We start from the raw sequence: 576,716 nt of genomic DNA, 5'->3' as shown, positions 1-576,716 counted from the left end.
ACAAGCTGGAGTCTAAGCAGTGATTAATAATCTTGCCGAGAGTTGAAAAGCCACCATTTACAACTGTTCTTTATTTATGTCCAATTTTCTTGGATATGAGTATCAAACTATCATGTACCTTCAGATTCTTGGAATAATCTTGCTGTCCACTGTTGATATAAAAGACAGTTTGGAGGATATTCTGCAAAGCCAGACCAAGCCTACTAATTTCTGTGTATTTAGGTATTCAATCGATTTGAATCCAAATGTGAGAGGAGCCTTCGATTTCTTAAAAGTTCAAAATTTCTTTTTGTTAATTATGAATTTGTCAAATGGGGTTTATTTATTTGGAATAGGATAGGGGGGTTATTGCATTGCATTCATTACTCTTTGTTAATGTAATGTTCCTTGATTTAGCATAAGTGTTAAAGTTTATCTGCCACCTTTCTTTGAAATGAAAATTTATTATTGCTTTATACGGTCTTCATGCCAAAACTCTACAGCTAGTTAATTAACATTAATGTTATTTTATAATTAAATGCATCAATCAATTTGTGTACTGCAAGATCCCATAAGTAGAAAAGAGATAAATGGTTTCTTGATAAAGGTTAAGGAAGGATATGTGACAAACGCACCTAATTTTCTTCAAATAGAGACCTTGATTCAATTTTCACTCCACTTCTCAAAAGATGATACTTCCTTATTACCACTTCAAAGCATCACTGAGCTTTTAACTTTAGCTTTTAGGTTAGGGCTGGCTATGTCACATGAAGCAATTTTATGTTGTCCTTACTAAACTATTTGAGGAACTGAATAATAAAATGTCTGTTTCATGTCCAGGCTAAAGTGACCATTATTGGAGTTTGTTACATTTGTGAGTAACCACTTTGTGTGTCAGGTTTTGAGGGGTTCTCATCACTGTTCACCATCTAAACCTTCTTCATATGCCACCCATTTTACTGTGCTCCTCACTGTTTTCCTAATGGATGTTGTGATTAAACTGTGACAGCTTTCAGATAATCATTTGGTCTTGGTGCTTTCTCTCTGACCTGTATTTCAGAACCATTGACTAAGGTTACTTAATTAGTAAATACAAGGTTGCAAATATCCTTGATGTGCTACTAACATGTATGACCAAATTTATTCTTGTCATCCATTTTCACAAAAAAAAGAGAAGACCATATTTGTGGTATTCCGTTGTTTGGAGTTCTCACGATACAGTGGTTGATGCTATCAGCACCGATAGAAATTTTCTTCAACAATATTAAGCTTGTGAATTTGCATTTCAAATAGCAGTTTCTAACCCATACTTTGATTTCCCCCCAGGAGAGCCACAAACCTTTCCATTGTACTTTAAGAGAGCAGAAGACTATCCCATTGATCTCTACTATCTTATGGACCTCTCCTTTTCTATGAAAGATGATTTAGAAAATGTAAAGAAGTTAGGAACAGAATTGCAGACTGAAATGCAAAAGATAACGTCTGATTTTCGAATTGGTAAAAATAATCATTTATTTTCACTGCCTTTTTTGAGATTTTGTATTTAACAGACAGTACTTCATCTTGTGAAAAACTTGTTCTTATTTAGGATTTGGTTCATTTGTGGATAAGACTGTAATGCCTTACATCAGCACAACCCCAGCCAAAAGGAAGAATCCTTGCTCAAGTGGTGAAGTATGTACTAGTCCATTCAGCTACAAAAATGTCCTATCATTGACCAATGATGGATCAAAGTTCAACGAACTTGTAAGCAACCAGACTATTTCTGGGAACCTGGACTCTCCAGAAGGAGGTTTTGATGCCATAATGCAGGTGGCTGTCTGTGGAGTAAGTGAAAATAATTGTCCCCAAATATTATTTTGAATAATCCTAATGTTTTCTGTTCTTTAGCTTATTCTGAAATTTGTACTAAACTGTTCTGAATTTATTTTCACTCACTGTATTTTATTTTTTCTAGTTGTGCTTTCATAATGGTAACTAGGATTTGCATATCATCTGCTCTTCATTTTTCTTTTATATATTTTAGTCCATCTTCTCCTGATGCTCTCTTTTCTATACTAGAAACTTCAGGATTTTTCACTTCTGCTTTTTCTGCATGGTGTTGCTGTTTTCATCTGGGCCATTTGATTCCATCTACTTCCCATTTTTCCAAATAAATCTATTGTGAAAATCGTAATAAGTTAACCAGCACAGTTAGGAAGCAATTTGGAACACAATTTAATTATTCTGTCTTTCACAGGAAAAAATTGGCTGGCGCAATGTCACTCGTTTGTTGGTGTTCTCTACAGACGCAGGATTTCACTTTGCTGGAGATGGTAAACTAGGTGGTATTGTTTTACCAAATGATGGGAATTGCCATCTTGATACACAAGGTCTCTACACCATGAGTGACCATTTTGTAAGTTTACCATCTAACCTTGACAGTGTAACACCTGAGTGTTATTTGCTGAAAAATAGTTATGTAGCCTCTCCTTGTATTTTACACACATTATTATATAATTTTCTATACAGTTCAAATTTAGCAGTAATTCTGAAATTTTGTCAACAGGATTATCCATCTATTGCTCATTTGGTGCAAAAACTTGGTGACAATAATATTCAGCCTATTTTTGCAGTCACAGAAGAATTCAAGGGTGTGTACAAGGTAAGTACAAAATGCTGAAATTTCATCAAAGTTATAGCTATAAAAATGGAGCAACAGCAGAAGACTAATCTGCCCCTCAAACACATTCTGCCATTCAGTTTATCCTGCTCTGTAATTCAACTCCATTTGCCTAAGCTTTCAAGCTATTCTTTCATGAGATATGGACGTTACCAGCAAAGCCAGCCCGTCTCCAATTACATTGAACTGAGTGCATTTTAAGGGTCTTCCAGAGGCTTTCAATAACTTTTCTGTAGGTTTGGAGTTACATGTAAGCCAGACCACGTCAAGATGTGAAGGTAACTACAAAGATGTGAGGAAGGAGCTAGCCAGAGTTGATTGGATGGGAGCCTAGCAGGGAAGAGGATGGAGCAGTAATGGCAGGACTTTGCAGTGCCAACTTGGGAGCACAGCAGAAATTCATCCCACAGAGGAAGAAATATACTAAGGGGAGGGCGAGGTAACCAGGGCTGCCGAGGGAAGTCAGGGACAACATAGAAGTATGGTGAAGGTTAGTGAGAAGTCAAAGGATTGAGAAGCCTTGAAAACCCAGCAGAGGATAACTGCAAAAGTAAAAGGGGAGAGAAAATGAAACATGAGAGTAGCTAGCTACTCTCATATAATAGAAGATTGCAAGACTTTTTAGATAGCTTTAAAAAAAAGGTAAAAGTAAGGCAAAATTGGACATTAGACCACTGGAAAATAAGGCTGGTAAAGTAGTAATGGAGAACAAAGAAATGACAGAGGAACTAAATAGATACTTTGCACCTCACAGTGGAAGACACCAGCAGTATGCCGGAACTTCAAGGGGCAGTGGTGGGTGTAGTGACCATCACAAAGGAGAAGGTGCTGGGGAAGCTGAAAGATCTGAAGGTGCAGAAATCATCTGGGCCAGAGAAAGCTAAGGAAATGGTGGAAGCACTGGTCATGAGTCAGGGAATGTCTCAGAACTAGAAAATAGTTAATGAAACACCCTTGTTTAAGCCGGGAAGGAGACAGAAGATAGGAACCTATTGGCCAGTTAGTTTGACCTCGATTTTAGAATCTGTCATTTAAGGATAAGATTGAAAGTAACTCTTCCTTTAAGGAAGAAACCAGCTATCCTTACCTAGTCTGGCCTATCTCTGATTCCAGGCTTTCAACAATGTAGTTGAATTTTAACTGCCTTTCGCGTAAGCCTCTCAATTTAGGGCATTAAGGATGGAAAGCAAACTCTAACCCTGTCAGTGATGCCCATAAACCACGAAAGAATAAAAAAAATCCGTCAGACTTGTAAGCTCAAGATCAAAGAAATCAAATGTGTTCATTTGTCCTCCTCACTTGGATCTAGTTCATCTGCACTGTATCCTTTCCCAAAGTTCTTATTCATTGACAGTGCATAACTTCTTTATTAGGTGTCCCAGGATTCAACTGCTGTGATAAAGATAACTGTCAAATGTATTATGACATTAACAATGGTTTTCAGGAAGCAGACAGATTTGTAGGCAAAATTTAAAGCAAATAGGATTGGAGATTGTGGACTGAAATGGATTGAAAACTGGTTGGCAGACAGGAGACAAAGGAATAAGTGGGTCTTTTTCCAGGTGGCAGGCAGTGATTAGTGAGTCACCACAGGGATCTCTGCTTGGACCCCAGCTATTCACAATATATTATTAATGATTCGGATGAAGAAACTACGTGTCATGCCTCCCAAGTTTGCAAATGACACAAAGCTGGGTGGAAGGATATGCTGTGAGAAGGATACAGAGAAGCCTCATGCGATTTTGATGAGTTAAGTAAATGAACAAATCCATGCCAGATGCAGTATAATGTGGATAAATGTGAGGTTATCCACTTTGGTAACAGAACCAGGCAGGTAGGTTATTATCTGAATAACAATAGATTGGGGAAGGGGGTGTTCTCGTGTAGCAGTTTGTGAAAGAAAACATTGCAGGTGCAGCAGGCAATGAAATAAGCAAATATTATGTTGGCCTTCATCGCGAGAGAATTCAGCTATAGAAGCAGGAGTCTGCCCCCAATGCATTGGGACAACCACACCCCTTATGCACTTTGGCCTTCTTTCTCTGAGGATGAATGCTCTAGCAAATGTTGGGAAAGCTCAGCAATCCTAACAACATCTGTGAAGAGAAATCAGTTAACGTTTTGGGTCCAATGACCCTTCCTCAAAACTGATGGTAGGTAGGAAAATTATGGTTTATGTGCAGAAGGTAGGGTAGGGGAAGAACAGAAAATGAGAGGTGGGGATAGAGCCCAAAGAGAGAGGAGAACAGTTGGACAAGCAATGGAGTGAATAACTATTTGGCTAGGAGAATGAATAGCTATTAAAGGACACTGTTAGTGGCTAATAATAAGTAGTGTGTAATGGCATACTGTGTGATAAGGTCTGGTGTGTGATGCCGGTGAGATGGTAGGTAAGGACAAGGGGGAACCCTGTCACTGATGTGGGAGGGAAGAAAAGGGGTGAGGGTAGAAGTGTGGGAGATGGGTCAAACCCAGTTGAGAGCTCTGTTGGCAACGGTGCTGGGGAATTCTCAGTTGAGGAAGAAATTGGACATCTCTGAGGCACCCTAGTCAAAACTGGCCTCGTCGTAACATATGCGATGGAGATGGAACTGGGAGAATGGAATGGAGTCTTTACAGGAACCCAGGATGTGTGGATGTATAGTCCATGTAGCTGTGGGAGTCGGTGGGTTTATAGTGGATATTAGGGGCCTGTCCCCATAAATGGAAACGGATGTCGGGGAACAGAGGAGTCAGAGATGTACCATGTGAAAGCGAGTGTGTGGTGTTAATTGGAAGTGTACTTTCTCAGTTCTGGATGAGAGAGGGAAATAGCACCAATGATATCAGAGAAAGTGCTGAGTGCAGGCCAGAATAGGACCTGAACAAGGAATGTTCCATATATCCCATGAAGAGACAGGCATAACTGGGCCCATGAGGGTACCCATGGCCACCCCTGCCACTTTAACACATCTGTCCTATTCCTTGGCCAACATTGCTGTCTCAGGTTTGCTGTAGTGCTCCAGCAAAGCTCAACACAAACAAGAAGAGCAACATCTCATTTTCTGCTTGGGGACCTGCAGCCCTCTGTATTCAATGTCTCATTCAATACCTCTCTCAATAACTGTCCCACCCCACACAGCAGACCTCGTTATCACACAGATGAAAGTGAGGACTGCAGATGCTGGAGAATTAGAGTCGAGAGTGTGGTGTTGGAAAAGCACAGCCAGCCAGGCAGCATCTGAGGAGCAGGAGAGTCGATGTTTCGGGCATAAGCAGTTTGTCAGGGATGTGAAAGGGGAATGAGACATCTTGGGGGGGATGGTGATAGGTGGATGCGGGGAGGTGTTGGTAATAGGCTGGAGGGGAGGGTGGATTGGATACTTGGGAAGGAAGATGGACAGGTAGGACAGGTCGAGAGGATGGTGCTGAGTTGGTAGGGTGCATCTGGGATAAGGTGGCGGTGAGGGAACATTTGAAAACTGGTGAAATTGATGTTGATGCCATGTGGTTGGAAGGTCCCAAGGTGGAAGGTGTGGCGTTCTTCCTCCAGTTGACGGGTGGATTTGATTTGGCAGTGGAAGAGGCCCAGGACTTTGATGTCGTTGGGGGAGTGGGACGGGGAGTTGAAGTGGTTGGCCACAGGGCAGTGGGGTTGGTTGGTGCACGCGTCCCAGAGATAATACCTGATCCACTCCGTGAATTGCTGTCCTGTCTCCCCAGTGTAGAGGAGACCACATTAAGAGCAATGGACACAGTAGATGAGGTGGGTCCATGTGCAGGAAAATCACCTCCGGATTTGAAATGATCCTTTAGACTCTTGGACAGAGGTGAATGGGGAAAGTGTGGGCACAGATTTTACACCTCGTGCAGTGGCAAGGGAAGGTGCTGGGTGTGGACAATGGGTTGGTGGGGAGTGTAGACTTATCACATAGTCTTCCATTACACATTACGTATCATTAACCATTAACTAGGAGCTATCACCCTCCCATCCACAGTCCTTTGTCTGTCCAACGCTCCTCCTCTCTCTTTGGGCTCTAACCCCACCTATTGTTACTGTTTTCCACTACCCCACCCTGTCTTCTGTATATAAAGCATCATTTTCCTAGCTACCATCAGTTCTGAGGAAGGATCTTTGGACCTGAAGCGTTAACTGATTTCTCTTCACAGATGTCAGAACTGCTGAGCTTCTCTAGCAACTTCTGTTTTGTTTCTGGTTTACAGCATCTGCAGTTCTTAGCTAGTACATCCTTTCATAAAAACTATGGAAAGAATTGAAATGTTTACGAGACTGATTCCTGGGATGATGGCACTGGTGTACAGGGGAGACAGTAGCGGGGGGGTCTCGTAACATATAAACTTCTTTTTTAAAAAAAGAAGGATGTTCTCAATGATTCGGAAGTACAGAACCAAGGTTCACAGTCTAAGGATAAAGATTAAGTCTTTTAGGACAAATGGGTAGAAATATTTTCACCGAGTGATGAGCATTTGGAATTCTTTGCCACAGGCAACTGTTGAGGCCAAAACATTGATGTTGATACACATCTTCAGATTAAAAGGATCAAAATGTATGGGGAGAAAGCTGGGCAATGGGTACTGAGTCAGATGATGAACCACGATCATATTGAATGGCAGAGCAAACTCAAAGGTCCAAATGGCCTCCTCCTTCATTTTCTGTGATTCCCATTTATCTAAACAGCTGCGAGAAACAGAAGTGATCTCTGATTCATGCTTTATTTTAAGTGAAAACCTTTGTGACTTGACAGTATTATCATTTCATAACATTTTTGTTCTATTGATAGGCACTCCATGATCTCATTCCAAAATCCGAAGTGGGGGTTCTATCATCAAACTCTAGTAATGTAATCAAGCTGATCCTTGATGCTTATCATGTAAGTGCTGACTATTAAATTGGCTCTTGCATCAAAATTTATTTAATTTTACCACTCCAGTTTTACAAATATATTTTTATCAACACAACTCTCATAATTCTTTTCATAGGCTTTGTCATCTGAGGTAATCCTTGAGAACAGCAAATTGCCAGAAGGAGTATCAATACATTATACAGCCTTTTGTAAAAATAATACTGTTCATACAGGGGAAGAAGGCAGGAAGTGTTTAGGAATTCAAATTGGTGATGAGGTAAGATAGTTCATTCTTTTTCTTTAATAATTTCCGTAATATTTGTTCGGCGGATACCATGATAAAATATGCACTTGCTGACACGAGGAAGATAAGTCATTATCAGTTTTTTGCATATTGTGGTTTAAACTGAAGTTATTTTCAAATTTGGAAGCTATCCTGTTCTCTCAATCCCTCTATCTTCAATTCCAAAACATGGTTTGATCATAAAACCTGGGTCTTCCTCCTACATACCGTGTAAATATATGCACCCACTATATACCTAGGTCCTGTTAGGTCTGTTTTGGTAATTTTGAAAAGTTAGTATCTGTCCAGATGTGCTACTCGGAAGACATTTTTGTGAGTATCCAGACAGGTATTGTGGAAATTTATGACTCTATCCCAAGTTGGTGTTTTTCTTCCTCTGCCCTCCAATTTAATCTGGGAGAGGTCTTGCATTTGCCCCTTTTTCTTTCCATCTGTGTAGTTTAATGTTTCATTGGGCATTCCAAGCTTACTGCTAGCACAGCAGGACTGTCCTATGAAGAGAGATCCTGCTGTACTCTTTAGAGTTTCAAAGAATGACCGGTGTTCTCATTTAAACTGACAAAATACTTAGGGCTAGACAGGTAAGACGGTTGCCCTGATTGGGAAGCTGAGAATCAGAGGGCACAGTTTCAAAATAAGGTGGATGCCACTTAGGTACCAGATGAGGTAAATGTTTTTTATTCAGTGGATTGTGAAACTTTGGAATTCTCTACCACAGAGGACTGTGGAAGCTTAGCCTTTGAGAATGTTTAAGTTAGAGATTGATTGAAACATTTCTGATTATAATGGCATACAGAACTATGGGGATGAGGTCAGTAAAAGGCATTCGTGTGATCGATCAGTCATGATCGTAGTTAATGGCAGGACTGAATAGGCTATTCCTGTTTTATCTTTCCTATGTTCCTATTCACTTTGTGCTCTTTTGGAGCAGTATGATGTGCAGCTATATATTTTTGCTGAACTGCTGTTAGTGTGATTATGTTATTAAGGGTTTCTTTGGTTTTGTAACACAGTGCCATACACTATTAATGATCACAAACAGAATAATTCTGCTAATGAAGCCTTGGGTAACTCTATTGTGTCTCTCTCTGCAAGCCTGTGAGACAGTGATTCACCATGTCTGTTTTGTGTCTTTCTGCTACTGGCATCTCAGCTGTCACAAAAATTGAAGTCTAATATGTGATACCTTATCAAACACCTTTTGAAAGTCCATTTACATAATTAGGAGACATTTGAGGTCTGCAGATGCTGGAGATCCGAGTTGAGAGTGTGTTGCTGGAAAAGCACAGCAGGTCAGGCAGCATCCGAAGAGCAGGAAAATCAATAGTTCGGGCCAGAGCCCTTCATCAGGAATGAGGCTGGGAGCCTCTGATTTGAAGAGATAAATGGGAGGGGAGAAGGTAGCTGAGAGCACAATGGGGGGGATGGACGTGGGGGGTAAAGATGATAGGTTGGAGAGGTGGATAGGTGGGAAGGAAGATTGACAGGACAGGTCATGAGGACAGGGCTAAGTTGGAAAGTTGAAACTGGGGTAAGGTAGGGGGGAGGGGAAATGAGGAAACTGGTGAAGTCCACATTGATGCCCTGAGGGTTGAAGAGAGGGCATCAATGTGGACTTCACCAGTTTCCTCATTTCCCCTCCCCTCATCCTACCCCAGTTCCAAACTTCCAACTCAGCCCCGTCCTCGTGAGTTGTCCCAGCTGTCAATTTTCCTTCCCATCTTCCAACCTATCCGCTCCACCCTCCTCTCTGACCTCTCACCTTTACCCCTTCCTCCATACACCTATTGAACTCTCAGCTGCCTTCTCGCCAGGCCCACCATCCTCCCATTTATCTCTCCACTCCCAAGGTTCCTAGCCTCGTTCCTGATGAAGGGTTCCGGCCCGAAACATCGATTCTCTTGCTCCTCTGATACTGCCTGACCTGCTTTACTTTTCCAGCAATACACTCTCAACCCTTTTAATCAAAGTCAACTGCACTTCCCTCAATCTCCACTTATTACCTTGTCAAAAAATGTAATCAAGTTGATCGAGCCCAATTTGCCATTTAATGTATTTCAGTTCGTTCCTTGTCCAAGAAACTATTATTCATTTTATGCTGATTATTGTTGCTAAAAATTTCCCACCACTGTTAAACCAGCTTGTAATTACCAGGATTATCCTTTCCCATTTTTCTGGAACTTCGGTCCATTATATGCAGTCCTTAATGTTGTGCCACTATCCTGTATCTAAGGAAAATTTTGAAGGTTGTAGCCAGTGCTTTTTCACAACTTCCATTGATAGTCTAAGGTGTGTCCCATTCAGACTGAGTGACTGATCTGCTCTTAAGTACTGCAATCGTCTTTGTGCATTTTTAAAAAAAAGTCTCATTCAGCATCCTGACAACCTTTCTTTTAGATTAGATTCCCTACAGTATGGAAACAGGCCCTTCAGCCCAACAAGTCCTCACTGACCATCTGAAGAGTAACCCACCCATACCTATTCCCCTACCCTATATTTACCCTGACTAATGCACCTAACACTATGGGCAATTTAGCATGGCCAATTCACCTGACCTGCACATCTTTGGATTGTGGGAGGAACATATGGAGCACCTGGAGGAAACGCACACAGCCCAAGGTGGGAATCGAACCTGGGTCCCTGGCGCTGTGAGGAAGCAGTGCTAAACACTGAACCACTATGCCGTCCCCTTGTTTATCATATCTTCAGAATTGTATTTTAATAAACATTTATACAAAATAAGTGTTCCATTCCTCAGCCATGCTTGCTTTCTCCTCCAATAAATCTCCATTTTGGTTCCTAATTGGTCACATGGCGCATCAGACATTACAATTTTACAATTAATATTCCTTAAGACAAGCTTGGAATTTTCTTTTGATACACAAGCATTCAGTTTTTGTATTGTCTGTCAGTATCCTTATTTCCTTTTTTACTTCTGTACTTTTTATATTCAGCCTAATTCAGCCTAATTCGTCCTTGTAGTATCATGCCATACAATCCCTTTGATACCCAGAGAACTTTAACCTTGGTTCACCATCACTACCATTACCCCCATTCCTTTTCCACTAGAGGAACTACCTGGTTTGTACACTAACTCCTCTCTCTTTAAAGGCTGCTCACCATTCTGTTATGTTGCTGCCTTCCAAACTTTGAGTACAACCTGTCCACGTCTGATTTTTGCCTCAATTTGTTGAAATTATCTACCTTCCCTTAAGCATATTTAGTTGCAAATTTAATCCAGATCATTGAGTTGTAAATCTTACTCTCTGGTTATAAGGTATTCCCTGTTGGTTGTCGATGACCTGCTTTCAATGAATTTGATAAGTTTCTCACCAACCGGTGTATGCATTCCTGAAGTATTGTTTAGTTAAGAGAGCCTTGTTCTGCATCTAACTCTCCTCTGCATCGAACTGCTATAGTATGTTGACTGCTATAATAGGTGTTCATTCCCTCCAACTAAACTTTTCACTGTACAGCATGTAGAAATTTATTAATTGCATAAAACACACTGATTGGAAAAATATAAAATTCTTTAAATTTCAAGCCAACATATGAAGGATGCAGACTATGGGTAGTTCTTCTATAAAGTGACGGCTACATTCCTGAGAAACTCTGAATTATAGAAAAATTGTGCTTTAGAAACAGTACTTAGTGTTGGCAATGTAATCAAATTACAGCCAGTGCACATTTTAAAAGTTCGCAATTCAGAAAGTGTTCCCATTTCGTCGATCACATTACAGTGAACTGGTGTTAACAAAACCTGCATAATAGCTGAACGGCCTGTATTTGTAGTGATATACCTGTAATTGCTTCTCTTCCAATTCATTAAGCAAATCAATAGTTTGGTGTGCATTTGGATATATTTTAAATTAAACAAGTGTGCAGCAGAATTGCATGATGGAAATGCTAAGCAAACTTTCAAACTAATAAAGAAATACTGTTTTGCTTTAATTCAATACAAGCTATTAATTTTGTCTTTGGAATCATACACTTTTAACCATCTCAGCTCTTCAAACTGTACAAAACCATACTAGAAAATGGATGAATCATGCTGTGATGAATGGTCATTCCATCCTTATTCCTCTTTCTTGACTGATACCATATGGCCCCCCTCCAAGTCCTGTGACCTCATGTCACCATGGCAGCTCATTGCTTCCAAAGTTGGTGCATGGGAAGCAATGCCCAATAACCCCCAAATTAGTGTATCTGCGAATAAAAATTAGTTTTGTTTACATATGTATCAAACTCCCTTTTCTTTTTTAGGTGAGCTTCAACATAAGTATCACAGCAAGAAAATGCCCAAATAATGGTGAAAAGGCAACTATTCAAATCAAACCTCTGGGATTTAATGAGAAAGTAGAAATTGATCTGGAGTTTGTTTGTGAATGTGATTGCCATAAGAAGGGAATTCCTAATAGCCCAGATTGTCACCAGGGTAATGGAACATTTGAATGTGGAGCTTGCAGGTAGGTAATCAGTTTGTTCAGGGATTGTTTATTTGTTAGAATTATCACCATGCATTATTTTTAAAAATCAGTAAAGTGGACTCCCCTTACTGTTTCTATTGTCACATTTGGTATTGAAATCCTGCAATGTTGTATTTTAGATGATTTGATTTTTCAGCAAAATTTGCTGTTAATAAAGTAAGGAATTAATTGCAAAAAATGTTTGTGCCAGATTTTTTTGGTAAGTTTGTTGAAAGTGAGTATTCTTGCTGCAGAATTGAACACAGTTAGTTTGAGGTGGCAAAAAGTAATGGCAATGTCCAAGCTAATGAATGCGTGGAGAAGAAAGAAGTTAGTTAATAATTTGGATGAAATTACACCTGAAATCTTGAGGTCTCTCGCACACAGTCTCGCGCGCTCTCGCTCTCGCTCTGTCTCTCTCTCTCACTCTCATATGCTATTAATTCCATCCCCCTAAATTGTAAAAGCTAGCTGTTGGTGACCTGTGCTTGTAGATAGAATACATACAAACAGAGGGCAATCTTTTATATAATCAGGTATGGTAAAGAAAAAATACATCACCAACATTACTTGTTTAAAATGATAATCAATGGCTACTGTATTTTTTCAATCACTAATTTGGAAATTTTTACTGGTTCATTTTCAGATGTAACAAAGGGCGGATAGGTCGATTTTGTGAGTGCAGCACTGATCAAGTGAATACTGAGGATATGGATGCTTCCTGCAGAAAAGATAATGCATCTCAAATCTGTAGTGACAATGGAGATTGTATCTGTGGGGAATGCGTCTGCAAAAAGAGGGAAAATCCTAATGAAATCATCTCAGGCAAATATTGCGAATGTGATAACTTTAATTGTGATCGATCCAATGGATTGATTTGTGGAGGCAAGTATACAGAAGAGTAAATTTATTTCAAGAGTTCTCAATACTTTTTTTCTTGAGGAATAGTTTCTGCATACTGTATTAATTAGAAACTTAACTGATTTAATAGAAACTACTGTATCTTCAGCAAACACAGTGGAAGAGGATATCCATGCTGCCAATGCCATCATTGTACACCCACATTGAACTGGAACTTGGTGCCACTGATGTGCGTGCTCTGCCCTTTGCTGCCTTCACCCTTTTTAAAGGCTTTGCTCACTGCATCTAAAGTCCCTTGTAGCTAAATAATAAATCTTAAAGATTAGCCATTATAAAATCATGTCATAGAGTTTTGAGAAGATCTGTAGTTCAGGTTGTGGTTCTGGATGTAAGTTGCTTGCAAAGCTGGAAGGTTCATTTTCAGACGTTTTGTCACCATACCAGGTAACACAATCAGTGAGCCTCCAGTGAAACACTAATGTTAGTGACCCGATTTCTATTTATATGCTTAGGTTTCATGAAAGTAATTATATAATATTGCAGCATGGCTGATAGTGGGTCGCAGACACTAACTGCATGAGCAGTGAGTGCACTCCCTACAGAGACAGCATGCGCAGCCTTTCACGGCTTAATGTTTTGTCTGAATCCAGGAACACGCATTCTAACAGCACCATGGGTCAACCCTCTGCAGGAGTTCAAGAACTCAACTCACCGCCACCTTTTCAACGTAAATGCTGGTCGAGCCAACAACTCCCATATCCCCTGAACGAATAAGCCAAAACTTTGATGAAATCCATTTCAAATGCTACTGAACGAAGTGAGCCCAAGTACTGCTTTTCACTGGAATTCACACTTGGGAACCAGCCATATTTCCACGTACAATCTTTTGTCCAATTCTTTATGCAATGTTAAGTATTTGAATTTCAAACAAAAAAAAATCAGGTCAAAATTTATACGTATAACTTCCCACGTGGAGAATTCACAATATCTGCTTTTACTGTCCATTCTTTCAACAAACTAGCAGGCAACTGCTACAAAATGTTAGATTAACCAATGGAAACAAGTATTGTCCTGTTTTAATATCTACTTCAACAGGGCTGAGTGCAGAGGAGATGGTCTAAAGCAAAAGTTTAGAGATGAACGTAAACATTTCTAAATTGTCAACATTTTGTAGGAAATGGTGTCTGCAAGTGCCGGGTGTGTGAATGCAACCCCAACTATTCCGGCAATGCTTGTGATTGCTCCCTGGATAATTCAACATGCATTTCGGAGAATGGACAGATGTGTAATGGGAGAGGCACATGTGAGTGTGGCCGCTGCAAATGCACTGATTCTAAATTCCAAGGAGCTGCATGTGAAATGTGTCCAACCTGCCCTGGAGTATGTACAGAACACAGGTAAGTGTAATCGCAAGATATAACATAGTTAATTTGTCAGTTTGTAAATGATGTTTGAGCCCCTTAAAGGATTTTAATATTAAAATTTAAATGGGAAAAGACAATCTACAGAAAGCGAGTAAAAAAATCTAAAAATACAGTAATAGCTTTGAGTGCATAAAAAGGAAGAGTGGTTGATGAGTGTTGGTACCTTGGAGGATGTGTCTGGGAATTTATGATTAGAAACAAGGAAATGGCAGAAACTTGAAACGTGTTTTGTATCTGACCTCACGTGGATGTCAAAAAAGCTAGAAGAGATACCTGTTAGGAAGGAAGATGTGTTGGACATTTTGAACAACTTGAGGATAGACAAGTCCCCCGGGCCTGACGGGATATATCCTAGGATTATGTGGGAAGCAAGAGAGGAAACTGCAGTTGGCAATGATCTTCTCGTCTTCACTGGCAACTGGGGTGGTACCAGGGGACTGGAGAGTAGCGAATGTTGTGCCCCTGTTCAAAAAAGGGAATAGGGATAACCCCGGGAATTACAGGCCAGTTAGTCTTACTTCTGTGGTAGGCAAAGTAATGGAAAGGGTACTGAGGGATAGGACTTACGAGTATCTGGAAAGACACTGCTTGATTAGGGACAGCCAGCACGGATTTGTGAAGGGTAGGTCTTGCCTTACAAGTCTTATTGAATTCTTCGAAGAGGTGAACAAGCATGTGGATGAGGGTAGAGCAGTGGATGTAGTGTACATGGATTTTAGTAAGGCATTTGATAAGGTTCCCCATGGTAGGCTTATGCGGAAAGTCAGGAGGCATGGGATAGAGGGAAATTTGGCCAATTGGATAGAAAACTGGCTAACCGGTCGAAGTCAGAGAGTGGTGTTAGATGGTAAATATTCAGCATGGAGTCCAGTTACAAGTGGAGTTCCGCAGGGATCAGTTCTGGGTCCTCTGCTGTTTGTAATTTTTATTAATGACTTAGATGCGGGAGTCGAAGGGTGGGTCAGTAAATTTGCAGATGATACAAAGATAGGTGGAGTTGTGGACAGTGAGGAGGGCTGTTGTCGGCTGCAGAGGGACTTAGATATGATGCAGAGCTGGGCTGAGGAGTGGCAGATGGAGTTCAACCCTGCCAAGTGTGAGGTTGTCCATTTTGGAAGAACAAATAAGAATGCGGAATACAGGGTTAATGGTAGGGTTCTTGGTCAGGTGGAGGAACAGAGGGATCTTGGGGTCTATGTCCATAGATCTTTGAAGGTTGCCACTCAGGTGGATAGAGTTTGTAAGAAGGCCTATGGAGTATTATCGTTCATTAGCAGAGGGATTGAATTCAAGAGTCGTGAGGTGATGTTGCAGCTGTACAGGACTTTGGTTAGGCCACATTTGGAGTACTGTGTGCAGTTCTGGTCGCCTCACTTTAGGAAAGATGTGGAAGCTTTGGAGAGGGTGCAGAGGAGATTTACCAGGATGTTGCCTGGAATGGAGAGTAGGTCGTACGAGGATAGGTTGAGAGTTCTCGGCCTTTTCTCGTTGGAACGGCGAAGGATGAGGGGTGACTTGATAGAGGTTTATAAGATGATCAGAGGAATAGATAGAGTAGACAGTCAGAAACTTTTTCCCCGGGTACAACAGAGTGTTACAAGGGGACATAAATTTAAGGTGAAGGGTGGAAGGTATAGGGGAGATGTCAGGGGTGGGTTCTTTACCCAGAGAGTGGTGGGGGCATGGAATGCGCTGCCCGAGGGAGTGGTAGAGTCAGATTCATTGGCGACCTTTAAGCGGCATTTGGATAGGTACATGGATGGGTGCTTAATCTAGGATAGAAGTTCGGCACAACATCGTGGGCCGAAGGGCCTGTTCTGTGCTGTATTGTTCTATGTTCTATGTTCTATTCCAAGACAAGTAGAAAAGGGAGGGAGGGAAATCACAAAAGAAAATGTATTAGAAAAACTAATAGGGCTATAAGCTAACAAGTCCCTGGATCTGAAGTCCCACAACCAAGGGACTCTTAAGGAATAGCTTCTGAGACAGTAAAGCATTGGTTGTGATATTCCAAAACTCCTCAGATTCTGGAAAGGTCCCAGAATATGTAACATCACTGTTCAAGAAAGAAAGAAGGCAAAGTTTTTTTAAAAAATCTATAGGCTAGTTAACTTGTGATCTAAGATTATGAAAATGCTAGAAATTAAGTTGTTAGCAGGATATTTAGAAAATAAATGTGGTTTCGTGAAAGGTATAGGTCTGGTGAATATTGACTGCATGTCATAAGTGGTAGGCACTGTTGCTGTTGAATGTTGGCGGTGGTGGAACAAGTGATTGTGGATGGGGTGCACTCGAGGCCTGCTTTATCCTGAATGACGTCAAGCTTCTTAAGGGTTATTGGAGTGGTACTGATTTAGGCATTTAGGGAGCGTTCCAGCACTTGCAGATGAACAGGCATTTGGGGAGTCAGTAGGTGAGTTATGCAGCAGGGATACCTGCTACATGATGTGCTTTTATAGGCACTCTATTTATATGGCTAGTCCAGTACAGTTTCTGGTCAATGCTAACCCCACCATGTATGGCATAAATGTTACTTGTCAGTTTTTTAGCCCAGGCCTGGATATTGCCCAAGTTTTGTTGCTGCATTTGAACATGGCCTATTTTTAAATTCCTACACATGCTTATCCCTCTCTACATTGCTGTAATATCCTTTAGTCCTACAACCTCTGAGATATCTGTTTTCATCTGTTTCTTCAGTGTTTGCAATTTAGTGCGACGTAGTGGCAGGTGTCATTAGTTTTCCAGAGCTCTAGACTAATGATTTATGCACATAGTTTTGAATTCCACAATGGCAAATGGTCAGATTTGAGTTCAGTAAAAATTGGAAATCAAAAAGCTAGTTCAGAAGTGACCATGCACCTATTGTTGATTTGTTGTAAATACCTCTGTGATTCATTCATGTCTTTTAAAGAAAGAAAATCTGCCATACTTGTCTGGTCTATATACAATTGCAGACCCACAGAAATGTGCATGACCCTTAACTGCCCTCTGAAATGGCCTCATTTGCCATTTGGTTCAAGGACAATTAGGGATGGGTATATGACTAAATAGAAAACTCATTGGTGGTGTGCCTTCTGGTGGTGCCAGCCCCTAAGCCCTAACCTATTACATCTCTCTGCTTTACTTTTTTCATTTAATGTTCCTTAAAACTAGCTTCCTTCACCAAGCTTTAGGTTATATTTGCTTTAAAGTAATTGTATAAAGCACCTTGAGAATTTTTATTATTTTAAAGCCATATAAGCTGTAGTTTTTTGTGTTATGTTCTAGTTTGGAAAAAACTAATTTCTTTTTATTGGCTCCCAAATTGAGATTTTCAGTTGTTTAATCACTCCAGGACATGGCCCACAAAATTCCTTCTTTAAATGGGCGGCACGGTGGCACAGTAGTTAGCACTGCTGCCTCACAGCGCCAGAGACCCGGGTTCAATTACCGCCTCGGGCAATTGTCTGTATGAACATATCTGCGTGGGTTTCCTCCAGGTGCTCCGGTTTCCTCCCACAGTTCAAAACAATGTGCATGTTAGGTGAATTGGCCATGCTCAATTGTCTGTAGTGTTAGGTGAAGGGATAAATGTAGGGGAATGGGTCTGGGTGGGTTGCTCTTCTTCAGAGGGTTGGTGTGAACTTGTTGGGCCAAAGGGCCAGTTTCCACACTAAGTAATCTAATCTAAACTCATGCCAAGCAAACAAGTAATTTTCAACTGTATTTTATCTAATTTCTGTCCATATATCCTTTTTCTATTGAAATTAATGAGTTTGGAATGAAAGCTGCTTCATATTTATGAAATTAGCATTCCTATCAAACGTCACAATGGAAAGTAATAAGTGCAATTATCTTATGAATCTTGTATAAATCACTTGACTCAGATTATCCAGTCTGTGATTTAATCTTCAAAGTGTGATGGTTGGAATACTTGGACCCTAACGTTTTCAATGCTTGTGTTTTATAGGGATTGTGTTCAGTGTAAAGCCTTTAATAAAGGACGCAAGAAAGAAAATTGTGACGAATGTGAGTTTGATGTGATACTGGTGAAAGAGCAAGTTGATTTGCCACCACCAAGCCAAGATTCACCAATCCTCCATTGTAAGGAGAAGGATGAAGATGATTGTTGGTTCTACTTTTCCTATTCTGTTAATGATCAGAATGTTCCAGAAGTTTATGTTACTGAAAACCCAGGTGAGAGTGGTGTGTTCTAAGCAATGTGATAAATCAGATTTGCCCTAAATGCATACTGAACTGTTCAGTTTAAGATTCAAGTGTAGGGCTCCCAATTTTAAATACAAGTAAGGAACGCACTCTGGTCAGACAACTAGTGGAATTAAAGCAAGTGTTCTGCTTTTATCAGAATTAGAAAAGAAAGTCAGAATCCCTTCATAAGACTAATCACAACACAAAAAGAAGGGAGAATAATTTGGGTTGTAAGGATCATTGTACAGGTGGTTCTCCTATAGCATGTGTTTCTACAACACAAATTGGCTGTATCACAATGGTGGAATTTAGCCTGATATTTGTAGAACATGAACTTTCCTTACCTGTATTGGCTATAACAAGATTCCAACCCCATTTCCTTAAATGGTGCTGGTATTGCACAATTTTCTTATGAAGCAAGATCACACGCGGACTGAACATTGGCATTATAAGAGAACTACCTGCAACTAAAAATATAGTTAGAATTACAAGTAAGTCAATATCTATAAGTTCAAAAGTCATTTTGGTGAGATTCTTTGCATCAGAACGCAAATAGGTTGGTGTCACTGTGCTAAATGAGACAGACTTCAAACTGATCAAGCGAGTCAAAATGGCAATTATGTTCAATCACAATCTGTAACATGATGATCCAGCATATCCCCCATTCTACCATTGACCTCCAGCCAGGCTATCACCCCCTGGTTCAATGAAGATTGCAGGAGGGTACATCAGCAGCAGCACCAGACATGCTTTAAAAATGAGGTGTCAACCAGATGAAGCCATAACACACTAGTATGCCAAACAGCGGGAGCATCATGCAATAGACATGGCTAAACAATCCCACAACCAGCAGATCCGATCTAAACTCTGATCTAAAATCAGTCCTGTCACATTCAGCTGTGAATAGTAGTGGACAAATAATCACCTAACATGAGCTAGAGATGCTCACACTAATGTAAAAGATAAGGCTGGTGTTATTTTGCATCCATCTTCAGCCAGGGATGCAAATTGGATGGTTACCATTAACTGGTCCAACTTTATAAGAACTGAGAGGGTACAAAAGCTGGTCAAAAGCTAGAAATTCTGTGGGGAGTATCTCACCTCATGTCTCCTCAAAATCTGTTCACATCTACAACACTCAGGTCAGGCATATAATAGAATACTTCCCACTTGTCTGAATGAGTTCAGCTCAAATAAGATTCAAGAAACCTGATATCATCCAGGACAAAACAGCTCACTTGATTGACATGCCATCGGCATTCACTCTCTGGCACTGATGCACATTGGCAACAGTGTATACCATTCATAAAGTGCACTACAAAAACTTGCTGAGGCTCTTCTTTTCAAAGAACCTTCCAGACCTGTGACCTCCACCACCTCGAAGGGCAAAGCAGCGCATGCACCACCCCTCAAAGCCATACACGTCCTTTGACATTTTGCTGGCTGAACATGGCTGTAGGTATCCCTGTATGATTGTAGATTTACAACGGATTAAGCTCATCACCAAATTCTCCAGGCAGTTAGGGATGCACAATAAATGTTGATTAGATAACAATGCCCGTAACCAATAAACAAATAAACAACCATTTTGTCAAGATCGGAACTGCTGTTGTAACTCATAATGAAGGGATCATGTTTTCTGGAAGAACCATTTTGGAAGGAAATATGAAAGGAATGTAGGTCTAAGTTTGGAATGAAATGCACATGTTGTAACTAAATTCCATATATTTTATTGATTTATTTTCACTTTAGTAAAAGAGGTTTTCTTCAATACAGTGCAGTTTTCTGTATTGTACTTGTCCTGTGTTTAAGGTATTCTCTATATAGAATTACAGAGTCTTACAGCACAGCAGAAGGCCATTAAACCCACTGTGCCTGTACCAGCTCCCGAAAGAGCTACCCAGCTGACTCTGCTCTCTATCCCTATCTCTTTAGCTTTCTAAATTCATCACTGTCAAATATATATCTGGCTCTCTTTCGAAATCTCTATGAAATCTGCCTCCATCACACTCCCAGGCAGCACATTCCAAATCCTAACAACTTTGAGTAAATAAGTTTCTCCTCCTTTCATTCCTAGATCTCTCTCTGACAAAATTGAAATTGTGACCCCTAACCACTGACATATCAACTAGTGGGAAAAGAATTCTCTTCTTTACCCTGTCAAAATTGAACATCTCAGTAAGGTCACCTCTTAATCTTCTCTGCTCCAAGGACAATATGGTATCATTCTTGTAAATCTCCTTTACACACACTCTAGGGCATTAATATTTTTCCTTAAATAAGGTGCCCAGAACCGAACACAATATTCCAACTAGCCAATGATTTGTAAAGGTGTAGCATCACTTCCTTGCTTTTATTTATAAATCCAAGGATCCTATAAGCTGTCTTAACTGTTTCAACTTGCCTGGCCATCTTCAGAGAATCATGCGTGTGAACTCCGAGGTCCCTCTGCTCCAGTATTCCCCTCAAAACTGTGCTGTTGAGTCTGTACTATGTCTCCATGACTTTTCTACAAAATGTATTACGTCACATTTCTCTGATTTAAAATTCATCTGCCAAGTAATTGCCCATTTGGCAAAGTTGTCAATGTCCCTCTGAAGTCATCTTCATTCACAATTATAGTCTCAATTCACGATTCTCCCTAGCTTAGTATCATTTGCAAAATTAGAGATTTTTGCCCTTAACACCCATCTCCAAATCATTCATATAAATCCAGAAAAGCAAAGGGACCAACATTAGTGGTGTTGAATCAATTTATTTTCCTCTTAAGATTGCATTACCAATGTTATCAGCTTAATTGCATCCTCCCAGGATGTGAACTATTTCAGAAATTGGGCAAAGTAACAATTAGGGTTAAAATAGACAGAACCTAATAGCTGGCAGGGTTTTATTCACTGTACACTGATCTCCATGTGTTATGAAGTGTTCTGTATGCTGCAGTTTAGTTTAATTCAGTTAATACCAGCCACACACACTGATAGGAGGGCTCTGGTCTGATTCTGAAAAATAGGTATATTTCCTGCAATCTGTGACGCAGGTGATCCCAAAGTCTTAGAATATAAATAGTGGCTTCCATTTGGCTATTCAAAATAATTCAGTATTCAAAACCAAGTTTTTACTATATTTTTTTAATATATTTTCTTCCAGAGTGTCCACAAGCACCTGACATCATTCCAATTGTAGCTGGTGTGGTTGCTGGTATCGTCTTGATAGGTCTTGCCCTGTTGCTGATATGGAAATTACTGATGATTATTCATGACAGAAGGGAGTTTGCAAAATTTGAAAAAGAGAAAATGAATGCCAAATGGGATACAGTAAGTATATTCAAATTTGGAAAATTTTCTCTCTTTGGTCACAGGCTGAACGAAAAACAAAACAAACTGCATAGCATAGAGTCCTTTCTGGGGACATGGATACCTTTTGTAATGTATAATTTTAGACTCTACTGGATTTCTAGATCCTGTTGCTAAGAATGTGAATAATGACAAACCCGTAATGTAATACGTCAATTATTAGCAGATCTGATTAAGGACTGTCGACATTCAAAAGTTTGAATGTTTTTCTAAAGGAACACTACATGAATGAGCAGTGACAAAATAATCATTGCTGAACCCATCAGTCTATCCAAGAGACATCTCACATGTGGACTTTGTTCCCTTTGGTTAGTTTGGTTCTGACCTGCTGAAACTGTTAACCATTCTGAGTCCTGAAACAAGGCAATGACAAGAATCACATACTGTTGTTTACACCATCATATTTGCATTTCTTTCTACATTGGGTGGCACGGTGGTACAGTGGTTAGCACTGCTGCCTCACAGCGCCAGAGACCCAGGTTCAATTCCTGCCTCAGGCAACTGTCTGTGTGGAGTTTGCACATTCTCCCCGTGTCTGCGTGGGTTTCCTCTGGGTGCTCCAGTTTCCTCCCACAGTACAAAAATGTGCAGGTTAGGTGAATTGGCTTTGCTAAATTGCCCGTAGTGTTAGGTGCATTAGTCAGAGGGAAGTGGGTCTGGGTGGGTTGCTCTTCGGAGGATCAGTGTGGACTAGTTGGGCCGAAGGGCCTGTTTCCACACTCTAAGTAATCTAATCTAAATTTATTTAAATTCAAAACATCTAGCCAGTGTAGAGATTAGGAAATGCCTCTTTCCTATCCCGTCCTTTCCCTAAGTGTGAAAGGAGTACTACTGGGATGTTAGAGTTAAAGCCATACGGTCTTCCATCCTAGATCATTGATGTGGTTCTACCTTCTAACCAGGAATCTGCCCTTTGAATCATTGGCTTATTGGGGTTATTGGAGCAAGGTAGAAGAATCTTTAATCTGAGTGATAGGTCCACCCAGCCAGATGGGGAAAGCAGACGCAAGCAGTATGATAAAAACAATGACTGCAGATGCTGGAAACCAGATTCTGGATTAGTGGTGCTGGAAGAGCACAGCAGTTCAGGCAGCATCTAAGGAGCTTCGAAATCGACATTTCAGGCAAAAGCCCTTCCTTTTGTCCGAAACATCGATTTCGAAGCTACTTGGATGCTGCCTGAACTGCTGTGCTCTTCCAGCACCACTAATCCAGCAAGCAGTACGATGCACACTACTTCTCATGTACAGTGCATATGTGCATTGCTACCAGACGATAGCATGGCAATGCAGCACTCTCCTTGAATGATGATACCGTTGGTTATGGATCATCTGCAGTAGCTGCTTATCTTTCTGAGACCCAATCATAGCGCCAAGGCCTGAGTATATTGTGAAAGCAGTGTTAAAGAAGGGTAACTAGACCTGAAACATTAATTCTTTCTCTCCATGGATCTGCAAAACCTACTGTAATTTCCTTTTTTGCTTCTGATTTCCAGCATCTTTTGAATGTTTTTTTCCCAAGTATGTTGTGTGTTTGCATTCTTGGCCTTCAGATAGTGTCCCTTCCTCTATCTGTAATCACTCCAGGTCTCTGGATGCTTTGTCATTAGTTATATAATTAGTTTCTCTGCTCAGCAGGGTGCTAATTTCTACCTTAATACAGCTTCTCAAATAAAAGTAAAATACTGCAAATGCTGGCAATCTGAAATGAGAAAATCCCAGCAGCTCCAGCTTCATTTGTAGAGAGGGAAAATGAGTTAATATTTCCAGTCCAATAAAACTCTTTTGAATTCATCTTCAATTTTGAGGAAGAGTTCTATCAAACTCAAAACATTATCTGTGATAAGGGAAGCAGACCTTCTGAGTTTCTGCAGCATGTTGTATTTTTTTAGATCAATTTTAATAGATTTGCTCACCATATATCTGTTTACAATAGGGTATGATAACTAATTGTAAGGCTGAATTTCTTTGTGAAGTAGCTGTATTGATCCCAGCTAATGATGACACTGAATAAGTCAGGTCCCAGAATCAAACATGGCTTGATCGATCATGTTTAATTTTGTAGTTGCTTGCCAAAGTGATTAGTGATAGAAACATATTCATGAGGTTGTTGATCTTTTAACAGAACATAACTAATTACACAAATGATATAATCAAAGCTATACTCAATTCTGCTATTTTTAAACAGACTTAAACTCAAACTCAAACTCAAAAGAAATATTACTCTTGGCTATTTTTCTTGAACTGTTAAGAGAGTTTTACTATTCCTTTTGAAAATGTTGGCTTGACTCCCTACAGTTCTAATGGCGTAAACTTTCACAGTTCTAATAACTTGAAGATTTCTATCCAGACTCTCCTAGCAAGGAAACTTCACAGACTAGAAGTCCCTGAACTGACATGAGGCCCCTGTTAGTATAAACCATTGAGCTTTCTGAGCTGAATTCTGGGATCTTCTGAACAAAAACTTTGTTCCATTTTGAAGTCAGTCTAAACTAATTGCATTAATGTGTTTACTCTGCCTTAAATCCAACATTTTATCCATAAGTACTACAGGGGTTTTCCAGGCACACAACAGCAATCACATGGTTTCTTGGAATTGATGTAGTTAGGCCACTGTTCTAGAATGAAGTGAGGACTGCAGATGCTGGAGATCAAGTTGAAAAATGTGCTGGAAAAGCACATAGCCAGTCAGGCAGCATCCAAAGAGCAGGAGAGTCAATATTTCGAGCATCATCTCTTGACTATTTGACCTTTTCAAAACAAAGCACGACTGACCCACATGTATCTGCTTCTATTTTGAAATCCAAACTGTATCATAAGGATCTAGTCTTCATTCCTTTCTGCACTGATCTACCTTAGTATTTGTTTTGAATCTTGCACCTGACCAGAAGAATGGTGTTCGTGGGCTACATTTAAAATTCTGACCCATGGGCAACACTTGCTGGATATATTTATGCAGTTTAATCTGCACCAAAACTTTGCTATCATTGAAGAAAGACCTAAGTTCCCTTGTGATTTCTCAGTAGTGTCCCAAAGCATTGTCTTCAGAATGAAAATTATTTTTAGAATGTAACACTATTTTGTGCAGTACAATATGCATACGAGATTGTTTACTTAACACCATTAGGTTGGCAACTCCTTCACACACGTAACCGTCCATGCCAAATACACAACAAAATTGGAAATAAAATTTAGCTATCAAATTTCAGTCTTTGTGAATAACTTGAAATTGTTAGACATCCCAGTAAATGTAGCAATGGGATAGATTATCCAAAACACAACAGCAATCAAATAATTCATACAAATCTGCAATTGGTGTTTTTCAAGTGAACTCTGCCTTTTGTTTGTTCCCTGTTATGCAAATGGTTGCAATCAGCAAGAAATTGCAAGATTGCAACCTGTTTGGAAGCACAAAGACTGACTTAGCCCTTTATGTTCCCAACATAGTTCAAATGTTTTAAGATAATTGGTATTATTGACCTTTTTTAGGCTGAATTTACTCTCCATGATCAAATATTTTAGCCAACTTTGGGAAATAAATATAAGAATAAGAGGTATTTGCCTAAATTATAGTGGCTATTTTAACACTGAGTCATGGAAATGTACAACAATGTTTACTGAGATCTGTAGAATTAAGTCCTTGAATATTTTAAGTCTTATTTTAAAGCACATAATTCACAATTGTCATCAAGAGGTGGCCATCAGGTACAGCAAGTAAGTGTTTATATGTAATGCAATATAACGTGCTCCAATAGTATAAACAAAATGCTGAAATCATTGTCTAACATTAATACCTCTGTCTCCTCAGATTAAAATCTCAGTAATTGAGACCAGCTCAAGGATGTGTTCAGATCTATACTAATTGTTCTTTGATTTTTTTTTGTTAATCCTTCATGTTTATATTTCTTCTCTCTGTAGCAAGAAAATCCTATTTACAAGAGTCCTATAAACAAATTCAAGAATCCAAATTATGGGCGTAAAGTTGCTTCTCTCTAAATCTGTTTGTATTATCTTATCTTCCTGCATGTTTTTTTTCTCTTCTTTGCTTTTCTGCTTGTGCCATTTTAATATATTATAGTAGCTGAAGACCTCACATTAAATGACTCTAAACCTTTGCAAGGAAAAATATTGCAATTTACTGTACTTAATATTTTGAGTATGTACTGTGCAATTGGAAGCATTTAACAAAAATTAAATTGTACCATGCATGCACCCAGAATCAAATACATTAATTTAAGCAAATTTCAGCTGAGTGTTAATCTATATCAGAACAGAAAAACCTGATTATTGCATTTACATTTTGCTGAGATTTCCTGAGAAGTCCTTCTGTGCCAAAGAGCATGGAGTGTGTCCTTTTACTAACTGTGAACACTTGCATAGCTTTTAAACAAAAATTCCTTACTTCAGCCATTTTTAAGTGTTAGTCATTCTTTACTTGAAAGATATTTACCAGAAACGAAAATTGTAGGAATGGCCAATCTAATAGGATATCTCCAATAATAAGATTCTCAGCAAATAAACACCTGGAAGACCTGGCTGTGATTCTGGAATAGTCTGGAACATGTAACATCAAAATTAAAATATAATTAATTGAACATTACCCATTTATTGCTGCAGTGTAATAGGAACATTTCTTTGAAACTGTACTAAAGAGGTCAGAGTCTAGATCATTCTGGATGTGTCTCTGTTCAATTCATTTTCTCATCTCCCCCCACCCCCCCCCCCATTTTTGATCAATGTACCCCCTCATTAGGTTGTTTTGTTCCAAGTATCAAGCTGAATTCAGTATTGGTGAACAGAGGAGCAGGCTCTCACAGATAAAAGGAATTTGGACTGTCCAAAACTGAAAAATGAGTGGGAATTTTAAAGTTAATTCAAAGTGCATCCAAATGTTTTGAATTGCATGTGTAGGATGTACATTATAGAACTAGGCCATTCAGCCCTACTAGCACATGGTCCTATTTATGCTTCATTCAGACCTCCTCCATTCCACTACTAATTTAAATCCACCCCCGTAAACATCTATTTCCTTCTCCCTTAATCCTCTATTTAAAGGGCAGCTTATTCACCAGATTTTAAAATAGTACGGAGCCTGGTATTGACAAACAGCTTGAGGCATTGCAAGCTTTCATAAGTGCTCCTAATCTTTAAATATTAATAATTCGATGGTGCTAGAAAGTATTCACATATTACTTATACCTAGTTGACTTAAGAAAACCATGGACCTCCTTAGATTGCTGTTATGCCCATAGTGATGTTGCTGACACAATGGTACTGGGCCATTTTACGATGAAGATGTTAGTTTGTTGGTGCTGGGTCCATTTATTGAAGTCTGCATGTTTTATAACTTGGACGTGATGGTGCTGCCTTCCATTTCAATTATTTCCTTTTTGCTGATGTAGGTCATGGAGGGTGCGAATAACTGATTGCTATTTTCATCTACCTTGTCGATGTAGTCTTCAGAATAGGTTAATTATTTAATCCTCCTCCAACATGTTTCCTCTGTCAAGCTCAGTTGAACTGGTCTCCCAATGCAAAGATTATCGACTTCAACCTTCAACCTTACTCGAGGTTCTCTGAAATTTTCACGTATGCTCCGACATTTGACTGTTCCAATGCTCTCCTGAGAAGCCTTGCATCTTCTCCAACTTCTAATTCATTCAAAACTATTAAAGAATGATTTTTATTCGCTTGGTACCTTTCATGACCTCTGAGCATCACAAAACATCTTGAAGCAATTGAAATATTTATGAAGCCTAGTTACTGATCATCTCCAATCCTGAACGATTCCCTCCTTGTCATTACTCCTGTGCTCTCTATGTTGGATTCTAATCTCTAAGGTTCTCCCTTTCGAAATTTCCTTGCTCCTTTCATGGTCCATCCCTTCCCAACCTCGAACACTATTATTCTGACTCTGTGCCTCCATTCTTAGTCCTTCACTTTCAACAAGTGGATGTGCGTCCACCTATTGGGCTGACGCTCTAGCATTCCTTTCGTACATTTGCTTATTGTCCCTTTCCCTTTGACTTCTCTTAAAAGCTATTTCTCTATCTGTGCTTTAGGTCATACCTCTCAATATCTCCTCTGCCTTGGCACTCACTCCTTTCCTCATAGCTCAATGAGATGCTTGAAATAATTCTTTATATTGATAGTGCTTTAACGATGAAAGCTAATTGAAAAAAACTTAATACTGACAGCATATACTAACCATTATACCTCTTGATGCTTTGAGACTGGCGTATGGAGATCCTGCTTTTTATTCCTGGCTCAACTGTGCTTTAAAAGTGTAGGAATTTACATAGAAGCTAACTTAATGTTGTGGAGTAAATTGAATTCAGTTGTATGCAGTAATCAAAGTGTGCATCTAATTTAGTTTCGGTTGATCTTGTGTATGTTTGTATATGTGGTTTGAAATGTTACTTAAGAATCGAATTTTTATATTTGTAGAAGTCTATGTGGAATTTAACTTACCTGATGTGAACAATATTCAGTGTTTATGTCTGGGATATAATAGCCAAGTTGCCAAAATTTTATATTTATTAGTCTAGCAAACCTTGCTGCTAGAAGCCACACAATAAAAGCTGCCTTGGTGGGTTCACCAACAAAAGAATTTTATTCTGTTGAGTAATTCTGAAACAGAATATTCATTCCAGTTAAATTGGTGCTGCTGCAGGCATCACCTGTGTAAGTGGAAATGCTGTCTCTGATATCCCCAGAGTACCACTATATTCTTATACTATTATTCCAAAAGAAAGCAGTCAAAGCTATATCAGTCAATCAGTCTGCTATAAATGACATTCAAATAATTGAGTGTCTGTTCCCAATTTATATTAATCTGTGATCTTATTTGATTTCTGAGCTGTAAAATGCTTAAAAGACACGGTGGCTCAGTGGTTAGCACTGCTGCCTCACAGCAGCAGCGACCCGGGTTCAATTCCCACATTGGGTGACTGTTGGAGTTTGAGCATTCTCCCACGTCTGCATGGGTTTCCTCCGGCTGCTCCGGTTTCCTCCCACAATTCAAAGATGTGCAGGTCAGGTGAATTGGCCAAGCTAAATTGCTCAGTGTTAGGTGCGTTTAGTCAGGGGTAAACATACGGTAGGGGAATGGGTCTGGGTGGGTTAGTCTTCAGAGGGTCGATGTGGACTTGTTGGGCTGAAGGGCCTATTTCCATATTGTAGGGAATCTAATCAAAAATGCAGTCATGCTTTCTTGTCACCAAGCTTTCTTAATTTGCTTCAAAACTAATTGAATTTCAGATTTTTAGTGTTTGGGCATCAGTGTAGAAAAGAATAGTTTTCATGGAGAAGACCTAGAAGCAACTTACTACATGATACCTCAAATGAAAACATTGAATTTTAAACCCACCTCCATAGAATCGAATTATAGTTGAGGCAATGTAGAGTCACCTGTTACAGGAGGAAGCCATTCAGCGTATTCCTATTTTCCAAGAGCTGCTCTTTCCTTATAACCTTGCAATACCACAAGAAATCAAAGTGGGAGTAAACCTTTTGGTTCATTTGAGCCTGTTTTGCCATTCAGTACAATCAAGGCTGATCTGGGCTTATCTCCAATTTCTGCCTGTTCTCCTGCCTGCTTTCCCCTTTGGCTGATTTTCCACCTCCTTAAAATTCTTTAATGGGATATAGGTGTCACTGGCCAGTCAGAAGTTGTTATCCATCTCCAAATGTCCTTGAACTGAGTGGTTTGCTAAACTGTTTGAAAAGGAACTTGGAGGTTACCAGTGTCATTGTAGGCCTGGTGTCATAGGTAGGCAAGGCAGGTTAAGATGTCAGAATTCCTTCCTGAAAGGACTTTAATTATTAGATGAGTTTTTATGACCATGGGTTACATGGTTACCATTTGATTAACTTGAAATTCCAGATTTTTTTAAATTCAAATTTCACCATCTGCCATGGTGAAATTCAAACCTATTTCCACAGCAACTCTGATATCTAGTGACATTACCACTATGCCATTGACCATCCTTATATTTGTACTTGAGCCTTTCTCAATCAAATCTTTTACACATCTGTGGGATAAGCTATTAAAGTACTAATCATAAGTTGATTTTATATTGGCATTCTTTAGATTCTGAGTGTTTCATCTTTCTAAATGGTAAAAATAACTGTTCCTTTCACAATGAACCTTAGATATAGTATTAATGCAGAGAGCTAGATGACAGATGAAGGTCTGACCAAATGAAACAAGGGGAGATGTAGAAGGAGCTGTCTCCTATCTTAAACTATTTTAGGGATTCAGGATAACTTGCTTCCATTTTGGTTTGATGGATTCTGAGATAGCTAAAACGTACTTAAAGGCTCCAAGACTTTATACAGGGAGTTATGAGAAAGGGATAAACATTAGTGCTTGCCTGAACTATTTTCATTCCATTAACTTAAACTTCTAAGTCTTGGATTTGCAAAATCAGAAAGAATTTAGTGCCAATAAGATAATTGCATTTGTGTGTAAATTTATGAACCTGCCCCAGTGATTAAATGCAAGATAGTGAAAATATTATGTCATTTAGAGTTCATTTGCAAATTGTTATTAATATAGCATTTATCAAAGTCTAAGAACTTTAAAGATGTGAGGTCAACCTTGTAAGTAAAGTGGAGCACGTTTCATGTTTAAGTTCTGTTCTATTTCAAAATCTAAAATTAATTTCACACTTTTCTTCCTTGCCAGGGTGAAAATCCAATCTACAAGAGTGCTGTGACGACTATTGTCAACCCAAAATATGAGGGAAAATGATGAACTTTGTGCATTTCTTTTTGTGGGAATTCCTTTTTGTTTTATTGAAATTATGGATAATGGGGTATGGAATTTTCTTTTGTAGTCACAAGAATAGCTTTAGATCACATTGCAGTGATTTACTAACCAATGTAAGTTTTTCTATGCAGAGTTTGAAATGTGTACAGTATGTGTAAAGAAAGATTGGTTGCTTTTTGAAAAAGTTTTCATTTGAAGAGGATGGGAAGGGCAGGCTTTGGATTGGAATATGTTTGTATTGATAAAACACAGCTTTATTTTAGATTTTAATGTTTTTTCAACCCAGGAATTTGGCTTTCCAAACTTTGTTAATTGTCTCAACAGTATTTGAAATTAGGGAAAACATTTGAAAACCACAAAAGAATCACCATCCTTTATTGTGCCAAAGGGAATGCTTTGGATTATTTTCTACAGTCATTTACACTGCCTGTGAGATTTCTGTAGAAGTCCAAAATAGATCCTTTTTTTTTGTAATCAATACAGACTGTGCAATTATCTATTGTGACTTAAAACTCACATTCACATTCTCTTCACTGTGTGTTGAGCACCCTTTCGAATAGGGCACTTCAGTAGCAGTCCATGCTGTTTGTTTTTGAAGCATTATGTTATGTTAAACATGTGGCAGAAATATTTTTGGCATAATGTATACACTACGCTGCCAAATATGGACATTATTTAAAATTGTAAATGGCTTTGCTGAATCATGACAGATTAAATTTAGTTTTTTTTAAGTTAGATGCAGGCCTTTGTTGATGTGTAATTTTGCAGACTTTCTAATGTAAGTACTTAACAACAACCAATAGTTTCCACTTTTTTTTATCAGCATACACGGCCATCTCTTCCATTTTTGAAGCAAGTCGTCCTTAAGTTTTGCAAAAGTTTGGCTATTAGTACTAATAAGGTGCGAGCAAATAGTAACTTGGATTCATCCTAAAGACAGCTGTTTGTATTAATTCTCCCCCATGTTGTGACCGACTTCACTGAGATCACATTCTTGTTTTAAAGTGCCTTTTTATTTTAACAATGTTTTCACTATTTCCATACACTTGAGTTATTTATTAAATAAATGACTTTATAAAAATATTGATACTGGTCTTTTAATCTAAATTTTACTGAATTATTTATTTATTAGTTTAATTTGGAGCAAATCTATGTATCCTCACACCCTGCTTCCTGTAAAGACTCTATTCTCTCAATTACTCCATCTGTCGCATCTGTTCCATTGATGCCAACTTTGAGAGGGAGCCTCTGAAATGTCCATTTTCTTCCTCAACCAAGGATTACCCGGCACCATTGTTGACCAAAGCCTCAGCTGAGTCTGACCCATCTCCCACACTTCAGCCTCACCCCCTCTCTTTCCTCTCACAGCAGCGATACGGTCTCCCGTTGTACTCACCTACTATCAACCAGCATCCACATCCAGAGGATCATTAGCCATCATTTCTGCCACCTCCAGCAGGATGCCACCGCCAGACACACATTCCCTTCCCCTCTCTTGTCAGCCTTCTGTAGGAATTGTTCCCTCTAGGACACCCTGGTCCACTCTTCCGTCACTCTCAACACCGTACCCCACAGCCACACTGTATCTTTCCCTTCATCTGCAGAAGATGTAACACATGTCCATTTACTTCCATTCTCCTCACTAGCTAAGGGCCCAAACACACCTTCCGGGTGAAGCAGTGCTTCATTTGCACTTCATGCAATCTAGTCTGCATTTGCTGTTCACAAAGTGTAGACTGGATGACCACTTCGCAGAACAGCTACGTTCTACCCGCGAAAAAGACCCTGAGCTTCCAGTTGCCTGCCACTTCAACATACTACCCTGTTCCCTGGCCAACATCTCTGTTTCAGGCTAGCTGCAGTGCTCCAGCGAAGCTCAGTACAAGCTGGAGGGACAACACCTCATTTTCCACTTGGGAACCCTGCAGCTGTTTGGACTCAATATTAAGTTCAATAACATTAGGACTTGAACTCTACCATGTCTTTACCACAACCCCCTCACACCAGAATAGGATATCCTTTTAGGATATCCTTTTATTGTCACGTGTACTCCATCGTAGAAGTACAGTGAAAAGCTTTTACGATGTCTGCCTCTTATAGAGCCATTTTAAGTACAAGTACCGAGGTACAAAAAAAGGAATAAAAAGTAGTTATATTACTTCAGAGTTTAAAAAATAAGTTAGAAATAAGACATCATTGAAGGATTGACATTACTTTCAGGTGCAAAAAAAATTCAAATCGACATTACAGTGTAGCAGCTCAGCGCAGGTCCCCTGTACGTGGTCTGACCGCTGTCCCCGCTGAGCTCCAAGCCTACAGGCTGCACTGTACCGGCATGCAGCTGCTCCAAAGGAAGTGCCAGGACTGCCTGCCCCAGGCCAGTCTTGGACTGAGCTCGCTGCCTATGGAGGATCGTTGAGGCCTTATACAGATTAACCATGATCTTTAGATTAGATTACATACTGTGTGGAAACAGGCCCTTCAGCCCAACAAGTCCACGCCGACGCGCAACCCACCCATTCCCCTACATTTACCCCTTTACCTAACATTACAGACAATTTAGCATAGCCAATTCACCTGACCTGCACATCTTTGGACTGTGGGAGGAAACTGGAGCACCCAGAGGAAACCCACGCAGACACAGGGAGAATGTGCAAACTCCACACAGTCAGTCGCCTGAGTCAGGAATTGACCCCGGGTCTCTGGCGCTGTGAGGCAGCAGTGCTAACCACTGTGCCACCGTGTCGCCCTATCCTGTTGGATAGTGGGGCAGGTTTGAGCTACTGAATGTCGTCCTCCTATTTCTGATGTGCTGATGGCTCTTACAGGATGCCAGGGCTTGTTATCACAGGGTCCTATCCTACCCTCTCCCCTCTACCTACTTTCTGCATGTAAACCGCCATTTTTCTGGCTAACATCAGTTCTGAGGAAGGGTCACTTTCTGATTTCTGTCCACAGATGCCAGACCTGCTGAGCTTTTTCAGCAATTTCTGTTTTTCTTGTTAAGTTAAACGTTAAATTTCATCATTTTTCTGCATTATCGCAGTTAACTAAATTTGTTCCTGTCTTGTGGTGATCAAGCCGAAGTTGCAGAGAATGGTTTTTGTCTTTGGATTTGGGCCCAGGTCCAGTGCATGCACATACCTGACAGTCATCACCATTTTGATTTGGAAAGTAAGTTAGTTCACTCAGTCATCGTCATGTTACATTCATGTAGGTTTCTCACAAAACGTAAAAGCATGGTATCATGGTTCACGTGGCATTTCTGAAAACCAACTTGGATAACTTTGTAATATTATGAATGAGTCATGTAACCATGTAAAAATGATAAATATCTAGGGATACCCAAAATTTAAAGCTGTTTTTCTAAGTTTTGTTGAAGGCACTGTCTTGGTTTTTCCTAAAACATACAGTGGCAACACTGCTTAGGGTATGGTCACTGCGGAATGCAGGCAAGGGAAGGGAGGGCAGGGGAATGTGTGTCTAGTCGTGGCATCCCATTAGAGGTGATAGAAATGGTGACTTACAATTCTTCGGATATGGATGCTGGTGCAGTGGTAAATGAGGACCAAGCAGACCCGATCACTGCTGTGGGAGGGAAGGGGTGAGAGCTGCACTGCAGGAGATGGGCGAGACGGCCCATCGGCCATCATTAGTTGAGGAAAAGGACAGCCTGCCAAAGGTGGAATTAACAGAGCAGATGCAATGACGACAGAAATTGGGAGAATGGGTTGGAATCCTTACAGGAAGCACAGTGTGAGGATGTATAGTTAAGGTAATTGGGGGAGTCAATGGGTTTTTAGTCTGTTGGTGGCCAGCCCATCTCCAGAAATTGAAATAGCTGTCAAGGAAAGGATGGGAGAAGTCAGAGATGGACCAGGTAAATATGACAGCAAGGTGGAAATCAGAAGCAAATTCGATAAATGTGATAAAATTCCTGTCTATCTTCCCTTAGTTCAGAGGACCAAAATTTCATATTATTCTAGCTGTAGTCTGATTAGCACCTTTGTAAACTTTTAGTTCCCTTTGAAATAAAGGCCTTCCTAAGAATGACCCATTTGTTCCTTCTGTCTGTTAACGAATTTTCAATCCACACTAATATTATCCCCAATCTCTCATGCTCCAATTTGTTTATTAAGCTGCTATATGGGACCTTGTCAATAGCCTTCTGAAAATCTAAATACACTACATTCACTAAAAAAAAGCTACTGCAGTCTTGACCATCATAATTTATTTTCCATAAATCCTATTATTTTTTCTATGTACACAATTATCACACTTTTATTACAGATTCTAGTATTTTCACTGCTTCAGTATCAAGTTAACAGGTCTATAACCTGTTTTCCCTCTCCCTTCCTCCCTTCAATAGTAGAGTTGTGGATGTAGGTTTGCTCATTGAGCTGGAAGGTTCATTTCCAGGCATTTTGTCACCCTAATAGGTAACATTTTCAGTGGGCCACTGGGCGAAGCACTGTTGATTAATTCCTGCTTTCTAATATGTCTGGGTTTCTTAGGGTTGATGTCACTTCCTGTGGTGACATCATTTCCTGTTGTTCTTCTCAGGTGGTGGAAGATGGGGTCCAACTCAATATGTTTGTTGATAGAGTTCTGGTTAGAATGCCATGCTTTCCATTGTTCAACTTTAATATCACCGTTTCAGAGTGAACTATCACAGTCAAACTTAATGAAGTTCTATTGTATTATGGTAACTATTTCCCAACAGCTCCTCTAGCTGTTAATTAACCCTTCCTCATTACATTGTGCTACTTTGGATTTAACATTGTCAATCATTGATTCTTCAAAGTACTACTACAGAAATTTCACACACCCTCAAGTAATTAATTCTGCAAAGCATTAGTGCAGATAAGGTTTACTTAGTCCATAGATAAATTAAAGTGATCCATTATTACTGTGTATTGCTGAAAGAGCCTTTTATCTGCAATATAACAAATATTGCCCGATCATAGAATCAGTTCTACTGTACCTTATTGTTGAGTCTTGTAAGCACAGGCTGATTGGATACAGTCACTACCTTACCTTGTTTGAAGTGAACATCTGAGGGGTTGTGCTCCGTCAACATTTGGGATGTAGGACCTACTTGCTGAGCACCAAACTGACACTGAAATTCACATACAATGTTGCTCATTTGTGTGACGGGCAAAATGTTGTTTTGGCTTGACTACAGCAGCCCACTAGTACACTAGAACGTGTGTTACTACTGCACCAGGGTGAAACAGCTCCACTTGTCACCCAATCAGGACATTCAACATAAATACTGCTGTCTTTTACTTAGGTGCAGTGTGTAAAAATGAAGAGTTTTCTTTAACAAACTATCTTCTTTCAGCAATACTTAAGTTTTACACTACTGAATGATCATTAATACTATAATGTATAAGTTGCAAGCAACTGTAATCGCTAGTATTGCTGTGTAGTCAGTTTATTATTCATTGAATTCAATGTGCACTCGTTTTAAATGTAGGTCTGAAATGTTGGCAAATGCTTAGTGAAATCAAAGTATGATTTAATTTGGAGAATTCACATTTGCTTTGTGTTCAGGCAGTCCTATCCATTTAAATGTGGGGATATTTTGAGTGATTCATTCTATTGGAGATAAAAAAAAGTGTTTTTAAAAGCCCTAGTTATTGTTTTTTTTCTCTCCGTACTGTGTCAAAACATAACAGATTAGAAAAGAAGCGCACACAAATTCCTGCAGATATTTAGTTTGTAAGGATTTGTGGTACTGAACTTCCGGTCAAGTTGTCCAATTTATGCATCGGAAACCAGAGAATGAATGCCACGAATGTAAACGGGATGTATATCTGGAACAGTACACTAAGGAGTTAAGTGGAGTTTGCACTGTTAGATTTGGTATTATGGAATGAGAAAGGGTTAATTAACAGGACTGCTGAAAAGGAGCATTTTGGGAAAATTGACCAGAATATGATAAAAATACACAATTAAATTTGGATATTTCCAGGCTTATATTTTGCAATCAAAACTGAAGTTGCTGGAGAAACTCGCAGGTCTGGCAGCATCTGTGAAGAGAAAACAGAGTCAATGTTTGGAGTCCGGTGACCCTCCTTCAGAATCATCTTTAGCATCGGCAGTTCTTTGGTTTATACTTTGTAATTGCACTTCCTTGCCATGTACTGAGACTCCAGTTGCTTTCGAATTTATCCTGATGTTGCATTGCTTGCAATCTAATTTCCCAGTTCTTGTCTGGATGACTTGAGATAAGAAAGCTGAAACATACATGACAAATCAACCTCTCAGCAGCCTATCAACCCCCCCCCCCCTCTTTAAAAGCCAGTGTACTTCAATGAGGTCACCTCCCATTCTTCTAAATGCTAGAGACCATGGGCTCAATGTACAAAACCCCTCACCATAAGACAGCACCCTCATCTCAAGGACCAATTCAGTGAACTTTCCCTGTACCGTCTCCAGTGCACATGCATCTTAAATATGGAGGTAAAAGATACACATGGTGAGCCCTTACAGAGCACAAAAACCCTGTACAATTTTAACAAGATTATTCCAATCTCCTTGTAGTAAAGTGGGGGAGGCAGTGGATAGTTGTAATGTTGCAAGATTAATAATCCAGAAACCCTGACTAAGGCCCTGCCCACCAAAGCAGCTAATGGCATTTTAATATAATAAATCTAAAGTATAAAACTAGTCTTAGTAATAGTGGCCATAAAACGGTCATTGGTTACAGTGAAGAAAACACCTTGTTCAATAATGCCATTTAGGGACCCTTATCTGAATTGGCTATATGTAACTCCAGACAACAATGTTGTTCACTCACAATGTGGCCAAGTAAACCATTTATTACAAGGGCATTTGGGGATGAAGAAAAACGTTGCCCTTGCCAGTGGTGCCCTCACCACGTCAATAAATAAGGAAAGTAAGCTGACATGCTATTTGCTTCCTGCAGTTGATGGTTTTCTGCAATCGTTTTGTCACCACACCCAATTATCTTGGCTGCCAGCCTTTACAAGTTTCACAGCTTCTTAAAAAAAAATTCTGCTCTCCTTTCTTACTTAGAAGCTGTTTGCTTTAGAGCCATTTTAATCTGTTAAATTTTGTTCGTGACTATCTTACCTGCTATTTTGATTTAGCCAAGTCAGTGTAAAAGGTACACACAGCTTTCAAAGGTGTGAGCCCTAAACTTGTACTTTGCACACAACCACTCTCTATGTTTTGGGTTGTAAATTGAGTTAAGGAAGTCACAGTTCCACCCAATCCAACAAAAGGCTGGCTAGTCGCAGTAAACAATGTGTATTATGATAATTGCTTAAACCACATAAGATCTTCATGTTTTATCATTTGTGAGATTACTCAATAAGACTGCAGGAGTTGCCACAGACACTATCAAATTTTAAAATTTGGAAATTTCACAATTCAATGCGAATCTAACCTATGTTTCTCTCACTGCAATGTAGTGATCATGCTTGTTGAGTTCAACTGACTGCTGTCTCCAGTTAATAATTTATTAAAAGTAAATGCAGAAAAAAATCATGTAAATTGTGGTATGAATTGCAAATCACCAACTCAAAGCCAACCTATCAATTCACTTAAGATAAGAAAGAGGAGTAGATGTCAGCCATTTGGGCCATCAAGCCTATTATAGGATGATGGCTGATCCTCATCCACTATTCCAGTTTCCCAACCAATCCTCATATCCTTTAACTCCTTTGAAAATCCAAAATATTAAATTCCGCTTGAACATAATCCACAGTTATCTGGGCCAAAATGTTGAGATTAATAACAGGAATTCTAATCCCATTCAACACCCAGACCAAAGCATATGATTAGAAACTGGCATCCCCTTAATAACTCTGCGCTTTTAATATTCCATATTTAGAATTTCTAACGTAACAAAAGATTTATTAGACTCCATCTTACTTAACTGTGAGTGTATTGTTTTCCAAAATAAGGTTTCGTTCTTAGAAGAAATGAAAACTAAATTTCTATTGGAGGTGGGCAAGGGGACAACAGTCACCGTGGAACATGAGTAAAGACCTATGGTCATTGACTGAGAGCAGTTGAACAGCATAGGTGGCCAGCTCTGAAAGTTAGGGATATGAACAGGGATAGGTGGGAAGAGATGGGAACTAGTGGACCCAGGGGCATGAACTGCTATCTTCTTGGGGAAGGCCAGGAGATTCCCGACATTGGTCCAAGGGAAGAACAAAGACCATACAACATGGCAGTGTGCTGCTTGTACTCTCCATGTGAGAGTGGCATTAGAGCCACTCTTAGCTGTTACAGATTGTATTTTCTTTCTTTATATCCAGAAGTGCTCTGACACACAACTGAGCACTTATTTTTTGTTAAAACCAAATTGGGCCATAGAGGTGTACAGCACGGAAATGGACCCTTCAACCCAACTTGTCCACGCCAACCAGATATCCCAACCTAATCTAGTCCCATTTGCCATCACTTAGCCCATATCCCTCTAAACCCTTCTTATTCATGTACCCATCCAATTGCCTTTTTAAATGTTGCAATTATACCAGCCTCCTCCACTTCCTCTGGCACTCACTCCATACATGTACTCTGTGAAAAAGTTGCCCCTTCGGTCTCATTTATATCTTTCCTCTCTCAGCCTAAACCTATGTCCTCCAGTCTGGACTCCCCCATCCCAGAGAAAATACTTTCTATTTATCCTCTCCAGGTCCCTTTATGATTTTATAAACCTGAGGTCACCCCTCATCCTCTGACGCTCCAGGGAAAACAGCCCCAGCCTGTTCAGCTTCTCCCTGTAGCTCCAACCCTGGCAACATCCTTGTAAATCGTTTCTGAGCCCTTTCAAGTTTCGAAACAGAATTCCAAAAGTGGCCTAACCCATGTCCTGTACAGTTGCAACATGACCTCCCAACTTCTATACTCCATGCTCTGACCAATAAAGGAAGGCATACCAAACACCACCTTCACTATCCTATCTACCAGCGATTCCACTTTCAAGGAGCTATGAACCTGCACTCCAAGGTCTCTTTGTTCAGCAACACTTCCCAGGACCTTACCATTAAGTGTATAAGTCCTGCTAAAATTTGCTTTCCCAAAATTCAGCACCTCCCATTTATCTAAATTAAACTTCATCTGCCACTCCTCAGTCCATTACAAGATCCTGTTGTAATCTGAGATAGAACATAGAAAAATACAGCGCAGTTCAGGCCCTTTGGCCCTCGATGTTGTGCCGATCCAAGCCCACCTAACCTACACTAGCCCACTATCCTCCATATGCCTATCCAATGCCCGTTTAAATGCCCATAAAGAGGGGGAGTCCACCACTGCTACTGGCAGGGCATTCCATGAACTCACGACTCGCTGAGTAAAGAATCTACCCCTAACATCTGTCCTATACCTACCACCCCTTAATTTAAAGCTATGCCCCCTCGTAATAGCTGACTCCATACGTGGAAAAAGGTTCTCATGGTCAACCCTATCTAAACCCCTAATCATCTTGTACACCTCTATCAAGTCACCCCTAAATCTTCTTTTCTCCAATGAAAACAGCCCCAAGTGCCTCAGCCTTTCCTCATACGATCTTCCTACCATACCAGGCATCATCCTGGTAAACCTCCTCTGCACCCATTCCAGTGCCTCCACATCCTTCCTATAGTATGGCGACCAAAACTGCACACAATACTCCAGATGCAGCCGCACCAGAGTCTTGTACAACTGCAACATGACCTCAGGACTCCGGAACTCAATTCCTCTGCCAATAACAGCCAGTACGCCATATGCCTTTTTCACCGCACTATTTACCTGGGTGGCAACTTTCAGAGATCTGTGTACATGGACACCAAGATCCCTCTGCTCATCCACACTACAAAGTATCCGACCATTAGCCCAAGAAGTAGTCTGGGGAGGGTGTCCTTGCAGTCAACCTCATCATGAAGGAGTCTGCGAAGAGTTCTGTCCTCGCAGTAGATGAAATATGAGATTAAGCTAGCTGATAATATCAAAGATGACTGAATTTGTTAAAAAAAATGTATGAGGTAAGAGCAAGGCAAGAGCGGACTTTGGACCACTGGAAAATGCAGTTAGTGAAGTAGTAATGGGGAACAAGGAAACAGCAAAGGATTCAAATAAATCCTTTGCATTAGTCTTCACGGTGGTAGACACCAATAGCATATTAGAACTTCAAGAGAGTCAAGGGGGGCCAAGGTGAATGTAGTGGCCATCACTAAGGAGAAGGTGCTGGGAAGCTGAAAGGTCTGAAGGGGGAATAAATTACCTGCACCGCAGGGTTCTAAAAGGAGCTTGGGAGATTATGGCGGCACTAGTTATCTTTCAGGAATCGCTTGTGAGGGAGTGGATTGGAAAATGGCTAATGTACCACTCCTATTTATGATGGGAGGGATGCAGAAGACAGGAAATTTATAGGCTGGTTAGCCTGACCTCGGTCACTGGTGAGATTTTAGAGTCCATTATTAAGAACCTATGACTGATATGGTATGATGGCAGTTCTCTTGAGAGGGAGATCTGAAATAGATATCTTCAAAATCCAGACCAATATCAAGCAAGGCTTTATGATAATCCCATGTCTTACAGAGGCCTTTCACCTTATCAATGATTAAGTGCCCCCTGGTGTGAGTATCAACCCATCGTGTACCAAAAAACTCTGTACAGGAAATTTGAGTAGTCATCGAGTGTTGGGAGAAAGTGAGGACTGCAACTGCTGGAGATCAGAGCTGAAAAATGTGTTGCTGGAAAAGCGCAGCAGGTCAGGCAGCATCCAAGGAGCAGGAGAATCGACGTTTCGGGCATAAGCCCTTCTTCAGGAATGAGGAAGGTGTGCCAAGCAGGCTAAGATAAAAGGTAGGGCAGGGGGACTTGGGGGAGGGGTGTTGGGAATGCGATAGGTGGAAGGAGGTTAAGGTGAGGGTGATAGGGCGGAGAGGTTGAGAAGAAGATTGCAGGTCAAGAAGGTGGTGCTGAGTCCGAGGGTTGGGACTGAGATAAGGTGGGGGGAGGGGAAATGAGGAAGCTGGAGAAATCTGCATTCATCCCTTGTGGTTGGAGGGTTCCTAGGCGGAAGGTGAGGCGCTCTTCCTCCAGGCGTCGTGTGGCCAGGGTCTGGCGATGGAGGAGGCCAAGGACCTGCATGTGCTTGGCGGAGTGGGAGGGGGAGTTAAAGTGTTCAGCCACAGGGTGATTGGTTTGGTCTTCGAGTGTTGCCAAAATAAAACCAGCATCCAACCCACACCTGCTCAGTCAAGTATTCCACCTCTGATATAAAACAGAGAAACAGGAGTTGGGAGGTCATGTTGCAGCTGTACAGGACATTGGTTAGGCCACTGTTGGAATATTGCATGCAATTCTGATCTCCTTCCTATTGGAAAAGTGTTGTGAAACTTGAAAGGGTTCAGAAAAGATTTACAAGGATGTTGCCAGGGTTGGAGGATTTGAGCTATAAGGAGAGGCTGAACAGGCTGGGGCTGTTTTCCCTGGAGCATCAGAGGCTGAGGGGTGACCTTATAGAGATTTACAAAATTATGAGGGGTATGGATAGAGTAAATAGGCAAAGTCTTTTCCCTGGGGTCGGGGAGTGCAGAACTAAAGCGCATTGGTTTAGGGTGAAAGGGAAAGATGTAAAAGAGACCTAAGGGGCAACATTTTCACACAGAGGGTGGTGCGTGTATGGAATGAGCTGCCAGAGGAAGTGGTGGAGGCTGGTACAATTGCAACATTTAAAAGGCATTTAGATATAGACTCTCCAGCCAGTGAGATCTGCTTATCATCCTCCTCATCACACCCTCAGAATCCTTCATCTTTCAATATCACCACTCATTCCTTGAAATTCCAGAAAGTGTGAGCTGAAAATGTGTTGCTGGAAAAGCGCAGCAGGTCAGGCAGCATCTAACCTCCAGCATCTGCAGTCCTCACTTTCTCCATTCCAGAAAGTGTGCCTATGTTGCTTGATCTCTCCTCATCGGACAACTCTCTGATCCCAGGGATCAATCTACAGAAGCTTTGTTACATCTCTTCTAAGGCAGGTACACTGTGCAAAACTCCGCAAGGTGTAGTGTAACCAAAGCACTGTACAAAGCAAGACATTACTCTTTGTACTCTAACCTTCTGCTAACCTGGTGTCCTATTACCCTTACTAATTGCTTCCTGTACTTAGGTGTTACTTTTGTGGTTCTATACAATGATACCAAAATTTTCCTGAATGTGAAATAATTTTGTTCAAAGTTTCAAAAGCTTAGGTAGTTTTTTTTTCTACCATGATGAATAACCTCATACGTACCCACATCATTCTCTAACTGCCCTCTTGCCCATTCATGTCACCTATGTTTATTCCTTTGCAGCCACTTTGAGTCTTTCTCACAGCTGACTTTATCAGTGAGCTTTGTTGAGGCCCCAGGATTGATAATGACCTACCTATCTTCATCAATGACCTCTCCATATAAGGTCAGAAGTGTTAATTCACCAAGTATTCAGCACCATTCGCGACTCCTCAGATACTGAAGCAGTCCATGTTCAAATGCAAGCAGATCTGGGCATATCTAGGCATGGGCTGACAAGTGGCAAGTAACATTCATGCTACCCAAATGTCAGGCAATGACAATCACCAATCAGGGACAATCTAACTACTGCCCCTTGACATTCAATGGGAACCCAATGACTATCCACCACTTACAAGGCACAAGTCAGGAGTGTGGTGGAATACTCCCCATTTGTCTGGATGGGTGCAGCTTCAAAAACCTTGAAGTTTGGCAGTATCTAGGACAAAGCAGCCGACTTGATTGGCACCATATCCACAAGCAATCACTTCCTCCACCACCTCAATAGCAGCAGTGTGTACTATCTGCGAGATGCACTGCAGAAATTCACTAAAGATCCTTAGATGGAATCTTCGAGATGGAAGTTGGCCTGAGTTTGGAAAGTGCTGTCTAAAAGGGGGCATGGGGGGGTGGAGGATGTGCATTGTTATTATTAGCTTACACTTATAAAATTAAGTGTCAGCAATCCAAATTGCACGGATACTGATGGGCTTTCTGGATTACCTTTGCCAAATGAGTTGATTACAAACAGTCGTAATGTCAACACATTTTACTTTGAAGAAGTGGAGAACACTGCGGTAATGGCTGGACAAGTTCAGAAGTACACTAGAAATGATCCACCGCTAAAAATAGTGATGGACATGGGACACTTTGTGGCAAGATCATAGGAACAAGATCTGAAGCTACATATTTAAAAGCCATTTGGATAAGTTTACCAATAGGAAAGATTTGGAGGGATATGAGCGAAATGCAGGGAGGTGAGATTCCTTTAGTTTGGGAACATGTTCGGTATGGACAAGTTGGACTGGAGGGTCTGATTCTGTGTATGACTCTGTGACTAGTTGGACTGAAGTGTGTGTTTCCGTGTATGACTCTGTGACTAGTTGGACTGAAGTGTGTGTTTCCGTGTATGACTCTGTGACTAGTTGAACTGGAGGGTCTGTTTCCATGTATGACTCTGTGACTAGTTGGACTGAAGGGTCTGTTTCCGTGTATGACTCTGACTCTGTCTCATGGCAGCTAGAACTGTCTGCATGATGGGAAATGAGGGTCATTGTTCCAGAACTGAGATGGAAAGTGTGTTTAATCATCTACACAAAGCTCACTGTGATACTGTCTAACTGAAGGAGACAGGAAACATCTATTTTTGGTGGCCAGGACTCGAATCCAATATTGAGGACAAAGCAGGAAAATGTGCACCTTACACAAGTTTACAACCTACCTCTGTTACACACCTGGGAACAACCAGAAACACATGGCAAGGTATCCAAGTTGACTATGTCAGACCTTTTGAAGGGTGAATGATTTTCATTGTGGTTGACACACATACATACTAAATGACATGAAATTGATAACTTCAGAGAAAATCACAGAATGACTGGGGGGAGCCTTTGTGAAGTGTGGTTAACTGGAACAACTTGGTGAGAATGGTCCACAGTTTCCATCACAAAAATTTCAGATCAGCTCCTCATCACCCAGCCATAATCGGTTTGGTCAAGAAATTTATCCAGACAATGAAACATTGCTTGAGGAGAAAGTGAGGACTGCAGATGCTGGAGATCAGAGCTGAAAATGTGTTGCTGGAAAAGCGCAGCAGGTCAGGCAGCATCCAAGGAACAGGAAAATCGACGTTTGAAACATTCCTTAAAGGTAACTCAAGAACAAGGATCATTATCCAAAAGACTGCATAAATACTGCATATTTAAGAGGGCAGTTAAGAGTCAACCACATTGCTGGGGGTCTGGAGTCACAAATAGGCCAGACCAATTAGTGAACCAAATAGGTTTTTAATTACAGTTAAGACATTTTTTTTCCTGAATTCTAATTCCACCATGATGGGAGTTGAACCTGGGTCCTTGAATTAAACTTACCTGGTTTCCAGTAACCCAGAGTAATCCAGCTACAATAACCCTACACCAGCCCCTGCTTGCATGGAACAAGAAGTCAGGTTACTTTCTATAGAAAAGCGAAGGAGCTTTTTACTTCTAGGTTTGAAACTTGCATTGTCTGGGTCACTAGTCTGAACATTACATTATTATTCTAATAACACAACCACTGAGCTACATTTTGCATGAATTATTGTTGTTGCAGGGGTTAATGATCATTTGACATTGGTATATCTATTCTACTGATGTCACACACAGTCTGTGGGGAGAGACAAAGGTTCCACTAGCTTTCGAAGGGTACAGATGTAGCCGCACCAGTTATACTGATTGCTATCATGAGAAGTGCTTGTTCTGTAGATATCGTACAGTGGTGTATCCTTAACAACGAATCAGTAGATAGGTCCAAAATAAAGCAAAGACAAAGGAGGACTCGTGACAGGAAACTACTTCAAACACAGTGCAACATACTGATAGAAGTGGTGAACGCCACATGCTACCAGGAATGGTGATCTGGGAAAATGCCACTCTACCAAGCATTCCCTCTTTCCTGTTTTGCTCTCTCGAGCTCCTTGTGTTCTGCCTCACTTCATCAATCATCATAGTTCTAACCCTGGTGTATATTACTCAGCTGGTGTGCACTCTGTATTTTCTCAGTCTAGTCTGTTGTACAACCTAATTTGGCACTGACATCCAACCCTGCTCACGTTGTCTACCAGCTATTGCTCTTTGGGCTGCAGTCCAACATTTTTTCTTCTCTAGACTACAATTTCCAGAAGTAGACTGAGTTTGTTATGAATCATAAGCTGAATATTTAACTGTGCATGTGGGTTAGCACTCCTTGCTTTAATAAGTAACCTCAAATCACTTACTTGAAGTATGTTATTTCTATCTTCACCATCCTTTCAGACAGCAAATTCCAAACTGCCCTGTGGGGAAGAAAAAAAATCACCTCAACTCCAATTCTTCTATCAATTCCTATGAATCCAAGGTCCATGATCTCACATTTCTATGCTGTATGGGTTTGAATCCCACCATGGCAAATGGTGGAATTTGCATTCAATAAAGAATCTGGAATAAAGAGTTTTAAAATGACCATAAATCCATTGTTGATTGTCAGGAATACCTGTTTGGTTCACTAATGCCCTTTAAGGAAAGGAACTGCCATCCTTAACTGGTCTGGCTTTAATGTGACTCCAGACCCACAGCAATGTGGTTGACTCTTAACTGCCCTCTGGGATGGGCTTTTCTGTTGGCTTAGTCAGTGATGCCCTCACCCTGTGAATGAATAACAAAAGGAACACCAGTGACATCTATAGTCTTCACTCTGAAGCGACCAATCACTCAAACGTTTCTTCCTGCATCTCTGAGATAGAAGCCACAGATTGTTCAGATGAAACATTAGCATGGCTACATTCTGCACCTTCTACTAGCTGAGACACAGATACCTCAATGGGTATGGGAGTTAGAGTGCAGTTGGCAGCATTCCAGTGACCCCAGCACTGCCATGTCTCTGCAGCCAGTTTGCTGGCAATGCAGAGGACAGCTCAAGACCAGGAACCTGTTCAGTACCAGGTAGGGGAGGACCCCATGGCGTTTGCCATTTGCAATATTGTCTAAATGACCAGGCAGAAACGGGGGCAGTTGGCAAGGTGGGTGGAGACACTGAGCGAACTGACTTGAAGTTTGGAGAAGTCCAGCAGAGCTGCCTCAGCCAGTCAGTGTCTGCCTGCCTGCCTCCATAGACGGGTTGGCTACAGCCAGAGAAAGGTGAAAGTTAGGACTGCAGATGCTAGAGATTAGAGTCAAGATGAGAGTGGTACTGGAAAAGCACAGCAGGTCAGGCAGAATCCGAGGAGCAGGAAAATTGATATTTCAGGCAGGATCCCTTCATCAGGAATGAGGCTGAAAGCCTCAGGAGTGGAGAGATAAATGGAAGGAGATGGGGCTGGGGAGAAGGTAATTGAGAGTGCAATAGGTGGATGGAGGAAGGGATAAAGGTGATAGGTCAGAGAGGAGGGTGGAGTGGATGGGTGGGAAGGAAGATAGGCAGGTAGGACAGGTCATGAGGATGGTGCTGAGCTGAAAGTTTGGAACTGGGGTAAGGTGGGGGAGGGGAAATGAGGAAACTGGTGAAGGGTTCCGGGATGGAAGATGAGGCGTTCTTCCTCCAGGTGTCGGGTGGTGAGGGAGCAGCGGCGGAGGAGGCCCAGGGCCTGCATCTCTTCAGCAGAGTGGAAGGGGGAGTTGAAATGTTGGGCCACGGGGTGGTGGGGTTGATTGGTGCGGGTGACCCGGAAATGTTCCCTAAAGTGCTCTGCGAGGAGGCATCCAGTCTCCCCAATGTAAAGGAGACTGCATCGGGAGCAACGGATACAATAAATGACATTTACGGGAGTGCAGGTGAGACTTTTATGGATGTGCATGGCTCCTTTGGGACCTTGGATGGAGGTGAAGGGGGAGGTGTTGGCAGAGGTTTTACAATTCCTGCAGTGGCAGGGAAGGTGCCAGGACGGGAGGGTGGGTTGTTGGGGGGTGTGGGCTGACCAGGTAGTTACAGAGGGAACAATCTTTGTGGAAAGCAGATAGAGTTAGGGAGGGAAATATATCCCTGATGGTGGGATCCATTTGTAGGTGGCGGAAATGTCGGCAGATGATGCCGTTTATGCAGAGGCTGGTGGGGAGGAAGGTGAGGACCAGGAGGTCCTTCTTGCGGTTGGAGGAGTGGGGTTTGAGGCAGAGGTTTGGGACGTGAATGAGATGCGTTTGAGGGCATCTTCAACCACTTGGAAGGGGAAATTATGGTCTTTAAAGAAGGAGGCCACCTGGTGTGTTCTGTGATGGAACTGGTCCTCCTGGGAGCAGATACGGCAGAGGCGGAGGAATTGGGAATACAGGACACCATTTTTGCAGGAGGTAGGGTGGGAAGAGGTGTAATCCAGGTAGCTATGGGAGTTGGTCGGTTTGTAAAAAAAATGTCATTATTGAGTAGGTCAGCATTGATGGAGATGAAGAGGTCCAGGACAGGAGGGAGGTGTCAGAGATGGTCCATGTGAATTTAAGGTCGGGGTGGAATGTGTTGGTGAAGTTGATGAACTGCTCAACCTCCTCGCGGGAGCACGAGGTGCCGCTGATGTAGTCGGCAATGTAGTGGAGGAAGAGGTGGGGAGTGGTGCCGGTGTACTTATGGAAGATGGACTCATCTACGTAGCCAACAAAGAGACAGGCATAGCATGGCTACCCCTTTGGTCTGGAGGAAGTGGGAAGATTCGAAGGAGAAATTGTTAAGGGTGAGGACCAGTTCGGCCAAACAAATGGGAGTGTCAGTGGAAGGGTACTGTTGGGGATGTCGGGTGAGGAAGAAGTGGAGGGCTTGGAGGCCCTGGTCATGGCGAATGGAGGTGTAGAGGGATTGGATATCCATGGTGAAGATGAGGCGTTGGGGGCCGGGGAAACAGAAGTCTTGGAGGAGGTGCAGAGTGTGGGTGGTATCTCGAACGTATGTGGGGAGTTCCTGGACCGGGGGGACAGGACAGTACCAAGGTAGGCGGAGGTGAGTTCAGTGGAGCAGGAGCAGGCTGAGACGATGGGTCGGCCAGGGTAGTTAGGCTTGTGTCTCTTGGGAAGGAGCTAGAATCGGGCGGTGAGGGGCTCCCGAACTGAGGTTGGAAGCTGTGGGTGGGAGATCCCCTGAGGTGATGAGGTTGTGTATAGTCTGGGAGATGATGGTTTGGTGATGGGGGGTGAGGTCATGGTCGAGGAGGCGGTAGGAGGAGGTGTCAGTGAGTTCAGCTGGCTTCAGCTGTGTAGAGGTCAGTGCGCGGAAGTTGCGGAACGTGTGATGTCAGTGATGACGTAGGGGGGCAGAAGTGACGAACACGCGGAGAGGGTGATGTCATAGGGGGTGGAAGTGGCTACGGTAGTGATTGCGAAGGGGCGGAAGTTGCGGGATGTGTGGTGTGGCTGATGTCAGAGGAGGGCAGAAGTGGCTGCAGCGGCGGCAACAGGAAGGGTGGAAGTGTATTCTCGGTTAGGCCGTGCATTGGTCCCGGTGGTGGCGAATCTCATGGTGATTGTGGTGGTGGTTGGTGTCCGGCAGTTTCGGTGGCTGTTATCTGGCTGGCAGTTGTGAAGGTGGCATCAGCGGCCGCAGAGAGTGACAATTATAACATTTACAGTGGTAGAGACGATAATGATAACATTTAAAAGGCATTTGGACAGGGTACATGGATAGGAAAGAGCTAGAGGGATGTGGGCCAAATGCGGGAAAATGGCATGTGTGAGTTAGGCCAAGGGGTCTGTTCCCAAGCTGTATGACTCTATGATCCTAAGTGGTCAAGAGTTCTTGGGATAGCATTTTTAGTTGACAGGAGTACTAGAGCCTTCTGAATGAAATGCCAAAACACAAAGAGGCAGAGATGCCCTGTGCATCCAAGTAGACTGAGCAGCCTGGCTGTTAAGACTTCACTCTTTATTTCATGTACAGCCAGGTACAGAGCATCCGGAAACACAGAGGTTATGCATCCGTATTCCTCGAAGGTGCCGAACACAGGTTTAAATCAAAGACATTTTTATACTTTTCTTAAAGAAGGGGACAGGCCATGATCACATAGTACATTCAGACAATTAGCAATCAACACATGATATTGCTTTATTGACAGTTACTCGGTCCAATAATATTTCCTGGGAACCAACTTTATTTTCCAAAACTCAGACCACCCTTTCTTCACTAAATGAACCATTGCACCTGCAGCTAAAGGTCAGTTAGGATGTCTAGTAATGTCTTACCTAGTCGAGTTATTTCTATGCTTTAAAGAGAGCGTTGTCTGCTAATCTCTATTGAAGCAGACTGTGGTTGGTCACTTACGCAGCTATAGCAGAATTAGCAGTTAGTAACTTAAAAGCCATTTTATGCAGCTTTCGCAGAATTGTCAGTTTACAGGCTAGAAGCCATTTTGTCTTGTTATTTGCCATCTTGTTGCCGCCTAAGTTATTAAGAACATCTGTTAAGTGGTTGCCCCTGACAACAACTCGTTACTTCAGCCTGTATTCAGGTTTCAGATCCTCAGCAGGATATAGTCTGTTGGGTGGGTGTCTGTCCCTGTGTGCAAAGTGCCTTAATGGCAGCACCATGAAAAATGTAAGAATACTCTAAAGTACAGCATTCACTAGAATGTTCCCTGCTGAGGAGGAATTATTTTATGAGCAAAGGCCAAACAGGTTGGAGCTCTACCCTCTAGAGTTTAGAAGAATGAGAGGCGATATCACTGAAGGAGTGGCATGGTGGCCACTTGTTAGCATTGCTGCCTCAAAGTACCAGGGACACAGACTCGATTCCACCCTCAGGCCACTGTCTGTGTGGAGTTTGCACATTCTCCCCTTGTCTGCATGGGTTTCCTTTGGGTGCTCCAGTTTCCTCTGTTACAACATGGGGTAAACCCTTCTGCTAATGTAAACCTGACACACAGAGAAGCTCACTCTGTTAAATTTCAAGAAGTAAAGAACTATCCCAGATTTCACTATTTAAAGTAAAATTAACTATTTTATTCCTTAAGTCCAACAGAGTACATTAGAACCACTATTCATAACTCCTTTTTCTTAAACTCATCTTTTACTTCCCACTCTACAATTTTGGTCTGATTAAAAAAAAGCGCCAATTAAGATTTACTAAAAGCTTAATCACGTTTCAAACCCAGTTAGCTTTGTGGATTCTCCTTTGTAGATTTTCCTCATTTTTTCTTCAATCTTCTGCTGCACAACTTTTCTTATGGACAGGTACCTTTCAGACAGCTATTTAGCAAGCTGTCTAGACTTGTTGGTGCTTGGCAGTCCTCCCCCTAACTGTTCAAAATGTCTGGTTTTATACCCCAAAACATTGGACCATTTCATTGTCATTCCAAACAGTAAAATTCAAATTTGATTAGATTTTAGTATCTGGGGCATAATTTAAACTGAGTGGCCGAATTTGAATTAGTTTATGTCCCATGGCAACACATCACCAGCTATTTGTGTCAACCAAATGTTACATTTTAAAATCTTTCAGCACACTCTGTGCCTCTCTGATTTCATGCCAGCTTCCACTATCTCTTAAAGGTACAATACACCTGTACACCTTCATAACACCTCACGCAGTCCAAAGATGTGTAGGTTAGGTGGATTGGCCACACTGAAGTGCCCCACAGGTGCAGGCCAGGTGGATTAACTGAAGTAAAAATGGGTTTACAGGGATAGGTTGGGAGACTCAATGGGCTGAATAACCACAATAAGGATTCTATGAAACAAGAATTCTTAAAGGGTTTGACCAGGTAAATGCTGAGAGGATGTTTCCCCTCCCAGGAGAGTCCAGAGGGCATAGTCTCAGAATAAAGGGGCACCAATTTAAGACTGAGATGAGGAATTTCTTCTCTCAGAGATTTATGAACTTTTGGAACTCCTTACCATGTGGAGCTGTGGTATTTAAGGTTGAGTGTGTGTATTTAAGGTTGAGGGAAATAGATTCTTGATCAGGAGGGGAATCAAGGGCTATGGGCAGGAAAGTGAGGATGAGGAATGTTGATCAGCCGTGACCATATTAAATAGCATTTCAGGCTTGAGGGGTGGAATGGCCTACTCCTGTTCCTATTTCTTCTGGTATTCTGGAGGTGAAGAACTGTACACAAGGTGGGGGAGATGTGCCATGATGACAGGGTGAGGCTGCTACATGTTTGATGTAAAAGAGGTAAAAACAATGGCTGCAGATGCTGGAAAGCAAATACTGGATTAGTGGTGCTGGAAGAGCACAGCAGTTCAAGCAGCATCCAACGAGCAGCGAAATCGACGTTTCGGGCAAAAGCCCTTCATCAGGAATAAAGGCAGTGAGCCTGAAGCATGGAGAGATAAGCTAGAGGAGGGTGGGGGTGGGGAGAGAGTAGCATAGGGTACAATGGGTGAGTGGGGAAGGAGATGAAGGTGATAGGTCAAGGAGGAGAGGGTGGAGTGGATAGGTGGAAAATAAGATAGGCAGGTTCGACAAGTCCGGACAAGTCAAGGAGACAGTGCTGAGCTGGAAGTTTGAAACTAGGATAAGGTAGGGGAAGGGGAAATGAGGAAGCCGTTGAAGTCCACATTGATGCCCTGGGGTTGAAGTGTTCCGAGGCGGAAGATGAGGCGTTCTTCCTCCAGGCGTCTGGTGATGAGGGAGCAGCGGTGAAGGAGGCCCAGGACCTCCATGTCCTCGGCAGAGTGGGAGGGGAAGTTGAAATGTTGGGCCACGGGGCGGTTTGGCTGATTGGTGCGGGTGTCTCGGAGATGTTCCCTAAAGCGCTCTGCTAGGAGGCGCCCAGTCTCCCCAATGTAGAGGAGACCACATCAGGAGCCCACATTGTGGTAAGGACAAGCCAGGAAACTATAGCCCAGTGAGCCTGACGTCAGTGGTGGACAAGTTGTTGGAGGGGATGCTGAGGGGCAGGATTTACATGTATTTGGAAAGGCAAGGACTGATTAGGGATCATTAACATGGCTTTGTGCGTGGGAAATCATGTCTCATGAACTTGAGATTTTTGAAGAAGTAACAAAGAAGATCGATGAGGGCAGTGATCTATATGGTCTTCAGTAAGGTGTTCGACAAGGTTCCCCATGGGAGATTGATTAGCAAGGTTAGATCTCACGGAATACCAGGAGAACGAGCCATTTGGATACAAGAACTGGCTCAAAGGTAGAAGACAGAGGGTGGTGGTGGGTTGTTTTTCAGACTGGAGACCTGTGACCAGTGGAGTGCCACAAAGATCGGTGCTGGGTCCAATACCTTTCATCATTTATACAAATGATTGGATGTGAACATCGTTAGTAAGTTTGCAAATGACACCAAAGTTGGATGTGTAGTGGAGAGCAAAGATTACCTTGGATTACAATGGGATCTTGATTAGATGGACTGAGGAGTGGCAGATGATGTTTAATTTAGACAAATGTGAGGCGTTGCATTTTGGGAAAGCAACTCTTAGTAAGACTTATACACTTAATGGTAAAATCCTAGGGAGTGTTGCTGAACAAAGTGACTGTGGAGTACAGGTTCATAGCTCCTTGAAAGTAGAGTCACTGGTAGATAGGATAGTGAAGAAGGCAGCTGGAATGCTTTCCTTTATTGGTCAGAGTATTGAGTACAGGAGTTGGGAGGTCATGTTGCGGCTGTACAGGATGGTAGTTTGGCCACTTTTGGAATATTGCATGCAATTCTGGTCTCCTTCCTATCGGAAAGATGTTGTGAAACTTGAAAGGGTTCAGAAAAGATTTACAAGGATGTTGCCAGGGTTGGAGGATTTGAGCTATAAGGAGAGATTGAATAAGTTGGGGCTGTTTTCCCTGGAGCATCAGAGACTGAGGTTTATGAAATCATAAAGGGCATGGATAGGATAAACAGACAAAGTCTTTTCCCTGGGATTGGGGAGTCCAGAACTGGAGGGCATAGGCTTAGAGTGAGAGGGGAAAGATATAAAAGAGACCTAAGGGGCAACATTTTCACACAGAGGGTGGTACGTGTATGGAATGAGCTGCCAGAGGAAGTGATGGAGGCTGGTACAATTGCAACACTTAAAAAGCATCTGGATGGGTATATGAATAGGAAGGGTTTGGAGGGATATGGGCTGGGTGCTGGCAAGTGGGACTAGATTAGGTTGGGATATCTGGTCAGCATGGACGAGTTGAACCAAAGGGTCTGTTTCCGTGCTGTACATCTATATGGCTCTCTGATACTATCTGTCATATTTACTGTAGTGGGCTGAGAAAATGCAGGCTTTACTGGCCTCTACTTCCCTCGGCCTTCTCCATGACCAGCTGAGCTTTCCGCATCTCCTCAACTCGTCAAGTGCCTTTCCAATCAGTCAGGCTCCAGAGGTCATGGGCATCAGCGACAATCTCCCGATAATCTGTAATGATGCTCTCTTCCTGTACAGGATGACCATGAAGGGGAGACAATGTTGGCAAACGAGTAGGCCAAAAAAAGAGATCAGAGTCACTACCAATCCTGCACCACAAAGTAGAGGTCTCCCAGCAAGAATAACTGGATAATGATACAAATTAAAAGCACTTTTTCTTTCTTGTATCTTTAAAAGTGTGTCAAAAACTTTCCAGCAATGCTACAAAGTCCACATGGGTTCTAATAATTTCTGCAGCTTTTGAAGTAGTTTGTTAAGATCTAACGAAGATTAAAAGGTGGATCTATCAAAAATTGTTTACAAGTTTTTAAGATAGTTTTCTGGCTAATAGAGCTACCTTCATTATCTCAATGTGCCTGAACTCCAAATGGCTTTTCCTAAACTATCAAAAGGATAACATTTGCTCTTGATCACACAGAAGCAGCCAGGCATTAACCATGATGTTTTATCCAGATGCACCTCGCTTAAGCAGCAGTCCTTAAAGGGTGATTATTTAGTAACAAAGCCCTTTTATTTTTTCTGACATCAATGGGTTTTGAGATTACCCGGCAGGGAGATTACCCTACCTAGCTGCTCATTTGCTTGGTATTCCTCCTGCATTCCAAACCCATCACTTTTAAAATCTCCATGATAAGAGATTGCTAATGTTGAATCATTCTATTCTTCTTTCTCTATGTTGTTTCACATTGTAGGATAACCCAAACATATATCCTTGTATCTAACTCTCAGCATTACAGAGGCATTTAGTCTATCATTCTCAACTGAAAACTCAGACACTTCTTCTTTACTACGTTTCATTACATACATACTTTCAAATTTGAGTGTTTGTATCATTAACACTACCTATCACCTATAATTGTAAGCTCTTCAACTCATCAAACTAGAAGACAGAATGATTTTCTGGTGTTGTAATATTGCTAAATGGAATGCTGAATGTGACAATCAGAAGAGAAGGGATTATTTTCCATTTTTCCAGTTTCATGTTTGACAGCAGCAGGCTTTTTTAAAATATGCGAAATACAGTGCTTGTCAAATCAGTGACTATTTAATTATGATGCTATGATGGTCAAAAACACACACATGCAGGCCTTCTTGTAAATCCTTAATATATAATAGTAATTAATACATCAAACCTGGACAAAGTGTAATAATAAAAACAGCCGTAACTTCAGGCACGTGTACATTCAAAATTAACGCATATAAACAAACACTGATATAGCCTATAGAGTGGAAGATAGATTAACCAGCCTTTATAAGAGTCCAATAAAAGTTAAAGGTATATGACTCTTGCAGATTGAAGACATAGTAATAGTGTCATAGGAAGGAAACAGACCCTTCAGTCGAACTAGTCTGCGCCAATCATGTTCCCAAATTAAAGTAGTCCCTTTTGCCTGCATTTGGCCCATATCCCTCCAAACCTTTCCTATTCATGTAATCATCCAAATGTCTTTTAAATTTGTAACTCTACTGCATCCACTACTTCCTCTAGCAGTTCATTCACCACATACAAACTACTCTCTGTGTAAAAAAAGGTTACCCCTCATGCCCTTTTTAAAACGTTTTCCTATCACCTTAAAATTGTACCCCCTAGTTTTGAACTCCTCTACCCTAGGGAAAAGACCCTTGATATTCACCTTATCTATGCCCCTCATGATTTTATAAACTTCAATATGGTCACAACTCAACCTCCTACGCTCCAGTGAAAAAAGTTCCAGCCTTTCCAGTCTATTTTTATAACTCAAACCCTCCATTCCTGACAACATCCCAGCAAATCTTTTCTGAACCCTCTCCAGTTTAATAATATCCTTCCTATAACAGGGGGACCAGAACTGTATGCAAGACTCCAGAAGAGGCCTCACCAACGTCCTGTAGAACCTCAACATGGCATCCCAATTCCTAAACTTAAAAGTCTGAACATGGAAGGCAAGCATGCTAAATGCCTTCTTAACCACCCTGTCTACATGTGAGATCGTTGACTTGGTGCTGAACTCAGTGGTCCTTCTGGATTCAGCATCAAGATAATTCAAAATTGTTTCAATCGATTCATATGGAGTCCGAAATGATGACCTGTTGGTGGAGAGAGAGAAAAAGAATGTCCCACTCAAGAATCCTGCCTGATCGGCTTTGGTTTTTTTGTGACCTCGAGAAAAGCCAATCCTTTGCCACAAAAGGGGATTAGTTGGTTTGTCACAAGGTCCTTGCTCTCTACCTGACCAGTGACCAAAATGTGTCATGTGTAGTAGGTTCCTGCTGCATGGTTTCAATTTGATTCAATTATGGCAGGGCGAGATCATTAGACAGAGCCTACTGCCTGATGCAGTTATATCTACTGACTGGATCATCTGGTTGTCCTGGAGAGGGGTCAGGAGTGGTGGCTCATTCACCTTCCTCTCAATGTCTTTGGGTTTCTACAGGTAGTTTGACTCAATTTTTGTGGTTTTGGAATTGTTAAGGTACAGTGATGCAAATGTTCAGCCATCTTAAGAACAATTCTTTCAAGTCATCTGAGCATCTGCATGGCCTTTCAAAACTCTACATATTTTCTGGCTAGAGACCACTGATTAAGTCATTTTAGTTACAAAATGGTAGACATTTTTTGTGGTTTTACTGCAATACTCCATTATCCAGCTAGCATTTAATTCAGGGCCAAAACTAACATTCACAGACAAAAGCACTGTTTGAGCCAATTGTCAAGGAGTGGTGCTCATTTGAGTTATCCAAATTGCTACTTGCTGATTTGTCCAAATCCATTTCTCTGTAAGCCCAACAATTACTGTTGAAGTAAACTTTAGTCATTCTACCTCCATTGACATCATTCAAAAGCTTTCCAATTTTAAGTTCATTCTGTTATATTTTTTAAAAATTAACATTGCTAAATATAAGATCATAAATGCAGCCAAATATCTTCCCACAACCTTCATGCAATGTATGGTAGAAGATACAAATTAATTGACACAGGGAATCTGGAGTAAATAGTTCCAAATATATTAATACAAATGCTGAGAAATGTGATTGTATTTTCATCTTAACATGTTCAAAGCGAACATACTTCTATCAATGACCATTCTTAATTGCCCACAAACTGAGCACCTTGCTCAGCCATTTTGGAGGGTAGTTAAAATATCGCTGTGGATCTGAAGGCTGGGTAAAGACAGCAGATTTCTTTCCCTAAGGAACATAGTGAGTCAGATCAGCTTTAACAAACACTGATTATCATTCTTGAGATTAAATTTCAACTCCTGATTTTTTTAGTTGAAGTCCGATTCTTTGGTTAGATTTGAAGTTCTGTCCCCAGATTATTAGCCAGGGTCTCTGAAGTACACAATGGCATCACTGTTTCCTTTCACGGTTTAACCATAATTTGAAGAAATATTGAAATAAGATTGGATGATCTACAGTTGTTATTTCAGCAATTTAGTTGGTTATTTTTGACCAGTGCAGACATAATGGGACCAGAGACCTTTATTCTATGCTGTAGCTCTCCCGGACACTAAGGTATTAAACGGAATGGTTTAGTCAAAAATAGTAAGGGGATGAAATTGAATATTAATCGTATTAATTACTTATAGTCAGATGGTGATTCATATAAATATTCACAGGCTGTTGGGTTCAGAGTTGAATGCTTGTTATCCATGAGTCTGTGAGCGAGTAGACTGGGCGGCACGGTGGCACAGTGGTTAGCACTGCTGCCTCACAACGCCAGATACCTGGGTTCAATTCCCGCCTCAGGCAACTGTCTGTGTGGAGTTTGCACATTCTCCCTGTGTCTGCGTGGGTTTCCTCCCGGGTGCTCCGGTTTCCTCCCAGTCTAAAAATGTGCAGATTAGGTGAATTGGCTATGCTAAATTGCCCATCGTGTTAGTTGTAGGGGAATGGGTCTGGGTGGGTTGCTCTTCGGAGGGTCGGTGTGGACTTGTTGGGCCGAAGGGCCTGTTTCCACACTGTAAGTAATCTAATGTATGCAAATATTAGCTCCAGTTCTATTTCTTTCTCAATAGGAATAGAAGAAGGTAGCAAAGAATAGATGCCTAAAAGTGAAAGTTGGAAGGTTTAAAACAAAGCAAGAAAACCATAAATCTACTAATCTCTGTGAAAGCTGACAGAAGCAAGTATAAATTGTCAGGATACAATTATCCTCTTCTCTGAATCTGAACCATATGGTCAACTGAAGATTAAAGTCACCTCCACCTGCAAGTTCCCCTCCAGGCCACTCCCCATCCTGACTTGGAAATATATCACTGTTCCTTCACTGTTGCTGGGTCAAAATCCTGGAATTCCCCCCTAAGGGAATTGGAGGTCAATCCACAGCAAGTGGACAGTAGTGGTTCAAGAAGGCAGCTCAGCACCACCTTCTCAAGGACAACTAGGGACGGGTAATAAATATTGGCCCGCTAGTGACACCCATGTCACAGGAGTGAATGAGTAATAAAAGAAAACTTACATTAACATAATTGCTGAAGAAACACATTTTGTCGAAGCAGGTTCAGCAGTTAGCAGCCAATCATCATTATCCAGTACATTCTTCATGATGCCTTCACCAATCAGAATCCACCTTCCAATCATTCAGCGCTCTTCTCTCAAACAATATAAACGCTTTTTTTTCTTCAAATGGTATTCTTGCAAATTGTCCTGATGAGCACAAGACGAAATGTTTTGACAAAGTGTGTCCATACTCCAGTTCAGTCAATGGGGGACTAAGAAAGTTAAGGAGTTGCAACTCACTCTGACAAGTACAACAACTGAGGCTTCTTCAGTGTCACCAAGGTAATATACAGACCAACACCATTGGCCTCAAGCAGTGAAGAGTAAGGATGGAACCCTTTGAGAGACAGAGAAAACATTTGGATAAATAGACAAAGTCTTTTCCCTGGGGTCGGGGAGTCCAGAACTAGAGGGCCTGGATTTATGGTGAAAGGGGAAAAATATAAAAGAGACCTAAGGGGCAATGTTTTCACACTGAGGGTGGTACGTGTATGGAATGAGCTGCCAGAGGAAGTGGTGGAGGCTGGTACAATTGCAACATTTAAAAGATGTGTTTATGAATATGAAGGGTTTAGAGGGATATGGGCCGGGTGCTGGCAGATGAGACTAGATCGGGTTGGGATATCTGGTCAGCGTAGATTGGTTGATCCAAAGGATCTGTTTCCATGCTGTACATCTCTATGACTCTATCTAAGGCTGATCCTGATGCAGAGATTAAATATCACATCCAAACTACAAGCAGCACCTGCAGATACTTAAAGATGAGAGTCTTCAGTGAACATGAGATCTGTGCTGATACCAAGATCCTTGTATATAAGGCAGTCATCCTTCCAACTCTTCTTTATTTCTCTGAAACTCTGGTTGACATGGACGGGTTGGACCGAAGGGTCTATTTACATGCTGTACATCTCTATGACTCTATGACTCTATAAGGTCTCTGAGAAGTACAATCAATGCTGTTTGAGATAGATTCTTCAAATTAGCTGAAAGGACATGCTGAACAACATCAATTCTACTGAAATCAACTCTACTGGGCCAACCACATGCTTAGGATGCTTGAGTTCTGACTGCCAAAGCTAATCTTCTTCCTCAAGGAAGGCACTTGAGTGAGAAGAGAACAAAGGATGTGTTTCAAAGACTGCTTGAAGACCTCCTTCAAGAAACACAGCTTAAATATTGACACATAGGAGATCATTGTTCCGAAGAAACTAACTTGAAGGAAGCTCCTTCACGGAAGGGACATAATTCTTCAAGAACATCAGTTGGCAAGAGGAAGTACGGAAGACGAACTGGCAAAAGGAATATCAATGATCTAAAGACTAAGGACCAATTCCACTTCCCTAAAACAGATGCCAAACGTATGGTTGGAAATACAGCTGTAGGATCAGGATCATCAGCCACACATTGACCCACAGAACCCATGACAATCGACACAGTGACTTCTAGGTGGACAATCAGACTTATAAAGGAGTGAATACTACTGCCAATAATTCCAACTGTCATAGCAGAAAAGCTTTGGAATGCCTTTTGAACACTGAAAATTCTAACATCCCTAAGGATTGTTTTATGGGAATCATTGTCATAAGTAATTTGACCAGAGTACCAATCTGTTTATTGAACCTGTACATTCAGCAGAATAGCTTTGGAATGCCTTTTGAACACTGAATTCTAACATCCCTAAGGATTGTTTTATGGGAATCATTGTCATGAGTAATTTGACCAGAGTACCAATCTGTTTATCGAACCTGTACATTTCAACTTTGTCGGTACAGTGCATGACATTGTGCCATCAAATAGGAAGTAGTCTGTAGACCATCAACTACATTTCAATGTATTGAAGCCTTGAAATAATCTTTTTCAGGCAAGTGTTAAAACAAGAGCCTTGATTGGGCAATGCCACTTCCTTGGCAGTGTAGCCCCATTGATGGTATATACTTTTCACTGTATTTTGTATTGAGTGCACCTGACAGTAAAAGATATTCATAACCCAATTATGCAGATTGATTACATGAATCCTCTCAGGAGTAGTCCAGTGCGTTCTTGATTAATTATAATAATGATATACTGCCAGTCAGTTCCTGTGCTTTTAGAGATGAATAGTCATTATTCAGTGGAAATTCTGTGCCTTCATCATTGTCCCCTATTTCAGTCTCACCTCCAGCCTTGAGAATGATAGCTTCCTCATTCCAAGTCAGTTTTTTTTGTGGCATTTGTCCCATACCTTTACAAGCAGGCACCTTGCAATGAGCCTCTCATTCTGGCTGTCATGTTGCTCTTGCATTTTGGCAGTCTTTACTATTTTCAAGAACATAATAATAGATTGAAGGCCTATATCAACGGCACCTATTAGACTTTGGCACTGTCAAATCAGCGAGCTTCATTTTCTAAATAAAAAGTTATAATGAATAATACATAAAGTTCATATTTCCCAAAACATGGCCCTGGCTGAGGTCACCATTCGTGCAGACTTACACCAGGAGGATTGGAAGTGATCTGCAATTAGTTGATTTATGTTTGTTGAGCTAAATTGTAATTTCACTAAACTTCCTACCATAGACTCTTGTTCTTGGCAGTAACCCAGTCCACAGTTGCTCAGAAAATGGTGTTGCTGGATGGAAGGTGTGAGCAGGGTTACTGCCTACAATGACATGAACTCACAGTCAGGCACATTACAATTTGCACTTTCTGACAGAACATTTCTAACAGCAGCCAAAGAACAGTTTTGGCAACAGAAATTCAAAAGACTATGTATATTCTTATTTTAAGTGGTAATCCTCCAGAAATAACTACTTTTCTCCCACTGATGTTTTCTTTCTGTTGTTCACCTCACTGGAGTCATGTGCCAATAATCAAGCACACTAGTCCTGGAGTCATCACAACAATTTTAAAAATGTATAGAAATACACAGGATTCCCCAATCTGCCATTCTTATAGACACAAGTTGCCAGGTTTCTATACCCAACAGTTAATATTTGTTGTAAGTAAATAGTTTCTAGTTACAAATAGACAACTATGAGGTGTGAGCACATAACTCCATTTCGTAAAACCCTAAGCTCTTTTAAACTCTCCTTTACGCTCTCACCCAGACAGACAGACAGGGAAGGGAGCATGGTTGATTTGTTTGGAGGGAAAGACCAGAAAAGTAGTTCAGTGATTCCAGTTCACAAATCTGCTGAGGTGATTCCTGTGTTGATCAGAGCACTCTGTCTTCTCAGTCTTCCTTCTTTGGATGCTTTCACCAGTTTGCAAGAGGCACAGGGTGGCTGGTTCACACTTAAAAGGAGTCTCTGAAGGAAAAATACACTGGTTTCCTTTAGCCTTTAAATGGCTTTTAGTGCAGAGGACAGAGAGAGCTCCTGATCTAGTGAAGACCTGAAGACCTCTCACTATCTTGTTAAGTCACAGGCTGTTCAGCTGCCTAAGGAAAAAAGCATATAGTTGTTGGCAGGCCATCAGGATCACTATTGTCATCACTAACTGGTCACTAGTCCACAGACCAGTTACCTACTTGTTGCCTGCTTAATCTCTATTTGTACACAGCCTTGATACACAATTATATACATGGTTAATGCTAGAGTTTAACCAATGAAAGTCATGCATTTTTCCAGTACAAAAATCACCAGATAGTTTTGCACTCCTTATCTGGAGTTTAGAAGAATCCTATCTCCCAGTGATAGGTTAACCTTTTAGGTTATATCCACATCAACCTTGGACACTATGAATCTGTCTGGTTTGGGTATCAGGTTTGGGTATCAAGCCTGTCACAGAGAATTGATTCAATTCCAAGCACTAAGTGATATGTACATAATTTTGGAACAGAAATAGTTCTGTCTACCTTAGATATTATAACTTTATATTATATTATAGCTTTTCTTCCTCTGTTTATACAATACCTTAGTCCTACCAGGCCATAAGGCTGCACTCAAATTAGAGTTGAAGAGTGTGGCGCTGGAAAAGCACAGCTGGTCAGTCAGCATCCAAGGAGCAGGAGAGTCGATGTTTCAGGCATAAGCCCTTCATCATTCCTGAAAACGTCACTTCTCCTGCTCCTTTGATGCACTTTCCCAGCACCACACTCTTTGACTCTGATCTCCAGTCCTCACTTTCTCTTGCTATCAAATTAGAGACAGAGACAACTCATCAAGGTGGCTTAACCTGAGGGTTACCCCACCTCAGATCAGGAGAAAGGCTGGGAAGACAAGTTCTTCATCATAATCTCACCTGGGGCAGGAATGGAACCGATGCAGTTGCCATCACTAAACAGTCATTTAGCCAACTGAGCTAACCATGACCCCATTTGTACAGCCTCACAATACTGACTCCAATTCAAAAGCTGCAAAAGTACTTTAGGACATCCTAAGGTCACAAAAGTTATGATATAAATGCAAATCATTCAAACTAATTTGAATTTCTTAATTTGGAAGCATACACAAATTATACTGAGTGAAGGGCATTTCCAACATAACATTTGTAAGCACTTCATTATAGCCAAGGAGCAGTGTCAATGATTTAGACCGTAACTGGGAAATAGCCCACAAGCAAATTGTATCCGGATGTGATGATATCCTGCAGTCTAGCAGAATCGTTAAGGTCTTATACATAAGAATTCCACATAGATCTTTAAAATTCTACGCCCTATGGAGCAACGTATCGAAATGATAGCATATTATAAAATTAGTGAGCCAGAGACATGAGTTCAGATCCCACCACAGCATCTGAGTAATTTAAATTTGTTCAATTAAAGAAATTTGAAATAAAAATGCTAGTGTCAACAAGGATATCCATGTAACCACAGGATTTTCCTAAAACCTTTTCTTTCCTAAAAAGTTTTCAAAATGTCCTTTGGACACGGGGACAAATTTCAGACCACCGACCCTCCGAAGAGCAACCCACCCAGAACCATTCCCCTACATTTACCTCTTCACCTAACACTACGGGCTATTTAGCCTGGCCAATTCACCTAAACGGCACATTTTTGGACTGTGGGAGGAAACCGGAGAACCCGGAGGAAACTCACACAGACACGGGGAGAATGTGCAAACTCCACACAGACAGTTGCCTGAAATGGGTTCATGCTGATAAACTCTGTGACAGTGGTGACATACTCGTCCAAGGTACCTGCGAACTGTTTGAACACGTTCCAATCAACCAATTCCAGACAGCACCGGAGTTGATCCTCTGCCTCCTCCAACCAGCACTGGACCTGTATCCGCGAGGGGGGGTCTCCTGTTTGAGCTTTTGCCTGTAAGCTGGGAGAAGAAACACGGCATTGTGGTTGGAGTTCCCGAAATAAGGGCAGGGTATGGAGCGGTAGACATCCTTCACAGTGGTGTAGCAGTGGTCGAAAATGTTCGAGTCCCTGGTGGGGCAGGTAAAATTACAGGGAATATACCTGCTTGTTACTAACTTTCATAAGTGACACACTAAGATGGCACACTCCTGGAGAAATGCTCTGTCCAACATTAAATGCTCTCCATTTATACTGTCATTAGGAATCCAAAGAAATTTGCAAATTTTAGACACAAAATACAATTGTTAAAATAATAATCAGTAAAACAAATTTCCTTTTGTTATATTTTAATTTGCAATTGTCATGTCCAGAGGAAGCAACTAGGTACAGAATTCATTCCAAGTGAAATATGACAATCATATTGTTAAATCATATTGTTTATGGATTCCGACCACAAATACAGAGGAACCTCAATTATCCGGCATTCGCTTATCCGAATACTGGATTATCCGGTAAGATAATTGCAAGTCCTGATGCTTGGCTAAACTATGATGTCCGGCATTCGATTATCTGAACTAAATTCGGATAATCAAGGTTTCTCTGTATCTGGTTAAAAATTTCAGCGATGTTGCTTTTCATTCAATGTAATCCTTTATCAGGGTGATTCTGCAAACTTAAAAATCAAAGTACCAGCCAGAGCCCCAGCTCTTATGATAGATCAGCAGGTTGTGTTTAAAAAGCAGCAAAAGAATCACCGGACAGTTTTCAGGGAGAAGTCATCATTCCAGCTGAATATGACTCCCTCAGAAAAAGTTAAAAATCACACAACACCAGGTTATGGTCCAACAGGTTTAGTTCAAAGCACTAGCTTTCGGAGTGTTGCTCATTTGTCAGCTAGCTGTGAAGAAGCAACACTCCAAAAGCTAGTGCTTCCAAATAAAGATATTGGACTATAACCCGGTGTGTGTGATTTTTAACTTTGTCCACCCCAGTCCAACACTAGCTCCTCCACATCATCCCTCAGAAAAGTTATTTGCTTCCCTCCAAAGAGTGAACAGAACAAGTCTTTTAACAATATTAGCTTGTGAGCATCACAAGACTATGAGGCTTTTTTTAAAATTCACTCATGGGACCTGGGCATCACTGGCTGGGCTAGCCTTTAATGTCTGAACCTAGTTGCCCTTGAAAAGATTAGAATTGATTCCCTACAGTATGGAAACAGGCCCTTTGGCCCAACAAGTCCACACCAACCCTCCAAAGAGTAACCCATCCAGAACCATTCCCCCATCCTAGATTTACCCCTGACTAATTCACCTAACACTATGGTAAAAGTGAGGACTGCAGATGCTGCAAATCAGAGTCTAGTTTAGAGTGGTGCTGGAAAAGCGCAGCAGGTCAGGCAGCATCCAAGGAGCAGGAAAATCAACGTTTCGGGCAAAAGCTCTTCATCAGGAGTTACCTAACACTATGGGCAATTTCACATGGCTAATTCACCTGACCTGCACATCTTTGGATTGTGGGAGGAAACCCGCACAGACATGGAGAGAATATGCAAACTCCACACAGTCAGCTGCCTGAGGTGGGAATTGAACCTGGGTCCCTGGCACTGTGTGGGTCCCTAACCACTGAGCCACCATGCACCTAAAGAAGGTGGTGGTGTGCTGCATTCTTTAACCACTGCAGTCCACAATGCCATTCGGAAGGGAATTCCAGGATTTTGACTCAATGACAGTGAAGTAACAGTGAGATTTTTCCAAGTCAGGATGGTGAGTGGCTTGGAGGGGAACTTAAAGATGTTGGTGTCCCCATGGACCTGCTGCCTTTGTCTTTCTCAAGAGATTGTGGGTTTGGAAGGTCCTGTATGAGGATGTTTGCTGAATTTCTGCGGTACATCTTGTAGTCAGTACACAGCTGCTACTGAGTGTGGGTGGTGGAGGGAGTGGATACTTGTACATGCAATACCATTCAAGCAGGCTGCTTTGTCCTGGATGGCATCAAGCTTCTCAAGTGTTGTTGGGCTGCACTCATCCAGGAAAGTGGGGAGTATTCCATCATACTCCTGACTTGTGACTTGTGCCTTGTAGATGGCGGACAGGCTTTGGGGAGTCAGGAGGTGAGTTTCTCACCACAGTATTCCTAGTTTCTGACCAGCTTTTATATCCACTGTGTTTATGTGGTGAATTCAGTTGAGTTTCTGGTCAATGGTAACCCCAAGGACATTGATAGTGGAGGATTCAGCCATGATAACATCACTGAATGTCAAGGATCTTTGGTTAGATTGTCTCTTATTGGAACTGGTCATTGCCTGGCATTTGTTTGACTTGAATATTACTTGCCAATTGTCAGTCCAAGGCTGGATATTGTCCAGATCTTGTTGCATTTGAACATGGACTGCCTCAGTATCTGAGGAGTTGCGAATGGTCCTGAACATTGTGTAAACATGGGTGAATATCCAACTTCTGAACTAATGATGGAGGGAAGGCCATTGCTGAAGCAACTGAAGATGTTTGGGCTGAGAATACTACCCTGAGGAACTCCTGCAGAGATGTCTTGGAGATGAAATGATTCACCTCCAATAACCACAACTATCTTCCTATGTGTCAGGTATGACTTTAACCAGGACTTGGACGTGCCAGTGTTGGACTGGGGTATACAAAGTTAAAAATCACACAACACCAGGCTGTAGTACAACAGGTTTATTTGGAAGCAATAGATTTAGGAGGGCTGCTCCTTCATCAGCGCTATGAAAGCTAATGCTCCAAATAAACCTGTTGGACTATAACCTGGTGTTGTGTGATTTTTGTCTTTAACCAGCGGAGAGTTTGATTCCAGTTTTGCTAGGGCTCCTTGATGCCACGCTCAGTTAAGTGTAGCCTTGATGTCAAGAACTGCTACTCTCACCTCATCTCTTTTGACCATGTTTGACAATGGCTACAATTAGGTCAGGAGCTAGTGGTCCTAGTGGAAACAAATTGGGTGTCAGCAGGTTATTGCTAAGCAGATGTTACTTGACAGCACTGTTGATGACATCTTCCACAATTTACTGATGATCAAGAATAGACTGATTGGAAGGTAATTGGCTGGGTTCGATTTATTCTATTTTCTTAAATACAGGACACACCTGAACAATTTTGCACATTGTTGGATAGATACCCATGTTGTAACTGTACTGGAAGAGCTTGGCTAGGATAGCGGCAAGTTCTAAAGGACAAGTTTTCAGTCCTATTGCTGAAATGTTGTCGGAGGCCATAGCCTTTGCAGTATCTAGTGCCTCCAACCTTTTCTTGATATCACGTGGAGTGAATCAAATGCAGTGAAGATTGGTATCTGTGTTGCTGGGGACCACTGGAGGAGGCCAAAATAGATCATCCATTCAGCACTACTGGCTGAAGATTGCTCTGAATGCTTCAGCCTTGTCTTTGACCAAAACAGGTAGATGATCAGACATAATCTAACTGAATGGTACAGTAGTTTCAATGGGCTGAATGGCCTGGTCCTGTGAATCTCCTGATATCCAGTGCAGTGAAACCTGAGCTTCAGTTGCTGTGGCACTTGGAGCTCTCTGTAGACAGACGGACAGACGGACATGCATTGGCCGCAATCAGTAACTCTGATGGGGTGATTTCCACTGCCCTGGACCCTCCACAAATACCACTCCTCAGGGTCACAGATTTAAGTCAGGCACACTTCGATTTACCTCTATACGTACCCTGGAAATGTTATATCAGTTGATTGTTTTATGCTAGTTGATAACTGTTATCACTCAATTAGTCGATGTAATTGAGCTAAGCACCGCAATCTTTCAATCATCACCTCACCCCGACCTAACTAACGTCCACCCCATCCACCCACCCAATCTGACAGCCACTCCCTCGTGTAAATTAAACCACCTGCCCTGACCTAACTCAAATGGTATGCACTGTTGTATCAGTCTCCCACCAACTCAACTACCCACTCACATCCCAGCAACCACTCCCTACATCCACACTCACTCCCCCCTCACTCACTCACCCTCACACACCCACTCACACACATAAACTTCCACACACCCAGACACTCACCCCTCACACACCCACTCACCCACTCCTCACACACCAACCCCTTGCGCACCCACTCACACACATTAACCTCCACATACCCACACACTCACACTTCACACACCAACCCCTCACACACCCAGACACTCACCCTTCACACACCAACCTTTTCTACACCCACCGACACCTGTTAATGTCCACAAACCCACACACTTACCCTTACAGACCAACTCACTACCCCTCACACACCAACCCCTTGAACACCCACTCACACTCTTTAACCCCCACACACCCACACACTCACCCTTCACACACCAACCTCTCACATACCCACACATTCACCCCTTCACACACCAACCCCTTGCACACCCACTCACATTCTTTAACCCCCACACGCCCACTCATTCATTAATCCTTACTAAGTACTGAAAGGCTTGAGACCTCTAAAAATAAATTTAAATGTGACAGCTAATGTTGTCAGGTGGGGGCCTGTTCTCCCTGCACTCATCTTGTAGGGTGGCGCAGTGGTTAGCACTGTTCCCTCACAGCACCAGGGACCTGGGTTTGATTCCATCCTCAGGTCACTGTCTGTGCAGAGTTTACAAATTCTCCCTATGTCTCCAGGTGCTCCAGTTTCCTCCCACATTCCAAGGATGTGCTCGGTGGATTGGCCAAACCAAATTGCCTGTAATGTCCAGGGATGTACTGGCTAGGCGGATTAACCAGGGGAAATGCAGGGTTATGGAGATACAGTCAGTGTGGGTAAGATGCTCCTTGGAGGGATGGTGCAGACTGGGTGAGCTGAATGGCCTCTTTCCACATTGTAGAGATGCTGTGCCAATTTGTTTGTTCTCTGACATCAGAGAACCTCCCCAGTTGTCATGGCTGTATAGTATGATTCTATCTTCATTACTCATTTGTCTTCTGTGGGGCTATATCTGCTGGTCCATCCCTTCTGCGATTGCAATTCCAGCCAAATTAATGCAATATGGACAAGCCATGGACATGTTTACAGACAGCAGGAATGAGACATTGTCAGCTGGAAGATCTGGAACAAAATGTCATAGTCGTACAACATAGAAACAGCCAACCAACAAAGACCAACCTCCACCAATCCCATGTCCCTGCATAAGATCTATAGCCAGCAAGCCTTGGCATTTTAAGAGCTCAGATGCTACTTGAATGTTTGTGCGGGGACCTTTCCCCACCACCATCTCAGGCAGCACGTCCCATATTTCTACCACCATCTGGGTGAAACGTTTTTTTCAGATGTCCTCTCAGCTACTTAGACACGTCTGTCATTAGGAAGAGATTCTCATGATCTGCCATGTCCATACCTCTTATAATTTTGTACACTACAATCATATCCTCCTCATTCTCCTCTGCTCCAGGGAAAACAAACCCAGCCAATCCTGTCTCTCCGAAGGAGACTTTTTGTCCCAGGCAACATCCTGGTGAATTTCCTCTGCGCCCTCTCCAGTGTAATCACATCCTTCCAATAATGTGGTGATCAGAACTATACACAGTACTCAATCTGTGGTCTAACCAATGTTTTATAAAGTTGTAACTAGACTTCCTTGCTCCTCTATTCTATTCCTGATTAAAGGTTCCGACTTCAAACATCGACTCCCTTCCTCCTCTGATGCTGCTCAACCTGCTGTGCTTTTGCCAGCTCCACTGTCTATCCCCTTCTACATTCCATGACCCAGCTAATGAAGGCAAGCATCCCATTCGCCCTCTTTACCATCCTGTGAATGCTAACAAAAATATTCAGTGGAACAAACTCCCACCCCACCCACACACTAATGCTTCCTGTTGTAGAAATCACTCTTCCTGCAATGCAAACTTTTCTGGTGAATGTAATGGGGGCAGAGAGTTTGGAAAAGGTTCCTCCAGAAGCTTTCTTCCTGCATCCCCAGGGTCTAATACATCCTTTCAGCTCTGGGTCTTCCTGGTTGTACAAAGCAAACCAAAAATGGAGAAAGTGTAAATAATATTTGAAATTTGTTGCCAGCTTAGGAGAACGGCACTGCTGGAAACTCTGAATAGGTTTCTTTCAATGTAAAAGCTCACGTACAGTAAGATATGAAAGGCTCCACCTTCTGGATTGACATTGGAAGCACAGTCAATAGTTTTTGTTTAAATACTTTCATTCATGTGACATGGGAGTCATTGGCAAGGTCAGCATTTGTTACTCATCCCTAATTGCCCTTGGGAGCAGTTAAGAGTTGACCTCATTGCTATGGGGCTGGCATCAGATGTAGCTACCAATCACAGACATCCTTCCTTACGGGACATTACAACAATTTTTTCAATGATTGATGATAGTCTCAAATCCAGGTTTTTTTAATTAAGTGAATTTGGACATTCACCAGCCACTGTGATGGGATTTGAACTCATTAAGGCATTAGCCCAGGCCTCTTTATAGCTAGTTCAATGACATTTCCACTATGTCAGCATCTCTCCATATATTTCTAAGTCAGGTGGTGAGTGGTTTGGAGGGGAACTTGCAAATAGTGGCATTTCCTTGTGCTTGCTGCTTTGTTATTCTAGCTGGTAGAAGTTACAGGTTTGGAAGGCACTGTGGTGAGTTGCCAATGTGCATTGTGTTGATGGTACGCACTGTTGTGCTGGTTGTGAGGGGTGGAATGTTTAATGTGTTGGATGTGGACTGCTTTGTCTTAGATGGTGTCAAGCTTATTGAGTGTTATAGGGGCTGCACCCACCAAGCAATGGGGAGTATTACATCACACTCCTGACTTTTAGATGTTGGAAAGGCATTAGGGAGTCAGGAATTCATAGTCCCAGCATTGCTCTTATTGCTACAGGTTGAATCAGTCTGTGACCCTATGACTAGTCTGATGTATTTACAGCAAGTAGATTTGCCATCCAGCCTGAGGTATGTGCATCAGTGATGCTGGTGTCATTCCATTTGATTAAGTCTGAAATGAGTGCTCGAGCTACAATGACATTCCAGCCCAAGGAGTGAAGGCTTGTGCTGCAGTTAGGCCCGTTGCCAGGCCATTCCATTACAGCTACAACACTAAACTCTGTATGATAAAGTGCACAGCCATATTGTGTTGTGTGCTATTGTCCACCATCATTAAGAATATACAATGAATTTCATCCTCCCATCATTGTTTAATTGTTCAACAACATTAATAACTGAGTGTAGCATGACTGCAGAGCTTCCATTGGCTTCATTTGTTGTGGGATTGTGTGATTCTGTCAGTAGAATGTTGCTTCCATAGTTTAGTGTGCATGTAGCCTGATGGTGCAATTCACCAGGTTGGCTGGTCATGTGTGGGTATTCAGAAAAATCCTGATGAAGGGCTCCTGCCCGAAACGTTGACTTTCCTGCTTCTCAGATGCTGCCAGACATGCTGTGCTTTCCCAGCACCACTCTAGTCTTGACTCTGATCTCCTGCAGTATCCATTTACGCCTGGTCATGTGTGGGTGTGACTAATGCTGCTGCTGCTGCTGTCTGTCCTCTCCTTATTGAACCAGCAGGGTTGGTCACATGGTCAGATAGGAAGGTTCAGTAAGGGATATGCCAGGTGTTGAGTTTACAGATTGGGGCAGGCATGCAATTTTGGAAGGAGAAGGTGAGGACTGCAGATGCTGGAGATCAGAGATGAAAATATAGTGCTGGAAAAGCACAGCAGGTCAGGCAGCATCCGAGGAGCAGGAGAATCGACATTTCGGGCATAAACCCTTCATCAGGAAGCCTGATGAAGGGCTTATGCCCAAAACGTCAATTCTCCTGCTCTTCGGATGCTGCCTGACCAGGCATGTAATTCTGCTCCACTGTACCTTATGGTTGCCAGGTTTAAACGACTTAAACTCTTGTCAACGTAACCCATTTAGGTGATACTGCCACACAACACAATGTTGGCATCCTCATTGTTAAGATGAGAAGAGGACTGTTAGAAGTTAGAGGTCAAATTTCACTAGTTATCTACCAGATTCCTCCCATAACAAGCCAGAGTGGTGTGGTTAAAGAAAGGACAGATGATGGTTGTGGTAGTGATAGGAGGCTCCACTTTCACTTCTCATAATAGGCTCGTTTATCAATATGATGAGGCACAACACCTCCAGAAGATACGAGGTTAGTCCCTCAGGCTAGGGCAGGAATCTTGACATCCAAATGTGACTCTGTTCTTTTTAATGGTTTTACCAATGGACCGTTCATTGAGCATTAAATGGGCTCTTGCGAAGGTGGGGGGTTAGCATTTGTGTGTCAGGAGGGTTGGGAACCAACTCCACTACTCCAGATAGCTTTCAGACATTAGAGCTTCCAACAGCATCATATCAGCTGGATACCTGAGAGTTACCTATAATATACTGGGGCACCTACCATTTGCATGTAAATAATGTCCCCTCCCATTGACACTTCAAATCCACATCGGGATATGCAGTGATGGGCACAAACATAAAAGAAGGCCTGCAGTTTCCACAAGCTTACACAACTGTAACTTGTTCATAGCATCAAAGAAAACTGATTCTGTCAATGCTTGTGTGCTCTATTGTAAATTGGCTGTCATGAATACAACCTCCAAACAGAACGTTGTATAAGGGTTACCACAATTTTCTTGGTTCCTCAAGAAAATTGGGGAGGAATTTGTCAGAGTTGTTTGAATCTAGTGAAACCAGATTTTGTTGCCCTTCAGTTAGAGGGGAGTTAAGAATCGTTAACATTGCTATGGGACTGAAGTCACATATAAGCTACACCAGAGCTGAAAAATGTGTTGCTGGAAAAGCACAGCAAGTCAGGCCACATCCAAGGAGCAGGAGAATCGAGCTTTAGATTTAGATTAGATTACTTACAGCGTGGAAACAGGCCCTTCGGCCCAACAAGTCCACACCGCCCCGCCACCCACCCATACCCCTACATTTACCCCTTACCTAACACTACGGGCAATTTAGCATGGCCAATTCACCTGACCTGCACATCTTTGGACTGTGGGAGGAAACCGGAGCACCCGGAGGAAACCCACGCAGACACGGGGAGAATGTGCAAACTCCACACAGTCAGTCGCCTGAGGCGGGAATTGAACCCAGGTCTCTGGCGCTGTGAGGCAGCAGTGCTAACCACTGTGCCACCGTGCCGCCCTTCTTCAGGCCTATGCCGAAACGTTGATTCTCCTGTTCCTTGGATGCTGCATGACTTGTTTCGTTTTTCCAGCAACACATTTTTCAGCTCTGATCTCCAGCATCTGCACTCCTCACTTTCTCCTATAAGCTACACCAGGCAAGGACCCCAAAGAGCATTAGCGAGCAAGATGAAGTTCATCAATGATAATTTCATGGTTACTATTATGAGATTAGCTTTACATTCCATATTTCTTTAATGGAATTTAAAATTCTACCAGCTGCCATTGTGAGATTTGATCCATTGGCAACAAGGAGTTAACCTGGGCCTCGGGATTACTACTCCAGTGAAAGTGCCATTATACTGCCATCACACCCGTATGTTAATTTAATGTGTACAGTTTAATGTGCATCTGTTAATAGCATTTCAATTCTTTGGGGAACAAAAACACTTTCTAAAATCTCCTACCATTTTCATGTGTTTAGACTACATATCCAAGCTGTTAGCTTACTTAAAATAAATGAGCTGAGGAATTTCACTGGACGTTTGCAACCAATTTATTAAACAGTGCTCAAAGGAATTCTGACCTCTGATACTTAGGTTTGTTTTGTGACTGGTAATGGTGCAGATTAATCTTATATATAGCTGGTTTTCATTTTTAAGGAAAGTTTAAGATTAATGACCAAGTTTGAGCAAAACTGTAAATGCATATTGAGTTTTACAAGCCAAATTAAAGTTAGTTCATGCCATGTTGTTTTAGTTTTTCACCCTTTTACCATTCTATTTCATTCATTGCTAGATGTCTGTTTTTGTTTAGCCAATTTTACATCTTCATGATAAAATTGTGACAATTAATTTGTTTTATTTCGAAATGCTCGTTATAAACTAAATCTCTTTCAATGAATGTGCTTGCCTTATTTTCATGATTGCTTGATAGGTTTTGTATCTATAATGATGGTGCCATACGCTGCTAAAATTTACCAGAAATTAGCTGTGTCGGTTCTATTGAGCTTCATGGTAGAATTCTCTCCATGAAGTCAAGTAAGACTTTTTGTGTTATTTTCCTAAACTTGCCTCATTACAGATACACCTTTTGTTGCTTCTTTTATTTTAAATAGGAGGATCAAACTTTGACCTTTAGAAAGCCATATCTTGGGGGTGGCATGGTAGCTCAATGGTTAGCACTGCTACCTCACAGCACCAGGAATCTGGGTTCTATTCTGATCTCAGGCATCTGTGTGGAGTTTGCATATTCTTCACATGTCTGTGTAGGTTTGCTCCAGGTTCCTCCCACAGTCCAACAATGTGCAGGTCAGGTGAATTGGCCATGTTAAATTATCTGTAGTGTTCAGGGATGTATAGGCTAGGTACATTAGATAGGGGAAATGTAGAGTGTTGTGGTTCTGTTCGCCGAGCTGGGAATTTGTGTTGCAGACGTTTAGTCCCCTGTCTAGGTGACATCCTCGGTGCTTGGGAGCCTCCTGTGAAGCACTTCTGTGATGTTTCCTCCGGCATTTATAGTGGCTTGTCTCTGCCGCTACCTGTTGTCAGTTCCAGCTGTCCGCTGCAGTGGCCGGTATATTGTGGCCGGTACAATGTGTTTGTTGATAGAATCTGTGGGTGAGTGCCATGCCTCTAGGAATTCACTGGCTTTTCTCTGTTTGGCTTGTCCTATAATAGTAGTGTTGTCCCAGTCGAATTCATGTTGCTTGTCATCTGTGTGTGTGGCTACTAAGGATAGCTGGTTGTGTCGTTTTGTGGTTTGTTGGTGTTCATGGATACAGATTGTTAGCTGTCTTCCTGTTTGTCCTATGTAGTGTTTTGTGCAGTCCTTGCATGGGATTTTGTACACTACGTTGGTTTTGCTCATTCTGGGTATCGGGTCCTTTCTCCTGGTGAGATGTTGTCTGAAAGCAACCACCCCAACACACACAAAAGAAGTTGCATCAAGAGACTGTTCAAAAGGGCTACAACACACTGCAGCATACCTGAACTGCAAAAAGAGGAAGAAGAACACCTCTACAATGTATTCGCCAAAAACAGATACCCCCGCAATTTCATCAACAGATGCCTAAGGGAAAGACAACGGAATGAGGACATGCCACAACCCAAAGGACTAGCCACGTTACCATACATCAAGGACATTTCTGAACTGACAGCCAGACTACTACGACCACTGGGACTCATAACAGCACACAAACCAACAGCCACTCTCAGACAACATCTCACCAGGACAAAGGACCCGATACCCAGCATGAGCAAAACCAACGTAGTGTACAAAACCCCATGCAAGGACTGCACAAAACACTACATAGGACAAACAGGAAGACAGCTAACAATCCGTATCCATGAACACCAACTAACCATGGAACGACACGACCAGCTATCCTTCGTAGCTACACACACAGATGACAAAGAACATGAGTTCGACTGGGACAACACTACTATTATATGACAAGCCAAACAGAGAACAGCCAGAGAATTCCTAGAGGCATGGCACTCATCCACAGATTCTATCAACAAACACATTGACCTGGACCCAATATACCGACCACTGCAGCGGACAGTTGGAACTGACAACCGGAAGCGGCAGAGACAGGCCACTATAAATGCAGGAGGAAACATCACAGAAGTGCTTCACAGGAGGCTACCAAGCACTGAGGATGTCACCTAGACAGGGGATGAAATATCTGCAACACAAATTCCCAGCTCAACGAACAGCACCACAACGAGCACCCGAGCTACAAATCTTCTCACAAACTTGGAAATGTAGAGTAATCGGTGTGGGAATAGGGGAATGGGTTTGGGTGGGATACTTTTTGGAGGGTTGGTCTGGACTTGTTGGGCCAAATAGCCTGTTTCCACACTGTAGAGATTCTAATTCTAATTAAAACAAACACATTTTAAAGTTTGACAGCAATACCAAAGCGAGGTAACAAACAGTAACAGATCTGCAGTGGGAATCAGATAAGTGATTAGAATGGGCACTCATGTGGCAGGCGGAACTTAAAATAGTGAAGTGTGAACTGAGGCTTTTTGACATCTTAATGTGCTGATTGTCCATCTTTAAACCAAGCTGATGTCAGAGAACAATTCTAAATAAGCAGCCTCAAGTTTCAGTCAATCTCCTGGCTGGAATTTCTTGGTCATAAGTAAATGTACCCCTTGCTCACTAGTGGTTTTGTTAGTAGCACTCTCCAGTCAGACTGTTACGAATTCAAGTCACACTTCAGGATTTGAGCACAAAAGTCAAGACTAACACACTCGTGCTGAACTGAGGGAATGCTATCCTGTCAGAGGCGAGTCATTCAGAAAAGACTAAGAATGGGGCCCTATTTGTCTTCACAGTGGACATGATCTGTTTGGAGTGAGGCAAATGAATTATACCTGGTGTCCTGACCAAGATTTAACCCTCAATCAACATCACAAACATTACTGCATTCCTGTCGGTGGGAGTTTGCTGTGTGCAAATTAACTTCCTACAGTACAAAAATGACTAAATGTTACACATATTTCATTCAATGTCAAGTATTTTGTGCTGTTCGATTGATGTGAAAGATGCTAAATTAAAGTAAGTATTTCTTTATTATGAACACATTGTCAGAGTCTCGATATTTATATCGGAAGACAGACCTCAACACAATTTCCTTGCAAGCTGAGAGAGTAGATTCCCAACTACATTGCCCTTATGAACAATAAACCCTTCTCCTCCTGCATTTTCAACTTCCTGTACATTTCTATCCAGAGCCTCAATCTGCAGATAATGTAATGCTTTTAAGTACCTAATCAGTCAATATATTAAGCCCAACCGTTGGGAGAATATGATTAATTGTCATGATCAGAGCATATATTTTTCATTTGAAATTTGTTGTTTATATTTCCAAAATCATGATGATAATTTCAACAGCAGCACATAGGATCAGGGCAGATTATTGTCTGACATTTATATCATAGTACAATTAATTTTCACTGAAATAAGGAAGGGATGTATATCTTCCACCAAATAAGTTATGTCTGTGTGGACCTGCTGATGGAAATCTGGCTTCTTTACAGAGCTTAAAACTAAAGTGCTTTATTGTAATGTACATGTCAAATAATATATTCTCTGGCTTCATACTGCAGCATATTCATTGTTTAATAGTACATTGTTATAGCAAACATCTAAAATATTTGATTGTCTGATGAAAGAATATGAGTTTTGATGAGTAAGCATTTTAAAAAGTGCTGGAATGAGCAGCATCTCTGATACAGTGAGCTCAGCTTTATGATGTCAGTTCATCTGATGGTTTTCCAGAAAATTAAACACTAGCTTCCTGGAAGAAGGTCCTGTCAATATAACTCCGAAATTGGACATAAGATCAGATTTTCAGAACTGTTTTGTAAGTTTGATAAAATCATATCAATTGATTCTAAGTTGAGATACATGAAGTAATATCCTGAAATCGTGACTTAGTTGAATAATGCTAGATCTTTAATCCGTACAGAATTATTAAGCCATCCAGATACAGACCGATACTTGGTTGTGGATAGCAGATAACCTGATCCTTTTGCTGCTTAACTGGGGATGTCAACCTTACAACATTAAAGGTGCTGGAAAGTGCAAGCAATTATAGACATGTAATTGGAGACATTCATTTATCATCAATATGTACATGAATTTCAAGGTCTGTCCTAAGTAATCATCCATGCCTTCTATGGTCTGTGAGGGTCAGGACTGAGAGGTTCCACCATAATGATGATATCATATGGATTTGTGGGCTGAGCAGTTTAGCATCTCAGATGAGTAAGACCTAACATCCAGATCCTCCTGATTTTCTCCATAACAATGTTTCTAACAAGATTTTGTGGTCATGAACGGGACTCCTGGAAGGTATGTTGCCTCCCCAGTGCCATTGTCCGGGATGTCACCGATCGGATTTACAAGATTCTGAAGGGGGATGGTGAGCAGCCAGAAATCATGGTAGATATTGGCACCAATGATATAGCCAGGAAAGGGATTGAGGATCGGAAAAGTGACTACACAGAGCTAGGTTGGAAGCTGAAGAGCAGGACGACTAGAGTAGTAATGGCAGGTTTGCTACCAGTGCCATGAGATAATGAGGTGAGAAACAGTCAACGAATGAAGCTTAACATGTGGCTGTGTGGCTGGTGCAGGAGGGAGGATTTCAGATACTTCGACTATTGGGATGCCTTCTGGGGAAGGTGGGACCTGTACATGAAGGACTGGTTGCACCTGAACTGGGCACAAATGTCCTGGGTGGGAGATTTGTTCGTGTGGTTTGGGAGGGTTTAAACTAGTTTGGCAGGGGGGGTGGGAACCAGAGCTACATGTCTGAGACAGGGGTACTTATAGATGACACAGTGACAAGATGTATTGAATCTATCTGAAAGGTTTTCCACGTGAAGAAACAAAGGGAACAGTTAAAATGTGTCTGCTTTAATGCAAGGAGTGTCAGAAATAAGAGTGATGAACTTGGAGCATGGATCAGTATTTGGGGCTATGATGTTGTGGCCATAACGGAGATGTGGGTTTCACAGGGGCAGGAATGGTTGCTAGATGTTCCAGGGCTTAGAATGTTTAAAAAGAACCGGGAGGGTGGAAAAGGAGGAGGGGGTGTAGCATTGCTAATCAGAGAGTGTATCACAACTACAGAAACAAAGGTTGTTGAGGAAGGTTTGCCTACTGAGTCAGTATGGGTGGGAGTTAGGAACAGCAAGGGAACAGCCACCTCATTGGGGGTTTTCTACAGACCCCTTAATAGCAGTAGGGAGATTGAAGAACTCATAGACTGGCAGATTTTGGAAAAATGCAGATGTAGCAGGCTTGTTGTTATGGGTTACTTCAACTTTCCCAATATTGCCTGGAACCTTCTTAGTGCAGATAGTTTGGATGAAGCCTTTTTGGTCAGGTGTGTTCAGGAGGGTTTCCTTACTCTGTATGTAGACAGACCAACGAGGGGAGAGGCCATTTTGGATTTGGTGCTCGGCAATGAGCCAGGACAGGTGTCAGATCGCACAGTGGGAGAACACTTTGGTGCCTGTGACCACAACTGCCTCACATTTACCATAGCCTTGGAGAGGGAAAGGAGCAGTTACCGAGGGAAGATATTAAATTGGGAAAAGGAAATTATGATGCTATCAGACAGGAGTTAGGAAGTACAGCTTGGGAGCAATTGTTCCACAGAAAGGGCATAACAGACATGTGGGGATTGTTTAAGGAGCAGTTGTTGCAAAGAATGCACAGATTTGTTCCTCTGATTATGGGATCCATGAAGATTTGGCTGTCTGGAATCAGAATTGGTTGGCTGACAGAAGGCAGGGAGTGGTTGTGGATGGAAAGCATTCTGCCTGGAGGTCAGTGGTGAGTGGTGTCCTACATGGGTCTGTTCTTGGTCCTCTGCTCTTTGTAGTTTTAATAAATGACTTGGATGAGGAGGTTGAGGGGTAGGTTGTTAAATTTGCCGATGACACAAAGGTTGGAGGTGCCATTGATAGTATCGAGGGCTATTGCAGACTGTAGCGCAACAAAGGCAGGATGCAGAGCTGGGCTGAGAAATGGCAGATGGAGTTCAACCTGGATAAATGCGAAGTGATGCATTTTGGAAGGTCGAATTTGAATGCTGAATATAGGATTAAAGACAGGATTCTTGGCAGTATGGAGGAACAGAGGGATCTTGGTGTTCAAGTGCATAGATCCCTCAAAGTTGCCACCCAAGTGGATAGGGTTATTAAGAAAGCATATGATGTTTTGGCTTTCATCAACAGGGGGAATCAAAGGCCACAAAGTGATTTACTCTGAGATCTCAGACTTGGGGCAGTGGCAAAGAAAAATGTCAGGGGTCAGGGGCAGATGAAAAGCCTAAGGAGAACTGGTCTCATGAAAATAGTTAGGAGACTTTGTTAAAGTTGTAGAAACTGTATAAAAGGCAGGAAGCATTAAGTAAAACTGCACAGAACAGGAATAATTCTGGAAACGATTGTGGATGAGAAGGAGACTATTATTAAAGCCCCAGACATGTTAAACAAGCAGAATTCATCTTGTAAAGCTGTATATATTCAGAATCATTTTGTAAATCTTTGATTAAAGCAGACATCAGTTACTAAGCTGCTAAAGGTGGATTCACTAAGTAAAGCCATAAAGGGAACAGGAAGTGTTTATTAATGCCATCTACAGTGGGATTTGCCCATTAGAGTTACACAAAAAAGGTGTGGAATCAACCATTTTTTGCTTGAAACCTCCATTGAGAAGGTAGTTGTAGTGATTGGAACGAGGTGGATCTTATTAACTATGAGATCCTTAATTGGGGATGTTAACCTGGGCCAATCAGGGATCCCTGGCTGAACAATATGAAAAGGGGATTCATTATGTCTGATTGTCTGCCCCGCTTCCATGGTTATGTCCGTGCTCAGGTGTCCCTGGAGAAGGACACGCGATGAATACCAACTCCCTCGAGTTGTTCAGAGAGAGATGGACGCCGCAGGGAGTGGAATGTTTTATTTCCCCCTCCAACTCTATTGTGATTTAATCCCTACCCTCCCCTTCACTGTTTGATCACACAGCATTGCCCTTTGATGTGAAGGGCAGGGCTTGTCACTGGCCACTCGGGTGTTTCTTTTCTTCCTGGTGGTGGAATAAAGATTTGTACACCTGTTGCCTTTCACCGTGTCTCATACCTGCACACACACAACATGGAGAAAAGAAAAAACATTAGAGAGAAAAAAAGATAAAAAAAAGAAAAAAAACGATAAACAGGGGATTCATTACGATCGATTTCCTGCCCCTCTTCAGTGCCTGGGTATCTCTGGAGAAGGAGCACGCAGTATCTACCAACAACGTCGAGGTTTTCAGGGAGAGATGGGTACTGCGGAATATGAAGTGTTTATTTCCCACTCTGATTCTGTTTTGATTTAAACCCTACCACCCCCTTCATTTTTTCGATTACATAGGCATTGCCCCTCGATGAGAAGGGCACTGTTTGTCCCTGGCTACTCTGGTGTTTCTTTTCTTTCTGGTGGCGGGATATGATTAAAGTTTTCTGCATTCATTGTTTCTTCACTGTGTCCTACACCTGCACACACACAACATGGGCCCTGGGGGAAAATCAGCACTGCCACTGTTTGGTGGTAGTGTGGGATGTTTTATATATACTTTTAAAAAGAAATAAACACATATATAAAAACAGGGGATTTGTTATGGCCGATTGCCTGCCCCTCTTCTGCGGTTACATTTGGCCTGTGTGTCCCTGGAGAAAGAGCATGCAGTGTCTGCCAACAACCTCAAGGATTTTAGGGAGTGGTGGGCACCACGGGGTGTGGAGTGCTTTGTTTACCCCTCTGACTCTATTTTGATTTAACCCCTGCCCTCCCCTTCACTTTCTTTTTCATGCAGGCTTTGCTCTTAAGGAACAGGGCACTGCTTGTCACTGGCCACTCAGGTGACTTTTCGTCCTGGTGTTGGAATATGAATAAAGGTTTCCACACTCAATGTTTCCTCACTGCATCCTACATCTGCATGCACACAACATGGATGCTGGGGAAAGAGAAGGACTATTGCTGAAAAAAATTTGTATAAACAGGGGATTTGCTCCAAGCTTTGCTTGTCACTAGTTTCTTTGCCACATGGATGTTTTATTTTCTGGTGGTGGAATATTAATAAAGTTATTTACACTTGATGTTTTCACTGTGTCTTGTACCTACACACACACACACACAAATATGGGTCCTGGGGAATAGAAGCACTATTGCTGTATGGCAGTAGTGTAGGGGACAAAAAGAAGAAAATAAAACAAACAAGGGATTCAGAATCTCCTCAGTTCAGGGATTGACTCTGAGCTGGCTGGCCACAGATAGTATATTGTGCAAATGTGAATAAAGGGTGACTTGGTGACAAGATACTGGTCTCTGTGCAGTTATTTCAGTAGCAATCTTCCATTTTCCATAAAAAGCAGGAACACCCTCCAGTACAGGAATGCAGAACAGCAGAACTGTTAATACAGCAAACTGAAAGAGTTTTAAGCAAGGAAATTAAGGAATCACATTAGGAAGATATGCCATCAGAAATAATATTGCCAAGAAGATTTAACTTCAGAGATGGGTCAAATTGAACATAGATTTGGAGAAAGCTGTTCTTAAGATACAAAATGGTTTCCAAACCTATAACTAAATCAGAAGCTGAACAAGGAAATATATTTTTAGAAATAATTAGAAATTATAGTATGCCAAGATCTAATAGAAGAAGTAAATTAGTTTGAGGAAGTCCTGAAAACCTTTGACAATTATTTCAACTTAAAGCCAATAAAGGTATGGAAAGAGCAAGATTTAGTGAAAAAGTTCAGCATCAAAGGAATCCATGGATGATTTCATTAATGAGATTGATAGATCAGTGGACAAATGTGCTTAGGGCGATTTACCATCACAATTCAAAAGAGCCAGAATTGTTTTTGGAATTACAGACAAATCTTTGTCAGATATATTACAGTTCAAAGAAGACCTGACTCTGGATAAAGGCCTTATGAAGATTGAGTAAAGCAGAAGTCCAGAGGCTGCACAGATCAATAATAAGACAAGAAGATTGATCTTGGCACAGTAAGTCAGCAGAATCCATTCAGATATTAAGATATAAAACCATGAGAGATAAATATTGTCAGTGCTCCAGAGCAGAGAGGCCTTACAGGCACAGTTATCAGCAGTCCTCAATCAGTTCAGCCAGGTCCAACACAAGCAGATGACCAGGACTGTCTCATCATCTATCGGTATTGTGTCATAGGTTGTAAGACCAAAGGCCCAGCAGTTGGCCAGGAAAATATATTTTGAGCACCAACAGAATTTGACGATCATGGGTGACATACTAGCCTTTCCTGCTACACTTCATGAAGATAGCATCCTGAAGCTGCAACAGGCACACTTGGGTTCACCAAATGCAGAGCCAGAGCTCAGACACCATTTCAATGTAATTTCCCACTGTCTCCACATCACCTCACCTCATAGAATTGCTGCAATGCAGAAAGAGGCTACAGGGCCCATAAAGTCTGCATTGACCCTCCAGAGAGCATCTAACTCAGACACAACACCCTCAATACTTGTAACTTTGCATTTCCCATGGCTAACACACCTAGGTAGCCTGCACATCTTTGAACTGTGGGAGGAAACTGGAGCACCCAATGGAAACCCATGCAGACACAGGGAGAATATGCAAACTTCACACAAACAGTCACCCAAGAATGGAATGGAACCAGGTCCTGGTACTGCAACGCAGCAGTGCTAACCATTGAGCCACCATGTTTCAAGTCATTGGAAATCAATTGATTTCTGTCTTGAACATGCTCAATGATTGAGTTTCCACAACTCTCTGGGATAAAGAATTCCAAAGTTTACCCACACAATGAATGAGAGATTTCCTAAATGACCTGCTCTTTATCCTGAGATTACGCCTCCTCATTCTAAGGTCACCAGCCAGGGGAAATATCTTATTTGCAATCACCATGTCACACCCTGTGAGAATGTTTTCAGTTTCAAATGAGGCCACCTTTCATTCTTTGAAACTCTATAGAACACAGGTGCAGTTTCCTCAACTTCATCTCACAAGACAATCCTGCCATCTCAGAGATCCATTTGGTGAACATCCGCTGCGCTTTCTCCATGGCAAGTATACCTTTACTTAGATGAGGAGACCAAAACTCTGCACAGAGTTCCAGGTGAAGTCTCACCAAGGCTTGATAGAACTGTAGAATTATTTCACATTCTCTATGACTCTATTAAACACCATTACCTCAGTATGCAAATTCCCTTAAGCTGAATGCCAACAGACAGCCTGCCTTCCTAATTGCTTGCTGCACCTGCCTGTTAGAGTTTAGTGACACATGGACAAGGACCACAATATTTGTGTAGATATCTGCATTTCCCAACCATCACCATTGAAGAAATATTCTGCCACTCCGCCAAAGTGAATAACTTCACTCTTATTTCCGTTAGCTTCCATCTGCAGATTCTCACCCATTCAATTAGCCTTCATCTTGGAGCTTCCTTGCACTCTCTTCACAAATTCCTATCTGGGAAAGTTTGGTGTCAATGTCAAATTTGGAAATTTTACAATTGGTTCACACACCCAAATCTCTTGTGTGGATTGTGAATAGTTGTAGACCTGCAGTAACTTGGGTATAATGCAGTAATGGTCATAGATGTATTTGTCACAGAGGGTGTGCAGTGGAAGTTCATTAGGCTGATACTGTCCTTTGAGGAGAGATTGACTCATCTGGATCTCTATTCACTAGAGTTTAGAAGGGGATGGTTGATTGCAACATATAAAATTCTAATAGGGTTCAAAGGTTAGATGTAGGGAGAATGTTTCCACTGGTTGGGGAATCTAGAACTTGGGGACACAGTGTCAAGATACAGGATAGATCATTTAAGCTTGAGATGAATAAATATTTCTTCAATCAAAGGTAGTGACCCTGTGGACGTCTCTACCACAGAAGGCTGTGAAGGGAATTCAAAAAGATTAATAAGTTTTTGATATTTTTAAAGGTATCAAGGGAAATGGGAGATATATATGTAAAACTGAGGACGTGACATTGGCTCTAAATAAACAATTATTGTGGCCACATGTGGAGTACTATTTCCAGTTAAATTCACATTATTTATGGAATGAGGCAGTGTAAAGGGTATAAATCACTGCAACAATATTTCCACAATTTATGGGACTGAAAAACAGTATTTAAAATAATTTAACCACCTTTCATTGATACAAAAAGGGAAGTGGGAGCATGGGAGGGGGGAAGGGGTGGACCTGATCTGAATGTTTGGAAATCATTAAAGCAGCTCATGGACACAATTTTGCAGAGTCAGGAAGTAAGACCTAGACATCACGATAAGCTAATAATTACATTTTAATGCAATTTAGCAAGTTGTCTTTTCACACTTGTCAACTCAAGGAAGTGACTGTCAACTAGTGGCACAAAAGCAGACTGATTTATTGCATTTTTAAAAAGAATGGGACTTCACTAATCATCAGAGAAGGAAAACGTGGTTCCAGGGTCCGACAAGAAATAATTTGCATTCTGTATTCAAAACTGACTGAAAGAATGAGAGCAGCCATTTAACCTTTCCTCACTCCGACTTTCTGACTTGAATACCTTTAAGCCAGAGATGGACAACTCATACAACAATCAACTTGAACCATGCTAAGGGGACTGTGCAGAGTTATGGTCTGCTCCTTAATAAATCAAGTTTGGGGTCATTGAAGACAATGCAAGAGAGATTTACTGGGATAGTACCAAAACTGAAATGTTATAATGCTGTTCATGTACTCTGCCTTTAAGTGGGTTCACCTTTAAGGACTCGCTACGCTGTGTACAAATAAGGTTGTGCGGTTGTTTGTTAGCACGTTTGCTGAGGCTGTGCAATTTGCACACATTGAAATCAGTTGGATGCCTGTGTCTGCTGCATAACCTGTAAAGTGTTTTACTGGGTCAAATACACTCATCCTCGGAGTTAATCAATCCATGATAAGCAATTGATTATTACAGCATTACCATTAACCCAAAGTGAAGAAAAGCATTGGAAAGCTCTCAAGGCCTTTTGTTCTTCAATAGTCAGCAGAAGCTTGTGGTCGGCAGTTTTAAAAGACACTGAAGTGCCTGAGACAATCTGAGATGTTTTTGTTCATTACAATGTTGAAAAGAGAGTTTTCTGGTAAGCAGACAAATCCCCATCAACAGTCATGTGCTGAATTAATAATGATTGAGAGACAGTCAAGTGTATATTCTCAGATCATTCACAAAATGACTTAGTCTAAACCAAGACACAATAGATCTCTAAATAGAATTTAAAATGTTTAAATGGTATTCAGAGCTATGGTTTCTAAATTCGGGTAATTCCAATGCAGAAAAACAAACAAGGTGTAGCTTCCAGGTACACAAAAGATCATCTGAAATTCTGCCACACGTGTGTACAAAGAATAATCAACAATCTGGAATCTGACCATTTACATGACAGGAAAAAACAGTGATGAACATTTATTTCATCCTCAATTGTCAATCTCAAGCAAAATATTGATGTCATCACACTGCCTGAACTATTTGCAAAACTCAAATTAACTAACCTCTGAAATTGGTGCTTATTCGTTATTGGCTAAGATTAACATAGACATAGGGCAAGTGTCAATATTCGCAGTGCTCTGTGGATTTCAAAAGTATGTACTCACAGTCATGGCAAGCCATGATGCAACCTGTGAATGTGAACGTTTAGTGTATCACAGCCATAAATTTCTTGCACAGGATCCATAGTCCAGAAGTGTTAGTACAACCAATCCACTACTGCTGATGTACTGCATTGTAGATATTGTTGGTGAGCTGCCTTCTTGAACCACTACAGTCCATGTGCTGTAGTTGATCCACAATGCCATTCGGGAGGGAATTCCAGGTTTTAACCCAGCAGCACTGAATGAATCATGATCTATTTCCAAGTCAGGATGGCTGGTGGCTTGGAGGGGAACTTGGAGGTGGTGGTGTTCCCATGTATCTGCTGAACTTCGGCTTTGTAGATGGAAGTGGTTATTGAGTCATAGAGCTGTACAGCATGAAAACAGACCTTTGGTCCAATTTGTCCATGTTGACCAGATATCCTAAATTAATTTAGTCCCATTTGCCTGCATTTTTAAATTAGATTAGATTCTTTACAGTGTGGAAACAGGCCCTTCTGCCTAACCAGTGCACACCGACCCACAGAAGAGTAACCCACCCAGACCCATTTTCTTCTGACTAATGCACCTAACACTACGGGCAATTTAGCACGGCCAATTCACCTAACCTGCACATCTTTTGATTGTGGGTGGAAACCGGAGCATCCGGAGGAAACTCACGCAGACACAGGGAGGCTGGAAACGAACCTGGGACCCTGGTGCTGTGAGGCAGCAGTGCTAACCACTGAGCCACCGTGCCACCCGATATCCCTGTAAAACCTTCTAATGCAGTACCCATCCAAATGCCTTGACCAGCCTCCACCACTTCCTCTGGCAGCTCATTCCGTATATGCACCATGCACACGTGAGAAAGCTGCCCCTAGATTCCTTTTAAATCTTTCCACTCACACCTTAAATCTATGCGCTCTAGTTTTGGACTCCACTACTCTGTGAAAAAGACCTTGGCTACTTACCCCTATCTATGCCCCTCATGACTTTATAAACTTCTATAAGGTCACCCCTCAGCATCTGATGCACCAGGGAAAGTAGCCCCAGCCTATTCAGCCTCACCCTATAGCTCAAACTCTCCAATCCTGGCAACATCCTTGTAAATCTTCTCTGAATCCTTTCAAGTTTCACAACATCATTTCCTATAGCAGGGAGACCTGAATTGAACGCAGTATTCCGAAAGTGGCCTAATCAATGTTCTGTACAACCTCAACATGACTTCCCAACTCCTCCACTCAATGCACTGACCATTAAAGACAAGCATACCAAACACCTTCACTATCCTGTCTACTTGTAACTCTACTTTCAAAGAACTATGAACTTGCACTCCATGGTCTCTGTGTTTAGCAACATTCACCAAGACTTTACCATTAAGTGTGTAAGTCTTGCCCTGACTTGCCTTTCCAAAATTTAGCATCTCATGTTTATCTAAATTAAACTCCACCTGCCATTCCTCAGCCCATTGGTCCATCTGATTAAGATCCCATTGTAATCTGAGGTAAATTTCTTGCTGTGTTTGGACTTTCAATTTCTGAGGAGTTATGAATACACAAACATGGGCAAGCATCCCCACTTCAAATTTTATGACAGAGAAGGACAGACACTTGGAGATAGGAAATAAATGCTGGTATATCCAATCGCACTAACATTTCATGAATAAATATATTCTAAAAATATTCTTTCTTGTTCTTTCATGTAAAAGTCCTGAATGGGTATACCTCTCCTCATGTCATTACACAAGGGATTTCTGACATATGATGACACATGGTAAGGTGTGTTCTCAATGATGAAGGACTGCGAATCTCTCCCACCATTTCTGCATGCCTGGGCCTCGCATATATTAGAATGACTAGGGATGATTCATCAACCAGCTTGACCATATTATGTGTATTCCTTTCACAGGCAACAAGTCCGAGAGTGGGACATGAACCCAGAGCTCTGGCTCAGAGGCAGGGCTATCACTTATTGAAGCACAACACCTCCCTTCTCTTTCATTCTCAATCCCAATTCATACTGAATTGGGAATAGTATTGAGTTGTAGATAATGCAGAAATTATTTAGGTTGGCTGCAGTTCTTTAAAATAGAATCCTCAGTCTGTATTGGATTCTAAATCAAGTTCCAATCATAAACATCACTGCTTACTATTTATACAACTTGCAATGTGAAAGTGATCTTACACTCAGTGTACTATGCTTTATGTTGCTTTTAAATGGCACGATAAGTGGCATTGAAATTTGAACCCTGGAATTTTACAGTAGAGTAGGAATAAATATTTTGTTTAACATAATGCTGTTCATGTCCTCTAGGTCTTTTATTTAACAACCATTGAAGCTTTTTTGAATTTAAAGATTAAAGAAAAGTTTATTTATTTGAATGCATTTATCCTGAATTATGCACACTGAGCAGAATCTTATAAGGCCCTGGTAAATGTGGACAAGAAGCCTGGCAGAATGGTGAGAGAGGTCAGGTGAGGCCTTTCCTGACATCAGGAGCAACAAGCCATATTTTCCAAAGTGGTTTCAGATGCTGAGATGACATACTCATTAGTGAGTGGTGAGATACCTCAAAAGATGATTATTGCTCTTTACCAACCTAACTATGACCAAATCTCATCTCATTAACGTGCAGGTTCCTATTCTGCAAGGGAGAAACCAGACGCTGTCAATTCCCGACACTAAAGTTAGAACAGGTACCTGGAGACTTCAGCTTGTTGCTCCATTTTCCAGACTTTCACCTTGAACATTAGCACTAACACCTCAAGGCACCATCCATGGCAGCAACAGCATGCACACCACATCTATGGATGCTGGCATTCAACACACCATCCATACCATCATGGCACATCTTTGATCGACTTACAGTTCACCTCCATACTGTAATGCTGCAGATTGGTGTCCCAGAGCACCTCTCATTGAAATGCTGCTGCAAGGATACATTGTACACAAGGTTAGCCACCAACTCATAGAAAAAAATTATGTTCCCAACTGATTTTATTACTAGGCAAGTCAGATCCTAGAATGAAATTTGGCTTGATAGATCATATTATGCTTTTTTGGTTTTAATGAGATGGTCTTTCACTAAAAGACAAACACTCCATGTAACAGATCTAGTTTTCACAATAAAACAGAAGTCAATTACACAAAAATTTAAGAAAGTATAGAATAAACCAAAAATTACATATTTTGTACATTTAAGTATGTTGAATACATATGCCATTAATTCTAAAAGCAATCCATTACAGTACTCACACTAGGGAGAACTTCATAGTCTTCACATCTATTGGGGTTACTTTAACTATGCCTTCAATTCCCCATCAGCCCAACAAGTCCACACCAACCCACCACCCACCCAGACCCATTCCCTTACATTTACCCCTTCACCTAACACTACTGGCAATTTAGCATGGCCAATTCACCTAACCTGCACATTTTTGGACTGTGGGAGGAAACCGGAGCACCCGGAGGAAACCCACGCAGACATGGGGAGAATGTGCAAACCCCACACAGTCAGTCACCAGAGGCGGGAATTGAACCCAGGTCTCTGGCACTGGGAGACAGCAGTACTAACCACTGTGCCACCATGCTGCCCACCCAGTGCTGCCCAGTGGGCAATTTGCTTATCTTTCTTTTAACTACCAGCAGATACTGTTGCTGTTAGGAAATCACAGCATTGTTAATTAATCACATAATGTGGACACATTCTTATATGTGAAGCACTGCTACTCAATAGATGGCATTACACTGTTAATATTCAGAGAGCACTGAGAATAAACCCCCTCCCCCACTTCCACTTTGTCAAGACTTGTGTGTGGTAAGGGAATGGAAAGAGGGTGGAAACTACATATGCAGAGAGCCAAGGCCAGGCAAAGAAAATAACAAAAATGAAAGAGATCATCATAATATCTGGACTACACTGCAACAGATAGTGTCATAGTTAGGCTTCATTCCCAGTAATATCCAGTAATTGGTCTTATTTAACTGTCATCAACTTTCCCAGCGATGATAAATTGCTTCCATATTACTAAACTGTTTCAGAACTGCAGACGCTATTCTGTCAGCACTTCCTCTACTTCAATGCCCTTAACTGGCATGAATATGGAGGGTTTGTGAGAATTCAGCTAGACAAAGAAAACCATGTTCACTGTTGCATTAGACACTCAAAAAGAAATGTCAGCAGCAATTGCCAGCAATAATCGAATTGTTGTTTGATTAAATGACTGCATCTGTGTCATCTATTGGGCCCTCACTTGTTCGAGCATAATGGCTTCATTGCTGTCGAAGTGAAATTACATTTTTAACTAGAAAAGCATATCATTTACATTGCTGTGTTTACAGGTTATAAACTCCTACATGAAGACGTGAATAATTTCTTGGTAGTACACAACTTGAACATCGCTTGAAGAAGACAAGAGGTCAAAGACTCATATCTTGCACTCATCACCATTGGGACACAAGGAACTGACACAGCATGAGGAGAAGCTGCTGATTGGTCAGGCAATTAGTAGCAATGAACATAGAACATAGAACAATACAGCACAGAACAGGCCCTTCGGCCCACGATGTTGTGCCAAACTTCTAACCTAGATTAAGCACCCATCCATGTACCTATCCAAATGCCGCTTAAAGGTCGCCAATGATTCTGACTCTACCACTCCCACGGGCAGCGCATTCCATGCCCCCACCACTCTCTGGGTAAAGAACCCACCCCTGACATCTCCCCTATACCTTCCACCCTTCACCTTAAATTTATGTCCCCTTGTAACACTGTGTTGTACCCGGGGAAAAAGTTTCTGACTGTCTACTCTATCTATTCCTCTGATCATCTTATAAACCTCTATCAAGTCACCCCTCATCCTTCGCCGTTCCAACGAGAAAAGGCCGAGAACTCTCAACCTATCCTCGTACGACCTACTCTCCATTCCAGGCAACATCCTGGTAAATCTTCTCTGCACCCTCTCCAAAGCTTCCACATCTTTCCTAAAGTGAGGCGACCAGAACTGCACACAGTACTCCAACTGTGGCCTAACCAAAGTCCTGTACAGCTGCAACATCACTTCACGACTCTTGAATTCAATCCCTCTGCTAATGAACGATAATACTCCATAGGCCTTCTTACAAACTCTATCCACCTGAGTGGCAACCTTCAAAGATCTATGGACATAGACCCCAAGATCCCTCTGTTCCTCCACCTGACTAAGAACCCTACCATTAACCCTGTATTCCGCATTCTTATTTGTTCTTCCAAAATGGACAACCTCACACTTGGCAGGGTTGAACTCCATCTGCCACTCCTCAGCCCAGCTCTGCATCATATCTAAGTCCCTCTGCAGCCGACAACAGCCCTCCTCACTGTCCACAACTCCACCTATCTTCGTATCATCTGCAAATTTACTGACCCACCCTTCGACTCCCTCATCTAAGTCATTAATAAAAATTACAAACAGCAGAGGACCCAGAACTGATCCCTGCGGAACTCCACTTGTAAATGGGCTCCAGGCTGAATATTTACCATCTACCACCACTCTCTGCCTTCGACCGGTTAGCCAGTTTTCTATCCAATTGGCCAAATTTCCCTCTATCCCATGCCTCCTGACTTTCCGCATAAGCCTACCATGGGGAACCTTATCAAATGCCTTACTAAAATCCATGTACACTACATCCACTGCTCTACCCTCATCCACATGCTTGGTCACCTCCTCGAAGAATTCAATAAGACTTGTAAGGCAAGACCTACCCTTCACAAATCCGTGCTGGCTGTCCCTAATCAAGCAGTGTCTTTCCAGATACTCGTAAATCCTATCCCTCAGTACCCTTTCCATTACTTTGCCTACCACAGAAGTAAGACTAACTGGCCTGTAATTCCCGGGGTTATCCCTATTCCCTTTTTTGAACAGGGGCACGACATTCGCTACTCTCCAGTCCCCTGGTACCACCCCCGTTGACAGTGAAGACGAGAAGATCATTGCCAACGGTACTGCAATTTCCTCTCTTGCTTCCCACATAATCCTAGGATATATCCCGTCAGGCCTGGGGGACTTGTCTATCTTCAAGTTGTTCCAAATGTCCAACACATCTTCCTTCCTAACAGGTATCTCTTCTAGCTTATCAGTCCGTTTCACACTCTCCTCTTCAACAATACGGTCCCTCTCGTTCGTAAATACTGAAGAGAAGTACTTGTTCAAGACCTCTCCTATCTCTTCCGACTCAATACACAATCTCCCACTACTGTCCTTGATCGGACCTACCCTCGTTCTCGTCATTCTCAGGTTTCTCACATACGCATAAAATGCCTTGGGGTTATCCTTGATCCTATCCGCCAAGGATTTTTCATGCCCTCTCTTAGCTCTCCTAATCCCTTTCTTCAGGTCCCTTCTGGCTATCCTGTATCCCTCCACTGCTCTGTCTGAACCCTGTTTCCTCAACCTTATGTAAGCCTCCTTCTTCCTCTTTACTAGACATTCAACCTCCCTCGTCAACCAAGGCTCCCTCACACGACCATTTCTTTCCTGCCTGATCGGTACATACATATCAAGGACACGTCGTATCTGCTCCTTGAAAAAGTTCCACATTTCCACCACATCCTTCCCTGACAGCCTATGCTCCCAACGTATGCTCCTCAAATCCTGTCTTACAGCATCGTAATTTCCCTTCCCCCAATTGTAAAATCTTCCTTGTTGTGCGCACCTATCTCTCTCCATAACTAAGGTGAAAGTCACAGAATTGTGGTCACCATCACCAAAATGTTCACCCACTAACAAGCCCACCACTTGTCCCGGTTCATTACCGAGTACCAAATCCAATATGGCCTCCCCTCTGGTTGGACACTCTACATACTGCGTTAGAAAAGCTTCCTGGACACACTGCACAAACACCGCCCCATCCAATCTACTTGATCTAAAGAGCTTCCAATCAATATTTGGGAAGTTGAAGTCGCCCATGACTACGACCCTGTGGCTTCTGCACCTTTCCAAAATCTGTTTCCCAATCTGTTTCTCCACATCTCTGCTGCTATTGGGGGGCCTATAATAAACACCCAACAAGGTGACTGCACCTTTCCTATTTCTGACTTCAGCCCATACTACCTCCAGAGGCAGATCCCCCTCAAACTTCCTTTCTGCAGCCGTTATACCATTTCTAATTAGCAATGCCACCCCCCCTCCTTTTTTACCACCCTCCCTAATCTTACTGAAACATCTGTAACCAGGAACCTCCAACAGCCATTCCTGTCCCTCATCTATCCATGTTTCCGTGATGGCCACAACATCGTAGTCCCAGGTACCGATCCACGCCTTAAGTTCACCCACCTTATTTCTGATACTCCTTGCGTTGAAGTATACGCACTTGAGCCCATCTCTGTGTCCGCAAGTAGTCCCTGTCAGTGCTACCTTCTCCACAGCCTCCCTACAGTCTTGGGCATACTGACACACAGCTAGCTTACTTGCTGGACTACAAGTCCTGGTCCCATCCCCCTGCCAAATTAGTTTAAACCCCCCCGAAGAGTGCTAGCAAACCTACCCCCCAGGATATTGGTGCCCTTCTGGTTCAGGTGCAACCCGTCCTGTTTATACAGGTCCCACCTTCCCCAGAATGCAGTCCAATTGTCCAAATATCTGAAGCCCTCCCTCCTACACCATCCTTGCAGCCACGTGTTCAACTGCGCTCTCTCCCTATTCTTTGCCTCTCTGTCACGTGGCACCGGCAACAACCCAGAGATGACGACTCTGTCTGTCCTAGCTTTTAGCTTCCAGCCTAACTCCTTGAGCTCTTGAATGACCACCCCACCCCTCTTCCTACCTATGTCGTTGGTGCCAATGTGTACCACGACTTCTGGTTGCACACCCTCCCCCTTAAGGATTCTGAAGACACGGTCCGAGACGTCTCGGACCCTAGCACCCGGGAGGCAACAAACCATCCGAGAGTCTCGCCCATGTCCACAGAACCGCCTGTCCGTCCCTCTAACTAGAGAGTCCCCTATAACTAGCGCTCTCCTCCTCTCCCCCTTTCCCTTCTGAGTCTCAGAGCCACAGACCCCTTCACTGCAGCTTACACCTGCAGGGCTGTCCCCCCCAACAGTTTCCAAAGCTGCATACTTATTTTTTAGGGGAACGACCACAGGGGAACCCTGCACTGCCTGCTTCTTCCCCTTCCCACCTCTAACTGTTACCCAGCTACCTCTGTTCTCCAGCGTAACTATGTCCCTGTAGCTTCTATCGATCACCCTCTCAGCCTCTCGAATAATCCTCAGCTCATCCAGCTCCAGTTCCAGTTCCCTAACTCGTTCGGTGAGGATCAGGATCTGACTGCATTTCCTGCAGACGAAGTCGGCAGGAGTATCGGTGGTCACCCCTACCTCAAACATCCTGCAGGAGGAACATTCCACCGCCTGCGCTGCCATGACTGTACACTTTGTCTCCAAAAACAAGAACACTGAGTCAATAACCTGTGGACTTTAAAGTTAGGTTAGAGGAGGCCCTACGAAAGTAGGACCTGGGGTCTAGAACACACCCACTCAAATACTAATCACTTACCTTCCCGCCCAGCTATGCGCTCCAACCTCACTTCCGCTGCCCACTACAGGTAAGTAATTTTGAAACAAACTGTCTTACCTTAGCTGTAGTCTCCCGGGTTCGCTTTTCCTCGGCCGCTGCTCCCACTCAAGTGAAGAAGCAGCAAGAACAGTTCACAGTCAAACACAGTCCCCAAAGCAGGCAGCTCAACTCCGATCAATCATGTCTGACCCAGGGAATGCAGCAGACTCCATGACCCTGATAAAAGACAGTTGCTGAAGAAGTTACATGACCTTGGCTTGCTGCAGAGACCAGGCCTCCAGTCCTCGGCCTTGCCTGATGCTGGTAGCTGGGTGTTGAGTCATCGGAATCAGTGTGCGAGGAGGCAGAAGTGGGGTAAGCATGCAGGAGTTTGTGCCAGGCTAAAAACAAACCCTAGCCGGCCAGCTCTACCTTCCATTCCACTCTCCAATGTCCGCCCCTGGACAATAAACTGGACTACATCCAATTGCAGCAGGTGTCAGCGTGATTTCAGAGACCGCTGTGTCCTTGTTTTCACGGAAACATGGCTCAGTGACAGAATTCCAGATACTGCCATCCAGCTAGGCCAGCTCCCTTGTTTCATGCCGACAGAAATGTAGCTCTGTGCGGTAAGGCTCAGGGTGGGGGGGCTGTGTGTCTACATCAACACAAAATGGTGCAAGGACTCTGCGTTAGTCTCCAGTTACTGCTCATCACCGGTGGAGTTTGTGACTGTTAGGTGCAGACCATTTTATTTGCCACGGGAATTGACGACAGTCCTTATAGTCAGGGTGTTATTTCTCCCAGTGCTAAAGCTAAGAAGGCACTCTGTGAACTGCATGGGGTTATTGATTCCATTAACTTAGAGGAGTACACGGCATTGATGATTTGCTACTTTAGAAAGTGTATTGATGACGTCACTGTGTCCAAGGCCATCACTTCTCCAGAAGCCGTGGATGATCACAAAGGTGTGTCCGCTGCTGAGGACCTGTGGTTCCGCTTTCAGAGCAGATGGTAAGGTGGCCCTAACAACAGCGAGGGCCAACCTGACCGGGGCCATCAAACAGGCAAAGTGTGCACATGCACAGAGAATACGCAGCCACCTTTGGGACAGCGGCGATATCTGAGGCATGTGGAAGGACATGCAGGCCATCACCAACTACAGAACAGCATTGCCTGCTTGTGCTAATGACGCCTCCCTCCTGAATGAGTTTAACAACTTCTTTTCACGGTTTGAGGCACGAAATGACGTGGCAGCAAGGAGGTCCATCCCCCCCTCCCTTCCAATGACCAGGTGCTGTGTCTTACCATGGCTGACATGAGTAAAATTCTGTGTAGAGTCAACCCACATAAGGCTGCTGGACCAGATAGCATCCGTGACAGAGAGCTCAGAGGATGCTCTGATGTGCTGGCGAATATTCTCATGGATATCTTTAACATCTCCCTGAGCTGTGCCATTGTGCCAATGTGCTTCAAGACTGCTACCATCATCCCCGTGCTGAAGAAGTTTTCAGCGTCCTATCTGAATGACTACCACACTGTTGCGCTTACAGCCATCATCATGAACTGTTTCAAGAGGCTCGTGATGAGGCATATTAAGACTCTGCTGCCCTCCTTACTGGACACTCTGCAGTTCACATCTTGACCAAACCGCTCAACTGATGATGCCATTTCCACCACACTCCATCTGGCCCTCACCCACCTGGAGAAGAAGGACACCTACATCAGATTACTGTTGATGGACTTCATTCTGCATTTAACAGTATCATTCCTCAGCACCTGTTTGGAAAGCTGAGTCTGCTCAGCCTAAATAGCTCCCTCCCTCAGTCAGTCTGGATCGGGAACAGCATCTCCAACACCATCACACTGAGCACAGGGCAACCCCCGGACTGTGTGTTCAGTACCCTGCTGACACACAACTGTGCAGTGTTGCACAGGTCGAATCACATCAGCAAGTTCGCTGATGTTACGAATGTAATGGGGCTCATCAGCACGAATGACGAGTCAGCATACAGAGAGGAAGTGCAGCAGCTAACGGACTGGTGCAGAGCCAACAACCTGTCTCTGAATGTGGGCAAGACAAAAGAGATGGTGGTTGACCTCAGGAGGGCACAGAGTGACCACTCTCCACTGGACATCGACATGTCCCCTGTAGAGATCTTGAAGACACCAAATTTCTTGCCGTACACCTGGCGAACAATCTCACCTGGATCCTCCACACCAGCTCCATTGCCCAGCAGCGTCACTAGTTTCTGCATAGACTGAGGAAAGCCCACCTCCCACCACCTCCCCCATCCTCACTACATTCCTCAGAGGGTTCATCGAGAGTACCTGAGCTGCTGCCTGGTTCAGGAATTGCACCGCCTTGGATTGTAAGACCCTACAACGGACAGTGAGGACAGCTGAGGACAGCTGAAGAAGGGCTTATGCCCGAAATGTTGATTCTCCTGCTCCTTTGCTGCCTGACCTGCTGCGCTTTTCCAGCAACACATTTTCAGCTCTGATCTCCAGCATCTGCAGTCCTCACTTTCTCCTCCAGCTGAGGAGATCATCGGGGTCTCTCTTCCCTCCATTACAGACATTTACACCACACACTGCATCCAAAAGGCTAAGAACATTGTGGCAGGCTCCACATACCTCTCACTCAAACACTTCTCCCTCCGGCCATCTGGCAGAAGAAACTGGATTTCGGTCTCTCACGGCCAGACTGTGCAACAGTTTCTTTCCCCAAGCCATCAGGCTCCTTCACACTGCTCTTTCCCATCTGAAATTCTTTGCATGACTTTCAATTGCTACTAGAACAATGTCTATTAATTATCATTCTTTTATTAGACTGTAATTTACGTGTTTTGCACTTCTTATTCACTTTATGCAGCCCTGTGTATGATTATGTAATTTGTGTTGTCCATGTAGCACCTTGGTCCTGTCTTGTTTTTTACTGTATCAGTTGTAAATGGTAGAAATGACAAATAACATCTATTCTATTCTCTACTCTACAAAGGTGCAATGTATATGCAAATTCTTTTTGCCTACATGAAGCGCAGTCCTGTGTGTTAATACATGTAGCATCTAGTATGCAAAACTGCATCACACCAACATGATCCTTATGGGTTTCTGGGGTAATATTTTGCAAAGACTGGACTATTTAATAAATTAATTCCAATATCAGAATCCCATCTAATAGTGGACATGCTGCTGTGAGGCTTGGAAGCCTCCAAGTTCAGGGGTAGAATGTTATGGTCCCCGATCATTGTGTTTGAAGGCAAGGGGTCTGGAAAAACTCCTGCCCACCATCTGTCTTGACCTGTCTAGGGATGTGGATGGCAACCCATTTTCCTTTGGTCCTCTTGGAGACCCTTAAGTATCTCATACTGACCCTGCCTCTATATTAGCCCTGGTAAAGATAGACCCACACCACGGAAAGCCCAGCAGCTATCACTGGATGGGTTTCTTATTGACTGGCTGTTGGTGATGGTGCAGTGCTGTTATACTGTGAGTCACAAGAATTTGACCCAGTGATGACGAAAGAATGGCAAAGTCTGTCCAATACAAGAGAGTAAATGACTTGGAGGTGGAGGTACTTCCATGTATCTCCTACAATTGCACATTTCGCCAATGGAAGTCACAGATTCAGGAATTGCTGCTGAAGTATCCTCGATAACTGGTGCATCTAATAGATAATGCACACTGCACCAGAACTAGAAGAGAACATCTCCAACTGTTTTTAACTTAGGAGAAAATGTTGCCGCACAAAACTGACTAAAATTTAAAATTGGCCATTTCAGTAAAAATGTGATTCTGGGGAGCGGCAGGTTTGTAAATCCCAATGAACACTAACAAACAGACTTTTGCAAACAAAATGAAAGCAGTATTGTGTGATCAGTATTAACATAGTCATCCAACTGAGGTCAGGAATATCATGAAAAAAGTTAGCAGTAATAAAATCCCTGTAATCCATCCAATAGTTCGATCCCAATGTTCTTTCCCAGCCCTGCATATTGGTATGTTCCCCTTCTATTTTCCAGGTGAGTGCAATTAGACCACATATTTATAACATCACCATATTGCTTTTGCTGCATTCTGCTAGCTACCAGCAGCATTTCTTTATCAAAAACAGATAAGTTGAGTAAATGAATCAGCTGGTTGTTAAGTGACCAGTTACAGTGAGGCAAAGGTACACAGTTAAAGATTTTGACAAAACACAATGTGACAATTCATCAAAAGGCTGAATGATGAGCCCTGAGTTAAACCAAAGGAAATTCACTAGAAACTAAAGTATTTCCCAATTGAAGGTTTGTAAACTGCTCAGTTTTAAGCTGCCTGACTTGCTGTGCTTTTCCAGCGCCACACTTTTTGTTACCAAATAAATCCAGTGGTGGCTTGTTGCTGATCCTGCATTTCCAGCTCTTATACATGGCACACCATGCTAGGAATATGCAGCACAATCAGATGGACTGCAATGCAAGGCAGCCCAGACCAAACAAGGCATCAGAATCTAATCTTCAGGAGGGGCTGATCATCTGCTCCTTGATGGCCTTGGTTGAAGAACAGGATGTACTGTATCTATTCCTGCCCTCAGTTACGGCTCCAGAGAGTAACCGTTGTTTCCCAGTAAATATTCTCATAAGCCCTTGAAACAAGAGTTTTCAAGGAGATAGGTGTCATGGGAACCTGGCGCAGCCCTCTAAGATGTGGTAGCAAAAATTCAGAGGAATTGTACTTTTATGGAATGGAATCCTTTTCTGTTGATGAAGTCAGCTGCATTATGGTATGGTGCTCCCAACACAATGTGTGTAGAGTCTATCGTGGCCTGAAGCTGGGAAGGCCAGGCTCATTGGCCTACTAGGCGAAAGTGAGGACTGCAGATGCTGGAGATCAGAGTCTAGATTAGACTGATGCTGGAAAAGCACAGAAGGCCAGGCCGCATCCGAGGAGCAGGAAAATCGATGTTTCACGAAGGGCTTTTGCTTGGCACGTCAATTTTCCTGCTCCTCAGATGCTGCCCTGACCTGCTGTGCTTTTCCAGCACCACTCTAATCTAGACTCATTAGCCTACTGCCTGGGCTGCAGCACTACCCTCATCCCGGGGAAATGAGGTGAAGTGCTGTGATCCAGAATAAACTGCATCGATAACAGTGTCAATACATCTGTAGGTCAAATGTTGTGAGATCCTACACAGGACTCCAGTGGATCCTCAGAAGCATTCAATTGCATAAAACAACAGAGCAGTTGTCGTCCCAGGATAGGATGGCCACCTCTTCAGGTGGGTCACAGGTCCCCCTCCATCGGTTAGTATAGTGGCAATGTCCTGAGACATCCATAATTTGTTGCGGTCATTGAATCATAGAGTCATAAAGTCATAGAGATGTACAGCATAGAAACAGACACTTCAGTCCAACCAGTCCATGCTGACCAGATATCCCAACCCAATCTAGTCCCACCCGCCAGCACCCGGCCCATATCCCTCCAAACCCTTCCTATTCATATACCCATCCAGATGCTTCTTAAATGTTGCAATAATACCAGCCTCCACCACTTCCTCTGGCAACTCATTCCATACACGTACCACCCTCTGTGTGAAAAGGTTGCCCCTTAGGTCTCTTTTATATCTTTCCCCTCTTACCCTATGCCCTCTAGTTCTGGACTCCCCCACTCCAGGGAAAAGACTTTGTCTATTAATCCTATCCATGGCCCTCATGATTTTATAAACCTCTTTAAGGTCACCCCTCAGCCTCCGACGCTCCAGGGAAAACAGCCCCAGCCTGTTCAGCCTCTCCCTATAGCTCAAATCCTCCAAACCTGGCAACATCCTTGTAAATAGTTTCTGAACCCTTTCCAAGTTTCACAACATCCTTCTGATAGGAAGGAGACCAGAATTGCACGCAATATTCCAACAGTGGTATAACCAATGTCCTGTACAGCTGCAACATGACCTCTCAACTCCTGTACTCAATACTCTGACTAATAAAGGAAAGCATTCTGGACCTCTGACCCTCCTCCACATCCTGAGGGGTCCTTTAGTGTGATCTCTTCATACGGAGCTATTTCAGCAGCTGTTGGAGGTTACTGCTAGTCCTGGGCTTACTGGGACATCTCCATTTCTCTGCACCTTCATATCATTGTGGTCACAGTTACAATAATCCCTGCCATGGTGGGATCCACCCGCCGTGGTTCCAAAGAACTTTTGCGGGAATTAGTCATTGTAACTCCTTTGTAATACAAGGAGTCAGGATTTGCAGCAAACGCAATGATGTTTTAGCATAGTGCTCAATACAGTGGGACAAGGAGGATTCTGACAAGGATGGCTGTGGAATGCCTCTACATTGTCCTTTCACTTAGTGAACCTTTTTCTAACGTATTCAGCACAAGCAGGATTAAATGCAACAGAACTACTGAAACATTGAAATATTGCCTCATCAGTCATACAAAACAGGTAACATTGCACATGGTGGTAAATATTGACAATGTGAGGAAGTCAGCTCCCTATCCTTGTGCAGCTTCTGCAAGTTTGTATTATCTTTGTGAATTATGGCCTGCAGATGCCATTTTAAGGTTATTTGTGATTACTTCAGCTTCACAGAGATGATCATCATTAACTTATCATGACCAACGACATGGGCAAGATTGTTTGTGGCCACGTTTTATATCCTGCACAGTTGCTCACTGTATGCATTTCACATGCAAGGTGCTACAGTTACAAATGTCTAAAACCTATATTTCAATAACGTCTGATTAACAAAATTACCCTTCACGTTACTCACAAATGCAGCCTATGTGCTCAGATAAACAAAACCACTAACTCTCTGATCCTGAGTGTCATGGCAGCCATTTTTAAACTTATATTGTATATTTGCAATTCAGATAAGTATGGAAGTCAGCACAAAATGTGCTTCACAGAATGAGTCACAGGCTCAGCCTGGAATCTAGATTAACCCATGCTAACTGATGCCCCTCACCACCAACCCCACCGACCCCATTCCCCACCCCCTCCAAACCCCAAGTATGGGCAGAACGGTGGCTCAGTGGTTAGCACTGTGGCCTCACAGTGCCAGGGACCCAGGTTCGACTCCAGCCTTGGGTAACTGTCTGTGTAGAGTTTGCACATTCTCCCTGTGTCTGCGTGGGTTTCATCCGGGTGCTCCAGTTTCCTCCCACAATCCAAAGATGTGCAGGTCAGGTGAATTGGCCATGCAAAATTGCCCATAGTGTTTGGTGCATTAATCAGGCTGGGGCTATTTTCCCTGGAGCATCGGAGGCTGAGGGGTGACCTTATAGAGGTTTACAAAATTATGAAGGGGATGGATAGGGTAAATAGGTAAAGTCTTTTCCCTAGGGTCGGTTGGTCCAGAACTAGAGGGGATAGATTTAGGGTGAGAGGGGAAAATTATAAAAGAGAGCTACGGGGCAACATTTTCACACAGAGGGTGATACGTGTATGGAATGAGCTGCCAGAGGAAGTGGTGGAGGCTGGTACAATTGTAACATTTAAGAGGCATTAGGATGGGTATATGAATAGGAAGGGTTTGGAGGGATATGGGCTGGGTGCTGGCAGGTGGGACTAAATTAGGTTGGGATATCTGGTCGGCATGGACGGATTGGATTGAAGTGTCTGTTTCTATGCTGTACATCTCTATGACTCTATGGGTCTGGGTGGGTTACTCTTCAGAAAGTCGGTGTGGACTTGTTGGACCGAAGGACCTGTTTCCACACTGTAGGTAATCTAATGTAATCAGTGCAGCTCCCTGACTGACTTGCTGCAAAACACCCTGAACTGGTTTCATGGGACCTGCAAGAGTGATGGTAGCCTACTCCGTAGACTGTATTAATGTGGAACCCCTGACCCTAGCTAACCCAAGCAGCCAACTGAATGTGTCTACGCCCCTTGACTGAGATCAGACGCACTTCTTGACTGTCTATTGTCAGATCCTCTGACTGACAAAAGTTCCACCTGCGAAAAGAGAAATTGCTGGAAAAGCACAGCAGGTTGGGCAGCATCTGTGTAGAGAGATCAGAGTTAACCTTTCAGGTCGAATAGTTCTAAGGAAGGGTCACCAGACCCGAAACATTAACTCTGATTTCTCGCTGCAGATGCTGCCAGACCTGCTGAGCTTTTCCAGCAATTTCTGCTTTTGTTTCTGATTTACAGTGTATGCAATTCTTTTGTTTTTTTAAAAATAGTTGCACTTGTCATACCTGAGGACAGTTCCCTTTAGTTTAAGACATGGCCATTTGGCTGAAGTACCTGCAGTGTGTTTGCCATGCAGGTGGCTGACATTTTTGATATTGATATAATATGGTGCCTTATAGCAGTATATCCACCCCTTTGACCCATCACTGTTGACACTCCTAACCTTGACAAGTTGCCTGGTTGTTTCTGTCTCTGGTAAAAGGCAAGTTAAGGCAATGCAGTCTTGTTGTGTGTGTATGGAGCATGTCCTGAGATACTAGGGGACTGCTAGCCAAGATAAAGCCTGGAGGATCAAGAGGCTAGTTCAGATCTTCATGTTGGGAATTGGCCCCATGTAGTTATTCTCTGCCACAAACTGCTTATAAATGAGATGAGATCAAATAGGCCTCTTGCCACTCACAAGTGAGAGTCCTACCTTGCTGTTAAAATCTTTGGTGGAAAATTGGACTTGTTTGTTTTGACATCAACCATTTCACTTTTCATCAGATTTTCCCAACTGACTGTATTATGGACCAGACCAAAGCCCCTCAAGATATATTAAGAAGATAGCCTAGATCTAATTTTTTTCTAATTTTTAAACACAAGTGTATGGCATTGTATTCCAGATGCAATTTGATTGGTCAATTTACCAGGCTTGAAGTAAAATACATTTTATTCTTACATTATAGTTAAAATATGAACAAATGAAAGAAGAATTGGAATAACTTAACTCTATTGGAAAACTTGACGGAATAATAGATTATTTAACTCCTAAACAGCAACTGTGCCAATATAGTAACAGCCCATAAACACACCCTTGGCAAAAGTAAATTCAGTAAAATAGATTGCCTCACATGTACTTCTAGCAACAGAAAGAGAACCCCTTGTTTTTAGCTGTAACAGAGATAGGAATCATAGCTTCCAAATCCAATTTCAAGACCCCCAGCAGCTACTGAAAGCTAAACTAAAATCCTGGTTCTCTGGGAGCTCTTCATGCTGCTTCTATTGTTCCAACTTTTCAAAAAACAAAGCTAGCCAGGCTCAGAGCAGTCAGCTCAGCTCTAAGTTTGCAACACTTGGTTTCAAAAGAAACATGACAGAACAATCCTTCTTAAAGGCACATAGAGTCATAGAGATGCACAGCATGGAAACAGACCCACCAACTCATCCATGCATCTCATAAAAACTGTCATTGTCCACATCCTTCAGGGACTGGAAAAATCTAGCCCAAACTTCCTTCACCTCCCCTTCAGTATTTTGCCATTTACCTTAAATCTTACCTTAAAACCAGTGGGAAAAGGTTTCCTGACTATTTGTTGATTTATTACTTCATAGAATGCAACATTGCTGACTAAGTTCCCTAAACCATGATTTGTGAAGTATCAGAATAACTTTGTTGATTATTTATTTGCTGCTTTCAAAAAAATCTTCAATAGACTCTCACAGCTGCAAATCAGAATGTCAAACATTTTTCAGGTAGGTACAAAGTCACTGCCGAGATAAACTCTATCAAAATATTTGTCACCATGAGGGATTTTTCTTCCTTCTAAGCAAAAGCTTCTTTCACTTGTATTCATTTAGGAGTAGGGTATTGTTCACTTCTCTGAAATTATTCTGCAGCAGATTTCTCTCAGAAGCCAGGAATTACTTTATATTTACAAAGGTTGTCATAGAGATGGTGGCTTTAAATTCAGATTTGTGTATTCAGCAATGCGGGAGAATAATACAGACTCAGATTAGACTGATGGATCTATGTTCATTTGAAGTGGAAATTCAAAACCACATTTAACAACAACAAGAAACAGACTGAAATGGTGAAAGTTGCTTTTCCTATTTTTCATTACCTCTGTTGTTTACATAATCACAGCAGGAAATGGTATAAAACAGTCATCCATTTATATCCCACTCCAATTTCACTGCCACTGACTTCAGGAGAAATCAGGAACGATGTAAAAACAGGCTTCTAATTTGCTATTTTACAAGATCACCTCAAGTCAAAAATTACTCCCTCACCACCTACCACTCGCTAATGACTGAAATCAGGACAATACAAGAAAATCCAATACAATACAAGCTAGCCTTCATTTAGGTTACAGTTTTTGATTCAGTTAAACAGCAGTGTGTGTAAAGGCAGGCTGCTGATTCTCTCCCTCCTTCTGCCCTTCTGGCTTTGTAACCTGTAAGCCTGGTTTGTTTCAGTTTGACTCTTTGTGCTAAGGTATGTGTTTATTGTATCTGTTGCGAGTATTTTCAGAACAGCATCACTAAGTCGGGATAGTCAGTCGGGTTGAATAGGATAAGTTATCCGGTATTCTATTTTCTTTTCTTTCTGTTTAATTCCATAATTTTGTAAATGAATTCTGTTTGTTTGAAACTTGGCAGTCAGATCAGCTAATTCACTTCAGGCAAAGACATCTAAAACAATAGCAAAGTTACGGTCTGGGCTATCTGCTTAAAAATATTATGAGAAGTTGGGCCTGGTCCATAACTGCAAGTCACTAGTCACATTGTCAGAAGAGCAAGACAGAATAAGTTAAGAGTGAAGGCAGCAAAGATATAAACATAGATAGTAGGCCATTCAGCCCTTCAAGCCTGCTCTGCCATTCAATATGATCATGGCTAATCATCCAACCCAGTACTCTCTTCCCACTTGCATCCCATGCCCTTTAATCCCTTTAGCCCTAAGAACTATATCTAACTCCTTCTTGAAAACGTTCAATGTCTTTGCCTCAACCGCTTTTGTGGTAATGAATTCCACAGGCTCACCACTCTCTGGGTGAAGAAATTTCTCCATCCTAAATGGTCTACCCCATATCCTTCGACTGTGACTGTTGGTTTTTCTGGACACCCCACCATTGGGAACATCCTTCCTGCATCTATTTGCTCTAGTTCTGTTAGAATTAATAGAATTCCTCCTCATTCTTCTAATTTAATAGTCACTTGTTCGTACAGAATTTGAATTTGCTGTAAAAAGTAGGTAAAAACAAGAATGCTGGAAACCCGAGTCTGGATTAGAGTGGTGCTGGAAAAGCACAGCAGGTCAGGCAGCATCCAAGGAGCAGGAAAATCGATGTTTCGCCCTTCATCAAGATTGTCGTAAAAAGTGCCATTCTCTCAAAATGTTTCATTTTTTATGAATTTGCTGTAATAGTTCAGCAGTCCCAAAAAACAATCTGAGCTCAGAAGTATTCCGAGGGTGAGGTGTAATTTTGGTTGCTTGAAAGCTATGCTGGGATGTTGTAACATCTCTGTTTCTAATCTGTGAGCCAAATACTCTTGAGAAACGTTTCACATTTGACTGCACATGCCTTATTTCCCTAATCTTCCAAAAGTTGGAACATTTTCTTCCATCTGTCATCATGGGCCTTCCCACTAGAAGCTGAACTAAGAATGCCATCCAAATAACACACTATTCCACAAATTCCTTGCAAATTTTGTTCATTATTGCTTGAAAAATTCCACAGCTTGAAGAAACACCAAATGGCAGCCCATAAAAACTGAAATAGGGCCCCTGTGGGTATTAATAGACCTTGGCTCATCATCTCATTTAAGTTACAGTTGAGCAGTTGTTGGATCTGAGTTTGAAAAAGTCTGGTCTCCTGACAACATAGTGAACAGATCCCTGACGTTGGGCAAATTATCATGTGGATTACATTCTCTATCTGCTCTACAATTGCTTTATCAAGCCCACATAAGCTTACAGTCCCCCAGTTACCTTTGGTACCACTACTACTGGACTAACCCAATAACTGTGTTCAAACTTTCTGCTAATGTTCTCCATGTCCGATGTTTTCAACACCGATACTCTTTTTTTCCTCCCTTCGAGCATAGGGCACTGGACAAGGTTTACAGCAAACTCATCTAGCATTCCTCTGAACCTGTATATTAGCTTTATACAGAATCATAGAGCACAGAAATGGTCCCTTTGGCCCAACCCATCCATGCTGACCAGGTTTCCTTCACTGAACCAGTCCCACTTGCTTGCATTTGGCCCATGCCCCTCTAAACTTTTCCTATCCATGTACATATCCAAATGTCTTTTAAATGTTATAACTGAACCTGCAGCTACCACTTCCTCTGGCAGCTCATTCCATATACACATCATCCTTTGTGGGGAAAAGTGAGATTGGGAGAAGCATGTGGTACTTACCTGGCACAGCAGGGAAGGTGTATGGCACTGCTGGCCATTCCTCCAGACTGTAGAGATAACGTTAACTGGCTGGTAACCTCTGACCAGACTGCCAGGGTCTGGTGGTCCAGTCCCCTCTGCCGGGAGGACATTCTTCTCCTTTATTACCAGAATCAGAACCTCCAGGTACCTGTCAGAGAATCATAGTGACACCCTTCCCTTTGCAGGAAACATCCTTGACTAAGCAAGACAGCTTAGAACTGTCAGTGCTCACCAAGGGGCACATCAGCCTTTCAAAGATGGCACCAGGGATGCAGCTCTTTCAGCTCGTGTTGACTTAACTCTTCCTATTCTACTTCCCTACCCCCGGTTCAGACTCTTCACATTTACGTTCATAATTCTTCTGACACTTCACCGCAGTTTTACAATTCCCAATTTTCTGGTCCTAGCTGCCTCCTTGTTACCATGAATACGCCAACCCTCTATCCCCATCAGGATAGTCTGAGGTTTGCTGCTTCTTCCTGGAAAAAGGTGACAAATAATGTACCACTTTATAAAAAACACCACACCAGGAAACATTTGCACCCATCCCTGAGACCCACCATTGTTGACGCGCTCTAAACTATGCGAAAGTGAGGACTCGCATTTCTGATGATGAGTTTTTGTCCGAAATGTTGAATCTCCTGCTCCTCAGATGCTGCCTGACTTGCTGTGTCATACTAAACTATGCCTCACCCACTTCACATGTTCACCCCTTCCCTTCCCTCCCGGAGCAATAATAAGGTTCCTTTTGTGCTCACTGTCCATTACCCCAGTCTCTGCATGCATATGATCTTTCTCCACTATTTCTGTTGCCTCAAGCGGGATACCACCACAAAACACACCTGCCCCTCTTCTCCATCCTCAGCATTCCACAAGGATGGTTAGCTGTGACATCCTGGTCCATTCCTCAATCACTCAAAAGACTTCCTCGCTTCTTCATGGCAACTTGCCATGGTGACACTTAGCCATTCACCTTGCCACTGTCCAAGATCCCAAACACACATTCCTGGTGAAGCAATGTTTTCTTTATAATTCTTTCAATCTAGTCAACTGTAGTCTCTGTTCACTGTGTGGTCTCCTCAACAATGGTAAGACCAAACCTAGACTGGGTGAATTGCTTTGGGGAACACCTCTGCTTTGTCCATAGGCATGACCTTGACCTTCCAGTCACTGGCCATTTCAACAAACCACTTTGCTCCCATGCTAGCATTTTCATCCTGGGACTGTGGTGTTCCAGGTGAAAGTGAGGACTGCAGATGCTGGAGATCAGAGTCGAGAGTGTGGTGCTAGAAAAGCACAGCAGGTCAGGCAGCATCTGAGGAGCAGGAGAATCAGCATTTTGGGATAAGCCCTTCATCACGAATGAGGCTTGTGGGCTGGGAGGGGGCTAGGGCGGGGGAAAGTAGTTGGGAATGCAATAGGTAGATGAAGGTGGGGGAGAAGGTCAGAGAGGAGGTTGGAGAAGATCAATGGAAAAGCTGATAGATGAGTCAAGAGGGTGGTGCTGAGTTGGAGGATTAGCACTGGGATAAAGTGGGGGATGGGGAAATGAGGAAACTGGTGAAATCCACATTGATCTCATGTGTTTGCAGGGTCCCAAGGCGAAGGATACAGCATTGTTCCTCCAGGCGTTGGGTGGTCAGGGTTTGGTGATGGAGGAGGCCCAGGCATGTCCTTGGCAAAGTGAGAGGGGGAGTTGAACTGTTCAGCCACAGGGCGGTGGGGTTGGTTGGTGGGGATTTCCCAGAGATGTTCTCTGAAACAATCCGCAAGGAGGCATCCTGTCTCCCTAATGTGGAGGAGACCACATCGGGTGCAACAAATACAATAGATGACATTGGTGGAGGTACAAGTTAATGTCTGTTGGATGTGGAAGGATCCTTTGGGGTGGTCTTTCTACATCTGACAGAAATTTACTTGTACTTCCACAAAGGTCATCTACTGTATTCCGTTGCACTGGGTGTGGTCTCCTCCACATCGGGGAGGGCTTCTTGCAGATCATTTCAGAGAACATCTCTGGGACACCGGCACCAATCAACACCACCGCCCTGTGACTGAACAATTCAACTCCCCCTCCCACTCCATCAAGGACGGACAGGTCCTGGGCCTCCTCCATCACCAAACCCTAACCACCAGACGCCTGGAGGAAGAACACCTCATCTTCCACCTTGGGACCTCCAACCCCAGGGCATCAATGTGGACTTCACCAGTTTTCTAATTTCCCCTCCCCCCACCTTATCCCAGCCCCAATCCTCCAAATCAGCACCTCCCTCTTGACCTGTCCATTGTCTTTCCCATCTATCCGATCCACCCTCCTTTCTGACTTATCACCTTGTCTCCCACCTTCATCTACCTATTGCATTCTCAGCTACCTTACCCCCAGCACCCCCTCCCCTTTTATGTCTTAGACCCCGGTCGACAAGCCTCATCCCTGATGAAGGGCTTATGACTGAAACGTTGATTCTCCTGCTCCTGGGATGCTGCCATGTTTTTCCAGCACCATACTCAATGCATTCAGAGGGACTACACATTATTTTCCTCTGAGACATTCTATAGCCTATAAGGACTCACGAAAAATTCCACAACTCCATTTTTCTTACTCCTCTGTCCCTTGTCCCACACCTCATCTGTATCTTATGTGTGCCTTCTTGACTTTGCCCTCTGTGGGACTGATCCATTTTCTCTTTTTCACACCTTCATTGACTGTTCACTCACTTTATGTCTCTATCCCTCTTTAACCATCAGCAATCCCATTTGTCTTTTGTTCTAGACACCCTCACATCTGTTCCAGTTGCTCCTCTTACCCCGCGTCAACAGCATAAAAACCATCTTTTCCCAATCAGCATTCCTCGAGCCATTTCTCTTCCATGCATTACAGGCAATGCTATGACCCAGGCCAGCAACCGATGATTGTGCTTGGAATGTCTAAGTGGTTGTGCAGCTCAAGGAGAATGTTGTTTCTACCTCCTTTCCATTCTGAAGAAGTCACATCGGTTTTGAAACTTAACTAAGTTTCACGACCCACTGATGTTCCCAGACCTGCTGGGTGTCTTTCGCACTCTCTATTCTTATTTTAGGTATCCAGCATCTGCAGTACGTTGCTTTCATTTGAATTGCTAAAGTTAAAGTCGAGGCTCCAGATAGAATGAGATTCACCACAAGAGAACAACCTAAATGAGTTCAATATGTTGGAAATAAGACAAACTTTAAATCCAGGTCAACAAAATGTCAGCTGAATTAAAACAAGTCAAAATCCTAGACTGGGAACTTATCATTTGATGTCTTTCACATTGCATTACATTAAAATCATTCATAGTTGAATAGGTTCCTACAGATTACAAAGATGTTTTTAGAGACCCTGGATGCTCCCCCTGTGAATGGCATTTTAAAGTCATAGAGAGTCAGACTCTAACTCAATATCAGGTACAGCAAAAAAAAAATCAGAGTTGAGATCGAAAGCTGGGTCTGTCAATGAAGACCGGAAAGTTCTTGAATCAGAAGGTCAGCACTAAATACCTTTGGTGACACTCGATGATCATATCGCCTTCTACTGTGTGTTTAACCAGTTCCTTCTGCGCTTGGCTGGTTTTGACCCTTAACTATAATAATCGGTGTTTTCTTCCTCATTGTTCCTCTCGTCTGGAACGGAAGCCATGGTGGGAATGTTCTTTCCTCCACAACGTCTCACTTCTATGAGCGACTGCTCCATGATATGACCATTCAGGAATGGTGATGGTTTAATGGCAGTGAAATACATGGCAAGCCCAACCGATAATCTTAACATGGTCACTAATGTAATTGATATCACAATTGTGATTGTTTAGAAAGTGTTACCCAATTGCAGAAACATGTCGCATGTTGGACACATTATGTACTGAGTTTTGCAAGAACAGGTCTATGCACTGCCCTTTGCAAATGTTGATGGGAGATGCTGTTTGATATGATCTACTAGTCAGTGGGACACATGGCCTCCCAATCTGCCATCACATCATTCATATCACACACTCCTAATTTGTACCACATATTGAGGTTCCTTTTGGAGACCGCAAACCAAAATGAGAGACAGAGACGGTAAAATGGCCTTCACTTGCCTTTATTCAGAGAACTTGCTGTTACAGGTTTCTGAGCTGAAGCTACAGCATTGAGTGGAAGTGGCTTTCCCATACCATACCATAACAGACAGCTCATTAATATGATCAACAGTTTCAGGATACCGGTATCAATACAGTCATCGGGTTTTACATTTACAGGATGCTGTTATCAGTTCATTGAAAAGTATTTGAAACTGACCCATTCAGATAGGTACTTGAGAATTGTCTGTCAAGTTAAGTGATTTAGACCAAATGTTAACACTCTGTGATTACCTCCTGCTTCAAGGGCTTTTACTATATTAACCAGTCACACCTACCAGCTCTCTTTAGTTCCTTTTTTATCACTATTGTTGCAACTGGAAACTTTGATTTTGATCGAATAAAATTTCCCTGATTCAATTAATTCACCCCTTTTACGCTTTCCTGCCCTGTGGGTTTCTGCTGAACCCCACATTGCCTTCCACTGTACCCTATCCTTCACAAATGAACAAAATATGTCCACACATTGCACCTGTTCCAATGGAACTAAACCTTGGAGGACAACTATCCCCTACATGCCCCACAAAGCCTTGTCCAATCACCCTGGCTGGGGTGTCAAGAACAGAAACTTAGATGTCAACTGCTCCACAGCAACACTAATCAGAATACACTTTACTGTTTCCATTGGAATATAATTTAAATTAAAACAGTGGGCTTGTTTTCCAGACTTTTTTCTAGTTCACATGTGTCACTTACCAAAGTTTCTGAAATGCGTTCTATTTTGCAAGATTTATTGCAATGGTTAGTTATTCAAGATCACAATCTTTGGAATGAAGTGATATAAAAATATCTTCAGAAATATTTTCCAAAAAGCCTGGAATCATTTCCAACCCACTATTATATCACAGACAATTTTTATGACAGTTCCAAGAAATACTTTTTGCAGAAAAAAGACTCACACCAGTCTGACCTCATTATGAATCATTCAATTGGCAAGAAACAATAAAAGTTCTTCCTAACTGCTGTGTTTATTTTTTGGAGGGGTTGTTCCAACAGATCTCTGCAGCAGAGATGAATATTTCATTCTGAAAGATCACCTCTTCCAACAATCAGTTTGTGTTTGGGATCTGGGATGGGTTGCCGAGATTTCAATTTTTTTATTATGCAGAGGCCAAATTGCCTTGAACTATAAAACTTGTTTGGCCATAATTTGTTGCAGCAGGTCAGTTAACAGTGTCTGCCATGAGTTAGAATTGTCTTTGACTTGCAGTTGTTACTGTGGCAAGTTGCTGGCAGTTTGAGCTGACAGTGGTTCGGCAAGGGAAACAGGACATCTGGGATCTCAGCAAACAGCAAAAACCTTTATATAACTCCATAGCCAATCAGATTAAATAACTTTTCAGAGCCACAACTCTGTACTGAGAAGTATAATTTATTAATGCTAAATCATTGCTGAGAAAAGACATAAAGCCTCTTGTCTTGCACTCATCAGGACAATTTATAAGAATACAAGTGTAAGGGGGGAGTAGCATTTTGCGCTGTCTTAGAAGAGAGTGCTGTGATTGAATAGAAAGTGGATTCTGATTGAGAATACACCAGTTAGTGGTGACAGACAGTTAACAGCAAGTTTTATTTAAATTCAAACCAGGCAGTTTGATTCTAATTATTAGAAATTTTGCCCTGAGAATGGATGTTGCCTATTTTGTTCATTTGAATCAAGCACAAATATGTGCAAGAGTGCCATACTGCAAGCCTAACTGACTATCTTTATTTGGTTATCAGTGTCATTTGAAGCACATACAGGATTATTTAGCAAATGCCGAATCATATCATAAAGACAGTGTCATTTTCATTTTTCTATATTCTTGATTGGGCACTGCAATGGGAAAGAACCATTTTGGAAAATAAAAATTGTTGAAGGATTGCTGCACAAGTAACTAGACACTCATGGTAAGTGCTATGTACACAGCTGCTTGTTCAACTAAGAGTGGAGGCTTAATTTGCAGATGAGCTGGAGCCAAAGGGCATATACAAATAGAGCTTTGGCCAGCAACAAGTACCAGATTGGTCTGTGGCCTAGTGACCAATGACGAGTTGTTTTTTATTCATTAACAGTATGGGACGTCACTGGCTAGGCCACCATTTATTGTCCATCCCAGAGGACAGTTATGAGTCAACCGCATTGCTGTGGGTCAGGAGTCACATGTACGCCAGACCTGGTAAGGATTTCCCAAAAGAGCATGAGCGAAACAGAGGGTTTTTTTTCCCAACAACCAACAACAGTTTCATGGTCATCTTTAGACTCTTAATTCTGGATTTCGTTTTTATTATTGGATTCAAATTTGACTATCTACAACGGTAGGATTCAAATCTGGGTTTGCAGAACATTATCTGTGTCTCTGGATTAACAGTCCAATGGTAATATCATTAGAGTGTAACATGCCCTTGTTATTCATGACAAAGGCCTTCTGCCTGCCAATAACTATTTCATTGGCTCCCAGTGAGCTGAACAGCTTTGCTGTGTAAATGTCTTGGGAGAAACCATCAGTTATCTGGAGGTGACAGGAATGGTCTCTTTTCTCTGCAGTGAAGAATATCTCCAGCCTATTTCTGTTTTCCAGTTGGTCTAAGCTGTGACTTTTTAAATTTAGAAGCGAAAGGCCTTTATAAGTGGGATCCAGTCACCCGGTGCCTCCTGGAAACAGGTGAAAATACTTGGAAAAGGAAAATCAAGGAGCAGCCTTCTGATGAGCACAAAAATCATCTCAGCAATCCATGTGGACATGGAGCACTGAACTACCTTCCCAGTCCTTCCTCTGTCCATAACACCCACATTATCTCTCTGCCTGTACCTGCCTATACGTCTGTGTAGACGGGCGTTTATAAAGTGGTTAGGGTTTTAACGAGTAGAGGTACATCCTGATGGTTCATATTACTTATCTGAAGCTAGAATCTATGTATTTGTAACAGATAGTCATGCATGTTAAGCACAGAAACCTATTCTGTGCTTTCTGTCAACTTGGGTCTGAAAATCAAGTACATTGGGGAATTGTGTATATATTTAACTTGAAGTTTTATCTTTAATACTTTTATATTTTAAGTATCTTTAACTTTTATGCTTCTAGGAATAGTAGGGCTTGATTTCCAGTGTGCTACAGTGAGACATGACAACATCTAATGGTGAACAATGTGTTTTGATTGTAGCTGGTTGAGTAAGTTCAGTCCCTTGTCTGTTGCAAATAACCAAAGAGACATGTTGTTGATAGGATTCATCAGTCTTTGGGGAATACAGCCTATGTACTTGGCATCACACTGGCACTGAAACTCATATACCATGTTACTGATTTGTGTGATAGGTAGAACATCTTTTTGGCTTGTCAGGAGCATCCAGTTAGTGGCATACACCACATTCCTCTGTTCTTCATTGGCTTCTCACTCAGTTTCAGAAACAGCACTTTGGGCAGTACTGATGCCAGGGCCTGTTAAAGGTGAGCTGTGCTCTGACATAGACAGCAGGTAAATGCAACTTTAGAAATCTTAGGGCAAAACTCTTGTTGCTTGAATACCCCTTTGCGAATTTAGCATCTTAATCCTATCCTAACCCTAATTTAACACCCCCATCCTCACCCTTGAATCCCAAACTACCCACCAGTACAATAAGACTGTGTTTCAGACAGACAAAAGCAATGCACTGAAAGCTCATTAGCAGTTGTCAAAATTCAGTTGGAGAATACGGATAATGAGCAAGAAATAAAAACGAGCCAAAGGCCAGGCATTGTTCAGCTGTTCACAATGAACCTCTCTAGAGTGCAATAGTTCTGTTTTACACAGAGTCCTGAATTGGATGATCAGCCATGATTATAATGAATGGCTTGAAGGGCCAAATGGCCAGCTCCGGCTCCTATTGTCTTTGTTTGTATGTACATCTTTCTTGGCTATTCAGACCATGGTTTGCTGAGCAAGTTTATCATGTGTTGAGTCAGACACTGGATGATATATTTCCTGAAAGAGTTCTCTAAGGAGTGCAAAGCTCTTGTTTAGATACCGTACAGTAATAAAGATGATTATAATCTGATCACACTTATGGAGGAGCATACTTCTATATGGTGAGTGCTTCACATCCTGTGACTATGGAGTAAATACTATGTAACACTCCAAATTGAGCCCATAGATGTTTGTATTAGTATCTCTAAACAGATACAGGCAACTCATTGGTTAAGTCAGTGTTGCTGACTGAAGTAGGCATTCTCGTTTATCATCTATAGAGGAACCCCAATTATCCGGCATTCAATTATCCAAATATTGGATTATCCGGCAAGATTGCAAGGTCCCAATGTTTGGCTAAACAATGCTATCCGGCATTTGATTATCTGGAATTTGATTAACCGAATGAAATACTCCCTGCCCGTGTCCTTCTGGTAATTGAGGTTCCCCTGTACAATGGGCCCAGAACACCAAGGTCCTTTCACAGCTGGAGTGAGAAAGACACTGCTTGATTTCTTCTACCACCTTCAAAGACATAAAACTTGCATCCAAATAAGGAGTTGCCTTTATCCTGTCACCTGGAAGTAGGTGTGTGGGTGAAGATTTATTACCATGGATAGAGCTAATGTTTGGAATCCAAAACTCACGTTAGTGTAAGTTGAGGTTAAAGGTCATGGAAGACTTGGGATGCGTTAGTCTGGAGCAGATAAATAATAACCAGACTACCACAGGGAGAAAGTTGAGGGATCCTGTTCTTGAGTTAAACAAATCAAAATTGTAGTAAGAGATGGAGGAGGAAAATATGAGGAAGAACATTTTTGAACAGAGTGAGTGGTAACAACTTGGAAGTTCTTTTTCCTATTCACTTGTAGACATTGCTGGCTGGCCAACATTTACAGTTCTTGAGAAGGTGGCAGTGAGCTGCCTTCATGAACCACTCAGTCCATGTGCTTTGGGTTGACCCACAATGCCCTTAGGGAGGGAATTCCAGGATATTGACCCAGCAACAGTGAAGGAATGGTGATATATTTCCAAGTCAGGATAGTGAATGGATTGGAGGGGGATTTGCATATGCAAAGTCTTCAGGACAGTATTTACTGTCCTTGGCATTGTAGCTGGAAGTAGTCATGGGTTTGAAAGGTGCTTACTAAGGATTTTGGTGAATTTCTGCCATGCATCTTGGACTGAGCATTAATGGTGGAGGGAGTGAAAACTTTAAGAACATACTGTCAATCAAGCAGGTTGCTTTATCCTGGATAGTTTCAAACATCTTGAGCGCTGTTGGAGCTGAATCCATCCAGACAAGTGAGGAGTATTCGATCACATTCGTGACTTGTGCATTGTAGATGGCTTTGGGGAGTCAGGAGGTGAGTTACTCGCTACAATAGACCTAGCCTCTGACCTGTTTTTGTACCTGTGGTATTTGTCTGACAAGTTTAATTGAATTTATGGTCAAGGGCAACCCCAGGATGTTGATAGTGAAGGATTGAGTGATAGTAACACCATTGAATGTAAAAGAGAGGAAGTCAGATTGTCTTATCGATGATGGTCAGTGCTTGGCATTTGTGTGGAGTAAATATCACTTGCCACTTGTCAGCCCAAACCTAAATATTGTGCATCTGAACATGGACTGCTTCAGTATCTGAGGAGTCACAAATGGTGCTGAACATTGTGCAATCATCAGTGAACATCTTCCGGTGTGTCAGGTCAGACTCCAGCCAGCAGACAGTATTGCTCCTGAAACACATTGATTCCAGTTTTGTTTGGGCTCCTTGATACCACATTGAGTTGAATGCAGCCTTGATGTCTCAGGCGATCACTCTCACCTCACCTCTGAAATTTAGTTCCTTAGTCCATGTTTAAACCAATGAGATCAGGAGCTGAGTGGCCCTGACAGGAACCCAAAGTAAGCATCACTGAGCAGATTATTGCTGAGCAGGTGCTGCTTGATATCACCTTCTATCATTATACTGATCAGTGAAAGTAGACTAATGGGGCGGTAATTGGCCAGGAAGGATTCGTCCAGCTTTTTCCATACAGGGCATATCTGGGCAACTTTCCACATTGTCGGGTCAATGTCAGTGTTGTAACTGTACTGAAACAGCTTGGCTAGGGGAGCAGCACATTCTGGAGCACAAGTCTTCAGTACTTGAAGACTGACTGTGTGGAGTTTGCACGGTCTCCCTGTGTCTGTGTGGGTTTCCTCCGGGTGCTCCGGTATCCTCCCACAGTCTAAAGATGTGCAGGTCAGGTGAATTGGCCATGCTAAATTGCCCATAGTGTTAGGTAAAAGGGTAAATGTAGGGGAATGGGTGGGTTGCACTTCGGCGGGTCGGTGTGGACTTGTTGGGCCGAATGGCCTGTTTCCACACTGTAAGTAATCTAATCTACTATTGGTAGAATGCTGTCCTTTGTAGTATCCAGTGCCTCCAATCATTTTTGATATCATGTGGAATGAATGGAATTGGCTGATGCTGGGGACCAATGGAAGTGCCTGTGGTGGGTCATCTACTTCATATTTCTAGCTGAAAATAGCTGCAAATGCTTCAGCCTTACCTTTTGTACTGATGTGCTGGGCTATTCCATCACTGAGAATGGGAATATTAGTGGAGCCTCTTCCTCCAGGGAGTTGTTTAATCATCCAACACCAATTACAACTGGATGTGGCAGGACTGCAGAGCTTTTGTTTACCCCCACAGTACCGCCTAACTGAGATAGTACTTATTTTTTCCCCAGCACCCATGTTGGGTGTGTGCAGGTGTGAGACACAGTGAAAGACGCAAGGTGCACGAATCTTTATTCAGTTTCCACCACCAGGAAGAAAGGAAACACCAAGTGGCCAGTGACAAGCAGTGCCCTTCACATCAAAGGGCAATGCTGTGTGATCAAACAGTGAAAGGGAGGGCAGGGATTAAATCAAAATAGAGTTGGAGGGGGAAATAATACACTCCACTCCCTGCGGTGCCCACCTCTCCCTGAACAACTCCAGCATGTCGGTGAACATCGCGTGCTCCTTTTCCAGAGATACCCAGGCTCTAACGTAACTGCGGAAGAGGGGCAGGCAGTCGGCCCTAACGACCCCCTCCACGGCCTGCTGTCTGGATCTATTTATGGAGGACTGCAGAGCTTAGATATGATGTGTTCGTTGTGGGATGGCTTAGCTCTGTTTATCACTTGTTGCTTATGCTGTTTGGCATGCTAATAGTCCTGTGTGGTGGTTTCTCTAGGTTTGCATCTCATTTTCAGTTATCCCTCCTTTACTCTTCATTCAACCAGAGTTGATCCCCTGGTTTAATGGTAATGGTTGAGAGGGGGATATACTGGGCCATGAGATTACAGATTGTACTGGAATACAGTTCTGCTGTTGTAGATAGTCCACAGCACCTCATGGATACCCAGTATTGGGTTGCTAGATCTGTTTGAAGTCTGTCCCATTTAGCACAGTGATAGTACCACCCAACATGGTGGAGGTTATTTTCAATGTGAAGGCGGGACGTTGTCTCCAGAAAGACCATGCAATCGTCTCTCTTACCAAGACTGTCATGGACAGCTGCATCTGCAGCCTGCAGATTACTTCATCCTTTTCAAAGTATGTTTTTCCCTGTTGTTGGTTCCCTCACCACCTGCCACAGACCCAGTCTGGTAACTATGGCCTTTAGGACCCAATCAGCTCGATCTGTTGTACTGCTGCTGAGCTGCTCTTGCTGATGGGCATTAAAGTCCTCCGCCCGAAAAAAACCTTTCAATATTCTCACATTCTGTGCAAGGAAGAATATCTTGCTAGGTTGGATATCTGAAAACCCCCCCGGGCCTGTTGGGTTGGCAGAAGATTGTTATGGAGCATATTCCCCTGGATTTTCTCACAAATATGGTACACCACAAAACTGAAAATTTTTATAAGACATGGCAGCCCTTTTTGGAATACCTGGACACAGATTTATCTGCCACACTAACAAGGCTTTTATATAGCCATAACGATTGTGTTTTACGAGTCCAGTATCCAGAGAGGAGGAACTGTGAATGTGAGTGTTTTGTTTGACTGGGCTAAGTTATTGCTATTTATTAGTTTGTTGTTTATTATTAATTTAATTAAATAGCCAGTTTGGGTTTTTTTTATTCTATATTTTTCTACATATGTTTATACATTTGTACATGAAGATGGGTTGTGTTTTTTTTCTGTTTTGAACTGTACTTTTCTACTTGTAATATTAAAAAATCTGTTTTTCCAATAAAAATACATTTTTTTAAAAATCCTCCACCCAGAGTACATTCTGCACCCTACCACAGCTCCATGCCTTCTTCAGGTGTTCAAAATGGGGATGTTGCCATGGAAACAAATACAATTAATGTTTTCAAAAGGATATTGGATCAGCACCTAAGTGAAGCAATGTTAACAGATCTATGGAGATAGGGGAGGGAACATGTCCAGTAATAACATGAGTTGGGATCAAGACAAATTAGATCCCAAACTGAAATCTTTTTATTTAATGAGATGGTCTTTCACTAAAACACAAGCGCAGAATACTGTGAATCCAGGTTTTAAAATTAACAGACGTTTATTGCATGAAAGAATGTAGAATCAAATTAACCAAGCTATTTACTTAAAGCATATTTTGAAAGACTTTGAAACACATTAAAAATTTAATCCATCCATCCATCCCAAACCATCCCACTACAGTACTCAAAGACCAGAAAAAAATGCCTTTCAGCAACATATAAGTTTAATATAGCTTTTTTTAAAAACAATTCCAGTCCTGAGAGTTTGACAGCCTTTTTTTGATTAGACAGATACTGAGTTCAGAGTTTCTCACATTCAAATAACCCTATCAGGGTTCTAATCAAACACTACTAGTCTGGAATTTTCAAACTAAAACCCTTCTAATAATTCTAAACTAGCCATTTGCTTCAAGTGAAATGGTTTCATATATTTAATGTCAACCAGGGCCTCTGAGATCCAAAAAACAAAACCTTTCCCACTCTATGGAGCTTTCCTCAAAGCAAAAAAAATTAATTCCCTGATCTCTCTAAGTGAAATTGAGCCACACCAATGCTCTTTGAGAACAGAAGTAGAATTTACTGGAGAAATACACCAAGTCTAATAGCATTTGTGAAGAGAGAACAGTTAACATTTCGAGTCCAGTGACCCTTCAGATCATCTTCATTACTAGACAAGCCCCCTTATCCAGACAAGCACAATGTTCCCAATGCATGTGGCTAATTGATCCCAGTGATACCCTCAAGTTGGGGTGTCCGCCTTCTGATCCTGGACTCCATTCCTCACAAGTATGATTTAAATAGTGATATATTAGGAACTGTGGATGTACAAAGGGATCTGGGTGTCACCAGCTAATAAAGTATACAAGTTACTCAAGCAATATACAAGCATCTACTATGTCCCTTGCTCTCAATGTGGTCTCTACAGCAGGGGGGCAGGACACCAACTCACAGAATGTTTTAGGGAACATCTCCAGGACACACGCACCAAACAACCTCAGCACCCTGTGGCCAAACACTTCAACTCCCCCTCCCACTCTGGCAAGGACATGCAAGTCCTGGGCCTCCTCCACTGCCAAATCCAAGCCACCCAACACCTGGAGAAAGAACACATCTTCCGCCATGGGATCCTCCAACATCATGGCATCAACTTCAATTCCACCAGGTTCCTCATCTCCCCTTTCCCCCCCCCCACCTCATCCTAGATTCAACGCTCCAACTCACCACCACCCACTTGAACTGTCCTACCTTTCCATCTTTCTTCCCATCTATCTGCTTCCCCCTTCCCTCCGACCTATTCCCGTTAACCCCCCCACTTTCCTTCTACCTTCAAAGCCTTCCCAGCTACCTTGCCCCCCAGCCCCATCCCACCCTTCTATTTATCACTCAGCTGCTCCACCCCACATTCCTGATGAAGAGCTTACATCTGAAACATCGTATCTCCTGCTCCACTGATGCTGCTGTGCTTTTCCAGTGCCACACTTTTTGACACAAACAATTAGGAGAAAGTGAGGACTGCAGATGCTGGAGACCAGAGTTCAGAGTGGTGCTGGAAAAGCACAGCAGGTCAGGCAGGAGACAGCATCACACACAACACAAGCAATTAGTAAGGCAAATGTTATATTAGCCTTCATTTAATAGGATTTGAATTCAGAAGTAGGGATATGTCTTATTGTGTTTGTATAGGACTTTGAGACCACACCTGGAGGATCGGTCTTGCCACCTACAAACTATAGAGAGTGTGCCACAGAGGTTCATTCAGCTGATACTGGAGATGGCAGGACTGCCCTGTGAGGAGATTGATCCAACTGGGACAAAAACAGAATTCTGGAGAAATGTCTGGCAGCATCTGTGGAGAGAGAAACAGATTTAGAGGTTTGAGCATAATATAACTGTTCCACAGAATGGAACACAGGTTATGAAGAACTGCACTTTGTTTTGTTAGGAGAATTTGTGCTAACAGTGCAGAAAGAACCTGTAAAGTCTGGAATATCAATTTCCAAGTTGTGGCTAATACAAACTGAATACAAACTCTGTTCAACGTTCACGATTACAGCAGTTCCCAATCCTCAAACTGAAACATTTCTGAAATGATAAGAAAATACTTATACGATTTCTGAAGCAATGTTTTAACTAAATGATGAACAGATCAGTAACTGAACCTAGTTAGATTTTAGGTGTGATACACATGATTTAAACAACAGTTCCAGAGACTCAGGCAGGGCAGTCGGAAAACATTTGGAAGTAAAAACATTGCCCTCTACGGGAGAAGGGACTGGACCAGAATATTGTAATGCAGCTTCATGTCCACTAAGGAGCAGCACAGACCATGAAATGTTACCATCAAGCCAATTCATGAACTGCCAAATCATAGCACAATATTTTGATAAATAAATACTTGAGTTCCCAACCACTGTTGAGTTAATCAGAATTAAAACCTACATTGCAAAGATCTGTAAAAGTGAGGCATGTGATAGATTCCTGCAGGTGGGGAGGGGCATTAAGGTTTGTGAGAAATTGATACATGCAATAATTTTTATTAGGGTCATAGAGTCAGAGATGTACAGCATGGAAACAGACCCTTCGGTCCAACCTGTCCATGCCGACCAGATATCCCAATCCAATCTAGTCCCACCTGCCAGCACCCGGCCCATATCCCTCCAAACCCTTCCTATTCATATACCCATCCAAATGCCTCTTAAATGTTGCAATTGTACCAGCCTCCACCACTTCCTCTGGCAGCTCATTCCATACACGTACCACCCTCTGTGTGAAAAAGTTGCCCTTTAGGTCTCTTTTATATTTTTCCCTCTCACCCTAAACCTATGCCCTCTAGTTCTGGACTCCCCCACACCAAGGAAAAGACTTTGCCTATTTATCCTATCCATGCCCTTCATAATTTTGTAAACCTCTATAAAGTCACCCCTCAGCTTCTGACGCTCCAGGGAAAATAGCCCCAGCCTGTTCAGCCTCTCCCTGTAGCTCAAATCCACCAACTCTGGGAACATCCTTGTAAATCTTTTCTGAACCTTTTCAAGTTTTACAACATCTTTCCAATAGCAAGGAGACCAGAATTTCACGCAATATTCCAACAGCGGCCTAACCAATGTCCTGTACAGACGCAACATGACCTCCCAACTCCTGTACTCAATACTCTGACCAATAAAAGAAAGTGTACCAAATGCCTTCTTCACTATCCTATCTACCTGTGACTCCACTTTCAAGGAGCTATGAACCTTCACTCCAAGGTCTCTTTGTTCAGCAACACTCCCCGGGACCTTACCATTACGTGTATAAGTCCTGCTAAGATTTGCTTTCCCAATTGCATAAGCAATGAATGCTGAATATTATTCACTTGTCAAATGTTCATCTTGGAGGACAAGACAGTGTATAAGAGGAAATAATTAACGTTGTGATTTTTGTGGGTTCAGAGGCAATAAACTATTGTATTTTCAATATGCAGTTATTGTTTCATTTCTCTAGTAAGAAAGCAGCCCTGTGGTAAGACTATGACAACTTTACCCATTATCTTTGTTGTTATATGAATGAACAATCATAGCAGCCAGCTTGTACACAGTAAGTTGGCTAAGTGATCAGTTATGCCAAATTTGAGTTGCATTAGTTGATAGATAATTGGTGACTGGGACATTGTTCAAAGCAAACAGAGGAATCTCTCCAGAGTCTGGGTCTCTTAAATAGCCAGCTGGTTAATATCACAGTCTTATTGCACTATAGTCTCATAACATGCCCTGGAATCAGGAGCAAACTGAAAGAAACAGCTTCTCAGTCATGAACCTTGCCACTGAACCAAAGTCACAGAAATGGAGAGATGTTTATACCTAGAGGGTTGTTAGAGCCTCAGAGAGACAGGTTCACTGGGTTTAGAAAAATGCCCACATACTCTGCGATTTGGTGCTAATCCTATACTCCCATTTTGTCTGTGAACAACACTGCTACAGTGACAAGGGCAGTCCAGGGGCAAACCGCTCCCAGAAACTCCGGATGCTGCTGCTTCTAAGTTGCTTTTTAGATGTTTAAAGGTCAGACCATTCCTGGCAATCTTTAGTTTCTGCTTTTTAAATTGCCAACTCAGGAATGGCCTAAGTATATTGCAACTTTTTCAGTCACTTTCAAACATTGTGCTTCATTCAGCAGATCTCTTCAAACTCAAACCATCATCACTGATCTCTGCCAACATTCCCTCCCTCTTACCCCAATCCCACCCCACTGTAGAACCCTCTTCCCTGGGTTTGCAAGATGGCTTGTTCAGAAGCAGTCCAGAAGCTCAGCCTGATTAACATCAGACATCCTGCTCCCGAATCACCTTTTCACGAGCAGGATTCCCCTTCTACATTTCCATATCATGAAACTAGTATAACCCCAGTCTAATGGCACAATCCCAGATTGGTATAATCTGGATCACCCCGAAACGATGCATTTGGCACATACCAAGAACAAAAATCTAGGAACAATACAGCGCAGGAAAAGGCCCTTCGGTCCTCCAAGCCAGTGCCCACCAAATTAGGACCATCATGTAGTTGAAGACAAATTTTAAAATTTAAAAGAAAGGAAGGCAGGAAAGTCAATAGTGGGCATGAAAATCATTGGCAAATAAAATCAAGGACAACCCAAAGGTGTCTCGTAAGTACATAAAGATCAAGAGGAGCACTAAAGAAAGAGTCAGATAGATTAGAGACCATAAGGTAATATGTGAGAGAAAGGGGAAGATTTGGATGTGGTTCATTGTCAATATGATGGGTAGAATCTAATGAAGATTCGGGAGAAGAAAACATGGAGTAGGTGGTGGATGGTAGGGGGAGGAGAGGGGGTGGGCTGGTGGTGGAGTTAATTGCACTGGAGTGGAACCATCCAAACTACTGGGTTCAGAATGAGAAACTAAACTGGGGGCTGGCTCATAATAAACATCTCCAAATGTTGCAGAAGCCCAGGAGTACAGATCCAGTGAGAGAAAGCCAGTGTTGTGGGTGAGTGGGGAGTACAGATCCAGTGAGAGAAAGTCAGTGTTGGGATGAGTGGAGACTACAGAGCTAGTGGGAGGAGGCCAGTGTTGGTGGCAAGTGGGAATTACAGAGCCAGTGGGAGGACACCAGTGTTGGGGTGAGTGTCACAGAGTCACAGAGTTACAGAGATGTACAGCATGGAAACAGACTCTTCGGTCCAACCCGTCCATGCCGACCAGATAACCCAACCCAATCTTGACCCACCTGCCATCACCCGGCCCATATCCCTCTAAACCCTTCTTATTCATATGCCCATCCAAATGCCCCTTAAATGTTGCAATTGTACCAGCCTCCACCACTCCCTCTGGCAGCTCATTCCATACATGTACCACCCTCTGCGTGAAAAAGTTGCCCCTTAGGTCCCTTTTATATCTTTCCCCTCTCACCCTAAACCTATGCCCTCTAGTTCTGGACTCTCCCACCCCAGGGAAAAGACTTTGTCTATTTATCCTATCCATGCCCCTCATACTTTTGTAAACCTCGATAAGGTCACCCCTCAGCCTCCGACGCTCCAGGGAAAACAGCCCCATCCTATTCATCCTCTCCCCATAGCTCAAATCCTCCAACCCTGGCAACATCCTTGTAAATCTTTTCTGAACCCTTTCAGGTTTCACAACATCTTTCTGATAGGAAGGAGACCAGAATTGCACGCAATATTCCAACAGTGGCCTAACCAATATCCTGTACAGCCACAGCATGACCTCCCAACTCCTGTACTCAATACTCTGACCAATAAAGGAAAGCATACCAAACACCTTCTTCACTATCCTATCCACCTGCGACTCAAGGAGCTATGAACCTGCACTCCAAGGTCTCTATGTTCAGCAACACTTCCTTGGACCTTACCATTAAGTGGAAAAGCCCTGCTAAGATTTGCTTTCCCAAAATGCAGCAACTTGCATTTATCTAAAATAAACTCCATCTGCCACTTCTCAGCCCATTGGCCCATCTGATCAAGATCCTGTTGTAATCTGAGGAAACGTTGTTCACTGTCCACTACACCTCCAATTTTCATGTCATCTGAAAACTTACTAACTGTACCTCTTATGCTCACATCCAAATCATTTATGCAAATGACAAAATGTAGAGGACCCAGCACCGATCCTTGTGGCACTCCACTGGTCACAGACATCCAATCTGAGAAACAACCCTCCACCATCACCCTCTGTCTTTTACCTTTGAGCCAGTTCTGTATCCAAATGGCTAGTACTCCCTATATTCCTCGAAATCTAAACTCGCTAACCAGTCTCCCATGAGGAACCTTGTTGAACGCCTTACTGAAGTCCATATAGATCACATTTACCACTCAGCCCTCATCAATCCTCTTTGTTACTTCTCACAAACTTGATTGATTTTTTTTTTAAACACATGATTTCCCACACAAAAAGCCATGTTGACTATCCTTAATTTGTCCTTGCCTTTCCAAATACATGTACATCCTGTCCCTCAGGATTCCCTCCAACAATTTGCCCACCACTGAGCTATAGTTCACTGGCTTGTCCTTACCACCCTTTTTAAACAGCGTACTTCTTTCATAAGTCTATATGCACATTAAAAATGCAGCTAGCGCATTCAAGAGATAAGATCTCAATCTTACCCCGATCCAAACATGTTGTGCTGAAATGTAGACTATAGTCTACTCAGGCACATGAAAACCTGCCAAAATGTCACTTGAACATATCTTTCATAGAACATAGAAACTTACAGCACAGAACAGGCCCTTTGGCCCACGATGTTGTGCTGAGGTTTAATCCTAATATAGAATATAGTAACTTCACCTATGCACCCCTCAACTCACTGCTGTCCATGTGCATGTCCAGCAGTTGCTTAAATGTCCCCAATGTCTCTGCTTCCACCACCACAGCTGGCAATGCATTCACAACTCTCTGCGTAAAGAACCTACCTCTGACGTCTCCTTTATACCTTCCTCCTGATATCTTCAAACGATGATTCCTCATACCAGTCGATCTTGCCCTGGGGAAAAGTCACTGGCTATTGACTCTATCTATTCCACTCAATGTTTTGTACATCTTGATCAGATCTCCTCTCTTCCTCCTTCTCTCCAAAGAGAAAAGTTAGAGTTTATTCAACCTTTCTTCATAAGGCAAGCCCTCCAAGTCCAAGCAGCATCCTGGTAAACCTTCTTTGCACCCTCTCCAAAGCCTCTGTATCTTTCCTATAGTAGGGTGACCAGAACTGGACACAATATTCCAAGTGTGGTCTCACCAGGGACTTGTAGAGCTGCAGCAAAATCTCACGGCTCTTAAACTAGATACCCCTGTTAATGAAAGCCAAAACACCATATGCTTTCTTAACAATCCTATCCATTTGGGTGGCAACTTTGAGGGATCTATGTACTTGCACACCCAGATCCCTCTGTTCCTCCACACTGCCAAGAATCCTGTCTTTAGTCCTATGTTCAGCATTCGAATTCTACCTTCCAAAATTCATCACTTCGCATTTATCCAGGTCGATCTCCATCTGCCATTTCTCAGCCCAGCTCTGCATCCTGTCTCTGTCATGCTGCAGCCTGCAGTAACCCTCTATACTATTGAGGACATCTCCAACCTTTGTGTCATCTGCAAATTTACTAACCCACCCCTCAACCTCCTCATCCAAGTCATTTATAAAAACTACAAAGAGCAGAGGCCCAAGAATAGACCCCTGTGGGACCCCACTCAACACAGACCTCCAGGCAGAATATTTTCCATCCAAAATCACTGTCTTCTGTCAGCCAACCAATTCTGAATCCAGATAGTCAAATCTCCCTGTATCCCATACTTCCTGACTTTATGAATGAGCCGACCATGGGGAACCTTATCAAATGCCTTGCTGAAGTCCATATACACCACAACCACTGCTCTACTGTCATCGACCTGTCATCGACACCTCCTCAAAGAACTCAATAAGATTTGTGAGGCATGACCTGCCCCTCACAAAGCCATGCTGATTGCCTTTAATCACACTATGCTTTGCCAAATACTCATAAATCCTATCCCTCAGAATTCTTTCCAAAATTTTGCTGACCACAGACATAAGACTGACTGGTCTATAATTGCCAGGGATTTCCCTATTACCCTTCTTGAAAAGAGGAACATTTGCCTCCTTCCAATCCTCTGGAACAACTCCTGTGGAGAGTGAGGAGGCAAATATCCTCGCCAGCGGCTTAGCAACCTCCTTTCTAGTTTCCTGGAGCAGCCTAGGATAAATCTGGTCTGGCCCTGGGGACTTATCCATATTAATGTTTTCCAAAGTTTCTAGCACATCAATCTTGATCTGGTCAAGACTGTATCCCAGCTCCTCTAAGTTTTCATTTATAACAAATTCCTTTTCCTTGGTGAAAACCGAAACAAAAAACTCATTTAGGGCATCCCCCATCTGCTCAGACTCCACACACAAGTTCCCTCCACTATCCCTGATCGGCCCTACCTTCTCCCTGATCATTCTCTTATTCCTCACGTATGAATAAAATGTTTTTCACTGTGATTTACTTTTTCAGTAAATACTGTTTTAAGAAACAAAAACTAAAATTATATTGCCTAACAGGTTGGCCATATCCATGTGTTCCCTGACAGAAATACACATGTAGATAGATATTCACTTACCCAGAGAGCTGACCTGAGGTTGCCAATCTTTCAACACCTCCTGTAGCCTCTCGGTAAGCTTTATATAATAGATATCTGAAAATATATCATCCAACCCTGGCATTTTCAAATAGGTACTTTTGTATGCAGAGACATATGTAGTACATATTATGGAAGCTTTTGCTATCCTTTTTGATATTTTGTACTAGTTTTCTTTCATAATTTACCTTAGCTCTTTTTATTAATTTTATCATATCCCTTTGTTTGTGTTTGAAAGTTTCCAATCTTCCGGCCTTAGTTTTTGACTTTATATTTTCCTTGACCTCCTTGTTTAGCCATGGATGATTTTTACCCCTTTACCATCTTTCTTCCTCACTGGGAGATTAGATTACTTACAGTGTGGAAACAGGCCCTTCGGCCCAACAATTCCACACCGACCTGCAACCCACCCAGACCCATTCCCCTACATTTACCCTTTCACCTAAGGCTACAGGCAATTTAGCATGGCCAATTCACCTGCACATTTTTGGACTGTGGGAGGAAACCGGAGCACCCGGAGGAAACCCACACAGACACGGGGAGAAAGTACAAACTCCACACAGAATCGCCTGAGGCGGGAATTGAACCCAGGTCTCTGGTGATGTGAGGCAGCTGTGCTAACCACTGTGCCACCGTGCCACCCACTTTAATTGTAAGGAATTGAATAGCTCCTTAAAAATCTGCCACTGTTCAGCTACTGTCATAGCTTTTAGCCTCCCTGCCCAATTTCCTCAGGCCAAATCTAGCCTCATGCTACATAATTTACTTTGTTTAATTCCAGAACATTACCGTGGGACTCCACTTTCTCATCCCCAAATTAAATTTTGAATTCTATCATACTATGATTATTCCACCCCCGAGGATTCTTAACTATGATGTCATCAATTAATTTCTCCTTTATACACAATACCAAATCCAGAGTAGCCTGCTCCCTGGGTGGTTCCACAACAAACTGCTCTAAGAAACAATCTCTAATACATTCAATGAAATCTGCCTCCAGGCTACCCTTGCCAATTTGATTCTTCTTTTGTTCTTCCTACCAAAGTACATGACGCCACTACTGCTTAAATTTCATTTATCTATTCATTTTATCTATAATGAGGACAAAGATTGGTAATGAAAAACTTGGAAACGTAGTAAATAAACTCAGAAATTATGCCCAGCACACCCTAGTCCAGGCAAATAGCAGGTCTGAAAGAATATTCATTATATCACCAGCTTCCAGGGAACGTTACCCTGTATCTCCTTCATATTTGAAAAACAACCACTCACCACTAATTTCTGTTTTCTATCCTTTAACCTACCTTGTAACCCTGTCGCCAATAAGCCTTTAATCCCATCTACAAGTTCCCTTCCAAATCGCTTACCATTCAGACTTGGAACCAGCATCGCTGGGTCAAAATCCTAAACCTCCCGCCCTAATGGTTTGCAAGCAGACTACATCAAATGAACTGCAGAAGTTCAAAAAAAGCAGCTTACCACCCTCTTAAAGGCAGTTTGGGATGGGCCCTGCCAGCAATGTCCACATCTTTTGATTGAATAAAAAAAAAAGTCTATCATGTGTGGAAGGATACCAGTGTTGGGGCGAGTGGGGAGTACAGATCCACTGGGAGGAGGCCAGTGTTGGGGTGAGTGGGGAGTACAGAGCCAGTGGGAGGACATCAGTGTTGGGGAGAGTGGAGAGTACAGATCCACTGGGAGGAGGCCAGTGTTTGGGGCGAGTGTGGAGTACAGAGCCAGTGGGATGAGGCCAGTGTTGGGGGTGGGGGGGGAAGTGGCGTTTTACATGTGGCCAATGAGAGAAGTGGGAAACTTTACTATGGATCAGCTCCAGGAAATGTATGGGCCTTTCACTTGGTGGAAACCTACATGTATCACATACCCTTACATCCTGGTCACATCAGGAGCAGGAGAAGGTGTGACAATTGAAGTCTCTTGTTGGTTATCAACTAAATCCATAAAATCAGCAAGAGGCAGCATTAGAAGGGAAGGGTGATCTGGAGACAGCCATCCAGGGAAGACAAAGAAGATGGTCCCTGGCACAGCAGTGCACCTTCAGGGGTATAGACAAACCCCTTCTAGATGTATGAGGGCTGATGTTAGAGACTATCCCTGGATGTGATCCTTGATATTCGCCAGATGCTGCAGCACATGGATCTGCTGGGACCCTCTGACTTCACCATTTCAATCTTAGCTTTTTCAGTGTTCCAGTGTGACTGCCATACACAGATACATTCAAAAGATGACAAGTACCTCCTAACATTGTCCCAATAAGCTCACCTGATTAACCACAAGAGGATGACAGTCAGGCAGCCAGTATTTAGGCTTTGCAGCCATTACTCATTGCCCTAGAGTGTGGCCTCATTGACTATTGGAGCTCTCTGGGAACAGCCAGCATACGTGAGTCAGCAAAGATTTCAAACTGTAAATACCCAACTGGCATTTGAACACTGCTGAAGAATCATGCAGGTTTGTTCTCGTTTCCCAGTGAACTCTCAACACTCGTCTATCTTTTTTGTTTTTTACTTGTGGGACACGAAAGTCACTAGCTGGCCAGCATTTATTGTTCATCTTGAGTCGTCCTTTGGAACAGATTCTTGATGAAGGGCTTTTGCCTGAAATATCGATTTTCCTGCTCCTTGGATGCTGCCTGACCTGCTGTGCTCTTCCAGCACCACACTCTTGACTCTAATCTCCAGCATCTGCAGTCCTCACTTTCACCTTTGGAAGGTGGTGGTGAGCTGCCTTCTTAAACCACTTACATGAAGGTTGGGGCCTTGATAGAGAGCTGCCCTGTTTGCCCAAATGGCTCTCTAATAGCCTGTTGGAGCTCCTGAACTGATATCCATCAGAAATCCAACCCTTGCTGCATGTTGCACATTGTTATGATGCCAGCTGATAATCTGATTGGATGTAAGATACTAGGGTAAGTTTAATTTTTTCAATTGGTTACCATGCTGGTTAGCAAGTGAACATATTCCAGAGAGACTGCCAATGTTCTTTAACAAAAGGACAAAAGTTTATTACAAACTTTTCATGGTGTTAAAGCAATAAAATTACAAAAGTTTATTACACCGTGGGCGGCACGGTGGCACAGTGGTTAGCACTGCTGCCTCACAGCGCCAGAGACCCGGGTTCAATTCCCGCCTCAGGCGACTGACTGTGTGGAGTTTGCACGTTCTCCCCGTGTCTGCGTGGGTTTCCTCCGGGTGCTCCGGTTTCCTCCCACACTCCAAAGATGTGCAGGTTAGGTGAATTGGCCATGTTAAATTGCCCGTAGTGTTAGGTAAGGGGTAGATGTAGATGTAGATGTAGGGGTATGGGTGGGTTACGCTTCGGCGGGGCGGTGTGGACTTGTTGGGCCGAAGGGCCTGTTTCTACACTGTAAGTAATCTAAAAAAAAGGGAGAAACAAATAAAGCTCTATGTACATACTAGAAAGTTTAGCACATGAAGAGCAAAACAAAGTTTCTATTCTCTCCCAGCAAATATCCTTTACAGATACTCAATGTCACTGTAATTACTTAAGAGTGCTTAATTTCTTACTTAACTGACACTTTCCTGTATCGATGGCCTAGAGACTCCTTTCCAGTTCTGATCATAAAGTCACAGAGTCATAGAGATATCCAGCAAGGAAACAGATCCCTCAGTCCAACTCATCCATGCCAACCCGATAGCCTAAACTAATCTGGCCCCATTTGCCAGCACTTGGCCCATATCTCTCCAAACCCTTCCTATTCATATACCCATCCAGATGCCTTTTAAATGTTGTAATTGTACTAGCCTCCAACACTTCCTCTGGCAGCTCATTCCATACATGCACCACCCTCTGCTTGAAAAAGTTGCCCCTTAGGTCCCTTTTAAATTTTTTACCTCTCACTCTAACCTTATGCCCTCTAGTTCTGGACTCCCACATCCCTGGGAAAAGACCTTGTCTATTTACCCTTCCAATGCCCCTCATGATATTATAAACCTCTATAAGGTCACCCTCAGCCTCCGATCACTTCAACTCATTTCAGCTTTAACACCATGAAAACTTTTACCTAAACTCTCTCAATTTGGACGCTTCACAAGATTCACCTGCCCTTCTGAGGGTGATATTATTCTCCTGAACTTACATACCTGATTCTTATCAACAGAAATTGGAATTGAACTCAAACTATTAAAATGTCCCTCGTCAGTTTTCTCTGTATGTCGTACAAGTTTAACTTTGTAAACATCTTAGCAGTTAACAGCACAAGCACTTCATCACTTGTTGAAATTCATTCATGAGCATCACTGGCTAAGACAGCATTTATTACCCATCCCTAATTGCCCAGGGGGTGGTTAAGAGTTAAATACCTTGCTGTGAAATCCCCCTGCACCAATCCCAACCTCCCCATCAAGCCAGCGGATAAAGGGGGCGCAGTGGTAGTCTGGCGCACTGACCTCTACACCGCTGAAGCCAAACGCCAACTCAAGGACACCTCTTCCTACTGCCCCCTCGACCATGACCCCACCCCCCCCCCCCATCACCAAACCATCATCTCCCAGACCATACAGAACCTCATCACCTCAGGAGATCTCCTACCCACAGCTTCCAACCTCATAGTCTGGGAACCCCGCCCTGCCCGGTTCTACCTCCTTCCCAAGATCCACAAGCCTGACCACCCTGGCCGACCCATTGTCTCAGCATGCTCCGGCCCCACTGAACTCATCTCTACCTACCTCGACATTGTCCTATCCCCTCTAGTCCAGGAACTCCCCACATATGTTCAAGACACCACCCACATCCTCCACCTCCTCCAAGACTTCCATTTCCCCGGCCCCCAACGCCTTAGGTGAAAATCCCTCTACACCTCCATTCGCCATGACCAGGGCCTCCAAGCCTTCCGTTTGTGCCTCTCCAGACGTCCCCAACAGTACCCTTCCACTGACACTCATTTGTTTGGCCCAACTCTCATTTGTTTGGCCTTAACAATTTCTCCTTTGAATCCTCCCACTTCCTCCAGACCAAAGGGGTAGCCATGGGCACATGTATGGGACCCAGCTATGCCTGTCTCTTTGTTGGCTACATAGAGCAGTTGATCTTCCGTAATTACACCTGCACCACTCCCCACCTCTTCCTCCGCTACATTGATGACTGCATTGGCGCCACCTCGTGCTCCCACGAGGAGGTTGAGCAATTCATCAACTTCACCAACACAATCCACCCTGACCTTAAATTTACCTGGACCATCTCTGACACCTCCCTCCCCTTCCTGGACCTCTCCATCTCCATTAATGACAACCGACTTGACACTGACATTTTTTACAAACCCACCGACTCCCACAGCTACCTGGATTACACCTCTTCCCACCCTACCTCTTGCAAAAATGCCATCCTGTATTCCCAATTCCTCTGCCTCCGCTGTATCTGCTCCCAGGAGGACCAGTTCCACCACAGAACACACCAGATGGCCTCCTTCTTTAGAGACCGCAATTTCCTTTCCCACATGGTTAAAGATGCCCTCCAACGCATCTTGTCCACATCCCGCACCTCAGCCCTCAGACCCCACCCCTCCAACCATAACAAGGACAGAACGCCCCTGGTGCACACCTTCCACCCTACCAACCTTCGCATAAACCAAATCATCCGCTGACATTTCGGCCACCTCCAAAAAGACCCCACCACCAGGGATATATTTCCCTCCCCACCCCTTTCCACCTTCCGCAAAGACCGCTCCCTCAGTGACTACCTGGTCAGGTCCACGCCCCCCTACAACCCACCCTTCCATCCTGGCACTTTCCCCTGCCACTGCAGGAACTGTAAAATCTGCACCCACACCTCCTCCCTCACCTCTATCCAAGGCCCTAAAGGAGCCTTCCACATCCATCAAAGTTTTACTTGCACATCCACTAATATCATTTATTGTATCCATTGCTCCCGATGCGGTCTCCTCTACATTGGGGAGACTGGGCATCTCCTAGCAGAGCGCTTTAGTGAACATCTCCGGGACACCCGCACCAATCAACCAAACCGCCCCGTGGCCCAACATTTCAACTCCCCCTCCCACTCTGCCGAGGACATGGAGGTCCTGGGCCTCCTTCACCGCCGCTCCCTCACCACCAGACGCCTGGAGGAAGAACGCCTCATCTTCCGCCTCGGAACACTTCAACCCCAGGGCATCAATGTGGATTTCAACAGTTTCCTCATTTCCTCTTCTCCCACCTCACCCTAGTTCCAAACTTCCAGCTCAGCACTGTCCCCATGACTTGTCCGGACTTGTCCTACCTATCTCCTTTTCCACCTATCCACTCCACCCTCTCCTCCCTGACCTATCACCTTCATCCCCTCCCCCACTCACCCATTGTACTCTATGCTACTCTCTCCCCACCCCCACCCTCCTCTAGCTTATCTCTCCATGCTTCAGGCTCACTGCCTTTATTCCTGATGAAGGGCCTTTGCCCGAAACGTCAATTTCGCTGCTCGTTGGATGCTGCCTGAACTGCTGTGCTCTTCCAGCACCACTAATCCAGAATCTGGTTTCTAGCATCTGCAGTCATTGTTTTTACCACCTTGAAGGCCAGACCAGCTAAGGATGGCAGATCCTTCCCTACAGGACTTGCTTTCTTAATCACTTGTCTTTTTGGAAATTAATGTCTTAAGGTCACCGTTTCAAATGATTTTTCTGACCTCTTTAAAAAAATAACCATTTCCCTTCACAAAACTGAAAGCACACAGCTATTTTAGGTCTATTTTAAAATCCAAATATCCCAAATGACAATACAATATTGCATGATATGTTTCACATACTGTGTTTTAGATTTTCACGTAAACCATGGCCATTGGCCCAAAGCAGAAATGATTCCCTCTTCCAGTTCTACTCAAAATTAGAAACATAGAAGCACACAGAGACCATTCAACCCATCGATTCATTTAGAATACAGCTGATCAGCTGTCTCTTAATCTCATTATTCTCCAGGAACTAGGAGGAGAACATGAGGACTGCAGATGCCAAAGAGTCGAAGATGAAAAGAGTGGCACTGGAAAAAGCATAGCAGGTCAGGCAGCATCCGAGGAGCAGGAAAATTGACATTTTGGGTGTAAGGAACGATGAAGAGTTTATGCCCAAAGCGTCGACTCTCCTACTCCTCAGATGCTGCCTGACCTGCTGTGCTTTTCCAACGACACACTTTGACTATTATTCTCCAGAAGTGTATGGATTTCTGTCTTGAACATGTTTAAATGCTTGAACTTCCATAGTTCAATTAAAGAATTCCAAAGAAGCTTCTATATTTCAGTCATAAATGGCCTATCCTTTTTCCTGAGACTACGCCCCTGATTTGAGTATAACAAGCCAGGGGAAACAACTTCTACAAATCCACCTTTGTGCCCCTATAAGAATTTGGGAAGTTTTAATGAGATCATCTCACATTCTTCGAAACTCAAGGGAATACAATTGCCTCAATTTTCTTCATAATATGATGAGTCTCCACTGCACTCCTCTATGGCAAGTATATCCTTCCTTAGATACGGAGGTGGGGAGAGTTTATTGTACAGATGAAATCATCTAGGACTTATAAAAAGTAGATAAAAAGGATCCATAAGCAAAGAGACCAATAATCAATGTATAGATTTAAAGTAATTGAGAGAAGGATTAGAGGGGAGTTGAAGAGTAATGTTTTACCCAGAGGGTGGAACAAACCATAATTTTATTTTTTTTAAAATGTACCTGAGGTGCAGTACCGTACAAAGTGGATTAGATTCAGTAAATTTTTGTAGCTAATATAAACACGATGGACTGAATGGTCTCCTTCTGTGCTGCAAACAGCCTTTTGGCTGAATCTTATGCTTCTTTGGTAAAGTACTAGCTGTGTTGAGTTTTTGGAGATTTTCACCTTGAGGCTTAGCAAGTTTCCTCACTGTACCTTACCAATCTCCCCAACTTAACTACCGCATATACTCATGTAAAAGTCGATCTCATGTAAAAGTCAACCCCTCAGTTTTGGCCAAAAAACCTTGTATTTTCTATATATCTTGTGTAAAAGTTGACTCTACTATATCGCATTATAAACCTCTTTTTACAAAAGGTAACTGCATGTTCCCATTAACCCACTTAAATTAAATCGCATTGATTCATTCACTCATTGCTCTTTGTTTACTTCATTGGTGTCTCTATTCATTCACAATTCTACTTAACCTACTTGGTTTACTACACCACATTTTGATTAATCATTCATTCAGACCGGTACTATGTCTATGTGTATTGGGACTGATTGCACTTTGTTCACTATACATCCAAAAATTAATATTGTTAAAAAGTTAATTTTAATTGTGCCATTATATCTGAATAAAAGAGTGACATATTAGCTACATATATCAAATTTGTCAAAGAATTAAAGATAATGTTACTAAGGTTCATAACATGCTAGATTAAATGGGAGGGAAACAGAAAATTTGCCAGGAAAGTTAGAGATGCTTACCCATTCAGAATTTAATAAATGTTTCATTTTGAGTGTGCCATCATACCAGGCCGAGATGATGTTGAACAGTGTGATTTTGCAGGATTTTAGTGAATCTTTGACATAAATTTTCATACTCGTATGTATAAATAAAATTTACTACCAGTAATTCATTCTTGTATTTCTTGCTTTTATCCAGTAATTACCTTGAATGAAATTCATAGTGTTTTTCTTCTTTACCCAGGATTAGTTGAGCAATCAAATTGACTTCTGCTAATACAGTATTTGGAACTGCAGTATGAATTTCAGCCCCTCAAAACTAGTACCCATGTATTAGGCAACCTTTAAACCTTTAAAAATTTGACTTTTACACAAGTACATATGGAACCTTCCCTGATCCTCAGTCTATCATGCAAATAACTTGCCACTCAGCCTGGAATTGACTGTCATCCCTGGAGCAGAGCTACCTTTAAAGCCTTATTGTGTGCCTAGACAAACACTATCAGCCCAGAACTGTCCTACACAATTCCTGATATTTGGCCAAGACTTGGCAGCCAAGGGAAATTTGATATCCCTGCCTTGTGGGAGAACACCTGGAGATCCTGCAAGATGGAGTCGTGCACAATTAGGATGCCCTCTACCCCTAGGCCCAGCACAGAAGGCCATGATACCAGTTCATGCCAGTCTAGCTATCTGGAAGAATCCCCAGTACAGTAGGAAAATGGGCAATGACCTTCTCCACTCTGCCAACATAAGTGCCACCATGTCCTCATTGCTATCTCATGCTCACACTTTCTGCTTTTATAGCCACCTCCCACCAAGGCTCATGCTTTACCATTCTCACTATTGTCTGTAATATCTTCCCTCTCACTGACACCCACTCAAACTTCCCACGACCACTGTCTGCTCATTCACTCAATTCCATCACTGCACCAAAAGTAACAGCCGTGTCATGCACTTTCGATCCCTTAATCCCTACCACTCCCCCTTTCCAGGAGAAAAAAACAGCCCAACAATGCGGCAGAAAGAGACAAGACAGGTCGTGGGCTGACCAATATCTGGCTCATCACCCCTTATGTAGAGAGAATCCTACTCTCACCATCTCAAGCGGCTGATTAACCATTTCCAAGCTCTCAGTCTGGTATGGGGAGCTGCCCTTGACTTACTGAACCAGCACCCTACAAAATAAAAGCTAAATCCTTTGACATTGACAACCAACACTAACTTCCGGCTTTGAGTCTATGCTAAATGGCTACAGCAATACAGCAGTAGCGTGAGCCTGGTTTTTCTGGCAATGCAGGGTTACTGTGAGAATCGTAGTAGGCTCAGAATGATGGCAAGTGAACAAGCAGAAGGCGCAGCATGGTCTAGTCCATGAGCTGGATGCTTGTCGCTGAGTACACAATGTCTTTACAATGATGCAAGCTGGTCGAGTCTGAGGTGCAGCACTGAAGTGCAGATGTCCCCTGTAAGTGAATCAGCAATGTGCCCCCCAAGGGTTCATAGAGGCTCCAACATGGAGAGTGAATGAACCAGATGGTGAATTGAATCCACCAGATGCACACTTTAATTTCCTTGTTGAATTTTCCCAGTGTCAAGTTCATTGGGAGCAGTTGGTACATTGCGATGTTGAATATTAAATGAGGCAAGTTGTGCTGTTACCAAGGTGTTTAACAAACAATTAGCATCTAGCGCTGCCTCACAGGAATCTCACCGGTCTGCTTTTGAAAGCATAAAAGATGGCACGAGTTGTTCCTGACATTGAGATGGGGCTCACTGCACTTCTCACCTGATTCTGCCACACCCTACAATAGCCCACATCGCTGAAACCATGTTAAGATTCTGCCCACCATTTTATTTCACATCTATACTGCTCCTGAGTTTGGCCCATACTAGTCATTCAGTGAGTTGGCATGAAGAGGAAGGCAAAAAGATAGTGGGTGACAGAGCAGGGGTTACTAAGTTGGTAAAAAAAAAGGTAAAGGGTCAAGAGGATGAATGGGGAAATGGTTTGGCATTGGTGGGATAAATGGGAGTAGAGGCTGGCAAAAAGTGTGCAGAGAAACATAGTTGGAAGAAGGCGGCCTGTAGGCACTATTGAGTAAAGGCTATAATTGGTCATGAGGCTGACTAGGTAGGGCAGCATCTGTTAGCGTCGGAGGTATGAGGGGTGGGTACAGGGATGTAGGTTGGCATGAAGGTATGATGACAATCTGGGGGCGGTATAGGGATGTGGATGGCAGGGAGTACGTGGTGGAAGTGTGATGGGTAGAGGACATCAGGTGGCATGGATTGATATAAATTGGTATTAAGTTGATATGCAAGTAGAAAGGACCAGGAATGTGTTCTGGGGCATGGGTTGGTATGGAGTGTGGGACATGATCAGGGTTGGGTACAGCAGTATTAGTTGACATGAATGATGTGAGGGATCTGAGGGTAGAGGGGAAAGACGGTGACATAGTGAGTATGAACATGTCACAGGGCTGGTAGAGGCACATAGGATGGCATACAGCATATGAGGTAGCATAGGCAATCCTGAATTGGGCATGGATAATGTGTGTGAGGGGTAGGGGGTACAATGGGTATAGGATGTTTTGAGTTTCTTGGGGAAATAAAGGGAAGCCAAGTTGCCACCATCAATGTACTTCTGGCGGAGAGGAAAATGTTGTCCTGCATATCAGTCAAAGACACGGCTCAACTTCAAATATTTCCAAAGGAGTGTTTTCATTCATCCAAAAGGCCATTCTGAGCCTACGTTCCCATCTCTAGAAATGAAGCACTGAAGAGGGACTTTTAAAAAGAGGAGAAAGTGAGTACTGCAGATGCTGGAGATCAGAGTCAAAGAGTGTAGAGCTGGAAAAGCACAGCAGGTCAGGCAGCATCCGAATAGGTGGGAAAGAAGATAGCTAGATAGGACAATTCACCACTCCACCAAGGACATGCAAGTCCTGGGCCTTCTCCAACGCCAAACCCTAACCACCTGAAGCCTGGAGGAAGAACGCCTCATCTTCTGCTTGGGGACCCTCCAACCACACAAGATCAAGGTGAATTTCATCACTTTCCTCATTTCCCCCCACTGCACCCAATCCCACCTTATCCCAGAACCAACCTTCCAACTTGGCACCACCCTCTTGAACTGTCCATCTTCCTTCCCACCTGTCTTCTTCACCCTCCTCTCTGCCTTATCACCTTCATCCACTTAGTATTTTTCCAGCTATCTTCCCCTTAGCACCATCACCCCTCCCATTTATCTCTCAGCCCCCTTGGGCCACAAGCCTCATTCCTGATGAAGGGCTTATATTGGAAACGCCAATTCTCCTGCTCCTCAGATACTGCCTGACTGGCTGTGCTTCTCAACAAGGGACTTGTAATGGACAATCAATTCACCTGCATTCTCCACAAGGAGCTGAAACACATATCCTGTTCCTGGCCCAACCTTACATAGAGTTATAGAGATGTACAGCATGGAAACAGACCCTTCGGTCCAACCCATCCATGCCGACCAGATATCCCAATCCAATCTAGTCCCACCTGCCAGCACCTGGCCCACATCCCTCCAAACCCTTCCTATTCATATACCCATCCAGAAGCATCTTAAATGTTGCAATTGTACCAGCCTCCATCACTTCCTCTGGCAGCTCATTCCATACACGTACCACCCTCTGTGTGAAAAAGTTGCCCCTTAGGTCTCTTATATCTTTCCCCTCTCACCCTAAGCTTATGCCCTCTAGTTCTAAACTCCCCCAAACCAGGGAAAAGACTTTGCCTATTTATCCTATCCATGCCCCTCAATTTTGTAAACCTCTAAGGTCACCCCTCAGCCTCCGACGCTCCAGGGAAAACAGCCCCAGCCTGTTCAGCCTCTCCCTACAGCTCAAATCCTCCAACCCTGGCAACATCCTTGTAAATCTTTTCTGAACCCTTTCAGGTTTCACAACATCTTTTCGATAGGAAGGAGACCAGAATTGCACGCGATATTCCGACAGTGGCCTAACCAATGTCCTGTACAGCCGCAACATGACTTCCCAACTCCTGTACTCAATACTCTGACTAATAAAAGAAAGCATACCAAATGCCTTCTTCACTATCCTACCTGTGACTCCACTTTCAAGGAGCTATGAACCTGCACTCTAAGGTCTCTTTGTTCAGCAACACTCCCTCAGCCCTTACCATTAAGTGTATAAGTCCTGCTCAGATTTGCTTTCCCAAAATGCAGCACCTCGCATTTATCTGAATTAAACTCCATCTGCCACTTCTCAGCCCATTGGCCCATCTGGTCAAGATCCTGTTGTAATCTGAGGTAACCTTCTTCATTGTCCACTACACCTCCAATTTTAGTGTCATCTGCAAACTTATTAACTGTACCTCTTATGCTCGCATCCAAATCATTTATGTAAGTGACAAAAAGTAGAGGACCCAGCACCGATCCTTGTGGCACTCCATTGGTCACAGGCCTCCAGTCTGAAAAACAACCCTCCACCACCACCCTCTGTCTTCAACCTTTTAGCCAGTTCTGTATCCAAACGGCCTGTTCTCCTTGTATTCCGTGAGATCTAACCTTGCTAATCAGTCCCCCTTGGGGAACTTACATACTGTAACTTTAACTCATCTCTCTCAGACAGACAAAACAAAGAGAAAAAGCTTAAGTCAATCTAGAAATATTATTGTGGAATATTATTTTCCAGCCCCTGCAGATAGTTAAACTAACTGAAGATTATTGTAATGACTGGTTTCATTAGATTCAGGTAATCGCAATCCTTCAGCCCACTATCCATCATCAAGTAAAGGCACCAAAATACTACTATCACGAGTACAGGAGCAAGGCTCTGTGACTGGGTAGGAATTGTGTCTCCAGTGTTATACTTATTTAGGTACTGTATTCATTCCCTTAGCAGCATACAAAGTAGTACAATAATGAAGCTAGCACACCAGGCCAGCTGGATGATTCAGTGCAGACTGATTTGGTACAATGTGATGGTATAGATCTCCATTATCTATCTCAGAGCCCAGTTCCAAGCAAGAAAAACATTAATTAGCCTCATGTCCAGACTCTCATTTATAGAATGACATTGATCACAGCACTAAACGGCAGGCAATGAATATAGCTTCCATGTGGTAGGGGTGAGATGGGGGGATTAAAAACAGAAATTTGCTGCTATTGAAATGTTAGGAAAGAGATGTGTTATTTTGTTCTCTTGAGCAAAGCAATAATACTTGGGAAATTATTTTTTGCATTATTTGCTGACTGATACCCAGCCTTGCCCTGGCTAATTTCTGGAGAGTATCAGAGCTGCAGAAGAAAGATAACGATACCTTCCTTAGCACCTGCTTGATGAATTCTGTGAAAACCTTGCCCTTTAGAGGCTCTTTAAGTTGTCACACACTTTGTACAATGTTTCTTTATGAAATCTTGGTGCCTAAACACTGGTTGTTCAATCAATAAAGGTAATGTAATGTCTGTAAATCCTGAGGGATGCTTCTCTTTGGGTCATGCTCACGTGTTTGGACAATAATCTCTCCAAAATCAGGAGCAAAAAAAAAAGCAATCTGAATTGTGCATTCATGAACAAACAAACCAAACAGACTGACGCAGAATTAGCAAAAGCTCATAAAATGTATCAACCACTTGGGAAGGACTTTCAGTGGCGGACGGTATACAGATAGGGTTTAAATGAATATGCAGGTAAGGTTTTGAGATAAGCTGCGATTTCACTGTGATCTCAGTGCTCATTTGCTAGTGTTCTGCTCCGAGACTGGAACCTTTACACCTTTGAGTATGCTGCTCTCCAGCCTTCCCATTGTGTACATTGCAACAATGAACATAGTTTAACAGTGACTTAGAAGCCAGGCCTGAGCTTGTATCAAGAACCCATGTTAGAACCAGAATAAACAAGATAACAATGATGGAGACATCAAATTAAGAGAGACAGTGTTTGCTCTCAGTGGAGGATGAAGGAAAAAGGAAAAAGATTGAGCAACTGAGGTAAGATTGTACTGTAAGCAAGAGGAGCCTCAGAGATTTCCTAAAAATAGTCCCTTGATGGCTTGTCTGAAGTGAGGTGAAGTAGTTGAAGACTTACCTGAAGTGTTCTCTCAACTGGCAGTGAGTCTGTGCCAACTCAGCAGCCCATGCCCCATCTGAGGCCCTTTGATGCCGTCTAAGGTCTGATACAAACACTTAGATGGGAGGAGTACACCACAGTCTTACAGGCACAGAATTGCTCGAGGTGTCCATTTGAAGTAGTACCAGTTCCTGATCCATATCTTTCTATTTTCAGTGGCCTCCATTTTTATCACGTGAAGTGTTAGTGAAACTTAAACAGATTTTCAGTCAGTCCTAGCAGTAACCCTTTGTTTATTTCAATCCTGATGTGGAGGTGCGCCCTGTTGGACTGGGGTGGGTAAACTCTTGCTGCACAGCTACCTGCGGAAGGATCAGTGCTCTGAGAGCTAGTACTTCCAAATAAACCTGTTGGACTCTAACCTGGGGTTGTGTAATTTTTAACTATTTCAGTCTGACAATCTTGTTTTTGATTGTGTTCAGCCTAGTCAATGATCCTGGAAGCCATTTGTCTCAGTGACATTCCATCAGAGATTTGTACAGTGTCACTAATTCACGTGAAGATGTAGCTTTGAGGGGGAGTTCTCAGTTGAACACTCCATGCTTTATTCCCTGATTTATTGCAGTCAGAACAAGGGCTGCCCTTCATATAGGCAAGCAGACATATGAAGCAGGCCAGATGCAAAGTACAACACGGAGGAGTGATTCTGCACAAACCCAAGTCTTGTTGTGGGCTTGTCAGTAAGCCAGGCCCAAAGATGGCTTCTTTGTCCAACAACATAGCTGTAAGAAATGAGGATGCAGTAGTAACTGCCATTTGGAAATGCTGGCATTTGGTGCAAGGAAAGATGACAAGCAGTAGGATTATCCAGCAGAGAGAGAGTGTGTTCAATGCCTTCACTGTGGCAGAGTTGGACAATTTCTGCACTTTTGCAATGTGAGAACATCAGAACTAAGAGCAGGAATAGGCAATTCAGCCCCTCTAGCCTGCCCCATCATTAATATGATCATGGCTGCTCTCATCTCAGCCTCAGGAAACAATCTCTGTCTACTTTGTATATAAGATGCTAAAAGGATGGACAAAGAACAAAGAAAATTTACAGCCCAGGAACAGGCCCTTCGGCCCTCCAAGCCTGAGCCGATCCAAATCTACTGTCTAAACCTATCGTCCAATTCCTAAGCATCTGGATCCCTCTGCTACCCACCTACCTCAAGCATCTGTCCAAATGCACCTTAAATGAATCTACTGCACCTTCATCTACAACCTCTGCTGGCAACGCGTTCCAGGAGCCTACCACCCTCTGTGTAAATTACTTGCCGCGTTTATCCCCCTTAAACTTTTCTCCCCGCACTTTGAACACATGACCTCTCGTTATTGGATCCTTCACTCTGGGAAAAAACTTATCTCTGACTACCCTGTCTATACCTTTCATGATTTTGTCGACCTCAATCAGGTCTCCCCTCAATCTCCTTTTTTCTAGTGAAAACAATCCTAACCTACTCAACCTCTCTTTATAGCTAGCACCTTCCATACCAGGCAACATCCTCATAAACCTTCTCTGCACCCTCTCCAAAGTGTCCACATCCTTTTGGTAATGTGACGACCAGACCTGTACACAGTATTCTAAATGTGGCCGAACCAATGTCTTGTACAATTGTAACATGACCTGCCAGCTCTTATACTCAATACTCTGTCCGACAAAGGCAAGCATATTATATGCCTTCTTGACCACTCTATCCACCTGTGCAGCCACCTTCAGGGTACAATGGACCTGAACTCCCAGATCTCTCTGCTCATCAACTTTTCCCAAGGCTCTTCCATTTACAGTATAGTTGGCTCTAGAATTAGATTTCCCAAAATGCATCACCTCACATTTGCCTGGATTGAACTCCATCTGTCACTTCTCTGCCCAACTCTCCAGTCTATTTATATTCACCTGTATTCTCTGACAGTCCCCTATGCTTTCTGCTACTCCACCAATCTTCATGTCATCTGCAAACTTGCTGATCATACCAACAGTGCCCTCTTCCAAGTCATTTATGTATATTACAAACAACAGTGCCCCCAATACTGACCCCTGTGGAACACCACTGGTCACCTTTCTCCATTTCGAGAAACTCCCTTCAACTACTACTCTCTGTCTCCTGTTGCTCAACCAGTTCTTTATCCACTTAGCTAGAACACTCAGCACACCATGCGAGTTCACTTTCTCCATTAGTTTACCATGGGGAATCTTACCAAATGCCCAACTAAAGTCCATGTATATGACATCTACAGCCCTCCCTTCATCTATCAACTTGGTCACTTCCTCAAAAGAACTCTATTAAGTTCATAAGGCACAATCTACCCTGCACAAAACCATGTTGCCTATTACTGATAAGCCCATTTGTTTCCAGATATAAATAGATTTTATCCCTCAGTACCTTCTCTAGCAACTTTCCCACCACTGATGTCAGGCTCACTGTTCTGTAGTTACCCAGAATATCCCTACTACCCTTCTTGCACAGGGGGACAACATTAGCAACCCTCCAGTCCTCTGGCACCTCACCTGTATTTAAGGATGCTACAAAGATATCTGTCAGGGCCCCAGCTATTTCTTCTTTTGACTGCCTCAGCAACCTGGGATAGATCCCATCCGGTCCTGGGGATTTGTCCACCTTAATATCCTTTCGCCTACCCAACACATCTTCTCCCCTCATGTCAACGTTATCCAGAGTAAACAAACGTTTATCTCTAATCTCAACATTCATCACCTCCCGTTCCTCAGTGAACACTGATGCAAAGTAATCACTGAGAATCTCACCCATTTTCTCAGGTTCAACACAAAACCTTCCTTCCTTCCTTATCCTTTAATGGGCCAACTATTTCTCTAGTTACATCCTGAGATGCTGCCTGACCTGCTGTGCTTTTCCAGCACCACTCTGATCTAAACTCTGGTTTCCAGCATCTGCAGTCCTCACTTTTGCCTAGTTGGACCAGAATTATATGCAATGCTCCAAGTGTAGTCTCACTAATGCCTTGTATGGATGCAACAACACTTTCTTACTGCTATACCCGACACCTTTCACAGTAAATGGCATCATTCTATTTGCCTTCATTATCATCTGCAGTACCGACAGATTAGTTTTCTGCAATATATGCTCAAGGTCACCCCAATGCCTCTGCACCAAAGCACTCTGAAGTTTGTCTCCATTTTATAGTAATAAATTACCTTTCTATTCCTCCAACCAAAATAAATAACCTCACAACTATCCACAGTACACATCTACCAAATTTTGGTCCATTCACTTAACTTATCTATATCCTTCTGTGAACTTCTGTACAGTGCGGAAATACTCTCTTCAGTCCAACCCGTCCATGCCGACCAGATATCCCAACTCAATCTAGTCCCACATACTAGCATTCAGCCCATATCCCTCCAAACCCTTCTTATTCATGTACCCATCCAGATGCCTTTTAAATGTTGCAATTGTACCAGCCTACACCAGTTCCTCTGGCAGCTCATTCTATACACGCACCACCCTCTGTGTGAAAAAGCTGCCCCTTAGGTCTCTTTTGTCTGTTTCCCATCTCATCCTAAACCCATACCCTCTAGTTCTGGATTCCTCCACCCCAGGGAAAAGGCTTTGTCTATTTATCCTATCCACGCCCCTCATGATTTTATAAACCTCTATAAGATCACCCCTCAGCCTCCAACGCTCCAGGGAAAACAGCCCCAGCCTATTCAACCACTCCCTATAGCTCAAATCCTCCAACTCTGGCAATGTCCTTGTAAATCTTTTCTGAACCCTTTCAAGTTTCACAACATCTTTCCAATAGGAAGGAGACCAGAATTGCATGCAATATTCTAACAGTGGCCTAACCAATGTTCTGTACAGCCGCAACATGACCTCCCATCTCCTGTATTTAATGTTCTGACCAATAAAGGAAAGCATATCAAACACCTTCTTCATTATCCTATCTACCTGTCACTCCACTTTCAGGAAGCTATGAACCTACACTCAAAGGTTTCTTTGCTCAGCAACACTCCCTAGGACCTTACCATTAAGGTGTACAAGTCCTGCATTCCCAAAATGCAGCACCTCTCCTTTATCTAAATTAAACTACATCCGCCCTTCTCAGACCATTGGCCCATCTGATCAAGATCCCATTGTAATCTGAGGTAACCTCCAAATTTGGTGTCATCCGCAAACTTACTAACTATATCTCTTATGCTCACATCCAAATCATTTATATAAAATATGAAAAGTAGCCGACCCAGCACCAATCCTTGTGGCACTCCTCTGGTCACAGGCCTCCAGTCTGAAAAACAACCCTCCACCACCACCCTCTGTCTCCTACTTTTGAGCTAGTTCTCCCTGTATTCCATTCTTCATTGCAATTTACTGTCCTACCTGTTTTAGTTTTATTGGCAACTTTGGTTATTGTACTTTCTATCCCTGCAATCAAGTCATGAATATGGATTGTAAATAATTAGGCCCAAGGACCAAACCCTATGGCAGCTAACTAGTAACATCTTGCCAACCAGAAAAAGACTCATTTATCCTGACTCGTGCTTTCCGTTGGTTAGCCAATCCTCTGTCTAAACTAATAGATTACTTATAACCTACGTGATCTACCTCATGTACTAACCTTTAGTGTGGCACCTTACCAAAGGCCTTCTGGTAGTCCAGATACACTACATCTACAGGATCCCCAATATACATATTCCTTGTTACATCTTCAAAGAAATCAAGTAAGTCAATCATGATATACCCTTCCAAAAACAATGCTAATTCTGAAGAATTGAATTTTGATTTTCCAAAAGTTAATAACAGGATGACATTAATAATTTCTGAATGACACTTGTTAAACTCATTGGTCTATAGTTTCCCATTTTCTGCCTCCTTCCTGTAGTAAATAAGGGTGTTAAAATAGCATTTTACCTATCCATTGAAACTTTTTATGCATCCAAGGAATTTTGGAAACAAACAGATAATGCTGGAAAATCTCAGAAGGTCTGGCAGCATCTGTGGAAAGAAAGCAGAGTTAAATATTTTGGGTTAGGTTAACTCTGCTTTCTCTCCACAGATGCTACCAGACCTTCAGCAACTCCTCTGGAGCTATCCCTGTTATTGTGTGTCTGATAATTGAACAGGCATTGGGGCAGTTTATTTTTGAGTGAAGCTGTCGGCTGCTTCTTTAAGCCTGTCTCCAATGTTTGGACTGCTTTGTCACCAGACCTTTGGACGATGGATAGTATGGAACTGTCCTTATGTGCCAAATGCCATTAGACTTCAGGAAATATTCAAATTCCCTGTTGATAAATGATGGCCGCTTGTGACCAAAACTTCCAGGAGTCCATATATCGTGAACAATGCCTGCAGCTTCTCAAAGCATCCCTGAGTTTGCAAAATGAACTTTATGCATGTCCAATCACTTTGAATGGGCATCCGCAATGAACAGAAACATTGAGTCTCTAAAAGGCCCAGCATTGTTGACATGCAACAGAGTCCAGGGTTTACTCAGTTATTCCCATGAATATGGGGGTGCTGTTGGTGGCAATTTTTGACCTTGTCGGCATTCTGGGCACTGCCCCACCAACACAGCTCTGTCAGCATCCAACCCTGGCCACCTGACACAGCTTCTTGCTAGCATCTTCACCTTGGAAATAGCTGGATGACGCTGGTGGGGTTCAGCCAGTATCTGGTGGTGACCTTTACTCCGGCCAATCACCCTTGCTCCCCCCAGTCATATACTATTCTCGACAGTGATCTGGTCCAGAAAGGTTTCAATCCTGGTTGCAATGGCCATTCTGTTTCCCTACTACCACCAGCTGTTTTAATTTCTCTCGGACAGAATTTTTTTGTGCCCACATTTGGATATTGTCAGTGGTGACCAAAAGGGTGTCCAGGAAATTGATAACCAAAACGGCTTCTTTGGGGAGGCATCACTGGTGGAGTATCTGCCAGTGGGAGGTGGCTCAAGGCATCTGTATTAGCCTCTGGGCTTCCTGGACAGTGTTCTAACTTGTACGTGCTGAGAATTAGGGCCCAACTACTACTTCTACCGGAAGCTATGGGCAACACAGCCTTGTGTTCCAATAGTAGCCTTGGCAGGGATTTGTGATCTGTTACTATGACAACTTCCTGTCTGTAAAAGGTACTGATGGAATTTCCTTATACCAGAGATTAATGACAAACCTTTTTTCTCGATTTGAGCATATTAGTGTTTCGGTATCAGCCAAAGTACAGGAAGCATATGCGATCAGATATTCCTCTCCATTGGACCACTGGGGAGCCAACACTACCTTGATGCTGTATGGGGAGGCATCGCATGTCAGTATTACCTCTCACTTGTAGAGATTGTAGATGACGATAGCTGCTTTTTCACTTCCCTAAAGGATGGTTCTTGGCGACACAACCATTTCCAAAGCTGACCATTTTTCAATAGCAGGTGCAAGAGTGCCAAGGTGGAGGCCAGGTTACGTATGAATTTTCTGTAATAATTCGCTAACCTAAGGAAAGACCTAAGCTCCAGTACAGACATGGGAGCCGGAGCTCCTTAGATCACCCTCACTTTCTCTTCCAATGGGTGTAACTTGGGTTTTTTTGTCAACTCTGTAACCCAAGTAGGTCACTTGGGGTACCAGGAAAACACATTTTTCTGTCAAGGTGTACGCTTGCCTGGGAGAACAACGTCTGACCTGCTATGCTTTTCCAGCACCACTCTAATATAGACTCTGATTTCCAGCATCTGCAGTCCTCACTTTTGCCTAGAAATATTTCAGCACCAAGTTCTCCAAGTGTTCAGTATTGGTCTTCCCTAATATTATTAAGTCATCTAGATAAGTGGCAACCTGAGGTAGTCCTTGTAAAATGTTCTCCATGGTCCTCTGAAACAAGGCACAAGGTGATGATACCCCAAATTGCAGCCTTGTATATTGGTATAAACCCTTATAGGTATTAATTGTAGTGTACCTCAGGACTCCTCAGCCAGTCACACTTGTAGGTAGGAGTGGCTCATGCCCAGCTTCATAAAGGATAGCCTCCCTCCCCCATCCCCACGCCATACATCAAACAACATTACATACAAGTCTTCTATGTGAGAGAACAGGTATTTATCCAGTTGTGAGAAGCTGTTTACTGTTTGATTAAAATCCCCACAAAGGCGAACTGACTCATCAGGCTTCACAATCAGTAAGACCAGTGCTACCCATTCCACAAACTGCATGGTTTGATGATTCCTTCACTTTCCAGCCTCCTGATTTCCATCTCTACTTTTGCCCACAAGGGCAGGCCTTACAAAAGTTTGGAATTGCTTCCTGAACAACATGCAAAGTGGCTTTGGCCTCTTTAATCCCAAGCACTTCCTGAAATACTCCTGAGTATTTCACGAGGACTTCGCTGAGGCAGCCATTTTCTAATCGACAAATGTTGAGCCAATCTGGGTGAATCTTTTTCAACCAGTTTCACCCCAATAGGCTTGGGCCTGAGTCTTCTATTATCATCAGCGGTAACTGCACCAACTACTTCTCAGAGGAGACTGGAACCGAAGTTGTACCCTTAATCTGCAATGGTTCCCCACAGTATGTTCTCAATCTGGCTGAAGTCTTGCACAAAATTAAAGGTTGGAGTCTCGAGCAAGCTTTGTTAAAGACAGATTCTGCAACCACAGACACAACTATCAAGCATTGACCTCCATGGGAACTGAGTGACCGTTTAACCAAACGGTAATTTTAATCAGTTCCAATTTGGATGTCACTAAACAATGTAATTGTTCCAACCCAGATGTAGGGGGACTTTTCAGGGTGTGCACTCTCCTGGGTATCAGCCTACGGGTTTTCTTACTCAAGTCAGGCATTTTAGGCCTTAGCGGCCTCAAGTCTACATACCAGTAACAACTACGATGGCTTGCCAGCCCAGATCCTGAAGCACTGTTTCCCCACTTGGCCGTGGCTCAGCTTGTTGTGGGGTTCTGCTGTGGGCTTCCCTCTGCTCAGGATACGCCCTGTGTGAGGCTCTGATTGCCTGCACACAAGGGATGTTCCCTAAGCCCAATCAGACAGGTAAGGGAGTCCATTTGCCTTGGAATAGCCTGCTGGTCCCAGGCTCCACTTGCCACATTTGATAATAACAAAGCCAGCTACAGAGTCTGTTTGCAGTCCAGTTGGGCTTCAGCTAGTAGGCACTTCTGCATGGTTACATCATTAATCCCATACATCAAACAGTCTCAGCATCTCATTCAGGGTTAGCCCCAAATCACATGCCAGTCATCTTAACCTCAAAAAAATCCCAATATGGATTCCCCAGTTCTCAATAGAGAAATTAAACCAGTAACATCTCAGAACATAGAACATAGAACATAGAACAGTACAGCACAGAACAGGCCCTTCAGCTCACAATGTTGTGCTGACCACTGATCCTCATGTATGCACCCTCAAAGTTCTGTGACCATATGCATGTCCAGCAGTCTCTTAAATGTCCCCAATGACCTTGCTTCCACAACTGCTGCTGGCAACGCGTTCCATGCTCTCACAACTCTCTGTGTAAAGAACCCACCTCTGACATCCCCTCTATACTTTCCTCCAACCAGCTTAAAACTATGACCCCTTGTGTTAGCCATTTCTGCCCTGGGAAATAGTCTCTGGCTATCGACTCAATCTATTCCTCTCATTATCTTGTATATCTTGCATTAGGTGGTTTGAGGTCATAATACTCCTTAACCAACTCTTGTCAATTCTTGGAAAGTTTGTGTCTGGTGCCTCTGGGAAAGTTAAGTCCCTTATAACCAAAAACGTTGTGGGTCCACACACATTCAGAAGGATTATTCATTGCTTTTCATCTGCCCCAATGTCACGTGCCCAATATCATATTCTTTCCACATACCAGGATCCAGCCTTCAACAGCAGAATTGAGCAAGTCAAGCTTCCCAAATAAAGGCATGATGCCAGAAAGACTTACCCCAACTCTAAGATGAATATTCTTCAGGCACGTTCTGCTTTGTCCCATTACCACTGAAGTAACTGCAGAGAGGCCAGTATCCCATCACCAAGTCACCAGCTGGCCAGCCAGCTCAGAGTCAGTCACCTGGACTGAGGAGATTCTAAATGCCCCTGGTTTTTTTTTATTTTTTTTTTACAAAGTGCACAAATCTTTATTCAATTGCCACCACCAGGAAGATAGGAAAACACCCGAGTGGCCAGTGACAAGCACTGCCCTTCACATCAAAGGGCAATGCTGTGTGATCAAAACAGTGAAGGGGAGGGTAGGGACTAAATCAAAATAGAGTTGGAGGGAGAAATGATGCACTCCACTCCCTGCGGCACCCACCTCTCCCTGAACAACTCCAGGGTGTTGGTGGACACCGCGTGCCTCTTCTCCGAGGATACCCGGGTTCTAACGTAACCCCGGAAGAGGGGCAGGCAGTCGGCCTTAACGACCCCTCCACGGCCCGCTGCCTGGACCTGTTGATGGCCAGTTTGGCCAGGCCCAGGAGCAGACCCACGAGGAGGTCTTCGGACCTGCCCTCCCTCCTCCGTACCGGGTGCCCGAAGATCAGGAGCGTGGGACTGAAGTGCAGCCAGAAACAGAGGAGAAGGTTTTTGAGAAAATCAAAAAGGGAGTGCAAACGCCCACACCCAATATATACATGGTCCACGGACTCCACAGCACCACAGAACAAGCAGTTGGGCTGGGAGTCCGTGAACCACCGCAATCTGTGTTTGCAGGGGACAGCTGCGTGCAGCACCCTCCACCCCAGATCCCCGAGAGAAAGGGGGAGGACTCCCGCGTAGAGAGCCCTCCACTGGGGATCTCCACCGCCCGGTGGCAAATGGGCACGCCAAGGCGTGTCCGGACGGTGGATGAGGGAGAAGAGGTGGACGGTGTGCAGCAGCAGTCTATACAAGGCCTTCCTTTTGACATCCCTGAAAGAAACAAAATTAAAATTCCGGAGGCGGCTCAGGTTGTGGGGCACAGGCTCCCGCGGGAAGTACGGGACCTTGGGGCCAATGTGAAATTCCGTCCGGGCCGGGGTGTGCGCGGACGGGATCCCACTGCACACCTGAGCGTCCTCCAATCGGTGCACTACGTCGGGTCCAAGCACCGCCGTTTTAAGGTGTCAGATGGCGGTGGCCACGTACCGGACGTCTACCGCTGCCCTGCTAGCTATGTCCTGCGGCAGCTTCCAGCCCAGGGCCCCGGCACCCAGCACGTCCCCGACCCTGGTCACCCTCACCGCCACGGCCCTCCCCTCCGACAGCCACTCTAACCCGCGAGTACGGAGGTGCGGATTCCTGAGCAACGGCTCCCTGACGACAGCCGCTACTCCAGCCGGAGGGTAGGCGCGACGCGATTCGACCATGTTCCAGACAGTGATCAGGTCCTGGTAAAAGACAGGCAGCGTCTTGAGGGCAACCTCCAAACCGTCACAGTCGACGAACAAGAGCTGCCTGTCGTAGTTGAGGTTACACACCTGGCGGAAAAAATACGTTGCCAGGGCGCACCACCTGGGAGGAGGCTCGACGTAAAGGTATCGCCGCAAGGTCTGAAGGCGGAACGTCGCGACCCGGGTGCGGACGCACACCAGCGACTGACCACCCTCCTCAATAGGGAGACTCAGAACCTGTGCGGCGACCCAGTGCATCTTTTTGTCCCAGAGGAAGTCGACCAACGTTCTCTGGATGTCAGCGACAAAGCCAGGAGGAGGGACCAAAGTGACCAGCCAGTACCACAGCATGGCGGCCACCAGCTGGTTTATGACCAGCACTCAACTCCTGTAAGATAGCACTCGGAGCAGTCCTGTCCAGCGGCCTAGGCGAGCCGAGACTTTGGCCTCCAGCTCCTGCCAGTTGGCCGGCCAGGATTCCTCAGCCGGGCCGAGGTAGACCCCCAGGTAGAGGAGATGGGTGGTACTCCAGCTGAACCCCCGTAACTCCTCCGGCAGAGAGTCCACCCGCCACGGACCGACCAGTAGTCCGGAACATTTGGCCCAGTTGATCCTGGCGGAAGACGCCGCAGAGTACACGGCCTGGCACTCGCGCATCCTCCCCAGGTCAGCCGGGTCGGTGAAAGTGAGGAGCACGTCGTCGGCGTAGGCCGAGAGGACCACCCCCGTGCCCACGCCGCGCAGAACCAGCCCCGACAACCTCCTCCGCAAGAGGCGCAGGAAAGGCTCTACGCACAGGGAATACAGCTGGCCGGACAGGGGGCAGCCTTGACGCACTCCTCTCCCGAAGCGAAGGGGCGCCGTCAGGGACCCGTTAACTTTAACCAGACACTCTGCGGCGGCATACAAAAGTCGGATCCGGGCGACGAACCGCGTCCCGAACCCAAATGCCCGCAGAGTCCAAACCCTGGAGCTGTTCAGGGAGAGGTGGGCGCCACAGGGAGTGGAGTGCATTATTTCCCCCTCCAACTCTATTTTGATTTAGTCCCTACCCTCCCCTTCACTGTTTTGCTCGCACAGCATTGCCCTTTGATGTGAAGGGCAGTGCTTGTCACTGGCCACTCGGGTGTTTTTCATATCTTCCTGGTGGTGGCAATTGAATAAAGATTCGTGCACTTTGTGTCTTTCACTGTGTCTCGCACCTACACAAAAAGAGAAAAAAAAAAGAGAAAAAAAATAAACAGAAGTATTTGCCCTTTGATGTGAAGGGCACTGCTTGTCACTGGCCACTCGGGTGTTTTCCTATATAAAAAAAAAGAAAAAATAAAAAAATAAACAGGAGTGTCACTGTGTCTCACACCTGCACACACACACCATGGGTGCTGGGGAAAAAAAATAAGCACTACCGCAGTTAGGCGGTAGTGTGGGGGTTAAAAATTAAAAAAAAGAAAAAAAAGAAAAAAAATAAATCCCCTAGAGAGCCCAGGTGTCCACCAACACCCTGGAGTTGTGACTGGCCACTCGAGTGTTTCCTTCCCTTTGGAGATTTGGCTCAGTTTGTGACTGTGACTCTGTGTGTGTGTGTGTATGTGCAAGGACTGTCCCTGTTGCTGCTTGGGGCCTGCCTCACTGCTGCTGCCTGCGACTTGCCTTGGGGCCCCTTCCCAGGACCTCCACCACCACTGCTGCTGTTGCCTGAGGAGAGGCTTGCCTCCACAGCTGCTGCTGCCCGAGGCCTGCCTCCACCTTCGCTGCCTGGGACTCACCCTGGGGCCCCTCCCCAGGACCTCCACCACTGCTGCTGCTGTTGCCTGAGGCCTGTCTCCACCACCGCTGCCTGGGACTCGATTTTGGGGCTGCCTGGGACTTGCCTTGGGGATCCTCCCCAACAGGCCTGCCCCCCACCACTGCTGTGACTGGAGGAACTGCCCGGGACTTGCCGGAGGCCTGCCTTCCACCACCGCTGCCTGGGACTCGCCTTGGGACCCTCCCCAACAGGCCTGCCCCCCCCAACTGCTGCGACCAAGGGCCTGCCCAGGACTTGCCAGAGGCCTGCCTCCACTGCTGCTGCTGCCTGAGGCCTGCCTTCCACCACCGCTGCCTGGGACTCAATTTTGGGGCTGCCTGGTACTTGCCTTGGGGACCCTCCCCAACAGGTCTGCCCCACACCGCTGCGACCGAGGGCCTACCTGGGACTCGCCTGAGGCCTGCCTCCACCGCCGTTGTCACCTGAGGCAGGTCTCCACCGTCGCTGCTTGGGACTCTCCCAGCAACCTCCACCACTGCTGCTGCCAGAGGCCCGACTCCACCACCAGCAGCAGCAGAGTATGGCGAGCCCGAAGGTCGCGGGGCCCAGCCGCACCTACGGCGGGGTAGCCGCTGCCTTAATCTCGGCTGTCCCGACCCCGGCCGCAAACCAAACCCCCTTCAGGCACCTCACTAAACGCCTGGGGGTCAAGGCCTATCCCTACCCCAATATGAGCATCGAGGCCTGCAGCAAGGCCATGGCTAGTGTGGTCGGCCCACTGGCCATAGTCGCTGCGGCCCGGATGTACGGGAAGGCCGTTTTCTTCCTGAAGACCGAGCAGGCGGTCCACCTGGCCATGGAGAGGGGGCTCACCGTGGGCGGGACACATTTGCCCGTCGACCCTCTGGAGGTTACAGCCCAGAGGGTCGTGATCTCCAACGTCCCGCCCTTCTTTGCCAGCGAGCTCCTTCTCCCCCACCTCACCACCTTGGGGGAGATCCGGTCAGGGATCCAACCGCTCCTGCTCGGTCTGAAGGACCCCGCCCTCCGGCACATCTACTCCTTCCGACGCCAGGTGTTTATTTGCCTGGCCCGGGAGGAGGTCACGGAGGGCTCGTTTACCCTCCTCCACGAGGGCGCGGCCTACCGCGCCTTCTGGATGGCGGACGGCGTGCGGTGCCACCTGTGCCGCGAGGTGGGGCACATTAGAAAAAACTGCCCCACCCAGAAGGCTGCCCAGCCCTCGCCAACAGCAGACGGTGGTGCCGCCGCACCCACTCCCCCTCCCCCAAAGTTAACACCACAAGCCCTGGTGGCGGAGGCTTCCAATCCTCCAGCCTCCGGCAGGGAGGGGGGTGAGCGTCCAGCCGGCCGGAAGGCGTTGAAGAAGACGCGACGCGTCAGGCCCGCCCACGGGGAGACCACCCTATCCCCTTCCCCGACACCCAGCCCACAAGCTGCCCCGCCCCAGCACGACAATGCCCCTGCGGCCGTGCCAGCGTCGCCCCGGCGCGGGAACCCTGACCCCCAAAACCCCGTACCCAACCCTGACCTCACTGACCCCACAGACCCCACATCTACCCCCCACCCCGATGGAGAAACCCCTGGGGCTACGACGCCCGCCCCTGGCGCTGCAACACCTGGCCCGGGGGACCCCGACCCCGACCCCGACCCACCCAGCCACACCCTGGCACTAACCTCGGGGGGACCACCGCTGCCAAACCTCCCGCAGCGACCATGTCTCAGGGCCCCGGCCCCGGCCGCCGTCATCTGATAAACCAGGGGCAGGGCAGGAAGTGACACGGCTGACCCTCCTCACCTTGGCCACGCCCCCTGCCTTCCCCCAGCCAATCGTATTCTGGGAAAGGCTGGGGGGGAGGGGCCTCAGGCCCCATGACCACCAAGGCGGGCGGGGAGGGAACGGCCCATAAATCCCCCCCACTGTCTCTCTGGGGAAGAGGTGCTGGCCTTTGGAGGTGAGAGATACACTAGTAGTGCTGTCCCTCTCCAGGGGACGGGCCCACGGAACCTCCCAACGATCCCGCACCACGGCCTGACCTGCCCAAACCCCCAGGGGCTACAGCAGGGCTTCCTGCTACCTTGACTCCTCTGGCCCCTTTGGGGGGGGGGGAACTTTAACAATGACGAGGGCCACGGTGCGAGCGTCGACAAAGGACCCTTTACTGGGTCGCCGAGCGGCGGAGGGGAGGAAGGTGTTATCCCCGCTCCTCCCTCCTAGACTGTTTTTCCGGGGGCCTTGGCCCTAGGGGATGACCTTTTCCCCGAGGAGCCAGGCGTCCCGGTGTCGGGAGAGGAGCAGGGCCCCGAGCCGCCTCCGCCGCCTGATGACCTGAACTCGGGGCGTTCTGGGATGGGGTGCGCTGAGGAAGGTACCGCTGGTGACCCTGGGGGTGGGGTCGCTGGGGGTTCGAGGCCGGTTGGTGGCACCGGACCAGCCCCCATCCTCTTGGTGGGGGAGGGGCCGGCGACAGAGGGCGACCTCCCGGAGGAGGGTTTGGGATCGGTGGCGGACACCGGGGATGATGCGGACTCTGTCTGCAGCGACGTTTTTGAGTCCCAGGTGCCCCCTGCCGATCTCCCCCCTCATCCCCCTTGAGGAACTCTGGGAATTTGTCGAGGAAACTCGAGGTCACTGGGATAGAGCCCAACTGGCTCTCGACCCCTGGGGCTCTTATGAAAAAGTTTATTGGTCGGCCCACGCTGCTCGCCAGGCGCCTGGGCTCGACATCAACGAGCGAAAGCGAGTCAGGAACTTCCTGGGGGCACTCCTGGTGAGGGCGAGGGACTCCTGTGCCCCTCCCTCGTCCTCCCAGTAATTGATTTTTTAACTGTACTGGTGGTGGTAGCACAACGCTTCCGACATGGAGACGACTATAGCCAGCCTCAACATCAAAGGCAGCAGGGAGTCACAGCGCAGATTCCAGACCCCCTCGGTCCTTCGGGACGGGAGGTATGCAGTGTGCTTCCTGCAAGAAACCCACACTACCCCGGGAGACGAAGCCACCTGGCTCCTGGGGGGGGGGGGGTCTACATGAGTCACCTCACCCGCAGATCTGGCGGGGTGGCTATCCTGTTGGCCCCGCATTTTCAGCCGGAGATCTTGGGGGTCAGGGAGCCGGTGCCAGGCCGTTTGCTTCACCCGATGGTTTGGCTGGGGGGCGCGGTGCTTCACTTGGTGAACGTCTACGCTCCCCTGGCCGGGCCGAGGCAAGCGAGCTTCTTCGAAGAACTGTCCGCTCATCTCGCTTCCTTCGACGAGAACCAGTGCGTCGTCCTCGAGGGCAGGGACCACGGCGGTGCCCGCACTGGCTGTGCGTCGGGGAAGAGGTTGGGGGACTTGGTCAAGTCCTTCGACCTGGTGGACGTCTGGCGGAATCTCCATCCCGACTCCATCGCCTTCACCTTGGTGAGGCCTGGGGTCGGAGCGTCCAGAATCGACCGCCTGTACGTTTCGCGGGCGTACGCCTCCTGTTTTCCGAAGGCCTCCACGCGGCAGGTGTCGTGCACGGACCATCACCTGGTGTGGGCGGAACTCCTTCCGTTCGGCGCCAGGCTCGGCTCCGCGTCCTGGCACTTTCACAACCTGCTGCTGGAGGACAAGCGGTTCCAGGACTCGTTTCATCGTTTCTGGGCCGACTGGAGAAGGAAGCGGGGAAGCTTCCCCTCCCTGAGGCTATGGTGGGACGTGGGCAAGGCTCACGTCCGCGTCTTCTGTCAGGAGTACGCGAGGGGGCCAACCAAGAGGCGGAAATCCAGGATCCGGGAGTTGGAGAGGGAGATGCTCGACCTGGAGTCACGCCTCGGTCAGCCCGACGCGGACCCGGCCCTGCGCGGGGCGTACGAAGAGAAGAAGGCCGCACTCCGGGACCTGCAGCTCGTCGGGGCTCGGGGTGCGTACGTGAGGTCGCGGATCCGACTCCTGCAGGACCTGGACCACGGCTCCCCCTTCTACTCGCTGGAAAAAAGGCGTGGCACCCGTCAGCAGCTCCTTGTGCTGCTGGCCGACGACGGGTCCCTCGTCTCGGATCCGGAGGGCATCAGGGCCCACGTCTGAAACTATTACGAGGCTCTGTTCTCTCTGGATCCGTCCAGCGAGGATGCTCGCAGAGTTCTGTGGGAGGACCTGCTGCAGCTTAGCCCGGAGGACGCCGGAAGGCTTGACACTCCCGTCACTTTAGAGGAGCTGACCGGCGCCCTCGACTGGCTCTCGAGGGGCAAAACCCCGGGGCTGGACAGGCTGACTGGAGTTCCTCGGTGTTCTAGGACGTCCTGGGGAGCGACTACGCATAGGTCCTGGGGGAGTGTCTAAATGCCGGACAGCTGCCCCTTTCTTGGCGCAGGGCGGTCATTGTGCTGCTGCCAAAGAAGGGGGTCCTTCGTTCCTTAAACTGGCATCCGGTCTCCCTCCTCAGCTGGGGGCCTGGGCTGGATGCTGCCGCAGGACATAGCGAGCAGGGCAGCGGTAGATGTCCGGTACGTGGCCACCGCCATCCGACACCTCAAAACGGCGGTGCTCGGACCCGACATAGTGCACCAGTTGGAGGACGCTCAGGTATGCGGTGGGATCCTGTCCGTGCCCTCCGCAGCCCAGACGGAATTTCACATTGGCCCCAAGGTCCCATACTTCCCGCGGGAGCCTGTGCCCCACAACCTGAGCCACCTCCGGAATTTTAATTTCGTTTCTTTCAAAGATGTAAAAAGGCGGGCCTTGTATAGACTGCTGCTGCACACCATCCACCTCTTCTCCCTCATCCACCGCCCGGACACGCCTTGGCGTGCCCATTTGCCACCGGGCGGTGGGGATCCCCAGTGGAGGGCTCTCTATGCGGGAGTCCTTCCCCCTTTCTCTCGGATCTGGGGTGGAGGGTGCTGCAGGCAGTGGTCCCCTGCAACCGCAGATTGCAGTGGTTCACGGACTCCCAGCCCAACTGCTTGTTCTGTGGCGCTGTGGAGTCCATGTATATATTGGGTGTGGGCGTTTGCACTCCCTTTTTTTTTATTTTCTTAAAAACCTCTTCCTCTGCTTTTGGCTGCACTTCAGTCCCACGCTCCTGATCTTCGGGCACCCGGTACGCAGGAGGGAGGGCAGGTCTGAAGACCTCCTCGTGGGTCTGCTCCTGCGCCTGGCCAAACTGGCCATCAACAGGTCCAGGCAGCGGGCCGTGGAGGGGGTCGTTAAGGCCGACTGCCTGCCCCTCTTCCGGGGTTACGTTAGAGCCCGGGTGTCCTTGGAGAAGGAGCACGCGGTGTCCGCCAACACCCTGGAGTCGTTCAGGGAGAGGTGGGTGCCGCAGGGAGTAGAGTGCATCATTTCTCCCTCCAACTCTATTTTGATTTAGTCCCTCCCCTCCCCTTCACTGTTTTGATCACACAGCATTACCCTTTGATGTGAAGGGCAGTGCTTGTCACTGGCCACTCGGGTGTTTTCCTATCTTCCTGGTGGTGGCAATTGAATAAAGATTTGTGCACTTTGTGTCTTTCACTGTGCCTAACACTGTGTGCGCACGCGCGCACACACACACACACACACACCATGGGTGCTGGGGAACAAATAAGCACTACTGCAGTTAGGCGGTCGTGTGGGGGTTGAATAATTTAAAAAAATAAACAGGACTATATCTTCCTGGTGGTGGGAAAGAAAAAAGAAACAGGTGTACAGTGGGAATTGAATTTAAAAAAAACAGGAGTTCATATAGCGGTAAATGTAGCTGTTGTAAACTTTTTTTTGTAATTTGTTTAATTAAAAAAAAAACAGGAGTTCACTCTGAGAGCTGGCTCAGTCTGTGTGCAAGGACTCTCCTCCTTGAAGGGGACTGTCCCTGGACTAGCTGCAAAAAAAAGATAAACAGGAGTGTAAAAGGTTCTGTTCATTCTTGAGAGCTGGCTCTGAGAAGTGTCAGAGGACTCCGCCCGTGTAAATAAAGGGTGACTTGATGATGAATACTGTCTCCGCGGATTTAATTAATCTGTCATTTGTATTTGCAACATGGTATGCTGTAGTTTTTGTCTTTGTATTATCTTGAACGTTTTTGCTTTGCCATGGATGATATTTCCCCGTTTTTGGCCATTTGGTTAAAAGATTTGACTGTTGCTTTGCATAGCTTTGTCTGAGTTATATGTTTATATTTCTGAATGGTCAGTCTGATTTTGGAAAAAGCAAAAGGCCTTGTTTTATAACCTGTAAATATATAATTCAGTATAGGAAAGCAACTGAATGTAACCAGAGAGAGGAAGACCAAGGTTATAAAATGTATAAATCATTTATGACAAAACCGAAGCCGTCGCTGACGAAAACAAAACAACTTGCTGTGGAATATTCTGAGATTCGAACATAAGTTGCCCTTAATTAGTAATAAGTTTGTGCAAAGCTGAATACATTTACTTGTATTGCCACTTTATTAATCCATATAAATACATAAAGGTCTAAATTACACATTCTAGTTAAATTTCACTTGATAAATTAATGCTGCCTCCTTTGCCTTTGACCCCTGATAGTTGCTCCTTACTGTCAGAACAAAATAGATTTTACCCCACGCTCTCTCCGATCTCTACTCCCATCATCTGGTCACTCCCATAATCTATTAAAAGTCCTTATCGTAGTCTTCATTATACCATCTCCTGAACTGAAAGCATAGGAACATGAAAAGGGTTAATAACTCAGAACAAAGGGATTGTGTGTGGGCAAAATAAAGCCACCATAACAAATGTGACTCAGCAGTTTATTTATTATTAAGTTGCACAGTAGATACATTCTGCAAAACTGGTGAGATACCATCTATATCCATTGGATTGATAAGACTGTTAGTGAGGTATGGAGTGAATTCTATAAATGGGACATAAGTATCTTATGACTATAGTAAGACCTGTTTATATTGTACATTTAAAATTAATCAGGAATTAAAAAGTAATTAAGCCAGCTATGGATTTAATGGTGCATGATGTCTCTCGGCCTGGTTTCAATGAGGCTGGACTATTGCCATGATCTATGAATAAAGTGTACATTACTTTCCAAATCAATGAGATAATGCTGCCGACTCACATGTAGCATAGTGATATTATCATGGACTGGTAATCCAGAAACACAGACTAATGTTATGGGGAGCTGAAAATATGTTGCTGGAAAAGCGCAGCATTCAGGAATGAAGAAGGGCTCATGCCAGAAACGTTGATTCTCCTGCTCCTTGGATGCTGCCTGACCTGCTGCGCTTTTCCAGCAACACATTTTCAGCTCTGATCTCCAGCATCTGCAGTCCTCACTTTCTCCTAATGTTATCGGGACATGGGTTTGTGTCGACTGGTGAGCTTTATTTCAGTGAAAAATCTGGAATTAAAAAGTTAGCTTAGTGGCAATCATGGAATAATGATCAATTGTCACTAAAAAGCCATCTGGTTCACTTATCTTCCCTCCTTATCTGGTTTAGTCAAGAAGTGACTTCAGCTCTTCAACAATGTGGTTAACTCTAACCTGCCCACTGAAATGACCGAGCAAGCCACTCAGCTGTAAACTGCTGCAAAGGCTAACCAAGGGAAGTAAACTGGACGAATCTACACAACATCAGCTTAGACTCTGTTAATAGCAATGCCAAATACAATTGCCCCGTAAAAGCTTGTTCCAAAATTTACAGAGCTGTCTCACAGCCCAGCCAAGCAACAGGCTGACATGCTCATATTTGTGGATCACCATCACACACAGGAGAGGCCCACCAAACTGATGGCACAGTGGGATACAGTGTGTGTTTGTTTGTTTGTTTTTTTGTTTGTGGGGGGTGGGAGTGGGGGTGAGGGTGAGGGGGGGGGAGTCTTGGGGAATGGGGGGAGGGTGCCCTCGGATTCCTCAACATTCACTCCCAATCCCAGGTTTTCTGAATTATATTTTTTCAGCGCTGTGCTAACTAAATAGATTAACAATCATTTCAAGCAAAGCCAATCAGAAAATCATTGTATTTTAATCTTAGTAATTTATCTCTGAGATTTCTACAGAAATAAATAGCTTCTGTCAGTGTCAAATCTTCCTTCAAAGACACAGTATGGCTGATTGGACCAGGTTATAGATTGTAGCAGTGGTTGCTCCAGACCCATACATTCAGTAATTGACACTGCTTTGATTCTGCCTGAAACTGGAGCTTTATAATTGGTAATAACGTTCTTATACCAGCTTGTGCGTGAGAGTTTTGGCAGATAGTACCAGTGTCACTTGTTTCAGGTGGTACAAGAGTTAGTCCTGGCACAGTTGCTGGAACAGCCCAGCAGAATGGTTGACGGTCAAAATTCAGTTTGACTACAGTGCCTGGGTGTCAGAGTGCTGGTATCCAGGCTTCCAGTCCTGCCTGCCTCCACTTGCGTATTATTATGAAGGTGTAGGTGTGTAGTGTACTTTTAAGAGGGAGAGGAAGCTAGCAAGGACTGTCTTAAAGCACAGAATGTGCTGAACAATTTAAACATGTAATATTTGGTAGAAACAAATAGCTGGAGTTGCATAGCCATGGAACAAAAAGAAATTCAAATTCAGTCAACCAGTTTAAGTTAAGCCCCAGATACCAAAATCCAATCAAATTTGAATTTTACTGTTTGGGATGACATCAAATCAATGAAATGATCTGATGTTTTGGAGTATAAAATGGACGGTTACTGAAACAAATTGCGAAGTTATGGTCAAGGATGCCTGCTCAAGAATGTTTTGTGTGGTCTGACCTCGTCCATAACACGGGGATAGTGGAGTCCACCATATCCCAATAAATGGGTTTGGGGCTCTGGGGGCCTGCTGTGCTCAGGTTCAGTGTTAGGGCACCAGTTCAGGAGCCTAAACCTGAATTAACACAGGGACCTCTGATAATTATTGGGAACGGAATTACTTTCAGGCTGGATAAAATACATCTCAAGGTAAAATATAACGAGTCACTTTCCATTTTTCTCACACACTGACTGAACATTCTGCACATCTCAAACCTGATTACAATTTTATCATTTAGTTTGTGGGCAAACAGTCCAGCTAAAGTAAAAGATCACCCTGTGGTAATCCTCTACTGGCCTTGCTAATTCCTGTGCAAATAAGAACCACAAACCTTTGCAAAAGCAATTTGGGAAAATGCTTTGACCCACTGCGAAAAGTTATATTCTGGTGTGCATTTGGAGTCATAGAATCATACAGCATGGAAACAGACCCTTCAGCCCAACTCAGCCATGCCAACCAGGTATTTTTAAGCTGAATTAGACCCATTTGCTTGCATTTGGCATATAACCCTTTAAACCTTTCCTATCCATGTACCTGTCCAAATGTCGCTTAAATGTTGTAATTGTACCTGCCTCTACCATTTCATCTGGCAGCTCATTCCATACATGCACCACCCTCTGTGTGAAAACGTTGCCCCTCAGGTCCCTTTTAAAACTCTCCCCTCTCACCTTAAACCTATGCCCTCTAGTTTTGGACTCCCCTACCCCGTGAAAAAGACCTTGGCTATTCACCTTATCGACGCCACTCATGATTTTTATAAATCTTTATAAGGTCTCCTCACAGCCTCCTACATTCCAGGGAAAAAAGACCCCAGCCTATGCAACCTCTCCTTATAATCAAACATTCCAGTCTTGGTAACTTTTTGGTAAATCTTCTTTGCACTCTTTCCAGTTCAGGAACATCCTTCCTCTAGCAGAACTACCAGAATTGTATGCAGTATTCCAAATGTGGCCTCACTAATGTCCTGTACAGATGCAACATGATGTCCCAACTCCCGTACTGAGGAGTTGGGCTGAAGGGTCTGTTTCCATGCTGTATGATTCTATGACTCCAAATGCACACCAGAATATAACTTTTCGCAGTGGGTCAAAGCATTTTCCCAAATTGCTTTTGCAAAGGTTTGTGGTTCTTATTTGCACAGGAATTAGCAAGGCCAGTAGAGGATTACCACAGGGTGATCTTTTACTTTAGCTGGACTGTTTGCCCACAAACTAAATGATAAAATTGTAATCAGGTTTGAGATGTGCAGAATGTTCAATCAGTGTGTGAGAAAAATGGAAAGTGACTCGTAATATTTTACCTTGAGACGTATTTTATCCAGCCTGAGAGTAATTCCATTCCCAATAATTATCAGAGGCCCCTGTTTTAATTCATGATTTGGAGATGCGGGTGTTGGACTGGGGTGTACAAAGTTAAAAATCACACAACACCAGGTTATAGTCCAACAGGTTTAATTGGAAGCACACCAGCTTTCGGAGCGACACGCCTTCATCAGGTGATCACCTGATGAAGGAGTGTTAATTCAGGTTTAGGCTCCTGAACTGGTGCCCTAACACTGAACCTGAGCACAGCAGGCCCCCAGAGCCCCAAACCCATTTATTTGGATATGGTGGACTCCACTATCCCCGTGTTATGGACGAGGTCAGACCACTCAAAACATTCTTGAGCAGGCATCCTTGACCATAACTTCGCAATTTGTTTCAGTAACTGTACAGTGAAAATTACCTGGAGCAAGTTAGCTAGGTTGACTACTAGTTTTTAAAAAAAGAAACTTATTCACAAAATTATACAATGAAACACAAAAAACAGAATAAAGAACCCCTACAAATTCGGTCTAGCCAAATTAGACTTAATTATACTGTTCTGAATATACACAACAGTCCCTATGAGCAAGCCCCCTTTAAAGAGCAGTAAAAATGGAGCAAATGCTTACAGATTGAAGTTAGAAGGACAGAAGTAGAGAGATTGTTTTGCAACTTGTTTCCACACAGTTGAATTTGTAACTAGTTCTGGACTGAATTGCCCAGCTAGAGAGCTGACCCTTTCATTATACAGGTCACCTCTAAAACATGACCACTTTGGCCTGAAGTCTTATCTTCAGGCCATAAAAACAAAAAACCTCTCAATACCCTTTAATCTCTGTACCAAACCAGTCTAATCAGAACCGGGAGCATTTTCTGCCCCTCTGAAAAAAACCAAGAACACAGTATCTTTGAGAAAAGGGACAACTTTTAGAAAAAAGGGACCAGCTTTGTGACACCTCCCCCTTAAAAAATGAACCATCAATACCAAAAGATGGTTTCATTTATAAAATCCTTCAAAAACAAACTGGTTAGTAGTCTAAAACAGACACATACAATATACTAACTATATACATGCAAACATGCACAATTTACATGCGAATTTAGGCTGTGACACGCCTGTTACCGAACACCTCCATTTCTCATTCGAGTCTCAATAACGCATCAGCAATCACGTTCTCGCGGCCTGTCACATACACAATTGTCAAAGTGAACGGCTGCAACAACAAGTTCCATCTAAACAGACTGGCATTTTTGTCCTGAAATTTTTCCACAAATGATCAGTGTTATGATCAGTGTATACGATTGTCTCAGATACATTGCTGGTTGTATAAACACTGAAATGTTGTAATGCCAACACCAAGCTTAAAGTTTCTTTCTCTATCGTTAAATATTTTTGTTGCTGAACAGTCAACTTCCTGGAAAAACATCCGGTAGGTCTTTCGATTCGCTCGTCATCCTCCTGCAGGAACACCGCACTGACACCCACATCACTGGCATCGATAGCCACCTTGAAAAGCTTCATGTAATCCGGGGTGGCTAATACTGGGGCAGTGGTTAACACAGTTGTTAGGCTGTCAAATGTCTTTTGACTGTCCCTGTCCATTGAACCTCTTGGCCTTTTTTAACAATTCACTGGATGAAGCAGCCACACTGCTAAAGTTCAGCACAAACCTTTGGTAAAATCCACTCAATTCCAAGAACTGTAACACTGTTTTTTTCATTAATGGTGTGGGAAATTCCCCAATCACTTTCATTTTCGCATCCCGTGTGGCCATTTGTCCATGCTCAATAACATAGCCCAGGAAGGTGACTTGGGCTTTGGCAAATTCACTTTTATCAAGGTTTACTACCAAGCCTGTCTTCCAAAGTTGATTGAACAAGTCCAATAAATGCTGTAAATGTTCTTTCCATGACTGATTAAAAACTACCAGGTCATCAACGTAAACAACACAATTGGGTAACCCGGCAATAACCTAATTAGTCAGTCACTAAAATGTGGCTGGAGCATTTTTTGTACCAAATGGCATGCCTTTGAACTGATATAGTCCATTTGGCATTACGAAAGCTGAAATTGTCTTTGCTCTCTCTGACAGAAGTACTTGCCAGTAGCTTCTGAGCAAGTCCAACTTAGGAATGTAAATTGCTTGTCCGACTTTTTCAACACAGTCTTCCAGCTTTGGAAATGGATAAGCGTCAGTCTTTGTAACAGCGTTAACTTACCGATAATCCAGACATAACTGTTGGGGACCATCTGGCTTTGGTACCATGACTATAGGTGAGTTCCAGTTACTGTAACTAACTTCGATTATGCCATCTTGGAGCATGCACTCTACCTCCTTCTGAACCTGTGCCAACTTTAGAGGGTTATGCCTATAAGGATGTTGCTTAATCAGAACAGCATCTCCTATATCTACATCATGCACAATTAGGTTGGTACTTCCCAGTTTATTTCTGCATATCTCCCCATGTGATAGTAATAACTCTTTCAGTCCCTTTCAATTTTATTGTGGAAAGTAACTCAATAATTTATCCCAATTTTTGACAACTTCCTCATTGTCCAATTTGATTTGAGGAATGTCCAATTCAGAATCCTCTGAACTTGGATCTTCCTTCTGTGCTGTAAACGTTAACACCTTCACTTCTTGCTTTCCTTCCCTATCAAAATACCTTTTGAGCAGATCTCAGTAATCCAAGATGGAGGATGGAAAAATTTCTGACTGTAAGAGCTGCTCCTTTTTTTGAGATATTTTAGGAGCTGGATGTGATTTCCTCGAATTCCAGGAACAGCAATTACTGTTTTATATGCTGTTGCACTGTTTTGGAACTTTGGAAAAAAAAGTCAAAACAACAGCAGTTTTAAAAGGGAGAAGGACAGACAAAGGAAGCACATGGTGAAGAAAGAGCAGGAGAGAGAGAGAGAGAGAGAGAAAAAAAAAACTGACATTGCCTTTGCTGTTCTAATTCATATCGCTGGACATCGGAGTGCGTCTGGGAAAATTAACAAACAGTGAAATTCACAACTGATCTTGGAGAAAACTGGATGAAGTTCACAGCACAGAATCAGATAAGTAAATTGTTGTGACCTACAGAAAGTCTGTTGTAGTGAGTAGAGTGGGTTCTTTCTTGATTATATATTTTTGGAGCTATGTCTCTTCATTAAACTTAAAATATAAGCCATAACAATTAATTTAACCTGAGCAGGTTAGAGAAATAAGACAGTGTTATTTTCTGGTCTGTAGATTGTGAAGGTGCAAAAATAGCCTTTAGTAGAGTGATATGTGCTTCTTGTCAGATGTGGGAGTTTAAAGAGATATTAAGGGTTACTGCGGATTATATCTGCCATAAATGCTGTTGGTTGTGAATCTTATCAGATCGAATGGATCAGTTAGAGAGACAGTTAGAAGCAATGGGGAATTTGCAACAGCAACAGTAGGTGATGGATGGCAGTTATTCGAAGAGGGGAAAGTCTCAGATACAGTAACAAAGACAGGTTAATTCCAGATAAGGTAAGAGAGGCAGGCACTTAGTGCAGGAGCCTTTTATGGCTATATCCATTTCAAACAGGTATGCTGTTTTGGAAAATGTAAGGTTTGATAGATTCTCAGGGGAATGTAGCACAAACAACCAAGGTTCTGATATTAAGACTGGCTCTAATGCAATGAGAGGTACGCCGGGTTCCAAGAGATCAATTTTATTTGGGGATTCTGTAGTCCGAGGTGCAAACAGATGTTTCTGTGGCCAGCAGTGAAAAATCTGAATGGTGTGTTGCTTCCTTGGTGCCAGGATCAAGGATGTCTCAGAGAGGGTGCAGAATGTACTCACGGGGGAGAGGGGCAAGCAGGAGGTCATTGTTCACATTGGAACCAAAGGGCAAAGGTTAAGATTCTGAAGGGAGATTACAGAGAGTTAGGCAGGAATTTAAAAAGGAGGTCCTCGAGAGTAGTAATATCTGGATTACTCCCAGTGTTACAAGCTAGTGAGGGTAGGAACAGGAGGATAGAACGCTGAGGAGCTGGTGCATGGAAGAAGGATTCACATTTTTTGATCATTGGAATCTCTTTTGGGGTAGAAGTGACCTGCACAAAAAGGATGGATTGCACTTAAATTAGAAGGGCACTAATATACTGGCAGGGAGATTTGCTAGAGCTGCTGGGAGGATTTAAACTATTATGGTGGGGGTGGTGGATACAGGGAGATAGTGAGGAAAGAGGTCAATCTGAGACTGGTACAGTTGAGAACAGAAGCGAGTCAAACAGTCAGGGCAGGCAGGGACAAGGTAAGACTAATAAATTAAACTGCATTTATTTCAATGTAAGAGGTCTAATAGGGAAGGCAGGTGAATTCAGGGCATGGTTAGAAACATGGGACTGGGATATTATAGCAATTACAGAAACATGGCTCAGGGATGGGCTGGACTGGCAGCTTAATGTTCCAGGATACAAATGCTACATGAAGGAGAGAAAGGGAGGCAAGAGAGGAGGGAGAGTGGCTTTTTGATAAGGGATAGCATTACAGCTGTGCTGAGGGAGGATATTCCCGGAAATACATCCAGGGAAGTTATTTGGGTGGAACTGAGAAATAAGAAAGGGATGTTCACCTTACTGGGATTGTATTACAGACCTCCTAATAGTCAGAGGGAAATTGAGAAACAAACTTGTAAGGAGATCTCAGCTATCTGTAAGAATAATAGGGTGATTATGGTAGGGGATTTTAACTTTCCAAACATAGACTGGGACTGCCATAGTGTTAAGGGTTTAGATGGAGAGGAATTTATTAAGTGTGTACAAGACAATTTTCTGATTCAGTATGTGGATGTACCTACTAGAGAAGGTGCAAAACTTGACCTACTCTTGGGAAATAAGGCAGGACATGTGACTGAGGTGTCAGTGGGGGACTACTTTGGGGCCAGCGACCATAATTCTATTAAATTTAAAATAGCGATGGAAAAGGATAGACCAGGTCTAAAAGTTGAAATTCTAAATTGGAGTAAGGCCAATTTTGATGGTATTAGGCAAGAGCTTTCGAAAGCTGATTGGGGCAGATGTTCACAGGTAAAGGGACGGCTGGAAAATGGGAAGCCTTCAGAAATGAGATTACTAGAATCCAGAGACAGTATATTCCTCTTCGGGTGAAAGGGAAGGCTGGTAGGTTTAGGGAATGCTGGATGACTAAAGAAATTGAGGATTTGGTTAAGAAAAAGAAGGAAGATCGAGTGAATCCTTAGAAGAGTATAAAGCCTGTAGGAGCATTCTTAAGAGAGAAATCAGGAGGGCAAAAAGGGGACATGAGATTGCTTTGGCAAATAGAATTAAAGAGAATCCGAAGGATTTTTACAAATACATTAAGGACACAAGGGTAAATAGGAAGAGAATAGGGCCCCTCAAAGATCAGCAAGGTGGCCTTTGTGTGGAGCCGCAGAAAATGGGGGAGATACTAAACGAGAATTTTGCGTCAGTATTTACTGTGGAAAAGGATATGGAAGATATAGACTGTAGGGAAATAAATGGTGACACCTTGCAAAATGTTCATATTACAGAGGAGAAAGTGCTGGATATCTTGAAACGCATAATGATGGATAAATCCCCAGGACCTGATCAGGTGTACCCTAGAACCCTGTGGGAAGCTAGAGAAGTGATTGCTGGGCCTCTTGCTGAGATATTTGTATCATCAATAGTCACAGGTGAGGTGCCGGAAGACTGGAGGTTGGCTAATGTGGTGCCACTGTTTAAGAAGGGTGGTAAGGACAAGCCAGGGAACTATAGACCAGTGAGCCTGTCGTCGGTAGTGGGCAAGTTGTTGGAGGGAATCCTAATGGACAGGATGGACATGTATTTGGAAAGGCAAGGACTGATTAGGGTTAGTCAACATGGCTTTGTGTGTGGGAAATCATGTCTCACAAACTTGATTGAGTTTTTTGAGGAAGTAACAAAGAGGATTGATGAGAGCAGAGCAGTAAATGTGATCTATATGAACTTCAGTAAGGCGCTCGACAAGGTCCCTTGGGAGACTGATTAGCAAGGTTAAATCTCATGGAATACAGGGAGAACTAACCATTTGGATACAGAACTGGCTCAAAGGTAGAAGATGGAGGGTTGTGGTGGAGTTTTGTTTTTCAGACTGGAGGCCTCTGACCAGTGGAGTGCCACAAGGATCGGTGCTGGGCCTCTATTTTTTGGTATTTACATAAATGTTTTGGATATGAGCATAAGAGGTACAGTTAGTAAGTTTGCAGATGACACCAAAATTGAAGGTGTAGTGGAGGGTTACCTCAGATTACAACAGGATCTGGACCAGATTGTCTAATGAGCTGAGAAGTGGCAGATGGAGTTTAATTCAGATAAATGCGAGGTGCTGCATTTTGGGAAAGCAAATCTTAGCAGGACTTGTACACTTAATGGTAAGGTCTGAGGGAGTGTTGCTGAACAAAGAGACCTTGGATTGCAGGTTGATAGTTCCTTGAAAGTGGAATCACAGATAGATAGGATAGTAAAGAAGGTATTTGGTACGCTTTCCTTTGTTGGTCAGAATATTGAGTACAGGAGTTGGGAAGTCATGTTGCGGCTGTACAGGACATTGGTTAGGCCACTGTTGGAATATTGTGTGCAATTCTAGTCTCCTTCCTATCTGAAAGATGTTGTGAAACTTGAAAGAGTTCTGAAAAGGTTTACAAGGATGTTGCCAGGGTTGGAGGATTTGAGCTATAGGGATATGCTGAACAGGCTGGAGCTGTTTTCCCTGGAGCATCGGAGGCTAAGGGGTGACCTTCTAGAGGTTTACAAAATTATGAGGGACATGGATAGGGTAAATAGACAAAGTCTTTTCCCTGGGATCAGGGAGTCCAGAACTAGAGGGTATAGGTTTAGGGTGAGAGCGGAAAGATATAAAAAAGACCTAAGGGGCAACCTTTTCACACAAAGGGTGGTGCATGTATGGAATGAGCTGCCAGAGGAAGTGGTGGAGGCTGGTACAATTGCAGCATTTAAGAGGCATTTGGATGGGTATATGAGTAGGAAGGGTTTGGAGGGATATGGGCCGGGTGCTGGCAGGTGGGACTAGATTGGGTTGGGACATCTGGTCGGCATGGACGGGTTGGACCGAAGGGTCTGTTTCCATGCTGTACATCTCTGTGACTCTATGACATACTCTGTGAGATTTCTTCGTGTCTGTAGTCCTTATCAATTAGTTCACCTCACTCAGCTTCCTCTCGATTTGATAAGGTCCACTAAACATTGCTTTTAAAGGCTCACCTGTCACTGGAAGTAACACCAATACCTTATCACCAATTGCAAAATTGAAAATTTGTGATTTCTTATCCACTTCCTGTTTCATTGCATGCTGTGATACTTTTAAATGATGTCTAGCCAACTCTCCAGCTCTATTTAATCATTCTTTAAAATTTGACACATAATCAAAATGGGTGATCTCTGAATTCTGACTTATTAATTTCTCCTTAATCAATTTTAATGCTCCTCTTACTTCATGCCCAAAAATTAATTCAAATGGACTGATTTTGGCTGATTCATTCGGTGCATTTCTGAACGCAAAAAGTACAAACAGAACTGCCTTACTCCAATCATCTGGATAATCCTGACCATACGCCCTCAACATGGTCTTTAGTGTTTAATATTATCTCTCTAGTGCTCCCTGTGATTCTGGATGATACGCAGCAGATTTTAATTGCTTTATTCCCAAGTTATCCATAACCTCCTTGAATAATTTGGATGTAAGGTTTGATCCCTGTTCAGACTGGATCTCTATTGTTAATCCATATCCAGTAAAAAAAACATTAATTCCTTTACAATCCTTTTAATTGTGATGTTGCTTAATGAGATTGCCTCTGGAACTCTAGTTGACACCTCCAATATCGTTAATAAATTCCTACTTTTTGTTTGAGGTAGGGGGCCTATGCAATCAGGCAAAAGTGAGGACTGCAGATGCTGGAGACTAGAGTCAAGATTTGAGTGGTGCTGGAAAAGCACAGCAGGTCAGGCAGCATCTGAGGAGCAGGAAAATCGAAGTTTCAGGCAAAAGCTCTTTGTCAGGAATTCCTGATGAAAGGCTTTTGCCTGAAACGTCAATTTTCCTGCTCTTTGGATGCTGCCTGACCTGCTGTGCTTTTCCAGCATCACTCGAATCCTGACCTGCACAATCAATCAAGACTCTTGTGAAAAGTTCCTCAAATGCTGGAATAGGTATTAAAGGTGCAGGTTTTATTACTGCCTGTGGTTTTCCAATTAGTTGACATGTATGACATGTCTGGCAAAAATCAACTACATCCTTGTGTAGTCCAGACCAGTAAAAATGTCTTTGTGTTTTAGCCTGTTTTTTCCTCATCCCTAAATGACCTCCAAATGGTAGCTCATGTGCCAGTCGCAGCACCTCCTTTCTATACCCTACAGGCAAAACAATTTGATGAATCTCTGCCCATTTCTCATCTGCTTGACTGTGTGATGGTCTCCGTTTCCTCATTAAGACATCATTTGTTAAGCAAAAACACACAGGGATGCATTCACTCTCCTTCTCTGTAAATGCCTTTGATATAACTGTTTTAAGTTCTCATCTTTCTGCTGTAATTCGATAAGCTTAGTAGAGCTAAAGATACTTGCATGTTTGTCCAATTGCTCCTGCTCTGTCCCATTTATCTGATCAAAAAAGTCCCAATGAAGCTACGTCAGCTTCCTTATCTGTGCTTTTTGATCTCTCCTGGTTCAACTTGTGCCTCTATGATCTGGGAAAATTGCTGGATAAACATCCTTCATTCCTTCAGTTGCTTGTGTCTCCACTGGCTTTTCAATTAGAGTAGGCAGCATGCCTTCTGGTGAATCAGCTTTGTCATTCACAAAGACAAACTGTACTCTTGGAGCTGAGAGTTTGTCTGGTACTCCTACCACAAATTCTCCACTCTTCTCTGGACTCTCTAACCTCAATTTACATAATTTAGCACTTTTTATCTCACCATGAATTCCTGTTACCAGTATCTTTTCTGACAATAGTCCCTCAGCAGTACTTATCTCCTCATCTTTCAGCTTTACAGGCTGAGAGGATCCTGTGTGCCTTAATATTGTAACTCCTTTATCTGCTACTCCTGGCCTATATGATTAAACTTTACCCTTGTGTGTATATTTTTTAAGCAGATCTGGCACTTCTTCCTTAATCACCCCTGATCATCTTGAGACAGTTGTCTGGCTTCCCTTACCAAGGACACATTATCCTTGAGAAAAAGAACAGCTTTTAGAAATAAAGGGACCAGCCTGACACCAGGCCCAGGCTACCAGTCAATCAGAAGCCAAAAGCAACATGTCATCACCATTGCCAGGTGGGTACTGGTTGTTGGTGATATTACACCAACCAAAAACCCAGGTTCATTGTGGGACCTAAAGTCAAGGTGAGTGAGGGCAAGATAGGTGTCATGGGGAGGCTATCAGTGGAGGGGATGTGATGAGGATTTGGAGGGGTTATTTTCAGCAGCCCTTCCTTCCTAATGTGAGTCTCCACTCCCACTCCCATGACAGGGCCTGTCAGTCCTGCAGGTCAAGGCCAACCAATCTGAGGATTACCAGTACGTCAGTCAGGGGGCTGTAGTCATATCAGTCAGGAGGTTGGGCTATTGTCAGTCAGGGCTGTTCTCACAAGTCAGTCTAGGGGGTGGGTCATGGTCTGGCCCTGAGGACTGGGCGGTTAACGTCAAGGGGAACCTTCCATGCTGTGTTGGAGGAAATTGGGAATTGAATTGTGGGATTAGAGCCAGTTGCTGAGACATGGAGGGGTAATGAAGGGGAGGAGTGGGATTTGATGTAGAAAAAAGGGAGCATGGGGTACTGCAGGAGGGACTTTATTCAAGTGACCACCACTTCAATGGGTTGGGACAGTGGTTCATGACAGCATGGCAGAATTGTAGGTCAGGGGCTGTGGGGAGGTGGGGGGGGGGGCGTGGAGGGAGGGAAACATAAGGATATCAAGTGTCAAACTAAAGAGTAGGATGGGAATGTATGGAGTCTCAATTCACTGAAGTGAACACTGGAAGGTGCTGGCAGCGATGGGCAATTCCATTTCCGCTACTGCACGAGTGAATGAGAAAAATATCATGCAGTTCAGACACGTGATTAATGAGGTGAGCAACGGATGATTGTGTGAAATAGGTGGCCAAGGGCCGTGGTGAAAAATCCTCCGTGAATCTCAAAAATCTTGAATCCCAAAAATGACACTTTGCCAAGAACTGGGAAAATTCAACCAACAGAGTTATTCTGGAAGGGGGAGCTCAGATGATCCAAATGGTATTCCCCATTTGGGATTATGTAGTATTCCCCGTCTAGAATTATATAGTATTCCCATCTGGAATTGTGCAATGATTTTACAAAACCAAGCTGGTCTTTCCTTGGTCAACCACAAATGTGTTTACAAGGCTATTATATATAGTCTGTTCTGATATAACATGATAGTTCCGTTCCCGTGCGATCTGCGCTATTAGAAAATCACGTAATACCCTGGAGTCGTTCAGGGAGAGGTGGGCGCCGCATGGAGTGGAGTGTATTATTTCCCCGTCCAACTCTATTTTGATTTAGTCCCTACCCTCCCCTCCACTGTTTTGATCACACAGCATTGCCCTTTGGTTTGAAGGGCAGTGCTTGTCACTGGCCACTCGGGTATTTTTCATATCTTCCTGGTGGTGGAAATTGAATAAAGATTTGTGCACTTTGTGTCTTTCACTGTGTCTCACATCTGCACACACACACACACCATGGGTGCTGGGGAAAAAAATAAGCACTACCGCACTTAGGCGGTAGTGTTGGGGTTAATTTTAAAAAAAAAGAAAATCACGTAATAGCAACATCATTTAAACCAATGGGACTGGAATCCAATGCAGGTAAGGAAAGTTTGCATTCGACAAATAATGGTCGAAATTCTTCAATCACTTTATAGCCAATTCGTGTTGAAGAAACACGCAATATAGCAGAACTGCAAATTATTGTCCTCTTCACCTGTTTACAAACTTTAGTATTTCATAAACGTCACAAATGCAGGAAGCACCACTTCTTCATGGTACATTCCAAAGCTGTACATTGATTAGCTGCCATTTTAGAAGTAAACTCTGATTTAAACCTAATCATTCCAGCTTTCATAACAGCTCATGAAATGGGAACAGCAATAGGCCATTCAGCCCCTCGAGCATATGCCACTTGATAAGATGATCTGTCTCTGTTTCAAATTCCACATTCCCATCCATTGATAACAGATCCTTGTTCGACAGAGGTAGATAGATTCCCCTGCCTAACAAGTATCTAACTCCACCTGAAAATATTCAATAACACCGGCTTCACCACTTTCTAAGACGGCAAATTTCAACATCGTACAGCTGTCTGGGAGAAAACAATTCTCCTCATTTTGGTTCTAAAAGGACGGTCCATGATTTTTCAACAGTGGCCCCCAGATCGAGACTCATCCACAAGAAGAAACATCCTCTCCACATTCACCCTGTCGATATCATTCAAGGTCTGACACACTTCAATCAACTTCTGTGCCACCTCTGCTAATGTAGTATTCTCAGTATTTAATGTCAAGGAGAAATAGCTGTTCAAAACAAGTTGTTCAAAGTCTGTCTCCTCATATTTTATATGATAGTCTGACAAATGTGGAAATGAGAAAAAAAGCACACTTGAATTCTGAGTCTATCTTTCACAAAAGCCATTTCTGCTCAGTTTTTGTTTCTAAGAAACAATTTGGTGTTGAATGCAGCCACTGACTGACATAGTTACATGGACACAATGAGTTGCAATGGTAACCCAGGTAACACCAACCAATCCACTGTAAATTTAAATGCCTCTAGCTACTCTAAATTATAGCATTTTAATAGCATCACTGACAGTACCTCAGTGTCACAATTTTACAATTCTACACAATGCAGGCTAATACAGTTCAAAGAATTATGGAATTGACCTGACAATATTTGAGGAGCTAAGTGTAAATCACTGTCAAGTTATGATTATACTTTCTCCTTTGATTTTAGACCAAGTGATGATAATGACATCAAGAAGACCCTATGACATCCTGCCCTGTTCCTAGCAGAGTCCATGAAACTCTCATGGAGCTCAGTGTGGAGTGTACAGCCACCATGCTTCAAGGCTTCAGATGGAATTCCATTGACTCTGGAAGTTTTGTTGCTCTTCATCTGGTTGAAGGTGGTCACAGTTTTCTTCGGAGTTGAAACCACATCCTGCTCTTCCTTGACAGCTCATTGGTTATTGCCATTGATAGCAGTATTGTGTGCACTTCTAGCTGACACATGTTTCAAAGTTCTCTGAATATCAACCCAGCACTCCTCAGGAGCTTTTATGGTTTGATAAGTTGGTCCACTGACAGATTTTGGTGCTTCATAGGAACTTACTATGTTGCCTTGTTGAGTTGTTTTCTACAAATATAATCCAACAGTTATATTGGATGCTCCCCAATTTGTATTGTAGGTTGCTATATGCTGGACAATAGATTGTCTTTTTCCCTTATCTGGCTTGTTGAGCAGGGAGAGCCTGAGAAGGACTGATCTTTTTATTGCTAACAGGACATGGATTGTCAAACCAGACTGTATTCTTCTTCTTGGTGGGGACACTGATCTTGTTGGAAGTATCCAGTGCTGCGGCTTTGACGTGTTCCCAGAATTCTTCCATAATGGAATCAACTGTAAGATCAAGTGGTTCGAGTTTGGTTTGTAAGGTTCTTAGATTGTTATCTCTGCAAGATTGCTGCCTTGAAATTCCTTTGATGAGTTATCTCTAAGTCTGCTTTTGCGCCTTGGCTTGAAGTGGAAGTTCAGCTTCATCCCACGCATGCACACACCCTTAGCCTTTATTCTTTCACCCATTCACTGACATTCACATTGGCTTTAAACTTACTTTGGCCCAGTGAGTGCTATAAAAATGGGGTCGTGCTTATCTTCTCTTAACAGTCCAGCGTTACTAATTAAAGATTTCCTCCATTTCTGAAGAGGCCAGGATTAGAGAATCTGACCAGAAATGCAGAGGGGGGTGGGAAAATAGGACCAGAACACATTGAGACAGTGACTGCCACACGGAAGATGCAGACACTTCCTTTTCTAACATAGAGTGAGACAAAGGTCAGATTTTGCCATCAGCAGCAAAACAGTGATGCTCAGTGCTTATTCTGCTAAGAGTTGTCCAGACATCTTGTGAGCAGCAAATTATCAAAATTGGATGTATCCTCCACACGTTATCCTCTACAGGAGAACTAGGATCTCTGAGAATAGGATCAATAGCCCAACAGTCACCCTTAAAGCAAACTCCAGACCAAACTCCAAACTCCACTAACACTAACTCATCTTTAACTCAGATTTATCACTGGTAGGAAAGATTGTAAATGCAGGGCAGGGCTTTATCTCCTTTAAAAAATAATCATGAATTCAGGATCATTTCTGTGTCCTGACCCCACACTCACTGTCAGCATCAGCACTTACAGAAGGCTGAATTGTCTGCCAAATAAAGAAAGCAGCTAGGTTCCAGCAGCCTTGGTAGATTGTTATTCTTGATTTCAACTCATATCAGGCAAATCAGCTGCTGAATCAATGCCGTCATGTCCCACTAAGGATACTCTAGGGAGTAGTGATCATAACATAGTAGAATTTCAAACTCAGTTTGAGGGAGAGCAATTCAGGTCCCAAACCAATGTCCTCAATTTAAATAAGCGCAACTATACAGGAATGAAGAAAGATTTGTCTAAGGCAGAGCAGGAAAACAGACTTTTCTCTTAGTCCTGCCTGCAAAGTTGCCTTGGCACACTTGTGCAACTGTGCAGTGAGTATCCTATTCAGCTCTCTAGAGGTCACACATGAACCAAAATCAATTACTACGTCTTTGACAAAGGCGGTGCCTGTAGAAATTTAACAACTTAAATTACAAAAATAAAAAACGATTATTCCATGAAAATCTTCCTTCAATGTAGAGTGCAAAGAATTGTTCACTTTCACACAAAACACTCATGTAAATGCAATATGATTTGATATCTATAACAGAGACATGTTCACAAGGTTTCTAGGACTGGGAACTCAGTATGCAAGGAAATTCAATGCTCAGAGAAATAGTCAAAAAAGCAAAGGAGGTGGGTAGCATTGTTAATAAAGGATGGTGTAATATAGGTATAATAAATCACAATGTCGAATCAGTTTGAGTAGAAATAAGGAATAGCAAGGGAAAAAGTTAAGGGTTGGAGTTGTCTGTAAGCCATTGAAGAATTGCCTCATGATAGGGTAAAGCATAAATTGTGAAATAGTGGACGTTTGTAAGAAAGACATTACAATTATCAACGGTGACTTCAATCTACATGTTGACTGGACAAATCAGATGATCAAGGGTAACATGAAAGACAAATTTGTACAAGTCATCAGGGATTATTTCTTAGAACAGGACTGGGAATAGGTTATTTTAGATCTAATATGTCTACTGAGGTACTTGGTTAATAAAAGATCTCATGGCTAAGGATACTCTAGGGTATAGTAAACATAGCAAAGTAGAATTTCAAATTTAGTGTCCACAATTTAAAATAAGGGCAACTATATAGTAATGAAGAAAGAGATGTCTAAAGGAAGCCTGGGAAAATAGACTAAGGGGAAGATCATTTAATGAGCAATGATAGACATTTAAACAAAGATTTCAGAACACTCACCAAAAATTTATCCAGTCAAAAAGAAGAATTCGATGAGAAGGATTAACCACCCATTGTTAACAAAGACAGTCAAGGAGAGTACCCAATCAAAAAACAAAGCCTGCATAGCAACAAAAAATAATGGTAGGCCAGAGTTTTGGGAAACATTCAAGAACCAACCGCAGCTGATTAAAGAGTCAGTAAAATAGGAGAAAATTGATTATAAAAGTAAATTATAGGAATACATTGATATAGGATGGATGTGTTAGCACTAGAGAGGACGCTGAAGAGATTTACCAGTATGCTGCCTGGATTGAAATCTTCTCTGCGAGGACGGATTGGAAAGGCTGGGATTGTTTACCTTAGAGTAGTGATGGTTAAGAGAGGACCTGAAAGAATCATAGAAGATTGTAAGAGGCATTGATAGGTTGGAAATGAAGGCTTTTCTTTCATTTGTAAATGGGTCAATAACAAGGGGGCATAGATTTCCGGTAAGAGATAGAAGGCTTAGAGGAAGGTTGAGGAGAAGTTTTTTTTCACTCAGAGGATGGTGGGAGTCTGGAATTTACTGCCCAAGAAGAAGTCATTGAGTCAGAAACTCTCATAATATTTAGGCAGGATTTAGCTATTCATTTGCACTGCCATAACCTTTAGGCTATGGGCCAAGAGCTGGAAAATGGGTTTCAAATAGTCAGATCTTTGTGATCACTGTGGACATGATAGGCACAATGGCCTCTGTCAGTGCTGTAAATGTTTATGAGTCCATGATTTTGGGAAAACAAAATGGGCAATAATATAGGCAATAAAGATCAGAACAACAATATGAATGGTTTAAAATGGTGTCCAGAAGAGTGAAGAAAAATATATTTACTAAAGGCACATGGATGACAGGAAAATGTAGGGTACGTAGGTTAGTTTGATCTTAGATAGGATAAAAGGTCGGCACAACATTGATGACCAAAGGGCCTGTGCTGTGCTGTACTGTTCTACGTTCTATGTAAAAGGGGAGGAGCAAATTAAACACAAATGAGTCGCCATGGATAATTAATATCAAAAGGGAACAATTTGTGATAAAGAATGGGGCAATGTATATTAAATATGTAATATCAATCAGAGGATGCATGATAATAGGGAATGCAAAAAGGTAAGGACAAGTGCAAAATAAAATTTCAGAAGAAAAAGAGGAACTATGAAATTAAATTATTAAGGAACAGAAAACTAAACAGTTAAATATTTTACAGGTACATCCAAAGGGAGGTTGGGTAAGCATTAAGCCATTGAGGAACAAATAGTGTGATACAATGGGTAACAATTTCAGAAATATTAAGTATTTTGCTTCAGTATTTACCAGGGACATGACAGTAGATAGTGGGAACAGTAATGAGATGAGGGCATTTGAAATTAATAAAGGGGATGTATTGAATACACAAATCAAACTTGGAGATGATAAAACTCTTGGGCCAAATGCAGTGCAACTTTGTATTTTTAAAGAATCTGGGGAAGAGATAGCTGAGGCATTAATTCACGTATGTAATAATTAATTAGGAAAAGATGTAATGTCAGCGGTCTGGTGAATAATGTAATTCCTAGATTTAAGAAGGGGAGGGAATAGGACATGCTCAGGGAAGTAAAAAAAAGTCAACTTAATATCAGGTGAGTAAATCAATGGAATCCTATTTAAAGGAAAAAATAGAATAACATCTGGAACAAAAAAGAATGAATAGTCAGCCTGGATTTCAAAAGGGAATATCTTATTTGGCCAACTACACAATGTTTTGAGGAGCTAACAGACAAAGGTAATGTGGTAGATGTAGTTTATATGGATTTTCAAAACCCCTTCATTAAGGTGCCCCATTATGGCTAAATTCTTTAATAACTAAAATTAGAGAATATGGGATCAGCTGATGAGTAGCAGGCTGTAGAATGAGTAACTGGCTTCAAGACAAAACCATTGTAAAAGGAATAGAAGGTAGTTGCTCAGAGCGATGGACAGAAGGAAGTGGTGAGTCACAAGCATCAGTGCTGGGACCACTGCTATTCACAACTTACGTGAATGATTTTGAATTTAAAATTAAAAACACAGATTGAGAGAAGTACGGTTGTAGGCGATTGTTGGTTATTAAGTTTCCCTATCTCTGAATTCTGGTAAGATCAGTGCCTGTGCTCATATCTGAAGAATCCCATTTAGTCAGGGTATATATAAGACCCTATTCATCAAGACATTAAACCTTCAGGAAAGGCAGAACCATCTGATAAAATAATTATATTCAAAATAATTGCAAATTATATAATACACTCAATTCAATTTATATTCAATTTACTGTGCCTACTGAACATTGGTTTAGGATTCAGCTGATTCAGTCAAGCTTTTCAAACATGGACTTGGTTTGAAATAAACCAGTTTCATTTTGAAGTAAAATAGCACAGTTTAAGTACATAGCAAAAAGCTATTGTTGAAGTAAAATCAATAATTTTGGTACAAATTAGGTGGAAATCACGGAAAAGATAAAAGTGCTCAACACTACAGATAGATGGATAGTAATTACTGCTATGTGCTCAATCTGAGAGGAAAATGCTGAGCCACTGGTAACTATTATAGCAGTCACTTGACACAGGAGGTCCGTGTATTCATAAAGGGAGATAGAAACAGACAACGGCAATTATAACCCCATTAGTCTCGCTTTCATTCTCTCTAAGATAATGGAATTGATTAACAGGAATACCTGTATAATAATGACCTACTTAAATTTTAAAAATAGCCAATACGAATTCAGAAGAAAATTATTTCAACCTCCCTGACCTTTTTGAGGAAGCAACATCCCAAGGGGACAGTGGAAAGCTTTATGACATGTGTCGAGATTTCCACAAACACATTTCACACAGTCCCACAGGAAAGGCTGTTAGTCCACCTCAAAGCTATGGAGATTCAGCATGGCAAACTTTCAAGACAGACAAGAAACTGGTTAAAGGATGGGAAAACATGATAAACAGTAAGGACGTGTTAGAGGGGTTATGTCAGGTCATGAAAAACACAGTAATCTGATGTCCCACAACGATGGAGCCATTCAATGTTTGGATAGCAGCAACAAAATTGATCTCCAAAGTGAGAGTTATGAGGATAAACTGGAGAAATTCTCATTCTTCAGTCAGGAAAGGAGGTATCTTGGGAGGCAAACTCATGGAAGTATATAAGATAGTTCAAGACATGAGGGGTCAATACATATATTACTTGAAAATAAATAGAAAATATTATAACAGGCCATACTTCTAAATTAAAACAATTTTGACTAGTATCAGACACCCAAATGGAGAACTTTAGAAATAATTAAAGAAATAGGAGAGTGTATGGATGAATTAGAACAATTGCATGTCCCTCCTCATTCGTGAATACCTTGAGATACTGTAAATCAGAAGTCAACCCAAAAAATGATTTGCACACTATCATATTTTCAGTGACAACATTGCAATAGTCATTTCAATTTGGGTTGGAAGGGCTAGTGCCACAGCGGTGTATGTATATTTTCAAAAACTCGTTCTCAATCTCATATAAAATTGTATTCATGCCAATATAAATATTATTGACACTTAATCCAAAATCTCAAGAGCTGTTTTGTTGCACATCAATACAATTGTTGAATTTTACAGAGGAGGAGGCCATTCAACCCACCATGATAGTGGCAGTTCTCTGAAAGTGTTTCGAGGAAGTCCCATTCCTCTACCCTTTCCCCACAGCCCTGCAAATGTTTCATTGTCAAGAACATATCCTGTTCCTTTTGAAAATTTCTACTTCCAGCACCCTTTAAGAGAGAGTAGAGTGTAGCAACTAGCTGCATATAAATAATTCACCACATCTTTCTTCTGGTTCATTTGCCAATTGACATCCTCTGGTTACAAGCTGACCTGCCAGTGGAATCCATTTCTCCTTATTTCCTCTTTCAAAAACCCTCGTAAAATTGAATGCCTTTATTAAATCTTTGCTCAAGGGAGAACAATTCCAGAGTCTCTGGTCTCTTCACATAATTGAAGTTCCTTAACCCTGATATAATTCTGGTAAACTTCTCTGCATTCTCTCCAAGGCTTTGACACTTTTCCTAAATTGTGGTGCCTACAGAATTTAGGTTACTGGAAAGTATATTAGATTATGGAACGTGTTACCTATTGGTACTGCAATACATTCTCTCCTTTTTTGGTCACAGCAATCACTAGGGGCATGCTCTTGAAACATCAGTCCTTACTCCAACAGTATCCTCCTGCAACTGTTTTTTGGCCTAATATACAACTTATTGAAAAAACTAAAAACCAGGCATCATTTTTGAAAGAAGTGTTTTAAGTCTGCTTCACACAGCCCTTTCTCCCTTATTAACCAAAAGGTTTTCTCTTGTTTCTTTGCGCAGACCATTTTAATTTGGATGAACAAGTTGCTTGAACCTAAATAACAATGTTGATCATGTAGACAGTCTTCAGACATTCTGCATATGAAAGGATGATGAATGGATGTCCTAGGATCATTAGTTTGTAAGTGTCCTTTGTATTGTGCATAACAGACTAATGGTGTTCAGTAGGGACTATACAGAAACTGTCAGGTAAAATGCCTAAAAGTGCATTGATGTAAAACATGCCTTCTATTTTGTAGTAAATTAAGAAACATATTCACCATGAAGTTTCATCTTACGTAAAGAAACAACTTTTCAAAAAACATTAACAAAAATGTATGACAGGATGAAATGAGTTATATATCTTGCTATGTGCATAATATTCATTAATGATTGATCTGTAAGAACAAATTTACTATCTTCACTAAAGTACAGAGACGGGCTCTAAATTTTTATCATATCCACTGTGCGTTGAAGTTGTGAAAATGCTTTCTGATTCCAGTGGTGAATAACTGGTTAAAAACCTATCCCATTCTTAGTTTAGAGGGAAAAGTGAAAAATGGTGGGAAATTTGACCCAATATAGATATGGGAAAAGAGGTGGCCAGACATGTAGTTTCACTCTTAAAACTACTCACACCAGATAACTCTCTCTCTCCTCTCTATTTCTCTCTCTCTCTCTCACACACACACACACACACACACTTTATGTGTGTATATATACATATAATTTGGATTAGTGGTGCTGGAAGAGCACAGCAGTTCAGGCAGCATCCAACGAGCAGCGAAATCGACGTTTCGGGCAAAAGCCCTTCATCAGGAATAAAGGCAGTGAGCCTGAAGCGTGGAGAGATAAGCTAGAGGAGGGTGGGGGTGGGGAGAGAGTAGGATAGAGTACAATGGGTGAGTGGGGGAGGAGATGAAGGTGATAGGTCAAGGAGGAGAGGGTGGAGTGGATAGGTGGAAAAGAAGATAGGCAGGTCAGACAAGTCAAGGAGACAATAACTGAGCTGGAAGTTTGAAACTAGGATGAGGTGGGGGAAGGGGAAATGAGGAAGCTGTTGAAGTCCACATTGATGCCCTGGGGTTGAAGTGTTCCGAGGCGGAAGATGAGGCATTCTTCCTCCAGGCGTCTGGTGGTGAGGGAGCGGCGGTGAAGGAGGCCCAGGACCTCCATGTCCTCAGCAGAGTGGGAGGGGGAGTTGAAATGTTGGGCCACGGGGCGGTTTGGTTGATTGGTGCGGGTGTCTCGGAGATGTTCCCTAAAGCGCTCTGCTAGGAGGCGCCCAGTCTCCCCCAATGTAGAGGAGACCACATCGGGAGCAACGGATACAATAAATGATATTGGTGGATGTGGAGGTGAAACTTTGATGGATGTGGAAGGCTCCTTTAGGGCCTTGGATTGGGGTGAGGGAGGAGGTGTGGGCACAGGTTTTACAGTTCCTGCGGTGGCAGGGGAAAGTGCCAGAATGGGAGGGTGGGTCGTAGGGGGGTGTGGACCTGACCAGGTAGTCACGGAGGGAACGGTCTTTGCGGAAGGCGGAAAGGGGTGGGGAGGGAAATATATCTCTGGTGGTGGGGTCTTTTTGGAGGTGGCGGAAATGTCGGTGGATGATTTGGTTGATGCGAAGGTTTGTAGGGTGGAAGGTGAGCACCAGGGGCGTTCTGTCCTTGTTACGGTTGGAGGGGTGGGGTCTGAGGGCGGAGGTGCGGGATGTGGACGAGATGCGTAGGAGGGCATCTTTAACCACGTGGGAAGGGAAATTGCGGTCTCTAAAGAAGGAGGCCATCTGGTGTGTCCTATGGTGGAACTGGTCCTCCTGGGAGCAGATACGGCGGAGGCGGAGAAATTGGGAATACGGGATGGCATTTTTGCAAGAGATAGGGTGGGAAGAGGTGTAATCCAGGTAGCTATGGGAGTCAGTGGGTTTGTAAAAAATGTCAGTGTCAAGTCGGTCGTCACTAATGGAGATGGAGAGGTCCAGGAAGGGGAGCGAGGTGTCAGAGATAGTCCAGGTAAATTTAAGGTCAGGGTGGAATGTGTTGGTGAAGTTGATGAATTGCTCAACCTCCTCGCGGGAGCACGAGGTGGCGCCAATGCAGTCATCAATGTAGTGGAGGAAGAGGTGGGGAGTGGTGCCGGTGTAATTACGGAAGATCAACTGTTCTACATAGCCAACAAAGAGACAGGCATAGCTGGGGCCCATACGTGTGCCCATGGCTACGCCTTTGGTCTGGAGGAAGTGGGAGGATTCAAAGGAGAAATTGTTAAGGGTGAGGACCAGTTCGGCCAAACGATAATTTGGTTGAGTTAATTAAGAGGCCGGTCAAGACCATTAAGCAGAGGCAGACATTTCCTCTCAGCCCATATCTCTCCCACCCATCATGGCATGGGACGCTCATGACTGCCTGGAAGCACCCCCCAAAGCAACAGACTGGGGTCAGAGGGAGGGAGGAACAATACTCCAGGATCCCTTTCTTTCCCTTTCAGTGACAATCAGGGAGCTTCTTCCACAATAATGGCCTATCAACTGTGGCCATTTATCTGGTCAAATCTTTTAAAAGTGCTGAAAGCGTGCCTCAAAAAGGAAGTGCTCTCTCTCTCTCTCTCTCTCTCTCTGTGTCTCTCTCGCTCGCTCTCTTTCTCTCTCTCCCCCTCTCTCTCTTGCTTCCAATTTCCCCCCCACCTCAACGTCCCCCTTCTCTCAAACGCACCCTCTGATCTCCATCTGGCTAATTTAGGAACAATCAGTGTCAGAGGGTGCTTCCAACACAGACCATCCCTCAAACTATTTGACTCCAATGTCGGGGTGTCGACCCAAGACACACAATTCTGTCCAAAGTTTAAATCGGACACAAATAAATAAATGATGTTAGTCAGTGGATGGTGTTCAAAATCTCTGCTTTACAATTTCTTCAGCTGTGTAAAACAATATATACACTTTCTAGCCATTTTTTTTCGGATTGAAAATTTCCTCCCCAGTACACAACTTGAGCATGACTGAAAAAAGATATGTTATCTATCTTGGACTAAATAGAATAGATGCAAAAAATGCCAAAGCTCAAAGGAAACTTGTTTTTAATACTAAAACGATGCAACATCCAGACATGATTCTTTCTCTTGCGTGGACAGTTTGCTGCATTTGAATAAATGCAGCATCTATCAAGCATAAATTGCGAGCCCAACAGATAATCTTAAATTGGTTATTATTGTTACTCCTAATACAGAGTCAAAAGGTATGTGCTGGAAAAGCACAGCCAGTCAGGCAGCATCCAAGGAGCAGGAGAATCGACATTTCGTGCACAAGCTCTTCATCAGGAAGCATATGCTCGAAACCTCGACTCTTTTGCTCTTTGCATGCTCTCTGACAAGCTGTGCTTTTCCAGCACCACACTTTTTGTCTCTGATCTCCAGCATTTGCAGTTCTCACTTTCTCCTTATTCCTAATACACTCAAATGTTGTCCAATCTTGGAATTATGTCTTGCGTTAGACATTATGTTTTAGGTTTTACAAGCACAGGGTGGCTGTGTATGGTCAATACTCTGCTCATTGTGAACAGCCAAAGGAATTTGCTGTTGAGCACATGCACCAGTCATTGGAACACAAGGTCTGTTTGGTACTGCACCAGCACTGAAATTTAATGATCAGATTAATCCATTAGATGGTAGGCAGAACATCTTTTTTTGGCTTGACAGCAGCATCTTGTTAGTGGAAATCATGAAACAGCTAGCTTTACCTATTCTTCCAATGTTTTTGAGCTATCTTGCCTTCCAGGGAACTTTGAAGTAGACTGGTCACTTTCAGTTCCAAGGATTGTGGCATCAGTCCCATTTGTAAGCATGTGTAACATGCAGCAAACAATGATCTGCTCAGGATTGCTTTGATATGCCCTATTTTGGCATCAGTTTTGCATTGTGAGAAAATGGCATGAGTCATATTGACAAGGTTGTTGATCATAGAGTCATAGAATCCCTACAGTGTGGAAACAGGCCCTTCGGCCCAACAAGTCCACAGCAACCCTCTGAAGAGTAAACCACTCAGACCTAATACCCTACCCTATTATGCTCCATTTACCCCTGACTAATGCACCTAACCTACACATCCCTGGACACTATGGGAAATTTAGCATGGCCAATTCACCTAACCTGCACATCTTTGGATTGTGGGAGGAAATCAGAACACTCAGAAGAAACCCACACAGACAAAGGAGAATGTACAAAGTCCACACAGACTGTCGCCCAAGGCTAGAATCGAACACGGGTCCCTAGCACTGTAAGACAGAAGTGCTTACCAGTGCTAAAAAGGCCAATGTTATAAGACAGGAGAAAGTGAGGACTGCAGATGCTGGAGATCAGAGCTGAAAATGTGTTGCTGGAAAAGTGCAGCAGGTCAGGCAGCATCCAAAGAGCAGGAGAATCGACGTTTCGGGCATGAGCCCGAAGAAGGACTCATGCCCGAAACGTCGATTCTCCTGCTCTTTGGATGCTGCCTGACCTGCTGCGCTTTTCCAGCAACACATTTTCAGCAATGTTATAAGACAGGCAGCTGTAGGAATCCCAGTGATCAATGAAAGTAAGCATGTGGTAGTCAGTAGTAAAGAAGCCAATAGTAATTTCTCAACGAGCACGTGAAGGAACAGGAGGACATGAGCTTAATTTCAAAGATGAATTTGCACACAGATTGGAGGCCATTGAGGGAATTACTGCATGCGGCTGCAGTTTCAAGAATTGCAAATGTATCATCTACATTTTAGAAATATGCAAAAAGTAGTTTGTCATTCCATCATAAAACATGTTTCTCATGAAAATCGATAAAAATCTCCAGCAGACATTGATCTTGAGGGAATCCCATGTCAATGCCATCTATATGGGCAGAGGTGGTCTGCAACCTCCTTATGTCACCTTCACAGCATACTCCCCCACTTATCGTTGTGTCACTTGCAAATTTAGCCACCATGCCTTTGCTTCCCTCATTTAAGGCATTGATATAAACTGTAAAGTGTACAGATGCCTGTACACACCACATCAAATCAAGAAAAGGCCGATATATGCATATCTCTGTTTTCTGGTAAGTAGCCAGTCCAAGATCCATTCAAGTGTGACACTCCCTACAACATCTGTTTCTATGTTACAAATTAATTTTTTTGGTGGTACCTGGTCAATGTCTTTAGGAAGTTCAAGTACAGGACATCAATTGCTGCCCTTTATCCAAGGCACATCTTACTCCTTCAAACAACTCCAATTTTAAGTTACATATATACTGACTCTTCCTGATTATACTTGAGTTTTTCCAAGTGCAAAGCTGAAACCTGCCTAAAGATCAATTCTAACACCTTTCCAATACAGACATCAAGCCAACTGGCGTATAGTTTTATTTCTGCCTCCCTACTTTCTTGAATAGAAGGGTTTTATTTGCTCCTTTCCAGTCTGATAGAACTTTTCCTAGTATAATTAACACCCACACCTCAAGAGCCACCTCTTTTAAGACTCTAGCTTAGTGCATCAGGACCTGAAAACATGTCAGCCTGCTAAAGGCTTCAACATATATCATGAAAAGGGGGAATTCTAGCTTTGAATTGATAACATAAGGGCGGCACAGTGACTCAGTGATTAAGACTGCTGCTTCACAACACCAGAGACATGGGTTCAATTCCAGCTTTGGGTAACCCATGTCTGCATGGTTTCCCTCTGGGTACTCTGGTTTTCTCCTATAGTCCAAAAATGTTCAGGTTAGGTGGATTGCCCATGGGGAATTACCTATAGTGTCCATGGATGTGCAGGCTAGGTGAATTAGTTATGGTAAATGCAGGCTTACGGGGCTAGGGTAAGAGGGTGGGTCTTTGTGAGATGCTCTTCAGAGGGTAGGTATGGACTTGAAGGGCCAAATGGCCTTCCTCCACACTGCAGGGATTCTATGGTTCTATAAGCTGTGGGCAGGAATTTGCCCCATAGTGACCTAGTTTCAGAAACTACAAACAGAAGTCAACTGCAAACAAGCCAGTAGCTAAAACCAGCAAGGAACGACTGCACAGGTGACACTTTTGGCAGAACCATAGTTAGCTTGTGAGGCCATCAAATGAAGTGCGCAGATTATTTCATCTAACTTCAGCAAAACTCTGAGTGTGCATTCCCAATACCCTGTCACAAATGGAAGGATGCCAAACAGCAAGGATTAAAGTTCTTGTCATGAAACTCTGGTTGCAAATTCAAGGCAATGTTGCATTAGAAAATGTTGCAGTTTATTGCACAATGCAAATAGCAGTGTGATGAACAAGGTGATAACCCATTGGGTTTCCCAATTGCCACAATTTTAAACTGACAATTAGTGTTTCAATTAATATGCCAATTTCCTAGTATTTCACAAGAAAAAGCATGATTCAAGCAAGGTTGGAGGAGTTCACTGTCTTTATCCAGTCCCATTGCTTCATTAGGAGAAAGTGAGGACTGCAGATGCTGGAGATCAGAGCTGAAAAATGTGTTGCTGGAAAAGCGCAGCAGGTCAGGCAGCATCCAAGGAGCAGGAGAATTCTGGCAGCCATAAACTCAGACATGTGACTTCCAGTAACCCTAGCAGTTAGCTGAAGAGACTGATTTCCAGTGAACAATGTCAAGCTGTTAGCTTAAGCCATATCACTTCCAGTAAGTGACTTTTATTTTAAAAAAGGTGTTCCTTCTGTGAAAAAAAACTCCATGTATATTTTCAAGACCTCAAGTTAACCAATTTTCACAGTCCTTTAGATTTGAGTCCTCATAAAAATCAAAAATGGAAACACCTTCATAACGATTGCAGGATCAGAAATTGTCACTGTAATCAATCAGCTGAGTTGTGGGCAGAATTGGAGTTTGTTGGAACGAATCGGATGGTACTATAGAAAGTTGGTTCCAGTATTTGGAAGGTTTGGCTTCAGCTGGTCACCACTAATCACCTCAGAGTAAGCTTTAACTCAGTTCAAATTCACCTTTTTGCTAATATAGGGGCTGGTTAGCTCAGTTGGTTGGACAGTTGGTTTACACTACAGGGTGATTCCAACATTGTGACTCAATTCAGATGCTGGATGAGGGTTACAGTTGAAGTTCATGCCTTCTCAACCTTGCCCTTTACCTGAGGGACAGTGACTCTGCGATTAAACTACCAATAGCCATCTCTCTTTAATGAAAGAGTGGGACTATAGTGACTTTTATCTTTATGCTAACATACAAGCATCTGTTTACTCTTGTTAGCAGCAGTTACTTCTTCTAAAGTTTTAAAAACATATAATGTTGAAGGTTGAAATTGTAAAGAGGAAATGATTGGGGTTCAAAGATTTTGCACCTGTTCTGCTCTACTCCTGCCTTATATTTAAGGCTGCATCTGTGGCCAGCACTAGGCAGAGTACAGGGTGCACATGCACAAAATAAGAGCATTGCTTTCAGCTCACATGCATGGCAAATGATAAATGACTGTGAATAAGGCCATCACAGCCACAGGTACCTTTGGGAGGAATAATTCAGGGAGAAAGGGCTTCTGACCCATCTTGCTGCCAAAATCAGTTATGACAAAAATCTCCCTCCATGTATTTGCAACCTAATTGTACAGAACATTCTTAAAATATACATGCAGTTTAACCGAAATTTGGAGTCACAATATATTTTAATTTCAGGTAGCTCAAAATGAACACTTTAATCACAGTAGATGTGGAAAACTGTTGCATGTTTGATTTGAATGAGCTTTCAATTACTACAATGATTGGTACTTGGATGGTTTCAAATAACAGCAAGTGGATTTACACACATGGTGTGACATCATGGATGTAACTGTGCAAGTGAACACGGATCATGATGCCCATAATTAATGATGGTGTCCTATTTCCTGTGTTAGGAATACAAACGTATATTTTATTGGAGTTTGCAAAGTGACCAAGAATTAGACTCTGACCTGGAGGCGTTGACTCCCGTACATAGAATCTAGCTTCCAACCTTCACTTCCATTCAATTTAACCTTGCCCAGGGAATCCTGTATCTGTTTCAATTGTGGCAGCTGACAATAAGGGAGGGACATATCCATGCTAGGATTTCCCAAGATCTTGATCCCCAAAGAGATATTTCTGAGAGCAATAATAAGGCCACTCCTGAAAAGGACATTTTTGGCTAGAAAGCAATTTAAGACATTCAGATATTGTGAAAATTAATAAACACTAGTTCTTCTTTCATTTTGAATGAGAATACCAGATGGAAGCATAGCACAGGAGAGACCAGGAGGTGGGGGCATGAGGGAGGGATATTTTACATCATAAAAGGGAATGCAAATAGAACCAAGGGAGGAGGCTGATGGAAAGCACATTTGAGCCCTTGTGTCATAAAGTAGCTACAGGTATTTTTTAGGCTGCATTCTCTACAAAACTACCAAAGTCTAACTGCTCCAGTGCTCTGAAGTCTCTTTTCCAGTCCTGTTGAAGTTCAAGAACCCACACTCCCCAACCCAAACAATCATTCCCATTTTCAGAACCTGGGAGTTTTCTCCTAATGCCTTGACCTCTAGATCTTTCTCTTCGCTTACATTATTTGATCAGAGCATTGTTATCAATATTTCTAAAACTTGACACCATCTCGCTTAATACTCCCAAAGTACAGGATCCCTCCTCCATGATCCCAGATCCCAGGAGATACCTGATTTGTCGAAGGAGCTCACCTACCAATATTGTTGAAAGCATTCTGGATGATTGTCCAGCCCAGAACATCCATACTAAAGTCTAAGCTGAAGAGTTTGCAACCACCTTCAGCTAGAAGAAACAACTGGATGATCCAACTTGGTCTCTTCCAAAAGGCCCCAGAATCAGTCATCAATTAGTTTAATTTATTCCATTCAATATCAAGAAGTGACTGAATGTACCGGATACTGAGAATGCTACATGCCTAACAACATTCTTCTAATATTACTGGAGATGTCTGTTCAAGAACTAGCAGCACCCTCTAGCCAGTTATGCTAGAACACCACTGATATGGAACATTGCCCAGAGGCCCTCAGAATAAATCCAATCCAATAAATTATAGATTAATTGGTCTACTCTCAATCAAATACAAAGTGAAAGAAGGGGTCATCAACACTGCTAAAAGTGGGCAACATAGTGGCTCAGTGGTTAGCACTGCTGTCTCACAGTACCAGGGACCCAGGTTCAATTCCAGCCTTGGGTGACTGTTTGTACATTCTCCCCAATGTCTGCATGGGTTTCCTCCAAATGCTCTGGTTTCCTCCCATAGTCCACAGATGTGCAAATTAGGTGGATTGGCCATGCTAAATTGCCCATAATGTCCAGGAATGTTCAGGTTAGGTAGATTACGTGGGAAATGCAGGGTTACACAGGAGTGGGTCTGGGTGGGATGCTCTTCAGAGGGTTGGTGTGGACTCAATGGGCTGAATGGCCTGCTCCCACACTGTAGGGATTCTATAAGCACACTTTACTCAGCAGTAATCTGTCCACTAACACTGAGTTTGGGATCTGCCAGGGCCAATCAGCTCCTGACCTCATAAAAATCAACATCCAAACATGAACAAAAGAGCTGAATGCAACAGTGAGGTGAGAGTGACTGCTCTCCTCAAGGCAGCATTTGACCAAATATGGCAGCAAGGCATCCTATTAAAACTGAAACTACAAACAAAATACAGTGGATTCTGTAAACATGAAATGGAGATTGGTGGAAAAACTCAGCAGGTCTGGCAACATCAATGGGAATCGGGCAAAACCTCTCCATTAATTGGAGTCAAACCTAGCACAAAGATCCTTGCGTTGGTGGATGTTAATCATTTCATTCCCAGAATATCTCCACACAAATGTCTCAGTTAGTTTCCTTGGCCCAGCCACCTCCTCTTTACCACAGACATGCAATCCCTTTACATGTCCATCCCCCATCAGGAAGATCTCTGGGCTCTCTGCTTCTTCCTGGAAGAAAGGCCTGAACCTCCCCTATCTACCACCAAACCCCTCTGCCTGGCCGAGGTCATCCCAACTTGAACAACGTTAGTTTAACTCCTCTCATTTTTTCCAGATCAAAGGTGTGGCCATGAGCTTCAGTCATGCCTGTCACTTTGCATGTGGAATATTTCTTGTTCCAGATCGACTCCAGTCCCCAAACACAACTCTTTCTCCAATACATCAATGATATCATCGATGCTGCTTCCCTCTCCCTCTGTTATGATGATGCTGCTCCATTAACAAGGTTAGGTTGTTCTTGCTTTTTTTCAGGAAGTTGTAAAGACATAGGGTCCAAAATGTCTGGGGTTGATCTACGTGAGGAAGCTTTTAAGTTTAAAAAAAAACACTTGTACAATTAAAGGGAGTAGCCAGTTCTCCCAGCTCAGGTTTAGGCTCAGAGCTGCTAGTCAGTTTTGAGATTGCTGGTCCAAGAAACAGCAACATGGAAGAAGGTGTTTCATGCTGAATCTCTCTGCCATCTCTCTCTCCTGTAAAGCTTTGTGTTTGATATTACCTTCTTTTGCCAAGGGGTGTTTATGGGGATTGTTGCAGGCATTTGGAACAGCATCATTAGGTTGGGATAGTCTGTTGGGTTTTCGGATAGGGTTTGTTATTCTATAATCTGTTCTCTTTTGTTTGTGTTTCATTCAGTAACCTTGCAAATAAATTCTCTTCTATTTAAAACTAAGTGGTTGGGCCAGCTGCATCTCTCCTGGAATATCCACTCTACACCTACTCAAAACAACTAGGAAAATTAGGGTCCAGGCTACTTTCTTGAAATGTTTTGAGGGAGTCTGACCTGCTCCATAACACGCTCAACTGGAAAGGTTTATCAATTTTGCTTCCAATTTTCACCCTGCTCTCATCCTCACCCAGTCCATCTCTGACTCCTCCATTCCCTTCCTTGACATCTCTATTTCCATTTCTGGGGTAGGCTGGCCACTGATATCCACTACAAACCATAGATACTTTGACTATATGTCCTCACACCTTGTTTCCTAGACTCTAAACTATTCTCGGAATTTCTCCACCTCTGTCACATCTGTTCTGATGATGTCACCTTTCACAGGAGGGCCTCAGAAATGTCCACCTTTATCTTCAAATAAGGATTCCCCAGCACTGTGGTTGACAGGGCCCTCAGGTGTCCAACCCATCTTCTGCACTATGGCCCTCACCCCATCTCTTCTCTCCCACAACAGCAACAGGGGCCCCCTGGTCCTCACCTATCACCCCACCTGCCTCCACATCCAAAGGAACATTAACTGCCATTCTGTCATCTCCAGTGGGATGCCACCACCAGGCACATATTGCACTCTCCACCCCTTGTCAGCCTTCCACAGTGACCTATGTCTGGGAAACCCCTCTTAACACTTCCACATATCTTACGGTACCATCTCATGCAATTGCAGAAGATGTAAGTCCAGCCTGTTTACTTCCTCCTTCCTCACTAGTCAAGACCCCAGACAAACTGTCCAAGTGAAGCAGTGATTTACCTACGCATCACTCAATCTAGTCAACTGTATTTGCTACTCACAAAGTGATCTTCTCTAAATGGAAAGGAAAAACACAGACCAGGTGACCACTTTGCAGAATACCTATGTTTTGTCGACAAAAATGACCCTGCACTTTCTGTTGCCTGCAGCTTCAACACACCAGCATATTCCAATGCCAACATCCCTGAATAGGGCTTGCTGTAGTGTTTCTGTGAAGGTCAGTACAAGCTGGAAGAGGGCATCTCATTTTCAGATTGGGAACCTTGCAGCCTTTGGGACTTACTATCAAGATCAATAATTTTAGGGCCTGAGCACCTCCTTCCATACCCTTTATACAGCCCTAGACCGCAGGCCTTGTCATCAGTGCTTTTGTCACAGCCGACCAAATTTCACCCACTAATGGTCCCCATTAGCAGCTTTCCTTTCTCTTTGGCTCGCCATTAGCCGTTCCTTTTTCTGCCTAAATACTGTTCTATCTCTTTGGGCTCCATCTACAAATTGTTTTCTCCTTCTACAAATTGTTTACTCCTTCCACACTCTTCCCCTCTCTCCCACTCTATCACCGAACCCGAAGTGTTGACTTCACTTTCCACAGATGCTGAATTTCTCCAGAAAATTTTGTTTTTATTTCAGATTAATGATATCTTCAGTGCTTTTTTTTTATTTTGCTCGGCTCAAGCATCATCAGCTGCTCCATCAATGACTTCTCTCCATCATAAGGTCAGAAGTAGGGACGTTCACTGACAACTACACAATCCTCAGTACTATTTGTGATTCTTTCAACACCGAAACATTTCATGTCCATATGCAGCAAGATCTGGACAACATTCAGACGTGGGCTGATATATGCAAAGTTATATTCACAGCACACAAATGCCAGGTAATGACTATCTCTAACAAGAAACAATGTAACAAACTTCCCTTGACATTTAAAGGTACTACAGTTGCAAAATCCCCACTATCATAGACAAGCAGGAGGCTGGAAGAACACAGCAAGCCAGGCAGCATAAGGAGGTGGAGAAGTCGACATTTCGGGTGTAACCCTTCTTCAGGACTGGGTGCAGGCGTAGGAGGAGTTGCATATAAAGGTTGTGGGTGTGGGGGAGGGTTCTGGGTAAGAAGGGGGCGGTGTTGTGAGGTAATGATTGGTGAACACAGGTAGAGGGTACAGCCTGCATGGTCGATGGTAGATATGAATCCATTTGGTAGCTGGAAGGAAGGGTTGGTCAGATGAATGGAAGGAAGGACCTGGGAACGAGGTTATTTAAATTGGAGAACTCAATGTTGAGTTCTCCAGGCTGTAGGCTGCCCAGGAGGAAGATGAGATGTTGTTCCTCCAATTTACAGTCTGATTTCCTGTGGTAATGGAGGAGGCCGAAGATAGCCATGTTGGAGAGGGAACGGGAGGGGGAACGTTTACTACAAACCCACAGACTCCCATAACTATCTGGACTACGCTTCCTCCCACCCAGTATCTTGCAAGAACTCCATCCCATTCTCCCATTCCTCTACCTCCGCCGCATCTGCTTGGACGAGGACACATTCCACTCCCAAGTATCCCAGGTGCCCACTATTTCGAACAACATGCTTCTCCTCCCTCTGTCATCCAGACAGCCCTCCACTGTACCTCCTCCATTCCCCATTTCACTGCTCGAAACCCCCACCCACAAACGCAATAAATAGAGTCCCCCTTGTCCTGACCAACCACCCCAACAGTCTCCACATCCAATGCATCAACCTTAAACACTTCTGCCAACTCCAACTATACCCCCACTAAGAACATCTTCCCCTCCCCACCTCTCTCTGCCTTCGAAAGGACCGTTCCCTTCGCTAATCCTTGGTTCACGCCATTCTCCCCACCAAACCCCTGGACCCCTAGGTACCTTCCCTTGCAATCGGAAAAGATGCAAAACCTGCTGGCATACCACCCCCTTCACCTCCATTCAGGACCCCAAACAGTCCTTCCAGGTGAGACAAAGGTTCACCTGCCTCTCCTGGTTCACTGTATCTGGTGCTCCTGATGTGGTCTTCTCTATATCGGAGAGACCAAACGTAAATTAAGGGAACATTTCACCAAGCAGCTCAGCTGGGCCCGCAGAGGTCAAACTGGCCTCCCCATCACTGCCCACTTCCTCTCCAAAATGACCATCCTAGGCCTCCTCCATTGCCACAATGAATCAGGCCGCACATTGGAGGTACAACATCTCATCTTCCACCTGGGCAGCCTACTGTCTGGAGGACTCAACATTGAGTTTTCCAATTAAAAATAACCTCCCTTCCCGTCCCCACCCCCTCCAGCCCTTTCCCCTCCCTTCCATTCCTCTCATTGACGCTTCCTTCTCAGCACCAACCAATCATTCCTCTCATCCATCATCCAGGTCATACCCTCTACCTGTGTTCACCTATCCCCACCTCAGCACCCTGCCCCTGCCTTCTGCAGCTCTCCTTGCACCCATCCCCAGTCCTGAAGAAGGGTTGCAGCTGAAACATTGACTTCTCCACCTCCCGACGCTGCCTGGCTTGCTGTGTTCTTCCAGCCTCCTGCTTGCCTTACTTGTCAACCCAAGCCTGTATATTGTCCCCATTTTATTGTATTTTGATATAGAATGCTTCAGTATCTGAGAGGTTGCAACAACGCTCAAGCTGCACAGCAGCATCCAGGTCAAAACACCCTGCTTAACTGGCATCCTACCTAACACCTTCAACATTCTTTCTGTCCACCAACACATTGCAGAATTCATCATGATTTCTTTGATAGCATCTTCTAAATGGGGCAGCACAGTGGCTCAGTGGATAGCACTGCTGCCTGACAGCACAGTGGCTCAGGTTCGATTCTCAGCCTTGGATGACTGGCTGCGTGGAGTTTGCACATTCTCCCCGTGTCTGCATGGGTTTCGTCCGGGATTTCCTCCCACAGTCCAAAGATGTGCAGGGGTTAGGTGAATTGGCCATGGTAAATTGCCCATAGTGCTAGATGCATTAGTCAGAGGGAAATGGGTCAAGGTGGGTTACTCTTCGGAGGGTCGATGTGGTCTTGTTGGGCCGAAGGGCCTGTTTCTGGATTGTAGGGAATCTAATCTAAAACCTACAACCTCTACCACCCAGAAGGACAACAGCTTGAGAACACCATCATATACAAACTTCTGTATAAGCTGCATACCATCCCGACATTGAAAAAACTATCTGCTCATTCACCTTGCTGGGTCAAAATCTTGGTACTCCTGAACAGCACTGTAACCATAAAAACTGAAAGAACTGTAGAAACTGTTAATCAGAAACAAAAACAAAATTTGTTAGAAAAGCTCAGCAGGTACAGTGGCTCAGTGGTTAGCACTACTGCCTCACAATGCCAGAGACCTGGATTCAATTCCCATCTCGAACAACTGTCTGTGTGGAATTTGCACATTCTCCCAGTGTCTGTGTGGGTTTCCTCCTGGTACTCCGGTGTTCTCCCACAGTCCAAGATGTGCAGGTTAGGTGAATTAGCTATGCTGAATTGCCCTTAGTGTTAGGTGAAGGGGTAAATGTAGGGGAATGGGTCTGGGTGAGATACTCTTCGGAGAGTCGGTGTGGACTTGTTGGGCCAAAGGGCCTGTTTCCCACTGTAAGTAATCTGATCTTAACATTTTGGGTGCAGTGACCCTTCCTTAGAACTGATGGCAGCTAGGAAAATGTCAGTTTTTATGCAGAAGATAGGGTGGGGGGGAGGTAAGGGTAAGGAGTAAACGATAAGTGGGGATAGAGCCCAAAGAGAGAGAATAGTTGGACAGAAAAAGGCATGGATAACAATCTGGCTGGGAGGGTGAATAGCTGTTTATGGAGACTGTTAGTGGCTAACAATGGGCTGTGTGTAATAGCAGGCGAAAGTGGGTACTGCAGATGCTGGAAATTAGAGTCAAGATTAGAGTAGTGCTTAAAAACCACAGCAGATCAGGCAGCAACCGAGGACCAGGAAAATTGACATTCTGGGCAAAAGCCCTTCATCAGGAATGTATGTAACAGCAGACTGTGTGATAACAAGAGTCTAGATTAGAGTGGTGCTGGAAAAGCACAGCAGGTCAGGCAGCATCTAAGGAGCAGGAAAATCGATGTTTTGGGCAAAAGCCCTTCATCAGGAGGGCTCCTAGGATGCTGCCTGACCTGCTGTGCTTTTCCAGCACCACTCTAATCTAGACTCTGGTTTCCAGTACCTGCAGTCCTTGTTTTTTACCCTGTGTGATAACAAGGCCTGGTGTATGGGGGTGGGGGCTAGGACATAGGAAAGTTCATACCCTAAAATTATTAAACTCGATCTTGAATCCAGATGGCTGCAGGGCCCCCAAATGGAAAATCAGGTGTTGTTCTTCCAGGTTCCCTGCAGCCTTGTGGACCCAATATCGAGTTCAATAACTTTAGAGCTTGACCTTTCTCCTATGTACTAGCTCCCACCCCTACACATCAGGCTTTGTTATCATATAGTCTACTATTACACACAACTCATTGTCAGCCACTAACAGTCTCTATAAACAACTATTCACCCTCCTAGCCAGATTGTTATCCACTCCTTTTTCTGTCCAACTATTTTCTCTCTTTGGGCCCTAGCCCCATCTATCATTTATTCCTTACTTGCTCCACCCACCCGATATTCTGCATAAAAACTGACATTTTCCTAGCTACCATCGGTTCTTAGGAGGTGTCATTGCCCCTGAAACGTTAATGCTCATTTCTCTCCACAGATGCTGCCAGACCTGCTGAGCTTTTCAAGCAATTTCTGTTTTTATTTGAGCACTGTGACTGTATCTACTCCAGATGGACAGCAACGCTTCAAGAAAGCGGTTTACTACCATCCACTCCCGAGAAATTAGGGATGGGCAATAAATGATGTGTTAGACAGTGACACTATATTGCATAAATGAATTTTTTTTAAAATAGGGGACTCCAGCCCCTCTCTAGTACTCCTGTGGTCTGAGTCTACCACCCATCCATCTCCATGCTTACATTAGGAGAACATACACCAGTAAACTAGACCATCTTCTCAGTCCTGATAAAGGGCTTTTGCCCAAAATGTCGACTTTCCTGCTCCTTGATGCTGCCTGACCTGCTGTGCTTTTCCAACACTACACTCTCGTCATCTTCTTAGTATTTCCAGGTCCAGGGTTCCTTTGAATGCAATCCCGAATAATACCACTTGACACAATACCCCTCATCTTTAACAATTGGGTGGATAAGCAGGGTTGAACTTTGATTTATTAACACTATCAGCAAGAAACAATTTGTTTACTGTGTACATCTAGTACTTTACCATTAAATTAAACCTTTCAATTTGTTTTTTTAAAACACAGTTTGCAGGCATTTTAACATGTTATTCATGAAGGTCTCAGTTGGGTGAGGCCTAAACAATAGGGGAAACCTATATTTATACTGATATTATATCAGTATGTCATTTTATTTAACAATCTGGGCTCACTTTCAGAACACAATATGTATTAACTATTTGCAGGAACTTGAAAGATCGTCTCCAAAACCCTGGTTTTCAAGATTAATATCTCATCTCCTGATCGATTTTAACCAAAATAAATAACCTTGAAATGCAGATTTTATTTACATTCTAGAAGGCAGTAAAGCACATGACGAGAAATAAAAATGCAGCCCACAGATGGTACTTTTCAATCGCCAACTACTCACAAATATCTATATAATGCTCTCTCACAAAAAAAACGTACTCTCTTCATTGCCTGAACATTCATTCCACACAGTCGCCACCCTCTTTGGAACGTAGTTCAATCCAAACTGTTCACCCTGCCGGTTAGCCTTTTTTTGCCGTAAAAAGATAAATTAAAAACAAGCTTAAAAGAGCGACACGTGCCTCCTGCAAAACACAACAAAAGAAACGTTACATGATATTTCTAAACTAAAATACTTTTAAAAAAATTCCTGTGAATATTATTGCATCATAAAAATCGACTGATCTGGGGAGGGTGTGGCTAAAGAAATGATTAAGACAAAAGCAATATAGTACCAGCAGGAGATTTTATAAGAAGATACAGTGCGATCGAAAGGATAGCACTCTCTATGAAAGCTGGATTATTGGCGGATATTTGTTCCAAAAACCTCAACTTCTGCCATTGAAAGTGAGCTCAGCAGCCATGAGCTCTCTACAGGTGATTGGTGACACTCGCCATCCAATCACACTGAGCCTATTAGCCATTGCAAAGTTGTTAACCCCAAGTCTTCTGTGGTTGTGTTTAAATCTTGGTGATAACACACGGCTGATTTCCAACCACCAACTCCCCCCCCCCCCCCCCATTACCCTACCACCTCCTATGATCAGAAAGCTCTGCTGTCAGGTGGGAAGGGCAACGGAACGTTCACAAACAGCGATCGCCTGGGCTGTTTGATATTATAAAATAGACTGGCTCTGTTGTTTCTAAAACACAACTAACATCAGATCTTCTGATAATCGCTTCGGACAGGGCTTGTCAACATCGTCCCTAGATTTAGATTGGTGAGTTTTTATTTAAAGAAAAAGAACGCATGTATAAAATTCTCATCTTCGTTAAATTTGAAGAATTCGAGCTATTTAAAATCTTGCTTCGCTGCAACTTAATTTAGATTTTATTTTGTCTTGTGTGCTGTAAATTAACAGCAGCGTGGGGAAAGATGACGAGTCTATTCCCTTTTGCTTTGGGCTGGATTCCGCCCATGCTGTCGCGTCAACCGTGGCTAAAAGATACTGATAATTGCCAGCAATTTTTAAAGAGAATGGTGTGGGGAGAGAACATCCAACATTATTTTTGCTTCAAACCTTTTTCACACAGTATAGCCGCACAAGAGTAATATCATCGATAGTTTCCAAAATAACTTTATTGGACCGAGTCGGGACTTTTTTTTTCTTCACACCCCCCCCCCCCCATTTCCAAATAGGGATAAGAGACAAAATGAGAGATCTGTGTCTGCGAAGCGAAATTCCGACGTTGTAAGATACTTTTTGCAACCAGAAGGGACAAAAAGAAACAATGTAACGTTGATTAATTTTCTATGTTGAATTCCAAGATGATTAATGTAACTCTTTAGTAATGATGATTGGGGAGGAGGTTTGAAGTGTTAAGGCACTGTTGGCTGCCCTTGGCTTTGAGAGAGGTGCTGGGTGACATCTTTAGCTGGCTTTATATTAAGTTATGGCTGGACTAATGGTCGCTGCTTTTCTCTCTCTCTCTTGCAAATTCATGTTCCGTGTTCCGCGCCATTGGTGCGAGGTCTGGAGAGCTGTCGCTCCCACCACCCCCGCCCCGCAACAAATCTATTTTCTTTTGGCGTGGTATTTTCACTCCGCTTTGATTTGGATGTTGAAGACATTTGTTTTTTAAAAAAAAAGTTGGGTGCATTTTCGGATGCATTCCGGCTTTGTATTTATTTTCTCTTTTTTTTTTGCACACGGTGAAAGATTTACCGACGCTGGGATTGTTTGCATTGACTGACTGTTGTTGGTGGCGCTGTTCAGTGCTTCTGAGGGACTTTGGATTTAATGTCGATTTGACCAAATTGAACGAAAGGTGGTGGGGTGGAGAGAGAGGAAAAAAAGAGGGGGCGGGCATTAAAAATCAATATAACATATTCTTGTTTTTTATGTTTTTGGAGTGTGAATGAGGGATCGGATTGGGGTTACTGATTAAAGAAAGAAAGAGAGGAAAAAGACTCCTAACCTTCCATTTTTGCCTTGGGATTATTGATTTTTTTTTCTCTCTCTAAATGATCTTCCGCTCATCCTCGGTGGGGCCCCTGTTTAAAATGTATTGCCCTGCTCCTTACTAGGGGCGGAGATTGGATAAATTGTGTCAAAGCAGAAACACTTTCTTTTTTTTTGACAATCCGATGGATCTCCCAATATGTCCCCTGCTTCTACTCTTTGCAAATGTTCAAACGGTTCCATGTAACTTGCTCCAACCTTTCTACTGAGTTTTTTAAAAAAAAAAGGAATGTGCATGTAACGTTACTGAGTCGGGGAGATGTATTGCTGCAGAAATCAGGTGCCATTTTTTTCTTAAGTTTTTTTTGTATTCTGAAGAGTGACGTTGGTAATAATGGTCAAGATAAAATAAAAGATTGCAGTTTAAAAATATGCCACATGTTAGTGATTTTTCTCTTTTTTTTTAAAAAAAGTAAACGCCCACGGGATTGATTTTCTGCTTTTTGTTTGAGATGAGTAGGTAGACATTCCTAAAATGATTACATGAGGTAATGCATCTTGGATTTAAAAGTCCAGGCCTTAAGTTGGAGTTAAAGCTCTGGTGATTTAATTTGCAGTATATTAGATGACAGAGTTGAAGGTGGATGTGTTTCACGAAATAAAACCCCATATTATTAAATCCCTTGCACACATGAAATTATCACCCAGAGCACTGTGCTCTGGAACCATCCTACAATGGCATTTGGATAGGATGGTGCAGGATGTGTGTAGCCATTGTATTTCCACACTTGCAAAAAGCAGTAATTATTTATAGTCACAGTTACCTTTTTTATTATTTCTGTATCATCTATCCAGCGAGAGACTAGTTCCAGTAGTTTTGAGTTAGTTATCTAGCACTGTGTCAGGATAACCCACCATGTCTGAGCAGTTTTTGAATCCCTGGAGAATGCTGGATACTGATCTTTCTCTGCAGAAGAAATAGATTTTTTTCCCTCAATTATTACTGAGAACAGTAGTCTTCATTTTCATCCTATAGACTAAATCATCTAAATCAACTAATTCAGACTAAATCAAGAAATAGCTGAAATATTTCATGATGTCAGTAGAGGCTCAAATCGTGGGCCCTTCTGTTGCTCAAGTGTTGTGTGATCATACATCTCAGTGGATGTTTATACATGTTGACGTTTGTTAATTTGTGTTCAAAGATAAATTCGGATTTGGTTTGGAACCATTCAGAAGAAAACTATATTGTTTGTTCGGCTTGCCTTGGCAAATAAGGTTTCCCTCTCACTTGTATCATGGCACAATCATAAAAATAATCCACTTGCTTCATTCTTGGTAACCAATGTTGAACATACGCTGCTAGTGATGGATCCCACCATGTAAATAGTGATTGCAGTCAGTGAAGTGAGGAACACCGATTGAAATAGTGAATTCAGATTTGCACTCTGGATCAATTTGTACAGCTGCTCTGTCTGAGTCAATTGTAAGGGTGTGTCTTTATTCACTGTGTCCAGTTTGCATGATAACTCCCATTCTGGAATTAAATTTAGTATGCATTAATTGTTGTTCCTACTTTTAAAAGTGAAAGGTGAATATTTTCAATACAAACTACAACCTTAGTGTAATATGATAATTTAAAGGGCTGTATTTTGCACACTCTCCCTTCCAGTGCTTACATTCGTAAGCACAGAACATACATACTTGAACCAGCTCCATCATTGCAGTGAAATCATTACTGCATCCTACCTCCATATCACTTATTAGCCTTCCATAACAATGATGTAACAGGCTCAGGATGGAAAGCCTCCATTTTCTTACCATTCACTGTCTTGTGGAGACAGTTGCAGATTTATTTATTTTGTATGAAAAAATAATTCTTAATTTTGTTTGAGTAGCTGGTTCTCATTTAAAGAATGTGTTTTCTTATTCTTGAAATTATTTCTTAATATTTACCTTCTCAATATTTTGAATACTTTAAACACCTCGAAAAACTTATCCTTCAAAATTATGTACCAACAGTGAAGTATATTTGTGTATGTATGTTAATGAAATCCATTCCAGACTGATTAATTGAAAATCTTCCATCAACCAGTTATATGGATTCTTAACCTGGCATTTAGTTCACAAAAACTTGTACTCTTGCACTTTATCCAATTATGGATGAAACACTGGCAATATTGGTCCCGCAGGCATAAAAATAGATAGTGTAGAAAGTGGAAAATGCCACATTACTGGAGTTGTTGTTCCTGAGATTGGAAGTAGAGGCACTTTGGTGTGAAGTAGCAACATATTTGCTCTGAATTTTATAACTGGTGTTTTATAACTCAGGATTTTAGATGACAGATTCTCAAAAGAAGAAATGTTTTTTTTAATGCCACCATATCTTCGCTTTTAAGGATTGCAGAAAAAGAATGCATGTTAAGTCTGGTATCCACCATTTTGATTCCCCTTTACTGCCTTAGAATTGCTCTGATTGAGGTCACAAGGCTCAACAGAATAGACTGGAAGTTGGTACTTAAGACGGAAAAGAAGTGCATGCTGAATTTCAGGATTTTAAATACATTTTCTTTCCTTAAAAGTCTAATTATGATTGAGTGCTCCTCTGCACTTCAATTTTAAAATCGTTTCAAGCTTCAAGAATACCATGCAACATGCTATTTTGCTTTTCTGTGCCCTCACTATAAATCTAAACTCCATGCAGTCACATTCATACTCATTCTTTTCCCAGGACTTTGGAACAAATGAACCCTTCTGGTTTATCTTGCTGACTCTTCTACTTCTCCCATTTTTAGATTTCTGAGACTTCATATTGGTATAACTAATTCATCTTGGTGTTTGCTCTGTATTTTGGCCCTTTAGCTTTTACTTTCTCAAATTTTGGAAATTAATTAAAATAAGATCTGCATGTCTTTCAGATAAACAGAACCATCGAAGAAAGGAAGCAGTTAAATTGAAGCTTTTTATTTCTGTTGCTATAGTTGTTCTCAATGACCTTCAATTAACTTTGTCCAGCGTAAAACACAAGGAGACCACTTAGCTCCTCTGCTGTATGGATAATGCGAAGAGCTTGAAGATATGTTGAACTGTTTGGACATTTTGTGGAATGAACAGGGCTTGTACCAAGATAGAAAGGAACTCATGGTAGACAAAGAAGACAGCAGCTTAATGTGGGTTGTGATCCATCTGATAAATAGAAAGTCAAGTGACTCGGATAAACAGCCATACAAAGCTTTTGGGGTTGTTTTATTGAGTTTTATTGCTCCTAATTTTTGTAAAACCTGGCTTTGGAAGAGGCAATGGGGCCTCTGTATGATGGTTGTCCTGCGTCCTTTCTGGAATTAGTTTCTGTTTTAAAACTGTAAAGTTATCCAGATAGATATAAACGTCTGAAGTTTGCAGTAAAACTGCAAGATTCTTTGACTTAATGGTAAGATCCTGGGGAGTGTTGCTGAACAAAGAGATCTTGGAGTGCAGGTTTATAGTTCCTTCAAAGTAGAGGCGCAGGTAGATAGGATAGTGAAGAAGGCATATGGTATGCTTTCCTTTATTGGTCAGAGCATTGAATATAGGAATTGGGAGATCATGTTGCGGCTGTACAGGACATTGATTATTCCACTTTTGGAATATTGTGTGCAATTCTGGACTCCCTCCTACAGGAAGGATGTTGTGAAACTTGAAAGGGTTCAGAAAAGATTTACAAGGATGATGCCAGGATTGGAGGATTTGAGCTATTGGGAGAGGCTGAATAGGCTGAGACTCTTTTTTTTTTCCCCCAGGAGAGTCAGAGGCTGAAGGGTGACCTTATAAGAGGTTTATAAAATCATGAGGGGCATGGATAAGGTAAATAGACAAGGCCTTTTTTCCCTGGTTTGGGGGACTCAAGAACTAGAGGGCATAGAAGAGACAAAGAACAAGGAACAAAGACAATTTACAGCCCAGGAACAGGCCCTTGGCCCTTCAAGCCTAAGCCGATCCAAATGTACTCACTCTAAAAATGTTGGTCAATTCCTAAGCATCTGTATCCCTCTGCTCCCCACCTATTGATGCATCTGTCCAGACGCCTCTTAAATTAATCTACTGTGCCTGCCTCTACCACCTCTGCTGGCAATGCGTTCCAGATGCCCACCATCCTCTGTGTGAAGTACTTGCCATGTGGACCCCCCCCCCCCCCCCCCCCCCTTTAAATATGCCACCTCTCAGTGTGACCTCTCGTTATGGATTCCTTCACCCTGGGAAAAAGCAGGTCTCGATCAACCCTGTCTATACCCTTCATGATTTTGTAAACCTCAAATTAGGTCCCCCCTCGATCTCCTTTCTTCTAATGAAAATAAACCTAACCTACTCAACCTCTCTTCATAGCTAGCACATTTCATACCAGGCAACGTTCTCATAAACCTTCTCTGCACCCTCCCCAAAGCGTCCACATCCTTTTGGTAATGTGGCGACCAGACCTGTACACCGTATTCCAAATGTGGCCAAACCAACATTTTCAACTCTGATCTCCAGCATCTGCAGTCCTCACTTTCTCCTCGAACCAGCATCCTGTCCAATTTTAACATGACTTCCCAGCTCTTATACTCAACACCCCGTCCAATGAAGGCAAGCATACTATATGCCTTGAGCACTCCATCCACCTGTGCAGCAACCTTCAGGGTACAATGGATCTACACTCCCAGGTCTTCCGCCCATCAACTTTTCCCAAGCCTCTTCCGTTCATTGTATAATTCACTCTAGAATTAGACTTGCCTAAATGCATCACCTCACATTTGTCTGGTTTTCAAAGTGGCATCTGCCACTTTTCCGCCCAACTCTCCAGTCTATTTATATCCTCCTGTATTCTCTGACAGTCCCCTATGCTTTCTGCTACACCACCAATCTTCGTGTCATCTGCAAACTTGCTGATCATCCCAACAGTGCCCTCTTCCAGATCATTTATGTATATAACAAACAACAATGGCCCCAATACGGACACCCTGTGGAATACCACTGGTCATCTTTCTCCATTTCGAGAAACTCTCTTCAACTGCTACTTTGTCTAGGAGATTACAGGGTGACCTGGACAAGTTAGGTGAGTGGTCAGATGCATGGCAGATGCAGTTTAATGTGGATAAATGTATGGTTGTCCACTTTGGTGGCAAGAACAGGAAGGCAAATTACTACCTAACTGGAATCCATTTAAGTAAAGGGGCAGTACAGAGAGATCTGGGTGTTCTTGTACACCAGTCAATGAAGGTAAGCATGCATGTACAGCAGGTAGTGAAGAAAGCTAATAGCATGCTGGCCTTCATAACAAGAGGGATTGAGTATAGAAGCAAAGAGGTTCTTCTGCAGCTGTACAGGGCCCTGGTGAGACCACACCTGGAGTACTGTGTGCAGTTCTGGTCTCCAAATTTGAGGAAAGACATTCTGGCTATTGAGGGAGTGCAGCGTAGGTTCACGAGGTCAATTCCTGGAATGGCGGGATTACCTTACACTGAAAGACTGGAGCTACTGGGCTTGTATACCCTTGAGTTTAGAAGACTGAGAGGGGATCTGATTGAGACATATAAGATTATTAAAGGATTGGATACTCTGGCGGCAGGAAACATGTTTCCGCTGATGGTTGAGTACCTAACCAGAGGACACAGCTTAAAAATACGGGGTAGACCATTTAGGACAGAGATGAGGAGAAACTTCTTCACCCAGAGAGTGGTGGTTGTGTGGAATGCTCTGCCCTAGAGGGCAGTGGAGGCCCAGTCTCTGGATTCATTTAAGAAAGAATTAGTCAGTGGAATTAAGGGTTATGGAGATAAGGCATGAACAGGATACTGATTAAGGATGATCAGCCATGATCATATTGAATGGTGGTGCAGGCTTGAAGGGCAGAATGGCCTACTCCTGCACCTATTGTCTATGGTCTCCTGTTGCTCAACCAGTTCTTTATCCACCTAGCTAGAACACCATGTGACTTCACTTTCTCCATTAGTCTACCATGGGGAACCTTATCAAACGCCTTACTAAAGTCCATGTATATGACATCAACAGCCCTTCCTTCATCCATCAACTTGGTCACTTCCTCGAAGAACTCTATTAAGTCGGTAAGGTACGATCTCCCCCGCACAAAACCATGTTGCCTATCACTGGTAAGCCCATTCTTTTCTAAATATAAATAGATCCTATCCCTCAGTACCCTCTCCAGCAACTTTCCCACCACTGACATCCGGCTCACTGGTCTGTAGTTTCCCAGAATATCCCTACTAATCTTGTACAGGGGGACAACATGAGCAACCTTCCAGACCTCCAGCACCTCGTCTGTATTTAAGGATGCCACAAAGACATCTGTCAGGGCCCCAGCTATTTCCATTCTTGCCTCCCTCAGCAACCTGGGATGGATTCCATCCGGTCCTGGGGATTTCTCCACCTTAATAACCTCTAGCCTACACAACGCATCTTCCCTAATAATGCCAATGTGATCCAGACTAATCAATAGGTTTAATGTGAGGGGAAGGATTTAAAAGGGACCTGAGGAGCAACTGTTTCATGCCGAGGGTGTTGCGTGTATGGAATGAACTACCAGAGGAAGTGGTGGAGGCTGGTACAATTACAACATTTTAAAAGGCATCTGGATGAGTATATGAAGAGGAAGGGTTTAGAGGGATATTGGCCAAGTGCTGGCAAATGGGACTAGATTAATTTAGGATATCTGGTCAGCATGGACAAGTTGGACCAAAGAGTCTGTTTCTGTACTGTACATGTCAATGACTCTGTGACTCTCACATCCTCCCTCAATTGAAGTAATTGGGAAGTTGACATTTCCACGTGTCAGTGTTTTGAAAGTTTTAGAAACCCTGAGAAGCTAAACTGTGGTAACTTTCCAAAGATGGGAACTAGTTTGATTTCCATCCATGTTGAAGCTTGTTTCGAAGGTTGATGTATGACTCGGTAATTCTGTTCTGTTTACAAGAAATCTGGTGGACTGTGAGGATTCATCAAATTCTAGTCTTTGTTTTTCCAGACCATTGACCAGTAAGAGTATTTACCCTTTGTCCTTTTTAAATATCATCTCTGCAGAGCCTTTGTTGTCTTTATTTCTGTTGAGATTAAAAAGGGGAATAGTTCTAATTCCAGATTATATTTTAGATGTTAACCAAATTTTTAGCACTTGTTTTTACAAATGTCTTATTTTGGAATAAGCAGGTTATCTTTAAGCCCATTAAAGAAACCTGGTGAAAGTCTCTCATTCAAGACAGCAGAACGAAAGGGAAACAGTTTTCCATTTTGTATTTAAATCAAAGCATTTTTCCTAATGGTGAGACTGGTGGAGTAGTGGGGCTTAATTACCAGCGCATTCCTTCTGAACCATTCAAAACACTATATCCTTTGTATCCAATTCATTGTAGAAAGTCATCCCTTAATTTTCTTTGGACACCCTATTTATGCAGTTCCTTGCAGGTCATTACTTGCTGCATTTTAAAAAAAAAATCTCCTGTCTGGTTTATTTATCAAATATTTTAAGTTTGTATTCTTTGGATATCGAACTACCTTCCAATAGCAAGTGTCCCCTTATTTACTCCATCAAAGTTGTTACAATTTTGAATTACTTTGTTGAATATCACCATAACCTTCTTTAGTTCTCCGGGAAAGAATCCTGGCAGTTCCAAATTCTGCACAGAACTGAAATCTCTCACTCATGGTATCACTGTGGTAGATCTCCTGTGTCTTTGTAAGGCATTTACATTCCAAGTAATGGAGAGGGGGAGCACTTAGATTTCATCTATCTTAATATTTTATGACACCTGCTGAAATGTGCAACAGTGTTGATGTCAGGCAAGGACAAGTCCAAGCTCAGCTACAATATTATTTCATTCAGTGACCTGCTAACATGTGTTGCGTAGATTCACATATGAAGGGTAACCATTTGGTCAAGATGCCAGAGGTACTACCTGTGTGTGTGTGTGTGTGTGTGTGTGTGGAATCGTACTCCCAGCATGGAGGCCTTAGCTCTCCAAAACCAGAACTGAGAACAACAGATGCTGGAGATCATAGTGGGTCAGGCACCATCCATGGAGAGAAAGCAAGTTAATGTCTTGAGTCTAAAGTGCTATCAGAGCTAAAGTGAAGTGTGTGTGTGTGTGTGGTGCTGGTGTTAGGGTGGGGGGGGGGGGAGGTGGAGTGCGTAGGGTGGAGGATGTTGATTGTTTAGATTAACTGACTGGAATGTGAAAAGGTCAGAATAATGGTGTAACCAACTGCCAGACTGGAAAGAACATAGTCCTACTGGGGTGGGGAAAGGGGAGAGAAGATGACAAAGAATGTAACAAGCAAAGCGAAAAGAAAGGGAAGGAATGGGTTCACAATTTGAAGGTGCTGAACTCCATATTGAGTCAGAAGATTATAAACGGTCGAGTTTGAAGATGAGCTATTGCTTTGCCAGTTTGCGCTGTGATTCACTGGAGTATTGCAGCATCTTGAGGACAGGCAAGTGGTTAGGGACAAAAAAGTTTGCAGATGCTGGAATCCAAGGTAGACAGGCAGGGGCTGGAAGAACACCGCAAGCCATGCATCATGAGGAGGTGGAGAAGTCAACATTTCAGTGTAACCCTCAAGGACCGACAAATGGTTGTGTGAGCAAGGTGCTATGTTAAAATGATCAGCTGTGGGAAGGTCGGGGTCATGCTTGTGCATTGACTGGAGGTGTTTTGCAAAGTGGTCACCCAGTCTGCGTTTAGTTTCTGCAGTGTAGAATAGGCCATGTTGGGTGCAGTGAATACAATGCACAAGATTGGAGGAGGTACAGGTGAAATGCTGCTTCACCTGGGAAGCTACCTGATGAAGGAGTAGAACTCTGAAAACTAGTACTTGCAAATAAAACTGTTGGGCTATAACGTTTGGTCTTGTGTGATTTTTAACTTTGTTTACCTGGAAACACTGTTTAGGCCATTGGATGGTGAACAGGGAGTAGGTGAAGGGGCAGCTGTTATACCTTCTGCAATTATATGGGAAGGTGCTGTGGGAAATGGGAGGTGTCCTGGAACTGGAATCGTCATATGTGGTACAAAGTAGCAATTAATGTGGTGCTGGAAAAACACAGCAGGCCAGGCAGCATCCAAGGAGCAGGAGCATCGATGTTTTGGGTATAAGCCCTTCTTCAGGAGGGAATACTATTTGCAAAACTATTTAGTGTTCAATGTTTTTGTGTTTAACATTTTATTCTTTGTGTAAAACCAAAGTTACTTCCATTATTCTTATTCATATGTACATTTTAAAGTTCAAATGACTACGAATAATTGACGATAGAAGGTATGTGGGTTTTTTTGGACTTTTGATTAGGAGTACCATATCTACGGGACTGGACAATGTGTTCACAAACAAAGTTTCCAGTCAAACATTGCCCTATTAATAGAATCAATTATTTAGTTTGATCAAAGTTATAACTTGGTAAGTCTTCAAGTCTACATGCTATCTGTCTCTGTAGACATTAATTAGAAATTCTTGAAATTCACCATATCTGTATGACTGTCAACATCTGTTAAGTACAGATTAATGTTTGTAGTCTAACCCTTCATCAGAACTAAAAAAATGAGCAAGTTTTTTAGTAAAATTGGGAAGAGAGAAAAGGGGGTAACTTCGATTATAATTAGTTAGTTGGATGGAATGATAGATGATAGAGTATGTTGGAGTTGAAAGTATAACTATTGTTCATGCTGGTCAGTGACAGTGGCCTTCCTTATTGCATTTGAGGTGGCTGATCATTTTTGAGAAAGAAGCCTGTAGCAATTTCCCAAGCTCTGTTTCCTTGTTACTTAATGATATTAAAGAACAAAGAAAATTTACAGCCCAGGAACAGGTCCATTGGCCCTCCAAGCCTGTACCAATCATTCTGATCAAAAATTCCTTTTGCATAATTAAGTCTATATTATCTGTTCCATAATGGAGATCACTGTTTTGATGTGAAATGATACTCTTTTCTGCTGGAACAATTATCAGGAAGGAAAAAGAACAGAGAGATTTCTTCCTTACTTTTAAAAGGTTAAGAACTGTTGATAATTTTGCCAAGTTAGTATATGTAATGATCTTGGCAAGAAAATCTGCACTAAAGCTGTGTAACATGCAACTAAAGTTTTTCTACCATGCCAGAAGCAAATTTTATGCCAATTTAAAGCTACGTTGGTATGGAAAATGGCAATATATATTTGACATCCAGTGTGAGGCTACCCATCAATATAGAACCAGGGAAGTGCTCTGTTTCGTTCAGTGTCAAAATAATAAGCTTGCAAGGATGTGAGGTTGTCACTTGGTGTCAACCTACATCATTGAGATATTAATTGGGAGCTGCTTGATTCTGATCAGATTCATTTTATCTGGAAGCAGTGCAACTGAGCCTGCATTCCTGGGTTATCATTGACTTAACTATTTCCAGCATAATGTTTTTCGTTTTTGTGTTGCAGGAATTTACAAAATTGTTATCTGACTGAGCGTGCAGTGGTGTATTTTTCTGGGTTTTGCCTGCAGATACACAGATGAAATTGTAAGGCGAGATATCCAAATTCTGTCTGATTTCTCCACATTAATATTGGAAGCTCACATAGGAACAGCTGTGACTACCGTTCCTCCATTTTAATGTTTGTGCTTGAAATATATACAGTCACTGGACTGTTCAAAAAATTCTTTTTGTTCACATCACTGATTTTGTAGTTAGGTTGCTTTGTGAAGGTCATAAGGAAGCTCCTGTGACATCGTTAAAGTTATTGTCACAAAGGTCTGTTGGAGAGTAAAATATGATCTGATTGCTGCATTTTTCTGTAGCTACACCACCACCAAGTACTTTACCTCTTGGCTTTGTTGTTCAGAACAGATATTAACTGGAATAGAAGTAAACGGACTGCTCTCAGCCATAACCTTAGACTTTCATGTACACAGTGCAGAAATGTGAGTTCTCTTCACCAGATGCTTTGACTCAAAAGATTTATGAAATATTACTGTTGCCCAGTAAAAAGAGCCAGCAAATCTCTAATGGGTATGATTGTAAGGAGTTGAAAACTATTTGTTTCATAACTTTTGGCTTTTTCTTTTGAGTGTAAGATGGGAGACAGCAATTAAAACGAATTTAAGGTGAAGATGAAATTCAGTGACATGTTACATTCAAAATGGTGATCTGAGAGCTTTGAATACTCAGGCATTTCACTGTGTGTATGAACTGTTTCCCTTTAAGATATGTACAGAAATGGAGTGTTTTGCAAATTGTTGTGAAGACTTTATTTTCTTCAACATAATAAGTAATGATATGGCTGCCTGTTCCCTTTGGTTCAATTTTCTTATCTCTTGTTTATAAAACAGAATTCAGGTTTTTCTTCCCCCGCTCATCTCCTGTGTGCTATAAATCATTTCTTGACTGGGTGCAAACATGTTTCCTGCTCCCAGGCTCTTCATGCAGCTATAAGGAAGTCTGCATCAGTGATTGAGAATTCATTGTTTGAAGACTTGTGTGTAAATCCTTATTTAGCCACTTTTAAAGTTGCAGAATTAATACATTATGCCATTGCTTGAATTCCATTTTGCCCTAAATAAAATAATTGTGATTTTAGATCATTTTTTTGACACTTTGATGCATTTATTTGTTAGTTTTACATATAAAACATTCACTGTCTCCAAGGGTTTAAATAAAATGCTTTCTGTGAAAGTCTTCTCATGTACTTATGATCCATGAGAAAATGGAAATGGTGGGACAATAACTTCTAAATTCATTTCTATATTTTGATCCAATTAATTGACTTAATTCAATCAATTAAAGACTTCAATTGATTTTGATTTGAAAAAGACCCCCCCATGTATTGAAATCTTTCAATTTCCTTGAACACTAACAAAATCCTTTTTAAATGGTTTACTGTAAATAGACTGGCTGTGATGGCTTCTGGAAAGCTTCAGTAAGCATACTGTGTGTGTGTGTGTGTGTGTGTGTGTGTGCGCGCATTTTAGATCGTAAGGAATTGTCACTCTTGAAGTTATTTTATGATCTCATCCATCGTAACCTCATTAGAGGCGACGTTTTCATATAAAGGGTGGTGAGTATATGGAACAAGTTGCCAGAAGAAGAGGTAGGGGTGGGTGCAATCACAACATTTAAAAGATATTTGGACTGGAACATGAATGGGAAAGATTTGGAGGGATATAGACCGAATGCAGGCAAATGGCACTGGTTCAGTGCAGGAAACCTGGTTGGTATGGACAAGTTGGGCCAAAGGGTTTGTTTCTGTGCTGTACGATTCTGACTCTGATTGTTAATTCATTTAATTGTTACTGGAAAAGGGCAGGGATTAGAACCAATCAGCTAGCCAAGAAGATCGACTGACTCAATAGAAGGGGGCAGAAGCCATGCTTCAGCTAAACAATACTCTGGTTAGGCCACACCTGGAGTAGGCAGCATGTTATAAGAGAAACATAATGGCTTTGGAGGTAGTGAAATGTTTGTTTGCCAGAATGTAATCTGTACTACAAGGGCTAAATTACAAAGAGATTACACAAACTAGTATTGTATCCCCTGGAATTAAAATAGTGAGTGATGTGATTGAAGGTTCTGAGATAATAGGGAGAACAGATATGATAGCTTCTCTCAATTTCCTCTGTTTGGGGAGTTTAGAACTGGAGGATATAATCTAAAAACAGTTGGGCTTTTCTGGAGTCAGGAAATGAAACATATCTTCATGTGACATCATACAGTCATAGAGATGTACAGCACAGAAACAAACCCTTCAGTCCAATTCATCCATGCCGACCAGATATCCTAAATTAATTTAGTTCTACTTTCCAGCACTTGGCCCATATCCCTCGAAAGCCTTCCTATTTGTATACCCATCCAACTGCCTTTATAAATGTTGTAGTTGTGGTTTCCACCACTTCCTCTGGCAGCTCATTCCGTACACGCACTACCCTTTGTGTGACAACATTGCCCCTTAGGTCCCTTTAAGTGTTTCCCCTCTCACCCTAAACCTATGCCTTCTACTTTCTGGACTACCCACCCCAGGGAAAAGACCTTGCCTATTTACCCTATCCATGCCCATCGTGATTTTATAAATCTCTATAAGGTCACCACTCAGCCTCTGATGCTCCAGGGGAAAACAGCCCCTGCCTATTCAGCCTCTCCCTATAGTTCAAACCCTCCAACCCTGGCAACATCCTTGAAAATCTTTTCTATACCCTTTCAAGTTTTACAACATCCTTCTGATAGGAGGGAGAAGTTCCAAACTTCTGCAAATGTGAATTTATGCCAGATCAGTTGTTAATTTTCAAATTAAAGGATAGATTTTAGTTAACCAAATGTTTTAAGGTATAAAGGGCACAGGCAGGTATGTGGAGTTTGGTCATAGATCAGCCATGACCTTATTTAATTGTGGAATTACTTAGTTTTACAGTTTGGAAACAGACCCTTCGGACCAGCTAGTCCATGCCGACCAGTTATCCTAAACTGATCTAATTCCATTTGCCAGCATTGAGCATCCCTTTAAAACCGTTCCTATTCATGTACTCATCCAAATGCCTTTTAAATTTTGTAATGGTGTCCATCTCCACTACTTCCTCTGGTGTTTTTAAAAAAAAGTTACTCCACAGCTCCTTTAAACCTTTTCCCTCTCGCCTTAACATATGCCTTCTAGTTTTGGACTCGCCTGTCCTGGGGGGGGCGAAGAGACCTTGGCTATTCATCCTATCCATGCTGCTCGTGATTGTATAAACCTCTATAAGGTCATGTCCCAGAAGCCTCAGCTTATTCAGCCTCTCCTTATAGCGTCAATCTCAGCAACGCTTTCTGAACACTTTCAAGTTTCACAACGTCTTTCCAATAGCAGGAAGATGAGAACTGAATACAGCATTCCAAAAGTGGCATCATCAATGTCCTGGACAGCCACAACATCCCAATCCTATATACACTGTACTGACCAGTGAAGGCAAGTGTGCCAAATATCGTCTTCACAAACTCTACCTGTGACTTCACTTTCAAGGAACTATGCACCTGAACATTTAGGTCACTCTGTTTGACAACATTCCCAGGATCTTATGCAGTTAATGATAAGTCCTGCCCTGATTTGCTTTACCAAAATGTAACCCCTCACATTTATCTAAATTAAACTCTATCTGCCACTCCTTGGTCCATTGGCCTACATGATCAAGTTCCTTTGTACATTGAGATAACCACTTTCACTGTCCACTGCACTTCAAATTTTTAGTGTCACCTGCTAACTTAAGAACCATATCTTCTATGTTCACATCCAAATTATTGATGAAAAGCAGCAGACCCAACACTGATTCTGGTGGCACACGACTGGTCACAGGCTTCTAGACTGAAAAACAACCCTCCCATCACCACCCCCTGTCTCCTACCTTCAAGCCAATTTTGTATCCAGTTGGTTAGCTTCCCCCTGGATTCCAAGTGATCTAATCTTGGTGACCAGTCTTATCACGTGGAACCTTGTAGAACGACTTGAAATCCATATAGACAGTATTGCTCTGTGTTCATCAATCTTCTTTGTCATGTCTTCAAACAAAAATCGGGTTAGTGGAACACAATTTCCCACACAACTTGAGGGGATAAATGATCTATTACTGTTCCTATGTCATCTGTTCTTATTTTTATAATAAATAAATTATCCAATTAGTCACACATCTTAAAAAAAACTGATCGATTGCCACCTCATGAAATTAGTTTCATTAAACATCAGAGCTAGATTTTAGCATTCCCAGGAGAAATGCATCTTCCACCCACCCTTTGGATCAACAGAGACGAAAATGTTATTTAGCCACCTGCCAGTAGGCTTAATCATGGGTGCTCCTCCAGACAAATAAAAAGGAAGGGGAAAGAATTTGATTGTAAGTACCTTGTACCTTCAAACAAAAGTGGTGGCAGACCAAAATACTCCTGTATGGATCCTTGATATAGATGTGCCCATAAGACCAACTTAGTATTTTAAGAATGTTCAACCAAGGAATGCCAGTACAACTCAACCAATGGAGTCATTTGAAAGATCCACCAGTGGCTGGGTCATTTCTAACAGGAAGACTTTATCATTTTCAGAGACTAATTATTGCAATGCCAGGAGGTCGCTCCAGGAGCTCCTTTTGTCGGTGCTTCATCAATGATCTCCCCTTTGTCAAGTGGTCTGTGGTGAGGCATATTGGTTTATTTGTTTTAGTGTGCACCTTCATGTTCAACTTCTCCAATAACAAAGCAGTCCAGTCAAAACTGTTGCAGGATGTGGACAAAATCATGGTTTGGGCTGACAAGATGATGAGTAATTCTGGATCCGTGTAAATGTCAGGGACTTATGATTGCAAATGAGAGAGAGCTCAGATTTCTCTTCACCTTCAGTGGCACTATTATACCGAAGTGCCTAACAACCAATATTGTATAAATCATCAATCAAAAGCGCAACTAGGCCAACCATTCCATCAGTGTGGCTACAAGCATATTGAAGCTGTATACTCCTACCTCCTGAATATTGAAAGCTTTTCTGAGCCTTGGATCATAGGAAACAAAATATCGTAACTCCCCCAATCCCATTCACTATTAATCAATTCATGACTAACTCAACTCCCATTTGTTTACGTTCGATCCCTAAACCATGATTCCCTTCCCTAATAAGATTCTATCAGTTTCAGTTGTGAAAATTTTAATTGACATAACATCCACAACTTTGAGGGGAGATTTTGAGATTTCCACAAACTTATGTGAGAAGAATTTTGTTTGATTTGATTGAGAACCAAAGAGTCCATTATATTTGCACCCAATACAGCTAGACTACTTTAGGCACTGTAGCTGCAGTATGTACTATTTACATTACAGTCATTCACCAAGGTAACTGTCCACATCTCCCAGCTTCATAATCTGTTATTACTGAGAAGGATTAAGACAGCAATATTGTGAAAATACTCAGTAAGACTGACAGCATCTGTGGAAATAGTAAGAGTTTCAGACCATTGTGGGAACTACCTTTGTTTAAATACAATGTTGTGGCAAATTTTAGAATGTCCTGTCTATCACCCTATAGACTCCAGGGGTTCAAGCCTACCAGCTCCTTCAGGGGATTTAAGAATAGGCAATAAGGATGGATAGTCAGTGTTGCCCATGGCTTTGAAATATTGCTTCAAATGCTTTTAATGGGTATTTTCTCTGAAAACTGATAAAGGCCAATTTTATAAGATACTTAAATTTTATATTTTTCTTTTAATTAGAGATAATTTAAGTGATAAAGAGATTCATGTAAAATAAGACTAATAAGCAGAAGTAGGTCATTTGGCTAATTGGGTTTGTTCCACCTTTCACTGAGGTCATGGTTTATCTGATAATCCTCAACTACACTTTGCCTTATCCATAACGTTTGATTCCCTTACTGATTAAAAATCTATCTATCTCTCAGCCTTGAATGTACTTAACAACCCAACTTCGACAGCCTTCTGCAGTAAAGAATTCAGATTCTCTACCCTCTTAAGAGAAGAAACTCCTCTTCAACTGTGTCTTAAATAGGTGACCCCTTACTCAGAGGTTATGCTCACTGGTCTTAGACTCTTCCCCAGGTGGAAACAACCACTCCACATCAATCCTGTCAAGAATCTGCTATGTTTCAATAAGGTCACCTCCTTTCTCTAATCTCCACATGAGTGCAGGTCCTATCTTCTTTTAAAAACAATTCCTTCATACCCAAGATCAATTTGGAGACTCCACTGGACTGTCTCCAATGTAAGACAATTTCACTTTCTATAAGGGAATCAAACTGTTCACTGTTTCTCAGCTGTGGTCTAACATGTGCCTTCTTTAATTTTTTTCCTATCTTTTGTAGTCCATTCCCTTCGAGATAATGGCCAGCATTCTTTTTGACTGCCCTACTTTCTGCTAAACTTGCACAAATCACAAAAAGCTAACATGTAAGGACCCCCAAATCCATCTGTACTGCAGTCTTCCTTGTTTTAAATAATATTGTGCTCTTCTGTTCTTCCTGCTAAACTGCATAATCTAACAGTTTGACCACTCATTTAATCTGCTATATCCCTCTGTAGATACTATTACCCTCATCATTTGTATTTCCAGCTGTTTTTGTATCCTCTGTAAACTTGGCGATTGTGCATTCACTTTCCTCATCCAGCTGATTGTTGTACATGTTAAATAATATTGGCTTCTGCAGTGATCCCTGTGCACTTCAAGTCATTACAAGTTACCAATCTGAAAATGCCCCCTTTATCCTAATGCTCTGTCTTCTATTTGTCTCCCAATCCTCTAGCCTTGGTATTATATTACCCCTAATACAATGGACTCTTATCATGAACAGTACCTTATTGAATGACTTTTGGAAATTTAAATGTTACGTCATCTGGTTCCTCACTATCTATCTATCTATCTATCTATCTATCTTACCACCTCAAAGAATTCTAATAAATTTGTCAGGCATGATTCCCTCGTCATGAAGCCACGCTAACACAGCTTGATTGCATGATATGTTTCTAAATGCTCAACTACTTGCAGTCTTTATAATAAACTCAATTTTTCTAACAGGTACATTTAATTTGAAAAATTCAGTATGTCAGGCAGCGAGCGCACCAATGCCTTTTCAAATTTACTCTTCATAACTAATCTTGGAGGAACTGAACAAACAGTGAAATTCACAACTAATCTTAGAGGAACTGTTGGGCGAAGTTCACAGCACAGAATAGTTAAGTTAATTGTAGTTTTATGTTTGTCCAAGAGAGAGGCTGCAGTAGTGAGTATAGTGGATTCTTTCTTGATTATATGTTTTTGGAGATAAGTCTCTTGATTAAACTTAAATTAATAGCTATGGCTTATATTTTAACCTGGGGCAGTGTTTGTAGAGGAATAAGACGGTGTTATTTTCTGGGTCTGTAGATTGTGAAGGAGCAAAAATGGCCTTTGCAGTGATATGTACTTCTTGTCAGATGTGGGAGTTTAAAGAGAGTTTAAGGGTTACTGCGAATTATATCTGCCATAAATGCTGTTGGATGCGAATCTTATCAGATTGAGTGGATCAGATCAGATTAGATTACTTAGTGTGGAAACAGGCCCTTCGGCCCAACAAGTCCACACCGCCCCGCCGAAGCGCAACCCACCCCTACACCCAACACTACGGGCAATTTAGCATGGCCAATTCACCTGACCTGCACATCTTTGGAGTGTGGGAGGAAACCGGAGTACCCGGAGGAAACCCACGCAGACACTGGGAGAATGTGCAAACTCCACACAGTCGCCTAAGGCGGGAATTGAACCCGGGTCTCTGGCGCTGTGAGGCAGTAGTGCTAACCACTGTGCCACCGTGCCGCCCACAGTTGGAGAGACAGATAGAAGCGATGAGGAATTTGCAACAACAACAGTATGTGATGGATGGTTGAAGTAGGAAGGAGGGAAAGTCTCAGATTCAGTCACAGATGGGTTAACTCCAGGAAGGGTAAGCGAGATAGGTAGCTAGTGCAGGAGTCTTTTGTGGATATACCCATTTCAAACAGGTATGCTGTTTTGGAAAATGTAGGGGGTGATGGATTCTCAGGGGAATGTAGCACGAACAGCCAAGTTTCTGGTATTGAGACTGGCTCTAATGCAATGAGGGGTACGTCGGCTTCCAAGAGATCAATTGTGTTAGGGGATTCTGTAGTCAGAGGTACAGACAACGTTTCTGTGGCCAGCAGAGAAAAAACAGAATGGTGTGTTTTTCCCTGGTGCCAGGATCAAGGATATCTCCGAGGGGGTGCAGAATGTTCTCACGGGGGAGAGGGGCCAGCAGGAGGTCTTTGTCCACATTGGAACCAATGACATTGGAAGGGAAAAGGTTGAGACTCTGAAGGGAGATTACAGAGAGTTAGGCAGAAATTTAAAAAGGAGGTCCTCAAGGGTAGTAATATCTGGATTACTCCCAGTGCTGCGAGCTAGTGAGGGCAGGAATAGGAGGATAGAGCAGATGAATGCATGGCTCAGGAGCTGGTGTATGGGAGAAGGATTCACATTTTTGGATCATTGGAATCTCTTTTTGGGTAGAAGTGACCTGTACAAGAAGGACGGATTGCACCTAAATTGGAAGGGCACTAATATACTGGCAGGGAAATTTGCTAGAACTGCAAAGGAGGATATAACCTAGTAAGGAGGGGGGGTGGGACCCAGGGAGATAGTGAGGAAAGAGATCGATCTGAGACGGGTAAAGCTGAGAACAGAAGTGAGTCAAACAGTCAGGGCAGGCAGGGACAAGGTAGGACTAATAAATTGAACTGCATTTATTTCAATGCAAGGGGCTAACAGGGAAGGCAGATGAACTCAGGGCATGGTTTGGAACATGGGACCGGGATATCATAGCAATTACGGAAACATGGCTCAGGGATGGGCAGGACTGGCAGCTTAATGTTCCAGGATACAAATGCTATAGGAAGGATAGAAAGGGAGGCAAGAGAGGAGGGGGAGTGACCCTTTTGATAAGGGATGGTATTACAGCTATGCTGAGGGAGGATATTCCTGGAAATACGTTCAGGGAAGTTATTTGGATGGAACTGAGAAATAAGAAAGGGATGATCACCTTATTGGGATTGTATTATAGACCTCCTAATAGTCAGAGGGAAATTGAGAAACAAACTTGTAAGGAGATCTCAGCTATCTGTAAAAATAATATGGTGGTTATGATAGAGGATTTTAACTTTCCAAACATTGACTGGGACTGCCATATTGTTAAAGGTTTAGATGGAGAGGAATTTGTTAAGTGTGTACAAGACCATTTTCTGATCAGGTGCAAAACTTGACCTACTCTTGGGAAATAAGGCAGGGCAGGTGACTGAGGTGTCAGTGGGGGAACCACTCTGGGGCCAGCGACCATAATTCTATTAAATTTAAAATAGTGATGGAAAAGGATAGACCAGGTCTAAAAGTTGAAATTCTAAATTGGAGTAAGGCCAATTTTGATGTTATTAGGCAAGAACTTTCGGAAGCTGATTGGGGCAGATGTTCGCAGGTAAAGGGATGGCTGGAAAATGGGAAGCCTTTAGAAATGAGATAGCAAGAATTCAGAGAAAGTATATTCCTGTCAGTGTGAAAGGGAAGGCTGGTAGGTATAGGGAATGCTGGATGACTAAAGAAATTGAGGGTTTGGTTAAGAAAAAGAAGGAAGCATACGTCAGGTATAGACAGGATAGATCGAGTGAATCCTTAGAGTATAAAGGAAGTAGGAATATACTTAAGAGGGAAATCAAGAGGGCAAAACAGGGACATGAGATAGCTTTGGCAAATAGAATTAAGGAGAATCGAAAGGGTTTTTACAAATATATTAAGGACAAAAGGGTAACTAGGGAGAGAATAGGGCCCCTCAAAGATCAGCAAGGTGGCCTTTGTGTGGAGCCACAGAAAATGGGGGAGATACTAAATGAATATTTTGCATCAGTATTTACTGTGGAAAAAGATGGTGACATCTTGCAAAACGTCCAGATTACAGAGGAGGAAGTGCTGGATGCCTTGAAACGGTTAAAGGTGAATAAATCCCCAGGACCTGATCAGGTGTACCTGAGACCTCTGTGGGAAGCTAGTGAAGTGATTGCTGGGCCTCTTGCTGAGATATTTGTATCATCGATAGTCAGAGGTGAGGTGCTGGAAGACTGGAGGTTGGCTAACGTAGTGTCACTGTTTAAGAAGGGCGGTAAAGACAAGCCAAGGAACTGTAGACCAGTGAGCCTGACTTCAGTGGTGGGCAACTTGTTGGAGGGAATCCTGAGGAACAGGATGTACATGTATTTGGAAAGGCAAGGACTGATTCTGGATAATCAACATGGCTTTGTGCGTGGGAGATCATGTCTCACAAACTTGATTGAGTTTTTTGAAGAAGTAGCAGAGAAGATTGAGGGCAGAGCAGTAGATGTGATCTTTATGGACTTCAGTAAGGTGTTCAACAAGGTTCCCTATGGGAGACTGATTAGCAAGGTTATATCTCATGGAATACAGGGAGAACTCTCCATTTGGATACAGAACTGGCTCAAAGGTAGAAGACAAAGGGTGGTCGTGGTGGAGTTTTTCATACTGGAGGCCTATGACCAGTGGAGTGCCACAAGGATCGGTGCTGGGCCCTCTACTTTTTGTCATTTACGTAAATGATTTGGATGCGAGCATAAGAGGTACAGTGAGTAAGTTTGCAGATGACACCAAAATTGGAGGTGTAGTGGACCGCAGATTACAACAGGATCTGGACCAGATGGGCCAATGGGCTGAGAAGTGGCAGATGGTGTTTAATTCGGATAAATGTGAGGTGCTGCATTTTGGGAAAGCAAATCTTAGCAGGACTTATACATTTAATGGTAAGGTCGTAGGGAGTTTTGCTGAACAAAGAGACCTTGGATTGCAAGTTCATAGTTCCTTGAAAGTGGAATCACAGGTAGATAGGATAGTGAAGAAGGCATTTGGTATGCTTTCCTTTATTGGTCAGAGTATTGAGTACAGGAGTTGGGAGGTCATGTTTCGGATATACAGGACATTGGTTAGGCCACTGTTGGAATACTGCATGCAATTCTGGTCTCCTTCCTATCAGAAAGATGGTTGTGAAACCTGAAAGGGTTCAGAAAAGATTTACAAGGATGTTGCCAGGGTTGGAGGATCTGAGCTACAGAGAGAAGCTGAACAGGCTGGGGATGTTTTCCCTGGAGCGTCAGAAGCTGAGGGGTGACCTTATGGAGGTTTACAAAATTATGAGGGGCATGGATAGGATAAATAGGCAAAGTCTTTTCCCTGGGGTCGGGGAGTCCAGAACTAGAGGGCATAAGTTTAGGGTGAAAGGGGAAAGATATAAAAGAGACCTAAGGGGCAGCTTTTCCACGCAGAGGGTGGTACGTGTATGGAATGAGCTGCCCAGAGGATGTGGTGGAGGCTGGTACAATTGCAACATTTAAGAGGCATTTGGATGGGTATATGAATAGGAAGGGTTTGGAGGGATAGGGGCTGGGTGCTGGCAGGTGGGACTAGATTGGGTTGGGATATCTAGTCAGTAAGGACAGGTTGGACCAAAGGGACTGTTTCCATGCTGTACATCTGGCTCTGATTCTAAGCAGGAATTTAAAAACTCCGAAAGATTTGACCTGATGTGGCCAGGGAAAGGACTCCTTTGTAGGTGAGTGGTGCTGCTGAATATTGGTATGGGATTTCTCTGATGGCCAAGGGCTGTTTTTGACAGTTCCTGAACATCGCAACTCTGAAATGGGACGAAGTGATACCTTTGGAAATTTAGACTTCGCTTGCTGTCAAAAATGTGCTGGCCAGTATGTTTGGTGGCTTGAGGCTGTTGGTTTTATTGAGAAATTGGTAAGAACTTTCGTTTTCTGTAGTTTAGTGCTTGTTGGTTGCCTTTTTAAGTGAGATGTTGCTTTTTCATGTATAACTGCAAGTCTTTGAAACTTTTTGAAGTCAAATGTTTCATTTTGAGTTGGTCATTGGGCATTTGAAAAGGTATTGCTTTCTGCAGAGATTGTGGCAACTCATTAATTATCTCGCTTAACTTCTTTTACCCATGAACAACTGCAATTGAAATGTTTACTACTTAGCATTTTGTACATAAAGGAAAAGCCCAGGTCTCTGCGCAAGGCCATCATGTAGTGACCATCCTTCACCACCCTGAAAGGCGAAGGTGGGCCACCTGCTTGATTATAGTCTGTTATTACACGCAGCAGTTTGACCTGACTGAGTGACTTGCTAGGCTTCAGAGAGCAACTAAGAGACCATATGGAAAAGGGTATCTCGTCAGACAAACCAGGTCAGAGGCAATGAACTGTTTTGCTTTTACAACGTTCCCATCAGTTTTGTAATAAATTTAACTGAGGCCCATATTTCCAGATTTTGTTTTAAACTTGAATTCAAATTCTCAAGCTGCCATTGTAAGATTTGTCTTTGAATTATCTAGGTTGTTCGTGCAGTACTGTAGGCTATTGGTCAACCAACATAGGCATGAGATTGTATTAATTTTCCAAGTGTTGACAATAATGAAGTATAATCTGTCTTGCAAAGTTCCTGGACAGCTGAGCTTGCTTCTGTGTTGAGAATGCCAGAAATCTTATTTAATATGCTACAATTAGGTCAAAATGGAAAAAAAAACCATAAGACAAACTTAGGACAAACTATATTTATTTAACAATGGAACCTTTTTTAGGAGCTGGGTATAAAGCTGATTAGAAATGGTCTCTAGCAATGAGAACTATGGTAGATCTAATGATTGGTTGACAGTTAAATTGGTTTTATACTAGAAGCATTTATTCAGAACCTCTCAGGAGACTCTGTGTGTGTGTGTGTGTGTGTGTGCATATGCAATCATGCTGTGAGAAAGATTGGCTTCGTATCTGGGCTGCAAAGTTTTTAGCTCTGTAACAATATTGGTTTAGGCACTAGAGGAACCTGGCATTCAAAGAAGATACTGCAGGGCTCACCCGGTCAAGTTCTGGCACAACCTCCACGGGTGATCAAACTAGGGAGGGCAATAGTGCAAGTCCATGTGGCGGAAGGATGCAGCGAGAGCTGATCATTACACCAGTCAGCATTAAAGGTTAATTTGAAGCCTGGCCTGCCAATCTAGGCTTTGCAGGTCCTACAGCTCCAGTTTCCTTGGGATAAAGCCATGAAAGTAACATTGCATACATTTTCACCTACTCATTACAGACTATAGTCTTGGATAAATTCCTGAACCGTTTCATACTAACTTTATCTAATGTAAAACTTTTAAGGACATATATACTGTACTTAACTACTTAACCTTGTGTTTGTTTTATTTACATTGCTTTGTGGTGCATTTGTGTGGTTTAGTTTTCCTGCAGAAATGGCACCGGAAGGCTGCTGACCTTCATTTAGAGGAGACTGCAGTACCTTGCCGATGCCACCACCTAGCTCCTGGATGAGGTTCTGGCTTCAGACTGCACCTCTTCAACATGGGTGGCAGCAATCAACTTTATTAACATAAACAATAAAAGCTTGTTCTTGCCTGTTGTAGTGGCTGACTTGGTGGGGTTTTGTGTATCTGAGGTATAGCAGAGGGAGGCTGATAGGAGAGCAGAAGGTACCTGATCCTATCACCTGCAAATTGTACCCTATGCAAGGCTGTCATCTTGAGATGTCTATGGAGGGGCACCCTTGTATCCTCTCACTTCCACAGTATCTCTCGTCATCACCTCAGTGAACTATTCCCAGCACTTTCCTCTACATTAGGTTAAAGACAGGAAGTGTGCCTGCCCCTTCTGGTTTTTGTTTGATTTCAGTTTACCTCTGCAGTGTGCAATCAAAAAGTAACTGTGATGATGTGCATTTAACTGGAGTGGTTGTCATGGCGGAATAATTGGTAGTAAATGGTGGTTGCCAGATATGGGTGAAATAGAGCATGTGAAGGTTAAAGATGAGACTGACTGACTGACTGGTAGAGATTGTTTGACCCTGGGAGTCTGGTATGTTGAGCAGTGTCTGAGGTTGAGCAGAAGGCATTTGAAGATGCATTCACTGACTCTGAGATTAATAAACATTTTTCCAGCAGTGTAGCTGAGTCCTTGGGCCAGAATCCACATGTTTAATTTCCATTGCACTGATTCTCAGTCAGATCAAAGTGCACATCTCGAGGCCTTCCTGGTTCACTGTCGGAAAATTAGCTTTCTTCATTCAGCTTCTGTCATTTGAGATCCCTTGGCTATTTTGGACAATCTCGGAACCCTTTTTTTGGCCTGCGTGTCCATTGTACCTCTTCTGACAAACGCTTCCACACACAGTTTCTGTCCCTGCAGCAGTAAGAATGCACACTCCTTTTAATGAGGCTTGAGAAACAAGCTTTAACTCATGTTAGTCTTGTACGATTGTGGGTTCCCTCTGGTGTGCAACCAGTCAGCAGTATATTTAGAGTTGGGTTGTGTTTCAACATGGAGATCAGCAAGCAGTATGAAGATTGCATGCTTCTTATTTCACATCAGCCTGGTGTAGGATAATTACATATCCCAATTTCCCACTCACAAATGGTTATGTTCAGCTTTTAACCCACTGTATCTAATGCACAAATCAGCTTGTTCCGAAGCTATAATCCAGATATGACTCTCAGCTTTTCTTAAATAAAGAACTGACTCACTTTTGATGATCAGGATAAATTTAATGATGTAAAGGTTTTATAATTGAAGTTGTATACAGTTCTGTTATGAACAATGTCTTGTATAAATTTGTATTTTCCTTAAAGTTGTATTTGCTTAAGTAGTCATTCAGTTTAATTATTGCTTGGTCAGTGAACTTTGCAAGTTAGAATATTCCCAGTTGTTTCAGATTGCATTTTAGCAGCCCCAGGATTTTGAGATTTAGTAATATTGAAATTTAGATATTATGTACTTTTTTCAGTATGTTGTTTATCTAGATTTCTTTTATATCTGCTCTTTAAAAGTCAAGCTGCTCATGATTAACCAGTGTGCACTGCACAGGAGCATTACTCTATTTAAAGCACTAACCTATTAAATAGTAGACCATTTGGGATTAGTTAGAGTGGTCTAGTAAAGAACAGCACAAACACTATAGACCAAGTGATTTGTCTTCTATCTCATAAACATATATATATATATAGATTTATCCCTTTTTTTAAAAGTCTTCAAATGCTAACAGATTATTAAATACTTGGTGAGTTTATATATCATTATTTTTTTAGATTAGGTTCCATACAGTGTGGAAACTGGCCCTTTCGGCCCAACAAGTTCACACCGATTTCCCCCAAAGAGTAACCCTCCCAGACCCATTTCCCTCTGACTAATGCATCTAACACTACGGGCAATATAGCATGGGCCAATTCACCTAACCTGCACATCTTTGGACTGTGGGAGGAAACTGGAGCGCCTGGAAGAAACCCACGCAGATGCGGGGAGAATATGCAAACTCCACACAGACAGTCGCTCGAGGCAGGAATTGAACCCGGGTCCCTGGCGCTGTGAGACTGTAGCGCTAACCACTGAGCCACCGTGCCGCCCAACTAAATACCTTGAAAGTAGTGAAGAGCTCCTCTCGAAGTGAAGTAGTTCATCTATGCAAACTTGCAGGTGCAACATGTCAGGAAGAAACCAAGTGCCATTGATATAAATGCACAGACAGACACCTCAAACTCCTGGTTTTTTTTTTAGGGCATGTGTGTGTGACTGGCAATGCCAGCGTTTATTGCTTGTCTTTAATAACCTGTGAACTGAATTAATTGCTAGGCCATTTCAAGAGGCAATTAAAATCACCCACGTTGCTGTGGTCTAGAAGTCCATGTAAGCCAAACCAGGTAATTGCGGCAGATTTCCTTCCTAAAGGATATAAGTGAACCAAATGAATTTTACGATAATCAACAGTTTCATGAGAAATAGACTGGTTTTGAATTCCAGATTTATTACATGAATTTAAATTCCACCAGGGGTGCCAGGGTGGGACTTGAACCCATGTCCATTGGCCTAGGCCTCTGGATTACAAGTCCTGTGGATACCAATATGCCATTCATGTGATACTTGATATTGTTGAAGGCAATAGTGTTGAACTACGTAGTCAAAAGAATAGAAAACATTTGAAGGAAAGTGTTGTACTTAATTTCTGACATCATCTATATTTATTTGCAATTGATGTGCACTTGTGATGACCGGCATAAAAGGTTATGGGCCAAGTGCTGGAAAATGTGATTTAGAATAGGTGGGTGATTGTTTTTGACATGCACAGACTCCGTACCCTTTAAAAGCAGAGTAGGAATAAGCAGCATGTGGTTTTTGTCGGCTTGTGACCCTCTGAAACACATTTTGATTTAGTATGGTGTTTGCTGGCATTTTGTATACTTCCAAGAGGGACTTGCAGAGGTCATTAACTGGGACAGATGTTGGTCCATAAACCAGTTGTGTCTTTTATAGACCATAGCAGTGAAACAACACAGAATGGGACCATTTGGCCCATGTTATCCATGCTGACTCAGACATGCAAAAGTCCTTTCTCATCCCAACTTCTGGCACACGGTCCGTTAGCCTTGCAGGTTATAGTACTTAAATTGCAGAATTTTAAGAAGAGTTTAGGGTCTCTACTTCATCATCAACTCCAATTTTATTGATCATCCATATGACCCCTTGGACAAGTTGCAGTTGTGGGTGGGTTGGCTTTTAATTTTCCCTCATTGGCCGTAGAATATCCTCTCTCTTCACTGGTATGTTGTTGTGAGAGATTGGGATGTGTCTAATTGAGATGGCTTCAGTTGTTGGTTCTAGGCACACTTGTTAAATGAGTTTGTCTGTTCTTGCCTGTCAGCTTCATCTGGCATGAATTAGGGGAATAATTCCCCTTTGGTTTTTTTTGTGAGGACAGGAAGAGCATTTGTATAATAAAACAAAACAAAAAACTGCAGATGCTGTAAGCCTGAAACAAACAGAAATTGCTGGGGAATCTCAGCAAGTCTGGCAGCATTTTTGGGAAGAAAGCAGAGTTAATGTCCAGTGACTCCACAAGAACTGTTGGCAGCTAGGTGAAAGTGGTATTCATGTTAAAAATTAAGTTGAGGGGGAGGGGAGAAGTGAGTACATAAGTGAAAATGGAGCCCAGAGAGAGAGAAAGAGATCTGAAAAAGGTAGAAAGAAAGGAGATCATGGGTAGCAGGCCAAGACAGGAGATGAATAAATGATCAGAGCTGAGGAATACAGCAAATGGGTAGTCTGTGCTGAAATCCAACATATAATGTGATATAACAGGCCTGAGAGTGGGTGAAAATGGGTTGGCTGTGCAAAAAGCAACCCATGTCATAACAGGACAGATTGTGAGTTTGGGTTAAAACTTGGAAGGATGGAATCAGACTCTAATGTTGCGTCCCAGAGGCTGCAGGGTCCCCAAGAGGGAAATGAGATGCTGTTTATCAAGCTTGCATTGAGGCTCACTGGAACACTTCAGCAGGCTTGTGACAGAAATGTTGCCAGGGAACACAGTGGTGTGTTGCAGAGACAGGCAACTGGAAACTCGGGGTCATTTTTATGGATAGAACGTAGGTGTTCTGCAAAGAAGTCATTCAGTCTACATTTCATCTCCACAATGTAGTGGTGATCAGACTGAACAGTAAATACAGTAGACTAGGTTGATTTGAAGTACAGGGAAGTTGCTGCTTCACCTGGAAGATATGTACCTTGAATAGCAAAGAGGGAGGAGGTAAATGGAAGGTTAAAAAGGGTTCCACCTTCTACGATTACATGGGAAGGTTATATGGGGTGCAGGTTGTTAGGAATAGAGGTGTGGACGAGTGTGTCCCAGAGAGAATGGTCTCTGCGGAAGGCTGACAAAGGAGAGAAGAATGTGTGTCTGGTCGTAACATCCCATCGGAGGTCATGAAAACTGTGGCTTACCATCCTTTTGAATATAGAGGCTGGTAGGCCAAAGTACAGGAGGTGGGTTGGACATAAATAAGGCTCTGTGTTGACTACATTACTGAGGAATCTATGGTTGACAAAAAAGGTGGACATTTCTGAGGTCCCCGTGTGGAAGTTGATATTGTGCAAAGAGATGTGAAAAGACAGAGAAACTGGTAGAATAGGATGGAGTTCTTGATGGAAGCAGAGTGTGAGGATATATAGTCAAAGTAATTGTGGGAGTCATGGGTTTGTATTGGACGTTGGTGGCCAGTCAATCCCCGGAAATGGAAACTGATATTAAGGAAGGGAGAAGTCTGAGATGGACCAGGTGAAAGTGAAAACAGGTGGAAATTTGTAGCAACATTGAATTTTGCCAATTCCAAGTGAGAGAGGGCAGTACCTCCACTGATGTTATTAATGCAATGGATAGAGTTGTGGGTGGGGCCTAGAGAAGGACTAGAACATATACCACAGAAAAAACAGGCATAACTTGTGCCCATGTGGGAACCCATGGCCATACCTTTGACCTAATGAAAGAGGGTGGAATCAAAGGAGAAGTTGCTCAAAATGAGGATGAACTTGGCCAGGTGGAGGAGGCAACTGGCGGATGGAGATGATTCACGCTTTTTCACCAGGAAGAAGCAGCAAGCATTGAGATACTCTTGATGGGGGGGGGGGTTGGCACCCATGAAATGGAAACTGAAACTGATGCGTGTTTTGGAAACCATAAGATGATTATGCCAGCGAAAGTCTCTTAGAACTTAGGCTGAAATACATCTGACATTATCTTAGGATTTATTTTGGATCAACTGTCTTTGTGCTGACTTTATTTATTTCATTCCTTACAAACTCAAATAGAGTTTTAACTGTATTTTAGATATGGATAAATATAACTATATGTTAATATTACACAGTTTAACTTATTAATTCATATTAGTCTTGTCACAATCATTACTTTTGTTATCTCTTCCACAAAGCTGCACGTGCGTTATCATTTATCAGTGCCAGTGGCGGACTGATAACTATGTGTTTCATCCTAATGGTATGTAACTCGAAATAATTTCTCCCAATATCCTGTTTGAAAAGAGAGTATTAATACTTGGAGCATTTTTGTTTGGTCAAGCAGCAGAATAAAATTTCAATCACGCGCCATATTTATTTAGAGAGCTAATTTGCTAAGGTAGTTAACGCTTGGTTCAGAATAATGCTAACAGCGTGAGTTCACTTCCTGTTCCAGCTGAGGTTGACCTTTGGACTATCCCCCTGCCCCTGAAAGTGGAGGTCATTGACCAATTACTGCTGATAAAATCATCTGCCAAAAGAAGCAGCTCAAGTTGAAACATCAGACAATAAGCCAAGGGCCGGCCTCTGGGCACAACATTCGTGGAATGCAATGGCATATTGTTATTGTGGATGATGTGAAATGTGGGAAGTGTGAGGAACATCATGTAGAACTTCAAAAGGGCACAATTTGGTAGAATGGACAGATAGAAGGCAGATGACACTCATTGCAGAGACATTTAAAGTGATTGACTTTGATAAAAAGAACATGGAGAGGAAGTATGAAACAAAGGGCACAAATTTGCAGAAGGTCATAGCTATATATTTACATGAGTAGTTGAAGGTGGCAAGACAGGTATGATGATTGTTAATAAAACATATGTCATCTTATCTTCATTAATAGGAGGATGGAGTACAAGAATAAGGAGTTTAGGTTGATGATAACAGCAAAATACTGCATATGGTGGAGACCTGAAATAAAACAAAGTGCTGGAGAAACCCAGTGGGCCTGGCAGTATCTGTGAAGAAAGAATCAAAGTGAAGGTTTAAAATCCAATTTGAATATTGGGTACTGAAGGGGGCTAGGTAAAGATGCTTTGCTGTTTATAAAGGGGGAGTTTAGGAATGGGCCAGGAGAGTGGATGAAGCCAGTGTAAGGAGTCAGAATACAAGTGGGCAAAGACTGAATGAGGAGAGGGAGAAAGAAGTCGCAACTAGAAAGGAATGGGTTCAGTGGGAAGAGAACCAGTTGAAATGATGGGTCTGCCAGGACAGTCTGTTTGTGGATTTTGAACATGTATTGGACTCTCTTCCAGCCTGAACTGGATTATTGCACCACAGTACAGGAATAGTGCGAAAGTCTGGGAGAGAGTGCAGAAAAGAATCACGAGAACTGTTCCAGGAAAAAGAAACTAGTGAAGAAGATTAAGTTTTGAAAAGTTGGGACTATTTCCTTTGTTTTAAAAAAAAATTAAGATTCAAAACTGGGGAATCTGGACATTGCAGCGAGGGAGAAATTGTACCTACTTGTGAAGAGATCAAGAAGGAGAGGGCACAGATATAAAATAATTAACAAAAAAAGACAGAAGTGATATGATAAAATATGATCTCTGGATCTGGGATGCCCTTTCTGAGATCGTGCTGGAGGCGGGATCAACTGAAGCATTCAAAGAGAGTTGGATGACTACCTAAACAGGAAGAATGTACAAGGTTAAGAGGAGAGGGCGGGTGAATGGCATCAGGTGAATCGCTCATTCAGAAAGCCAGTGCAGATATGATGGACAAATGGCCCCCTTATGCACTAATTTGTGGTTTTTGTGATTTAGCAGACTGCTATGAACTACAGTGATTTATGCTCTGCATTAAATTTGCTCCTTTTTGTTTTGTAATCATAATCTACATTCACTTTGGTATCTTTAATTTTAGATCAGCTCTCCCTTTTCTGAATTTTTCTCCTTTTGCTTTACACACTCAGTTGACTTCCAGTCAACTCTGCCATTCAGAACAATCATGACTAAACTGATCTTGGCATCATCTTGATCTTCTGGTCTCTTTCCCCCTAACTGTTGACTCACTTTATTATAGATCAAAATATGTAAACTCTGCTTTGCATATGCTCAATGATTCAGATTCCAGTGCTTTCTGGGAGAACAATAATTCAAAGATACATAACTTTGAGAGAAATCCCTTCTTGCCAATCTTACAGGGGCAACTCTTTATTCTGAAACTCTAGTTAGGATGTTTCCACTGATGTGGCGATCTTATCAGAATCTGCCCTCAGAATCTTGCAATAAGATCACTTCATGTTTTTCTAAGCACCAATGTGTTTAGGCTCAAAGCTGAATAATTACTTATGAGTACCCTTTCATCCCAGGAATAAAACTAGTGAACCTTCTCTGAACTGCTTCCAACAAGTATTTCCCACCTTTAGTAACAGATCCCAAAATCTATGCAGTGCTCTTAGTGTGAACACATTAATGCCCTGTGCAATTGTAGCAAGATTTATCTAGTTTTGTACTCTATCCCCTTTGCAATAAAGGCTAACATTCCATTTGCCTTCCTAATTACTTGCTGTATATACATGCCAACCTTCTTTATTGCATGTATTTGGAGCAGACAGTGATGTAGCAGTAATGTTACTGGCTAAGTAATCCAGAGTCCAGGTGAGTGTACTGGGAACATGGTTCAACTCCCACTATGGCAGTCTGTGGAATCCAAACTAAATTGGCAGAATACTTTGCTGTTACTGAGTTAAAATCCCAGAACTCCTTCAGTAACTGTATTGTGGGTGCATCTACACCAAATGAACTACAGTAGTTCAAGAAGGTAGCTTCCCCACCAACTTGAGGGCAAGTAGGGTTGGCCAGTCAATGCTGGTACAGTCAGCAAAGCTCTCATTCCATGAGTGCAGTTAGAGTCCGAGAGATACACAGCATGGAAACAGACCCTTCAGTCCAACTTGTCCGTGCTGACCAAATATCCTAAACAAATCCAGTCCCATTTGCCAGCATTTGGCCTATACCTCTCTCAACCCTTCCTATTCATGTACCTACCCAGATGCCTTTTCAATTTTGGAACTGTATCAGCCTCCATCACTTCTGCTAGCAGCTCATTCTATGTGTGCACCACTCTGTGTGAAAAAGGTCGCTCCTTAGATCCCTTTTAGATATTTCACCTCCACTTTTAAACCTATGCCCTCTAGTTTTGGATTCCCCCACCCTGAGGAAAGTACCTTGTCCATTTACCCTGACCATGCCCTTCGTGATTTTATAAATCTCTAAGTTCACCCCTCAGCCTCTGATGTTCAAGGTAAAATAGCCCCAGTCTATTCAGCCTCCCCCTGTAGCTCAAACCCTCCTAGCAACATCCTTGTAAATCTTTTCTGAACCCTTTCAAGTTTCACAATATCCTTCCTGTAGGAGAGAGACCAGAATTGCACACGATACTCCAAAAGTGAACTAACCGATGTCTTGTACAGCTGCAACATGACCTCCCAACTCCTATACTCAATGCTTTGACCAATAAAAGAAAGCATACCAAAAGATTTCTTTCACTATCCTATCTACCTGCGACTCCGCTTTCAAGGAAATATGATCCTGCACTCCAAGGTCTCTTTGTTCAGTAACCTTCCCCAGGACTTTACCATTAAGAGTATAAGTCCTGCTGTGATTTGCCTTTCCAAAATGCAGCCCCTTGCATTTATCTAAATTGAACTCCATCTGCCACTCCTTGAGCCATCTGATAAAGATCCGCCATTCTCTGAGGTAACCTCCTTTGTTGTCCACTACCCCTTCAATTTTGGGGTCATCTGCAAGCTTACTAACCATATCTTGTATGTTGACATCCAAATCATTATATAAATGACGAAAAGCACCAGTCCTTGTAGCACACCGCTGTTCACAAGATTCTTCAGTCTGAAAAGCAACCCTCCACCATCACCCTCTGTCTTCTACCTTTTGAGCCAATTCCGTATCCAAATGACGAGTTCTCCCTCTATTCTGTGTGATCTCATCTTGCTAACCTGTCTACCATGAGTAACCTTGTCAAACGCCTTACTGAAGTCCATTAGATCGCGTCCACCTCTCTCATCAATCCTCTTCGTTACTTTAGATTAGATTACTTAGTGTGGACACAGGCCCTTCAGCCCAACCAGTCTACACCGACCTGCTGAAGCGCAACCCACCCAGACCCATTCCTCTACATTTTACCCCTTCACCTAACACTACAGGCAACTTAGCTTGGCCAGTTAACCTCACCTGCACGTTTTTGGACTGTGTGAGGAAACCAGAGGGCTTGGAGGAAACCCACGCAGACACTGGGAGAATGTGCAAACTCCACACAGTCAGTCCCCTGAGGCAGGAATTGAACCCGGGTCTCTGGCGCTGTGAGGCAATAGTGCCGCCCACTTACTCAAAAAACTCAATCAAGTTTGTGAGACACAATTTCCCATACAGAAAGCCATGCTGACTATCTCAAATCAGTCCTTGCTTATCCAAATACATGTAAATCCTGTCCCTCAGGATTCTCTCCAACAACTTGCCCACCACTATTGTCAGGCTTACTGGTCTATAGTTCCCTGGCTTGTCCTTGCCACCATTTTTTAAATAGTGGAACCATGTTAGCCAGTCTTCTGGCACCTCACCTATGACTTTCGATGATACAAAACCTTAGCAAGGGACCCAGCAATCACTTCCCTAGTTTCCCGCATAGCTGTAGGGTCTACCTGATCCAGTCCCAAGGATTTATCCACCTTTCGGCATCTTAGGTCATCCAGCACCACCACCTCCCCTCAGAGTTATAGAGATGTACAGCATGGAAAGAGACCCTTCGGTACAACTCGTCCATTCCGAACAGCTATCCCAATCTGATCTAGTCCCACCCGGCCCATATCCCTTCAAACCTTTCCTATTTATATACCCATCCAGATGCCTTTTAAATACTGTAATTGTACAAGCTTCCACTACTTCCTATAGCAGCCCATTCCATACACTCGCCACCCTCTGTGTGAGAAAGTTGCCCCTGAGGCCTCTTTTTTTTTATATATATCTTGTCCTTTCTCCCTAAACCTATGCCTTCTAGTTCTGGACTCCCCCCACCCCAGGGAAGAGACTGTCTATTTATCTTATCCATGCCCCTCATGATTTTATAAACTTCTATAACGTCACTCCTCAGCCTCCGATGCTCCATGGAAAACAGCCCTAGACTATTCAACCTCTCCCTATAGCTCAAATCCTCCAACCCTGGCATAACATCCTTCTAAATCTTTTCTGAACCCTTTCAAGTTTTCACAAAGTCCTTCCAACAGGAAGGAGACCAGAATTGCATACAATATTCCAAAAAATAGTTATTAAAATCTCCTGTACAGTCAAAACTTGACCACCCAACTCCTGTAACTCAACACTCTGACCAATAAAGAAAAGCATACTAAACGCCATCTTCACTATCCTATCTACCTCTGACTCCACTTTTCAAGGAACTATGAACCTGCATTCCAAGGTCTCTTTGTTCAGCAACACTCCCTAGGACCTTACCATTAAGTGTATAAGTCCTGCTAAGATTTGCTTTCCCAAAATGCAGCACCTCGCATTTATCGAAATTAAATTCGATCTGCCACTTCTCGGCCCATTGGCCCATCTAGTCAAGATCCTGTTGTAATCAGAGGTAACCTTCTATGCTGTCCACTACACCTCCAATTTTGGTGTCATCTGCAAACTTACCAACCAAACCTCTTAAGCTCACATCCAAATCATTTATATAAATGATGAAAAGTAGTCGACCCAGCAACATCCCTTGTGCCACACCACTGGTCACAGGCCTCGAGTCTGCAAGCAAAAACCCTCCACTACCACCCTCACTCTCCTATATTTGAGCCAGTCCTGTATCCAAATGGCCAGTTCTCCCTCTATTTCATGAGATCTAACCCTTGCTAACCTGTCTCCCATGGGGAACCTTGTAGAATGTAATATGGACACTTTTCAAGATGTTGCTATTTATTTTCCCATGTTCTCTATCTTCTGTATCCTTCTATACAGTAAATACTAACACAAAATACTCATTTAGTATCTTGCTCATCTCCTTGGTTCCACACATAGGTAGCCTTCCTGCTCTTTAAGGGGCCCTGTTCTCTCACTAGTTACCTTTGTGTTTAATATATTTGTGGAATCTCTTTGGATTCTCCTTAACCTAATTTGTCAAAGGTATCTCTTGTCTCCTTTTTGCCCTCCTGATTTCCCTTTTAAGTATACTCCTAGAGTCTTTACACATTTTTAGGGGGTCATTCAATCTCTGCTTCTATAGCTGATATATGCTTCCTCCTTATTCTTAATCAAAACCTCAATTTCATCAGTCACCTAGTCTTCACCCTAACAGGAACATACTGTCTGTGGACTCTCGTTATCTCATTTCTGAAGGCTCCCCATTTTCCAACCATCCCTTTTTACCTGTGAACATATTTTCCAATTTAGAACTTTAAATTTTAGATTTAGATTTATCCTTTTCAATCACTGGTTTAATAACTCATGGAATTATGGTTGTTGTCCCTAAAGTGCTCCCCCACTGACACCTCAGTCACCTGCCTTGCCTTATTTCCCAAGAGTAGGTCAAGTTTTGCACCTTCTCTAATAGATACATCCACATACTGAATCAGAAAATATTTTGTACACACTTAACAAATTCCTCTCTATCCAAGCCTTTAACAGTGGCAGTCCCAGTCTGTTTAGAAAGTTAAAATCCCCAACCATAACCACCCTGGTATTCTTACAGATAACCAAGATTTTCTTACAAATTTGTTTCTCAATTTCCTGCTGATAATTTGGGGGTCTGTAACACCATCCCAATAAGGTGATCATCATTGTCTTATTTCTCAGTTCCACCCAAATAACTTCCCTGGACATATTCCCAGGAACATCCTCCCGATCTACAGCCATAATGTTACCCCTAATCAAAAACACCACACACCCTCCTCTCCTGCTCCCTGCTTTCAATCCTTTCTATCGCATCTATACCCTGGAACATTAAGCTACCAGTTTTGTTCATCCCTGACCACATCTCTGCAATTACTATGATATCTCAGTCCCATGTTTCCAACCATGACCTGAGTTCATCTATCTTACCTGTTAAGGCTTCTAGCATTGAGATAAATGCAGTTGAATTTGTCTGTCTGTCTGTCTGTCTGTCTGTCTGTCTGTCTGTCTGTCTGTCTGTCTGTCTGTCTGTCTGCTTTTACCCAACTGTACTAGTCTCAGACCGATCCCTTTCCCCACCAGCTTACCCGCCCCCCCCCCCCCCACCAACTCGTTTAAATCCCCCTCCTGAGCAGCTCCAGCAAATCTCGCGGCCAGTATATTAGTCACCTTCCAATCCAGGTACAATCTGTACTTCTTATACAGGTCACTTCTACCCCAGAAGAGATTTCCAATGATCCAAAAATGTGAATCCTTCTCCCCAGAACCAGCTTCTCAGCCACACATTCATCTGCTGTGTCCTTCTATTCCTACCCTCACTAGCCTGTGGCATCCAGAGTAATCAGATATTACAAATTTGAGGACCTCCTTTTTAAATTCCTGCCTAACTTCCTGTATTCTCTCCTCAGAATCTCATTCTTTTCTCTTCCTATGTCGTTAGTTCCTCCTGCTGGTCCTTCTCCCCTTTGAGAATATTCTGCACCATCTCCAGGAGATCTTTGATCCTGGTTCCAGGGAGGCAACACACCATTCTGATGTCTCGCAGTAGATTGTAGAATTGCCTCTTCTGTGCCTCTGACTGGAGAGTCCTCTATCACAATCAATTGCTTGGAACCTGGCTTACCCCTCGTTACAATAGAGCCAGTCACTGTACCAGTGCAACATTCCCCTGACAGTCCACTCCCCCCCCCTTCATTTTCCAAAGCAACGTACTTGTTTGAGACGGGATAGCCACAGGGGACTCCGACACTAAAAGCCTCCCTCTCCTCCCTTTCCTGGAGGTCACCCACCTAGCTGACTGGTTATCTTTGGTTTATCTCCCTCCGTGCAATTGCCATCCATCACACCCCCTGCTCCTGTAAATTTCTCATTAACCCTAACTGCCACTCCAACCAATCCATGCGATCTGATAGGATTCGCAACAAAAGGGAAACTCTCCCTAATCTCCCATATCCAACAGGAAGAACACATCACTCTACTAAAGGCCTTCTTTGCACCTTAATCTATAGACCCAGAAAATAGCACGGTTTTACTGCTCTTAAAAACACTGCTCCAGCTTGCTAAAGACATCTGTTTTAATATTTTTAAAGTTTAATCAGGAGATGGATTGCAACTAAAACATAGTCATAGAGATGTACAGCATGGAAACAGACCCATCGGTCCAACCCGTCCATGCCGACCAGATATCCCAACCTAATCTAGTCCCACCTGCCAGCACCCAGCCCATCTCCCTCCAAACCCTTCCTATTCATATACCCATCCAAATGCCTCTTAAATGTTGCAATTGTACTAACCTCTACCACTTCCTCTGGCAGCTCATTCCATACACGTACCACCCTCTGCGTGAAAAGGTTGCCCCTTAGGTCTCTTTTATTTCTTTCCTCTCTCACCCTAAACCCATACCCTCTAGTTCTGGACTCCCCCACCCCAGGGAAAAGACTTGGTCTATTTATCCTATCCATGCCCCTCATAATTTTGTAAACCTCTATAAGGTCACCCCTCAGCCTCCGCTCCAGGGAAAACAACCCCAGCCTGTTCAGCCTCTCCCTATAGCTCAAACCCTCCAACCCTGGCAATATCCTTGTAAATCTTTTCTGAACCCTTTCAAGTTTCACAACATCTTTCCGATAGGAAGGAGACCAGAATTGCATGCAATATTCCAACAGTGGCCTAACCAATGTTCTGGACAGCCACAACATGACCTCCCAACTCCTGTACTGAATACTCTGACCAAAAAGGATACCAAACGTCATCTTCACTATCCTATCTACCTGCGACTCCACTTTCAAGGAGCTATGAACCTGCACTCCAAGGTCTTTGTTCAGCAACACTCCCTAGGACATTTCCATTAAGTGTATAAGTCCTACTAAGATTTGCTTTCCCAAAATGCAGCACCTCGCATTTATCTGAATTTAAACTCCATCTGCCACTTCTCAGCCCATTGGCCCAGCTGGTCCAGATCCTGTTGTAATCTGAGGTAACCGTCTTCACTGTCCACTACGTCACCAATTTAGCCTATTGTGTGTGCGTGTATTACAATAAAAAATGAACCCATTCTACTCACTGTTGTAGATTTACAAAAGCAAAATAGTAAGGTTTCACTTTTTAAAACTAACCACTTAGCTGCTCCCATGCTGTGAGCTCTGACACGCTGGTTTCTTGAAGATCAGCTGTAAGTTTTGCTTTGTTAATTTTTGTTAGAACAAACTCCGATACGAAGAAACACTTGGAACCAAACCGCAAAGGCAGCAGTTGTAGGTTTTATTAAAAAAAGTTAAAAACTGTTCGCAGTAATGCTGACAATGAAATTATCATCAATTGTCCCTAAAGCCTTTCTGGTTTTATAGTGTTCTTCAGGGAAGGAAATTTGCCATATTTAGCTTGTCTGGCTTACATGTGACTCCAGACCACTGGTTGACTCCTAACTGGCTTAAAATGGCCTAATGTTTGCCCTTGAACTGATTTAATTTAGGGATGATTAACAATTGCTGATAATGCCCTCATAATTTTTTAAAATAAAATGTACTGCAGCTTTCTGCGGTCTCCATTTTAAATTCTGCTTTTCTTCCTCCCAATATGTATAACCTTTTTATATTCCGATTTCATACGGTCTGCTTTTCTATCCTGATTCATTTAATCTATGGTTCTCCCTTTGCAGGTTCTTTCCACCCTCCTCACAATTTTCTAGCCTACCTATCTTGTGGCATCAGCAAATTTAGCTACAATAAACTCGACCTCTTCTTCCAAATCATTTCCGCAGATTGTTAATTGTAGAGATCCCAGATTGATTTCTGTGACACCCTTTTTTTTTGTTAGTTTGGCAACCTGAGAGTGTCTTGATGATCCTGTGAGTTAGCAAACCCCCTGTCCATGCCAACATATCACCTACAACACAATGAGCTCTCCTCCTGTGCAGTAGCATTTTTTACTTGGCACCTTTTTTTTCAGATTAGATTACAGGCCCAACAAGTCCACACCGACCTGCTGAAGCGCAACCCACCCATTCCCCTACATTTACCCCTGCCCCTAACACTACGGGCAATTTAGCATGGCCAATTCACCTGACCTGCACATTTTTGGACCGTGGGAGGAAACCAGAGCACCCGGAGGAAACCCATGCAGAACACTGGGAGTATGTGCAAACTCCACACAGACAGTTCGCCTGAGTCGGGAAATGAACCCAGGTCCCTGGCGCTGTGAGGCAGTAGTGTTAACCACTGTGCCACCTTAGTCGATCTCATTTTGGAAATCCCAAATTTAATCCATCTATTAATTCACTTTTATCCACTGTGCTTTTAAATTTTCAAAGAACTCTATATTTAATCAAACACAATTTCACTCTTATATCACACAATCAAGTTTGATAATCTAAGAAACTATTATTATGTTATGATATGTGAAAGCTCAGTTCGGGTGCTTGAGGGTTACAAGGTAGCTAGGAAAGACTTAGAGAGAATGCTCAGAAGATCCAGGAGGAGACCTGAAGTTGTTTGCGGATAGGATCAGGGTAAACCCTAAGGCTTTCTATAGGTATTTAAGGAATAAAAGAATGACAAGAGTAAGATTAGGGCCAATCAAGGATAGTAGTGGGAAGTTGTGTGTGGAGTCAGAGAAGATGGGGGAAGCACTAAATGAATATTTTTTGACAGTATTCACTCTAGAAAACGACAATGTTGTTGAGGAGATTACTGAGATACAGGCTACTAGACTAGGTGTGATTTGAGGCTCACAAGCAGGAGGTATTAGAAATCCTGCAGATTTGAAAATAGATAAGTCCCCTGGGCCAGATGGGATTTATCCTAGGATACTCTGGGAAGCCAGGGAGGAGATTGCTGAGCCTTTGGCATTGATCTTTAAATCATCATTGTCTAGAGGAATAGTGCCAGAAGACTGGAGGATAGCAAATGTGATTTCCCCTGTTCAAGAGGGGAGTAGAGATAATCGTGGTAATTATAGACCAGTGAGCTTTACTTCAGTTGTTGGTAAAGTGTTGGAAAAGGTTATAAGAGAGAGGATTTATAATCCTCTAGAGATGAATAATTTGCTGAGGGATAATCAGCACGGTTTTGTGAAGGGTAGGTCATGCCTCACAAACCTTACTGAGTTCTTTGAGAAGGTGACCAAACAGGTAGATGAGTGTAAATCGGTTGTGTTGTATATGGATTTCAGCAAGGCGTTCGATAAGGTTCCCCACAGTAGCCTATTGTACAAAATGTGGAGGAATGGGATTGCGGGAGATATAGCAGTTTCTGTCAAAAGACAGAGGCTGGTGGTTGATGGGAAATGTTCATCCTGGAGTCCAGTTACCAGTGGTGTACCACAAGGGTCACTGTTGGATCCACTGCTGTTCATCATTTTTATAAACGACCTGGATGAGGGTGTAGAAGGGTGGGTTAGCAAATTTGCAGATGACACAAAGATCGGTGGAGTTGTGAATAGTTACGAAGGATGTTGTAGGTTACAGAGACATAGATAAGCTGCAGAGCTGGGCTGAGAGGTGGCAAATGGAGTTTAATGCGGACAAGTATGAGATAATTCACTTTGGTCAGAGTAACCGGACTGCAAAGTACTGGGCTAATGGTAAAATTCTTGGTAGTATAGATGAGCAGAGCGATCTCGGTGTCCAGGTACACAGATCCTTGAAAGTTGCCACCCAGGTTGACAGGGTTGTTAAGAAGGAATACAGTGTTTTAGCTTTTATTAATAGATGGATTGAGTTCCAGAACCATGAGGTTATGCTACAGCTGTACGAAACTCTGGTGTAGCCGCACTTGGAGTATTGTGTACAGTTCTGGTCACTGCATTATAAGAAGGATGTGGAAGCTTTGGAAAGGGTGTAGAGGAGATTTACTAGGATGTTGTCTAGTATGGAGGGAAAGTCTTATGAGGAAAGGCTGAGGGACTTGAGGCTGTTTTTGTTAGAGAGAAGAAGGTTGAGAGGTGACTTAATAGAGACATACAAGATAATCAGAGGGTTAGATAGGGTGGACAGGGAGAACCTTTTTTCCAAGAATAGTGACGGCGAGCATGAGGGGGCATAACTTTAAATTGAGGGGTGATAGATATAGGACAGATGTCCGAGGTAGTTTCTTTACTCAGAGTAGTAAGGGTGTGGAATGCTTTGCCTGCAACGGTAGTAGATTCGCCAAGTTTAAGTGCATTTAAGTCGTCATTGGACAAGCATATGGGCGTACATGGAATAGTGTAGGTGGGCTTCAGATTGGTATGACAGTTCGGCGCAACATCGAGGGCCGAAGGGCTTGTACTGTGCTGTAATGTTCTATGTTCTAATTATATAAGAAACTTTGAATAATTCAGTAGACTTCATATTAAATGTATGATATTAACACTTTGAACAGTTTGTGTTTTTAACCATCTTGTGTGTGGGGAAAATAGATTCTCCAATTTCCTCCCACTCCAAAAGTGTTATCGCATTAACTGATGATCATCTTATTTCAACTTTAGGCATTGTTTTCTAAAAAAAATCAGGTTATCCAGTCATTGTCACATCGCTGTTTTGTGTGCAAATTGGCTGCCATTTTTCTGGTATAACAGTGACCACACTTCAGAAGTAGGTGTGAAGTACTTAGGAGGTTCTGTGGTCCTGCAAACTTCAATGTTACTATAAGTCTTTCTTTCTGTTTAGTAAGTGCTGACTTTTGTTAATTGACATTTTTCACAACGTGCAACTTTTTTGTTTGGTATCTGGGCCAATAATTATCTTTTAAACAACGCTAATAAAATCAGTGAAATGGATTAACTGGTATCTTTTTAAAAAGAAAATTTCTGTTGCTGTTTATGGAGCCTTACTATGTGCTATTTGGCAGCTGCTTTTGTTCAAATTAAAAGATTGACCACACTTCATATACAGGCCATTGTATTTTCTGTATGACAATTTAAATGACACGAGAGCATATTAATTCTTATGTGAATGCAAGTTCAACCTTTTTTTTTGAAATTTTCCTAAAACTTATTTTGGAACACTTATGCAGCTGTTTTGTTTAAAAATGATTATGTAGTTACCAGCTGGTTAATGTACTTTATATGGACTTCTTGGCCTTCCTGAGTCCTTTACCCCAACAATGTCACAATATAAGATGTCTGACACTTCACCTCGACTGAGTTCAAAGGTTTCAAACAAACCTTCCTGTTTTCAGTCACAAATGAGGTTTGCTTCAGCCATTTTCATTATATTTGGCCATGAACCTCTTGCAACTGAAAAGCCCATGTGGTAAGTTGATTCAAGATCACCACTTCTCAGCTAGCCACTAAATATTTGTACCAAATTGATGTAATAACAGGTGCTTTCTTTTCCACGTTGCATCTGGCATCTACTCTATTTGGCATCTTGCCAAAGTGGGAGTGAAAAATATCTTACCCCGGTGCTTACCTACTTCTGCCCTGGTGCAGAGCTCTCTTCGGACATCCCCAAACCCATGGCAGATCAAAGGGCCTTCAGTTTCCAGTATCCAGATTAATTTATTGCAGATGACACAAATATTCACAGGATCCTGTTCGTTTTCACAATTCTCCTGTTCCTTATTTTAAGGCTGTTGCTTTCCATCTGTAAATATGCTATGCTTGGAAAGTTTTTAGGTTTCGTTTATTTGCTCCCCCAAACATTGTGCTTTAGCTATAAATGTGTTGTGGATTGAAATTCTAATGTATCTGTTCTGAAGCTAGAGTAGCAGGATGGCTGCCTGAAATCGAGGCTGCTGATGTGTTTTCCAGGTTGTGGTGACAAGGTTACTGGGATGGTAATAGCTGGTGTACTCTGCCTGCCCTAACTGAGACTTGCAGTGAAACAGCTGCTCCTTTTTTTGTTTCAACAGAACTGACACACCCAGGATGGGTCCTCCCAGTAACAGGCAGCCCTAACGTTGCAGTTTTGTGAAGAGCCATCCTCTGTCCTTGCTGTGTGATTGATTGATTGATTGCATTCAGCATTGATTTTTCCTGTTCCCTCGAGCATTCAGAAGTCCTTTCTAATATACCAATGACAGAACCTAATGGGATCTTTGTGGAGGGAAACAAAATCAGCCTTGACATTTTTCAATTGCTGATTTTTATTTTTCTCCAGCTTTATAATTCAGCTCAGAGAATCATATCCTAAGAAATTGTATTTTTATAGTGAATATTGAAATTCTCAATTAAATGTTTAAGTAAAGCAGAATCTGTTTCTTTAACATTTTGAGATGAGGTTTTTTTTAATCAATGCACAAGTTATTTTCTTGCAAAATGGATGCAAGTATTTTAAAGAAATATTTTAAACACCTCAAATCTGTTTTTATATGACAACAAAACATATGCTAATTTAAGGTATATTTGGTGCTAAGAAGTGTGCAAGGGCAGGCTAAATAAAGAATAGCTTTGCTGGAAGTCTCCACTATTTAAATATGATTATTTTTGTTTTATTTCTATAATGGTACTTTAATATGGCATCAAAATGGGGGAAATGCTCCCACTAGCATTGACATTTGTCTCCTGCTCTGTTACTGTGGTGCTTAATAGTAACCTAGAAATTGTGACCAAGCAGCCATGTTAATTGAGTATCTGGATGAGAGATTATTTTCCTGAAAGTTCAGGAGATATTTTTTTCTTTTATCAATTTGTTATTAACAGATGAAAAATGTAATCCCTTGTTTTTCTCTTGTACCAATCTTTGAGAGTGTAATGGTTTAACAGAGAAGATTCCAAGGCCAGAGGTGATGAAATCTTCCTCACTTTTAATACAGCCAACAAGGAGAAGCTTTGAATTTAAACCCACAACATCCTTGCAAAACTTTTTTTTTCCACTATCAAGAAATTTATGTTGACAAATCTTATGTATTATTGCATTTACTGTAAATAGCTTAGAAAAATAATATTCTTCTTACACTAAGTAATATGGAAGTAAGATTCTGGATTAGTGGTGCTGGAAGAGCACAGCAGTTCAGGCAGCATCCAAGTAGCTTTAACCAATATGGAAGTAAGCTTGAAGAAAGGTAAAATTCAATAAATTATTAAACCTTTCAGTTCATTTGAGTCCCAATGGAGAAATAAAACACAAATTAAAGTCCCAAGAACATTCTAGTTCAAAATCAAAAGGGGAGTGTTCCAAGGAGAGCTTCCATGCTGAGGTATTGAATTTCAGGCCTACCTTTGCTGTTTCCCCTATAGTAACCTCTTGATAAATTCATTTTTTTTTATGATGGTGCAGAGTAAATAGGCAAATCAAAATTAAATATTGACCATTATTGCAAGAGAGGTAAAGAATCAGGATAGCAAAGCCTTGCTCCATCTGTATAGCATGTTGGTGCAGACTGTACCTAGAGTAATGTGTCCAGTTTTGGTCTCCTTGCATAAGGAAGGACAAAGTTGCATTGAAAGCCATTCAGAGAAGGTTCATTTAAGTTGATTTCTGGGATAAAGGATTTACCTTTATGATGAAAGGTTGAGCAGGTCATGCCTGTACTGATTCTAATTTAGAAGAATCAGATGATTTTAGAAGCATCGAAAATAGGAGCAGGTATAGGCCATTTAGCCATTTAAACTTGTTCTGTCTTTCATGATGGCTCATCTTCCAACTCAGTTGCCTGTTCCTGCTTCCCCCTGCCCCATATCCGTTGATCCTTTTAGTCCTAAAGGCTATAGCCTACTTCTTGAAATCATTCAATGTTTTGGCGTTGATTGCTTTCTTTGGCAGAAAATCTCACCGGCTCCTCACTGTCTGGGTGGGGGAAAAAATTCTTATCACAGTCTTAAATGGTTTACGCAATATCCGTAAACTGTTACCCCTGGTTCTGAACACCCCCAACATCAGGAACATCTTTCTTCATCTACCTTGTCTAATCCTGTTACAATTTTATAGGTTTCTATGAAGTTCCAACTTCATCCCCTGAACTCCAGGGAATATTATCTTAACAAATAAGATTCTGAGTGGGCTTGACAGTTTGAATGTTTCCTCTCATTGTGGAGGAGAATCTGAAATTTGGTAGCACTTCTTCAAAAAAAAGAGTTCTCCCATTTGAGAGAGGGAGTAATTTCCTCTGAGAGTCATGAATCTTTTCTGGAGTAGTCTTGAGGGCCACATGGCTTTTGTGTTTCTTATGTTCTTATTGGGTCATAAAAGGCCAGAGAGGAATATTTCAACATCTGCGTATTAACTTGAACTGTGATCTCCAATATTTGGATCCCAATTGACTGATGGATTGCAGAGTGTTTGACCACTAACATTGCTGTCCACCTGCTTTTCCTCATTATGCACGTATGTTTCCTGCTTCCAGAAGTCTGGCAGTATCTGTGGAGAGAAATTGAGAGCTAACGTTTTGGCTCCAGTGACTGTTCCTCAGATCCTTCTCTGATAGCTGGAACTGAAAACCGGAAGCAGCAGAGACAAACCACTATAAATGCCGGAGGAAAGATCACAGAAGCGCTTCACAGGAGGCTCCCAAGCACTGAGGATGTCACCTAGACAGGGGATGAAATATCTGCAACACAAATTCCCAGCTCGGCGAACAGAACCACAAGAATGAGCACCCGAGCGACAAATCTTCTCATAAACCTTGAATCTTCTCTGATTTCTCTCCACAGAAGAATATGAAATTAACTAGGAACTGATGTATGAAGCCAGTGTATGACAGTAGTAGAAACGTAGGAGTCTATTCAGTCCATGCGGACTCTTTACAGGGACAGCTCAGCTGTTGGAGACATGCAGGTTTTCTTTTCTTCAGCTTCTTAACTAATAGGCCTGTGTAGGGTAAAGAAAAATTGCAAGGCGTGCTGTTGTTCCCCCATTCAATATCTGAGCAAACAAACTGATCAGGGGCAGTTGAAATCTATCATGAACATAGAAGTGACCCCCTATGCCTACACACTTGAAAGCAGCCAGTGACATTCTAGATGTTTCAGAGGCCGATTTGCAATGTGACCAGCAGCAGAGTGACGTCATGATCTATAGGGATGACCTGATAGAAGTATATGATATTAAGGGAGACGTGGATAGTCAGAGTCTCTTTCCCAGTGTGGAAATGTCAATTACTAGTGGTAATAAGTTTTAGGTGAGAGGGGGAAAGTTTAAAGGAGATGTGCAAGGAAAGTAACGGAGTACAATTCTAGTAGCCCTACAATAGGAAGGGTGTTAAACTAGAAAAAATGCAAAAAAGGATTTACAAGGGTGTTAATGTGACAGGAATGTTTGAGTTATAAGGAGAGGCTGGGACTTTCCACTGTGGAGCATAGGAGGCTGAGACGTTACCTTCTTGAGGTTCATACAATCATGAGGGCATAGATAAAGTGAATAGTCAAGGCCTTTCCCCCAGAATAGGGGAGTCCAAAACTAGAGGGCATAGGTTTAAGGTGAGAGGGGAAAGATTTAAAAATTTAGGGCCTGAGGAATAACTCTTTCTCACACAGGGTGGTGCAAATATGGAACGAACTGCCAGAGGAGGTGGTAGAGGCGAGTACAATTACAACATTTAAAAGATATTCGGACAGGTACATGGATAGGAAAAGTCTAGATTAGATTAGATTCCCTACAGTGTGGAAACAGGCCCTTTGTCCCAACAAGTCCACCCCGACCCTCCAAAGAGTAACCTACCCAGTCCCATTTCCCTCTGACTAATGCACCTAACACTGGGCAATTTTAGCTAGGCCAATTCACCTAACCTGCACATCTTTGGACTGTGGGGGGAAACCGGAGCACCCAGAGGAAACCCACGCAGACACTGGGAGAATGTGCAAACTCTGTACAGACAGTTGCCCAAGCCTGGAATTGAACCTGGGACCCTGGTGCTGTGAGGCAGCAGTGCTAACCACTGAGCTACCATGCCACCCCTATAGATGGATTTGGCCCAAATACAGGCAAATGGAACTAGTTCAGTTTAGGAAACCTGATCAGTGTGGCCAAATTAGACCAAAGGCCTGTTTTCCATGCTGTATGACTCTGACTACATAGAAGGTGTTAGGTGCCTAGAATGCGCTGCCAGGCGAAGTGTTGGTAGCAAAGTTTGAGGCATTTAGACTGACATGTGAACAGGCAGAGAATAGGGAGATATGGACCAGGCAGGTTTAGTTTAGAATAGCATCATGGACAGCATAGACAAGGCAGGCCATGACTGAACAAAGTCAGCGGCACAAACACTTAAGGAACAAGGAAGAAGTAATAACGATAATACAGGCAATGTCACATAAGTACGTCCACAGTGGCAAGATGAGTTGAATCATTGTCTGAAGATGTCTTTCAGCAACTACTGGAGGACCTGAGAGACTATGAATACTATTTGTTGTAGTTTATTGAATCCATCAACATGACCAGTGCAGTCCAGCTGATTAGTTTTTACATTCTTAAAAACCATCCACACAAAAACAAAAGAGGATCTACTCACCTTATTGCTCCTTCGAGAGACAAGGGGGTGAGGACATCTACAAGCTCAAATGGTACATGCTTGAGGAAAAAAAATTCTAATCAAGAAACTCATTTCCACCACAATTAATTTGTGCACCAGCTATTCTTGTCACAAACGTGGGCTTTGTTATAATTTGCTGAACTGTGATATCCCCTCTTTATTATCAATTTCTACTGAATAATCCACCAACAAGCATTCGGGAGTAAAGATATGAATTTTTTTTTAATCTATTGAAAGTTATTAAGATTGCAAACCCCATTTGAGTAAGAGCTCTTCAGTGTGGCTTGTTTGAAATCCTCCTTGACCAAGTCATTGCTGCCCATGGTGGACTATGATGTGACGGTGCCAGTGTTGGACAGGGGTGGACAACAGTTAGAAATCACAACACTAAGTTATAGTCCAACAGGTTTATTTGGAAGCACTAGCTTTCTGAGCACTGCTTTATTTCTTGGCTGTGTGGAGTAATCCTCCATGTAAATGTGAGCTGCCTAAGTAAAGGGAAGGTCCTGCACAGAGTTTTAGATCTGATGCTTAAAGTTGTCATTTTGCACACTTCATTCCTTGATTTAACGAAATAGCTGTCAGGCGATACATGGTGGCTTGGCTTCGGGCTCTTCATAGACATAGTTCAGTTCATCCAGTTTATGATGCTATGAACTGCAGGGAAAGATCAGAGACTTAGCACATATGATCAGTGCCGTGAATTTAAATTGTCACCCTCCCAGCTTTCTAAAATAAATGAAATACTGCACCATGAGAAGTCAGCTCATGAAGTCAGAAAAACCAAATGTTTCCCTCAGGGTGGCATGGTAGCTCAGTGGTTAGCACTGCTGTCTCGCTGCTCAGGTTCAATTCCAGCCATGGGCAATTGTCTGTGTGGAATCTGCACATTCTCCCCATGTCTGCATGGTTTCTGCTGGGTGCTCTTGTTTCCTCCTACAGACCAAAGGTGTACAGGCTAGGTGGATTGGCCTTGTTAAATTGACCATTGTGTTCAGGGGTCTGGGTGGAAGGCTGTTTAGAGAGTTGGTGTGGACTCAATGGGCTGCTTCTACACCGTTGTGATTCTATGATTCTCAAACTTTACACACCTGGGAAGATTAGAAGAATTCAAACAAATTGTCATGTTTGTCTCAAATCCATTCATTCAAGTAGACATTGTTGGCCAGCTACTTAATTCTGTCTGACTTTGGTTTAGCAAAGCAGTGAAATTCATATGAATGTAATTATTATGTAAATTGATATTGAGCTAAAAGTCAGAAGGGACAGTGATTTTTTGAATGCCCCTCAACTCAATTGACATGAAACATTTAAGGGCAAGCATTAAGGCAATGGCATGGGGCAAGGATCCAATTTAAATAAAATATCCTGAAATGGCAAGCTCGGTTGAAGAGAACTTCTAGCAGTTAGGAGATGGATTGAAAAGGACCTTGAAGAAAAGAGCAAGGAACTGGAAACCTATATGATCAAGTGCTTATGTCAGACTGCTGTTCATAGATTTCACTTCTGTATTTAACACTATCATTTCTCAGCACCTGATTTTGAAAGCTGAGTCTGCTGGCCTAAATAACTCCCTTTTGTAACTGGATCTTGAGCCTCCTGACTGGGAGACCTCAGTCAGTCCGGATCAGGAACAACATCTCCAACACCATCACATTGAGCGTGGTCGGATGGATGGGGGGGCCACGGCTGTGTGCTCAGTCCCCTGCTGACACAGGACTGTGCAGCGATACACAGGTTGAATCACTTTAGCAAGTTCACTGATACAACCGTAATGGGTCTCGTCAGCACGAGTGACCAGTTAGCAAGCAGTGTAGGTACAGTGGTTAACGGACTGGTGCAGAGCCAACAACCTGTCTCTGAACATGGACAAGACAAAAGAGATGGTGGTTGACTTCAGGAGGGCACAGAGCAACCACTCTTGCTGGACACAGGCTCCCCTGTGGAGATCGTGAACAGCACCAAATGTCTTGGTGTACAGCTGGTGGAGAATCTCATCTGGTTCCTCAACACCAACTTCATTGCCTAGTGGCGTCTTTACTTTCTGTGTAGACTGAGGACAGTCCACCTCCCACCCTCCATCCTCCCCACATTCTACAGAGGGTTCATTTGAGAGTACCCTGAGTTGCTGCATCACTGCCTGGTTCGGGAATTGCACCGTCTCCGATCGTAAGACCCTACAACAAGACAGCTGAGAAGATCATCAGTCTCTCGCCCCTCCATTATAGACGTTTACACTACATGCTGCATTGGAAAGGCTGAGAGCATTGTGGAAGACCCCACACACCCCTCATTCAAACTCTTCTCCCTCCGGCCATCTGGCAGAAGATACTGGAGCATTCGGTCTCTCACGGCCAGACTGTGCAACAGTTTCTTCCCCCAAGCCATCAGGCTCTTTAACACCGTATGATCGAACTCTTCCCATCTGAAATTCTTTGCACGACTTGGAATTGCTGCTAGAACAGTGTCTATAATTTATCATTCTTCTATTACACTGTAACTGGTGTGTTTTGCTCTCCTTATGCACTTTATGCCATGTATGAGTGTGTAGTTTGTGCTGTCCATGTAGCACCCTCGGTCCTGGAGGAACGCTGTCTTGCTTTTGCTGTATCAGTTGTATATGGTAGAAATGACAAATAAGAAGTTACTCTGCTCCCTACCCAAAGCTCAGGAAATTAAGGCATAACTGGACAGACATGGGGCTACAATGGATATTTAGCTAACATTCAATGCTACCGCTATAGATTAGATTAGATACCCCACTGTGTGGAAACAGTCCCTTTGGCCCAACAAGTCCACACTGACCTCCGAAGAGCAACCCACCCAGACCCATTCCCCTGTGTTTACCCCTGACTAATGCACCTAACACTACAGGCAATTTAGCATGGCCAATTCACTTAACCTGCACACCTTTGGATTGTGGGAGGAAACTGGAGCACCGGGAGAAAACCCATGCAGACACTGGGAGATTGGGCAACTGTCTGTGTGGAGTTCACACAAAGATGGAATTGAACCCGGGTCCCTGACGCTGTAAGGAAACAGTGCACTGAGCCACCATGCCACCCGTTCATGGGTTCAAATGTCAATCCACAGATTTTCAGATGCATAACCTCTAGGCAGAAATGAGCAGTAGTCTGAACTATCGAGTTACTTTTGCTCAAATGAGAAGTTAAACAGGAAAGTGCATTTTGAAAAAAAAATCCCATCGCAGTGTTTCAGTGAACCATACCAGAATTTTCAAGGTATCCTAGACAACAATCCAAAATAGAATATTTTGGTCATTTATAACAAGAGAAAATGCTGGAAACACTTAGCAGGTCAGGCAGCAGTATTGATGAGAGAAATATGGTTCACATTTCAAGCCATGATTTCTTCATCTTTGATCAATTATTTCTGTTTGTGGAATACTGCTATGTATCAACTGCCTACTGTATTTCCCTATATTACAATAATAGCTGTACTTCATAAGTACTGATTAGATCCCCTACAGTGTGGAAACAGGCCCTTTGGCCCAACCAGTCCACACCGACCCTCCAAAGAGTAACCCACCCAGACCCATCTCCCTCTGACTAATTTACTGAACACTACAGGCAATTTAGCATGGCCAATTCACCTGACCTGCACATCTTTGGACTGTGGACTGTGGGAGGAAACCAGAGTACCTGGAGAAAACCCACGCAGACACTGGAAGAATGTGCAAACCCCACACAGTCGCCCGAGGCTAGAATTGAACTTGAGACTCTGGATCTGTGAGGCAGCAGTGCTAACCACTGAGCCACCATGCCTCTGGCTGCAAAACACATTTGGACATCCTGAGCGTATGAGAGATGCTGTATAAATGCAAATTCCCAATATTCTTGACTCAAGATTTTAAGGACACAAATTGGGGGGTGGAGAAAGCATGTGGGGATGAATGTCCATGTTACCTGAGAATACGGCTGGAGCCATTAGAAAGGTTTTCATAAAAACAGAAATTGCTGGAGAACACAGCAGGTCTGTCAGCATCTGCAGAGAGCAAGCAGAAGTTAAATTTCTGATCCAGTGACCCTGCTTCAGAACTGATTGTGGCTAGGAAATGGATTGAGGACAGAAGGAAGGAGGTGGAGGTGGAGCTTAGAGGGAGAAACACGATTGGATAGACAAAGGAATGCATAGAATTCACCCTGGGCGCATGAATAACGGCTAATTAGGACCATTAGTAGCTGACAACAGGTTGTTTGTGGGAGCAGCCCCATGTGATGAGCCTTAGTGTAGGGTGTTGTGGTAAGGACATGGGAGAAGGTGCTCAAGCCCTAAAAAATTATTGAACTCGACACTGAGTTCTGAAGCTGCAGGGTTCCCAAGTAGAATATGAGGTGCTGGCCTTCCAGCTTGCTCTGAGCTTTGCTAAAGCACTGCAACAAGCCCGAGACAGATATTGACCAGGGAACGCAGTGCTCATTGATGGTGCTCAAACTTTAGAGCAAAGTGAAGTAAGAAGAATGCGTTGCTGGTCAGTTTTGAAGATGTTTGGAATGGTTTATGATTAGGAATAGTTCCAATATGGACGAACAGTCTAAGATGATCAGGGATATGGCAGATGTTTATAATTTGGTTGGGCCTTTTAATTCTAGAACAATATCCTTGCTATTTTGCTAGAAAGTTCTGGATCCACTTGTGACCCATCAAGCAAAATAAAGACCCATAACCTGAAGTTTAAAGAACACTCAAAGTGTTCTCACAACAATTTAAGAAACATCTGGATGAGCACTTAAAATGCCAGGACATAGGCTATTGGACCAAGTTCGGGTAAATGGGGTTAGTATAGTTTTTTGGCCCTTCGGCCCAACAAGTCTATACCGACCCTCCGAAGAACAGCCCACCCAGACCCATTCCCCTACATTTACTCCTTTCACCTAACACCACGGGCAATTTAACATGGCCAATTCACCTAACCTGCACATTTTTGGGCAGTAGGAGGAAACCAGAGCATCCAGAGGAAACCTACGCAGACACTGGGAGAATGTGCAAACTCCACACAGACAGTTGCCTGAGGTAGGAATTGAACCCGGGTCTCTGGCGCTGTGAGGCAGCAGTGCTAACCACTGTGCCACCCATAATGTTTGTTGGTTGGCATAGACAAATGGGCTGGATTCTGCTGAATGACTGTATGATTCGAGATACTGACCATAACCTAATTTTAAATCTTCCTGGAAGTAAATGGAGAGAAGAGTCAAAGGTAAAGTTATTGGATTGGAAACCAGCTTGTTTCACTCAGATGAGTGGGGGATTTTGAACAGATTCATTGCTTGGAAAACAAATAAGTCAAATGACAGACAAATGGTGAGAGATTTTAAATACAAGGTGGATAAATTTAGGTGAAATTATATTTTGATATATATGAAAAAGGCTGATTTAGCACTTATAAATGGATTAGAGCTGAAGTATGTGGTAAGTACATGATTTATGTAAAAGAAAATTGAAAAAATATAAGCATTGTAAAAAGTAAACAGGATTAAGATGGCTAATATAAAAAAGGCGAGATGGTAATTAATAGGAATTTCTTCTGTTAGAAGAATGCTAATCTTATAAAATTTATTTTGACATTAGAGCAGTGGAGGCAGGGTCATTGAGTATATCCCAGGGTGAACTCAACAGGTTTTTGATTGGCCAAGGAAATGGAGGAGAGAAAATGTTGTTAAGGCTATAATCTAATCATCAAAGACCATTTTTTTTGATTTGGTGAAGCAGGCTTGATGGGTCAGTGTCTCCTGAAGTTCCTTAAGTTTTTAAGGGACATACTGTGTATCTCTTGGGAGCTTATAAAAAGTACATTGACGGTCAAAATAAGAAAAGACATTTAAAATTCAAGCATTTTCTACTTTGGGTCATAGAGATGTACAGCATGGAAACAGACCCTTCGGTCCAACCCGTCCATGCCGACCAGATATCTCAACCCAATCTAGTCCCACCTGCCAGCACCCGGCCCATATCCCTCCAAACCCTTCCTATTCATATACCCATCCAAATGCCACTTAAATGTTGCAATTCCACCAGCCTCCACCACATCCTCTGGCAGCTCATTTCATACACGTACTACCCTCTGTGTGAAAACGTTGCCCCTTAGGTCTCTTTTATATCTTTCCCCTCTCACCCTAAACCTATGCCCTCTAGTTCTGGACTTCCCGCCCCAGGGAAAAGACTTTGTCTATTTATCCTATCCATGCTCCTCATAATTTGGTAAACCTCCATAAGGTCACCCCTCAGCCTCTGACGCTCCAGGGAAAACAGCCCCAGCCTGTTCAGCTTCTCCCTGTAGCTCAGATCCTCCAACCCTGGCAACATCCTTGTAAATCTTTTCTGAACCCTTTCAAGTTTCACAACCATCTTTCCAATAGGAAGGAGACCAGAATTGCACGCAGTATTCCAACAGTGGCCTAAGCAATGTCCTGTACAGCTGCAACATGACCTCCTAATTCCTGTACTCAATACTCTGACCAATAAAGGAAAGCATACCAAACGCCTTCTTCACTATCCTATCTACCTGTGATTCCACTTTTTCAAGGATCTATGAACCTGCACTCCAAGGTCTCTTTGTTCAGCAAAACTCCCTAGGACCTTTCCATTAAGTGTATAAGTCCAACTAAGATTTAATTTCCCAAAATGCAGCACCTTGCATTTATCTGAATTAAACTCCATCTGCCACTTCTCAGCCCATTGGCCCATCTGGTCCAGATCCTGTTGTAATCTGAGGTAACCCTCTTCGCTGTCCACTACACCTCCAATTTTGGTGTCATCTGCAAACTTACCAACTGTACCTCTTATGCTCACATCCAAATCATTTATGTAAATGACAAAAAGTAGAGGGCCCAGCACCGATCCTTGTGACACTCCACTGGTCACAGGCCTCCAGTCTGAAAAACAACCCTCCACGACCGCCTTCTGTCTTCTACCTTTGAGCCAGTTCTGTATCCAAATGGGTAGTTCTCCCTGTATTCCATGAGATCTAACCTTGCTAATCGGTCTCCTATGGGGAACCTTGTCAAATGCCTTACTGAAGTCTATATAGATCACATCTACTGCTCTGCCCTCATCAATCTTCTTTGTTACTTATTCAAAAACTCAATCAAGTTTGTGAGACATGATTTCCCACGCACAAAGCCATATTGACTATCCCAAATCCGTCCTTGCCTTTCCAAATACAAATACATCCTGTCCCTCAGGATTCCCTCCAAGTTGCCCACCCGAGGTCAGGCTCACTGGTCTATAGTTCCCTGGCTTGTCTTTAACCGCCCTTCTTAAACAGTGGCACCACGTTTGCCAACCTCCAGTCTTCTGGCACCTCGCCTGTGAATATCTCGGCAAGAGGCCCAGCAATCACTTCTGTAGCTTCCCACAGAGTTCTCTGGTACACTTGATCAGGTCCTGGGGATTTATCCACTTTTATACTTTTCAAGACATCCAGCACCACCTCCTCTGTAATCTGGACATTTTGCAAGATATCACCTGTGAAAGAGTGAAGATGGGATGGTTTTTCTGGAAGAGAAGACTAAGAAGAGATTAAGTTGAAGTTTTCAAAATTAGTGAGAGATCTGGACAGAGTAGACATGTCTGAAACTCTTCCTGTGTTTTTAGAAAATAACTTCATTTGTGGGATGTGGGCATTGTTGGCCAGCCAGCATTTATCACCCATCCCTAGTTGCCCTTGAGACAGTGGGGAGCTGCCTTGAACCCTTGCAGTCCACCTTGAGTGATTTGACGCACAGTACCATTTGGAGGGAAATTTCAGGGTTTTGACCCAGTCACTGTGAAGGAACGGCAATATATTGCCAAGTCAAGATCGTGAATGACTTGGAGGGAAACCTGCAGGTGATGGTGTTTCCTTAGATCTGCTACTATTGTCCTTTTTCGATGGAAGTGGTCATGTGGTCGGAAGGTGCTGTCTGAGGATCTTTGGTGAATTTCTGCAGTGCATCTTGTAGATACTACACACTGCTACTCTTGAGCGTCTGTGGTGGAGGGCATGGATGCTTGTGGATGTAGCACCAGTAGCAGCTTGCTTTGTCCTGGATGGCGTCCAGCTTCTTGAGTGTTGTTGGAGCTGCCCCCAACCAGGCAAGTGGGGAGTATTCCATCACACTCCTGGCTTGTGCCTTGTAGATGGTGGACAGGCTTTGGGAAGTCAGGAGGTGAGTTACCTGTTGAAGTATTCCTAGCTTCTGACTTGCTGTTGTAGCCACCATGTTTGTGATGAGTCCAGTTGAATTTATGTTCAATGATGTCATCAGAGTGGGGAGATTCAGTGATGGTAACACCATTTGAATGTCAAGGGGTGGTGTTAGGTTATCTCTGGTGATGGTCATTGCCTGACATTTGTGTGGTGCGAATGTTACTTGCCACTCCTCTGCCCAAGCCTGGATATTGTCTAGATCTTGTTACATTTGAAGATGGACAGCTTCAGTATCCAAGGAGTCACAAATGATGCAGAACATTGCATAATCCTAAGCAATCATCCCCATTTTTGACCTTATGATGGTTGGAAGGTCATTGAAGTAGCTGAGAATGATTGGGTTTAGGACACTCCGGAATTGCTGCAGAGATGTCCTGGAACTGAGATGACTGATCTCCAACAACCACTATCATCATCCTGTGTGCCAGGTATGACTGCCAACACTAAGTTTGCCTCCAATACCCATTGATTCCAGTTTTCTAAGGGATTCTTCATGCCACACTTGGTTGAATGCAGCCTTGATGTTAAGAGCTGTCACACTCACATCACCTCTGGAATTCAGTTCTTCTGCCCATGTTTGAACCAAAGCTGTAATGAGGTCAGGAGCTGAGTGGCCCTGGCAGAACCCAAACTGGGTGTCACTGAGTAGGTGTTGCTTGATAGCATTGTTGATGACCCCTTCCATCACTCTACTGATGAGCGAGAGTAGACTAATGGGATGGTAATTTGGCCAGGTTGGATTTGTCCTACTTTTTATATTCAGGATGAACTTGGGTAATTTTATACTTTGTTGGGTATTTGCCAGTGTAACTGTACTGGAACAGCTTGGCCAGGGGAGTGGCAAGTTCTGGAGCACTGATCTTCAGTACTATTGCGGAAATGTTGTCAGGGCCCGTAACCTTTGCAGTATCCAGTGCCTCAAATGTTTTTTGAAATCATGTGGAGTGAATCAAATTGGCTGAAGACTGGTATCTGTGATGCTGGAGGAGGCCGAGATGTACATAAATGGGTTGTGAACTAGAGGGGACGGGTTTAAAGTGATTTGCAAAATAAGTAAATATGATGTGAGAACAAACAATTTTTTTTCATGCAATGAACAGTTTGGGTCTGGAGTCATGCCTAGAATTGTGGTCAAGACATTCGAGAGGACATTTTGATCATTTAAATTGAGATAATATACATTATTATGGAGGAAGTGGCATTCTCCTCCCCTGCCCTATGACATGATGCTCATTCAGAGAACCTTGCAGACATGACTTGCCAAATTGGTGCCTTCTGCTTTGTTATGATTCCATGACAGTTCTTAAAAGTTTGATCTCTTAAGAGTAAGGTGGATATAATGCTACGGAGGTGCTGGAGATAAATTTGAGAGGTGGGTTTGGAAAGCAATAGTATTAAAAGAAATACTGTGGCTGAAAGTTAATAGACCCAGTTGCCATGGATTCTGAAACACTAGTGGTTGAGGTTGAGAATGAAGACAGTAACCTCCAATGCTTCGTGCATTTTTGGAATAATCTAAAAAAGAGACACACAAAATTTGATTCGGTAGCCCCAGTTGAAGATTGAGAGCCAGTATTAGTGATAGGGAGCTGAATGGATTCTGTTAGTGATGGATGATTCCCTAAATGGACTATATTTAGTATATTTTTGAAAATTGTGTGCTGTAATATATCTAAAATAAATTTAATTGCTAAAAATAGTCTTCGTTTTAGTGTGTTTTTGTTACTTTTGATTTTCTGCAGCTTTATTACAAACAATACCCCAATTTAAATTGGATCTCCACAATCTCGGGCTACGTTTTCAAAGCAAATTAGATGTGCCCATTATAAAAATTGATTGCTCATTACCTCAGAGTTTATTGATATATTACCCATGATTAATTGCATGGATATGTTCATCACGCTCAGTAGTCAAGTGATTAATTTGAGTGTTTTCGCTGGAAGTTCCCCCAGAGCATGGTGAGATAATTAGTAAATGAATAAAATTGAGATGAAGTCTTTCTGTTAGCTTCTATTCAGTGATTAAAATGGAAAGTGAATTATTCCAAAAATGTCTTGTTTCATTTTGTTGAACCAGTAGTTTGAAGATTTTTTTTTTTGTGTGTAAGACAACCTCATGTAAACACAGATAAATCATTAGACCCCAATTTGAAGTCCTGAAATATTCTGTTATCCTTTGAAGAAAATAGCAATGTCCAACAGTGATCTTAATAATGTCAGCACATTTTGAAAAAGCTGTCATCCGTAAATAGGCAGAGAAATCTGATGGCCAGAGGATCTCGGCAGGGATCAAGTATTGAGATTTTGGTGATCCAAAGTTTTCCATATTACAAATGTACATATTGTAAATAATTCCCTTTCCCCTGCCTGTTTTATAGTTTTTAAATTTACAGACAACCTCAATATCTAGTTTATTTTTTTTAACACCTAATTTCTGTGGAATTTCCCTAATTTGTTGACTGTACTCTTTAAATGATTGGCAGCATTGGGGACTTTTACGCTCCCTGAACTTGTTATTCTTCTAATTTTGCACACTGGCATTGACATTCCAGTGTTGCACATTCTGTACTAAAAGTAGTTCAAATATTAAAACTTCACAATAATAGATTTAATTATTGTTTTCTGGCTCAGTCTAGTTTTTGGCTTTTTAAAATTTTTCTTATTAACTTCTTCGTCCCCTACTCCATTTCTTCCCTTCCCATCCCTTCTTTCCTGAATGTCTCGAATTTTGCCTGGTGTGATGGGTGGTGGGCAAAGGAGTCGAGTAGAACTGTAGCTCTTCAGTACCTTTTGACAAATGGCTGATCTTCATTTTGTGCCCCCAGTCTGTGGCAAGCTGTGCAACTGTGAATAGCAGTGAGAGCTGAGCCCACACATTTCACCAACACATACATGAGCAGGCATGCAGCAGGGGTCACTCCGAAGGTGATGAAGAAGAGTAGAAACCTTGCAAACCTTTTAAAAATTCCCTGCTGATCTGAGCTGTCCCCACTGTTTCCTGACTTTAAGATCAGCTGATTTAGCACAGACTAGTAATCTTAGTACCCAAATCATTTTTTTTTCACAACAGATTGTTACTTTCTTCAGCTTGATCTTTTAGAATAATTCTTTATCCATTTCCCCTTTTTACAAAATCAAACTCACTATTTGGTTTTTGGCGTCCATTTTAATTCTATTCAACCAAAGTGTAGGAGGGAAAGTGTTGACTTAGTTATAGCCTCGATGCAAGCAGATAAAACTTATGCTGCAAATTGTGAATCTCAAGCAGAGGCTGGAGCCACTCATTGCATGGATTGCTAAATTTGCTGATTACACAAAGATAGGTAATAAATTACAAACTTAAAGAACTGCGGATGCTATAAATCAGAAACAAAAACAAAAGTTGTTGGAACAGCTCAGCAGGTCTGGCAGCATCTGTGAAGAGAAATCCAAGTTAACGTTTCGGGTCTGGTGCCCCTTCCTCAGAACCAATGGCAGCTTGGGAAATGTCAGTTTATATGCGGTGGGGGAGGGGTAAGGAGTAAATGATAGGGATAGAGCCCCAAAGAGAGAGAAGAACAGTTGAAAAGATTCGAAACAATCTGGCTGAGAGAGTGAATAGCTGTTAATGGAGATGGTGTTAGTGGTTAACAGCCGGTTGTATGAAATGGCAGACTGTGATTAACAAGGCCTGTGTGTGTGTGTGTGTGTGTGTGTGTGTGTGTGTGTGTGTTGGGGGTGGGAGAGGGGAGAGGGAGGTAGGGGGCTAGGACATGGGGAAGTTCAGGCCTTAAAATTATTGAACTCCAACATTGAGTCCGGAGGGCTACAGGGTTGAACTTAGGTATTCTGTGAAGTGGTCACTCAATCTACGCTTTGTTTCCCCAATGTAGAGAAGACCACATTGTGAGCAGTGAATGCAATAGACTAGATTGCATGAGGTGCAGGTAAAATGCTTCTTCACTTGGAACGTTTGTTTGGGCCCTAGGATACTGAGGAGGGAGGTTGTAAATACACAGGTGTTGCACCTTTGGCAGTTGCAAGGGAAGTTGCTGTGGGGCCATGGATTTGGGGGGGGGGGGGGGGGAACATGTTGAGAGTAAATGAAGAGTGAACTAGGATGTCTCAGAGGGAACAGTCCCTGCAGAAGGTGGAAAAGGGGGGGAAATATGTATCTGGAGGTGGCAGACGATCATACATGGATGCTGGTATAATAGTAGGTAAGGACAAGGGGAACCCTATCGCTGTTGCAAAAGGGAAGACTGGGTGATGGTTGGAAGTATGGGAGATGGGTCGAATCCGGGAGATGGGTCGAATCCAGCTGATGGCTCTGTTGAAAAAGATGCTGGGGAATCTTCGGTTGAGGGAGAGGGTGAATGTTTTGGAGCCTTCCTTGTTAAAGTTGGCCCATATTAGAACATAAACCACATTGGGGAAATGAAGTGTAGACTGGATGACCACTACACAGAACACCTACATTCTATCAGCAAAAGAGACCCTGAGCTTCCCATTGCCTGCCACTTTAACACAGCATCCTGTTCCCTGCCCAACATCTCTCTCTGATTTGTTGTGATTCTCTAGTGAAACTCAGTGCAAGCTGGAAGAACAGCAACTCCTGTTTCACTTGGGGACCCTGCAGTCCTCTGTATTCCATATAGAGTTCAGTCATTTTAGGGACTTACCCCCCCCCCCCCCCCCCATGACCTATTGCCCCTACCGCACCTACCAGGCCTTGTTATCACATAGTCTGCCATTGCACACTATCTATTGTTAATCACTAACAGTCTCCACTAACAGCTAGTCACCCTCCTGGCCAAATAGTTTTGACTCCTTTGTTCAACTGTTCTTCTGTCTCCTTGGGCTGTATCCCTATCTACTGTTTTCCCCCTTACCCCCACCCTATCTTCTGCACGTAAACCAACATTTCCCGAGCTGCCATCAGTTCTGAGGAAGGGTTACTGGACCCAAAATGTTAACTGATTTCTCTTTTACAGATGCTGCCAGACCTGCTGAGCTTTACAAGCAACTTCTGTTTTTGTAGGTAGGAAAGTAAGTTTTGAATAAGACATGAGACTGGAAAGGGAATAAGTAGACAGGTTAATTGGGTGGACAAAGATCTGGCAAATGGAGGACAATGTGGGGAAAGTATGAGATTGTTCATTTGAACAGAAAATCAAAAAAAAATTTCTGAATGGTGAGAGAATGCAGAGAAATCTGGGTGTACTAATGCATGAATCTCAGAAGATTAGTTTGCAGTTACAGCAAATAATCGGGAGAGATTATACAGTCGGCTTTGTTATAACACGTATTTCTTCAAAGTGAATTGACTTTACACAATTGAAGAATTGCGAGCATTATTTGTACAGCGCGAACGTTCCTTATCTGTATTAGATATAACATTATTCCAGCCCCATTAGTTTAAAAGGCATGGCTACCAGGCAGTTTTCTTATAACGTGTGATTGCACGAGAACCGAACTATTGCGTTATGTTAGAGCCAACTATAGATCGTTATGGATTATTGCAAGGGGAAATTGAATACAAAAATAGGGAGGTTATGCTTCAGTAATAAAGTGTTGGCGTAGCCCCATCTGTAATGCTGTATACAGTATTAGTCACCATATATACAGATGTGAATGCATTGGAAGCAGTTCAGATAATGTTTACTGGACTGATTTCTGGAACGAGCAATTTGTCTTTGGAGCAGACTTGATGGGCTAATTGGCTAAGTTTTGCTTCTACATTTTATGGCACTTTTGAGGAAAGACAGGTAGACTTGGAGTTTAGAAAAGTCAGAACTAATTGAACTATAGAAGATCCTGAGGGGACTTGATTAGGTGGATGTCAAGAGTGTTACCCCTTGTAGGAAAATAAAGAACTAAGGGTCATAGTTTAAAAATAAGACTGTGTTTATTTAAGATGGAGATAATTTGTTTTGAGGGCTGAGTGTCTTTGGAATTTCTTTCCTTAAAAAGCAGTGGATGCAGAATCTTTAATATTTTAAGGCACAGATTGATAAGAGCTTGAAAAATTATTGGGAATATGCAGGAATGTGGAGTTGAGGTTAGAATAGCATCAGCAATGATCATCTTGAGTAGTGAAGCAGGCTCAAATCTTTGAGCGGACTATTCTTGTTCCTTGTTCATCTGGTCATAACATTACAGTATTAGATAGTGAAACTGTAGGCCGATCAGGAGTCCTTGTATTACCGGTTATGAGATTAACTTCCTTCCAGGTAATGGTTTGTCCTGTTTCTCTCAACTGCTGTGTAGAAACATGCTTCTGGGTTCTCTTTGAACCTGCAGTCATGTGCGTAACAAGAGAGTGCATACAGAATGATTGATTCAGGCAGGTTATGTAGGTCCTGTATACTGTATATGAAATAGTGTATCATCAAATAACTTCAGAACATATACAGACCAAAAGGTGTATGAGGATAATATAAAGATTATATATCTGCTGGTGAGCACTTTGATTTAGTTTGGCAAATAGGAAGTCTTCCTATGGTCTGTTTAAAAACACCGAGAGACTTTACCTTCACCTGTTAACTAGCAATTGGAGTCAGCAGCTGGAGAACAATAGGAAAGCAAGTGAAACTTTTTACAACCTGTGATGCCACTTTCAAGGAACTGTGTACATGCACCCCTAGGTCTCTTTGTTCGACAACATTTCTCAGGCAAAAATGCGGACTGCAGATGCTGGCAATCAAAGTAGAGTGTGGTACTGGAAAAGCACATCAGGTCAGGTAGCATCCGAGGAGCAGGAGAATCGATGTTTTGGGCAAAGGCCCTTCATCAGTACAAAACTTGACCTGCTCTTGGGAAATAAGGCAGGGCAGGAGGCTGAGATGTCAGTGGAGGAGCACTCGCAGGCCATTGACCATAAAACTACTAGTTTTAAAATCGCGATGCATCCAAGAAGCAGGAGAATCGAGGTTTCGGGCATAAGCCCTTCTTCAGGAATCCCTGAAGAAGGGCTTATGCCCGAAACATCGATTCTCCTGCTCCTTGGATGCTTCCTGACCTGCTGCGCTTTTTCAGCAACACATTTTTCAGCTCTGATCTCTAGTGTCTGCAGTCCTCACTTTCTCCTAGTTAAAATTGTGATGGTAAAAGATAGACCAGATCTAAAAGTTGAAGTTCTAAATTGGAGAGAGGCCAATTTTGAGAGTATTAGGCAAAAACTTTCAAAAGCTGATTGGGGGCAGATGTTCGCAGGTAAAGAGATGGCTGGAAAATGGGAAGCCTTCAGAAATGAGATAACGAGAATCCAGAGAAAGTATATTCCTGTTAGGGTGAAAGGAAAGGCTGGTAGGTATAGGGAATGCTGGATGACGAAAGAAATTGAGGGTTTGGTTAAGAAAAAGAAGGAAGCATGTGTCCGGTATAGACAGGGAGATATCGAGTGAATCCTTAGAGAATAAAGGTAGTAGGAGTATACTTAATAGGGAAATCAGGAGGGCAAAAAGTGGACATGAGATAACTTTGGCAAATAGAGTTAAGGAGAATCCAAAGGATTTTTACAAATACATTAAGGACACAAGGGTAACTAGGGAGAGAATAGGGCCCCTCAAAGATCAGCAGGAGATGGGGAGGGCAGACACTAAACGAGTATTTTGCATCAGTGTTTACTGTGGAAAAAGACTTGGAAGATATGGAATGTAGGGAAGTAGATTGTGACATCTTGAAAAATCTCCATATGATAGAGGAGGGAGTGCTGGATGTCTTGAAATGTATAAAAGTGGATAAATCCCCAGGATCTGATCAGGTGTACCCTAGAACTCTGTGGGAATCTAGGGAAGTGATTGCTGGGCCTCTTACTGAGATATCTGTATCATCGATAGTCACAGGTGAGGTTGGCTAACGTGGTGTCACTATTTAAGAAAGGTGGTAAGGAAAAGCCAGCGACCTATAGGCCAGTGAGCCTGAAGTCTGCGATCGGCAAGTTGTTGGAGGGAATCCTGAGGGACAGGATGTACATGTATTTGGAAACGCAAGGACTGATTAGAGAGAGTCAACATGGCTTTGTGCGTGGGAAATCATGTCTCACAAACTTGATTGAGTTTTTGAATAAGTAACAAAGAAGATTGATGAGGGCAGAGCAGTAGATGTGATCTATATGGACCTCAGTAAGGTGTTCGACAAGGTTCCCCATGGGAAACTGATTAGCAAGGTTAGATCTGCATGGAATACAGGGAGAACTAGCCATTTGGATACGGAACTGGCTCAAAGATAGAATACAGAGGGTGGTGGTGGAGGGTTGTTTTTTCAGACTGGAGGCCTGTGACCAGTGCCACAAGGATTGCTGCTGGATCCACTACTCTGTCATTTACATAAATGATTTGTATGTGAGCTTAAGAGGTATGGTTGGTAAGTTTGCAGATGACATCAAAAATTGGAGGTGTAGTGGACAGCGAAGAAGGTTACCTCCGATTACAATGGGATCTTGATCAGATGAGCCAATGGGCTGAGAAATGGCAGATGGAGTTTATTTCAAATAAATGTGAGGTTCTGAATTTTGGGAAAGCAAATCTTAGCAGGGCTTATCGACTGAATGGTAAGGTCCTAGGGAGTGTTGCTGAACAAGGAGACATTGGAGTGCAGGTTCATAGCTCCTTGAAAGTGCAGCCGCAGGTAAATAGGACAGTGAAGAAGGCGTTTGGTATGCTTTCCTTTTATTGGTCAGAGTATTGAGTACAGGAGTTGGGAGGTCATGTTGCGGCTGTACAGGACATTGGTTAGGCCACTGTTGGAATACTGTGTGCAATTTTGGTCTCCTTCCTAACAGAATGATGTCATAGAGATGTACAGCATGGAAACAGACCCTTCGGTCCAACCTGTCCATGCCGACCAGATATCCCAACCCAATCTAGTCCCACCTGCCAGCATCTGGCCCATATCCCTCCAAACCCATCCAAATGCCTCTTAAACGCTGCAATTGTACCAGCCTCCACCACATCCTCTGGCAGCTCATTCCATACTCGTACCACCCTCTGTGTGGAAAAGTTGCCCCATAGATCTTTTTTATATCTTCCCCTCTCACCCTAAACCTATGCCGTCTAGTTCTGGACTCCCTGACCCCAGGGAAAAGACTTTGTCTATTTATCCTATCTATGTCCCTCATGATTTTATAAACCTCTATAAGGTTACCCCTCAGCCTCCGATACTCCAGGGAAAACAGCCCCAGCCTGTTCAGCCTCTCCCTATAACTCAAATCCTCCAACCCTGGCAACATCCTTGTAAATCTTTTCTGAACCCTTTCAAGTTTCACAACATCTTTCTGATAGGAAGGAGACCCGAATTGCATGCAATATTCCAACAGTGGCCTAACTAATGTTCTGTACAGCCACAACATGACCTCCCAACTCCTGTACTCTATACTCTGACCAATAAAAGAAAGAATACCAAACGTCAGTTTCGCTATCCTATCTACCTGCGACTCCACTTTCAAGGAGCTATGAACCTTCACTCCAAGGTCTTTGTTCAGCAACACTCCCTAGGACCTTTACTATTAAGTGTATAAGTCCTACTAAGATTTGCTTTCCCAAAATGCAGCACCTCGCACTTATCAGAATTAAATTCCATCTGTCACTTCTCAGCCAGTGTTGTGAAACTTGATAAGGTTCAGAAAAGATTTACAAGGATGTTACCAGGGTTGGAGGATTTGAGCTGTAGGGAGAGGTTGAATGGGCTAAGGCTGTTTTCCCTGGATCATCGGAGGCTGAGGGGTGACCTTTATAGAGGTTTATAAAATCATGAGGGGCATGAACAGGTTAAATAGACAAGGTCTTTTCCCTGAGGTGGGGGAAGTCCAGAATTGGAGGGCATGGGTTTAGGGTGTGAGGGGAAAGATATAAAAGAGACCTAAGAGGCAACTTTTTTACGCAAGGGTGATGCGTATGTGGAATGGGCTTCCAGAGGAAGTCGTGGAGGTTGGTACAATTGCAACATTTTAAAAAGGCATCTGGATGTGTCTAAGTGCTGGCAGGTGGGATTAGATTGGGTTGGGATATCTGGTTGCCATGGGCAAGTTGAATCCTGTTGAAGGGCTTTTGCCCAAAACATCGATTTTCCTCAGATGCTGCCTGACCTGCTGTGCTTTTCCACCAGCACGCACATGACACAACACTCCTCTGGGCCCTACCATTAACTGTGTGTAAGTTCTGTGTAGGTCTTAACAAAATGCAATACCTCATTTATCCAAATTAAACTCCATCCACTATTCTTTGGCCTACTGGCCCAGTTGATCAATATCCCATTATAATCTTAGATAACTTTCTTCACTGTCAACTATACTACCAATTTTGGTGTCATCTGCAAAATTATTAACTGTGTACATCCTATATATTCATCCAAGTTGTTTATATAAATGACAAACAGTGGACCCAGCACCGATCCTTGTGGTACACCACTGGTCACAGGCATCCTCTCTGAATAACCACCCTGTACAATACTTTGTCTCCTACTTTCAAGCCAATTTTGCATCCAATTGGCTCTATCTCCCTGGATCCCATATGATCTAAACTTACTGACCAGTCCACCTTATTGTTGAAGGCCTGGCTAATATTCATGTATTCCTCTGCCTTCATCTATCTTCTCGATGTGTCTTCAAAAAACTCAATCAGGTTAGTGAGATATGATTTCCCATGCACAAAGCCTTGCTGCCTATCCCAATCGTTTTTTGCCTTTCTAAATGCACATCGATCCTGTCTCTCCGAATCGCTTCCAACAACTTACCAACCACTGATGTCAGGCTCGCCAGTCTGTAGTTCCCTGGTTTTTTCCTTTTTTTGAGCCTTTCTTAAATAATGACACAGCATTAAGTACTGTCCAGTCCTTTGGCACCTCGCCTGTAGCTGTCAATGATACAAATATCTCTGTTAGGGGCCCTGCAATGTTTTTCCCCTAGATTCCTACCATATCAAAGTATGATGATCTAGGGTCTTTGTTTAGCAACACAAGTCACAGCTTGGAAGAAAAAAAAGCCTTTTAATTTCAATTTAGGTACTTTGCAGATGTTCTGTCTGAAGCTGAGTCTGTGAAATGTTTGCTCCTGGAAGTAGTTTAGAACCCTTAAGAAAGAGAGAACCCAGTGTGAGGAGTTCAGTTTTAAAGTACTGACATGGTATAACTGTAATTGCTTTAAAAGTACTTTGTTCGTCCTCAAACACTTTGAGATGGCCTGATGCCGTAAAAGAATGTGGTGTAAATTCAAGCCTTTTTCTTACCTTTTTGTTTAGTAGTGGAGTACCTCTGCAATGTGTTAATCCATTGAAATAGCTATTGATGTGAAACTGTTTCAATCTCCTCTAGATTTACTGATGCTATGCAATTTTAGAGAATTGGTGTTCAAGTGAAAATGCATAGAACATTCCAGTGTAGTGCAGGCCCTTCGGCCCTTGATGTTTTGCCAACCTGTGAAACCAACTGAAGCCCATCTAATCTATGCTATTCCATTATCATCCATATGATTATCCAATGACCATTTAAATAATCTTAAAATCGGCAAGTCTACTACTGTTGCAGGCAGTGCGTTCCACACACTACTCTTTGAGTAAAAAACTTACCTCTGACATCTGCCATATATACATCACCCCTCAAATTAAAGCCATGTCCCCTCATGCTAGCCATCACCATCTGAGGGAAAAGGCTTTCATTGTCCACCCTATCTAATGCTTTGATCATCTTGTATCTGTCTATTAAATCACCTCTTAATCTTTTCTTCTCTCTAACAAAAACAGCCTCGAGTCCCTCAGCCTTTCCTCATAAGACCTTCCCTCCATACCTGGCAACATCCTGGTTGCACCCTTTTCAAAGCTTCTGCGACCTTTCTATAATGCGGTGACCAAAACTGTACGCAATATTCCAAGTGCGGCCGCACCAGCGTTTTGTACAGCTGCAACATGACCTCCTGGTACTGAAACCCAATCCCTCTACCAATAAAAGCTAACACGCCATATGCCTTCTTAATAACCCTATTAACCTGGATGGCAATTTTCAGGGATCCATGCACATGGACACCAAGATCTCTCTGCTCATCCACACTACTAAGAATCTTACTATTAGCCCAGTACGCAGTAGTCCTGTTACTCCTTCCAAAGTGAATCACCTCTCTCTCTTTTCTGCATTAAACTTTGTTTGCCACCTTTCAACTCAGCTCTGCAGCTTATCTATGTCCCTCTGTAATATGCTTCCATACTATCCATAATTCCACTGCCTTTAATATCATCTCCAAATTTACTAATCCATCCTTCTACGCCCTCATCCAGGTCATTTCTAAAAATGACAAACAGCAGTAGCCCCAAAGTCGATCCTTGTGGTCCACCGCTAGTAACTGAACTCTGGGATGAACATTTCCCATCAACCACCACCCTCTGTCGTCTTTCAGCTTGCCAATTTTGGATCCAAACTGCTAAATCCCCTTCAATCCCATGCCACCGTATTTTGTGCAGTGGCCTACCTTGGGCAACCTTATCAAATGCTTTACTGCAATCCATGTACACTACATCAACCGCTTTACCTTCCTGTACCTGTTTGATCACCTTCTCGGAGAACTCAAAGTTTGTAAGGCATGACCTACCCATCACAAAACCGTGTTAATGATTCTGAATCAAATTATTCTTTCTAGGCGATTGTAATCCTATCTCTTGTAATCCTTTCCAACACTTTACCCACAACCAAAGTAAGGCTAGCTGGTCTATAGTTACCAGGATTGTCTCTACTCCCCTCTTTGAACAAGGGGACAACATTTGCTACGCTCTAGTCTTCTGGTGCTATTCCTGTAGACAATGATGGCATAAAGATCAAAGTCGAAGTCTCTGCAATCTCCTCCCTAGCTTCCCAGAGAATCTAGGATAAATCCCACCTGACCCGGGTGACAACACCACCTCCTTACGGACCTCAATCCCATCTATTCTTGTAGCCTATATCTCAGTACACTCCTTGACAACATATTCTTTTTCCTGTGTGAATACTGACGAAAAATATTCGTTTAGCACTTCTCCTCTGATCTCCTTGGACTCCATACACAACTTCCCATAACTATCCTTGACTGGCTCTAATCTTACTCTAGTCATTTTTTTATTCCTGATATACCTATAAGAAAGCTTTTAGGGTTTTCCTTGATCCTACCTGCCAAATACTTCTCGTGTCCTCTCCTGGCTCTTAGCTCTCTCTCTTTTTAGGTCCTTCTTGGCTAACTTGTACCACTTTTGTACCCTAGATGAGCCTTCACATCTCATCTTTATGTAAGCCTCCTTCTTCCTCTTGATGAGATTCAACTTCTTTAGGTTAGATTAGATTCCCTACAGTGTGGAAACAGTCCCTGCGGCCCAACAAGTCCACACCGACCTCTGAAGAGTAACCCACCCAGACCCAGTCCCCTACCCTATACAGACCCCTGACTAATGCACCTAACACTACGGGCAATTTAGCATGGCCAATTCACCTGACCTAGGTAAAAACAAGGAATGCAGATGCTGGAAACCAAAGTCTAGATTAGAATAGTGCTGGAAAAGCACAGCAGGTCAGGCAGCATTCGAAGAGCAGGAAATCGACATTTTGAGCAAAAGCCCTTCATCAGGATTGCCCAAAACGTCGATTTTATTTTATTTTTTTTTCCCTGCTCCTCGGATGCTGCCTGACCTGCTGTGCTTTTTCAGCACCACTCTAATTCACCTGATCTGCATATCTTTGGATTGTGGGAGGAAACCGGAGCACCCGGAGGAAACCCATGCAGACACCGGGAAAATGTGCAAACTCCACGCAGACAGTGCCCGAGGTAGGAATTGAACTCTGATCCCTGGCGCTGTGAGGCAACAGTGCTAACCACTAAGCCACCATGCCACCCCTTTTAATAACCCACAGTTCCCTCATTTGACCACTACCTCCCTACCTGACAGATACATACTTAAAAAGGACACGCAATAGCTGTTCCTTAAACAAGCTCCACATTTCAATTGTGCCCATTCCCTGCAGTTACCTTTCCTGTCCTGTGCATCCTAAATCTTAACTAATTGCGTCATAATTGTTTTTCCCCCAGCTATAACTCTTGACCTGTGGTATATGCCTATCCTTTTCCATCGCTAAAGTAAGTCTCACCAATTATGGTCACTATCACCAAAGTGCTCACTTACCTCCAAATCTTAGACCTGGCCAGGTTCATTACAATGCTGCAAAACACAAGTAATGGGACTTTTTTTTTTCTCTCCGTTTGCATTTTTGTCTTGTGATTTATAAGTAAAGCAGCATTCTAAGCTTAAAGGAATTTGGAGTTTATCCTTCAGAAAACAGTTAACAATACTAATTATAAAATTAGTATTGACATAAGTTCAGTGAGTTTCTTAATATCCCGGTTTGTTCAGTAGTTTTTCCTCTACTTGGTTAATGCATGTGCTGATCCATTTTTGAAGAAAAGCTTCCTTTTATTTTGTAAAATTTCCATATTTTGAAAATACCTTTTCTCAGTGTTTTGGATAAGCAAGCTAATTTGCACATTTCAATGCAGAGTAAATAATCTTAAATTTAACGATCTCATGTAAAGGAATAAGGCACTCAGAGAATCTATATTGTAAAAATCTTTTACACGTCACTAAATGCAGACTAGCTGCATTTTAAAAAGTTGTTAATCCATGCAGGGTTTTATAGTGTTGCTCAAAAAGCTGCTAATCCTGGACCTGTATTTGCTTTTGGTAAGCTCACATGACACCACCCCCGCTGTAAATTGCCATTTTGTTCAGTGACCCTTTTGGCATTCAAAAAAGTCAGCTGAAACATGCAAGATTTTGAATGGTGGTCCTGTGGTGTGTGTATTAATATAGGTGGACACAGAAACCCCAGTGTTGCTTTAAATTTGTTTGCTGACATGCATCCTCTTGCTGGATGAGTTGTTAATGACCTGTCAACAGGGCAGTAGAAAATGTGACTCTTCTAGAAATGTATCTCTCTAGCCTCAAGCAGCTTCTCCCAGCTATAATCTAAACATTATAGAATGCTCTTTCCTATTTCTGTTTGGCAATGAATCTTTTCCAAAAATTTGATACAGGCATCCTTTTGGCAAGACTGCAGAAGCAAAGGCGTACCTGTTTAATCATGGAATGTTAGATAGAGGCCATTTGGCCTGTCAAGTACAAACAGCTTCTCTACAAAAACCACTCCGTTAGACCTATTCCCCTGCCCTGTATCCTATAGCTACAACTTTTATGTCTAGGTAATTCTTTAATTCCCTTTTGAACATGATTGAATCTGCCTCCATCCCAATCACTAGTGTTGCAGTACACTGTTAGTATTTGAAAAGCAATTTGAAAGAAGTCTTTTTTTTCACATTTTTAAAATGTTTCTGAAGGACTTAATGTTCACATTGCATTGGGCTCCACCTAATTCTTTTGATGTCACACACCATCTGGGAGTGGAGTCAGTGAATTCTCCACTAGCCTTTAAAGGGAGCAGATGTATCTGGAGTTATTGGAAGTCCTACTAAGTATGCCTGACTAGTAGTGTACTAATACTTGTTGGTATAATGAATAAACCATCTTGTTAACAACGAGCTGTGCTTCTTCTGTAAAGATTCCACAGTAGTGTATCACTGATCATTAGACGGCCCCTAGATAGAGACAAAGGAGGATTAATGGCAGTGAACTATCTGAAGTAACCCTTACTGTGAATTGGCAGAGATGGCACATGCCAGGAGTAGCAATCAGGGTCATATCACACATTTTGATTTATTATTTTTCCATTTTCCTTTGCATATTATGAAAATTAATGTTTCTGAAAGTGGGAACAGTTTCCTCTTACCTGTTTCATCCAAGTGCTCCATGATTTTGAATAACTCTATTGAATTGAGTATTGTTAGGAACATTGTATAACCTCAGGTTAAATTTATATTTTGTGTTTAAAGGGAGAAGTGTGACTTTTAGTTTCATTTTGAGTTGTTTTTGTGGGCTTGGAGATGGGAGTCTGGAGTCCTGTTTGTTTACCTGCATTTTTAATTAGAGTTTATACCCCCTGTAAGTAAAGAGATGGGGGTTAGAAGTTTAGTGAATCAAATGGAGGTTGCAAAACTGTGCTATTGTCCTGTGATGGGGGTCCAGGAACACAGAGGGAGACAGAAACATCTAGGAGTTGGACATCTATACATGCCAGAAGAAGGCTGCTGAAAACTGAGTTTTGGGAATTACACATTTTCTCCAAAGTCTAAGTATTAGTAAGTTTTTAGTTTGTTTTGGGTGTCTTGGAGAAAGATACCAGCTGAAGAAAAATATCATCTAGTGAATGCGCAGAGGAATGCTGGAAGGAAAACCAATTGTGGTTGTGCCAGCTGTGTGGATACAGTCTAACTAGAGGTTTTGGTGTAACTAGAGGTTTTGGTGTTTGTAAAGACTTTGCTGGCAATAAATGAAAGTCTAATTTTGACTCCTTTTTCTGGTATTTGTACTGAAATCTTTCCAACTTTTTTCTTGTCTGCTGTAGTTCATGGTTTTCTTATTCAAATGTTGATGTTCAGAGTACAGTGATAGACCCTTCTGGATGTGTTTAGAAACTAACCTCATACAGTACTTTAAAAATAAACAAAGTTAGAGTAAAATCTGGCTTATTAGATCTGAGATCTAATTGGTCCAGTATTAATATCCGCTTGGATCTCAACAATCTGTTCAATCCTTGGCACCACACCTTCAGATGGATATGGAAGTATTGGAGAGGATGCAGAAAATGTTTCCTAAATAGTTCCAGGAAGGAGAGGTCAAGCATATTGGGGCAGCTGGGGTTGTTCTTCTTGGGGAAAGTTAAGACAGAATAATTTTTGCTTTTTTTTTCCATTTGTCCATTGTACCAAACCTGACTATGTCCGCTTGTATTTCATAGGGACACAAGACACAGGAGTAGGCAGTTGAGCCCTTTGAACCCACCATTTAACATATTCATGGCTGATCTTATCCTGGGCTCAACTCCACTTTCCTCCCTGCTCCCCATAGCCCTTTATCCTGCTTTACATCAGAAACGTACTATTTCTTTCTTGAGTCTTTTGATTCTGTCTCCATTGCACTCTGGGACATAGAGTTCTGAATTTGTGGAATTCTCTGAGAGAAGTAGTTTCTCCTCATCTCAGTTTTAAACCTAGCTCCTTTCACTCCTATTTGTCAAACATCCACATAGTTCATCCTCCGTAATATTTTATGTACCTTCAATCAGATTCCCCCCCCCGCACCCCTCCATTCCCCCCCCCCCCCCACCCCCAATACTTCTCAACTTCAGAGAGTACAAGCCAAGCTATTCAACCACTCCTCATACAATAGCCCTTTCATCCTCTGGAATCTATTTGGTGAAACTCCTCTGAACTGCCTCCAGTGCGCCCATGTCCTTCCTCAGTAAGGAGACCAGAACTGGATGCAGTATTCCAGGTGTGGTCTTCCCCAGTGCTTTATGTAATTGTAACAACACTTCATTACTTGTATAATCCCGTCCTTTTGCAACCCAATTTCTATGATTCATGCACAGGCACACCTAGATCCCTCTGCAATGACACACTTTTTGAATCTGCTACCTATTTAAATAACAATTTGTTCTTTCTTTCCAGTCGTAATGGACAACAAAATGCACTTATCCACATTAAGCTCCATCTGCTAGATTCCGGCACATTCTCCTAACTTATCATTGTCTGTCTGTAAACTTTTTATCTCTTCGCCTCCTGCATGCTTTTCCACTTATTGTCGTATCATCTGCAAATTTTGCTATATTAAACTCTAGCAACTTGCAAAATACAATCCCCTTCAGAGTTCACAATACTTGCCTTGTGAGCTTTCATAGTTTATAAATGTTAGAAATATTTGACATCATGTAATACACTAAATCATATTCAAGTTAGGCTTTGACAAAAAGATTGTACTATCATGTGAAGTTTGCAATGTTAACCTGATACAAAAGCCTGCTTTATGATCATGCAGAGAGGATGACAAATGCTGTCTGTGTTCACACACACACACACACACACACACACACACACACACACACACACCATGAGAACTCTGGTCAAGGATGTCTGGCCATCAGAACTTGCCAGTGCCATGGTGAAGGCCATGGCTGTTACCAGGACAAGGCTTTCAACTCAGACTCTCAGAATTAAGGATCTCACATGGAAAAGATAAGTGCTGTTTGGGAGAGGGTCTTGTGATGTGAAGGTCATGGGAGAGGGAAGCTACGGAGGCTGGAAGGAAAGTAGTACAATTCCCCCTTCTAAAGATTGAGGCACCAGTCTCTCTTCCAAGCTCTCCTCCTTGTCCTGCCTAGAACTGGAACAATCTCAGCTTAGGCGGACCAGACCCTTGGGTGACCATTAGTTGACCACCTTACGGTCTTGTTTGTCAGTGAGGTGGGAAGGTGGAGAATAGTTCTTCCTGCTTACACCTTTAATGGAATTCCTCCCTACTTTCACTGCGTAATTAGGTTCACTTTCCACCGTCAGGCCTGGAAGATTAATCTGTAGGAATCATCTCTTGAACCAATATGAACAATGTACTTCAGGCATGTTTTGCAGATCTTCTACAACAGGGCCTACAGGACAAGGAGGACCTGCTTTGAGATTGATCCACAAACCTCTATCGCCCTCTATTTTTATGCCGTTGGCTTCTATCAGTTTATTATGTGGGTCATCAACTATATTTCACTACTTTCATTAAGTAGCTGACCAATTCCTTTTTTAAAGACCAGGGCAGAACTGTATGTTATCTTGCCCTCTGATGTTTACAACCAAATGGACAAAACATAAGACTTTGCTGCATTGGCGGTTTATCTTGAAATGACAAGAATGTTGCCATCAAGACCAGAACAGCAAACGTTATAAACTCTAATGAATGCTACACCAATAATGTGCACCCAGTGATTGATCATAAGAAAATCTTGCAGTTCTGTGCATGATACCCAGACAGCTGCCTCATGCATTCTGATTTGAATGTTCTTTAATTTGGAAAGAAGGGAATGGAAATATCTATCAGTTCTTTGGGCATAGTTATGAATGAGTCAATGCTTTTCTTGAGCTGTAAACTGACTTATTACTTCTGTGTCTGAAGACCATGTGAACGGAGTCAAGCTGTTATTATTTCCTTATCTGTTATACTGCATCCCCCATTCAAATTTCTTCCTCTTTGTTTAATTGAATATCATCTTCCGCTGAGTGCACCACTTGTGGCTGGCAACACTTAGCCTTGCTAACACATCTCCTAACCATTATTACCACGACTAGGATCTTTGGGGGAGTTATCTGTGATGTATAAGGTTGGGTGTGGCAATGGCCTAGTGGTATTATTGCTAGACTATTAATCGGGACCGTAGTAATGGTCTGGGGACCTGGGTTCGAATCCTGCCATGGTAGATGGTGTACTTTTGGATTCAGTTAAAAATCTGGAATTTACAGACTAATAATGACCATGAAACTGGTGTCAATTATCAGAAAACCCCAAATGGTTTACTAATGTCATTTAGGGAAGGAAACTGCATGTTTCTGCCTTCATATGACTCCAGATCCACAGCAACATCGTTGACTCTTAACTACAATTTGGAATGGGCAATAAACCTTCCCATGCCATGAATGAATTTTTTTTAAAAAGACTGTCGCTCTAAAAGGGCTAATCTCTAAATTCCAACCAATATATTGTCATACAGTCTTTGTCTCCACTGACAGCTCAAAACCGACTCTTCCTTTCCTCACTCAATGTGCCATCAGTATTTCTTCATTGGCTGATTAATCTCTGTAGCTCTCCCCTATTACCGGGAGAAAGTGAGGGCTGCAGATGCTGGTGGAGCCCGAGTCAAGAAGGGTGGTGCTGAAAAGCACAGCAGGTCGGGCACCATCCGAGGAGCAGGAGAGTCGACGTTATGGGTGTTAGCCATTCATCTGAAGAGCTTAGCCCAAAACATTAACTGTCCTGTTGTGCTTTTCCGGCACCACCCTTCTCAACGATTGCACCTATTACTGTCCTGTTATAAACTGCATTTTAAGAAAAGTTCTTCTTGTTAAGACCTGCTAATGGCCAATTTTCCAGGGAGATAGTGAGGAAAGAGGTCAATCTGAGTCTGAAGATTGTGTGTGCTTTCGAAACATTATAAACCTATGAATTAAGAACAGAGCAAGCTAATCGGCCCCATGACCTGCTCTACCATTCATGAAGATCATTGTTGATCAGAATTCTCATGATGAGTCACCTGGACCTATAATATTAACTCTGCTTTTCCCTACAGATATACTGCCAGACCTGCTGAGTTTCGCCAGCAACTTCTATTTTTGTTTCACATCTCCTCCCAGTGTCTGCAGTTTTTTGTTTTAATTTAGCAAAATAGTGAATTTCTGGAATGAACTACCTTAGAGAATAGTATAGGCTAGTTCAGCAGTAACAACATTTGAGAGAATTTAAATTATTATCTGAAAAGAAAGAACGTGGAGAACTGCAGAGCGGGAGAAGGTAGGAGAATGATATGAGGTAAATGGTTCAGTCAGCGAGCCAGTGTAGGCACGGAGGACTGAATAGTCTTCTTTGTGCTGTTACAAACCTCTGATTTTTATGGGCGTTGGAGGATGGATTTTTGGAACTTCTTTATAAGCAAAGGTCCACCATATTTGAAGATCTGGGATGGAATACCACAAGTATCAGAGATCTTGTTGATTTCTCATGCGTCGCTCTTCCATCAACTGTGCTTCATTCATATATTACAGGGCATTGAAGAATAGCCTAGAAGGTATAAGCTAGCACTCTGAATAACTCGGCCACAGGTGAATCCAAAATGTTATTTCCAGCATTGACAGATTGCATTGCCATCTTTTAAGAGAAACATCATTTATTTACAAAAGGATGTCTTGATCTTGATCTATAATTGGCCTTGCTGGCTTCAAAAGAGCTGTGTTTGCCATGATTCTCTCTTGAGATTTTCTTTCTCATTGCATGTTCTTTATCTCTTGGATTTCTTCAGATTTACCAAAAGATAAAGTAGACATGCAGATGTCTACTGAGATTGTACAATTGATGACCAAGTCTAAAATTTACTGTTTATCAAAAATATTACTAACCATGTTTGGCTAATCTGTTGAGTAGCACTACTATAACATCCATCAAGGAACTCTGACAAATTAATGTCAGTAGAAATGTGGAAAAGATCCCTACTGGTTGGAACCACACTTAGATCAAAGAAAGATGTTGGTGGTTGTTGGAACTCGATCTCAGGACATTTGCTGTGGGAGTTGCTTGATGTAATTTCTTGGCCAAGCCATCTTTAACTGCTTTATCAATGACTTTTCTTGACTCATAAGGTCAGAACAGGGGATGTTTTCTGATTCCACAAAAGTCAGCGCTGTTTAGCGCTCCTCAGATACTGAAACAGTCAGTGTTAATGTGCAGCAAGACCCAGACAATGTTCCAGTTTGGGCTGATAGAAGCAAGCAACATTCACGTCACAAATGCCAAAGAATAATCAATTCCAACTCCAACAATTCCTTGATATCAACATCCTGGAGGTTCCCATTTATTAGAAACTGAACTGGATCCATCATATCAATAATTGGTTATAAAAGCTGTTCAGATGCTAGGAATCCTGCGCAAATAACTCCTCTCTTGACTCCCCAACATCTGTTCACCATCTATAGGGCACAAGGCAGGAGTATGTTGCCTAACTCAAACCTGGATGAGTGAAGCTCCAGCAACAACTCAGTACTCCAGCTCAATATCATCCAGGATGAAGCAGCCCTCCTGATTTGTCACCCACTTTAGACGTTCACTTCTCACCCCCCACGCCCCCCCCCCCCCAAACAACTACCAATACACAATCTCTATCAGCTGGAAAGATGGTATTTGTTGGGAGGCAGGATTTCCACTTCTAGTACTGTTTGATGTTTGAAATGCCTGCGACTGCCACTTTGTGCCTGAGTGATATTTAGTACAACCTGTGCTCCCTGAAGGAAACTTGCTGGCTCTCCCAGATGGTGAGCTAAATTCCCATTGCCTGGATCAATATTTTGTTTCAAAGTCACAGGAAAGGTCAGCGCTTGCAGAAAGCAGCTTCGGCTGTTCCTCTTTGAGCCACACAGCATCCTGACTTGGAACAATCTCGCTTCCTTCACTGTTGCTGGGTCAGAATCCTGGAATTCCCTTCCTTCCAAATTTCCCTGTGGGTGTCCCGACATCCCAAGGACCGCTGTGTGCTGCTCACCCATCACCTTCTCGGGAAATGCGCGTGCGTCTAACTAGTGACTCTCATCCTGCAAAGATATATTTTAAAAATCAATAACCTTTTCAAAGCTTAGTCAATAGAATATTGGATTTGACCAAGATGAAGAATCTAGATAGAGTAGATGAGAAGAGTGTGTGCTCCTATTGGAGAAAGGGTTGAGAAACAGAGCCACAGTTTAAAGTGACTGGCCACAGTTAAAATTTAGAATGTGGTGGTGGTGGTGATAGATTCAATTGTGTTTCAAATGGAAATGAGTTCACTTTCTGAATTTAAAACCGAATCTATTTGCAAGACTATGAGTAAAAGCAGGTGAGTGGGACTAACTGAGTCCCCCTCACAGAGCTAACACCGACAAGATGAGCTGAATGGCCTCCTGGGCTGTAGCCATTGTACTTTTCTACAGTAAAATCTGTTGAAATAGCTGATGGAGGGGAGTTATCCTCTGTTCGATCCTACTGTGATTAAAAGTGAATACAGGAGTTTATAAGTATGAGATGAAATAAACAAGCTAAAATATTATCTATGATGTATGACAGATTGTGTAAAGACATGAAATTAGGTGCCACAGGTCTCATGATTATGGATTTATTTTTAATTCCTGTGGAAGTGTGGATGTCCAGATTTCAATTCCTTCTATCATTCTGACAGGGAAATCTACTTATCGGTATTATAATCCTAATTGGATTCTTTTGAAAACTGCGATTTGTAAGTTTATGTGCACAGGTAAGGTCAGATCTGTTCCCCATCTCTAATGTCATGATGTAGTACCTTAACTAACCTCTTTAGTTTAAGCCAGCAGCATTATGCAGGAAACGGCTACATTACCCTTTATTGTACAACATACCCAGCCTTGACACACGGACACCCGTTGTTTGCAGCAAGGCTTACATAATAGGCTACAAAGTGAAGTTGAACAAAATTGCAGGCATCAGTACATCTCTACCCAATGAACAGAAGGGCAATGAAATGCTGTCGCCCTATCCTAACGGTCTTGAATCACCCATGATGACTGCTGCAGACATTAGATCAGCCTTATCGAGAGTGAACCTACAGAAAGTGACTGGCCCAGGTGGAGTCCCCGGCTGTATACTCCGATCCTGTGCAGACCAGCAGGCAGGAGTATTCACCGACATCTTTAACCCTGTCTTACTACGATCTGAAGTCCCCATATGCTTCAAGAAGATCACCATCATCCTGCTGACAAAGAAAATTATGCAGCGTGCCTCAATTACTACCACCCATACCTCTGTCCTCCAGTAACTAGGAAGAGCTTAGGGAGGTTAGTCATGTGGGCGGCATGGTGGCACAGTGGTTAGCACTGCTGCCTCACAGCGCCGGAGACCTGGGTTCAATTCCCATCTCAGGCGGCTGACTGTGTGGAGTTTGCACGTTCTCCCTGTGTCTGCGTGGGTTTCCTCTGGGTGCTCCGGTTTCCTCCCACAGTCCAAAGATGTGCAGGTCAGGTGAATTGGCCATGCTAAATTGCAGTTTGCCTACCCGTGCCAGGGATGCCATCTCTCTGGCGTTACACTCCGCCCTGGAACATGTGGATAACAAGAGTACTCATTGTCAGGCTTCTGTTTATTGACTGCAGCTCCACCTTCAACACCATAATTCTAAGCAATCTCCCATCTAAACTCCAAGATGTATGTCTTAGCTCCCTGCTCTGTAACTGCTTACCCTTGGACTGTCATCAGGAAGAATAGGCAATAACTCTTCCTTCAAAATAATCATCAACACTGCCCCACAAAGGTGTGTATTCAGCCCGCTACTATACTCCTGAAACATTCACGAAATAGAGTTAAGGAGAATCCTAAGGGTTTTTACAAATACATTAAGGACAAAAGGGTAACTGGGGAGAGAATACAGCCCCTCGAAGATCAGCAAGGTGGTCTTTGTGTAAAGCCGAGAAAGGTGGGGGAGACACTAAACAAGTATTTTGCATCAGTGTTTACTGCGGAAAAGGACATGGAAGATATAGACTGTAGGGAAATAGGTGAACATTTTTCAAGATGTCACCATATTACAGAGGATGAAGCGCTGGATGTCTTGAAATGCATAAAAGTAGATAAATCTACTTATCTAGACCTAGACCTGACCTATACCTCTTTTTTTTTTTTGGGAAGTTAAGGAAGTGATTGCTGGGCTCCTTGCTGAGATAATTGTATCATTGATAGTCACAGGTGAGGTGCCGGAAGACTGGAGGTTGGCTAACGTGGTGCCACTGTTCAAGAAGGGTGGTAAGGACTAGCCAGGGAACTATAGACCAGTGAGTCTGAAGTCAGTGGTGGGCAAGTTGTTGGAGGGAATCCTGAGGGACAGGATGTACATGTGTTTTGGAAAGGCAAGGAATGATTAGAGGTAGAGACAGATTAGAGATAGCATGGGAAATCACATCTCAAAGTATTTTTGAAGAAGCAACAAAGAAGATTGAGGGCAGAGCAGTAGATGTGATCTATATGGACTTCAGTAAGGCATTCGACAAGGTTCCACATGGGAGACTGATTAGCAAGGTTAGATCTCATGGAATACAGGGAGAACTAGCCATTTGGACACAGAACTGGCTCAAAGGTAGAAGACAGAGGGTTGTGGTGGAGGGTTGCTTTTCAGACTGGAGGCCTGTGACCAGTGGAGTGTCACAAGGATCGGTGCTGGTCCACTACTTTTCATTTATATAAATAAATGATTTGGATGTGAGTTTGAGGTTTGGTTGGAAGTTTGCAGATGACACCAAAATTGGAGGTGTGGTGGACAGCGAAGAAGGTTACCTCTGATTACAATGGGATTTTGATCAGCTGGGCCAATGGGTTGAAGAGTGGCAGATGGAGTTTAGTTTAGATAAATATGAGGCGTTGCATTTTGGTAAAGCAAATCTTAGCAGGACTTATACACTTAATGGAAATGTCCTAGGGAGTGTTGCTGAACAAAGAGACCTTGGAGTGCAGGTTCATAGCTCCTTGAAAGTAGAGTCACAGATAGATAGGATAGTGAAGGAGGAGTTTGGTATGCTTTCCTTTATTGGTCAGAGTATTGATTACAGGAGTTGGGAGGTTGTGTTGTGGCTGTACAGAACATTGGTTAGGCCACTTTTGGAATTTTGCGTGCAATTCTGGTCGTCTTCCTATCAGAAGGATTTGTGAAACTTGAAAAGGTTCAGAAAAGATTTACAAGGATATTGTGCTAGAGTTGGAAGATTTGAGCTATAGGGAAACGTTGAATAGGCTGGGGCTGTTTTTCCTGGAGCGTCGGAGACTGAGGGATGACCTTTTATAGAGGTTTATAAAATCATGAGGGGCATGAATAGGGTAAATAGACAAGGTCTTTTCTTTGGGTCAAGATTCTATTTTTTTTTTCTCTACTCCCTGAGATGCTGTCCGATCTGCTGTGCTTTTTCAGCACCACACTCTTGATTCTGATATCCAGCATCTGCAGTCCTCACCTTTTCACAGAGTACAGTACAAGCTAGGTGACTGCTTCCCCCTCCCTCCCCCCTTCCCCTTCCCCTTCCCCTTCACCCCCCACCCCGGACCCCTTTTGACCCTCTTCACAGGCATATGAAGTCAGGTCAAAGTGAGGCACTCAACAAAGAAAGCACATCCCTTTATACAAGTCAGTTGCGATGCTTACAGATATCCTGGCCACTTCACCCACAGTCGCCTACATCTCAGGACAACTCCCAATTGCTCAATCACCTGTTACCCCAGGTACAATGGCAGGATGAGATCATCCTTGGAGATCATGCTCATGCCCTAATCCTGGGCAATTGTCACAGACGATTTCCTGACTCAGTGCTTTCCTAAGGCATTACAGGTGCGACATACCTCTGGCCAGAAAGCATTTCTAAATGGAAGAGATTGACTTGATAGTTTAACTTGATGATAGCAGGGGAGTAATGTCTAAACCAAGTGTAAATTACAATGGATAGTCATCCGCATTCTTTCATGGCTGTCGTCCCCACCCAAAGACAGTGAAGTTTTAACCCTTTAGTATTACATTAATGTCTCGAGAGTGTCCCATTTAATCGTTTAACATTACAAAAGGCAAGGGATGGGAATGTAAATTCATTACAATCTACCTGCAAGTCAGAGGCATCCCACCTTCGCCTCGGGACATCCTCTTTCATGCAGGTCAGGTGAGCAAGTTAACTCTTTAATATCACAGGCTCAGCCTCTTTGCTATTTCTCAGCTGGCAGTGAAAAATCCAGTTTTAGTGGAATGAAAGAATGCATGCAAAAGACAAATAAGTTACTTCAAAGCATTGTATATAATTATTCACATGTTTCATGGAGCTCGCTCACTCCTTTAGTTTCCTCCTACTAGAAGCCCACTTCCTCTCCTTTTGAGCCGCTCGTATACCCAGATTGATTTCCATCTGCTATTTTTTTAAAGCATGCTTACTCTATCTAGGTTCTTTCTGCTTCTAAGTGCATAATTTATGGAATCTAATAAGGGAGTCTTGCTAAAGAATTATCTCAATCTCTCCTGTTGAAACTCTAGACTATAACTTGCACAACACATTCACCTGTTTAATGAAAATACAGTAAGCTTGTTATTTCACATATAATAGATTTTATTCTTTTCGTTTGCTAAAATCTCCTGAGTTCCTGGTGCACTGCAAAAGAAAGATAGAGCTTGATGTAATAGAGCAGATTGTGATTGTAATTCTAATTTGATGGAAGTATGTTTGTCATGACAGCTGCAGTGTGTAATAATCTCCTGTGTGGATCAATTAGGTGTATGAAAATAATTACAAAGGCAAATTAACATTTTGTTAGAAATCAGATTCTTTTGTTTTAAAAAATATCTGTGCAATATTGTGTATTTTCTGAGCTGCTTCACTGCAGCTTCATTTTACACTTGGGACTATTTGCATTACACAGAATATCTGAAATGCTATAAGGCAAGGCACACAGTGAATGAAATTGAACCCACCGTGTGAGTATACCTGCATTGAGGTTTTATTTTTCTGGTATGCAGTACCAGAGGTTTACATGATGTGTAGTTTGTGCTTTTTGTTGATATTCCTGGATTTGATATCCAGTAGTGACAAACCACCCACCTCATCCCATGTCTAAAATTAGAACTCGAGTCTCTAAACTACGCAGCAATGTTACTTGTCAAGATTTCCTTCCAATTTTAATTACTGCATGTGCAGAAGATGCATCAGATTATTTTGAAAGCAGAGTTTTGTGACTGATGTGGTTAAAACGAATCATGGCTCAGTGGTTAGTACTGCTATCTCACAGCACCAGGGAACCGGGTTCAATTCCAGCCTTGGGCGACTGTGTGGAATTTGCACATTCTCCCAGTGTCTGTGTTGCGTGGGTTTCCTCCCAGGTGCTCCGGTTTACTCCCACAATCCAAAGACTTGCAGGTTAGGTTAATTGCCATGCTAAATTGTCTGTAGTGTTCAGGGATGTCTGGTTAGGTGCATTAGTCAGGGGTAAATGTACAGTAATAGGAAAGGGGAATGGGTTTGGGTGGGTTACTGTTCAGAGGGTTGGCGTGGACTTGTTGGGCCAAATGGTCTGTTTGTATACTGTAGAGATTCTACGGGACATAAGTAAACAACCATTTGGCCCACCAAGCCTGTTCTGCCATTATCATGTCTAATCTTTACTTCAAATCTGTTTTCACACTTGAATCTCACTGAGCAACAACAAAGAGGGTATTGGGTCAAATGACCAACAGTTTAGCCTGTAAGGAAGGTTTTAAACAACCACCTATGTACCTTCATTTCACCAACTGTTGGAAGGATGCTAGTTTTTCTGATGAGATGCTGGGGAAGGGAATTGTTCATTTTCCAGTGGTAGCAGTGGCAATAAGGACTCACTTACCCAATGGAATGGGTGAGTCGTGGGGAACAAAGTCAGGCCAGCAGGGATAAGTGGAGCACAAGCGGTCTGACTGCTATTTCCATTGAGTTATTAACAAGGATTCATAGAGTTGAAATGGTAACTTTCCAGCATTAAATAATCACATTCAGCATGTTTGCAATGTTACTGATACAGTCTCTGCATGTGAATGATCTTTTTTAAAAAGAAATATTCAGTCTGGGACTTGGGCATCACTGGGCCAACATTCTTGAGCTGCCTTGAGATACTACAATCCACATGTTGTAGGTTAACCCATAATGCGGTCAGGGAGGGAATTCCAAGATTTTTAACCCAGTGTCAGTGAAGAAGTAGTGATATATTTCAAGGTTAGGTTGGTGGGTGGCTTGGAGGGGAACTTGCGGGTGATGGTGTTCCCATGTATCTGCTACTGTTATCCTTCAAAGTGGAAGTGGTCATGGGTTTGGAAAGTAAATCTCTGCAGTGCATCTTGTAAATATTACAGCAGTGCTTAATGAGTGATGGTGGTGGGGGGAGTGGATGCTTATAGACATGGAAGCAATCCAGTGGGCTGATTTGACCCCAATTTATGTCCAGCTTCTTGATGTTGCAGCTGCATTGATAGAATCATAGCATCCCTAGCATGTGGAAGAAGGCCATTCAGCCCATTGAACCTGCATCAAACGTCCGAAGAGCATCCTGCTCAAAACAGTGTGTGTGTGTATATGAGTAAGTGTGTTGCATGTTAGTGGGAGTGTACGTGAGAGAGTGGGTGTTTGTATGTGTGCGCATGCTTGGTAAAGTGTGTGTGTGTGTGTGTGAGTGTGAGGGGTGTCTTTTGTGTATGTGAGAGAGAGAGCGTGTGTATGATGGACACGTTGTGTGCGTGTTTGTCTGTGTGAGAGTGTATATAGTGCAATGGGGTCACCATAGCATGACAAGAACCCAAGGTCCCAGTTGAGGCCATCCTCATGGGTACCGAATTTGGCTATCAGCCTCTGCTTGGCCACTTTGCATTGTTGCTTGTCCCGAGGCCCGCTTTGGAGGATGGTCACGCAAAGATCCGAGGCAGAGTGCCTCGGACTGCTAAAGTGCTCCCCGACTGGGAGAGAACACCCCTGCCTGGTGATTGTTGCGCTGTGTCCATTCATCCGTTGTCATAATGTCTGCCTGGTCTCGCCAACGTACCATGCCTCAGGGCAGCATATGAGCTAGATAACGTTGGCCAAGTCACGTGAGTACCTGCTGTGTACATTTGGGTGGTGTCCTCATGTGTAATGGTGGTATCCATGTCTTCACTCTGATATGTTTTACAACCTGGTCATGGCAACCATTGCATGGTGGTGTGGTCAATGTTGTCCTGAAGACTGGGCAGTTTGCTGTGAACAATGATCTGTTTCAGGTTTGGCAGTTATTTAAAAGCGAGAAGTGGAGGCGAAGGGAAGGTCTTGGTGAGGTGCTTATCCTCATAGATAATGTGTTGCAGGCTGTGAAGAACATAGCATAGTTTCTCTGCTTCTGGGATAGATTGTTCAATATATCATTTCAGTTGCATCACACTGTAATCTTTTGTTATACATTCTGTGTTTTATGATCCTGCTCCATAGCTACCTGATGAAGGACTATAATCTGGTGTTGTGATTTTTAACTTGGTCCACCCCAGTCCAACGCCAGCTCCTCCACATCTTGGTAGAATGGACAGTGGGGAGCATAACGAAGAAAAAAAAACCAAGGGAAAGAATGAGTAACCGAAAATAGCTCATGCTGAAATCAGTTTTCGCGTGTCATGTGCCTATATTTAGGTCTTGTTTTGTGTTGTCAGCTTTTTTCTAAATTATTGGTCAGCGCTTGCTTTATTTTTTGAGGTCGCCACGTATGGCTGTGTATAGAACCGAGAATGTGATTCAAGTCTTTGCCTGTTAGCATGAGAGTCTGAAAGAAAAGCTGGTGGAAGTAATCCAAGCTGCAAAGTTATAAAAAACAACAATGCAACAAATACAGAGGAAGTGAAGGCACAAGCACCACAAAACAAAATGGAGTGTGTGCAGCAAGGTTGGATATGAAACAGGGCATGTTGATTGGCACCAGACAAAGCGTTGAAAATTTCACAAACTGTACTTTTGTAAATTACAAGGTTTTCTAAAAACAAAATTTGGAAACAATTTTTTTATTCCAAGGTTTGCTTTTGTGGGTGATCTCATGCTAACTACTGTAGCTGAAGATTAAAACTCTCAATGCCCAGAGGAGCCTCCAGTCGTTTGGTGGGGAGGGGTGTTGGCGTTGGGAGAGGGAAATTTATATAAACATCTGAATAGCTCTGCTAACACTAAAGGCTGGGAAACGAATAAATGCTGTGTCTTGCAGTGAAATGTTGTCTAGCTCCCCCTGGCTGCTGGATATAGCATAGCTTAAATGTAGCTGAGTGTTTATTCTTTGTAAGGCTCTGTTGTCAGGAAAAAACAAATTCTTGTAGAACACAAACATTGTAGAATTGATTTTGATTTTTCAGGCAAAGTTTGTAATGCAGATCCCTCATTGTTTTGCTTCAATGTCATAATTTTATATTAAATCAGAGTTTCCCCTGGCAGTTTAAAAAAAAATGACTGATGGCCATTTACCTTTTACACAATTGCTTACAGACCTTTTTTTTTCCCTAACCAGTTTTTCAGTGATAAGCAACAGTGTCAGATTCAGTGCAGCTTGGTCTACGTTAGTTGTGGCATCAGTTGGCAGGGGCAGCAGGAGTGATGCTCTTTCTCAGCTTGAGATATTACATATTGGGAAGACTGATTTACTTTTTTGCTTTTGATTTCAATTCCAGACTGTTGCCCAGCTATCAGCTCATTTAACTACTGAAAGCCTCATTCATGCCTATTGATTCCTGTAGACTTGAAAATTCTGACACGTTTTGGTTGGTACCCTACATTCCTCCCTTTGTAAACTTGAGGTCATCCAAACCTGTACTACCCATGGCTTACCTTGCAGCAAGTCCTGTTCTCCTGTCACCTGTGTTCGTTGACTTGCATTGACGCCTGACCATGCAACAGCTTAATTGCAAAATTCTCAGTCATGTTTTTATCCTCTTTATGGCCTTGCCTTCCCTGTCTCTGGAATTGTCAACAGTCTGATAAGCCTACGAAGTATATGTACTCGAATTGTGACTTATTGTACATTTTGGTGTTTGGTGTCCTTAACCAAGCTCTGAAATACCCTCCTCTTTCCCTGTTGGTGCTGCTTTTTAAGAAAGTTCCTAAAAGTTGGTTAACATCTGATTAATATGGTAAAAACAATGACTGCAGATGCTGGAAACCAGATTCTGGATTAGTGGTGCTGGAAGAGCACAGCAGTTCAGGCAGCATCCAAGGAGTAGCAAAATTGACGTTTCGGGCAAAAGCCCTTCATCAGGAATAAAGGCAGAGAGCCTGAAGCATGGAGAGATGAGCTAGAGGAGGGTGGGGGTGGGGAGAAAGTAGCATAGAGTACAATGGGTGAGTGGGGGAGGGGATGAAGGTGATGGGTCAGGGAGGAGAGTGCTTTAGGGAACATCTCCGGGACACCCGCACCAATCAACCACACCGCCCTGTGGCCCAACGTTACAACTTCCCCTCCCATCTGCTGAGGACATGGTGATCCTGGGCCTCCTTCACCGCCACTCCCTCACTACCAGACTCCTGGAGGAAGAACGCCTCATCTTCCGCCTCGGAACACTTCAACCCCAGGGCATCAATGTGGACTTCAACAGTTTCCTCATTTCCCCTTTCCCCCACTTCACCCTAGTTCCAAACTTCCAGCTCAGCACTGTCCCCGTGACTTGTCCAGACTTGTCCTCCCTGCCTATCTCCTTTTTCCACCTATCCACTCCACCCTCTCCTCCCTGACCTATCACCTTCATCCCCTGCCCCACTCACCCATTGTACTCTATGCTACTCTCTCCCCACCCCCACCCTCCTCTAGCTTATCTCTCCACGCTTCAGGCTCTCTGCCTTTATTCCTGATAATGCGCTTTTGCCCGAAACGTCGATTTCACTGCTCCTTGGATGCTGCCTGAACTGCTGTGCTCTTCCAGCACCACTAATCCAGAATCTGATTAATATCTTCAATGTGGCTCAGTATCATACTTTGGCTGGTAATACTTCTTTGAAGTGCCTTGGGGCATTTTATAACAATAAAGGCATGATTTGAATACAGTAACTACAAGGAAGCATAAATTACATTCAAATACTGCCTCAGAAACAAAATAACATTTGGGGAATGCAAATAAGATGGAGAGAAAGAGATAAGACAAAAATGCTGCGATATTAATTATTTTGACAGAATAAAACTGCACACTTCTAACATTTTTATTTTGTCAAGACCAAAAAGATTCTTCAGCATAATTTATTACTTTTTATGCTTTTTAAAAACTCACTCCTGCATGTGTTAGCCTTAAGTTTGTCAGCCATCCAATGTGGAACTTGTGGATGGATAGATAGCCTACTGCATGGAAACAGGCCCTTCGGCCTAACAAGTCCATACAGACCCTCTGAAGAGCAACCCACCCAGACCCATTTCCCCCACCCTATATTTACCCTGACTAATGCACCTAAGACTATGGGCAATTTAGCATGGCCAATTCACCTGGCTTGCACGTCTTTGGATTGTGGGAGGAAACCGGAGCACCTGGAGGAAACCCACGCAGACACGGAGAATGCGCAAACTCCACAAAGATAGTCGCCCGAGGCAGGAATCGAACTCTGGTGCTGTGAGGATAAATACTCAAGTTCACACCATTATGGTAATTTCAGTATCCGGTCTATTGACCTGGTCTGAAATAATACACTAAGTAGAAGCAACAAGGGTATTCTCAGCAACATCCAGATGTCTTTATTTAATTGAACAAGTGATTGCTGCTGGGAGAAAGTGAGGTATGCAGATGCTGGAGATAAGAGTTGTGTGTTGCTGGACAAGTACAGCAGGTCAGGCAGCATCTGAGGAACAGCAGAATCGATGTTTCGGGCCGGAGCCCTTCATGAGGAACGTGCTTTTCCAGCCACACACTTTGAAAGTGATTGCTGCTGGCCTTATCATTCTCATATTGCATAATCCAATCTAGTTCAATAGTCTATTAACACACTTAATACCAATGTAAAGCAGATACAGAACTTCTGAAGAAGGATCACTGGATTTGAAACATTAACAATGATTTTTCTCCCAGATACTGACAGACTTGCTGAGTTACTCCAGTGATTTCCTTTTCCTTTTTCTGTTAGTGTAAGATATAGGAGCTGAATTAGGCCGTATATATCCAGGGAAGTTATTTGGGTTGAACTGAGAAATAAGAAAGGGATGATCTCCTTATTGGAATTGTAATATAGACCCCCCAATAGTCAGCGGGAAATTGAGAAACAAACTTGTAAGGAGATCTCAGCTTTCTGCAAGAATAATAGGGTAGTTATGGTAGGGGATTTTAACTTTCCAAACATCGACTGGGACTGCCATAGTGTTACAAGGTTTAGATGGAGAGGAATTTCTTAAATGTTTACCAGACAATTTTCTGATTCAGTATGTGGATGTACCTACGAGAGAAGGTGCAAAACTTGACATACTCTTGGGAAATAAGGCAGGGCAGGTGACTGAGGTGTCAGTGGGGGAGCACTTTGGGGCCAGTGACCATAATTCTATTAGTTTTAAAATAGTGATGGAAAAGGATAGAAGGTCTAAAAGTTGAAATTCTAAATTGGAGAAAGGCCAATTTTGACGGTATTAGGCAAGAACTTTCGAAAGCTGATTGGCAGATGTTTGCAGGTAAAGGGACAGCTGGAAAGTGGGAAATTTTCAGAAATGAGATAACTAGAATCCAGAGAAAGTATATTCCTGTCAGGGTGAAAGGGAAGGCTGGTAGGTATAGGGAATGCTGGATGACTAAAGAAATTGAGGGTTTGGTTAAGAAAAAGAAGGAAGCATGTGTCAGGTATAGACAGGATAGATCGAGTGAATCCTTAGAGTATAAAGGAAGTAGGAATATATTTAAGAGGGAAATCAGGAGGGAAAAATGGGGACATGAGATAGCTTTGGCAAATAGAATTAAGGAGAATCCAACGGGATTTTACAAATATATTAAGGACAAAAGGGTAACTAGGGAGAGAATAGGGCCCCTCAAAGATCAGCAAGGCGGCCTTTGTGTGGAGCTACTGAAAATGGGGGAGGTACTAAATGAGAATTTTGCATCAGTATTTACTGTGGAAATGGATATGGAAGATATAGACTGTAGGGAAATAGATGGTGACATCTTGCAAAATGTCCATATTACAGAGGAGGAAGTGCTGGATGCCTTGAAACGGTTAAAGGTGGATAAATCCCCAGGACCTGATCAGGTGTACCCGAGAACTCTGTGGGAAGCTAGAGAAGTGATTGCTGGGCCTCTTGCTGAGATATTTGTATCATCAATAGTCACAGGTGAGGTGCCGGAAGACTGGAGGTTGGCAAATGTGGTGCCACTGTTTAAGAAGGGTGGTAAAGACAAGCCAGGGAAAGCAAATCTTAGCAGGACTTATTCACTTAATGGTAAGGTCCTAGGGAGTGTTGCTGAACAAAGAGACCTTGGAGTGCAGGTTCATAGCTCCTTGAAAGTGGAGTCACAGGTAGATAGGATAGTGAAGAAGGCGTTTGGTGTGCTTTCCTTTATTGGTCAGAGTATTGAGTACAGGAGTTGGAAGGTCAAGTTGCGGCTGTACAGGACATTGGTTAGGCCACTGTTGGAATATTGCGTGCAATTCTGGTCTCCTTCCTATTGGAAAGATGGTTGTGAAACTTGAAAGGGTTCAGAAAAGATTTACAAGGATTGCCAGGGTTGGAGGATCTGAGCTGAATAGGGAGAAGCTGAATAGGCTGGGGCTGTTTTCCCTGGACCGTCAGAGGCTGAGGGGTGACCTTATAGAGGTTTACAAAATTGAGGGGCTTGGATAGGATAAATAGACCAAGTCTTTTCCCTGGGGTGGGGGAGTCCAGAGCTAGAGGGCATAGGTTTAGGGTGAGAGGGGGTATGGAATGAGCTGCCAGAGGATGTGGTGGAGGCTGGTACAATTACAACATTTAAAAGGCATTTGGATGGATATATGAATAGGAAAGGTTTGGAAGGATATGGGCCGGGTACTAGCAGGTGGGACTAGATTGGGTTGGGATATCTGGTCGGCATGGACAGGTTGGACCGAAGGGTCTGTTGCCATGCTGTACATCTCTGACTGTATGACTCTATATGGTCCATCGAATCTGCTCTGTTTTTTGATTACGGCTGATATGTTTCTCAATCCCATTTTTCTGCCTTCTCCCCATAACCTTTGATCCGCTTACTAATTAAGAGCCGATATATCTCTGTCTTAAATACAGTGTGTGTCTTGGCCTCCACAGCCTTCTGAGTTCACAAAAATTATGTTTGAATTCTGTCACAAGAAGGCAATGTTAATTTTGTTTTATTGTTAACAATGACTTGCAATATGAATGGTATATAATGTAGAAAATGGTTTATTTTCACTTAAGTGTGCACTTGAGAACCATTAGTACTTGAGTAATCATTTGAGATATAAAGGATTATATTCCAGTTGGTATATAATGCTGATTAAAGTAACTTCTTGTTTATATTGCATTATCCGTATGAATGAATATGACCTGAAATTGTTACATATTTGTCCACCTGAATATTTAAGTTACACATGATATAAGTTTAATAGTTAAGAAATGCAGACAAATTTTGCTGTTTACTCATTTGAACCTTAAATTAGTTGAAATTAACTTCGCTGTAGTTATATTGCACAATGGCAAAAAGAAGTGTTGCTGAAATGAGTTTTTATATTTACAGGCTTTTCTTTTCATTACAATACACAAGTTGGTGTCTTGAGGGAAATAATATCAACTTGCTTTTTCAATATGGATTGGATATTATGGGTTAATTTTAATGGAATCCTTGATGATCCCGCGAAAGGATACATGCTTGGTAAGTCTTCCCAAGTCCTTACGTACATTAAATTTAGTGTGTGCCATGCAAGATTTTACACAAAGTTAACACTGGGTACTCTAATGTGGTGAAATTGAAGCTACCTCAAGTTTGCTAATATTAAAGTGACAGGATTTTTAAGATGAAAGATAGTCCACTTCTGAATGCTTTAATTCTAACATATGCAGATTCTCTTGAGCAGTTTTATTTCCACCAATATTCCATTAGTTGTTGCTTGAATTGTTTCACATTGTACTTTTATAAGCTTTGGGATAATTGCTTATTGTTGCATTGTTGGCTACAATGGATTTATTAATTGTCAATGTTATCATTGCAACATAAGATCTAATGTCAGCCTTGTTGGAGGATTTCAGCCTTTTTAAACATAAAAGCAAATACAGTTTTCATTGATGGATTTAAAATATTTGTATTACATGGTGTAATGTGAATCATTTCATTTATGGGCAATTTTTCAGGCAAAGTAATGTTCAGGGATGTGTAGGTTAGATGCATTAGTCGGGGCAAATGTAGAGTAATGGGGAACGGTTGGGTGGGATATTGTTTGGACAGTTAATGTGGACTTGTTGGGCCAAAGGCTCTGCTCCCACACTGTAGGATTCAATAGAAACTCTACTCTGAGCATTGGTATTTCCATCAATGTGAAACATTATAGAATTTGATCTGAAATAAAAAAAACCTTGCATACTATGCCTAGAGAGAGAGTCACAAGTAATACACTGAAAGTACAGACTAATAAAAGTATTTAAACAAAAAGTGTACAGTTGGTTTTGTGGTGCTGACCATTGATTAGAATTCAACATTTAAACATTCTGAGCAATATTTAATCGTGATTGTGAATTCTCGTGTATTTTTGGACTTTCCTAGCATTTTGATTACTGTAGCCAGCAGTACATGTTGATTTAATATTTCATGGGTATGTTTTTATATTGGGCCTCAGTACCAAAATAATTTGTTGACTTGACTAGTTTCTCAATGAAAAATAATGAGATGATGCTGGAGTTGAGCTAAGTTTATGCTTGTTGATTTCAATCATCCAGAGGTGAAATGTGATATTGACATCTAAATCTTAGTAAATGTTAATTGTTTATTCACCAAAACAATTCTTTCCTATGGTATCTAAGTCACATTTTGCATTATTGTGAAGTCTTGTGAGGAGAGATTTTTATTGTTGTAAGCTGATTTATATTCCAATCTTGTTTTTCTCTCAAATTGGCTGGTTTATTATGCACAGGGAATTTTTTTTTAATTTAGAAATAGAAACAAAAGCAGTATCAGGGAGTTTGATTTGATTTGATTTTGATTTGATTAATTATGTCAAATTACTTGCTGTTGTGCACTATTATTAATACAGGATGGTTTGTCTGAAGTGGAATCTTTTTGATGCATAGAACAGTATGTGTATCCTAAAAAAACTGCATCATTTAACATGAGAAGTCATAACTACTTCACATCATCAATTTCCAGTGTAAAAAAATCAAATGTCTACAGTGCTGCATTGCTGTATGCTTGCTCTGCTATTGGCAATGTTCCACCACTGTGCCTCTTTACAAATGAACTGGAGACCTCTACATGCAATGTAAGTGTACTGCAATCTCAGTCAAACAAAACATTTTATAATTCAGTCATCCTTTCAATAAACGTACTATCTTTATTGAATGTATGATTCAAAATAAATGATAAAGGCAAGGAGCCACTCATGGGAGTGACATATAGGTCCCTAATTGTACTCCATCCAATCATGTGGTTACGAAGGAAGAAATAATGGAAGCTTGTCAGAAAGACATGTCAATAATCATGCAAGATTTTAATCTACAATATGTATAGACTGGAAAAATCAGATATAATAAATATCAGAAATAAGCCATTAGGCTGCTCAAACTCCCTCACACACAGGGTTGTGAAAGTTTGGAACTTCCTCAAAAGTTGGTGGAAGGAGAGTTGTTGAAGAATTTTAAGACTGAGACATAGATTCTTGATAAATAAGGGAATACCAAATTATTGGGAAAAGGTGGCAATATGGAGCATTCAGTCCAGTGTCTACCTTATTGAATGGAGGAGCAATCCTCCAGGGTCTACTCTCAATTTGAATGTTTGTAAAAATCCATGCAACTCCACAATTGGGACACTCAGCCTCGTTAGGACATACAACTAATGACTCTATGCATGCAAGGAATAGGAGCCTTTGATAGCTAAGGGAAAGGGATCATTATAAGGCCTAGGAGTAGAAAGCCATTCAGCCCGTTGAGTTTACTTTGCCGTTCAATGACATCATGGCTGATTTGATAATCCGCAACTTTGCTTTCCTGCCTTTTCTATATAACCTTTGATTCCATTACTGATTTATTTTTTTAAAAAAGACTATCTATCTCGGACTTGAATATACTTAAAAATCTAGCCTCAACAGCCTACTGCAGTAAAGAGCTTTGTAAAATCACTACCCTCTGAGACCAGAAATTCCTCCTCATATTTGCTTTAAATGTGTGACCCCTTGGTCTAAGGTTATCCCCTCTGTTTCTATATTCTCCCACAGGGGAAAGCAACCCTGTCAAATCCCCTAAGACAGAGGTCAGAAGCAGGTCACAAACCTTTCGAGTTATAAAAGTAAAATGTTGGAGATGCTGAAAATCTGAAATTGAAAAATTAAACACTCAAAGGTCAGCAGATCTGTCAGCATCTGTATACAGAGAGACAAATAACTAATGGCTCCTTTAAGTTTCAGGCAGTTTTCATTGGCATAGAATAAGGGTACAGCTAGCCAGCCCCCACACATCACTCCACCTATGTCAGCTCTTTTGTTTTGGTGCAAGGTTCAAACACTGCTTATACTTTTTAGTGGAGTCATGCAGGGCCTGGGACAGTGGGATGCATCAGGGCCCAGTAACCAGGATTGGGTTGGGATAAAGCTCAATGTGCTCGGGCTGAATGAGTTAATAGCCCAGGCCAGGAGCAGCAGCTCCAGGGCCCATAATTTCTGCCCTTCCCATTGGAGTCAGGTTGCTTCTCAAGAGTCGCGGACAATGGCCTTGCGGAGTCATCAACTAAAACAAAAGTCATCCGACATCAAAGTATATTGGCCGTCTTATTTTCTTGTAAAGCTGTCAATCACTCCCAGCCATTTTTAATGTAAATTATTAGAAGCTTTAGTATACTTCAGATCCTTCAAGCATGTGGAAATAGACACACAGTGAAAAAAAACTCCAAAATAAATGGGTTAGAGAAGTGAATCAAATGGAGCTTTCACTCCCTTCTGTAGCTGGATAGATATTACTTATTGAGGTCTATGTGCATTAGCCATTCTTGAAACTTCATTAAACATTCATGATGAGGTCATCTATTTGGATTGCTACTGTTAACGCTGTTGCCATTTTGTTTCATTATTGGGTGTCTCAGATTTCAGCAAGTAATATTTGATAAATGGTGATTGTAGTGGTGTAGGACATGGTATTAATCAGGAGATTCAAGAAGCATGTATCATGGGTATTGAAGTATGTTTGGCTGACTTTAATCTGCATATAGTTTCAGTGACACCAATGAGCAATAATGGCAGAGGATCTGTTTCCAGATTGTGTTGGGATGGTTTTCTAGTATTCTGAGGAACTGACTAGCATACAAACTATTTAGATCTATTATTTAACAATAAAGGGCTAATCTTGTTGTAAGAATCCTTTTAGGCTTGAGTGGCCATAATATGATAGAATTTTATATTATTCAAACTTCAGAGTTTGATCTTAACAAAGGAAATTATGGAATTGAGGCACAAATTGGCAGGGGTGGAGTTTGGACAATTTGAAAGAGTGTGACAATACATCTGCAATGCATGGTCTTTAAAGATCAAATAGAAAGTTTACAGCAACTATACATTCTTCCATGGTGCAAAAAACCCCAAAAGGTCAGTTGACCATGGCTAACAAAGTAAATTAAAATTGAATAAGACTGAAAGGAAAGGGCTATAGAATAGAAATAGGCCTGAATATTTGGACGATTTTAGAACACATCCGTTTCTTGATTCTCTTTTTTCTAAGAGATTAGAATATTAATCTAAGATAGCAGAAATCATGAAAATTGGATCATAAAAACTTGTATGGCGACATTTAAAGTAAAGGTTTGGCTCGGACAAATGTGGATATGTTACAGGCAGAGTCACGGAAATTCATAAAGGGGAATAGAGAAACGCTTGCTTTGCTTTGTCTGTTTTCACAGGAAGATACCAGAAATCTCTCAGAATGATCGAGCCAAGGAACTAGGGAGAGTGAGAAATTGAAGGAAAATAGTATTAATAAGAAGTTGAGTTGAAGAAATTAATGTGACTGTAGTAGAGAAATTGCTAAGACCAGATATTCTACACCCCAGTGAGTTGAAAGGTCTGGCAATGGAGAAAGTGATTCACTGATGATCAACCAGAATTCTACAGATTGTAGAATGGTTCCTGTAGATTGGAATGTAGCAAGTGTCACCCCACTCTTTTAAGAAGGGAGGGAAAGAGAAATGGGGAATGAAAGAACTCTTAGCCTTCCATCAAAAGTAAGGAAACTTCTAGAATCTATTATAAAAGAACATGGTAAATAGACACTTGGATGGTAATGATTTGATTGGCCATAGTTAGCGTGGATTTGAAAATGAAAAATCCTATTTGAATCTGTAGAAGTTTTGTTTTTGAGGATGTTATTAACAGAAGTGATAACACAGATTCTGTGGTTAGAGTATACTTGGACTTTTAGAAGACTTTGATAAAGTCCCCCAAAAAAACTTTGGTTGGCAAAAGCAAATGGGACAGGATATAATGTGTTGGTATGGAGTAAAGATTCGCTAAAAGGCAAAAATAAGGAATAAATGGGTCACTCTTGTCTTGGCAAGCTTTGACGAGTGGGTTGCTGTGAGGATCAATACTTGGGACCCCAGCTGTTCACAATAATATTAATGATCGGGACCAAAGGTAATACTTTCCAACTTGCAAGTGACATGAATCTGGGTGGCACTGTGCTATGAACAAGAGACAGTGGCTTCAAGAGGATTCAAATGGATTTAATGAGTGAGGAAGAACAAGGCATGTGGAAAAAATGTGAGGTTATCCATCTTGATAGAAACAGCAGATGTGCGCAACATTTCTTTGATGGTAAGAGGTTTGAAAATCTAAATATACATAGTCCTTGTTCATAAGTCACTGGAGGCTGACATGCAGGTATGCTGGTGATTAGGAGGGTTAGTAGTGTTTTAGTGTATTGCATGAGTACTGGAGTAGCAATAAGGGCTTATGAAGAAGGGCTTAATGCCCGAAATGTCGATTCTCCTGCTCCTTGGATGCTGCCTGACCTGCTGCGCTTTTCCAGCAACACATTTTTCATTCCTGCAACAGAGGTACTCAGAGGATTGTGAATCTTTTAATTCTCCGCCCCATAGTCATCTTAGTCATTGAGTTTGTTTCAAGATTGGCGAATAACAACCTGTAATGTAGTGGGTTGTAGTTGATTAGCCCTGATTGTATTGAGTAGTGGAAAAGGCTGCAATGCTAAAAGGTGTACTTCTGTAATGTTCCTTTCCAGCTGGAAAGGGAATAAATGGTTTATTTGTTATTTCTCTAACCTTGTAATAACATGCAGTTTCTTTGAAGAGTTTTTTGTTTGTTTTCACAAGGTTAAGAAGTCTGAAGCAGGTGAAAGATTCTGTTTTTGATACGATAAATATCTGTAAAAGATCAACACTTTTTTTGAGGTTGTAAGCTGCAATGCACTTTTCAATGTATATCTTGAAAGGATGTTTGTTTAATGTGCCAGTTTCAGGCTTATTTCGAAGACTTATCAGTTTGGTTACTGGTTCACTATACAGTTGAAATAAAGAAAATGGGTGTGGAGGAGACATGGTAGATGTGACAGAGCATGGAGGGGCAAAAGAACCTGAGGGAATTTGGAAAATACTGAAACAGACTTGGAAAATTTGAGGAGGAATTTAGAGGTTAAAGGGGGTGGAGGGGGAACAGGAGCCCATGTAGGTCATTTGTAGTTGGAAGTGGAAGGTGAGGGAGAGCAGTGAGGGCTTGAGGCCTGACATTTCCTGAATTCATTGGGTTGATGTCCCAGTAAATAGAACTGGCCATTTTTGCCACTGCCCACTTCTGTTGCCACCTTGGCCGTACCTCCATCTAACTTTTGCCTCCTAACAGCAAGATTGACTATAATTCAACCTGTTTTGACTCTACACTTGAAGGAAAGTTATTCCTATTATTGTCCTTTGGTGTCCTGCTGCCATACAAGGAGAAACAACAGCAGGTTTTCCAGTCCTTTTACTGCTTAGATAAATATTTGGACATGAACAAGTTCAGGCAGGAAGTTGAAGCTGTACAAAGTAGATATCTTATTTAATTTTATTGAATATCCCTTGTACATAAAACTTTGCATTAGAGAAGTTCATATAAAGCATCTATTGGTGACTACTTGATTTTTAATGTCCCTTTCAGCAGTCATTGGGACCATTGTGACACAGACAAAAGCTATGAGGAACAGTAATCAAAATTACAGTTCCTAATATTACTCGCACAACTAGCTTTCACAGATTTGAATCTAAAACTTGATTTTACCAGGACATTCATTTATTTTTATTCATGGGATGCAGGCATCACAGGATGAGTGCCACAGTATTTATTTCCTATCCATAGCTGCCCAAAGGGCAGTTAAGAGCCAACCACATTCCTGGTGGAGCTGTAGTTACATGTAGGCCAGACCAAGTAAGGACAGCAGTTTCCCTTCCTAAAGGACATTAGTGAACCAAATGGGTTTTATTTACAACAATCAACATTTGGTTTCATGGTTGTTAGACACTTCATTCCAGATTTATTATTGAATTCTTTGGCACTGAGCCTGGCACTGTTGCTCCGAAGGGAAGGGGGGAAAATAGAAAAGCACTAGTGGTAGGGGACTCAATAGTAAGACTGATTGATTGAGAGAAGATTTTGTGGTTAGGAACGGGACTCCTGGAAGGTATGTTGCCTCCCCAGTGCTAGGGTCTGGGATGGCACTGATCGGGTTTACAAGATTCTGAAGGGGGAGGGTCAGCAGCCAGAATTCATGGTAGATATTGGCACCAATGATATAGCCAGGAAGGGATTGAGGATCTGAAAGGTGACTACAGAGAATTCGGTTGGAAGCTGAAGAGCAGGACGAGTAGAGTAGTGATCTCAGGTTTGCTACCGGTGCCACGAGATAGTGAAGTGAGGAACAGACAGCGAATGCAGCTTAACACGTGGCTGTGAGGCTGGTGCAGGATGGAGGGCTTCAGATACCTAGACCATTGGGATACCTTCTGGGGAAGATGGGACCTGTACACAAAGGATGGGTTGCACCTGAACTAGAGGGGCACAAATGTCCTGGGTGGGAGTTTTGCTTGTGTGATTTGGGAGGGTTTAAACTATTTTGGCAGGGGGGTGGGAATCAGAGCCACATGTCTGAGAGGGGGTCAGTTGTAGACAGGGCAGTGACAGGATGTATTAAATCTATCAGGAAGGTTTCCCATGTGATGAGACCAAGGGATCGGTTAAAGTGTGTCTGCTTTTAATGCAAGGAGTGTCTGAAATAAGAGTGACGGACTTAGAGCATGGATCAGCACTTGGGGCTACGATGTTGTGGCCATAATGGTGACATGGGTTTCACAGGGGCAGGAATGATTGCTTGATGTTCCAGGGTTTAGAACGTTTAAAAAGAACAGGGAGGGTGGAAAAAGAGGAGGGGGTGTCGCATTACTAATCAGAGAGTGCATCACAGCTACAGAAACAAAGGTTGTTGAGGAAGGTTAGTCTATTGAGTCAGTATGAGTGGAAGTTGGGAACAGCCACTGCATTGGGAGTTTTCTATAGACCACCTAATAGCAGTAGAGAGGTTGAAGATCTCATAGGTGGGCAGATTCTGGAAAAATGCAAAAGTCGCAGGGTTGTTTTTATGGGTGATTTCAACTTTCCCAATATCCACTGGAACCTCCCTCGTGCAGATGGTTTGGATGGAGCCATTTTTTGTCAGGTTTTCAGGAGGGTTTCCTTACACACTATGTAGACAGACCGGCGAGGGAAGAGGCCATTTTGGATTTGGTGCTCGGCAACGAACCAGGACAGGTGTCAGATCTTGCACTTTGGTGAAAGTGATTACAACTGTCTCATATTTAGTATAGTCTTGGAGAATGAAAGGAGCAGTTACCAAGGAAAGATATTTAATTGGGGAAAAGGAAATTATGACGCTATCAGACAGGAGTTGGGAAGTACAGGCTGGGAGCTATTGTTCCACAGAAAGGGCATAACAGACATGTGGGGATTATTTAAGCAGTAGTTGTTGCGAGTGATGCACAAATTTGTTCCTCTGAGACAGGTAAGAAGAGGTAAGATTAAGGAACCTTGGATGACAAGAACAGAGAAACTTCTCATCAAAAGGAAGAAGGCACCTTACGTAAGGTAGAGGAAGCAAAGATCTAGCACAGCTTTAGAGGATTAAAGGCTTGCTAGAAAGGAGCTCAGAAATGGACTGAGGAGAGCAAGGAGGGGGCATGAAAATGGCTTGGCCAGAAGGATGAGGGAGAACCCAAAGGCATTTTACTCATATGTGAGGAATACGAGAACGAACAGGGAGAAGGTAGGGCCGATCAGGGATAGCGGAGGGAACTTGTGCATGGAGTCTGAGCAGATGGGGGAAGTCCTAAATGAGTTTTTTGCTTCTGCTTTCATCGAGGAAAGGGAACTTGTTGTAAATGAAAACTTAGAGGAGCTGGGATACAGTCTTGACCAGATCAAGATTGATGTGCAAGAAATTTTGGAAAACATTAATATGGATAAGTCCCCAGGGCCAGACCAGATTTATCCTAAGCTGCTCCAGGAAACTAGAAAGTAGGTTGCTCAGCTGCTGGTGAGGATATTTGCCTCCTCACTCTCCACAGGAGTTGTACCAGAGGATTGGAAGGAGGCAAATGTTGTTCCTCTTTATTCAAGAAGGGTAATAGGTAAATCCCTGGCAATTATAAACCAGTCAGTTTTACATCTGTGGTCAGCAAAGTTTTGGAAAGAATTCTGAGGGATAGAATTTATGACTCTTTGGCAAAACATAGTGTGATTAAAGGCAGTCATCATGGATTTGAGGGGCTGGTCATGCCTCACTAATCTTATTGAGTTCTTTGAGTAGGTGACAAGATAGGTTGACGACGGCTGAGCAGTGGATGTAGTGTATATGGACTTCACCAAGGCATTTCATAGGGTTCCCCATGGTAGGCTCATAAAGTCAGGGAGGTTTGGCTATCTGGATTCAGAATTGGCTGGCTGACAGAAGGCAGAGTGTGGTTGTAGATGGAAAGTATTCTGCCTGGAAGTCAGTGTTGAGTGGGGTCCCACAGGGGTCTATTCTTGGGCCTCTGCTCTTTGTAGTTTTTATAAATGACTTGGATAAGGAGGTTGAGGGGTGGGTTAGTAAATTTGCAGATGACACAAAGGTTGGAGGTGTCGTCGATAGTATCTAGGGCTATTTAAAGACCGGATTATTGGCATTGTGGAGGAACAGAGGGATCTGGGTGTGCAAGTACATAGATCCCTCAAAGTTGTCACCCAAGTAGATAGGGTTGTTAAGAAAGCATATGGTGTTTTGGCTTTCATTAACAGGGGGATCGAGTATAAGAGCCGCGAGGTTTTGCTACAGCTCTACAAGTCCCTGGTGAGACCACACTTGGAATATTGTGTCCAGTTCTGGTCACCCTACTATAGGAAAGATAGGCTTTGGAGAGGGTGCAAAGAAGGTTTACCAGAATGCTGCCTGGACTGGAGGGCTTGCCTTATGAAGAAAGGTTGAATAAGCTTTGACTTTTCTCTCTGGAGAGAAGGAGGAAGAGAGGAGACCTGATCGAGGTACACAAGATAATGAGAGGAATAGATAGAGTCAACAGCCAGAGACTTTCCCCAGGGCAGGATTGACTGGTACGGGGAGTCACAGTTTGAAGATATTAGGAGGAAGGTATAAAGGAGACATCAGAGGTAGATCCTTTACGCAGAGTTGTGAATGCATGGAATGCATTGCCAGCTGTGGTGGTGGAAGCAGAGACATTGGGAACTTTTAAGCGACTGCTGGACATGCACATAGACAGCAGTGAGTTGAGGGGTGCATAGGTTAAGGTAATATATTTTACATTAGGATTAAACCTCTGCACAACATCGTGGGTCCCAGGGCCTGTTCTGTGCTGTACGTTTCGATGTTCTGTGTTCTAATTAAAGTTTCTTTGTGTGCTGTGGTGGGATTCGAGCCCAGATCCCTAGAACATTATCTGGATTACTAATCTAACCAGTAGGGCATCAAAAAATATGAAACCAAGGTTGCATAAATGTTTCTCAATCACTTTCATCCCATGAAAAAGAAATGTTTACATGAGGAAGGTGGCTCTAATAGAGAATTTTACCCAATGATATTTGCCCTTATCCACAAATGTTCATGTAAGACCATTTTCCCCAAAACATCTTCAGTGTTGATTTGCAAATCTTCAAAGCAAGATACTACAGTGAGACCACTTCCTCATTAAAAGGATGTTGGAGAGAAGTAACAGATGAAAATAAACTTTTACTTTTTGCCTCATTGGTACATGGAGGACACTTCTTTTTTTTTATACCAATATATTGTATGTTATTTTGTATGATCTCATGGAAAAATTGGCATAACACATTAGTATAAATGGATATGGATATTGTAGTACCTTAAAAGGAAAGTTTTGAAAAAATTACTAGTTCCTTGCTGCCATTGAGAAAATGTGGTTGAAAAATACAAGTCACATAATTACATGGTAGCCCTACTTGGAATTAACACTCCCTTAATATGTAGCTTCCTACTGGAAAAACAAGATCAGTGGATCATCCTAATATTGAAATTGACCTTCTTGATCTGATCTTGACCTTGAAAATTACCTTTGTACTCTTTGAACAAAGTTGGTAGATGTGCTTTGTTTAATGTTCATTGTTCAGAAACCGCTTAGTAAATTGCTCTAATCTGAGCATGTAGTTTCTGGTTTTGAAAGCCTTATAAGCATTCACTTTACTGCTGCATATAATGCTTGAGTAGTTCACAAAATATTGTATTGGTGGTTAAAAGATTTATAAAGACAACCTGAACTGCTGGAATAAAAATGACATTTTTGGTTTTTGTTTCATGTTTATTTTGCAGCATACAAGATCAGTGCCAATTCAGTTATGATTGCAAAATCATTTTGATAAGAAGAATACGTCTTAATCCCAGTTAGAATATTTCACTGAAAAAGTAACCTTTGATCGACTTCAACAATTTAACTTTTATGGTGTAGATAGAGGCCATTCAGCCTATTAAGTCTGCATTAACTGGAGAGAAACCATCCACCCATTCTAGTCATGCCTACCAGCCTTGGTTTAAAGCCTTGTGCTCCCCTCTTTAGCTCAATCCCTTCTTGTCTTTTACGAGTATGTTCTGAGTAGATGATATGAATGTGTTTTTGTTCTTTTTTGTTGGGTTTTTCATTAAATTAGTAAAAGTAAATCATTTTTTAAAATATAAAACTGAACACTGTATTTTGAACTATGGTGTTAACATCTCATGACTTAATCTACAGCTGGTAATGTGTAGAAACCAAGATTCTCTTTTTCTGGGAAGCTCCATGCATGCTGATTGGCTGCATAGATTCAACCTCCTTTTGCTGTGTGGCATGCAAGTAGACCTTTTATGGAGGTTTATAAAGTCATGGTGGGCGTGGATAAAGTCAATATCCATGGTCTTGCCCTTGCATGGGAGAGTTCAAAACTGGGGTCATTTTTTTCAGGTGAGAGAGAATGACTTAAAGGGGACAGAAGGGGCAACCTTTTTACGGAGTGGCTTGTGGGTGGAATGAACTGCCAGAGAGAAAGTGGTGGATTATGCCGTTTAAAATACATTTGGTTAAGTTCACGGATAGGAAAGGTTTGGAGGGATATGGGATAGGCTCAGGCTGATGGGACTAGTTTAGTTTGGGAATATGGTCGGTGTGGACTGGTTGGACTGAAGGGTCTGTTTCCATGCTGTATGACTGTGTAGTCATGTATTTAGGCTGCAGAAGGTTGGTACCACTTGTTTAGGTATTCCTGGTGCTGCTCCCAGTATGCCATCCTATACACTACATTGAACTGGAGTTCAGCTTCTGGCTTGGTACTAACAGTAGAGTGGGTGATATGCCGGGCCATGAGGTTGCTGATTGTGGTTGAATGGCCGCAATGCATCCTGGATGTCCCTTCTTGAATTGCTCGACCTATTTGAAATCTGCCCTGATTAATGCTACACTAAATGGTGGTAGTGTTTAACATAACATGGTGAAAGACTTCTTCCAGGTGGTGGGGAGCTGCCTTCTTGAAAGCCTACAGTCCATGTGCTGTAGGTAGCCCCTCAGTACTGTTAGGGAAGGAATTCCAGGATTTTGATCCAATGACACTGAAGGAACAGTGATATATTTCCAAGTGAGGATGGAGAGTAGCTTGGAGGGGAAGTTGCAGGTGGTGGTGTTACCATATATCTGCTGTCATTGTCCTTCTACACGATCATGGTTCTGGGTTGGAAGGTACTTTTTAAGGAGCCTTGGAAAATGTTTGTAATCTTGTAGTGTCTCAACTGGACATTGGTGATGCAGGAAGTGGATATTTATGGATATGGTGCCACTCAAGCTGACTCCTTTTACTCTGGCTTGTATCAAGCTGCTTGAGTGTTGTTGGAGCTGCACTCATCCAGACAATTGGGGGAGTTTCTTGTAGATGGTTCACATGTTTTGGGGTGTCAGGAAGTAAGTTACTTGCTGTGGTATTCCTAGCCTCTGACCTGCACTCATAGCCATTGTATTCATATGGCTATACCAGTTAAGTTTCTTGTTAGTAGTAAGCCCCAGGATGTTGATAGTTAAGGATTTGGTGATAGTGACACTGAATTTCAGGGGATGATGGTTAGCTTCTCTCACTGGAGCAGATCATTGCCTGCCATTGTGTGGCATGAATACTAATTGCCATTTTTCAGCCCAAGCTTGGATATTGTGCAATTCTTACTACATTTCAACAAAGACTGTAGTAGCGTCTGAGGAGTCATGAATGATGGTGAAATTGTGCAGTAATCAGTAAACACCTCATTTCTGACCTTTTCATGATGGAAAAAAATCACCTGAAGTAGCTGAACATGATGGCTTGAGGACACTACCCTGAAGAACTCCTGCAGAGATGACTGACTTCCAACAAGCACAACTATCTCCCTATATCTAACCTGGAAAGCGTTTCCCCCTGATTTCTATTAGTTCCAGTTTTGTTAGGACTTCTTCAAGCACTGTGGTTAATTGTTGTCAAGGGCTGTCACTCTCCCCTCACCTGGAATTCAGTTATTTTGTCTATGTTTGAACCAGGAGGTCAGGAGCTGAGTGGCCCTGGTGGAACCCAAACAGGGTGTCACTGAGCAGGTGCTGCTTGATAGCACTATAGATGACACCTTCCATCACTTCACTGATGATCGAGAGTAGTCTGATGGGTTGGATTTGTTCTACTTGTTGCATACAGGACATAACTGGGCAATTTTCTACATTTTGGGTCGGTGCCAGTGTCGTAACTAACTGTACTGGAACTGCTTGGCTAGAGGAGCAGCTAGTTCTTGTGTACAAGTCTTCAGTACTATTGCTGGAATATCGTCAGGCCCATAGCCATTGCAGTATCCAGTGACTCAGACCATTCCTTGATAGCGAGTGGAGATAATCAAATTGGCCAAAGACTGGTATATCTGATGCTGAGGACCTCTGGAGGAGGCTGACGTGGATCATCTGCTTAGTAATTTGGCTGAAGATAATTAGAATTAGAATTCTTACAATGTGGAAACAAGCAACCTTCTCTTTTGCACTGATATATTGGGCTCCCCCATTACGGAGGATGAGATTTGTCTAGAGCCTCCTACTCCACTGAGTTGATTGTCATCCACCTTTTTATAACTGTGTGGCAGAACTGTGGGTCTTAGGTCAGGTCTGTTGATTGTGAAGTCACTTGGTTCTGTCTATCATTTGTTCCTTTATGCTGTTTAATGTGCAAGTAGTCTTGTCTGGCAGCTGCTGCAGGTTGACACCACATTTTTAGTTATGTCCTTCTGCATGCTGGATTAAACCAGAGTTGATCCCCTGGCTTGATGTTACTGGTAGGGTGGGAGATCTGTCAGGCCATGAAGTTGATGGTTGATGGTTCTGCTGCTTTTGACCACCCACAAAGCCTGATAGATGCCCAGTCTTGAGTTGCTACATCTGTTTAAATTCTGTTCCATTTAGCATGGTTATAGTGCCACACAACACAATAGAGGGTATTCTGGATGTAAGTTTTATTTGCTGAGCTGGAAGGTTCGCTTTCAGACGTTTCATCACCATACTAGGTAGCATTATCAGTGAGTCTCTAATGACGCACTGGTAGTATGGCCTCTTTTTAATTTGTGTCCAGGTTTCCTTGGTTTGGTGATGTAATTTCCTGTTTTTCTTTTCTTGGGGGGTGGTAAATGGGATCCAAGTCAGTGTTTGTTGATAGAAGGATGGCCCTCCAACCAGAACACTAGGAATTCTCGTGCTTGTCTCTGTTTAGCTTGTCCTAGGATGGATATGTTGTCCCACTTGAAGTGGTGTCCTTCCTCATCTGTATGTAAAGATATTGTGAGAATCGGTCATGTCTTTTTGTGGCTAGTTGATGTTCATGTATCCTGGGGGCTAGTTTTCTGCCTATTTGTCCAATGTAGTGTTTGTTACAGTTCTTGCAAGGTCTTTTGAAAATGACATTAGTTTTGCTTGTTGTCTGTATAAGGTCTTTCAAGTTCACTAACTGCTGTTTTAGTGTTGGTGGATTTGTCGGCTATTAAGATACCAAGGGGTCTCAGTAGTCTGGCAGTCATTTCTGAGATGTCTTTGATGTAGGGGAGAGTGGCTGGGGTTTCTGAACGTGTTTTGTCTGCTTGTTTGGGTTTGTTGCTGAGAAATTGGCGGACTGTGTTCATTGGGTACCCGTTCTTTTTGAATACACTGTATAGGTGATTTTCCTCTGCTCTGCGTAGTTCCTCTGTGCTGCTGTGTGGTGGCTCATTGAAATAATGTTCTAATAAAGCTCTGTGTGGGTGTTAGGCTAATTGCTTCTGTAGTTCAGTGTTTGATCTGTATGTGTTGTTTTCCTGTAGACACTGGTTTGAAGTTGCCCATTGGCTGTTCACTCTATTGCAACATCTAGGAATGGTCGTTTGTTGTTGTTTTTCCTCCCCTTCAGTGAATTTTATGCCAGTAAGGGTATTATTGATTGGTCTTGAGGCTTCCTCAAATTTGTTTTGTTTAGTGATGACAAAGGTGTCACCCACGTAGCAGACTCAAAGTTTGGATTGGATGGCTGACAGAGCTGTTTGTTCAAGTCTCTGCATTACTGCCTTTGCTAAGAACCCTGATATCGGAGATTCCATGGGTGTTCTGTTGGTTTGTCTGTAGGTTGTTGGTGAAGTGGATGATAAGGCATAGATCCACTAGGTTGACAATATTATCCTTGCTGATGAAGTTGATGGTGTTTGGTGCATGTGTCTTTGGTTCTTCTAATAATGTAGTCAGTGTTTTCTTGGTTGGGTTGATGTTGATGGATGTGAATAGGGCTGTTACGTCAAAAGAGACCATTACTTCATCCTCTTCTATTTTGGTATCATTTTGGTCTTCAGGAATTCTTGAATGGAGCAGCGTGAGTCTTCTACTAAGTGTTTTAGTCTTTGGTGTAGCTCCTTGGATAATCTGTAAGTTGGTGTTCCAGGTAGCGAGCCTATGGGTCTGAGGGGGACTCCTGGTTTGGATAATTCGTAGAAGCGTGGTGAGTTGGATCCATCTGGTTTTTATTTTTTTAGAATTCGGTCTTAATGTCTCCAGATTTGAAGGTTTTTTGAGTAGGGCTGTGATTCGGTTCTCTAGTTGTGGGGTCGGGTCTATTGTTGGTATCTGTAAGCAGTGCATTCGCTTCTCAGTATAGGGGGGTCTCTGACATAAAATGGCTGTCAAGCGTCAGCAGGTAGGAGAACAATATTTTGGGTAGAGGGTATTCTCCATGTGAAGTCAATACTTTACCTCCACAAGGACTGTGTGGAGGTCACTCTTGCTGATACTGTCATGGAAAGATGCATTTGTGGCAGGTGGGTTGGTAAGGATGAAGTAAATTCTGATGCTTGACTACTCTGAAACAGCCCTCCTTATTTTGGTATGAGCCCTGAATTGTTAGAAAGGAGGATTTTGACACTGGCAGGAAAATTGACAGGGTTGTGTTTTCTGCTGTTTCCTGTGCCTAGGTTGATGTCAGGTGGTCTGTGTCCAGCTAACTCCTTTTTTTGGAGACTGTCTGTCGAGCAATTGTTACAATGGAGGCCATTTCAGAGAGTAGTTAAGAGTGAACCAGATTGCTTTGGGTCTGGAGTTGCCTGTATTTGATTTGATTTTATTGTCATGTGTAATGAAGTACAGTGAAAGTCTTTGTTTACGAGTGGTACAGCTAGATCATACTAAGCAGGGATGTATAGATCAAAGGCTGTAAAAAAAAATCTGAGGCATACAGGTTATGTTGCACAGGGCATGCACTAGGCGAGATCAGTATCATTTTGAGGTTAGACAGTCCATTCATCAGTCTAATAACGGCCAGGAAGAAGCTGTTCCTGAACCTGTTAGTCCATGTGTTCAAGATTCTGTATCTTCTGCCTGATGGAGGAGGTTGTAGGAGGTCATTACTGGGGTATGGTTGGTCTTTGATAATGTTGGCAGCCTTTCTGCAGTAATAAGATGTGTAAATGGAATCCATGGATGGTAGATTGCCTTCCGTGATGGTCTGGGCTTTGCATACAACCCGCTGTAGTTTCTTATGGTCCTGGGCAGAGCAGTTGTTATACCCGGCTAATGCCTGAAATGTTGATTCTCCTGCTCCTTGAATGCAGTCTGACCTGCTGTGCTTTTCCAGCACCACACTCTTGACATATGCACCCAGACAGTATGCTTTCAATAATGCATCTGTAGAAGTTAGTGAGGGTCCTTATGGACATGCTAAGTTTCCTGAGCATGAAGAGGTGTTATTGTGTCGCCTTGACTGTTGCACCCATGTAGGAAGTCCAGGACAGGTTGTCAGTTATCATCACTCCAAGGAACTTGATGCTGTCCACTCTCTCATAGGCCAGATCAGGTGAGTATGGTGGATTTCCTTTTCTACAGCATATTAGCAAATGTGATGAGTTTTTTTCTGATAATCTACACTGGTTTCATGGTCATCATTAGACCTTTTATTTTAGGTCAGTAATGGTGCTACCAAGCCACTCTTGGTAGACTGAGGTTTCCTAGTTAGAGTACCCTGTACCCTCCTTGTGTGCCCAAATAATGTTTAACATGTTAGAGAACTGTTTGTCTGTGAGGAGAGATGGTAGGTTGTAATCATTTTACTGCTATTTGACCTGATTCAGTGTGGAATCCAGAGTCAATAACACAGCAACTCCCTCACTGCTATATATCGTTGTGTGATAACCTCTGGTGAATCAGTCATGTTGCGGGGATAAGATCGTCAAGGATGGTGGTTGTAGTGAGTAGTTTTCTTCAACTGGTTGTAGAAAGGTGTTGCAGAATTTTGATGTATTTCCAAATTGTGATGGTGTGTGATTTGGAGCTGGTTTCTGTTATTCTTCTCCATGGTTGTGGTTGTTGGTTTGGGAACTGCAGTGCACCTTGGGTAGCAATGACTGCAGTATGACCTATCCCACTCCTTTCTAAGGACAGAGGTAGTCTGCACTCGTTGGATGGAGCACTTTAAGGATCTCCAAGTCCAAATCTGAATTTAATTTCATTGCCATCAGCATCTCAGCACAACCTTAGCCTGACACGGTTGAAAGGCCATCCGATTGCTGAGAACCAACCAGTTCACTGGTGCAGATGAAATCCTCAACTGAAATACTGTAATATATTCAAGAAATCCGTTTGACATAAATAACTGATTTCTTCTTCCTCATCTGGAAGGTGGATTTCAGCAGATCTTCAAAATGCCAAAATTGTGGCCAAATTCGACAATGGTCTTTGGACTGATTTATGGTGACTGCAGACAGGGTCATTACAAAAATTCTTCACTAGTCACCTTCTGGCAATAGCTGAATAGGTCTTCATGGTGCAGATTCCAACCTTCATGAGTGTTAATGTCATCTCAATTTTCCCCCCTCAGTTGAAGCAAAATGCTCAGAGACACAGTGTAGTTTTACCTCCTTCACCTTTATTCCAGGCGCTGGAGGGAGAAAGAATGATCGCCCATGTGCACAGAGACATGAGTTCTCTGTCTTGGTTTCTCAATTAATCATATAGTCATTTTACAGGGAGGAACATCCAGATAAGGCTATATTAATTGGATGACCGTTACAGTGAGCAAGTATCAATAGTAAAGATTAAGCCATCTGCTGTTACACAATGAATACTGGTTTCATGTGATGAATACTTAACTGACTTTACATACTGAATGTTTCTAATATTGTTAAATAGCTTTACATAATGAATGCTTTTCCACCTTGTTAACCCATTACCCTTGCCTCCAGCACCCCATTGTTAACTACGAGTTCTTATCTGATCTGAGTCATGCTCAGGTGAACCTTTTTATTTCACAAAACCCAGAACGTAACTCTTTCCCTACCTGCTTATACCCTATACACGCTCTCATTAAGGTCACAGCTGATAGTAATCCTGGATATGTTGGATCCCAGGATGAAACTAGGTTTGATAGATCATAAATGTTTTGCAGTTGTTTCATGTTGTGCTTTGTTATTGAACCATATTCGCATGAGGCTGCAGATGATCTTTAACAATGGAACATAAGCTTGCTTGCTTTTGTGTTATAGGTTTGTTACAATTAGAAGCATCAAAACATAGTTTTATCATAATCAAAACATTATCCATTACAAGGACTCAATCCCAGAGAAACATCACTTTCATTTCATCTTCCTGTTACTGACACAATGCAGTTTTTTTTCTTTTGAATTCCTTTCCTTACCATTCGTCTCAGTCCAATTTCATAAAACTTTCACAGTTCTGATGGTCTAAATTTTCTCAGTTCTAACAACTTGAAGATTTTCTATCTGAATTCTCTTGTTTTAGAAACTACTTTTGCTGAAATTTCTGGTTCCCCAGAACTGAACTGGAAAAAACTTAGCTCAGAGAAACCAAACTACCTTCTAAATTGAACACTGGATTCTTCTGAATTAACTTTGAAACCTTTGTTCTGAAGTTAAAACTAAACCAATTGCCTCAATGAATTTATTCTACCTATTATAAACCCAGCAGAGTAAATAATTTATCTATTAACACCACAGGAATTTGCTAGGCAGTGAACTCAATGTTCTTCGAAATTGTGTAGTAAGATCATCTGTCCAAATGACTTCCTGAACAAAGTCCTTGCAGAACTGACTACAATCTCACTACATCATTTTAAAATTCAGTTTCCAAAAATACAATGCACCTTTTCAGTACAAGAAGCACAATAAAACTGATCTTCACAGCGAGAGTTGAAGAACAATTGGCATAGCATAGTTGGGGGCAGTGATGCACAATGAGAGCCAACTAGTAGAAAACCCTTTTCTTGCTGATATTTAGCTTAAGACCCAGTCTCTCATATACCTCTGTAAACATGGCCTATGAATGCACACACATGTAAGCATGGTCTGAACAGAGTAGCAGAAATCGTTTTATATATGGCCCTCTTGGACTTCTCAAAGGTGTTCAAATTTGTCAACTTGGAAAAACGATACTGTTCTCCTTAAATTTGGCTGTTCACAGAAAGAACAACATTGTCTGCCTGTTGTACAACAAGTATTGTGGAGGTGCTGGTGTTGGACTGGGGTGGACAAGGTCAGAAGTCACACGACACCAGGTTATAGTACAACAGTTTTATTTGAAATCACTAGCTTTGTCATCTGACAAAGAGGAGTAACTCTCTAAGACCTTGTGATTTCAAATAAACTGTTGGACTATAACTTAAGTCAGAAGTCACATGACACTTGCACAACAATGTGCCAGCTCTTGATCCACTGCAAATCCAATTGGTGTACAAACTGGGATCAAACAAAGCTATGTTATCATTCCAAAATCCTTCTCCATCTTATCCATGCAGCTCATGCTGGAGTGAGCTTCTCTCTCAGGTTGAGTGTGAAACTGTTCTCCTGCATCATTCCAGTCAAAGTCATTTGAGCTGCATTGGACAGACTGTGCATACATGAGAGCACTTTCATCGGCCATGTTTACAGAGTTATGAGAGACTGGGTCTGAAGCTAAATTTCAGGAAGAAAAGGGGCTTCTACGAGCCAGCTCCCACTGTGCATCATGTAGGCAATGCTGGATGACTGGAGAAATTGAGGTTTTGTTCAAGAATAAGAAGGAAGCATATGTCAAGTATAAACTGATATCAATAGACAGATTCCTTAGAGTGTAAAGGCAATGGGAGTATACTTAAGAGGGAAATCAGGAGGGTAAAAAGGGGTCAAGAGATGGCTTTGGCAAATAGGGTTAAGGAGAATCCAAAGGGATTTTATAAATAAATTAAGGACAAAAGGATAACTAGTGAGAGAATAGGGCCCCTCAAAGATCCGCAAGGCAGCCTGTGTGTAGGACCACAGGAGTTGGGGGACATATTAAATGTTGGTGTTGGATGTCTTAAAATATATAAAGGTGGATAAGCCTGATCAGGTGTACCTGAGAACTCTGTGGAAAGCTAGGAAAGTGATTGCTGAGCCCCTTGCTGAGATATTTCTATCATTGATAGTAACAGATGAAGTGCTGGAAGACTGGAGGTTGGCTAACGTGCTACTATTTAGGAAATGTAAGGAGAACCAAGGGAACTCTAGACCGGTGAACTTGATATCAATTGAGTTTTTTTTTTGAAGAAGTAACAAAGTGGATTGATGAGGGCAGAGTGGTGGACATGATCTGTATGGACTTCAGTAAGGTGTTCAACAAGGTTTCTCATTGGAGACTGGTTAGTAAGGTTAGAACTTATGGAATGCAGCAAGAACTAGCCGTTTGGACTCCGAACTGGGTGGTGGAGGCCTGTGACCAGTGTTGTGCCACAAGGATTGGTCCTAGGTCCACTGCTTTTCATCACTTTTTATATAAATGATTTGGATGTGAACATAAGAGAAGTAGTTTCAGTATGCAGATGACAGCAAAATTGGAGGTGTAGAGAACTGTGTAGGTTACCTCAGAGTACAGTGGATCTTGATCAGATGGGCCAATGGGCTGAGGAGTGTCAGATGGAAGTAAATTTAGATAGATGTGAGGGGCTGCATTTTGGGAAGGCAAATCAGAGCAGGACTTTTGCACTTGATGGTAAGGTCCTGGGGAGTGTTGCTGAACAAAGACCTTTGAATGCAGGTTCATAGTTCCTTGAAAGTGGAATCACAGGTAAATAAGATCATGAAAAAGGCATTTGGTATGCATTCCTTTATTGGTCAGAGCATTGAGTATAGGAGTTGGGAGGTCTTGTTGTGACTGTACAGGACATTAGTCAGGCCACTCCCAGAATACCGTGTGCAATTCTGGTATCCCTGCTAGAGGGGGGGATGTTGTGAAACTTGAAAGGGCTCAGAAAAGATTTACAATGATGTTGCCGAGCACCAATGGAGGGTTTGAGCTATAGCGAGAGGCTGAACAGGCTGGGGCTGTTTTCTCCTGAAGCTTTGGGTGCTGAGGGGTAACCTTATAGTGGTTTATAAAATCGTGAAGATCATGGATAGGGTAAATAGACAAGCTGTTTTCCCTGGGGTAAGGAAGATTAGAACCTGAGGGCATAGTTTTAAGGTGAGAGGAGAAAGATTTTGAAAGGGACCTAAGGGGCAACTTATTCATGCAGAGGTTGGTGCATGTATGGAATGAGCTGCCAGAGGAAGTGGTGGAGGCTGGTAGAATTACAATTTTAAAAGGTGCCAGGATGGGTACATAAATAGGAAGGGTTTAGAGGGCTATGGGCCAAATTTTGGCAACTGGGACTAGATTAATCTGGTCAACATGGACGAGTTGGACTGAAAGGTCCATTTCCATGCTGTCCATCTTCATGAGACGTGGACAGAACACTGCAGACATCTCTAATCTTGAGAGAAAGATCATTAGTGATATCTCTGTAAAATCTTACAAATCCAATGGCAGGATGGATGTCAGTGTCACCCCTCAAGCCAATATCCCCAGTATCAAATCAATGCTTATTTGTCAATCAGAGTTGAAAACTGTGGTGCTGGAAAAACACAGCAGGCCAGGCAGCATCCAAGGAGCAGGTGAATCAACGATTCTCCTGCTTCTCGGATGCTGCCTGGCCTGCTGTGTTTTTCCAGCACCACATTTTTCAACTTTGGTACTCCAGCATCTGCAGTCCTCACTTTCTCCTTTATTTGTCAATCAGCTATGTTAGGCCAGCACACCAACAACATGCCTGACACCGGACTTCCAACAAAAGCTGTTTATTCTGAATTTCATCTTGGCAAGCAGGTCCCAGGAGGGCAGAAAAAGTACCTCGAGTGCCCTGACAGCCTCACTGCATGAATACAACATCCCCCTCCAATCTTTTGCCTTGGATCGTAAAAACTAGAGAAGAAGTATCTGTGCAGGTGCCAATAATCTTGAGCATCTCTAAAAGCCCAGGTAGAGGCCAAGCACAAACGGTGGAGGGAGTGGGTCTAAGATTGTGTTAGGGGATTCTCTGGTCTGAGGTAAAGACAGACACTTCTGTGGCCAGCAGTGAAAAATCAGAATGGTGTGTTACTTCCCTGGTGCCAGGATCAAGGATGTCCCAGAGAGGTTGCAGAATGTTCTCACGGGGGAGAGGGACCAGCAGGAGGTCATTGTCCACATTGGAACCAACGACATTGGAAGGGAAAAGGTTGAGATTCTGAGGGAAGATGATAGAGAGTGAGGTAGGAGTTTTAAAAGGAGGTCCTCAAGAGTAGTAATGTTTGATTTACTCCCTGCTCCATGCGCTAGTGAGGGCATGAATTGGAGGATAGAGCAGATGAGTGCATGGCTGAGGAGCTGGTGTATGGGAGAAAAATTCACTTTTTTGGATCATTGGATGCTGTTTTGGGGTAGAAGTGACCTGTACAAGAAGGACAGATTGCACTTAAATTGGAAGGGGACTAATATACTGGCAGGGAAATTTGCTAGAGCTGCTCGGGAGGATTTAAACTATTAAGGCAAGGGTGGTGGGACCCAGGGAGATAGTGAGGAAAGATTTCAATCTGAGACTGGTACAGTTGAGAACAAAGGTGAGTCAGTCAGGGCAGGCAGGAACAAAGCAGAGAACAAGGTAGGACTGATCATTTAAACTGCATTTATTTCAATGCAATGGGGCTAACCGGGAAGGCAGATGACCTCAGGACATGGTTAGGAACATGGGACTGGGATATCATAGCAATTACAGAAATGTGGCTCAGGGATGGACAGGATTGGCAGCTTAATGTTCCAGGATACAAATGCTACAGGAAGGACAAAGGGAGCCAAGAGACGAGGGGGAGTAGCGTTTTTGAGCTGTGCTGAGGGAGGATATTCCTGGAAAAACATCCAGGGAAGTTATTTGGGTGGAACGGAGGACTAAGAAAGGGATGGTCACCCTTATTGGGATTTTATTATAGACCCAGTAATAGTCAGAAGGAAATTGAGAAACAAACTTGTAAGGAGATCTCCGTTAACTGTAAGAATAATAGGGTGATTATGGTAGGGGATTTTAACTTTCCAAACATAGACTGGGACTGTTAAGTGTATACAAGAAAGTTTTCTGATTCAGTATGTGGATGTACCTGCTGGAAAAGATGCAAAATTTGACTTGCTCTTGGGAAATAAGGCAGGGCAGGTGACTGAGGTGTCAGTGGGGAAGCACTTTGGGGCCAGAGACTATAATTCTATTCGTTTTAAAATAGTGATGGAAAAGGATCGACAAGATCTAAAAAATGAAGTTCTAAATTGAAGGAAGGCCAATTTTGATGGTATTAGGCAAGAACAATCAAAAGCTGATTGGAGGCAGATGTTTGCATGTAAAGGGACGGCTGGAAAATGGGAAACCTTCAGAAATGAGAAAACGAGAATCCAGAGAAAGTATATTCCTGCCAGGGTGAAAGGAAAGGCTGGATGACTAAAGAAATTGAGAGTTTGGTTGAGAAAAAGAAGGAAGCATATGTCTGGTATAGACAGGATAGATCGAGTGAATCCTTAAATATAACTCTTACTGCCTTTATACTCTGAGAGAAATCAGGAGGGCAAAAAGGGGACATGAGATAGCTTCGGCATAGGGTTGAGGAGAATCCAAAGGGCAGTAGGGTAACTAGGGAGAGAATAGGGCCTCTCAAAGATCAGCAAGGCAACCTTTGTGTGGAGCCAGAGGAGATGGGGCAGATACTTAACGATTATTTTGCATCAGTATTTACTGTGGAAAAGGACATGAAAGATATAGAAAGTAGGGAAATAGATGGTGACATCTTGAAAAATGTCCATATTACAGAGGAGGAAGTGCTGGCTGTCTTGAAATGTATAAAAGTCGATAAATCCCCAGGGCCTGATCAGGTGTACCCTCGAACTCTGGGAAGCTAGGGAAGTGATTGCTGGGCCTCTTACTGAGATATCTGTATCATCAATAGTCACAAGTGAGGTGCCAGAAGACTGGAGGCTGGCTTAGTGGCGCCACTGTTTAAGAAGGGCGGTAAGGACAGGCCAGGGAACTATAGATCAGTGAGTCTGACGTCAGTGGTGGGCAAGTTGTTGGAGGGAATCCCGAGGGATGGGATTTATGTGTATTTGGAAAGGCAAGGACTGATTAGGGATAGTCAACATGGCTTTGCATGTGGAAAACCATGTCTCACAATCTTGTTTGAGTTTTTTGAAGAAGTAACAAAGAAGATTGAGGGCAGAGCAGTAGATGTGATCTATATGGACTTCAGTAAGGCATTCGACAAGGTTCCCCATGGGAGACTGGTGAGCAAGGTAGATTTCATGGAAGACCGGGAGAACTCTCCATTTTGGATACAGAACTGGCTCAAAAGTAGAAGACAGAGGGTGGTGGTGGAGGGTTATTTTTCAGACTGGAGGCCTGTGACCAGCGGAGTGCCACAAGGATCGGAGCTGGGTTCCACTACTTTTTGTCATTTATATAAATGATTTGGATGTGAGCATAAGAGATATAGTTAGTAAGTTTGCAGATGACACTAAAATTGGAGGTGTAGTGGACAGCAAAAAAGGTTACCTCCGATTATGACAGGATCTTGATCAGATGGGCCAGTGGGCTGAGAAGTGACAGATGGAGTTTAATTCCGATAAATGCGAGGTGCTGCATTTTGGGAAAGCAAATCTTAGCAGGACTTATACACTGAATGGTAAGGTCCTAGGGAGTGTTGCTGAACAAAAGAGACCTTGGAGGGCAGGTTCATAGCTCCTTGAAAGTGGAGTTGCAGGTAGATAGGATAGTGAAGAAGGTATTTGGTATGCTTTCCTTTATTGGTCAGAGTATTGAGTACAGGAGTTGGGAGGTCATGTTGCGGCTGTACAGGACACTGGTTAGGCCATTGTTGGAATATTGCGTGCAATTCTGGTCTCCTTCCTATCGGAAAGATGTTGTGCAACTCGAAAGGGTTCAGAAAAGGGTTCGGGGTGACATGGTGGCACCGTGATTAGCACTGCTGCCTCACAGTGCCAGGGACCCAGGTTCAATTCCTGGCTCGGGCAACTGTCTGTGTGGAGTTTGCATGTTCTCCCCGCGTCTGCGTGTATGCTCTGGTTTCCTCCCACAGTACAAAAATGTGCAGGTTAGGTGAATTGGCCTTGCTAAATTGCCCATAGCATTGGGGTAAATGTAGGGCAATGTGTCTGGGTGGGTTGCTCTTCGGAGGGTCAGTGTGGACTTGTTGGACAGAAGGGCCTGTTTCCATACTGTAGGGAATCTAATCTAATCTTTAAAAAAAAGATTTACAAGGATCTTGCCAGGGTTGGAGGATTTGAACTATAGAGAGGGGTTAAATGGATTAGGACTGCTTTCCCTGGAGCATGGAGGCTGAGGGGGTGACCTTTTTAGAGGTTTAGAAATCATGTGGGGCAAAGTCTTTTCCCTGAGGTGGGGGAGTCCAGAACTAGAGGGCATATGTTTATGGTGAGACGGGAAAGATATAAAAGAGACCTAAGAGGCAACTTTTTCATTCAAAGGGTGGTACGTGTATGGAATGAGCTGCCAGAGGAAGTGGTGGAAGCTGGTACAATTGCAACATTTAAAGAGGCATTAGGATGGGTATATGAATAGGAAGGGTTTGGAGGGATATGGGCCGGGTGCTGGCAGGTGGGACTAGATTGGGTTGTGAGATCTGGTCGGCATGGACGGGTTGGACTGAAGGGTCTGTTTCCACGCTGTACGACTCTAAACCTGAGCATTCCACACACCGCTACCTACAGCAGCTGGGTGGATTCAGGATTGGCCTGTTTAATCATCTACGGATCTACAACCCTATAGTGGGGGAAAAAGTCCTCTTTGTTCTCAAGGTACAGTCTAAGAAGGGAAAATAAATTTAATGCCACTCACGCAGGTTGCTTTGTCCTAATTGGTGTCCTGTTGCCTCGGTGTTTTTGAGCTTCGTTTGTCCAGACAATTGGTGCACTTTGCATAACTCTCTTAACATCTGGCTTGTAAGTCATAGAAAATCTTCAGTGAGTCATTGCAGAATGCTGGTGTCTGACCTACATTTGTATTTATATAAAATAAAAGCAAAATACTGCAGATACTAGAATCTATAAATAATGTTCAGAAAATGTTGGAGAAACTCAGGTCAGGCAACATCTGTAGAAAGAAAGAACATTAATATTTTGAGTTTGTGACAATTCAAACTGCAATCAGCTGGGAGATAGTTATTTAAATGCAGTTGACAGAGGGCAGAAGGAGGAGTAAGTAGGACAGATGGTGAGGATGGCCAGAGCAAAAGAGAAAGGGAGTGCTAATGGTGTTAAAGGTGAGATTGAAGTGTAAAATATATGTAAATAATAGTTGTGAAAAGGAGAAAATAAGTCTGCTCTGCTTACAGCAGAAAAATCCTGACACAAAGTGTTCGGGGTGGGGGATGAAGAGTGTATAAAAGAAGAGAATACCCATGTATTAATGTAAAGTATATGGCTGGTCCAGTTAGATTTTTGTTCAGTGATGCTTTTCTCTTACTTACTGTCTTTCCTCCTTTTGTGCTCGCTCTTCTTTTCTTTCTCTTCTTTCTTTCCTCTTTTCTGTTACTCTTTCTTTCTCACACTTGTCTCGCCCTTCTTTCTGTCTCACTCCTTTCTGTCTTTGTCCATAACCTGGTATTTGTGAAACATAAATGTTCATTACTTGGCACCAATCAGCCCAAACTGATGAGTTTCTGAGGAATGGTGTGTGGGACCGAAGACCGTAATCATTGTTGAATTTCCCCACTTATTACCTTATGATGGGAAAGCCATTGATGCACTTGAAGATGGTTGGGTCTAAGACTGCCTTGAGCTTTTGAATGTGTGAAGAGACTGCCAACTGATGTAAATAAATCCTGCACTCTTCCATTAGTATATAAATATTAATAGTAAAAGTGTGGTACAAGAAGGGTGGGCCAATTAGAGACCAAAAAAGGGATTTATTCATGGAAACATTGCATCAATCTTTAGCAAAAGAAGAAATACTGCCCAGATTGTGGTGAAAGGAGATAATTCAAATACATGAAGAGGAGCCGTTGGAGTTACTGCCTTTATTTACAGTTGATCAGGCCTCAGGATTGAAAAAAAGACATCCAAAGTCACCAAGGGAAGTGAGAGTAGAAATTTGAGGTATTGGTCATAATTTTCCAGTCCATTTTAGACCTAGGTGATGCCAGAGGACAAACTAATTGCAACTTGTTTTTAAAAAAACCCATTAAAGGTGAGTTCAGAAACTGTATGCCTATTAGTATAATCATGTTGGTGGCACAGCTTCTAGAAACAATAATTCAAGTCAAAAATCTCTTGGGGAATCTGGATTAATTAAGAAATGCCAGCATGGATTTGTTAAGGGATAGCTTTGCTTAACTAATGTTAGACTTTGTTTTTTGAAGAGGTAGTTGAGTAGGTCAGTGAGGATAATGCTGTTGATGTGGCACAAGTGGATGTCCAGAGACATTTGAGACAGTGCCACAATGCCAGACTTATGAACAAAGTTTCAGCTTAGATTACTTAGTGTGGAAACAGGCCCTTCAGCCCAACAAGTCCACACTGACCCTCCGAAGATCAAACCACCCAGACCCATTCCCCTACACCTAACACTACGGGCAATTTAGCATGGCCAATTCACCTAACCTGCACATTTTTAGACTGTGGGAGGAAACCGGAGCACCCAGAGGAAACTCACGCAGACAGTTGCCTGAGGTGGTAATTGAACCCGGGTCTCTGGTGCTGTGAGGCAGTAGTGCTAACCACTGAGCCACCGTGCTGCCCGCTCTTAGAGTAAAAGGAATAGTAACACATAGATCTGAAAATAGCTGAGCAATGGGAAATATTAGCATTCAATGGATGTTTTTCTGACTGCAGGAAGATTTATGGCTGGACTCTCAAGGAATCTGTGTTATACCATAAGATAGGAGCAGAATTAGGCCATTTAGTTCATTTGAGTCAGCTCTGCTATTCAAACGTAGCCTTCTTCCCTTGATCTGCTTACTAATCTAGAATCTATGTCAAAAGGTATGGTGCTGGCAAAGCACAGCCGGTCAGGCAGCATCCGAGGAGCAGGAGAATCGATGTTTCAAGCATAAACTCTTCATCAGGAATCTATTTATCCCTATCATAAATACACTCAATGACGTGGCCAATGTCGTATAAGGTTGCGATGAATTCCACAGATGTACCACCCTCTGGCTGAGAAATTCCTCCTCATACCTGTTCTAAAGGGTTTCCTCTTCACTCTGACGCTGTGCCCTAGAGCCGGAGTAGAATTGGGGTGTGGATCTGGTTGGGATGCTTTTCAGGGGATTGGTGGGAACTCAATGGGCCAAATGGCTTCATTCTAAATTGTGGGAATTCTATGATTATAGAAACATCCTCTCCACAACCACACTCTTTCTGGACCTCTCAATAGTCTTTTAAGTTTCATTGTGATTTCCCCCCACACATCCTACTACCCTCCTCAGAGTACAGACCCAGAATCCTCAACTGCTCCTCACGTGACAAGCCCTTCATTCCCAGCATCCTTCTTGTGAACCTCCTATGGACACCCTCCAAGGCCAGCATATCCTTCCTTAGATACCGGGCCCAAAACTATTCTCCATATTCCAAATGTTGTCGAACCTGAACCTTAGCAGTTTATTCCTGCTCTGAGCATTCATTTCAAGAGGGCGAGAATACAATCATTGCATTTAGCTTCCTAACTACCAACTGAACTTGCATGTTAATCTTAAGAGAAATAGTGTATGCCTCTTAATAAAGAGCAAAACCTCACACTTTCTCACATTGTATTCTATCTACCACTTCTTTGCCCACTCTGCAAACCTATCCAAGTCCTTCTGCAGGCTTCCCTCTTCCTCAACACTACCTCTCCTCCACCTATCATTATTGCTAAGTTTGCAGTTGATACAATGCCCTTAGTTACTTCATCTTAATCATTAATGTTAATTGGAAGTATTCTGAACAGTGAGGAGAATACTGTAGAACTTCAAAAAGACAGAGTTTGATGGAATGGCTAGAAAACTGGCAGATGAAATTTAATTCAGTGAAGTCCGACCTGATTCATGTTGGTAGCATGTTGGCTCCGTGGTTAGCAATGCTGCCTCACAGGACCAGACACCCAAGTTCAATTCCACAGTTCGGTGACTGTGTGCAAGCACAGACATTCTGTGTCTGCATGGGTATCCTCCAGACACTCCGGTTTCCTCCCACGGTTCAGAAATGTGCAGTTTAGGTGGATTGGCAATGCTAAATTGCCCACTGTGTCCAGGGATGTGTAGGTTGGCCATGGGAGTTGCAGGGATTGTGGAAAGAGGGGAATGGGTCTGGGTGGGATGTTCTTTGGACAGTCTGTGTGTACTTGTTGGGCCGAAGGGCTTGTTTCCAGACAGAATAGAGTTGAAATTGTACTATCTTCCTTTCTGCAAAATTTAACTCCAGTTATTGGATAGTTTTCTCCCTAATTCCAGTTGACTTCTTCAGTTTTCCCGAGACCCTGGTGTCATGTTGGTCAAGTCTTGCTTTGATATCAAGGGCAGTCATTTTCACCTCACCTGGAATTCAGCTCTTGATCCATTTTTGGCAAAGACTATTAAATGTGGAGTTCAGTTCCTGGCAGGACACAAGCTCTTATCAGTGAGTAGATTATTGGAAAGTGAGTGCTGTTGGATAGTGTTGTTGATGATCCCTTCCATCAATTTTTGCCGACTGAACGTAAACTGATGGTGCATTAAACAATGAATCACTTAAGGTATTACAACCAATTCAATGTCAGTAAAATGCTGCTTTCTATATTTATATGTTAAGCACATTGGAGCTATTTTTGCAATGAGTTTACGCTGTCAATGTTGTACAAACTATTGTGAAAGAGTTACTAGATAACAAACTGCAAAATAAGATTAGCTTGTATATGAAATATTGGAGCAAATTGAAATTAAATATTCAGTATACTTCTGTATCAGTCCAATCTGATAAAACCTTACTGATGTTCATTACTGATTTCTAGAACAGACTTTGGATTTTTTATTATTAGTTATAGGTAGTTTAAATTGTCTGCATGTTTTTATGTAGAAATACCATACTTTGTATGAACTGAGTTTTTCCATTTTTCACTAGCAAATCATAACTTTTGACATGCCTTTTAATTATTTTGTATGTAAACGCTTGATTGGTGTTATACCGAAAATGTTGATAGTACCCTAAATTCTACACTTCACAAAATGACAATATTTGAACTTTTAAAAATAAAATTGCATATTGGTGTGGAATCATACAAACTAGAAGTAGGACATTCAGCCCCTCTAACCGGCACCACCATTCAATGAAACGACCGATCTCATTGTGATCCCAAATCTGCCATCTATCTGACAGCAATGCACCCCCTTTTGCTTAACAAGAATCTACCTATCTTTGCCTTAAATAAAGAATTGTTGTAAATTACTGAGCGGCATTGTTTTTGGATTTTGTTAAAATGCCAATTTGTCTAATGGTGCATGGTGAAATATTTCAGAATAATTTTTTAAAATGCTCTAAAACTTTTGTGCTAGGATGAATTCTAAAACCAAAATCTAATTTTGTGGGCATTGACTTATTTAATTTGGTTATTCAGGTTATCATATACTTTACCAGATTTGCCTTGTACAGAACATCCCTTCTTTTGATTTGAGAAGTAACCTTACTGTCTTTTGGCAGTACAAATAAACAAGCCTTGCAATTGTTTACTCCGAGTTGCGCAATACCCTGTGTGACAGATTACAACCTGCCCATTGAGTTTTGAACTGTAGTTATTATTGTATGAGACATGTGACATTTCCCCTTTTCCCAACAGACCATTTACAAAAAAAAACCCAAGCGCTGGCACTTTGAGTGTTGTTGTAGAGGGCGCCGTTTCCAACAGCTTCTTGCAAAGTTGTTGTGACTGAGGGTATCCATGTTGTGGCGTAGTTGAATTAGGAAGCGAACGGGGGGGGGGGTAAGTGAGAAGTGAAAAGAAAACGGTCAATCGTCGTGATAAGGATCTCGCATTTTGAAATAAAAACGAGCCTAAAAACACAGTCTCCGATCGAAAGCGGAGTTTTCGTTTTCCGTGGAGCCGTTGGTAAAAACGGGTGGTGGGGGTGGGGGATGGTGGTGAGGAGAATTCGAAAAGATTTGGCAAAGGTAGGAGGAGAATCGGAGATGAGAGGGTTTTATACAGAATATCCTACAAAGGCGAAGGGTGGGCAGGTTGACTTGAAGCCAGGCGGGGAGAGAAAATAATAATCCTTCATAAATTCAGCCAGCAGCAGCAACATCCTCCTGCCGTCCCAACCGACCGCCGGCCGGTTGATGGGAGGGGGGGGGGTGGGGATTGCGCGCGCAGCTCGGCCGAGCCTCGTCCCTGTTGCTGTGCATTGTGGGATGGCTGGACTTTAATGACCGCCATGTTGGCCATGGCGTATTGAAGTCGACAAAAGGAACCTAAACGGACCGGGGGAAAAACCGCCTTTCTTCCGCTTCCAACCCCCGTTTTTTCTTCATGGAATGGAACTAGGAGCTCCAGTCTCTCATCCATGATAGGTTCCGGGCGGCTCCGTGTAGGTTTTACCGGGTGTAGGCGTCAACATTTCATCAGCGACTAAAAAAAAACGCATTATATATATTTATATATTTCCTTCCAACTACAACCACCCCCTCCCTCCTTCCCCTCCTCTCTGTCTCTCCCGCGGTGGTGTTTGGGTTTCTAATCCGCCGCGAACACGCACATACAAACCGAGGGAGAGCCGAGAATAATGAGCAAACTGTCGTTTCGGGCAAGGGCGCTCGATGCATCGAAACCCCTGCCCGTGTATCGGTGCGAGGATTTGCCGGATCTGCACGAATATGCCTCCATCAACCGAGCGGTGCCCCAGATGCCCACGGGGATGGAGAAGGAGGAGGAATCGGTAGGTGTACACGGGGCGGGTTTGGACGGGCGTGTTTTTTTTTAACATGTCCGTTCATTTTTGCACAAAGTGTTTTAAAAATTAATTTTATTCGGACGTGTTTGTTGGCCGTGGTCGGTTTTGGCGGGGGGGGGTGGTGGTGGATAGTGTTGGGTTGCTGGGAGGTGTTGCCTGTGTGCGCAGGTTGCGCGGCCGCCATTACACGGCTCTCGCTCGCTTCCTCCCAAACATGGGGCCGGGCCGCGGAAACGGAGAGACGGGGCTCCCGGAACCACCCACACTTTATCCCTCCGCTTTGGAGGAAGGCCGTCCTTCTTCTTGTTTCTCTTTATTATTCGAAAAACAATCGATGGTACAGTCACGTCGATTTTGTTTCACCTCCCGCCCCGGTCGCCGAGCGGATGGAGGAAACAAGTATATTGTTCCTTGTATATGAAAGATATTATTTTTACTCCCTCGGTGTACAAAAGATCACGTGACTGCCGAGGCAGCCATTTTGTTGTGTTTCTCTCTGGGTTGGGCCCGAGTTTAGCAACTGCTAACTCCAATAGGAGGGTGGCGCTAGAGAGCCTGAATTCTTTTTGGTTTTTGGGGGGGGGGGGGATTGGTGTTGTCCCGTAGACGAGTCTGTACTTCACTCAGTTCCAGGTCTCTGCAATATATGGGCATTGTTTTTCTACGCTTTGCTTTTCTTTTGTACGTTCAGTGCATAAGTTGATTTGCAACATGGTCCTTCACTACGTGTCACTGAACAGAGACCATTGTGGAAGTAGCACTGTTTTTAGTCTCAGCACGTGCACGAGTTATGACCTGTTGTGCAGTGCCATAGCGTGGACCAGCGGGGAGACTCTTCCTTGCATTGCAAATTACTGCTATAACTAAGTCCGTGCAGAGACCATTAGTCGTATGTAGTCGTATGTTTTGTGCTGTGTCCGTCACATCTACAGTCAGTTTGAATGGTAGTCTTTTGGACGACATGCAAAATTAAGTTTATTCTTAATTTACACTTGATAGTATTGCTTATAAGAATTCTAGAGGTTGAATATCGCCGTGTTTTGATGATGATTTTGGAAAATCTCCTGAATAGTGATCTTTAAAAGCAAAATGTTACACCAATGGTTATAGTGGTGAGGCTGTCAGTGAAAATCATAGTCTCTGACCAAGATTCAGTATTGTAGTTATGGTTTGATTATTAGGTATACTGAAATTGTCAGGCAAGATGTTAGATTAAAGTCAGGGATGGCTTATTATGTGAATATGAAATGTCACAAGATTCTGTTATTGTCAAAAATGTGAAGTTGCTGGAACTTGCCATTAATCTAAGCTATCTAAAGAGAGGAGCAATGTATCCCTTAATTGCTGTCACCAAACTTTGCTGATTTGGTAGCAATGTACCGTAAGCTAAATCAGTTATTACCAATTAAGTGTACTTGTGTGAATTTCTGAAGTTGCTGTTATCATCAGTATGCAGCTTGTTAGGGGTTCAAAATATTTTCAACACGTGGGCAAGACAAAATTGCACTGTTCCTAGTTTGAATGAACTTCTTGACGACAAAGAAATAAAAAGCATTTAGGCTATACTTAAGATGACAGTCTGGATGTTCATCAGTGTAACAAAAATATGGATTGCAGACAAAACAACACCAAGGAAATCATTTCAACTCTGCCCAACTAGAGTACTGAGCTGAAAATGTGTTGCTGGAAAAGCGCAGCAGGTTAGGCAGCATCCAAGGAGCAGGAGAATCGACGTCTTGGGCATGAGCCCTTCTTCAGGAATGAGGAAAGTGTGTCCAGCAGGCTAAGATAAAAGGTAGGGGGGAGGGGCATTGGAAATGTGATAGGTGGAAGGAGGTCAAGGTGAGGGTGATAGGCCGGGGTGGGGGTGGAGAGGTCAGGAAGAAGATTGCAGGTTAGGAAGGTGGTGCTGAGTTCGAGGGATTTGACTGAGACAAGGTGGGGGGAGGGGAAATGAGGAAACTGGAGAAATCTGAGTTCATCCCTTGTGGTAGGAGGGTTCCTAGGTGGAAGATGAGGCGCTCTTCCTCCAACCGTCGTGTTGCTATGGTCCAAGTCCCTCCTCCCTACCTTTTTATCTTAGCCTGCTGGACACACTTTCCTCATTCCAGAAGAAGGGCTCATGCCCAAAACGTTGATTCTCCTGCTCCTTGGATGCTGCCTGACCTGCTGCGCTTTTCCAGCAACACATTTTCAGCTCTGATCTCCAACATCTGCAGTCCTCACTTTCTCCTCCAACTAGAGTAGTGGTTGTGGATTATTTGTGGATATCTAGTGCTACTTCATTTCACTTGTAGTTTTTCACTTTTCTTTCTCAGTAGTTATTCATTTCATTTTATAGTAATGGTGATGTCTTCCTTAGTTTATTTTTCATTCATTCATAGAATCTCTACAGTGTGGAAACAACAGGTCATTTGGCCCAACAAATCCACACTGACTCTCTCTAGAGAATAACCCGCCCAGACCCATTCCCCTTTTCTAGGAAATTAGGTTTTTTCATATATATTCATTGGAAAAAACTTTACTGTTTTACAAAAAGTTATGAGTACAGAAAAGTAGAAATAATCATATTATAGTGATGTTAAGAATAAACTCCCTACGATACAATCGCAAACTAAGTTTGGTTATCAGGTTAGGATTTTAGTTTTCCAAATAATTCTAACGCCTATTTGTACTTGGCTTCATAGATCAGCTGCTGAAAAATAGTAAATATGATTAATCTACATGGCACTGGTGTTTTCCATTTCAGCCCTTGAAAAGTAATGCATTACAAAGGTTTTCAAATATAGAGGAACACTAGCAACAGTCTCATACAAGGGGCAACACTGACCTTAATGTTTCAGTGATTTTTGAGCTTAATTATTCATAAGCAAGGGAAAATGTTTTTATTTTGGATCTTGGGCATGCATTAGTTGCACCACTTTTTGTCTTAGTCGATAGGCTTTGGTGAAGTTCTACATGAGAATATTTATTGTGATTTATTACCTTTCATTGCAGTATTGAGGGTGCAACACTCTCTTCGGTGGATGTGCCAGATTTTTCATGTTAAACCTAAAATCAGACTTACACATGAATTCTAAGCTACATGTAAAGAATTATTTGGCATTGATGGAGGATGGGATGGGAGGATCTCTCTTCCTGCATTGGCAAATGTTTATATGTCAGCCAACATCCTCAAATAGTTTAATTGACTTTCTAGAATCCAGAATCCTTGAGAGACCATGTAATTTATTGTACCTGAGAGGGCAGTTATTTTTGCACTGGAGTGTCAGCTGAGCTTCTCCACTCTCATTTCTGCAGTGACACTTTGTGGTACTGTTAATAGAGTCATAGAGATGCTGGATATGATGAATAGCCAAAGTCGTTTTTTTCCCAGGGTAGGGGAGTCGAAAACTAGAGAGCATAGTTTTGAGGTGAGGCAAAAGCTATAAAAGGTCAACTTTTTCAGAAGGTTGTGCATGTATGGAACGAGTCACAGTTAATGTGCTGCCACTTAAGCTGGGACTAACACTTAGAAATGTGGTCCTCATGTTTGCCTAACTAGGTATAAATAATCTTGCTTATTTTAATATTGTTTCAGTGCTCGATAGCAATTTAACTTGGTTCAGTTTTCAATGTCAGTGGCCTGAAATGGGGCTTGTTTAAAAATTGACACCAAAATTTTTCCGTTGCTTGTCAAATTTTTTTGAATTGCAGGCAAATCCATAATTAGATGACCTCACTTAAGGTATAGATATAAACCAAATAAACATTTTGGTACGCTGAACTAACTTTTAAATTGTTATGGTCCCAGTATGCTGCTTTTGGGATTTGTGAATATGTCGTGATTCTTCTTTTAAGTTTGTTTCTTCTGTTGCACAATACTCCACTGTCATAACTGCTGTGCTGTTTAAAAACTGACAGTTGCATCACAATTAGGCTATAATTGTAATGGGCAACACTTAAGGTCCAGGTGAGGTTTTTGTAACAAGTGTATGAAGTGTCATTCCATTATGCAGTGTTTTTGAAACTTCGTTTGACGAGTACCAAAAATTCAGAAATTTGGTTGCTGGAGGGGCAACATCATCATCCTTCTCCTCCTCCTTTGCTCTTCTTCCTTCCCCCCCCCGATTTTTAATAACTGTTTGAATTTACAGTCTAAAGTAGAGACAACTTTAGAAATGCTTGACCATTATGAAATTATCTGATTTCTCTTGCAAATTAGATTCTGAATTGTATAGTCCATTTTGAATTTGTCTTTAGCAATTTGTTGGAGATTTAAAGGTTCGCTAGATTAACAATTAGAAATATTCTTTCTAATCCTTAGTCTTGTCAAATAATTTTATGGCCACTTCCTTTCAGAAAGCTGGTCGTATTGGGACAGCTAACTTGTGTCTGAAGTATTAAAAATAATTGAACTCCAGGAATGTATAAATTCAACTCATGTATTAAAATGTTAGTACAATCAATTTATTTTGCACCAAAACCTGTTACTGTTTTACGTCTGGATTTTTCATTTAATGCTTGCATGTCTCTGATTTTTAATTTTTCTTTTAATTTATTTGTAGGATGTGGGTGTAACTGACTGGTCCATCCCTAGTTGCCTTTTGAAGGAGGTGATGAGCTGCCACCTTGAATTACTGCAGATAGTGTGTTCTTGTTAGATTCAAATGCTGGGTCACAATCCTGGAATTCCCTATCCAACAGCAACAATGAAAGAATGACAATATATTTTCATGTCAAGATGGTGATTTGACTTGGAGGGGAACTTGCATGTGGTTGTGTTCCCATTATCTGCTGCCTTTATCCTTTCAGATCATAGTGGTCATGGTTTAGAAGGCACTGACTATCCATTCTCAGCAAACGTCTTCAGTGCATCTTTTAGGTGATGTACATTTCTGTTCTGAGTAATAGTGAAGTGGCAGTTTATGGATGTGGTACCAATCAAGCAGGTTGCTTTGCCCTGATTACTGTCAGGTTTCTTGTGTTGTCAGAGAGGATAGAAGTGTCCCATGTGTTTTTACCTACCATTGGCAAATTGACTGGTTGCTGACTCCTTCTACGTTTAAGCTCTTTAGACAGCTTAGTGATTTATAATTTAAAGATTGTAAAGTGCCAGGAACTTGCCTGTTACTTTCTGAAAATATGCAACGACTGTGGAGGGAATTTTAAAGCCACATGGGAGAAGATGTTCTGTAACTAATTGCCTTTTGAATTTTTCCAGTTACCACTTTTAACCTTATGCAATTGCACAAAACTAAGGGGTTTATATTTTGGAGTTGATTTCAGAACCTTTGCACAATTTTAAAAACTTAGTGCACTAATAGATGATCATTGAGATTGTAGTTGGTTATGTATCATGATGAATGTTAAATAACCATATAGTTGTCGGACATCTAGAATAAGTCTTACCAGGGATGATATACATTTGCAAAGCTCTCAATTATAAGTATACTTGTTTCACAATCAGGTATAGCGATGAAAGCAGAATTGTGCATTTAGATGTATTGACACGTCAGTTATTTAACAGACTGAGATCCATTTCTTCACAGAAACACCAACTGGAGCTGAAAATGGTTAGGAATAAGCTTTTTTTGGGGGGGGGGGGGGAATTGTGAAAATTTGAGAGAAGGGCAATATACAATAAAGTCTCCACTATTCATCTTGTCCATTCTCCTTGAACTCGCTTACCCACATAAGGTTTATTATGCATGTACTTGCGCACTGCATGTGTGATCTTCAGCTAATTGCAGTTCTGAAGAAAACAGTGTGACAAATTTACTACTTAGAGTAGAAAGTGAACACTGTATATTTTCTAGCTGCACATGCACAGTCAGCCCTGTTTGTCATTTGCATATATTGGAGTTTGAGAATTCCTGGGATGGATCACAACATAGTACTTGTCAAAGTAAGTTTCGACAACACTATATAATGGGATGACACTGAATGCACTTGTAACAGAAATCTCACCTGGACTTTATGTAAGTGTTGCCCATTGCAATTATAGCCTAATTGTGATGCAACTGCTTGTTTTTAAACAGCTCCGCAGTTATTATAACACTATTTCTTGAGAGGAGAGACCAACTTATAAAGAAACTGTAGTACTTTACTGAACTTATTCTCTATTAGAATACATTTGATCCAGTGCATCAGTTTTGTTTCCTCTCCATATCATTTTTCATTTAATCCAAATGGTTCTTCATGATATAGTAGGTTGGAATGATGGTGCATATGTTCATTTTGCAAGTAGGTATGACATGCCCTTGTGTAGTTGGGAGAAAGAATGGGGGTGCTGTGGAGAAATAAATGTTTATATTTTAAAACAAACTTGTGCACTGGGGATTTTTGAAGACTTGTGTGTTTTTTTTTAGTTTTTCATTGCAACAAACAGACTTTTGGTACATGTTGTTTCTTTATAGAATTTTGCCCAGTTAATTTTGCATAATAGCACAGATAGATAGGTACTAAAGAAGATTTGCTACCCAGAAACAGAAATATACTCATGTGCGTATTGGACTAATATGGCAGTAAGTTTATCAGCTCAGTTTCCCCGTTATCTATATAAATGACTGTCCAGGTACTATTCTAAGCGTCAGCCAGTAATCTACAATTCATTCTGTGCATTTCACTTACAAATTTCATAACAAAGTTACATGCTCCATTACATTATTAACATTTTCAGTGTATGGCTTTCTTGGTCTCACATTTGTCCCTTTTCAACTTTTGTTCAGGTATTTGGTTTTACTGTGATGCTTAATGTAATTACAAACTAAATATATTCCTAAGCTTTCTTTGATGAGGGACAAAGTTAAATTTGCATGGGGGAGGTGGAGGCAACCCACTTTTTTTTTGCTCCACGAAGATTTGGTGACTCAAAGTACACATCTAAAACCTATTTCCCCATTGTTGTATTCAACAAAGCATAAAGCTTTATATGACATACTGCTCAATTAAAAATGTTATGCTGAATAAAACATGAATGAAAAGTACATTTTTAGTGAATAAAATTTGGCACTACCTTTTTTAGTTTGGAGAGAGTCAAAATTTTGAGTAAAGTGTATATTTTGTAAGCGTATATTTGCATAAAGTCAATATTTCTCTCAAATAGCTGAAACAAATTATAATGGAATTGAAATTTGGTTTTATTATGAAGTACTTAGTCACTTAGCATATTTTCTGAGCATTGGTGTCAACAAACAATAGAACTAATATTTGTTGCACCTGGTTAGGAATGTTACTTTCATGGGGTTGGGGCTGGAAAAGCAGTTGCAAAATGTCATAAGGATTAAGGAAATCTGAAGAAATGGAGAACTTTTATCTCTGTAGCTCCTTTGCAATAATGAGACATTTCAATGATTTCGAAGCGTTGTCACTATTTGCAATAAAAAGAAAATTACTGTAATTTAATGATCTTATTGCATCACAGGGTCCCACATCGCAACAATGATGACAGTATCTTAAAATAATTAACATTACTGTGCTTTGGGATTTCCAGAGGTTGAGGAAGAGTGCTATGCAAATGAGAACTGTTTTATACCATTATCAATGATCAGCTGATCAATGCAGATTTTTATTTATTATTAAATAAATATTGTCACTACACAATAAGAAATTCCTAGCCCTCCTGTCCAACTGAGAGTGAGAGGAGAACTTTATTTAGTATCTCATTTAGAAGTCGTGCATTGTTTCTCCTCAGTACTGTTGCTGAATCCTAGTTTGTGTTTTGAAATCTGAAATGAGTGCTAATACTAAGCCAAGGTTGGCACCTTGGAGATTAACAGATTTTCTTTCTTTTCTTGGAGGTTTGAAGTGCATTTAGAGTCCTACAATATGGAAACCGATTTTCGGTCTATACTGACTGTGTTCCTGTACAAAACTAGTCCCACCTGCATGCACTTGGTCCATAGCCCTCTAAACATTTCTCATTGATGTACTTAACCAGATATTTAAACGCTGTAAATGTATCTGCATCACCCCTTCTTGCAGTTTGTTCTATAAATGAATCACTTTTTAAAAAAAAACCCAAGTCTTTTTAAAATCTTTCTATTACCTTAATACAGGCCTATAGTCCTGAAATCCCCCACCCCAGGGGAAAACGCACCTACCCTTTGTTATCTATACCCCTCATGATTTTATGATCCTCTAAGCGCCTCAACCACCTCTACTCCAGTGGAAAAAAAATCCAGCCTCTCCCTATAACTCCAACTTTTCATCCCAAGCCATGTTGCAGTAAATTTCTTTTGAACCCTCTCCAGCTTATTTTCCTTCCTATGACAGAGCAACCAGAACTGGACACAACTCCAGGAAAGGACACCCCAACATGTGCAACCTCAACTCCTATACTCCAAAATGACTGAGTAATGAAGCAAGAGTGCTAAATGCCTTCTTAACCACCCTGCCTACATGTGATGCAAACTTCAAAGAACTATCTAACTGAAACCGTAGGTTTCTCTGTTCTACAGCACTACCCAAGGTCCAACTTCTAATTGTATAAGTCTTGCACTTGTTTTTACCAAAATGCAGTACCTCTCATTTATCCAGATTGAACTTGATATGCCACTCAGCCCATTGATCCAACAGATCAAGATGTCTTTAAATCTTAATTACCTTCACTGTTCACTGTACCACCAATTTTGGTGTCATCCACAAACTTATTAATATTCTCATCTAAGTTATTCATATAGATGACAAACAAAAATGGACCTAGTACCAATCCTGTGGAACACTCCTGATAACTGGCCTCTAAGTCCTGCAAAACAGCCCTCCAACATCACTCTCTCCTATTAAGCCAATTTTGTATCATCATAAAACCCATGTGATCAACTTTTCTAATTAGTCAACCTTGAGGAATCTTTTCAGCTTTACTAAATTACAAGTAAATAATGTCTATTACTGTGCCCTCATCGATCATCGTTACTTCCTAAAAAAACTCAGGTTTGTGAGACACGATTTTCCTTGCACAAAACCGTATTGAGTGTCCCTAATCATTCATTGCCTCTCCAAATGCATATAAATCCTATTTTTAACAATCACTTCCAACAACTTGTCCAGCTCAATTTGATATTTTTATTTATATGCATTGTGTATGATTTGGATTTTATGTCTAACTTATCTAACATTAGATAAATTTATGACGTGTAAAATAGTGTCACTGCTGTTTGTTATTTTCTGCAATGGTCCTTGACTTCTATCCTGATGTTCTATTTTCTTAACTCCTTACAACAGAAGTAGTTCTCACCACCATAATGAAATAAGGGTTGGCAAAGTCTGTAACTGATTTTTTTTTTTGTCCAGACGTACTGAATTTCAAAAGACAAATGTACGTTGTAGTGTCCCCACCCGTAGCACTTTCAACTGCTGAGTTTAATGTAGGAATTGAGATAAGCTGGACTGCAGTTAATTCTTGGATTCAGAATCTTGCATATGTTTGAGAAAGTACTTGCATGTTATAAGATTCTATGCTTTGCTTTACACATAGATAAATAACAGCCAACTGAGATAATTGATAGGGTTACAACTTTTTGGGCATGTAAAACGATGAGTATGTTGCATTTTGGTGTTAGGGTTGAGACAACAAGGAATAGATGATGGAATGGCTGCACATGAGAATAGGTTCTACTTGCAGCTTAAGTTGTGGTGTCTGTTGCAATTGTCTTTTTGAAATAAATCCTACTAGGAACTTTAACTGCATGATGTTGCACTTAAGAGTCATAGAGATTTATTGCATGGAATCAGAGCCTTTGTTCCAACCCGTCCATGCCAACCAGATATCCGAACCCAATCTAGTCCCACCTGCCAGCACCTGGCCCATATCCCTCCAAACCCTTCCTATTCATATACCCATCCAAATGCCTCTTAAATGTTGCAATTGTACTAACCTCTGCCACTTCCTCTGGCAGATCATTCCATACACGTACCACCCTCTGCATGAAAAAGTTGCCCCTTAGGTCTCTTTTATATCTTTCCACACTCACCCTAAACCTATGCCCTCTAGCTCTGGTCTCCCTGACCCCAGGGAAAAGACTTTGTCTATTTATCCTATCCATCCCCCTCATGATTTTATAAACCTCTATAAGGTCACCCCTCAGTCTCCGACGTTCCAGGGAAAACAGCCCAGCCACTTCAACCTCTCCCTATAGCACACATCCTCCAACCCTGGCAACATGCTTGTAAATCTTTTCTGAATCCTTTCAAGTTTCACAACATCTTTCCGATAGCAAAGAGGCCAGAATTGCACGCAATAGAGTATTTCCAACATTTAGCAATAAAGCACTCTAAGCTTATAGGCAGCAAAGTCTTGATTTAGTGTTTTTGTGCCAGTGAAGTAGAAGGGGCAAAGTAGTTGTTAACACATTGAATTTGTAGCCAGCTCCTCTAGTAATTGGAGCATGGCAGTTGCGGATAAACTTTAGGGCCGATCGTTAGCTGTTGGCATTCCAATGTTGAAAGTGGGCTTCAGCTTGAATTGTGGAACATAGTTGACATCTAAGTGGGGAAAAAAAACACTACGATTACATATTGACATGGGTAACTGTTTTAGAATAACTGAGATCTGTATGACCAACGTGGCCTGAAATGTGTGTGCAGGAAATGGTTACAGTTAGGTTTTGTCCAAATTAAATTTTGTGGAAAATGAACTTTTAATTTTGACATTGTGAATTGGACATACAAGTATCTGGCATTGAAGAAGTTGCAATAGCTGGGGGCTTGACCTTTTCAAAGGCTGACTGCAACTGTTGTTCAAGACATTTGGGGCTCGTTTTATACATTGAAATAAATCCTACTAGGAACTTTAACTGCATGATGTTGCACTTAAGAGTCATAGAGATTTATTGCATGGGATTTATCTCATCCAATTCAACAATCACTTGTTTTAGTGTGGCACAAGTCTTATTGAGTTTGGGGTGCTTTGATCTGTGCACAAAATATTTTAAAGTCTCAATCCAGGAAGTTCAGTGCATAATCTATACTTTGACATTGAAATTCATTGCTGAGGAACTGCTGTTTTTTGAGATACTTGAATTGAAAAGTTGGTTATCATTTTTATTAGACATAAAATATTTCATAACACTAATATTTGCAGAGGAGCAGGAAGACTTCATTTTTTCTCATCAAGCTACAGCATTTGGGGGGGGTGTCACGGGGAAACTATCCTGCTGATTCTGTATGGGGAAAATATGAAGATTGGACTGATTTCCTACCCCTTAAGTGACTATTCCTTTTGGATATCTAAGCTTTAGCTGAACAGTCAAGTACTTGTGATTGAGCTGAGCATAAAACATTCTGAAATAAGGCCATTAAGATTAGATTAGATTAGATTACTTACAGCGTGGAAACAGGCCCTTCGGCCCAACAAGTCCGCACCGCCCCGCCGAAGCGTAACCCACCCATACCCCTACATCTACATTTACCCTTACCTCACACTATGGGCAATTTGGCATGGCCAATTCACCTGGCCTGCACATCTTTGGACTGTGGGAGGAAACCGGAGCACCCGGAGGAAACCCACGCAGACACGGGGAGAACGTGCAAACTCCACAGTCAGTCGCCTGAGGCGGGAATTGAACCCGGGTCTCAGACGCTGTGAGGCAGCAGTGCTAACCACTGTGCCACCGTGCCGCCCACTAAGCTTAACAGTTGTGTCAAATATCTGTGCCATTCAGCCAGTTATGCTTATGCTATCCACACTTGGCCACTTCCTCAGTCTGCCATAGCAGAATAGCTGTATAAGAGCAAGTATGGAAACATTTTCCAAATTAAAAGCAGGAGTAGGCTATTCAGCCCCTGCAGCCTGCCCTGCTATTCGAATCAGTCATGACTGACCTGATTGCAGCCTCAACTCCACATCCCAGCCGATCCCGATAATGTTTCATTCCCTTGCTCATCAAGAATCTATCCACCCCATCTTTAAAAAAGGGTGGCCGCTGTCTAAACAGCAACCCTTAGTTCTAGGTTCTCCCATAACAACAGGACTCATTCTCCACATCTATCCTGTCAGATGTCTACAGATTTTGTTTCATTCAAGTGGCCTTTTATGCTTCTAATTTGCAGTGCATTGTGCATAACCCTAACCCCTTTCTTTTTAACCTCTGCTGAGCACGCAGATTGCTTCCATTAATGTCCCCAAATATGCATTTTATCAGTGCCATTTAAAATTTACATTATCCTCCTTTTCTGCTTGTAAATAGCAATGTCTTTATGAAGTGTATTTGGAGTCCAGGTCAGCCAACTAACTATTTGGAATCTGCTTATATATTCACAGTCCTACGGTGAAGGTCATTCCTCCCATTTCTACTCTCTTTAATTTTACTGGAAATTTATAATTTTGCCCTCAAACTTGATTTGAACAATATATGAATTTAAATAGCTGGCTTACTATTGGAGGTCAGTTTACTTCTTACAGTATGAACCTTTTTAGCCATTTATTTTCTAGAGTCTGTTTTCCAATTGTTCTTTTGACTGGAAACTCATTCGTTTAGACCATGTTGAATATTCTTTGGCAGTTCCACAGGGTCTGACTTACTTTCACTCTGGGTGGGGTGGTTTCTGTGGTGGAACAGTCTGATCCCAGAGTTGTAGACTGTTGCAGGTGGCATCAAGAGGAGGCTGCTGAGGTTGTTCAGGGGCTCACTATGGATCTTGATAATCGGAAGATAATGTAAGCAGGAATGGTCATTCTATGATGTCTCTCAAAGTGTCAGGAATGACTCATCACTTGGTTTCTGTAAAATGCCGCCATCGTCTACATACTGCAGCTCAATAACAGAAGTTGGGGTAGTTTTGCCCTGGAAACGTTGAAGGTTGAACAATTTCCTACGCGTCCTGTAGGTTTAGATTAGATTACTTAGTGTGGAAACAGGCCCTTCGGGCCAACAAGCCCACACCGACCCGCCAAAGCGCAACCCACCCAGACCCATTCCACTACATTTACCCCTTTACCTAACACTACGGGCAATTTAGTGTGGCCAATTCACCTAACCTACACATTTTTGGATTATGGGCGGAAACCGGAGCACCTGGAGGGAACCCATGCAGACACTGGGAGAATGTGCAAACTCCACACAGTCGCCAGAGGCAGGAATTGAACCCAGGTCTCTGGCGCTGAGAGGCAGCAGTGCTAACCATTGTGCCACCGTGCCGCCCACTAGGTTATAGGTTAGCTTCTTAAAGATGAAGATGGAGACAGACATTGATACGATGCCACCCTGCTTGATCTCAGTTTGCACGTGTTGTCTGTGATGGATCTGGTGAGGGTCACGTCTTGCATGTTTTTTTTAAGCTGGTGGAGAATGGTGACAAATGTCTGAGCAGATGAATTTGAGCATGATATTTGGGATGGAAGGGAACATTGATCGTTGCATCAACTCTGGTAATGATGGATGAGATCTTTTGAAGGGTCATCAAATGAGGCCATATGGGTCTTGGTCCTTTTACAGATCTTGTGGTCTTGGTCATACAGATATACAACACTGAAACAGATCCTTTGGTCCATGCCAACCAGATATCCTAACTTAATGTAGTCCCATTTGCTAGCATCTAAAACCTTCCTATTCATATACCCATCCAGTTGACTTTTAAATGTTGTAATTGTACCAGCTTCTGGTAAGTTCTTTTTCTTGAGATCCTTACACACTCGATGTAACTGCAACATGCCAACTTCTCTGAACAACCAAATTTTATTAAGCAAAGTACAATACAAACTTTCCAGAGGAACTTTTAACATACCTCGCAGGGCTTATGGAGTCAGGTCAAAGCTCTCCCTGAATAAAGGAAATGATCCTGTCTTTATACAAAGCTTTACATCACAGTAATGCCCATGAGAGAACCTCCAGCCATCCCTGCCACAGTCACATGCTACTCGAGACACCATGCTGTGACCTGACCACCTCCAGAAACAAAAAAAAGAATGTAAATCATCCCTTAATGTTCAAATCTGTTGCAAATAGTTTTTTTTAAACTACAGGGAGTTGTCAAATTCCAACTGTAATGTTCTTGTTGATCTCTGAATAGGGGATGAGAATGTAAGTAGTAAGATTTAACAATATAAATGGCTCTAAATGGTGAGTTGATAATGTAAATTTCTTACAATCCCTCTAAGTCCGAGGCATCCAACCCTAGCCTTGGGACATCCAATTTCCTGTAGGTCAGCAGAGCAAGTTAACTCTTCAATATTACACCACCTCCAATTCCTCTGGTAACTTCCATATTTGTACCATCCTCTGCATGAAAATGTTGCCCCCCCCCCCCCCCCCCCCAAGATCCTTTTTAAATCCTTCACTCTCCCCTTAAACCTATGCTGTTTTGATTTGGACCCCCCCACCCTGGGGAAAAGACCTTGTCTACCCTCATGATTTTATAAACCTCTAGAAGGTCACCCCTCAGTCTCTGCTCCAGAGAAAACAGCTCCAGTCTATTCAGTCTCTCCTTTTAAACCCTCCAATCCTGGCAACATCCTTGTAAATCTTCTGTAATTCCTTTCAAGTTTCACAACATTCCTCCTATGGCCGATAGACCAAAATTGCATGTGGTATTCCAGAAGTCGCCAACCGATATCCTGCACAGCCATAATGTGGCTTCCAACTTCTACACTCAATGCACTGACCAATCAAGGCAAGCATACCGAACACCACCTTCACTATTCTATGTACCTGCAACTCCACTTTCAAGGAATTATGAATCTCATCCTTCTTGAATTGCTCAGGAAGTCGGTGAACCTGTAGATCTGCATTAGCTGAGGCAATGCTATTGAGAATGAAATCACTTTACTTGGAAACAATCAGAACCATATTTTCCCTACAGCTTGCTTTGTTATCGTTTGAAAGTAGATTCCTGATGAATGCCAGACAAGTCTCCTGCAGCAATTTTTTTCTCCTTTCAGCAGTGTTCATGTTTTGTGCTACCGTGTAACTGTTGACATGAAAAATATTGTGGGAATACAACTCTCCTCTGCTTTCCATGAGCCTATGATAAATTAGTATTACATTGTATTGGAAGCTTGAAGAGTAAGCCTGATTTATTTTGACGAAATACTTTTATCCCTTGCTTTCTTCATTCTTTACGTGTTTATTTAGTGTCTCTTGCCCTGATTCTGTGAATGTTGTAAATAATATCTTCTTAAAAGCACTGGTAGTGTTTACTTGTATTTTGAGAGAGAGCTGAATAAGGTTAGCTCACTTTTTATTGAAGTGCTGGCCTTCAGTTATATCACCCTTTTCAGTTCTTAATAGAACCAGCAAGTAAAATTGATCTTGTCTAAACCAGTTATATCAGCCTTAGAGGCAGCATGTTGGCTCAGTGGTTAGCACTGCTGCCTCACAGCACTAGGCACCCAGGTTCAATTCCAGCCTTGGGTAACTGTCTGACCTATGTGGTGTTTGCACATTCTCCCAGTGTCTGCGTCTCCCAATGTCCAAAGATGTGCGGGTCAGGTGAATTGGCCATGCTAAACTGTCCATAGCGTTAGGTGCATCATTCAGAGGGATATGGGTCTGGGTGGACTGCTCTCGGAGAGTCGGTGTGGACTTGTTGGGCCGAAGGGCCCTGTTTCCACACTGCAGGGAATCTAATCTAATCAAGGACAGCCATTCTTGTAGCTGTCATTCCTCCCACAATACAAAAGATGGGCACATCCGGTGAATTAGTCATGCTAAATTGCCCATAATGTTAAGTGTATTAGTCAGGGGTAAATATAGGGTAGAGGAATGGGTCTGGGTGGGTTCCTCTTTAGAAGGTCGGTGTAGACTTGTTGGGCCAAGTGGCCTGTTTCCATACTGCAGGGAATCTAATCTACTTCTGTACGACCAGTTATATTGTAGGGGCCATGTTGCATATTTACTGACTGGGTGATTTGTTAATGCAAGAATAAAATATCAATAAAAAAAGAATTGAATAATCTGTTATTCCACATTTAATATTACTCATGCAAGGCATATATTCTTTTGGCACTGCAGATACAATAGAAGAAAAAAAAATTATTATAACCTTTCTTGCTTTGGAGTAAGTGAGATGAATCCAGAGATGTTAATGTACAGCAAAGGCAATTAGCTAAGTTGATAGAAATGTAAAGCTGAAAAGTTTTTACCCAATGTTATATAAGTTATCTTGAAGAAAAGTGACAATGTAAACTGTACTCTGATAAAACTTAATATGTTGTACAGCTTTTAGTATGCAGAATGCCGTAGTTGATTGCCATAGAAGACATTGGCAGATGCTGGTCATTAGTCAGCTAACATTTTGATTGAAACGCTAACAATGAGAACATAGTAGTACGTCTGATCCAGAAATCTGTAAGATCGTTAATAACCGACAAACACATAAATGGACTCTGCACCCAATATAGTGAGTATAGTATGGTGGAATAATAAGACACCCAGCATAAATCTAGGTACCAAAATCTCTGCCAATATTATCTGTTTAAGGCTACAAACGTGATGCTCCCCGAAGTTTTGTATTAAGCAAACCCTAATTGGAAGTGAGAATATTGAGTTGGATAAACTGACTTCTTAAAGGCAAATCCATGTGAACGTTCTTAATGTTAGATAGGCATGGAAATTATGCAAGTGTTTGTCAGTTTTGATGAGTCTATTGTTGTGGAGTAAGAACAGTAATTTGGATTCATTAATGACAATTTCTCGGGTACTGCAAGTGCCCTTAGAGATCCAAAATGGCATTCATGGTGCATGCACAGTAGTGTGCTGCATAATTCACTTCTCATATTGGTGTAAGTTCAGTGAATGTGTTGTGGAAGTATACATAGCAGGTAGATTGCAACATCAGTAATGTACAGTTCTCATTTGATGCCAGCAATGTTATTTTGGGGCTAAATCCTCTTTATCCCCTACAGCTGAATGAGTTTGGCAACAGGAAGATTGCCCTTTTCTCTTCTACCTCTCTGCAGTTTTAAATACCTCTGAACAGGATGGTCAGAAATATTATACATCTTCTGGAGCAAGTGGGACTTGGAATTCAGGTCTCCTGTCTCAAAGGTACGGACACTGCCATTGCACCACACAAACTCCCTACTCCTCCCAGCAGTTTTATTCCAAGATGGTCAATTATTATCTGTTAGCTGCTGAATGCTTTTTTTATTGAATTGTAACTTGGAGGGTGTCACCAGCCACATGGAGTAATTGGAGCATGGGGCAGGAGGACTTTTATTTTGTCTAAGTGCTTCATGAATTCTACAGAGAGCAGCAACCAAATAAGCTCTCAATTCTCCAGTCATCAACATTCCCATATGTTATCTTCCTGCTCACTGACCATGGCACCATTTTGCCAAATAAGAGACAGTTGGGATAGAGTCATAGAGATGTACAGCACGGAAACAGACCCTTCGGTCCAACCCGTGCGTGCCGACCAGATATCCCAATCCAATGTAGTCCCACCTGCCAGCACCCAGCCCATATCTCTCTAAACCTTTCCTATTCATATACCCATCCAAATGCTTCTTTAAATGTTGCTAAAGGGTACATTTTCAAAATGACAACCTGTAACTAGTGAAATGCCACTCTCTGATTAGTGCTGAGGCCAAGATGATTACAATAGATGTTAAATGTCTAGGGCCAGAGGGCATAATCACAAAATAAGGGGTCACACATTTAAGACACAGGTGGGAGAGAAATTTCTTTAGGGTGGTGGATGCTGGTCAAGATGGTCAGTAAAGATACCAAGAGTTATAGAGAAAAGGCAAAAAAATGAAGTTGAGGGTCATCAGGTTGCATATGGTCTTATTGAATGGTTTACTTCTGCTCCTATGTTTCACTGTCTTTATTCATTCCACTCACTGCAAGTGGAAACATAGATACTGATTCCTGGGGTACTGGGATTGGCATGTAGTGTGATATTAAATCAGTTAGGACTGTATTCACTAGAATTTAGAAGCATGTGGTGTGCCTGGGAGGAGAATGTTGTTAGAAAACTATAAAATTCTAACAGGAACAGATAGCATAGATGCCGGAAAGATGTTCAAAGCCAGGGGTCATAGCCTAACTACAGTGGTGTAGGTCATTTAGCACAGAGATGAGGGTGGTGAGCCAGTAAAATTCTGTTACAAAATATTGTTTTCATGAAGGAGACAGATATAGAGATGTACAGCATGGAAACAAATTCTTCGGTCCAACTTGTCCATGCTAACCAGATATCCCAACCCAATCTAGTTCCACCTGCCTGCACCTGGCCCATATTCCTCCGATCCCCACCTGTTCATATACCCACCTATCCAAATGTCTCTTAAATGTTGCAATTGTACCAGCCTCCACCACTTCCTCTGGCAGCTCATTCCATACACTTACTACCCTCTGTGTGAAAATGTTGCTCCTTAGGTCTCTTTTTATATCTTTCCCCTCTCACTCTAAACCTATGCTCTCTAGTTCTGGACTCCCCCACCCCAGGGGTAAGACTTTGTCTATTTATCCTATCCATGCCCCTCATAATTTTGTAAACCTCTATAAGGTCACCCCTCAGCCACCTCCGCTCCAGGGAAAACAGCCCCAGCCTGTTCAGCCTCTCCCTATAGCTCAAATCTTCCAACCCTGGCAACATCCTTGTAAATCTTTTCTGAACCCTTTCAAGTTCCACAATATCTTTCCGATAGGAAAGAGACCAGTATTACAGGCAGTGTTCCAACAGTGGCCTAACCAATGTCCTGTACAGCCTCAACATGACCTCCCAACTCCTATACTCAATAATCTGACCACCAAAGGAAAGCATACAAAGTGCTACCTTCACTATCCTATCTACCTGTGACTCCACTTTCAAGGAGCTATGAACCTGCACTCCAAGGTCTCTTTGTTCAGCAATACTCCCCAGGACTTTTACCATTAAGTGTATAAGTCCTGCTAAGATGTGCTTTCCCAAAATGCAACACCTCACATTTATCTAAATTAAACTGCATCTGCCATTTCTCAACCCATTGGCCCATCTGATCAAGATCCCATTGTAAATACTTGGGACTGAATGGATCAAAAGGTATGTGGAGAACGTAGGAACAGGTTACTGAGTTGGATGATTAGCCATAATTATTATTGAATGGCAGAATAGGCTCAAAGGACTGAATAGCCTACTTCTACTCCTGTACTTTGATAGATTGCTGAACCTCTGTGATGTGCCCTGCAAGCTACTTTGAACACCTGACTTCACAGCTATCTGAGCTTTCATGGCAACAAACTGACCTTACAAAAAAACTGCAGCATTGAAATACTTTGCAGCTTGTGCTTCACTGGAACCCGCAACAGAGACCATCAGATGCTGTAATATTTGCACTCTCAAGTGTACACCTTTCCATTTGCAAAAGATGGTCTCCTGACTTCATGCAAAGTCCTGAATCATATTATTCTTTCTTGCTGGTGATTGCTGCGAAACTTTTGGCAGGCCTTATAGTACTTCAAGCATTTAGTTATATGCCACATCAATTTTATTTTCTGTTGGCTTCCATTTCAAAATTCTCATCCAATTTCTCTGTTCAAGCTGTGTGCAAAGCTGCCTCCTGATGAGCTGCTCCTGCCTAGCTTTTCTCCATGTGCAGATGTTGCATCTGTGTTTTGTAAGTTGAGGAAAAATCCTGATCTTTGCTGCAAGTTTTGATTCAAAATTGTAATTGTGCTTTTATCTTGTGATGGAGGAGGGAGGGAGACGAAAGGGAAGTATTATCTTACACTTTGCAGCTTATGGAACAGAAAACAAAAAGTGGAATATAAGGAGTAGGATTCATAAGAGGACATGAGTGGTTTCAGTATGCTAGTACACATGGTCGCAGTAGTGGATGTCCATATAATGGTTGGCCCTCTCTCTCACGGTTGGGTTTGCGTTGTGTAGTTTTACTTGTTCTCCTGTGGGTAATCTGTGTTGCTTCTGTTTGTAATCCATCTTATGTAAGAGAGGAAATATATTGCTGAGTATTGTGCAATATGAATAGCTGATGTGGCTGTTGATGTAGACTAGTTTACCACGCAAGCTTTGAGATGTTGACATGAGACTTGCAGTGACCTAATATGTGAGAAGATGAAGCATGTGCACATTGGTTGTTATCTGATGCTGGTGTAACTGAGGCCATTGAACTTGTTGCCAGGTTCACTGGCTTGATACGTGGCATTGACCTGTGACTTTCAGCTTTCACTTTTTTTTAGCATTTGTTTGGAATCCCACGGTTCCCTGCAAGTGCAGACCATCTCTCTGATTCAGAACCTCCTTCAGGACCTTTTCTGCTTGTTTGGAATTTATAAGATTTGTTACTGTTTTGTGTCTGATCCAGTTGCTTCATGACTGCTTGTTTGCACCAGTGTCTGTTGCAATGCATCTCTTGTCAATACTTTAACTAGTGCTAGCAAGTTAAAATTTTGTATTCTGTATTGAAGCATACAGCCAGTGAACAGTTGCACTTAGTTTGGATTATTCAGATGAGCAGGCGGCACAAATTGATGTCCTGTCTTCATTGCAAACAACAGGCACAGAATGAAACTTGAGCCCTTTTTGGGAGGAGGCTGGTCTTTTCAATTTAGCCCCATGGGGATTTAACTTGAAATTGCACTAGTTTGAATTTAACTTTTTAACCGAAATAACACATTCCAAAATCAGATTCTGACAGGAGGACTTGTCTTTATGCACAAGGTACTATTTGAGAAGTGAGAAGAATTGTTAAGAATATTATGTCCAAATAATAAACAGTTTAATAAAATTACCTCAAAGAACTGTGCTCACTTGTTAGATTATGAAATAATGATTTGTTTAAAGGAAAACTCCCAAGTTGATTCTAGATTTGCATTTGGGCTTGATAGAAATAGAATTAAATTGAATACTGATGACGTTTTTATGCATTGTGCATACAATGCGTTGCGTAGTTAAAGGAGCAGTAAATTTCCTTTAATACATTAAATAAAGATGAATATGTCCAGTCAAGCAGTAGATTCCTGAGGGCGGCACAGTGGTTACAACTGCAGCCTCACAGTGCCAGAGACCCAGGTTCGATTCCAACCTGTGGTGACTGAGTGGAGTTTTGCATATTTTCCCCATGTCTGTGTGGGTTTCCTTCAGGTGCTCAGGTTTCCTCCCACAGTCCAAAGATGTGCAGGTCAGGTGAATTGGCCGTGCTACATTGCCCATAGTGGTAGATGCATTAGTCAAAGGGAAATGGGTCGAGGTGGGTTACTCTCCGGTGGGTCAATGTGCACTTACCATCCCTCTCAAAAATTACACAAAACAGATACACAGGTGCAAAAGATAATAGGCTATTGGAGTACTGGTCTTCATCCCTAGGCAATTGAAATTTACAAAAAAAAGCAACACTTCAGTTGTCTGGAGCCTTGGTCAGATGCAATATGTATTGCATTCAGGTTTGGGTATTTAAACTAAGGGGGAAATATACAGGTGTGAAATGTGCACTAATTATATTCACTAGAATAATATCAGGATTGAAGACATTAAGTTATCAATGAAGCATTTTTGACTATGAATGTGCCCTTGACTTTGAATGTGTACTACTTGTGCTGCTGTCATAATTGCTTAGCAGAAGGACTTGCTTTCTAATTTTCGAATGTTTTGATAGCTCAAATGTAAGATATCTGAAATAAATAGATTTTATTTATTACAAATAAATTCTGGAAATAGGACCTAATTGGCAGAAAATGTCTTGTGTAATATTTTGCAGTTTAAACAACAGTGGCAATACTAAATTTTTCTGTTTGTTTCTAATGTCTAAAGATTTTACAGAATCTTTCTGGTTGATTAGCACTCATAGGCATTCTTTCAACCATTGTTGTAATGTGGTTAAGCATATTACCACCACTACCTAGTGTATGAGAACATCCTAATTTGGAAGTGCGTCGTTCTTTGTCAGGTCACAATTTTATACTTTTCTCTCATTTCATGATATAACTGTACTGCACAATTACAGGATTGTGATAAGGATTCAGTTGCCCAAAAGAGCTTCGTCCATAGATTTTTAATCGGTGGTTATTTGGGATCCTAATGAAGTATAAATTATGTCACCCAATTGCCCCGTCTGAAATTTAAATGACAAGCTCATGCTAGATTGGGAAGCTTGGAGTTTTAATAGTGTGTGAAGTCGACGTTGTGTTGTGATGTTCGTCATGTCAGTATATTATTCAGTGAGATTTACTCTGCAGTTTCGCATTCAGTCATTGAAAACCTTGGGTTTCATTTTCCCCACCAGGTTGGCATTTTATAGAATTAAAGAATTGTACACCGCAGTAAAGGATAATTTGGGCCAACAACTCGGCTGTTTTTGGGCAGCAATATAGTTAACCCCATTTAATCATCTTTACTCATCTTCATAGTCTTGGAATTGTTTTGTACTTATCCAATTACCTTGTGAAAGCAAGTAATTGTATCTTTAGTGTCTGTATTTCACACTACCAAGAATGCAAATTTTCATGTTAATGTGAATTTCTTTAGTAATGCTTTTATTCCAGTGTTGGTGTAGTAATTCAAATATTCGAGATCCAATGTGCAAGAGTGTTAATGTTCCTCATTAACCTATTTTCCCCAATAGATTTGTGTATGGCAGCTTTTCAAATTGTCTTTCACAATTTATCGATAGGGTTGGAAGCTAATTTTTAATGTAGATTTTCAATTTGCATGTGAATAGTGTTGGATCTTATTGCATGCATTACCAGTGATATTTGTATTTGATGTGTGAGCACTGTTTGATCTGTTGAACCCATTTGTTGTGGTTGAATTTTAAAAGCATTAAAGTGATTACTGTAACTTGTGCTTTTTGCCACTGCAACCCCAACCAGAGGTGGTCAAGATCTGAAACTTTTTTGAGAATGATGCAAAATACAAGCTTAACCATACACATTTTACTATAGCAAGTATAAGGACTGTGTTGACTTAAATGAAATAAAATTAGTGAAATAATACTCCTCATTAGCTTGTACATACTCTGGTTGCAGATGGTAAGTTACAAATTAGGGTGGTTTACAGGGAGAAGGTTGGCGGGGGGGGGCAATGGGGAAAGATGGTGGGAGGTGAATCTTCAATATAAAAATTATGTTCAATAATTCAGTACATACATGACAAAGTAATGTTCATTTGGATGCCACATAGCAATTTCTTTGTACAGTCTGGAGAGAAGTTCTTAATCTGAGGTACTAGAGTAGTGCCATTGTAGAATATTATAATGGGGCTCAGTGGTTAGCACTGCTGCCTCACAGTGCAAGGATCCAAGTTTGATTCCAGCCTCTGGTAACTGCACACTCCAAACATTCTCCCTGTGAATGCGTGGGTTTCCTCTGGGTGCTCTGGTTTCCTCCTGTAGTCCAGAGAGGTGCAGGTTAGGTAGATTGGCTATGCTATATTGCTTTCGTGTTCAGAGATATACAAGCTAGGTGGATTAACCTTGGGGGAAAATGGGGGCTTAGAGGGGTGGGTGTGGGCAGGATGCTCTTGGTAGGGTTGATGTGGATTCGATGGACTGCTTCTTCACTGCAGGGATTGTATTTGTGTTAAGGGATCTGTTGCAAGCATTTCCTCTGCAGCATGTCGGAAGAGCTATCCAGTTAATCCAACTCCCTGCTGTTTCTCCATTGCCCTAAAATGTTCTCTCTAGTGTTAAATCCTGATTTCTTTAGATATTGAAGCTGCTTTAGGCACTTTTTATTTTAAATGGCTGTAATTCCAAATCCTCGCTCATTGCATAATGTTTCACTCAAGCCACTGGTTATTTTGCCAATTATATTCATGAAAAAAACTATTTCTTCTTTATATTGTCAACCCTATATAATTTTGAGCGCCAGTATGAAATCTCCCCTTAACCATCTCTACTGAAGGCCAGATTTATTATCTAGAGTCCGGAGAAACTAAAGATTTTCGTTTCCTGCACCACACTTTCAAATTTCCTCTCAACTTTTCCATGATTGTATTTATGTGCCAGAAGGAAGATGGCCACAGTTTTCCAGATGGAGCCTAACCAGTAGCTATGATTTTGTATAGCCTTGCTTCCTCCTCCCAATGCCAGAAGTATCAATTACATGAATTTTTTATTTTTAAAAAGAAACCCTTCTGTGGAAAGAAGGAACAGGCAGAAGCAAGATGTTGATATCTTTTCCGATTTCAAGCAATTATGGACAAGTGATGCCTTTGCAGCATCTTGTAGACTTGAACGTTGGTTGAGAGGACGAAAATAATTGGTAAAGTTACCAAGAGAGGACTTGAATGCCTTCTATACATTAGATTTAGAGGCTTGGCCTAACTAATATTTAAACTAATTTAAAATATTTATTTTTAGTAAATTGCTTGCTGACATGACATTTTCAAACTTGTCGCAGGAGTACTTGCAGGAGGAACTGTTTGTAGTGGTTCCAAACAAAGTCTTGTCTTCGGACATTTTTTTTTTGTTTCTACTTTTAAACATGTCATTTAACTACAACTTTCTTCTGTTGTAGAGTGATACAGCAATTGTAGAAGTCCTCTTTTGGAGAAATCTGAAGACTTTTCATTTATTGTAATGCATGCTGTCAAGATAATAAGCTTTCACCTGTGTATCCGAGAAGAAAGAAGCCTATTTGTAACCACAGCATTAATTGAAATTAATTTGTTTATGTTAAGAACAACAAACAAATTATCAGTGAGCAGTATCATTGCCAACAAGTAAATCCCCCAAATACTATCCAGTTATCAGGAAGCAAACAATAGATGCTACCCAGCCAGCAAAATACAAAATTGCTGAAAATGGTCAGGCAGCATCAATGGAGAGAAAAAAAGTGAGTCAATCTTTGTAACTGTGTTTCAGGACTGTAACTTTGAATTTGCAGATATTTCTGATTTATTGGGTTTTTTCATGTTTTTCAATCTTTAACTTATGTTCGGCAGTGATATTCATTTCATTTTGTGATTGCCTTCATTAAAAAGAACATGGATAGAAAAATGCATAGAAATAGTTTGCAAAAAATATTAAGCACCCCATGCAATTATTCTTGATATGTTTGAAATCCCTAAAGCAGCCTTGCGTTCACAGACTTGCCATGATCGAATGGCTTCCAAACTGTAATTTCTGTAATTCACAGTGCTCTCCTTTTGTCCTTTAGCTTCTCTGAGAATGGGCAGTTGGTAATGGTTTAGAGCTGCCAGAATGTAAGACTTCATATGAGCATCCCAGTGCGTGGTAGCATGCTTGGGTGCAGTAAGGTCTCTCCATCAGTAAAAAGATGATAGTCGGTGAATCTTGTTTGAGAATTCTCCTTTCCTACAAAAACATGCCATGTGACTTCTATGCCCATTTAAAAGGAAAGAATAGCCTCTGTTTACCGCCATATCTGAAAGATGGCATGTTCCATAGTGCAGCCATCCTCACTGTGCTGGAGCAACAGCTGCACTTTTGATCTCCAAATAGATTTCCACAGACAGCAGTGTGATCATGACAAGATAATTTGGAACTCGCTATGTTTTCCTGCATTAATGGCAGTGCAAAGACAACATCATCTTTGTAAAGTTTATTGTTGCTTGACATGACTGGTCCCACTTTCTTTCCCATTTAGAAGTGAACACTCTTAAAATCTGAAACAGCAGGCAGTGTGTCCCTAAACCACCTTTTAAATGCCACTGTGAAGTTGACTTGCAAAGTGTGCTTTGATACTGCCTGAAAAATTGTTAAACAAAATAAACTATATATTTTTGCCTTAGTTATGTTGTTTCTGAATTATGATATGGAATGTATTCAGTTTAGTGTGGTTGGGGGTGTGTTAATATCAGCAGTGCCGGTTCCTAGGCCAGAGATACAAGTTGATTTAAAAACACTCATGCAAGCCATGGAAGTTTGATCAGTGGACAGACAAAATATTAGTAGGTTAGTGTCATCAAGCAATTAAAACACCCTAAAATGTCCAAAGCTTGTACTGGCATTGTCACCACAACTTCCAATGCATTTTGGACAGCTTGCTGGACTAGATGGAACTGCACTCATCCACTTAAACAGTTGAAGCCTCAACATCCAGAACAAAGTGCAGATACATGGGATTAATTGTTTGGTGTTTATTGGTTGGCATAGATGTGGGTTCAACAGCCTGTTCAGATGCTGTATGGCTGTGACTCTGAGCTCCGGTACCATTATAGTATGTGAAGAGAGAAGCAGTTGAATTTTCAGGTCAGTGACCTTTCCAAATATACTGCTGAATGCAGCTTGATCTGCTTGCATTTCTAGCATTTCCTATTTATTTCCAGTTTACAGGATCTGCAGTTCTTGCTTTTCTAGAAGACTGGCAGCTACTTTTGCCATTCGTGCTGTGATGTATAACTTGGAATTTTTTCTAATGTTCCTGTGGATAAACAGAAGAACTGGGTACTTGTTCCTTTGACATAAAAAATAATCACCGTAAGAGTTACTTGGGGATTTCTGCACAAACATGGCATTTGTGCTATTTTCTGTGATTTGATGGACCGAAGGCATGTCAAATTATTTTATTAAACCATGTCAAAATATTATTGTCTTTCTCCTTACAACTCCACACTCAAGACTCAGTAAATCTTTGTAAATAAAGTTTTCACCTTGTTTCTGTTATTAATTATGTACATATGCTTGATTTCATAATAGTACAGATATCACGTCTAATTTTACAACCTTACGTTAAGATTTTAAGACTTATGAATCGAAAAAGGGAATGCCATAGAAATATGCACTGTGATAGAAATTTGAATGTGCTAAAGTGCATATGAATGTGATGAATATCAAACCAATTACTGTGAATGGTGCATTGAGTAAAGCTTATTGGCAGTTTGTATATGTATTGAAATGGGGTGATGAATGCCCCTAAATTTATTGAAGCTGTTGCAGGTTATTGCTTTAGAGCAATGTTTATTTATAATGCTTGAGGATTTCAGTTGTCTGACCAACAGGTGGTTGATTTTGAATTCTCAAGTTGTTTCTCTAGCTTTCATACAGAACAAAAATGTTAAAAGCCACTTCACAGGGAAAGAAGTCAACAGATGTTCAACCTTTTGCAGGAAGCTTCAGTCATGGCTAGAAGCTTGATAGAAGGTGGAGAGGGATGCTGAAAAGGGTAGGGGTGAGTAAAGATCATTTGCATAAGTAGTGCAAATGTTGGAAATGTGCACAAGCGTGTAGCACATGGACAGGTTAACATCAACACTGGACTGAGATAGCTGAATTATTGTTGAGAATTTTAAGTTTATTCTGCCTTGCTGCTGAGCTGGTATTAGTTAGTGTAGAACTGGTTTTGGTTAACTATTTTTGAATGATTTTGGGAATTGTAGAGGCAGGTAAGAGGGTCAGAGGAAGGTTTTGGCTGTAATGTCAAATACCAAAATATAAGGGGATCCCCAACTTATAAGCACACTCCTATATGGGATCATAATTTTAAAGACCTGACATACAAACATGTCATGTAATTGTAATATAATGCATGACAATAAAACACAATTTGCAAACAAACTCCAGAACCCGCATGTTCGTAACCAGAGGACTGCCTGTAAGCGTTTATTGGTAGGAAAGATAGAATTGAGTAGGAGGTTCAGCTTTGGGTTAAACTGAACATGGTAATTGAGAGTTTGCAAGTATCTTTGTTTCTTCTTAACCTGGGATTCTTGGCTATTTCTGTTCCTTCAATTTAAGTAAACATAATGTCAGTCACCTTACTTTCTTCCTTTCTACCTCCTTTCCCTGCCAATATCCAGACACAATAAAATAAAACAATAGGGGAAATAAACAAAATAAACTCTTAAAGGTAAAGAACAGGAGATGACAGCAAATTAACCAACTGGAAGCTGTGTGGGAAACAATAAACATAAGATAGGTGGTCTCAGGAAGGAGTTGCGGCTCTCAGCAGTGCTGTGTGAGACAAACTAAACATGGCTCCAGAGCACCCAGATGTACATCTATCTACAAATTTGATAACGTAACTTGCAGAAGAATTTAATTACACAGTAGGTTTTGATGTTCTTCCCAGTCTGTGTTCTGGAGATGGTTGTTTGCTTGTCAGCATGGTTTCATAGATAATGGTTGATCGCTAGGCTTAGTCTGATTCCTTTCTAATTGCTGCCTGATCACTGCTTACCTGAATAAACTTGAGATAACTTGTTGATCAGCCACAGCATATCTGTCAGAGACCTGACTTGTAATCATTTTCAAATGAATTGGACTGAAAGGATAGGAAAGAATTCAACTTTGGGGAGAGTTGGTGATCTGTAATCTTGCCGTTCTTATTTGCATTTAATGCAGTTATGCATTAAGATCAGAAGTCTTGATCTTGTTAACATTTTGCATTTGAAATTCCTATATCCACTAAAATGGAGATTTAGATATGATGTGTACACATGTGAATATTTTGCATGTTAGTGTCTCTACAGTACATTTGGAAATTATTCTAGCTATTTACACTCTGAAACACATGAAATCTGTATGTTCCTTGAGCTGCACAATTTTAATTATTAGACAGATCAACTTTGCTTCTTTTCTCCCTGCTCTGCAAGTTCTGCTTATTCTGTAATTAAATGGCTACTTGATATATAAATGTTGCATTTAAGTCCTAAAGCATTTTGGCTCTGAATTTTTAGTGTTATATTAAACCCGCTTTTTTGCTAACACATCTCCACAATCTCTTGGGATTTTCACATCTTTATTTAGTAAATTATGTCTATAACTTGCGTGCCATGCTTAATGTAGATATTGGATTGACTAAAACCAGTTTGGAATTCTGCTTATTTTGGTGAGTATGCAACTTAATAAATTTCCACGTGGCTGCTAAATAGCTTTCGCTATGATAGAGCTTTGCTTTCCTTTTGAGCTATATTTCATTTACCAATCACACAAATAGAAATGGGGAAGTCTGACTGGAAAAAATAATATTCTAAAACTTGTAACAGTCCCAACAGTCCTTAGGCTGCATTTGTACTTGCCATTCCCCATAGTTTGGAACACAGGAAGGTGACCACAGTATGCCTGTACAAATTGAAATTTGTTGCTGAATGCACAAGTTATTTTGTGCAGCTTTCAGCACTGCACCTATGCACTGTTTTGAGATCAGCAATTGTACACTCGATCCATTTTCCTACGAAACCAACTTTTTGAATTTCAACCAGTTTGAACATAAAATCTCAGGATTTTCGTTTGGCAAATTAATAATTTTTAAAATTTATTTGTGTAGCCAGCTGCAAGAGGTCCAGATATAAGTTGACCACACTATCCTAATCTAAAAGTGATTTAGATATAGTCATAGTCATACAGCATAGAAACAGGAAGGTTCATTTCCAGACATTTCGTCACCCTACTAGGTAAACATCTTCAGTGGACCTCCAGGCGAAGCACTGCTGATAATTCCTGCTTTCTATTTATATGTTTGGGTTTCTTTGGGTTGGAGATGTCATCTCTGGTGGCGGAGGACAGAAAATGACATCAACCCAAACATATAAATAAAAAGCAGGAATCCTGTACAGTGCTTTGGCTGGAGGCCCACTGAAGATGATACGTAGTAGGGTGACGAAACTTCTGGAAATGAACCTTCCAGCTTAGTGAGCAAACCTATATCCAGAACCTCAACCTGAGCTACAAATTTTCTCAGAACTTTGTAAGCATAGAAACAGGCCTGATGAACCACAATGTCTGCGCCAGCCACAAACAAAGTATACTAATTCCACTTGTGTGCATTTGATCTAGTCTACAATGCCGTGGCATTTTAGCTGTTTGTCCAGATAATTAGGAAATGTCGACCCCACCCCCCCAAAAATCAAACAACACTGAATTTTCATGTCATCTGCCAACTTACTAATTATAGCTTCTACATTCGCATCTAACTTAATGTGCCTAACAAACAGCAAGGGTCCCAGCTCTCTTCCTTGTTTCATACTACTAGTGTCAGGTTTCAAAACCCAACCGGCTACCATCACTCTTTGCCCCCCACGTGCAAGCCAATTTGAGCTTGTGCATTTGGGACCAGCCTTCCATATAAACCTTGTCAAAGGCCTCACTGAATTCTATGCAAACTATATTAACTGCACTTATCTCATCAATATAGTGAGTCACCTTTTTCAAAAATAAACTCAATTGGTCAAACAGGATCTCCCGAAAACACATCCCATGCTGACTATCCGTGATCAATTCCAGCCTTTTGAAGTATAGATTAATCCTCTCGCTCAAGTTTTTCAATAATTTCTCTATCAATGGCATCAGACTAGCTGGTCTCTAATTATCTGGTCCATCCCTGTTGTCCTTGTTGAACAAAAGAGCCTAGTTAGCTAGCCTCCAGTCACCTGGCACTTCATTGGCCACAAATGAAGTATTAAATATCAATGCCAGATCCCAAGCATCTGCTCTCTTACATCCCAGGCTTCTTCAGGAGGCATCTCATCAGGCCCTTGGGATTTATGCACCTTTTTATGCATGCTAAAACATCAAATATTTCCCCTTTATGAATTTTAGCATGCTTTAGAAACTTACCATGTCTACGATGTCTGTCTTCTCTGAATGCACATGAGAAATATTCATTCAAGACTTCACACACTCGCTTTAATAGATCACGCTTTTCCCCTGGTTTTTCCTTCTTCCTGTCTGCCAAAGATATTTCATGGACCCTCTTTGCACTCCTAATTTAATGGTCTGTGCCTAATATGCTTCGTTTTATTTCTTTATCAGACTCTCTGGATATGCCTTGACTTCAGGGTTCTCTTGGACTTGCTGCCCTTGCCCATCATTCTTAAAAGGAACAGGCTGCCCCGAACACACACTGTGCTACTTTTAAAACACTGACTTTGCAAATACAAGACCTACCTGCAAGTAGCTGCCCTCAGTCTGTTTGCCAAATCCTCTAATGTTATTGAAATTAGCTTTTTTCCCATTTTAGATGCTTCTAAATTATCATTAGACCTTTCCATACGTCTTTGAAGCTTCAGTGGTATGGTCCCAAAATGTTTTTAAATTGGCTTCATTTCTTAGGATTAGATCGAACACTGTCCCATCTCGATAGGAGTGACTGCATACTGGCACAAAAAAGCTCTCCTGGAATCACTTCAAAACTTCCACCCATCTAATTGTTCACAAAGTGATCTCTGTTAATATTGGCAAAGTTTTTAAAATCCCCTTATACCATAAACCTTTTCCTCTCTCACCTCTGATTTACTTGATCCTTTATTTCCCTCTGACTGTTGGAATGCCTGTAATGTAATCCTAGCAAAGTGATCTCCCTCTTTTATTTCTTAGCTCTACTCAAACTGCCTTATTTTGCAGAGCTTTCTAAGCACTCTTCCCTCATTACTTTGCCTTTACTTTGAGAACTTCTCCCAAACATGATAGAGCTAGGACGTATGATCTAGTTGTAGAATCTGGTATCTTGCGCATATAGATCAGCAAAATTAAATTAAGTAGCAATTTTAAATCTATCTTGCTTTTGTACGTGTAGTTTGAGACTGGCTGAGATTTGGGAAAGTGGGCGTAGGATTTAGGTCTGTTCAGGGTCGATTTTGTTTTCTAGTTATCAGTTGATGTGTGTTGTCAGTCTTAAATATTGGTAGCAAGTAATATTCTAGTATGTGACTCATAAAAACTGTTTGTATCTGACCTTAAACCGACTTGACTAGTTGGAGAAATCACCCTGAAATGTCATTTTTGATGTTTTTCAGCTTTTATACAGGCAAAAAACACTTCAAATAATATCATTTTTTGCATGTGTAAGTACTTTACGCTTTCCCTACAGGAAATGTTAAATGTTAAGTTTTCAAAAGTTCAGTTTGTATCTGATTTGGAAACATTTAATTCAGCAGTCTGGTGTGAGAATGTCTTGACCATAATTGAGGTATACCGCATGATGGTATACTCACCCATGAAATGCCAACATTGTAGGTACAAGAGATGTAGAAATCTTGGCACATAATAGATTGCATGAATAAAACAAAATTGGCAGCCAGGTGAAAAGAAACAAAGTCATCCACTTTGACAGGAATAAAAAAAGAACTGTATATCGTTTAATAAATCAAGTAGCATGGAGTGATCTGAGAGTTCCTTTAAATGAATCTCAAAGTCAGTATGCAGGTAAGGAAATGAATTTAAAAAGCAGTGCAATGTTGACTTTTTTTTTTGCAAGTATGTAGAATTTAAACATGGAAGCCTTGCAGCTATATGCACATCAGTGAGATCATACATCTAATACTGTGTACATTTTTAAAAAAATATATACCTGCTTTAGAAGCAATTCACAGAAGCTTCACTCAGCTGATCCGTGGCATTGTGAGGGATAATTGCAGAGGATGTACCAATTTGTTGGGAAGTAGTTTTTTTAAACAAGATTTTGAAGTTTGGCAGTGTGGATGTTATAGGTTTGTTTCCTCGTGGCAAAATCTATGCAACCATAGTTTAAGAATATCCTACTTAAAACAGATAAAGATTTCTGCTCCTGAGTTAAAGTTTGGAATTTTCTTGCTTAGCAAACAAACGAGAAGGGTCATTGAATGTATTCAAGGCAGGTTCGACAGATTTTTAATTTACCCAGGGAGTCTAGATGATGAGTCCATTATCAGTCCTAGTGCTGATGTCACTTCTGAGATTTGAATTCTGTGATAAAAGGGAAAGTCAGTTCCATCTTTTAATTGGTGCCAGTATAAAACATTTAGTGAGTTTGCGATTGGCATGAATTGGCTCCACATTCTCGTTACATTGTTTTACATTTATTATGCAAGTGGCACTGGTGCACTTCAAATCATATTTGCTATTTCTCAAAGTAAACATTCTCCTTCATTACAGCTGAGGGCAATTTGATCTTTAGTAAAGATTTCCTCAAAAAAGGCAAAAATATAAAATCTGAGGTATTTTATCACTTATCAGCTGCTACTTTCGTTGTCAATGCTTGATGCTCTCTGAACCCGAACACAATTGTGCAATTCTCTTAGAATTCTCTGATTCGCAATGTGGAAAAGGTGTTGATATGAAGTTTTTCATTAACTTATTCACCATTCTTGTTGCATTTGAGGATCAGGGAGAAACAAATGCTTTAACATGTTGATTTGTAAATGAGCAGCTCATTCCTCTGCCTTTTTCAGTCACACCTGGGTTGTAGTTTTGATTTTAAATTGAATAATTTGAGTTGGGCAGCCTATTTACAGTATGAAATATTTTTTGTAGAGCTTTTGTTAGAATGAAAATCCAAAATACCAGTTGAAGCTAGGTCCAGCACCATAATTGAAGACAGACACAGGTCACTTTTCACTAGACTGAGAAGAAAGAAATGTGTACGAGATTTTTAGCCAAAGGAGGAGTGTGCGGAAAGGTTCATGGAGAACTAAGTTGATATGGGGGAGGCTAGGGAAGATTGATTCATGCTCAAATGCAAATAATGCAAGTGCTGAAAATCTAAAATAAAAACAAATACTGAGTCGGGTCAGTCAGCATTAGTGGAGAGAAAGACAATGTTTCAAGACGATTGTGAGTCTTGTCAGAACAAATATTAAATACGATTGTGTGATGCTATGGCCAGTAAGACTTATAATGTTTATAGGGAAGAAAGAGAGGTTGCATCCAAACTAAGAACTGATTGCAATGTAAAGATCTATCTGCAACATGAAGGGATAACCAAAAGGCAACTTTTTTTTCATTAATTTAGTTTTGTTCCAGTTTGTCAGAAATGTTTCTTACCAATCTTCGCATCTAAAAGAATGCTTCCTTAATATATAGTGAAACAGGTTTTTAAAAAGACACTTGTATCAAGCTCTACTGCAGAAACTGGATAATATGTTAGCTGCATATATACAGTTTAGCAAAAATAGGTCCAACTTAAATTTATGGTGGATCAACTGGACATGAAATTTGAGACTAGAGACAAAAACAACTGCAGATGTTGGAATCCAAAGTTGACAAGCAGGAGGCTGGAAGAGTATAGCAAGCCAGGCTGCAATGGGAGGCGGAGAAGTCGACATTTCTGGTGCAGTCCTTGTTCAGGAATGGAGATGGGAGTAGGGAGAGCTGCAAATAGAGAAAGGGGAGATTGGTTATGGGTGGGGAGGAGGCAAAGTGGTGAGGTAGTGATAGATGATAGGTACAAACTGGTAAGTTGATAGGAGGAATGAATCTGGTGGCAGCTGTAGGGAGGGGTCAGTTGGAGGGATGGGAGGAAGAAGACAGAGGTAAACAGCGGGTCTGGGAATAGGTGGGAAGGTTATTTGAAATTGGAAAGCCCTTATGTTGAGCCCTCCAGTCCAGGCAGACGATGAGATGTTATTATTCCAATTTAAGGTCTGATTCACTGTGGCAGTGGAGGAGTCTGAGGATGGATTCTTTTGGAGAAACAGTGGGAAGGGAAATTGAAATGGACAGTGACTGGACGGTCAGGTTTTCCCTTTACATGCCTGACTGAGATGCTTAACAAAATGTGCTCTTTTGTTTATGTTTGGTCTCTCAAATGTAGAGAAGACCACATCAGGAGCATCGGCTATAGTAAACTAGGTTGGAGAGGCAGGTGAACCTCTCTCTTACCTGGAAGGACTGTTTGGGGTCCTGGAGGGAGGTGGTGTGCCAACAGATTTTGCATCTTTTACAGTTGCAGGGGAGGTACTGATTGGAAGGGAGTGTGCCCTGAGCCAAGGAATAGTGAAGTGAAATTTGAGGCTGGCAGCCTTAATTTTCTCCACTAACAGTGAAGTCACACATTATCATTTATATTGATTAATGTACCCGGATTATCTAACTATAAATGGACTTCCTATACATGGTAGCAAAATCTGCATTGTATCAATAATACAACCACAATCTTGTCATACAGCATGGAAACAAATACTTAAGTCCAACAAGTCTGTGCCAGACATAATTCCAAACTGAGCTAGTCCCAGTCACCTGCTCCTGGCTCATATCCCTCTAAATCTTTCATATTCACGTATTTATCCAAATATCTTTTAAATTTTGTAACTGTACCCACGTTCACCACTTCCGGCAGTTCATTCCACACACAAACCACCTTTTTTTTTAAAAAAGAAATCTGTTTGCACCTCATGTCTGTTAAATCTTTCTCCTCTCACATTAAAAATGTATTCCCTAGTCTTTAAATTCCCCCATGCTTGGGAAAAGACACCCATTAACTCCATCTATACCCCTCATTATTTTATAAACTTTGGTAAAGTTGCCTGTCTATGCTCCAGTGAAAGAAGTTCCAGCCTTCCTTCATTAGTCAAGCCTTCCTTCATTAGTCAAACCTTCCATACCTGACAATGTCTTGGTAGATCTGAAAAATGTGTTGCTGGAAAAGCACAGCAGGTCAGGCAGCATCCAAGGAGCAGAAGAATCGATGTTTCAGGCATAAGCCCTTCAGGAATCAATGAAGAGAAGTATGCCAAACACTTTTTTAGCCACCTTAGACACAAACTTCAAAGAATTATGTACCTGAACCCCAGGCCAATCTGTTCTACAACTGTCCAAGGCATTAACATTAATTGTATAAACTTTACCCTTGTTTATTGTACTACTAGGTCATTCTTCAAATTGGGAGTCCAGTAATTTGCAAAGTAGCAAGAAGAATTGAGGTTGTTCTGTTATGTACAAATGTTTTGTTTGATTTTTGCAGTTGTGAAGTACTCAACAAAAGAAGTTAGGTTGTTTTAAGTTGAGACTCTGGGTGAACCTTTATTTAACAACTATGTAGAAACTGAGATGCCCAGCTTGCTATGATACTATACAGAACATAATCTGGCAACTTTTGCTAGCTGTATGGATGTTGGGGGTTGCTGTGTAATTGTTTTTCTTTGTGTGTTTATAGCTGTTGCAGCTGCCACCTGTGGTTCTAGAAATTTGTTTCACATTGGCACTGCTTTTTGATGGTAGCTGAAACTTTTTTGTACATATTAAGGAAAATGTCAATTTTGAAGGCTTTCTGAAGACTATAGTTGAATATTAAAAATAGTATCAGTACAGAATAAGAACAGGCCCTTGGCCTGCCATGCCCATGTCGATCTGAGATATTAAACGGTTAATTTGCTCTGCTAACCTGCAGGAAATTAGATGTCCCGACGCAAAGGTGGTATGCCGCTGTCTTAGTGATATGTCTCTGCCTTACAGGTAGAATGTAAGGAATTTATGTTCCCATCCTTTGCCATTCAGAGTCATTTGCATAGTCATTTCCTAGTTATTCAGTGTAAAAGAATTACATTATCATCCCCTGAGAATCTGTGTGTATAGGGTATAAGAATGCAAGGAAAAAGTTAAGTACTGAGCCCCTATTCTGAAATCAATAAGAACATTGCAATTAAAATTTTGACTATTCCCTGCAGTTTAAAAAATATTCACAACAGATCTGGCCATTAAGGGATGATTTACGTGATATTGTTTCTGAATGATATGATCACTACAGTGTCTTGAATGGCATGTGACTGGGGGAATGGCTGGGGCTCCTCTTGTAGGCATTACTAACTATAATGTGAAATTCTTGTACTGTATAAAGGAAGGATTGTTTCCTTTTGTTCAGAGGGATCCCTTGACGTGACTTCACAAAAATTGCAAATAGTTAACCGTTCCTCCGCAGCTTGTACTTAATAAATTTTGGCTGTTCACTCAAGAGAAAGAACCCAACAGACCATGATGCCATTCTAAACTAATCCTATTTGCATGCATGCATCAAGCTTTTGCTAACGTATCTGCTTCTCGTACGTTCCAGGCCTCGACCACCTCCCGTGTCTTTAAAAAAACTTGCTTAGCTCATCCCATCTCATCTTAAACTTGCCCCCTCTCACCTTTTTTAACCATGCTCCCTACTATTTGACATTTTCTGCCCTGGGAATGAGACTCCCAACTATCCACCCTATCCATGCCCCTCATAATATATATTTGTATTAGATCCCTTCTCTGCCTCTGACGCACTAGTGGAAATAATCCATGTTTATCCATCCTATCCTTGCAGTTAGTACTTTCCAATCCAGGCAGTATCCTGGTAAACATGTTTTGTAATCTCTCCAAAGCCTTCCTATCCTCCTTCCCATAGTGTGGGGGCCAGACTGCACGCAATCAATTTCTATCCACTGTCATGCAAGCGTTTTGTCTTAAGCTCAGCTTGACAGTCATGATCTGAACTCCCTTTAACCTTAAGTTAAGCATTCTGTATAAGTACAAGTTTTTTAAAAGTCATGGTTATGCAGGAGTGTGATTATAATTTCTTGCTTTACTCTTTCCCTCTAAAATTAGAAAGATGTAAAATAGACCTAAGGGACAACTTTTTCACGCAGAGTGTGGTATGTGTATGGAATGTGCTGCCAGAGGAAGTGGTGGAGGCTGGTACAATTGTGACATTTAAAAGGCATCTGGATGAGTATATGAATAGGAAGGGTATGGAGGGATATGGGCTAGGTGCTGGCAAGTGGGACTAGATTAGGTGGGATATTTGGTTGGCATGGACAAGTTGAACCAACGGGTCTGTTTCCGTGTTGTATGACTGTATGACCTGCATTTTACGAGCAGTGATTCTAAAATACTCCTAATTGGTACATCAAAAATGGCTTGCCTTACTGATCCTGTTTGTAAATGTTGTTTGAGAGTTTTTTTAACTTGATTTTCATTACAAGAAAATTCCTTCTTTCTTAGATACCTGTAAATACATTCGCTTTAAAAAGTGTGATAATTATTAGATTTGTACTGCTTCTGCAGACTCCACAATACCATTATCCTGCCAAGTCTAGATAGTTGACTTTTGTAGTGATTTGCCAGTGTTTAATCTACTAGTCAATTAATTCTAGTATGGAATGCTTTGTCCTTCATCTCTTTGCCCTGATGGCCTGGTTAAGAGAGTGAAAGTTTTTCTTACCTTACCATCCTATAGTAGTGCATAGGTAAATAAGCCACACAAATGATCAGTATTCAATTGCTTGAATTTTCTGCATGAAATCTCCACTTTCTTGTATTTGAGTTTTATCTGAAGTATGCAATGTCAACTGTTGTAGGGAATGTTGTGAAATATTTAATTTAAATGTTTGTTTTCTTTCTGTGGCTTTATCACAAGTGTTACCTCTACTCTTCCACGTGTCCATCACCCTGGGTTCGTTCTTAGAGTAGCTCCCAGTTCCTGAATGTGTCATTAAAGTATTTGTGTGGCAGTCAGTTTCTTGGTGGCTTTCCCCTCTCTGGGTAAACCCCACCCCACAAAACTAAACTTCCGTTCATGACTCTTGTTTTAATTCTAGCTAATCACTGGTAGCCTTGTTTTCAACTAATTAATACCTCATTCTGAAATTCTACCATCATCTCCCCCCTCATTTTGAATGTCCCTTCAAACTGTAACTTTGTTCAAAGTAAAATCAAAAGATGTTGTAAATAGTTGATCTTTGAAAAGAGAAACAGCTAACATAAATTAATGCTCTTATTTGTGAGAATTCTAGCATTTGTTCATCCTACTTCATATCACCACCTTTTGCTTAGTATTTTGTTATGACTGTGCAGCCTCACATGTTTGTTGGTCGTTTCTAGGCTAAACTTCCAATGATAAAGAAAGTAACACTGCTGTTAGCAGGTCTCTGACTAGGCCCTGATGTTTACTTTCCTGCTCCTCCGATGATGCTGCCTGACCTTTTCCAGCACCACACCCTCAGCCTACTTCTGCTCTTATTTCACTTTTATGTCATAAGAGACTAAGTTTTTGAGGGTTTATACAATGCTGAAAAATTTGCCTAGCTTTAGAGTAGCAAAAGGCATCTCCATATAACCATCAATATGAAAGTCATAGAAGTTATCTATTTGGAAACTGAAGCAAACTGTTGGAAGCAAGCATATCTTTGGAATAATTCTTGGAGAATGAAAAGCCCTGTAAAGTGTGGGATAAATGTGCAACTGTGGAGGTCAATTTTTTTGCACGTTAGCTCTGGAATAGTGCTTAGATGCTCTTAGTTTATTACAGTATTAGTCATCATTTGAAATCTTGTGTGACCCTTTCAGTCAGTCACTGGAAATACCTTTCTTGCAAGTTTAGTTATTTCTGCAGGGATCATAATGATATCTAGAATTAAGTAAGATGCTGATTCTTTGCTCACTTTGAGTGACTGAGTAGACAAATAAAGTTGCTGGTTGCGGATCACCAAGTAGGCTTCAAACCTGTATATTTAAATATTTAGCCATAAATGGCAATAGCTGCCAGTGAGGATAATTTTTGATTTGAATTATATAGACTTTCATAGCAGCTGCTCTATCTCAAGCTAACAATTTGGTTGCATCTTCCATTTCGTTTTAACTACTTAATTCAAACACTACTTTTTTCTTCCTTTTATAAGATATTTGGGTTCATTGCTAGTTTCTGATGTACTACATGTTCAAACAAAAATCCTGACCTCCCATTTTAATCCTGTTTCCTAACTCTCAAACTTTTCTATCCTAATGGATCATTTTATTTTAAACTGAAGGCCTCCTTTACCTTCCTAAAGTAAAATGGCTAAAAGAACCACTGTGTTCTAACTCCTAAGAGATTTTGTTTAGTATTAGTGTTACAATGAATTGGCTATTATACAAGGGTACAAGAAAATGTAGTTTTTATTCTTGCAGCTTTATCATTTTTTTCAATATTTATGAACTCTGTTCTTGAAAGGTTTCACAGTTCTTTATGTATTTTCTTTTACCTGTAGTGTATCTCCTCACTGTATTTGCTCCAATCCACTGACCTGTCTTTCCTTCATCTTGGTTAATAATGCAGTCACTCAGTTACAACATTCTGGGTTAAGTCCTATTCCAGTGTTAAGTTTTTACTGCTGAGATTCTTACACACTTGATGCAACTGCAATGCACCAACTTCTGTGAACAAGCAACAGTACAATATAAGCTAGGTGGCCCGCTTTGACCCTTTTAGGTATGCGAAGTCAGGTCAAAGTGAGGCACTCAACAAAGAAAACACATCCCCTTTTATACAAGTCAGTTGCAATGCTTACAGATATTCTGGCCACTCCCAAGTATATGCCAGTCAAGACAACCCCCAGTTACTCGGTCACATGTTACCCCAGGATGAGATCATCCTTGGAGATAATGCTAATGCTCTAATCCTGGGGAATCGTTACGCAGACTATTTTCTGACTCGGTGCTTCCCTAAGGCATTACAGGTGTGCCATACATCTGACCAGAAAGCATTTCTAAATGGAAATGATTGAACTGATAGTTTAGACATTATTCCCGTGCTATCGTCAAGTTAAACTAAATGTAAATTACAATGGATAGTCATCCGCATTCTTTCATCCCCATACAAAGACAGTGTAGTTTAACCCTTTAACGTTACATGGATATCCAGAGTGTCCCATTTCAGCTTTTAACATTACACCAGGGTTTCAGTTTTTAAAAAAAGGACTGCTGTACTGATAAAGGCACTGTCCTCCTGATGAGGCCTCATTGCTTGTGCAATCAATTACAGTTCAATGGTATTCGAAGAAGAGCAAGGGAGATAACACAGATCAAAAGTTATACTTTGATCGACATCTCAAAGAGCAGTTAGTGTGAACATTGCCACAACTATCACATTTTTTCTCCACCAGTTCTCTACACCAACCCCCCAAAAAAAGTAGCATAAATGTTGCCACTCCCACACCTCTTCAGCTCTCATGAAGCGTCGTCTAGACTCAACACTAGCTTGCTCTCTGTCCATGGCTGCTGTCTGACCTGCTGTGATCTTCAGCCTTTGTTATATTCAGTAACTGGCCAAGTTAGATTTGTCATATCAGTCTATTCTCAATCTTCAGCAGTGATGAAAAGGTTAGTTGAATGCTATTGAGCAGCACTTGCCAAGGAGTAATCTGTTTGCTGACCCTTAGTTCAGATTCTGTTACAAGCACTCTATTCTTGACCTTATTGCAGCCAGTTCTGAGCATGGACAAGCTAGGAGAATGGCTGACTGATCTTGATTAGATTAGATAACCTACGGTTCACCGATCCTCCAAAATGTAACCCTCCCAGACCCATTTCCCTCTGACTAAAGCACCTAACGCTATGGGCAATTTAGCATGGCCAGTTCACCTGACCTGCACATCCTTGGACAGTGGGAGGAAACCGACAGACACTGGGAGAATGTGCAAACTTCCCACAAACAGTCACCTGAGGCTGGAAATGAACCTATGTCTCTGGTGCTGAGGCAGCAGTGCTAACCACTGAGTCACCATGCCATCACTTGATGTCAAGATAAAATCTGACCAAACACCGCAATAAACACTTATGTCTAGATCATTAGCGTGGACCAGTGCAATACTAGACCAGTGAGATTGATGCCACCGTGCTCATGGAGGTTTCTGGAGTTGGAGTAGACAGCAAATAGAAGGGAGAAGCTGTGGCAAGATTTGAATAGTGGGTGCTCTTTACATTAAGACACTGCTTAACTTGGGGACAGGAGGGGAGGAGTGGGAATTAAAGGTCAGTGTGTTATGTTTATGATTGAATGGAACTTGATGCAAGTTTTATGATATCAAGTCTGAAAGTGAATATGGAAGATCCTCTACAAAAAATTAAAATAGTTGAATCAAGAGGAAACAAAGGATAAGGAGGCAGGCTTCATTCTAAATGTAACTGAAGTTATAATTGCCTGGGGAAGAGTCAGATAAAGGGGCTTAAATCTTATGAAAATTTTTTAAATTTTAGTTATGGAATGTTAATTTTTTAATAATTTTACTAAAGTTTATTTCATTACCATAATCCTGCATGTATATCACAATTGTTGTTCGTCCCTTGTAAAATATTACTAAAAGTTCAGAGAACCTCCCAGATTTGTTGTCTGAGTGAATACTTCACTGTAATTCATTGTTTAGCACAGATGAAATTAGTTTCAACATGTGAGACATTATCTTTGTGGTAGCTGTCTGTAAGAGCATCTCAGCTAATTCCATTCTCTTGTCCTTCCATCTTTAAGTTTTTCTGTCTTTGGGGTTCTTTTCTAATTTTTTTAAAGGAATTTCCAATTTTTGAAAGTCCCAATTGAATCGGTCTCTGTCAGGCATTGCATTCCAAATCCTTAGCCCTTGCCACAAAAAATTTGTCCATGTTGAAACTGTTAAATTTCCTGAAATTCAAGTTTTGAATACCACCAGTTGTTCTTCAATCATGATTTATGTCTGTAAATTATAAATGCTGAAGCTTCAAACCTATTACATGCAATATTTTCTGCAAAAGTCTTAACTAATTTAGCAAGATTACTAGCTTTGAGCACAGTGGCCTATTGATTTCAAGTTACAGCTTCACTGTCTTTATATCTTTAACAAATAATTCTGTCCATTTAAATTTAATTTTATAACTGTCCATTTAAAACTGTTTTTACATCCAGGTAACTGCTGTGCAGGTAGTTAGTGCACTTGTTTCTTGCATTTTTTTTGGCAACAACTTGCCTTAAAGGCACTCAAATATAATAGTCTAATGCATTCTGCTGTAAAGACATGGGATGATGTTCATGCTTGTCCAATTATTTTAGAATTGCAGTGTAACGTGTGGAGCATTTTCTACTTGGTCTACAGTTATTGTTGAATCTTCTCTATAATATAATGCAAGACATTTTTGGCAACCAATATTTTCAACCGCTTGTATCTACTCTAATAGCTTAATACTGTTGTCAGGAATATTTCTTTTAACCATACAGAATTCTGTCTCAAAGCAGTTGATTATAATTGCTTCTGACAGGGTTTCTGAATGAATGTGTTTAAAGTCTGGAATCAGGAATGCATGCATAAGAATTAGTAGCAGGACTAGACTATTCAGCTCCTCTCGTCTGCCATGCTGTTCAGTAAAATCGCATAATTTGATAATGGCCTGAACTCTACATTCTTCCTTACCTCTAAGAATGTTTGACTCCCTTAATCAAGAATCTGCCTCAAATAAAATACAGATGACTCTCTCTGCCTCTCTGTTGGGGAAGATTCTAAATGTGCAACCTTTAACTAGGGGGAAAAACTCAAGTAAACTGTCCTTGTATTTAAAAATGTATCTTCTCGTTCAATGCTCCTACAAACAGAAACATCCTTTCAGAATCCACCAATAATACCCCCCAGGATTGTCTTAATTCAGATCGTGTAAATTCCAATGGATATGCACCCAGCCTGTCCAATATTTCTCAAGATAATTCTTATTTTGGGTGTCAGTTGTGTGAAAAAAGGAGAAAGTGAGGACTGCAGATGCTGGAGACCAAAGTTGAAAAATGTGATGCTGGAAAACACAGCAGGCCAGGCAGCATCCAAGGAGAATCAACGTTTCTGGCGTAAGCCCTTCTTTAGGAATGAGGCTGGTGTGCCAAGTGAGCTGAGATAAAAGGTAAGGGGGAGGGGTGCTGGGAATACAGTAGATGGAAGGAGGTGAGGGTGATAGGCCAGAGAGGGGGTGGGGGCGGGGGTGGAGAGGTCGGGAAGAAGATTGCAGGTCAAGAGGGCGGCACTGAGTTCGCAGGTTGGGACTGAGACAAGGTGGGGGAGGGGAAATGAGGAAGCTGGAGAAATCTACATTCATACCGTGTGGTTGGAGGGTTCCGAGGCGGATGATGAGGCGCTCTTCCTCCAGGCGTCATGTGGTCAGGGTCTGGCTATGGAGGCGCCAAGGACCTGCGTGTCCTTGGCGGAGTGGGAGGGGGAGTTAAAGTGGCTAATACCCGCAACCAACCCAACCGCGCTGTGGCTGAATACAACTCAACACAGACATTTACTACAAACCGACCGACTCCCATAGCTACCTAGATTACACCACCTCCACCCTGCCCCTGTAAAAACACCATCGTATATTCCCAATTCCTTCGCCTCTGCTGCGTCTGCTCCCAGGAGGACTGATTCCACTACCGAACAACTCAAATGGCCTCCTCCTTCAAAGACCGCAATTTCCCCTCTGACGTGGTCGGCAGTGCTCTCCACCGCATCACCTCCACTTCCCGCACTTCTGCCCTTGAACCCTGCCCCTCCAATCGCTACCAGGACAGAACCCCACTGGTCCTCACCTTCCACCCACCTCTGTATCCTCCTCTGTCATTTCCGCCACCTCCAAACAGACCCCACCACCAGGGATCTATTTCCCTCCCCATCCCTATCAGCGTTCCGGAGAGACCCCTCCTTTCGTGACTCCCTCGTCAGGTCCACACCCCCCACCAACCCAACCTCCACTCCTGGCACCCTCCCCTGCAACTGCAAGAAGCACAAAACTTGCGCCTACAACCCCCCCCTCCAAGGCCCCAATGGATCCTTCCATATCTGTCGCAAATTCACCTGCACCTCCACACGCATCATTTACTGTATCCACTGCACCTGATGTGGTCTCCTGAACACTGGGGAGACAGGCCACCGACTTGTGGAACATTTCGGGGAACACCTCTGGGACACCCGCACCAACCAACCCAATCGCCCCGTGGCTGAACACTTTAACTCCCCTCCCACTCCAAGGACATGCAGGTCCTTGGCCGCCTCCATCGCCAGACCCTGACCACACAACGCCTGGAGGAAGAGCACCTCATCTTCTGCCTAGTAACCCTCCAACCACAAGGGAAGAATGTAGATTTCTCCAGCTTCCTCTTCCCCCCCCCCCCCCCCCCCCCCCCCACCTCCCACCTTATCTCAGTCACAACCCCCGGATTCAGCACCATCCTCTTGACCTGGAATCTTCTTCCCGACCTCTCCGCCCTACCCCCTCTCCGGCCTATCGCCCTCACCCTCACCTCCTTCCACATATCGTATTCCCAGCACCCCTCCCCCCTACCTTTTTATCTCAGCCCACTTGGCACACCAGCCTCATTCCTGAAGAAGGGCTTATGCCTGAAACGTCGATTCTCCTGCTCCTCCGATGCTGCCTGGCCTGCTGTGTTTTCAAGCACCACATTTTTCAACTGTCAGTTGTGTGAATGAATCTTCTCTGAACTGCTGCTAACGTTAGTTACATCATTTCTTAAATGAGGTCAGAGCTATACATAAGTATTCCGTATGTGGCTAGAAGATGAATGTTTGACAGAGGAATTGCACCACAAGTACTTGGAGAAGTAATTAAATGAGGTCCAAGTATAGTAATGTACATCTGTTTGGTAGTTAAAACTGTAATTACACCACTTGCAGTCTTGTAGTTAGTGTAGACTCTCACCTCTCAGGTGAATGTCTGTGTGATGGTATGGTCTGATAACATTTGTCATCATACTTCTAGCCTTGATGCTTCAAAAGTGCGTTAGTTACAATGTGATTTACCAAAAACATTATTGCTTCAACAAAATGTGGCATAACTGCAGCTGTGATTGCATGGTCTATAAGAGCTGCTACTACCCACATTTTAGGTCTCACTTTATCACCATCAGAATGATTGCAACCACAAGTTCAGATCCTACCATTATTTCATAATACAGTGTAATCCTTGGCCCATAGAACTGACTAGGATTACTATGGATATGAATTAAGGTGGGGAATAAAACTTCAGGAAAAAATGTCATGTATGCCTAAAAATGTGGTGCCAACATGTGGAGCTGCAACGTAGCACTACCTGTACTAGATAGCAAAATTGGCCTACAGTAGATTGATTTTACAGCAGTAGGCAAAGCAGTACTCCAGCCACTGAATCTGATCAAAGCTTTGTAAACCTGTCACGTTCAGTTGACTACTTTAGTGGACAGTTCAATCATGGGATGAGGTGGCTCCATAAACTACTTTCTGCTCAATTATGGCAGAGTCCAGCTCATCGTGCACATTATAAAGCTGAAACATTTGGTACTTCCAGTTAAAGGTGGTTCTTGGCCACCGTCTGAGGTCTCCGCATCTCTCATGCCTGTCTTCAGTTCGATTCACTACATGCAATGTCATGAAATGGCTGAAAGTCATTAAATGTGATGGTCCAGACTTTGCTTGCCTTTGTGACTATGTATGGCTGAAAGTTATCTTGGGTATTGAAATCAATTTCAGAGGTCCTAGATGACGGAACACGAGAGAGGCTGGACCAGCCGCTATCTCTGGATGAACTGACCAAGGCCCTGGAGTCCTTCGAAAAGAATAAAACTCCCGGAAGCGACGGCTTACCGGTCGAGGTTTATTCCGCTCTTTGGGACTTGATCGGCCAGGACCTGCTGGAGGTGTATGTCAGTATGCTTCGGGCAGGTACCATGAGTGAATCCATGAGGAAAGGCATCATCACCCTCGTCTACAAGCGGAAGGGGGAGAGGGAGGAAATTAGAAATTGGAGACCGATCTCACTGTTAAATGCAGACTACAAAATCTTGTCAAAGGTCATCGCCAACCGGGTCAGGTCTGCTCTGGGATCGGTGATCCACCCGGACCAAACCTGTGCTGTACCGGGCAGGAAGATCTCTGAGAGTCTCGCACTCCTCAGGGATACGATCGCCTACGTGCAGGACAGGGGGGTGGACACCTGCCTCATCAGCCTGGACCAGGAGAAAGCCTTTGACAGGATATCGCATACATATATGAGGGATGTCCTCTCCAAAATGGGCTTTGGGGAGGGAATCGGAAATTGGATCAGACTGCTCTACACCAACATTGTCAGTGCAGTCTCAATCAATGGGTGGGAATCAGATAGCTTCCCTGTAAGATCTGGAGTCAGGCAGGGATGCCCCCTCTCACCCGCCTTGTTTGTGTGTTGCATAGAGCCATTTGCCGAATCCATCAGGAAGGATGCGAGCCTGAGAGGGGTGACTATTCCTGGCAGCGGGGGCCTGCAGGTTAAGGCCTCCCTGTACATGGATGACGTCGCTGTTTTCTGCTCGGATCCGCTGTCCGTGCACAGACTCGTGTGCATCTGCGACCAGTTCGAACGGGCCTCGGGGGCCAAGGTAAACCGAGGCAAGAGCGAGGCCATGCTCTTCGGGAACTGGGCCGACCAATCCTCTATCCCCTTCACCGTCAGGACTGACCACCTGAAGGTGCTGGGTATTTGGTTCGGGGGGGCTGGGGCGTGCGCCAAGACCTGGGAGGAGCGGATCAGGAAGATGAGACAGAAACTAGGCAGATGGGGGCAATGGTCGCTCTCCATCGCGGGAAAAAACCTGGTCATCAGGTGTGAGGTACTCTCAGTATTGCTATATGTGGCACAGGTCTGGCCTATCCCCAGGACCTGTGCCGCCGCAGTCACCCGGGCCATCTTCCAATTCATTTGGAGATCAAAGATGGACCGGGTCTGAAGAGACTCTATGTACAAAGACCGGTGCAATGGGGGAAAAAGCACGCCCAATGCCACCCTCACCCTGATGGCCACCTTTGTGTGTGGCTGCATCAAGCTGTGCGTGGATCCCCGGTACGCAAACACCAAGTGTCACTACGTACTGAGGTTCTACCTGTCCCCGGTGTTGCGAAGGATGGGCCTGGCCTCGCTGCCGCGGAACGCTCCGAGTAGTTGGACCGTTCCGTATCACCTGTCCTTCGTGGAGAAATTTATGAGGAAAAACACCTTTGACCACAAGTCCATCAGGAAGTGGTCAGCACGTAGCGTCCTTGAGACCCTTCGGGAAAAGGAGAGGGCGGATCCTGTCGAGCGGTTCCCTGAGCAGACTGTCAAAGCCATTTGGCAGAATGCCTCATCGCCAGAACTTTCCAACAAGCACCAAGACGTGGCTTGGCTGGTGGTGAGAAGGGCTCTGCCCGTGAGATCCTTTATGCACGCCCGGACTCTCTGCCGCACCGCACGCTGCCCTCGAAGTGGCTGCGGGGGGGACGAGACTGTCACACACCTCCTTCTGGAATGTGCCTATGCAGAGGAAGTCTGGAGAGGAATGCAGTGGTGCTTGTCGAGGTTCGTCCCGAGCAGCGCCGTGATGCGGGACTCCGTGCTCTACGGCCTGTTCCCCGGGACTCACACCGAGACGAACATTAACTGCGCCTGGAGGATCATCAACTCGGTGAAGGACGCTCTCTGGGCGGTCCGAAACCTGTTGATCTTCCAGCTGAAGGAGTTGACCCCGACCGAGTGCTGCAGACTGGCACATTCCAAGGTCCAAGACTACGTGTTGAGGGACGCGCTGAAGCTTGGGGCAGCTGCCGTCAAGGCACGGTGGGGAAAGACCACCGTGTAAGATTGGCCTGCCTAAAGAAGAACAGGGGGCCCATACAGATGTTTTTTTTGGGCTCTGCTGATGCCTCAGCCAAATATATGTATATATACAAGATTGAAAAATGCACAGGATTGTAAATGACAAGGATAAAGTCGAATCTGTGTTTGTAAATATGGACATATGTATGGCATGATCCAATGTACAGACCATCAAATCATTTATGAATAAAGTATATTTTTGAAATAAAAAAAAATTGAAATCAATTTCAGAGCCCAGTCTATTTCTACCTGCAACTTGAAATAATTTTAGGCTGTAAAATGGGATTGGAAATCTAACTTGGCTGATGAGTGTTTAATATTTGATTTACTTGCAAGTATGTTATCTTTTGCATCATAACTTGGACTTTGTGCATGTGTGGGATGTGGTTTTTAAACTTATGTAGATTAACATTTTCTAAACCACCTGCAAGTTACCTTCTGAGGCTATTTTCTGGCAGGAATCTAGATAAGGGTCTTGAACTGTTTTTAAAATATTTTAGCTTGTTTGTGAGTATCCACAATTCTTCCATGCTCCGGCAGCCTCTACTGCTTAACAGGGCTGAAATTTCTGTTAACGCCACAATGTAAATGTATGCGTGGGTCTGTTTCGACCTAACTTGATTCAAAGGAAAGCTGTTCATTGAATAAAGAAGATACAGTTGCAAATACTGTAAAGTGGGAGAATTTAGCTGTGAAATTACATAACATTGCTGAAACTTGTGATGAGCAGTAGGTTTAGTTTATATTTTAAATTTAAATTCTGTTAGTATGGAGTAATATATTTTTACCCTGATTTATTTTAGGTGAAATGTTGTACACTGTTATTTTACCTATATTCTGCAAGTGGATAGTTCGTAGTTGCCTTACTTTGGAGCACTCTGCGTAGGTGGCCGTTTCTAGGACACACAACATTATTCTGTCTAACTATCATCTTTACTATCTGTGTTGTGTTCTTGTCCTGATGGATATTTGGTCCTTTTTTAGTATCCTCAAAATAGCAATTGCATTACTTCTCATTCTTTTTTCAATGAGAACATGTCCAATTTAAGTAGCTGTTCAACATAGTTCAAACTCTCAATTATCCTAGTTGTACTCTTGAGTTCTTTCAATACCTATCATCAACCAGCAATCCGCACTGTTCAAAATGTGGTTGCATTGATCTGTATCACAGTAAGAATGTATTGTTCTTTTAGATTGATATTGATGTTTTAACATATCCTGAAATTTGATTTGATTTACTCCCTCTCACCAAGACTTGTGGTAAAGTTTCAGTTAATTTTCAGTTGGGCTTCCAAGTCGTCTTGTTCCATAAATTGTATTTTCTTTTCTTTCAAGTAAATGATCTTGACCTCTTCTTTTATCTTCATGAAACACATAACATTTAATGCACAAAATATAATGTGCTGCCTCTGTGCAGACACCAAAAATGTTAATGTCCTCCTGTAGATTGCCCTGTTCAACATTGGAGTTCATCATCTTTATAAACTGGAAATCTAGTAAAAGTTCAAATGTGCTTATCACTACTGATTCCAGGTCATTTATGAAGATAGGTAGAGTGAACAGACCCTGTTAAACTCTACTGGCAACACTCCCTTAAACTGTGGGCAATGCCTCGAATACCACCATCTGAGTTCTGTTGATGGAGGTGTCTTCAGCGTACACTTGGAGGCTAATACCATAATATATCTGTAGATGATGTCAATCAAATTCTTGAATCATGCTCTTATTCAAGATTCAGCCTCCTTATAGTATAATGCTGCATTTGGGTTTTCTGTTTGAATTCATCCTGCATAGGACACTAGCATTGCGCATAAATTACTTCATGATAACTGTTTTGTTGCATTCATATTTTGATATTTGGATGTCCTAACTCATCTGTTAGATCTGCATGATTTATTATCCTTATTAGCAGATGGTATGGGAAACTATTAAACTGGAGGAGATGGAATTACAATGCTATTAAGCAGGAACTGTGGAGCATAAATTGGGAGCAGATATTCTCAGGAAAATGCACGACCGAAATGTGGAAGTTGTTTTGGGGAGTACTTGCTGAGAGTGCTGGAAAGGTTTGTCCCACTGAGGCAAGGAAGGGCTGGTAGGGTGAAGAGATGTAGATTAAGCTAATTTGTCCTGAAATCTTTACACACTTGATGCGACTGCAGCATGCAACTTCTGTGAACAAGCAATCAAATTTTATTAAGCATAATACATTACAAGCTGTGGAGAAGATCTTAACATTCTTTGCCATGCTTGCAGAGCATGTCGAGAGGTCTGTCTGAACAAGAAGGAAGCTGACTTAAGATTGAGGAAGCAAGAATCAGATAGGGCTCTAGAGTGTTAAGTTATTTTACTCTTGAGAATTGTACACATTGGAAGCAACTGCAACACACCAAACTCTGAACAAGCAATCAAGTTTGATTTAAGCACAGTACAGTACAAGCTTTGGAGAAACCCTGAACACTGCCATGCTTGCGAGTCGTGTCTAGGGGTGTCTCAGGAGAGACTTTTAACACACACCTCGCACGGCTTGTGGGGTCGTGGCAAAAGCTCCCTCTGAACAAAGGAAACAATCTGTTCTTTATACGAAATACTAATCATCACAGTACTGCCCACAAGACAACCCTCAGCCATCCCCTCAGTCATATGCCACTCAAGATGCAATGCAGTGACTGCCCACCCCCAGAAACAATGTAATGCAAATCATCCCTTAATGGTCAAATCTGTTGCAAATTGTTTTTGTAACTATAGAGAGGTAGTCAAATTTCAACTGTAATGTTCTTATTGATTTTTGGCTGAAAAATCTTTCCTGAATGGCAAGGAAATGGCCATGTAAACTGCCCACATTCCACCTATAAGACAAAGACATACCACCTTATCCCCAGGGCATTCAATTTCTTGCAGGTCAGCCAAGCAAATTAACACTTTAATATCTCAAGCGGGTTACAAGGTAGTCAGGAAGGAACTGAAGAATGGATTCAGTAGTGCTACAAGGGGGCATGAAAAAGCCTTGACTGGTAGGCTTAAGGAAAACCCCAAGGCATCCTACACTTGGGTGAGGAGCAAGAGGATGGCCAGAGTGAGGGTCGGGCCGATCAGGGATAGTGGAGGGAATTTGTGCCTGGAGTTGGAAGTGGTAGGGGAGGTCCTTAATGAATACCTTGCTTCAGTATTCACTAGTGAGCAGGACCTTGCATTTTGTGAGGACAGCATGAAATGAGCTGATATGCTCAAACAGTTTGATGTTAAGAAAGAGGGTGTATTGGAAATTTTGAAAAACATGAGGATAGATATGTCCCCTGGGCCAGATGAGATATGCCCATGGTTACTATGGGAAAAGAGCTAAGAGATTGATGCGCGTTTGGCGATTTATCTTTGCGTCTTCGTCCACTGGCATAGTACCAGATTGGAGGTTGGCAAATGTTATTCCCTTGTTCAAGAAAGGGACTAGGGATAATCCTGGCAATTACAGATCAATCATTCTTATGTCGGTGGTGGGCAAATTATTGGAGAGGATTGAGACAAGATTTATGATAGTCAGCATAGCTTTGTGAGGGGCAGGTCATGTCTCTCAGGCCTTATTGAGTTCTTTGAAGATATGCCAAAACACATTGAAGGTATAGCAGTGGATGTGTTGCATATGGATTTTAGCAAGGTGTTTGATAAGGTTCCCCACGGTAGGTGCATTCAGAAAGTAAGGAGGCATGGGATATAGGGAAATTTCTGGATACAGAATTAGCTGGCCCATAGAGAAAGATAGTAGATGGAAAGTATTCAGCCTGGAGCTTGGTGACCAGTGGTGTTCTGCGGGGATCTGTACCGGGACTTCCTGTTCTGCTGACATGTAAGAAAATTGCATGAATCCAGAATGTTATGACCCACATGAGGATGCAACAAAGTGAGCCATATAAATGTTGGTCGATGTATCATGCTGATGTTCTTTTGTTCTCCATTTATTATGATTAAAATTGCTAATTCAAATGGGAAATATTGGAATTCTAGCTAATTAATTCAAATATTTTTACTTTGACCAGTGAGCGAAATAACAAATGGACATTCATGATTCTAAAGTTGATTTTCTGGGATTTAACTGAGCAGCTTTGCTTCCCTCTTAATGAGAGCATATTGCTTAGTCAAACACTGACTTAGATTCTACCAAGTAAATTGCAAAGATGGCAAATAAAAGAACCATCCTTTCTACCAATGAAGGTAGTCTCCAAAGTGTTGAACATTTGCTGAACTATTTTGCAACAGATGGAAAAATAAATTTCGGTATGTATTTATTTTGCTGTTTCTGCAGGAGTTGAAGCAGTATATAATTATCAAATTTAACTTAATTTTGCTCAAAAGTTATTAAGTTTGTACAAAGGATGCAAGTGGAAAGTGTATGAAAGTACTATCTGTTCTACTTTGTTTTCCCCACAATGTAGACCTCCAGCATCTTCCCTGGTCTGAACTATGTTTAGGAGGTCATTGTTGCTAAGAGGCCATTGCTGCTGAGAGAGTAGTTTTTTGGAGCACTTCAAATTTGAATTATTCATATTAATTCCCCCATCTTCTGTTTCTCTGTATTTGGTTTTATTATCCCCTTAATCCATCCAGTCCCCAAACTATGTCCCTATCTGCTCTGGTAATCTCAGGATTACTACCTCAGCTACGAGCTAATTGGTATAGAGTCAACAAGATTAGAGGTAAAGATTGGTGTGGAAGAATTGGTTTGAATTCATGGGACTTTTGGCACTAGTACTGGGAAAAGTGAGCTGTTCCAATGGGATGGGCTCCATCTGAATCCTGATGATTCTTGCACCTTGGTTTATAGATGGGACTTTAAACTACATAGTAGGGGTGTGAGTTCAATTGCATGGAAAATTGTGGAAATGTTAAAGGGGAGGAGGGCTTGGGAAAGCTTACTGAAGCTTCCAGTGGGAGGAAGTAATAGGGCAAACAATGGGAAAGGGGCACAAATCTTAACTTCAGGTAGTGCAGATATGAGGACAGATATGAGGGTGTTATATTTAAATGCAGACCGTATACAAAACAAGATTAATGAGCCTTAGCACAGATTTGAAATTGGCATGTTTTGGGCATCGCACAGACTTGGCTGCAAGGGGATCAGGGCTCGAAATTAAACATCCAAGGAAAGCATCCAATCAAAAAGACAGGCAGGGAGTGGGATTGCCACCTTAAGAAATTGAATAGCAAGAAGCAATATAGGGTCTGAAGTTGCAGAATCTATGTGGATAGAGTTGAGGAACTGCAAAGGTAAATTGGACTCGTGGGAATTGCGTATCGGTCTCTGAGTAGTAATGAGGATATGGGGCTCAAAATAGAAAAGGCATGGAAGTAAGGTACTAGTACATTAATCATGGTGGACTTCAATATGCAGGTAGGCTGGGAAAATCAGGTTAGGGCATCCCAGGAAAAGAAATTTCTGGAATGTCTCTGAAAGGCTTTTTGAAGCAGGTCATGGTAGAGCCCACTAGGGAACAGGCAATTGCAGATTTGGTAATATTGCAATTGTTAGGGTTTTTTTCCTGAGATTCTTACATACTTGACACAACTGCAGATGCCAATTTCTGTGAACAACCAAAATTTTATTAAGCACAGTACATTAACTAGCTTTCTGGTGGAATGCTTTAGCACACTTCGTAATGCTTGCGAAGCCATGTCAAGGGATCTCTGAACAAAGGAAAGTCCTTTTATACAAAATCTTTTTATGCAAGTTTTTAAAAAGTTAGTAACTTTTTTTCCTGAGATTCTTAGAGACTTGATGCAACTGCAATATGCCAACTTCTGTGAACAACAACCAAACTTTATTAAGTAAATACGGTACAAGCTGTGGAAAAACTCTGAACATTCTTCACCTCTCTTGTGAAGCGTGCCGAGAGGCCTTTCTGAACAAAGGAACAGTTCTCCCTTTTTATACAAAATCTTTACATCACAGTCAGTTATGTCCACAAGACAATCCCCAACCATTACCCCACCATCACATGCCACTCAAGACACCATACAGTGTTTCATTTTCTGGAAATGGTGTGTCAATGTAAATCATCCCTTAATGGTCAAATTTGTTGTGAATCGTTTTTTTAAACTATAGGGAGTAGTCAAAATTCCAGCTGCAATGTTCTTACTGATTTTGAATAGGGGGATGATGCAGTTCTTTTACTCTAAATAACTAGGTGATGTAAGTAGCTCTGAATGGCAAGGGATGGGAATGTAAATTCCTTACAATCTACCTGTAAGTCAAGGCCATCCCATCTAGCCTTGGAACATCCCCTTTCCTGCAGGTCAGTATAGCAAATTAACTCTTTAATATGTCATTCTCTCCTTTTTTTTTATCCTTCCATGATAGCCACCTAGATGGCACTACCAGCTTATTCATAAGAGTCTGACAGCCAGCAAGCTTGAGGCAAATTTGATTAGGGAGCTATTAAAATTGACTATAACTACAAAGGTACGAGAGAGGGGCTGGCTAGCATTGATTGGATGGGAGCTTAGAGGCATGATTTGATTAGATTAGATTACTTAGTGTGGAAACAGGCCCTTTAACCCAACAAGCCCACACCGCCCTGCTGAAGCACAACCCACCCAGACCCATTCCCCTACATTTATCCCTTCACCTAACACAGGCAATTTAGCATGGCCAATTCATTTAATCTGCACATTTTTGGACTGTGGGAGGAAACCGGAGCACGCGGGGGAAACCCACGCAGAAACGGGAATCACCTGAGGTGGGAATTGAACCCGGGTCTCTGGCGCTGTGAGGCAGCAGTGCTAACCACTGTGCCGCCCACAGAAATAGTCCCTTCACAATGGGAGTTTCAGGAATAATTTGGGAAGCACAGAAGATCATCCCAAGGATGAAACATTAAGAGGAGAATGAGACAACAGTGGCTGACTAGGGAAGTTGGGGGACAGCATATTATGGTGACATTTAGTGTGAAGTCAGAGGATTGGGATACCTTTCAAAACCTGCAGAGGATGACAATAGCTGAACGTAATATTACTGGGTGTAAGCTAGTTAGTAATACGAAAGAAGATTGTAGTGGCTATCACCTGAAGTGAAGGTACTGAGGAGCTGAGGTGTCTGAAGTTGCATATATCACCTGGACTAGATGGACTACACCCAGAGGTTCTAAACATAACAGATTGTGGAGGCATTAATAATCATTCAAGAATCAGTGGAGTGAGGACGCTTGAAAATGGCTAAGTTAACACCCTTGTTTAGGAAGGAAGGGAGGCAGAAGACTGGAATCTATAGGTCAGCTAACCTGACCATACTCGGTAAGATTTTAGAGTCTGTTATTAAGGATGGAATTGCAGAATATCTTGAAGTGCATAGCAAAATAAGTTTGATTAAGCACAGCTTCATCAAGGGGAGGTTAGACCTGACAAATCTGTTGGAATTCTTTTGAGGTAATGAGCAAGTTAGACAATGGAGAGCCAGTGAGTGAGATTTATTTTAATTCTGAAAGCCCTTTGAGGAGACACCTATTCAGCACCTTGTCAATCAGTTAAGAGCCCATGGTGTTAGGGGCAAAGTGATGTCATGGATAGAGGATTGGCTGACAGGCTGAAGGTAGAGAATGGGGATAAAGGGATCTCTTTCGGGATGACTGCCAGTAATTAGTGTTGTTCAGTAGGGGTTAGTATTGGGACCACAACTCTTCCAGTTACATATTAATGATCTGGTCAAAGGAACTGACTATATTGTTGCTAAGTTTGCAGAGGATACTAAAGATGGGTGATGGTGTAGACCTTGTTGTGAAGCTAGGGCGCTGTATTATTTCATAAATGTTCTCTGATCTGGTCCTGCCACGTTTAATGACTTATATATCTCAGCTCCTATGTGCCATTTGGAATTGTATCCTTTATCTTATTCTGTCTAGTGTCCTTCCTGTCAAAATGAATCAGATCTTCACTGCATTACATTTCATCTGCCAATTGTCTGGTCATTGCATCAACCTTCTTATGCCCTTCTGAGGTTCTGCACTATTCTCCTCAAAAGTGCATAATATTTCCAAGTTGTGCATTAACGATCAGGAAGCAGGAACTTGGGGCCTTCTTGCTGAGTTTGCAGGTAACAGCAAGATAGGTGTCTTGTTGAGGAAGTGGATAGGCTGCAGAAGGAATTGGACGTGTTTCCAGAAAATAAATGGAGCTGCAGGACAAAAACGTTAATCAGTCCAATAATCATGGACACTGGTCACTTTTCCAGGTGAAACAAATAACTTTCTTAACACAATTTGCAATAGCTGTCCAACTTGATATGTTAAATTACTCAATGGAACCAAAAGTGACTGGTGAGATTAAACCACTCCATTGGCAACACCTTCAAGGTTAATATTAACTAGGAGAGAAGCAAAGTGGCAGCAGATGGCATACAATGTGAGAGCATGTGGTTGTGCACTCTTGAAGGAAGAATTGAGGAGAGGACTGTTTTCTAAATTGGCTTCAGAAATCTAAATCACAATGGGACTTTCAGGATTTTCTTAAGGCTAATATGCAGGTACACTTGGCAGTTAGGAAGGCAAATGCAATCTTCGCATTCATTTTGTGAGGGCTAGAATACAGAAGCACGGATGTACTGCTGAGGCTATATAAGGGTCTGGTCAGACCACATTTGGAATATTGAAAGCAGTTTTGGGACTCCTATCTAAGGTAAAGTGTGCTGGCATTGGAGGGGTGTCCAGAGGTGATTTACAAGACTGATCCTAGGGATCTGGGTTCTGTCTTTTGAGCAGAGGATTCTGGGTCTCTACTCTTAGTTTACAAGAATGGAGGTGGTGGGAGTGGAGAAATGAAACTTGGAGAATACCGAGAGGCCTGGCTAGAAACAACATGGAGAAACTGTTTCCACTTCTAGAAGAAACTAGGACCCGAGGGCGCAACCCTATCAGAACAGAGATGAGGAATTTCTTCAGCCAGAGGGTGGTGAATCTTTTGGAGCACGTTGCCACAGAAGGCTGTGGAGGCTAAGTTGTTGAATGTATTTAAGACAGATGGATAAGTTCTTGATTTAAGGGGATCAAAAGTTACAAGGAGAAGCCAGAAGGATGGTGTCAAGATCCATATCAGCCATGATGAATTGGTGGGGCAGACATGATGGGCCAAGTGGCCTAATTCTGCTCCTGTATAATGGTCTTATTGCATGTGAAGAGAGATGGGGGTGGTGATGGGTGCAGTAAGAGCATAAATGGTCTGATTGGATGAAAATCAGAAAAGGTTGAATGATGAATTGGTGCTTAATCAAAGGAAGCAATAAAGAAATACAAGATGTCTGGAGAAAGATAGAATAATTTATGCTGTCTGAAAACTGAAAAGATCGAATAAAGTTGGTCTTTTCAAAATTCTTTCAAAGCATTGCTTGCAGTCCAGTATTTTGTTGCCTGTCCCTCATTGCACTTCAACAGAGAACTGAATGATTTGTGACATCATTTTAGGAGGCAATTAAGAGGTAACCACATTATTGTGGGTCTGGAATCAAATATAGATAAGACCAAGTAAGGTACGAGTGAACCAGGTGGATTTTCACAGCAATTAATGGCCATTGTTTACTCCATTACTGAAATGAGTTTTGTATGCCAGATTACATTCATTGAATTTAAAATCTATCCATTGCATTTTGAACCTTTTGCTCCAAAGCAATAGCCTCGGCTCCTGGATTAATAGTGCTGGCACAGTACCACTGTACCACTATCTCTCCTTTACCTAAGTTGGCTAAATGGCTATCAGGCAATTATTGAAAAAGGTTATGGTATTCCTGACTCCTTTTTAGTTCTTCTGAGTTACATTGTGCAGATTTTTTTTTCCAGCTCTTGTTGCCTTCTAGAAGGGTGCAAAGGCATTGCTGTCTTTCACTGAGCGCCTCAGGAATGTACTGTAGCCAGAATTTTACTTATGGCGGACACTGTGAAACCACCTTGTGCATTGCAAGTGGGTGACTGACTTCCCCAAACCCCAAGTTGAAAAAAGTCCTGCGTCACCTTGTGTTTACCTAGAAGAGAGTAAATATAAATCGAATGGCCAAGTTCCACTTTGTAATGTTATGAACCAACATTGTTTCAGTTTGACATGTTACAGAAACCGAGCACTGCTTTGCTAATATTCTGTAAAATGACTGTTTTTAAATGTTATTTCTGTCCTGATTTGAAGTGTTTGAAATTGACATAAGCAAAATGACTGGCAGCAGTAGTGATACATATTTATTTCTCTTGAATTAAGACCCTCAGTACATCTTTTAAATTTTGTTTTGTACACCTTGTAGATGTTGTTGCCAGGTGCTTGAGTTTGTTGTTTGAGCAAAGTGAAGGCAAGTTAAAACAATATTAACTTTTCCATGTAGTGATGCACCAATTTAGTAATCTGAGTTTAACTCTGTAGAAGAAAATCGTACTTAAATATCCAATTAATACTCAGTTCCCACTTTGCATGAAAATGTAAACCTTCCAAAAATAATTGCATTACAAACAAACCAACACTGTGAAGGATGTCTTAAGTACCAATGCTTGCTAAACATTTTAGTATATGTTATAAGTGTATTGTCTAAGGAAGTAATTATCTGAAGTAATTTCTGTAATTTTCTGTAATATTTTGAATTTTTGAGAACGTTAAATATCAAAAGTATTTGGCTTAGTTACATTTCAAGATTTGTCAGCCTTTTGCTTGCCAGGTAGTTGCTCAGCTGAAAAATGTTCAGATATGTCTGGTCTAATATTACTTCTGGGTGTCTAGAAATTGGAAGGATTTAACAGTATCTATTATGGCAGAGGATATTGATCATTCCCATTCAAGATTATTGTTTGATCACCTCCTCCATGTGGAATACTTCATTTGCAAATGCAATCACTGGGGGATTCTGGTGCTTCCAACTGAATATTGTCACTTGGACAGAGTGTAAAGTTTTTCATGACATTGTATCTCTGAAGGACCCAATTCCTTGCATTGAAAAAGAGTTGGAAAGTCATTTTACTCTTTTGCACTGCCAGTGGGGGGATCGAATTTAACTGATATTGGATGCACTTTCCTTGTCACTGAACAAATTGCAGTCCTGCCCACTTATGTAGTGAGAGATTAAGGAAATGTTCAGGAATTTGACAAGTTTATTTTCCCCGATTCCCATTTAATAGCCTCCACCCCCATAGTGGTTTGGAGATTTGTTTTATTGATTTACTGTATTGGATCTGATTTATAGTTAAACAGATTCCACAAATGTGAGGTGTTATAGGATATATTGCATAATTGCCAATAAAAGCCTGACTTTACGAGCCAGTACAAGTTTTGGTTTGAAAGATGCTGTTGTCCCAGAAGTGATATCTCATTAACAAGTTTTACTATGCGTTAATAAATTTTTCTTCACCCTTTTTCAGGAGCACCATCTCCAGCGGGCAATTTCAGCACAACAGGTTTATGGAGAGAAGCGGGATAACATGGTTATTCCTGTCCCAGAGGCAGAAAGCAATATTGCCTACTATGAATCTGTCTACAGTGGGGAGTTCAAGATGCCAAAGCAGCTTATTCACATACAGCGTGAGTATTAAAACTGGAATTTTTAAGCAAGAGTATGCAGTATTTCCAAGATCAGATGAGTCATAGAAATGTACAGCATGGAAACAGACCCTTCAGTCCAGCTCATCCATGCCGACTACATATCCCAACCTAATCTAGTCCCATTTGCCAACACTTGGCCCATATCCCGCTTAAACCCTTCCTCTGGCAGCTCTTTTATGTCTTTCCCTTCTCACCGAAGCGTATGGGCTCCCTCAGCCCAGGGCAAAGACTTTGTCTATTTACCCTATCCATGCCCCTCATGATTTTATAAACTTCTATAAGGTCACCCCTCCGCCTCCAATGCTCCAAGGAAAACAGCCCCAGCCTATTCAGCCTCTCCCTATAGCTGAAATCCTCCAACCCTGGCAACATCCTTGTAAATCTTTTCTGAACCCTTTCAAGTTTCACAACATCTTTCTGATAGGAAAGAGACATAATGATTAAATGGAACCATCAAATGAAACTTGGCTCCTCTCTAATAACTTCTGCCTCCTGATGATAGGGACACAGGCTGCTGTACAGAACCATATTAATCTGCTTCGTGTGCCCGTCATGCATTGAACAAGGCGATCATTGAGTGTGAATCTACTCTTGTCTGAAGTCCATATGTGTTAGCAGCAGTAAATAAGCAGGATATCGAGAAGTAGTCATTATGAATAAATTTAAGAAAACAGAAGAGTGCAGCACAGGACCCTTTGACCCTCCTAAGTCTGGGCTAACACGTTTTGCCCTTCCATACAAAAACTTTCTTCACTTACAGGATCCATTCCCTCTATTCTCATTATTTGTCCAGATGTTTGTTGAATGCTGCTATTGTCTGCTTCTACCATCACCTCTGGCAGCGTGTTCCAGGTAGTCACCACCCTTTGTGTGAAAAATGAGCTTCGCACATTCTTTTAAACTTCTTTCCTCCCGACACCTTGAACCTTTGTCCCTTTAGAAATTGAGCTTAAAAATGTTTTGCTGGAAAAGCGCAGCAGGTCAGGCAGCATCAAAGGAATAGGAGAATCGACGTTTTGGGCATAAGCCATTCTTCAGGAATGAGGGTGTGCCAAGCAGGCTAAGATAAAAGGTAGGGAGGAGGGACTTGGGGGAGGGATGTTGGGAATACGATAGGTGGAAGGAGGTTAAGGTGAGGGCGATAGGCTGCAGAGGGGGTGGGGCAGAGAGGTCAGGAAGAAGATTGCAGGTCAAGAAGGCGGTGCTGAGTCTGAGGGTTGGGACTGAAAAGGTTGGGGGAGGGGAAATGAGAAAGCTGGAGAAATCTGCATTCACCCCTTGTGGTCGGAGGGTTCCTAGGCGGAAGATGAGGCGCTCTTCCTCCAGGCGTCGTGTTGCCATGGTCTGGCGATGGAGGCGGCTAAGGGCCTGCATGTCCTTGGCAGAGTGGGAGGGGGAGTTAGTGTTCAGCCACGGTGTGGTTGGGTTGGTTGGTGCGGGTGTCCCAGAGGTGTTCTCTGAAACGTTCCGCAAGTAGGCGGCCTGTCTCCCCAATGTATAGGAGGCCGCAGTGGATGCAGTAAATGGTGTGTGTGTGGAGGTCCAGGTGAATTTCTGATGGATATGGAAGGATCTCTTGGGGCCTTGGAGGGAAATGAGGAGGGTGGTGTGGGCGCAAGTTTTGCATTTCTTGTGGTTGCAGGGGAAAGTGCCGGGAGTAGAGGTTGGGTTGGGTTGTGGATCTCACGAGGGAGTGGTCTTTCCGGAACGCTGATAGGGGTGGGGAGGGAAATATATCCTCTGTGGTGGGGTCTGTTTGAAGGTGGTGGAAATGATGACTGATGATACGATGTATCTGGAGGTTGGGGTGGTAGGTGAGGACCAGTGGGGTTCTGTCCTGGTGGCGATTGGAGGGGTGGGGTTCAAAGGCGGAGGAGATGTGGTGGAGAGCATCGTCAACCACGTCTGAGGGGAAATTGCGGTCGTTGAAGGAGGCGGCCATCTGGTTATTCAATATTGGAATTGTTCGTCCTGGGAGCAGATGCGGCGAAGGCGAAGGAATTGGGAATATGGGATGGCCCTTTTACAGGGAGCAGGATGGGAGGAAGTGTAATCTAGGTAGCTGTGGGAGTCAGTCGGTTTATAGTAAATGTCCATGTTGAGTCGGTCGTCCAAGAATAAAATAGAGATATCTAGGAAGGGGAAGGAGTCGTCTGAGATGGTTCAGGTAAATTTGAGGTCGGGGTGGAAGGTGTTAATAAAGTGGATGAACTGTTCATCCTCCTCGTGGGAGCACAAGGTAGCGCCGATACAGTCATCGATGTAGCGGAGGAAAAAGTGGGGGCTGGTTCCAGTGTAGCTGCGGAAGATGGACTGTTCCACATATCCAACGAAGAGGCAGGCATAGCTGGGGCCCATGCAGGTGCCCATGGCTCCTCCTTTGGTTTGGAGGAAGTGGGAGGATTGGAAAGAGAAGTTCCTCAGAGTGAGGACCAGTTCAGTCAGTTGAAGTGTGTCAGTGGAAGGATACTGGTTGGTTCGGCGGGAAAGGAAGAAGCGGAGGGCTTTGAGGCCTTCGTGATGGGGGGGGTGGAGGTGTATAGGGACGGATGTCCATGGTGAAGATAAGGCGTTGGGGGCCGGGGAAGCGAAAATCATGGATGAGGTGGCGGGTGTGGGTGGTGTCTCGAACGTAGGTGGGGAGTTCTTGGACTAAGGGGGACAGGTATGCAGAAATAAGTTCGGTGAGGCAGGAGCAGGCTGAGACGATGAGTCGGCCGGGGCAGTCAGTCTTGTGGATTTTGGGCAGGAGGTAGAAATGGCCGGTGCGTGGTTGTGGGACTAAGGTTGGAGGCAGTGGATGGGAGATTCCCTGAGGTGATGAGGTTATGGATGGTCTGGGAGATGATGGTTTGGTGGTGGGAGGTAGGGTCATGGTCAAGGGGGCAGTAGGAGAAGGTGTCCGCAAGCTGGCATTTAGCCTCAGCAATATAAAGATCGGTGTGCCAAGCTACCACCACGCTTCCCTTGTCTGTCGGTTTGATGGTGAGGTTGGGGTTGGGGTTGGAGTGGAGGGCTGCACGTTGCGAGGGTGAGAGGTTGGAGTGGGTGAGAGGGGTGGACAGGTTGAGGCGGTCAATGTCATGGCGGCAGTTGGCTATGAAGAGATTGAGGGCATTTAAGAGGCCAGCACGCAGTGTCCAGGTGGACACACTTTTTCCCCCCCCAAGACCCCAAGGGATCCTTCCACATCCATCAGAAATTCACCTGCACCTCCACACACACACCATTTACTGCATCTGATGTGGCCTCCTATACATTGGGGAGGCAGGTTGCCTTCTTGGGGAACGTTTCAGAGAACACCCCTGGGACACCCGCACCAACCAACCAACCCAACCGTCTCGTGGCTGAACACTTTAACTCCCCCTTCCACTCTACCAAGGACATGCAGGTCCGTGGCCGCCTCCATCACCAGACCATGGCAACACGATGCCTCATCTTCTGCCTAGGAACCTTCCAACCACAAGGGATGAATGCAGATTTCTCCAGCTTTCTCATTTCCCCTCCCCCCACCTTTTCTCAGTCCCAACCCTCCGACTCAGCACCGCCTTCTTGACCTGCAATCATCTTCCCGACCTCCGCCCCCACCACCTCTCCGGTCTATTGCCCTCACCTTAACCTCCTTCCACCTATTGTATTCCCAACGTCCCTCCCCCAAGTCCCTCCTCCCTACCTTTTATCTTAGCCTGCTTGGCACACCCTCCTCATTCCTGAAGAAGAGTTTATGCCCGAAACATTGATTCTCCTGTTCCTTTGATGCTACCTGACCTGCTGCTCTTTTCCAGCAACACATTTTTAAGCTCTGATCTCCAGCATCTGCAGTCCTCACTTTTTCCCTTAGAAATTGACCCCTCTCCACCCTGGGAAAAGTCTCCTACTTTTCACACTATCCATGCCATTCCCAGTCTTCTCAGCTTGTATCAGGTCGCCCATCAATTTCTTGCATTCCAGTGAAAAGAAAGCCAGTCTGTCCAACCTTTTTTCATAGCTAAAATCCCCCACACCAGGCAACATCCCACTACAAGTTGATGGTTCCAGTAAAGGTTTGTTATTCAAAGCAAGTTATTCATGAGCTTTTTTAAATGTTTTGCACTACCTAACATTACAGCTAGATTTGCTCAGTATCACTATGGCTATTGTGTGCCCAAACTCTTGTCTCTGTGGTCATTCTTGGCACTTCAACCAAGCAACCAGTTTTGTAATAAATATCCTTTTATAGCCTTCATAATTTTGAAAACTTCTTCCATTACAGCTTTCTCTTTCCACTAAAAATAGATCCCATTCCCCAAACTGACCATCCTTATTTCTGATAATTCGAGCAAATGTTCATTATAATTTCCAGAGGTTAACATCTTTTCAGTGTGTGAGAAGAAATTGCATGCAACTCCCCCAAAATGTTCTATGCTGTTTCTCTCTGCGGTTTTCCTTTTCTCCTCTTTCACTGGTTTTCTTTTCGTTTGTCTTTCTGCTTTTTTTTCATTCTATCCTTTTTGTCTTTTCCTCTGATTTCACTCACCTATTGCTTCCTCGGTGTTATTTTCACACTCTCACTACAAGTGAAGAGTTCTTAGCTTTGTCCTGTTCATGTTCTGGGCTATATCTGATGAGTTTGTCAATGATTTGGATATTAAATATTGAATGCAGTAGTACTGTGGAGTAAATTGTGAAATTGGCATTTTTAGCCTCCGCATCAAGATCTGTACACTCTAACAATTCTGTTGACCGTCAAGTCTTTGTGTTGGGTTGTTTGACATTTTGCACTCAACTATCTATTCACCCTTTCAACTGAACTTTTAACACATTGCATACTCCATTGCCATGAAAGCCTTCCCTAACTTTTTAGGGTAAGCTAATTTGCCCTTGTCCCTATTCTTTTGCTGCTGAATTCATGGTTGAATTGCTTCCTGTTTCCTGATTGTGTTTTCAATAATTTTGCTTTAGCTTATGGAGTATAAATATTGCTGCCACAGTTGTAATTTTATTTTGCTTGCCTAGTTTTCTTTGAAGGTCTTAGGCTGCCTTTTTGAACTGTTGCAATGTATGTGGTGATGGTACTCTTAACAATACTGATAAGTTCATTTCCCAAGGTTTTACACACGAGATGCAATTTGCACACATAGCTTCTGCAAGCAATTAGTTTATTAAAACCTGTACAAGCTAGGTGACCCCTATGACACTCTTCACAGGCATGCAACTCGAGTCAAAGAGGCCCTGAACAAAGAAAACGCATCCCCTTTATATAGGTTCTGGATTAATGGTGCTGGAAGAGCACAGCAGTTCAGGCAGCATCCAAGTAGCTTCGAAATCAACATTTCGGGCAAAAGCCCTACATCCTTTATATAGGTCAGTTGGCAATGCTTACAAGTGCATTGGCTACTCCCCTGCCCCCAGGTACAATGTTCAGGTGAAGTCATCCTCTGCAATAAATGTAAATGCCCTAATACTGAGGAATCATTGTATAAATGGTTTCCTGACTCGGTCATTCCCTAAGACAATGTAGGTGTGATATGTCCTGGCTTTGGGGGATGGCCATGAAAGCATTTCTGAATGGAAAGGACTGAATGAGAGTTTAACTTGATAATAGCAGGAGAGTAGTAGTAAATGGCTGGCCACATTTAAGTGAGTCATCCTCATTCCTGCATGAATGTTGCCCCCACCCAGGTCAGCACAGTTTAACCCTTTGAACATTAATGTAATGTAATGTTAGAGTACAATTTAATCTTTCAACATTTCACTGATGGGTAAGGAGTTCCAGAACTTTGGCTTCCTGATAATTAAAGAATGACTGTAGCTGCCCAGTCAGCATGAAGAGAAAAATGGTCTTCTCATTCAGCTTTTGTTCAGTGGTGAGTGTGGGCAGTATTGATGAAGTGACTATAGAGCTTTGCTGAAAAACATATTCCTATAGATAGTATGCACTGCAGCCATATATTTTTATGTCCAGGGCCACTTCTCTAGAATTGCTTTCCTAAACTATTTATTACTTTTCCTTTTCTAAGATTCTGCTTAAACCTAACTTCTCTGCCCAACGCATCCCACACCTTTTCTCCTCTTCAGCCGAGCATGCACCTTTTGTTTGAGTTGGGGACACATTGGATTCAGTCTAGAGTACACCATTAAACAGTCCTCTAGATTCACATCTTGCGGAACCTTAACTGCCGTCTTGTCAAGTTGTCTGAGTGCCAGTTTTGACAAATGTAACTCTTGCCTTGTTGAAGCCTGGTGAATCATCCTTTTCCAGGAGTATGGATTCAAAGTCCCACTCCTGACATTGACCTTTTAGGGTTGTTGATGGTACAGTGCTAACTCCTTTCCATTGGATCAGGGTTCAATCCCCATCTGTCCAAAACACATGTAGCGAACATGTTGATTCAAAATGCCTAATTTGTCTGATTATATCTCCAAGCATGGTGGGCTTTTTTGTATTAATTGAAAACAACTGTGCTTGGCACCAACATGATTTAATTTTTTAAAATCGTTCACTGGATGAAGGTGTCACTGGCTAGGCTAGCAATTTTTTCTGACATTGAACAACAGATTTGTGGACTCCTGATGCCAGATTTTCATCGAACTCAAATTCCATTACCTGTGGTGTGACTTGAATCTGGGTCCCCCAGAACATTACCTGACTCTCTGGATTAACAGGCCCTAAATGATGATGAGAGAGTGGGAACTAAGAGTCAGATTGAAGTAAAGGCTTTATGGTTTTAAATTTTAGATTAGGTCAAAGAAGTAGTAATAAATACATTTCTGATGCATGCTGCGTAGGTTTTTTTTCAGTATCTGAATGCAGACTAAACCTGCCAGCATTCTAGTTGATTATCTGAATCATATGCATTCAGTTCATTAGTGTTTTGAAAGTTATGTCCAATTAATTTGAAGTAAAATGTTTCATAGATTTGTTTTAAATGTATAACTTTCATGCACACTAGTTGGTTGCTTTTAACTGCAAGCAATATTGCGAAACCTAGTTTTCTGAACGAGATGGGCGGGCACTATTTCATTCAGATAATTTATTATTCAGTTAATTGATTCATTGCCTCTCCTCTGGGGCTCTTGAGTGTTTGGACATTCCCTTTTTCCTCGTTCTGCCTGCCTTGCTCCCTCTCTCTGTCTCAGGGTTTGTTTCTGAGCAGAGGTTGTTAAGAAAGCATATGGTGTTTTGGCTTTCATTAACAGGGGGATTGAGTTTGAGTCGTGAGATCTTGTTGCAGCTCTATAAAACTTTGGTTAGACCGCACTTGGATTACTGCGTCCAGTTATGGTCACGCTATTATAGGAAAGATGTGGATGTTTTAGAGAGGGTTCAGAGGAAGTTTACCAGGATGCTGCCTGGACTGGAGGGCTTATCTTGTGAAGAGTGGTTGACTGAGCTTGGACTTTTTTCATTGGAGAAAAGGAGGAGGAGAGGGGACCTAATTGAGGTATACAAGATAATGAGAGGCACAGATAGTCTCTGGCTATCGACACTATTTCCCTGGGTACAAATGACTAACACGAAGGGTCATAGTTTTAAGCTGGTTGGGGGAAAGTATAGCGGGGATGTCAGAAGCGGGTTCTTTACACAGAGTTGTGAGAGCATGGAATGCATTGCCAGCAGCAGTTGTGGAAGCAAGGTCATTGGGGACATTTAAGAGACTACTGGACATGCATATGGTCACAGAAATTTGAGGGTGCATACATGAGGATCAGTGGTCAGCACAACATTGTGAGCTGAAGGGCCTGTTCTGTGCTGTATTGTTCTATGTTCTATGTTCTAGACACACTTGTGTAAGGGACCTGCAGCATTGCTGAAGGCTTCCGCACCCCCACCCCATCAGTTCAATGGGATTGACACAGGAGGCACTTGCTCAGCCTGCTCTCCGTTTAGGAGAGTAGGTGGCAGCAGTGTGCAAGCCCTCTCCCCTTGTCCAAACCCTGCCCTGTCTGACATCTTCACACACGCATGCAATTGGTGTTGAAATGGCTCTTTGGTATAATGTTTCTATCGGGACCTCCTATCTCCTTCGGATAATCCGATATTCAGATAATCGAGGTTCCTCTGTACTTACACTTCACTGCCTGGGAAAAGGAATGAGTTTTATTCTTAGAGTTTTTGCCATACTATTTATATAGAATAACTCCTTGTAAAAGAAAGTGAATACACTTGATCATCTTCGTACAAAATTGCTTCAGCAGTACCTCTTCCTTATGCCCTCAATACTGTAAAATCTGCTTGGGATTGGGTGTACCAGATTTTAAAGAAAAGAGGAGTGACTGTTGGACACTCAGTATAATCTTCCAAAGTTCTCTCTCTCTCTCTATTTGGGAACAGTTTGTTTAAATTGGAAAATTGTTTCACGTGGTAACTCATGCCAGTATTTAAGAAAGGTGAGGGAGACAAACCAAGAAACTATGTAATTAAATATTATAAGCCAATTAGATTAATCTGTTACCAGGATGTTTACTTAAGTCTAAAATTAGAGATAGTGATTAAACACTTAAATTTCACCTGATCAGAGAGAGAAGAACGCAACTTTACAAAGGTTAGATCATACCTAAAGAACCTGAACTGAAGTGGTGAATAAAAAAAATCCCTTTGGGGCTTTTGCTGGGCGTAATGTCTTCTCAAACTAACCACTTTATTCTTGATATTTGCTTAAGTGTTGTTTTTCTTCGCTTCATAATTATGTGAATTGCATTATATTGTACTTAATTAGTTTCCTATAACCATATCTAATACTGTGCTATCTTTGGGCTCGAGGAATGTTGATCAAGGAAGCTCCCTTGTACACGTGAGAAATTTCTTTCCATCCCTAATGTGGGCTCCTCTTGCTCAGTCTGTATTAGGCAATTTGAAGTCCCTAAATGTTGCTGTTCTTTTGCATACCTTTGTGTTCCACAAATTTTATATATCTCATTGTTTGGAGCTGTGTAATAAAGATGAAACCCTAGAAAAATGATTCCTCACCCCATCTTTTTCTGTTTTTAATTATTTGGGATGTGGGATTCACTGGCTGGGATAGCACCTATTGCTCATCCCTAATTATCCTTGAAGGTGGTGGTGGTGGGCTGCCCTCTGTTTTGGTATAAGTACAGTGTAGCACTGTTAGGGAAGGAGATCCAGACTGTTGATTCAACGATGCTGAAGGAACAGCAAAATATTTCCAAATCAGGTGTTGTAGGTCTTGGTGTTCCCATCTATTTGTTCCATTGTCCTGCTAGATAACAACTTTGGTTTTGATAGGTGCATCTAAGAATCTTTAGTGAATTTCTACATTGAATTTTGTTGACACACTGCTGGTACTGTATGTAGGTTTTGAAGGAAGTGGAATGTTTGTAGATATGATACCAGTCCACCAGGCTGCTTTGTCCTGGGTAATGTTGAGCTGCATTCATCCTGGCAAGTGGAAAGTATCCATTCACATTCCTGACCTGCTTTGGGATGTGATGGACAGGAGTTCAGGGGTAAGTTACTTAATACTGGATTCCTAGCCCCTCATGCCAGATATTTATGTTGCTCGTTCAGTTTCTGATCAGTGGTAGCACCCAGGGTATTGATATTGCAATTAACCATTATGGCACAATGGTTGGTTAATCTATAACAAAAACAGAAGTTGTGTTTGCAGACAGCAAGGTCTGGCAGCATCTGTGAAGAGAAGTCAAAAGTTCATGTTTTGGGTCTCGTGACCCTGCTGAGCTTTTCCAGCAACTTTGTTTTTGTTTCTGATTTACAGCATCTGCAGTTCCTTTTGGTTTTGGTTAATCTGTAATTGGAGATGATCACTGTCTGGGACTTCGGTGGCATGAATGTTACTTTCCATTTGTCGGTCCAAGCCTGAATATTATTTAGGTCATGCTCTATTTAGATTTAAACTGCTTCCATATCTGATTAGTTGCATGTTATGTTCAACACTGGCTATCCTCAGAAAATATTCTCACTTCGCAGTGACTCTAGTTTTACAAGGGCTCCTTAATGCCATGCTCTAGTCAAATTCTGACTTCATATTTCTTAAGCACAATAGATTTAGTTCCAGAACCCTCTAGTGTATCCTCCTGATTTATAACTATTAATGTTTAATGTCCTCCTTAAACATTCCTGCCACATCCCTATGATGATTTTTCCTGGTCTGTCAACCGTCTTGTGAATACTGAAATCTTGCTGATGGCAAATTTGTGCCCAGTTCAAGTTTCTAAAACATTGGCAATTTTGTTCCACATATCATTCAGTTTCACCAGTAATTAATCTCAGCTAGAGCATGATGTCCTAATAGTTCTGTCAATTTGACTAAGTCAACCATTTTATGCCTTGTCTGTGTTTTACAATTGGGTTGCAAATATAAAAGTGTACAAATGTTGAGTTTACTACTTGTGAAGTTGGTGAAAGTTGGGAACTAAGCACAGCATGTTGCCACTTTTCACATCCAAGGATTGTCTTCATATTTCATAATGCAGAAGGCACTTTGGAAAACACTTGGGTGCTTTCTATGTTTTGTATTGATATTGTAACTTGGAAATATATTTCTGAAGTAGATAGCCATTTGTATAATGTCCAACTATTAATGCTGGTAATTCCATTTTTCATAATTGATTTAATAACACTAGTTTTAGGAATCGGCTCTGAAAAGTTGAGCTTCTCTGATCCTGAATTAAAATAAAGGTTCTTTGATATTAAAAATGAACTCCCTTTATGGTTTTGGAACCTTGGACGTTTCATGTCAAGTATATGGGATTGTTTCGTAATTCATCGATTATTTCTTATAAAACGTTTGCATTGCAATTAATGTTTGTCAAAAATGTGACTTGTGCAACTTTACATTCATTTATTGAAGCTGACAATTACCAGAGTAATTAAGATCAAATTCATTGTGTTTTGTGATCATTCACCAGCATCATAAGATATAGAGCAGCTTTCAGACAACTGTAGGTGGTGTTGAGCTCTCCCAGGCCAGGTGCTACATAAGCAACCGCATGATAAAGCTCCCTCTGGTGCACCAATGAGATATTTTCATAACCAGTAATTGCTATTTCTGTAACCTCTGAATGCTGCAGACTAAAGAGGGTGATGTTGTGCTGAGGTTAATAGTGTGGTTATGGTTGGGGATTTTAACTTTCCAAACATAGACTGGGACTGCCATGGTGTTAAGGGTTTGGATGAAGAGGAATTTAAGTATGTACAAGAAAATTTCCTAAATCAGTATGTGGCTGTACCTACTAGAGAAAATATAAATGAGTCCACTTTGCGGCCAGTGACCATAATTTCATCACTTTTAAAGCATGGTTGAAAAGGATAGACAGGATCTAAAATATCAAAGTTGGCCTTCCTCCAGTTTAGAGGGGATTAGGTAAAAGTTTTTTCATAAGTTGATTGAATGGATGTCTGCAGGTAAAAGGATGGCTGGAAAATGGGAAGCCTTCAAAAATGAGATAATGTGAAGAGGCAGTATGTTCCTTTTAGGGTGAATGGTAAGGCTGGTAGTCATAGTCATAGAGATGTACAGCATGGAAACCGACCCTTCGGTCCAACCCGTCTATGCTGTCCAACCCATCCATGCCGACCAGATATCCCAACCCAATCTAGTCCCACCTGCCAGCACCCGGCCCATATCCCACCAAATCCTTCCTATTCATATACCCAGCCAATGCCTCTTAAATGTTGCAATTGTACCAGCCTCCTCCACATCCATACACATAGCACCCTCTGCGTGAAAATGTTGCCCCTTAGGTCTCTTTTATATCTTTCCCCTCTCACCCTAAACCTATGCCCTCTAGCTGTGGACTCCCCAACCCCAGGGAAAAGACTTTGCCTATTTATCCTATCCACGCCCTTCATAATTTTGTAAATCTCTATAAGGTCACCCCTCAGCCTCCGCTCCAGGGAAAACAGCCCCAGCCTGTTCAGCCTCTCCCTGTAGCTCCGATCCTCCAACCCTGGCAACATCCTTGTAAATCTTTTCTGAACCCTTTCAAGTTTCACAACATCTTTCCGATAGGAAAGAGACCAGAATTGCACACAATATTCCAACAGTGGCCTGACCAGTGTCCTGTACAGCCGCAACATGACCTCCCAACTCCTGTACTCAATACTCTGACCAATAAAGGAAAGCATACTAAATGCCGCCTTTACTATCCTATCTACCTGCGACTCCACTTTCAAGGAGCTATGAACTTGCACGCCAAGGTCCCCTTGTTCAGCATCACTTCCTAGGACCTTACCATTAAGTGTACAAGTCCTAAGATTTGCTTTCCCAAAATGCAGCACCTCGCATTTATCTGAATTAAACTCCATCTGCCACTTCTCAGCCCATTTGGTCAAAATCCTGAGGTAACCCTCTTCGCTGTCCACTACACCTCCAACTTTGTTGTCATCTGCAAACTTACTAACTGTACCTCTTATGCTTGCATCCAAATCATTTATGTAAATGACAAAAAGTAGAGGGCCCAGCACCGCTCCTTGTGGCACTCCACTGGTCACAGGCCACCAGTCTGAAAAAAACCCTCCACCACCACCTTCAGTCTTCTACCTTTGAGCCAGTTCTGTAGCCAAATGGCTAGTTCTCCCTGTATTCCATGAGATCTAACCTTGCTAATCAGTGTCCCAAGGGGAACCTTGTCGAACGCCTTACAGAAGTCCATAGAGATCACATTATTGCTCTGCCCTCATCAATCTTCTTTGTTACTTCATCAAAAAACTCAATCAAGTTTGTGAGACATGATTTTCCACGCACAAAGCCATGTTGACTATCCGGAATCAGTCCTTGCCTTTCCAAATCCTGTCCCTCAGGATTCCCGCCAACAACTTGCCCACAACCGAGGTCTGGCTCACTGGTCAATGGTTCCCTGGCTTGTCCTTACCACCCTTCTTAAACAGTGGCACCGCGTTTCCAAACCTCCAGTCTTCCGGCACTTCACTTGTGACTATCGCTGATACAAATATCTCAGCAAGAGGCCCAAGCAATCACTTCACTAGCTTCCCACAGAGTTCTCGGAGACACCTGATCAGGTCCTGGGGATTTATCCACCTTTACCCGTTTCAAGACATCCAGCACTTCCTCTTCTGTAATCTGGGTATTTTGCAAGTTGTCACCATCTTTTTCCCTATAGTCTATATCTTCCATATCCTTTTCCACAGTAAATACTGATGCAAAATATTCATTTAGTATCTCCCCTATTTTCTGTGACTCCACACAAAGGCCGCCTTGCTGATCTTTGAGGGGCCCTATTCTCTCCCTAGTTACCCTTTTGTCCTTAATATATTTGTAAAAACTCTTTGGATTCTCCTTAACCCTCTTTGCCAAAGCTATCTCATGTCTCCGTTTTGCCCTCCTGATTTCCCTCTTAAGTATATGTCTACTTTCTTTATACTCTTCTAAGGATTCACTCGATCTATCCTGTCTGTACCTGACATATGCTTCCTTCTTTTTCTTAACCAAACCCTCAATTTCTTTAGTCATCCAGCATTCCCTATACCTACCAGCCTTCCCTTTCACACTGACAGGAATATACTTTCTCTGGATTCTTGCTATCTCATTTCTGAAGGCTTCCCATTTTCCAGCATCCCTTTACCTGCAAACATCTGCGCCCAATCAGCTTTTGAAAGTTCTTGCCTAATACTGTCAAAATTGGCCTTTCTCCAATTTAGAACTTCAACTTTTAGATCTGGTCTATCCTTTTCCATCACTATTTTAAAACTAATAGAATTATGGTCACTGGCCCCAAAGTGCTCCCCCACTGATACCTCCGTCACCTGCCCTGCCTTATTTCCCAAGAGTAGGTCAAGTTTTGCACCTTCTCTAGTAGGTACATCCACATACTGAATCAGAAAATTGTTTTGTACACCCTTAACAAATTCCTCTCCATCTAAACCTTTAACACTATGGCAGTCCCAGTCGATGTTTGGAAAGTTAAAATCCCCTATCATAACCACCATATTATTTTTACAGATAGCTGAGATCTCCTTACAAGTTTGTTTCTCAATTTCCCTCTGACTATTGGGGGGGGTCTATAATACAATCCCACTAAGGTGATCATCCCTTTCTGATTTCTCAGTTCCACCCAAATAACTTCCCTCGATGTATTTCCAGGAATATCCTCCCTTAGTACAGCTGTAATGCTATCCCTTATCAAAAATGCCACTCTCCCTCCCCTTTTTGCCTCCCTTTCTATCCTTCCTGTAGCATTTAGAACATAGAACATAGAACAATACAGCACAGAACAGGCCCTTCGGCCCACGATGTTGTGCCGAACTTCTAACCTAGATTAAGCACCCATCCATGTACCTATCCAAATACCGCTTAAAGGTCGCCAATGATTCTGACTCTACCACTCCCACGGGCAGCGCATTCCATGCCCCCACCACTCTCTGGGTAAAGAACCCACCCCTGACATCTCCCCTGTACCTTCCACCCTTCACCTTAAATTTATGTCCCCTTGTAACACTCTGTTGTACCCGGGGAAAAAGTTTCTGACTGTCTACTCTATCTATTCCTCTGATCATCTTATAAACCTCTATCAAGTCACCCCTCATCCTTCGCCGTTCCAACGAGAAAAGGCCGAGAAAATCTCAACCTATCCTCGTACGACCTACTCTCCATTCCAGGCAACATCCTGGTAAATCTCCTCTGCACCCTCTCCAAAGCTTCCACATCTTTCCTAAAGTGAGGCGACCAGAACTGCACACAGTACTCCAACTGTGGCCTAACCAAAGTCCTGTACAGCTGCAACATCACCTCACGACTCTTGAATTCAATCCCTCTGCTAATGAACGATAATACTCCATAGGCCTTCTTACAAACTCTATCCACCTGAGTGGCAACCTTCAAAGATCTATGGACGTAGACCCCAAGATCCCTCTGTTCCTCCACCTGACCAAGAACCCTACCATTAACCCTGTATTCCTCATTCTTATTTGTTCTTCCAAAATGGACAACCTCACACTTGGCAGGGTTGAACTCCATCTGCCACTCCTCAGCCCAGCTCTGCATCATATCTAAGTCCCTCTGCAGCCGACAACAGCCCTCCTCACTGTCCACAACTCCACCTATCTTCGTATCATCTGCAAATTTACTGACCCACCCTTGGACTCCCTCATCTAAGTCATTTGTATCCTGGAACATTCAGGTAGGTGTTGGGAATGCTGGATGACTAGAAAGAGGCTTTAGCCAAGGAAAAAGAAGCAAATGTCAGGTATAGACAGAGTTAGTGAATCCCTAAGAGAGCGTAAAGGCAGTAGGAGTATACTTGGACGGCACAGTGGTTAGCACTGCTGCCTGTCAGTGCCAGAGACCCAGGTTCAATTCCCACCTTGGGCAACACTCTGTGTGGAGTTTGCACATTCTCTCCGGGTGCTACGGTTTCTTCCCATAGTCCAGTGATGTGCAGGTATGGTGAAATTGGCCATGCTAAATTGCCCGTAGTGTTTGTTAGGTGAAGGGGTAAATGTAGGGGGATGGGTCTGGGTGTGTTGCTTTTCGGAGGGTCGGTGCAGACTTGTTGGGCCGAAGGGCCTGTTTCCACACTGTAAGTAATCTAATCTTAAGGAAAGCAGGAGGGCAAAAAGGAGACATTGTTTTTGCAAATAGAGTTAAGGAGAATCTAAATGTATTCTACTTGAACAGTAAGGACAAAAGGGTAACTATGGGTGGAATAAGGCCCCTTTAAAGATAATCCAAGTCCACTGATCTGTGGTATTGCAGGGTTAGGTGAGATACTGTGGAGAAGTATATGGAAGATAGAATGTGGGGACATAAGTTGTGCCGTCTTGAAAACCGTCCATATTAGAGGTGGTGGTGCGGGACGCCTTAAAGCTCATAAAAGTGGATAAATCCTTGGGATTTCATAATGTGTGCCCAAGAGCTCGGTCGGCCATAGGGAAGTGATTGCTGTGCAGTTTGCTAAGATATTTGTATCATCGATAGCCACAAGGTGAGGTGCTGGAAGACTTGGAGGTTGGCTAACGTGCTGCTATTTAACCAAGGTAGTAAGGAAAAGCTGTTTAGTTCTTTTTCCTGAGATCCTTACATGCTGGATGCAACTGCTAACTTCTTTAAACAACAACCAAATTTTATTAAACAAGTACAATATAAACTTTGGAGAAACACTGGACGCTCTTCGCCATGCTTGCGAAGCATGTCCAGGGATGCGCTCTGAACAAAAGAAGCAGTCCTTCCTTTATGCAAAATCTTTACATCAGTCAGTAATGCTCACAAGACAACCCCCAGTCACTCCATCCGTAACGTGCCACTCAAGACAATGCAGTGACAACGTCATCTCCAGAATCAATGTAATGCAAATCATCCCTTAATGGCCAGATCTGGTGTGAATTGTATTTTTTATAACTATAGGAGTAGTCAAATTCCAACTGTAACGTTCTTATTGATTTCTGAGAAGGGGATGAAAATGTATATATAGGAGCTAATAATATAAATTGCTCTGAATGACAAGGAAATGGCCATGTAAATGGCTCTGAATAATAGGTGATAATGTAAATTTCTTACAATCTTGCTGTAAGTGAGAGCCATCCCACCTTAGCCTCAAGATATCCAGTTTCCTGCAGGTCAGCAGAGCAAGTTAACTCTTCAATATCTCAAAGCTATGGGATTTTAGACCGGTGAGTCCTACATTGGTGGGCAAATTGTTGGAGGGACTTCTGAGGGACAGGATGTACATGTATTTGGAAAGGCAAGGACTGATTAGGAATAGTCACTATGGCATTGTGCATGTGAAATAGTGTCTGACTAACAAGTTTTTTGAATAAGGAACAAAGAGGATTGATGAGGGCGGAGCAGTGGACATGATCTATCTGGACTTCATTAAGTCTTTAACAAGGTTCCTCATAGACTGGTTAGCGAAGTTAGATTATATAGAATACTAGAAGAACTAGCGATTTGGATACACAACTGGCTCTAAGATAAAACAGAGGGTGGTGGTGGAGGGTTGCTTGCTGCCCAGCACTGGCAGGCCTCCATTCTGTCTCAGGGCCCGTTACTCAGTGAGTCTGCTGTTCAGTTAGGTATTTTTTAAAATTTCACCGTTGAACTATCACTTATTCAGAAATTCTAAAAATTCCAAAAACCACTTGGTACCAAATGTTTTGGATAAAGGATTGTGTACCTGTACAAGGATATTGCCAGCATTGGAAGGTGTGAGCTGTAGGGAGAGGTTGGGGCTATTTTCCCTGGAGCTCCAGACTCTGAGGGATAACCTTGTAGAAGTTCATAAAATCATGAAGAACATAGGTAGGGTAAAGAGACAAGGTCTCTTCCCCAGGGCAAGGGTCTCTTCCAAAATTGGAATGCCCAGGTTTAAGGTCAGAGGGTACAAATTTAAAAGGGATCTAAGGGGAAATTCTTTCATGCAGAGAGTGGTGTGTATGGAATAAGTTGCCAGAGGTGGTGGAGGTTGATACAAATACAACATTTAAAAGCATTAAGACAGGCATATGAATAGGAAGGTTTTAGAGGGATATGGGCCAAATGCTGGCAAGTGGGACTAGATTTACTTACGATATTTGATCAGTTGGACTGATTTCCATGCTGTATGTCCCTGAGACTATGACCCCATACCTACTGACAATTGGATTCCAATTACCTATGCATTTCGTTAGAGCTCCTAGTATTTATTCCCTAACCGTTCCATCATGCAGTGTCTTTGTATCAGAAAGCTGCTACTTTTTTTTTTGGCATGATGTCTTATCTTAGAGTCCTAGAGATGTACAGCATAGAAACAGACCCTTTGGTCCAACTCATCCATGCTGGTAAGATATCCCAACCTAATCTAGTCCCATTTGCCAGCTCTTGACCCATATCCCTCAACCCTTCAATATTCATATATCCATCCAACTGCCTCCTAAATGTTGCAATTGTACTAGCCTCCACAACTTCCTCTGGCAGCTCATTCCATACACGTACCACCCTCAGTGAAAAAGTTGCCACGTAGTTCCCTTTTTTAATATCCTTTTTTGTATATCTTCCGCTCTTACTGTATACCTTTGCCCTCTGGTTCTGGACTCCCTGAACCCAGGTAAAAAACTTTGTCTATTTATCCTATCCATGTCCCTTATGATTTTATAAATCTGACATGACCCCTCCGCTTCTGATGCTCCAGGGAAAATAGCCCCAGCCTGTTCAACTTCGTCCTATAGCTCAAATCCTCCAATCCTGGCAACATCCTTGTAAACCTTTTCTGAACCCTTTCAAGTTTCAAAAAATCGTTCTATTTGGAAGGAGGCCAGAATTTCATGCAATATTACAAAAGTGGATGTAAGCATAAGAGGTATAATTAGTAAGTTTGCTAATGACACCAAAATTGGAGGTGTAGTGGACAGCAAAAAAGGTTACCTCCGATTACAACGGGATCTTGATCAAATGAGCCAAGTGGCGGAAGGAATTTAATTTAGATAAATATGAAGTGCTGCATTTTGGGAAAGCAAATCTTAGCGGAACTAGGGAATGTTGCTGAACAAAGAGACCTTGGAGTGCAGGTTCATCACTCCTTAAAAGTGGAGTCACAGCTAGATAGGATAGTGAAGAAGACTTTTTGGTATGTTTTCCTTTGGTCAGAGTATTGAGTACAGGAGTTGGGAGATCATGTTGCAGCTGTACAGGACATTGGTTAGGCCACTGTTGAAATATATTGCATGCAATTCTGGTCTCCTTCCTATCGGAAAGATGTTGTGAAACTTGATAAGGTTCAGAAAAGATTTACAAGGATGTTGCCAGGGTTGGAGGATTTGAGCTATAGGGAAAGTTTGAATAGGCTAGGGCTGTTTTTCCTGGAGCATTGGAGGCTGAGGAGTGACCTTATCGAGGCTTATAAAATGATGAGGGGCATGGATAGGATAAAAAGACAAAGGGATAAGTCTTTTCACTGGGGTCGGGGAGTCCAGAACTAGAGGGCATAGGTTTAGGGTGAGGGGAAAGATAAAAGAGATCTAAGGGGCAACTTTTTCCCGCAGAGGATAGTACGTGTATGGAATGAGCTGCCAGAGGAAGTGGTGGGAGGCTCGTACAATTGCAACATTTAAAGGGCATCTGAATGGGTAAATGAATAGGAAGGGTTTGGGGCAAGATATGGGCCAGGTGCTGGCAGGTGGGCCTAGATTGGGTTGGGATAGCTGGTCGGCATGGACGCGTTGGACCGAAGGGTCTGTTTCCGTGCTGTACATCTGTATGACTCTAAGCAGCCTAACCAACACCCTGTACAACTGCAACATGGTCTCTCATCTCATATACCCAATGCTTTGGCCAATAAAGGAAGGCAAACCAGGCTGCTTCACTATCCTATCTACCTGCGACTCTTATTTTCAAGGAGCTATGAACCTGCACTCCAAGGTGTCTCTGTTCAGCAACACTCCCCAGGACCTTACCATTAATGTATACGTCCTGCTCTGATGTGTCTTTCCAAAAATGCAACATTTCTCATTTATCTAAATTAAACTCCATCTGCCACTTAGCCCATTGGCCCTCAAATCAAGATCCCATTGTAATGTGAGGTAACCTTTGGTGTTCACTACACCTCCAGTTTTGGTGTCATCTGCAAACTTAGTAGCTATACCTCCTACGTTCACATCCAAATCATTTATATAAATGACGGGAAGTAGTGGACCCAGCACCGATCCTTGTGGCACTCCATGGGGTCACAGGCCTCCAGTCTGAGAAGCAACCCTCCACCACCAATGTCTTCTACCTTCGAGCGAGTTCTGTATCCAAATGGCTAATTTAGATTCAAATCCCTACAGTATGGAAACAGGCCGTTCGGCTGAACAAGTCCACACCAACCCTCTGAGAGTAACCCATCCAGACCCATTCCCCTACCCTGTATTTACCCCTGACTAATACACCTAACACTATGGCAATTTAACATGGCTAATTCACCTGACCTGCACATCTTTGGAATGCCTGAAGGAAATCCACACAGACATGGGCAGCATGTGCAAACTCCACACAGTTGCCAGAGGCTGGGGTCAAGCCCGGGTCCCTGGTACAGTGGGGCAACAGTGCTAACCACTGAGCCACTGTTGTGCCGTTTCTCCTTGTATTCCATGAGATCTAACCTTGCTAACTAGTCTCCTATGAGGAACCTTGTTGAACGCCTTATTTAGCTCACATCCATTGTTCTGTCCTCCTCAGTCCTCTTTGAGTTTTTTGAAGGAGTAACAATCAAGTTTGAGAGATGTTTTCCCACGCACAAAGCCATCCCTAATCAGTCCTTGCCTTTCCAAATACATGTAAATCTTGTCCCTCAGGATTCCTTCCAACAACTTGCCTACCCCTGACATCAGACGCACCGGTCTATAATTCCCTGGCTTGTCCTTACCACTTTCCTTAAATAGTGGTGCCACATTAGCGAACCTCCAGTCTTCTGGTGCACATCACCTGTGACTATCGATGATACAAACATCTCAGCAAGGGGCCCAGCAATCACTTCTGAATAGTGGGAGATGATAATGTAAATAGACTTTGAATAGTGGGAGATGACCATGTAGATTTTTTTTACATTCTACCTGCAAGACCGAGAAACATACTACCCTACCCCAGGGTATCCAGTTTCCTGAGGGTCAGCAGAACACATTACCCCTTTAGCATCTCATTCCCTCCTTATCATCTCATGATAACAAAAATGGAAGCTGAAAAAGGTGCTATCAGCTTATTCATAAGAATATTACCCAGCCAGTATTTAAACAAGTTATTGACTCCAACATATAATGATTATAACAACAAAAGTTGCTCATCCATGCAGTAGGTAGGACCCCCAAGATTCTCCCATGTGGAAATAAACTTTCACCAGTAAAGTTCTTAAATTCAATCCTTAGTGACCACTCCACATGCTCCAAAGTTAAGTGGAAACGAGTCAGTTATCCAAAATCTCCTTCAGAAATTCTAACCTGAAAAAAAATCCAGCCTGTCCTTGCACACCTCTCCATGGAGAAATGAATTTTATGGATAAGGGCAGTTAATACTTAACACAACTGACGAGACTTCCATCATCATGGAGATGTTTCACATGGAGGATACCAGCGCATCAGAGCGTGAAGTGTAGCAGCAGGGTAGGTGAACGCAGCAGCCTCTGCTGCTCCAATGCAACAAAGACCACTTTTTTTTGTGAACATTGCATTTTTTAAAAAAGCATCAATTTTAATACAATGCTCTCATCTGGCTAAAGCATGACCACGGAGTTGTTTTTTGAAGCTGGCATTTGTAGAATTTTAAACAAATCAGGGGCTCAAGGTCCTTGATCAATTTGTTTTAAGGTTACATGTTTGATCATTTTAAAAATGACTTAATGTTGTGTAATATTAATGTAAAAACAAAATCTGCCCTATTACATAGCCCACAAAGCACATTGAATTGAGATCCTAATTCAAATAAGGCACAATAGTTACTTGATTTTGGGGTTTCCCCCACACTCTGTGAAATAAAACCAGTTCCCTGTAATTACAAATATTCTGCCAATTCACTCCCTTTATCCTGAATAAAGACAATGCTGTTGTGTCAGGTCATCATTCTTTGGTTTTAAAAAATCCTGGAAGCCTGTACATGGCTTTGCCATACAGTTATAATCCTTGCTGTTTTGACTGGTGTGAAAAACATCTTCATATCTTCACCATACACAGTGAACACAGACAGCTAAAGCTTAAACCAGCAAAGAGGTATCATTTTAATATTTCAGGAACAAATCTGCACCTTGATTGGCATATTGTCAGAATTGTCACAAAGCTAGTCCCTTTTTTCTAAAAGCTGTTCCTTGGCTCAAGGAGACTCTGTCCTTTTATTTTTTTGAGGGGCAATAAACTGGGCCGGGCTCTGATCAGTCTGTTTGGTACAGAGGTGAAAGGGATTTTGAGAGGCCTTTTGTTTATATGTAAATAGCTAAGACTTCAGGCCAAAGTGGTCATGCTTTAGACGTGACCTGTATAAAGAGAGGGGAGTGGTCAGCTCTCTAGCTGAGCGGAGCAGTTTTAGTTCCATCTTGAACTGGCAGGTTCAGCAAGGAGCTGTGTGGAAACCCTCTCTTTTCTGCCCTTTAACTTCAACCTGTAAGTATATGTTCCATTTATACTGGTTTTTAAAGGGAGTTTATTATTGGGACTGATGCGTATATTCTGAACAGCATAATTAAATCTGTTTCATTGTGTAACTTCTGTGAATAAATTTTTGTCTATTTTAAAATCTAGTTGTCAATCTTGCCTATCTTACGCTGGGTAATTTTCACTGGATACTTTTATGAAGCAAATTGCAAAGTTATGGTCTGAGCTGCCTGCTTAAGACTGTCTTGAGTGGTCTGGCTTAGTCCATAACGATCATCAATCTTTTCTATGTGAATTTCCTATCTGTCAGATATCAATAGCTTATTGTTTAAGCCACAATAACAAAACTCAAGAGTTCTGACTAGGCTTATGCAAATAAAAGACTCTTGCATTTAAAACCTGTAATAGGAATGCTTGTCCCATTTTAAAGTCTCCACTTCCTAAGTTGACTCTGGACTGGTATATAGAGACCTTAGTTTCCACATTCACTTTAGGGTCCTGACCTTCGCGTGGGGGATTTCCCCTCTTCACAACCGGTCGAAAATAGGGTGATTGAGACAGACACAGTATGATAGTGCATCTGATAAAGGATAACTATGCTCCAGAGCCTCAAACCTCACTATTAAAGGACTCTAATCTCCGAATTCCAAGGGGACTCTAACCTCCCTTTCCAGTAACTTATGATTCTGAGGACTATAACCTCCCTTCCTGAGAATTTATAGTTCTGAAAGCGAACTCATCGGCGTGCAAGTGCATAAGTTACCTCAAGTTCTGTCACTACAGAGTCGTGAAGGACAGGATGTTGACTGAGTGGTAGATTAAGGAAAGAGATAAAGGTAAATCTTAACCTCGTGGGCCCATCTGTCTCATGCAACCAATACTCCGGATCACTTATTCAGTCCACCTAGAAGTTCTGTATGTATTGGAATCTCACTGCTGCCACCAAATGTTAGGTTCTTTTTCTTAAGATTTTTACACACTTAATGCAACTAAAATATGCCATCTTCTGTGAACAGTCAAAATTTATGATGCTCATACTAATATGGAGGATCACTGAACACTTTGCAATGCTTGTGAAGCGTGTCAAAATTTTTACATCAGTCAGTAATGCCCACAAGACAGCCCCCTGCCACTCTCCCACAGTCACATTCCACTCAAGACACGCTAACTTGACCATTTCCAGAAACAATTAATTTGGATCATTCCTCAATTGCAAAGTCTGGTGTAAATAGTTTTTTAAACTACAGGGTGTAGTCAGAATTTAAATTCCAGTGTTCTTATTGATTCTGAGTAGATGATGATGTCACCTTATTCTGAATAATGGGAGATGACAATGTAAATTTTTTTTTACATTCTACCTGCAAGACAGGGAAACATACCACCCTACCCCAGGGCATCGAATTTCTTGCAGGTCAGCAGAACACATTAACCCTTTAACATCTCATGGGAAAATAAATCAATGACTGGAGGCCATGTTTCTGGTGATCAGTTAGGCAAATGTTAGTGATCTTCTGCTTCTTTACCTTGAATTCTCTTTCATGTCTGTTACCTCTAGATTCGATTATTCCATTGTGTTCTTGCCCAGCTTTCTATGTTCTACTCTTCATAAAACATAAGGTAATGAACTCTACACCTGTCCTTATTTTGTCAAGTCCCTAACCTTCTATGATTGCTCAATTGAGCAAAGGCTAAAGTTTAAATTCTTGTCTTTGCTTTTAAATTTATTACTTCACCTCTCTATCCCTGTTATTTCCTTCAGCCCCCTAATCCCTTAGAACCAAAGGAGTGCTGATATCCTTGATCATTTCAATATGAATAGTTGCAGTAAGACTAAGAAATGGAATTCAGAAGATGCCATTGAGCCCCTTTGACATTCTGCACATCTGTTTTCCTGACTTTTCCCAATCTATTTAATCTGATTCGACAACTCACCTTTCATATGCTCCATTTGGATCATGGAGAAGTCCCATACAAGATCTCAGTCAAATTAAAGTGTTAAATTTGCTACTTTTCTCTGCTTTCCAAACATATTCTCTGTCTATCTCAAGGCAGTGTGTTGCTGATCCTTCTCATGCCTATTATAGGTAGCTATTCTCAAACAAAAAGATAGCAAGTGCAGGAAGGCTATTCAAACTAAAGGAGCATGACAACTGGTCTTCCAATATGAGCCATAAGGCCATAAGAACAAAAGAGCAGGAGTAGGTTGTTCAAGCGAGCTCCACCATTCATTAGGATCATGGTCAATCTGACATTCCTCACATCCACTTTCTCGCCTTTTCCCTCTAGCCATTGATTCTTTTACTGATCAAAAATCTATCTCCACCTTGGTGTATGTTTAAGAATCTGCCCCTGGTGCTCTGTGGTAAGGAGTGTCATAGACTCTTAAACCCCCTGAAGGAAGAAATTTCTTCTCTCAGTCTTAAATTGCCATCCCCTTATTCTGAAGCTATGCTCTTTGGTCTTAGACCCTTACATGAGGGACGACCTCCTGTCAGCATTTACCCTGTCAAGTGCCTTAAGAATCCTATAAGTTTCAATGAAGTTATTTCATTTTTCAAAAGTCCACTGTGTAGAGTTCTCACCTGTTTAGCTTTTGCTCATAAGACAATCCCTCCATACAAAAGATCATTCTAGTGACTGTTCTCTAAACTGCTTCCAATGGTCGAGAACAAATGTTTATTAACTGGCACCTATGTGACCAGCAGTGTACCAGTTTATCAAGAGGCCCACATAATCAGTATAAAAACACCTACTAAGTAATATAAACATAATGCAGGGCGTATTCACACCACTGCTATACTTTATTTAGTATAAATCATTTTTATTTAAGGCAAAGTTAATTAACTCTTACCAGCAGAGCGCCTTCTCTCACTCACCCTCAACTGACTACTTGGATACAGCAATAATGTAGTGAACTTCTGGTATTTCAAATATACAAGTTTTACTGGTTTATTAAGTGCCAGTTCATAAAGTGCTGATCAAAACAAAATTGGCTGTATTATCTTTATCTGAACTGTTACACCACAGTCTCCCTCTTGCTTCCATTAAAACCTGCTTTGACCAAGCATTTGATATTTTGCCCTGAGAGCTTCGTACTGTTCATTGTCACATTTTGCTTTCTAACAATTCTGCAAAGCACCTTAAAATGAGAAGTTTTATTGCATTGAAGGTGCTCTGTAAATGCAGGTTGGTTCTCATCCCTGCTTTCTCGTTCACTTCCATCATATTCCTTACCTCATCACCATTTGAAAGCAGGTTGCCAAAATCGAGCAATGCTGTGAAAGCTAATAAAAACAAGGGGAATGAGAATAAACCAGCCAGGGATGTCGAAACATTTGTAAGAAAAGCAAATCTTAGCAGGACTTATACACTTAATGGTAAGGTCCTAGGGAGTGTTGCTGAACAAAGAGACCTTGAAGTGCAGGTTCATAGCTCCTTGAAAGTAGAGTCCAGGTAGATAGGATAATGAAGGAGGTGTTTGGAATGTTCTCCTTTGGTCAGCGTATTGAGTACAGGAGTTGGGAGGTCATGCTACGGCTGTAGAGGACATTGGTTAGGCCACTGTTGGAATATTGTGTGCAATTCTGGTCTCCTTCCTATCAAAAAGATGTTGTGAAACTTGAAAGGGTTCAGAAAAGATTTACAAGGATGCTGCTAGGGTTGGAGGATTTGAGCTAAAGGGAGTGGTTGAATGTGCTAGGACTGTTTTCCCTGCAGCATCAGAAGCTGAGGGGGTGACCTTATAGAGGTTTATAACGTCATGAGGGGGCATGGATAGGATAAATAGACAAAGTCTTTTACTTGGGGTAGGGGCGTCCATAAGTAGAGGGCATAGGTTTAGGGTGAGAGGGGAAAGATATAAAAGGGACCTAAGGGGCAACTTTACCCAGCAGAGGGTGGTATGTGTCTAGAGTGAGCTGCCAGAGGAAGTGGTGGAGGCTGGTACAATTGCAACATTGAAAAGGCATTTGGATGGGTATATGAATAGAAAGGGTTTGAAGGGATATGAGCCAGGTGCTGGCAGGTGGGACTCGATTGGGTTGGGACATCTGGTCAGCATGGACGAGTTGGATTCCGTGCTGTATATCGCTGATCTTTTTGAAGTATATAAAAGAGTAGTTAAATTTTGGTCTTTTGGTCGTGACAGGAGATATTCAAATGGGAAATTAGGAACTGAAACATATGGGACAAGTATTTTTTCTTTAGTTGAAGACCTGGATACGTACCATAATGAAAAGATAAGATAGAGTCTTAAGCGTGAGAAGCTTAAGGTAATTAATGTCAGGAGCGAATTAATCTTGTAGAAATTTGAGGGACTAATCCCGCCAGTCCTGGGATCTGAAGACCTACCTTGGCTTCTAAAGAAGTAACTGCAGAGTTAACGAATGTATTACGAATTAATGAATTACAAATATAATGCCACTAGTCAAGAAAGGGATTGAGTAGGAAGCGCAAAACTGCAGCGTGGTTAACCTGATATTAGTTCTACGGAAAGTACTGGAAACCATTATTGAGTATGGTTTTTAATGCACTTATTTTCCTAAATATATTATGAATTATGACATGGTTTTATGAAAATATAGTTATTAGTGTTTTAATTTACATACATCCTCAGAGGTTAATTGTATAGATAAAGGTGTAAGATTGGATTTCCATAAGGCATTTGGTAGATGAAATATGCAAGGTTAATACATAGCTCATGATTTGGGAATGATAGACAATATTGGTTAACTAGCAGGAGTAAAGGAATGTGGATAAATGGGCAATATTCAAATTGGCAAGTTGTGACTGGTGGAGTGCAACAGAAAATCAGTGTTGGGGCCTCTGCTATTTGTGATCATTATTAATGATTTAGGTGAAGAGAGGGATGTGTCTGAATTTGCTGACAATACAATACTTTATAAGGGAGGGTGGTGCAAAGGCTTCAGAAAGTGACAGACTGGTTAAGTAAATGTGCAGAGTAGCACGTAAAATATAGGAAAGTACGAGGTTATTCCCTTTGGTAACTTTTTTTTAAAAAGTTTAAATATTGTGAACTCAGGAAGTGATCACAACTATCTGAATGTACTTTTACAGGGAAGAAAAAGTTATCACCTAAGGTTAGGAAGTAATTAGGAAGACAAGTGACATCGTGGAGGTTGAAGTACAGCAAAATAAGGGAGCCTTACTACAATTAAACAGAGCTTTTCTGAGATTCAGAAATATTGGAATCCACTGTGGCCATGCACATTGCAAGTGTGGTAATTTTGTTTAACAGCTACTCTGTGGTGTACCTTTAGGAAATGAATTTGCTTTAGAAGTTCATTCTTCGTTATACTGATATCATTTTAGTCAAGGCTGAAAACAGTTTTTAGAATTGTAACAGTCCTTCTTAAAAAAAAAAATGTTGGTTTTCCACAAGAGTTTTAAAATGTAAATGCTAATTCTAGAATACTGTACATCATAATTAAAAGGAGCGAACTGTTAAACCTCTTGAACTATCCCACCATTCGTTAGATCACAGCTGGTCTGTACTTCAGTTTGATACCCCTCTTGATACTTTTGCTAAAAATCTATCAACTTCAGCATTTAAATTTTCAGTTGACCCAGAATATTCTGGGAGTAGAGTTCCAGATTTCGAGTATCCATTATGTGCAAAAGAATTTCTTTCTTTTTATTCTAATTTTAAAGTTTTATGCTTAGTTCTGAAACACCTTTTTGAGTTGCTTATTCGTTATAAACATACATTTCCCATCTCCTGTCAACCTTCTAAACTGAAGTGACTGCGTACTTAATGTATGCAGTTTCCCACAGTATAAATCACTTTGAGAAACCCTTTGAGTACTGTCTAGACTGAATGCTTTTTTTCTACCCTGTTCACCCTGCCCACGAAGTACTGTCATTAGACTTCCTGTCTTTCTTTACGTCTCCATTATTGTTTTGAATCTTTGCACAGATGTTATTTTTCAACCTCTCAAAATGATGTTACTTGAATCTTCCTCTCCATTTGTACCTTATTCCACAAACAGCAGCTTCAGGCCTGTCACCCCAATAACCTTATAACCTCCTGGTACTTTGATTTACAGGAATCCAGGAGTTCCTCATGTTGTTTTTCATGACATTTTCACTAGTAGGCCCCAAATCACAACACATGCACCCTACATTGCATAGCAATTTGGGAAGATATAGATATCTAATCTGTGCATCCAGAAATTTGAGTTTGAGGATGATCCTTATTTGTATTTGGTCATAGCTTATCTATACCTCTAGTGGCAATTAAATACTAGGAGAGAAAAATCGTAAATTCTGTTGATCATTTCTGTATTACATGATATCTCAGTTTGATGCTAAATTTGCAAAGTAGCAATTTGCATTCGTCATTTTAATTTACTTGGAACTACAGTCTGTCTTTTGAGTAACCGAGGAACCAACTGGCTTTAGCCAAAGCCCATACACTTAGAAGAACAGACTATGTGCAACTTCTTTATCACGATAGTTGCACTCCTGTGTGATCTCATATTATATAAAATTGTGTAATAAAAATAACTGGGCTTATCAGAAAAGCAGGGTTGGGGCACACCACCAAAAATAACAGTAAAAATCTAAACAAAAATAGTTAGCCTAACACAGATGATAGCACAGTCTAAGTAAATGTTAAAATCATAGCTTTTAATGAAATTATACAATAAATTTGACACTCTACCCTGATAAGCTGGAAGATAACTTGAAGTGTTTGCTGAGATACAGTACTGTATTAAGATAAAGGCTGAGGGTGGTCATCACTTTCAGATGCAGCTCTGGGTGTAAGATTATAATTTTTTTTAAAATTTAGTCCATTAGTGGTGGCTGTGGTTTGTTGTCCTCAGACTATTTCTTGGAGGTTGGCTTTGAAAAGTTGTCTCTTTTTGTTTTGCTGCTTTGCCATCTTTCTTCTTTTATGAAGGAACTGTTCATAGGGTGCCAGATATAGCTTTTATGTCACAAGCTGTTATCCTGCTGTGTTCCGCATTGTAGACATTGTCTTCTAAGAGCTGCAACTGCTTCTCAACTTCCCTCAGTATAGAATTCAAAAGAGAAGTAAAAAACTCTTGTGCTATATCCTGGACTTCATGTCTTCATCTCCAGCTTTAATTTCCCCTGCAGCAACAAGTTGTTGTAGATCAGTTGTGGAGAAGTCTTTACAATGGGGCTCAACTAGTTCCTTGACATCTTCAGTCTCCACTTTATCAAATCCAACTTGTTTTGCAGGAACAATACAATGTTCTTTGACTACTGGAAGCTCCTCAGACAGTTGAACAAGAAGAAAGTCTGGGAGAAGCTTCTGCATGCAAGCAGTCAGTCCTTACTGACATCACCCCAGGCCTCCACAATGATGTCAATAACATTTTTAATGTTAAAGCCCTTCCAAAATTGAAGAACACTGTACTCATTATCCCCTCAGCTGCAATCAGCTTCCTGACTATTTGCCTTAAATAATAAGCTTTACAAACTGCTATTGCACTTTAGTCCATGGGTTGAATTAGTGGTAGAAATAGCATTTTGATGTTTTTAGAAAGCTGGTGGGAGGATGGCTTGGTGCATTGTCCATAGTGAGGAGAATCTTGAAATCCAATTCTTTTCTCCTGCAATGATTTCCAAAAAAATCCTCAAATGTCACCAACAAGGTCAGAAAAAAAATTTCCCCATCATCCAACCTCTTTTTGCTTGACCTCAAGTAAATGTGGACTTAAAGTAACCTTTTCAAGACTTTAGGGATGGCAGAGTGGTACGTCTTCCTCCTGTCTCCTCTTTCACCCCCACCCCCCTCCCGTCGAATCAAAACGCTCAGTCACAGTGTAGTTTTACCTCCTTCATCTTTGTTCCAGGTTCTGGAGGGAGAGCGAACAATCACCTGCGTGCACAGAGATATAAGTTCTTGGTCTACTCTGGAATGGCAGTTTCTTAATGTATTATATAGTCTTTTTAAAGGGAGGAGCATCCAGATAAGGCAACATACATATTGATTGGGTGATCGTTACAATCAGCGAGTGTCAACAGTAGAGATTAAGTCATCTGCTGTTAAACAATGAACGTTTTTAACCTTAACTGGCTTCACGTAATGAATACTTTTTGCCTTGTTAGCTGACCTTGTATACCGAATGCTTCTAATATTGTTAAATGGCTTTACATAATGAATGCTTTTCCACCTTGTGAACCCATTACCCTTGCCTCCAGCACTCCAATGTTAACTAAGTTCTTATCTGATCTGAGTCATGCTTAGCTTGAACCCCTTGTTTCATAAAACCTAGAACTTAACTCTTTCCCTACCTGCTTGTACCCTATACATATTCTCGGTACACCACCACAGGCTTAAATTTTAAGTCTCCGCTAGCATTGACCCCCAACAATACAGTTTTACGATCCTTTGCTACCTTAAAACCTGGTACGTATTCTTCATTCATAGAAATCTAGGTTCTGAATGCTTCCTGTCAACATTGTTGCAACTTTGTTTTCCATGCATATGGAAGTACAAATGAAATTTTTTTTAAAAGACTGAAACTTACTTTTTGTACAGCACTGTACCTTTGAAGAAGCACTTCACAAAGCACGCAAGCTGGTTAACCATGTGATGTCGACATGATTCTCAGCACACATGGCACCTAGTGTCATGGATGGAATTGTGTAACAGTCAATGGGAGTTTGCATTTTGAAAAAATGTTTTTAATTCACCAGTTACATTAGAGTCAAATCACATTGTGCGTTATAAGAGAACAACTGGTATAAATGTTTTCAACATGAGCGGACTGTGATGCAACTGCCTCCTTCTTCATTACATCAGTTCATTTTCCCCAACACCTCGTCAAATCTCTTTGTATCGATACAAAACCTTTTTGTTCTTCAAAACGAACAAGATTTTTAGTTTCAGTATTTCTACTGCAACTGTATTTTTGCACTAGCTTGTTAGATTCCTAGAATTTGGGAGGTCAGCAATGTTTGCTGCTAACTTAGAGAATTAGTATCAACAGAAAGTATTGTCTCCTGGGCAGTTCAGAATTCAAATGTTTTAATTTTATTTCATTTAGTACTGCTGTACTACTTCTGTAAGCTTAAGTAAAACCATGAAGTTGATAACTTTTTCTAGATAGCCTCATTACAAACACACCAAATTTAAAATCTGGTGTTTGGTAATGCAATAAATCAGTTTGATTTGTTTAATGTATGTACCTGACACTGCAGTTGTGTAGTATGCTATCTACAAAGAAGAAAAATGTCTACTGTTAAAACAAGATATTTCTTTGTTACTCTAATGTTAATTACAAGCAAACTCCCAAATTCTGCTAATTATGGATAGGGAGAGCAGTTTTTTATTTGACAGTTGAAAGGCAGTTCTCATTTGAATAGGTTACAGAAACATGGTATGTATTATGCATATTGTGTTTTGGAATGCTTTCACTTAAGCCTGTTAAAGGAAATGCTTGGATTTGAGAGGGGTTGAAAATGATGATTTTCAGGTATGTGTAAAGTCTTGAATTTGCTAACGACACAGGCTTAACAAATATCCAAGAAGGGCTGTGATAAAAGACTTTGAAGAAGGCAGAGAATAGCCTTTGCAATTTGATTTGGCTCGTTTGTGGTAATGCATTTTGAAAGGAAGAGTAAAGAATGGCACTTTATACAGCTTAGTATTGGCAGATCACAAGTGGATATAGCTGTGAAAATATTCAATTTTGGATCTTAAAAGGTGTATAGAGTTAATTCGTGTAACCAATTAGTATGGAACATTGGATAGGTTGCGATTGGGTGGGGTATTGGGGGTAATTTTTATCTTCCCAGAAGAGGTAGAAACCTAACTTGATAGATCATAATTTTTTTTCATAAAAAGATTGTCTCTGAAACTAAACTATGCTGTAGATTTTAATTTAACAAAATTTGGCTTTATTTTGTAATAAGCCATGATCAAATAGAATAAACCACACCAGCCAGTTATAATACAGCTAAGATTTTTAATCTCTCAGTAAAAGTAAATACCCAAAACCTATCCCTGGTACAGTACTGAAAACATGACTCATGCAGTACTGTTACTAGTGTGTCTGTCTTAACATTTCGGAAATTTAAGTCACGCAATTTCAACGTTTAGACTGGAACTGCAGCTTCATCCTGGAGCTGTCGTACAGCTGAGCTTCAATGTACTGTCCTTGCCACTGCAAGGATTTGTCCTAACCCTTCTCATCTGGGACTAACCCGAAGACTTCGCTGTAAGGTAACCTTGTTCTCTTTGTATTCTTCCCTTCTCTGGAGTTCTGCTCTATACAGTCATCCTATACTGAGGACTTCACAGGATTGCTCCAAACTCAGAAAAGGCTTTTTGTTTTGAACCCCTTTTGCTCTTGCTCTCCCTCTACGCAATAGGTGTTACCCTAAAGCTTTCTAAAAACAATCCTCTTCTAACTTACTTTAGCTGGAACTTGTTGCTGTTTTTGTTCATGAAATTCTATCAATTTAACCAAAAAAGGTACAGCAAAGCCTAAAAAATAATGTTGCAAAGGAAATCGTCATGACTGCAGAAATAGTTGCAAGTTAATAATTAATTTCAGACATACACAACTCAACAATTACTAACTCAACTAGAAATTTAAACTCTAAATAAATATTGAATGTGTATATATTAGATATACACTTTTAAAAATTACAATTTACGTTGCATCTTGTATAGAAAATAATTGGGAAGTGGTAAATGAGAGACGGGCACAATCCATCCAGTTAATCTACTATACTACCACCCTGACATGATACAAAAGATGTTAAATCTAAAGTGTGTGAATTTACTAAGTGGGCTGTGACTGGGATTGGGGCAAAACATGATAGGGTAATTTCTACTGAAGCAGAAAAGATGCAATTTAAATTTATCAAAGGTTTTGAAAATGAAAACTCTTGTCTAATTTGGAAATTTATGACCTGAGCATCAATTTAAAATTCTCCTAAAAAGGCTAGGAGAAACTTGCACAGTTATAGGTGGTGGATAACTGTTTGAAGCAAGTGAACCTAAACATTCTAAGGAGCCATATATACACCACTCTGTGGAAACATTGCCCATCAAGTCCCTTTAAATCTTTTCCCTCTTGGCTTAAATCTATGCCTTCTAGTTTCAGACTCTCCTTTCCTGGCTATTCCCCTTATCTTTTGTTTCATAGAGGTTTATAAAATCATAAGGTCACTCTTCAACCCCATTCACTCCAGGGGGAAAAAGTCTCAAAACTATTCAGCCTCGCTTTTAGAATTCATGCCTTCTAGGTGTGTTGGACTGAAGGGTCTATTTCTGTGCAGTGTGACTTTGAGGCATAGTTCACTGGCATTAGTTTTGTGTTGCGCTTTCAGAACTGCAGGCAATGGGGTACTTTCTCTTCTATAATATTACTTTGTAGCTTAACTTCTGCCAGAAGCTTTGAATAGTATGCAAGTACTTTCTTAATGCATAACATAGCATTTAAACGTAGCCCCATTGTCAGTAAGAGTTGTCTCTTTCCTATTAAGCAAACTTTTTGGTAGAACTATCCAGGTTTTGCCTGCCTGTGTTTTCTTTGTCTGTAGCCCTGCAAAGTTCTTGATGTTTAATTCCTTTTTGACAATTACTGTTGAATCTGCTGGCACCATTTGGGCAGTATACTGTAGCACATGTGATGGCCATAATGTTTTTGGACTGGGAAATGAAATGGCAAACCAATAGTTCAGTAAACAAAACAAAAACTATTAATGTGTGAAATATTTTAAGTGCGTTGTAAGAAGGAAAGGGCGTATCTAGTTTGGAACAGTAAGTGGTATAGGAACTGTTGTAAAAGTAATTGATATATGGAAGGTTGAGCAGTTATCTAGTGATTAAAAATTAAAGAATAAGTACTGAGATGTAAGATTTGAGATTTAAGTTGTCAATCATTGGAGTTATGGGCCTGCATGCAGTGTTCTGCTTAAAATTGGGCCTTTTAATAGCTAATAGAAGCTTCTACTGTGAAATTACTAATATAGGCAAATAATTGTTAACACTGGCCTCTTGCATTAAAATTTTATTAATTTTATTGTTTTAGGATTCAGCAAAAAAAATTGATTGCCAAGTCTTTCTGCTCTAGACAAGATAGAAAAACAGTAGTGACTACCAACACATTTTTACTTAAGTAATTTCAATTCATCAAATTGTTAAATTTGCCCATAAATGATTTCTCAAATAAAAGCTTTGAGGCTCTTTGAATTCCCAAACTTAATTGTTTTCTTGATTGAACTCTGAATGCAATCTTTTATCCAGCTTTTAGCTTGGATGCCGAGCAACCAGACTATGATATGGACTCGGATGATGAAGTGTTTGTGAATAAACTAAGAAAGAAGATGGACATTACCCCTCTACAGTTTGAGGAGATGATTGATCGTCTAGAAAAAGGCAGTGGCCAGCAGGTAGGAAAAATAATTAAATTATTACATGTCTTAAGTTAGTGATCTACACCTTTTATGTAGATCTAATATGATTGCTTTTGATCTTGACAAATGCATATCTGAATAATCTTGTCCAGCAAGACGGGATAGCAACAGTCAGCACCTTTTCATAAGGTGCTTTTTTGGAAAATAGATGGAGGAATTGGGCTGTTGAATTTGTTTTTGAATGAAGTTATACAGAGTGTGATATTTAATTTTAGTCAGCATTTTTACCTGGAATTTTGATTTGTTTTGTTAGCTGGTAACTCTCCAGGAGGCAAAGTTACTATTGAAGGAGGATGATGACCTCATCTGGGAGGTATATGAATATTGGATTCGGAAAAGGAAAACCTGCCGAGGATGTTCACTTATTCCAACTGTTAAACAGGAAAAACGGGATGGTTCCAGTACCAACGATCCTTATGTTGCCTTCAGGAGAAGAACTGAAAAGATGCAGACCAGAAAGGTTTGTTTGCTACTGTCTGATTGACAGTTGAAATGTCGTCTATTTGGAACCTGATTATACTTCTCTCTCGTTAAAGATCATCTTTAATATGAGATGTTGATGTTGGAAATACCTTGATGAGTTGATGTTTCAGCTGTCTTGGGCATTTACAAAGTTGCTTTTATTAAATGGTACAAATTTTTAGATTTCAAGACTCTCCTTGGCTGCATAAATTAACTTTTTGTTTTAGTTATAAATTTGAACATATTATTGAAATGCACCATTATCTTACAAAGATTTATTATACCACCATTTTGTTGTTTGAACTTTTGAGCATCGGTTATCAGTTATCTAAAATATTGGCTTAAAATGCACTAAATGAGCTATAGAAAATCAAAGTTCATGTTTTTTTTAGTTATCTTGTTTACATTTATCATTTGTTTAAACTAGTAAATTCCTGACGTGCTGCACACAGTTATTTTCATTCAAATCCATCAGAGTAAATTTAAACTTTATTTACAGGCAGTTTTAGTTGTTGTAATAGCTCTATAACAACCTATTGGTTAAGTCACTTTTGGAATATTGCATGCAATTCTGGTCTCCCTGCTTTAGTCAAGAAACCTGAAAGGGTTCAGAAATGATATACAAAGATGTTTTCAGGGTTTGAGCTATAGGGAGAGTCCCAACCTATTCCGCCTATTTTCCCTGGAGTGTCAGGTTGAGGTGTGACCTTCTAGAAGTTTTATAAAATCATGAGGGGCATGGATAGGCTAAATAGACAAGACTTTGCCCCAGGGTGGGGGGGATTCATAAACTAGAGGCCATAGGTTTAGGGTGAGAAGGGAAACATTGACGAAGGACCTAAGGGGCAACTTGTTTTACACAGGATAGATGAAAGTGGCCTTTAAGCTCACATTGAATATAGGAATGGACGTGCAGGAAGTTAAGGAGTATAATCTGCATTTTGGTGCTGTACAGTGTGAGTTTTCTGTTTACATACATGTGCAGAGTGTGCTGCAAAGTGTGGGAGAATGACTGCAAGGCCAATATGTTTTGAGGCCTCTAGCATTTTGCCAGTTTTTAAAAGAGAAGCTCTGGAATTAACAAGGAAACAGTAATGAATGACAATAAATTAGGGACGGAGGAGGTGTAATGAGGCCTGAATGGTGTGCTGAAGGTGTGCAGGTGTAACAGGCAGTATAGAAGGTAAATGGTATGTTGGTCTTCATAACTAGAGGGTTTGATGTCTTGTTGCATTTGTATAGGGCCTTGGTGCGACCACACCTGGGGTATTATGTGTAATTCTCGTCTCCTTATCTGAAGAAGGGCGTTCTGGCTATGGAGGGAGTGCAGTGAAGGTTTGCCACGCTGATTCATGAGGTGGCAGGACTGACCTATGAAGAAAATCTGGATCGTTTTATTCAATGGAGTTTTGAAGGACAGGGGAATCTTGCAGAAACCTATAAAAATCTAATCGGACTGGGCAGAGTAACTGCAGAAGGGATGTTCTTGGTAACCAGGAAGTCCAGAACCAGGATTCACAGTCTAAGGATATGGGATAGTCCATTGAGGCAAGGAGAAATTTCTTCAGCGAGAGTAGTGAACCTGTGGGATTCTTTCTTACATAAAGCAGTTGATACCAAAATCTTTTCAAGAAGAAGTGATTAAAGATTATGAGGAGAAAGCGGGGACAGAGTCCAGAGTTCGATGATTCACCAGGTTCATAATGAGTAGGAAAGCAGGCTCAAAGGGCCGAATGCCCTCCTGCTATTTTCTGTTTACTGAATTCTAAAGCGAAGGCAATTGATTTGGATGATAGAGCAAATGTGTTTATTTCTATTAAATAATTGGCTAGCATTGCCAGTAAATAGAGTCATAGAGATGTGCAGCATGGAAACAGACCCTTCGGTCCAACCCGTCCATGCCGACCAGATATCCCAACCCAACCAATCCCACCCGTCAGCACCTGGCCCATATCCCTCCAAACCCTTCCTATTCATATACCATCCGAATGTCTTAAATGTTGCAATTGTACCAGCCTTATCATGGGGAATTTTTCAAAGCAATTCTCACCTGCATTTCTGTGCATTAATATATTCTGCATTGCCTTGCTGTTAAGTGCCATATGCCATGAAAAAAACTCCATAACAAAATGCGCAGGATGCTTGTAGAACTGGAATCTGTTATATGTAGCATGCAATGGACAAAAACATTTTGGATTGAAGGAATTATCGGAGACTTATCTGTTTTGGGTCTTCCTGAAAGAATGGTCATGGGTGCTATAAAGTATTTTTGCATTGTAACAGGGAGAAAGCGCGCCAGAGACCCAGGTTCAATTCCCATCTCAGGCAACTCTCTGTGTGGAATTTGCACATTCTCCCTGTGTTTTCATGGGTTTCCTCCGGGTGCTCCAGTTTCCTCCCACAATCCAAAAATGGGCAGGTTAGGTGAATTGGCCATGCTAAATTGCCCATAGTGTTAGGTGAAAGGGTAAATGTAGGGGAATGGGCCTGGGTGGGTTGCGCTTCGGTGGGTTGGTGTGGACTTTGTTGGGCCAAAGGTCCTATTTCCACACTAAGTAAGTAATCTAAAGCTTTTAAAAAAAATACATAAGTTTGACCACTTTTTCATGCCCCATTCTGTGATGCCTTTGTCTGATTCCAAGAAATACAAAGGCATTCAATGTTGACACTTAAAGATGTGTCTTTTTTTCTTCCTTCATTTGAAGATTGTCGCATCTTTATTTTTAATTCTCACTGAATGCAAAAAATCATAATCACTCAACTTGAATATGTAATTGCATGCACAACTGGCTTAGATTGTTTTTACGCTGACAAATTAGTCAGTTAATAAAGACCCAACTAATGATTTTAAGAATGGATTGATCATATTAGTCCATAATTTTTGTTTCTTTATAGAGATGATTCTGAATTTAATTATATATGTATGCTCCATTTCATATTGGCAAATTGACATTGCCAGAATTTATACTTGTTCGCCTTTTCTTTAATGTAAAATGAATGAAATGGTCTTGTCTTTTCCACAGAATCGTAAAAATGATGAAGCTTCATATGAAAAAATGCTGAAGTTAAGAAGAGACCTGAGTCGAGCAGTAACTATTCTGGAGATGATAAAGCGAAGGGAGAAAAGCAAAAGAGAGCTGCTCCATCTAACATTGGAAATTGTAGAGAAAAGGTTAGTATAAACGGTGTTCTAGAGTAAAGCTTACTTTTCTTTAGTAATGGCATAGTGCGAGGATTTTTCAAACTAATCGTAGAGTTTGCATGTCGCCTGCTAAATTGATGAGATGGCTCTTAGTCAACCACAAACTTATACATCTAAGGGACACTGCATTTATATTACTATGTACATGTTATAGAAAAGAAGGATCCTAGTGTGGGAAGGTTTATTGTGTTGGTAGTCTGCTGAAAATGTTGCACTGCTTCTGTTGGATCATTCAGACCCTTTGTACATTTCTCTTTTCACTATTAACCAAGGTTTCTGTAACTGATCTCTTGTGATGCTCAAAAGCAATATTAATTTTAAAATTTTCTGTAAACTGAATATGCTAAACATCTACCTTTCTGCTCAATTTTTTTTACATCTAATGTCCATTTCCATATTTTTCTTCTTGCCTCTGCCTTTCTGTCTTGGATCTCTTCCCCTGCCTCCAAATAGATTGAATCTGCTATTCCAGAAATTTTTAGAATATGGGTTGGTTGTCTGGCTTCCAAGCAGGATAATGGGAATTCTAACTGCATGGCTGCAAACTGTCACTACCACAGACCAAAATGCTCATCAGAGATGGAACTGAGTGTTTACCTCCTCTAACTATAGATGGTGTGTTTTGCTGACCAAATACCCTTGTGCTGTTTCTGACCGGAAAATGTTACAATTCTGGTTGTTATAAAAATTCAGTATTATTGTAAACTAATTATGATACTTTTGAGTATCCAAGTGCCAGTGTTCGGAAGACTGGTAACCTGAGTATAACAAAGAGCTGCTTATTTTGTCTTTGCTGTTTTTTATCTTTTTTCCACAAATAATCCTTATTGAGTCTACTTGCCAGTACTACATGATAAAATAAGCATTTATTGTAATCTGTAAGAGTAATTTGATTGATATTGTGCTTTACGTTCATAGGCACAGCCTGGGTGACTTCAGTGGCGAGATTTTATCTGAGGTTATGGCACAACGGCAGCATGTAAAACCTACCTATACTGTGCCCATCATTCCAATATCTAATAGCAATCAGTATAAACATCAAGAGTTTATGGAGTTCAAAGAATTTAAAGTTAATAAGGTGAGAACTTAGTCACTTTGTCATAATGGTCAGTTGAACAGTTTGAAGTGATGTTTATAAAGGGCAAACAGTGCTCCTTAGTTAAAAGTTACACAAGAACTTGGAACAGGACTAGTCAATTCAGCCTTTCTAACTTGCTCTGCCACGATGTCATTATGGTTGATCTTGTCTAGGTCTCAACTCTGCATTCCTGGCTGCTCTTCATAACCCTTCGAACCAATGTTAATTAAAAATCTATCTATCTCCTCAAATTTACTCATGTCCCAGCATCTATCACACTCTTGGGTAGTGAATTCCACAGATTCATGGCCGTTTGAGAATCGGGGAAGCAGATTTAAAATAGTGGCCTCTCATTCTACATTGCCCCACATTAGAAAAACATCTACATGCTTGACCCCCTTTAGCATCTAGTAAACCTCAATTAGATCTCTTCTGATCCTGTAAAGTTGAGGCAATCGCTTTAAACTGCTCAATCTGTTCAAAAGGCAAACTCTTCATCTCTGTAATCAGTCTCGTGAACCTCCTGAATTACGTCAAATACAACTATATCCCTTTTCCAGTAAGGGAATGTATGCAATACTCCCCAGTATGGTCTCACTAAAGCTATTGTTGCATCAACACTTCCCTATTTTTATTACTAAAGGAATAAAGTATAAATGTCAAAATTCCATTTGTCTTCCTTTATTTCCTGCTGTATTTGCATATTGTTTTCTGCAATTCATGCACGAGGGTAGTGAAATCCCACTGCACCAAAGCACTCTGAAGTTTCTCTCCATTTAGGTAATTCGCCTCTTTCTATTCTTCTGACCAAAATGGATAACCTCACACTTAGTCAAACTAAACTTCTGCCACATTTGGTACGTTCACCTAACCTATCCATATCCACTCAAATTTCTCATTTTTTCACCGCAATTTACTTTCCCACCTATTTAAATGCCATCTGAAAAATTGGCTGTAGTGCTTTCTGCTGCCACCCCCACACCCAAGTTATTAATATAGATCATAAATAGTTGAGGCTTGAGGACAAATCCTGTGGTACCCCACTAGTAAAAATCTTGCTAATCAGCAGAAGACCCATTTATCCCAACTCTCTGCCTTCTGTTGGTTAGCCAGTCTTCTATCCAAGTTAATCATCCGTAATTCCCTGTGATCTTACCTTGTATATTAACCTTCAGTGCAGCACCATTATCAAATGTCTTCAGGATATCCAGATTATACTACATTGCTTGTTACGTCTTCAAAAAAAGGTCTAGCAAATTAATCAAACATGATTTTACCCTTGGTAAAATGCTAACTCTGCTAGATTGTACTTTGACTTTCCAAATATGCTGTTACTTCCTTATTGAATTCTGACAAGTACCCCAACAACACGTTAAACCTAACTGGTCTGTAATTTGCTACTTTTCTGCAACCCTCCCTTTTTATGGGTAAGGGTGTTATGTTAATATTCTTCCAATCCCCTGGAATCCATCCCACATCCAGTGAGCTTTGGGATATTCTCATCTATGGATCCACTATCATGGTTGCCACTTCTGCTCAGACCCTAGGCTGTAGGCCATGAGGACCTGAGGACTTTGTCTGTCTTTAGTTCCAGTAATTTGTCAAGTACTCTTGCCCGAGTGATGGTGGTTTTAAATTCTTCCCTTTCTATACACTCTATTATCTGTTACTATTGGAGTGGTTCTAGTGAAAACTGAAGGAAAATATTGACACTAGTCACTAAAACATTCTCCAAAGGACCAGCATTCACCTTAGCTGCTCTCTTCCCATTTATACGCTTAAAGAAGCTGTTACAATGTTAAATATTAATGTTTAAAATAATTTCTTTCTGGTCCCATCTGTTAATGTGGTCTCGCTGAGATCATTGAGAATTTTCAGTTGTGACGTGACTAATTTGGCACTGAAAAGTAATTGATTTAAGTTAACAAGGCTTGGTTTCTTGTCTGTCAGAAATGCAAGGTTTCAAAACACATTTGAATTATTGCGGTCTCAAATGGCCTACTACCATTCCTATTTCTTAGATTATTTGCTAGTTTACAAGAAATCCTATTTTTGTATATATACATTTTGAATTATAATTGCAAAACAAGGTCTTTGGTACAGTATTTGTGACTAATTACTATTAATAATCTTAGCCTGGCCATTGCTTTTTGTTACATCGATGTTTCTTGTATGCCAATTGCATTGTAGCAAGAGAATGTGGAGATTATACGACCCAAGAGAAAGTATGAGAAGAAAAAACACAAAGTCTTACAACCAACTGCTGCTGCACCTCAGCAAACAAGCCCTGCTGCACTGCCAGCCTTTAATGCAAAGGACATAAACCAGTATGACTTTCCCAGCTCTGATGAGGAGCCGTTCTCGCAGGTATGTATCGGGATTGATGAAATGAAATTAAGAGGGTAATTTCAGTAACAGCTGTTTCTTATGATCTAACATGATGTTGGAGTGTCCTTGTTTTATAAATTACTTTAAATTTTATACTGGGAAAGTTTCTTAAATAAGAACCATATTCATTTTGTAGTTCGGGCAGATGAGATGTAACTCCAGTTGGAGAACTGCAGTGTAGAGGTGCTGATGTATAGAGTAGTGGAAGGTTTCTGCTTAGAGTAGAAAGTGGGATGGGTCGTAAACCTGGGCTGGATGATGTTGAATGCTAGTTATTGGGAAGCAGAAAAATAGATGAGAGTAAAAGACTTAGAACAAGAGGTAGCATAGAAGTTACGGTTAGAGGCTGGGAGAGGTTGTAGAGCTGTGTCAGACTGCAGAGGGGATGGTAAAGTGACATTGAAGGTTGAGCAGGAAGATGAAGTGGAGTAAAATGGACCAATGAGAAGAATATGGGCAAGATAAAGAGAAATGATGCAACATAGGTCAGCAGAGTCAGGTCCCTGGGGGGGGGGTGTGAAGCGGGTAAAAGAATTTGATGCAAGAATGGAGTTGATTTAGCCGGCAATACTAAAGCTAATGAGTAGTGTCAATTGAAATAGGAATATAAATAAGAGACCAGGGAAGAGAGAGTGTACAAGATAAAGAATGTGAAGAGGCTTCAGTGGTACTGTGCATGAAGAGGAAAGACAAAAATATCTGAAAATATTGATACATCTATCACCATTCATTTGAAATATTGAGCCTTGTTGTAAACAGGGAGGTCGGAAAGAGTGCTGGTCAGTGGCAGTGCACAGTACTCAATTGGTAGATTATGTTCACTAGGTCCCTGTATGATCTATTTCCAAAACTGGAATTTTATAGCCTGGGCTTATTACTCCAACTGATACTTTGGGAAACAGTAGAAAGCATATGAAAGTTAATGCAGGTGCATGGTTGAGAGAAGTAAATCAGAAGTAACAGAAAAACAGTTCACCACATTCATGTATGCCTTTTTGAAGCTGAATTACAATCTAAGAGTCCTGTTTTTGTTTTTGTGAAGGTCCATTCTGCATCCTCCGAAGCAGAGGAAGAGAATGATCCAGATGGTCCTTTTGCTTTCCGGAGGAAAGCAGGTTGTCAGTACTATTCTGTAAGTGCCTAAAATCAAATGCTGTCAAGGATACATTTTGTTTAAAGGTGGTTCCATGTCATCAATGTTTTAATGATCATATTTGTGGTTATGTTTTTCACAGCATGTAGTTTAACTTTGCTTGACTTTTTCTATTAACGTGTTATGAGTTGTGTAGTCTTAAAGTTGTTTTCAATATCACAGTATATTATCGTCTGTTTATTTTAGAATAAATTAGTTGTTATCTGTTAATTCTAGGCTGGGTTGTTGACCTAAATCAATTGGGCATGCATCAAGAAAATCTCCAAAAACGTCTCTATCAAACTGAATACACAAACAATTCAATAATATGCTTGATTGAATTGACATTAAATGATAATTCTGATACTAACTTTTTACAATCAAGCAATAGATTTTGTCCTGATGTAGATATTCATTAAAATTGCAAATTTCACAAATACTTTTCTCCTTTTGTAGCTGACCACAACCTAAAAATGAATGATACGTAATCTTAATCTGTTACTATTAACATTCAGACTGTAATATGTACCTTAATTACTGTATTTAGTGTAAGCTACCTGATCTCAATTGATCTCATGTCTTTTGGGAACAGATAAACTGAGCAAAATGATTAACGCAGATCGATTTGGATTTAAGTAATCCAAGTTGTACGTTAAATCTTTCAAATACAAACAAAACTTTTTTAGTAGTTCAGTAAAAGTTTACTTGGTTTATTCAGACACTGTAGTAATCCTCCTCAAATCTACCAAATTTTGCATTGTCAAACGTTAATAGATTTTGATTGATAAAGGGAAATCTTAAAATGTATGACATCGCAATATGATTTGTTGATGTTGGAAGTTTTTAAATGTCTAACCTAAAGGGTTAAAGAATGATGCGGAAAAATACACTTTCATTCAAATAGTGCATGACGAATCCTAATGTTTCTGAACCAATTAGGTGCATGTGTCTGTCAATTTAGAGCTTACTAAACTGTACTAGTTCACTAAATGAAGAGTTAGTCTGTTTTACTGTTGTTAATTGAAGAATAAGTATTGGCTTGGACACTGAAAACAACCACCTCCTTACCACCAGCAAGCTCACGCTCTCTTGCTCTCTCTCTCTGTTTCTTGCATGCTGTCTCTGTTCCACACCACCCCCCTCCCCCAACATATATTTGACACATACCTGAGCAGCCGTAAGCTCGGGTTAGTTTACAGTGCAAAGGACCATAAATATTATAGCTCTGTTATCTTCGATTACGTTTGAACACTTCAACCTACAACCTGACTGAAAAGGATCAATGTCACTGAACCAAGCAGCTAATTTGACCTTAAATGCATCCTGCATCTTCCTGTAAAGATTGCACCTTTCCGTCAACCCCACGAGCTCCACTCTTGTTAAACTATTGAATGATCATCATCTCTCTCATTGTGAAGATTCCAAACATTTAGATACTTGTGAGCTGCTCAACTTCTACATAGTTGTATTCTATGCAAAATCTTTTTAAAAATAAATGTTGCATTTGATGCAGATGTTTTTTGTGCTTACCTGATGTCTCCATTCATCAAGTAGCTATAAATTATAACCACCAAGTAGGGAGCATACTAATAACAAGGCAAAAGCAAAGTAACCAGTTACAAATTTCAAAATAGCTACAAATCAAAGGTAGGCTATTAAGAGGATTGCCAGGGTCATTGCACTGCTCTTTCAAAGAATAAATTGAGTAAGTACAGGTTCAGTGTTTAAAGGATACAGGAGCCCGCTTTAAAATTTATAGTGCTGTGGGGTAGAGCGGGCATACTTCTCAGGCTGCTTAAGGGAATAATCTCCTTTTGGTGATGTAAAAATTCTTGTGGATAAACTGAGTTGTAGGCCAAAATTAAATATATACAATTTTCTTAGAATTTTTTAAAGCAGCAGCAAAGGTTGAGAGAATGGACCAGAATGTTTCTTGTAACCTTATCTTAATTGGAGAACTTCTGTAAATGAAGATATTCAATAACTTTTTTAAGAAGTAATGGATTTGTTTTCTTTGTTCAGGACATCATATTAGGTGGAATATAGATGCCTCTTTTTGAGGTAGCTCTGTAAAAATTGTAACTTAGTTGACCTACTGTGATATAATCAATAGGTACTGCAAAGCTCTGCAGTGAAGTGAAAACAAACCAGCAGGCAGTAAGTTGAGCGCACAGTTTCAGCGTATATCTGTTGTATTTGGAAATTACTAAGAAAAACTCATGGTATAATTAACAAATGAAATTTTAATATTGCTTCATAATCTGTATGAATTGCTTCTCTAAATTAAAGGAAGCCCCTATATTAACTAAACATGGTGTTGACCTGTATAATAGTGTTAGGTTCAATGCCGGATGTATTAGATGTTGCATTAATGGGAAAGGAAATATTTCTAAACTGCAGATATTTTGATTCGTTCAGGTGATTTACTGTTTTTCATTTTTCAGCCTCGGTTGGACCAAACAGGGAACTGGCCGTGGTGTAGTCCGGAAGAAGGAGGATTAGGAGATATTCGCTACAAATACTGCCTCACTACACTGACAGTACCCAGGAGGTGTATTGGTTTTGCACGAAGGCGTGTTGGACGAGGTGGAAGGTCAGTAAAGATAGTTGATTATTTTAAGCTGCTTATATGAGGGCATTTTGTTGCAGTTGTTGATTAATATTCATTTCCTTAATCATTAAAACAGTGACATAGAAATAGCCTTCAATTTACAGATATCTAAATCATGGGTTTGAAGAAAGTTGCTCCTTTTCTAAAGGTTATATGGTGAAATTGGCAACCATTCAAAATTCTACTGAAATCTTAACTATGTAATAGATAAATGATTAAGGTAACAACAGAATTTCCTGTAATCTTAGACCGCCAAGTTGTAACTGTCAAATTAGAATGCAGTAAGATTGTAAACTGATCATTGGTTGTAGGGGAATAATGCAGGCTTTTGAGGTTCAGCGTTTTGTTGCAGACAGTATCACAATGTAACCTGTCTGACAAGTTCAGCAGTTAATGGTGTGATTTGACTATTTTGAGTAGTGGAGAACATAATGTCATTAGTGCTCTCTAATGGAGAGAGCCAGTACAACTATTAACATAATATTACTTGTAACTATATTAGTCTTACTGTCAGATTACTTGACAGAGCATGTAATTTGCAAAGCAATTAGATTTAAGCAATTGAAGTGAAATTAAATTGGTTAAATTAGTAACTTTGTGTTGATATCTCACTTTTAAGAATCATTTCATATTTGAGATATAGTTTAACAACTTTGCTTATTCTAAATGAATCACTCATCATTTGGTTTACATTTGACTTTCGGTAAACCTTACAATGTGTCATAGTGCATTCAGATTCACTAATATCTGAATTCATAAGATTCTTTCATTTCTTTTGGTCATAGGATTTTATTGGACCGAGCGCACACGGAAAATGATGCTGTTCTTCATCAGTTGGATCCTGAGATACTCTCTTCCCCACCCCATTCTCCATTTAACGAATTTGCCAATACCTCACAAATAAATACCTCGGATCATCCCTCTAGAGACCTCACTCAGATTCTAGCAAACATAAAAGCATGCCGGTGGCGGCATTTCAGACCCCGGTCACCATCCCTTCAGGACAATGATGGTGATGGACTCTTCTCCCGAAAGCTGTATCGGGGTGTAAATCGAATCGTATCAGCACAACCTGGGACCCAGCCATGTAGTACCTCTGTCTCCAGCAAAAGCAGTGGCATTGGTTCAACACAGAATAGTGGTATGTGCTGTAATTATTCAAACAGTAATTTATCCAATAAAAGTATGATTGCATTGCAATTCAGGCATGTAATATTTCATTATTTTGAGAAAACCACTGACTCTCTTCTAAATGTAGCTCTGTTCAAAGTCATATTAGAGTATTTCAGAAGATGTTAATAAACTTTATAAGTTGACTATCATTGTGTGGCAACTTGAACGTAACCCTTTGTGAAAGTACATTTAAAAAGAGGTATATGTGAAAACATTTGCTTTTTCTGAAGCAAAAATTCTTTTTTATTTTTGGCTACAGGATTTTTTGCAAAATTATAAATGGAATTAAATGGTTAATACTGAAGGGAAGCATTTCTCTCTTGCTTTTAGGAACCATGAAATTTTGATTAATATTCGTTGGTAGGCTTTAAAGTTTGTCCTGAAACTTTGGGGAGGCAGGGACTTTATTCTAGTTAAAAGCTGCTGTGAATTTTGTACATGCTGAGAGTTGTAAGCACTACACATTAGAATGCAGACGCTCTTGCTCTCACCCCCTCTTTCCTCCCCTTCCCCCCAATACTATTTTATTACTAAGGATGGGTCCATTTAATTAAAATGCTGTGAATCCTTATAAGAATACCTCACTTTTTGGAGAGATAAATGTACGGTGATAATAAATATTACTTGACAATGTAACTTTGACTTGGCGACATTAGTATCAACGCTTACTGAAAGTTTTTCTGATAATCTTAAAAATAGTTACTGTTGAGCAGTTTTTTTATTCGTATGTGGGACTTGGGCATCGCTCGCTGGCCAGAATTAATAGCTGTTCCCAATTTGCCCTTGAGAAAGTGGTGGTGAGCTGCCGCCTTGAATTGCTGCAGTCCACTTGCTGTGCGTTGACCCACCATGCCGATAGGGAAGGAATTTTAGGATTTTGACCCAATGACTATGAAGGAACAGCGGGATATTTCCAAGTCAGGGTGGTGAGTGGCTTGGAGGGGAACTTGCTGGTGTTCACAAGTACCTGCTGCCTTTGTCCTTCTAGGTGAAAGTGGTCATGGGTTTGGAAGATGCTGTCTAAGAATTTCTGCAATGCATCTTGTAGACAGTACACACTGCTGCTACTGTGGTGGAGGGATTGAATGTAGATCTGGTGTCAATCATGCGGTTTGCTTTGTCCTGGATGGTGTCAAGCTTCTTTCTTAAGTTGCACCCATCCAAGCAAGTGGGGAGTATTCCATCACAGTTCTGACTTGTGTCTTATAGATGATGGATAGACTTTGGGGTGTCAGGTGGTGAGTTACTCATTGGAATATCCCTAGTCTCTGACCTGCTCTTGTAGCCGCTGTTTGTGTGGTGAGTCCAGTTGAGCTTCTGGTCAATGGTAACGCCAAAGATGGTGATAATGGAAGATTCAGTGATGGTAATACAGTTGAATGTCAAGGGGTAGTGATTGGAGTGGCTGTTATTGGTAATGGTCATTGTCTGGCATTTGTGTGGCCCAAATATTGCTTGCCATTTGTCGGCTTTCACCACCTGCCAGGTGTCTTGCAGTTACATCCTTTAGGACCCAACCAGCTCAATCAGTAATGCTGCTGTAACCAGGAAAGGTTTGTTTGCCCATGTTTAACCTGAAGCCATGAGACTTCATGGGGTGCACAGTTGATGTCAAGGGCTCCCAGGGCAACTCCCTTTTGACTGTGTACCATTGTGTTGCCACCTCTACTGGGTATGTTCTGCCGGTGGGACAGGCCATATCCAGGAATGGTGATGGTTATCTGCAAGGTAGTCATTCTTACAGAATCGTATGTTAGGCTATTGCTTGACTAGTCTGTGAGACAGCTCACCTAATTTTGGCAGTAGCCCCCAGATGTTGTTGAGGTCTTTGCATGATCAACAGGATAGTTTGTGTTTTTGCTGTTGTCTTTTCCGGTTCCAAAATTGATGCCAGGTGGTCTGTCGTGTTTCATTTCTTTGTTGTGACTTTCTAGTGATTGATACAATTGAGTAGCTTGCTAGGCTGTTTCAGAGGACAATTGATGTAGCTCTGGAGTCACATGTCGGCCAGACCAGGTAAGGATGGCAGATTTCCTTGCCTGAAGGACATTAGTGAACCAAATGGGTTTTTGCAACAATTTGGCAATGGTTTCATGGTCATCGGTCGAATCTTAATTTCCAGACTTTTTTTTTTAAGTTCAGATTCCATCATCTGTCATGGCAGACTTTGAGCCTAGGTCCCCAAACATTATTCTGGGTTTCTGGATAAACAGTCAAGCCATAATACCACTAGGCCAACGCATTATTGAGATACTAAAAATGCCATTGATCATATTGGAAAGATAACATTCTGAATGGTGGATTTTTGGGGTGATGTTTCATAGTTATGGAACCATAGCACTAAAGAAGCCCTTCAGTCCATTGGATCTGCACTGACCTATCTACACTAATCTCTCTTTCCAGCACTTAGTCTTGAACATTATCTCGTTTCAAGTACTGGAGTTGAGATTTTCTTAGTGTATTCCAGATTCACACCACCTCTGTGAAAGTCTTTTTCCTCAAGCCCCCCCCTCTAAACCTCTTGCCCTTCACCTTAAAATTATGTCCCTTTTGTTATTAGCCCTTCAGATCGGGGAACCGCTTCCTATCTACCCTGTGCTCCTAGTAATCTTAGACCTCAATCAACTCCCGCACCCACCCTCTCCGCTTTCTCTGTTCTAGGGAAAACCTAAACCTATCCAGCCTCCCTTCATGACTAAAACATTCCAACCTAGGCGACATTCTGATGAATCTCCTCTCCACACCTCCAGTACAGTCACGTCCTTCCTTATAATGTGGCAACCAGAGCAGCACACACCACTCCAACTATGGCCTAACCAAAAATTCTGTACTGCTCTAAAATGACCTCACTGCCATTATAATTTTTGCCAAGACTGACAAAGGCAACTGTTGTGTATGCCTCCTTAACCACCCTGTTAAATTTTCCTGTCATTCATTGAGTACTGCCTTGTCTTGTTGGTTCCAAAATGCATTGCTGCACACTTATCAGAGTTAAATTGCATCTGACCAACCCATCTGTATCTTCCAGTAACTCCAGACCAGCTTCACTATTATGTCAGGAAGAACAAGGAACACAGTGCTGATTCTTGTGGTACGCACCTGGACATTGGCCTCACAAACAACCTTCTGTCTACCCTCTGTCTCCTCTCACTAAGTCAATTTTGAATCCAATTTGCCACATTACCCTGGATGCCAGTGCACTTATCGTCATGATCAGTTTCCCATGTGGGACTTCGTCATGGGAAGTCCCACATACGCCTTGGAAAAATACTAACAAATTTGTTAGGCACGAGTGTGCTCTGAAGAAGCCATGCTGACTATCCCATATCATCAAGTAGAGATTCATTTTCTCCTTCAGAATTGTCTCCAGTAGTTTCCCTACTACTGATTTTGAGACTCACCTGTTTGTACTTCCTTGGTTTATCTCTCCAACCCTTTTTGAAAAATGGCATCACATTAGCTGTCCTTCAGTCCTCTAGCACCTCCCCTGTAACAAGACGGGATTGAAAACTTTGGGTCAGACAGCCACTGTCATTTCCTCCCACAACTGAATGCTTGCTTGTGTTTTCTGTTGAGACAATTTAGAACTAGGGTTCACAGTTTGAGAATGTGGGTTTTTCTTTGAAACTTAGTTCAAATCTAGCCCAAAGCAGTGAGACGTTTTCTTTCTAGGTGTAGATGGTCTGCATGGTATCTGTCCAGTTCTTGGTTGGTTCAAACTTGACCTGGTTTAGTACAGGTAGGCAATGTCATTTGGATAATTATTATACAAAATTTATTTTTATGCAATAGAATGTTTGAAGGTTAGTTTTAAGGTTTACTTTTGGGCATGGTGCATGGAGGTTTGCTCTGCTTCTGCCTGCTGTATTCTGGTACTGGTACCTAAATCACCAATTGCATTATGAATTACAATTACCTGTCGTTTTAACACAAGTTACCAAAGTGAATACCTAGGACTGGAAGTAGCAGTGGTGTGTTATTGGTTGGGAAGAAGAGTGCCATTTAGCACTTTCAACCTGCTCTTTCCATTAAGATCATGACTGGTTCTGGTTGTGATCTTAATTCCATTTTCTGCCTACACCTTTTCGCACTGGACTCCCTTGCCTGTCAAAAAAATCTGGTATCTAGCATGAGTCATTTGTAAATTCAGTGATCCAGCCTCCATTACTTTTTTAGGGAAGAGAATTATTCCATGACCCTCAGAAATCTCATCCTAGACCAACTGAAACGGTGTCTCTAGTTATCATCTTTTTCCGCAAGCGGAAATATCTTAACAGTATCCACTACACCAAGTTCCCTTAGGATCCTAGATCTTGAAATCACATCTCACTCTTCAATCTAATGTGTAAAGTCTCAACTTGAAATCATGCTTTCTTCAAAAAGTAAGCCTTTCATCTCAGGAATGATTCGTGAGTCTTCTCTGAACTGCTAATACAATTCTGTTTTTGTTTCAAATGCAGGGAACAAAGCTATGCCCTCTTATAGATGTTGTCTCACCTGTGCCTTATACGACTGCAAAGCCTACCTAATTTTACATTCCATTGCTTTTGCAATAATCCCATTTCCATTAATCCTACTTGCTTGCTCAACCTGCATATTAAAATTTGTGATGCAAACACCAGGGCGCCCAGACTTCACTTCAGTACGTTTGAGTTTCATACAATAAACTGCATTGAGTAAGATGTTAACCACCCCACCCTCACCCACCAAATTCTTGAGCTCAAAAGGTAGACGAGATTTCCAGGATGAACAACAAATTGAAGAATTTGGGCTGACAACTTTGGAAGGAAATGGCGCTAAATTATTGCCAGGAATGTGTGTGCGCACATTTCAGTGGGAATCTGACTAGACTAGGTGATACTTACCGAACAGATTATATTCATTACAATGTGTGCTGGGAGACTTGAGGCCAGTTTTGATGGGCCTTTACCATATTTGACCATAGTTGATTGTTTAATGTCAAGCCCAAAATCAGAAAAATACCTAAATGTATGAGCAACTATCGATTCATTAACCCATTTTCGATTTTGTGTAAATAACAACATTGATTGTTAGTACTTTGAGAAACAAAAGAGAAGCATGTTTTTATAGTGTTTTTCTCAGTTATGATGTACTTGGAATATAATCACTTTGACGATAAAAGGTAATATAAGCTTAGCAACCAGCTGTTACACAGCAAACTGTCACAAATTGCAGTATGAGTTTTTTTAGTCTGGGTTTTTTGTGATGTTTATCTCAATCAGCGATCAGTTTTCCAATAATGCCTGTAGTTGTCTTCAAATTTGTATAGTGGAATCTTCAGAATCCACCAGAGAGAGGGCGGACAATCCTATGTTCACCTGGAAGTCTGCATTTCTGATCGTGTGATACTTCCTCTGTATGTGTTGGAATATCAGCTTCTTTTGTATCCAGGGGTGATGCTTACCGCACTTATTCAGTATAGAGCAATCAGCAAGCACTCAGAAGATCAAGCCTAGCCACCCAGCCTTTTGTTTTAAATGATCCAACTGAACTGTGGAAGACCTAATGATACAGTCCTGAAAAATCTGCATAAATGCTAAGCTTGCTGAAGGAGAGAGGTAAAAACAATGACTGACTGCAGATGCTGGAAACCAGATTCTGGATTAGTGGTGCTGGAAGAGCACAGCAGTTCAGGCAACATCCAAAGAGCTTTGAAATCGACGTTTCGGGCAAAAGCCCTTCATGAGGAATAAAAGCAGTGAGCCTGAAGAGTGGAGAGATAAGCTGGGGGTGGGGACAAAGTAGCCTAGAGTACAATGGGTGAGTGCTCCCATGAGGACCAGTTCCACCACCGAACACACCAGATGGCCGCCGCCTTTAGAGATCACAATTTCCCTTCCCACGTGGTTAAAGATGTCCTCCAACGCATCTCATCCACATCCCACACCTCCACCCTCAGACCCCACCCCTCCAACCGTAACAAGGACAGAACGCCCCTGGTGCTCACCTTCCACCCTACCAACCTTCACATAAACCAAATCATCCGCCGACATTTCCACCACCTCCAAACAGACCCCACCACCAGGAATCTATTTCCCTCCCCACCCCTTTCCGCCTTCCGCAAAGACCGTTCGCTCCGTGACTACCTGGTCAGGTCCACGCCCCCCTACAACCCACCCTCCCATCCTGGCACTTTTCCCTGCCACAGCAGGAACTGTAAAATCTGCGGCCACACCTCCTCCCTCACCTCTATCCAAGGCCCTAAAGGAGCCTTCCACATCCATCAAAGTTTAACTTGCACATCCACTAATATCATTTATTGTATCCGTTGCTCCCGATGCGGTCTCCTCTACATTGGGGAGACTGGGTGCCTCCTAGCAGAGTGCTTTAGGGAACATCTCCGGGACACCCGCACCAATCAACCACACCGCTCCGTGGCCCAACATTTCGACTCCCCCTCCCACTCTGCCGAGGGCATGGAGGTCCTGGGCCTCCTTCACCGCCACTCCCTCACCACCAGACGCCTGGAGGAAGAACGCCTCATCTTCCGCCTTGGAACACTTCAACCCCAGGGCATCAATGTGGACTTCAACAGTTTCCTCATTTTCCCCTTCCCCCACCTCACTGCAGTTCCCAACTTCCAGCTCAGCACTGTCCCCACGACTTGTCCTGACTTTTCCTACCTGTCTATCTCCTTTTCCACCTATCCACTCCACCCTCTCCTCCCTGACCTATCACCTTCATCCCCTCCCCCACTCACCCATTGTACTCTATGCTACTTTCTCCCCACCCCCACCTTCCTCTAGCTTATCTCTCCGCGCTTCAGGCTCACTGCCTTTATTCCTGATGAAGGGCTTTTGCCTGAAACGTCGATTTCAAAGCTCCTTGGATACTGCCTGAACTGCTGTGCTCTTCCAGCACCACGAATCCAGAATCCATTGCTAAAGGAGAGAGCTGAATGGTATGGCTCAGGTTTAACTTTGGGACCATAACTGTTACCAATTTGCAATTGGATATTTGATTTGGAAACAGGATATTTTCAGATCTTGCAAAATTAGTAAGGATAGTGATAGTTTTACTGCCTCCAGTTGATATATTGTAATTTCTTAAATGCATCTGAGTAACCTTGTGTAACGTGGTTTGTAATGGATAGTAAGTTAGTTGATTAGGGTGAGGGTTTTGGGAGGGCATGTGCTTGCGAGGAGGAGGAGAACTGGTAAAGGATCGGCATGGCAATAGTGCAGGTTAGGAATACATGAAATGTATTCACGTCTTGTGAGATAGGAAGGAATACAATGCTTAGAGTATGAGTAAATAAGAAATGCATGAGTAAATAAGAACATTAAGATATAATTAAAAGCTCGCGCTCTCTCTCTGATTTCATGCACCATTTGTAACAAGATGCATGAATAGTGCACATAGAAATAAAAGAATGTGAAGTTACTCTATGAAACTACTCACCATAGAATGGTAGTTGGAGTGACCAAGTCTGGGAATTGCTTATTCAAGGGTATTTGACATTTTTTGGAAGGAAGGAAAGTGGTGGGTTATCTTTAGATTAGATTACTTAGTGTGGAAACAGGCCCTTCGGCCCAACAAGTCCACACCACCCCGCCGAAGCGCAACCCACCCATACCCCTACATCTACCCCTTACCTAACACTACGGGCAATTTAGCATGGCCAATTCACCTGCACATCTTTGGAGTGTGGGAGGAAACCGGAGCACCCGGAGGAAACCCACACAGACACTGGGAGAATGTGCAAACTCCACACAGTCGCCTAAGGCGGGAATTGAACCCGGGTCTCTGGCGCTGTGAGGCAGTAGTGCTAACCACTGTGCCACCGTGCCGCCCACAAATCTTGTGTTAATAAAGAATGAGACCTGTACAGTTGTGAGAAATGATATTTGCTTACATGATCAACTTGTTGAATCAGTTTGGGTGGAAATAAAAGTTAGCAGAAATTTAAGATTCAGTTAAATTTATGGTTAAAACTTTAAATTAGATGGGGAATCATGTGTTATTGAGAAACAGCAGGGAAGTGAAGTTGAGGGTTGTCAGATCAGCCATGATCTCATTGAGCAGATTTGGTAGACTGAATGGCCTACCTCCTGTTTCATGATTCATTTTCAGATGTAAAATAGCCCTCTCCCTGGTTAATTCCAGACAGTTTGTTCTAAAAATCTCTCTATGCTCCCCATGGTTCTGTTTTCAAAGTCCACAGGTTCTTAACCAATCTGAAAACATGGAAATTTTGCTGAATCATTCGATGCACCCAAGATCAATTCGCTCAAAATGGTTTCTTCAACCATTTATGAAATATAATCTTTCTATAAAAATTCATGTATTCCAGTTTGTGGTTATAGGTTTGTACTTGAAATTAACTGTGAATAAGAATTGCTGCCAAATGAACAGAAAATAATCAAAGTAGAGCTGTTTTAACTAAACCTGTTGTTGCAAATTCATTCTTTGTTAACATTGATTATGACTGCATTATGTTACTTAAAAGTAAAAGCTTTTTTACTTTTTATAAATAGTGGAAAGGTTAATTTTTGTAGCGACAGTACAGCATGCCAGCTTTTGACTCCATTTCACATTTGGTTTACTATTGCCTTCTACTCAGAAGTTCCTCTAAGTCGAAATAAATATGTATTTTTAAAAATGCTATCTTTTCTCAAATAATGTGTTTAAGTATTGCCCATTTATTCCATCCACTAAACATTAGGCCCATGATGACTATTACGAGACACAGACTAAAGAAACTACTATCGGTAGAAGACCTGATATTGCCAGGCCAATGATAACAATTCTGAGATACAAAGCTAAAAACCCCACTACATCAGGTTATAATCCAACAGTGCCACAACCACGTGATGAAGGAGCAGCACTCCAAAAGCTAGTGCTTCCAAATAAACCTGCCAGACTATAACCTGGTGTTGTGATTTGTAACTTTGTACATCCCAGTCCAACACTGGTGTCTACAAATCAATGCTGAGATACAAGTTCCAAGCACTAAAGGATTTACCAATGACTCTTGCCTATTCGGATTCATGTGGGCAAAAATATGACACTGGATTCCCTCAAGATCTTCTAATCCCCTCAGCTCCAACCCTGGGACTTTCTGACTTTGTCTTCTGTTTTGGGTTCTTGGGACTGAGCTTACCAAGAAGACAGGGTGTGTTTCTCTGTACACAATTATTGTGGCTTTGTATTGGGAATGATAAGTAAATGGACATTAACAAAAAGAATTACTCCTTAAATGACTAAAATATCTAGCCTGCTTTAAGTATCGTATTTGTCATTAATGCCAGAGTAATACTTTGCACCATTTGCTTGATATGGGCAGTTCTCTGGATAAGTTGGAATGGTGCGAGAGTTGGGTGACTGTTACTTTTTAAAACATTAAGTGGATCGTGATTAAGATTGCATGACATTTTACTGCGGCTTTGACCTAATTGCTCCCCTTGCTGTTGGGGTGCAGTTTAACCCAAATCGCTACTTACTATACAGGGCTATACAGGCTTACTATACAGCTTCTACATTTCTCTCTCCTTTCTACTGCCTGTTCTATGCTTGGTCTGTCTCGTCCTGACCCCCTCACTCCCATGCACATGTACCCTGCACACAACGCCAGGGTCCCAGCTTCGATTTCAGCCTCTGGAAACTGTCTGTGTGGTGTTTGCACATTCTCCCCGTGTCTGTGTGGGTTTCCTCCCGGGTGCTCCGGTTTCTTCCCGCGGTCCAAAGATGTGCAGGTTGGGTGAATTGGCCATGCTAAATTGCCCATAGGTTAGGTGCATTAGTCAGAGGGAAATGTGTTTGGGTGAGTTACTTTTTGGAGGGTCGGTGTGGACTTTTTGAGCCAAAGGGCCCGTTTCTACACTGTAGATAATCTAATCTAGTCTAATAGATGATTGTATTTATTTTACAATAGAGTGTAACTTCAACATTCTACTTAATTTTTACCTCTGAAACGCTCTAGGCTGACTAAGATCTTGATAAAGAGTGCAGATTTTGACTCTGTTGCTTTCTTCAGATTAGGAAGGCAGTTAGAATTATAAAGTTTATTCACCAATATTATATGTTTTAATTTGGTCGTGCTGAAGTATTTTTAAGACAATATTTGGAAAAGTCATTACTCTCTACGAGCACTTGTTTCACCTTAATGTCAAAATACTTAATCAATTCCAAAATATTTTGGAAACCTTTACAATCTGGTAGTTTAGATTTTCTTTAAGATTTACAGTACGGCAAAAACCTTTTTGAGCACAAATTATTCACTAAATTCTGCTATTGGTACTTTAGAGAGATTTGTACTGAGGCTGCCAATCTAAAATCTGACCAGAACTTGTGTTTTCCTGTAACTGAAGGCAGCTTCCATCGTACTAATGACATCAGAATTTGACTCTACCTATTTTAGCACCTAACCAATATTTATTTTTAAGTGCTGAGAAAGTTAAAGGGGCCCTATTTCACATTTTGTAAGTACTTTGTTATGACATTGGATCTGTTTCCTAATGTGGTGGTGAGAAATAGGGCAGTTTTGCTAAAGTTATACATGGTACTGTTCAGAGCACAGTTGGAATACTGTGAACCATTTTGGACCCTTTATCTAATGAAAGATATAGGGATTAGAAAAAGTCCAGAGAAGCTACCAGTCCAGTGGACAGGTTGAGTAGACTATACTACCTCATTGGAATATAGAAGAATGAGAGGTGACCTCATTGAAAGGTACAAGTTTGGAGAACTTGACAGGTTAGATGTGGAGAATTTGTTTCCTCTTGGAGAGAATAGGACAACTGGGCATAATCTCAGAATAAGGGGTCACACATTTAAGAATTCTTTGCCACAGAGGGCAGTTGAGACTGGGTCATTAAATACAATCACAAGTGCCATAGACCTTTTAATGATGGAGTGGAGGGGGGACAAAAGTAGGAAACTGGAGTTGATGGTTATCAAATCAACCATGCTCTCATTGTTGGAGTGGACTCTGACTTGAATGGGATGGCCTACCCCTACTCATGTTTTATAGTATTAAAGTAAGCCCTTCCAGGCATAAATTTTCAAAAACTACTTCAGAAATTTGACTGCAAATGAACATTTATGAGGGGGGGGGGAAGGCACTGCTTTTATTGATATGTAGTATTATTCAATTACACTGATGAAATTATCACAGAAATTTGTCTTGACTCTGTGTGACTGTTTGATAATTAAGTCAGTGTTGTGAAACTCCTATTTTCAAAAAAATGGTTTTTGGGGGGAAAAGTTCTACAGAAACTATCACCTCATGTTTTGGCAGTTTCATCAGGTCATTGTCCAAGATTGCAGCTGCGATGTTTGTAGTCTTTTCCGGCACGGTAACTTTTTTTTTAAAAAAGTGGGCGATGCTGAGTGCCTAGGCTGCACTTCTTAGCTTTTTAAAAGGAACTGCTATGTATATGCACGAGCTGCATGTAAAATGGTAGAGTTTAAAAAGTTGTGATGCAGAAAATATTCCACTTCAAAAATTTTCTCTTGACAGCTAAGTAGAGAGTTAATGTAAACAGCAGCTGTGGTTAAGATGTTAAATATTTATTTGGTGTGGAGCCAAAGCTGGCTAGTCTTCTAAGTGATATAGGCACGTTCAAATTATTCTGCTTCCTATAAATGATTATCTTCAATTTCTGGTGAAAAAGATTTGAAGTAATTGTATGTGATTACAATAAAACAGGAGTTGTATTTTTAAAAACTTTTATATCCTGTGCTTTAGTGCAAGTTAAATGATATGCTGCTTGCTTAAACACTTGTGTTCCATGATGATCGTAGCTAAAATGGAAGAATTTTTAAAAACTCATATCCTCTCAAGGACAGTAATTCCAGTTTCATTCTGTTAGCATTGTGAAATTACTCAAAACAAAAGGACAATCCTGCAATAAATAATGGAAATTAGCACCTAATTATGTGGCTGATAGCACTTCTACTAATTATATACATTAACCAATAACTTGACCTACAGATATTATTTTGAGAATTTCTGTGGATAATGATCCCATATGCGCTTGTACCAGGGGCTTCGGGGCTTTTGTGGATGATTAAAAGTTGGTTCTAATTCCCTCAGTGCAATAATCCATGCTACTATTGAATGTAAGGCTTCCCATTGTAAAATCTAAGGACTGTTACTTGACATGGAGAATTCCAATCAAATTTGACTTTTTTTTTTGAGGAAAATGCACTTTTTTTCAGTTTTGTTCTTCTCATCACCTTGACTGGTGATTTACTTGAAATCCAAAAGGGGAACAGGGAATTTTTCTGCTCCTTTCTGTACCTTCCCTTCTGTTTGCTCCCCACTCCCGCTCCAAGCATCCTAACTGATCTACAAATGGTGAGACAAAATTCAACATTGCAGCTATTTCCTTGGTTGTGTCTTAATATGTCTAGCACTCCAGACTTGAATCTTGTATGAACGGGTATGAAATGTTTATAGATTATCATATGATAAGAGTGCAGATGGGAGTTTGCTCTGTTGTCAAAAGTATCTCCTCCTCTTGTTTTTATCTTCAGTTGTAGTGCAGTAAATGTTGTGTAAACTGAATCCGACTCAATAATTGTTGAGGTGGCTAGCCTTGCTTCAGGAAGAAAATTGACCTGTCAAATCACTTGCATCCTTCTTGCTTGGAACTGGTATTACCAATGCACTTGAAAAGGTTGTGGGAAGTGGAAGTAGGGAGGTTTGTTGAATCAAGACTACTGATATGAAAATTATTTCTTGATGAATCAAGGTTTCTGGTGTGAACATTGTTTTTGTTTGATATTTAAGTTGTATGTAGAATCTAAGACTGTAATTGAATCTGTTTTCATTATTCTCTCCTTTGCATCAAATTTGCCTTAATAAATTAATTTGTGTTCAGCATTTACAGCAGAACAATACCAGCAACATCAACAGCAGCTAGTACTGATGCAGAAACAACAACTTGCACAGATTCAGCAGCAGCTAGCACATAGTAATTCAGGCTCCAATGCTTCACAGGTAAGAATGAGCAGAGCTCTGTTCAGAAGCAAACTTTAAAAGTAATAATGTAATCCACATCAAATTTGACAATTGGAAATGAATATCCAGAGCCTTTACCAGGTCAGAGTACTTATAATACAGAGCATCATTATCAGAATTGTTTGTAAGTTTCATATGTTTGCATATAATTAGTCATTTTGCTTCCATTGGTTTTTAATATTGCTTAAATAATGCCATCATTGAATGGCGGCTGATGCAAAAAAAAACTGTAGGGAGTAATGTTTCAGTTCAGTTCAGTTTTGCTTGTTCAACAATTCACTTGGATTGAGGGTTGAAAGCATCAACTCTGTCAGAAATGAATAATTTGTTTGACTTTTGCTTGAGCAACTTATGTTTTCTCAACTGAACCTAACTGCAATTGTATTTAAAGATTGTGGTACAATTGCTCGAATTTAGAAGTTTGTAATTAAAATTTTTAAGGTTTGGTTAAAATCCTGTAATGAAGCTGATCCAAGTTGTATAAATTATTCATAATTTTGTAAAATATTTCTATATATTTTCCAGTGCGTATATCCAAAGCTGGTTAAATGATCAGTACTTTTTGGCTTGTTATAAACCCTACGGGTCAATTCAATAGAGCAGTATGGCATTGGTGCTTTCATGGAAGACGTTTTGTCCAATTCAGTGCTTCCATGCAGTTCACTGGCTTCAATCAGTCTTGCTGTTGTTGGGTTCTGCAGTGTGTGTATTTAAAATATTACAGTGCCTATCATCATCATGTGAATGAAATCACAGTAATTGATTTTGGGTTGTTTGCAAAAATTTCTAAGGTTATGATATGATATGCGTATATATTTTTGTGACAGGGTTCTGTTTCAAAAACATTGGATTCAGTTAGTGCACAATTTGCTGCTTCAGCTTTGATGACATCAGAACAGTTGATGGCTTTCAAGGCAAAGGAGGAAGTAGTGCTTGGAATCAATGGTGTCCTACAAGCCTCAGGTGAGTAGATTTTTGTCTCATGTGGTTAGGGGAATAAATTTAGAATGTGGATTACAGGTGTTTACTGAAGTGAAAGTCAAACTCATGATTGATCAGCCATGATCATATTGAATGGCAGGGCAGGCTCAAGGGCCTGAACAGCCTATGCCAGTTCCTATGAAGTAAAATGTTGAAAATGTAAACTGTAAAGAATAATCATTCATTTTTGTCTTCGCCTTTCTGTTGTGCTACATACGTCTGTTCTTGAAAAATCTTGGTAATGTTGTTAGTGATTTTTCTGTTCATATTTGCAGTTTTAGGAAATATGAGTGAATATGTTGGGCCAACAATTATTTGCATCAAAATAATGGTGAGGCTGATGGCACTGCTCATTATGCACACATGGCACTGTTGTTTCAGGCAAGGACAGAAGCAGAGTTAGATAACAGTATCTACAGATCCTGTCCCAACATCTACCACTCAGGTGTCAGATTCACAAAAGTTACATCTTGCCATCTTACTGACTGATTAATTGAACAGCACAAAAAGACAAACTAAACCTAGCATAAAGTTGTGCATTGTCCATTTTGATGAATGCATCCTCTGAAAAAAGCATTAATTGCTATCATTCAATACCTGGCCCAAAAAATACTTCTAATAATAAAATGAGAAGTCTCATTCCCATAGGCTTTAATTGTAAGGGAGTTTTTTAAAGTATCAAAAGTTTTGTTTAACTTTTCTGTGTCTCTGAATTAAATTGTTCTTTTAGTGTATGTCGTGTGTTTGACTGGCTAGGCCAGTATTTGTTGCTATTGAAAAGATGGTGGTTACCTACCTTCTCAAGCTGGTGTACATTTCTGATCAAGAGAGCTACAGGATTCTAACCCAGTCACACTGAAGGGGAAGTGATATATTTCCAAGTCAAGGATGAGTGACTTGGCGGGGACCTTGCATGGTGTTGTCATCAATCTGCCACCTTTTGAGATGGTGCTGGTCACAGTTTTAGAAAGTTCTAAGGAGCCTTAGTGAGGTGTTGCACTGCCACTTACAGATATACACTATGTTGGTGGTGAATATTTGTGGCTGTGATATCAAACAAGCAGGCTGCTTTTTCCTTGATGGTGTGAAGCTTCTTGAGAGATTTGATCTGTGCTCACCCAGGCATTCCACCACGCTTTCTCAACTTGTGCTGTAGAGATCATCGGAAGACTTTAGGGGGTCAGGAAGTGAGTTATTTGCTACATGATTCTGAGCTTCATATTATCCACTTGCAGTCACAATATTTATAAAAGCTAGTCCAATTGAGTTGCTGCTCACACCCAGGATGCTATTGAGAATCAAGAGGTGATAGTTAGTTTCTGTTTGGTTGGAGATGGTCATTAAATCTTGTCTGGTGCAAACTTGTCACTTGTCAACACAAACCTGAATGTTGTCCTATGTTTGCTGCATTTTGGACACTGTCTGTCTTCAGTAGGAGTTGCTAAGAATAGTGCCCAATATCGTGCATTGTGGAAGGAAGGTCATTGAAACAATTAAAAAGAGTTGGGCCTAATTGGTAATGTCTTGAAGCTGAGATGACTGGTCTACATCAACCGCAGTTTGTGATAAACCTTGCTCTAGGGTTTCTTGATGTTGCAGTCAGTCAAATGCACCTTGATGTCAAGAGCAGTCACTTTCCCCTCATCTCTTGAATTCACCTCCTTTTGCCTATATTTGAACTAAGGATGTAATGAATGTCAGTGAGCAGGTTATTGCTAAGCAAATGCTGCTTGATAGCACTGTTGATCATCCCTCCCATCACTTTTACTGATTGAGTAGGTTGATGAAATGGCAATTGGCCAGGTTGGATATATCCTGACTTTTGTGTAGGACCTATGAGCAAATTTTCACATTAGCAGGTAGGTAATTTTGTAATTGTGCTAGAACAGCTTGGCCAGGAGAGCAGCAACTTGTAGAATATGAGATTTCTATACTATTTCCAGAGTGTTGCTGTGTCCTTTGCGGTCTGTAGTACCTTCAGCCACTCCTTAATATCACATGAAGTGAATGAAATTGAAGACTGGGGAGTAGGAGATATTTTTAATGTGAAGATGGAACTTTGTTTCCACGTGAATTATGCACTGATCACTCCAGCCAGTACTGTCATAAACCAATGCATTTGTAACAGGCAAATAGGTGAGGGCAGAGTCAAGTATGTTTCCCCTCTTGTTCACCCAACTGACCTAGACCCAGACTAGCAGCTATGCCTCTTGGGACTTGACCATCTTGGTCAGTAGTACTGCTGCCAAGCCACTTTTGGTGATGGATAACAAAGGTACTGTGGGTTTGTCTTGCCAGTGGAAAAGGTCATACACCGGGTCAGTGGTGATGTTATCTCGGATATGGTCTGCACAGGATTACTGAGTATGACTATTCAGGCTGTTGATTGGGTGAGAGACATGTCTCCCAATTTTCTCACCAGCCCTCAGAGGGGTGACTTTTTCAGTGTATTCTAGATGCATGGAGCAAGTTGCCACAGGACGTGGGGGGAGGTGGATCTAATTGCAACATTTAAAAGGCATCTGGTTGGATACATGAATACGATGGGTTTAGATATGGGCTAAATGCTGGCAAATGGGACTAGGTCAGATTGCAATGTCTGGTCGGTGTGGACGAATGGGGCTGTAGAGTCTGTTTCTGTGCTATATAACCCTTAAGGAGACCTTAGGGGGCGACAGGGCTGACTTTGCTGTTGTGCCTGCTAGGTGATTGCCCTGTTTTGTTCCTTATTCATTTTACACCTGTTTTGAAATTGAATTGGCCTATGTAGATTATGCCACTTCTTGATCCAAGATTGTTTATTTCCATTATACTTCAATCTATTGGCTAAGGAGATAAACCATTGCTTGTCTTACTCGTGAGTTCCAAATACTATTCACCTCTTATAGTATTATCGTTATTTTGAACGATGTTACTGCAAAAAATGTAAAACCTAAGTGTGCATGGATATACATTGCAGGTAATGTCCTTTTGTAGTAGGAAAAATCTGATTTATGCTGATCAATTGAATTTTTAAATGATTTTGAAGTTAGATTACAGTTCTTAACAGAGCAATAGGTTTTTTTTGTCAAGATAGCATGCAGAATGTAAGTATTGTACATAAAGTTTTGTGAGGTAAAACATGAGCATCCTATTCCCAGGGGCCTTTGAATGGGTTACTGTCCTAGTAAGACAACATTTCCAAAGACTGGAATTCGTGTTCATGCTACATTCCATTTTACACTCCTGTAATATTTGAAATAATTTTCCTATTGATTTTAGCTATTCATGCTGAACAGTTCATGCTGATTTTTAAAAACAAGCATTTGAATAAGGTAGTTTAAATTTTGTGCAAGTTTCAATTGAAGTTTCCATTTAAGTATTGGTGGAAAAGAATAGTATATTTGGAACAGGTTGGTTGAGTAAGGGAGCTAAAACTAAGACGAAGCTTTTATGAGAAAGATGCCTTGTAGTTAAACAATTATGAATGAAAATCATATTAAACTAGTTTGCTTTATGATTAGACTTCCTTGTCCTAGCCCAAATCAGGTCAGTGTTCTAGTGATGTTGTCATTTTTCTTTTTCTTCAGGATCGTACAAGGGCTTACACCTCACTAGTACCACGCCTACAGCACTTGTACAAACCAGTCAATCATCAGCAGGTTCAGCCTTACTGCCGCCCTGCAGCAACACACAGACAGCAACTTCCCTCAGTGCACTGAGTCACCATGGAAATCCTGCAAACTCAAGTCCTCAGGTTCTGCTTGGCAACAGCCTTCGTCTAGGTGTACCTAGTTCAGTAGCTGCTGTTAATTCTGTCACCAGTCTGAATGCACGTCATATACCTAGAACTTTAAATACTGTTCCAACATCTGCCTTAAAACTGGCTACAGGAGCAAATTGTCAGGTGCCCAAGGTTCCAGGCTCCACCTCCATGGATGGAGTACCAAGGTAAGCTTCATTATCTGAAAGCTTGTATATACTTTACAGTAGATTTATTTACTTCATTTGAGCCCTGATATTTACCAGTAAATTCATAGTTAATAGATCTCATTAGTCATGATTTGATTGAACGTGGGCTCTGTCAAGTAAAAAAGAGTATTACCTATAACAACCTATTCCCTTGAGTGCTGTAGTAAAGATAAATTTCATTCTGTAGTTTGTCTGGATGGTGACATTTTTCATTCATGCAGTCTCTATGACCAATGAATGGATTATTACCCAATCCTGAAAGGAGAGAGTAGAACAAATGAGATTTAATGAAGTTGTGAACTTTCAGAATTCTTCAGTTATATAGTCTTTACTCTTCTAGTTTCATGACCCATTTTGAGATTTTCTACAGCAACCATCTAAAAGGTATCACCTATTAGTGGCAAGAAATTCAATTGAAAAGCACCTTGTAATATCTAATTTCATGACCGGTCCAAATCCTTTTATAATTTATATTTTTCAATTCTAATCTCTATGTAATTTGAGCTAGTTGTTTTGAATTTGTGCTTTTGTGTGGTCTTCACTTTTAGCTCAGTTTTATACTGGTGTGCATGCTGGTTTCGCTTGGGGCAACTAAAGTGGTATTGCAGTTGACCTTGGATCAGAAAAGGGCAAGGAGGGAAGTAGCCAAGATTTCACCTACACATTGCTATTAATTCTTATTCTCCCCAAGTTTTTTATTCATTCATGGGATAGGAACATCACTGGCCATGCCAGTATGTATTGTCCATCCTGAATTGCTTAGAGGGCTGTTAAGGGTCAACCATATTGCTGTGGTTCTGGAATTGCATGTAGGCCATACGAAGGAATGGTGGCTGTTGCGTCTCCTAAAAGATGTTAGTTAACAAGATGGGTTTTTCCCAACACTCAATAATGGCTGCATGATCATTTTCAGATTCTTAATTCCAGATTTTTGTTGAATTCAAATTCCACATTATGCCATAGCGGAATTGAACTGGCTCCTCAGAACACTACTTTGGTCTCTGGATTAATAGTCCAGTGATAATACCACAACGCTTCTCCAGGTTAGAAGTATGTATGTGAGAGCATGAAGTTAGATTCAGGGTTGACTGCAGTTGCCTTTGACCCTTGATGGTCAATCACGTATGTATCATGATGACTTGGAGAAGATATTATAGATGGTGTAAATAAATGTTGTGCAGTCTACCTGTGCAATTTTCAACAGCTTTACCAATATAATACCTTTATTTGAAATGGTAAGGAGACCCAAAAAAAAATCTGCAGACTAGTTAGCTTAACGTTATTGTGAAAATGGTGTTCATCATAATGATATAATAGCATTTGAAATACCTATTATGATAAAGCAGAGTTAGCTTGGTTTTACAAAGGAGAAATCATGTCTGATAAATTTATTAGAATGTTTTGAGGTGCTAATAAACAGCAAGATAAAGGGGAGGCAGGGGCTGTAATGTATTTAAATTTTGAAGGTGTTTATTGAGGTTCCATACATGAGACCACTAAAGCCAATGGTGTTGGGGTCATTTATTAGCTTGGATAGAGAGTTAGCTAACTAACAGAAGTAAGAGAGTTGGGCGAAGGGAGGTAGTTTCAGGGTGGCAGTCTGTAATTAGTACAGTGGCACAGGGATCAGTACTGGGGTCAGTACTGATTTATGGTAATGATTTGGATGAGGAAATTGCAAATGTGGCTCCAGTACATTCAGATTATGCAAAAATAGGTGGAAAGGCAAAGAGGTGAAGAAGGCAAAGTCTGCAGAGGGATACAGATAGGTTAAGCAAATGGGCAAAATCTGGTAGATGGAATATGGCAGGAAGAAGAAGAGCTGAATATTATTGAAATGGTGGAGGTATATTGCAGAAAGCTACAGCACGAGGGATTTGGGAGTCATTATGCATAGATCACAAAGTTGGCCAATTCAGCAGTTATTAGGGAATACAGATTTAATGTTGACCTTCATTGAAATAAAGGCCAACATAAAGTATAAAAATAGGGCTGTCTTGCTGGAACACTGATCAGTTTTGGACCTTCCATCTAAGGAAGGATAAACTAGCATTAGAGGCAGTCCAAAGAATGTTCACTTGCCTGATCCTTATGGATAAACTGTCTTGTGGGGAGAGGTGACTGTTTTGGGCCTGTACTCCTTGGGTGTGTTGCTGGGAAAGCACAGCAGGTCAGGCAGCATCCAAGGAGCAGGAGAATCGACGCTTCAGGCTTAAGCTCTTCATCAGGAGTGAGGCTTGTGGGCTGGAGCTGAGAGAGAAAGGGAAGTGGGGTGGGCTGGGTAGCTGAGAAAGTGAGAGGTGAATGAAGGTGATAGGTCAGAGAGGGGAGTGATGTACAGGTTCAGAGAGGGGTGCTGAGTTGGAGGCTTGGGACTGTCTCTGGGACACCCACAACCCATCAACCCTACCATCCTGTGGCTGAACACTTCAACTCCCCCTCCCACTCCGTCAAGGACATGCAGGTCCTGGGCTGGCCTCTCCACCAAATCGTTACCACCTGACACCTGGAGGAAGAACGCCTAATATTCTACCTTGTGACCCAGCAACTACACAGCTCAAAGTTTGTGAGAAGATTTGTAGCTCGGGCGCTCGTTATTGTGGTTCTGTTCGCCGAGCTGGGAATTTGTGTTGCAGACGTTTCGCCCCCTGTCTAGGTGACATCCTCAGTGCTTGGGAGCCTCCTCTGAAGTACTTCTGTGATGTTTCCTCCAGCATTTATAGTGGTTTGTCTCTGCCGCTTCCGGTTGACAACCGGAAGATTCAAACCACTATAAATGCTGGAGGAAACATCACAGAAGTACTTCAGAGGAGGCTCCCAAGCACTGAGGATGTCACCTAGACAGGGGGCGAAACGTCTGCAACACAAATTCCCAGCTCGGCGAACAGAACCACAACAACTACACAGCTGCGTCATTCATATTTCACGCCCCCCCCCCCCCCCCGCTTCATTTTCCCAGTCTGAAGCATCCAACATGGCACCACCCTCCTGACCTGTCCATCACTCCCCCCTCTGACTTATCACCTTCTCCCTCACTTTCATCCACCTATCGCTTTCTCAGCTACCCACCCCACCCCACTGCCCTCCCATTTCTGTCTCAGCCCTGGCCCACAAGCCTCATTCCTGATGAAGGACTTATCCCCAAAACGTTGATTCTCCTGCTCCTCGGATGCTGCCTGACCTGTTGTGCTTTCCCAGCAACTCTCGACTCTGATCTCCAGTCCTCACTTTCTCCCTGTGCTTCTTGGAGTTTAATAGAATGAGAGATGATCTTATTGAAACATATAGTCTTTGGGAGTTGGTAAGATGCAGATAGGTTATTTGCCCTTGCAGAGCATCCAGGACTGGGTTATAATTTAAGAAAGTATTGTCCTTTTAAGAAAAAAATAAGGAATTTTTTTCTGAGTAATGACTTTGAGGAATTCTTCCCCATAAGGCCTCGGGGGTGGTTATTAAGTATATTCAGGATTGATATAGACTGATTTTTAATCAGTAAGGAAATCAAGCATTAAGGGGAAAAGGCTGGAAAATGGAGTAGAGTATCAGATCACCTGTGGAGAGACTCGATGGGTTGATTGGCTTGCTTCTGCTCCTATGTATGAAGAAAGTTGATAATGTCAAAATTACACCAATCTAGTCCATTTGTTTTGTCCATAACAAAACCATTGGATAAACTGTGCATAAATAGGCAGTGGAATGTTTCATTTAGTAGAAATGTTTTCAAGCCACCAGCAAAGTCAGAAAAAGTTGAATTCAGAGGGCAGTGCTTCAGCAATTTTGTACTTAAGGTAGGCTTTGAATCAACTAAAATCTCCCTGTCTTTGTTTTCTACTATTTGAGAGAGTTCAATTGAATATAGTGATTGGTGGAGAAAAAAAATGTTTAGTTGTTTTGACATGAATGTATTCTTTTGCATTTAGCACCTATATGCGGTGCTGTGGAGTGGTTACTTCTGTGTTTTGCCTTATGTCAACCCTCTTTTTAGCCTTCAAGAGCATTATAGATAGCAGACATCATAAAAAGATGATGCATTTTTGTAGATTTTTTTTATGATGGCTGAATCTTAATGAGCTGTATCTCCAATGATTCTTTCTCGACTCTACCTTCCCTAAGATTGTTTCGATCATTTGTGTGGAGATTGAAGCACAGTTAAAGAAAAAGGCTTCAAAATATAAATGATATCTCTTGATCAGTACCCTTTTTCACAAAGGTGAGTGAATATTTGAGGAGCTGGCTTGAAGGAGTTATCAAGCCCAATGGTGTGATGTCACAAAACTTGCTGTTAAAGTGGAAAACATCTCTGCCCTGCCACATATTCTGAAAATTTAAGTTAATCATAATTTGATGGTTTGATTTTTTTTTATATATGTAAAAGGGTACTGATGATGACTCACTCTTTAAACATCACACCTGCAGGAAGTGTCTCTCCATAAACACGTCATTGGCCCTGCAATTCATTGCGCCATAGAGACGTGATGTTGCCACCCAGATGGTGAAATAGGAGTCATAAAAGGAGACTTTACTACAGCACATCGGGAAACTTTAAGGGTAGGAGCAGGAGGTTGGGAGGCAAGTAAAGTGCTTTTGTTTTTTTATATTTTTTTAAGTGAGCAGTTGGATCATGTCCCTTTTTGGGGGAAAACCCCTTTATTTTCATTTTTAAATCAATGGCTAAAATAGCCTCAAATATACAAATATATTTTGATATGAAAACCTGCTTAAGTTATTGTGGCTGATGTGGAATTTTGAAGACCATCATTCAGTAAGTCCAGACAGTTGATCTTTAGTATTTTTAAATTGTACGTAACACAGCGAAGAAATGGCCTTTATCCATGTAGTTTGAACTCCCATTGTATGTCTTCATAGCTCTTCGTAGAATATTGATATTAAAGCTATTTTAGTCTTATATATTCTTTAATGTAATGTAAGTAATAACCAAAACACACACTTCTTAAGAATCATATTAGCAAGAAGTTGATTAGTGGACCAGTCATTCTTTTTGACTCCGTACCTGTTCAGTGCTAAACCAAAAAAGTAGTGGAACTTTCTCCAGAGTGTACTAAATGTTTGCTGACCCTGGATCTCTCTCTTGATCCCCCTCATTCATAAAGAATAGAATGGATGTGCAGTATAGCTATGTGATGTAATAAATATGCACACATGAATAGAAATTGTCCTAAGTGGAATAGTAGGAAGAATGTACAGCAAACTTGCTTGGCAATAATTGTTAATCTTTACAGGGACATCAGTTGATCATTGCTTAACAATTCTAGGGGACGTTGTATTCAGTGGAGTGTTCTGGAACTCATTTGGTCATCTTTTGAGGATGGGTAGGAGGAATTTTCTCGAGATTTCCCAAAGTCGCCCTAGATTTGTTTTCTTTGGCAGTACATAAACTGGTGTATGGTTGAGTGAATAGAATGGGGTGATGATGTCAAGAAGTTGCTCTGAGTAAAAATAGAACACATCCAACAACCCAGCTATAGTCCTCACCTGTCTCTTATCTCATTTTGCACTTTTGTGGTTGTCAGACAAAGACTATTGTCATGCTTCATTTTAATGCTAAATTTTAAGGTTTCACTCTTATTGCAATGAAATTATTTTTCACCGCACAGTTATTGAGAAGTCATTGCAACATTTACTGGTCAATTCTTGACCATCTATTTAATTTTACAAGTTTTGGCATAAATTGTTTCCTCATAAATCTTCCAAATCAATGTGCACCACTTTTAATGCACATAATACCTTGTTTGGTATTTATTGTTTCTCTTCACATTGTAGTTTGTATACTGCATAACTTCGTAGTTTCTGCCATCACATTTTGAAAATGCTTGGCAGTAATCCAAAAGGAAGGATGACTTGGATGGTTCCCTTCCAGTAAGACTGCCATTTTCTGTTTACATTGAAAAATCCAAGGCCCAAATTTTGTTGCCTGTTACTCTACTATAGTTAATGAAAATTAGTCTTTCACCTGTGCAGTAGTATGCATATGACATTCTCCCATTTTGGGTAGAACAGTTGCTGTCACTCGAAGCTACCACTCTTAACGTGTGTTCATTATGATGACCCTCTTGAAAATATTGAATTGCAATGGCGAATACTCCAAAACACTTTGCTGTTAACAGTTACAAATCATTTCAACTATTGAAGTGGGTATTTCTTCCTAATGTGTATAAATATTGCTATCTTTTCCACTTCTGTACCTTTTTTCATTGAAGCAAGTAGAGTGAGAAAGTAAATTATGATAATCTATCTGGGTAGAACTGTTCACTGAAAGAAACTTGTTTGCCAGACATTGTAAGTAAGGGTTGTAGAAATCTTTGGGTCATGTTTATTAAACAAAGTATATGTAACATCTTGTAAGTCAGCGCTCAATTTGTATTCTTAAGTAAACTGAATTCCTTTAAATTTGTCTACCTTGATTAAAAACAAGAGGTTTTCCTTCAAGTTGCACTCCCATTTTGGAGGTCACCAAGTCTAGTTCTTGTCTATTCCTTTTTTAGTGACAATGTAATTTGACTGAAGACTTGGTTACATGTGTGGAGTGTGGTAGTTTACTGAGGTCCTTACTAATGTTTGACTTAACTGATAACAAAATATTAGACAGTTAATAGGAGAAATGTGTTTATTGCATAAACTGACAACAGGGGTAAAAGGAATAAATTGTGGATCTTGCCGTTCACCTACATAGAGGAAGCAAAATTTCGAACCAGGTTGAAGTCTATGGATGGGCTTGACTGAAAATGGAATGCTTGTATCAAAATATTCTACCAGATATGCGAGTCACAGAACAGGGACCATAGAGTCAGACATAGTTCTTTTTGAAAGGTTGCTAGATTTCTCAAATTTTATTTCATAAAATCTACTTTAAATGTGGCTTACTGCAAAGCTCATAATAATGCATTGCTGCCATTATGTATTTTTAAATGTTAAAGAAAGATATGAAAAATAATCAGTGGCTAACAACCTATTTCTTTTTATTTCTCCAGGGAAAACCACGACACAGAAAAGCCAGCACTAAACAGTATAGCAGACAATACAGTGGCAATGGAAGTAACGTAGTGTCCACAAAGATAGCTGCAGCCTTGGGAACTCATTTAGGTGCTATGCATCAATAGCGTTTGTGAATGCAAGGGATGGCGGAATGCAGCACATTGCGTTTCCATGGCAGCTCTGGGGACTTGATGGCAATGCACATCTCATGCTTTTTTTGTTACTGTTAATAGGAATTGACATCTGTAAATTATGATACAGCAATTATCTGTACAGTACTGCATATTTGTAATACACTTGTATATATGTTACTTGAATACTGAACTGTTCATTTGTGATGCTTTGCACTTGAAAAAAAAACAAAATTGCAACCAGTAAGAGTGAGATGTGAGAGATCTATAGAGATGAAGTGTCATCACATCATGTGCATGGTGCGGAACCTGCTGTTTTATCTATTTATTGTGCTGTGTTTACAGTTTTGTACACTGTACCTTCATTGGTTCCTGTGCTGTAGTAAATGTGTTAGGTAGCTGTGGACTCCTCGGTATTTTGTATATGGTGAACATACTTGGTTCCCCTCTGGGTCCCTGAGTTTCTGTGTATCATGTAAAAATGGTGACATACATACAGATTTGAAAATTAAGGCATCAGTTTGTAAATGGGGATGGAACTACTTCATGGAGACATAGGGATCTTCCACTTATTTGTTCTACCGCAAGTAACAAGCTGGAAATGAAGTCACACTTTTTCAGAAGCAAGGATGCTTCTGCAAAATTATTTTAGCACTAATTATTTTCTATGCTGCTTAGTTTTTTGCTCAATTGAGTTTAAACAAATTGGACCTCCTTCAAAACAAATCTGAGCTGTATCAGAGTTTCCCAAGCTTTTTTTCATTGTTCATTCATCATTCAGTTATTTTTGTATCTGTTAAAGTTGTAATTTTCTTGTTGATTTTTGTGCTCCTGTACACACAGACTTCATTCTTCACTTGTTCACATGAAAAAGAGAAGAAACAACAAGGAGATAAGGGAGATGAATGCAGTAGTTGCTGTACGTGTATCATCATTCCAGTTTCTGAAACAGCCAGCTTTTACTTTCAGATTCTTGTGAAGGCTATAAGGCCAGAACCACGATATCGGGTGCCTTCCTTTGGAAATAATAGACCTCTCTTCTGTGAAGAGATTGGTACTTAACAGACTACTACTAGTGCTTTGTCAGTACCTGAGTCTGAATGCCCAGTCCAATGGCATATATATCCTCAAGGTTTTTAATCCCACCTGGAATTGTGACAGAACTCTCACAAAATAAACCCAGGGCATTATATGTTGACCAACAGCTGTGTTTTTTTTTAAATTTTGTATCGTGTGTTGGAGTTATTTTTCTTGCTACATTAGAAAGAAAAGTAATTTGTGTATTTACAGTATTTTGTAATTGAAGCATTATGAAATGTGAGCTCTCACCATTTTACCATGCTGGTAAGTTAGATATTAAAAAAAAATCTTGGGGGGTAATTATGTGGCTGGTAATGCTTTGAGGAGGTAACTTATTGGACCACTTCATAAATAACTTAAGTTTATAACACATCTTTTTCAAGACCTAATGCTTATATTGAAGAAAGTAAATTGATCCTTGTTTGAATTTCAGTAATTACTTTGTTCTGATTATTTTCATTTTACTACTTTATTGGATTGCACAATTAGATCAGTGGAAAATAATTGCCTCTTGGTCAAACATAAAAGTAATGACCGTTGTGACAATCACACCATTCTTTCTCCTTTGTGAATCTTCCCCATTTAAAGAGGATATTGCTTTCTTTTTTGAGAGGATCAAACACTTTGGGTCAGTAGCCTTGTAAGAATTTTGTGCCACCTTATACCCATCTTGACCCAGTAATCTGCATTTACAAATATTTATACTTAGCATCATCAAGACATGTTCTGCCCTCAAGCATGTTTCTTTTGTACATAGTCTTTGATAGAAGTTTTAAAATTGCCACCATATTAATATGCTCCACTTCCAAAATTCCTTAGCAATCATTTGTATCTCACTACTGGCTCAATAGATTGGCTTTACTCCAGTTGACTTCACCCCACTCGGTTACTCACCGTCAGCCTGCTGCAGCTTTTCCTTGATTATCGATTGTGCTATGATCCATTTCCGTGTTTTCTTCATTGTTGAGTTTAAGAAATGTCAGACCTGCTCAACCCTGCCAATGAACTCCACATATAGAGTTTGCTTCTCATGGCCACCTGTTTTCTTCTTCTGTGGAAATCTGAACCTTTTGTTCTCGTTAAATCAGTATCAAAGTTGATGTATAACAAGAAATGTATTTTTTAACATTAAAATCTGCATTGAAGTTCTCATAAGTAAAGCAAGCCTCATCCAAATTCACAAGTAAACTTCCAAATAGTTTTCTAAATTGTTGTATGTCAGATGTTCTCCTTTTATGCAATCAGTGTACGTATCAGTTTTTTGAAGGAGCTGTCCAATTAGTTGCATCATCTTCAGTGTTTTGTTTCCAAATATGTATCCAATTCCTTTTGAAAGCAATTAATCAAAACACATGCTCATTGTTTAAAATTTTTTTCCTTGTTATCCTTTGGCTCTATGATAGATCTTTTCTTTAGTGGATATGTACCCATTTGGAAGAAAATGAGCTTATCAGTGATAGGCAGCATAGTTTTGTACAGGGAAGGTCATATCTTACAAACCTAATAGAATTCTTTGAAGAGGTGACAAAGTTGATTGATGGAAGGGATGTAGATGTCATATGCATGGACTTCAGTAAAGCTTTTGGTAAGGTTCCCCATGGTACGCTGATTAAGAAGGTGAAGTTGCATCGGGTCCAAGGTGTTCTAGCTCAATGGATAGAGAACTGGTACGGCAACAGGAAACAGTAGTAAATGGAAGGGAGCTTCTCAAAATGGAGACCTTTGACCAGTGGTGTCCCATAGGGATCCGGGATGGGACTCTATTGTTTACGATATACATAAATGATTTGGAGGAAGGTGTAAATTGCCTCATTAGCAAGTTTGCCGATGACACGAAGATTGGTGGAGTAGCAGATAGTGAAGGGGACTGTCAGAATACAGCAGAATATAGATAGATTGGAGAGTTGGCAGAGAAATAGCAGATGGAGTTCAATCTGGACAAATGCTAGATCATGCATTTTGGAAGTCGCAATTCAAGAGCGAACTATACAGTAAATAAAAGCCCTGGGGAAAAGTGGTGTATAGAAAGATCTGGGTGTTCAGGGCCATTGTTCCCTGAAGGTAGTAGCGTGGGTCAGTAGAGTGGTCAAGAAGGCATGCTTGCGTTCCTTCATAGGACAAGGGATTGAGTGCAGGAGTTAGCAGGTCATCTTATAATTGTATAAGACTTTAGTTTGGCAGCATTTGGAATACTGCGTACAGTTTTGGTTGCCGCATTACCAAAAGGATGTGGATGCTTTGGAGAGAAGGTTCACCAGGATGTTGCCTGGTATGGAAGGTGCTGGTTATGAGGAGAGGTTGAATAGATTAGGATTATTTTCATTGGAAAGAAGGCAGTTGAGGGGGGACCTAATTGAGGCCTACAAAACCATAAGCAGTGTAGACAAGGTGGGATAGCAAGGAACTTCCTCCCAGAGTGGAGGACTCAATTACTCTGAGTCGCAAGTTCAAAGTGAGAGGGGGAAAGTTTAGGGTAGTTATACATGGAAAGATCTTTAAGCAGGGGGTGGTGGGTGCCTGAAATGTGTAGCCAGCCGCAGTGGTAGGGGTGGGAACAATAGTGTCATTTAAGATGTATCTGGACAGAGGCCTGAATGGGCAGGGAGCAAAGGGATACAGATTCTTAAAAATAGACGGCAGATTTAGATCGAGGATCTGGCTCGGCACAGGCTTGGTGGGCTTGAAGGGCCTGTTCCTGTGCTGTAGTGTTCTTTGTTCTAGTTACTAATGGTAACTTATGGTAGTCTATCAGAATCCTTCATGAGTTGAAAATCTTTTATCAACTCTCCCCTTAACCTCTGCTTGGAGAATAAACCAATTTGCTCTGCACCTTTTCAAAAGACCTTGATCAGAATTAACCACTACTTCAGCTGGGGACAGGCCAGTGTTGTGAAGGCTTAGTTTAATATCCTTGCTGTTTTATTCAATTCTTGCCACAAACATATGCATAATGTCTACCTTTCTAATGGTCGCACCGTATCCTGCCAGTGGTTAGCACTGCTGCCTCACAGCACCAGGGTCCCAGGTTCAATTCTTGCCTTGCCAACTGTCTGTGTGGAGTTTGCACATTCAACTGACAGTGTCTCTGTCAGTTTCCTCCCATGGTCCAAAGATGTGCAGGTCAGGTGAATTGGCCGCACTAAACTGCCCAGAGTGTTGGGTGCATTAGTCAGAGGGAAATGGGTCTGGGTGGGTTACTCCGGAGGGTCGGTGTGGACTGGTTGGGCTGAAGGGCCTGTTTCCACACTATAGGGAATCTAATCTAATCTAATCTTCAGATTTATTATAAATACACATCCAAGGACCCCTCTTTTTAATCCTCTTCAAAATTTTATTTAGTTTTAATCTTTTACCATAGTAAAATAGTTCTTGGTTAAATTTCATCAGCCATGTGTCTGCTCATTTCAACAGTCTGTCTGAAGTATGTTACTGTTCTGTAACATTTTGTTATTCTGTACTATTGTGTATAAAATTTCAGTTAGACCACATCCGGAAAATTATGAACAGTTCTGGTTGCCACACTATAGGAAGGACGTGGAGGCTTTGGAAAGGGTGCAACACAGGTTTACCAGGCTGTTACTTGGATTGTTTTTGCTAGAGTGTCCGAGGCTGAGGGGCAACATGATAGAAGTATATAATATTATGAGAGACATGGGTTGGGTAGAGTGTCTTTCTCACAGGGTGGAAACGTCACCTACTAGGAGGTGTAAGTTTAAGGTGTGAGTAAATGTCTGGAACGTGCCGGGGAATGTGGTAGAAGTAGCTACCGTAGCGAAGTATACGAGGCATTTAGTTAGGCACATGAACAGGCAAAGAATGGAGGACTATATGCAGGCAGATGGTGTTAGTTTAGAATATTATGGTTGGTACAGACATGGGCGGAAGGGCATGTTCCTATGATGTACTGTTCTATGTTCTGATCAGTATTACATGAGTGCGATTGCATTTGCAGTATCTGAAATTATACCTTGTTTGCCATGGTCAGGTCACATGAGAAGTTTGGCCAAGAAGACATGAATTACTCCATCAAAATATGCCTTCACTGCTGTCTGCTTTGTCTCTCAACTAATTACATATCTAGGAGAAAGTGAGGTCTGCAGATGCTGGAGAACAGAGTCAAAGAATGGCACTGGAAAAGCACAGTAGGTCAGGCAACATCTAAGGAGCAGCAGTGTTGACATTTCGGGCATTCCTGATGAAGGGCTTATACCTGAAATTTCGACTCTCCTCCTTTAGATGCTGCCTGAACTGTGCTTTCCAGTGCAACACTTTTTGACTAAATGTCCATGTAGCTACTGTCTCATTTAGCCCAAGGGTTTCAGTTTTGCTAACAAGTGTGTTACCTGCCACTTTTATCACTCCCTTTTGTAATTTCAGTACTCCATCAAAAAAACTTCAGAATCAGGTGTGGTTTCTATTTATTGACCCATAGTTCTTCAAGTGGCATATTTTGTTTCAAATTAGTCTCAAAGTTTCTCACAGCAAGTGATGAGCTAATATTGCCAGATTTATCCCATTTCTGTGAACAAATATAGTAATTGGAAGCTTCCAGTTGTCTGGGTGCTTTTAATACTAAAAGCAGTGCTAGCCCTTTTTAACCTTCATTCTTTTTGTGTTCCCTTCCATTTTACTATTTGTACTGTGTGTTCAGCATGATTCTCCACTGAATTGGACAGTTAAATCATAAGTTGCTCTCTTTCTCTTTCACTGTGACTTCTACCTTTAGTCATTCAGGGAGTTGCAGTTTTGATGCCTTTTTCATTCTTGGGAACATGTAAGTGAGCTTGTTACCCTTTTTTGCAAAGCTCCAAGTGTTTGACCAACTAGATCTGGGTTCCAAATCAGCTAGGCCAGATCTGTCTCAGGAAGAAATTGGCTACCTTCCAATTAATTTTTTTCAATTTTGATTTTGTCAAATCAAAAACATTTGTACAATTACTCTAAATTTAAATTACTCTATTGTTTCTGAAATGTCTTCCGAAGGAACATGGTTCTGCTTGCCCCACTTATTTCCCAGAATTAAATCCAGTGCTGCTTATTAGGCTGGAAATATTGATCAATAGTTCACCATACATTTTAAGAAACTCCCCATTTCCTAAAGTCACCCATTATCACAGCTATGGCTATACTTTTGAAATTTGCACATTTATTGCACTTGAAAGTGGTGGTGAACCATTATGATGGAGGGAATGAATATATAATGGAAAATGGGGTGCCAGGCACGTGGAGAGTATTCTATGTTGCTGACTTCTACCTTGTAGATGATATGCAGGCTTTGGGGAGTTAGGCCGTGAGTTACTCTCCACAGAGCTCTGAACCTCTGATTCCTTGTAGTCACAGTATACGGTTGATCCGGTTCAGTTTCTGCTCAAAGGTAGGAGTTTCACTGATGATAATTGAATATAACGGGGCAGTGGTTAGATTCTCCTTATTAGAGATAATGATCACTGGTCTGGTGTGAATTTTATTTGCAATCTAATCCTGAATTGTCCTAGCTGCATAGGGAAATGAACTGCTTCTGTATCTGAGAATTCATAAATGACACTGCATTGTGCAATCCTCAGAGTATCGCCATTTCTGACTTTATGGAGAAAAGGTCATTGAATCAGCAAAAGATGCTTGGGCCTAAGGCACCACCTGAGGAGCCCCTACAATGATGTCTTGGACTGATGTGATTAACTTCCAACACTCATGACTCCAAGCAGTGAAGGTTTCCACTCAATTCTCATTGCTTTTGGTTTCGTTAATGTGGCCTTAAGAAGCCATTAGTGCAATAATACATTACAGCACTTCAGACCTGCTCTGCTGTTCAGTAAGGTCATGGCTAATCTGGTTGTGATCTCAACTTTCTGTAAAATGTTGCCTTGATGTTATCAGCAGTGATTCTTCATCCTTGTCTCATTTGTGTATGATGAGGTCTAAACTAGTATGGAGCTGAATGGCTCTGATGGAACTTAAACTGAGCATCTATTAGCAAGTTAATGCTGAACAAGTGCAACTTGATTGTGCTGTTGGTGATCTGCTCCATCATGATTTGGAGGTGTTTGGTTTGGACTGGGGTGTACAAAGTTAAAGATCGCGCAACGCCAGGTTATAGTCCAACAGGTTTATTTGGAAGCACTAGCTTTAGGAGCGCTGCCGCCTGATGAAGGAGCAGTGCTCTGAAAGCTAATGCTTCCACTCTATCACGTTGCTGTTTGTGGAAAAGAGGGCCTGGAATTGGCATGTTTGGACCTTTCCTGTTGTTTGTGGGCAAGTATACTTAGGAAATTTCCAAGAGAGTAATTGTCAATGTCATTGTGTTGGGACAGCTTGCTAATGAGGTGACTAATTCTGGAACAAATCTTCAGCATAGCTTTTAGAATGCTATCAGTATTCACGTGAATCCTCCACATAGCATTCATTGCTGAAGACGGTTCCAAATGCTTCCACCTTGTCTTTTGCACTGATGTGCTGAGCACTGTTATCATTTGTCCACTATCAGTCATAAATGTAGCAAGACTGCCCAGCTTTGATCTGATCTAGAAAAGAGCAGGAAGGTGGAGAACCCAGAGATAAGATGGTAGTGTCCAGAAGAGCAAACCAGTCTGATGCTTAGCTCAAGCGGACTGACCATGTTATGAGTCAAACCAAAAAAACAAAGTGAGTGTCTTTGGAAAGTAGGTGGTTAATTTGGGGAGTATTTATAAATATTCTTTCATTGTTTAGAAATGTACAATTTCTAAATTTACTTATTAGAGTTTCTCGTAGAGCTTCAATTGAGTGGTAAGACCTATATGGCATTCGACCAGGTTCCCCATGGGAGACTGGTTAGTAAGGCTAGATCTCATGGAATACAGGGAGAACTCTCCATTTGGATACAGAACTGGCTCGAAGGTAGAAGACAGGGTGGTGATGGAGGGTTGTTTTTCAGACTGGAGACCTGTGATCAGTGGGGTACCACAAGGATCAGTGCTGGGTCCTCTACATCTTGTCATTTATATAAATGATTTGCATGTGAGCATAACAGGTACAGTTAGTAAGTTTGCAAATGACACCAAAATTGAAGGTGGACAGTGAAGGAGGTTACCCTCAGATTGTAACAGGATCTTGATTGATGGGCCAATGGGCTGAAGAGTGGCAGATGGAGTTTAATTTGGATAAATGTGAGGTGCTGTATTTTGGGAAAGTAAATCTTAGCAGAAATTATACACTTAATGGTAAAGTCCTGGGGAGTGTTGCTAAACAAGATGATCTTGGAGTGCAGATTCATAGCTCCTTGAAAGTAGAATCGTAGGTAGATAGGATATTGAAGGTAGTGTTTGGTATGCTTTCCTTTAATGGTCAGAGTATTGAGAACAGGAGTTGAGAGGTCATGTTGCAGCTGTACAAGACATTGGTTAGACCACTGTTGGAATTTTGCGTGCAATTCTGGTCTCTTACCTATCGGAAGTGAAACTTGAAAGGGTTCAGAAAAGATTTACAATGATGCTGCTAGGGTTGGAGGATTTGAACTATATGGAGGTTGAATAACCTGGGGCTGTTTTCCCTGGAGCACCAAAGACTGAGGGGTGACCTTTATAGAGGTTTATAAAATCATTAGGGGCATGGATAAGATAAATAGACAATCTTTTCCCTGGGGTGGGGAGTCTAGAACTAGAGGGTATAGGTTTAGGGTGAGAGGGGAAAGATATAAAAGAGGCTTAAGGGGCAGTTTTTTCACGCAGAGGGTGGTGCGTGTATGGAATAAGCTGCCAGAGGAAATGGTGGAGGCTGGTGCAAATGCAACATTTAAAAGGCATCCGGATGGGTATATGAAATAGAAGAATTTGGAGGAATATGTGCCAGGTGCAGGCAAATGGTATATCTGGTCAGCGTGGATACATTGGACCGAAGGGTCTGTTTCTGTGCTGTACACCTCTGACTTATTTACTATTTCACTTAACTGGTGAATTCCAGTTGGTCAATAGAACATTTCTGGAAACGTTCCAGAAGCATGTAAGCACAGGCAAGACTAGAAACATTATTTCTTGGATTAAATCTTTACAATAAAGATGTCAGATCTGATGGTATGCATTGGCTGGAGAATGTAGAATCTTATGAACACCATGTGATTCAAGGCAAAGATGCCTGCAGCATCTTCAGCACAGAATCATTGACCTGGAGTCCGAGCTGTAAATTCAGTGACTTATCAGGATGAGGAATGTTACCATGACACCTGATCCCAGAGGCAGTGATACCCCTTATAACAGGATTGTCTGATTTGGTCCATAGGCAAAAGCCATGACTTTTCTTGGTGTAGATGAAAAGTTGCTGTAGATTGGAAGTTGGCCAAATGCAAACCCATGAAATGAGAAAAATTGATTTAATCATGGATGGAATAAAATACTGGTAGGGTTGGGCAGAGTCAACATGGATTTATGAATGGGAAATTATGGGGTAAACATGTTAAAGCCTTTGAGTATGTAACCAATAGGATTGATCTGGGGAAGCTTGTGTGGTCTATTTGGATTTTCAGTAAGTTTATGGTAAAAATCCCAAATGAGTTTAGAAAATAAATGTGGAGCAAGTGGAATTGTGGGTAATTGGGGGCTCACATACTGAGATAGAAATTACTTGCAGAAAATATTAGGAATAATGGGATTGTTCTCAATTTGGCAGGCTGAGCCTAGTGTGGTACATCAGGAATCCATGTTTGTAATTTGGACATTGGGATCAAATGTAATGTTTCCATGTTTGCTGATGACCCAAAGCTCAGTGAGAGTTGTTAAGTGTAGAAGGTGCCCTTCTTAGCCCATTGTGTCTTCGTTGGCTGCAACTAACATCATTTTAGTGCCATGTTGCCCAGACCTTTGGCTGATTATTTGAATTAAAATAATGTGCAATGTCCTCCTGAATGCCTCAACTGAGCTTGTTTCATACACTCTTCCAGACAGTGCCTTCTAGATGACTTGCACGTGTGAAGGTTTTATTCTCTTGCATCATATCAGCTACACTTGCGAATCACTTTAAATCTTTGTCCTCTTCTTCATTTTTTAACAAACAAAATTAGTTTCTCCCTATCTACTCTGTCCAAACCCCTCATTTTGAAAATATAGATCGTATCTCCTCTTGGCATTCTTTCCAAGACCAGTTCCAATCTCCCCAGTCAATCATCAGAACTGGTTTCTCATCTTTGGGGCCATTATTTTCTGCACTCATTTTGGTGTATTCATGTTCTCCCTATAGCATGGTACCCAAAACTCTCTGCGTGCGCGCACACACTTGTTAAGGTCTAACAAATGTCTTGCGTAAGTTCAGCATAAACTCTTTGATCTTGTACTCTATGCCCTGTTAATAAAATCTCGGATTTCTAATGTTCTGACCTGTCCTACCTTCATTGATCCATGCAATGCACTCAGACCTCTCTGGTGCTGCAAATCCTTAAACATTATGTACTTCTGTATTGTCTGCCCATGTTCTACCTAATAAAATACATCAATTCTCATTTCACATGACCGATGAGGATGCTCAAAGACTTGAGGGGTTTTAGGCTCAGTGGGCAAGAACATAGTGGATGAAATATAATGTGGGCAAATTGTGAAGTCTTACATTTGGCGAAGAAAAACAGCAATGCAGAGTATCTCTTAAATAGTGGAAAAACTGAAATCCTGATTTTCAAAGGGATTTGTGTCTTTGTTCATAGTCACTGGAAACTAATGAGCATGCGCAACAAGCGATTGTGAACTTCTTATTACAACATCATTTCAGTTTTGAGTCCAACATGACTTCAGAATTGTTGTTCCTCTCTTCACAGATCCTGCCAGACCAGATAAAAGTGTTTGTTTTTATTTCAGACATCTGGCATTCGCAGTATTTTTCTTTTATTTGTAGGATGTACCTTCTTTTGGAGGGAGTGCAGCAAATATTTGCCAGGTTCATCGCTAGGTTGGCAGAATTGTCCTCTGAGGAGACTGAAGTTCAGAAGAATGAGCTGTGATCTTATTGAAGTGTATAAAAAGTTTTACAGGGATCCACAGAATAAATGTAGGAAAGATGGGTTTCTCCCCCCCCCCCCCCCCCCCCCACCCCCACTCTCCAAGGGGCCCAGAAATGGGGAGAGGCAGTTTAGAGCTGAGTAACTACCAGACTTCATCTTTGGAATTTTCTATGTCTGGATGTTTAGTTGTTCAGTATGTTGAAGATAGATGAATGATCCCCAGGTGTTAAAGATGTGAAGGGGTATCTGGATAGTGCTAGAAAGTGGTGGTCACTTTAAAATATCAGCCTTTATTGAGTTGAATGATGGATCAGACTCAAGGGGGGCCTGTTCCAATATCCTCTGATCCATTTATTGTGGGATTGATTCGTGCTTTTTTTTGCATGCTTTTTCTGTTCAGTCCTGTGCTGTAACTTTGCCAGTTTGACACGTTATTTTTAGAAGGTGTTTCTGATGGCCTCCTGCACGCTTCTTTGAACCCAATAGTGTGACCCAAGAAATGTGACTGCTCTCTATTCCTTAATTCTAACTGGAAACTGCCTTTGTTCAAGCATCATCCTTATAGGAGTAACTTTGATCAATATGCCCCTAGCTTCCTTTTCTTCATTGAAAATATTCCTGGCTGTGATTTTTCCATTCCTCCTTTGTTTGACCTCAGTTATTATCCACTGTATCATCATCCTTTGTAGTTATGTGTTTGCAACTCAGTAAAATTACTTTCATTGTTCTGGGCATTCCTGTCTGTTCACTTTTAATCCAGCCTAGTGAAATTTGCAGTTTACACATGTTGGAATTCTCCTATTTTGAAATTATTATTTATTCTCATGCTATTTGTCTTCAATCTGCTGAGTGTGTTTCATGCTTCATCAGATATCTATTTCCCCCGCGAGTTAACATCCAACTAGGGATATAGGTTTTCAGCATTGAGATGCAGTGCATTCACCTTGCATAATTCTTCCTACCACAATTTCTCCAACCGAGCAGTAGCATACCTTGTCTTGCTGCTACTACGCTTATTGACATGTGGCACAGGGAGTGAAACAGAGAGAACCACCTTTTTCGAGTTGTTTCTGTTTAATGTCCTTTCTAGTTCTTGAAACACTTGGAAACTTTTTTTTTTCCCCCACCATCCTCCTGACTCACTTCCTCAAGATGTTGCCACAGAAAAATGGATTGAGACTACCAGGTGCGCACTGGAGGGAAACTGGTATACCTTCTGGTCTGCTTTGAAATGTGAGTTTGGTGTTTGAAAAGCCACAGACAATTTCTGTGCATGCGTCCTTGAATACCCACGTGATGCAGGGCTGGCAGCCAGCAGGTCTCAATTGTTTAACAGGTTTTATCTTCTTGCTACACTTGGTTATTATTGAGTATTCAATTATATAATAGGTTTTTACTTGATAATTCCAGTGTCTTTCAATGTTATCATCTCCTCTAATTTTAATTTATTCTGTTACGTTAAATAGGTTATTCTGGTTATTGTCATCTCTTAGTTTAAAGCATGTAGCACCTCCATACTCCACTCCCCCTCTCATTTTAAGAAGTCCCACTCATACCAATTCCTGTTACCATTGTGTTTAGTTAGTTTCACAGTTTAGCAGATTTACTTCATTCTGGAATCACAATGTATCTGGAGTTGTCCATATTTTTCAGAACAGAAATGCAGTCTATTTGGTTTGCATGAAGAAAATGTGCTTTCAATACACTCTTGATCTTTAATCTGTAATGTCTGCAGTACTATTCAATTGGGATTATGACTTTCAGGAATGTGTTGATATGCTGAGTTGGGTAAAATAACCTAGATTTTCACAGCTTCCCTTTCCCTAATATAGATAGCTGTAAAACAGTGAAGGAGAACATCAGACAGCTTCAAAGTTGTTCACTTCACTGGTCATTTTCATATTTAAGATAGTGATCTGCAAGTTTAAATGCCCCAAAAAGTGAAAGAATTTGATTTTTTTTTTTGGGGGGGGGAGCAGATATGTGTATGCAGAAGCTTTACAAAGTCAGATAATATTAACACGTACAAAGTTTACCTACATGGTGTCATTGAGACACCAGCTAATTAATCAAAATATGGCTATTCAGAAAGCGATACTTGTTAAAAATCTGCATGTAAAACAATACTGGTCTAGGATGTGTTCAGATTCTTGGTGAACTCCAAAGAAGAGTGGGATTACTCTTTAATATAAAGGGACAATTATCACCCAGCTCAGTGGTGTAAATGATCGTGTTGCAAGCTAAAGGTCTTCTGCCCGAAACGCAGGTTCTCCTGCTCCACAGATGCTGCCTGATGTGCACCACACTTTTCAACTATTAATCCCTGAAGGCAATTCTTTTTAAACAAAACGTTCAATGCCACAGATCAATGATATAAGCTTAGCAGACCAATACAGGATTTCATGGTGCTATGACTTAAATTCAGTTACAAATGTCAGCGAACTAGAAACAATCAATTTTGTCATTGACCTTGTTTGTAGGTTCTCTAGTGCTTAACCGTTCTGGTAAGTATAAAGAGATCCTGGATACCTAGTGTTGGAAATTATCAATTTGGTTGCATAGAAATGGAGTTAAACTTCAGACAAGTAAGTAGTACCAGGAAATTTCTCGTTTGATAGCTATTTCCTTGGGGGCAGTGGAAGTCCAAAATTTAACTCTTCTTGCATTTGAGTATCAAAAGGAAATTTTTTGCAAGATTATTCAGTTAATCCAAGGCACTCATTGTAGACTACAGAGATGTTTGTATAGTATTAGGAAGCTCAAGAAAATACTTGTTCTGAAGAGGGATTACTGGACCCAAAATGTTAATTATGCTTCCTCTCCACAGATGCTACCAGACCTGCTGAACTTTTCCAGAAACTTTGTTTTTGACTTCCAGCATCTGCAGTGCTTTGTTTAGAAAGCAGTTAAGGTTTAGTGCAAAAAGATGATAAAACTTTATGCACTAACTTGTCAGCACTTGTGTTGAACCCGATACATGAATGATCTCAGGCTGTTAGATGTGCATAGTTATCATTGTACCGTTCAAGGCAAAGGCACCATAAATTCTTAGGCAACTTTCTCCTGAGAATAAATAAAGTTTTATGTCAAACAAACATAGGCATTTATATATGCTTTTAACATGGAAAACTATCCAATTGTGTAGACAAAATGTTGAACCAATAGAAAAGTTATGATTTCAATATACATCTTTAAAGGCTAAGATGGAGATATTTGGGGAGTGACCTCCAGGACTGGGCTAGATCTGAAACAAGGTTCCAAGACTGGGGTGAATAGAATTGCATAAGAGGCCAATGGGAGGAATGCTGAGTTCTAAGGAAAATTGTAGGGCTGGAAAGATTGGAGAGATTGAAAGGGCTGCGTCTTAGGAAAGGTTTAAGCAGAAAAATAAGTATTAAATGTCATGTGTCAGATGACTTCAAGCTAATGTCCCTCAATGAACACAGCATGTGGACAAGTGAACAGGATTCTGAGATACGTAATGACTTTGGAGTTTTAGATTTTCTGAATGTTATGAAATTGGGTGAAGAATATTCGAGTGGGCATTGGAACAGCCAAAAGTCGATCCACGTGTACCTCCTGGTGTCATACTACTATCTCCTAACCCACTCCTTGTAAAAACAAGTTATTGGAACTCCTTGTGAGTTGGCAGCAGATGGGGTTTAAACAAAAGGAATCAAGAGGATTGTGGACTTATAAATGCTGTAAAAGTTATAAACTGTCTATTTCACTCAGATTATGTTCAAGGAGGGTGTTGTAGTTGGTGATATGGGTAGAGAGATTGTGATGGGGCCCAGGATCTCTTTTTTTAAGTAGACTTGAGTACCAGCAATGGTCACCCTGTAGTATGATTTCCTTCAATACTCTAGGATTGTTTGATAATCGAAGTGTAATAGAATATGAAGCTTAACATGGTAATAGCCATATTTTCAAACCTTTGCAACAGGCTTTGTATAGAAAATGTTTTTGGCATCTTCTATAAAGTCACTGTGGACCAACAGTATCCCTGGTTTTGAGATGTATGCATTATTATGACTCACTTGGCGAAGTGAGCTGATACTCAAGCCCTGCTATAATCCCAGCTTCACCACGAAGTTGAAACCAAGTCTCCAATTTGCCTGGCTGATGGAATCAGGTTAACAGAAAACACTTCAGATTGTCCTACTTAAAAAGGACTACTATTTATAACGCATTCATTCCAGGCACAAATTAACAAAGCTACAAATAATCCATGTTTATCTCTTCCCTTAGAAACTCCAACTCTCTTTTTAGACCAAACACCACCCCCCTCTCCCACCAACACACATGCAAGCAAAAGAACATTGGTGCTGTGGGTGGAGAATTTGGATTTGATTATGTTCCTGTTGCTTCTCAAGACCTTCTGTTCTCTGATCTCCTTTCTAGATTACTTCAGTACTTCTTTATAAAGGCTGTTAGTTATTGGATAAAGGCAACAACTTCCAGCTGGTGAGAGAAAAAACTGGCTTTCTTCAGGCTTTGCTACTGTAAAAGTAACCAATGTGGACTTTCTGCCTCTATCTCCCTCACATAGTTGTTCAGCTGCTCAGGATCCAATAAGTGACCTGTTGGCTGTCTGATGACCTCTAGCATGTATAACTGGTCACAATTGAACAAAGTAATCTGTTGACAGCCAAACCTCAATCTACATGCATCTCCTGGTGTCCTACTACTATCTCCTTACCTACACCTTGTAAAAACAAGTTACTGGACCTCATTGTGAGTTGTGTTTCTACTGTTGTTTGTATGTGCAGCAATTTGCCATGGTCCTTTTTGGTTTTACAACTGTCCTTTTTCCCCGTTTCAGTCCACAATTAAAAACACGTAAAATTAAAAGATGACTTTCAAGCATACTGCATCCTATTAAAGGTTTTTGCTTTTGTGTCTCAAGAGTTATAGAGTCATAGAGATGCACAGCATGGAAACAGACCCTTCAGATTGAATTGAATGACTTATTGTCACTTGTATTTAACAAATAAATAGTCAAAAGTGTAATATATTGCCAAGATCTGGCACTATCTGGAGTTACAGAAGATACAAAGACACAATTAGAATATAACTAAAAACAGTCCATCCTCCCTCTTGTGCTCTGCTTGACGTTGGGTGGTTTTTACAATGGGCTCCATGCCTGTCAATGCCTCCTCATCACAGCCCATTCCAGGAGTAATGCTCTAGGGCTATGACCGCTGCTACTGCTCCACTGCCAGGCCAACCATTTTGTAACTGAAGCCTAACATCCCAATTACGAGGCCAACCACAAATGCTGCCTTTGCCAATCACAGAGGCTGCCCTGCTGTTGCTGTTGTCTTGAAAGCCAGTGCTGCTGCCACTGCCTCGAGTCCTGTGCTGGAATGTTGAAATTGCCACACTCTGGCATCATCTCTTGCTGCTAGGACCATACTCAATGCTGTCAATCTCCTCTGTGCTGGGCTGCCTTTGCCTGAGAAGCGGGCTGTGTCGTTGCTGCTGCCATACTTGCTCAGGAGGCCAGCCTCCCTCTCGCCCTGCTGAAGGCACTGAAAAGGCTTTTTAAAGAGAGTAATAGAGAAGAGCAAAAGTGAAAATAAACAGAAAGCAGATGGAAGTGGGCCAACAGTGGTGTTGGCATCTTGGAAATATCAGCCTCCGAATTGGCCTTACCAGCCATCTCCTCTCGAGCAACCTCAACAATTATCATCAGTGACATAGCAAAATGTTTCTCTGTCCACAGACCCTGTCACATTTGGGTACTTCCAAGCATTTTTCTTAAATCTTCTGTTAAAATGCCTTAAAGATTATGCATACAAGAATTCTAACTACTTTTTTTTGCTTTTCTCTTGGATTTTACTACTTACATTGCTAAGTGATGCTTCTGCTTACGTGAGGTTATTTGTGGCGGTGTAGTTTTCTCAAAGTTGATGTGATCACAAGTGGGTCTGGACCCATAGACTATGACTGTAACCATGGGCATGCTTGACAGGCCTTGTCATCCTTAGGGAGACATTTTAACACCACTTTGAACCTGGACAGTTATTAATGGCATTTAGGTAAATATGTATAGATGAAAACAAAAAATGCTGGAAATCACAACTGGTCAGGCAGCATCCATGGAGAGAAATCATGCTTACGTTTTGAATCTAGGTAATTTTTCTTCAGAACATATATGTTCCAGTAGCTTTATTATCAACAATGTTGTTGGAATGCCAGTGACTACCCGTCTTCTATCGAGGTACTAACAAGCACCCTCAGGTTAGATCTGTCCACACATTGTCCATTGGTGTAAAAGGCAATGAGTTTCTAATAATTTCTAGATCAAAAGGTTTATGATATTCCACAGTAATAGCCTTGAATTTATTATTGAACTGATACAGCAAATGTCTAAATACCTTCTTCCCCATTTTACAATGAGTATCAATGACCAGGATTCTGCTGAGTGGCAAAGTGATGGTGATTGGCACTAAAGTCCTGAGAGAGTACCCACAAAGTTCCAGAAATCTTCGTGTGTTTCACTTTCCCAAAATTAATTTCATTCTGGCATGGTGTCCATCATGGTACTGCCTTGAAACAGACTCTCAAGGCTCCAGTGGAGCAATGATAGGACCTCAATTTTTGCGTCACAAAGCCTGGATGCAATTTTATCAGAGTGGAGAAATTTGATGTTCCATTAATGGCAAATTAAGTTTTTTTTATTTATTTGGGCCAGCGAGATTGTTCAACAATATCAAAATTTGGTTAAGATCGTATTGTTAAGGAGATACTATTGTGAAAGTAGAAATCCACATCATGTTAGTAATTTCCAATTGATTTTAGTTGATGGTGTCAACATAAATCTTGTCCACCTTTTTGAAGCGCATTTAAATGTCATTGTCTTAAGTTATTTAAATTCCCTGCTCTTTAAACATGAAGGGCAAATAGGCCAGTCTGAGCAGTGACAGACCAAAGAACAGTGACCCTGGGGATGAACAGGGATAACAATAAATACCTGAGGAGCGAGGTCAGTCAGATTAAACCCGGGGAGAATCTAGGGATGGAGCACTGGGGGTTGCATATTGCCTCCAGTGACTTAGGCTTTGCAGACTGAGTGAGTGGTTTCTGGAGAGGAATAAAGTATTTACTTTTTGTACTTGTAGTCTGCCAGGAATACAGAGAGTGAAAGACCTAGGTTTGATGAGTGGGCAGGTTGTGTTATTAGTTTGTGGATTATTGTCTATAGTTGGTAAGGTTGATTTGGTTGATAAGGTTCAAAATGGCAGGAGAACCTGACTCCATGGAATGATCCTCCTAAAATATGTGGTAAAGGCAGTTAAGAAGTAAGGCAGTGCAGGAGCCCCCTGTGGCCATTTGCCCCTCAGTCAGGTATACCATTTGGATACTGCTGGGGGGAGGTTTGGCCTCTCTGGAAAAACAGCAGCCAGATCAGTGGTATCACGACTGACAATGTTGTACAGTCGGGGGAAGGGTGGTAGAAGTGAAGGCTCTACAGTGAGGGGCACAGACAGCAAGACTCCAGGGTGGTATGTTGCCTCCCTGGTCAAGGAATTCTCTGAATGGGCATAGGATATTCTGAAAGGGAAGAGGGAGCAGCCAGAGTATGTGGTCCATATTGGTACTAATGACAGGCAGAAAAAGAAGTGAAGTCCTGCAAAGGGAATTCTGAGTTAGATAGGAAGTTGAAAAGCAGAACCTCTAGGGATTACTTCCAGTGCCATGTGCCAGAGAGGCTGGGAATAGGAAGAAAGTATAGTTAAGTAAATGGTTAAACAGCTTGTGTAGAAGGGAGGGCTTCAGGCATGAGGATCATTGGGATATCTTCCAGGGCAGGTGGGACATGTACATGAAGAATGGGTTGCACCTAAATGGGAGGAGTACCAGTATTCTGGCAGGGAGGTTTGGTAGTGTCACTTGGAGCAATTTAAAGTACTGTGGCAGGAGGACAGGAACCTGAACTGTAGGTCAGTAAGTAAAATGACTGATGAGTCAAAGACCAAAACCAGTGAGTCAAAGAACAGCAGATGGGGAGAAGTTACTGAGCACAACAGGACTGGCAGTCTAAGATGAAGTTAGAGCTCTTGCATTAATATGTATAACTACAATGTTGCAGCTATTACAGAGACTTGGTTAAGAGAGGGACAAGACTAGCAGCTTGATGTTCTGGGATTTTTGTTTCAGGTGAGATTGAGAGGGATGTAAAAGAGGTGGGAGAGTTGAGTTACTAGTAAGGGAGAATATCACAACAGTACTGAGGGAGGGCTTGGAGGGCCTTGGAGTGAGGCCATATGGGTAGAGCTCAGGAGTAGAAAGGGTGCAATCACTTTGGGATTGTATTACAGCCTCCCAACAGCTAGCGGGTGTTAGAGGGACAGGTTATGGAAAAATGTGGAAACAACAGAATTGCTTTGGTAGGTGATTTTAACTTCCCCTATATTGACTGGGACTCGCTTAGTGCCAGGAGCTTGGATATATAGGTGGTGGGGGGTGGGGTAGTTTTTTAAGAACAACATGTAAATTGCCCAACTAGAGAAGGGAAATAGTGAGGACTGCAGATGCTGGAGTTGAAAAGTGTGGCGCTGGAAAAAGCACAACACGTCCGGCAGTTTCAGAGGAGCAGGAGAGTCGCCATTTTTCGGGCTTCATGAAGGGTCCTGCCCGAAACGTCGTTTCCTGCTCCTTGGAGGCCGTCCAACCTGCTGTGCTTTTTCCAGTGCCACACTGTATCACCTAGAGAAGGGGCCATATTAAAATTGGGGAATGAACCCAGCAAGGTGATCAAGGTTTCTGTGAGGGAGCATTTCAGAAACTGACCACTTTTAAATTTTTTTTAAATTTTTGTAATTTTTAAGTTACTTATGGATAAGGGTAAGAGTGTTCCTCAAATGAATATACTAAATTGAAGGAAGCTAACTACCACAATATTAGGCAGCAACTTGGGAGTATAGATTGGGGCTGTTTGAGGCTGCATGTGGGAAGGTTTTAAAGGCCAGTTCATTCGAGTCCAGTACCAGTGTGTTCCTGTGAAAATCAAGGATAAGGATGGCAAGATTTGAGAACCTTCGATGATAACAGAAATTGAGAGCTTGGTCAAAAAGGAGACACTCACACAAGATTTAGGGAACTGAAGACAAAGCCCTCAAAATCCAAAGATAGCAAGAGACAACTCAAATGAGGAATTTGGAGGGCTACAGGGGGCATGAAATATTTTTGGCCAAACAGGATTAAGGAATATCTCAAGGAGTTTTATTCATATGTAAGTAGGGAAAAGGTAGGTCCACCCAAGAACAAAGGAGGGAATTTATGCATGGAGCCAGAGGAAGTGGATGAGGTTCATAATGAGTATCAGTATTCACTAAGCAGAAGGATATGGTAGATGGTGAGTCTTGAGAGGGGTATGTTAATGTTCTGGGGCATATCAACACAAAAAAAGAGGAAGTGTTGGGTGTCTTTTAAAAAGCATTAAGGTAGCCAATTGGGATCTATTCCAGAATGCTAAGGGAAGGCAGGGGAGTACGTTGCTGGTGCCTTGTATGAAAACTTTGTACTCTCTTTCGTCACAAGAGAGGTCCCAGAGACTGAAGATTAGCCAACATTGCTCCTTTGTTTAAGGAGAGTAACAAGGATAATTTGGGAAATTACAGGCCAATGTGCCTTACGTCAGTGGTTAGGAAATTATTGGAAAAGACTCTTAGGATAAGATTTACTCTCATTTAGAAAAATATAAAGTTAAAAACCCACACAACACTAGGTTATAGTCTAACAGGTTTAACTAGCTTTCAGACTGCTGCTCCTTCAGGTGGTTGTAGAGTTTCCAATTAAACCTGTTAGACTGTAACCTGATGTTGTGATTTTTAACATTGTACACCCTGGTCCAACACCAGCATCTTCAAATCTTGGGAAAAATATCAACTTATTAATAATAAGTGTATTGGGGAAGGTCATATCTCTCAAATTTGAATGAATTTTTGAGGAAGTAACAAGGATGATTGAGGGTGGGTTGGTGGATGTTATCTATATGGACTTTAGCAAGGCCTTTCACAAGGGCCCTGGTAGGCTGATACAAAAGGTGAAGTCACATGGGATCTGTGCTGAGCTGATAAGATGAGTATAGAACTGGCTTAGTCATAGAACACAGTAGCGGTGGAAGGGTGTTTCTCTGACTGGAGATCTGTGAGCAGTGGTGTTCTGCAGGGATCAGTGCTGAGACCCTTGTTGTTGGTAATATATGTGTGTATATGGTTTGGAGAAGAATGTAGATGGCCTGATTAAGTTTGTGGATGAAACAGACCGGTCTACCAGATCAGGAAATTTTCCAACTCAAACTAATTGGCTCCATAGCAAAAATCCAAGCCAAGTGTCTATGAGTGAACATTTGATTAACACTGATCATTGTATAGTGTTCAGACTCATCATTCCGAAGAGAAAGGAACAATCAAAAGTAGAATGTGTGAAATTGTGACTATTTCAATGTGATGAGGGATCTAGCTGGAGTAACTGTAGCTAAAGCCTGTTGGACCAAGTGATCCTTGAGGAAGAGATTTCAATGAGGGGTGAAATGAAGGGGAACCAAAACCAGGACTCATTGGATAATGAGAGAAACTGACAATATGATGAAACAAAACAAAGAAGGGTGTATGATGCACATCAGGTGAGTTTCACAAGCAAGAACAAGCTTAAATGGAATGGTTGGAAAATAAAACTTGTAATTAAATAGTTAACACTATCTACCAGCAGATCAGTCAAGATGGTGCATTAGAATCAAGGATGACATCGGTCAGATGTATTTTAAGCTGATTTGAGGTTTGCAGGTTTTTCTGCAGTTGGACCACATTGTTGCATGGTGAAGTGAAGTTTTCAGTCCCACGTGCAGAATTTGGCAGCTGTGCAGCTAGACTGACCGCTAATATTTTGCTTCAGGCCAGAGTTGCAATTCTTGAAGATTGCGATCACTGTTATATTGCCCACATCTCACTCATGGCAGGAGCAAGTCTTACCAGAGAGTTCTAAGCAAAAAACATTCGCGTATCAGAAATTACAGGACGTGGAGTTACATAGCCATAGGTAACAGATCCTAGTTGTTGAGGAACAGTGCCCAGTGACCCCAACCCACCCCTGTTGTCCATATGTCCTCAACCCATGGAGAAGGAATGCTAGCAATTGTTACAACCATAAGTAAAACCATGGATAGTGGTGTAGTTAAAACCATAACATGTCCCAACTTCATCGATCCTTTGCATATTGATCTACACTTTATCCCTCACTGTCTTCTCATGTACAAACCATTAATCAGTTAATCATAGTCACTGGATTCCTCTGTCCCTACCCTCTCCTCTTCTGTATCTCCATCCTTTTCCCTTTTGTTTTTTCAGATACCTAACAGCTGCTCACTAACCAAACAATGGGATCATCGTTGGTACTTATACTGATGAACAACTTGTTCGCCCCAAGGAAACTGGAATAGCCAGTGGATTTATCTTCAACAGCTGCCCCCATTTCAATTCCTCCAGTAATTGCCTAATATTATTGTAAGTAGCCTTCCCCCATAAGTTAGCACTTTCACCAAAGGACTAGTCTTATCCATATTATCCATATCCTTACAGAAAAGGATATCTTAAAACTTATAAAATCATGATCACTGTTCCCAAAATATCCTCCAGTACAAGGGTTAGAATGGCCCCTTCCCTGCTTGGGCTATCTACTTATCAAGAATCCCTCCTGGATGAACATACAAATTCTGCTGCATCTAAACCCCTGGCACTAAGCCCAGCGTAAATACTGGGGAAACTGAAATCATCCACTATTACAACCCTTTCATAGTTTTCTCCACAAACAAAAGGAATATGTCCAAACCTTGCACTTGTATCAGATTAGCTCAGAGCTTCAGGAGACTATTGTTCCCTTCTGCTTTTTCCATGGAAACACCGCGGTCGATCACAATCTGTTTGCCGACCAATCAGCACACATATATTGATCTTTGCCCCACTAAGATCATGAACTGTAAATGGGCTTGTGGTGCATTGGTAGTGGACCTCCCTTTGGGCTGGTTGGGGGTGATGCTAGGTTCAAGTCCCACCTGCTCCAGAGCTGCATAATAACAATTCTGAACAGTTTGATGAGGAAAATATCCACAAACTCTAAATGCTGTTATATAGACATCTTATAATGTTAGAGTTTACTCAGTTTGTAGGTCACAATCTAGTGTACTGTTTTCTCATTCTCAATGGTTACCTCAAAGTTATGGATCTTCTGGCTCCTGCAATCACACTTTTTAAAATAATATTTATTTCTGTTTTAAGTTGGATACAGAAATCCAAGGATTATTGAGACGAATGACAGGAAATGGGTGTGGGATTTAGTTACATTAATGTTTTCTTTCATTTATTTTTCCAGACAAATGTTGGCACTCAGCTGATGTCTCAACTATCAGCATTGTGGGTTATGGTATAATTATCATGCTCTCTGAAGCATAACTGTGTGGAGCACATAGTGATTGCACAATCAAATGCTTTGTTAGCAGAGCATCAAACTCACAAACTGGGATTCCATGCAGGGGCTGTTTGTTTTAAACCTCCAGTAACTAGTGAGAGAGACCAACAGGAAAGCAAAGTTAGAAGAATGGAACTGCTTATTACTTTTCTAAATTAGCAACCAATTAATCACTAATCTAAATAAATAAGGTTGTATGGACATGGCAAAGTAGGTGGTGTTCCATTATCAGAATTTGTGGGAAGCACTGCAAATCCAGACAGGCAGATCCACTATAACTGCCTGCACTTTGAGAATCTTTGTTGAGTTGGAGATAATGTGTGGTTTCAGGAGAGGGGAGAACTACGTGTGTACTTTGTTCCAGGAGGTTGTTACATTCCTTAGGTTAAATAGAACTTTTAAAGTTGCTTTCTGGTCAGGGATAGGAGGGTGGGGCCACAAGTGAGTTCTATGTGAGTTCCCCTCTTTCTGGAGGAAATGCCCACCCGCTACTAATCTGCCTTTATTCTTCCTCACATAATGGATTACCCACTGGTCCCCGATAGCGCCGGCCATTTGATTGGTAAATTAATCTCAGTCAGATTTCTACCCACATGGGAATTCGTCTGTTAAAGGATTTAGGTTATGGGTTGAAGGGGACAAAAGATTTTGCAAAAGGACTAGATTTTTACAGCAATTGATGGTATATCTGTAATCACTATTACTAAAATAAGCTTTCAATTCAGTTGCTTTAGTATTTGAATCCAGATCTTCACAGCATTCACCAGAGTGTCTGGAATTCTAGTCTATTGACATTCTCACTCCACCACCTCCCTATTTGTAGAAACTTTTAAGGCACACTATGGAAGCAAGTTTGAATTGAACCTAGGCCTTCTGGACCAGAGGTAGGGACACTACCACTCTGCCACAAGCTTCTTTAAAATGAACCTAATCAGGTCCCACCCTCAGGATATATTATAATATATCTGAACACCCAGATCCACTAGGCAGGAAGTAGGGACACTACTGCTGCATGATAGGACTCAATACCTCTGTTTGTAAAGTTATAAATATAACACCTTATTTTAGAAAGAAAGCTGGGAGCTAGATGCCACTTAGTTTATCAGCTGTAAAAGGCAAATTATTAGAACATATTATTAGGAACATGATAACAGATCGCATAGAAATTCACCAAATAATTTTCACAGAATCACAAGGTTTTAATAATGCAGAAAGAGGCCATTCAGCCCATTTTGTCTGTACCTGTTCAGAATCTTTTGACTTTGTGCCAATCTCCTGCCTTGTCCCCATTTCCCTGAACAGAGTTTCTATTTAAATAAGCACCTAATGCCCTCTTTAATGCCTTAATTTAACTTGCCTTCACCACATACTTCCAGAAGGTGCATTCCACACCCTGACTACTCACTGAGTGGAAGCAGAAATCCTAATTTCAAGTTTGCTTTTTTTTCCTAGATCCTTTAAGAAATGGCATCAAGGGAGAACGCTGTCTCCCTATCTAAAATAATTTTGAAACTTCTATCTTCTAACTTCAGCATAGTCTGCCAAAGAGTCTCCTTCTGCTCCTATTTCTTATCTTCTCATATTGTATGCTGAAGAGGTACAGTGAAAATTGAAACAAATGAAGAGACTTCTTGGATGTGACAACTGATTAATTTCTTGGTAGTTTATTATAATGATAAGAGTTTGTCTGACATGTTGGTATCATTCATATACAATGGAAAAATCTATATTACAATGTATATTAATGTAACCATGAAATACTGTCAAGAATGTATTTTTGAACAATAGTTCTGTGGGTTTATGCTATTACCCTATAGAAATAATATCTCAATGCACAGCAATGTGCCGTGTAATAGCATTGCTCAACATTATTATCTGAAGGTTTTTAAAAGTTAAATGAATTAGTTATTTTACATTAAACAAAAGTCTTTTCAATTCTCAGCCTAGTAAGGTCCAATTAAATGCAGGAAAAAGGATTTATTAACATGAAGTAAGTGGATTGCATCAGCATTACATGATTTTGGAGGGTATTGTATATGTTTGGGGTTTTACTTATTCAGTCAGAGACTTCCATCCACATCTTAACTGATGAATTGCAGATTGTAGACAAGCTATGGAAAGTGAGCAGGTGGATTACATTCCTCAGAATTCCAAGCCCCTGACCTATTCTGTAGCTGCAATATTCATCAAGCTGATCTAGTTCAGTTTCTGGTCACATCCTGCAGCTCCTTTTGAAAGGGGTCGGGGTTTTCGCCGAGGCATTGCTATTAAATGTCAAGAGGAACTTTTGAAAAAATTCTGTCTTGTTGGAGATGGGTATTGCCTTGCAATTGCACAGCATTAACACCTCTTATGACTTATCAGGTGTTGTGAACGATGAACATTGTGCAATTATCAGTGAACAATTTCACTTCTGACCTTACAGGGGAGAGGCAATCATTGCTGCAACGGCAGAAGATGTTTTGGCTCAGGAGATTACCCTGAGGAATTGCAGCAGCAATGTCCTGGAACTTGGATGATTAGCCTCCAGCAAGCACATCAAGGTTTCTTTGCAGTGATTATGACTCAGACAAATACTAAAAGTTCTCCCTGATTCCCACTGCCTTCATTTTTTGCCAGGGTTTCTTGATACTGCATTAAATAAAATATTTCATTGATGTCAAGGACAATCACTCTCACCTCTTCTCCAGCAGCTCTTTTTGCATCTTCAGAGCAAGGATATGTGAATGTGTGATTTCCTGATCCTGGTGAGGTAAAACGGTTAGTTTGGGGATTAAAATTTTTAAATGTAAGATTAAAAAAAGCATCTGGTTTGAAAGCTGTGGGATAAAGAATACTTAAAAGGATTAGTTTTAAAAATTCTTATTGAGTAAAGTCCTAGTAGGAAAATGAAAACAGCAAACGAAAGGTTGTCCTCTCTCAATTTTGCAATGGTGCCAGTGAATCGGGTAGGATTGCAGATGTCCCTAGCAGAGATATAAATTATTCATATCATTTCCATAGATCAAGGAATGTTGGAAAGCAACTGCTAAAAATAGGAAGGTCTTAAAGTTTCCATATAGTTTCTAGATAAAAGAACAGGTGAGGGAATTTTGGGTTTAAAAACTCTATCCAGGACATCTCCGTTCACATGGGTGCACACTGCTTTGAGGGTAGATAGGAGAATGGTACTTTTCAGTGACAGGAAGGGTTGTGGCTGTGCAATCACCGGGCAGCACTGAGACAAGCAGAGAGTGAATCTGCTCGAAGCTGTAGACTAACAGCAGATGTCTATCAGCAACCACAAGTATTTTCTGACATAGAGTTACTGAGGAAAAATGAAGCTTGAGCTAGCAAGTCCATAATCATCAGGTATTGATGGAAATTTGGAGGATTACATAGCCAATTGCTAGTGGAAGGCAGGCCCCAATATGTCTCCGACTTCAGGGAATAGTGGGAACCCTGAAAAGCATCTAAGTAACTTCCTGAAAGCTGTGGCATATCACCAGTCCCAGTCTCAGGATTTGGGACTCAGGAGAAGAAACATTTCTTCACTCAGGGGTGGTCAATCTTTGGAGACTGGGTTCCTATATATTCAAGAAAGAGACTGAACAATGTTTGGATATTAAAGGCATCAAGGGGTAGGGAGAGAAAGTAGAAGTAATGGAAATTAGGAGGAATGGAATTAAGCAAGAGGATCGGCCGCAACCATATTCATGATGGAACAGGCTCAAAAGGCTGATTGGCCTACTCCTGCCCCTAGCTTCCATGTTTGTATACCTTTGTTTTATTTGTTATTTATTTGATTTATTGTTGTCACATGTACCTAAGTACAGTGAAAGGTTTTGATTTGCAAGCAGTACAAGCAGATCATAACATCAACATCATAGGGTGTTTGAACAGAGTGAGGCATACAGGGTTATGGCTACACAGGAGGTCCACAAAAGCAAGATCAATATTAGATTTGAAATTTGAGAGGTTCATTCACCAGTCTGATAACAACGGGGAAGAAACTGTTCTTGAACCTGTTGGTACATGTGTTTAACCTTCTGGAGCTTCTGCCTGGTGGAAGAGATTGAAAGGGAGTATTATCGGGATGGGAGGGGCCTATGAGGTTGGCAGCTTTTCCGCAGCATTGAGAAGTGTAGATGGAGTCCGTGGATGGGAGGTTGGCTTCCATGATGGTCTGGGCTGTGTTCACAACTTTCTGTAATTTCTTACGGTCATGGGCAGAGCATTTACCATACCAAACCCTTATGCACCCGGATAGAAGGCTTTCTATAGTGAGGGTCCTTATGGACATGCCAAATTTCCTAAGCCTCCTGAGGAAAAGGAGCTGTTGCTGTGCCTTCCTGACTGTCGTATCTTCTTGGGAGGTCCAGGACAGATTGTTGGTGACCATCATTCCTAGGAACTTGATGCTGTCGTCCCTCTCCACCTCCACTCCGTTGATGTAGATAGGGATGTGTCCTCCTCCAGTGTTCCTGAAATCGATGATCAGTTCTTTAGTTTTGCTGACATTGAGGGAGAGATTATTATCTTTGCACCATGACACTAAACATTCTGTTTCCTTCCTGTATTCTGACTTGTCATTGTTTTGTATCTGGCCTTCAATGGTGATGTTGTCAGTGAACTTGTAGATAGCGTTCAGACAAAATTTGACCACACGGTTATGAGTGTACAGGGAATGCCGTAGAAGGCTGAGTACGCATCCTTGCAGGGTGCCACTGTTGAGGATTAGCGTGGAGGAGGCACTGTTGTCTATCTTCACTGAACCTGTGGATCAGGAAGCTGAGGAACCCTGGTTTAGTCCCGATAGAAGTGAAGGAATCCTCAGGATCCTATAAAGAAATGGGGAACTATGGGAGGAAGTAAAACAGGGAATATGCTTTTTCAATATACATATATTTATAAAATATTGTTAGTGAGTGTTGCGAAGATTTGTAGCTCAGGTTGAGGTTCTGGATGCAGGTTTCCTTATTGAGCTGGAACATTTCAGCAAGCAAACTTAATCCATAAAATATTGTTATGTTAGCAACATTTGCTTTGTTTGACTCTTGTATAGTAAAGCTTTTATTGTGCAAACTGTGAAATCTTGTGTAATTCTATAATGAGGAGTTTGAATTTCTTTTTAAAAGTTACTAATCACAAGGAAACTGCTCTGTCTCATTTGATCAACTTCTTTCTTACTGTTCCTGCCTTAATGTCATTTCCAGTGCATGAGTTGGATTGAAATAGTCAAACATACACTTTCTAGTTTAGACTCTGCTTGCCTCAGTAACCAACCTGCTTGAAAAGTCACAACCTTTGCTTGTCCTGTTCACACAGATCCCCTGTAAAGACTGCTGTGCTGTTTCATCTCTCAAGATGCAGCAACATCAGTACAACCAAAAACAGAAATTGCTGGAAAATCTCAGCAGCTCTGGCAGCATCTGTGGGGAGAAATCAGAGTTAACATTTTGGATCCAGTGACCCTTCCTCAGAACTGATGGCAGCTAGGAAATTGCCAGTTTACATGAAAGGGTAGGGTGCAAGGAGGAGGTAAGTAGTAAACGATAGGGAATGGAGCCCAAAGAGAGAGGAGAATAGTTGTACAGACAAAGGATTGGATGACAATCTGGCTAGGAGGGTTAATAACTGTTAGTGGGGACTGTTAGTGGCTAACAATGGGTTGTGTCTAATAGCAGACTATGTGATAGTGGTGTATGGAGATGGGCAAGGACATGGGAGAGTTCAAGCCCTAAAGTTAGAAATTAGATTACTTTCAGAATGGAAACAGGCCTTTCGGCCCACCAAGTCCACACTGACCCTCTGAAGAGCAACCCACCCAGACCTATTCCCCTACATCTACCCCTTCACCTAACACTACAGGCAATTTAGCGTGGCCAATCCACCTAACCTGCACATCTTTTGACTGTGGGAGGAAACCGGAGCACCCGGAGGAAACCCACGCAGATACAGGGAGAATGTGCAAACTCCACACAGACAGTTGCTCGAGTCGGGAATTGAACCTGGGTCTCTAGCGCTGTGAGGCAGCAGTGCTAACCACTGTGCCACCCCTAAACTTAAGGAACTTGATACTGATCCAAGAAGGTTGCAGGATCCTCAAGCAGAAAATGAAGTGCTGCTCTTCCAGTTAATGCTGACCTTCGCTGGAGCACTGCAGCAAGCCTGACACAGAGTTGTTGGCCAGGGAACAGGATGGTGTGTTGAAATGGCAGGCAACTGGAAGCTCACAGCTTTTGCAAAATCAGTGCAAATTTTAGTTGCTTCTGCAAAAATTCCACAGTAGGTTTAAAAGTAATGAACAATGAATTTGTTTGTTGTTGATGAAATCCAGACTAATTACCTATTCCAAATTGAAGATATGTGCATGATTATTTAATCTTATTCTTATGTATTGAGACTGTGGGCTGAGTTTTACTGCTTCACCCCCTCCTCCTGCTCATGGAATCCAAGCTGAGGGACAACTAAAATGGAGCAACAATATTACCCATTCTTCTCCTGCCTCAAATGAACAGATTGTAAGGATGCCTAGTTCAAGCTAGCACATTTCTCTTGAAATATGAACATCAATAAGTAAGGAACAGAGCATCTATAATTGACTGACTTAATTTGAACACATCACCTCCCCAAGCCTGATGACTCTGAATTTTTGCAGAAGCATCTAAAATTACAGACAAGAGAATGTCAATGGATGCTTGTCATATGGATTTCCACTCGGCATTTAATAAAATCCCTGATAATACAGTTAACTAAAACTGAAATTATGGAATTGAAGGCAAATTGAATGGTTAAGAAATTGGCTGAGTGAAAGGAGACTTGAATTGGTACTGTACTTTGAAGGATATGACAAGTGATGACCCATGTTAAGGCTTAATCTAATCAATGCATTCATTAACAACTTACACAGAAACATAGAAAATATGAGCAGGAATAGGCCATTCAGCCCTTTGAGCCTGCTCCATCATTCAAGATGATCATGGCAGATCATCCAGCTCTATACTCTGTTTCACTTTCTCCTTGATCCCTTTAGCCCTAAGAACTATATCTAACTCCTTGAAAATATTCAGTTTTGGCCACAGGCTCACTACTCTGTCTCACTCCTTATCTCAGTCCAAAATGGCCTAACCCACATCCCACCACGTTAACCCCTGGTTCTGGACTCTCCAGTCATTTGGTGTTTATCCTTGTTTAGTCCTATTAAAATTTTAAGTATTTCTCTGATATCCCCTCTCATTCTTACAAACTTCAGTGAATATAGTCCTAACTGTTCCAGTCTCTCTTCATACATCAGTCCTGCCATCCTAAGAATTAGGCTGGTAAACTTGCATTGCACTTTGTCTGTAGCCAGAAAATTGTTCCTCAGATGAGGAGACCAAAACTGCAAGCAATACTTTAGGTGTGATCTCACCAAGAGCTTGTACAATTGCAGCAAGACATCCCTGCTCCTGTACTCAAAGCCTTTCGCTGCAAAGGCCAACATATCATTTGCCTTCTTCACTACCTGCTAACCTGCATAAGTACTTTCATTGACTGATGTATGAGGACACCCTGGTCTCGTTTTTAGTGACTGTAATGCAATCAGCCAAGTGGACCTCATAGAATAAAAGCAAATTACTGCAGATGCTGGAATCTGAAACCAAAAGAGAAACTGCTGGAAAATCTCAGCAGGTCTGGCAGCACCTGTAAGGAGAGAAAACAGCTGACATTTTGAGTCTAACTGACCCTTTGGCAAAGCTTTGTCTTAGCTTTGACAAAGGGTCAGTTAGACTTGAAATGTCAGCTCTTTTCTCTCCTTACAGATGCTGCCAGACCTGCTGAGATTTTCCAGCATTTTCTCTTTTGGACCTCATAGAATATTAGTTCTCTGATTGGACCAAGTTAACAGGCCCAATTAGGGAGCCATGGCTGACAGATATTAACAGGACTGTCAGAGGTTCTGTTCACTCTGAGATCTGGCTCTGAGGAAACCAGACCAGTGTCAAGTACTATGCACATGTGAATAAAGGGCATCTTGGTGACGGGACACTGGCCTCTGTGGAGTTATTTCATTGTTGCACCTTTATTTCTATCACCAGTCAGGTAATAATCTACCTTCCTGTTCTTGCTACCAAATGGATAACTTCACATCTATCCATATCATACAATATCTGCCATGTATTTTCCCACTCACTTAACTTGTTCAAATTACACTGAAGCAACTCTGCATTTGACCCACAGTTCACCTTCCCACCCAGCTTTGTATGATTTACATACTTAGAGATATTGCATTTAGTTTCTTCATCTAAGTCATTAATATGTATTGTGAATAGCTAGAGTGCAAGCATTGTTCCCTGTGGCACCCTATTTGTCACTGGCTGTCACATGTGCTTTGAGTTTGCATGCTAATCTTTATGGACTTTATCAAAAACCTTCAAAAAAAATCCTAGTAAATCACATCCAGTGGCTGCCCTTTATCCACTCTACTAATTACATCCTTAAAAATTCCAGTAGATTTGTCAAATATGATTTCCAAATACTCTGCTATTGAATCTTATATAATGGACTTGAGCATTTTTCCCACTACAAATGCTAGACTAACCAATCTTTAATTCCCTGTTTCTCCCTACTTATCTGTTTAAACAGTAGAATTGCAATAGCTTCACTCCAATCCACAGAAACTGTTCCCGAGTCCATAGAATCTTGAAAGATGACCACTAATGCATTCGCTATTTCTAGGGCCATGTTCTTAACAACTAGGATGTGGATTATCAGGCTTTGGGGATTTATCGGCCTTCAATCCCATCAATTTCCCCAGCATCATTTCCCTAGTTAAACAGATTACCTTCAGTTCTTCCATCTCACTAGATCCTGCATTCCCAAACATTTCTGGGACATTATTTGTATCCTTCTTTGTGAAGACAGAACAAAAGTATGGATTTAATTGGTCTATTATCTCTTTGCTCCCCATTATTGCTTCCACTGTTTCTAACTGCAAGGGACTGACACTTATCTTCACTAATCTTTTTCTTTTCACATACCTATAGAAGCTTTTCCCTGCAAACGTTCTCTTTGTACTGTATATTTCCCTTCAATCAATCTCTATGCCATTAACAGCTGAACAGATGTTATAAATGGATGTTTTGACCGAACTTAAGTGACATCCTAATGAATGTCACCTCAAAGTGGATCAGAGTTTGAGGCCAACATAGTGTCTGCTGAAGAGAGGTCCAGCTGCCCTTAAGTACACCCTGAAAGTCATAGTGGAAGAGCTGGGAAAGAAGGGAATCACCAAGGAAACAACAATTCCCACAGACTAGATTAGCAGCAGCATTGTAGCAGTGAAACAACTCGGAAAACTATGACGATGCATTCTTCCAATGATCTCAATAAAGCTTTGAAAAGATCTCACTACCCCATGCCAAACATTGAAGAAAGCTTGCTGCAACTTGCCAAGACAAAGGTTTTTTCCAGAGAGGTCGATTACTGGCTAGTGAAGTTGGAAGAAAGAAACAGTCTTCTAGCTCTGTTTTGGATACTATTCAGGAGATACAGATGGTTGTATATGGCATTTGGCATTTCCACTGCTCCAGAAGAATATGAACACAAACAGCATGAGGGTGTTAGTGATGTTCCTGGACTGGAAGCTATATGGATGATCAGTTAGTTTATGGATGAGGAGATACAATGCTGCCATGATTAGAATTTATTGCGATTGTGAGAGAGAGCTCAGCAGATGAACGCAAAACTGAACAAGAAAATGATGCAGTTGAAGATGCAATTACATGGGTCAAGTACTGACAGAAAAAGAACACCTACTGGACCCTGACAAAGTGAGAGCTCTAGCATGCATGCAGCAACAGGTTAGATTTGAAGGAATGCATCAATTTGTGAACTAGTTCACAAACCTTTTGCCTAATTTGTATGCTCTGCCTCACAGTGCCAGGGACCCGGGTTTGATTCCCAGCAATTGTCTGAATGTTTGCACATTCTCCCCATGTCTGCTTGGGTTTCCTCTGGGTGCTCCGGTTTCCTCCCACAATCCAAAGATGTGCAGGTTAGATGAATTGGCTGTGTTAAATTGCCCATAGTGTTAGGTGTATTAGTCAGGGGTAAATATAGGGTAGGAGAATGGGGCTGGGTGGGTTACTCTTCAGAGGGTCAGTGTGGACTTATTGGGCCGATAGGCCTGTTTCCATACTGTAGGGAATCTAATCTTGTCAACAGTGTATGAAACACTATGCAAGCCTGCTAAGGTACTGGGGCAATGACAAGAGGAGCTTTCACTAGAATCGAACAACTATTGATGTCAAGGCTGGTGTTGAGGTACTATGATGTCACTGATGAGATCACCTTGTAGCATAATGCCAGTGAGACAGGACTTGAAGGAATATCATACAGCAAACATAACCTGTTGCAGGTACATCCAAGGATTTAATGCAATCTGAACACTGCTACACTCCGTTTGAGAAATGGACCGTGGCTATTGCCTTTATTTGTGAGCATTTCCATCAATACCTGTTTGGGAGTGGCAAAATGATGATGGAATCCAACCACAAGCCACCATGGAACATCTTTTTCAAGCCTCTTCCATCTACTCTAAAGTGTCTACAAATAACATTAACTAATTTGCAAAGCTATCATCTGGGTACTTCAAGAGAAATGTGTACATGGCCAACATGAAGTTACAGCAATAATCCCTATGAAGAAAGTTGAGGATGCTCAGACAGAATGTGAAATCTTCCAGATTTCAATGAAAAACAACAGGTCTACATGCTCTGGAAGTCATCAAACCAACAAAGCCAAGTCACTGAGTCTGAATATATAAACATATACACATACAAATAAGAAGCAGGAATAAGGCTCTTGGCCCTTTAAGCCTGTTTTGTCATTTGAAAAGATCACGGTGAATCCAATTACTCCACATCTTTGCAACACCCAATTATTTTTCATAAGTGTCTTGCTCAATTAAACAATGCCCCAAAGAGCAAATCTCCAATTGCTGCAGGAAATGCTGATGAAAGGTTGGCCTGAAAGCATCAAGGACATACCTAGTGATATAAGAGATTATTGGGTTTACAGGGATGCAATGATAACCCAAGTTGGCAGCTTGTAGAAAGGAAATTGAGTCATAATACCAAAGTGATGTTGAAGTACATCTACAAATACCATCAAGGAATTGAGTCTAGTTTAAGAACTGCTCTAGGCGCCAAACATGAACAATGAGATTGAGGACCATATCATTCTCCATGTTGCAAGTGTAACAAGTGCCAAGTCTACTATAACTATTCTTTTTACTTTGTATACAATCATTGTGATAATGTTGCGAGGTGATGATGTCTATAAAGTTATATTAATGTCAATCTACAATACTGAGACCAAAGGCTTGATTTTAACTCCATTTTGCCTGTTGTCTGTTATCCAACTTCTCACTTTTTCTTCCAGCTGTGGCCATTTTTAAGTATACCCTTGAAAAGTGGGCTAGGTCTTCCCTATTTACCTGAGTTCACGGTTTTGCTTCTTCCATTCCTGTATAATTTTATAACATTAGAAAAAAAACCACTTCCAGTTTGAATCATTTGGTATAAAGAAACCTTCTTACTGTTGTAACTGTTTGGTTCACATCTGAACTACAACAAACTAATCATTGTATGTAATTCTGAAAAGTGTGCAAATAATTTGTATGCATAGAGCTAACTGTTGCATTTTGGCCTAGATTCCAAGCCTCAAGCACTTCAATGATTCATGAAGGCAGTTCACTACCATAGTTTCAAGGACAATTAGAGATAGACAATAAATGTTGGTGTAGCCCATAGCCCATTTTTACAAATCCCAAGTTCTCAGACACAAAGCATTATTCCAGTTTAATGCAAAGAATAAGTATTGGTCAATTCATCTTTCCCCAGAATCACAGGAGTTCACAATTTTTAGAACACCTTTTGATAGGTATTGTTTCCTTAGATTACCATTTTGATTATCTGTCAACCAGGGTATATTCCAGCAATTTATCGATCATATCTTTCATTGTATTCAGTTCTGGGCATCTTATTTAAGGAAGGATGTTAAAGCGCTGGACAGAGTTCAAAGAAGATTTACTAGAATGTTGCCAGAAATGAGGGATTTTGGATACAAGGAAAAATTAGAGAAACTGGGCTTCTTCTCTTTGGAGTAGAGAATATTAAGAGGTGGTCTTACTGAAGTGCTCAAAATAATAAACAATTTTGACAAGGTAAAGAGAATATTTTTTTTTCACTAGTTGGTGTGTTAGTAATTAATGATCACAATTTCAAAATTGTCAGCAAGAGAGCTAACAGTGATATGAAGAGAAACCTCTTTACTCAGAGAGTTGTTAGGATTTGTCTGGAAGAGTGGTGGAGGCAGATTCCATAGGAGGTTTCAAAAGAGAGCTGGATATATAGTTGAAAGTGATAAATTTAGAAGGTTACAGAGATAGAGCTGGAGAATGGGGCTAGCTGAATAGCTCTTTTGGGAGCTGTTACAGACACGATCAGTTGAATAGACTTCTTCTGTATTGTAAAATTCAATGATTGTATGATATCAGCAAGAATCTACTAAGTTATCTCTCTATCTTTGATGACACTGCAGTTCCTGAAATAACTCAATATGAACATGGTGCAAACTTCAAATTGCTCATGACAACTGCAAGAAATCATGGTCTTGTTCTCAACAGTAAAAAATGCCAAATCAACATGAATTAATTCAATTTCTTTGGTTTGGCCTACTCATCAACTGGCATCAGACCTGATCTTACCGAAGAACAGAGGAGAAACCTACACTGTAAGACAAAGACGATTTCCAAATGTCTTGAACTTCAGACAATAACGTGCACAACAACTTTTGACAATTTCTCAGAAAAAAGGTGTGTCTGTTGTGCAATAAGTATGTTAGGTATTCTGCATTTGTGCGATGTTGCACTGAATTATGGATTTATAGGCTCGCGTGAAGTTAAATCCAATTTGTCTGAATTCATGTTGAATAGGACCTTTACAATGGAGAAGTAGAGTGGGCCTCATCCAATGAGTTTGGAATGAATTTAATGCTAGCTCCCAGAACTGATGACGTGCCAGCACTCTTTGAGTGTGGATATTGTAATAAATAGTAGAAAGGTTTGAAACAAAAGACTTGCATGACATGTGCAGAGTAACAACAAACGTCAGCTTTGGTGTAATCCTCAACACTTGTAGCTATAAAGATTCATTTCAAAGTCAAAGCACAAAGTCACTGACATCTCAAATTGTTTCTAATGTTGGCACCTGGCTAAAAACACACTGATTCTAAAAATTCAGAGATTCGTTACAATGTTCTTCACTAAGGTCTTATGTTCACCAAAGCTGCATACAACTAACCGACCACAAGCTAAAGGCTATAGTTACCAAAACCTGTGCATGGTTACAAATTACATGGTATCTGCCCAAAGAAAGAGCTCTTGTGTATGGTGCCCACCAGACATGAGAGCTCTGTGCATGGTACCTGCTTTGACAGAGTGCTCTGAGCGTGGCTGTTATCTTACAAAATAATTTTAAGTGTAGAATCCAGATGGAAAACAGTTTCCATTTTCTGAAATATAAACAAAAACTGTTGGAAACATTCAATCGGTCTGGTGATAGCTGTGCAAAATGAATCAGAGTTAACATTTCAGGTCAATGACCTTTCATCAGTAAGGCATCAACTGATGCCCTGAATGTTCTCCAGTAAGCTTCAGGTATTATTCATGCGTGTAACAATTCAGTGAGTATATTTTGGTATGGAGCCTGCATTTTTCAGGTTTCCAGCATATTACATTTGCACAGGAATTCACATTATAGTCTCAGAGCCTCTACGTGAGCTTGTTGATGCTGTTGGGAGATAATCAGTGTGGACCACAATGAGAATAAATGGCATTGCAGTACTGTATATCTATGACTTGCACTCATTTTACCAAGGGTGTGTTGGCAGTTTCACTGAGACGCTGCTTTGAATCAACAAGAAATAGGTTGGATAAGTGCACTATAAAGGCTGTTCACTAGCAATAAAGATCTTAATTTGCACAGCTTTCCTTCTGTGTAACTGGGCACCTCTTCACGTAATTATGAGATTAGTACTGCCTGCAGCTGATGCAGGAAATGGAAAAAGAAAGCTTCCTTCTTCATAAACATCACCATCTGCTATTTATGACTTTTAACTACTTAAAGAATTGTCAAGTTGTTGAGGACTGTAGATAGGTATATTAAAATATTGCTTTTACACTTTAGATTACTTACGGTGTGGAAACAGGACCTTCGGCCCAACAAGTCCACACCAACGCACACCCTACACCTAACACTACGGGCAATTTAGCATGGCCAATTCACCTAACCTCCACATTTTTTTGGACTATGGGAGGAAACCGGAACACCCGGAGCAAACCCACGCAGACACGGGGAGAATGTGCAAACTCCACACAATCAGTCACCTGAGGCAGGAATTGAACCCAGGTCTCTGGCGCTGTGAGACAGCAGTGCTAACCACTGTGCCACCATGCTGCCCACTGTGCCACCTACTTTAATGGTGCTGTGGTTATAATGGGAGCTTTTCCTACAATGGAATTCTTTTGAAAGCGTTTACTTAAACAGAAAATGGAAAGATCTATGTAAAGTTGAAACAATTATGCAAAATGCCAAAGACCTTTTGGAGCAATTTTGATGTGTAGAGTTCTTTGAAGATTTAACAAGCATGGTGAATAGAATGGAAACACTGTAAAGGTGCGTTTTGGATATCCAAAAGATAAGGTGTCACATAAAAGTTTACTACAGAGTTAAGGACTTATATTGTTGGACTGCTCTATTAGTATGGACAGAAAACTGGCGAATTAACAAGAAACAGTGAGTTGGGATAAATGGATCATTTTTCAGGTTTGCAAGCTGTAACTAGTGGAGTGCCAGATGGATCATTATTGGGCATCAACTATTTATGATCTACATTGAAGATTTGGATGAAGGAACCGACTTTTTTAGCCAAGTTTGTTGATGATTCAACGATGGATGGAAAAGTAAATTGTGACGAGAATACAGAGAGTCTGCATAGGTTATGTGTGAGTGCAAAAAATATAATGTCGGACAATGTAAGGTCGTAACTTTGGCAAGAGGAATAGAATATTAGAATATTATTTAAATGCAGAGAAGCTACAGAATGCTGCTGCACTGAGGAATCTGTGTGTCCTTGTACATGAAGCATAAATGTTAGCCTGCAGGTACAGACATTTTTAGGAGACAAAGGTAATGTTGGCATTTATGTTGGCAAGGGGGATGGAATATAAAAATAGAGAAATCTTGCTACAGCTGTACAAGGCATTGACACATGTCTATGGAGTACCAGGAAAACAATGGCCTGCTGGTATTTTTACTAGATGATTAATCCAAAGACCTGGGTAATATTCCGGGGATCTGGGTTTGAATATTGCCATGGCATTTGATAGAATTTGAATTTACTTAAAAAACAAATCTGGAATTAAGAGTCAAATGGTGACCATGTAGCCATGTCGATTCTCAGGAAAAGTTTATCTAATGTGCTATAGGAAAGGAAATCTGATGTCTGATATGTGACTCCAGACCCACAGCAATGTGGTTTGACTCTTAACAATCAGGAATAGTGGCCTAACCAGCAATGCTCACATCCTGTGACTGAATAAAAAAGAATACAGTTTTAGTTGTCTTACTTACAGAGCAGCATACTGGAATAGAAGCAATTCAGTGAAGGTTCATGAGGCTGATTTATAAGATGAGGAGTTTATGAGGAAATGTTGAGCAGATTGAGCCTACAATGATTTTAAGAGGATGGGAAGTGATTTTATCAAAAGTCTCATGAACACATATCATAACCCCAGATCATCTGTAGACATATTGAACTTGTAATTGTTTTTTCACAAATGGGCTGTTATAGCTAAACATGTGACTGCAGATGTAAATTCAGTGTCTCTCTGTAGAGACCCTGGAATGTCACATTTGATGAAGTGTCAAGGAAGCTTCAAAGGGGATGAACCTAAAGGAGGAAAAATGCATAACAAACTGAACTGTAATCTCCTAGGAGTTATCTCAGATTGCGAATAGATAGGAGTAAACACAGCAGTCTGGGCAAGACTGGTGTTGTATCTTCCCTATTCAAGAAAACACAAGTGCAGGGTTTGCAAGCCAGTTCAACCGTATTTAAGTGTGCCTTTGGAATAAGGTATGCCAGTGGAAGGAGGTTTGCTTGTGAGCTGAGTGGCTGCTGTGTGCCAGTGTGCCGAGGTAATAATGTGGACTGGCCTGGGTTTCAGTCTTGGGCTGCTATGAAGGTCCCAATCAAAGAACCATCCACTCGTCACCCTTGTATTGTAGGTAAAGGACTCATTCTTTCTGAATTTTAGAAGCTAGCCAACAGGTCAGTCAGAAGGAAATAAGACAAAAGAATTTCAACTAACCCACAAAGCTAAGGATCCAAAAATTGATTGCTCAAATAATGTTCTACCCTTTACACTTAATAAGTGTCCTGGAGACTGAGACATATGTCTTCTAAATTTTAACGTATAATCTTTTTATTGGACTGGCTATTCATTTCTAATCTGTGTGTATATGTGTTGTATATGTGTTTACATATAGTAAGTCATAAATTTTCTCTTTGTTAACTCAAAAGAAAACCTGATTTAATTGGATCCTTTTTAATTTTAAAGTTAATTTTTAAACTCATTTCCCCTGAGAGAAGGGTGTCCACAAGGGATAGATCCTTTATAAATTAACCTTGTGACCAACCAAGGGGTTGGGTGAATATAGAAGGAGAGCTAGCTTATCCCACGTGAGCTGAGAGCTTGACCAGTTGGGATATCTATTTGGAACCTTAATGAATTGGGGAACATCACCCAGGGTCTAGCTGTAATGAAACATATTAGATTCTGAAGGGCCTCGACAGGGTAAATGGTGAGAGACGATTTTGTCTTGTGGGTGTGAAGATAAAGCTAGAACAAAGTGGCTGTGATTCAAAATAAGCCATCTCCCATTTTAGATTAAATGTGGCTGAACTTCTCCTCTTAGAGGGTCATTAGCATTTGGAATTCTCTTCCTCATCAGCAGTAGAGGCTGGGAGATGGAATATATTCGAGATTTTTACTTGATGAGGGAGTCAACTGTTCTGGGAAGCAGACAGGGAAGTGAAGTTCAAGCCACAATGCAGTCAGTCATGATCTTCCTGAATAGCAGAGTAGGCTTGATGGGCTGAAAGGCCTACTTCTTCTCATGTTCCCTATGATCTTATGTTCTTATTCACCCACCTATACACATATAAACTGGAGGAAGACTCACCAATAGAAATATTCTTTTACTGTAGAGATAACAAACTGCAGGGCCATTGATATTTTTCAGAATGTCCACACAATATAAATGATAACTAACCTGGATGATCACTAATTTTTGCCCTATAGTGACTGACACAGTTAGGCCACATTGTGTGTTTGTGGACTTTAGATTAAGTATATAGTGGGAGTACACCTCTCAACCAATTTGTATTTTCATTTCTAATCTTTCTTTGTCCAGTGGTTTAAGTGTATTTCACAGGTGGAAATTCAGATGCTGCTTGTGTTGTGGTTGTAGGAACAGATTTTTTTCTCTCTGTCTTTTGGTAAAGTTACTGCAGAGATTTAATACACTGTATTTCCAGCTATTCAATGCACCTGGCAGAAATGGCCTTCATTTGTTAATTTTCTACAAAAAAAAGGAAAACTATCCATCTGGGATTACATTGGGTGTTGGTGATTTTACTGATTACTGAAGGCCATTATGAGATTGGTGCAGTGAACAACCAGCTGGCAGAGCTAACTGAGTCACAAGCAGCAAGATCCCTGCTGGTATTATTAGACAGCAATGCTATTAGCACTTACACTCCCACCCTCTCTGCCAGCATCTTAGACAAAGAGCATTTCTACCATTCCCTAGGTGACATTCTGGGAAACATTCCAGTTGGCGGAAGGCTAGTCGGCCTGAGTGACTTCAGTCACCGTGAGCTAGCCAAGATCGACAACAACGGACAAAACCTTCTTGAGTTCTGTGCCCTAAATGAACTCAGCATCACCAACACCTTTGTGGAGGATGGCCACATAGCATCATGGTGACACCCAATGTTTGAATATTGGCACCAACTAGATCTTATCATCATGACAAGGCATGATCTCCCCAATATTATCCATATCTGCACCTATCACAGTACAGCTTGTAATACTGACCACTCGCTTCTCTGCAGCCTAGGCCTTTGAAGATTTTTTTTTATTCATTCATGGGGTGAGGTATCGCTGGTTAGGCCAGCATTTATTGCCCAACCAAACCTGCAGTTAAGAGACAACCACACTGCTGTGAGTCTGGAGTCACATGTAGGCCAGACCAGGTCAGGATGGCAGTTTCTTTCCCTAAAGGACATTTGTGAACCAGGTGGGTTTTCCAACAATTGACATTGATTTCATGGTCATCATTAGTATCCCAATTCTAGACTTTTATGAAGTCAATTTCCACCATCTGCCATGGTGGGATTCAAACATGGGTCCCCAGAACATTAGCTGGGTCTCTAGATTAACAGTCAAGTGATAATACCTTTGGATTATTGTCTCCCTGCTGTTTCAAACACACTTCATTAGTCCTTGTCTAAACTTTAATTACAAAATCCCTAAAGTGCAGAAAGAGGCCATTCAGCTCATCAAGTCTGCACTGACCCTCTGAAGAGCGTCCCATGCAGACCCATCCCACCATTCTAACCCTGTAACCTACCAAGCCTGCACATCCTGGACATCATTGAACATTGCCAATCTGTCTAACCTACACATCTTTGGACTGTGGGAGAAAACCAGCAGAAACTCACTTAGATACAAGGAAAACATGCAAACTCAACACAGTTACCCGAGGATGGAAGCAAACCCTGGTCCCCAGTGCTGTGAGACAGCTGTGCTAATTACTGTGCTAATTACCACCATGCTGTCCTAATGCCAAAGACATTGAGGTTTATCAAATCATGACGAACTGCATAAGGTCAATGACATTTTCCTTAGGGTGGGGGGGTTCAATACCAGGGGCATATTTTAAGGTGAGAAGAGAAAGTTTTAGAAAGGTCACGAGGGACAACTTTTTCATCCAGAATGATTTGCATGTGAAGTGAACTGTCAGAGAAAGTGGTGGAATGCAGGTACAGCTACAACATTTAAAAGACATTTGGATAAGTAGATGAATAAGAAAGGTTTGGAAGGATGTGAGCCAAGCACATTCAGATGGGACTAGTTTAGTTTGGGAGCAAGGTTGGTGTAGAGTAGTTGGAGCAAAGGGTCTGTTCCTATGCTGAATGACTCCATGACTCTGTGATTCTGTGGCTAGCAATTCAGACTCTCACTAGAACAATTGCTTTCCACAGTAGGTTTACCAATGAGTGCTGATCCTAATATTGATGGAGTTTGTAGTCACACAGCTTAATGACCTATGAAGCATCACTTGGTAAAGATAGAAACCCACATCAAGGACTGGTCTGAAACCTCCTCAACTGCCATCTGTCACTGATGCTAAAATAAAAGCTGACTAGATACCCAACAGAAACTCAACAATGAAACACTACTTGACCTGCAAGTGGCCAAGACAGCTGTGATCAAGAGGGGGAACTCCTTCTCAATTAATTACTGGATCGACTCATGTCAAAAAGTTCAAACCACCTGAACTAATGGAGATCAATGAGCTATGGATAAAGGGATTACAAGTGTATTTTGTTGTACCATCACCACATCTCCCTCATGAAGCTTTTAGATGGTAAGTAGGTACTTTGGACTGGGCTGGGAGCTGTACTCCCTGTCCATGCTTCACGTTTGCCACAGCTTCCTGTCCTGGATGAGTTAAATAAAGAACATTCCTCATGGGAGCTCAAGAAGGCCACAGGCTGCCAGGTGAATAGAAGGGCAACCAGGTAAAGGTGGAATTCCAGCCAAACTGCTTCAGCACAGGAAGTCCCAACCACTGACATATCTTTATCACCCTTCTTCTGGAAAGTAGGCTCCTTTCCACAGGAAGTAAATATCACAAAATCATCACATGATGCAAGAATAGTGATGACAGAAGCAAATGCAACAGTTACAAGAAAATCTCACTGCTTAGCATGATGAAAATGACCTTTTCTAGAGTCATATATTTAAAGGATCTGAATAAACCCAGAAAGACAGTGCCAGCAAATCCATTGTAGCCATGATCTACATAGGGCATGTGCATACATCCTTGAAGTGAAGTTTTGGGCATCCCACTGGTCATCTGGCTCCAGCTACCAATCCAGAAAGTCTACATAGAAGAATCTACTTTCATGATTAGATTAGATCAGATTCCCTACAGTGTGGAAACAGGCCCTTCGGCCCAAGCAGTCCACACCGAACCCACCCAGACCCACTTCCCTCTGACTAATACACCTATCCTCTGACTAATACACCTATCACGGTGGGCAATTTAGCATGGCCAATTCACCTGCACATCTTTGGACTGTGGGAGGAAACCGGAGCACCTGAAGGAAACCCACGCAGACAGTCACCCAAGGCTGGAATCGAACCTGGGACCCTTGTACTGTGAGGCAGCAGTGCTAACCACTGAGCCACTGTGCCGACCAATGTGTCAACAGAACAGGAGCCCACAGGTTTTGAGGGAAATTGTCCACCCACTTACGCTCCTCAATCTCGTCCATTCTTTCCATGACAACAGCATTGTACAGTTTGATGGCATTTCTAATAGTTTTCATGTGAAGAACAGAGTGAAACAGGGCTACATCCATGTTTCACTCTGTTTGGCATTTTATTCTTCAAGGTCCTGACTTTCCCTTCCCTGCAGCTGTGGAAGGAGTCTTCTAGGTCAGACAGCATGCTCTACAATTGATCAACAAAGTCAAAAATACATCTCATCCTGATTAGAGAACTGCTCCAGACGGATGATCCTGTGTGAGTCATCCACACTGAAAGTCGGCTACAAAGATTCATGAACTGCTTCTCCCAAATCTGTAACTTGTTCTCCCTGACTGGAAGAGTCAAGAAAACCATAGTCACACGATAAGGTGTGGCATCACCAGCCCTGGTTACACTAAATAACATCCTGCTGGAAATGACCAGCAAATCCTGCTGCTTCAGATGCACCATGGCACACAGTCAGATCATCATTCACCCATTAGTAAAGATAGCTACTGCCTGTGGTCAAGGTCACAAAATGTGTGAATTGACTTTTAAGTTGGTGGTTAGGAAGCCTGCATTCTCAACACTTCCCTAGATGGCAGTGAAACAAGGGCAACATTCAACTATCTACACAAATATCTCAACAATTTCCAACTCTGTTGTCTACAGTGATAATGGGTACATCCTGGCAGGGCAAACATCCTGATTGTGTCACTGCTAGGGTTGGAGTTGCGTGGTTTTGGTTGCTCAAGCATGAGTGATTTCAGTAGCTAGTTCATATCCATAGACTGGAAGATACAAGATGGTTGCATTCAGATACTTTCTGGATTGGTAGCTGGAGTCAGATGACTAGTGGGATGCTCAAAGCTCCACTTCAAGGATGTTTGCACATGCCCTATACATCGAATATTGCAGCTTGGTGGGTCACTAATTTAAGACAGAGGAAAATAACAGTCCCCTCCTGTGGCCTGGGATACACCATGATGACAAGTGCCAACAATAGATTGACAACAGACACCATTGCCTTAACTAGCAACCCACCGTGGCACTTGGTACCTTCATGTGAGGAACCTTCTTGTGGCAGAACCTGCCCCTCTAGATTAGCCTCTTCAGCCCTGGTCTAAAGTGGATTGTTCGCTGCATATCCATAATCTATGTTAAATGGAATGATGCTACCACTCACTGATACTTTATACAATCATTCTATGCATTAATTCACATTTTAACCCTTCCATCCATAGTTTTGCAAGCCCCATGCCCCTTCTCTCTCATCAAATTCCAAGATCTGCTGAACCCCATAATCCCTCCTCTTGCTCCAATGTTCTAAGCCCACGAGTCTGTATTCTGCATTTTTAACTCAGCTTCTCCCTTTAAGTAATATGTCCACCTAATTTCCAGGGTGAATATTTATTCCAGAGCAAGAACACAAAACATCTCCAAGTCAGAAGCAGCAGCGCCATTCTCAAAGTAGAAGCCAATACTTGGCCCAGAACTACAATTCAGCTTCCAATTAGGACTGTTGTGTAGAACATAGAACATAGAACATAGAACAATACAGCACAGAACAGGCCCTTCGGCCCACGATGTTGTGCCGAACTTCTAACCTAGATTAAGCACCCATCCATGTACCCATCCAAATGCCGCTTAAAGGTCGCCAATGATTCTGACTCTACCACTCCCACAGGCAGTGCATTCCATGCCCCCACCACTCTCTGGGTAAAGAACCCACCCCTGACATCTCCCCTATACCTTCCACCCTTCACCTTAAATTTATGTCCCCTTGTAACACACTGTTGTACCCGGGGAAAAAGTTTCTGACTGTCTACTCTATCTATTCCTCTGATCATCTTATAAACCTCTATCAAGTCACCCCTCATCTTTCGCCGTTCCAACGAGAAAAGGCCGAGAACTCTCAACCTATCCTCGTACGACCTACTCTCCATTCCAGGCAACATCCTGGTAAATCTTCTCTGCACCCTCTCCAAAACTTCCACATCTTTCCTAAAGTGAGGCAACCAGAACTGCACACAGTACTCCAACTGTGGCCTAACCAAAGTCCTGTACAGCTGCAACATCACTTCACGACTCGAATTCAATCCCTCTGCTAATGAACGATAATACTCCATAGGCCTTCTTACAAACTCTATCCACCTGAGTGGCAACCTTCAAAGATCTATGTACATAGACCCCAAGATCCCTCTGTTCCTCCACCTGATTAAGAACCCTACCATTAACCCTGTATTCCGCATTCTTATTTGTTCTTCCAAAATGGACAACCTCACACTTGGTAGGGTTGAACTCCATCTGCCACTCCTCAGCCCAGCTCTGCATCATCTAAGTCCCTCTGCAGCCGACAACAGCCCTCCTCACTGTCCACAACTCCACCTATCTTCGTATCATCTGCAAATTTACTGACCCACCCTTCGACTCCCTCATCTAAATCATTAATAAAAATTACAAACAGCAGAGGACCCAGAACTGATCCCTGCGGAACTCCACTTGTAACCGGGCTCCAGGCTGAATATTTACCATCTACCACCACTCTCTGCCTTCGACCGGTTAGCCAGTTTTCTATCCAATTGGCCAAATTTCCCTCTATCCCATGCCTCCTGACTTTCCGCATAAGCCTACCATGGGGAACCTTATCAAATGCCTTACTAAAATCCATGTACACTACATCCACTGCTCTACCCTCATCCACATGCTTGGTCACCTCCTCGAAGAATTCAATAAGACTTGTAAGGCAAGACCTGCCCTTCACAAATCCATGCTGGCTGTCCCTAATCAAGCAGTGTCTTTCCAGATACTCGTAAATCCTATCCCTCAGTACCCTTTCCATTACTTTGCCTACCACAGAAGTAAGACTAACTGGCCTTCTTCCAATTACCTTAAAATTATGCCCTGTCATTTCTGACCTGGGGAAAAAGTCTCTAGCTATTTGTTCTATGTATGCCTCTCACCATATAGTACACCTGTATAAAGTCACCTCTCATCCTTCTTCGCTCCAATGAGAAAGGCCCTAGCTCCCCCAACCTAAGACATGCCCTCCATTCCAGGCAGCATCGAGGTAAATCTCCTCTGTACCCTCTCTCAGCTTACACAGCTTCCTGTTGTGGGTCTGTTCGCCAAGCTGGGAATTTGTGTTGCAGACACTTCGTCCCCTGTCTAGGTGACATCCTCAGTGCTTGGCAACCTCCTGTGAAGCACTTCTGTGATGTTTCCTCTGGCATTTTCACGACACATCTTCCCTAAAATTAGGTGACTAAAAGTGAACACAATATTCCAAGTGTGATCTAACCAGTACTCCATACAGCTGCAGCATAACCTTGCAGCTCTTAAGCTCAATATCCCTGCTAATGAAAGCCAACACACCGTCCACCTTCGTAACAACCTTCTCAACCTGGGTGGCAACTTTGAGCGATCTATGGACTTGGACTCCAAGATCCCTCTGTTCCACCACATAGTCAAGAATCCTGCCATTAACCCCATAGGTTGAACAAACAGAGGAGTTTGGCGAAATGAGAATCATTAGATAAATGCTACTGAGCGAACTGATGGTGCTATGGGCTGGCAAATCTCTGGGTACAGGTGGACTTCATCATAGAATTTTAAAAGGTGGCTAATGAGTTGATATTTGCATTAATGTTAATTTTCCAAGATTTATCAGATTCAGGCAAGTTTTCCTCAGACTGGAGAGTAACATATTTAATACTTCTGTTCTCGAAGGGAAAGATACATCATGGAAAATGTGGTCCCTTGAGTCTATGGCAATTAAACATTTGTTTTTGAATTAATTAAGGAGATTATAACCACCATGTCAAAAAGCTCGTGGTAATTTAAAAGAATCAGCATGCTAATATGAAAACGAAATGTTGTTTCACCAATTTATTCATAGAATTGCGAGAATGTAGAAAGAGACCATTTGGCCGATCAAGTCCTGCACCAACCCTCAAGTGCATCCCACCCAGATCCAGACTGCCACTCTACTCCCGTAACCCTGCATTTAGCATGGCTAACTCACCTAGCTTGGACATCCAAGGACATTACGCAATCCAGCATGGCTAATCCACCCAACCTACACATCTTTGGACTGTGGAGCCCCCAGTGGAAACTCACAAAGACACAGACAGAACATGCAAATTCCAAACAGATAGTCGACTCAAGGCTGAAATCAAATAGGTGTCTCTGGCCGTGAGAGGGAACCACTGTGCCACCATGCTGTCCTCAAGGAATTCTTTGAAAGAGTATGTAAATTGAAGCCTGTGGATATACTGAACTTGAATATCCTAAAGGTGTTTGACATGTTTTCACGAAAAGCATATTGCACAGAGGAGCTCATGGTGTAAAGTATAGTTATAGAACATCAACTGACTGGCAGAAAACAGAATATGCAAAAATGTTTCTTTTGTCAAATTGGTTGTATTTGACAATGTATGGTGGGGTTCCAACAGGCATCTCTGCTGGCTCCTCAACTTTCTACAATTATATAGATGACTTACAGGAGGGGATCAAAGGTATGTGGTTACATTTGCAGACAACACAAAGATAGATGGAGATGTACATTGTGGGGATGACATATCAATGATGCAAATTGATAGATTGGTTAAATAAATCAGCAAAACTCTTGCATGTGGTGTACAATATGGTAAAATGCAACTTGTTACCTACTTGGAGAACAACTGCATAATTCTGAGATGCAGAGGGATCCGGGGGACTTGCAAATAAGTCACAAGTTAGAATGCAAGCACAGCAAGTGATTAGAAAGGCCAATGACATAAATGTAAGGCGATTATGCCTCAGTTACAGAGCAATGGTGGGACTACATCTTGAACATGGTGCTCAGTTTTGATATCCTCATCTAAGGAAGAATGAAAATGCATTAAAGGCAATTCATAGAAGGTAAAGTAGATTGACACCCACAAAAAACAGACTGTCGAATGGAAAATCATGAGACAGACAGGTCTGACTTTCAACCAGAGTTTGGAATAGCAAGGGGTGATTTGATTGAAGTTTCTATGAGCCTGAATGGTCTTCAAAAGATGGATGTTGAAGGATGTTTACTTATTGTTGTGAACGAACAATTAGATCACCCATTTATAGAGTCATAGAGATGTACAACATAGAAACAGACCCTTTGGTCCAACCTGTCCATGCTGACAAGGTATCCCAACCCAATCTAGTCCCACCTACCAGCACCCGGCCCATATCCCTCCAAACCCTTCCTATTCATATACCCATCCAAATGCCTCTTAAATGTTGCAATTGTACCTGCCTCCACCACTTCCTCTGGCAGCTCATTCCATACACATACCAACCTCTGCGTGAAAAAGTTGCCCTTTTGGTCTCTTTTATATCTTTCCCCTCTCACCCTAAACCTATGCCCTCTAGTTCTGGACTTTCCAACCCCAGGGAAAAGACTTTGCCTATTTATCCTATCCATGCCCTCATAATTTTGTAAACCTCTATAAGGTCACCCCTCAGCCTCCGATGCTCCAGCAGCTCAAATCCTCCAACCCTGGCAACATTCTTGTAAATAGTTTCTGAACCCTTTCAAATTTCACAACATCTTTCCAACAGGAAGGAGACCGGAATTGCACGCAATATTCCAACAGTGGGCTAACCAATGTCCAATACAGCCGCAACATATCCTCTCAACTCATGTACTCAATACTCTGACCAATAAAGGAAAGCATACCAAATGCCTTCTTCACTATCCTATCTACCTGCGACTCCATTTTCAAGGAGCTACGAACCTGCAGGCAGGAGATGGGAGCAATACACAAAGGAATAAATGGCAGTCTTGACTCAGTTTTGCCTTTGAAAAGAGATGGGTTGGGAAAGCAGAGGGACAGCGTGATGGTCACATTTTCTCTGAAGGCTCCCTGCCAGCCCCTGATCATGGCTATGGAGGGCCGTCGATCAGGCCTTCCCTCCTGCTGGATAAAGAGTTCCAGTGAGCTACACCAAGAAGCCCTGTCTGGAGGTGACCCTAGATTCCAGCAGCCTGAAGTTTCCCTCAAAAGTTCCAAACACATCGAATCACAGAACTGTTACAGGGCAGAGGAGGCTATACAACCCATCATGTCTGTTCCAGCTCTCCAAATGAGCATCTTACCCAATGCCATTGTCCTACCTTCTCCCACTTCCTGCATATTATCCTTCTAAATGCCTCGGTTGAACCTGCTTCCACCATTCTCCCAGGCAGTGCATTCCAGACTCTAGCGACTCGGAGCATGAAAATGTATCACTGTTACTCTTTCTACAAATTAATTTTAAGCTGTGCCCTTTCGCTCTTGATTTGTTCACGAGTGGGAACATTTTCTCCCTACTTGCTCTGTTTTGAGCTCTCATTCCTATTCATTGAATATTTCAATCAGATTGCTACTCAGAACTTTCTTCTCCAAGAAAGAAACAGCCCGGCTTCTCCAACTGCAAATTCTCTAATTTATTTTTGCTGTAGTGAAACTCGTCATTCGTGGAGCCATCCTTGTAAATGTCTTCCATTCTCTGTCGAACACCTTCACCCCCTTTCTAAAGTGTGGCACAGAGAACTGCACACAGTGCTCCAGCTGAGGCTGAACTCGTGACTTATATAAGATTGATGTAATATCCTTGCTCTTGTAGCCAATCCCTCAATACTATAACCTAGGATACTGTAAAATCAAGTCTTTTTTCTAATAATGGCAGCTCTGTGCCACAGCATCAGCAACTGAGTGTAAATGCTATTAATACACCCTTTTCACACTGCACTCAGGAGCTTTAATGATTCTCACTGTGATGTTGATAGCTGTATTCAAAGGTCTCCCAGACTCTCCATGTTCCATTTATAAATTGTCATCTGTGCTCCCTATAACTATTAATGAGCCCAATTAGCAAGTAATTATAAACAAGTAAGTTCCTGATACTTACTACCTTCCTATAACTTCCTTGATGTCCCTACCCCCCCCTTCACTGTTTTGATCACACAGCATTGCCCTTTGATGTGAAGGGCAGTGCTTGTCACTGGCCACTCGGGTGTTTTTCATAACTTCCTGGTGGTGGAAATTGAATAAAGATTTGTGCACTTTGTGTCTTTCACTGTGTCTCACACCTGCACACACACCATGGGAAGAAAAAAAAAAAAAGAAAAAAAAAACTTCCTTGATGCCGATAACCATAGAATCCCTACCCACTGGAAGCAGGCCATTTGGGCCTTTGAGTCCTGACAAAACCTCAGAAGAGGAACTCACCCTCTACCCTATTGCCCTGCATTTCCCATGGCTAATCCACCTAACCTGTACATAGAACATAGAACATAGAACAATACAGCACAGAACAGGCCCTTCGGCCCATGATGTTGTGCCGAACATTTGTCCTAGCTTAAGCACCCATCCATGGACCTATCCAATTGCCGCTTAATGGTCGCCAATGATTCTGACTCTGCCACTCCCACAGGCAGCGCATTCCATGCCCCCACCACTCTCTGGGTAAAGAACCTACCCCTGACATCCCCCCTATACCTTCCACCCTTCACCTTAAATTTATGTCCCCTTGTAACACTCTATTGTACCCGGGGAAAAAGTTTCTGACTGTCTACTCTATGTATTCCTCTGATCATCTTATAAACCTCTATCAAGTCACCCCTCATCCTTCGCTGTTCCAACGAGAAAAGGCCGAGAACTCTCAACCTATCCTTGTATGACCTATTCTCCATTCCAGGCAACATCCTGGTAAATCTCCTCTGCACCCTCTCCAAAGCTTCCACATCTTTCCTAAAGTGAGGTGACCAGAACTGCACACAGTACTCCAACTGTGGCCTTACCAAGGTCCAGTACAGCTGCAACATCAACTCACAACTCTTGAATTTAATCCCTCTGCTAATGAACGCTAATACACCATAGGCCTTCTTACAAGCTCTATCCACCTGAGTGGCAACTTTCAAAGATCTATGAACATACACCCCAAGATCCCTCTGCTCCTCCACCTTACTAAGAACCCTACTGTTAACCAGTTATTCCGCATTCTTATTTGTCCTTCCAAAATGGACAACCTCACACTTGACAGGGTTGAACTCCATCTGCCACTTCTCAGCCCAGCTCTGCATCATATCTAAGTCCCTTTGGAGCCGACAATAGCCCTCCTCACTATCCACAACTCCACCAATCTTCGTATCATCTGCAAATTTACTGACCCACCCTTCGACTCCCTCTTCCAAGTCATTAATAAAAATTACAAACAGCAGAGGACCCAGAACTGATCCCTGCGGAACTCCACTTGTAACTGGGCTCCAGGCAGAATATTTACCATCTACCACCACTTTCTGACTTCGACCGGTTAGCCAGTTTTCTATCCAACTAGCCAAATTTCCCTCTATCCCATACCTCCTGACTTTCCGCATAAGCCTACCATGGGGAACCTTATCAAATGCCTTATTAAAATCCATGTACACTACATCCACTGCTCTACCCTCAGCCACATGCTTGGTCACCTCCTCAAAGAATTCAATAAGACTTGTAAGGCAAGACCTACCCTTCACAAATCCGTGCTGGCTGTCCCTAATCAAGCAGTGTATTTCCAGATACTCATAAATCCTATCCCTCAGTACCCTTTCCATTACTTTGCCTACCACCGAAGTAAGACTAACTGGCCTGTAATTCCCAGGGTTATCCCTATTCCCTTTTTTGAACAGGGGCACAACATTCGCCACTTTCCAGTCCCCTGATACCACCCCCATTGACAGTGAAGACAAAAAGATCATTGCCAACAGCTCTGCAGTTTCCTCTCTTGCTTCCCACATAATCCTAGGATATATCCTGTCAGGCCTGGGGGACTTGTCTATCCTCAAGTTGTTCAAAATGCCCAATACATCTTCCTTCCTAACAAGTATCTCTTCTAGCTTACCAGTCCATTTCACACTCTCCTCTTCAACAATACTGTCCCTCTTGTTTGTAAATACTGAAGAAAAGTACTCATTCAAGACCTCTCCTATCTCTTCCAACTCAATACACAGTCTCCCACTACTGTCCTTGATCGGACCTACCCTCGTTCTCATCATTCTCATGTTTCTCACATATGCATAAAAGGCCTTGGGGTTATCCTTGATCCTATCCGCCAAAGATTTTTCATGCCCTCTCTTAGCTCTCCTAATCCCTTTGTTCAGCTCCCTTCTGGCAATCCTGTACCCCTCCAATGCTCTATCTGAACCTTGTTTCCTCAACCTTATGTAAGCCTCCTTCTTCCTCTTTACAAGACATTCAACCTCCCTCGTCAACCAAGGTTCCCTCACACGACCATCTCTTCCCTGCCTGACTGCTACATACATATCAAGGACACGTCGTATCTGTTCCTTGAAAAAGTTCCACATTTCCACGACATCCTTCCCTGACATCCTATGCTCCCAACTTATGCTCCTCAGATCCTGTCTTACAGCATCGAATTTACCCTTCCCCCAATTGTAAAACCTACCCTGTTGCACACATCTATCTCTCTCCATCTTTGGACTGTGGGAGGAAACCGGAGCACCCGGAAGAAACTCATGCAGGAATGAGGAGAATTGTAAACTCCATACAGAGAGTCGTCTGAGGCTAGAAGCGAACTTACATCCTTGACACTCTGCGGCAGCAGTGCTAACCACTTAGCCACCATGTAAATCAGGAAAACCCAACCCAACCCTACCCCTAAAAGGCACTTCCCTACTCTCCCTTCCCTACTACCACAAAATGCTGATGTAAAGGAGATGTGATTACAGATTGTTCTCTAGTTCTCTAGATTCTGTTCAACTGGTTCCTGTAATTGAGTGTTTTTTCCTCTCTTTGACAGAGCCTCTTGCTGCAATTGAGCTTGGCCTCACACTTTATTTGCTGGATCCCATGTGAAAATTCAAAAGTCATTTGTTTATAGGATGTGGGTATCACTGCTAGGCCAGCATCAGTGAACCTGAGAAGGTGTTTACTGCTGCTTAATGAGCCAATTAGCACAATCGGGCAAGATGACCACTGGAGGAGCCTTTTAAAATGGCAGCGTGAGCATTTTACATTAGGAAATGGACATTCTAAAGTGAGGGATGTATTTAAGTGACTATCCATCCCAATTCCCATTCCTGACCTCACATTTGAATCAAAGTCTCACCTTATTACTATTAATTTGCCTTCAGTCTCAAATAAGCATGTCATGGCTAAAATGGAAACATCATGAAAGCTCCCTGGATAGAGATGCTGACCTGTATAACACAGTGCTGACTGTTACTGACTGGTTGTCCAAGAATGGTGTGAAATACACATTCATGTAAACTACTGCATTATAAGGAATGGTTGAGCGGGAACAAGGAGACCATCTATCATCCCTTGTACTTTAGAAAATTCAATAATCGTATGGAACTGAGAAGTCCTGTCATTCTGCGTTCATTGATCCTGGGCACCAGGCACCAGTTTAATAAGTTAATGGGCAGCAAAATGACTGATATGAACTGTGCTCGCCCAGAGGAACCTATAGAATCATACAATCCCCCAGCATAGAACCAGGCCATTCAGCTAATGGAGTTCCCACTGACCCAATGAAGACCATCCCACCCAGATCCACCACCTCCCTATCCCCATAACCCTGCATTTCCCATCATTAATCCACCGAGCCTGCACAGCCCTGGACATTTTGGGAAATTTAGCATAGCCAAGCCATCTAACCCACATATATTTGGGCTGTGGAAGGAAACCAGAGCACTCAGAGAAAATCTATGCAGACACAAGGAGAATGTACTAACTCCACATAGTCACCCAAAGGTGGAATCAAGCCTGGATCCCTGGCACTGTGAGGCAGCTGTGCTAACCATAGAGATACCGTGCCACCCAGGTGTAGCCAGGTGACTGTACCAACTCACTATAATACTAACACATACACAATCCAACCTCAATCTGTCTACAATTTTAATAAAATACACTTTCCTGGGTGTGAGCATGGCTGGAAAGACAATATGTAACACTTGTTCCTAATTGCTTTTGAACTAAACTATTTCGGAGGGCAACTAAGAGTCAACCACATAGCTGTGAGTCTAGAGTCCCGTGTAGGCCAGACCAGACCAGATAAGAATGGCAGATTTCCTTCCCTAAAGGGGCATTAGTGAACTGCACTTTCTTTTAACAACTTGTTGAGACTAGTTTTATTTCCCAGATTCATGAATTGAATTTAGGTCCCACCAGCTGCTGTGGTGGGATTTGAGTTCCTGTCTCCAAATCATTAGCATGGGCCTTAGAACTATTAGTCCAGTGACAATATTAGTCTGTTATTGTGTACCCAGAGCAATAATTTCAAAACTGGCAAAAACTGAGAAAGAAAAATCACACATTATCTCTCAATAATATCCCTTTATTACTGATCAGTTGTAATTCCCAGGTACATTTTGCTCTGTGATTTTACCACACCACCATTAATGGTCAAAGTGAATATTAGATTGATTCCCTGTTGCTCATCTAGATTTATGCTCTGATACTATGAGTAGAATTAGTAGAATTCATAATCTATTGTGTGGCTGGTGCACTGACACAGCAGAGAGATGGAATAACAATGGTGTTAAACATGTCACTGATACAAGGCCTGAAGCTATAGGATAGCAAATGACTTATTTTATAGGTAGACCAATTATGTTCAGCAGTGGATTACCTTGGAAATAATACATGATTCTAGCTGAGAAACAAGACTGTGGCTGTTTCGAGAATATTTCTGGAATTATAAATTGAGGGTCGTACTCAAGCTGCTTTGAACAGTGCAAGAATCACAAGATTCAGTTATCAATTTCTGCTTCTGAGTTTTTTTAAAAAATATACAATGTGTTATTTTTAGCTGTTGAGAGAAGATTCAAATTTGAATAACTTGTTTGGATTTATGTTACATAGTAACATAAATTTGTTAATGTTTTATTTCATTGTTAAACTGAGGCCACATCTCCCTTCAGGGAGAAAGAGAGGAAACCTAAAAATAGCCATTTCATTATTTTGAAATAATAAGTACGTTTATGTCCAAAGTCCTCTTTTGCTTACCTGAAGACATTATCCCATTGTTTGTGATGTCAATATTAGCACATTTAGCAACGGAGCCAAAAACAGTCTTATTGCTTTTGTGTGTGGGGTTATTTCTCTGAACTACTTTAAACTCATCAGTGCAAATGTATTCATAATAATTGTTCAGAATAAAGATCACGTCTTCCTCTCTTTGCTAATTGAAAATTAAATTGTTCAGAAACTTTGATCTAAATGGGGAATTGCAAAGCACAAAGGGATTTGGGGTCTGCTACACAAGGTATTGAAAGCTGGTTTGCCGGTGTAAAAAGCAATCAAAAAAGCTTAATAAAATGCTGGCCTTCATTATAACAGGCAATATATGTAAGAAAAACAACGTGGTAATAGAATTTACAGAGTGTTGGTAATGTTTGATTTAGATTATAGTCTTCACTTCTAGAGATATTCTCTGTTAGGAAAGAGAGTCACCAGGCAGAAAGTCTAGGAACTATTCACTGAGGTAATGTTCGAGATGAAAGGACTGAGCTGTGATAACAAATTCTTAAACATCAGATTCTTTGGTCGAGAAGTGAGGAGGACAAAATGTGAGTTGTTCAAGTATTAAAGAGAATTAACAAGGCAAGGGACATAGCCATAAAATTCAAGTTAAGTCATTTAAAACAAAGGACGCATCATACAAAGAGAGATACATGGAAAGTAAGATCAGACTTTTTAACAAACATAGGCAATTCCTTGGAAAGGTGATGAGGAAGGATAATAGAAACGTCCCATTGAGCGATAAGATTGGCAGCAGCACTGCTGCCTCACAGCGCCAGGGACCCGGGTTTGTTTCCAACCTCGGGCGACTGTCTGTGTGGAGTTTGCACATTCTCCCTGTGTCTGTACGGGTTTCCTCCGAGTGCGCTGGTTTCCTCCCACAATCCAAAGATGTGCAGGTCAGGTGAATTGGCCACGTTGAATTGCCTATTGTGATAAGTGCATTAGTCAGGGATAAATATAGGTTAGGGGAATGGGTCTGGGTGGGTTACTCTTCAGAGAGGGTTGGTGAGGACTTGTTGGGCTGAAGGACCTGTTGCCAAACTGTAAGTAATCTAATCTAATCAAAAAGAGCAGAGATCATGGGGAAATTACAGGTAATTCAGATTAAAAAGAGAGTATTGCCAATAGTAGCAATAAACATGTCTTGTTCCCTTGCAGTGATCATATAATCAAAGTTCAGAATGATAATAAAAATCCCAAATGGACAACTGATGATTTTTACTAATGATCAGAATGTTGATCCCATCCAAAAAATGCATTAATGAATAATAATGAAAAGTGCTGAATCCAAGTTGTGTTTGCAATATGTCAGTAAGGGCTTTAGTAATGATCTACTGCATCAGTAAATAAGACATTTACTCCATGTTAGTGAACTGAATAAATGGAAACAGTTTGAGGTATTGTCACATGTCCAGAGGGTGGTTCAGGTGGTTTGATCCAATCACCAGAATTGAAGGAAGTTCCTGTAATATTTAAAGAGAGAGAGGTGAAGTGGAAAAGGGAGAGAAAGAAAAGCAGAACGAGAGAGGGATTGAGGGCCTCTTGGAGTTCTCTTTCTCTTTGCTTTGAAATAGTATCTCAGTTAAATGCATGAAGTTCTCCCTTTATTATGAACAGTATTAAACTTAAAATGTTCATGTCATCAACTATGATGCTAACCAATTACAGAAAAGCTTAACAAACAGGTCCACATTCTAAATGCAAACTACGTGTAATCACATGAAAGTCAAATCTAATAAGTAGTAGGCTAACTTGCACCTCGAGTGCAAAGCAGATGAGAATTGAAAATATTTACCATATATTAGATCCACATAGCTTGATTGGAAAACTATCAGATATAGATAGATCATGGCAAGCATGTGCCAACTTTAGCTTTTGCTGTGGGTCAGTCGATAATTAAGCATAACGAGGCAAGGTCACTTTGTAATAATTTTATGTGAGAAGTCTTCAATTATCAGCCTGAACATGTTTCTTGCTGGAGTAGGGCCGAGTTGGATGGTCATCGAAGGACATGGCATGACTAAGCTATAAATGTGAAATGGATCTTCACACAACACTTTCTAATGTATGTTTGGGCCTCGTAGCTGGCTTTGTTGGTTATGTATCATCACACTCTCCTCTTGAGGAATTTGTAGGAGGATTCACTGACTGATAGACATGGTATCAATGCTTCTTTCAAGGTTGTAATTCCCTTTATAAACAGTGCACAGGGTAGTTAGTCTTATACTGCAGAATATTTCATGTACCTTCACAGACCATACAATGAATCAGAGCAATACCACCAACAACCACCAGGTGTTAACCCAGAATTGATTCTGGTGCTTGTGAGATTTGATTAGTGTTGGTTTCAAACCCTGACAACTCGGCAGAATTGTTAACACTAAACGAAGTCTTGCTCTGTATACATCTGATAAATGGTGAATACTGTTGCATTGGCAGCTATTTTTAAATGTGCCACTTGCCCGTTGATCTCACATGCAGGTTATATGGGCAATATATGCAGTAATGAACTAGATTCCCACATCCTCTTACACAGCAAGACCTGCCCTTTGCTAGCCATCAAACATAGTATTTGTGCACTTCACCTTTTGCCCACTTGCTAGCAGACGCCACTCCAAGAGAACTGTATGAGCCAACACTGCAAAACAGCGAATCAAAATAACAAAGTGCTAAAATGTACTTTATGAATTAAAGTTAAAAATTATCATACAAGACTGTACTTGAAGAAATTTCAAAATACTTGACTTGTACTGTCTGTCTGACCGCAATAAGATTTTCTGTCTATAAGCTGGAGTTAGTAGTCATGATGTAACAATCAGTACTTTGTTGAGGTTGAGGGGAAGTGGGGAGTAATCAAGCACAGCAGCACTCCACGTGTTTAGGATAGAGCAGTTGAATTAACTGGTGCTATTTCCCTTTGGTACAATACTTACATTTTCCATCACTTTTTTTTTCTATGGGCAATTTAACATCGCCAGTTTACCTGAACTGCATAATCATGGTGGCTCAGTGGTTAGCACTGCTGCCTCACAGCATCAGGGTCCCAGGTTCAATTCCAACCTTGGGCAACTCTCTGTGTGGAGTTTGCACATTCTCCCCGTGTCTGCATGGGTTTCCTCCGGGTGCTCCAGTTTCCTCCCGCAGTCCAAAGATGTGCAGGTCAGGTAAATTGGCATGTTAAATTGCCCAAAGTGTTAGGTGTATTAGTCAGAGGGAAATGGGCCTGGGTGGGACTCTTCGGAGGGTTGGTGTGGACTGGTTGGGCTGTAGGTCCTGTTTATATGCTGCAGAGAATTTAATCTAATCTAATCTTTGGACTGTGGGAAGAAACCGGACGAAACCCACACAGACATAGGGAGTCACCCAAGACTGGAATCGAACCTGGGACCCTGCTGCTGTGAGGCAGCAGTGCTAAACACTGAGCCACTGTGCCGCCCACACATTTTCCATCACTAGCATACGGAGGCTGCAGTCTGTATAATTGACAGAAGATACTGCAGTAACTTATCAAGGTTTCTTCCACAGCACCTACCTCCCCTGTGATGTCTATCACCAAGATGGTTGAGAACAGCAATGCTGTAGGCACACCATCCCCACCAACTCAAATCTCCATTCTGTTGAAGTTATTGCATAGTATCCTTGAATTCATTGGGGAGAATCCTTATAGGGGTCTAATTGACATGCATTATGGCAACAGTCGTGGCAGAATCGGATGAAAACTCCAATGAGGCAGATCTCAATGTGGTGAGACAGGTTTCTCATGAGGCAGCTTTATCTTTTGTACTTACTCATCCTTTTGTACTTCAGTTTTTCCATCATAAAAGCAGGAAGCTTGTCATGGATGTCAGCGGGCCTTGGTCAAGTCAAGAGAGATAGCCTTCAGTCAGAGAGTCCTGGTACAGTAATTCAAGGACAGCATCCAATATCAGTTCAGGGTACAGTCCGTCAAACACGCAGGGAGGTCAAGTTCAGGATACCCATGACAGAAAAGGTGAAGAACTAAATATCAGGCAACCCACCACCCATCTTGAACCTTTCCATTCTATTGTGGAATGTTTTCCTCCTGGAATGAGAGAGTGGCAGGTATTACATGAGATGAAAGTGGATGGCACAATTATTCCTCTTGGTGTTGGTGAGGAGGTGCCTCAAACAAGTGGGTAGACAGCACAGAGGGCATGCAGGGTTCCTGCTGTTATTGGGGTGGGTGTCAACAAGTGAAAGTAGATGTTGCAAACGATAATGAGACTGATAGAGCATGAAGTGGGTATAGTAGCAGAGTTGAATTGAGTGTGATTTATCAGAGAGGAGGTGGTGGCATTTACACTGGCAGAGCGGATAAGGTGATTGACTTTCTTGCTGCAGTGCTGGGCCATTCCTCCTGATGGTTAAGACTGGTCCAACCTAGTTGGCAACCATGGACCAGGTTGGCATGGTTTGCTGTTGTGACCTCTGACGCTGATCCTGGGGGGGATGAGGAAGTCCCACCTCCACGCCATCCCATCCAGCTCTCTGTGGCAAGGATTTCCAAAGACCAACCAACCTCCAAAAGAAGGAATTCCTCCTCATCTCACACTTAAATTGGTGTTCCTTTATTCTGAGACAATGCCCCCCGGTCCTGGACTCTCCCATGAGGGACACATCCTCTCAGCATTTCACCTGTGAGATGTTTCAATGAAGTCACCTCTCACTCATCTCAACTCCAAAGAGCAGAATCCAAAACTCACTTAGCCTTTAAAATCATTTTAAGACCCTTTTTATAACTTGTCGGACACAGCAGATGGCAATACAAAGAGCTATTTTTATAACATATGAAGTGAATCTAGGAGGTACAGAAGTGTGAAACCACAATCACATTGAACATGCTCTTCACTGTCCATTCCCAAACTTGAGAGGGACAGACAATGAGGCTAAAAATCACACAACACCAGGTTATAGACCAATGGGTTAAATTGGAAGCACACTAGCTTTCAGAGCACCGCTCCTTCATCAGGTGGTTGTCCCGTTGGACTATAACCTGGTGTTGTGTGATTTTTAACTTTGCACACCTCAGTCCAACACCGGCAACTCCAAATCAAGACAATGAGGCAAGTGCTCAGAGATATGTGAAGGAACATACACACTAGCAGCTCATCCAAATGAACAAATTGAACCTGAGGCTCAATTAAATAAAACTCTGCCATTTCCAAACTGGACCATGATCACTATGGATTCATAGAATCAAAGAATCGTTACAGCACAGAAGAAGGTAATTGACCCTTTGTGGCCATCTCAGTTCTCAGCAAAAGGAAATGAGATAGCGCCCCCTCTGCCAATATTTAACTCTGCAAACATTTCCTCTTTACAGAAGAAGTAGATGCAGGATGAGGCCATTCAGTATAATCATGGCTGATCAACCAATTCAATAACTTCTTCCTGCTTCCCCCCATATCCTTTGATTCTCTTTAGCCCCAAGTGCTATATACAACTTCTTCTTGAAATCATACAATTTCAAAAGATGTAAAGATCATCAAAGGGCCACAAAGCATCTTATAAGAGCTACTAAAAGTGATTATGAAAGGGACATCAACATCGATGAGATGTTATAATTAAATAGACAGTGGATAATCAGGAACAATGTTGGCCCACTAAAGACTGAAAGTGGGAATATTGTTAACAACTATGGGAAAATGGCTCAGCTGCTTTTTCTGGTGGTGAATCCTACAGTCTCACCACCCTCTCAATGAAGAGCTTTCTCTTCGTCTCAGTCCTAAATGGTTCCTTAGACTGTAACTCCTAGTTCTGGACTCCCCCACTATCGGGAACATCTTTCCTGCATTTACCCTGTCTAGTCCTGTTTGAAGTGTATGGGTTTCTATGAGTAATCCCTTACTCTTATGAGCTTCAATAAATACAATTCTAACCAATTCAACCTCTCTTCATACATTAGATTAGATTACTTACACGGGGAGGACGTGCAAACTCCACACAGTTAGTCGCCTGAGGCAGGAATTGAACCCGGGTCTCTGGCGCTGTGAGGCAGCAGTGCTAACCACTGTGCCACCGTGCCGCCCATATCAATCCTGCCATCTGAGAAATCAGACTGTTTAACTTTCGCTGCGTTCCCATAATAGAAAGAACATCCTTCCTGGAATAAGGAGACCAAAAATGCACACAATATTCCAGATGCAATTTCACCAAGACCTAATACCACTGCAGCAAGATATTCCTGCTCTTGGACTCTCACTGTCAGCAAACATAGTCAACTGCACCTCCTCCACAATAACACTCAACATTGGAGCCCCCCAAGGGTGCGTCCTCAGCCCCCTCCTGTACTCCCTATACACCCAGGACTATGTTGCCACATCCCGAATGCATCATTCACAAGTTCACTGACAACACCACCGTGGTAGGCTGGATATCTAACAACAATGAGCTGGGGGAAATAGAGAGCTTGGTGACGTGGTGCAGTGAGAACAGCTCTCTCTCGTAACACTGGCAAAACTAAAGAATTGAACATTGATTTCAGAAAGAAAGGAGGAGAACATGTTCCTATCTACATCAAAGGATGTGAGGTTGAGAGGGTGGAGAGCATTAATTTCCTCTGAGTGATGATAACCGACAAACTATCTTGACTTCCCATGTAGATATGACAGTCAAGAAGGCACAACAACACTTCTTCCTCCTCAGATGGCTCAGGAAATTTGGCACCAAATTCTATAGATGCACCATTGAAAGCATACTGTCTGGGTGCGTAACGGCTTGATATGGCAACTGCTCTGTGCAGGTCCGTAAGGAACTACAGAAGGTTGAGTGCACAGCCCAGACCATAACAGAAGCAAACCTTCCATCCATGGACTCCATTTACATGGCTCACTGCCGCAGATAGACTGCCAACATCATCAGAGATCTATCACAACCCACTAATGCTCTCCTATATCCTCTTCCCTCTGGCGGGAGAGACAGAAGCTTGAGCACACACACCAGCAGGTTCAGGAACAGTTTCTTCCTGACCATTATTAGACTGATGAATGGACTCTCTAACTTCAAACAATGATGATCTGCTCATGTTGATCTCACCACTGTAAGCCCTGTGCAACATAACGTGGTGTATGCTTCTGTCTAAGTTTTTTTTCCAACCTTTGATCTATACATCCCTGCTTACTATTATTTACCTGTATTGCTCATAAACAATGCTTTTCACTGTACTTTGGTGACAATAAATCAAATCAAATCAAATAAGAATGGCTGACGTACCATTTGCCTTATTGACTGCCTGCTGCACACTTAACTTCAGCGTTTGGTGCACAAGGACACCCGAGTCTCAATGCATATTTCCCTCCCAATTTATAGCCATTCAGCTAATAATCTGATTTTTTTTAGATTAGATTCCCTACACTTCCTGTTTTTATTCCTTAAGTAGATAATGTCATGTTTATCCATATTAAAATGCATCACCACTCACTTGTCTAGTCACTCAGCCTGTCCAAATCACACTGAAGGATCTCTACATCTCCTCACAGCTCACCTAACTTTGTGTCACCTTCAAATTGTGGGATATCATGTAAAATTCCTTCATCCAGATCATTTATATTATGAATAGCTGACATAAGAACATAAGAACTAGGAGCAGGAGGAAGCCGTCCAGCCCTTCGAGCCTGTTCCACCACTCAATAAGTTCATGGTCAATCTTCTCGTGGACTCAGTTCCACTTACTCACGTTTTCACCATATCCCTTAATTCCTTTATTTTTCAAAAAGGTATCTACCTTAGCTTTAAAAGTGATGACTGAAGTAGCATTAACTACTTCCCTGGGCAAGGAATTCATAGATTAACATCTCTCTCGGTGAAGAAGTTCAGTTCAGTTTGAAACTTGCTCCCTCTAATCTTGAAGCCATACCCTCTTGTCCTAGTCTCATCTACCAGTGGAAACAGCCTCTCTATTTCTATTTTATCGATTCCCTTCATAATTTTATATGTTTTTATAAGATCCCCCCTTATTCGTCTGAATTCCAAAGAACATAATCCCAGTCTACTCAGTCTCTCCTCATAAACCAATCCCCTCAACTCCAGAATCAACTGAGTGAACCTCCTTTGCACCACTCCAGTGCCAGTATATCCTTTCTCAAGTAAGGAGACCAAATCTGCACACAGTACCCGAGGTGTGGCCTCACCAGCACCTTCTACAGCTGTAACATTACCTCTCTGCCTTTAAGCTCAATCCCCTTAGAAATGAAGGACAAAGTTCCATTTGCCTTCCAAATTATTTGTTGTACCTGCAGACCAATGTTCTGCGATTCATGCACAAGGACACCCAGGTCCCAAAGCAAATCATCATGCTGCAACTTTTTACCATTCAAGTAATAATCTATTTTGTTGTTACTCAGACCAAGATATATGACTGCACATTTAGTAAAATTGTATTCCATTTGCCAGACATTTGTCGACTCACCCAATGTATCTATGTTCCTCTGCAAAGTTTCACAATCCTCTGCACATTTTGCTTTGTCATTCATCTTAGTGTCATTGGCAAATTTTGACATCGCACATCTGGTCCCTAACTTCAAATCATCTTTATAAATTGTAACTAATTGTGGTCACAATACCAATCCCGAGGTACACCACTAGTCACTGATTGCCAGCCAGAATAACACTCATTTATCCCCATTCTTTGCTTCCTGTAAGTCAATCAATCTTCTATCCACACTAATACTCTACCCGTAATGCCATGCATCTTTATCTTATGCAGCAGTCTCATGTGTGGCACCTTGTCAAAGGCCTTTTCGAAATCTAGGTACACCACATCCACTGGGTCCCCATTGTCCACCTTGCTTGAAATGTCTTCATACAATTCCAAAAGATCTGTGAAGCATGACCTGCTCTTCATGAACCCATGCTGCATCCTGTACAATGGGACAATTTCTTTCAAGATGCCCTAGTATTTCTTCCTTGATAATAGACTCATGCACCTTCCCCATTACAGAGGTTAAGCTCACTGGTCTATAATTCCCCATCTTTTGTTAACTTTCCTTTTTAAACAGTGGTGTCACATTTGTATTTTCCAATCTGCTGGGACTGCTCCAGAGTCCAGTGAATTTTGGAAAATTACTGCTAGTCCACTTGCTTTATTTCCGGCATCTCTTTTAGTACTCAGGGCCAGGAGACTTGTCTAACTTCAGTTCTATTAGCTTATCGAACACTACCTCTTCCGTAATAATGATTGTTTCCAGGTCCTCACCTAACTTCATCTCTTCGTCACTTACTGGCATGTTATTAGTATCCCCCACTGTGAAGACTGATGCAAAGTACCTGTTCAATGCCTCAGCCATTTCATCATGTCCCATAACTAACTGGCCCTTCTCATCCTGTAAAGGACCAACATTTACTTTAGCCACTCTTCTTCATTTTATATATTTATAGAAACTTTTGCTATGTCTTTATATTCTGTGCTAGTTTTTTCTCATACTCTATCTTACTTTTCTTTATAGCTCTTTTTGTGGCTTTCCATTGACCTTTAAAGGTTTCCCAATCTTCTAGATTCCTGCTGTTTTTGGCCACTTTGTATGCCTTCTCTGTCACTTTGATAGCCTGCCTTATTTCCTTCGACACCCCGTGGCAGATTACCCCTCCTTTTACAGTCCTTCCTTCTCACCAGAATATACCTTATGCTGAGCACTTTGAAAAATTTCTTTGAGGGTCCTCCACTGCTCATCAACTGTTGCACCATACAGTCTCTGTTTCCAGTCTACTTTAGTCAGGTCCTCTCTCATTCTATCATAGTCCCCTTGTTCAAGCACAGGACCCTGGTATTGAATTTTATCTTCACACTATCCAGCTGTATTTTAAATTCACCCATACTGTGATCGTTCCGTTCAAGAGAATCCCTGACTATGAGGTCATTAATTATTAATGTAGTCTCATTACACAGGACCAGATCTAGGATAGCTTGCTCCATCGTCGGTTCCATTTCATACTGTTTAAGAAAACTATCACGGATACACTCAACGAACTCCTCCGTAAGGCTACCCAGACAGAGCTGGTTGACCAATCTACATGCAGATTAAAATCCCCCATCATAATAGCTGTACCCTTTTTGCAGACATTATTAGTTATTTCCCTTTTTATTGCCTGCCCCAAAGTGATGTTATTATTTAGTGGCCTGTGGACTAAGCTTATCAGAGGCTTTTTCTTCTTGGAATTCCTAATTTCCACCCAAATGGATTCAACCTCATGCTCCATATAACCTATAACATCTCAGCACTGCCCTGATGTCACCCTTGAATATCAGAGCTACACCACCTCCCTTTCATTCCTGTCTGTCCTTCCGAACAGTCTGGTACCCCTGGATATTTATTTCCCAATCATGACCATTCTGCAACCATGTCTCGATGATGGCTACCAAATAATTTTCGTTCATGGTGATTTGTGCCGTTAACTCATCAACCTCATTAGGAAGGCTACGAGCATTCAGGTAAAGTGTCTTTATGTTAGCTTTCTTACCCTCATGATTCACAACTTCTCTAATATCTTCTGAGTTATCCTTCATTTTTGCTTCTTTCATAGTCTGCCTTGAGCTTAAACCCTCCTGTATACATAATAAACCTGCTGCTTACCTTTTAATTTATCACCACACTTCCTGTTGCTTTCGCTTTCCCTTGCCCCCCCCAACTCACAAGTTTAAAGTCCTAGTGACCCCCTATTTATCCTTTTCACCAGAACACTGGTTCCAGATTGGTTCAGGTGGAGACCGTGCCATTGGTACATATCCCCCCAGTTCCAAAACTGATGCCAGTGCCCCATGAAATGGAACCCCTCTTTCCCACACAATTCCCTTAACCATGTGTTTACTTCCCTAATTTTCTAATCCCTAAGACAATTTGCACATGGCTCAGGCAGTAATCCAGAGATTATGACCCTCAAGTACCTGTTCCTTAATTTCGTTCCTACTGCTTGATAATCTCCAAACACGTCCTCCATCCTACCCTTGCCTATGTTGTTAGTCCCAAAGTGGACCACAACAACTGGATCCTCCCCCTCCCGCTCCAATATCCTTTCAAGCCGGTCAGAGATGCCCTGTACCCTGGCACCAGGCAGGCAACATACCGTGTGGGACTCCCGATGTGACTTGCAAACGATACTATTTGTCCCCCTAGTTATAGAATCCCCTATAACTACCTCTAGGCATCCTGGCAATGATCCCTATAGTATCCCATTCATCACTGCATGTCAGTTGAAAAAAGACCTGTTTAATCCTGATCTTTGTTTATCTGTGTGCCAACCAGTTTTCTACCAATTTCAGTATATTATCTTCAATGCCATGTGCTTTAATTTGCTGCAGACACTAACAGGACCTTGCATGATTAGGTTGGAGCTTTAAATATAAAGTAGTTTGGTAATGGGATGCTAGAGTTATCATTATCATAAAGTTCAGATCGTGTAAACTTTAATATGCAATTGTGAGTTTCTGTGAAAATGAGTATAATTGCTACATTTTCACATGAAAGGAAATCTTTCCCAAGTGCTCACCAAACACTTTCAATATAAAATAGATGCATTGTCAGAATTCTTTTATAATTGCTCTTTCCTGAACAGAAATTGTACCTCTTTCAAAGTGAATTACAGGCTGGAAATCCACGATATTTCTTCAGAGGAAATGATCTCCTTGAGTGATATGAGTAGCCCAGTCACTTTCAGCTGGGTCTTATTGATTTGATATGCTACTGGGGGGAGGAGTGTGCTCTGTGGTGCAGTGGTAGTGTCCCTACCTCTGGTCCCACCTGCACCAGAAACGTGTAATAACATCTCTGAACAGGTTGTTTCGAAAATATCTCCCAGTGCTGGGATACAATGCAATAAAAATATTAATGCTGGGTGCGACATGAGATGAATTAAGTTGGATAATTATTATTAAGGTCAGTGAATTGCTGTCATTATAAATAGGGTTCTTTTGTTTAAATTACAAGATACTAACTGCTTATCTGTAATTTCTACACCAGTAATATAGTCAGCAGCATTCTGGCCTCACATTTCCAAAAGTGTCTAAAATTGCCCAGAATATTTGTGAGGACAGCAACTATGATGATAATCTGTTTGCTTAAAAATACTTGCTTTTGATTCTTTAAGTAATATTTATGTTTACCTCAGATAATAATTTTTTTGTAGAACAACGTTCTCCCCTTTCACTTCCCTGCGGACATAGGAGGTTGGTTACAGTGCTGCTGTCTACTAATTGATGTACTGCTGGCTGAAGTCATGGTAAAGTTTCCCGAGATTCTGTTTGGTATTCAGCTCACTGCTTACCTCTCAGTGTGACTTTCAGAGCCTGCTTCAAGGACCGAATGGTGCATCTGTAACATGATGAAAGGTCATTTGAGACTTACAGCTACTTGGGTACACACAGGCAATATTTCTCACATTTTGTTGCATACTATTGATAAATACAATAGAGAAACAACTGCACAAATATGACGAGCAGTTTCAATTCCACAGACTGGGAACATGCTCCTGTCCTTCATCTTACCAACATTCTCCACTGCTGACCTTTGTGGAAATGAAGGCTGTGTTCTGATGGGTCTCCTTGCCCTTTGTTCTTCTGTTTCATACCCTCTTTTATTCTACCATGAGGCAAACATATGCATTGAATAATTGGGAATATTTTGCCGTGCACTTTAGGTTGAAGCACAGATTTACACATTTTTCTTGATAAAGTACCTTGACTCCATAATGTCTTGGAGAATGGTTATGACTCTACTGAATTAATTTTATATGAGAACAATTTTAGGTAGTTTTCAACTTTCATCATCTTCATCTCTCGTCATAGTCTTTTTAGTTTGGCTTTGTGCAGCTCTTCTAGTAGGTTACTGGGTCAATGGTCTGAATTTTTCCATTTTTTGGCAGTGTCTTTTCCTGGTACCTGCATTGTCAAGGCCCACTTGACTTTCCCTTGCAATCCTCCTTTGCTGCCCACCTCATGGAATTATGAGTCACCATAGGGCAAATACTCCCTGAATATCTACATGGCTGTCACCATATTAAAACCCCAGCTCACAAGCTGCAAGTCAGGGTGTGCCCAGCACTTGGGCCATTCCTATTGAGATATGGCCCAAAAAAGGAAAGCTTGCACCCCAGTTCACCAACAAGGTCCTTGAGACATTGGTGTCCAGGATGATGGGGAAGAGGGCCATCCTTCTTCCTGAGGACCACAAAAAGAGGTCATGCCATCAGACACAGCCATCCTGGACCAAGGTATTGGCCCTGGTTAGTGCAGTGTCCTGGGTATAAGGCAATGAATAGCAGTGCAGGAAGAAGATGAATGGTACTGTGCACTTGACTTTGGCAAGTGCTTCCATTTTCTCTCTGCTCCCTCACACTTACAAGGCCAGCACTCTCTCTAACTCTACCATCCCACAAGCCTCTCGTGCAGACACACTGACTGTAATTTTAATTATTGCAGGGAGATCTGAAATTCAAACAAGAAATGCTGGAGGAACTCAACTGGTCTGGCAGCAGTGGGAAAGAAAGAAACTTAATGTTTTGAGTCCAATATGACTTCTTCAAAACTGAGAAAAGGGCTGAAAATGGTGGTCTTTATGCTGTTGACACGCACAGAGGAGGAGAGAATAGAACAGATAGTGATGGAACCCTGAGTAAGGGACAAAGTGAATGATAATGTTGGTGGAGGAATAGTTGAGTTTTCCCCTCATTCCCATTGACTCCAGTTTTGTTTGTTCTGCTTGATGCCACACTCAGGCAAATATGATCACTTGCAAGTTCCCTCCAAGCAACTCACCATCCTGACTTTGAAAAATATCACTGTTCTTTCACTGTTGCCTGAACAAAACCCTGAAACTCTCTCTCGAAGGACGTTGTGGGTCAACCTATCTACAGCTTGTGGACTGCAGCAGTTCAAGAAGGCAGCTCACCACCACCTTCTCAAGGGCAGCTAGGCCCAGACAGCAATGCCCTCATCCCATGAATGAATTTTAATAATGTAATGACCAAATATTGCTCAGCTCCCACAAGCAACCGGCTCCTTGAATGCAGACAGCCACAAATGTCAGGAATCCTGAACTGTGACATTGGTGACTGCAGCAAAGTCAGTGCAATGTCTTTCCTGCAGTAGTCGGGTTGCATAAATCATTCACACTCACCCCCACCTGGTGAGTGAGGATTTGCACTCAGTGGATTCCACACAACTCTGGAGGCAATGCTTTATTCTGTCAGCTTCTGAAGAGAGTGCACTGCTATATAGTGCTCGAAGGTGCACAATGGGCAATTCACAGCTCCACTCTTCCTTGTAGCTCAGTGATCTGTTGACAGAAACTGCACCAAGTGCTGCCTCTCTCAGGTTAAACACTGTATTGCAGGATGCTCAACCACTTCAGCCCAGCGGAGCAGTCCCCACGCAGTCTGAAGCATTACAATTGCAGTTGATTGAAGGATGAAAAGGAAATGTCTCAGGCTTGCCCTGAAGCCACTTCTACTCTGAGGGACATCGCTGAACTAATCTCCAATATCAGATGCTTACTGCAACCTCGAAAACTACCTAAACTCAGTGTGATGCAATCTGATCTTATTGCTCTGTCCCACTGCTACTGTTTTCGTCTTAATGGTTAGTCAGACATCTAAAGTGTGTTTCAAGATGGGGAAATCCAAAAACATTAAATGTGCAATCAGATGATAAAAACACAATTATTCAGCAACAAGAACATTTAGCAGCTGCAAAAAAAGACCAACTACATATCTCTTTTGGACTGGCAGGAGCTCTTGCGATACAATGATAGAAAGTTACATTATTAAAGGAAGTCCAAACCACGTTCATTCAACTATCAGGTGGCCAGGTGGCTCAGTGGTTAGCACTGCTGCCTCACAGTGCCAGGGACCTGTGTTTGATTCCAGCCTCGGGTGACTGTGTGGAGTTTGCACATTCTCCCCGTGTCTGCATGGGTTTCCTCCAGGTGCTCTGGTTTCCTCACACAGTCCAAAGATGTATAAGTTAGGTGAATTGGCCATGCTAAATTGCCCATAGTGTTAGGTGCATTAGTCAGGGGTAAATATAGTGTGGGGAATGGGTCTGGGTTGGTTACTCTTTGGAGGGTCAGTGTGGACTTGTTGGGCTGAAGGGTCTGTCCATACTGTAGGGAATCTAATCTAATCTCTGGATGGGTTTCAGTTAGCAAATTTCCAACAGCAGATGCTAGGGAACGGGTCTATGATTCAATAGCTTCACTCTCTCATCTTTCTTAAATATTGAAGTCAGATGCACAGTTTTCCATTCTAAAGGAGTGTTTCCTGAAGCAAATGAACTTGGAAGGTTATAGCTAAGGCATCAGTGATGATCTCACCTTCTTCATTTGAAACTCTGTCAATCTGTAGTCCATTAATTCTTCATTATTCTGATTTCATTGTATTAAATTTTCTGAATTACTGTACCTGATCCAGACAAATTTTCCCTGGGATTGAGATGTCCGTTATATTGCCTTCTTTCTCTCCTGAAAGTGCTGACACCCTGTAATTATTCAACGTTCCTTGTTTGCATTTACAAAATAATCATTGTAACTTCTTGTAACAACCTTGCTACTTTTATTTTTCTAATCCAGTCACCTTCTTTAAAATAACATGAGTAGCTTCTTCAGTACTTTACCAGTTATAACCAGGATCTTCCACATCTGCTAGACTCTCTGATACTCAGTCGTTTTTAATTCGCTCTTGGGACATTGAAAGTGGGCATTGTTGGCTGGGCCAGCACTTATTGCCTGCCCCTAGTTGCCCTTGAGAAGGTGATGGTGAGCTGCCTACTTGAACTACTGCAGTCCATGTGCTGTAAGTTCACCCAAAATGTCCTCACAGAGGAAATTCCAGGAGTTTGACCTGGCTACAGTGAAACAAAGCTGAAAATGTGCTGCTGGAAAAGCGCAGCAGGTCAGGCAGCATCCAAGGAGCAGGAGAATCGACGTTTCGGGCATCAGCCCTTCTTCAGGAATGTCCTGAAGAAGGGCTCATGCCCGAAACTTCGATTCTCCTGCTCCTTGGATGCTGCCTGACCTGCTGCGCTTTTCCAGCAACACATTTTCAGCTCTGATCTCCAGCATCTGCAGTCCTTACTTTCCCCTCCTACAGTGAAACAAAAGCAATATATTTCCAAGTCAAGATGGTGAGTGTCTTGAAGGGGAACTTGCAGATGGTGGTGTTCCCATATATCTGCTACCCTTGTTCTTCTAGATGAAAGTGGTCATGGGTTTGGAAGATATTGTCTGAGGATCTTTGGTGAATTTCTGCGGTGCATCTTGTAGATAGTACACACTGCTGCTCTGAGAGTCAATAGTGGAGGAAGTTAATACTTGTAGATGTGGTGCTAATCAATGGGTTGCTTTGTCCTGGATGGCATCAAGCTTCTTGAGTGCTGTTGGAGCTGCACCCATCCAAGCAAGTGGGGAGTATTCCATCTTGTGCCTTGTAGATGGTGCACAGGCTTTGAGGTGTCAGGAGTTGAGTTACTTGCTGCAGTACTCCTAAGATATGACCTGCTTTTGTAGCCACTGTGTTTTTATGGCAAGTCCAATTGGATTTATGGTCAATGGAAACCCCCAGGATGTTGATAGTGGGGGATTCAGTGATGGCAACCCCATTGAATGTCAAGGGTCGGTGGTTAGATCATCCCTTATTGGAGAAGATCATTGCCTGGCATTTGTGTGACAGAAATGTTAGTTGTCATTGGTCAGGCCTAGATATTGTTGCATTTGGACATGGACTGCTTCAGTATTGGGGGAGTCACGAATGATACTGAACATTGTGAATCATCAGTGGATGATTCTTAATATGCCTTAAAATTGACTATAAACTACAGAACTTTTGCCTGCCAATTAGGATTCCAAGAACATATTATCTTTACTTGAACCTCAAAATCAAACACAGACCTTTCAAATGCACAACATAATAAACCAAATTTACAGGCATTGTTAACACAAGCCCCTCAATGGACCGATGGACCAATAATAGGGATGGGTAATAAATTCTGGCCTAGCCAAGAGTGCCCTCATCCTGGAACTGAATTTTTAAAAGTCCAGAGCTTCCTGCAAGGACTCCATTCCATTCGCCCACATTCTTGTAGCAACTGTTAATAATGGGTCAAATCTATTTGAGACATGCAGCAAAAAGATGGTTTTATCGTGTTGTACTTTTTATCTAAACAAACATAATTCAGAAATGTAGAATTCCGATATTCGGATATTGTGGGATGTTGGCAAACCAAAGCCATGCAAGCATGATATAAACAAGAAACATAGTTGAGAAGTGTGGTGCTGGAAAAGCGCAGCAGGTCAAGCCGCATCCGAGTAGCAGGAGAATCAGCATTTCAGGCATAAGCCCTTCATCAGGAATTATCAGGCTTCATCAGGCTTAAGCTTGAAACATTGATTTCCCTGCTCTTCGGATGCTGCCTGATCTGCTGTGCTTTCCCAGTGGCACACTTTTCAACTCTGATCTCCAGCATCTGTAGTCCTCACTTTCTCCAAGAAACATAGTTTATAAACAATAAACTGTGATTTTAAAATGGCAACAATAAAGATTATTTACTTCTGTTCATGTTTTAATTAAAATTTTCTCTCTATAAGTGTGAGAATTGGCATAAGCTGATTTTTAAAATTTATGTTCTTAAATTCAAATGTAGTTCCAGGAATAAAAATTAATTTGGGTCTGGTATCATCATTGATGCTGCTTGCAGCTGTCATCTGGAATTGGAAAAATGAATCAGTTTTACTTCTAAATTCTACCCTCTCTCATCTTCATATTGTCCATTTCTGATCCTTCGCCTCCCTTCCTTGATTTCTCTATATCCATTTCTGAGGATAGACTGTCCATGACGATCTGCAGTAAACCCATTGATTCCTTCACTACATGTCCTCACACCCTGCTTCCTTCAAGGACTCCATTCCATTCGCCCACATTCACCTTTCTCTCACATCTGTTCTGATGATGCCACCTTCCACAGGGATGCCTCCTTTTTACTCAGCTGATAACTCCCCCCATCTGTGTCTGCCCCATTTCCCACAGATATGTCCTCTCCTATTCCTTCCCTCCCTCCCAGAATAAGGACAGGGTTCCTCTAGTTCCATCTAACCAGATTCTGTATTCAAAGCATTCCTGATGAAACATCAATTTTCCTGCTCCTTGGATGCTGCCTGACCTGCTGTGCTTTTCCAGCACCACTCTAATCTTGACTATAATCGCCAGCATCTGCAGTACCCACTTCTACCTATTCAAAGGACCCCCCAACACATTTCCGCCACCTCTAGCAGGATGTCACAACCAAACACATCTTGCCTTCCCCTCCACTATCAGCATTCCACAAAGATCATTCCATCCACAGCACCTTTGCCCAATCCTCCATCACACTTAACATTCACTCAATGCCTCCTTGATACCCCCCCATTCAATTGCGGAAGGTGTAATACTTGCCTTGTACCTCCTCACTGTTCAAGCTTCCAAAAATACCTTCCATGCAGCATTTCACTTGTTATAACCAGTTGCTTATGGAAAACAATAAGTTGGACCAGGAATGCAAGTTCTAAACTAGGCAGAGCCTAATTTTACTAACATGAGACACAACTTGGCCGAAGAGGGTTGGGAGCAGCTATGTGCAGGGAAGACTATGTCAGAGCAGTGGGAGGCATTCAACCAGGAACTAACAGGATGATTACATGACAATATGTCCCCATAATGGAACCAAGACCAGAGAACCCTAAATACAAAGGAACATAAAGATTAAGATTAAAAAAGAAAGAGAAGTTTATGGTCAATACCGAGTACATAATGTATAGTGGATATTTCGGAAGGAAATTAGGAAAGCTAAGCAAGTGCAAGTAGAATAAAGGAAAGTCAAATTCTTTTACATAAGCAAGGCAAGGGAATAAGTAAGGAAAGAATAGGCTTCATTAAGGAGCTTAGAGGTATTCCACATCTGGAATTCCTCCTCATCTCTGTCTTAAATGGTTGACCCCTTACTCTGAGATGATGCCCTCTGATCCTAGACTTTCCCATAAGGGAAATCAACTTCTCTGCATCTACCTTGCCAATCTCCTAAATAGCCTTATACATTTCACTGGAGTGTACTGGCACCCCCAGTCAGCCCTGCCTCAGCTGAGGGCCACACTCTCTCAGAATTGCAAAGGACCCACTCTGTACTACATCCTCAGGAGAATTCATACTCTCAACAAACAGTATTTCAATTCCATCTCAAACATCAAAAGCTGTAAGTACAACAAACTTTTATCCACCCACTTCCATAACCAGCGCTCCTCAAACATTCCAGAAGATTCCCCTGGCCTCGGAACCTATTCCACCATTAACCATGCAGCTGATGCAGCTGCCACCCCACGCTGATTAATGATGTCACTTCCGCCCCCATCATGGCCACTCCCACAGCCACTTCCGGCCCTCACAATTCCTCATGCATCACACCTGACATCACTTCTGCCCTTCACATCATCGCTGATGCCACATGCTCAGTGACTTCTGCCACCCCTACTGCCATGGTCACCACCACTTCCACCCCCACCAGCGCCACTCACCTGCATTCTGCTGACATCCCCCCACAGAGCCCACTGTCATATCCCCACCCCCCGGAACCCCGAGGGGAACACTACCCCTGCTCATGACTCCACCCCCATTCCCCCCACCATCACACTCACTCCAGTTTCAGGTTCCGCCCCCACTCCCAGCTCCACACCCACACCAGATCCCTGCTCCCAGCCCTGCCGAGTTTTCACCATCCCCCAGACCTCCCCCTCACTGAGGACGAACGATCAGTCCTCAGCAAAGGACTCACCTTCATTCCCCTCCGTCCACGCATCAATGAATTTAATACACGCCGTGATGTCGAACAATTCTTCTGTCGCCTCCACCTCCGAGTTTACTTTCACAATCAGGACTCCTGCCCACCTTCCGAGGACCCCTTCGCCCACCTCCAACACACTGCATCCACCTGGACACCCCGCGCTGGCCTATTACCTGCCCTCGACCTCTTCATTTCCAACTGCCGCCAGGACATTAACCGCCTCAACCTGTCGTCCCCCCTCCCCCACTCCAACCTCTCACCCTCACAATGCGCAGCCCTCCAATCCCTCTGCTCCAATCCCATACTCACCATCAAGCCAGCGGATAAAGGGGGCGCAGTGGTAGTCTGGTGCACTGACCTCTACACCGCTGAAGCCAAACATCAACTCGAGGACACCTCTTCCTACTGCCCCCTAGACCATGACCCCACCCCCCCATCACCAAACCATCATCTCCCAGACCATACAGAACCTCATCACCTCAGGAGATCTCCCACCCACAACTTCCAACCTCATAGTCCGGGAACCCCGCACTGCCCGGTTCTACCTCCTTCCCAAGATCCACAAGCCTGACCACCCTGGCCGACCCATTGTCTCAGCATGCTCCTGCCCCACTGAACTCATCTCTACCTATCTCGACACTGTCCTATCCCCCCTAGTCCAGGAACTCCCCACATACGTTCGAGACACCACCCACGCCCTCCACCTCCTCCAAGACTTCCGTTTCCCCGGCCCCCAACGCCTCATCTTCACCATGGATATCTAATCCCTCTACACCTCCATCCGCCATGACCAGGGCCTCCAAGCCCTCCGTTTTTTTTCCTCTCCAGACGTCCGCAACAGTACCCTTCCACTGACACTCTCATTCGTTTGGCCGAACTGGTCCTCACCCTTAACAATTTCTCCTTTGAATCCTCCCACTTCCTCCAGACCAAAGGGGTAGCCATGGGCACACGTATGGGCCCCAGCTATGCCTGTCTCTTTGTTGGCTACGTAGAGCAGTTGATCTTCCGTAATTACACCGGCACCACTCCCCACCTCTTCCTCCACTACATTGATGACTGCATTGGCACCACCTCGTGCTCCCGCGAGGAGGTTGAGCAATTCATCAACTTCACCAACACATTCCACCCTGACCTTAAATTTACCTGGACCATCTCTGACACCTCCCTCTCCTTCCTGGACCTCTCCATCTCCATTAATGACGACCGACTTGACACTGACATTTTTTACAAACCCACCGACTTCCACAGCTACCTGGATTACACCTCTTCCCACCCTACCTCTTACAAAAATGCCATCCCATATTCCCAATTCCTCCGCCTCCGCCGTATCTGCTCCCAGGAGGACCAGTTCCACCACAGAACACACCAGATGGCCTCCTTCTTTAGAGACCGCAATTTCCCTTCCCACGTGGTTAAAGATGCCCTCCAACGCATCTCCTCTACATCCCGCACCTCTGCCCTCAGACCCCACCCCTCCAACCGTAACAAAGACAGAACGCCCCTGGTGCTCACCTTCCACCCTACCAACCTTCACATAAACCAAATCATCCACCGACATTTCCGCCACCTCCAAAAATACCCCACTACCAGGAATATATTTCCCTCCCCACCCCTTTCCGCCTTCCACAAAGACCGTTCCCTCCGCGACTACCTGGTCAGGTCCACGCCCCCAAACAACCCACCCTCCCATCCTGGCACTTTCCCCTGCCACCACAGGAACTGTAAACCCTGCGCCCACACCTCCTCCCTCACTTCTATCCAAGGCCCTAAAGGAGCCTTCCACATCCATCAGTTTTACTTGCACATCCACTAATATCATTTATTGTATCCATTGCTCCCGATGCGGTCTCCTCTACATTGGGGAGACTGTGTGCCTCCTAGCAGAGCGCTTTAGGGAACATCTCCGGGACACCCGCACCAATCAACCACACCGCCCCGTGGCCCAACATTTTAACTCCCCCTCCCACTCTGCCGAGGACATGGAGGTCCTGGGCCTCCTTCACCGCCGCTCCCTCACCACCAGATGCCTGGAGGAAGAATGCCTCATCTTCTGCCTCGGAACACTTCAACCCCAGGGCATCAATGTGGACTTCAACAGTTTCCTCATTTCCCCTTCCCCCACCTCACCCTAGTTTCAAACTTCCAGCTCAGCACTGTCCCCATGACTTGTCCTACCTGCCTATCTTCTTTTCCACCTATCCACTCCACCCTCCTCTCTGACCTATCACCTTCATCCCCTCCCCCACTCACCCATTGTACTCTATGCTACTTTCTCCCCACCCCCACCCTCCTCTAGCTTATCTCTCCACGCTTCAGGCTCACTGCCTTTATTCCTGATGAAGGGCCTTTGCCCGAAACGTCGATTTCGAAGCTCCTTGGATGCTGCCTGAACTGCTGTGCTCTTCCAGCACCACTAATCCAGAATCTGGTTTCCAGCATCTGCAGTCATTGTTTTTACCTTTCATTGCAATGTGCACTCACTAAACAAAGAGGCTTGAGACTGAGACTATTCTGGTCTGTACAACTTGGTCAATACCGAATTTGTTAAGTGAGCACTGGAGACCTCCAATATGTAAAATTATTGTAAAATGGTCTCATTCTCAGGCTAAAAGCTTGCTAAAGTGAGGAATGACATGATACTTTAATGTGTTACTGGAATGTAACTGTAAAGTCTGAATTAGCACTGTATCATTAACCTACCAGCCACACAAATTCCTTAAAGCACTGTTCTGCATTATGCAGTCCCTTCCCGTGGACTGTATTTCCCTATTTGTTAAATATCAATAGTAACATGTTGAGCTGGGGATGTGCCAAAATACAATGTCAAACTTAGTCTCATGTCGTGTGAATACAGATAATAGCATCTGCCTACACCAATGTTACTGTGACTGGCAAGCTGGAATTAATGAAGCAATTTTTAAAAAAAATACAAACTTCATGTAGTATTCATTGAGTGTGATGAACAGACTTGACCAGATCTTGCATTCCAACCACTGATGGAGACTTCTGTGTTTTGATCTTCCCCTGACAACAATGAACCATAAATCAGTCCCTTGCGTTGGGCCCTGTTGTGTAGTAAAACTAAGGACCCAAATTTCCACTCCTTAGCCAGGAGCGTGGAAATTCCAGAAAACTGACTCACGGGAATTTGCCCTGAAGACCCCAATTTCTATTTCAGCAATGGTGAGCTCATGACTGCTGGAAATAATTTGGAGGTAGGCACTGGGGCTGCTGAATGTCTGGGTCATCTGTATAAAATGCTCACCAGGTTCTTTGGGAATTTGTGAAATTAGTAAAACTCTCTATTGTTCACTCCTCACATAGACTCACTCCCCTCATAAATTGCCTGTTTTCCACTCACGTTAACTCATGTTCTCATTCACCAACCATCATGTTACCTTTTACCCTGCGCAGCAACTTTTGTCGCTCTAGCCAAATCCCATGGCCCCTTATAGTCATTATGCTAACAGTGCCAACCTATGCCAAACATTTCCCCCCACACTCCACCCTCTGCTGTTGAACCATCCACACCAACTCACCCAGTATCCACTGTGGGACCACAGGAGCCATGCTGAGCTAAAGAAATTGAAGTCCTGATTACCTATTCTTAATTTCAATGGAGGCATTCAAGAAGTATGATTCTTTAAGGAGAAACAATCAGCAGGGTTACATGTGAGAGGCAAGGGATTGGCACTCAATCAATATTCTCAATGGGCCAAATGGTCATCTCTATACCGTAACAATTCTGTGATTTCACTCCAGAAAAAAGTCACCCCCTTGATTTAAAAAAAAAGCATTTAAAACCCTTCAAGTGTCTAATAGTTTATAAAGCTAAAAATCCAATTCTGGATTAGTGTGCACAAATAATTTCACAACCTCTATTGTCACAGTAGGATTCCTACCATATCAGTTTGATGGTAATATAAAGTAATTATAGAGACTATAAGAGAGACTATGAATTGCCATGCTTATTTTTTATACAGGATTATGCAGTTGAAAGCATGTAAATGTAGTGAGTGAGTTTTCCAATAAAATCTGCAGTATACATTTAAAGAACTTGAACTTATTTCACTTCAGTTTAAGTTATAAGGTCAGGCCATGATGGATACTAGTTAGATTCACATGTAGGTGTCAAGGGCTAAAGTTAGTGTGTGGGTCAAGTTTATGAGGGGTCATGGGGGATGTGTGGGGAGCATGGATGGGCCATAGAGAATGTATGAGGAAGGATAGAATGTAAGAAGTGACAGTCAAGAGGACATTTGATATTTTATATTTTCCTTTTAAGTTTTGGACACAGTGCCAGAACTGGAGTAGGATTTCCTCCAACTCACCTCTATGCCGAGCAGCAGGTTCTGGGATCCCCAATACACATCCTGCAGAGCCCAGTCTCCCAGAATGATATTCCCTGATTTCCAGGCACTTTCTCCCAGGGCAGGTTTACAGAGAAGGTAAATATCTCAGCTTGTGTGTGAAAATCCAGGCCCATAACTACAGTTCTAAAGCGCTTCCCTCATTGGTCAGATAGCACTCTGGGATGTCATGAGATCATGAAAGGTGCTATATAAATACAAGTTTGTTCTTTCCTTATTTATTTTCAATGGGGTGATTGCAGTGCTAGGAACAGAGTTGGAGATATTGAGCTAAGTGGTATTTGCATACAAATGGAAACTACCCTCAAACATACAATGTCACTGAGGGATAGGGTTAATAAGGACAGTTAAGAGCAAAGGATGAAACCTCAGGATATTTTGAGGGAGTTGCAACTTCCTGCTTTGAATTTGAGGTAAAAATAGACCAAGTTTTAATGTTGCCTCAATTATAAATTCAAATCTGGTTAGAATGCTGGAGTTAGATTATCTTCCAAATAATTGTTGTATCTAGTAGGTACAATATATGCATTGATGAAGTATTGTTCATTGTACCAGAATAATGTAAGATGATTAGAACTGGTTTTATGCATTTATTTTAAAGAAAAATAAAAGAGTAAAGTTTTGTGAATTTTGGAAGTGCCTTCCATGTCCTTACATCTCAAATGTTGTAAGGTCGGGGAATTTAGCAGCAAGATTACAAAAACGCGTATTGGGATAAATTATATGATAGTCTGATTTTAATTGTGCTTTCAGAAGGATAAATGTTGGTCACTGGGGTAGCCCTTCAGGTCTTATTAAAATACTGAATTAGAATTGTTCACATTCACCTAAGAAGCTTACACGGCCTCACTTTAACAGCCATTCAATAAATTGGCACGTCTGACAGTGCAGCACCTCCTCTCTGCTGCATGAAGTGCAGCCTGGATCCCGTGCTCAAGTCATTTAGGCAAATACTTTCTTCCACTCTCTTCCACTGGGCAGAAGTTTGAAAACACACACCAGTAGATTCAAGAACAGCTTCTTCCCCGTTGTTATCAGACTTAGGAACAGACCTCTTATATATTAGAATTGATCTTTCTCTGCACCTTCTCTGGAGCTGTAACACTATATTCTGCATTCTGTTCTATTACTCTGATGTATTTAAGGTATGATTTGCCTGGCTAGCGCACAAAACAATACTTTTCACTGATGGCGATATTCAAGATGGTGACAGAGGAGGACTGAGCCCGAGGCTTGTTCACTCCCGCCTGCTTTCTTTCTCACTTTTCTTTCTTTTTTTTTCTTTTCTGCCTTTACTTTTGCTCTTTATCTTTTTTATCATAATTCTTCATTTTGTTTTCTTTAAATTGCAGCCCTTCAGCAGCAGCAGCAGCAGCGAGAGTGGGCTGTATGTGGAACTGGGGTAGCCTCTTGGTGGTTTGTGGTGGCAGTGGGATTGGAAGCAGTGGGATTGGTGGCAGTGGACTCCCTGGCTCCTCTTGGCAATCAAAGGCAGCAGCAACACCACCTCGGCAGCGAGAGTGAGCCTTTCTCAGCCCTCCCAGCTGCCCTGGCGATTGGACACAGCAACAACATGGTTCCACCCGGTGATCGGAGGCGGGTCTCACAGGTTGACCTAGACTCCCGGCTGCGGCTCGGCCTAGATACCTGCATCGGTGGCTGAGCATTCTATACACCGTATGGAGCTAAGACGTTAAACTTAAAGATGTGGGTGTTTTCTTACCTCCCGGCACTTCTAAAACAGATTTTCTGCTTTTGTAGAAAGCATGGTGCGACACGGTGGCTCAGTGGTTAGTACTGCTGCCTCAAGCACCAGGGACCTGGGTTCAATTCCAGCCTCAGTTGACTGTCTGTGTGGAGTTTGCACATTCTCCCCGTGTCTGCATGGGTTTACCCCAGGTGCACTAGTTTCCTCCCACAGTCTAAACATGTGCTGGTTAGGTGAATTGGCCATCCTGATGAAAGGCTTTTGCCCGAAACGTCGATTTCGCTGCTCGTTGGATGCTGCCTGAACTGCTGTGCTCTTCCAGCACCACTAATCCATGGTAAATGAGCCCATAGTGTTCAGGGATGTGTCAGTTAGGTGCATCATTCAGGGGGAATGGATCTGGGTGTGGACTTGTTGGGCCAAAGGGTCTGTTTCCACACTGTAGGGATTCCATATATAACCTCAATGTAATCATCAACAGGTCCAGGCAGTAGGCTGTGGAGGTGAGGGGGTCAGAGCACCCGACAGACTGCCTCTCATCCATAGGTGTCTAAGGCACCAGGGGTAGGCCAGAAGTCTAGAACATTTCCCTGTTATTTAATTGATTTCAGGGAACCATAAACTAGGTTCTTTAAATGAGAAAAAGTAAATGTACATTCCAAATCAGTTTTTCTTGAATTTCCACAAAACTCAGCAAGTTCATAGAATCTTATTGAGATACAGCTGCAGAAAGCTGGCCATTTGGTAAGTACAGATAAATTCCTATAGCAAATAAAAATGCTTAGATTTCTTGACCCACTGTGAGGAACACCATAGCACAGCCAATCAAGTGTACTCACTGAGTAAACTGACTCACTGGCTGAACAAAGTTATAAAATCACACAACACCAGGTTACAGTCCAACATGTTTAATTGGAAGCACACTAACTAGTGTGCTTCCAATTAAACCTGTTGGACTATAACCTGGTGTTGTGTGATTTTTAACTTTGTACACCCCAGTCCAACACTGGCATCTCCAAATCATCACTGGCTGAAGACTGCAATAGGACATAGATTTCCATCAGATAGAACTATTATGCCATCGTGTGGCTATTAGGGAAATTGCAATGTGTCAAATTCCATCCAACGTTTATTTCCAATTAACGTTTGTAAGATCAGTTTCACAAAATTATATTATAATTAGCTGTGTTTAAATTAAATGAAATTAATTCTTAATTAGTTTTCTTAAAGGCTTTATTGATTAGATGTGAGTTATTTTAATTTTTTTGAGAATGAATAGCAAATACCTGTAATACAGATTGATTTTGAACTTTGTGCAACATTACCAGGAACTATAGCATCCTAATTTGAAATGTTTCCTGCTGCTGAAACCCTCACCCATGCCTTTGTTACCTCTAGAATGGATTATTTCAATGCATTCCTGGCTGTTCTCCCATATTCTACCCTCTCCTAACTTCAGATCTGCTACTTGTGTCTGGCCCCTCCCTGTTTTGAGTTTGGGGTTTGAGTTTGATTTATTGAATTGTCTCAGGACTTATACCCCTCTGACATATCCATGCTCCTCTAATTCTGAGCTTTTATTTATTTCCTATCATAATACCTTCACCATTGGTGGCTGTGCCTTCAATCTAAGGCCAAGCTCTGGAATTTAGTTCCCTATATCTATCTCTCTCTCATTTCCATCCTCTAAGGCACCTCTTAAAATTACCTCTTTGACCAAGCTTTTGGTCACCTGATCTAATATCTCCTTAATAGCTTGGTGTCAGTTTCTTTTATAATGCTTCTATGGAATGCCTTGAAACAGTCCATTACATTGAAGGTGCTATACAAATATAACGTTGCTGTCGCTAGAAGTGTTCCACTTTGCAACTTTCATTTATAGCTCGCCATATGATACATCTTTAGTCATCTATAGATATGAGCTTTGTCTTTTTTGCCCATTTTCCTCCTTTAGCTTTTGATGAACATGTGCTTCCCTTCATAATTGGGAGGATGTTAAAAATATTTCCTCAAATTAACAGTGAGATTAAAACAAAGTCAGAACTTTAAAGGGAGACATATGCAACCACTAACAGTACTGTAGAAAATCATAATGTAGAAAGGGCCTCAGAGAGGTGAAAAGGGATATTAGAACAGCTAAAAGATAACATTAAAAAACAATAGTAGATAAAAGATAAGAAAACAGTAACACTTTTTATCCAATTCTAGAGATTAAAATCATAGTTAAGAAGTTTAAGCTTCTCTCGAATGGAAGGGCAGTGTTATAATCTTTCAAAATTATCAAACAGGACCAGTCAGGGAAAACACAAGACTGATTTTCCTGAAGACTGGGAGTGCCGAACCAAGGCTTTCTAGAACATAGAACATAGCAAAGTACAGCACACAACAGGCCCTTTATCCACGGTGTTGTGCCGAGATTTAATCCTAATGTAAAATATAGTAACTTAGCGTACACACCCCTCAACTCACTGCTGTCCATGTGTGTGGACTTGTTGGGCCAAAGGGTCGGTTTCCACACTGTAGGGATTCCATATATAACCTCAATGTAATCATCAACAGGTCCAGACAGTGGGCTGTGGAGGTGAGGGGGTCAGAGCACCCGACACTTAAATGTCCAGCAGTCACTTAAATGTCCCCAATGGCTCTGCTTCCACCACCTCAGCTGGCAATGCACTCCATGCATTCACAACTCTCTGCATAAAGAACCTACCTCTGACGTCTCCTTTATACCTTCCTCCTAATATCTTCAAACTATGACTTCTCGTACCAGTCAATCCTGCCCTGGGGAAAACTCTCTGGCTATTGATTCTATCTATTCTTCTCATTATTTTGTACACCTCGATCAGGTCTCCTCGCTTCCCCCTTCCCTCCAGAGAGAAAAGTCCGAGCTTATTCAACCTTTCTTCATAAGGCAAGCCCTCCAGTCCAGGCAGCATCCTGGTAAACCTTCTTTGCACCCTCTCCAAAGCCTCTGTATCTTTCCTATAGTAGGGCGACCAGAACTGGACACAATATTCCAAGTGTGGTCTCACCAGGGACTTGTAGAGCTGTAGCAAAACCTCACGGCTCTTATACTCGATCCCCCTGTTAATGAAAGCCAAAACACCATACGTTTTTTGAACAATCCTATCCACTTGGGTGGCAACTTTGAGGGATCTATGTACTTGCATACCCAGATCCCTCTCTTCCTCCACACTGCCAAGGATCCTGTCTTTAATCCTATATTCAGCATTCAAGTTTGACCTTCCAAAATGCATCACTTCGCATTTATCCAGGTTGAACTCCATCTGCCATTTCTCAGCCCAGCTCTGCATCCTGTCTGTCGCGCTGCAGCCTGCAGTAACCCTCTATACTATTGACAACACCTCCAACCTTTGTGTCATCTGCAAATTTACTCACCCACTCCTCAACCTCCTCATCCAAGTCATTTATAAAAAACTACAAAGAGCAGAGGCCCAAGAACAGAGCCCTGCAGCACCCCACTCAACACTGACCTCCAGGCAGAATACTTTCCATCTACAACCACTCTCTGCCTTCTGTCAGCCAGCCAATCCTGAATCCAGATAGCCAAATCTCCCTGTATCCCATACTTCCTGACTTTATAAATGAGTCTACCATGGGGAACCCTAACAAATGCCTTGCTGAAGTCCATATACACCACATCCACTGCTCGACCATCGTAGACCTGTCTTGACACTTCCTCAAAGAACTCAATAAGATTTGTGAGGCATGACCTGTCCCTCACAAAGCCATGCTGACTGCCTTTAATCACACTATGCTTTGCCAAATAGTCATAAATCCTATCCCTCAGAATTCTTTCCAAACTTTTGCAGACCACAGATGCAAGACTGACTGGTCTTGTAATTGCCAGGGATTTCCCTCCTACCCTTCTTGAAAAGAGGAACAACATTTGCCTCCTCCAATCCTCCGGTACAACTCCTGTGGAGAGTGAGGAGGCAAATATCCTCGTCAGCGGCTTAGCAACCTCCTTTTTCGCTTCCCGGAGCAGCCTAGGATAAATCTGGTCTGGCCCTGGGGACTTATCCATATTAATGTTTTCCAAAATTTCCAGCACATCAACTTCATCAATCTTGATCTGGTCAAGACTATATCCCAGCTCCTCTAAGTTTTCATTTACAACAAATTCCCTTTCCTTGGTGAAAACCGGAGCAAAAAACTCATTTAGGGCTTTCCCCATCTGCTCAGACTCCACACACAAGTTCCCTCCACTATCCCTGATCGGCCCTACCTCCTCCCTGTTTGTTCACTTATTCCTCATGTATGAGTAAAATGCCTTTGGGTTCTCCCTCATCCTTCCTATCAAGTCTTTTTCATGCCCCCTCCTGACTCTCTTCAGTCCATTTCTGAGCTTCTTTCTAGCAAGCCCGTACTCCTCTAAAGCTGCGCTAGATCTTTGCTTCCTCCACCTTACGTAAGCTGCCTTCTTCCTTTTGATGAGAAGTTTCTCTGTTCTCGTCATCCAAGGTTCCTTCTTACCTGACTCAGAGGAACAAATTTGTGCATCTCTCGCAATAACTGCTCCTTAAATAGTCTCCACAAGTCTGCTGTGCCCTTTCTGTGGAACAATTGCTCCCAGTCTGTACTTCCCAACTCCTGTCTGATAGCGTCATAATTTCCTTTTCCTCAATTAAATATCTTCCCTCGGAAACTGCTCCTTTCATTCTCCAAGGCTATGCTAAATATGAGGCAGTTGTGATCACTTTCACTAAAGTGTTCTCCCACCATGAGATCTGACACCTGTCCTGGCTCATTGCCAAGCACCAAATCCAAAATGGCCTCTCCCCTCGTTGGTCTGTCTACATACTGAGTAAGGAAACCCTCCTGAACACACCTGACAAAAACGGCTCCATCCAAACCATCTGCACGAGGGAGGTTCCAGTTGATATTGAGAAAATTGAAATCACCCATAACAACAATCCTGCTACTTTTGCATTTTTCCAGAATCTGCCCACCTATGAGATCTTCAATCTCTTTACTGCTATTAGGGGTCTGTAGAAAACCCCAAATGAGGTGGCTGTTCCCTTGCTGTTCCTAACTTCCACTCATACTGACTCAGTAGACAAACCTTCCTCAACAACCTTTGTCTCTGTAGCTGTGATGCACTCTCTGATTAGCAATGCGACACCCCCTCCTCTTCTTCCACCCTCCCTGTTCTTTCTAAACGTTCTAAACCCTGGAACATCAAGCAACCATTCCTGCCCCTGTGAAACCCATGTCACCATTATGGCCACAACATCGTAGCCCCAAGTGCTGATCCATGCTCTTAAGTTCGTCACTCTTATTTCAGACACTCCTTGCATTAAAGCAGAAATACTTTAACCAATCCCTTTGTTTCATCATGTGAGAAACCTTCCTGATAGATTCAATATATCCTGTCACTGCGCTGTCTGCAACTGACCCCGTCTCAGACATGTGGCTTTGATTCCCACCCCCCTGCCAAACTAGTTTAAACCCTTCCGAATCACATGAGCAAAACTCCCACCCAGGACATTTGTGCCCCTCCAGTTCAGGCGCAACCTGTCCTTCATTTACAGGTCCCACCTTCCCCAGAAGGTATCCCAGTGGTCTAGGTATCTGAAGCCCTCCCTCCTGCACCAGCCTCGCAGCCACGTGTTAAGCTGCATTCGTTGACTGTTCCTCATCTCACTATCGCGTGGCACCGGTAGCAGTACTGAGATCACTACTCTACTCGTCCTGCTCTTCAGCTTCCAACTTAACTCTCTGTAGTCACTTTTCAGATCCTCAATCCCTTTCCTGGCTATATCATTGGTGCCAATATGTACCACGATTTCTGGCTGCTCACCCTCCCCCTTCAGAATATTGTAAACTTGATCAGCGACATCCTGGACCCTGGCACTGGGGAGGCAACGTACCTTCCGGGAGTCCCATTCCTGACCACAAAATCTCCTGTCAATCCGTCTAACTATTGAGTCCCCTACCACAAGCGCTTTTCTATTTTCCCCCCTTCCCTTCTGAACCACAGTGTCAGGCTCAGTGCCAGAAACCTGACAACTATGGCTTTCCCCTGGTAGGCTGTTCCCAGCAGCAGTATCCAAAACGGTATACTTATTGCTGAGGGGAACGGCCACGGGGGGGTCCCTGCTCTAATCGTTGGTTCCCTTTCCTCCCCCTGACAGTAATCCAGCTGTCTTTACCCTGTGTCTGGGGAGTGACCACCTCCCTGTACATCCTCTCAATTTCCCCCTCAGGCTCCTGGATGATCTGTAGTTCATCCAGCTCCAGCTCCAGTTCCCTAACTCGGTTTTCGAGGAGCTGGAGTTGGGTGCACTTCCCACAGATGTAGTCAGCAGAGACGTGAAGTGTCTCTCACCTGCCACATTCTGCAGGAGGAACATGCAACTGCCCTAATATCTATATCCGTCTACTCTGAAAGCCTGCACAGAACTAAACAAGGGAAGAGAAGGAAAAAAACAGAAATCTGAAAACATACCTAGTTTACAGACTCTTAGTAAGGTTAGAGGACGTGGGTGGAAGGGAGGCCCTACGTTGTAGGGTCTCGGGTTTAGATCTCATCCACTTAAAAACTTCCCAGAATTCCTTCACTCCTCCCTCGCACCTCTCGGCAAATGGAGGCACTGATGCCTGAGGCAAGTCTTATAAACGGTTAGATTCATCTTCCCAGAATTCCTTTGCTCCTCCCTCGCGAAGGATACAGGATAGCTCATTTAGGGCTGAGTTAGGAGGGATTTCTTTGCCCAGAGAGTTGTGAGCCTGTGGAATGCTCTGCCACTGAAAGTGTTTGAGACCAAGATATTGAATGTTTCAGAATGAATTAAATATAGTTCTTAGGCCTAAAGGGATCAGAGCATCTGGGGAGGTAGCAGAAATTGGGTTTCTGAGTTGAATGATCAGTATTGATCATTCTGAATGGCAGAGCAGACTCAAAGGGCTGAATGGCCTACTCTTGCTTCTATTTGCTATAATTCCATGTTTTAATGAAAATAAAGCCTTGCATTTATAAAGTTTCTCTCAGAGCCTCAGGATTTTCCAAAAGGCTTTATAGCCTTCTTGCCAGATGATACCCTGATTGTCCCATTTGCTGTAGTCAGAAGTGTTCACCATTGCTGGGATGTCCTGGAATCCATCAAGCTGGCACCATATTGAAAAGGCTGTTGGGGCACTCACCTGATTAGGTATTGGCAGTCCGAAGCTTTCCAGTACAGTTAGAGTCATAGAGTCATAGAGATGTACAGCATGGAAACAGACCCTTCGGTCCAACCTGTCCATGCCGACCAGATATCCCAACCCAATCTAGTCCCACCTACCAGCACCCGGCCCATATCCCTCCAAACCCATTTATGCTACATGTTGCAGGCAAGGGGAAATAAGTGATCAGGGACTAGAGGACCCGATGAATGGGATGGTGCAGAAGACGGGTGTCCTCTTCCACCAAACTGGCAGAGGACCTCATGTCACCAGCCATTGCCAGCCTAGTCCAGGTTTGTCAGTGTGGTCTCAAGTGTTTGTTGGAATACCCAATAATGCTGCAAGGTCAATGACCTTCTCCTCTCCACCATTTGTTCTCTGCTCCTTCACACTCACTCCATCGCTGCCACTGCTGCACCCATCTTCCATCAAGGCTTTCTACCGCTTTCACCAATGCATGTAATATTTTGCTTCTTTTGCTCTCACCCACCACAACCCCTTCCCCTCACTAAACCTGCAAGCCTTCTGTGTTGTCTATTTATTCATTTGGAATGTGTCCCAACCTTCATCAGCTTTCATCTCACTCAATCCATCTCTTTCTCTCTTTCAGGAGCAAATGGCTCATAATAAGGCCGAAGGAGCCAAGAGGAATGGTGAGGTGCCTGGCATTAGGTTCCTTACCCCCCACTATCAGGAAAGAATCTTGGCCTTCATTGGTAACAACCAGGACTGGTCCTTTGGGGATATCCATGTCCCAGTAAATGAGTAACAAACATTGTTTCTTGTTGTGTTTTATTATTCACTCATGGGACGTTGGTATCGCTGGCTGGCCAGCATTTATTAGGTAAAAACAATGACTGCAGATGCTGAAAACCAAATACTGGATTAGTGGTGCTGGAAGAGCACAGCAGTTCAGGCAGCATCCAACGAGCAGCGAAATCGACGTTTCGGGCAAAAGGGCTTTTGCCCGAAACGTCGATTTCGCTGCTCGTTGGATGCTGCCTGAACTGCTGTGCTCTTCCAGCACCACTAGGCCAGCATTTATTGCCTTTTCCTAGGTGCCATTAAGAATGTGGTGACAGGCTGCCTTCTTGAACTGCTTCAGTCCACCTGCCCTTCGAATTCTGGGATTTTGATGCAGCGACACTGAAGGAATGGCAATGTATTTCCAAGTCAGGATGGTGAGTGGCTTGCAGGGGAACTTGCAGGAGGTATTGTTCCCATGCATCTACTGCTCTTGTCCTTCTAGAGGAAAGTTGCTGTGGGTTTGGAAGGTGCTCCCAGGATCTTTGGTGAATAACTGCAGAGCATCTTGTAGATGGTACACACTGCTACTACTGAACATAGTGGAGGGAGTGGGTGTTTGTGGACATAGTGATAATCAAGCAGCTTGTTTTGTCCTGGATGGTGTCCAGCTTTTTGAGTGTTGTTGGAGTTGTACTCATACAAGCAAGTGGGGAGTTTTCCATCACACTCCTGACTTGTGCCTTGTAGAAGCTAGTCAGAGTCTGGGGAGCCAGGAGGTCAGTTACTCATTGCAGTATTCCGAGCCTCTGACCTGCTCTTGAAGCCACTGTGTTTATATGGTGAGTATATTGTCAATGGTAACCACCAGAATGTTGATAGTGGGGGATTCAGTGTTGTTAACACATTGAATGTCAAGGGGCAGTGGTTAGTTTGTCTCTTATTGGAGATAGTCATTGCCTGCCATTTGTGTGGCGTAAATGTTACTTGCCACTTGTTAGCCCAGACTAGATACTGGTGGGCAAAAGTGAGGACTGCAGATGTTGGAAATCAGAGTCTAGATTAGAGTGGTGCTGGAAAAGCACAGCAGGTCAGGCAGCATCCGAGGAGCAGGAAAAATCGACGTTTCGGGCAAAAGCCCGTCATCTTCCAGCACCACTCTAATCTAAACCCTGGATATTGTTGGGTTTGAACCCTTACACAATGTACAATATTTACAGTGAGATGGCAGAAAACAGCAGTCACTTCTCACAGTGTGTCTCAGAGTCAGCCCCTTTCTGTTAGTGAATACCCAAACATAAACAGCACTTCCTTAGTAGCCTTCTGTATCAACTCCACAGGCTTTGCATTTTCCCAAATCACCGACCAACCCAACTATCTATGTCATACTTTGCTCACTTTAGACTCCAGCCCCAAGTGTTTCAATAAAACTGTCTGATCTAGTGGTGTACTGTCCTCCCATGGAACCCAGGCACTGCTTACAATTGATAATCCATCCTCCTGCATTACTCTTTCAATGCTCTGTTGTTACCCCTCCTTATATATGAATCCGACTCCCACCACCGACAGCTGTCCCTCTGATAACCACCCTTTGACCTTTTAGTGGACTGAACCCCCCTGGGCTGACAGTGGCCTACACCTGAGACTGACATCCCTAGGTATCCCTGAGAATGACATCTCCAGTTACCCCTGAGATTGACAGAGCCAGATACACCTGATCCTGACATCAGCAGGTATCCCTGAGAGTGACATCTCCAGGTATCCCTGAGAGTGACAGAGGCAGACACATCTGATCCTGACATCTCCAGGTATCCCTGAGAGTGACAGAGGCAGACACATCTGATACTGACATCTCCAGATACCCCTGAAAGTGACAGAGTTAGATACCCACAGTTGTACCTGCCACACAGTGTCTTTAAATTTGTTTTATTCAGCAAAGGAACTGTGAGTCAACTCTTCTAAACAATAATATTTGTTTATTGAACACAATTAATATTAAAACAATAAAGTAAACTATAAACTAATGAAAAACACTACAAACTATCTTATGCTTGAACTTAACTTTGCATGATCATATACCAGCACACGAAAACATGGCTGGTCTCCACGTGGTGATGTCTTCTTCTTCTTCCGATGGTCTTGGAGGTGTCTTCTCTTTTGGTGCTTATTCTCAGGTTACTGCCCTGAGAGGTTTTGCGGCATTTCTTAACCTTCTGAGTCTTCGCGCCCTTTTAGGAGGGTCTTGAGGATCTTTCAATGGATTGATCAGGTTCAATTACCCTGATCAATCAGACCCAACCAGGTGTTGGCACATTGATGGCAGGGTGGCTCTTAGTTGTCCATTATGGTAGGTGCTGGGTGTATGTAACCTCCTCCAAATAAGAGTGCTTGGCACTTCTGTGTCTAGTGGATGACTCACTGCTCCTGATTATCCCAAGGGTGACACATTCCATTGTCGCATTCAAGTCCAACTTCAGATGTGGATTGCAGAGTCTGCAGTTGTCAAGTTTGTTTGCAAGCTGTCTATGGGCAGCTGCAGCCTGCCTAGACTCTGCAGCATGTGGATTAGCACAGTCCCTTTATTCAAGGCCGGGTTCTATTTCCCAGCATGCTTTAATCATTTTCCATCTTTTGTAACTCCACGGTAAGCTTATTATTGTCCATCTTAAGTTCATTATTTCAAGTGGCCTGACTGGCTACACCCCTGAAACCAACATTACCAGGTACTCCTGAGACTGACCAGACACCCTGACTGATATCCCCAAATAACTTTGTCGTGACTCTTGGGACTGGTTGCGCTGGAGTGACAGAGCTGACTATGTCCCACTCCCGGACTGTAGAGCTATCGATCCCCTGACCTTGACTGTTCCATGTCCCAAGCCCCTGGACTGATATTGGAGGCTGCCCCGACTATGCTGAGACTCTCGGACCAATGGGTAACTCCCTGACCGAGACTGGTCCTCCTGTTTTGGCAGCATGGCTGTTTGTTCAAAGTACATGCAATGCTTTCTGTGAGTACGGGGCTGGTGCCAGGGTAACAGTGACATAGCACAGGGTCACATAGCAACATGCCCACCTCTCCAACTGACCACTGCTCACAACCTTGATAAGGAGCCTGGCTATGTGTCTGTGTTAAAAAGGCAAGTCAAAACAGAAGGGCTGTGAGTACTTAAGGTACAGTGCAGGTGACAAAGTGTGAGAAGGCAAGGCAGGGGTGTTGTGAGCATTGAAGTGGGCACAAAGAAAATAAACTGCCCTGAGCTACAGCCTGGTCCAATCCACGAGCTAGGTCCCTGACCCTGTGCAGAAAGTCTCCTTGCTGTAGGATTGCAATGAGAGGTCCTGGAGTGCCCCAACCTGCAGCATTAATGTGTAAAAATGTGCTGTGCATGGATCAGAGATATGCCACGATGGTGCAGCAAGGTGGGTACTTGACAGATGTTAATGTCCATGGACATGGGGTGGTGCAGTTGTACCCATGGAGTGTGACCTGAGATCTTTGTGCCAGTGTCAAAGATGGTGTAAACAGTGGGCTGGAGTCATCAGGTACCAGCTCTGACTTTCGTGTTGGGAATTCTCAAAGCCTAGTTTCTATTTGAGGCGTCGCTGAATGCGAGACTGTACGTTCTTGAGACAAGATTAAATAATAATGAGTGATAATCCCTACTAATTGGTCTCTTGCATTCATAAACAAAAATCTCTTCTCAACATCCAACTCTTGGTTGGAAAATGCAACCTTTCAAAGTCAAGAGAGGCCTTATTGGGTTCATCCAATTTTCTCAAATTTCTCACCGGACTGCTTTCACCAATGAAACATTGGGAAGCAGGAATAATAAAAATATACATTAACCGTTTCTTACTGCAAAGAAACATTTGGAGCTTTGTTACATTTGAGGTGCCCCTGGCCACTTGCCACATAGTGCCTACAGAGGTGGGGGATTGGAGTGGTGTTCATGAGATTACTTACAGTGTGGAAATAGGCCCTTCAGCCCAACCAGTCCACACCCCATCCAGACACTTTCCCCAACACTACAGGTAATGTAGCATAGCCAATTCACCTAACCTGCACATTTTTGGACTGTGGGAGGAAACTAGAGCAAACCCACAGAGACAATATGCAAACTCCACACAGTTTGTCACCTGCAACAGGAATTGAACCCGGGTCTCTAGCACTGTGAAGCAGCAGTGCTGACCACTGTGCCACCATGCCGCCCATTCAGAGGTACATACCCCACATACTCTCAAAGACTTTGAAAACGCAAGATATATGATTGCTGTAAATGGACTGATGCAACATCACCTTATAAAATTGCTGATTAAAAGCACAGACATCATATTTGTTATTCACTCATGAAACAATATTTGTGATGAAGGAAAGTGACCCCAGTTATTTGAAGGATCACGCAACGAGTTGTAGTTCTAGTACTTTTGACTTGCTTGTACAAAGGCTTAGTTGTTGGAAGCACTGTAGAGAGTTTGGAGCAAATTGGAAGGATTTTCTGACAACAGGAAAGCAGAAAATAACATTACCTTGTGTAGGTATGGTGTAGATCCGCAGCATCAACTCTGCAACATGCACACAACAAACAGAGGAGAAAACTGAGAGAGGAACTTCTGTGAGGTGGGAGAAGAAGCGGCTTTTAGCTGGTCTTACCCTCAAAGGCTCTTTTAGGAGGACCAAACTTGTGTTGCAATGAACCAGGAGCAGGGTCTTTACTGTGGAGAAGGTGATGAATTCATTCCACTTTCTGGAACCTCAAATCAAGACGAGATCTGGAAAGTCACTGTCACCCTTACATGAACCAGCAACATCAGGAACATGTGTACAGAAACATCAGGGAAATGACAGCGACACTGTATACGAGAGGGAATCTCATCCTCTTCACCTTGAGGAGAAAGGACCAGGTTGATTTAATTTGATTTGATTTAATTTATTATTGTCACCTGTACTTAGATAAAGTTATGTTTTGTGTGCAGTACAGGCATATCATACAATACAAAGTGCATCAGGGTAAAAGAACTGAGCAAAGAACACAATATTACAGCTACACAGAAAGTGCACAAAACGCTGTCTCAACATTGAATTTAAAATTTGAGACGTCCATTCAGAAGTCTAATAACAGCAGGAAAGAAGCTGTTCTTGAATCTGTTTATATGTATGTTTAAGCTTTTGTATCTTCTGTCTAACAGAAGAGATTGGAAGATATTCTATCTTGAGTGGGAAGGGTCTGTAATTATGTTGGCTGCCTTTCTGAGGCAGTGGGAAGTATAGGTGGAGTCAATGTATGGAAGATTGGCTTACGTGATGGACTGGCCTGTGTTCGCAACTTTCTGTAGTTAGTTATGCTCCAGGGCAAAGCAATTACCATAACAAACTCTAATGCATGGATCCAACAGGATAGCAGGCTTCCCAATAGTGCAGGGTGGGACTCTTCTTTTCTCTCAATAGTTTGGCAAAGATTATCAAGCAGCCTACAGTGCATTGATGCAAATGCCTTTTAAATGCACTGCCTTTAAAAAACAGAAGCCTGTCTGTATCTTGTGGCTTCCTCAGAGTACCAGTTAGCTCCCTGTGGTATGCAGAGGATTCTTGGAGACCAGCTCAGTTTGGAACACCCTTGTGGCCATATTACCATGAGGGAAATGAGATTGATATGTGTACTGGTCACCTTATTTACAACCAGGTCATGAATCATAACCCCGACACTGAAAAGCCCTGGGCCAGAAAAATTTCTAGTGCAGGACTTTTTCACAGAAGGCCATGCTGGAGGTTATTCTGTTTAACGCTGGCTCAGTTCTAAAAATGTACATTCTATTTATAATCCAGTACACACAATGCCACTCAGCATCAATCATAGCTTCTAATTTTATATGCAAACCATTACTAAATTTTCTCTGCAGGATTCTTCGAATAACTTCCTTGCATGGTATGATATGTCAGTATAAGAGGGTCATAGAATCATGAAGTGCTTAAGGAGACCATTTGGCCTATTACGCTTAGGCGAGCTCATTGTAAGACTTATCTAGTTAGGCCACTTCTTCTTCCATTGATCTGTAATCATTTCTGTCCCTATATATTTACTGTATGGCCAATTATTCAGTTTTCTATTGAAACCATTGAGTCTCCTTTCAGACAGTGCATACCAGATAGGGCAGTCAATAGCCCAGGCTACTTCCCTGGAGTCATGAGATTAAATGGGTGGCACAGTGGCTCAGTGGTTAGCACTGTTAATTCACAGCACCACAAACCCGGGTTCGATCCCTGCCTTGGGTGACTATCTGTATGCAGTCTGCACGTTTGCATTTTGTCTGTGTGGGTTTCCTCTGGGTGTTCCAGTTTCCTCCCACAGTCCAAAGATGTGTAGGTCAGGTGAATTGGTCATGCTAAATTGCCCATAGTGTTAGGTGTATTAATCAGAGGGAAATGGGTCTTGGTATGTTACTCTTTGGAGGGTCAGTATGGACTTGTTGGGCTGAAGGGCTTGTTTCCACATTGTAGGGAATCTAATCTAATCAATTTCCACCATGGCAGCTGGTGAAATTTAAACTAAATTAATAAATAGGAAATAAGAAACTAGCCTCTGCAATGGTGGCCATGAAATAATTGCCAGCTGTTGTAAAAACCTATCAGGTTCAATGACCATTACCAAAGGAAATCTGCTCCCCTTCCCTGGTCTGACCCACAGCCAATAAAGCTGACCTTCAGAGACATGGTGAGAATGGCTACTCTTAATACCAACATAACGTTCAACCGAGTACAACATCAAGGAGTCTGACCATAACTAAAGTAAATAGCAATCAGAGAAAAGCTCTCCATTGGTTGGAGTCATACCTGGCACAACGGAAAATGGTTATGGGTTGTTGGAGGTCAATCATGTCAGCTCTAGGACATACTGTAGCTGTTCTCCTGGATAATGTCACAGATCCAGTCAACTTCTGTTGCTTCATAATGGCTTCTCTTTATCAAAGGTCAAAGTGGGGATGTTCGCTGAAGCTTGCCCATCTTCAGCACTGTTTGCAATTGCTCAAATACTGAAGCAGTTCATGTCCACATCAATGAAGATGAGGACATCATTCATGCTTTGGCTGATAAGTGGCAAGATACATTTGCACCACACAGATGCCCAGGTGTTGACCATCTCCAAAAAGAGAAAAGTTAACCATTGCCCTTTGAGATTCATGGGCGTTAACTTCAATGAAGCCCAATACTACCAACAGCCTGAGGGTTACCATTAACTGGACCAGCTGGGTGTGGCTACAAAAGCAGGTCAGAGGCTAAGAATTCTGTAATGTGTAACTCACGTCCAGATTCCCAAAGCCTGTCTACCATAAACATTTCTCCACTGGCCTGGATGAGTGCGACGCCAAGAAGAAACTTGACACCATTCAGGAAGAAAACAGTTTGCACGGTTGGTGTCACATTCACAAATGTTCAGTCTTCACCCCCTTCACACAAAGTGGCAGCAGTGTGTACCATATAAACAATGCACTGCAACTACCCACCAAGACTCCTGTGACAGTGCATTCCATACCTGCCATTGAGAAAGACATGGGCAGCAGATAAATAGGAATATTACCACTACAAGTTTCCCTCCAAACCAAACACAATCCTGACTTGGAAATATAACACCGTTCCTTCAATATCACTGGGTCAGAATCCTGGAAAGCTTTCCAAACAGCATTGTGGGTCTCCTTAAATCCCATGGGCTCCATCAATTTAAGACAGCTCATCAGCACCTTCTCGAGGGCAATTAGGGGCAATAAATGCTGATGCAGACAGTAAAGCCCACATTCCAGGAATGAATGCTAGAAGAAACGAGTTCAGAGCCACAGCAATGTGCTTGAACCCTAGCTGCTCTTTGAAAGGGCAATTAGGGATGAGCAGTGAATGTGGATATTGCCAGTGATGCCCACATCTCATTAAAATATTTTAAAAGGCCTGTTGCTGAGTAAGCATATCTTGTATGGCATGCTAGCCTCTTTATTAGACAGTGCAGGGATTATCATTAAACAATTTGAACATCTAAAATAAAACATTGTCAACCACTGGAAGCAAATAGTTTTCACTTTAACAGCTGATGGGAAAACTCATGATCAGCTTGTAATTAAATCTGATAGTTTGTAAGTTTTAAACAGCAAAGCTGAGCACATGTGCGTTAATAATGGGGCGATTTCTGAAATGATGTTCCCCTTTTTGGGAGAGACAAGAACTAGAGACACAATTTAAAATTAGATGTTCTGCCACTTTAGATGGAGATGAAAAATATCTTTCTCACAAAGGATTATGAATCCTTAGAATTTTCTTCCAGACAAAGTGATGGAGGCAAGGTCATTAAACTCTTAAAGACAGGGGAAATTAATTCTTGACTAATAAGGATTCAAATATTATTGGGGAATAAGCAAGAATGTGAAGTCAGTGCCACAGCTGGATGAGTGAAATATTCTCTTACAGTGGTTCATCAATTCCCTGTTCTTTTCTTGTGTAGAATTAATCAATATACACACATGTACATACATTATTACAAGTCTGTTCAAAGTTGATATTACATAAGATCTAAAGCAAACAATTTTTTTCCTATTATTTATGTTACTCACTATTGGATGTAGGTTTGCTCGCTGAGCTGGAAGGTTTATTTCGCGACATTTCGTCACTCTACTAGGTAACATCTTCAGTGGGCCTCAGGCAAAGCCCTGCTGATAATTCCTGCTTTCTATTTATATGTCTGAGTTTCTTTGGGTTGGCGATGTCATTTCCTGTGGTGATGTCATTTCCTGCAGTGAAATCACTTCCTGTTCCTTTTCTCAGGGAGTGGTGGATGTGCCAACACACACTGCAGCACAGAGAAACTATGCAGAGCAGAGGAAAATCACCTATACTGTGTATTCAAAAAGAATGGGTACCCAATGAACATAGTCCACCGATTTCTCAGCAACAAACCCAAACAAGCAGACAAAACACGTCCAGAAACCCTAGCCACTCTCCCCTACATCAAAGACATCTCAGAACTGACTGCCAGACTACTCAGACCCCTTGGCATCATGGTAGCCCACAAACCACCAACACACTAAAACAGCAGCTAATGAACTTGAAAGACCCTATACAGACAACAAGCAAAACTAATGTCATTTACAAAATATCGTGCAAGGACTGTAACAAACACTACATTGGACAAACAGGCAGAAAACTAGCCAGTAGGATATATGCACACCAACTAGCTACAAAAAGACATGACCCTTTCTCACTAGTATCCTTACAATGGATGAGGAAGGATACCACTTTGACTGGGACAACATATCCATCCTAGGACAAGCCAAACAAAGACACGCATGAGAATTCCTAGAAGCATGAGATTTCCGGTTGGAATGCATCAACAAACACATCAAGTTAGCCCCCATCAACCACCCCCTGAGAAAATGAACATGAAGTGACTTCACCATAGGAAATGATGTCACCCTGGGAAATGACGTCCCCAACCCAAAGAAATCCAAACATATAAATAGAAAGCAGGAATTATCAGCAGTGCTTTGCCTGAGGCCCACTGAAGATGTTACCTTCCAGCTGAAATGAACCTTCCAGCTCAGCGAGCAAACCTACATCCAGAACCTCAACCTGAGCTATAAATCTTCTCAAAACCCATTACTCACTATGTTTAGCTAATATTTACAAGATTCATTACCTAGCAAACATGCAGGCTGAGTTGTTTTACTCACTTTCCAGTCCCCTCGTCGACAAGATTTCATATTTTGTTCCCCAAATTACACAAAATTATGAAATTAAAAACCATTTTGACTTGAATATTGCAGAATTTGCAATAATATTTGACTTACCTTAATTGGTGGCTTAATGGTCAGCACTGTTACCTCACAATGCCAGGAGCCTGGGTTCAATTCCACCCTCGGGTGACTGTCTATACGGAGTTTGCACATTCTCTCTGTGTCTGTACAGAATAGAATCTTTTATCATTCTCAGATGAGCCTCAACAAAACTACTACATCTCTCTCCAGACTTTCTTTAAGGAGGTGTTCATTAAGGAGGTGGACAACACACTCTTTCCCACAATAACCATTTCCACGGCAACATGTGGGCTGAAGGACTTTCCGGGAAAGGCTTTTCCCACCATCAACCAAGCTACAATTTGGTGCACATTTTGTAAGTTCTGGCAATGAGGCATTCTGCCAAATGAATCTGACAGTTTGCTTGGGAACCATCCAATCGTACCTACCATTTAGTTTTCTGCAGGGCCTCAAGGATGTTGTTTGCTGACCCCTCCTTGATGGACACATGGTCAAATGTTTTTTTTTTATCTGCATAAGCTACTAGAACTGTATAAAAAAAACCACAGAATGACAGAAAATGAGTTGTTGCTGTTCGCGTGTTCCACATGTTGTGTCCTCAATCTCAACACATATTGTAAGGAAGTATCAAGCAGAATCGTTTCTTATTCAGTCACAGATGTGGACATGGCTGGCTAAGACAGCGTTTGTTATTCATCTCTAATACCACCACCTTCTTGAACTGAGTAGCTTGAACTACATCAGAAGGAAGTTCCAGGATTGTGAGCCAGCAATATTGAAGGCACAGCAACCTGCTCGGTCCAAAGTGTTTACTTTAGGTCATGGTCTCTTGGTGACAATGTCAAGTCCAACATTTGTTGCCCATTTCTAATTACCTTTGAACTGAAAAGCTTGAAAGGCCTTTGCAGAGGTTAACGTTTGGAGTCACTTTTAGGCCAGGCTAATTAAAGACAGCAAATGTTCTTCCCTATAGAATGCTAGTGATCCTGGCAGTTTTTTTTAACTTATTGATCATCAGTTTCTGGAATGAACTGCATGTTCCAGATTTATTAAATTTAAATTCCACCATGGTACGATTTGAACCATGTCTCTCATTAGTTTGAGGCCCTCTCAATTACTGGTCTAATGACATTACCACTACACCACCATGTCCCAAAGCTCTTATCTCTTACAGAGGTTGATACTGTTGGTATGAAGGTTCTGCCAGCATATTTTTAAGGTGAGAGGAGAAAGATTTAAAAGGACATAAAGGACAACTTTTTACACAGAGAGTAGTTCATGTGTGGAATGAGCTGCCAGAGAAAGTAATGGATGTAAGTATATTTAAAATGTTTAAAAGACATTTGGATAAGTTCATGAATAGGAAAGGTTTGGGGGGATATGGGCCAAGCACAGGCAGATAGGAACATGGTCGGCAAGGACTGGTTGGACCAAAGAATCTGTTTTCATGCTGTATGACTGGATGAATGATTGCCATGCATCTTCTGTACACCATTGCTACTGTGGTTCATTGATAGGGAGGGCGATTCTATCACTCTCGTATAGATATACCAACTCAGGACAATAGAAAGAACGATTTGAGGGAAAAATAAACTAATTTCAGACTGTGACTTTAAACCCTAAGCCACCAAGAAGCTCTAATAAATCTTTTTCTAAAATGATAGCAGGATGGGTGAGCTAGGTAAACAATTGTTAATTTTATTCAAGATGTCTTTCACTGTGGTGGCATATTTGAGGTGAGGCAATTAGATCACTAAGCATCGCATCACATTTTACATAATTCAGTTTGCAGTTTTAGTAATTAATCCACTTGAAATCATAGTGTCAGATTGTTTGTTGTGAGCTATTTCCACATAGAAGGGTTGGAGCTCTTTAGCAGCTAATAATTGGTACATATCAGAATTACTGAGAAGTGTGAACCTGTTTAAAAATTTCTTTCTGGGGATATGTGCAGTGCTCATTGTCTGGTAGTCCTTATGAAATTATTTTGTGAACATTGTATCAGAAATCTTTTATACTTTAGGACAAACAAACTTACAGGCAAATAGGATCTCTTGTGCTCTATTAATAATAAAAATTAACAATCATACTCAACTGTTCAGAGTCTTGATCCACTGCATATGATTCTTCAGGCTGCTATCTAGCTCTGCCTCTTGGTCTGTCCTTCAAGTGAGTAAGTGCTCAAACATTTACTGGCCAATCACATGTGATTGCTGAACTGAAGGTTGGGGAAGGTAAAGTGCATCACAGTTTCATAACTTTTCATATAGATCACAGAAATGTAAGGATTAGCAACTCAGTATGACATATGGCAGGATTCCCGAAGATATATTTTGCATTTGACCAACCTTATGTTATTAGAATGTCACAATACTTCTTATAATTGTTGATCTCTGGAGAGATAACAATACGTTGAGACCCATCTTCCTACTGCGTAACTGTTCAGTTGTTTCCCTTGTATGCAATCTAAGGAAACAAATTGTTTTATTATAGCAAAAAGATCAGTTTGCGCTATTAAGTGTGACAGTAATGCACAATAATTTGGAAATCTTTGGAAGGCACACGTGATTGGCCAGTAAATGTTTGAGCACTGACTCACTTGAAGGACAGACCAAGAGGCAGAGCTAGATAGCAGCCTGAAGAATCATATGCAGTGGATCAAGACTCTGAACAGTAGGGTCTGAATGTTAATTTTTATTATTAAAAGATCACAAGAGATCCTATTTGCCTGTAAGTTTGTTTCTCCTAAAGTATAAAAGATTTCTGATACAATGTTCTTAGGTGATTTAAGAATAGAAAGAGGCATATTGGCAGGTAGAGACAACTGGGAGGAGTGAATCCCTAGAGGAGCATAAAGGCAGTAGGAGTATACTCAAGACCAGTGAGCCTGACATCAGTGGTTATTGAAGGGGATTCTGAGGGACAAGATTTACTTGTGTTTGTGAAGACAAGGTCTGATTATGGATAGTCAACATGGCGTTGTGCATGGGAAATCATGTCTCATTAATTTGATTGAGTTTTCTTGAAGAAATTACAAAGAAGATTGATGAAGGCAGAGTGTTGGATGTTATCTATATGGACTTCAGCAAGGTGTTTGACAAGTTTCAGCGTAGTAGACTGGTTAATAATGTTAGATCATCTGGAAACGAGGGTATCTAGCCAACTGAATACAAAATTGACTTGAAGGTAGGAGACAGAGGGTGGTGGTGGAGATTGTTTTTCGGACTGGAAGCCTGTGACCAGGAGTGCGTTGCAATGATCAGTGCTGAGTCCATTGCTTTTTGTCATGTATATAAATGATTCGGAAGTGAATATAGGAGGAATGGTTAGTAAGTTTGCAGATAACACCAAAATTGATGGTGTAGTGGACATTGGAGAAGGTTATTTCAGAAGACCCTGAACAGATGGGCCGGTGGGCCAATGAGCAGCAGATGGAGTTTAATTTAGATAAATGTGAGGTGTTGTATTTTGGTAAGGCAAATCAGGACAGGATTTACACACTTAATGGTCGGTCCTGGGGTGTTTTGCCAAACAAAGAGAACTTGATGCATAGTTTCAAGAAAGTAGAGTTGTAAGTAGACTGGGTAGTAAAGAAGGCATTTGGCATGCATGTCTTTATTTGTCAGTTAATTGAGTAGAGGAGTTGGGAGGTCATGTTTTGGCTGTACAGGAAACTGATTAGGCCACTTTTGGAATACAATGTTCAGTTCTGGTCTCCCTGCAATAGAACATTCTATTGAAAGGGTTCAGAAAAGACTCACAAGGTTGTTTCCAGGATTGGAAGGTTTGAGCTATTGGAAGAGGCTGAATAGGCTGGGGCTATTTTCGAGGTTCTTCCTCTCTTCCAGACTGCTGTATTCTTTTCATTATGTTCACAGTCAGAGATAACTCTCAGAAGATTACACTACTGTTTGTAGTGTGCTTTGTCTCTATGAAATCTCAGGTTTGTCTCCAGGCAAACACTGGATTTACATCCACAATCATTTTGGCTTTATCAATCTTCATGTTGGAATGTTGGAAAGGTGGAGTGGACTCGATGGGCCGAATGGCCTTACTTCCACTCCTATGTCTTATGGTCTTATGGTCTTAATTTAAAAGTTTAACATATCCTTAGGTGTTCCAGGGTCCTGATACACCTTATCTGGTGAATTGTATTCAGTTCTGGGTGTCAAACTTTAGGAAGCATTTGAAGACATTAGAGAAGTGGCTAAAAAGATTCACAAAAGGTATGAGGAATATCAGTTACTTGCATAGGTTTGGAGATGTTGGGGCTATTTGCCCATGGGGACAATATGATTCTGAGGAGCAAAAACAGAAATTGCTGGAAAAACTCAGCAAGTTGAGCAATGAAGAGAGGTTGAGTAGGTTACAATTGTTTTCTTTAGAAAAAAGGAGATTGAAGGAGGATCTAATTGAGGTCTACAAAATCATGAAGGGTATAGACAGTGTGGAAAGAGATAAGCTTTTTCCCAGGGTAACGGATTCAATAACGAGAGGTCACGCGTTCAAGGTGAGAGGAGAAACATTTAAGGGGGATACACGCAGAAAGTACTTTACTCAGAGGGTGTAGGTGCCAGGAAAGGGCAGTAGGTGCCTAGAACGCATTGCCAGCAGTGGCAGGCTTGGCAGATTCTTTTAATATGCATCTGGACAGATGCATGAGTAGGTGGGGTGTAGAGGGATACAGACCCTTAGGAATTGGACGATAAGTTTAGACAGTGGATTTGGATTGGCACAGGCTTGGAGGGCTGAAGGGCCTGTTCCTGGGCTGTAAATTTTCTTTGCTCTTTGTTCTTTATCTGGCAGTATCCATGGAGATAAAGTAGTTATCATTTCAGGTCCAGTGACCCTTATTCTTTTGATATTTGACCTATCATGTCTGCATCTGCTCCCAAAAGAGATACCTAGCCAGTCCTGTACTCCAGCCCTACCTCCATAGCCCTCTAACTTCATCAGTTTCAAATCTACAACCAGCTCTGTTTTGAAATCTTCTATGGGATCCACCTCCACCACTCTCCCCCCAGGCAGCACATTCCAAATCCTAACAACTGTCTAAGTAAAAAGGTTCCTCCTCATCTCACCCTTAGCTGTCTTGCTGACAATCTTGACATTGTGAGCTCCAGTTACTGACATACTAACTAGAGAATAAGCCTAATTTCTCTAATCTTTCCTTGTATCTGATAGCCCTAATTCCCGGTATCACTCTAGTAAGTCTCCTTTGCACTCTCTCCAGGGCTTAAACATATTTTCTTAAAACAGTGCCCAGAACTGAACACAGTACACAAATGTGGTCTGACCAATAATTTGTAGAGGTGTGGCATGACTCCTTGCTTTTATACTCTATGCCTCTATTTATAAACCAAAGTAACCTGCAAGCCTTCTTCATAACTGTTTCAACATGTCTGGCTACTTTCAAAGAATTATGCACATGAGTCCAAGGTCCCTCTACTCCTGTTCTCCCTACAAAGTTGTGCCATCATGCCTGTATTGTCTAACCATGTTTCTTCTATCAAACTGTATTACCTCACATTTCTCTGCATTGAAATTCATCTGCCCAGGTGTCTGCCCATTTAGCCAATGTGTTCCTCTGAGGTCACTCAGCATCATCCTCACAATTCACTCTTCTTTCTACTTTAGTGTCATCTGCAGACGTAGCCCTCAAAACCCATCTCCAAATAATTTATAGAAATCAGAAAAAGCAAGGATCCCAACATCAATCCTAGGAACACCACTTTCAACTTTCCAGTGTGAGGAATGCCTACCTTCTGATTCCTATCTTTTAGCCAACTTCTAACCCATGTTGCCAAGGACCCATCAATCCTGAACCTTTATAATGTGCCAACTAACCTGCCATATGGCACAGTATCTAATGTAATCAGTCCATGATTGTATTAAAGCACTTGCTTACAGCATAAGTTTCCATGAATGTAATTTACTTTCTGTAAATCTTATATTTCCATGCTTTTTCATTATGATATTTTCATTTGACCATCACAACAGCCTGCCACATACCATAATGTTTAGATCTAATTATGTCCCTTCAGCTTATGTTTGAGGCTGGATACTTGGAACCATTATCCTCCACAGCTAACACCTGAAAAGCTGCTAAAGACGAAGCTTCTCATCTGAGCTAACTTTGTTCTCTCAGTTGAGTGATTTCTTTTCGATCACTGTGCACGTTACAGTGGGTCACTTGCCCATGTCAAGCAACATTTTCAATCCGAACAACCAGGTTACCCCCAATACATTCATTAATTCTTTCCTAACAGTAACACAGCATGTCAGTGTCCTGTAATTCCATGACTCCACCACTGCTGGTTATCCCACAACCTTGACAGCTCCCTTCCCATACCTACAGTAGCATACCTCACTGACCTCATCATAATCCAGACGATACAACCGTCCTCCCACTCACTGTCACAAGCTGCTATAGCCAGAACCCTGAGATACTAATAATAATTATTGTTATGCTTAAATGTGTCATTCAGTGGTACCCATTTTAAGTTAAACTGTCCTACCCCATCAGGATCCCACAACTCTAAATAGAAAACTTGCATTCTAAATTGCATTTTGATCTATACAATTTTCTCCAGCTTCTTACATGCACTATTATGCTGATTGCTCTCAAACGCTAAGGATGTCCTTTGGTATAGTCCCAAACACCAGAAGCTCTTCCTACATGTTGGGAATGTAGCACTTCATTCCTAACTCTTCCATTCCCCAATACCTCACCATAGCGCAAATAACTACAAAATACCTTAATTTCCACTGTTATTGAATCCCACCAAATACCACTGCTTAAGAATTTTAACACCGACTTTCAATAACCCAAAACCCCAGCATCTCTGATACAACCATAGCATTGACAAACAGCATCAAAACAAGCACTATGTTGCTTCTAGCTAAACCACATGTTGCCTTTTACTTCCAAAACTCACAACTTCCCTCAATCCTCACTGCTTCTACATACTTTGTACCTGTAACATTCAGCACCTTACCTACCACCTTACTGTTTCCCCTGTAATTTAAAAGATGAATGAAAATAAATTAAGCTCATAGTGTTACAACCAGTCCCTATGCCAGAGTCCCCAGTTTACTATTGCAGGTAAAAAGGGAGGAACTGACTTCTCATCTTTATTCAACCAAACCTCACACAGCCCCATTCTCAGTTAACTTAAAAACAAAGGACCCCTTTTCTTGTTTCTTAATTCTAATATGCCTATTTTTTAAAGGTGCTAATTTAACCAGGCTTTCTTGAGTTAAATAAAACATGTTTGTTACAAAAATGTGAATAATGAGTAGATTGCTGTTCTATGAGTAGAATCTGGTGACATGCAGTTAGAGAGCCCGGATAGGATCCGAAAGGTCTAGGGTTCCTGTCCCAGGGTAGGGAATAAGCCTAGCCTAAGATAGGAAAGTTTAGAATATTTAAATTTGAAGGGCAGCACGGTGGTTCAGTGGGTAGCACTGCTGCCTCACAGTACCAGGATCCCAGGTTCAATTCCATCCTTGGATGACTGTTTGTGTGGAATTTGCACATTCTCCCCGTGTCTGTGTGGTTTCCTCCCACAGTCCAAAGATGAATTAGCCATGATAAATTGCCCATAGTAGGGTATGGTAGTTAGGTGCATTAGCCAGAGGGAAATGGGTCTGGGTGGGTTGCTCTTTGGAGGGTCATTGTGGACTGGTTGGGCTGAAGGGCCTGTTTCCACACTGTAGGGAATCTAATCTAATGCAACACACACCATGTAGATTAGAAGTGAATTAAAAAGATATTTGAATCAACTTTTGTCCATGTGGAGTAGATTAATTACAGGAACAAACAGATGCAGCAATGGGAAAACGACAGGATTTGCCTGAATAGAGTTTTCAAGACAGGACGAAAGACCTTCCACATCTGGAATACTTTGTGAACAAGAGCCTCTTGAATTTTCCTTTAATAACACTTGTATTGAAAGGGAACTATGATTAGAAATTAACAACAGTTTACTTTTTCAACAGTTCAAACTGCTGCATTATAAATGAATGCCTGGAGTTTGTTTTTAGTGAATTCCAAAATGTTTGACCAACAGTGTAACCAGGGGAAGGGTTGTCACGAGTGGCCTTGTGATGTTTGCAGATTGGATTCAATGAGGTGAAATTAATGTGTTGAGCCAAAACTCGACACAGAAAACATACATGAAAAAAAATGCAACATTAGGAACAGGGTAATAATTGTTGTTTGTTTTCAATTTTGTTTAACCTATGACAAATATGTGCTCTGCACAGCACTTCAGTATACAATAAAGATTGGCAAATTCTGCTATTAAAACTCTAAGTATTGATAATAAAGTTAATCACCAGCTAAGATTTACAAATTGCAAATTGCATATTTTTATTGCAACAAACAATTTTCAAAATTTCTGTAATAATTTCATCACTGAACAGTACAGAATATCTGAGCAATTATTAGTATATTTCCTGATACAAAAACCCGTAGGAACAAATTGACAACTAAATGTCACTAATTCCCCTCGCACTTAGAATAGTGACAAATTGACGGAGATGAACACAAACCAAAAAACTCCTAGTTTCAATCTCCTTTGGATTTCAGTTGGTGTAGGCAAAGGGTTAGCCCCAGCACATCACCTAGGAAGTGGAAACTCAGCTTTATTATGCTGCAATTGAAGTTGCTTGTCAATCAGCATTGGGTGACAGATATGATTCCCAATAATGCAATTTGTTGTTTTCTATATATAGTTGCCCATGTAGCACATATCAGTTGAGTCAGATATCGAGAAATTTATTTACCACACTAGCCATTTACAAGGCTAAGATATCACAAACTTACACACAGTATAGGTTCTGTACTTACTGATGTTATTATGTATTACCTGCCAAAGCTGACTGACTGAAGATACTAACTGAATCCATGATACAAAGGCAGTGGGTTCAAAGATGGCAGCAGAGTAGGATGCTCCAGCTGGAGCACGTCCACTCTGCCTGTTCTTTTCTTCTTTTTCCTCTTAGTGTTTGTTTTTCTTCTTCTCTCCCAGCCTCAGACGACAACTTCCTCCTCCAGCGATGACTCCCAGTCTCCGGCTGACTCACAGCCTCTGACATCTCCTGGCCTGGTGTGGTGGTCTCCAAGCCTGGCTTAATGGCCTTTCAGCCTGGCACATTGGCCTCCCAGCCTGGCGACCTCCTAGCCTAGTGCATCACCTCAGCGGTGGCCTCCTAGCATGGTGGTCCACCCCCAGGCATAGTAACATCCCCACCTATTGTAGTAGCCTCCCATGGCAGTCTCCTGGCATGGGATCCTCTCGGACCACCGTGGCAGTGTGAGGCAATCACCCAGCCTCATGATCCTCAAAGTGAAGCCTGGTGTGTTCTGGAGCCAGGGGCCATTGTAGACTAGAGGCTAGGTACCATTATGGCCTGGGTTGGAAGACTGTTGTTCTGAACTTTTATTTCTGCAACGCTGGATATTTTATTTGTCTATTTTCTAAGATCTTGTAACTAAAGAAGCTATACCTAGATACCCTTGTACCTAAGATATTGCTGTAAGTGGTGATATATAAACTTTTCACTGTATTCATTCAGTATTTGTGACCAGAAAGCCAATTCATTTATTCAGATGAAGTCGGTATCTTTATACTGGAAAATCACATGTTGTGAAGTTTTATAATCATTTTAAAGGTACAGCCTCCTTTTTTTCTTTAAAGAATTGTAACACTTTTCCAATGATGTGCACGAGGATGCACATAGATATACTGGGTCTACTCAGGTAACACCATAAAACAGAAACAGATTTAGTTCCTACATAGCTATTACAACTTGGTCAATTTTATATGGTCCAGCATACATAGAGTTCACAACATTATGACATGTTTGCCTTTGAAGATTACATTTTTGCATTTTTCTGTTTGATCTCTGAATGTCCAGACTGAATAGTCTAGTGTGCATTTAGGCCACTATTGATGATGACCTTCTTTGATTGTTGCAGCTGGTCATCATCTGACAGAGCTTGCTGAGTCTGTTTTAATTGGCTATGACTAAAATAAATGAGATTGGTGTTGCAGGCTGGAATTTTTGATGTTGCTGCTGATGGATTTGTCACAGTAATAATATGTAGATTCATGTATGCTAGTAGACCAATAACAACTGATACATACAACGATATAAAATATATATTCTTCCAAACCAAAAGTAAGCAGTTACCTTGTATGCTCTATACCACATTGTGCCAACTTCTTGAATAAATTTCATACAAGATGGGTAAAAGAATGATATTTGCACTTGCACCGGTACCAATATGGTGCACATCACCCATCCCTTTTGGGCATGTCATCCAGACTGGGCACATGTACAGTATCAGGTTTACCACATGTACCATCTAACTGCAATATTGCAGTGTCTTGCTGACATTTGTTGACATGTTTCTATGTCATGGATGGAACTGAGGCAGCTTCTTTGGCGTTGTTGCTTGATTGACTGTTCTTCATGTGCTGCAGTCAACATTGTTTTGGACTTTCCCTGGGCAACTGCACTTCCTACACATTTTAGCCCTATGTCTTTTATGTAAGAACATAGGAACTAGGAGCAGGAGTAGGCAAGTCAGCCTCTCAATCCTGCTCTACCATTTAACATAATCATACCTGATTTCATCATGTCCTGAACTCCATTTTCCAGCCCAATCCCCCATAAACTTTTAATTCGTTACTAAATAAAAATCTACCTCCTCCTTAAATTTATTCAATAAGCTGGCATCCACTGCACAATGGATTAGGGAATTCCATAGATTCACAACTGAGAGAAGTAAATTTTCATCTCCGTTTTAAATCTGCTGCCCTTTAGTCTAAAGCTATTACCTCTTGTTCTAGATTATCCAAAAAGGAGAAACAGGACATAGCTTGCATCTATCATGAAATGGTATGACACTGCATTGGTGACTGAGACAGACACATTACATGCAAAGATTGTATGTTCCACTGACCCTGTTGATGGCTATAATAGTTTTTCCAGTCTCAAGCATTTCCAGATAGAGTCATAGAAATGTACAGCATGAAAACAGACCCTTCAGTCCAATGCGTCCATGCCGACCAGATATTCCAATCCAATCTAGTGGCACCTGCCAGCACCTGACCCATATCCCTCCAAACCCTCCTATTCATATACCCATCCAAATGCCTTTTAAATGTTGCAATTGTACCAGCCTCCACCACTTCCTCTGGCAGCTCATTCCATACACATACCACCCTCTGTGTGAAAACGTTGCCCCTTAGGTCTCTTTTATATCTTTCCCCTTTCACCCTAAACCTATGCCCTCTAGTTCTGGACTCACCTGCAATTGTTTAAAACCTGCACCTTTCTTCTTGTATAACGTCAGTGGTATGTTTCTTAAGTTTGCCAAGAATGCCTTTCAATTATTTAAAAATTGTTGAAGAATGACCAATTTCAATACAGGAGGATTTAAATCTTGTTAACCCTTCAATGCCCAAAATGAGAAAAGGTTTGACTGTCTGTCATTCTTTTAAGTTAAAAATCACACAACACTAGTTTATAGTCTAATAGGTTTATTTGGAAGTACAAGCTTCCGAAACGCTGCTCCATCATCAGGTAGCTAGTGGAGTAGGAACATAGGACACAGAATTTATAGTAAAAGATCAAAGTGTCATACAACTGATGTGATGTATTGAACAACCTTAGATTGCTGTCAAGTCTTCAACCACTTGGAACGGGGTAGCAGGTTTCAATTCATTAATATGTAAATCCCAGAAATCCTTTCAAGTCGCATTCCCGAGATAACTCAAGGTTTTATATTAAAAAAGTGACATCTCAGCTCAGACAATGCATTAAAGGTGTGAGGTTGGATTCTGTCTGTACCCAACCTAGAGTCAGAATGGTTCTATTTACAAAGTAAGAATTGATAAAAGGTCACATGGACTGACTGACTACAGATTGTGTGCTTTTTGAACAAAACAGAATGTACCTGCAAATACAAATTCACCCATAGACTTATATGTGAATGCGTGTGTGTGAAGGGGTGGGGGGAGAGAGAGTGTGTGTGAGGGAGAGAGGGAGAGAGCATGTGTGTGTGTGTTGGGGGGAGGGGGAGAGAGAGAGAGAGAGAGAGCACGCATGATTGAGTGTGCACATGGGTGTGAATGTGAATGTGGATGTATGTGTGTATGATCCTGCCCACTAGTTACCTGAAGAAGGACCAGCACTCTGAAAACCAACAGGTTTATTTGTACTTCCAAATAAACCTGTTGGACTACAACCTGGTGTTGTGTGATTTTTAACTTTGTCCACCCCCGTCCAACACCGGCACCTCCACATCATCCTTTGAGAGTTATCTGCTGTTCCATGAAGGTTAACGTTTTCTTTAAATACTGAAGTCCTGTTAGAATGCAGGATTGCCTGCTTTCTGCCTTTATTGAGTATCATTCAGATCTCTAAAATGCCAATACAAATACTGGACCTTTTACTTCTCTTAGAACTGTAACTGAAGAAGCTGTACCCAGGGACCTTTGTACCTAAGGTAGCACCATAAGCGGTGACTTGTACTCTTTTCACTGTACTCATTTGAGTACATGTGACAATAAAGTTTATTCTAAGTGTAATACTTTTCAGCTCTTTCCTTTAGAAGTAGGGTACAGTGCCGTGTTTATTTATTTCATTGACTGATGTTACTGCTCTCTCCATTCACTTATCTTCTTTAAAAGCAGAAGACTGGAGCCTTTGTACAGGTCATAGTTATGTCTTGAATAGTTTTTTGGAGCTTTTGCACCAGGGGTTTTGTTAAAGAAAATGCAGAAATGACTGATTTCTATGCAGATGAGGACCTGGCAACATAAAGAGCATTTGTGTTTTTCAAATCTGCCTGTGCTCACGATGAAGATAGTTCTGTAAGGATTCCAGCATTCTGAAAAGGGAAGGTTACTAAGAGGAAACATAGCAGGACAAGGCCACCAGAAAGATTATAGAAACCTGACCTTCATCAAAGGCAAAGTACTTAAAAATTATAGATGCTTAGAACAAAGTTGCTGTATTTCTATCTTGGTTTGTTTTTATTAACTTCAGCTGTGAACACAGATTGATGGACATTTGTTAGAAAGAAAGATTTTCACAACTGCCATTTTGCTGTCACCTTTCCAGACTTTAGTATCTAATTGCTACGACTAACTAGCTGTCATCACTAACTTGTAGTGCTCACTTGCTACAACCATGATATTGCTGTGTTTTCTATATATGTTAGCTCACAAAACATACACCACAGATAGCTGAGCTCTGTATCTTGAAGTTTACTTGCAACACTAACTATTTAAACATCACAGACTTACACACACAGTCTGGGTTCTGTGCTTACTGATATTTCTGCATATTACAGACCATAACTGACTGAAGACACTAAACTCACTTAATGACACAGAGAGATTGACTGAATGAGATGAGGATTACTTTACAAGATGTGATGTAATGAAACTTCTTAAAATTACAGATATCTGTTTGGGATTTGTGCCATAACACAACACCCTTCAAAGTACAAATATTCATGGTATTAGCTCTCAAGTGGTCACTGGGATGCAGTGTCAGACAGTAACAGATAAAGGAACAATAGAAGAAACGTGGTAACAAAGAACATAAGGTGAATAATACATTAGTTCACTTTTTTGCAAAAGTGTTTACAGACCAGAAACAAGTGGAGAAGCACTTAACCAGGTCCCATGTCAAATTCAAGCACCTCACACCCCATGATTTTGGGGTATACCTTCTGTAGTTTAGAAATTTTGGAATGCCATATGTGCGGATCACATATTTTCATTCTTCAAAATTTTATTTGTAGCTGCTTACCTTTTTGGAGATGAAAGAATAAGCTTAAAAGTTAATATTAAACTTAGTTAATTAGAACATGAATAAAATACAATGATGATTCTTATGTTGTAATTTAAAATGTAAGTTCTAATTTTGACCCTTCTTTTGACTGTAATTATGGAGAATAATCTTTTTTTAAAATCAGATCAGAGCAATCATGCTCTGATTGTCAGATTTTTAAGGTATCAACTGAGGTTCTTTGTTGTCATCTAATAAATATGACGTAATACAATGGAATGATATAAACCCAATACAAAAAGAATGTAGAAAATGACCAGACAGTCTTCCTGTAACAACTGTTTAAAATAAGAAACAGAATATTTTACTTGGAAGCAGTGCAGCTGATCAGATGGTTGTTGGTTACTGCTGATGCTGTCATTTTAATAATTTAATCATTCTGCATCATTCATCCCTCATATTTCAAATACTAGAACCTGACTTTTTAAATGAGAATGTCCTTACAAGGTACAAGGTGCAATGCCTATGTTTTGTCTGTGTACAATATGTAATAGAGTTCAATAATTTCAGTGATTGTAAAAAAAGAGAGGAAAAACAAACTAGAAGACTGATGCTGGGATAAAATAAATTATTCTGGAAGTCTGAATCTGCCAGACCTTTGTGTTCCTAATAATAGTGGCTGGTAAAAGTGGTAGCTAATGGTAACACCAGATCCCAGTCCAGTTTTGTCAGTGATTTCCTTCAAGTTTTCCAAATCAGGATGACAGCTTAATCTGGAAAAGTGAGTTGAGATTATAAAGGTAACTAGTAATGGACCAATTATAGTACTTGGAGATTACGACAAATGAGAAATTGACAAATACTAATGACTCTATTGGTAGGGCAGGGAAGGGATTTCCAAAATTAGGATTGCAGCAGATTTCAATCATATCCCTGTACATTAACTGGAAATTTTGGTAAATGAGGTGGTGCATTTGTCCTGGATTTCCACAAAATCATTTCAACACTTTGTAATTGGTTTCCATACTGAATTATTTACCAAATAGATAAAATGGAATTTTGAGATCCAAACATCAGTGCAAATGTTCACATTCAAATCTTAATTTCAGCAGGCGGCAAATCTGTGGAACAAGCTCCCTCGAGAGACAACTGAGTTTTATGGCATTAATTCATTCAACCATACACAGATAAACTTCTTTCACAAAACAATTTTTTGGGATACAGGATATGAATAATTGGAGATATGGGATATGGCAAATGTATCATCTTTAAGAGGAACAAGTGACTTTGGAATATGTTCTTCACTTCATGTCTGAACCTGTTGGAGATTGAATACGAGTACAAGAGGCTACTCTAGTTTCTATGTTTCTATGCTTGATTGTATAGAAAGTATACAATATTTAGACCCCCACTGCAATATTTCAGTTAACTAATAAACGTTGAAGGAATAGAAAAAAATATCATTGCCCTGTGATTTTTTTTCTCCTGGGTTGCTCACAGCTCTGATATAATATTAAACTTTAAATTGTGGAGACTGTTAGGATTGGTAACCCTATGAAAATTACATAATCTCTTTAAAATGGAATTAGGCCATTGCTTGAAAATGTGAAATAATAAAGGGGATGAGGAACAGAGTAGGATCGCTGGATGGCTTGTGGAGAAAACACCACCTGATAGGTCAAATAGTTTGCTTCTGTGCTCCAATGTTTTATGGTTCTTTGATAATTAAATGACTGTGGTCAATTTATTCAATACTGTCATACAAACATAGGATTTTATGGACAGAACAAGGTCATACTTGTTGTGGTTCTGTTCGCTGAGCCGGGAATTTGTGTTGCAGACGTTTCGTTCCCCTGTCTAGGTGACATCCTCAGTGCTTGGGAACCTCCTGTGAAGCACTTCTGTGATGTTTCCTCCGGCATTTGTAGTGATTTGAATCTGCCGCTTCCGGTTGTCAGTTCCAGCTGTCCGCTGCAGTGGCCGGTATATTGGGTCCAGGTCGATGTTCTTATTAATTGAATCTGTGGATGAGTGCCATGCCTCTAGGAATTCCCTGTCTTTTCTCTGTTTGGTTTGTCCTATAATAGTAGTGTTGTCCCAGTTGAATTGATGTTGCTTGTCATCTGAGTGTGTGGCTACTAAGGATAGCTTAGTAGCCACACACTCAGATGACAAGCAACAAGAGTTTGACTGGGACAACACCACTATTATAGAACAAGCCAAACAGAGAACAGCCAGGGAATTCCTAGAGGCATGGCACTCATCCACAGATTCAATCAATAAGAACATCGACCTGGACCCAATATACCGGCCACTGCAGCGGACAGCTGGAACTGACAACCGGAAGCGGCAGATACAAATCACTACAAATGCCGGAGGAAACATCACAGAAGTGCTTCACAGGAGGTTCCCAAGCACTGAGGATGTCACCTAGACAGGGGAACGAAACGTCTGCAACACAAATTCCCGGCTCAGCGAACAGAACCACAACAAGTATGACCTTGTTCTGTCCAAAAAATCCTATGTTTGTATGACAGTATTGAATAAATTGACCACAGTCATTTAATTATCAAAGAACCATAAAACATTGGAGCACAGAAGCAAACTATTTGACCTATCAGGTGGTGTTTTCTCCACAAGCCATCCAGCGATCCTACTCTGTTCCTCATCCCCTTTATTATTTCACATTTTCAAGCAATGGCCTAATTCCATTTTAAAGAGATTATGTAATTTTCATAGGGTTACCAATCCTAACAGTCTCCACAATTTAAAGTTTAATATTATATCAGAGCTGTGAGCAACCCAGGAGAAAAAAAATCACAGGGCAATGATATTTTTTTCTATTCCTTCAACGTTTATTAGTTAACTGAAATATTGCAGTGGGGGTCTAAATATTGTATACTTTCTATACAATCAAGCATAGAAACATAGAAACTAGAGTAGCCTCTTGTACTACTCAAGGATGTCATGGCTGATTTTTGATTTAACATCATCCAAATGGCTAAGAACAGCCTGGTTACTTGTGACTGGCTTAGGCAACTGTAAGGAGGGTATGTTGGCAATCAACGGCAGAAGTGTGTAAACATAAGAAATTGTAGTAGTAGACCATACTGTTTTTTAATCCTGTTCCGTCATTCAATCTGATGATGATTCATTATCTGTCTTAATTCCATGTTCCCACCTGCACCCCATATCACATATGCCGAAAGCTGTTGGATGAAACTTTCAGGAATATGACTTGCCATGGGTAATATCTCGATGCAAACTTTGTTACAGGGAATGCCACATTTTAACTGTTCTCATAATGAAACCGTTTTGAACACTCCCCTTCATTGTGTGGAATAAAATGACAGAACCAACATGGATACAAAATTACAAAATTAGCCGAGTGACAGAAAACTGAGGATAGTGGTTGCTTGATGTGTTTTGGTCTGGAGAAAAGTTTGTAGGGAAGGACCCCATGGATAGGTGATAGAACCATTGCTGTTCCTGATACATATTAACCACCTAGATCTTGGTGTCCAGGGCACAATTTCAAAATTTGCAGGTGATACAAAACTAAGGCTAGGATAGAACTTCAAAATTTTGTGGAATGTGGCGGATGAAATTCGGAGAAATTCGGAGAAATATGAAATATGAAGAAATATGATTTCATAGGAAGAATGCTGCCAGATAACGTAGTATAAAGGATTCAATCCTGACAGAGGTGAAGGAACAAAGGGACATAGGTGTATGATGGATTAAGAACATGGTTAAAAAAAAAAGAGTATGCAGCATCACAGGCTTTATAAGTAAGGGGACAGAGTACAAAAATAAGAAATTTCGATTAACTGTTTGTATAGAACACTGGCTTGGCAGTAGTATTGCAAACCATGGGTCTCACGATTAATCAAGGATAGCATTAGTGCAATAGGTATGTATGACCATTGTTCAGGAAATGAGGGTGCAGAATAGGTTTGGATGGAGGCAATAATCATGGATGATTATAATATATATATATAAACTAGAAAAATCAGATCGCTATTGGTGGCCAGGATTGAAAATATATACAATGCTTTCGAGAGCAGTATGTTCAATCAGATAGCAGTTTATACTAGACATTGTATTATGTAATATGGAAGGATTAATTAATTTTTCAGAGTAAAGGCACTCCTAAGTAGCAGTGGCTACAATATGATTGAAATTTACATTCTGATTGAAAGAAAGAAGTGTGATAGCAGTTCATTTTAAATAAGGGCAACTATGTAGGTAGAAAAACTGAGCTAGATGAAATGAACTTGGATATGAGGTTAGGAGACAGATTAACAAAGAAGCCGTGACAGATATTTAAGGAAATGTTTCAGAACACTCAAAATATTCCTGTTACAAAGAAAAATTCTAAGGAGAGGACTCACTACCATCAATGGCCAACTACAGTAGGAAAGCACCAAGAAAAAAGTATATACTTGCACAAAGATAAGTAGCAGGTTTGATGATTGATCAGAATACAAAGAATAGCAGATAATGAATATAAGATTAATTAGAAGAAAGAAATTAGAATGTGCGGGGTAGACAACCAGAAATACAACAACAGCAAGAATTTATACAGGTATTTAAAAAGGGAAACTGTAAG

The 576,716-nt window shown here is 41.9% G+C and overlaps 2 protein-coding genes and 1 long non-coding RNA gene across 8 annotated transcripts in view; 2 read left to right on the top strand and 1 right to left on the bottom strand.

The window, feature by feature from the left end:
- Positions 1–31,936, top strand: part of LOC140480764 (integrin beta-1-like) — a 78,972-nt gene extending 47,036 nt beyond the window's left edge. Inside the window, exons 5-17 of one of the 2 annotated variants that reach the window (XM_072576107.1) lie at positions 1,306–1,476; positions 1,568–1,806; positions 2,219–2,377; positions 2,528–2,623; positions 7,423–7,512; positions 7,622–7,762; positions 12,053–12,255; positions 12,902–13,140; positions 14,291–14,513; positions 18,490–18,716; positions 21,876–22,042; positions 25,999–26,080; positions 30,770–31,936. In XM_072576107.1, coding sequence (XP_072432208.1) covers positions 1,306–1,476; positions 1,568–1,806; positions 2,219–2,377; positions 2,528–2,623; positions 7,423–7,512; positions 7,622–7,762; positions 12,053–12,255; positions 12,902–13,140; positions 14,291–14,513; positions 18,490–18,716; positions 21,876–22,042; positions 25,999–26,076 — 2,033 coding nt within the window. In that variant the 3' untranslated portion in view covers positions 26,077–26,080; positions 30,770–31,936. The remainder of the gene's footprint in view (positions 1–1,305; positions 1,477–1,567; positions 1,807–2,218; positions 2,378–2,527; positions 2,624–7,422; positions 7,513–7,621; positions 7,763–12,052; positions 12,256–12,901; positions 13,141–14,290; positions 14,514–18,489; positions 18,717–21,875; positions 22,043–25,998; positions 26,081–30,769) is intronic. The other variant, XM_072576108.1, reaches the window with a different exon arrangement.
- An 89,044-nt stretch (positions 31,937–120,980) lies between these two features.
- On the bottom strand, positions 120,981–201,578 carry LOC140480763 (uncharacterized). Its single transcript, XR_011961398.1, has 3 exons — positions 201,363–201,578; positions 201,067–201,212; positions 120,981–121,451 (listed from the first exon to the last, which is right to left on the bottom strand). It is a non-coding gene; the product is annotated as an uncharacterized lncRNA (long non-coding RNA).
- Positions 201,579–201,657: 79 nt separating this feature from the next.
- On the top strand, positions 201,658–459,700 carry LOC140480762 (enhancer of polycomb homolog 1-like). Of its 5 annotated transcripts, none has more exons than XM_072576103.1 (15): positions 201,658–201,848; positions 294,769–294,903; positions 386,799–386,958; positions 421,239–421,384; positions 421,662–421,868; positions 424,894–425,042; positions 425,991–426,150; positions 428,341–428,517; positions 429,581–429,670; positions 432,115–432,263; positions 433,067–433,422; positions 446,303–446,421; positions 447,270–447,405; positions 450,993–451,353; positions 458,364–459,700. In XM_072576103.1, the coding sequence occupies exons 2-15, from the start codon at positions 294,865–294,867 to the stop codon at positions 458,434–458,436; spliced, it is 2,322 nt and encodes a 773-aa protein (XP_072432204.1). In that variant the 5' UTR covers positions 201,658–201,848; positions 294,769–294,864; the 3' UTR covers positions 458,437–459,700. The 5 variants fall into 5 exon arrangements, 4 of the variants coding, with proteins under 4 accessions (XP_072432204.1, XP_072432207.1, XP_072432206.1 ...); XM_072576106.1 differs by lacking the exon at positions 201,658–201,848 and adding an exon at positions 202,286–202,361; XM_072576105.1 differs by lacking the exon at positions 201,658–201,848 and adding an exon at positions 203,223–203,370.
- The last annotated feature ends 117,016 nt before the right edge of the window (positions 459,701–576,716 follow it).

This window comes from Chiloscyllium punctatum, chromosome 8 (assembly GCF_047496795.1).
Source record: "Chiloscyllium punctatum isolate Juve2018m chromosome 8, sChiPun1.3, whole genome shotgun sequence".
NCBI lineage: Eukaryota > Metazoa > Chordata > Chondrichthyes > Orectolobiformes > Hemiscylliidae > Chiloscyllium > Chiloscyllium punctatum.
This window is presented reverse-complemented; position numbering and strand designations above follow the sequence as displayed.

Bases quoted from the DNA above. Each gene is read 5' to 3' on its own strand.
- LOC140480762 (XM_072576102.1), top strand. From the start codon at position 327,372: ATGAGCAAACTGTCGTTTCGGGCAAGGGCGCTCGATGCATCGAAACCC. The intron at 425,043-425,990 runs GTTAGTATAAAC...TTACGTTCATAG, and splicing joins TTGGAAATTGTAGAGAAAAG to GCACAGCCTGGGTGACTTCA. The intron at 428,518-429,580 runs GTATGTATCGGG...GTTTTTGTGAAG, and splicing joins ATGAGGAGCCGTTCTCGCAG to GTCCATTCTGCATCCTCCGA.